This window comes from Ovis canadensis, chromosome 7, assembly GCF_042477335.2.
Source record: "Ovis canadensis isolate MfBH-ARS-UI-01 breed Bighorn chromosome 7, ARS-UI_OviCan_v2, whole genome shotgun sequence".
Taxonomy (NCBI): domain Eukaryota; kingdom Metazoa; phylum Chordata; class Mammalia; order Artiodactyla; family Bovidae; genus Ovis; species Ovis canadensis.
In genome coordinates, this window is record NC_091251.1 from 55,772,015 (window position 1) to 56,333,055 (window position 561,041).

The 561,041-nt window shown below is 42.3% G+C and overlaps 9 protein-coding genes, 3 long non-coding RNA genes, 2 other non-coding genes and 2 pseudogenes across 40 annotated transcripts; 8 read left to right on the forward strand and 8 right to left on the reverse strand.

Moving 5' to 3' along the window:
* The first annotated feature begins 2,161 nt into the window (after positions 1-2,161).
* PIF1 (PIF1 5'-to-3' DNA helicase) lies at positions 2,162-12,820 on the forward strand. Of its 2 annotated transcripts, XM_069596186.1 has the most exons (13): positions 2,162-3,440; positions 4,171-4,747; positions 5,591-5,723; positions 5,809-5,934; positions 6,053-6,206; positions 6,298-6,412; positions 6,489-6,595; positions 7,733-7,872; positions 8,250-8,356; positions 9,283-9,370; positions 9,527-9,672; positions 10,301-10,492; positions 10,704-12,820. In XM_069596186.1, exons 1-13 carry the CDS (start codon positions 3,346-3,348, stop codon positions 10,761-10,763), a joined length of 2,040 nt encoding a protein of 679 aa, XP_069452287.1. In that variant the 5' UTR covers positions 2,162-3,345; the 3' UTR covers positions 10,764-12,820. The 2 variants fall into 2 exon arrangements, with proteins under 2 accessions (XP_069452287.1, XP_069452286.1); XM_069596185.1 differs by lacking the exon at positions 10,704-12,820 and having other exon boundaries at positions 10,301-10,660.
* Positions 12,821-13,953: 1,133 nt separating this feature from the next.
* LOC138443578 (uncharacterized) lies at positions 13,954-46,297 on the reverse strand. Of its 2 annotated transcripts, XR_011258209.1 has the most exons (6): positions 46,084-46,289; positions 27,485-27,532; positions 25,751-25,822; positions 23,226-23,402; positions 16,946-17,123; positions 13,954-16,780 (listed from the first exon to the last, which is right to left on the reverse strand). It is a non-coding gene; the product is annotated as an uncharacterized lncRNA (long non-coding RNA). The 2 variants fall into 2 exon arrangements; XR_011258210.1 differs by lacking the exon at positions 27,485-27,532 and having other exon boundaries at positions 46,084-46,297.
* RBPMS2 (RNA binding protein, mRNA processing factor 2) lies at positions 44,470-84,197 on the forward strand. Of its 9 annotated transcripts, none has more exons than XM_069596189.1 (9): positions 44,470-44,511; positions 60,815-60,946; positions 62,101-62,178; positions 62,745-62,783; positions 63,501-63,563; positions 63,877-64,027; positions 64,506-64,654; positions 81,692-81,765; positions 84,097-84,194. In XM_069596189.1, exons 2-9 carry the CDS (start codon positions 60,944-60,946, stop codon positions 84,143-84,145), a joined length of 606 nt encoding a protein of 201 aa, XP_069452290.1. In that variant the 5' UTR covers positions 44,470-44,511; positions 60,815-60,943; the 3' UTR covers positions 84,146-84,194. The 9 variants fall into 9 exon arrangements, with proteins under 9 accessions (XP_069452290.1, XP_069452295.1, XP_069452292.1 ...); XM_069596194.1 differs by lacking the exons at positions 81,692-81,765; positions 84,097-84,194 and adding exons at positions 71,230-71,299; positions 71,553-72,711 and having other exon boundaries at positions 44,470-44,779; XM_069596191.1 differs by lacking the exons at positions 81,692-81,765; positions 84,097-84,194 and adding exons at positions 71,230-71,299; positions 71,553-72,711.
* Positions 84,198-98,176: 13,979 nt separating this feature from the next.
* OAZ2 (ornithine decarboxylase antizyme 2) lies at positions 98,177-110,871 on the forward strand. Its single transcript, XM_069596202.1, is given in 6 exon segments — positions 98,177-98,281; positions 107,089-107,164; positions 107,166-107,246; positions 108,395-108,570; positions 109,313-109,398; positions 109,624-110,871. Coding segments are annotated over 6 exon segments (570 nt in total). The 5' UTR covers positions 98,177-98,261; the 3' UTR covers positions 109,755-110,871.
* Positions 110,872-115,546: 4,675 nt separating this feature from the next.
* On the reverse strand, positions 115,547-309,485 carry ZNF609 (zinc finger protein 609). Of its 4 annotated transcripts, none has more exons than XM_069596197.1 (10): positions 308,917-309,177; positions 283,319-284,192; positions 167,222-167,447; positions 123,925-124,012; positions 120,800-123,140; positions 119,544-119,910; positions 117,874-118,049; positions 117,409-117,625; positions 116,899-116,977; positions 115,547-116,595 (listed from the first exon to the last, which is right to left on the reverse strand). In XM_069596197.1, exons 2-9 carry the CDS (start codon positions 284,063-284,065, stop codon positions 116,904-116,906), a joined length of 4,236 nt encoding a protein of 1,411 aa, XP_069452298.1. In that variant the 5' UTR covers positions 284,066-284,192; positions 308,917-309,177; the 3' UTR covers positions 115,547-116,595; positions 116,899-116,903. The 4 variants fall into 4 exon arrangements, with proteins under 4 accessions (XP_069452298.1, XP_069452302.1, XP_069452301.1 ...); XM_069596200.1 differs by having other exon boundaries at positions 116,374-116,595; positions 117,409-117,490; XM_069596198.1 differs by having other exon boundaries at positions 116,506-116,595; positions 116,899-116,962.
* On the reverse strand, positions 144,143-144,271 carry LOC138444477 (small nucleolar RNA SNORA19). The gene has a single exon (XR_011258501.1). It is a non-coding gene; the product is annotated as a small nucleolar RNA SNORA19 (small nucleolar RNA).
* LOC138443581 (ribulose-phosphate 3-epimerase pseudogene) lies at positions 292,488-292,885 on the forward strand (annotated as a pseudogene).
* Positions 309,486-314,351: 4,866 nt separating the features above from the next.
* TRIP4 (thyroid hormone receptor interactor 4) lies at positions 314,352-365,045 on the reverse strand. 3 transcript variants are annotated; one of them, XM_069596204.1, is made up of 13 exons: positions 364,789-365,045; positions 359,284-359,453; positions 358,010-358,134; positions 356,732-356,944; positions 355,063-355,141; positions 351,691-351,820; positions 349,719-349,934; positions 346,221-346,347; positions 341,816-342,003; positions 338,134-338,258; positions 337,001-337,092; positions 320,790-320,895; positions 314,352-314,657 (listed from the first exon to the last, which is right to left on the reverse strand). In XM_069596204.1, exons 1-13 carry the CDS (start codon positions 364,887-364,889, stop codon positions 314,590-314,592), a joined length of 1,740 nt encoding a protein of 579 aa, XP_069452305.1. In that variant the 5' UTR covers positions 364,890-365,045; the 3' UTR covers positions 314,352-314,589. The 3 variants fall into 3 exon arrangements, with proteins under 3 accessions (XP_069452305.1, XP_069452304.1, XP_069452306.1); XM_069596203.1 differs by having other exon boundaries at positions 364,514-365,017; XM_069596205.1 differs by having other exon boundaries at positions 359,284-361,704; positions 364,789-364,900.
* A 3,526-nt stretch (positions 365,046-368,571) lies between these two features.
* Positions 368,572-377,242, forward strand: PCLAF (PCNA clamp associated factor). 4 transcript variants are annotated; one of them, XR_011258215.1, is made up of 5 exons: positions 368,602-368,781; positions 369,086-369,163; positions 370,513-370,675; positions 370,767-370,848; positions 375,428-375,476. XR_011258215.1 is itself a non-coding variant. In XM_069596247.1 (4 exons), exons 1-4 carry the CDS (start codon positions 368,736-368,738, stop codon positions 376,260-376,262), a joined length of 333 nt encoding a protein of 110 aa, XP_069452348.1. In that variant the 5' UTR covers positions 368,572-368,735; the 3' UTR covers positions 376,263-377,242. The 4 variants fall into 4 exon arrangements, 2 of the variants coding, with proteins under 2 accessions (XP_069452348.1, XP_069452349.1); XR_011258214.1 differs by lacking the exon at positions 375,428-375,476 and adding an exon at positions 372,776-373,712; XM_069596247.1 differs by lacking the exons at positions 370,767-370,848; positions 375,428-375,476 and adding an exon at positions 376,217-377,242 and having other exon boundaries at positions 368,572-368,781.
* On the reverse strand, positions 370,133-370,239 carry LOC138444522 (U6 spliceosomal RNA). Its single transcript, XR_011258539.1, has one exon. It is a non-coding gene; the product is annotated as a U6 spliceosomal RNA (small nuclear RNA).
* Positions 371,394-371,909, reverse strand: LOC138443592 (eukaryotic translation initiation factor 1 pseudogene; annotated as a pseudogene).
* A 7,825-nt stretch (positions 377,243-385,067) lies between the features above and the next one.
* CSNK1G1 (casein kinase 1 gamma 1) lies at positions 385,068-538,213 on the forward strand. Of its 7 annotated transcripts, XM_069596225.1 has the most exons (13): positions 385,082-385,337; positions 429,719-430,107; positions 455,135-455,175; positions 460,473-460,542; positions 491,289-491,440; positions 493,396-493,630; positions 501,083-501,168; positions 502,979-503,063; positions 503,351-503,499; positions 504,403-504,507; positions 516,848-516,958; positions 524,570-524,676; positions 532,038-538,213. In XM_069596225.1, exons 2-13 carry the CDS (start codon positions 429,930-429,932, stop codon positions 532,090-532,092), a joined length of 1,374 nt encoding a protein of 457 aa, XP_069452326.1. In that variant the 5' UTR covers positions 385,082-385,337; positions 429,719-429,929; the 3' UTR covers positions 532,093-538,213. The 7 variants fall into 7 exon arrangements, 6 of the variants coding, with proteins under 6 accessions (XP_069452327.1, XP_069452325.1, XP_069452326.1 ...); XM_069596226.1 differs by lacking the exon at positions 516,848-516,958 and having other exon boundaries at positions 385,068-385,337; positions 532,038-532,921; XR_011258213.1 differs by lacking the exon at positions 516,848-516,958 and having other exon boundaries at positions 523,754-524,676; positions 532,038-532,921.
* On the reverse strand, positions 521,088-538,331 carry LOC138443596 (uncharacterized). Its single transcript, XR_011258216.1, has 4 exons — positions 538,201-538,331; positions 529,556-529,885; positions 523,692-523,974; positions 521,088-521,854 (listed from the first exon to the last, which is right to left on the reverse strand). It is a non-coding gene; the product is annotated as an uncharacterized lncRNA (long non-coding RNA).
* PPIB (peptidylprolyl isomerase B) lies at positions 537,689-546,024 on the forward strand. The gene is made up of 5 exons (XM_069596239.1): positions 537,689-540,246; positions 540,953-541,066; positions 541,741-541,834; positions 544,762-544,946; positions 545,692-546,024. Exons 1-5 carry the CDS (start codon positions 540,112-540,114, stop codon positions 545,812-545,814), a joined length of 651 nt encoding a protein of 216 aa, XP_069452340.1. The 5' UTR covers positions 537,689-540,111; the 3' UTR covers positions 545,815-546,024.
* On the reverse strand, positions 544,224-550,409 carry SNX22 (sorting nexin 22). 3 transcript variants are annotated; one of them, XM_069596243.1, is made up of 6 exons: positions 549,947-550,070; positions 549,482-549,565; positions 548,970-549,074; positions 548,184-548,278; positions 547,541-547,608; positions 544,224-544,353 (listed from the first exon to the last, which is right to left on the reverse strand). In XM_069596243.1, exons 1-6 carry the CDS (start codon positions 550,019-550,021, stop codon positions 544,337-544,339), a joined length of 444 nt encoding a protein of 147 aa, XP_069452344.1. In that variant the 5' UTR covers positions 550,022-550,070; the 3' UTR covers positions 544,224-544,336. The 3 variants fall into 3 exon arrangements, with proteins under 3 accessions (XP_069452344.1, XP_069452341.1, XP_069452343.1); XM_069596240.1 differs by lacking the exon at positions 544,224-544,353 and adding an exon at positions 545,068-546,793 and having other exon boundaries at positions 549,947-550,409; XM_069596242.1 differs by lacking the exon at positions 544,224-544,353 and adding an exon at positions 545,999-547,370 and having other exon boundaries at positions 549,947-550,076.
* LOC138443597 (uncharacterized) lies at positions 549,263-554,396 on the forward strand. The gene is made up of 2 exons (XR_011258217.1): positions 549,263-549,400; positions 552,719-554,396. It is a non-coding gene; the product is annotated as an uncharacterized lncRNA (long non-coding RNA).
* The last annotated feature ends 6,645 nt before the right edge of the window (positions 554,397-561,041 follow it).

The following is a 561,041-nucleotide window of genomic DNA, read 5'->3' on the forward strand; positions in this document are numbered from 1 at the left end:
CTCATGATGTACTCTGCATATAAGTTAAATAAGCAGGGTGACAATATACAGCCTTGATGTACTCCTTTTCCTATTTGGAACCAGTCTGTTGTTCCATGTCCAGTTCTAACTGTTGCTTCCTGACCTGCATATAGGTTTCTCAAGAGGCAGGTCAGGTGATCTGGTGTTCCCATCTCTTTCAGAATTTTCCACAGTGTATTTGTGATCCACACAGTCAAAGGCTTTGGCATAGTCAGTAAAGCAGAAATAGATGTTTTTCTGGAACTCTCTTGCTTTTTCAGTGATTCAGCAGATGTTGGCAATTTGATCTCTGGTTCCTCTGCCTTTTCTAAATCCAGCTTGAACATCTGGAAGTTCACGGTTCATGCATTGCTGAAGCCTGACTTGGAGAATTTTAAGCATCACTTTACTTGCGTGTGAGATGAGTGCAGCTGTGCGGTAGTTTGAGCATTCTTTGGCATTGCCTTTCTTTGGGATTGGAATGAAAACTGACCTTTTCCAGTCCTGTGGCCACTGCTGACTTTTCCAAATTTGCTGGCATATTGAGTGCGGCACTTTCACAGCATCATCTTTCAGGATTTGAAAGAGCTCAACTGGAATTCCATCACCTCCACTAGTTTTGTTCGTAGTGATGCATCACCTCCACTAGCTTTGTTCATAGTGATGCATCCTAAGGCCCACTTGACTTCACATTCCAGGATGTCTGGTCTAATGGGTACAAAGTTTCTGTTTCAGAATAATGAAACTTTTCTGAAAATAGTGGTGATGGTTATACAATATCTGAATGCAGTTAATGGTAATGGATTGTATACTGAAAAATAGTCAGTGTGGTGAATTTTATGTTATGTATATTTTACAATTAAAAAAAAAATTTTGAGGGCATTCCCTTGCAGTCCAGTGGTTATGACTTGCGGCTTTCACTGCAAGGGGCTGGTTTAGATCCCTGGTTGGTGAACTAAAATCCCGCAAGCTGCATGGTGAGTCCAGATGAAAAAAATACTGGGGGAAAATTCATATGGAAGTCTCCATGCTTTCTCTGGAACCAGTCTGGGATACGACACAGAGAGAAGGGAGAAGGGAGCAGGCTGTGTGAGTGTGCTGGGCCTACTTTGAGCACAGGGTAGGGGGCAGAGAGAACATAGGCTTCGGAAATAGACACAGACATACATTCATAATCCCAGCTTTCATTTTCTAGCTCGTAATTATATTTGTTTCTTATTGTTATAGCTACTATAACAAATTACCACAAATTTGGTGGCTTAAAACAAGACAAACTGATTATCTTGCAGTTCTAGAGGCCTAAAATGTGTCTCATTGGACTAAAATCAAGAGCTGTGTTCCTTCTGGCGAATCTAGAGGGGAACCCATTCCTCTAGCCTTTTCCAGCTTCAAGAAACCTGTATCCCATATGGCTTGGTTCATGGCCCTTTCTTCCATTTTCTAGGCTAGCAGTAACATCTTCAAATCAGCCTTTCTCTCTTTCTTTCACACACACACAAACACACACATGTCCACTTATTCATCACATCTCCTCTGACTCTCTACCCTCCCTTATAAGAATACTAATTGAGCCTACCCAGACAACCCAGGGTAGTCTCCCCATGTCAAGATCCTTAATTTATCACATCTGCAAAGTCCCTTTTGCTATGTTAAGTAACATACAAAAGGAATCTGGGGATTAGGATGTAGACATATTTGGGGGGGTATCATTATTCTGCTTACAACAATGATATTAAATTTTTTTCTGTGCCACTAGAAGAAGGCTCGCTCTCTTCCCTGGTGGCTCAGAGGTTAAAGCGTCTGCCTCCAATGCGGGAGACCTGTGTTCGATCCCTGGGTCAGGAAGATCCCCTGGAGAAGGAAATGGCAACCCATGCCAGTATTCTTGCCTGGAGAATCCCATGGATGGGGGAGCCTGGTAGGCTACAGTCCATGGGGTCGCAAAGAGTCGGACACGACTGAGCGACTTCACCTTACCTTAGTAGTCATATGTCAAAACAACATTTAAGAGGAAAAATATTTTTCATTTTTATTTTTTCCTAACAGACTTATTGAGACACAATTCACATACCATACGATTTAAAGCAAATAATTTGATGGTTTTTAGTATAGTCATAGCTATGCATTTTCATCTTTCTCCATTTTTTTCTCTTTATTTTTTATTTATTTATTTATTTATTTTTACTTTACAATACTGTATTGGTTTTGCCATACATTGACATGAATCTGTCACGGGTATACATGAGTTCCCAATCCTGAATCCCCCTCCCATCACCCTCCCCATATCATCTCTCTGGGTCATACCAGTGCACCAGCCCCAAGCATCCAGTTTTAAATATAAGGAAACAAAGGCTTGCGACATTAAGGAAACTTGCTTAGAGACATTAAGGAAACATCAAAACTGCAGGTCTGGTGTAACAAAGTGCCTTTCAGGAGCTGAGATTCCAGTTCAGGCCTGGACTCCCTTCACCAGGTTAGACCAGCCTCTGTCTCTCTTTCTCTCTCTCTGGGAGCAGCCTGGTGTAGTAGTTAAACTAACAGGCTTAGACTTGGCTTCCAGGGTTTGTTTTGCTATCTAAAAGCTATGTGACATCTGGTAAAACTTCCTGGAGCCTTGGTTTCCTTATTTGAAAAATGTAGGCAATTCGATAAATGAGCGAGCTGACTCACCTGTAAGATGCCTTCTAGCTAGTCATTCCAAGGTTTAATGAGGGAAAAGAAAATTAAAAACAAATTCCCTATGCATTCAGTGCAATGAGAGGGATACGCATTCCCTGAAGACAGAGGCTCGCTCTCTTCCCTTGTACTCTGAGCACTTGGTCACAGGTCTCAGTTCTTCACTGATGTGTCTCAGACGGATGGAAAAGACAAATGAGTAAAATGACACAAAGACCGATAAGCGTTGAAGGAACTGGGGGTGGGGGGCACCGGGAGCAGCAGGCTCGGTCAGGGGGCGAGGGCTGGAGGGCGGTCTACACAGAAACGGACAAAGGTCCCGTGAGTGTAAACATAGATGGGAGGGATCAGAGGCAGCTCTTCCCCAAGGCCAAGTTCAGCCGCTGTGTGAGGGCTAGAGGGGAGGAAGTCTGTGTTGGAGGCAAGGTCTTGAAAATAAATCTTCAGAGAAGAAATTGGTGACACTAATCCACGCGCGGCCCAGCTGCAGTCTCCGTCCCCTCCCACCACATCCACTCGTCCGCGCGACTTGGTATGCTCCGCCACCACAATAAGCCTCCTTCCTCTGGCGTGCTATTGGTACAGCCCAAGTTCACAGAAAGACACGCCCCTTGCCACGCCTGCTTTCTCTGATTGGCTAGAAAATTTAAAGATCCTGCAGGTGATAGGATGATTCTCTACTCCCAGAATTTGAAAGTTTCCAGTGTGCTACTTATGCCTGCAGGCCGACTTTTCTCAACTGGTTCGTCCGAGTGCTGGGACAAGTGAGTGTCCACCTGATACCAGACGTGGGAGGCAGAATGTTCTTCTTCAAGGGGTCCCTGCCGGGAGGGTGCATACGAATGAATCAGACGGCGCGTTGACTGGTTCCCGGAAGCCAGGGTCCCTCCGCTATTTCCGTAGCCAAATAATTTCTACTTCCACCCCACCTTAGAGATGGGAAGCACCAGAGCTTCCGAATCACACGATCCCTGACTCCTACCAGCCGTTGTGGTCTCTTTTAGTCTGTTTTCCACTTCTGTACATGGGAAAGAGTGACACTAGCTTGGCTGCATATAAACCAGTGAAGGTAGCTGGGAGAGGGAAGGCGCTGATAACATGTCAGTCCTGTTTACCTCCACAAGTGAGTCTCCTGCTTCCTTGCGGAGAGGACAGAAGATTCCCGTGCCTGCCCTGGGTCTCTTAAAAGCAAGCTTCTATTCTGTTCAGGGGCTCCCTTCTTCTGTGGCTCTTGTCGGACAGCAGAGGTTCCCAATCCTTAGTGCGCTTGACGTTGCCCATCCGCAGCTCTGGAAATTATTGTGTGGGAGAGAAATGTCTAGGAGAATTTCCTGTTTGCCCCAGGGTGCTTTTACAGTCTCCGTGACCTCTTTGTGTTACCAGTGACAGCCCTGGGACCCTTTGTGGCTTTGACTGGGCTCCCTATCCAGACTTCCGTACCACCTATGATGTCCCCTGAGTCCCTGTAACGCCTGTACTCCTGTCTTTTTGCAGACCTGCAGAGGCGGGGGCGATGCTTTCGGGCGCCCAGGCAGCGGCCGCAGAATGTGAGGACGGAGAACTGCGGTGCCGTGTGGCTGTGGAGGAGCTGAGCCCCGGTGGGCAGCCGCGAAGGCGCCAGTCCCTACGCACGGCGGAGCTGAACCTGGGTCGTAACGAGCGCGGCGAGTTGATGCTGAGGTTGCAGGCGCCCGGGCCCGCTGGGCGGCCGCGCTGCTTCCCCGTGCGCGCCGCGCGCCTCTTCACCCGCTTCGCTGCAGCCGGGCGCAGCACTCTGCGGTTCCCCGCCGACAGCACTCCCCGGGCCAGCGCCGTCCAGCTGCTGCTCTCCGATTGCCCCCCGGACCGCCTGCGCCGCTTCCTGCATACGCTGCGCCTCAAGCTGGCTGTAGCCCCGGGTCCCGGGCCGGGCTCCGCCCGCACGCAGCTGCTTGGCCCGCGGCCCCGCGACTTCATCAGCATCAGCCCGGTGCAGCCCGAGGAGTTGCGGCGCGCGGCGGCCACCCGGGTCACGGATACCAGGCCGGTGAAGCGGCCCACGGAACCTCCGGCGGGAGCCAAGCCCCGCACCGTGAGGACAGGAAAACGGGGGTAGCCTTGGGGAGGGGGAGATGGAAGAGACCGAGGAAGCCCAAGTTTAGGGGGAAGATGGTGGTGGTATTTGAGATGGCTGCTGATTACTTCAGAGGAAATATTCATCAGGCTTCTGAGATTAACGGAAATATGGGAGTTGTGCGTGTGTTTCTCATAGTGCAATCCTTGAGACTGAGCAGTGAGAATAGGAAAAATGTGCTTAGGTCATGTTAAGAGAGAGCAGAGAAGGTGCTTCAGAAGAAATGTGGGAATGAGGTCCTCCTGGAGGAGGAGAGGAGGTTTTGGAGAGAATAAAGTGATCAGCTGTGTTAGGGGCAGCCCACAAGTCCAATCAGATGCGGGGAGGTGTTGGGGGACAAAGACTGGTGGATGTGACAGTGTTCGCAAACTGGAGCAGATGGATCACAAACCACAGAGAAGATGGAGATGGGGCAAAAAGGGGCCTTGGCTAAGCAGGGTTGGCTTGGGAGATTTTAGGTCAAAGAGACAGATTGTGACAGGAAGAGTTGTAAGAAGGAAGGATGGGTGAGAGGACCAAGAGAGTTAGGGAACCCAGGAGAGGATGCTGAGGAGAATCTAGACCTGCAGACAGGGGACTTTAGGGGTGATACCCAGAGTCAGTGGAGAGCCAGCTTTGATCCCTTCCTCAGGGAGAGACCTGGACCCCTGTGGTTACTGGCAAGATCTCCAGATGAGCCAAGGCTGCCCAAGGGCTCCAAGGAGAGAAGCCAGCAGAGACACAAAGGGCTACCAGACCAAGAAGGGAGGGGGTGATGCCGAGGAGATGTGGGGAGGTCCTGAGACAGCCCTCTCCCCCCAGGAAGTTGCAAGGTGGCCCCTGCCTGTGAAAAGGCTGAGATTGCCCCCCACCAAACCAGAGCTTTCCAAGGAACAGGCTGCTGTCCTGAGGGCTGTCCTGAAAGGCCAGAGCATTTTCTTCACTGGAAGTGCAGGTAGTGGTGGGACAGAGTGGGCGTGGGGAGAACAGGGGTGCACTGGGATGGAGGAGAAGGGGCCCTGACTTTGCCCTCTGCCCAGGAACGGGGAAGTCTTACCTGCTGAAGCGTATCCTGGGCTCACTGCCTCCCACGGGCACTGTGGCCACTGCCAGCACTGGCGTGGCAGCCTGCCACATCGGGGGTACTACCCTCCATGCCTTTGCAGGTAAGTGAGAGCTCCTGGGGTTTAAACTGGGAGCAAGCCAGGCTGATGAGAAAGGAGGGGAGGTCAGGGTTGAGACAAGGCTGTGATCTCAGCCCAGGCTGAATAGTGTCCCTCACAGGCATTGGCTCGGGCCAGGCTCCCCTGGTCCAGTGTGTGGCCCTGGCCCAGCGGCCCGGTGTGCGGCAGGGTTGGCTGAACTGCCAGCGGCTAGTCATTGATGAGATCTCCATGGTGGAAGCGGACCTGTTTGACAAGCTGGAGGCCGTGGCCAGGTCAGTATGTGCAGTGAGGACAGGGTTCTGGTGGTCTTCAGGGTGGAACCCAACAACCCCAGCCCCTAGAGCACCCCGTGCTCCTCTCCAGAGCTGTCCGGCAGCAGAATAAGCCATTCGGAGGGATCCAGCTCATCATCTGTGGGGACTTCCTGCAGCTGCCACCTGTAACCAAGGGATCCCAGCTCCCGCAGTTCTGCTTCCAGGTACCGCTTGCCCTCCGGCCCTAACCCCCATGGGGGTCTGCTCTGCTCCCTGACTCCCCCACCTTGCCCCCACCAGGCCAAGAGCTGGAGGAGGTGTGTCCAAGTGACCCTGGAACTGACTGAGGTGTGGAGGCAAACAGACAAGACCTTCATCTCTCTACTGCAAGCTGTGCGGCTGGGCAGGTGGGGCCTAGTGAAGAGAGAAAGGGCCACTGGATGAGGGTCCAAGCATGGATCAGAGAGGAGCACAGGGACCCAGAGAAGGGGGAGAGGTGCTTCATGACCCCATACAAGACTGTCACTCTGTGAGCATCAGCCAGCACAGGGCCTGGCACAGAGCACATTTCAGGGAATTATGGGCAGATAGAGACACTCCCATTTTATAGATGCAGAAACTAGGGTTCAAAGAGGCAAAGTGACTTGCCCAGAGTCATGGCTAATAAGTGGCTGAGCTGGAATTTGCACTCGGGTCTGATGCTGAAACCCAAGTTCCTTCTACTCTTAAGAGTCTGTGGGGTCAGCTGGTGCAGGAGGAGAGGTTGCAGACGTGATCCCACCCTAGCAAGGATAAAAGATTGAGATGCTACAGCTGCTCTAACACGGGAGTGGAAAGGAGGCCAAAGGGCAGAAGAAATGAGCCAGAGCTGGGCCTTGAGACCCAAGTCAAACTGGGGAGGGGTGGTGGTGAGGGGCTTTCCAGGAGGCAGGTAGGAAGATGCGCGGCACACACCAGCAGTGTAGGGGACAAGAGGAAGGCTGAGTGGCACAGCAGTCAGAGATGGTCCCAACTTCTGCCCCCTCCTCCCACTTGAGTTGCTGCAGCATCCAGTCTTCCCTGGGAGGAAGGCTTGAAATGGGGAAAATAGAAGCACAGGCTAGATTTTTTTTTTCCTGTAAGGCAGCAGGCAAGGGACTAGAAAATTGTAGCCTGGAGGGTGATCTGATGATAGGGTGCCAGTATTACAGGGTATCAGCCTCAACCTCAGAGCCTCGTCTGCATCTCTAAATCTCTGGCCCGTGCTCACTCATCAGATCCAACGTCCTCAAGAGAGCAGCTAGTTCCGATCTGAGGACAGACACACGGAAGGGTGCCTGCCCCTGATCACAGTCATGCACCATTGCTCTATGTCTGGGGTCCAAGTGAGGAAGAAACAAGTTGGCCAGCCTGGGAACCAGCAAATCTTGCCCTGGTACCCTATCCAGTCCCCAGCCCTGGTCCATGGCCTGACACGTGGGCTACACGTGGGCCACACGTGGGCCACATGCCCCACTTTCCCTCGTGTTCAGCTTGGCTCTGCCCTGATAACCTGGCCTCCACAGGTGCTCAGATGAAGTCACCCGCCAGCTCCGGGCCACAGCTGCCCACAAGGTGGGGCGAGATGGTATTGTGGCCACAAGGCTCTGCACCCACCAGGATGATGTGGCCCTTACCAATGAGAGGCAGCTGCAGGAGCTACCAGGTGAGCAGGGAGCTGGAGCTAGGCCAGACCAGCTAGAAAAGGCCATTGGGCAGACATCTCCCCTCCAACCCCCACTCCAGGTAGCCTGGACCCTTGGTGTCATATGAATATCTTGGTCCCCGTAGCCTTAATGGCCATAAAGTCCCCTAGGTCTGCAGATGTAATTGTGACTTTGAGAGGTGTGACCTTTTCTGGGTCAAAGTCACTCAGCCAGTAAACACTAAGAATGAGACTTGAACAGGCCTCTGACTTCAGAGCCCCAGCTAGGCCTGAGCTGTCCTCACTGCCTCTCCCAGGCCCTGGGCTAATGTGCGGTTTTTTGGAAATTGAGTCACAAGTCAGTGACTTGTAGTCTGTCTGCCCGACTCTTTCCCCAGGTGAAGTACACAGCTTTGAGGCCATGGACAGTGACCCTGAGCAAGCCCGGACCCTGGATGCCCAGTGTCCTGTTAGCCAGCTCCTTCAGCTAAAGCTGGGGGCCCAGGTGAGTGGGAAGTGGGGCCTAGACCCTGAGGGCTGGGCCTCCCAGATCCCTGCCCTTCTGTACAGGCTGCCCCATGGCCAGAGGACCCACCTCTGGCCACAATAAACTCTTTCCCTCCTGTTCCCACCCACCTTCCTGTCTTCTCTTTTCCACTGCTCCCCTCTTCTCGCACTTGGCGCTCCAAGCAGTGCTGCTTTAGACAGATCACTCTCCTTTGCTGAAGCTGGGTTTCCTCATCTCTAAATTCAGAGAAGGGGACTTTTAATCCAATAGTTAAGAATTTGCCTTTCAATGCAGGTGATGAGGGTTCAATCTCTGATCAGGGAAACTAAGATTACACATGCAATGGGGCAACTAAGCCTGAGCTCTGCGACTAGAGAGCACGCAGCCACAGCTACGGAGCCCACCTGCTCTAGAACTCATGCTCCACACCATGCACTGCAACAAAGACCCAGCACAGCCACAAACATTAATAAATAAATCCAGAGTAAAATACCTGTCGCACACAATTGTCTTCTGTAGTGCACCCTATATTGTGAGTCTCTTCTTCCCTCCATGAGAGGATAGCCAAATGGGGGCTTTTCCTTAGGTTTCAAAGGGCCCCCCAGGGGTAATTGCAGGCACAGTGGTTAGAAGAAGGCTATCACTCAAGACTGAGGTTCATAAACATAACCTGCAATAGACATGGTCATTGTCAAAGCCCTGCCATCTTATTATTCTGTATCCCCTCCTTCTAAGGCAAACGGAGCAAATGCCATTCTCCTTTGACACAAGGGGAAACCTAGGGAAATAAAGCAGCTTGTTCCAGGGATCCCTGGACTCAGTGCCTCTCCATGACAGCCCCCAGCCTCGCAGCAAGGCCTGGAGCTGAGACCAGGCGTAGGGATGCACGGCTATCTATGCTTCCCTTTTTCCTTCCCTCGCAGGTGATGCTGGTGAAGAACTTGGCAGTGTCTCGGGGCCTGGTGAATGGTGCCCGAGGGGTGGTAGTCGGGTTCGAGGCCGAGGGGAGAGGTAAGTGGTGGGGAAGCAGTCCTACTGCACAGGTTCGCAGCAGGGCCCCAGGATTAGCGTATGGAGGAAAAGGCTAGTGTGGAAAGGTGAGGATAGGTCTCACCTTGGAGTCCTAACATGGGAATGAAAGGTGAGACTTCTCATCACCCCCCTCAGGGCTACCGCAGGTACGGTTCCTGTGTGGAGTCACCGAGGTCATCCGTGCTGACCGCTGGACGGTGCAGACCACTGGGGGCCAGCTCCTTAGCCGGCAGCAGCTGCCCCTGCAGCTGGCCTGGGCCATTTCCATTCACAAGAGCCAGGTGAGTACAGGGTGGCACTCAGGGCAGGGTGGCAGCAGGGCAGGGTGGAGGGGGCAGGATAGGCCTGGGCACACTGAAGGGTGGGGGCCTTAAAGGCCTTGGGAGTGATGGAAAGTTCCAGACCAGCTGAAGAATAAACCTTTCTTTAGCACATTTCCCATCCTGCCTCATCTCTTTCCTGGACACATATATTTCCCTTCTTTCCTCTCCTGCCATTTTCTGAGCCACTATTGGATATGTTAATTTTAACATGTTATGATCACTCTGTGAGGTATAGTTGTAAGAATCACTTCTGTTTTACAGAAGAGGAAACCAAAATCAGAGAGGTTAAGTGACTCGTCCAGGGTCATACATGTAGTGCCAGGCAGAGCAAGACTCATTTCCATGCCTGTCTGACCCAGACCTGAGCTCTTTCCTTTCACCCTTATCCCTCTGTTCTTATCTTGGATCCATATTTCCTGGACACCCCCTTAATCAGACACCAGTCATCCTGTCTCTCTAGCTCAGACTCTGTGAATGGGGTGAGGAGATCAGGGGCCATAGCTGGGCTGATGGTGGTGGGGTCAGCTTCTTGGGCACAAGTGAATACAGGCTGAGGTGGCTCCAGCCCTGTCTCTCCCTGCCCCAGGGCATGTCCCTGGATTGTGTGGAGATGTCTCTGGGCCGTGTGTTTGCCAGCGGCCAGGCCTACGTGGCCCTTTCCCGGGCCCGCAGCCTAGAGGGCCTCCGCGTATTGGACTTTGACCCCATGGTGGTTCGCTGTGACCCCCGCGTGCTGAGCTTCTATGCTACCCTGCGGCGGGACAGGGCCCTCAGCCTGGTAAGAGGGAGTCACCCAGTGGTGGGCGGAATATGGCCGTGGGTAGCCTGGGAGCTAGGGGGAAGGGAAGGCCAAAAACACTAGGGTGGGGTGGCAGAGCCTCCTCTGGCTCCACTGGAGCCGAGGGCAGGAGGAAGGAGATGCTGGCCCTCCAGCTGTGACCCTAGGGGATGGCACAAGCCCACAAGTGGGTTTCTCTGCTCTGATATAGGAGTCCCCAGATGATGAGGAGGCAACCTCAGACCAGGAGAACGTGGACCCGAACCTTTGATCTGTGAAGAGAAGACAAAGGGTGGTCTCCCCCTCCTCTTGCTCCCTAGGGAGCCAGGCCCTGGGGGATCCCAGGGGGAGGGTGGTCAGTGTCCCATTCCTCCTTTGTCAGGGGCTCTCAGCCTCCGGCCGGCTTTCCATCCACTTGCCAGCTGTGCCTCAGTTTCTCCCCTTGCCCTGGGCGAGCTGCCTCCAGGGTCGGGAGTTGGCATGGGGCCTGCAGTGGTAGCTGGCGATATAGGACAGAGCTCTCTGTGAGTGGCCAGCCACAGGGCCACACAGTTGTGGGCGCTGCTCCCTGTGAGCTACAGAGAGGAGAGGCGGCAGGTGCTCCAAGAGGAGGAACAGGCTGTAGGGGTCCTAGCAGGGGACTCAGCTCCGAAGCAGAGAAAGGAACCTGGGGAGAGTCTTCATAGCCAGATCCAGTCCAGCACAAGCCAGGACAAACCCCACCCTGAGCCTAACTTGAGGACACGCACTGCAAAAATGTGCATCTATATCTTAAGCTGCTCTTTTGGGATAGACATTGTTTGTGGGAGAATAGATATTCTCAGACTGTATTTATTTAGGACAAATAGACTGGTAAACTGTGTGAAGACTGTTTGTTGAGTCTTCTGTTCTCTTTGAGAAGCCCTAGTGAATTCCTTGGTGGTCCAGTGTTAAGACTGTGCTTCCACATGGGGGTGTAGATTCAATTCCTGATCGGGAAACTAGGATCCTGCATGCCGACTGGCATAGCCAAAAATAAATACATAAAGAACCCCTGCCTGGGACACTGGCTAACTCTTTCCAGGGAAGCTACCCCTGCCCTGTCTGTTTACACAGAGGTGTCTATTATGTCCTGATGGCTGAGCTCACAGCACCCTTATGAGGTTTTGTTAGTATCACTGGTTACTTCGCAAAACTGAGGTAGCTGAGTTGTTGACTCACAGTGAAATGACAAGGGGAATCACCATTACGCAACAGGTGGGCATGTTGCTGGTTGAGGTTGGTCTCCCATGCAGGGCCTACAGCCATTGGCAAGAGGCTGAATATGCCCTCAAGCTGCAAGAAGGACCAGGGCTTCCGCCCAGAGATGAATTTCCCATCATCCTCCAGAGTCAGGCTATTGAAGATGTCTTAGAGATACAGTTATTTCCTTTGTACCCTCTCCTGAGACTCTTCTCTCTGACTCCACCCTCAACTCACACTGCTGAGGCACCCCCACCCCACCCCCAACCCCTTTCCCTTCACTAGGGACTGATTTCAGCTTTCCCTAGTCTCCGATGAACTCACCCTGCTTAAAGATGTCTTCCTCACAAGACCGCCTGGACACCAGAAAGTCCTGTCCTTAGCAATCCTCTTTCATGGTGAAGATGCTCTCCAGGAGACCCCTAGAGGAGGGAAAACTGGTTCCCTACAAGGGGGATCTCCAGACATCTCTGTCCCTCAGGCCAGATCATGAGAGTAGACTGCCTCATGAGGGAGGTATGCAAGGAACCTCCCAGTTCTTTATTTTCTTGGCATCTCATTCAATCTAACTTTAAAAAAATTTATTTATTTATTTGGCTATGCAGAGTCTTAGTTGTGGGAACTCTTAGTTGCAGCATAGTTCCCTGACCAGGGATTGAACCCAGGCCCCCTACACGGACAGTGCAGAGTCTTAGCCACTGGGCCACGAGGGAAGTGTCCTCATTTAATCTAACTTCGAACCTGTATCCCTGGGAGTGTATGGAAACCCTAGCTCAGTCAGGATTGGGGGCTCCCCACCCTGAAGGTTGTACAGGCAAGGAGTGGGCCTTCTAGGAGCAGGCCTGTCGCCTCCAGGGTGTTATGGTAACTGCTGACACCTGCAGTTACCAGCATCCACAGGCCATAAGCCTGCCCAGGCCCAGGGGCAGGTGGGGGAAGGCTTTCCCAGAGTCATAACCTCTCTGGGGGCCTCACACCATGCCCTCTGGAACCCTGCAGCTCCCTGCGGTACTCCCAGGGGACACTGATCACCGCCCCTCTCCAGTCTTGGAGACCTTCTTCTCTGACTCCCTGTGTAAAAACAAAAGTAAAAGTGTTGGTCACTCAGTCATGTCCAGCTCTTTGCAACCCCATGGATAGCCCGCCAGGCTCCTCTGTCCATGGAATTCTCCAGGCAAGGATACTGGAGTGGGTAGCCATTCCCTTCTCCAGGGGATCTTCCCGACCCAGGGATCAAACCCAGGTCTCCTGCATTGCTGGTGGTTTCTTTACTGACTGAGATACCAGGGAAGCCCCCGATGCACCTTCAGTTCAGTTTAGTCGCTCAGTCATGGTCGACTCTGCGACCCCATGAACCGCAGCACACCAGGCCTCCCTGTCCATCACCAACTCCCGGAGTCCACTCAAACCCATGTCCATTGAGTCGATGATGCCATCCAACCATCTCATCCTCTGTCGTCCCCTTTTCCTCCTGCCTTCAATCTTTCCCAGCATCATGGTCTTTTCAAATGAGTCAGCTCTTCGCATCAGGCGGCCAAAGTATTGGAGTTTCAGCTTCAGCATCAGTCCTTCCAATGAACATTCAGGACTGATTTCCTTTAGGATGGACTAGTTGGATCTCCTTGCAGTTCAAGGGACTCTCAAGAATCTTCTCCAACACCATAGTTCAAAAGCATCAATTCTTCAGTGCTCAGCTTTCTTTATAGTCCAACTCTCATATCCATACATGACCACTGGAAAAACCATAGCTTTGATAAGATGGACCTTTGTTGGCAAAGTAATGTCTCTGCTTTTTAATATGCTCTCTAGGTTGGTCATAACTTTTCTTCCAAGGAGTAAGCATCTTTTAATTTCATTGTTGCAATCACCATCAGCAGTGATTTTGGAGCCCAGAAAAATAAAGTCAGGCACTGTTTCCACTGTTTCCCCATCTATCTGCCATGAAGTGATGGGACAAGTTGCCATGATCTTAGTTTTCTGAATGTTGAGCTTTAAGCCAACTTTTCACTCTCCTCTTTCACTTCTGCTCCTTACCCCTATCATAATCCCCTCAAAGAATTGCACCCAGGATGCAAAAGCTAAGAAATGGTGTGCCCTCAAATAGCTTCCAGATTGGAGACAGAGAAGTCTGGTGACTCTACTCAAAATTTGGGGGCAGGGGTGGAGGGATAAAGACAGACAGTAGGAAGAAAATCTTGGTAATATCCCATCACACTGGGATAAAGGAGACTTCCCACCAATCTTGTGTGTTCATTTATTCATTCATTCATTCCACAAATATTTATCCAGGTGCTGGCTAGACACTGGAGACCCCACAGTACGCCAGAGTGAAATGGCCCTGCCTTGGGATGCATACAGTTACAGGCAGGAGACTGATTACAAACAAGCAGGCAAATAACCTCACACTGCGAGAAGTGGCAAATAAATAATAGAACCTTCCAGTTGGGGAGCACCCCCTTTTAGGATGGTCAAAGAAAGGGCCTCTAGAGTAGATGCCTTCACACCTCACACCTCCCTGACTTGACTACATGTTTCTAGAAAATCTGAACTACCCAGATTAACCTTTCATGACTTGCCTCAGACTTCACCCCCTCTGTTTCCCAGGATATAGCCCTGCGCCTTCCTAGGCAGAATGGTCTTTCGGGTCTATGAGCACATGCATCATGCTGTTTTTGCTGTGGGTCTGTCTCCTGCACCAGAAAGTTCCTCAGAACATGACTGAATCTCCTGACTCTTGCAGCCCCAGGGCCCAGCCCCTGGAATGGAGGAGGCTGAATGAGTAAATATGGGACTGAAAGGATTCAGAAAGCCTGCAGTTAGGGGACCAGAAAGGCCTGCCACCCACCAGAGCCTGCTGCCCTGATGATGCGTGTCTGTGTCACTGCTTGTTGGGGGTCAGGGAGCAGTGGGAAGACACCGAAAACAGCACCCTGACCTCCATGGCCTCCCTACTTGCCTGGTCATGGGTATTTCCCACTCACCCCTCCATCCCAGAAGGAAGGCTGGAGAGGAGTTGTCAGGTGGACAAGTTGGAGAAAGGCATTTTGGAAAGGAGAACTGTATAGGATCAAAGCACAGAGGTGTGAAAGATGGAGCTCAGTGGTCCAGCAAGAGAAGCTGAGAGTTGGGGGAAGTGGGCCTAACCTGGAGGGGGCTCAGCATGGGATGAGAGCCCACCTGGGTGGGGGGTGGTTCCTATGCCTCCCACTTCCTGTCGGCCCCCACGTATCTCCCCTGCCTCAATGCTCGTTCGGTGTCAGTTGAGATCTGCTGCTGCAGGTGATGAGTAATTTATATGTCGGTCTCCCCTGGGAATAAGGTGGATCTCTTGGTAGCAAGAAACTAGACTTAGATGTCTTCATGTGCCAAAGCGCTCCACACAATGACTTTGGAAAGGAGACACTTCATAAAATGTTTGATATTTAAAGAATTCAGGGACAGTGCAATTCCCTGAGAGGTGAGGATTTTCACTCCCATGTTGCAGAGAATGTGGCTGAGGCTCAGGGAGCTAGGCAGCAGCAGAGCTGGAACTGGAATCCTGTGCCCTCCCCTTGGTGTTCACGAGATGGCAGGACTGCCCACCTTCACCCTACCCCCAGTTGGGAGACCAAGGGAGGGCTTAGCTAGGAATGAAATGTTAGTCGCTCATCATGTCCGACTGTCTATGACCTTTGTCCGTGGAGGTCTCCAGGCAAGGATGGGTAGCCATTTCCTCCAGGGAATCTTCACGACCCAAGAAACCTGGGTCTCTTTCATTGCAGGAAGATTCTTTGCAGTCGGAGCTACAAGGGAAGCCCTAGCTTGGCATAACCTCATCCCTTTTGAGGTGTGGGCAGAGTTTGCCCACCCCTACAAAGCCAATGGTGGTGCTCAGTCAGACCCCTCCATCCCCAAGCAGGCTTCCTGCTCCCCAAGCACCATACACAATGGACCACTAGGTGGCGCCAAGTGGTCGTTCAGTGTCTTCCCAGAGACCTGGCAGGTCCTTTGTCTTCCAGTCTCTGCCTGGATCCCAGTCGGGGGTCCCTCAGGAGCTGCGCAACCAGTAGATATAGAGAAGCTTCTTTGTTGAGATGTTTGTACTAGGCATCTGTTGAGTGTCTCATAGTTTGAGTTCATTAGCCCCTTGTTTTCCACAATAACCCTGAGAGGAGAGTGGGACATCCCCAGCGCATGGGGAAAGAAAACTAATCTCTTGTAAGGTTAGGTGTCTTGGCCGAGGCCACACAGTGAGCTGGATCTGGAACCCAAACCCAGGGTCCGGGGGTATCTGCAAGGTCATCAAAGGGCTCTGAAGCCAGATTCTGGCTCCACCACTTGCTGTGTAACCTAGGATGTGCTGCCTAAACCCAAGCCCAAATTTCATCATTAGCCGAGGGTTAGGACAAGTAAAGAGCTAAGGCATTGACAGGCATGTGGTAAACCCTCCTGGTTAGTTCCCACTGGCATTTATTACACTTACCTGAAAAGGCAACCCTGCAACCCCCCTCATCTGTCTTTCCCCTGCCCTCCAACCTCTAGAGTGGCCAGGGAATAACAAAGAGAATTAATTAGCAGAGCCCAATCTTCCCTCCTGGAAGACCTGGGCTGTGCCTAGCCTCTGGGGAAGGGGAGAATGAGGATGGTCCCCTCTCCTTCCCGCCACAATCCTGAGTCCTAGCCCTGGTGGATGACTCTGTGTCAAAGTGGCCCCTCTTCTTGCCTCTGTCCACCTCGACTGAGTGTCTCTGATGACTCCAGGAGGGGGATCTTTAGGCCTAGTTTACAGAGGAGGTTCACAGCAGATGGGCAGCTCAGGGTCACAGGGCTGTGAAAGGCGGAGCTGGGATAGCACTGGGTGTCTCACGACTCACCCTGGAGTTCAGGGCCTTTGCAACAAGAAGGAAGTAGGCGGTGCTTCCTGGCCTCTAGCTCTGTCCTTGAAACCCCACATGCAAGACTCCACTTCTTTCTGATTCCAAGAGCATCACCTGCTGAGATGTAAATGGCTGGGAGGGGCCGAGGTGGAAGAGGACAGGCTTGGAAGGAGACCCTGAATAGGGCAGAGAGCCGGATGCCTGACGAGCCCTGTGGGGAGGAGACGAGAGTCGGCCCACCTTCCGCTCCATGGACTCCCACCCCCTCAGCTCCCTCCTTCAGCCTGGCAGCCTCCCAGCAGAGCCCACCCAGGGGTGCCCCGCCCCGCACCATACCCCAGCTGGTGTTGGGTTCAGTAAGCAGAGCCCAGCTCACCTGGGAAGGTGCCGAGTGAGGAGGGCGTCCAGTTACAGGCTGGGGCTAGGAGGGCAGACGGGGCAACCCAGGGGCAGGAACAAAAGGCCTGGGCCCTGGTAGGGTGTGGGGGGAAACCCCAAACCCCACACCCTGCAGGAGCCCCATCCCTGATGCAAGAGGCCCCGGCTCCTGGGGGCTGAAGCAGAAAGACCGTGTCATCCTCCGCAGATGCCTCTTGGTAGCTAGCATACCTATCAGTTCCCTGAGCTGACCTCAGTTTCCCCATCCTCAGAATGGGGGTGGGGTACAAAAACCCTGTGTGAGCAATCACCACAGCTGGGACTAATCTGGGTAAACTGTGAAGTGCTGTGCACATCCTTGGAGAGGCTGTTCTCCTCTCCTTCAGCTCCAGTCCTTTCTCTCCACCACCCAGGATGGACTCCTCCCCCATCCCACACCCTGGGCCCTGGCACCGCACTCCATGCCTATTTAAGGCAAATCTCCTGATCTCCTTTTAAGTAACATTTGCTCCTTGTTGTGGAACAAAGGAGCAGGGCTTGAGCTTACAAAAAGGGGAGTGAGTCGCAAATACCCCATCAGAGAGAGGGGAGAACAGGAGATAAAGGGGTGAAGGGGGATGGGAGGGTCCTTGTACCTCCTTCCCCAGCCTCCCATTTGGTGCCCTCAGTGCACAGGCCCTGGATTGACTCCAAGCCCTTTAGAGGGGCTAGGGCCCTCCAAGAAGACTTCCTGCAGCCCCAGGGACTGAGGTGGGGCATGGGAGGCTGAAGGATGGTACTACGTCCAGGTGGTGTGCTTGGGTGTAGAGGTGGCATTTGACCGGCAAGGGGAGTGGGAGGGTCTGGGATAAGACTGACATCTAATCTCAAGTTGCCCAAAAAGGATGAAACAACTGCTATTTGAGTTCTACAATCAGGGGCTCAGAGAGGCCAAGAGACCTGTCCAGGGCCACACAGTTCGTGAGTGGGAGGTCTGAAATCCAGGCCAGGCCACTCCAAATTTCATGCTTTCTGCCCCTCCATGCCAAGTCTCCTTGGGGCCGGGCCTGTATGTGATGCCTGACAGTGACTTATCAGGGACCAGCTATCATTCACAGGCCCCTCCACACACCCTTCTTCTGCCTGCATAGCTCCCCCGCAGGGACCTGACTCCCTCCTCTTTTCCCCAGGCCCACCACCTCTCTCCTCCTTCTCCTCCCTACTTCTGGCGTGGCCTCCAGAACAGCTCACTTTCATGCGGTTCACACACTAGAAACTTACAGCCAGAAAGTGGCATGTCCCATCCACCTCCAAAGGAGCGAGTCTCCTCCCCATGGCAGGACTCCCGCAGGGCCCTCCCTCCACTCAGTTCTTCCCCCTTTAGGCTGCAGAGGCCCTCCCTCTCAGGCTTCCTCCTCTCTCTCTTTCCCCAGGTGCCCTGGCCGCTTCCCCAGCCTCCATCTAGCATGGCTAATCCCCCCCTGTGGTCCTCACATGACGGAGGCACCCTCTCCAGGGCTCAAAAGGAGACACTCAGGGATCCTTTACAGATCATGTTGCCTCCTGAGGACCAGGCGCTCACTCCTCAGGCATGCAAGCCCAGTGGGCCAGCCCCACCTGCACATGGGTGTCAGGCTGGACTAGGGGGTGTGGGACCAGAAAGAGGAAGAAGCCCTGGCCTCCTCTTCCTCTGGGTGCTTAGAGCAGACAGAGCCCAAAGCAGTCAGCTCATCCTGTGGCCTCATTTCACAGATGAGCAACTTTGGCCCAGGAAAGAGTAGGGGAGGCCCCCAGGGCCCGCAGTGAGACAGAAGACAACGTTGGTTTTATTGGGACCCCTGGTAACCTCTGGTGAGGCTTGATCCTAGGGGAAGGAGGGTCTATTATAGGAGGAAACTCTGCTCCTCCCTTGAGCTTTTCCAGGTCTTTCCAGCTTGGCTCTACCACTCACCTCTTTTGCGTCCTTGGGCAATCCCCCTTCCCTCTTTGGGCCTCAGTTTCCTTGTGTAAAACAAATGGGTTGAGTAGATGGTCTTTAAGACCACTTCCTGTTTATTTTTATTATTTATTTTTAATATTTATTTAGCTGTGCCAGGTCTTGGTTGCAGCACACAGGATCCCTTAGTTGTGGCATGTGGGATCTAGTTCCCTGACCAGGGATTGAACCTGGGCCCCCTGCACTGGGAGAGGGGAGTCAGTCTCTGGACCACCAGGGAAGTTGCAGATGTCTTCCTGTTTAGATCCTCTGCACCTCCCATCAGCATAGCCCAGACCCCAGGCCTGTTTTCAGCTCTTGACCTGGCCCAGGGCAGCCTCATAGCACCTCAAGATTGTTCCAACAGGGAATTCCCTGGCGATCCAGTGGTTAAGACTTCATGCTTCGACTGCAGAGGGCATGGGTTTGGGCCCTTCTTGGAGAACTAAGATCCCATATGCCACACTGTGTGGCCAAAAAAAAAAAAAAAAAAAGATTGCTCCAACAGGCTCCACACTGCCTCTGGCTCCACTCTCTTCCCTTGCAATAGGTCACCCCAGACATTGTCTAAGTAACCTCCTGATGCTTAGAAACCTCTCATGGCCCCCCCCATGGCCTCCCTCGGGGTAATCCAACTTATCACCTGGCATTCAGCCCATCCTACCCACAGCCTTGGACCCTGAGCTCAATGTCTTCACCTACCAAGCACTGACAACCCCTCACTCAGGGCCTGTGGTGTGGACACACTTGGGGCACAGGTGAGGAGCCTGGGAAAGCCTGGACGGTCTGAGTAGCCCTCCAGGTTTCTCTGTGCTAAGAGGCTGCCCATCCCACTCCCACTCCCTCATCCAAACTGGCTAGGTGCTCCGAGGCTGGCTCAAGCTCCCTCCCTTCCTGGAGTGGCCAGGCCCCCTGGAGGCCCCATCAGAGTAACCTCACCCATGTGGCACTCCCACGGGGCTGGATGCCCTCGCCTGCCTGCATCTGCAGCTCCTGCCATCCTGCAGGGAACCAGCTGGCAGGATACTTTGGGTCTGTGGGCTCCGCCCACCACCACCCCTCCTTTCCCAGGGCTGTGTTTTTAACGTGGGATTTTCTTTGACCCTCAGAGATGTCCTGACTGCCAACTCCACAAGCTCATAGTTGGGCCTTGGGGCAGAAGCTCAGCGGGAGGTTTCAGACCCTGTCTCGCCCTGATCTGGTGACTGGCCAAAAGGACTCTCAGAAACCTTTCCCCAAGGCCCAGGAAGGAGTAGCTGGCAAGAAATACCAGTTATTAGAAGAGATCGCTAAGGGAAGAGAGGCCAGTACCTAGAAGCTTGGGGACCTCACACCCGGGGATCTGAACACAGCTTAAGCCACTTACTAGTTGCAAGGGTTTGGGTAGATTACCTAATGTCTGTGAGCTTCAGTTTCCTCATTGGAATAATAACATCTCATCCTCTGATGAGAGAATTAGATGATGCATGCAAAGCGCTGAGCTCATGGCCTGGCACCTCGTAAATGCTCAAAAAATGGTAGCTATCATCTTTATTGAGGACAGATGGATCAAGGCCCCCAGCTGAGGGGTTGCAGGCTCTTGGTTGCTTAGCCAGAGGTAGGCAGCTGGTTAGCATCTAGAATAGAAACACAAAGTCCCCAGCCTTGTGCTAAGCAGTCTCCTTACATCATCTCATTTAAACCTCAGTCCCTTCCTCTGTCGAAAGTAGGTGTTTAGAACAGAAACCTTGTAAGGTGCTGTGAGTGTTCATAGAAAGTCTGCAGTTTACAAAGTACCATTCACTTTATAGAGCCATCCTCTCCCCCTGTGAAGATGCTTCCTAGGTGGTGTTGGTGGTCAAGAACACCCCTGCCAACTCAGGGGATGTAACAGACGCGGGTCCCTGGGTCGGGAAGATACCCTGGAGAAGGAAATGGCTACCCACTCCAGTGTTCTTGGCTGGAAAAAGCCCATGGACAGAGGAGCCTGCTTGGCTACAGTCCATGGGGTCGCAGAGTTGGATACGGCTGAGGTGACTTAGCAAGCACACACTCCTCCTGTGAGCATTCTAATAGTTGTCAATGGTCACACAACTGGATCTGGGGCTAGAACCAGAGGGATGGCTCCATCTTCCCCCAGAGGCTGGTGGCAGACTCTCTGAGGGGGTGGATGAGAGACAGGGCCCTGGAGACAGCGGCATCAGGGAAGTTTGGCTCTGGCTCCTGCCCAGCATCTGGTTCTGTGCCTGGTGGAGGCCTGGGTCTGCAACTCATCAGCCCCACCTGTCAGCCCTCCTGGCCAGCACGCGGGGCCTCCGGTTATCACTAAGGAGAGCGCAGCTGAGAGTGAGCTGAGGGTGGCCTTGGTCCAGGGGCCTGGGATCCCTACCCTGTTGGGCATCTTCAGTCATGGAGCTGTGTTCCCATCGGTCAAGCACCTCCAGTTCACTGAGACTGCACTCATTCAATAAATATTTATCGAACACTGACAGTGTGCCTGGCCCTGAGCTGGCTGTGAGGAATCAGACAAAAATTCCTGCCTATATTATAGTAAGAAAAGCTGTAAAGGAAAGCATACGTGTGATGCAAACAAAAGAGAGCAGCTCACTTTACACAGATTAGTCCTAGAAGGCCTCTGAGCTGAGGGAAGAAGTGCAGCTAAAAAGAGCCTTCTGGTCAGAGAGCAGGGGCCACGCAAAGGCCCTGCGGTAGGAAAAGCTGGAGTGTGTGGAGATCAGTAACACCAGTGGGAGGTGGGCACACATGAGCTTGCCCTCAGTAAGTGCCAGCTGAACAAATCAACAAACGACCATAAGGAATTTAAAAAAAAGAATTTTATATGTTTATTTTTGGCTGTGGTGTGTCGTCCTTGCTATGTGGCTTTTCTCTAGTTGTAGCAAGCAGGGGCTACTCTGCTGCGGTGTGTGGGCTTCTCACTGCCGTGACTTCTCTCCTTGCAGAACACAGGCTCTAGGGCATGTCGGCTTCAGGAGCTTCAGCCCGTTGGCTCAGCAGTTGTGACTCCCACGGTCAACAGTCGTGGCACATGGGCTTCGTTGCTCCACGACACATGGGATCTTCCTGGACCAGGACCAGGGATCGAACCCGAGTCTCCTGCTTTGGCAGGTGGGTTTTTCAACACTGAGCCACCAGGGAGGCCCTGGATTTTATTTATTTATTTATTGTTGGCTGTGCCGGGTCTCAGCAGTGGAATGAAGGATTGTTGATCTTCACTGCAGGCATGCAGGGATCTTTAGTTGGGAATCTAGTTCCCCAACCACGGATCAATCTTGGAGTCTTAGCTCCTGGACCATCAGGGAAATCTGATCATAAGGATTTCTTCATCCAGCTGAGAAGGAATAACAGGGATGGGCTTTAAATCCTCACCTAAGACAACTAAAGTGAAAGTGTTACTCTCTCAGTCGTGTCCAGCTCTTTGTGACCCCATGGACTATACAGTCCATGGAATTCTCCAAGCAAGAATATTGGAGTGGGTTGCCATTCCCTTCTCCAGGGGACCATCCCCACCCAGGGATCAAAGCCAGGTCTCCTGCATTGCAACCAAAATACTCCACAAAATATATGAAACAGTGGTTCTCAAGACATTGGAAGCAGAGAGGGAAAAATAGTGACTTCTGGAAGTAAAGAAACAAATGAGGTGAGCCCTCTAAGTTCCCACCTCACTGCCTGAAGAAAGTTTCCAGGCTAGAGCACAACGAGAGGAAGACAGGTGAATTCTGACAGCCTCCCCGCACTGGCACTGAGAAGCCTGAAAAGCTGGGAGGACAGAACCCACAGCAGAGAACTGAAAGGGCAAGAGCCGCACACAGAGAACTCGAAGCTCTATAAGGCTGCTCCAACAGTAGTTGTGCAGGGCCTGCATGTGAAGAAACCAGCAGGAAGCACAGGAAGCACCCCTCAGGAGGATGAGAGAGGACCATCCTCGGAGCTCACACCTTGGAGGACCATCCTTAGAGCTGCAAGTAGTGCTGCTTCCCACAAACCAGAGTGGACACTGCACAACTAATGGGACGGTGAGTAGGACGGGCCAGCGTCGGAAGAGATTTTGGCTCAGAAGTGAGAAAACACTAAACACTACTTGACCCCTGGGTCCAGAAGATCCCCTGGAGGAGGAAATGGCAACCCACTCCAGTATTTCGCCTGGGAAATCCCATGGATAGAGGAGCCTGGTGGGCTACAATCTATGGGGTCACCCAAGAGTTAGACACAACTTAGTCACTAAACAACAAAAAAGTTAAAAATCTAAATGTTAATACAACACACACACACACACACATATATATGTGTGTATATACATCAACAACCTGCTGGTTCTGGGTCTTACCTCCATCTGGAGAAAGAAGGTGTTAGAGAACTTCCCTGGTGGTCCAATAGTTAAGAATCTGCCTTCCAATGCAGGGGCGCAGGTTCAATTCCTGGTCCAGGAAGATTCCATACGCTGCAGGGCGACTATGTCAGTGCCCCATGACTACTGAAGACTGAGTGCTCTGGAGCCTGTGCCCTGCAAGCGGAGAAGCCACCGCAATGACAAGCCTGTGCCTGCAACCGGAGAGTAGCCCCTGCTCGCCGCAACTAGAGAAAGCCCGTGGGCAGCAATGAGAATCCAGCACCGCCAAAAAGAGAATTAAATAAAAATTTTAAAGAAGATGGTAAAGCAGGTATCACAGAGCCCACTGCCCTCAACAATCACATTATCAAGCGTATTTTCTGGTATGACAATGAATCTGACTATTGTAACTGGGTGATGGATCTTATGATCTATGTGGCTCTGAGGAGTAACAGTTCCTGGACCACCAGCCCTACCAAGAGCATAAGAAGAAGAGAGAGGTGTTCGGCTGCTGGCGAGTCCCTGCCTCAACTCAATCACTGAGAGTCTCTCCTTCTTGACACACTTTCCACCCCAGACCCACTGAAGAGGGGGAGGGACTTGGGGAACCCTATTTTGTCATCAATAAAGTACATTCTACTCAGAAAAAAAAAAAACTATACCAGAATATATCACAAATTGCTTTTTAAAAAATGATAAAGAGGGGCTTCTCTGGTGGTCCGCTGGTTAAGACTCTGCACTTCCAACTGCAGGGGGTTCAGGTTTGATCCCAGAGAGTTCTAGAAAAACATCTATTTCTGCTTTATTGACTATGCCAAAGCCTTTGACTGTGTGGATCACAACAAACTGTGGAAAATTCTGAAAGAGATGGGAATACCAGATCACCTGACCTGCCTCTTGAGAAACCTATATGCAGGTCAGGAAGCAACAGTTAGAACTGGACATGGACCAACAGACTGGTTCCAAATAGGAAAAGGAGTACATCAAGGCTGTATATTGTCACCTTGTTTATTTAACTTATATGCAGAGTACATCATGAGAAACACTGGGCTGGAGGAAGCACAAGCTGGAATCAAGATTGCCGGGAGAAATATCAATAACCTCAGATATGCAGATGACACCACCCTTATGGCAGAAAGTGAAGAAGAACTAAAGAGCCTCTCGATGAAACTGAAAGAGGAGAGTGAAAAAGTTGGCTTAAAGCTCAACATTCCGAAAACTAAGATCTTGGGATCTGGTCCCAGCATTTCCTGGGAAATCAATGGGGGAAACAGTGGAAACAGTGGCAGACTTTATTTTGGGGGGCTCTAAAATCATTGCAGATGGTGACTGCAGCCATGAAATTAAAAGATGCTTACTCCTTGGAAGAAAAGTTATGACCAACCTAGACAGCATATTAAAAAGCAGAGACATTACTTTGCCAACAAAGGTCCATTTCATCAAGGCTATGGTTTTTCCAGTAGTCTTGTATGGATGTGAGAGTTAAGACCATAAAGAAAGCTGAGCACCGAAGAATTGATGCTTTTGAACTGTGGTGTGGTGTTGGGGAAGACTCTTGAGAGTCCCTTGGACTGCAAGGAGATCCAACTAGTCCACCCTAAAGGAGATCAGTCCTGAATGTTCATTGGAAGGACTAATGTTGAAGCTGAAACTCCAATACTTAGGCCACCTGATGCAAAGAGCAGACTCATTTGAAAAGACCCTGAGGCTGGGAAAGATTGAAGGCGGGAGGAGAAAGGGACGACAGAGGATGAGATGGTTGGTTGGCATCACTGACTCAATAGACATGAGTTTGAGTAAACTCCGGGAGTTGGTGATGGACAGGGAGGCCTGGCATGCTGCAGTCCATGGGGTCGCAAAGAGTCAGACATGACTGAGCGACTGAACTGAACTGGGAACTAGGATCCTGCATGTGGCTGTTGCTGCTGCTGCTGCTAAGTCGCTTCAGTTGTGTCCGACTCTGTGCGACCCCATAGACGGGAGCCCACCAGGCTCCCCCATCCCTGGGATTCTCCAGGCAAGAACACTGGAGTGGGTTGCCATTTCCTCCTCCAATGCATGAAAGTGAAAAGTGAAAGTGAAGTTGCTCAGTCGTGTCCGACTATTTGTGACCCCATGGACTGCAGCCCACCAGGCTCCTCCGTCCATGGGATTTTCCAGGCAAGAGTACTGAAGAGGGGTGCCAGTGCCTTCTCCGCATGTGGCAGCTCAGGCCAAAAAACAAACAAACAAACAAAAAAACAGAGAGAGAGAAAATAAAGGGAAAAAAAGTAATAAAAAAAGAGAATTCCCAACCTGTCTGTGGTTTGGGATTCCTATCTGCCTCACAAAGTGAAGTAGAGGGTTTGTTTTCTGGGAAGACAGATTCATCTTCTCAGAAAAAGCCTCTTTCGTAGTTGGCTTTGGTATCTTTCAGGAATAGGAGGGCAGGGATTGACACCTCATGGAGTCTGGGTTTTCAGCTGAGGTAGAGAGAGAAGACAGTGGTCACAACCAGAAAGTCCAGAGATGGGTGTCATTACCTTGGGAACTCATCTCTCTTAACTCAGCCGGGCTTCATGAGTCATGGAAGTGGATTCCTTCATAAAATAATGCTAAAAAAAAAGTGATTTAGACTTAAAAGCAGCCTGAGGAAAAAAGACACATTACATACCAATAAAGACAGCAGATTTTCTTTTTTGGTTAGAAACAAAACAAGTGAAGTTGCTGTACCTGAGCTAACACTTCTGGGAAAGTTGAAACTCGGTTACATAAGATTATTGAGCAAACTTGACTTAAGATGACTCTTGGGGGCCTCCCTTGTGGTCTAGTGGTTGAGAGTCCACCTCCCAGGGCAGGGGACACAGGTTCAATCCCTGCTCTGGGAAGATTCCACGTGTCGTGGAGCAACTAAGCCCGTGAGCCCAGCTACTGATGTCTGTGCACATACAGCCCGCGCTCTGCAACAGAAGCCCCTGCAAGGAGAATACCAGGCACTACAACAAACAGCAGCCCCCATCGCCTCAATTAGAGAAATCCTGCGGGCAGCAATGAAGATCTAGCACGGCCAAAAGTGAATTAAAAAAAAGAGAGACATTTCCATTGGGGATCTTTTCTTGACTTACTAACAGAACATCAAGCATACAGCTGAGAGTGGCACTAATGCCTTAAATTGTGATCACATCTCTCTGTTAGGGTGAGAGTTTATCAAAAAAGGGGAGATTGTTATAAAAAAGTAACAAGTCCAAAATGAAGTTATTTGCCCCCAGGACAGCAAACCAAGCCTTAGCTGCACTTTCAACCTCTCCCAGGAATGCGGTCTTTAAAGAGATACCTTAAAGGTCCTAACAGCACTAATCAGTGAGACAATCTGCATAAAAAGACCTGGCCCTTCCCTTCCCCCCAAAAGAAGAGCCCCGGCCTGAAACAATTCCTTCTCTCCTTTTGCTAATAACCTCCTTGCCCCACCCTCCTTCTGCCTATAAAAGCCTTCCCCTCTGGGCCTCCTAGTTGCTGGGTGGGATGCTACAAGTCTTGAGTCACCCATTAGAGATAATTGCATGCAGGCTCAACCCTGACCAGGGGCTTCCCTGGTGGCTCAGATGGTAAAGAATCTGCTGGCAATGGAGGAGACCCAAGAGACACAGGTTCGATCCCTGGGTCCCGAAGATCCCCTGGAAGAAAAAAATGGCACCCCACTCCAGTGTTCTTGCCTGAAGAACCCCATGGGCAGAGGAGCCTGGTGGGCCCAAGTCCATGTTCCTGTTGTGTCCTACTCCCTGCCACCCCATGGACTGTGGCCTGCCAGGCCCCTCTTGCCATGGGATTCTCCAGCCAGGAATATTGAAGTGGATTGCCATTTTCTCCTCCAGGGGATCTTTCCAACCCAGGAAGGTGGATTATTTACCACTTGAGCCAAAGGGGAAGCCCCATTAGAGACAATTAGACCTTCTGAAAGTGAAGTGATGGAAAAAAATATTTCATGCAAATGATAACCAAAACAAAGCAGAAGTGGCTAAATTTACACCACAAAAAGTTGACTTTTAGCCAGAAAATGGCACTAGAGACAAAGAAGATCATTAATAATGATAAAAGCCTCATTCAATAGGAAGATATAGCAATTGTAAATATATATGCACCCAGCATCAAATCACCTAAGTATGTAAATCAAATATTAGCAGATCTGAAAGTTGAAACTGTGAGCAATAAAATAATAGTAGGGGCAATTAGAAATAGAAATAAAAAGCATCAAGATTAGAAAGAAGAAATAAAACTACCTCTATTTGTGGATGACATCCTCTTGCATATAGAGGATTCTAAGGAATCTAGAAAAAAATATCATTAGAATTAACAAGCAAGTTCAAAAAGGCTACAGGATAAAAGGTCAATCAATATACAGGACTTCCCTGGTGGTCCAGTGGTTGAGAATCTGCCTGCCAACACAGAAGACATGGGTTTGCTCTCTGCTCTGGAAAGATTCCACGTGCTGAAGGGCAACTGAACCAGGGCACACGACTACTGACCTGGAGCTTTAGAGCCCACGCTCTGCGACAAGAGAAGCCTCTACAACGAGAAGCCCACGTATGGCAACTAGAAAGCAGCCCCTGCTCACCGCATCTAGAGAAAGCCTGCATACAGCAACGAGGACCCAGCAGGGCCAAAAATAAAAATAAATAAATAAATATTTCAAAAGATCAATATATAAAAATCAATTGTATTTGTATATGCAAATCAGCAACTTGAAAATAAAATTACAGTAATTCCACTTACAACAGTATCAAAAAGAATAAAATACTTAAAGAATAAATTTAACAAGAGAAATGAGAAATTTTAGAAACCACTGTTGAAAGAAATTAAACAAGGCCTAAATAAATGGAAAAACATCCCCATGTTCATGCATCAGGAGACTTGATATTGTTAGGATACCAATACTCTCCATTTGATCTGTAGACTCAACACAATCTGTATCAAAATCCTAGTTAACACCTTTTTAGAAATTGAAAAGCTGATCCCATAATTCATACAGAATTACAAGAGACCCAGAATAGCCAAAACAATCTTGAAAAAGAACAAAGTTGGGGGATCCTTATTTCCTCACTTCAAAACTGACTACAAAGCAACCAATAGTAACAAAGACAGTGTGGTACCAGCATAAGGACTCACAAACAGATCAATGAAATAGAATTGAGAGTTCAAAAATAAACACCATGTGTCTACAGTCAGTTCAACAAGGGTGCAAAGACCATTCCATTATTAGAGAAGAGTCTTTTCAACAAATAGTGCTGAGACACTTGAATATTCACATACAAAAAAATAAAGTTGAAACCCTCAGCTCATATCATATACAAAAAGTAACTCAAAATAGATAAAAAGCCTAATGGTAACAGATAAAATTATAAAATTCTTAGAAGAAAACACAGTAGTGAATCCTGAATCAGCCAATGGATTCTTAGCTATGACAGCAAATGCATAAGCAGCAAAAGAACAATTAGATAAACTCTATCAAATTAAAATTTCTTGTGCTTCAAAGGACACTTTCAAGAAAGGGAAAAAACTCACAGAATGGAGAAAATATTTGTGAATTATAAATCTGATAAGGGACTTGTATATAGAATCTATAATCTTTACAAGCGTTCAAATAAGTAGACAATAAAAAGAAAAATAAATCAGTGAAAACTTGGGCAAAGATTCTGAACAGACATTACTCCAAATAAGATATATAAATGGCCAATAAGCACATGAAAAGGGCTTGTCCAGTGGCTCAGTGGTAAAGAATCCACCTGCAATACAGGAGACCCACGAGACATGAGTTCAATCCCTGGGTCGGGAAGATCCCCTGGAGAAGGGAATGGCAACCCACTCCAGTATTCTTGCTTGGAAAACCCCAGGGACAGAGGAGCCCGGTGAGCTACAGTCCATGGGGTGGCAAACAGTTGGACACGACTGCAGTGACTGAGGACGCACGTGCACGAGCACCTGAAAAGATGCTTGACATCATTCATAACAGTGTTATGCCAGTAACTGTGGCAAGTCAGATGAAAGGGACAAACTCCTTAATAGAAGATGCAAAGTGTGAAAGCTAACCAGAAAGAAAGAAATAATTCAAATGGCCCTGTATCTGTTAAAGAAGTGAATTCATTGTAAAGAGGAAAATCTTTTCAACAAATGATGCTTGAACAATTGGATACCCATCGTCGTTGTTCGGTGGCTCCGTCATGTCCGACTCTCTGCGACCCTATGGACAGCAGCATGCCAGGCTTCCCTGTCCTTCACCATCTCCCAGAATTTGCTCAAACTCATATCCATTGAGTTGGTGATGCCATCCAGCCATCTCATCCTCTGTCATCCCCTTCTCCTCCTGCCTTCAATCTTTCCCAGCCTCAGGGTCTTTTCTAATGAGTCAGCTCCTCATATCAGGTACTGGAGCTTCAGCATCAGCATCAGTCCTTCAAGTGAACATTTAGGGTTGATTTCCTTTAGGAATGATGGATTTGATCTCCTTGCAGTCCAAGGGACTCTCAAGAGTCTTCTCCAGCACCACAGTTCAAAAGCATCAGTTCTTTAGTGCTCAGCTATGGTCCAACTCTCACATCCGTACATGACTACTGGAAAAACCATAGCTTTGACTATACGGATCTTTGTAGACAAGTAATGTCTCTACTTTTTAATATGCTGTCTAGGTTTGTCATTGTCATGACTGCAGACACCGTCCACAGTGATTTTGGAGCCCAAGAAAGTAAAATCTGTCACTGTTGCCATTGTTTCCCCATCTATTTCCCATGAAGTGATGGGACCAGATGCCATGATCTTCGTTTTTTTAATCCTGAATTTTAAGCCAGCTTTTTCACTCACCTCTTTCACCTTCATCAAGAGGCTCTTTAATTCCTCTTCACTGTCTGCCATAAGGGCGGTGTCATCTGCATATCTGGGGTTATTGATACTCATACACACACAGCATGAAATTTGATTGCTATCTCATGTATATACCAAACTCAGCTCAAATTAGAGGACAGATCTAAAGGTAAAACTTAAAACTACGGACACTGACTAGAATTTCTAAAATTATGAAGACTGAAATCAAGTGTTTGCTGAAGATGTGAAGTAGCTGAACCTCCCATACACTACTGATGGGAATGTAAAACAGTGTAACCACTTTAGAAAACAGTTTAGCAGTTTTGCAAGAAGTTAAGGGTAACATAACTTCCATATGACCACCTGTCCTATGACCAAGCCATTCCACTCCTAGGTATTTCTGTAAAAGACATCAAAGCACAAAGTCATATAGAGACATATCTGAAAGCCCAAAGCAGCTTTTTAAAACACATTTTTTGTAACTCTCTCATTTATTTATTTTGGGCTCTGCTGGGTCTGCGTTGCCGCTCGGGCTTTTCTCTACTTGCGGCGAGCAGGGCTACTCTCCAGCTGCAGTACTCGGCTTCTCATCGCGGGGGCTTCCCTTGTTTTGTAGCATGAGCTCCAGGGCACATGGGCTCAGTAGCTGGGCTCCCAGGCTCCAGAGCGCAGGCTCGATAGTCGTGGTGCACGGGTGGCATGCGGGGTCTTCCTGGATCATGGGCTGAACCCGTGTCTCCTGCGTTGGCAGGCAGATTCTTTACCACTGAGCCACTGGGGAAGCCCCCATAGCAGCTTTATTTGTTAACAGCCAAAACATTGCAAACAACCCAAATGTTCAGCAAGAGGTGAATGGTAAATAGACTGTTGTACAGTCATGAAATTGATTACTACTCAGCAACAAAAATGAACCTATTAAGTTATACAACAATATGGATGAATCTCAAAGTAATTATGCTGACTGAAGGAAGACAAAAGTGTATACATCGTATGCCTCCATTTACATAAGATTCTGGAAAATGCAAACTAATCCATAGTGACTGAAAGCAGCTCAGTGGTTCCCTAGGGTGTGGGTCTGGGAGGAGCTGAAAGGCTTAAGAAGGGGTGGGGGGAGGAAACCTGCGGGTGATATATGTTCATTATCTTGAATGTGATAATGGTTTCACAGATGTATACCTATGGCAAAGCTGATCAAATTGCACACTTTACAAGCATGCGTGCTCAGTCCTGTCCAACCCTTTAACTCCAGGCTCCAAGCCATGGGGCTGCAAAAAGTCCAACACAACTGAAGAACTAACACTTTCACTTTTTCTCCCCTTTATTACAAGGTGGATTCTTAACCACGGGACCACCAGGGAAGTTCCCTATCAAGTTTTCAAGAGTTAAGTTTAATTGCCAGGTTTGTAAGGCCTGAAGGTGAAGAGCAAGGAATCTGAGGTGAGAGACTCTTGGGTTCCAGCCCAGCCTGCTTTCTTGCTCCATGATCTTGGGACCGCTTCTGAGCCTCCCTGAACTGTAGCTTCCCCATCTGGAAGATAGACAGTCATTCCAACCTCATGAGCTAAAATGTTGCAAAGGGAGATGGTTCTGGTAGAGATGGACAGGCTCAGGCCCAACCACATTTACTCCATCTAGCCCTGAACTGAGACTAATTTACTTCAAAACACTGATAAACAAACAGACACATAAATACATAATTACTTAACTTTGCTGCTGCTGCTAAGTCTGCTAAGTCTGTGCGACCCCATAGACGGCAGCCCACCAGGCTCCCCTGTCCCTGGGATTCTCCAGGCGAGAACACTGGAGTGGGTTGCCATTTCCTTCTCCAATGCAGGAAAGTGAAGTCATTCAGTCGTGTCCGACTCTTCGAGACCCCATGGACTGCAGCCCACCAGGCTCCTCCGTCCACGGGATTTTCCAGGCAAGAGTATTGGAGTGGGTTGCCATTGCCTTCTCCTTGACAGGTGGTTAAATCTTTTTGATGCCTGCTTAAGTTTATGTATTTGTCTGGAATGTTCTTCCAGGAAATCCATGTGTGAGCCTCAGTGAGCCCCCAGACCCCCACACAGTGGGTGTGTGTGCTGTGCTAAGCCACTTCGGTCGTGTCTGACTCTTGGCGACCCTATGGACTGTAGCCCACCAGCCTCCTACATGCATGGGATTTCCCAGGCAAGAACACTGGAGTGGGTCACCATTTCCTTCTCCAGGTGATCTTCTCAACCCAGGGATCAAACCCCGGTCTCCTACAATGCAGGCAGATTCTTTACTGACAGGGGAAGAGGGTTGAATGGAGCTAAACCTCCTGCTTTCTGAGTCTTTCACATGCTAAAGCACTCTGTGAAGCTCCTAGAGACTGTCTGGGGTGGGAGGAGAGCAATGGAGACTCCCACACTCTCTTTTGAAATCACCTACTGACATCTCCCCTCTGAGAAGGTGGCCACTGCCTGCCATTCACTGTGGGCAGTCTCTTCCCTAATCTCTTCCCTGCTCCAGCCTCCCATTTCCAACTGCCTGAGAGACAAATATCCTACCACATCTGACTTTCTTCTGTGTCCTGCCACCGGTGTTCTCTGCCCAGGCCCCCTGTGTCATTGTCCCCCACCATCTCCCTCCTACAAAGCTCAGGAAGGCCCAGTACTTGGTCCTTTCTCCACCCCTAAAGCCCTGCTGTCGTCACCCCCGATGGCCCGTGGTCTAGCTCCACCAGGCAGGGCCTCAGCCACTTGTGGACCCAATGCACCTTTCTTTGCTCCTGAGAGGTCTTCTCTGTTCATCTGACACTCCAGGCCTTGCACATGCTGAGTTTTCCACACCCATGTCCTTCCCTCTGGGATTCCCTGTTGGCTCAGATGGTAAAGAATCTGCCAGTGAAGGCCAGTGTGACTGGAGCACATGAGGTGGCACAGGTGCCCAGGGCTAATCACTTAGGGCCCTGGAGACAGAGTGAAGTCATCCTGCAAAGCCATAAGGTCAGCTTATGTGGTCAAGAGTGGTAAAGAATCTGCCTGCAATGCAGGAGACCTAGATTAGATCCCTGGATCAGGAAGATCTACTGGAGAAGGAAATGGCAACCCACTTCACTGTTCTTGCCTGAAGAATCCCATGGACAAAGAAGCCTAGCGTTCTGCCAGGAATGCCCACAACTACCCATCATCAGGGTCCACTGCAGTGCTGGGCATCCAGGGAGTCCAGCGGCCTTCCCAGCTGACCCAGCTGAAGGCTGCAAGTGGCCTCTTGCTCCCACAAAGGGGAGCAAGAATAGTTCTTTGTACTTGAGGCTGTTTCATCACTGGTGGGGTCCAATGCACTTTTTATTTTTGAAGTTTAGTTGATGTATAATATTACATAATTTCCAGGTGTACAACATAGTGGTTCACAACTTTCTAATGTGGTCTTTGGTATGCAGTAGGTGTTCAGAAATGTCTACAGCTGGAAAGAATGAGGCTAATCCAATGTCTTTGTTTTACACTGGAGGCACAGAGTTGTGCTCGACCCACCACTGCCACCAGGAGTTGGACTTAGGGGGTCTCCCCCAAGGTCCTGCCCCAAGCTAGGCTTTTCTTGCCATTGACTTTGGGAAGGAACTCATCCAGGGGCCAAGTAGGCCACATTTGGGTGGGGGGGTGGCGGTGGCAGGTAGACAACCATCTAGAGCTCACACTACAGACGCCGGCAGAGAGACTGTGTGGCTTCTCGTCAGCCAGCCCCTTGACCACTGTCCCAGACTGTGCTGTCCACCCCCAGAAGTCCCTGGTCCCCACTCCACCTCTCAGAGCCCTCCCCCTGACCTTCCCCCAACTGGTCACTATCTGAGGCAGAAGAGGCCTTAGGAATTATCCATCCAGAGGTCCCAAAAGGTCTCAGAGGTCCTTAATCACCCACTAACTGTGTGTACAACTCTGTGTCTGAGTGTGTATAAATTTCTGGAGCAAACATCCAGAGATACCAGCTGAGACTTAAAGGGCATCCAAGACTCAAATGAGACAAAAAACAATGATTTGTTGAGCCTCTCATTATAAAAGTGTTAATATACTTAAGGCTCTTAACAACTGTGTGCTCCGTTGCTCAAACATGCCCAACTCTTTGGGACTCCATGGACTGTAGCCCATCAGGCTCCTCTGTCCGTGGGGTTCTCCAGGCAAGAATAGTGAAGTAGGTTGCCATTTCCTTCTCCAGTGGACCTTCCTGACCCAGGAATCAAACCTAGCTCTCCTGCGTTGCAGGCAGATTCTTCACCACTCTTACCAGCTGACCTTATGGCATTGCAGGATGACTTCACTCTGTCTCCAGGGCCCTAAGTGATTAGCCCTGGGCACCTGTGCCACCTCATGTGCTCCAGTCACACTGGCCTTCTTCTCGTCTGTCAAATACACAAATCTTCTTTCTACCTTAGGAGCTTGTGATGGTTCACCTGGCCCTTTCCTATCATTCAGGTCCCAACTCAGATATCACCACCCAATCGAGAGTCTGGACCCAGGGCTTCCCTGGTGGTCCAGTGGTTAGGAATCTCCCTTGCAATGCAAGGGACGAGGGTTCGATCCCTGGTCTAGGAAGATCCCACATGCAGAACAACTAAGCCCCTGGCCCACAACTACTGAGCCCACATGCTCCAAAGCCTGAAAACCACAACTAGAGAGTCCACAGGCCGCAACGTGGAATGAAGATCATGTGTGTGGCAACCAAGGACTGATGCAGCCAAGTAAATAAATATTGAAAAAAAATCTTGGACCCAAGTCACTGTTTATCCTTACAGGGCTCTTACCACCGTGTGAAATACTTTTCTCAGTTGCCCCCGGTGTAAAACTATGTAAGGCAGAATGTGAGGGCTAGATGAGAAGGCCCTAACCTTTTCGTTTGAACATTTCATGTTTTGAAAGCATTTGCAAGGGGCCTGCCATTCGTAGGTTTGGGGGGGAATAGGTTATATTCGGGGCTTCCCTGGTGGCTTAGATGGTAAAGAATCTGCCTGCCATTCGGGAGACCTGGGTTTGGTCCCTGGGTCAGGCAGATTCCCTGGAGAAGAAAATGGCAACCCACTCTAGTATTCTTGCCTGGAGAATCCCATGGACAGAGGAGCCTGGCAGGCTACAGTCCATGGGGTCACAAAGAGTCAGACACGACTGAGCGACTAAAACTTTTCATTTTCACAGGTATATTTGACTATGAGCCTCAATCCCAGCCTAGGCCCTAGGCACTGGTGGGGAAGTCTCTACTAAGGGATGAGAGAAGGAAGAGGCGGAGCAGTAGGAGGAGGGGAGACCCAGGATCAGGCAAGCAGGGGTGGCCCTCAGGGACAGGGAGGAAGTGCCTGCAAAAGGGAGGCAGACAAAGAAGAAGGAGCAGCTCCACCAGAGGCATGGGTTTGCAGTTAAGGAGAGGGCTTCTTTCAGGTTTTAACCAATTAGCTTCAGAGTTGTCAGAAATTTGTGTAACAAGTATGCAAGGAAAAATTAAAATGTACATAGTCTTTGACCCAGCAATTCCACTTGTAGGAATTTCTCCACAGATACAGGCATGTGTGAAATGACTCATGTACAAGGCAATTCACAGCCACCTTGTTTAAAACAGCAAAAGACTGGAAACAATCTAAATGTCCATCAGGATTTCCTTGGTGGTCCAGTGGTTAAGAATCCACTGCCAACGCAGCGGGTACAGGTCTGATCCCTGGTTGGGAGACTAAGACCCCATGTGCTGTGCTGCAACTAAGCCCATGTGCCACAACTTCTGAACCTGCACTCTAGAGCCTGCGAGCCGCAACTAATGCAGCCCATGTGCCCGAGAGTCTGCTCTCTGCAACGAGAAGCCACCACAATGAGAAACCTGCACACCACAGCTAGAGAGGAGCCCCCGCTCACCACAACCAGAGAATGCCTGCATGCAGCAGTGAAGACCCAGCATGGCCGAAGATAAATTTAAAAACTAATCAACGTCCACCAGAAGTGGACAGGCTTGACATATCAGGGTACATCTACAACATGGAACAGTACAGGGACGTTAAATACAACACAGAAAGTCTGCGAAGTGCTGACGTTGAATAACCTCCAAGATCTCTGCCAAGTGAAAGAAACAACGTACAGGACAATATATACAGGGTGCTACCATTTATATGAAAAACTAAACACACAAATGTTTATAAATGCTCAGGACATCTCTGGAACTTGTACCAGTTGCTAAGGGATGGGGTTGGGGGTTAACGTTCAATATTCTTTTTATTAAAAAAAATATATATATATTCTTTTTATAAAATTGAGGTAAAATTCACATAACATGAATCATTTTAAGCATTTACAAGTATACAATTCAGTATATTCCCACTGTTGTTCAACCATCACCTGGATCTAGTTCCACATTTTCATCACCCCAGAAAGATACTCCTGTACCCAGCAGCAGTCACTTTCCATCTCCTTTCCTGGTAATCACAAGCCTGCCTTCTGTCTCCAAGGATTTGCCTATTCTGGGTATTTCATAAAGATGGGAATCAAATAATACGTGAACATTTATGTCTGGCTTTTTTCACTTCGTGTGCTTTTTGCGGTTTATCCATGTCCCTACTGTCTGTGGATTTTTATATTCCATCATATGGACGTAGCACTTTTTATTTATCCACTCATCTGTGGATGGACATTCAGGTTCCCATTCCTGGCTCATGCGAATAGTGCTGTTATCAACAGTCATATATAGGTTTTTTGTGTGAATTCTTGTTTTCAGCTCTTTTGGGGTACATATCCAGGTGTGGAATTGCTGGGTCAATTGGTAGTTCCATGCTTAATTTTTAAAAAAGCCTTTACATTTCATTTATTTAATTTTTATTTCTTTCTGGCGGCGCTAGGTCTACGCTGCTGCACTAGTTTTCCTGAACTTGTGTCCCCCGCATTGTCAGATGGACTCTTAACCACTGGACCACCAGGGAAGTCCCATGCTTAACTTTTTTAAGAACTGCAAATTGTTTTCATTGTTCTTTTGCACTGGAGGGAGGGATAAATTGGTAGATTGGGATTGACATACACATACTACTATATACAGTTGTTGTTTGGTCACTAAGCCATGTCTGATTCTTTTGCTACCCCGTGGACTGTAGCCCACCAGGCTCCTCTGGCCATGGGATTTCCCAGGCAAGAACACTGGAGTGGGCTGCCATTTCCTGCTCCAGGGGATCTTCCCAACTCAGGGATTGAACTCCCGTCTCCTGCACTGCAGGCAGATTCTTGACTGCTGAGCCACGAGGGGAGCCTATATATAGAATAGATAACTAATAAGAACATGCTGAATAGCACAGGGAATTCTATTCAATACTCTGTAATGACCTATCTGGGAAGAGAATCTGAAGAAGAGTGGCTAGGGGACCTTCCTGTGGTTCAGTGGTAAGGACTTGGTGCTTCCACGGCAAGGGGCATAGGTTTGATCCCTATTTGGGAAACTAAGATCCTGCACGCCACTCAGCATGGTCAAAAAAAAGAAGAAAATAGGAGAGTGGTATATGATATGTATAACTGACTCACTTTGCTGTACATCAGAAACTAACACAACATTGTAAACCAACTATACTCTAATTAAAAAAAAGGAGTTATTTTGAGTATAAAAAATTATTTTGCACCTTGTGAATTTTAAACTAGGAATATCATGTGTAAATATCATCTCTTCCCAAGAAAAAGAAAAAAAAATGAAGGTGGACATTCATGGAAAAGTAAAAAATATACAATAAATGTCAGAGTTTATGGTTAGATAAGAAATTAGCAAATATCCATCTAGATAACTCCTGGAAGAACACTGCATTTTGGACTTGGCCCTCAATTCAGGTTTAACTCCTTTGTTCCGTTCTAGTTCTAGGAGTTGAGTATAGGGAGTCCTGGGTCCAAACCTCAGTCCTGTCAGTTACAGCTGTGCATTGTTGTACAGGTTAGTTAATCTCTCTGCATCTCAAAGGTAAAATAAAGAAAAGTCATCTCCTCAGCCAGCTATGAGAGGTGAATGAACTCAGGAGTGTATTATGCTCAGCCCTGTGCCTGGCACATGGTTGACAGCCTAGGTTGGCAGCTTTATACTAGTAGGGTGTGTTCTCTGCAGTCTTTTTCACATAAATTTCTCTGGTTCCCAACATGCTCAAGGTACTCCTGGAGGCCTGGACTTGCTCAGGAGAGCCCTTGTTCCATAATATTTCACCACCCCTAAAGCCACACAGTCCAGAAAAGGGGCTAGCCAGGTGTGAGTATACAGGAACCAGAATCAGATGCTGGGAAAGGGGCCTGCTGTCTGTAAGGACAGGGCAGGGAGCATGGCTTGCTCTAAGGAGCTTTGGAGCCCAGGGCCAAATGCTAGGAGGAGATGGGTGGAGACACAGGGGGCACTGATTTGGGTTTAAATGGAGGAACAACTTAAACTTTCTTTTTTTTTGGTCATACCACGTGGCATATGGGATCTTAGTTCCCTCACCAGGGATCAAACCTGGACCCCTTGAACTGGTAGCATGGAGTCCTAACCACTGGACCACCAGGGAATTCCAACAACTTAAACTTTATTTATTTATGGCTGTGCTGGATCTTTGTTGCTCCTCGGGCTTTATCTCTAGTTGCGGCAAGCAGGGGCCACATTCTAGCTGCGGGGCTTGGGCTGCTCATTGCAGTGGCTTCTCTTGTTGTGGAGCACAGGTTCTAGACCGAGTGGGCTTCAGCAGTTGCAGAATGTGGGATCTTCCCAGACCAGGGATCGAACTGTCTGCTGCACTGGCAGGCTGATTCTTCACCACTGAGCCACCAGAGAAGCCCCCAACAATTTAAACGTTTAACTGACAGGACATATGCCAAGCACTGTGTTAAACACTGTTGTGCAATTCCGCAAAAGGTATCCCCATTTCACAGATGAGGAAATTGAGGCTCAGAGTCCTTAGTCATTTTACCCAAATTTACAAAAACAAGGTGAAGCAGGTTTAAATCCAGGCCTGTCTCAGCCTAGAATATAGAAACTTAGCCTCTGTGCTAAGAGGTCATTGGCCAAGTATTGAACAAATGTTAATTATCACTAATCATTATCTGATACAAATACAGCTACAAGTAGAACTGGAGTTGCAGCAATGGAATGAGCAGCTGCGGGTAGGTGTGGAGTTGCCTCTCCCCAAATTCAGGCAGAGGCTGGATTGGCTTCTGTGTCTGATGCAGGGGGTTGGATTCTGGTACTGGGGTTCTAGCTGTTGGGGTCCAAGGAGATTCCCAAGGTATGCCTCCAGAGATGTTGATGTAGTTGTTTTCAGATGGGCCCTAGGAATCTGTCTTTTTCAAAAGGTGATTCTGGTCTGCAGCCAAGTGTGAGGTCCACTGGCTTGGATTGACCTCTAGGGCCCCTTCTAACACCGAGTCTGTGATCTACATGCCCTAATGCCCACCTCGGAGGAAGCACTCTTGTGGGTTAGACCTTGCCCTCACCCCAAGCTGCCTTCTTAAGCCCCTAAGGCCTTAAACAGAATGACCACACCTGCACCGTGCCTTCAGAGCAATTAGCTTTTTGGAAGGCAAAGGAGACTGCCAAGATGGAGACCACAGGGGCCTGGCTGCCACCTTCAGTGGTGAGGGTACAACCAGTCCATCTTCTCTCGTTGTCCTGCTCTACCTCACTCCATACAGAGCCCTGATCACCAAAACATTGCCGTTTGCCCCACTGGACCCTGGTTAAGTGCAACCATTCCTACTTTCAGCCCCGGGTCTTTCTTGGAAACTCTGCCCAGTGGGGCCAGCTTACTGTGCATGCCTGGCAATTGTGCAGTATCTCTGGTCTGAGGGGCTGTATCCTCTCCCAGGCTCTGGGAGGCCAACATCTCAAGCAGGGAAACAGACCAGAGAGCCATTCTCGATGACCTTTGGCTCCCTGGGAAGGACTCAAAACCAGTAAAAGTTTAGCAAGTGCCATTTAATCGTTGCCAGAACTTAAAATTCATTAAAAAGAAAAAAACAAAACCCACATAGACCTTCTGGGGAATAAAAGATCATTTGAGGACTCAGTTCAAAAAGATCTTTGATTAGTTTTATTTTTTCTTAGAAAATTTTCAAGCCACCTGTTTGTAAAATTCAATAATACATGTGAAATGAACTCAGGACTTGGTCTGTGACCTCAAGTGAGTTGATTTCAGGTGCTGAACTTCAATTTCCCCATCTGCAAAGGCCACTGGCCCAGTGGTGGGGTAGGAAGTGGCAGTGGGGCAGGTGTTTTGAATGCTGAGAGGGAGGTATAAGTTGGGAGCCCCCAGAGTCCAGGCCAGAAACCTCTGGCCTGCCAGACACCCTCTTTTGGGTTTCTGATCATTGGTTTTAAATCTTCTGCTTCCATTTCAGGTTTCTGGTATCCCATTCTTTCTCCCACATTGGGAGAGGGGAAATGCAGTCATTGACATGTGAGTATAAAAATACTTCTCTCAGAGCTCTTTCCATGGAAACCCAAGCCTTTCATTCATTCAATATTATTTACTGAACTTGAGCCAGGCACGGAGGATTCAAAGATGCATAAAGACACCATCTCTGACCCGAGGGTCTTCCCCTAATTCTCAGCCATGTGGAGACAGAGGAAATAATATCTTTGGGGAAGGGGCATTGACGGGGAGACACTGCCTTTTGGGAAGACTTAAGTGAAGTTCATGGTTCTATTCCTTTGCTGATTTTATAATCAACCCTCCTGTGGCCCTAGTCTTCTTTTTAAAAATATTTATGTATTTATCTTTATTTGGCTGTGCCAGGTCTTATTTGTGGCATGCAGGATCTTTAGTTGTGGCATGCAAACTCTTGGTTGCCACATATGGGATCTAGTTCTCTGGGCAGGCATTGAACCCAGGCCCCCTGCTTTGGGAGCACAGAGTCTTAGCCACTGGACCACCAGGAAAGTCACTGCTCTAGAGCTTTGAGGACATCTAAGAATTCTGAGAGCCAGGATCTCAGTAAATACATACAAAAACCTGGGTAACTTATGAGAACCTGAAAGGCATCTCTAGTTTTATGATAAAACAAACCCTGAGAGAGATTAAACTACCTGCCCATGGTCACACAGGTTGCCATAGTCACCTGGACTCAAACCCAGATTTGAGTCTGGCACAGCTGTTTTGGAAATACTGTTTGCTTTGGATTTGAACCTGGGAATTTTGTAATTATGTGGTCTGGAGTAAGGAGGGCAAGAGGAGAGGAGACAGCTCAGGAACTTTGGGCTAAAATGACCCAATCTCTAATCTTGACCTGTTACCACTCTGACCTTGACCTTCGAACTAGAAGCAGGGCCACAGGCAATAATTACAATCTCCAAGAGCTTACTATGAATTCTCATATAACACATCTCTGGAGTTGTGCACTAGTATCCCCATTTTAGAGATGAACTGAGAAGCTCACAACACAGGAGGCAATGGCACCTCACTCCAGTACTCTTGCCTGGAAAATCCCATGGGCGGAGGAGCCTGGTGGGCTGCTGTCTATGGGGTCGCAGCAGCAGATAAGCTCACAACAGGGCTGTTTCATGCCTTCCCCACCATCCATGCCATCCAGCAGTAGCTAGGCAAGTTCCCCTAGTTCTCCTGAGTCTGTTTTCTAATTTATTACCAGGACAGCAAGAATTATTCAGAAGGCATTTACCTGCTTGGGGCAGGAAGGAGTAGGTACTTTATAAATGCCAGCAGCCCGAAACCTCTTGCACTTAAGTGCAGCTTAACTCTCCTGTGCCAAGAAAATACACCTCAGATATACACCAGCCTTTGGGCCTCAATGTCACTCTCTCTACCTGCCTTCTTGTTGCTCAGACTTTCTTGACAGTGGGGGAACTGGGGTTAGAAAGCAGACCTGCCCTGAGGTAGTCAGGCACACCCTTAGGATGCTGGGTCCCAGGGTAGCATTTCTTAGGAGTGAAACCATTTGACTCTTTCCCTTACCCTAAGAACAAACATCAAAGGATAATGTATGTACAGGAAATCAAAGAGAAAGGACCACAGGCACCAGATAACCCAGAAGCCCCAGGAATGACTCACTGAACACCTGCAAATGCCCACCACTCACCAAGCTCTTTACTGGAGGCTAGGGGTCTGCAGAGGTAGAGTGCTAAGGCTGTATTCACCAGCAGGGTTTGTGGACACAGTTCAGAGTCAGATTTTCCCGTCTGGTAGGTGAACTGCAAGACAAGGCATTCCCCAGCTCAAGAGAACATAGAGAAGGCACTCTGAGAGCATTCTAGAAGGGGAGTAGGTGTCTGGGAAGGAGGTAGTTCCAGGCAAAAGGAATAGAAATGTGAGAAGCTCAGAGGTGACATGGAGCCTGGCACTGGGGGTGGTGGCAGAAGAACCTGTAGAAGCAGCTAGAGGTTGGGTTACTAGGTTACAGTTGGGGGAGACAGATGAAAGTTTCTACCTGCCAAGTGATCTGCCATTTCTACATCCTGAACTCTTCTCTCTCCAGCCCTACTTGTATCAACCCCAGGTCAGCATGGATGGGTAGTCGTGCCGTCCTGGGTGGGACCTTTGCATTTATATGATATCCAGTTCCCTTCGGGGTCAGATATTCTCCCATTCCTAGGGTAGTGAAGGGTAGAGAGAGGGACATTCCTTGGCAGTTCAGTGGTTAGGACTCTGCACTTTCCCTGCTGAGGGTGTGGGTTTCATCCCTGTTTAAGGAACTAAGATTCCAAAAGCAGCCGTGGTGCAGCGTGGCAGTGGGGTGGGGGTGGGGGGTGGCGTGGTGGGAGGGCCGGGGAGGACAAAGACAATGGATGCCTTCAAAGTGCTTAGGGCTGGTCACATATAGGAAGTTTTCTGAGGCATTAAGCATCCTTATGTAAGATGTTTCTTATGAAGGCAAAAAAGAAAAAATAATGCAAATGCCTAACAACAAGAGATAAGTTGAATTACAGCACATCTAATGGGGGTTAAGCAATCATTAAAATTTATGACTCAAGAACTTAAAAAGAAATGTTCATGATAGATTTAAGAAAAAAAAGGAGTATTTAAATTGTTTGGCAATTTTGTTTTTTAAAATATGCACAGACAAAAAGACTAGGAGGAAATATTAATAATCTTGCTCTCTACATGGTAGATTATTCTCTAAACTATTTTATAATCTTCCAGCTATTCAACAATAAGCATGGATTGCTATATCATCAGAATAGCAATAAATATCAGTTTCATGTTAGGAAAAATATGGTGATGGGGGTCAACTGTGGATCCTGCATTATTTGTCATCTCTTTGGATTTCAGCTTCCTTGTCTATAAAAGGTAGACCTGAGGGACAAGTTGAGAAATCTTTCCTCTTTGAAAAATTCAAACTAACTTCTAGAGGATGCCAGAGTTTTGAAAATGGGCCAGCCTCCCTCTCTTGGAACAAGGAGGGCTGACTTCACATCTTAAGGGGAGGGAGGACTTGCATTGACATGGAGAGAGGGCCGGGAGGGGATGGATGGTAAAGGAGGAAGAACATTGCTGGGCCAAAATTGGAGAGATACCTACTGGGAAGATCTACACTAGGGAAAGGAGCAGAGGCTGGGGGAAAGGGCCAAACTGCAGACAAGCCTATGAAGGATGGTCAGAATACCTGGGGGTTCATGGGTTGCTTCTGTCTGGAGGCGCCAGAGGCTGGATGTACCTAGAAAACTCTGGGTAAAGTGAAGCTCCATCACTCTTGGCAATGCCCGATTCCTATAGGAAGCAGTTTCCCTCATGCCTACGTGCTAAGTCCCTTTGGTTGTGTCCAACTCTTTGCAGCCCCATGTAGCCGGCCAGACTCCTTTGCCCATGAAATCTTCCAAGCAAGAATACTGGAGTGGGTTGTCATTTTCTCCTTCAGGGGATCTTTCCACCCCAGGGATCGAAGAAAGTCTGCATTGGCGGGTGGATTCTTTGACACTAGCATCACCTGGGAAGCCCCAGTTTTGCTCATAGTAGGACCTAAACAATGTGTTGGCAGTGGAGGTGGTGGGAAACCAGGGTGGGTACTCCTGACCTTGCCACAGCAGGCAGTGGTTGCTTAACAATTACCTACTAAATAAGTATCATTGGGAAAGATATTGCGTATCTATAGACCTCAATTTATAGTACTCATCTGTGAAATGGCAGGTTAGGAAAGATTATAACTTGTTGGGGAGATTAAACACTGCATACTTCCATACTCCATCCTCCCATAGGATACTGCCGTCTCTATTTAGAAGTAGGCACATTGAAGCTCTGAAGGGCTGAGTCACTTGTCCCAGGTCTGGGATCCTAACTGGTTCATGACTGCAGAAGTAGCTTTTCCCACTCCACCGACGCGGTGTGTCGCTTCCAGCCTTAAAATACAGGTGCCACTCGAGGTTTGGCAGGGAAAGTCTGAACAGGCACCAAGTGCAAAGCGATAGAGCACTCCCGGAGACGCCTGATTCTGGGCGGGGTCCCGCAGGACTTCCCTCCTCTCCTGGCAGAGCCTTTTCCAGTCTCGACCGAGCCTCTGGCCGGGACGCCCCGGAGGTCGAGGTGGGGACAGGGGCGCTGGGGAGGAGTTGCTGCTCCAATCCTGGAGCAGCTCCGAGGGGCTCCAGGTTGCTGCGCTTCAAGCGCGACCCGGCGTGGGCTCGGGTTTTCACAAGGTGGCGTCAGGGGCCGGCCGCGGTCGGCGCGGGTTTCCAAAAGTCTGAAGGAAAACCCAACCGGGGGCCGCGCCCTTGATACCCGCGGAGGGGGAAGTCACCGCACCCGTGCCCAAGCCTCGGGCTCTGAAGAGGAGGGAAAAAGATGTGCAAGCGTGGGTTTGTGTGTGACGGGTGTGTGTGTGTGTTGGGTGGTATTTAAGCCGAGGGAGGCGAGGACCCTAAAGCTGGGAGTGGGGCGCACGAATGAAACCTTTTCGGTCCTTCGAGGTACCGACCCACCCCGCCGCCTCCAGCGGCTAATAACTGGATCCCCGAGACTCGTCTCCCAGCCCAGAGTCCTAGTCGGTGACTGCCGGCGGGAGGGGAGTTTGCGGTCTAAGTCCCACCCTCTGGGCTGGAAGCCTGAGGCCAGAGAGGGGAAGTGGTTTCCTCAAGGTCACGCAGCAGACTGCGCCTAGCCCGGGCCGAAGCCCAGGTATCAGCCCCGCCTGGGCCATGAGCCCCAGAACCTGGCCCTCCACAAGTCCGACGCTGGGAGGGAGGCAGGAGAGGGCGGACGGGGGCTGGCTGGCTGGATGGGGGAGCTGGGGGGAGGTGAGAGCGCGCCGGACACCCATAACCCCAGGTCAGAGTTCAAAGCGGAGACTCCTTCCTGAAGCGGACGACCCTGGAGTCCCGCCTCGGGCGCCCCCTCGCGTGGGGCCGCCGGGCTGAAGACGACGAGGGGGCGAGGGAGCGTGGGGCGCTTGGCACCCAGTCCCACCTCCGGCGGGCTGGGACGGCGCGGTGCGCGCGGTCCCTTTAAGAAAGTTCTCTGGGTGAGTTCACCCAAGTTTAAAAACTCGTGGTGGAGACGGGAAAGGGGGAAGGGAGAGGGAGAGAAAGGACGCGGGAGAGAGGGGAAAAGCCCCGCCGCAGACTGGCGCGCCGCAGCCCCGGCCGGGGCGAGCCCGCAGCGCGCGGCGGGGATTGGCTGCGCGTTCCCTCGGAGACCGCGGCGAGGGCGGGGGAGGGGGCTGGCCGGGCCCCAGCTGAGGCCGGTTCCGGCCCCCGGCCCCCGCCCCCCGCCGCCTCCCGGCGCCCGCCCCCTCCCCCGGCGCCCGCCCCGCGCCCCGCCGCCGCCGCCGCCGCCGCCGCCGCCGCCGCCGCCGCCGCGGGCGCACTCGCCGGTCGCATTGAAAAGGCGGAGGCGGCGGCCGCTCCGGCTCCGCTCCGGCTCCCGGTGCCTCCCCACGCCGCACCCCCTCCCCGCCTCCCGCACCCGCCAAACTTGATGTGACCCCCCGACCCGACGCGGCGGCTGCCCCTCTCACCGCCACCCCGCCCCGCACCCCCCGAGCGCACTGCTCACCGCGCCCTCCCCACCTCCTCGCCGGGGCCGGGCGCCGCGCTAGCCCTCCGCGCTCCCTTCCCCTCGCCACTCCCGCCCCACCCCACCCCCCGCACCATGAGCAACCTGAAGCCGGACGGCGAGCACAGCAGCGGCGCGGGCACCGGCACCGGCGCGGGCACGGGCTCCGGCGGTACCCTGGAGGAGGAGGTGGGTCTGCGCCCCGGGACTGGTCCGGTGAAGTGCACGCGGAGGGGGGCGGGGGACGGGGCGCGCGCGGCCCCCCGCGCGGTCTGGCAGCGGCTCCCGGCGCCTTCCCGCCGCTGCCCTTCGGCCGGGGAGGAGCAGCCGGTGTCCGGCGGGCGGGGGCGTGCGGCCTGGACTACCCCGCCGGTTGGGCATTGTCTCCCCGCCCTCCCGGGCTAGGGGCGGGTAGCGCGCCGGCCGCCGTCCGTGCGTCCCGCGGTGGGCGAGCTGAGCCGCGTCCGCCCCGCGCCGGCTGCACGCGCGTCCCTCGTTCTCCGCACTCCGCCCGGCTCGCTGTCCTCTTGCGAGGCGCTCCTCCCGCATGGCCGGGACTCCCGCCTCGGCTGAGAGAAACAGCGGGATTAGCACGGCGGGCGGGCGGCACCCTCGCTCCCTTGCACTTTCCACCCTGACCCTTCCTCGTGACCTTGGAGGCCTGGGCCAGCTGCGCGGTACCTTGGTTCACTAGAGTTGTACTCATGGCGGGATAGACGGGCTTTCTTCACGGCCCCAGATGTCAACTGACTGATTTGAGAAGGAGTTGCCTAAAGACTCTCAGTCCCTGGTTCTCCTCTGTCGGATTTTGCCCTGGCAGCCAAGCCAGGACCCCAAAGCTGGCCCCGGTGGGATTCTACAAGGAATGTTCACCGTCCATGTGCTAGGAGGAGGGTGTCTGAAGGCTTCGTGGAATCACCAGCAGCTGGGTGGTTAATTGGATGTGGCAAAACCGGGAAGCTGTGTGTATTCGGGGTGGAGGGGTGGGTGTGTGGATATAGCCTTAAGGCTATCATTGAATGGAGACCAGAAGCTTGGCCAGCGGAGACAAAACTGTTGTGGAAAGGAGGCAGGCTTCGCTGCTCTTTCTGTCTCTGGAGGGGCCTCTGCTGTGTCACTGTAGGGCCAGGAGACCCTTCCTGCCATGTCCGGCAGGCTCTTGCCCAGGAAACCAAGGGCCAGTTATCCACCCTGAGCTCCCTTCCCTTTGGTCTGGGGGAGAAACCGCAGAGCCTCTGGTGGGGGTTGGCGGTGCTGCCTGCTGCCCATCCGGTGATGCCGGCCTCCGTGCTATAGGTTTGGTGCAGAATGGCGGCACTGGCCAGGCTGGGCCGGGCTCCTTACTGTGGGAGGGGTGGAGGGAGGGTCACTGGGCTAGCTCCCACTCTTAGCAATTCAGAGGCCTGGTGCCAGCCCCAGTCCACCAATGGCATGACATCTTGAGAATCTAGGTCTAGATCCCGCTTTCTGTGGGGAAGGAAAGGTGGAATACATAACCCTTCACTACACCAGAGGGTCTGACATCTGTCCCCGAGTGTGGTGTGGGCTGGGGTTCTTTTGGCTCCTAAAGGCCTTGTCTGTCTTGGACTTTGATGCTGACAATCTCTTGGCATTGAGGACCCCATCCTGACCTTATCTGGTTGTTTAGAGTCTCCCCTGAGAGTTGGGGGAGGGTGACAGGGTTGCTGTGTGTGTGTGGAGTCTCTACTGAAATTGTCCATCTCCTGTGAAGCTGGACATGGACCCAGAACCACTTCTGCTGGAGGGTTGACTTCAGCAAGGATTTTACCCTACCTGAGACCCTCAGACCCACCCGTTTGAAGTGGGAAGGGTGAACCATGTGGCCAGTCTAAAATCTTGGAGAAATTTGAGGTACTTGTCACTTTTTTCTGAGTAGCTTTTCTGAGAGAGGGCAGAAGTGGAATTTCTCTCCTTGTGGGCAGAGGTGGGCTACAGCCCTGTAGTGCTTCAGGGAATCAGTGCAGTCGGTGCTGGGGAGGGAGCATGGGCTCTTGCTACTACAGAGGTCTAAAACCAAGGGCCGCCGTGGTCTCTTGGAGCCCCACATCTGCTCTGGTCACATAAGCACTAGAGTCGGCCCTTTTTCCAAAAACTCTTCAGCCAGGGTTCCATCTTAGATTGGTGGTTTGAGCAGGAACTGGACATATTCTCTTCAGCCTAGATGCCCTCTAGGTAGGCAGTTCTGCAACCCCGAAGAGCCACCGTTGGAGAAATCCACCTTAGCAGAGGTGGTTCCTCTCAGGGCTGACCTAGGCTGGCTCTTCCCGGTTGGCTATTGGACATTAGCTAAAGCAAACCTAGGAAGGCGAGGAATATGTGGCTAAGTGGGTGGATGTTAGACCTGGAGGAATGGGAGAGGCCATCCAAGAAGAGGGAATAGTGCATATGAAAGTAGGGGTGGACTGTGGAACCACGTGGCTTATTTGGGTGACTGCGGGGCATTTGTTATGTTGAAGTGATGCTGGGGGCCACATTATGAACAGCCTGAGATCATGCAGGCCTGGGAGGAAGGCATTTTTCTGTCACTTGGGAAGGAGATGGGTTAGAAAATCAAGTGTCCTTTTCAGTCTAGAGGCTATACTCTCCCCCGGGTGTGTCTTGGCTGGTGCCTGAGCTCCAGGAGGTGCGGATGTAACATCGCACAAGAACGCAGCTCAGGTTGGGTTTGCCTCTGATGCTGCCCAGACCCAGACCCATGCATTGTCTTGGCTTCGTGATTCTTGAGGGATGGCTGGATAGTTTCTGGGGAAAGATATATTTGGTTTGAAAGTATATTCTATTTTGAAAACGGAGACTTCACTTTCATAAGACAAGGTAGTATTAAGTTACAGTAATTACTCATTGAGGACCCCCTGTGAGGAGTGGGGTATTTGGAATCTTGGAGTAGGGGTGAAGTTCAAGTTTCTAAAAGTTAAAGTTTTAAGCCAGCTTAACGGTAAGTTATAGAAAGGCAGGGTTAATGGTGGCTAAGGGAGCTACAGCTTGACCTAAGGGTCTTGCCCCCTCTGTGTTCTCCATCCCCATTTTTGTCCTTTGCATCCACTAAAGTTGGGTCAAAATTGCTTGCTGCAGGTCTGGTACCCCAGGGTCCATCGTGTGTCCTCTAGGGGTCTCTGAAGAACCAGTTTGGTCCCTAGCCTCTGTCAGGATGGGTCAAGGTTAGCTCTCAAATGAGCAAAGGAATTTTAGGGTCAAGTGTGTGATTTGGGCACTGCGCCCTTTCTTTTCTCTGCCACCAAAAATATTTGCCAGGATCTGGGACATCTTGGTGCTCTGTCTGAAGACTTTCTAGGGGATAAGGGGAGGGAAGCATCTATGCTTCTGGGCTTTTACCTGGAAACAGGACCTGAGCAGGTCAATCCAGACAGGTTCTGGTAGATCAGACTCCCCTCTGCCCTGGGGATTGCTGGGATGTGTCTCCTCTGTTCAGATAACCTAATGGAGAGACTGAACTATTTGCAGTACTGTCGACCCATATCTAGTCTTTATAACAGGTGTTGTTTTGAGCATTTGACCATTTTAACTCATCTCACTCTCATAACAGCGCTGTGCTGTACTTATTTTATTACCATGTTATAAATGAGGAAGCTGAGACAGAGGTTGAATAGCTTTCATGTAGCTCGTGAATGGTTGATTTGGGATTTGAACCCAGAGTTTGCTCTTAACACACTCTGCTGGCTCTTCTGTTCTATGTTGGGGTTTGGATGAGGCTTGAGGGGGAGAGGGGAGAGGATCTGCATCTTGGGCTCTGTAGGGCTGAGCTTTAGATGATGACAGGGTCCCAGATAGAAGCCCAGGGCTGGCTCCAGACTAGTTCTCTTTGAGTTGGTCACATCCTGAAAGTGGGTGGTGGGAGCTGTCAGCCCCTGCGGGAGGAGCAGTTTATGACAGATGATGTTTAGAATTGTTATTGTGTGGTGATAAAAACCAGATCAGGTGAATTCTCTACAGACAGTACATCCCCCTTGTAGCCTGTGCTGGGGCTGACCGCCTTCACCTCCCAACCCCTTGATTCTCTATTGCTTTGGGCATCTTAACTTAAAAAAAAAAAAAGGTACTTCAAGTAACTCCAAAGTGACTGCCTTTCATTTGGGAGGCCTTTTTCTTGGGTCTCTGTAAGTGGCCAGCCTGACTGGTTCACTGCAGTAAGAACAAGCTTCTAAGTGTCATTCAATGTTTGGACATTCTGATTTCTCATCTCCATTTCTGGGGTGGAGCAGAGCAGAGGAGGCTGGCCAGCACTGTGAGCGGAGACAGGACAGGAACCGTGGGATGTTCTGTTCTGCTCTCACACTCTCCACCCGTGTGTTGTCATTCAGTCACTGAGCTGTGTCCAACTCTGCAACCCCATGGACTGCAGCACGCCAGGCTCCCCTGTCCTTCACTAGCTCCCAGAGTTTGCTCAAACTCATGTCCGTTGAGTCGGTGATGCCATCCAGCCATCTCATCCTCTGTCGTCTCCTTCTCCTCCTGCCCTCAATCTTTCACGACATCCGGGTCTTTTTTCCGATGAGTTGGCTCTTTGCATCACGTGGTCAAAGTATTGGCACTTCAGCTTCAGCATCAGTCCTTCCAGTGAATGTTTAGCGTTAATCTCCTTTAGGATTGACTGGTTTGATCTCCTTGCTGTCCAAGGGACTCTCGGGAGTCTTCTCCAGCACCATAGTTTGAAAGTGTCAATTCTTCAGCACTCAGCTTGCTCTATTTCCACCCATTTATCACACTGGTTCTCCAGAGAGTCCTAAAGGCAGGGGAGAGGTGACCTCCCACCTGCCCTGAGGGCTGAGCTCCTGGTCCAAGGCCGCCTATCTCGCGTTACCAAGAGCTCAGCTAGAGTGTTGGGTTCTGGCCGTACCTCGGGGCCCCCAGCCTCTGCTCGGCCGTTGATTCTGGGCAGCAGCAGCATTTGGTAACTTGTCAGTTTCTCTGCCATCCCCTAACCATGGCTACCTCAGAGGGGACTTCACACCCCAGGCACAGTGTGAGGACCCGGGCAGAGCCCATCTCCTATACTTCAGAGACCACGCTGCTGTGAGGTGGGAACTGCAGACAGCCCCAGAGCTTCCTGTGCTGAACCCTGTCTACTGCCTGCCCAGGGACCAGTGTGACCTCCCCAGTTTCAGCTTCTTTCCCTATTCCATCCTTGGATGGAAAGAATAAGGTTACCTGTGAGGTATATCAAGGCTAGACAGGTGGCAGGATCGCTGAGTCCTCCATTCCTGAAGAGTCTGCTGGTGGATCCATTCATGTTGGGTGCCTCCAGAGTATAGCAGGGGCTGGGTGTAGTCAGAGGGTCTGCCTTGGCCCATCGGTCATTTACAGCCATTTAGAGCCAACTGAAGACAGGCCGTTGATTGTGAAGTCATCACGGCTGCCTATATAGTTCTGACCAAGCCTAGCACCCTCAAGGAGAAGGGGCAGGGCCTGACCTGAACCATGCCACGCCATGAGTGTCCTGGAGTCTCTACCTCCTCTTTGCGGTTAGCCACTCTCCTTCCCAAGTGAGTGATTTGTTTGTTTGGACTTTGGGGTTTTAATTGGGAAAGATCGGGAGAAGTTTTTGGAATGGGACCTGAACCTAGGTTGGGGAGCGTTTGCTGCTCTCACAGCTGTGAAGAGCTTCCTCCCAGGCTGGTCCCTGTTCTGATGTGCAGCTGCAGCTGTATACGGGCACGACTTAGGATGGAGGGGTCCTACTGTGCTGGAGACAGGGCCGCTCCAAGCTAGAACACAGGTTCCATCCCTGAACAGAAACTCTCTCCCGACAGGAGCATCCCTTTAGGAAACTCACCAGACTTCACCTGCCTCAGTCGGGTGGTGTACAGATGTGAAGGGCTTGGCGCTCTGGGTTCAGGAGCACGGTGTCACGTTCAGTGGATTAATGTTACATGGTTTAAGGGTTGGAGGTACTGATTTTGGAGCTAGGGGAAGGGCATGGGATTGCCCTAGGACAACTCCTTGAATCTGTGGGATGATGTGTAGTGGTGGTGATACCTGTAACCTTTCCCAGCCACAGGGTCAGGCAGTAGACCCTGCCTGGTATTGGCTGACCACACGGACAGGGTGGGTGGATGGTACAGTGGGGGAAGGAAGCCATGCCCGGAATCTTGGTGCTGGAGGCCCTGTGAGCCTGTCTTTCTGAACTGCCTCTGAAAGCATGGTCCTGTCTCTCAGTCTGGAACCAGATGGAAAGCAGGCCTGGCCCCTACCTCCAGCCAGCCTGGGAGCACGGAGTCTGCATAGCACAATTCATGCTGCTTGGTTGGGTTCCCTAATGAGGTGTAGAACAGGGCTCACAGCAGCTGTGACCAGGTGTGTTCCCATGATGTGGAGCCTTCCGTTCTTGGGGCTAGAAATAGCTTGGACTATAAGGTCCATCACTCCATGGGAAATAGATGGGGAAACAGTGTCAGACTTTATTTTGGGGGTCTCCAAAATCACTGCAGATGGTGACTGCAGCCATGAAATTAAAAGACTCTTACTCCTTGGACGAAAAGTTATGACCAACCTAGATAGCATATTGGAAAGCAGAGACATTACTTTGCCAACAAAGGTCCGTCTAGTCAAGGCTATGGTTTTTCCAGTGGTCATGTATGGATGCGAGAGTTGGACTGTGAAGAAGGCTGAGCACCAAAGAATTGATGCGTTTGAACTGTGGCGTTGGAGAAGACTCTTGAGAGTCCCTTGGACTGCAAGGAGATCCAACCAGTCCATTCTGAAGGAGATCAGCCCTGGGATTTCTTTGGAAGGAATGATGCTAAAGCTGAAACTCCAGTACTTTGGCCACCTCATGTGAAGAGTTGACTCATTGGAAAAGACTGATGCTGGGAGGGATTGGGGGCAGGAGGAGAAAGGGATGACAGAGGATGAGATGGCTGGATGGCATCACAGACTCGATGGACGTAAGTCTGAGTGAACTCTGGGAGTTGGTGATGGACAGGGAGGCCTGGCGTGCTGCGATTCATGAGGTTGCAAACAGTTGGACATGACTGGGCGACTGAACTGAATTGATAAGGTCCAAAGCTGTATTTAGGCCATCTTAGTTCCTCCCGCCCTAACTTCCCAGATGACTTGGACTTGACCCCCAGCTTGGCCAATGGCTGGCCAGGCACCTAATTCCTGAGCTGGTTTCCTCATCTGTGAAATGGGTCTGTATCACTCTGCCTGTTACATCAGAGGCCCTTCAGGCTCACACTCCCATGGTAGCTGTGAAAGAAGTGGAAATTACAAAGTGCTGCCCAAAGTAGGGCCTTAGAGTCAGGCCCTGATTCATGTGATTTGGGGCCAGAATTGTCAGAGGAAGGCTCAGGACTGTGGAACAGCTCCCAAGCCTGGACTTCTCCCCACCAGGTCGGACTGTGGTAACTTTGGAGGTGTCTTAGATGGGGCCTGCTGGAGGGAAGCCGGGCAGTGTCCTAGCAGGGAGCTGAGCAGCCCAGAGCTCCCTGGAGGACACAGGAGGCCTGGGGTTCTGGGAGCGTGTGTGTTTGTATCTGTTTGCTCTGCTGTCTGGCTGTATCTGCTTGCTCTTTTCCCCGTGTCCTTGTTCAGCCCTTATAAGTCCTGGGTCTGCGGGCCATGTCACCACATTCCATCCACCTCTCGTCAAGTGGCCCCACTGAGAGGGACTTATTTCCCCTGGGAGGGGTAAGAGTGACCTACCAGTGCCAAGGCTAAGCACAGGACCCAGGCAGAACCAAGCCCCACCCCACCCCCCTACACATGTATACAGAAGAAAAGGCCCAGGCCCCTGAGATCCCTGCAGGGGTACGGTGCCGGCTCTGAGGTTTCCATTTGGCAGCTGCAATATTGCCCCAGCAGAGAGACCCCGCTGAAACCCCCAGGGCCTGGCTTCCAGCATCCTGCTTTCTCACCCTCTCAACCTCTGTCCCCTTCTTTCCTCCTTTCCTTGCTGTCTTGTGGGCAAAAAGAAAGATGTAGGAGGCCTGAGCCCATGGAGGACAGTGCCTGAGCATCACTCAGAGACTCCATCACATTCTCCCCCTCCCCTGGTTTCTTAGGTCAGAGTGTGAAGGGCCCTGCCTCTAGCCCACCCTTCCTCTCTATTGCTGAGGCAGTGGTGAAGGCCTTGAAGCCACTTGCCTGGCCTCAGGGCTGGGACTTCAATCAGGCTCTTTGATAGTTGGCTTGAGGCACTTTTTCTTTTGTTTCGGTGTCAGCTCTATTGGCCGAGCAGGAAGCTGAGCCTGAGTCCTGTGTCTTGGTTCTCAATGGTTCTTTTCCCCTTGGAGAAGCCAGAGCTGACTTGGGCGGGATGATGGGCAGTGGATGTTTGCAGCAGGAAAACTGCAAGCTTTATGTAATGCAGTCTGAAGCTCATAAACTGTCCTGGGCTTCTGTTTGGACTCGGGTCTTCCTGAGGCCGTGAGGGTCCCTGCTCTACTCTTAGCCCCTTCCCCACTGCACACAGCTGCTCCCACTCAGCTGCTGAGAACTGGCAGTCTGTCAGCCTTCCCTTTGACCTCCGTATATAATTCACTGTTTAAGACTAACCATGGATCCTCCAGTGGAACCCCCGTGCTCCCCCAGGCATCACTCTGCCCTCTTAGCTCAGACGCTGAAGGTCACTTGTTCTGGACACCTAAGGCTGACCCCCACTGGGGTCTGAGTGGGTTGGTGGTGTGAGATCAAGGTCTGCCAAAGAGCCTTGACTTGTGAGCTGGGCACCTGGGGACACTGGGGTACTTCTGACGTGCTCAGTGACTTGGAGCAACTCCCTGAACCTCAGCTAAAAATAAGGTTTCTCCCAGCTCAGATATTCTGCATTTGGGTTGCTGGAGAGGGCTGGGAGTTGGGGAAGGATGTGGGCGGGGCTTTTGAGAGGCTTGTTTTTCCCCTGTTTGGATTTCCCTCCTCCCCCACCCGCTTCTGTAAGTGGTGTTTTCCATCCAGATGACACCAGGAGGGCTCCCTGTGCTAAGCAGCAAGCAGGCAGGGTTCAAAGCTAGCAAGATGTTTTGATGGAGTGGACAGTTGAAACAGTTCCTTTTCTGGACTGGATTCTAACTATCAGAGTTGCTAAAGGATTGCTACAAGGAATCAGTTTTCAAAGAGGGTCTTTTATCTCTTTGGTGTGATGTTTCTATTGCCCAGAGTCAAGTTTCCTAGCCTTGTGAGGCAGAGATTTGCCTAGAAGGCACGAGTTCATGAGTTCTCTTCCAGTGAGTAGTATTCCTGGTGGACCACTGGGATTTATTTGGGGGTGGGGGAAGGATGGGGGTGGCCCTGATATTTTCTACCTCAGCATCCTTTGTGGACAAAGGTCTGGGCCCCAAACAGGGGGTCCCCGGAGTCCAGGGTGCTGTCTTGGACAGTACAAGGCTGGGGTTTGGAAGGAGGCTATGTTGTCTTTTGGAGTTGAAGGATAAGGGGGGTTAATATCCAAGGATGAACCACTGTTTTGACAGCAGTGTTTACCCCTTTCATCTCTTGTAAAAGCTGGTGCAGTGGCTAAGAATCTGCCTTCCAAAGCAGGGGACGCGAGTTTGATCCCTGGTCAGGGAACAAAAATCCCACATGCTATGGGGCAACTAAGCCCACAGACTGAAACTAGAGAGGAACCCACATGCTACAGCTGAGACCCAACGAAAGAAACTGGTCCATACAGAGCCCATCCTCTCAGCCACAATATCCTGCTGCTGCCCTTACCTGGGAAGTTATGCTGCGAATGAAGGTGGAGCAGCCAGGCCCCAGCCTGGACTGACTGAGTGTGGGGTTCCCCCACTAGGGAGGGAGTACTTTGGGGACTAGCCTTGCGGACCCCACACCCCCGTCCTATCCCACATGAGGGCTTTCCTCTGGTTTTCCTCCTGAAGGGCCCTCCCATGTGGTCTGGGCCGTGTGTGCCTCAAAATAAGTCTGATAGGGTTCCCTGGTAGTCCAGGGGATAAGAGTCCACCGGCCAAGGCGGGGGGCACAAGTTCTGTCCCTGGTCTGGGAAGATTGCACGTGCCGCAGAGCAGCTAAGTCAGGTACCACAGCCACTGAAGCCTGTGTGCCCTGGAGCTGGGGCTCCACGACAGACGCCACTGCAGAGGGAGGCTGTGCGCCGCACCTAGAGCAGACGCCGCTTGCTGCAGCTAGAGGAAGCACGTGCACGGTAACAAAGACCCAGCACAGTCTAGAAAAGAGAAAAGGGCTGAGGGAGAGTCCCCTGGTGGTCAAGTGGTTAAGAATCCACCTTGGAATATAGAGGACGCAGGTTCAATTCCTGACTGGGGGACTAAGATCCCACAGGCTTCAGAGGATCTAAGCCTGCATGTCACAGCTATTGAGCCCAGGCACTCTTGGAGGCCACCCACTACAACTGGAGAGTCTGTGCCCCCCCCCACGCCCCAGAAAAAATCCCGCATGAAGAAATGAAGATCCTGCACACCGCCAACTAAGACCCAGTGCAGCCAAGATAATGATAAATAAATATTAAAAAAAAAAGTAAGGCTGAGGGTGGAGGCCACCACTTCCTGTGCCTTCCTCCGCCCCTCCCCAGAGCATGGGAGGAGGGAGGAGCAGGCCAGAGGTCGTTGGGAGCTCCATGCACCCAAGATCTGGCTCTAGCTGGAGGAAAGGGGCCCAGGACCACACAGTGAAGACCGAGCCGACCCCTGGAAGTCTGCCCACCAGCGATAGCCTGTGGGCTGGACTCCCTGGCTCCCGGCAGCCTGAGAGCAAGATAGGCAGTAGGGCTTGCTTGAGTGAGCAGCCTTGGGAGCCCCCGTGCCATGCTGGCTGGGGACACCGTTGTGCCGAAGGCCAGCCTGTTGCCTTAGGCAGGCCTGGTGCTGGCTGGGGCCTCCAGTGAGTCTGCTTCTGACCATCGTGAAGGCCGTATACCGTGTCTGTGACGGTCCTGTATGGGGACACCTCTCTGGCCAAATTCCTTGTCTGTGTTGAATCTGATGCTTCCAGCAGGTTCCTCAACATGTGTCTTCTTTCACTGGCCTCTAAAGATTCCTCATCTTTTCTTTTTTGGCTGATCCACCAAGGTTGTGGGATCTTTAGTTCCCTTACCAGGGTTCTAATCCTGGCCCATAGCAGTAAAGGCACCAAGTCCTAACCACTAGGCCACCAGGGGATTGCAAAGGATTCTTTATCTTTTCTCTACCCCTCCCCAATCACTACCTTCTCCACCCTGTTCCAAACTTGCCTTCTAACTGTGCCAAGGATGAGGCCGTGGTCCAGCATGATCTGCTGGTACTTGCCATGAAGGTGACCATTTCAACAGGACCGTGGTTGCTTTCCATGTTTTGTGGCAAGGGAGGTATTCTCTTGGTTTGTGTGAATGCTTTTGGAGAGAGAGAGTGTATGGAAGGAGAAGGCCCCAGGTAAACAAGGCTGGTGCCTCCCGGCAGCCTGGGATTGTGTGAGCAACCCCTTACACTTCCTCCAATTACCCTGAAACATTTCTGTGTTGAGAGTGTTGGTCACTCAGTCATGTCAGACTCTTTGTGACCCCCATGGACTGTAGCCCACCAGACTCCTTTGTCCATGGGATTCTCCAGGCAAGAATACTGGAGCGGGTTGCCTCGCCCTCCTCCAGGGGATCTTCCCAATTGAACCCAGGTCTCCCACATTGCAGGCGGATTCTTGTAGCATCTGAGCCACCTGGAAAGCCTTGTGGAATAGGCCATGGGTTCTCTGGTTAATCTTTCCATCTTGTGTCAATGGCAGTTGGTCCCTGACCCCTTGTCTGTGCTTGACTCTTTGCTGAGGGTTGTGTCCTATTGTCGTGAGGCTGGCACTAGTGATTGGCATGGAGCAGTGGTCACCAGCGCTGGCCTGAGACACAGGACTGTTGACCAGACCTTACAGAAGGTGTGTCTGTCCCTGCCAAACCCAAGGATCCTGACTGTGCCATTAGATTGTCTTGTCAGCTTCCTATGCTGAGCCTCTGTTTCATCGTCTATAAAATAAGGTTGTTGAACTAACTGGTCTCCACAGTGCCTCCCACCTTGGACATGAGCTCCCTGGGGAAAAGGAGCACTAAAGAATCCGGCGACTGCCCAAGGTCGTCTCCTGTACATTCCTAGCCAGTCTGATCTGGGCCTGATCCAGCCCCACCGTTGAGTTGCTAAGTCGTTTCCTTCTCTTTTGCGACCCTATGGACTGTAGCTTGCCAGGCTCCTCTGTCCATGGGATTCTCCAGGCAAGAATACTGGAGTGGGTTGCCATTTCCTTCTCCAGGGGATCTTCCTGACCCAGGGATCGTACCCACGTCTCCTGCATTGGTAGGCGGATTCTTTACCACTGAGCCACCAGGGAAGCCCCCCAGCCTCCTTAGGCTTATGGCTTGCGGTACCTGATAAGTGAGGTTTTTGTGCAGGTAAATGCCGAGATCATAAGAGCCCTAAGTGAAGATGCATGTTGTTCAGCCTCTCCTGGATGCTGGGCATAAAGTATGCTGGGCATAGAGCAAAGTGTGCTCGTCATCATGGAGGTGGATGATATCTGTGTTGCACAGGTAAGGAAACTGAGATTCAGGGAGATGAAGCAGCTTCGCCAAGCCAAGCATAAAGCTGGGATGCAAACCCTGGTCTCACTAACTAAAGCCTTTCCCATTTATGGCAGCACTCTGCTATGCTCGGCCACATTTGTCTGTGGCTCTGAGTCCCTTCTCTGGAGGGACTGAGGGGTGTAGAGATGGGGGAGGTCTCAGGTGTTGAGCCTGGCTCTAGACACCTTGGAGGATAGGAAAGTTTTGAGACTCGTCTCCTGCCTGTGGGTTTTGGAGTCCAGGCGAGTGCAGGCTGGTAGGACCAGTAAATGACCAGGGGGTCTTTGAGGGCCTTCGTAAGACTTGAAGGAAAACGGAGTGAGGAAATAGAGGGACCTGAAGGGTGGATGCGCTTTAGTTAAGGAATGAGGAAGGGGCAGGCTGTGGGGCAGCATGAGCAGCTGCCGAGCAGTGGGTCTGTGTGGGTCTTTGCTGGGGACCTGGGGTCAGTGGGCTGGGGCAGGACCTGATGCAGTTGAAGCAGCACAGCGGGTCGGTGGGCTCTGGAAACTCTGTTGTCTCGACATGTGACTGGCCAGCCTGCTAAGCTCATGCTTCCTGTCACTGGAACTTTCCTGTCATCCTAAACAGGCACCCAGGGAAGGGCCTGGCTACTGGAAGGATGCATGGCAGCACCTGACCCATCCTTGGGGCTAACGAGGCTGCCCAGTCGCAGCTCCCTCTTCCCCACAGCCAGATGAATGGCACGGATGGCTGAATTGGGGTTTCCTGGGTCTTACCCAGCTCTGCTCCAAGCTTTCATGAGTCCTTTCTGGGGCCTCGGTTTCCATGTCTGCAAAAGGGGACAAGACAGAGGGCATGTTATTTGCTGGGGTGTCCAGGGTCAAGTAAGAACCAAGGAGAGCATTCAGGTTAGCCTCCCAGCAAAGGGTGGGCTGGCAGACAGAGGCCCACCACGTTACCCATAGCGGCTTTGACCTGGGCTTGCTTCCTAAGGGATAATGGCCCAGGACAGGATGAGACCTGTATTGTAGCCTCTAGAACCTAAAAGATGAGAAGCAGACGAAAAGAGTCATTTAGCCAGAGAAGGATGGAAACCAGGGTGTGATCTGGGAACGAGGGAAAGATCCCCTGTACTCACTCCCGTCTGCTTCCTCAAGCAGGAAACTTTGTGCTGAGAACTTTCTATTTTAGGGGGCCTCTGGGGAAATCTGGCCAGAAAGGAGCCATTGGAGGAAGGATTTAAAATTAGCCGGGGTGAGATTGGTGGCCCCTGGGGAGAACTGAGGGAGAGGTTTCTGCTGCGAGGCAGCTCTGGTTCTGTGTGTTTGACCCAAAGTGCGTTCCGTCATCCTGAGAGGAGGGAACAGGGCCTTGACTGGGTTGTACACTTTCAGTCCATTCTCGAGGGTGTAGGCTGGGCTTTCCAGTGAGGTACCCCAAAGCAAGCATCGTCTCTACCAGCCTGGGTGAGCAGCTGGGAGGGAGACCTGGGTTTTGAGTCCTTCTACCTTTAAAAAAACAAGCTGCATGACCCGAGAGAGACATGTCTGTTTGGGGGTTTACATGTAAATGAGAGGCCTTTTCATCACAGGGCAGAGGGGTGTTGAGGACAGCTGCCCTCTGGAGTCCAGGAGCTCGAGCGAATCCTCCTGGAGCCTGGACTGTCTGGTCTCTCCCAGATGTTTCTGGAACAGGGCTGTGTTCAGGAGCTGTGCGTGCAGGAACACAGCGGCCAAGGGCTGTGAGACATGGGGAAGCCTCACCCCCGGCCCAGGAGCAGAAGTGTGTGTGGCGAGGGAAGGCATCACTGAAGGGGACGGGGTGTCCTAACTGGCAAGGGACTCTGCTCAGTTTGCTTCTGGGTGGAAACTCCCGTGAGAGAAGGAGCTGTCCTTCACCTGTTCCATGAGCCACTCCTGTGGGGATGGGGGTGGGGCCGCTGGCTCCGAGCAGTGGTGGGGCTGGTTTCCTTTGCCGTTCCTGTCTCTGTTGTTGACGTGTGTCATTGGAGAGAGAGTGTGTGTGTTGGGTGTAACTTGGCCTGACTGCTCTGGGCTCCTAGTTTACGCCATTGTCTCCAGAAAGGCTATTGCCTGGGTTCATCTCTCAGGCCGTCATCAGAGCACGGAAGTTCTTTGGTGCCTCTGGAGGGGGATGTGGTACACTAGAGGCTTTCTAGAATAAACCATGGGACGGGTAGGTTGAGGCATGTGAGAGTGTTAGTCGTTCAGCTGTGTCCTACACTTTGTGACCCCGTGGACTGTAGCCCGACAGGCTCCTCTGTCCATGGGGTTTCCCAGGCAAGAATACTGGAGCAGGTTGCCATTTCCTTCTCCACAGGTTCTTCCTGACCCAGGGATCAAACTCGGGTCTTCTGCACGGCAGGTGGATTCTTTACCATCTGAGGCACCAGGCGTGTAAACTTGTCCTTAGTTGTCAGTGATGACCTGAAGACTGACTTTTGGCTTCATGGTATGAGAGGCAACTTGCAACAGGAGTTGAGGGAATCCCTGGCAGTCCAACGGTTAGAGCTCTCAGATTTCACTACTGAGGGCAAGGGTTCGATCCCTGGTCAGGGAACTAGGGTCCCGAAAGCTATGCAGCCAAAAACAAAACAGGAGTCAAGTGTACTGGGAAGCTCTACTCTTTCAGACTTTCATTACTCAGGAAAGCACAGTTTCAAGATGTTTTTGATGGATCTACACTCTGGAAAATCTCCCTCCCTTGTAATAATAACGGGCTGATCTGGTCTTGCTGGCTGCATTTAACCAGCAGAGGTAAATTAAGAAAGTTTTCCCACCAGTCCTCTCCTGGACTTTACCCACCGTTCAGGAGGTCAGGTTTGGCAGACCTGAGTCACGAGATGGGCACCTGGTATCGAGACCCAGCTTTAACTACAGCTTGTAACTTTGTTGAGGGCAAGGCTTGAAACTTACACCATCCTCTGCCTCACTAGAAGCTGGCAAGATCCTACTCATTCTTCAAAGCCCAGCATCATTGTTCCATCTCTGACTCCTTCCCTAAGTTCCTTATTCAGTAAACATTTAGTACCAGCACCCTACAGAGAGCTGGGCAGAGAAGCAAGAACACAACACATTCCCAGCCACTGAAGAGCCTACACTTGGCTTAGAAAGCAGGAAGAGATGGATATGAAAGTGCTGGGCCCTCTGATGAAATCCCTCCAGAGTGTAGAGTTTACTTCTTTGCCTCCCTATCAAACCAGACAAGCCTTCTCTCCCCATCTTCTGAAAAATATGTATGATTGTACCTTTGCTTAGACCATAGCTTTCTTCAAGCCTCAGAGGGGTCCCTGGGCTGTGCTCTTGTTAGACAGGGCTCCCCTTGGGGCTGCTGGGCAGTGGACAGTCTGCACAAAGGTGCTCCGCTCGTGCTTGTTGCGATGCCTGCAGGATGGATACCGAGAGAGGGGAGGCCCAGAAATCGTTCTGGAAGGTTAAATGCTGTCAAACTCTGGCTGCTCATTTGCCTCAGCCTCTCAAGGAGTCTCAGGAAATCCTGAATTCTTCCTTCAACCCTGGAAGGACTCCAGTTCGTTTCCCGAAGGAGGAGGCGTCATCCTTGTTCTCCTGTAAACCTGGTCCTCACCACCATGGTCTCTTCCCCAGGTCCGGACACTGTTTGTCAGTGGGCTCCCTGTGGATATTAAACCCAGAGAACTCTACCTGCTCTTCAGGCCGTTCAAAGTGAGTCTGGACCCAGCCACCCATGGGCAGAGCCTCGGATGGAGGAGAAGCATCAGGAATGAGTCCAGACCTGAGCTGGGCAGCAGAACTATTAGAAACCATGATCGCAGACCTGGCTCTCTGCCCCGGTTCGGCTGACTCGCGTGTGGCTTTTTGTCAATTGCTGAGCCCCTCTGAGCCTCTGTTTTCTCATCTGTAAAGTGGAGATGGTAGAACCTCAGTAGACTTTGCCATATAAGGAATCTTTGAGATTCAACGTGGCATTTCCATTTGCGGATAAGAAAACTTAAAAAGGGGAGGTCTGAGCTTCCAGATGACAGGCTAATGGAGCAAAGGGGAATTCCCGCCCGAGAGGATGAATGCTGCCGCGTGATGCCCACCCCACGTGCGAGGCCATGTGATGTGGGACTTGAGGGCTGAGGGTGCTCAGTGTGGGGTGGAGATCTGGGTGGATCGTCTTTGGGGGGAGAAGAGAGTGAGCTGGGGAAAGGTGGGGCTGCAGGGTGGCTGGGGTAGTACAACAGAGGCGCCTGACCTTCCCTGTTATTGATTACCTCTCTCTGCAGGGGTATGAAGGGTCCCTGATCAAGCTCACATCAAGACAGGTAATTTCTCCAATATTTTTCTTCCTCCAAGCCCTGACCGACTGCTGAGCTTGGACCTAAGCTGGTCATGAAGCACCTAGCAGCTGAGACCTGCCCCCTGTCATCCTGGTCCTGTCCTGGGCTGATGAAAAAGTAGCCTCCTTTGTAAGAGGAAGAAAAAGTAGACAGGTTCCCTCTCCTTGCCGGTCAGCTCCTGGCCCCCCTCTCTGGCCCCTGAGAAACGATAGTGGGGCTGGAGGCTGAGGACCGTGGAGGTGGTGGCTGTGCCCTGGCCCCTAGTGCCAGGAGTTCTGGAGCCCAGAGTCTTTAGGGGCCATTTGTGGTCTGGACTGAACCTTGGCAGAATGCAGTCGGAAAAGTTTTGAACCTGTTGCCCCTTGATTGAACCTGGATCCTTCCCATGCCCTTGATACATCAGTGTTTCCTTCCTTGCTGGGCACAACACTAGCACTTAATTACCTGCATGCGTTAAACAACAACAGCAAAAGAGTGGGTGATGTTTCATGCAGTGGGATAACGCTCTATTGGCATCATTTCCCAGAAAGTGGTACCTGGGTGGGAGAGTTTTGGTGCCCAAGAACCTTTCACTGTTCTTCCAATTGAACATCAGGAAGCTACGGACAAAAATTATATATATATATATATTTGTTTTGTATGCTTGAGGGGGAGATGGAGTGTTGGGAGAGATGCAAGGGTGTTCTTTCTTTTTCCTACTAGCCTGTTGGTTTTGTGATCTTTGACAGCCGGGCAGGAGCAGAAGCAGCCAAGAACGCATTGAACGTGAGTAGATGGAGAACAGGCCTTTCTCCAACCCACAGACTTCTAGACAGTGGGGTTTCTGTTGTGTCTTCCGCAAACCTTCCTCCACTCCACACCTAAGGAAAGGGCCCGCGGACACACCTTCCCCAGCCATCCTGGGGCAGAATCTCTGGCTTTACCATCTGTGCCAAACGCCACTCCTTACGAGTCCCAACCAGCGTGTCCTCTGTCTTGGCCTCTGTGTGGCTGAGTCTTTCAAGATAGATCATGAGGTGTGCAGTGGACAGTCTGGGTCCCACAGAGTAAAGCCTCTCCCTTCCTCCTCTTCTCACAGGGTATTCGCTTTGATCCTGAGAACCCGCAGACCCTGAGGCTAGAGTTTGCCAAAGCCAACACCAAGATGGCCAAGAACAAGCTAATGGCTACACCAAATCCCACCAATGCTCACCCCACCCTTGGAGCACACTTCATCGCACGGGACCCCTGTGAGTGGCACTCAGCGGCCGTCTGCTGCCTTCTACCTGGCAGAGCTGGGGGCCCTTGTGGATGAAGTTGCATGCAGAAGGCACCCCTGCGGGAGTGGACGCTCGCCCCCTTTTCCAGGAGCTTCTTGCACCCACTGTTACTCATGCCCGCGGGTCCCAGGCTTCCTTCCACCCCCACAGCCTTTGCTGCACCTTAGCCTGGGCTCCTGAGCTGTCGGTTCTGCCCAGCTTCCTCGCAGCCCGCTCTGATCCTCTTGGTTGAGACGAGCCCATCCGAGGGCTTCTTGAAGCAGACAGGATGCTTGCCAAGCCTGGCCAAGTTACTATGGTTTCTTTCCTAGAGTCTTGGGGTCCTTCGGGGGAGCTGAGAAGGGACCTCATGTTAAACGATAGCGTTGGGTCCCCTTCTCTGCTTGGAATGGGGTGGTGCAAGGGGGAGCCAGCGTTCTGATGATGGGGGCTCTTGTCTCCGCTGCAGATGACCTGATGGGGGCTGCTCTGATCCCTGCATCCCCAGAGGCCTGGGCCCCCTACCCTCTGTACACTACAGAGCTGACCCCAGCCATCTCACATACTGCGTTCACCTACCCAGCCGCCACCGCTGCTGCCGCTGCCCTGCATGCTCAGGTAAGCCTGGACGGGACAAGCAGGATGGGGGAGAAGGAAGGCTCTGAGCTGGCCAGGCTCCATTCCCACCTGGCCATGGCCCGCCCAGCTCCCCAGAGCTGTCACAGCACTGCTTCTTGCTTGACAGTACCTTTGGGGTTTGGGATGTGATGGGGGGAGGAGAGGATAAGCTGTGAGGCCACGTTCAGGCTACGCTGCTAACACGGAGTGTGAGAAAGCCGCCGTGGGTCCACTAGACACCTGCAGGCAGGCTGTGCCCGTTGTGCCTATGGTGATGGAGTGTGGTCACCAGGCCCAGACTGCTTACTTCTGCCTCCTCCTGTCTTCACGCACTCCAGAAAGCTCTGAAAGATTTGTCTGGATTTTTTTGTTTTTTCTTACTCATCTGGAAAAATAAGAATAGTATTATCTGCCTCAGGTTGCTGTGAGAATTAAATGTTAAGACATGTGAGGGGCTAGAATTGCACCTGAAACCTCCGAGGTGCCCGTTGGTTGTTTGCTCTTGTGTTCACTGAGCCTGGAACCTCTCCAGGCTGGGCAGAAGATGCAGCCAGCGCTTCTGGGGGTGGGGGGTTACAGCTGGGCTGGGAGGGCTGCTCTATGCTTGCCCAGTGCCACGCCGGCTACCACACCAGGTGGTCAGCTCTCAGCCATGCCTCAGTGCCACAGTGACCGGGCACCGCCAGGCAGCACAGGAGGGCTGGGGTGAGTGGCAAGCGCACCTGGGCCTCTCACTAGCGAAGTGAGCTAGCTGAGGCTCGGGAAGAGCAGCTTGGCTGTTGAGAGGTGGGGACCACAGGTCACTTGACCAGGGCAGTTGATGGAGACGAGCAGTTCAAGGACACGAGAAGCCAGGACGGAGGGTTTGCAGAAACTAGAAGCTGCGGTGGGAGGATTTGGGGGTCTGCTCACGGGAAGGCCAAGTGTGTGTCTCATCCCAGGCCTTTGAAGGATTCACCCAGCCCCAAGGTGGAGGGCTCAGATTCCCTGGCTGCTGAACCCTTCGAAGAGTCCCCTGGCCACGGCTGCTTGGGTTGAATGAGAGCAGACACGTGGTTGCACTGGGCAGTCCCCCCAGCTAGGTGCCACAGACACTGGGAAATCGATCTAGGCAGGGAGGCGGCAGGGCTCTTCCTCTCCTGGGCACTGTTGGGGGTTGACCGCAGACCAGCACTGTGGTGGGCACAGAGCCATGAATGCAGACAGTCCTCTCTGACCTGGTGGAGTGCAGAAGGTGGATGGTGCTCCCCACCAAGCAGTGGGGTTGGGGGGGCGGTTAACTGCAGGGGCTCCACGAGACCTCTGATCCCAGCTTTGCCACTAGTTGGCCACCTGATCTTCGGCAGGTGACTTCACCTCTGGGCCTCCATGTGGTCCTCATATGTAAAACGAGAGGGCAGGACCAGATTGGGTGGGAGCTCCTGCCCCTATCTCTTCTGAGATGCTAGGCCATGACCACATGAGGCAGAGTCTGGGAGCCAGGACAGTCAGGATGTCGGATTATTCAGGAGCTACATGGCTGCCCTTTTCAGGGTGGTCCCCCTGCTGGATAGCAGTAGCGTGGTGCTCCCCGTTCCTAAGCTTCTGTACAGCCAGACTGTGTGCCCGCCTCCTGTCTGCCTTTCTAGCCTCCTCCCTCCCTCCCCTTACCCTGTGGCCACCTCTGTCTAAGCCCTGTCTTTCCACACGTGTGTGACCTTGTGCAGTTTCTTGGCCTGTGTCTCCATTGCTTTGTGAAATGATGGTAGTCTTAGCATAGAGGGAGTGCTGATGGTTAACATTCCCGGTAGCTCAGGCGGTAAAGAATCTGCCTGGAACGCAGGAGACCTTGGTTCGATCCCTGGGTCAGGAAGATCCCCTGGAGAAGGGAATGGCTACCCACCCCAGTATTCTTGCCTAGAGAATTCCATGAAGAGAGGAATCTGGCGGGCCACAGTCCATGGGGTGACAAAGAGCTGGACGTGACTGAGCAGCTAAGTGCACTTTCAGTCTCATTACTGTCTAATTCCCCCCAGGTCGCCTCTGAGGCCAGAGGACTCTTTGTGCCTGAGCTCCTGTCACCTTGGCCTCCCTGGGAATGGGGTGAAGGCCACCTCAAAGGATGGTGGCTTCTTTCAGGAGCAGCCTGACGATAAGTGACTGGATCGGGGGTGACTAGTTCAGGCCTGCTACCTGGGTTCTCTGCACAGCCGTGTCCTTGACAGTAAAACACAGTTAGGACCAAATGCAGTAAAAGGCCGAAAGCATTTTCTTCCTTCCTTCCTCTCTCCCTTCCGCCCTTCCTGGCTGCATTGGGTCTACGTTGAGGTGCACCAGGTCTCCAGAGCCCATGGGCTGGGTCCGTGGTTTGTGGCTTGCGGGCTTAGTTGCCCCACAGCATATCAGATCTTAGTTCCCCAGTCAGGGATCGAACCCGTGTCCCCTGCATTGGGAGGCAGATTCTTAACCACTGGACCCCAGGGAAGTCCCTAAAAGTATTTTCTAAGTAGTAGCACTTTCTCTTTAACTTTCAAGAGCCCCCTCTCTGCCCCCTGACAGTGCTGCCCCATAGGTGGAGGTTGCAAATGCCTGCATGAAGGAAGTGGACACTAAGGAGGTTATTCTGAACTCAGAGGATCAGTAGCCTGCGTTTTTCTGTCCCTAGGAGTAAGGAGGTGACTTGGAGAGGCAGCAGCAGCCAATAGACAAAAGGGATGAACACTGGTCCTTCCATTCTGTACCCTAGCATGTACTTCCTGACCTCATGCCCTTTGCCTGTAGCTCAGCCTGAGCAAAACTGAACACGGTCCTCGTGTAGTTGTGAGGACAAGACCTGCAGGAAGAAAGGGGATGAGCCAGATGGTTCAGGCCTGAATCTGTATTGGCATGAATGAGGCTGTCTTGTTGGACCTTCTGATCATCTTGATAGAAACATCTCCTTTCAGAGGGTATGGGTGGCAGGTGCACGCTAGCATAGGGCGCATTAAGATGTTGGCCTAGAAGCAGGGTTCTGCATGTCCCCATGCATACCAGGGCCCTCCCAATCTGGACCTCTTTTTCCATTTCAACCTGAGGATATGGATCTTTCACTGTGGCCCTTCTCCCCACCCCCCCCCCTTACACTGGCTCAGCCACTTACTGATGAGTTAGACCAACCCCCCCTGCCTCTCTTTTCTTATCTGTATAATGGAGATGATAATAGCATCAACTTCAGAGGGCTTTCTGAGGATTAAGTGAACTTAGTGTGTGGAAACCTCTTAAGAACAGCATCTGGCATGTGCCGAGTGCCTAAGCATTAAGCTGTTAGAGGTCTGCATTCATGAGGAGAAATAGATAGGGCTTTTTCTCTGTTCCCTTAGCTGCTCCCCAGAATATCAGCACTTTTAGTGCTTAGACTTCGTAGGTAGCTGGACACAGGAGTGTAAATAAATCCATGGGTATGAACCTTTCACACAAATTACATGTTTAATCATTTTAGAACTAAGGTATCGGGACATGCTTCCATGCCAGTAAGTGTAATCTACATCCTGGCTGTCCTGCCAGCGTGTGTCTAGCTCCCTGTAGATGGCAGGTAACTGAGGCTGAGGCTGTTTACACTTTTTTTTTTGCCCTGATAGGCTGTGCTGCCATGGACGCCCTTGTTCACACCTCTCTGGGCACCTGTCCTGCTTGTTTTCCTTATCATAAATTTCCTAGAACTATCACAAGGTCAAAATGTAGACTTGCCAGTCTGGGTTAAGTAAGACTGGGTACCGTTGGGTTTGGCTGCACCACATGGCATGCGGGATCTTAGCTCTCAAAGCGAGGATCGGACCCATGCCCTGGCAGCGGGAGCTTGGAGTCTTAACCACTGGACCACCAGGGAAGCCCCCTAATTGGACTTTGTGGTGAGCAAGGCTCCTGTGTCTGTTGGCTGTTCCTGTTTCTTCTCGTGAGGATTCATCCGTTCGCCCACCTCTCGGTGTGTCTTCTCCATCAGTCCCAGGTTGAGGGGGACTGAGGGCGGCCCCCAATTCCTTTGTTTGGTTGCTCCTCCTCTTGGAGCTGTGGGCATTCTGGATGCCCATGGCTGCCTCTGTGGGATGGCCACTTAGGCCTCCCAAGCCTGCCCTGTGAATGACAGGAGGCCCTGAGAGGGGACTGGCCGCTCGCTCCCTGCTGAGCTGGCCTTGACCCCTGAGCCTGAGCTGGGGCCGGAAGGGACTGTGCTTCTTGAGGGACCTGGACCACCAGCCTCTCCCAGGCATCTGAGGAAAGTGGAAGCACAGCGCTTCAAGGACATTCTGTCCACTTCAGTGGCACAACCATCCCGAGCTCAGAGAGGAGTGCTTTCCTCTCCTTCCTCCCCAAGGAGGCAGCGGCTGCCTCAGGCTCTGGAGCGCGGGGCGCAGCACCTAGAGGAGAGGGCTGGGCCGGATGAGGCAGGCTTGCTGCAGGGGCCCCTCAGCAGCCGCTGGGGGAGGAGGCTGGGTTGGAGGCCTCCAGGGTCCCTCCCACTCTCGTCTGATGCTCTCCCTGCTGCAGCCCAGCAGGGCACCCAGCCTGCCCTGCACTTCCTTGATGAGGGGCTGCTCCAGCCGGAGGCTGGGTGAAGGGCAGTGGTCTGGGCCCACTAGGGCTTCCCGGAGCTGGACTGGCTGCAGGCTCCTCCCGTGGCAGCGGTGCTGGTTTCCTCGTCGCCCCTCTCTTGGGGAATTAGCTCTGGTGTCCAGCTGGGCTTCCAGCTGGGAGGGCAGCCCACAGCTCAGCAAAGGGGAGGAGAGGCTTCCTCCCACTCAGCTGTCAGCCAGGAAGGGAGGGAAGTACTTCCAGATGTTTAAAAGACATGAGAGAAAATAAGGTGGCCTCTGAGGCTGGATGCCTCCACGAGGCTCTTGACCCTGCCCATGTGGTGTGGGTCCTAATCCAGGTAATCCTGGCAGGTCGGGGTCAGCCGTGTGACAACAGCGGTGCCCCATCCTCGGAGCTCAGAGTGTCCTACCGGCCTTGGGCAGGTGGCCCGGGACCCAGATGTACCAAGTGCCGAGTGTCCTGGCACTGCAGAGGAACCAACGCCGATGTCCTGCTGAGTACGGGGTGGCCCTGAGCTATAGTGAACAGCACCTGGAATTCTGAGGGGCCACAGGAGCAAGTTCTCAGCTGCCAGGTAGCCTGGCGTTGCTTGATGTCTTCTCTGCTTGCGGTGGCGGGGACTCCCGGCAGCCGAGCGGGCACCGGGTCTGACTGTGCAGTTTCGCGAGGGTTGTCTCTGTGCCCAGCTGCCACTCGGTTGCCTCATCGAGGGCTCTCCTGAGCCCTCCCTCTCTTTCCTAAGAGAAGTCTGGCTCCATTCTCTGAGCTCTCCGCCCCCCACCCCTGACTTGGGGCCCTGTGGTGCCCTGCCTCTACTCTCCCAGGCAGCCAGGGGCAAACGTGCTGTCTGTGACTGGGGCAGGCAGCCTCCCCGCAATGTTGGCTCGGCCCCCAGCACAGCTCATGCTCCAGATTCCCTGCCCTTGGAGAAGGGAGTATGTGTCATTTCCTGGCCTGTCTCTGGGAATCCCGCTTTGGGACCACTGCTCTGTGGGGCCTTCTGGCAAGTCCAGAGTTGAGGTCGCTGTCAGGCCCCTTCTGGCAGGCTCAGCTGGTAGGTCACAGATCCCTAAAGTTAGGAGTCTTATAATGGAGGGGAATGGGCTTCCCTGGTGGCGCAGTGGTAAAGAACGTGCCGCTGCAGGAGATGTGGGTTCAGTCCCTGGATGTGGAAGATCCCCTAGAAAAGAAAATGGCAACCCACTCCAGTGTTCTTGCCTGGGAAATCCCGCAGACAGAGGGTCCTGGTGGGGTAGTCCATGGGGTCACAAGAGTTGGACACAACGAGCAGCTAAGCAGCAGTAATGATGGAGGGGACAGGAGGGGCGGTGGATGGGCGTGGAAGCACCAGCTGGGTCACGGCTGTGACTCCCTTGACTCCTGTTAAGGACAGGACTAACGTCTGGGAGTCCTGCCCCTTGGAGGCCACGCGGACTTTGGCTTCTAAGGGGATTTTATGTCCTGTCTTACCTGATCCTTGTGGACACCTTGTGAGTTTGCTGTTCAGTCGCTCAGTGGCATCCGACTCTGCAACCGCATGGACTGCAACACACCAGGCTTCCCTGTCCTCCACTGTCGCACCCTGTGACTTAATCATGTCTGTTCTGGAGCTGTGAGGACGCTGAGGCTCGAAGAAGTTGAGAGAAAGTGTGTTAGGTCCCTTCCTTGATGTTAGCAGTCCCACACTCTCCTGGTTAGGGGGATGGGTAGACTGGGGCCCGGGCGCCCGCCACCCCCCACCGGCTGCCAGGCCTCCTCCCACTACTGCCAGGCTCAGTGGAGGAGCGTGAACAGCTGTGTAACTGTCCTCTCCTTTGAACCTCGTCCTGTAGAAGAGGCAGGTCAGAAGGCACTCTCCCATTTTGGGGATGAGGACGCTGACCCCCGACGGTGAGTAACTGGCCTGCCTCCGCCCTCGAGACAGCACCAGGACGCGGACGGGGCACGGAAGGCCACGTCCCTCGGGCTCCCCCGTTGAGCGAAGGCGCTACTCCGCTAGCTCCTAACCGCGGCTTCTCTTACAGGTGCGCTGGTGCCCTTCCTCTGATGCCACCCAGCCGGGATGGAAATATCGGCAGTTCTGTTAGTTCTTCAGTAAGTGCGGGCTCTGAGACCAGGACAGAGAGCCTCCCAGAGCCCGGCCTCCTGCCAGGCCATGGCTCCGGGGCTCACTGGTGCTCACCCGACCTGAGCTTGCACCGGGGGCACTCTGGCTGGCTCTCCCCACTCCCCCAACCCTGCCACCCCCTACCCTCCACCTGGCAGCCTCCTTGCAAGGGGGCGGGCCTGGGTCCTGCTCCAGTCTCCCACCGCTGCTCACGGCCCCCTCTCTCCCCCCTCCCTCCAGGTCTTGTCACCACAGCTCGAGGCCCCCGACCCAGGGGGGAGGAAGCCGCCCTTAGCGTCCCCCCTGCCCCCAGGTGGCCCTGCAGAGCTGCTGCTGCTGCCCTCCAAAGACTGTGAATTTTAAGCCTGACTCAGTGGACTGTTTTCCTTCCTCTCTTCCTCTTCAGCCCTGTCCTGCCCCACAGCCCCACTCCAAGGCCTCATGGCCGGATTCAGGGGTCTTCTTGCTGGGACCCCCAGGCCCAGCGGGGAGGCCTCCCTGGGACTGAGCAAGGCCCGACCTCCAGTCCCAATCTGCTTCCGTAGCCCCACCTCAGAGACACGAGGCGTTTAATTTTGCATGCTTTCTGGCGTGAATTAAGACACTTAAACTTGTGTATGTGCGAGTGTACAGTTTGTTCTCACATTGCGTCACCATGGCAACAAGGCCTGGCCACTAACAGCTCATCATTCCAGGTCCCTCTCCCCACACCCCTGCCCTGCACCCACCCCGCTTCAGTGAGGACCAAGCCCCGCAGCCAGTTCCGCCCGGCGGCTGGCGCACCCCACCCCCACCACCCCACTCACTTCCAGGCTGAACAGGAAGGACCACCCAGCCAAGACAGAGCATTTTCCTGGTCATTTCAAATCGGGGTCTTCTGTTTCCTCCTCCTCAGATGGGCCAACAACCATTAAGAAAATCCTTTCTCTACCCGTTTCGCTTACCTCTCCCCGGCGCTCCCCACCCCTGCCATGGCTCCTCATTCTTTCCAAACTTTGAAACCAACCAAAAAAGTGAAAGTATTTTTGTACCCTGTGTAACAAAATATTTATGCAACATAAAGGATTTTTTCGTGTGTGTGTGCAATTAATTATTGAAGAGACCTTGTCCGCCTTGTCAGATAAGTTTAACGTTTTCGTTTGAGGCATGAAGAAGAAAAGGGTTTCCGTTCTCCAGCAGTGAGCCTTAGCGTCAGCCATTAGTTTAAGAAAAATGAAGGAAAAATTGTGCAATTTTTTGTTTCGTGAGCACATCAGTGCTTCGCCTTTGGCCGCGGCCGTGGCCGTCTTGCCGTTTTCAGACTTGGGAGACGAGGTGGCTGTTGTAATTGCTGATCCTGTGAGAATGTGAAACTGGATAATATATGAAACGCAAAATAAAAAAAAATCATCCAAAGTAACTGCTCTCTGACCTGTGCTTCCTTGAGTTGCAGACGGGCATCGCTGGGCGCAGCCAGAGGACAGGTGCTGGGGCTCAAGGGGGAGGAGGCAAGGCAGGCCCGGGCCTCGGTTCATGTGGCCTCTCCCTCCTACCCTCTTGTGTGACTTGAGTCTGCCGAGGAAGTGACCCGCCAGGGGTCATGCAGCAGGGGCCTGTCTATCAGCCCAGCCTGTGTTTAATTCATTCTTTGCTTGTTTGTCTGAGGATGGGGGCGGAGACTCCCTGCACCCAGGTTAAGCACCCAGATGGGACCTTCGTTGTTTCCGATGGTGTCTTCTGGCTGGCCTAACTCCATGGCCTTTTCAGCCCTTGCGTAGAGGAGGACTGTGGTTTCAGAGGTTGGACTCCTGCGGGAGTGTCCTCGGTGTGTGTCTCGTCCCTGTGCTAGACAAGCAGAGAACTGGGGAGTTGGGCCTGGAAGGGTTAAGCCCGCCCACCCTGCAGGCTCCCAGCTGCAGCTCCATTCCTGAGCTGGTTCTTGCTGGGTGTGGGTACAGAGGTCAGGGAAATGGTCAGGATGCCAGCAACTGACCCTGATTCTTCCCTTTTGCAGTTCGGGGCCTCAGTTTCCTCATCTGTGAAATGGTGGTTTGAAGTTCTTTCCTTCTGGAGGAGGAAAGAACTTCCACTGCCCTGATGGCTGTTTGTCTTTAACGTCTCCACCCCCTGCCCTCATCCCCTGGCCCTTCCCTCCACCCCCGAACCCTTCCCAGCCTGACTCAAGGCTGAGCTTAGAAGGGGAGGGCAGGAGAGGAGGCCCCAGAGCCCCCCTCCTTCTGGGCTTCCTTCCAGCCTTGCTCAAGCGAAGCTGCAGTGGCTGTGGCCGGCCCTGGTCAGCTCCTCACCTGGTCACCGAGGTGCCCCTGGTGTCCCTCTCCACTCCTGCCTCACCTGCTCTCCTGAAACCCAGGCCTGCACTGAGCTGCCTGTATCTGAGGTGTCCTGCTGATGAGCCTGTCTGCTGTGAAAGGCTCTCGGGTGACATGTGCAGGCCCAGGTGGTACCTGTGTGTGAAGGGAGGCTGCCCCCCAGCTGCTGTGAGGGAGGCGGAGCCTGGCCAGGCCCTGGCTCTGTAAGAAACTGGGTGGCCGGTGAGTGGGTTGTCTGGGCTCCAGAGGGAGGCTTTGGGAGGAGAGGGGGTTGGTGGCTGTGTTCACGCCAGCAAGAGGAGGGGGCTTGACGCTTCTCTTGCCTGGACCCCTCTACAGTGTTTGGACCCGCTCTGCACTTGCCAAGCAAGCAAGGCCTTCCCAGCCTGGCGCCCGCCTAGTGCTGGTTGGGGAAGCGGCACAGAGGCCCACAGCCCCCACCCGGGGCCAGACCAATGCCTGACCTACTTCAGCTGTGCAGGAGCCACCGGGTCTTCCTGAGGTAGTGAATTATTTAGCTGGGGCACCTGGGCCTTTCTGAGAGGGGCTAAGAAAGCTGCTTCATAATTTAAAGGCCCCTGTTCCTGCAGCTTCCCTGGGGGGCCTCCTTCACGCTTTACTGAGCAGGGCCTGCGTCTGACAGGAGGAGGAGGGAAGCCCTGAAGCCATCCCAGGAGGGCCTCTGCAGCTGGACGGGGGCCTTTTTCAGGGTGAGGCCTTTGCAGAGAGGCCTCAGTGGACAGTCGCGTTTTGACCTAGCGTGGAGGTGTCAGGGCTTCCAGACAAGGACACAGTAAGCTGAGGTCAGCAGTGGCCAGGTCCTGACTCCCCATTTAGAAAGCACCTTCTTCCTTTCCAGCTGATCTGATTACTTGAAATACTTCTTTCCTTTCTGGAATGATTTTAGGCCTTGGAATAATCTGGCCTCTTTTACTTGGAGGTCCCTTCCCATCAGCACTGAAGTCTTCCCCCATGGTGGAGGAGGCCGCCTTCATAAGCGTAATGCCTCCCATACTGCTTCACATGGACGAGGCTGGCATCAAGCGGATGCGTGTCGAGGCCCTGGCCTGAAGCCAGCTCTGGACTTCCTGGGCTGGGGGCAAGGCTCATCACCCCAACTGGGTCATTGGGTACTGCTACCTGGCCAGTGTTCTTAAGAATGTGGCTTCTCTTGGAGCCTTCACAAGTGAGCAGGTTCCCAAGCCCTGACACTGAGCTTCCAGGGGAGTCCGTGCAGGTAAATGGAGGGCTCAGGCTGTCACCCTCACCCCTTCCCTCTGCCCCGCCTGTCATGCCTGTGTTGCCTCATTTGCAGAGGTCCGGAATCCAGGCTTTTTGATCTCCAGGAGCTCCCTGACAGAACACAGATATCCCTGAGAAACAGGGCAAAGCTTTCAGGGCAGGCTTTAGGGAGAGTGCCAGAAGGGGACCCTGGAAGGGAGCAAAGACTTCACCACATAGTGTCAGGAGGAGAGAGCAAAAGTCTCTCTACCTGGCTGCATCCTCTCCCGCCTCTGTCCATCCACAGGGCCTCCACTGGGGCGGGCCGCCTCCGGGACAGTGAGCCCTCCTCCCTGAAGTGCTCCCTCAGGCAAGAAGAGGGGCCATAGGAGCTGAGAGCGCACCCTTGTAAGGAGAGAGGCTGGGCACTGGCCCGGCAGTGTTCGCAGAGCTGACCAGAAAGGGGCCTGAGCTCCTGTTTGCCCTGGATCTCCCCGCTTTCTCACACAGCCCACCCACACCCTCTGGGCAGCGTGGACAACATCCACGGGCCCCCCTCACCCTCTGGCTTCTGGTTGGGCTGAGTGAGCGAGCGGGAGCCCCAGCAGGGGTCTGAAGGAAGTCAGTGAGTGAGGTCAGGTGCCCTCGGGCCATTTTTGTCTTCTTGACCTCAGAGTAGACCATCAGAAGGGCTCTTCCCCATCAGAATTCAGCATGGGGACTCTGATCCAGTCCCCTCTCCCATTTTACAGATGAGGAAATTGAAGCACAGAGAGGTGACAAAATTTGCTCTGAGGTCAGGAAGATAGTGGCCAAGGTGTGCTCCACCCGTGTCTCCTGATTCCCAGTCCGTTGCCCCGCATGGCTGTTCCAGAACCACACACATGCTCTCTAACCTCCAGGCAGAGGGGCAGCAGGCACAGGATGGCCGTGCGCTTGGCGGCCTCTGCAGTTTCAATCAGCATTAGAGCTCGTGTCTCCTACCTGTCACACTCCGGCCTGAACTCTCCCTGGATTCCTGCGTGCTGCTCCCTGATCCGGCTAGCTTCAGTCTAGCCCTGTGCAGTCTCTCTGGCTTTTTAACCTGGAGGACAGAGTCATTGGGTCTGCAAGACCTATCTGGGCATGCAAGAACCAAGACTGTGTCTCTGCATCTCTGTGCACGGTAGAGAAAATGCAACTCAACTCAGTAGGAGGAGTCTAAGAACTAAAGAATGGCTGTATAGTTCCGTGAGAGCCCATCTTTCCTCTCTGAATGTCGTATTTCTTTGCAAATCTGTGCCCTTTTCTCACAGGGCTGCTGTGGGAGTCAATGAAAGTGCAGAAACAGGCCTCTTCCAGGGGAGGTAGTCCATACATATTCACTGCAGTCATCTTCAAAGAACACAGGTTCCTCTTTCTTTCATCCCGAACCAGAAATGAAATTGAGTTGATGCTAATTTATACTCTCCTTGGTTATTTTTCTAACAGTGTATTAAATCCTCGAAAGGTGTTTAACCCTTCCCTTGCTGGGAGGAGAGGTGGAGGAAGGAGAGGGCAGGGACCCAGGAGCCCTGGAAACCATCTACAGGCACCCAGAGCTAGCTGTTGGCACTTACGCACCTTTGGATCTGACTTTAGCCTTTTGATCAAATCATGTAGGATTTCAGAGCTCTGACAACAGCAGCAGCAGCAGAAAGTAATAGTAATACATTCATATACAGCTTTATAGTTTATAAAACACGTTTGCATATGCTGTCTCTGGTGATTCTCAGAAGCCCTATGAGATAAGCAAGAAAGGCACTATTACCTATTTTTTGCACTTATGGAAACCAAAGTTAAGAAGGTCCAAAAGCAGGCAGAAGGCTCAAGACCCCGGTTTTCTGGTATTACCATTCACAGTTAAATGATTCTGGGGGTTTCTGGGTCATAGGGACCCCATGAAGGTCAGCACTCCTGGGGGACTCTGGAGGGACGTCATGGGGACCAGAGAAACCCTACTTGAGCAGTTAGAAGGGCCAGCCATTCCCCAAGCCTCTCTAGTAACCTGGCTAAGAAATCAACCAACAAGAGAAAAGCAAAGGCTACGACCATTAGGGTGTGTGGGAGGGAAAAAAGGTTGACTGGATAAGGGGGAGCAAAGCTCTTTTTAAATTAATTTTTATGGGAGTGTGGTTGCTTTACAATGTCATGTTGCTTTAGTTTCTGCTATTCAGCAAAGTGAATCAGCTATATATATATATATATCTCCCCTCTTTTTTGGATTTCCTTCCCATTTAGGTCACCACAGAGCATTGAGTAGAGTTCCCCGTGCTCTACAGGCGGCTCTCACTGCCTATCTATCTATCTATCTATCTATACACGTGGTAGGGTATATATATGTCAAGCCCAGTCTCCCAGTTCATCCTCAGAAATCTCTTAAAGTGGACTTGTTTCCTAGTTTGGCCAGAGCAGGATTACTCATGTGTCAATATCAGCCACCTGTGTCTGAGTATCTCATTAGGGTCTGTGAGTGACTATCCTCAGCACTGCCTGAAGGAGTTCTTACTAATGATGAAGTGCTTGAGTTGTTTTCAGTAATGTAACCACATGAGGATAATGGGACCGAAGTTCACAGGCTTCGCCATGAATCCTCTTGTCTTTGGGACGTAGTCTAGAGAACAGCTATCTCCATTTCATGAATAGGAAGTTCAAGTTTGGAGAGGTGTTAAAGTCACATTTGGCAGTGAGTGCCACGGTGAGGCACTGAACTCTGGGGTTCTTATCACCCCTGGGGAAGCATTTACGCCTCCACCCATTCATCCTTCCCTTGGGCAAATAAATCCCCTGAGCATCTGCTCTGTGGAGCCTGTGTCTGGGGCTGAGGTGGAGGATGAGGTACAGTCACTGTTCTCAAGGTCCAGCCTGGGGTCTGAGGGCCTGATCTGTGGAGGAACTGAAATGGGGGGTAACCAGGAAGGGCAAGATTAGGAGTCAGTGGTTCCAGATGGCTGGTGCCCACTCCTGCCCCCATGCTGCCCCGTTGCTTCCTCCCTGCATGAGTACAGACCCTCCTGTGAGCCTGTAGTGGTGTGGTTCTGTGCTTGGCTTCTCAGAACAGCTGCATGGGAGACTTGAGAGGTGGATATGGAGGGAGATGCTCCGTTTTCCACCCCAAGGTCACCCCTCTTGGCTTCCAGAGCAAGACACTCAGATTCCATCCTCTGGTGAAGGTGGGCTCTCACCGCAGAGATGTCTCAAATGTGCCTGCTTCTCTAGCCCTGGGTTCCTCTTCCTGGAACCAACAGAGTATATCTCCTGGAAACTAGCTCAGAAGAGATGGAGGCAGAGCACCATAAAAGGGGAACAAAGAGCAGTGGTCATCACTAGGATTTCCCCCAAAGACCATACTCCCAAATATGTCTTGCTTATACATTGCATGGAGATGTATATATATAAAGCTCTTTCTGTTTACAGCCACCAGCTGAGTCAGGCCAAAATACACTTTCATGATTTCAAAGAGCTTTCCTTCCTGGTCCTCTAGAGCCTATGGGTAGATGGCCGGAGTCAGGCATTCAAGACTCATCCCAGTCTGACTTCTGGCCTCTTCTTCACTGTGCTCTCAAGTCAAGACATGTGCAGATTCTGAGATGCTCACAGGGAGAGGTTTTTCCCTATGAAACTAAGTACAGCATTCGTCCTCCAGTGGGTGGGGGCCTTGGTGAGCCCTCACTCCAGGTCTAGGCACTCTATGACCCGAGCAAGTCCCTCTCTCTCTCCGGCCCCTTGCGGGTCCTGCCACCACTGCAGTCTTCACTGCTCCCTTGTCCTGTGTCCACCTGTGTCTGCATGCCAGGCATCTTGTCTTGGCCCCAGCCATACCCAAGGGAAGACTTACACTCACTGGAGACAACTACCCTGTTGGCCTGTCTCTTTCCAGGTGCCAGGTGCGTGGAGTGAGGCTGGGGTGCCCTCTTGTGGTCAAAAATACTCACGTGCCTCACAGATACTTTTTACTTTTGGTCTTCCAGGAGGAACTCTGCCTGGGAAAAAAATTCAGGGTCCATTTGCTCTGAGCTGCCTGGGAGCCTCTTTTCTGGCCAGTGCTCTCAGAGGCAGAGTTGGTAGTCAGTTGCAGACATGTATGGAGCCCCTACTCCATTGGTACCTAATTTATGTGACAGGTAGCCAGTCAGGTAGAAAGTGAATATGAGGTCCTGAGAAACTGGATTCACTCTGACTTAGTTCACAAATGGAGACGCCTCAGCCATCAGAGGCAAAGAGATGTGCCCAAGTGCATTTAGTTATGCAGAACAAACGTAAAACTCAGGTGTCCTGACTCACGGTTTCATAGACAATCCAGTCAGTTACCTGCATCCTTTTCCATCTCACTGATTGAAATCCCAGTATGTCCAAAGTAATAAGCCAGGAATGACAAAGAGTTTAAAAACCACAGCTGGTATCTTTAGAGCTTACATATTTGACTTTTCACCCTCTGGAGTGGCCAGGCTAGACCTCCCTGGGAGCTCTTGTTTGGATGGTTCCCCTTCAGTGTACAAAGTTCACAGGGCATGGATGAACTTATCAAGCTTTGTTATTCTGTCATTGGCAAGACCCATATAAGCAATTAGCCATATAAGCAAAATTCGGAGAAGTAAATGGCAACCCACTCCAATATTCTTGCCTGGAAATTTCCATGGACAGAAGAACCTGGCAGACTATAGTCCATGGGGTCACAAAGAGTCAGATGCAGCTGAGCACTTTCAATGCACTTGACCCAGATGTCAGTCTTATCAGCACTACCAAGCATTGATCTCATCTATGTGGACTTTGCTGGTCCCTGCCCAGACGGGTTCTTTCTTTAAGGCATATGTCATGCCATCCTCACTCACCAGCATAGTCTAGGGCACCTGGTGGTACATAACACAAGCCTGCTAACTGGTTCCTTCCCTTCTGGGACACATAGCAGGCAAGTCTCTCCTCTCTGGACATGTGTCCTCACGGGAATGCACGCTTGACAGAGGTTCCCACGCTGTGGAAGCAGTCGGAGCGATCTGAAGGTGCTGTGAGCTGCCATAAGGGCGATGACTTTTTTTGTCCCTGAAGGTCTTCAAGCATATGCTTGCTGGACAATGCTTAGTGGGGATGTTCAGAAGGCAAATCAAGCACTGGATGACTGGCTGGCTTCTGTCCTGATATGTTTTGACCTTGTTCTCCATCATGATGTGCCCACCTTAGGAGTCGTAAGCTCTCAGCCAGGGGTGATGGGACTGGGGGAGGCAGCCTGGGTGACTGGGCGGCAGGAGAACTCACGCTGCACTGAAAGGGGCCTGGGCTTCTCCTCAGCTCCGGTCAGCTGGTCAGCCGGGTGGAGGCCCCATGTGACCTGATGTTTTGATTTTTCAAGAGAAACTGGACATTAGGATTTTAATGTGAAAATTCATGATTCTGGATGTTGGCAACTATCCAAAATTTAAAACTGTTGTGCAGGCTAAACCAAGGTCCATATGCTGTCGGTTGGCAAATCGAAGGTTGCTTCTGGTTTTCGTTTTATGAACTGCCCCCAAGTTCTCAGTTACCCAAGTATCTGAGGCCCCTTCCCATCCCTCCCTTGTTCCATTTTTTCTTTTTTTCTTTCTTTCTTCTTCTTTTTTTTTTTTTTACTGCAGAAGGAACTTGGGTCATCTTTCCCTGTACCACTTCAATCTTGAATCTCCCTGTGGGGAACTAGAAGCTTTCAGCTTTGTTTTGAGACTATCTGCAATGTCTCCAGAGGCCACCAGGGGGCAGAGGCAGGCAGGAAACAATTGGTTTTGGCCACGAGTGAGGATTTCTTCCAAGGTTGCAGATCTGTCTTGAATCCAGATGTGGGTGTTCAGGAAGGCTCGCCATTCCCTGCCTCACCTCCCAGTGGGTGCTATCGCCTCACCTCTGTATCACTGGGGAAGCGTTCTACCTGGACCTCTCGCCTTTAGCCCCTGACCCAAACTGTTTCCCATGTACCCCAACCACCCATCAATCACTGATGTCAAATTGATCTGCCCAAACCCGCTTTCCCCAGAGCTTCTCAAGAGCCCTCAGTGGCTCACCATTACATACAGCTTTTCAGATGTGCAGTGTCAAGATGCTGATCCTTGTTAAATAAAGGAGAGTGGACAGAGATTTCCTGTCATCTTAACTGTAATCATAAGGGCAAGCCTTGCAATTTCAGTTTCACAGATGAGAAGATGGAAGCATACAGAGAAGGTGACCAATTCAACCAACAAGCAGAACTCGTATTTTCTGAGCATCCTTGCTAGGTAACCTAAGGGATATAAAAACTTGAAGATATCATTCCCATCCTGAAAGACTACAGCTTGTTAGGAAAACATGATACACATGGATCAAATGTAACTCATTCCTAGAAGCTTCCAAATGGCTAGTCCAGAACAGAAGGAGCTCCGGGAGAGGTCCCTGCACCTAAAAGGTAGGGGAGCTTTGCCAGGGCAGCAGTGGTCTTCAAGCTTGGGCATCTGTACCCGTAGAGATACAGAAAGCCTTTTCTAAGGGTAGGTGGCAGGGTTTTGTTGAAGGGGATCCATCTCCAGAAAACACCGTGAAGAAGTACTGTTCCACACTTGAGAATGCCTCTCCTCGCTTCCTTTTCACGATGGCTTGACTCCCACTTCACAGAAGAAAGGTCTGATGATCACTGGTGCCATTCACCTGCTTTCCCTGTTCTCCTCCTTCAGGTCCTTCCCCACCTTTTAGAAGTTAGATATTGCCATGTGACTTGCTCCGGCCAGTGAAACAGGAGCAAAAGTGAGTCTTTTCTGGGTGGAAGCATTTAAGAGTCAGTGTGTGATTCTTCTTCTTACCTTCTCTCTGCCATGGTGACCGGTGACATTTCAGATGGTGGAGTCTGGATGCCTGAGTGAGGATGGCACGAATCAGAACCTCCAGCTGGCCTGCGATGGACATGTATCGTGAGTTGGGGGTCGGGGTGGAGGAGAAGAGAACCTTTGTTGGTTTAAGGAACTGAGACTTTGAGGTTACTTGTTCCTATAGGATAACTCAGCCTGGACTATATAAAGGACTTATCTCCCTCCCATCCTAAATCTTATTTTGGTATGTTGCCTTGGCCTGTAAAATTCTCTGGGGTTCCAAATAAAGAAACAATTTAAAAGAGTGATTTCAGGACTTCCCTAGTGGTCCAGTGGTTAAGACCCTGTGCTTCTACTGCAGAGGGGTGCAAGTTTGATCCTTGATCAGGGAAGTTTCATGTGCCGCAGTGTGGGTAAAAATATAAAAACAAAAGACTGATTTCAGTATTGAGAAAGTGAATGACTCAAAATGACTGGGCAATAAATCCTTTTGCAAATCAAAGATTTTGCAATATTTTGCTTTCAACAGTTGAAGGAGGTGAAACAAATTCAGTTGTCACCTGCTGGATGATAAGGTGGTGTTGAGGGGCTCTGGCAGAACTTCCCACTCTTGCACCCTTATCTATGTGAATATGACTCTCGGCATTAGCATCTATAAAAATGAAATGTGGAAATAAAATTGGTGTGGATCACTGCCTCATTCCAGCTTGTATGCTGCTTCTGCTGCTGCTAAGTCGCTTCAGTCATGTCCGACTCTGTGCGACCCCATAGACGGCAGCCCACCAGGCTCCTCTGTCCCTGGGATTCTCCAGGCAAGAATACTGGAGTGGGTTGCTAGTTCCTTCTCCATTCCAGCTTGTATACATCGATCTCAATATGAGATGTATTTCCTATAAAATTTTACTTCTAATGTTTAATAACTCCTCATCAGCATTTGCATATATATTTGTTGTTTTGACGGTGAATGATAAGTCAGTCCAGAAGAAGACTTTGAACTCTAGAGACTTATGGACACCAAACATAGGAAAAGGATACATTAATTTTTTAAGCTTCTAAAACATAATTTATTGAGATAAAATTCACATAACTAAAAGTAACCATTTTATTTTTTATATTTTTAATTTTTGGCTGCACCTCACAACAGGTAGGACCCTAGTTTGAGCAGGGATGGAACCCAGGCCCCCTGCATTGGAAGGTGGAGTCTTCACCACTGGACTGCCAGGGAAGTCCTTGAAAGTAACCATTTTAAAATGAACAATTCAATGGCATTTAGTATATCCACAATATTATGCAATCACTACCTCTGTCTTGTTCCAAAGGGTGTCCCTCAGTCCAAAGAAAAACCTCATACCCATTAAACAGTCACCCCGTCCCTTCTGCTCAGCTGCTGGCAATAATCTGTGCTCTGTCTCTGTGCATTTCTCTCTCATGAACATCTCCTATGGATTGGATTGTATAATAATGTGACCCTTTGTGTGCTTGGCTTCTTACACTTAATGTTTTGAGATTCATCCAATTAGCATAATGTTTGTAGCATGTATCAGTACATGAGTGAGAAAAAGAGTGAACTCTTTTTATGACTAAAAAATATACCATTGGATGTATATACTACAATTTGTTTATTCATTATTGTTTTAATTAATACATATATTTATGTAGAGAAGTATAGTTTGATGATCAATAAGAGATTTTCAAGCATAAACTATATATTCTATTAGGACAGCATTATATAGGGGGAAGAGGAAAGAAAATATGTGTTCAAAGAGAAAAAGCAGTGATATAAATTTTCCTCTGTTAAAGAAGAGTTTGCTTATGTATTTTGCAAATGATTGATGATGGATATAAAATCACTGTGATTCTACTGGATGCATTTAAGTTTTATTTTTAAATGTCAATATTTCCAACATACCAGAAACCACATCCTTTGCTACTATTTAAAGCTGGTTGGAAAACATTTTTTTTTTCTTATTTAAAAATTTTAAGAGAATACATGATTTTTAAAAAACAGCTTTATTTATCTTTAGGGGGGTATGTCTTTATTTCTCTCTGGCTGCGCTGGGTCTTTGTTGCTGCACTTGGCTTTCTCTAGCTGCAGCAAGCCAGGGGGCTACTCTCTAGTTGCAGTGTGCGTGCTTCTCATTGCTGGGGCTTCTCTTGTTGAGAAGCATGGGTTCCAGGGCGCTCAGGCTTCAGGAGCTGCTGCTCCCAGTCTCTAAAGCACAGGCTCAATGGCTGTGACACAGACTCTTGAGCACGTGGGCCCAGTAGTTGTGGCATATGGCTTAGTTGCTCTGCAGCAAGTGGAATCTTCCTGGACCAGGAATCGAACCTGTGTCCCCTGCACTGACAGGCAGATTCTCATCCACTGTGCCACCAGGGAAGTCCCAACCAGCTTTATTTTTGTTTAATATTTATTTATTTATTTGGCACCAGGTCTTCGTTGCGGCACGCGGAATCTTTAGTTGCAGCATGTGGGATCTAGTTCTGTGACCAGGGATCAAACCCAGGCCCACTGCCTTGAGAGGGTGGAATCCTAGCCAACGGACCACCAGGAAAGTCCCCCAAACCGGCCTTATTGTGGAGTATATAAATTTTTGTTTAGAGTGTGCATAAGTTAAATTATTGAAAGACTACCGCCTTGAAGGATGGACTAGAGCTGGCTTTGAGGAAGAGGGGTGGGGGAGGAGAAAGGCATTGTGGGTATGAAGAAGAGAAAAGTGATACACCAGCAGAAAGAGGGTGTGCTCAGGAGACTGAGTGGAAGAGAGTAATCTGAGATAACTGGGAAGGTAAATTGAGGTCATAGCTGAGGTATTTAGCTGAGGCATTTTGGTTTCTTGTTAATTTTAATTACACTCATGTCTTGTAAGGTTTTAATCTCCTTGTACAAGAGTGAAACTTTACAGATAAACTTGGTTCCGTCTCCTCCATTTCTGGTCCCCTTCCTAACTCTGCAGAGGTGACCTTGGTTTTCAGTGTGAGGCTGGCGCTCTCAGATGTGTTTCCGTGGACGTGTGCACCCGTGCTGCAGGTCTCTTCCTGATACAGCACCTAGGCTAAGGGGATCAGGAGGAACAGCCATCTTGGGAGGATGTGGCAACAATGTTAGTCACACCTGCGGGCTTTTCAAAAATGGAGGTCTCGGTGTGAAATCTCCCAATATTTTCTCGAAATCTTTTTAAGTGCTGTGTTTACCAAACAAGGCATGTGTCTGCAGGCTGGACTTGGCCTGTGGACTGCTAGTCTGTGCTTTAAGGAGTCTTGCCTGAAGGCAGAGCACTGGCCTGTCACATAATCTCTTGGCAAGCCACTTGGCACTAAGATCTAAGCGGTTGTGAAGGATTCTGGGCTTCTTACAGAGATGCTGTGGGAACGGTTGACTTCACTCTCCATGTCCAGTTCCCACTCCCTTTCCAACATCCAGCTAGTAACAGAGCTCCTGGGAGCTTAGTAGAAGGTTCCAGAAGCATCCTCATAAACCCAGGAAATCAGCCAATGTGGACTCAGGAGAAGCCAAGACTCCCCCAGGGAGTTGGACCTCAGGCATCCAGGGTTCTCTCAGGCGCTGAGGCAGGCTCCTACACCTCTCTCTGGACACAGCCCAGTGGGAATGTAGACTGGTGACTTTCTCAAAGGGCTTTGTCCTGTGACTGAAGCCAAGCAAGGCAGTCAGACAAAAATGAAAACACACACACACACACACACACTGTCCCCAACACTTCCAAGACCTTTTCCCACAAAGCTCCAGGGCAGCCGGAAGGGCAGCTGGTCGTGGGAATGGACCAGAGGTCCCCTCCCCCAGTGGACACTCCATCCGGCTCCATTCACTCTCCACCATACAACCCCCGTGCCCCCCTCTGCTTGCTTACTACTTCCAGGGAGGAAGTAACTGAACAATGCAGAGGATCAGAGAATGGGCACCGGGCCCGGGACCCAGGGCTGGTCCTTGGCGGGCCTGGGCTCCCACCCTGGCTGCCCTTCTCCACCTCACACCCGCCCCCTCAGCTGGTTTCCCTGAAGGCTGGCCTTCCACAGACCTCTCTCCCCACCCTCTCCCCATCCCCGTGGAACTCCAGATAGCCGACGACTCTCTCCCGCCTTCCTCTCTCCTACTGCATGGTGGCCGCTGGTGTCCATGCTCCCACTGGGGTATAATTCTTAGTATGAGGGGCCGAAGCTGAGCTTGGAGAGAGATTGTGGCCTGTGGGGGTAGGTGGGAAGAAAAGGTCGTTTGAAGGAATATGTTTATTTATTTGGCGGCAGTGGGTCTTAGTTGTGGCATGCAGGATCTTCATTTTGGCACATGGCACGCAGGCTTAGTTCCTTTATCAGGGACCAAACCTGTGTTCTCTGCATTGCAAGGCAGATTCTTAACCACTGGGTCACCAGGAAACTTACTGAAAAGACATTTTTTTTTCCCTAAAGTTTTTCTCCAGAGGCAAAAGCAAGCCCTGTGAATGGAGACTGTGCTGGAAGAGTGCATGCTGGGGGCTCATCTTCCTCTCTGGATAGAGCCATCTCTGTGGGGCGGGAGAGGTGGAAGTGTTCACACGCCTGGGGGTGGCTAGTGATTCCCAATTCCAGGGGCTGGGCAGTTGGTGGGAACCATGACTTTTATTTTTCCTGTGGGTCTAAAATAATGTTCTCCCTGGGCCCGGAACCCCACACCCTGGGCAGCCCTGCCCCTTGCTGGCTGGCTCTCGTCCGAGAGCTTTCAACTGCCTCGCCTTCCGCCAGGCATTTCCTGGCCTGGGAGCCAAGGGGCAGGGTTCCTCACAAATCTCTGGCTGCTTCTGAAAGCCAGCCTGCCCTCTCTTCCCTGGGTCCTGACTCTTGGAGTGGATAGAAGCAGTTACTGAATAGGTGACAATAGGCTGATCTCCCAACACACCCAGTGTGGTTCCAGAACGTGCTGAGATGAACCCTGAGTCCCAGCGGCTTTCCCTCGACCTCTGGTTTCACCTTGTACGTGATCTCTTGCCCCTTTGTTGCTCACCCAGCTACACATGGTCACTTGGAAACCTAATGAGTCTGGAGCGCAGGCAAAAGCCTTCAAGAGTGCTCCCTTGTGTGTTAGGTGAGAAATGGAGCCACAAAGAGCAATGTTGGTTTATAACCTTCTGCGACTTTCAAAGGTGATTTTGGCATAACCCTGGGAGGGAATGAGGACATGGGGGAGGCTTCCTAGTTGGTGGTAAAAGAATCCAACTGCCGATGCAGAGAGATGCTGGTTTGATCCCTGGGTCAGGAAGATCCCCTGGAGGAGGGCATGGCAACCCACTCCAGTATTCTTGCCTGGAGAATCCCATGGTCAGAGGAGCCTTGCAGGCTCTAGTCCATGGGGTCACAAAGAGTCGGACATGACTGAGTGACTGAACGTGCATGCATGCATTGGGAGGGAACAGGAGAAAAATGCGTCTCTTGGTATCCTGATCTTCTTGCTTGGGCCTTTCCAAACCTTTCTTTTTAATTGCATTTTTCAGTGCCCCAGTCTCTATTTCTACCTTGAAAAAGTGGCACGTGAATTGTCTTTGTTCTTAACAAAGAAGCTGATGTGAATTCTTCTACACTCCTGCATTCACAAGCTGGGCAACCCACTTCTGCACTAATTATGCCGTCTGCATTTGCTTTCTAATTGTTTCATACGTATAAACCATGTCTCCAACAAGACTGTAAGCTTTTGTGCTTCACAAAAGGTTCATGGAATTCTACCATGATAAAAGAAAATTCACTGACTGCTTATGGCCCAAGCTCTTTGCTTCTCACCCTTACAGAGTTTTCAGTTGGAAGGGCACAAGACACTTTGCATAAGGAGACAACTGACTAAATGATTACTGATGTGATAGTTGCTGTGAAGGAAATGCCCAGGGTACAGTAAAGCTCCCCAGGGCTCACTGAGGAGGTGGCATTTTAGGAGCAGTATTTTGGATGGGGAGCCAGCCTGGTAGAGATCTGGGGGAAGTGTGGGCCAGACCAAGGGAGTAGTAGGAATTAATGGCTCAGCCAAGGAGCAGTGTGCCATGTTTAAGACCTTGAAAAAGAGCCAGAGGCACTCCAGGAAGGAGAGGACTTGGGGTGCAGTTGGAGGGTGGGAGGGCTCAGATCCTGCATGGTCTCATGTGCAGGTGAATGAGGAATTTGGATTTTGATGCTGAAGCTGAAGCTCCAATATTTTGGCCACATGATGCAAAGAACCAACTCATTGGAAAAAAACTTTGATGCTGGGAAAGATTGAAGGCAGGTGGAGAAGGGGGCGATAGAGGATGAGATGGTTGGATGGCATCATCAACGCAATGGACGTTGAGTTTGAGCAAACTCCGGGAGACAGTGAAGGACAGGGAAGGTTGGTGTGCTGCAGTCCATGGGATTACAAAGAGTCAGACATAATTTAGCGACTGAACAACCACAACAAGTGAGATACGAAGCCACTGGAGGGTTTAGAGTACCAGAGTAACACAATCTATATTTTTAATACTTAAAATATTACTCTGGCTGTTTTGAGGGGAATGGATTGGAAGATGACAAGAAAGGAGATAGAGAGACCATTTGGAGGCTGCAGTAATCTGAGAAAAAGATGGCAGTGGATTGGATCAGGGTGGGAGAAATGGAGGATACACATACTCCTTTTGGAGACAGAAATGACAGGACTTGTTATGATGAGTTGGATGACAAGAGGTGGGGAAATGAAGGAAAGAGAGGAATTGTAACAGCATCTTGGTACCTGCCTGAGCAATCAGAATGTTAATGGGTCATTTAAGGAGATGGAAAAGATGGACCAGGTTTGAGGTGGCAGGTGGAATTAAGGATTTGGGCTCGTCAGGTTAAAGCCATTTAATAGACATGTCAGGCTAGCCTTGACAGATGTCATGTCATATGACCTATATGTCTGTAACTTAAAAGAGGATTCTAGGCTAGAGACATGGACTTGAGAGCCACTAGACTAGGAGGATACTGAAATCCATGGCAGTGAAAGAGATTACCTAGGGATATAAGGAAGAGGGTCCAGGACTGGATCTTGGGGAGATTAAACCTTTAAAGGGCAGGTAGAGTTGGTGAAACTGAAAAGGACATTTAGAAGAATTGGCCAGAGAGCCACTTGGGAGAATGTCATGGAAGAAAGGAGAAGAGGGAAGGAGTGGTCAACTCTTCAGTATTCCTGAAGTCAGGACTTCCCTGATGGTCTAGTGGTTAAGAACCCGCCTGCAAAAGGACACAGTTTCGATCCCTGATCCAGGAAGATCCCACGTGCTGCAGAACAACTAAGCCTGTGCACCACAACTCCAGAGCCTGTGCTCTGGAGCCCACCTGCAGCAGCTACTGAAGCCTGAACACTCTAAATCCCATGCTCCAGAAGAGAAGCCGTCACAATGACCCATGTACCGCAACTAGAGAGTAGCCCTTGCTCGCCACAACTAGAGAAAGCCCACACACAGCAACAAAGACCCAGTGCAGCTAAAAACAACAAATTTTAAAAAAAGAAGAGAAAAGCATTCCTGAAGTCAATAGGACAGAAAGCCAACTCTGGATTTGGCCACTTAGAGATTAGAGGGGCCCTACACAGGAGCAGTCTTTGGACTGTGAAGAAAGCTGAGCACTGAAGAATTGATGCTTTTGAACTGTGGTGTTGGAGAAGACTCTTGAGAGTCCCTTGGACTGCAAGGAGATCCAACCAGTCCATTCTGAAGGAGATCAGCCCTGGGATTTCTTTGGAAGGAATGATGCTAAAGCTGAAACTCCGTACTTTGGCTACCTCATGCGAAGAGTTGACTCATTGGAAAAGACTTTGATGCTGGGAGGGATTGGGGGCAGGAGGAGAAAGGGACGACCGAGGATGAGATGGCAGGATGGCATCACTGACTCTATGGACCTGAGTCTGAGCGAACTCCGGGAGTTGGAGATGGACAGGGAGGCCTGGCGTGCTTCGATTCATGGGGTCGCAAAGAGTCGGATATGACTGAGTAGTAGACTGAACTGAACTGAGGGTGGATATCAGTAGTGGGGTTTGAGATTTGTTGTTGTTACTATTATTACTATTTGTTTTTAAATTTATTTTTGTATTTTTCTCAATTAAAAAAAATTTTTTTTTGGCCACACCATATGGCTATCTTAGTTCCCCAACCAGTGATCGATCCTGGGCCCCAGCAGTGAAAGCTTGGAGACCTAAACACTGGATTACTAGAGAAGTCCCCCTCGCTTTGTTTTGTTTTTTAAATTAAAAAATTTTTATTACAGAAACTGTCAAACTTTCATGTTAAAAGCATGATTCAGCAATTATCAACTCAGAGTTTCTGGTTTCATCCATATCCTCTTCTCTCTTTTATTCTTTTAAGCTAATTTCAGGCATTTCATTTCATCCATAAATAGTTCAGTGAGCTTCACAAAAATACATGGTTCTTTTTTTTAAAAAAATAGAATTATCAGACATAAAAAATCTAATTTTTAAAAATTGAGACGTAATTGACACATGGCTCAGATGGTAAAGAATCCACCTGCAATGCAGGAGACCTGGGTTCAATCTCTGGGTCAAGAAGATCCCCTGGAGAAGGGAGTGGCTACCCACTCCAGTATTCTTGCCTGGAGAATTCCATGGACAGAGGAGCCTGGCAGGCTGCAGTCCAGGGGTCTCAGAGAACTGGACACGATTGAGTGACTAACACTTTCAATTTGACTTCATGTATTAGTTTTAGTGAAACATAATGATTTGATGCATCCATATACTGGGAAATGATTACTAGACTACATTAACATCCATCACCACACATAGTTAAGATTTTATTTTCTTGTGAGGAGAACTCTTTCTTAGCAATTTTCAAATATATGTACCACAGTATTGTTAATTAGGGACACTATTGCTGTTGTAACCTTAAAGTTTCTAATTGTGTTTTATTTGGAAACCTTACTAAGGACTATAGCCTTGGAGCCAATCTTTGAGGCAGCTCTGAGAAACTGTTCCCAAAGGGGTAAGAGAGGAGCCAGGGTATATAGGAGTTTTGCTGGAAAACAAAACCAAACCATATAGCTGATTGTCAGAAGATTACTGCTAATCACAAAAGAAATCATGTATCTCAAATTCATTGTTTTAGCGCTTTTTCTATGTATGAGAAGATGCAAGAGTATGGGCTCATTGAAATCATTTCTTAGATATGCATCTCAACTATCTAGGGCCAGTATCCTGTTTTTCTTATTCCTGAATTCCCTTCAGGGTGCACTGTTCGGGTGTGTGTGTGTATGTATTTTAAACAGTTGGATTATTTGAATCACCATATAAAAAGGGTCATTGATTACTATGTTTGATGGATAGATCTCTTAAGTCAATTTTAATCTACAGATTTCTCCTTTTATTTTCTGATGAAAAAGTAGAGTTCTGTCCTTTAGAAATTTCCAACATTTGGGATTTTGCTGATTGCATTTAACAGTCCCATGATGCCATTCGTCAAGTTCCTGTGTCTCCTTTTACAGAACTGTAAACTGTAGTTAGATATAATCCAGTACTCTTGCCGGGAGAATCCCAGGCTCCTGGACAGAGGAGCCTGGTGGGGTATAGTCCATGGGGTCGCAAAGAGTGGGATGTGACTAAGCAACTCAGCACATAGTTAGATATAAAGGCTTGCTCTGATTCAGGTTCAAGTTCTTTTTTTTTTTTCAAAAATACTTCATAGGTGGTGATGCATCCTTTCATCAGGAGGCATATAACCTCATTCATATGCTTCCTTTGACATATTAAGAGCTAGAGCTATTGGTGATCATGATCGCATTCCTCCTCCTTGTTTCGCTCAGTCATTTCCAACGCTTTGCGACCCCATGGACTGCAGCCCACCAGGATTCTCTGTCCATGGGACTCTCTGTCCATGGGATTCTCCAGGCAAGAATACTGGAGTGGTTTGCCATTTCCTTCTCCACATGATCTCATTAAGGGTTTACAAAATGGTGATACTCTATTATTCCTTCTTCATTTTATCACCTAATTGTTTGTCTTGAAGCATGTTTATAAAGAAAATCAGGTTGAATGCTTGTTTCTTACCAGTTTTCAGAATAATCTCCCATCAATCATTTTGTTAACCTGAAATACAGTTCTGATAAGAAAGGCAAGTTAAATGCTTGATTTTATTCTCTTCCTTTACTTACCAGTTTTCAGAAAATGAGTTAGTTCCTTTGAATTCTCTAAAGGTGGTCAATGATGGGTTTTCTTCCTTTAATTTCTCCTTTCTCTCTTTCCTTTTGAGCATCAATGAGCATTCATGAATTTTATTATTATAAATTAGTTTTTATCAGATCTTCTCTGGAGAGATTTTTATACGGAGAGAAGTGGGACTGAATTTACATTTATGGAACATCTTCTGGACCCTAGGCTAGGTGTTTCCACATACACTATATTTTTAATCTATCGGCTGTGCCACCTGGCATGTGGGATCTAAGTTCCCCAACTAGGGATTAAACCCATGTCTCCAGCATTGCAAGCGCAGAATCTTAACCAGTGGCCCACCAGAGAAGTCCCCCCACACACTATTTTATTTAATCCCATGGCAGTCTTGGAGGGGAAGTGCCATGGCCCCTCTTTTTCACTGAGGAGGAGACAAGCCCTCAGTAACCACCTGCCTTGTCCAAAATCATATGGCCAGGCAGTGGCCAAGCTCAGATTTGTTGGAGCCACATGGCACATAGCTTTCTTTCTTTTGTTTTTTAAAATTTTATTGAAGTATAATTGACTTACAGTGTTATGTTAATTTCTTCAGCAAAGTGTTTTTCATATTCTTTTCTATTGTGATTTATCACAGTATATTGAATATAGTTCCCTGAGCTATACAATAGGACCTTGTTGTTCATCCATCCTATATGTAATAGCTTGCATCTGCTAATCCCCAACTCCTAATCATTCCCTCTCCCTTGGCACCACAAGTCTGTTCTCTACGTTTGTGAGTCTGTTTCTATTTTGCAGATATGTTTATTTGTGTTGTATTTTAAATTCCACATATAAGTGATATCAACCACATAGCCTTCTTGAATGAGATCCTACAGACACTAAGGTCCACTGATTACCCCTCTAGCCTCCTTTTTGCCTCTTCTTCTATTTTCTCCTTACTTACCTGTTTTTTTTCCTTTGAGTTTGTCACTCTCATACTTGCAAGAGCAATTCCTAGGGACTAGAATACTCTGCCCTGTAACCTAATTAATAGCATTTGTTGTTGTTGTTAAATACATTTTTTGTTATATTTATATATATGTAATTACCTTATCACATGTATTTATATATGTATAAAACCTTATCACAAGAATGCAAACATCACATTTTATATTATATAAACTTTTATTTGAACATTTGATGGAGATAATTGTAGAGTCATATGGAGTTGTAAGAAATATTATGCCCTTATACACTGTCCAATTTGTCCCAGTGGCAACATATTGCAAAACCTACCACATAATCAGGATATCAACATTCGTGCAATCTACCTGTCTCATTCAGGTTATCCCAGTTTTTCCTGTCCTCATTTGCATGTTTGATTCTATACAGTTTGAGCCCCTGAGCTGGTTCACGTTTCCACCACCACTATCAGATGCTGAACAGTTCCATCTCCACCGGGACCCACCAGTGTTGCTCTTGTGTAATCACACCCACTTCCTCCTGCCTTCCTCCACCCAGCCTAAACCCCTGGCAACCACTAATCTGTTTTCTATTTCTAACATTTTTGTCATTTCAAAAGGTTATATAAATGGAATAATATCATATGTGACCTTTTTGAAATTGGCCTAATTCCTAGGAGAGTCATCCAAGTTGTTTCATGTACCAATCGATAGTTCAGTCCTTTTTATTGCTGAATTATATTCCACAGTTTAGATGTACCAGTTCATTTAATCATTCACCTGCTGAAGGACATCCGAGCTGATCTGTTTTTGGCTATTATGAATAAAGCTGCTAGGAACATACAAGCTTTTATGTGAACATAAGTTTTCATTTCTCTGGGATAAATGCCCAGGAGTGCAATTTCTGGGTCAGCTGACAGTTGCATGGCTAGTTTCCTAAGAAATTGCCAAACTGTTTTCTAGAGTGGCTGTGTTGTTATTTTTTTTAAGGATCAGAGAGAGTGTTTGTATGCGGAAAGGTGAAATTAGATTGTTTGAGCCAGGTCTTTGAAAAGGGGAGAGAGGATGGTTACCGTAGCTCCTGTGGAGGGACTGGCTGCTCTTTTGTAAAGGGAGGGGACACTAGAAGGGGATACAGTGGGTGGAGAAGCAGATAGCTTTGCAGGTTGTATTAGGAATGAGAGGGAGTTCTTTGCTTCTATTTCCTCAGTAACATAAGAGGTTAAGGAGATGTGTATACACACACATTTTTTTGGTTTGTTTTGGGTTTTTTTTCCCCCAAACTTTAAATTTTTATTTTTGCATTGAGGTATAGCTGATTAACAATGTTGTGATAGTTTCAGGTTAACAGTGAAGGGACTCTGCCATACAAATATATGTATCCTTTCTCCCCCAAACCCCTCTCCCATCCAGGTTGGCACATAACATTGAGCAAGTTCCATGTGCTATACTGTAGGTCCCTGTTGGTTATCCATTTTAAATACAGCAATGTGTACGTGACCCTCTTTTGGTTTTTTTTTCTGGCCGCACTGCACACCATGTGGGATCCTAATTCTCTGACCAGGGATTGAACACAGGTCCCTGCATTTTAATCGTGGAGTCTTGACCACTGGACCGCCAGGGAAGTCCCTTAGGTATATATTTATACATATCCAATCACCCTATTGTGCACCAAAGTCTAATACAAGGTTATATGTCCACTATAGCTCAATAAAACTGGGGGGAAAAAAAGAGGTTAGGCCATCAGCTAAAATGAGAGACAAAGAGGTTTTGTAGAGGGAGAGTAGGTACACAATTCATCTTAGAGAATGGAAAAATTGGAAAAATGTAGTAGGAAGTCCCAGGCAGTGTTGAGAGCTCGTTTGAGGTTTGGATTTGTGAAGTGAAAATAGTCTACCTGGCAGTGTGATTTTGCTCCAGCAAAAGCACTGGAAAGGCAAATGGTGGGTTGATCCAGAGTAAGGGTTTTGCTGTTGCTGCTGCTGCTAAGTCGCTTCAGTCGTGTCTGACTCTGCGTGACCCTGTAGATGGCAGCCCACCAGACTCTTCTGTCCCTGGGATTCTCCAGGCAAGAATACTGGTGTGGGTTGCCATTTCCTTCTCCGAGCACCAAAAGAGGAGACAGGGTGAGAGAGGGTTTACAGTGAGGGATGATGGACATTGAGCTAGAGAATGAGAAATGTGGCAACTGGGGCTCATGAATAGTGAGAAATAAGTGAGGTCAAGGGATCAGAGCTCATCAATTGTTGAGGAAGGCTTAATTAAGGAAAAGGTTGTGGTCGGAGAGTCTATATATTGGAAGTGGTGTGGTTCTGGGTGAAAAAGTTGAGCGTGTGAGTTCCGGAGTGGGCAGCTGCTGTGGACTATGGGAAATAGCGCTGGAGATGAGGAGGTCAAGGAAATGAGAGGAGGATGTTGGAAAGGCCATTCACAGTGATGCTGAGCTGTCCAAATATAACAAAATTGAGGGCAGAGAGTCAGTGAGCCAAGAACCAAATGAGGGGCATCGACCGGGAAGTTCATTAATGACATCAACCAAAATCGTTATGTCCAGAGAGTGAAGCTTCCAAGGAACTGGGGTTTAGTAGGAGGGAAAGGAAGTGCTGTAGGAAGGAGGGGTTTAGAATGGCATTGGGGATGAAAGAGAAATAGGCTTACCCTCTTCCTGTCCCTGAGGTACACAAGACTGAGAAGAAAACAGCATTCCCTTGAGAGGGCTGCTAAAGAAGCAGGACAGAGCCAGGTTTCAGGTAAGGCGAAGAGGTGAAGGTAGCATCTCGTAAGGCAGGGGCTGGGAAATGTAATCTGGGGCAGAGAGAGGGGAGCGGGTGTGAGGATGGGGTGATGACAGATGAATGAGATGGGGCTGGAACCTGTGATGATGGCTGCTGTAAATAGGGTTAGGGGAGGGATGGGATACAGGGCTCTCTGGAACTTTGCGTGTTGGAAAATCTGCAGTGATCAGTGCTGTAACAATGTGCCACACGTGGCTGTGAAGCACATGAAATGTGGCTACTGGGATTGAGGAAATGAATTTTTAACTCTGTTTCATTTTAATTAAGTTTAAATAGCCATGTGTGGTTAATGGCTAACATATCTGACAGTACAGATTAGAGGAAGGTGGCTCCCTGTGTTTTATGAGTTTTTTACTTGCTGTTCAGGCAGACATCAAGGTGGTCACTCCTTCAAGCGGCAAGTTGTGACAGATCCCTTCTCATTCCTCCACAACGTGAAAACAAAGCACAGGATAGGCAACTCTGGGTCCAAATTCTAACTCCACTACTTAATAGCTTTGAATTAGAACAGATAAATTAACTTGCCTGAATAGTTGGCAAAATCTCATTCCATGTGTAAAATGGGAGTGGGCAGCTGTTATAAAAATTAGTGCTTTAGTAGTATGATACTTGATAAATGGTGGCTATTATTGACATAGTGAGTTACTATCTACTGGTTGGTCAAAAATAGTCCTTTAGGTCAAGGGGTTACTTATCCAGTGATGGGTTGGCAGAAGTAAACTACCCCAGCTCCTTTAGGGAGCAGGAGGATTTCCCAGGTCTCTGGGACTATGGAGATCTTCCCTTGTAGCTCAGATGGTAAAGAATCTGCCTGCAACGCAGGAGACCTGGGTTCGATCCCTGGGTCAGGAAGATCCTCTGGAGAAGAGACTGGCAATCCACTCCAGTATTCTTGCCTGGAGAATCCCACGGATAGAGGAGCCTGACGGGCTACAGTTCGTGGGGTCACAAAGAGTCGGACACGACTAGGTGACTAACCCACCCACCTACCTGGGACTATGAGATGGGTAGGTCAGGGCTGGATTTAATTGTTCAGTTCTGTTGTGCAGTAAGAACATACCTGGCTTGAACATAGAAAAGCAGGTAGGCATAATCATGGGGACGGGGTAGAGGATCTAAAGTGAGCTGAGTATGGGACCCTGAGGGACTAGTTGTGCTTAATATCTAGTGATAATTTGGGCAGTTCTGATTTACCACTTCAGTTTTTGCTGTAAAAACCTTAGTTCATGAGCTCCTGCCTCTCTTCCATCCCTGAATTCCCATCATCTAAAAACCGTAAGCATGTTTTTGTGAAGAGTTATAGTGTCCTAAATGGCTCTAAGGTGGAACATTTGTGACTTGAGGCTACTGTCAACTGGGGGTCATAGTAACCTTTGATCTGGAGTGGTTGTGATCACCCTTTCTTTGAAGACATCTCTAATTCCCTAGTAACTTTCTCCATGGCCTCCCTCAGATTGAGCACTTACCTCATATTATGATGGCCTGCCTGTGTCCCTCTGATCAGATTGTGACATCCAAGGCAGGAACTTTGCCTAGTTGATCATTGAGTATTTCTGGACTCCAGCACATGCCAGGAACATAGAGTAAGTAGCTGCCCAGTAATTTATCAGTTGAATGAATGAATGAATGGGATGTGAGGTGATAGCTGCCCATTGTGAGCCGAGATAATTTGACCGCTCTTGTTTGTAGTCTGGGTTGACAGAGTCAGAGTCAGAAGCTCTGATGACTACTGAAGTGTCTGTGATTGTGGCCTGCAGTCACTGTGATCTGAGGGTTCTGTGCACCGGTGACTGTAACCTGTTGGCACTGATCAGGGATAAGGTTCAGCAGGGCCAGTGACTGTTAACTAGTAACCTTGCATGATTGTGATGCGAAGCTCCTCTGAACAAGTCAGCGTTGGTTCCTTCTACTACTGCTGTCAGGCGACAGCGATCCTGACCCACAGCCATTAAACTTCAGATGACTTCAGTCAATGTTAAGCTTTGATCGTTGCCCTTGAGACCCGTCTGTAAGGTGCGGAGATTGTTGATCTCAGGTGATAGCTGAGGTTATTGATCTGCGTATGAGCTGAGGTAACGGATTTGTGGGTTTGGGCTTAGTCTCAAATGGCACTAATACATGTGTAGTATTCCTAGATCTCCGATTTTGGTTAGTAAAATATCCTCCTGGGGCCTACAAATGACAGACACAGCCCAGCACAGCCCCATGCAAACAAGGGCTAGAGACCAGGACCAAGGCTCAGGAAACGCCGCTTGAAACTCAACATTTCGTTCCGGGCGCTAGACCACCACCACGGCCACGACTCCGCCTGGGCCAGCATCAACCCCGCAAGCGGCTTTCGGTCTGGACGCCCCCTCTCGGCCCCCTCGGTTACCGGGTCCCGCCCCTACCGGCGCCTGGTGCGCCTGCGCGGAGGCGGGGCGGTGCTTTGCCCTTTGTTGTGGGCCCCAGTTTCCCAGGACACCGCGCGGCGCTGGGGTGGGGCTAATGCAGATGAGGCACTTGGGGGCGGGGCGGTTGCGGCGGCGGCGGCGGCGGCGGCCGGGGAGGGTCAGTTGGAGGCAGGCGCTCGCTGAGGCAGGAGGAGGGCTCTGGGCCCGCGGCCTGACAGGGACTTAGCCCGCAGAGATCGGCCCCGCGCGCGCGACCCCACACCTAGCCACTCATCCACCTACCCACTCCCTGCGCCGCCTCCTCCCACCCTGAGCAGAGCCGCCGAGGATGATAAACACCCAGGACAGGTAACGGCCCGGTCCAGGCTCCCCGCCCCCATCCTCCCCTCGTCTGCTCCAGAGGGCCTCCTCCCCAACCACCCAGCCGGTTCTCGTCCCTTCTACAAGGCCCCAGCCGGCCCCCACTGGGTCCCTTCCCTACCTCAGCCACCTCAGTCCGAGCCCCAGCCCCGCAACTGGGCCTTCTTCCGTCCTTCAGTCTCCCTCCCTCCAGCGCAGCCCATCCCCCTCATCGCGGCGTAAAGCCCCCACGGACCGGGACCCAATCTTTCAGTCCTGTCCACATTTCCCTTCAGCCCCGCCGAACGGCGGCCCATTCCCCAAATTGTTTCCATCTTCCCCTTTGAATCCCTTCCCTTATTTCAACTGCATCTTCCAACCAGATGCTGCTTTTATCGCGGCTTCCCCCCACCCGGCCCCCCCGCGGCCCCGGTCTGGCTCCGTCCGTCCTTAAATTCTCAACTGGACCCATTATCCCCACCTGTCACCCTCATCACCCCCCCGCATCCCCCCCACCAGGCCTAATAGTCTTTACAGTGATGCTTGGCCCTCCCCTTGGTCCCTCACTCCAGCTTCATCTTTTCTCTCCCGTCCTCCTTAGACACCCCTTCTTATTAGGCCCCGTTTCCCCTGTCTCACAACAACATCTTTTTTTATTTCTCACTTTGGGCTTGACTCCTGCCTGCCATCCTGTTCCCCCTAACACTCTGCTAAACACTCCTACCCTTTAAACACTTTCTCTCATGACTGCTCTTAGTCCTCCCATCCTAACTGAATCCCATTTCTAGAATATTAGATCACGCACAGAACTCAGCCCATTCAGCTTCTGTTGAAGACCTGCCCTCTTCACCTGTACCTCCAGTACTTTCAAATTAGTCCTCATACTCTGTTCACTGGGCCTTTGCAAGTTCTCTCCCTCAAAACCTGACCCCCGCTTTGGCCCAGGGGTTGCAGAGACAGGCTGCGCATCTTTCTGATACTGAGCACCAGCACTTTTCTAAAGTTGCTTCATGTGTGCTTCCCCCTGTGGACACTCAGCAGAGCTCATTGCTCAGTTTTCCTTTCTCTGCTTCTCTTTTTCTCCAAGGCAGCCCTCGCCATGCATCTCTCCCTCCAGCATATCCCGTATTTCTCCCCCAAATTCTTCTGTGAAATTGTTTCCTAATTCCCCATGATTTTTAACCCCAGCTGCTTATACATCAGGATGGCTTTTATATTTACAAACTGGGTTCTAATTCTCTTCCTCATTGTTTCCCGAGACTTGTTGCTGCCCCCTCCAGAATGAGCTTGAAGTTCATTAGTTCCCCACACCAGGCCCTTTGTCTCCAGATTTGGCCTTCTGGCTTCTGCCTCTCACTTGAGCCTCATTGTTTTACAAGCGGACTCATTCCCTGCAGATGATCCTTAAGTTGTGCCATGGTCTGTCTAGAAGAAATGGATTTTAGTTCCTCTTAAAAATGTAGCCCTCCTTATTGCTTTTCTCCACACGGAGCTCTTAACTACCACTCAAGGTTTCTCTCACACTTGGGTTCCCTTCTTACCAAAAGTGGTCTCTAACTTGCTATTTCCCATTCCTTTAGCAGCCCCATCCTTAAATATTCCATCTGAGTTTTCAGCTTTTTTTTTTTTTTTTGCATCTCAGTGTTTCTCAATCCTAGGTAGGTGCCCATGTGAAAAATCAATCCCTTGGCCCCCACCCTTCAAAGAGCTTGTGTAATTAGCCTAGGGTGGGGCCTGGTATTAGCATATATTTGAAGCTCTCTAATGGGCAGCCAGGGTTGAGAAACATTGCCTCCTCTCCCCTCCCCCGAGAAGACCCTTCCCATCATATTCCTTTAGTGGGTGTCAGCCCTTTCTCCGAGGAAAAGGGTGTTGTCATCTTCAGGGATTTCTTAGTCCTTCTCTCCCAGGAACTCTCCAGAACTATTCCAAGATTTCTCTAGAGATACGCAAGATATCTGTAGCAGCCTCTGAAGTTCTACCTTGTTACTCAGTTCTCAGCCATTAGCCACTTTCTTCTAATTCTTAGACTCTTATCTAGCTCCTACATCCTTGTTCCCTACATGCAGAGTGAAAATTCACTCATTTCCTGGTTTATAATGGTCCCGTTCGATCCAGTACCCCGAACCCCCAAGCCCTCTTTACCTACAGCCCCATTCTGGAGCTGTTTCCTTTTCCGAGACTCATGCTGTCCATCTTCCTCTGCAGTCCCGTATTTCATTTTCTCTAAACCAGTCCTCTGGAGCTGTGGAGGTGGATATACTTGGGTGGTGCTGGATGCAAAAGATGTTGCTTGTGGTAAGGAAGGCTGTGTGTGCTGAGGATAGAACCCAGGTATGAGAGGGCATGATGAAGTGCAGGGGCGGAGGGAAGCTGAGGAACCTGCCAGAAATCCCTGGGCTTTGTGAGATGGGTTTTTCTTTTCTAGTCTTAGGTTCTTGTCTCTGCAGTGGGATTTGGAAAGTGGTGGTGCGGTCTCAGCAGGCCTTCTCTAGAGCCCTCCAGACTGGACTGGTCTAGGTGCCAAGTCCTTTGCAGCCTGAGCCCCGAGAGTTGAGCACTTGGGACCAGTTTATAAGGGTCTTTGCCCACTGTGAGTTCCAGTCCTGGCTTTGCCAATGTGCTTACATGTTAAAAAAAGAGAGGGTTGGGTTCACTCAACTTTGAAGATTTCTTCCAGACTCCTAAGTGGCAAAACAGGCTTGCTTGTCTCCAGAGAACCCTTGCTTAGCGTGTTGGTAATTTGAGGGGCTTGGCTGTGTGAAAGGCAGGTGGAGGGAGGAGCCAGCTGGCCTGCGAGGCCTGGGCAGGAGCAGGGCCTTGGATCAGGCTCCTCCACTTTGGCCTGGGGGTGGGGTGGTGTGTGCAGGGTGTCTGGTTTCTTTGAGTTATGGCAGTCCTGTTTCTATAGCATGTTTCTGAGCCTCCTCTGGCCTGCCCCTAACTTTCTAAAAGGAATCCTGCTAGAGCTCTAAGGATTTGGATTAAGATCCGGATGTTCTTCCCAGTCCGTGTATTGATGTTTTCTGTCCACAGAGGGGCGAGCAATGGTTGAGCGCCCATTGGGTGGGGGATGGGCTTTGGAGCTTCTCTGGCTTCAGTGAAATACTCAAGAGGTGGAGGCTTGGTTTCCTGGAAGAAACAGTTACAGAGGAGCCTGCAGTATGTTTTGAAAACAAGGCTCTTCCTTTCCAGTTTGGTTCTGATCAGTACCTCCAAAATATCAAAATTCCTGATGGTGGGGGAGGGAAGACACTAGTAAAAGAACTTTTATTATGGTTTTCGAGCAACAGGTTTAAATCCAAGTAAATCAAGCTTCATGGACCTTTCTCTCCCTGGATTGTGGGGGCAGGAAGTGTCTGTCTAGGGCTTGCTTAGTACCTTTTGACAGTACAGTGTGTGGAGAAGAGCTTGCCCTGGCTTCATAGCCTTATAATCAGTCTGTGTCTGATGGGCTTTGAGAAGAAGCATTTGGTTCCACAGGTGGTTTTTCGGGGTGGTTGGAGCAGCCAGGGTACAAGGGCACATCCTAGTGACCCTGAGCATCTTCACTGAATGGTTCCCTGAGTAATGGGATTTCTGTCTCTCCCACCAAGAATTTGGTTTTGATTATTCCTTATTTATTGGCACTGTGAGTTGTTGGGTGTGGAGTGGTAGGGAGAGTAAATTTTCCTTTGATGTGCCTTCAAGGTCATCCCCACAGAGAGAGAGAGACACACACTCCTAGCATAGTCAGGAATCCCCCCAAATTGGAGGTATGCTTTAGAAAGCTGTGTGGACTAATAATAGTAATTCCTCACTTTGCCAAGAAATCCAAATTTAGCCTCAGAGCAACTCAGAAATATAAAAAATGGGGACTGAAGTATGCGGTAGGGGAATGTTATATATGTGTATTTCTAGAAAAAAAAAAGTAATTCATCCCTTTGTGAAACAGTACACAGTGTCGATTCAAGTTGATACCATGATTTGGAAGGCTGTGAAGCCTAATTGAAATCTATAGACCAGAAATGGTCAAACAGGTTAGCAAGAATTTTGTTACTTCAAGTGAACAAAATAGGTTGTTTCTGGTTAGCAGCAGCAGAGTAAAATGCTTTGTGTAAGATAACCCTCAAGAAAATGCCCCAGGCCTTTGATAGTGTATAAACAATGAAGTAATTCTGTGCTGGGAAGAGAGGCTGGAACCGGGTGATGAGCTTACTATACAAACGAAATTGAGGTATCGGAAATGCAAAATTAAGATCTGTCTGCAAGCATGATCACCTAGCCATCTCCCCACCTCTGGCAGCGTATGTAATGCTGCCTGCCTTTGGTGGAAAATCTAGCAGTGTCAGCTGTGTAGCGCGATAAGTAAATCTCAGAGGCATAGATATTCTAACTGCCACCATAAGTGTGTTTCTTGTGGAAAATCAACCAGAACCCAGTGTTGCTTTCAGTCTGTGATTCAGAGTGGTGATGTCATTTTCTTTATAATCATGCTTAGCAAGTAGACTCCCTTTGGCACACATAACAGCCCTAGTGAGATGACTTATGCCTGGCACCTGACCAGGCCCCTTTCTCATATGGAAAAGGAATCAGCAGCTGGAAATCAGCCTCTATGCTCACATTAGACTGAAGGTGGCCATTCACCTCCCACCTTTCTTCCTATTTCTCTTTAGCTCAGTGCGATGGCAACCCTGAATTGGTCTCTCTTTGCTGCATAGGGGTTAGTCATCAGAGACCATTTCAGAGTAAGAGCAGCGTGTATGAAGGGTAGTCAGGGTCCCGTAGAGAGAGTTCTGTGAGGCAGGGCTGAGACAGGAATGGGTCAGAAGAGGCTGAAAGAGGGGATTGAATGTAGAATGCTTGGGAATGTGGTTTTTTATGTCTTCGATTGATACCACAAAGTCTGTAATACCAAGGCCATCTGACCCTCTGTCAGGGAATGGAAATCAGAGAGGGGTATAGACCCGATAAGCTTAGACCACTGATTAAAGTGAAACATGGTCGAAAGTGTATCAAGGAGCATGTGAATTCAAGTGTTTGTTTAATATAGCTGAATAGAAACTAGCCATAGAATTACTTTTATATAAATCTCTACTCTGTGTAGCAGACTGTACTCTCTTTAAGCAAACTAAATGTGAAAATCAAAACTTACATAAAATCAATTGGAAGTGATTCTTTAGCGGGAAATCTTTTTATTCTCTGAAGAAATTTTAGGTTACTTCCTTTAAATAGTAAGCATCCTAGAGATTTAAAAATAGGATTTGAATTATAAAAAGTCAGTTTACTAGCATCGTTCCCCAGGAATACATCTAGCATACGCTGCCTATCTGTAGCTGGCGTATGAAATTATAACCTGCTGAGGACATTTTGGACAGCAGTTTCACAGAATGCTTTAAATTAGAGGCAGCAGGATGTGATAAGTCAGTAGCATTCATACGTATCCTGAGGAGTGTTTCCAAGGACATGTCTGATAACAACTGAGAAAATAAAAGCACCAACAGATTGGCCCGGCTCTAATCTCCCATCTCTCTTCCGAATTGACTTGGACACCTGACACCTTCATTTCCAATGTGGTCTTTTTTTTCTTCTTCTCCAAAAGCAGGACCAGCCCAGCTGGATGTTTGAGTTCAGTGTGACACATTTGATTCTCCTTAATCAGTCTGATCTTTTCAGCCTCTAGGCTGAGCTTCTTAAATCATCCTTTGGTGGCAGAGATTAAACCATGTCTGCCCCCAAGTGGAGTCAGCAGGATATGGGGAAGGAAAGGAAAAAGCTGGGCATTGGTGCCAGTAGAAACAAGACTGAACTGAATATGAAACCTCACCTGATTTGGATCTGTGACAGGGAGACTTGGGTTTAAAAGCCTCTTTCTTTTGTACTTAAGTTCCTCTAGGATTCACATTCCTGTTAAGGTTGGTGGCATATTTTGCCACAATATTTTGAACACTTACGAGAAGGCCATTGCTGTGCAATTTTATACCCCTAATTACTTTAGCCACGACATATGTACCCATATCCCTTCCCTTTTCATGTCAGAAATGACAGTTTTGTTTTGTTTTTTTGAGAGAGAGCAGTTTGGCATTTACACAGCAAGTAACTAAAAACAGATCTAATACGATGGGTGATTAAAGTAACGTTTGTGAACTTCTAGCTACTAAGCATATCCCAGACCCCAGCTGTTTCTTGTAGGGAACTGGAGCTGGATCTCAGGGTGGGGACCTGAAACACCCTTCCACCCCCAACTCGCACGCACACACACATACACAGTTGCTTTCTGTGCAGACTTTGTTGGGGAGGAAAGTTCCCAGAATCCTTGTGTGAATGGGAAAGTAAATGATTTGTTACCATGGAATAGACGTCTTGCATTTTATTTGGAGGAGGAGTGAGATCATGACATCAGAAACATCACGAGCTCATGGATGAGTGCTGGGCGCGGGGCAGGCCCTAGGGTTTACTTCTAGGAAGACAGAGGGGCTTCTGGATCTAAAAAAGAGAAAACCCATCTTATACCTTTCAGTGGGTCGGCCCCATCACTTCTGCTATTTGCAAGTGAAAATTTTTCAGAAAAAAGGTGGTGGTTGGAATGCAGGCCAGGGTTGAAAGTAGCTCTCCCATCTAGAGAGCACTGAGGAATAATTTTTCTGGAAGTGAGTTAACACCAGAATTTTAGAACAGCTAGGGCCTTGCCTGGAGAATCCCAGGGACGAGGGAGCCTGGTGGGCTGCCGTCTATGGGGTCGCACAAAGTCGGACACGACTGAAGTGACTTAGCAGCAGCAGCAGCAGCAGGGCCTTGGCGATCTGCTTATTTTTATGAACCCCTGCAGTTATCATGATATACAAGTCTATATCTCAGCTATCTACCCTCAGTTCCTGGCTAGCCCTACTGACCGGTACAAGCAAGCCAGCTTTCTCCAGTGGCCCAGCCTACCTGGTGCTTCTGCAGGAACCTCCACCGAGGCCTGAAGGTGGTCTCCAGGGAATGGGGAGGGACCCATTGCATGAGGGGTGGGTGTGTGCCTTTGCTTGGGGAAACTCCCACCTTTGTCTTCTTTTCTTCTGGCCTGGACACACTATTTTTCTATCCCTTAACACATTGGAAGGTGAGGATTTTAACAACTCATTGTCCCCAGGAGGAAATAGGCCCTGATCTTAAAAACTGCAGTCCTCTGTCATTCCCCTTCTGCTAGTAGCTGTTGGTTGAGGCCTCGTGAGGGAGATGAGGATGCCCTGAGGCTCGCTAGAGGAGGCACGAGGTGGTCATGTGGTTGGTCCCCAGGCGTTGATGCTCCTCTGGGCCCACTTCATCTCCCAGCAAAATTTCCAAGTGTTATTTCAGGCCCCTGGCTGAAATCCTTGAGAGAACAGAGGAGCCGAGCTACAGCGGTGATGCTTTGGGTCTTCCTGGTTCAGCTGGAGTGCCTATATCAGTCTCTTGGTACTGAGGGTCTCGGGACTGTGTCTCTGGCTATTGTTCCATGTTAGGTGTGAGTTTTAGTTCTGTCACTCTGAGCCTAAGCAAAGAATCCAGATGACGCTGTGCCATCAAAAGCAAAGGACAGTGTGCAGAACGGTGCCTCATTTACAAAGGGTTTTCAGGGAACAAAGGCCGTGGTTTATGGTATATGCTGATTTCTGTGGTTTAACTATTCGCCCTATGGCTGATTCAAGCTACCAACGTGCTGTCACTAAACACAACTTTGGTTGGGAAGAGATGTGCACCGTTGGGTCATCTGGTTCCAGCACCCCGCTGCCGCACCCTCCCCAATATGTTACTGCTGCCCTCAGCTGCTGTGCCAGGGCCAGGCCTGTTGCTGAGTCATGGTGTTACATGTACAGACAGTTTTCCTCTTGGCTTGCTTCACTTGCCCTTCGCCTGTGGAGTGAGCCATATCTCAGCCAAAAGAGCCAGTAAATTGGATTCAAAGAAGGCAGTGGAGTAGCTCTGGAGCTCTGTTGGGTCCATCTGAAAATCGTGGTAGCCAGGAAGGGCACACACCTGAAGGCAATAGGGGGCTTCTTTTGGAGCCATTCACCCTCTGTGGCCCAGCTGATGATTGCTTCCTTACTCAGGTCCCAGCATGTCTATAATTCCTCCCAGCAAGCCCCACGCCTGCAGTATACATTCACTTGAGTGTCCCTTCTGACCACACGGGTATTAGCTGAACTCCCATGCATGCTGAGGTCAGATTCCAGCAAAGAAGGGCAACTCTGCTTTTGGTGGTACGCCGGGGACTAACTCAGATAATACTCTGTACTGTGGCGCATCTCCTCTCCAGGAGCCAGATCCCGGGATTTGACTCAGTTCTTGACCCTAGAGGGATTTGAGTGATTTCTTGTTTAGTTCCATTGTTCAGGTCGGGGAGGCCATCATTGGAGACGTGGCCTTGGGACTTCCTCGGGGATAATGGTGCTAGCCCCTGTGACTTTCTAAGCCCCATATGCCTCTCCACCCTGAGGCGATTGTGGAGGCTTGGTGATTATGTCACACAGGTTGTTGAGACACTTAGGGTGAAGAGATGGGCTGGTGGGGGTCTGGGGCTCTCTGCCTACCAGGCAAGCCAGCATCTGGTTCCTCCCAAGGTCTGCCTGTGTCATGGGGATTTGTTTGATGTTTGATGGGGGCTCCTTTGGTCAGGCATCCAGCCTGATCCTGAGCCCTGCGAGCTTCTCTGTGCCTCCGTAGGACGGTGGGTTTGCCTTTAAGGAGGAGTTCTGAGAGCTGTAGCGGGAAGGACCGGGGCAGTTGAGGGAGAACCAGGGCAGGGGTGGGTGGAATGCTGAGTTAAATCTTCAGGACTTTGATTACTGTCTCACTGTCTTTATCTCTTGCAGTAGTATTTTGCCTTTGAGTAACTGTCCCCAGCTCCAGTGCTGCAGGCACATTGTTCCGGGGCCTCTGTGGTGCTCCTGATGCCCCTCACCCACTGTCGAAGATCCCCGGTGGGCGAGGGGGCGGCAGGGATCCTTCTCTCTCAGCTCTAATATATAAGGTAAGGGTACTATGGGATGGAAGGCTTGGAGCAGTGTCCTCCTCAGACACTGCTGAGTGGCTGCTTAAGGGCGGCGATGGTTTCCCTTAGTCTTCTGAGTCTTAGGCCAGTAGTGGAACTGGGGAGGACTTTGAACTGAGGCTGCTGGGAAGCTTTTGGGGAGTACCAAGCAGATGCCCTGTCTTCTCAGCTTAGGTCAGCTCTTAAGTGCTGGCTCTGGGTCCTGAGTGAGGGGGCACAGCTAGGGGGAGGGGGGCTGGTGAGTGGAGGAATGCACGCGCTCTTGCTGGTGCAGCTCTTCATTTTCTCCTGAGAAATGCCAAGAGCCAGGAGGGCTTTTTCCTTTGTCCATACCCAGGGCATGGGGTACCGCATGTTGCAGGGTTGGGGGTGGTAATGAGAGGGTCACCCTGGCAGCTCAGGGCACAGCCCAGTAGCTGTTGAAAACCCTGGGACTCTGTTCTGAGATTGGTCTGGGCTGGGACATTTGCTATCTTTTAATCGGTGAGCCCAGAGGTTGGTTTAGCATCTCCTGGAGACTGGCACTGAGGGGTGGCAGGGCAGCTGAGTCCGGGGCTCTTGAGACGGTGGTAGGGGTGACAACATGGACTCTGCAGTCACCCGGAGCCAGCTTGGGTTGACCTGAGCCAGCTGAGCCTCAGGAACATCCTCATTTGTTTCTGATGATTCTGTTTCAGAGGGAAGGGAAATAACACAATATTGGGGGGACAAGCATGGCTTTCAGTTGGGGAGACCCCATTTGAATCTCAGCTCTGCCATTTGCTCACTGTGGAGTCTTGGGTCAGGTCCTTAATTCTACTGGGCCCCTGGTGTCTTAGGTTTAAAGTGGGGATGCTGATGCCTACCTCAAGTGCTTGTTGTAGTGATGGAAAAATGGGAAAGTACCTTGTACAGTACTTGACAACCAGTGGGCTCTTGGTAAATATCCCCTTCCAATCATGCTGGGGTTTAGCCACCCAGTGAGTGATGGCTCCATTTAGGCAGCATGTTGCTCTGATGTTCAGTGTGGCCTGTCACATACTGCCCTGAAGTTGGCCCAGGAGGGGTCCAGCACCACCTAGGTTGGGGGGCATTTGATGTGGCCAGAAGCAGCAGTGACCTGGTCCTCTGACCTGATCTCCTCCCAGGACGAGAAGCTCACTGTGACCCAGGACCTCCCTGTGAATGATGGAAAGCCTCACATCGTCCACTTCCAGTATGAGGTCACCGAGGTGAAGGTCTCTTCCTGGGATGCAGTCCTGTCCAGCCAGAGCCTGTTTGTAGAAATTCCAGATGGATTATTAGCTGATGGGAGCAAAGAAGGGTAAGGAGCAAGTGCTGGGCAAGGGCTGGAAGCCTGCTCCAGAGAAGGGCATGTGCTTCCTGGGGGCAGCAGATGGCCAGCCTTCTCCCGTAGCTCTCAGCTGCCCAAGTATATACGATTTTTTTAAAGGTTAGTGTTAGCCAGTAAAATGGGCCTATGATAATGAAAGCAGATCATTATTACCACATTAACCAAATTATTGTCATATAACGGTGTGGTTTAAACGGCCAGAAGCTCAAAGAAGCAGTGGAATTTCATTGGATTGGGCAAGGCCCTCCAACCATCCAGTTGTGGAAGCAGCAGTCCTGAGGATGACGTTCTTGCGAGTGGCTCCAGCCTCTTGAAGTCCTTTTAGGTGGTGGTAGGGCCCAGAGTTCCTCTCTGCAGCAGGTGGTCACCATCAGACTTGGCAACTTTGGAGGGCCTCTGAGAAACTGGGTTCTCTTCCTAGGCCCCATACTTTCTTGTAAATTGCATTAAGTTGGCTAGTATTAATTTCAGATGAAGAACCTTTATTCCTGGGAGAGAGAATTCTGTAACAGTTTTCTTAAGTGATTGTGGTTTATTTTTTTTCTGAACTCAGGGCTCCTGAGGTCTTGAAATAGGAAGTTCTCCTTGAAGCTTCCCTATTTACAGTGCTGACTGTAAGCCTCAGAAAAGCCTTGGGAGCAGGGGGTATAGAGGGATGGGGTGAAGTCCACAGGTGGCAGTGGGCTTGAGTGGTTTTCTTTGCTTCTTGCAGATTGTTAGCACTGCTAGAGTTTGCAGAAGAGAAGATGAAAGTGAACTACGTTTTCATCTGCTTCAGGAAGGGCCGGGAAGACAGAGGTGAGGGGCTGAGCAGCTTGAGACCAGGCTGGGGAGGGAAAAGGGGGCCTCCTAGTGAGGTGGGGCTCCTGAGTTTGACATATAAACCCTAGGAAATCATGGGATTGGTTGTGTCCAAATTTAGAAAAGGCCAGTGCATTTATTCCATCTTTGTTTTGGGTTTTCCCTTGATTTAGCCTAATTTTGTTTCTTATCAGAATCTTTTTTTTACACTTTTTTCTACAGCTCCACTTTTGAAGACCTTCAGCTTCTTGGGCTTTGAGATTGTGCGTCCAGGCCATCCCTGTGTCCCCTCTCGACCAGATGTGATGTTCATGGTTTACCCCCTGGACCAGAACTTGTCCGATGAGGACTAATGGTCAAAGAGGATGCTTTGCCCAAGAGCCACAGTGAGGGAAGCGGGGAAGTTAGGCAGCCCTGAGACAGAAGAGGGAGCTTCTTGCTGTCCAGGGAAGGACGCTGAGGGGCTCAGGGTGAGGGTTGCCTATTGTGTTCTCGGAGTTGACTCGTTGAAATTGTTTTCCATAAAGAACAGTATAAACATATTATTCACATGTAATCACCAATAGTAAATGAAGATGTTTATGAACTGGCATTAGAAGCTTTTTAAACTGCGCTGTGTGATGTGCTCTATCTAGCCTAGGGGAGGCCACTGCCTAGAGGGGAGGGACTGCCTGCATCCAGGGGCCAGGCCTGGAGGGCTGGGGACAGCACTGTTGGGCTCAGGTTACCCTGCGGTTGGGCTTTCTTTTTTGGTTTCTAAGACTTGTGTATTTTCTTTCCTTGCTTCCTGCCACCCAGGGGACTCTGGAGTATAGGCTTTCAGCCCCCTGGGCAGTGTCCTTCTATTGTTTTTTGACACTCCACCTGGGCTTCTCTCTGTGCTTTTGTGTCTGACCTGGAGAAAGCAGGTCTGACCCCTCCTTTACAGCTTAGTGTTATTCTGGCATTTGGTTAAGCTGGCTTAATCTGTTTGTTATCAGCGCATTCAAAATAGGGGCATTGAAGTTACTCCTACCACCAGGGCTTTATTTTGGGGGTGCTTGGGTCTTAAAAAACACTAGCCAAACTCCAATTCTCAGATTATGGCCAGGAGTTCTTGCTCTGGGCTGCAGGCCTAGGCCCCAAGGTGTCTCCTTCCTAGGGTCACGAACAGCAGAGAGGAAGAGGAATAGCGACTCAGGGCCTGGGGGTTGTGGGGGAATTTGCTGTTAGGGACTGGATGCCTCTGCCTGGCTGAGTCTAGCGCTAACTGCCCCCTCTCCCTAACAGGCTCTGAGTAGTGCCTGAGACCCTGTTCTGCGGGCTCTCGTGTGGGACTGAGGGTGTAGAAGTGGCCTGCCCTTTTGTTTTCACTGAACAGCTTGTTCTAAGGGGGAAGGAAGGGGGAGAGATCTAGATTGGGTGAGGGGGGCGGGGGTGTCAGGGAGGCAAGTGTGTTGTGTTAGTGTGTCAATAAACTGATTTAAAGTTGTGGTTGGTCTGTCCTTTACTCTTCAACCAGGGCCGGCTTCCTTCTACTGTTGTCTTTTGAGTCTAGAGCCCAGCAGGGGTGTGATACACGCTTCTCAGGAAAAAAGCCGCCTTGCATCAGGACAAACGGCTGAGGTCTCTGGGGCCACATTACCATGCGAAGCAAGGGGTTGCTAGGAGTCTGGGACAGAATGCTGGAGCCCCCTAGAGACAGGTATGTACACAGAGCTTCATCCAGAATAGAGGCTAGACATACCAGGACCCAGCTTCTTTTCTGTCTAGAAGGCCAGGTCCTGAAACTGGGTTCTGGCTTTCACACAGAGCTGCCTGACATTCCTGTTCCTGGGGGTGTCTGAAGGAAGTGGAACTCACCTTTCCTAGGAAGACTGTTTTCCTTTTGGAGCCCAGGGCCCTAAGGCACAGCTGCCCTTCCCCTGTACCACCAGCCTGATGAATCACCTCTCAGTGGCACTGGAGAGGGACAGAATCCTCTTCACCTGTGTGGTCTTAGTTTCTCAAGGGTTTACTAGTGTGTTTGTTTTTTTTTTTTGCCTTTGCTTCTGTTTTCCCAAAGGAAGTATTGGGCATGTTCTACCTCCTACAATGCTAGAACTATTTACTTATTGTTGAACTGTGGCTGTCCTTATTTTCTTTCTGAGTCTTTGGTGCATTATCACATTGTTTGTGGAGCTACTGGACCAAGTCATTAAGCTTGGACCCTATATAACATTTATGAAAAGAAGTGAGTTCAACACCTCCATCCCACGTGGTATTAGTAGAGAAAGTCTGGGCCTAGGGATTTCCCTGGTTGTTCAGTGGTTAGGAATCTGCACTCCCACTGCCAAGGAGCATGGGTTTGATCTGTGGTCAGGGATCTGATCCCACATGCTGTGCAGTGCAGCCAGAAAAAGTCTTGGCCTAGAGATGAATTCAACTGAAATGTGAAGGACTTTGAAAATGTCTTCCACTGAGCAGAATCTGAAAAATTGACTTTACAAGTCATTTGTAAAGTCATTACAAGTGAGATATTTACAGTGCGAATCCATGTGATGGCTGACAACGGCCAAGTTAATGTAGGCAGTTTAGGATTCAGATTGAATCCTAAATTGAAACCCGAGGAATCTACAAGACAGAGATAAAGAACCAGGAAAAACAGTTTTCTGTTTGCAAAGCTAGCAGAGTGGACAGGAAACACACCTGGGACTTTGCTGCCATCTGCTGGTAGATCCTCTTTAACACAACCAGAGTTAGGCTGAATTGGAAACCTGGGCACTCAGCTCAGGTTTATTTATCTTTCAAAAATAATAAAACGTTTGCTAGATGAGACCACTGGCAGGACAGAAATATGGTATCCAAATTCTGCACTCCAATTAAAACAACTTAGAAGGTGAAATATCTTGGGAGTGGGAGGGTGGAGTTGGAAGGGGAGATATGTGAAAGGCAAACTAAGTCTAAATTTAAGAACAGGGACATTAAAAACTTTATTCAATAAATACAACAAATAATTTAAAAATATACTTCAGTTCCAAAGCCAATTAAGAAAAGGAAGGAGAGAGAAAGGGAAAAAAGGGGAGGAGGAAATTAGAGGGAAGGGAGAAAGTTCAAGAGGTGGAACAATGGTTTGGTTGGGCTGCCTTTCTGAACATACCGCCCTTTGAAATTCTGATCAAATGCTCTTGACCCATAAGCCCGTAGCCCTTGTTCTGATGCGGTTAGCCAAAGGAGTCCACCGGCCAAGCATGACGCTCTGGGCTCTAGTCAGACCAACTCTGGTGACTAGCATCTAGGGGGGTGTTCAGTTTCCCACTCATTCCTAAAAATCGTCTAACTCCCAGGCAGGTTTAAGTAGTGCAAACTTAGAGAGCTCCCAGCTGCATAGTGTTTCACAGCGAGTGTGAAAGCCACTCACTGGTGAGTGTCCAAAGCCACTTTGGTGAATGGGATCAATGGGGGCGGGGTGGCTGGCACGGGGCGACAGGAGAGGCCAGGGCCCAGGATAAAGCTCCTGGGAAAGCCTGCGGCCAGGCCAGGGAAGGGCTGCAGGGCATGTAGTCTGGACACTGGACTCAACAGCATGCCATCAGCCAGGGAAGGTGGAGCTGAGGATGCATATGGAGCAGGACCGCAAGGTCAGGGAGCTGAGGGAGGGTGGGATAGTGAGGAGGGGAGAGGCAGCTCAGCAGCAGACTCCGGGAGAAATAACCAGCAGCCCTCACAGATTTGTGATTGTCTCTTAAAAAGATTTATTTTCTCTTCTTGCCTGAATGTACAAAGGCAAAAAGAGTACAGTTTGTATATATATATATTTATATATATATATAAAAAAACAAGGAACTTGGTAATGTACACTTTACAGAAGGGAAGAATCAGGAAGACTGAAATTAAATCCAACAGAGCAACGCCAATGGAACAAAAGCTATGAACAGCAACACTGCCCCTCCAGCCCGGGCCTCCAGCTCGCCCCAACCTGCTCCCAATGGGGGGCTGAGCACCAAGGCAAGCGGGTGGGCTGGGGCAGGAGGGGCTGGGGACGGGGCCTGGGAGGGGCTCAGTCCCAGGAGGGGCCCATGGCAGAGGATCAGCAGAAAGCTTCCTGGGATGTCCTAATAATAAACAAATAACGAAGGCCCAGAATTAGGGGGCCAGCTAGCTGCCCAGTTGAATCCTGGGGGCATCGGAGTAGACACTTGAGATGGGGATAAGGTGTGTGGGATAACGAGTGGCCCGTATACAATGACACTAGCCCTTCTGTGGCCTTTTCCTCCCGCTCCCAAGACCAAGCCTCCCACCCCCACCTTGGAGCCTGGAGAGAAGAGATTCAAGAGGCATCATTTCATTTCATGGGTGCCCTCTTAAGCCTTCTGCATGTGGTCCGTTGACCTTGAGATGTGTGGAGGGGGTGAGGTAAGAGAAGGAAATATACATGTATACATACATGTACAGGCAAGGAAAGGGAATGAAGGGAACTGGCACAACTTAAATGAGGAGGAAGCAGATTTGAGTTCTAAAGAGCAGGTCTCCAAGCCTTGGCTGTCCTACTTGGGCACGAGGCTGCCTCCCTCCAGCTTCTCTGTGGGGCTCGGATGAGCTGTGTCTGTCAAGAGAACTGGGCCAGGGATAGCTCAGACAGAGACTTGGTCTGGTGACCTCAGCCCTTAGCAGCAAACTCGTCCAGCCCTTGCTGGGGTGAAGTGGGGTGGGGATCCTTGAGAGTCTCATGCCTATGACTGGGTTGCCAGTGCCACGGGTTCCCCGCCTGTGGTCCTCCTCCCCAGGGGGAGAGGCTAGAGGGGGACAGCAAGCCCTTCACTCAGTGCTCCTCAAGGCTCTGTTTCACCCGTCACTGCTGCTGCTTCATGTCACACTTCAGGGAGGGACGACAGGCCTGGCAAGGATCAGGGACCAGGAGGATCAGGAAAAGGCAGCGCTATTCTGCCATCGATGCTCTCACCTGCTCTTCTGGGCAGCTCAGCTCCTGCTTTTCAGGATGTAAGGATCAAAAAGCCAAATGTTTTTTAAGGGGGAGAGGAAAAAAAAAGCTGTTCCCTTCTGCAGAACCCAAGGCTGCCCTGCTAATACAGAAGTTCCTCTTCTCTGTAACAGAACAAAGTGGAACGGGCAGGAATCCCGGGCTATGGCTGCCCAACGGAAAAGGAAATTACTCCAAACGGTTTCTTCACAATATGTACAGAGCACGCTGTAAGACAGCGCCACAGATACAAAACACACAATATTTAAAAACAAACAGGAACAGAGATGGGCCCAGGACTCCACCCAACAGGAGCCGGGAGGGCATGAGCAGGCTAAAATTTAGAGCCATCTTTTGGGTGGGGACGACTCAGGTGAGGTGGGGTGAAGGTGTCCACACCGACGACTTCCACGGGTAAAAGGGAAGTCACTGCTCAGAGCACGGCCCAAAAGGACAGTGAGGGGCAGAAGGACTGAAGGGGACAGGGAGGCTGCTCAAGGGCCCGCGAAGAGGGCTAGGTCAGCGGGGTTCGGGAGAGGGCTCAGAACCCAACCTGAACAAAAACAAGGACATGGGAACCTAGAGGAAAGGTCTATAGATCAGAGGGGCCTCTCTTGGGCAAAAGACCCTGAGCCTCTCTAGAACAGGGCTCCAGGGATCTCGGGAAGCAGCCTCTGCTGGGTGCTGTGCTAACTGTCTTCCGTCTCCATGCCCCACACTGTCAGAGCCAAGCCCCTGCTCTTCAATGGTCGTTTTTGGCACTCTGGTCACAAAGACTCGTCTCTAACCCAGGTTGGTGTCTGTAAGTCTTCATCTCTCAGTCCAGAGGGTCAAGGAAAGACAGGAGAGGAGGACAAAGGGATGATATCTCAAACACAAGAGCTAAAGCTCCCCACACCTTGGGGAAGAAGCGACTGTAGTAAAGCTACCAGACCACCGTCACTTTCCCAGGACAAACAGCATAACGCCTGGACTGGACTGCACTTCTAAGGAGAGCAGAGAACTGCCTCTGCCTCAGGGCACAGCTCCACTGACTACACCCGGTGGCTCTGAGAAGTAATGGCTTGCATGTGTTGTCCTAGGGTCTAAGGGACAGACAGACGCCCTCCAAGGTGCAGTGTTCCCTAAAACAAAAACGTGTGTTACAAAGAAACACGGCTCATATTGGCACGTATGGGGCTACAGGCTGAGCTATAGGAAGTCATGTGGTTGTGTACAGAGAAACTGGGCTGGACAGAATTGGACCCCTTGATGAGGCCGACACTTGGATGGCTGCTTGGACAGGACATCTCTCAGAGGGCTAGGCCTCCCAGGGCTTGCCTCCCGGCAGACTCCAAAGCTCCCCATGCTGGGGGAATACGATTTTACTTGCCTGAGTCTTAAAAGCCAAGCAGTGGAAAAGAAGAAGAGAGATGAGATGCCCCTGGGAAAGGCACCAAGGGGTCGGGAGGAAGATGAGGAAAGGGCAAGGGGGGAGGCTAAGCAGCAGCAGGACTTGGTGGGATGCAGCGTCTCGTTCACAGACTCCGTTCATGCTCCAGCTCTCGCCTGGAATCCCCGGGGAGCCCGGTGCTTGGCCTCGGGACCCCAGCCCTCTGCCACAGTGGGCAGATGCGTTGGTCTCCCTTTCCAGGCTGGGCTCTGAGCATTTACATGTGCTCATGTGAGAGGGGAGAAGTCTTCACGTTTGAAGACCTTGTTTTCACAACTGCAGAGAAAACAGCCCCCAATTTCTTTCCTGAGATTCTAATTCCTCCACGTGCTGCCAGTTCCCAGGGCCCAAACCACTGGGGAGATGCAGGGTCTGGTGATGGTGGTAATGATGGTGAGGGGTATGGCTGCTGTGCTGTCTTCAGACCTTGCCCAGTGCTGGGGGCCCTCCCTGGGGGTTGGTGCTGCTCCGGCGGCTGACCGGGGCTTGGGGAACAGAGCGGTGGCTTCTCTGGGCTGAGGCCATGTTCCCCTGGTTGCTCCCCGTGCCTTCATCTCCACAGAGGCCACGACAGTCACGGCCATGGCCAAGAGAATAAATATTTTTGCTAAGTACCAGCTCTCCAGCTCCTGAGGAAGACGGAGCGTCGGGGAGTCCGGGGGTCTGGTGGAGGCGAGATAGCCAAGGGTCTGCCTTCAGTCATGGTGGGAACGGCAAACAGGATGAGCAACACCATTTAACTGATGTCTAAACGGCACCTCCAGCACCTCCTTGGGTAAGCCAGTCCGCCCGTGAAGCTGACTTTATCCGGGCACTTGGTATTCTGCAAGGGAAACAGGGACAGAGAACCAGGTGCTCAACCGGCTGGTAAAACCACCACAAGGTGGCGCTCCAAGAAAATGAGCTGCAGGGGAGGCCGGTCCTGGTCCCCAGGGGAGGCGCGTGGCCACAGCCCCTCTCAGAGGCTCCCGGGGAAACTTCAACAAGAGGCTTGGCCTGGGCTGCTCCATTTCCAGACCGCAGCCCAGAGATGGCTTTCACTGAGGCTCCACAGGGATTCTGTGATCCAGGTATCAACTATCCCTGCTCTCTCTGTGTTGTGTCTCTGAGTTAAACAGTTACTCACCATTCTCACCTCCGGGGGGGTGGGTAGAGTGAAGGAGTCGAGCCTTGCTGGCTGGCAACAATGGCTGTAGAAGAAAGCCCTGAGTGAGGAGGAGGACAAGTTAGTGCAGCACTTGCTCTCTCTGCCAGCTGGGCGGGTGCTGGGAGGAGTTTCTTCAATGCCTAGCTCCACTGAGTTTTGGGGTGCTGACAGAAGAAACTCTGATACTTGGCCAGATCTAACAGCTGGGGATAGACAGTTAGGCTCTGTTTTTCAGTTGCTTGTTACTCTTTGGCTGTGGGAACACCTGCTCCTTATTCTTCTGAATATCAAAGTCAATTTTCTGGAGGAGTTTGAGAATCCCTGAGCTCCAAGGGAGGAAGTAAATGTTATGATTATACTGATTGTCTGCAGGAGGCTAGGATTCTGGACAGATTGGAGGCTGAAGGGTAAGAGGAGGAGGAGGGGCTTCTTGCCAGGGCCCCCTGCTCTGGCAGCGCTACTGGACGGCAGTGGGGAGGCGAGGCTTACCTGCTGCATAGGGTAAGTTGTACTGTGCTGGGAGCAGTGAGTACCCCAAGTGGTGGTGATGGTGGTGCGTGGACATCAGGCGCTGAGAAGGGGAGGTGCGGGGCCGGTCAACACTCCTTTCACCCCCGCCTGCTCCCCCGACGCTGCTACAGCTGCCGCCACCCCCAACCACCCCACAGCCTCCCCGATCTCTCTCCTGAGAAGTTTTATCACTTATCTGGAAAGGAAAGCAGACACAAAAGCTCTACTGTGAGGCACACACGTGAAAGCAAGATGCCCCGAGCCCACACTTTAACTCCTTAGAGATGCAGGACACCCAAGAATCAAGGAGGTGCCCGGGGGAGCTCAGGTCAGGTCAGCCACAACACACTGCTTCTGGGACTCGAGCCAGCCCACCTTCTCCCAGACCCTGGCTCTACCCTCCCTGGTCCCTGACAGTGGCCAGTGTCTCTGCGCGTCCCTCACCGTGGGAGACTTGCTCTTGTAGTGACTGGCATGCTGCTGCAAGATGTCCAGGGCTTTGGACTCTGAGCTGGATTTACAACTGACGCTGGGGCTGGCTCGGGCCTTGTCAGCATCTTCACCCCCCGAGACCTTGCTGCCATATGGGGAGAAAGAATAGCTGGAAGGCAGGTAGGAACCTGGGAGAGAGAAACAAAGCAGTCAGAGAGATGGGCGAGAAGGAGAGATTCTGCATCAGTGAGCCTGGTGAAGCTCAGGCTGAGGGGTGTTCCACCACAGTGTCTTTAGGCTGAGACTCGTGTGTCCTTCCTTTACTGAGCTCCGGAGGCAAACAGCTAAGGGATATTAGGAACATGGCCCTCAGTTTCTGGGGAATCACCTTCCTTAGAGCCCGAGTCTCAGATTCATCTCCAAGAGGTGCTACAAGTCATAGGATCAGAAAGGTCATTGGATTTGAAGTCATGTCCTCGGGCTCAAATCTGACCTCTGAGACTTACCAGTTGGGTACCTCTGAACAAATGAACAAGTTCATTAGCTCAAATTAACCTTCTGAGGTTCAACTTCTTGACCATCAAAATGAAGATACTAATACTGATTTCACAGGGTGACAGAGAGGATTAAATGAGACAATGTACATGAATCACATAGTCCAGTGCCTGGCCTAGAGCAAGTACTCATCAAATGGAACTACGGTTTTTATACAGAAGGACTGGGGTAACAGGAGAAAGGAATACTGCAGGAAGAGACAATTTCCTATTTCTGTTTGAAAACCTCACATGTTCTACTTAGAATCTGCCTTAAAATGTCAATATCAAGACTGTTTGAGCTGCTTTTCTACAGTGAGGTGGGAGCTCCAGAAAGTGAAAGAAGGGCTCTTCAGCCAACAGAGATCAGTGAGTAAAGGAAGGATTTCCTTCTGACTAGTTCAAAACCACTCAAACTCCTACTCTGTGTTGCCCTCCCCTCCTCGTATACTCCATGGCAGTATAAGAGCTTATTTTTCCCAAACCGAACCTTTCCCTCACTGGACCTCCCCTCCCTGACTGCCTGATGACTTTATGCTAACCACGGTCTTGCAAATGAATACATGCATTCTCCTGATGTGAATTTTTACTTTGTTCCACGTGTCTCTCCTGCTGCAGTTAAGTTGTGAGCTCCTTGAGGGGACTGGAGTAGTCTCCTCTACTTCTTTTATTTTCCCCCCAGTGTCTAGCACACTGCAAAATATAGAGTATGTGGTCTTCTTTTGGCCATACGCCAAGGCATCTTAGTTCCCTGACCAAGATAGACCCCTCGCCCCCTGCAGTGGAAGCGGAGCCTTAACAGCTGGACTGCCAGTGGTTAAGTCCTTAAAGTATGTGCTTGGAAAATCCCAGCTGAGGGAAGATGCCTCTGGTAGATGGGGTTTCGCCTTCAGTTATCCACAAAAACTGACTGCAGAGTCAACCCTCTACCTGGTGCAAGGGAGGAAGCAGTGGTCCTACAGAATGCAAGTAGGGGTCACTCAAGGAGCTCAGGGTTAGAGTGTCCACAATACCACATTCACATCAGAGTTACCATCTACCTGAGCCTCAGTAGCCTTAGCAAGAAAGCTGAGCAAGAAAGCTGGATTTGAAATCTGCTTTGTTTCCCTTCCCAGTGACCAGAGCAGCAGGTGGGCTGCGGTGCCGTACCTGGGTAGTTCTGCATCATCACGGCGGGCATGCCACGGTAGCTGGGGTGGCTGGGGTCGTAGGACTGGCTGTAGGAGTAGCCGTGCATGTAGGGGATGTAGGGCTGGTGCTGGGTGAGAGGGGAGGACACAGGCACGTGGGCACTGGGCCGGGGCTCCTTGCCCCCGAGGCGGGATTCCTCTGACGTGGGCAGCTTGCAGTCACTACTTGTGCTTTCCTTCCCATCCTCCTTGGGAACAGAGTCCTTACTCCGACTCCTTTCCTCCTTCAGTTTGCGGTCCCGCTCCTCTTTCCACCGCTCATCCTCTGGCTTGATGTCCGAGTACTTGGCAGGATAGACATACGTCCACATCCGGGGCTCTGCTTCCTGCAACAATCACAGAATGACGTGAGTGTTGTACAGGTAAGACAGAGAGAGATTTCAAGCCCAAGGTCCCAGTAGAAACACCAGAGCAAAGCAGACAATACCAGACACCTGGGGCACTTCGGGACCTTGGCCTCTACTGACCTTCGTTCAAAATCAACTATGGTCCCTCCTGCTTAAATGCCTGTCCCCTCCCCCCAACAAAAGGATATAAAATGTGGGGAAAGAGAGGGAAAAATCCACTGGTGGGTCTTCTCTATGAGAAAACAAGCATTTGAGGGAAGTGACTGGAAGAAGCTGTTCCTGCTCCAAGGATATTTAGGTGGCTTCCCTTCTTCAGAGCAAGTCTGGGGGCAGAAAGCTGTAGGGGCCCCTCCGCTCGGGGAGGGCAGGCTCACTGCAGCACCAAAGGGGGCCTTCCTAAGCCTCATGAAGAGAGAAACAAGTAAGACCAAGCTCTTAGTTCTAACTCTGCCTACAAAATCTTTTAGAGAGTAATTCAGTCTGAGTAGTGTGCTTCCGCCTACTTTAAAAACTGGAGAGACCACCTTTCCCCCTTCTGTGGGAACCACACAGTGGACGAGACACGATTAGGCATCACTGGATACCTGGCTCCAGTTCTCGCTCTGCTGGTGAAGTCTTGAGTACCTCCAGACAAATCAAGCTAACTCACCTGGGCCTCTCTTGTTAAATGGGAAAAACCTCTGTCACTGGTGTAAAAAGTGTTTTTAAAAAAACATTAGAATGATTTACGAAGGTAAAGAATCCCTAACATGATAGACTTCTCCTGCTATCTATACTGTGTTGATTCCCTACATAAGGACGGCCCTGATTTATGAGGAAGAGAGAAAGACTATCCAACAGTATTTCCATTTCCTTCCAGAACAGTTACCTGTCGGTACCAGAGTATTGGATCCACCTCTGCCTGTCGGCCACAGTCGGCACCTGTCTTGGCCTCAGAAGCCTCCTTGCCTAGGTGGCTGGCCTCACTCAGCTTTACTTTAAGTCCTTCTGGGGCCTGGCTGGGGAGTTTGGAAGAGTCATCTAACTTGGGAATAATGACTGACTTGGCAGGATCCGCCCCTGGCTCCTTCGCCTTGCCGGGTCCTGACTTCACTAGGTCCGTGAGGCTGGGGGCCTTAGTGAGAGTTGGTGGAATTGACGGCTTTTGCTTCCAGTCTTCCTTGAGGGCCGCCTCCCGCTCCTTCAGGCCCATCTCGGCCTTCTTGTCCAGTCCTCGCTGCTGCTGCTCCAGGCTCTGCCGTTTCTGCTGCTCTTCGTACTGCTGTCGGTAAGCAGAGTTGGTGCTCAGGAGGTGGGTGTGGTAGCTCTGGTCGCTGTAGCCGTAGGGGGGCACATAGGCATACTGGTTGTAGTACAGGGACTGCATGTACATGTTGGGGCGCTGCTGGATGACGGAGGGCTGCTGGCTGGAACTGCTCAGCTCCGGCTTCTTTTCCTCGCAGACATCGTTCTTCACTTTTCCCTCTGTGCTCTCAGGCTCCTCATCCTTTTTTGTCTTCAGAGCCTGGCTCTCCACTCCTGCCTGGCTGCTGGGGTTCAGAGCCCCTGGGCTGGACTGTGCGTAGCTTGGAGAGTAGTAACTTTCAAAGCCTTGGTAATATGGCGAGTCTCTGCTTTGTGGCTGAGGGGGGAAAAGGGTTTTCTTGGCCCCCTCCTTGACCAGCTGCTCAGGGTCCTTGGATTTGGCGCTGTCCACTTTGCCCTCTCCATCCTCCCCGGCATCGGAAATGTCAGAGTATGCAGGGCTGTTGGTTTTGACTGAGCTGGCTTCAGCTCCGTTCTGGGTCACTACGTGTAACGGGGTCATGGGCTGGGTAGGGGTAGTGCTATCTAGGCGGCTACCGCCTCCAATTGAAGGGCTGGGAGCATTGTCTGTGAAGCTGTAGATCTTGTCAGCTTCTGCCTTGATGCTGGCCAGTCGGCTCTGGTGGGGGTCTGAGGAGCCATTCAGGAGGCCCTCCATCTTCATCCCATCTCCCGATGATTCCCGGAATGGGCTTTTGCCTTCTTCTGCTCGACATATCTTCCCAGGGGTCAGAGGACTTTCAAGTTCCTTTGAAGATTCCTTCTTTTTTTTCTCTTTCTTTTTCTTGTCCTTGGCTGGAGTCAAGGCAGGGTTGACTGTGAAAGGTTCTCCCATCACAGTGGGCTTGGGCTGAATGGGCTTCAGTTGGGGGCTGTTGGGCATGGCCTGGACCACAGTGGTGGTCAAGCCTGAGGAGGAGCCTGGGCTTGCTGCCGTGAAGGTGGCTGTCTGGAAGGTATAAATTTGCTGTGGGGGAATGGCAGGGGCGATGGGCCGGGCTGACTTTAAACTTTTGGAAGGAATCTTTTCAGGTTTCAAACTAGAGGGCTTTTTACATTTTTCCTTTTCCATACACTTCCTTTCCAAAGAATCAAAAGCATCATTGCTTGTTTCATCCATTACTGAGGGTCCATCATCAGAGCCATCATTGGATAAGGCCCCGAGATCTGTGTCCCCTTCCCCACTCAACTTTTTCTTACAGAGGCCTTTTGTGCTGAATTTGCTTGAAGGAGAAGGGCTATGGGGCTCCACGAGCCGAACTTTGGGGGTAGCTGAGCGGGCAGGGGATAGGGAACCCTTCTGTGAGACAGATGCGCCATTGCAGCTCCCGAGATCTGCATGGAGGGTGGGCTCCTCTCCGTACTCACTGTCTCCGTCTGCTTCTGGCTTGCTGTCGTCATCTGTGTGGGCATGAGCTTGGTGGTACTTAAGTCCATTGATGTGCTTGTACTTTTTGTTGCAGTTTGGGTGGGGACAATCAATCAGGACTGGGGAAGGACAATTTCTGTCTAGAACAGTGGGTTCCACCTTGGTCCCAGGGAGGGGGCCAGTGGCTGAGCCCATGGAATTCGTACGGACACGTTTGCTCCCTTTGGAGTCCTCTGAGCTAGAATTCAGCTCCATGTCTGAAAGGGGTTTGTTTTTCCGCTTATTAGCTGAGGAAGGGCTGGCCTTGACATCCTCGGAGGTGCTACTGGCAGGTGGGCGATGTTCTGAAGAATTCTGGCTGCCCCGACGGCCTTTGCTATTGGCTCCCGCTCGGGTTTTGCTGCTGCTGCTGGTCCCTTTGCTGTCAGAGGCTGTGGCTGTCTCATTGACAGGCGTGTTACTGTTGGGACGCATGCGTTTGCCTCTACCCCGACCATTGCGCATTTCCAAGTCACTGGTGGGAGAGTCACAGAACCTTGGCAAATGACAAACACAACAAGATATTATTAAGAAAAGAAGCTACCTTCAAACCAGGTTAGCTGCAGCCTCCAGAACTGTCCAAATGGTAACTATCATTTTCAATGAATATCATTTGTTAAAGAAACTTCTGAAAACATACTAACTGCCTTACTGGTGAACTTCTAGGATGTTACCTGCATGCCGCTGCTGTTGCTGCTAAGTCGCTTCAGTAGTGTCCGACTCTGTGCGACCCCACTGACGGCAACTATACATTATTCCCTGAGATTTGGGTTCCCCCAACCCTGATGAAGTGGAAATTAATAATAGGAACTAGCTGTAAGATGAAATTCACTGAAATATCAGTCTTATGGCCAACTGCAACTTGAAAGGTCTTTGTGAAATCCAGATTGTCTAAAGGAGCTTATGGAACTGAAAATGTTCTTGAGTTTTAACTTCTGAGAGATAGCTACTATCAAAAAACATCATCAATGAATGCTTGTTCCCCCACAGTCAGATTCTGACCTTGGTCTTGAGGTGACTTTAGGTAGAAGCCAGAATTCAGTCATTCTAGATAAAGGCTTAAACAGGATCTCCTCACCATTACTACCCAAACCAACACCTAACTGATTTATTCTTAAATGCCAGATGAATATGATGGCTTCTGTTGTTTTTATACCATACTGTCCTTTAAAAGCTGAGTGTCCTTTAAAAGCTATCCAACTCTAACAAGATAAAGGTATGAGGGATCACTGATAAGGGTGGTTCAGACTAACACAGACAAAAAGCTGTGGCGTGCTTACCTCGGGGGTGCCCAATCATGCCGTGTGCAGTCAAGAAGTGTACCTACATAAGTCTTGTTTCTCCATGTTACATTCACCACTAACATCCCTGAAAGACAAGAAGACTCAGGTAGACACAAAAGAAACGCTGCTGGCCACTGAGAAGAGTAGTTTCCATCTGAGTAGCATTCCAGCTCTTGTAGGAGGGTTTAGGGGGTGCTCTGTGTCCCAACAGCCTAACAGCATTAGGCTGGAATAGTTCCACAGGAATTGCCTACAACACTACCAGGGGCCCTTAGGATGGGGAACATTTGCAAAGATTCCATGGTCCAGTTAAGGTACACTTTCCTAACTTTTAAAAACCTATGCAGCATTTCAAATATACTAAAAAATATAAAGGTTAATTTAAAAAGCTCATGTGCCCATGTAGCAGCTTAATGGATTTATAAGATTTTCTGCTATACTTGCAATAAATTTCTTTTTTAAAGAACAAAATATCATAGCTGAAAAGCACTGTTTACTATATTTTCAAACCTGCCAATGACAGGTTGTATAACTTACCTCTCTCACTTAACATTACAAATTTGAGATATATCAGTGTTGACATGAAGAGCTTAACCCATTTGTTTTAATGGTGCTCAAGTATGTCACTGAATGACTTGACCACAATTTATACATCTTATTGATGGAAATTTAGATGTTTCTTGCACATTTTCACTCTAAATGACATCATAATGAACATTCCTGACATGTTTATTTTATTTTAAAATGGTTTGAATAAATAATACAGTCACATTCCAAAATTTAAAAGGTAGCAAAAAAAAAAAAAAAAAGGCAAACAAACCCCAAGATAAAATGAAGTGTTCTCCCTGTCACTATTCTTCAGCTTTTCAGGTTCCCTACTCAGAAACATTCATGGATATCCATGTATTCCTCCAAAGGTAGTTTACATATTTATAAGCAAATATGTTTATATATTCTTCCTCAAATAGTAGCAGTGTACACCAATATTATACACATTTCCCATGTAACCATATATTTTGGATCATTCTATATGATCACGCATAGAACTACTTCATTCTTTTCAATGGCTGCATATGTATGATTTCAAAATGTACCATCATTGATTTGACTACTTCCCTGTTGATGAACATTTGGGTTGCTTCATTCTTCTGCTACTACAAATAACACTGAATAACTAATCTTGCACACATGCTTTATGTTATATATTATAGAATATGTCTGTAAGGTGAATTCCCATAAGTAAAACTGCTACTCACAGAGTATTCGGACTTGGATTTTTCATAAATACTTCCAATTTGTCCTCAAAGAGGATGTACTAATTTATAAACCCATTAGTGCATGAGAACACTTGTTATTCTTTCCCTTTGGCAATACAGTGTTCTCAAACTTTTTGGTTTTGCCAATCTGATAGGAGACAAATAGTGTTTTATGTACTTTTAATGTCATGTTTCTTATTATCAGTTTGTATATCATTTCATTACAAGATACCTGCATGAAACACCTGTATTTCCTTTTTAGTGAACTCTCTGTTCATATCCTTTGCTCATTTTTCTACTGAATTATAGTCTTTTCTTATTTGTGACTGTTTACTATGGAAAATTCTTAAAGAGATGGGAATACCAGACTACTTTACGTGCCTCCTGAGAAACCTGTATGCAGGTCAAGCAACAGTTAGAACTGGACATGGAACAATAGACTGGTTCAAAACTGGGAAAGGTGTATGTCAAGGCTGTATATTAGCACCCTGCTTATTTAATTTATATGCAGAGGACATCACGCAAAATGCCAGGCTTGATGAAGCACAAGCTGGAATCAAGATTGCCAGGAGAAATATCAATAACCTCAGATATGCAGATGACATCACCCTTATGGCAGAAAGCAAAGAGGAACTGAAGAGTCTCCTGATGAAAGTGAAACAGTGAAAAAGTTGGCTTAAAACTCAACATTCAAAAAACCAAGATCATGGCATCCGGTCCCATCACTTCATGGCAAATAGATGGGGAAACAGTGGAAACAGTGAGAGACTTTATTTTCTTGGGTTCCAAAATCACTGCAGATGGTAACTGCAGCCATGAAATTAAAAGACACTTGGCTCCTTGGAAGAAAAGCTATGACAAACCTAGACAGTGTATTAAAAAGCAGAGACATTACTTTACCAATAAAGGTCCATCTAGTCAAAGCGATGGTTTTTCTAGTAGTCATGTATGGATGTGAGAGCTGGACCATAAAGAAAGCTGAGTGCCAAAGAATTAATGCTTTCGAACTGTAGTGTTAGAGAGGACTCTTGAGAGTCCCTTGTACAGCAAGGAGATCCAACCAGTCAGTCCTAAAGGAGATTAGTCCTGAATATTCATTAGAAGGACTGATGATGAAGCTCCAATAGTTTGGCTACCTGATGGGGAGAACTGACTCATTAGAAGACTCTGATGCTGGGAATAATTAAAGGCAGGACGAGAAGGGGATGACAGAGGATAAGATGGTTGGATGGCATCACTGACTTGATGGACCTGAGTTTGAGCAAGCTCTGGGAGTTGGCAGTGGACAGGGAAGCCTGGCGTGCTGTAGTCCATGGGGTCGCAAAAACAAATATTTGTTATTTGTTAATGGTGGTTATTGCTATGCAGAAATTCCTTACTTTTAGGTTGTTCGATTTATCAGTCTTTTATGGTTTCAGAATTTTTGTCATATTTCAAAAGGCTTTCCCCAGTCCATCACTTCATTAATAGGTTTTTTCCTTATGGCTTCTCCTAGTATTTTTATGGTTTGAATTTTTATATTTGACTCTTTCATCATCTGGAATTTAATGTGGTATAAAATGTCTGACATGGACCTTTTTTTGTTTGGTTTGCCTTTTTTTTCCCCTTGGCCACACTGCACGGCTTAATGATTTAAGTTTCCCAACCAGGGATTGAACGTGGGCCCTTGTCAGCAAGAGTAGAGTACTAACCACTGGATCTCCAGGGAATTCCCTGACATGGACTTTTTATTTGTTTGTTTTGCCTTAATTCTAAATTATTTTTGGTTAGTTTTATATTTAACGAAGTAAAATATATTAAGCTTTTCCTTTATGGTTTGTGCTTTTTATGTCTTACCACAAGGTCATGAACATTCTACCATGAAATATTTTAAAGGTATCTTTAACAAGCTAAGATTGGTTTTTACATTTTTAGTGGTTAGAAAAAAAATGATAAAGAGAATAATATTTTATGTCATCTGAAATTATATGAAATTCAGATATTGCTCAGAAATAAAAGTTTTATTGGAACATAGCCACATTTATTCATTTACCCACTGTCTATGCCTGATTTCACGCCTCAAGGCAGACAGAGCTGAGTGTGTGTCATAGAGACGATATGGCCCTCAAAGCCTAAAATATTTACTATTGGGCCCTTTTTATAGAAAACATTCGCCAACACCTGTTTTAAATCTTTTTTTCTTTTCTAATATAAGCATTGAAGGTATAAATTACCCTCACAGCCCACTTTAGTTGCATCTCACAAGTTTAACATGTTTTTATTATCATTCAGGTCAAAACATTTTCTAGTTTCCCTGAATTTTTTTTTTTTTAAATCCTGGGTTTATTTAGAAGAGTGTTGTCAAATTTTCAAATACCTGGGAATTTTCCAAATATCTTTTTGTTTTTGATTTCTAATATAATTCTACTGTAGTTGGAGAACATACTATATATGATTTCAACCCTCTTAAATTTATTGAGAATCAATTTAGGTATAAAATATGGCCTATCTTGAAGAATATCCCATGTGCACTTGAAAAGAGTATTTCAAAATGTATGTTCTGCAGTTGTTGGGTAGCCTATATATAGATCAAGTTGATTAATAATATTTTTCAAATCTTGTACATCCTTATTAATTTTTTATCTTATTAGTGATACTTGTTGCTTGTTCTTGCTTATTGGAACTCCTATTTGGACCTTCTAGACTAATCCTCTTATCTTTCCAATCTATTTCCCATTTCTTTGTCTTTTGATGCTAAGGGATTTCCTTCATCTTCTAGGAAATTTTCACTTTTACTATTGTATTTTAAATTTCTTCCATTTCTTTCATTTTTTTCCCCCCAGGACTCATACTGATCTCTCATATTCTTTTCTCTTTGAGTCTTGCAACTTATAATTTTTTTCTTTGACTACAACATACAGGATAGAATTTATCCAATGTATTGAGTTTTTAAAAAATTTAAATGACTGTAAGTAACAGTCATTCCTTATCAAGGGTACTTTTTTAATGCTCCTGTTCTCTTTGGAATCAGATTTTAGAATGCTCTATCATAAAACCAGATCAGACAAGGGAGCTGAAAAAAAAAGATTATCCTAATAGGAAGTCTCAATCTAATGGAATCAGGGCAGGAAAGAACTTTGGTTTAGTCAATTGGATTTTTTTTTTTTTTACCATTTTCTTTTTCTTCTCTCATATATTTATTTTTTCAACTGAAGTATAATTTACAATGTTGTGTTAATTCCAAGTGTATAGCAAAGTGATTCAGCTCTGTGTGTGTGTGTGTGTGTATACATTGGATTTTTTTTTTACCATTTTCTTTTTCTTCTCTCATATATTATTTTTTCAACTGAAATATAATTTACAATGTTGTGTTAATTCCAAGTGTATAGCAAAGTGATTCAGCTGTGTGTGTGTGTGTGTGTATACATTGGATTTTTTTTTTTACCATTTTCTTTTTCTTCTCTCATATATTATTTTTTCAACTGAAGTATAATTTACAATGTTGTGTTAATTCCAAGTGTATAGCAAAGTGAGTGAGTGTGTGTGTGTGTGTGTGTGTGTGTGTAAGACCTCCTAAGAAAGCAATTGGGCTAAGTTCTCTCTGGCTGTTAGCAAAGTGAATTCATATGGATGTCTCCTCCCAGTGATAACCTGATCTGATTGCCAGATAACCAATTTGAATAAGAGCAGAATCCATTTATTTCTAGACAAGGTAAGACTTTGAAGTAGGTGCCTCATTAACAAGGGCAGATGAGCACAGCTGTATACAGAGAGCAGGTATACAATAATAAGAAGCATGTTATTCCTCCTCTTGAAACAGCTGGCCAGGAACACAGGTTTATAAATCTGTCTCCTTCCTCTGGTATAATCTGCAAACCTTAACAATAATGAATGAGCTGAAAAGATGACAGGTCAGACAGAGTGCTGGAAGTGGACGAGGGGAAGAGAAAAAATTCTAATATGGAAAAACAAAATGGAAGCTTGTTTAAATGTCAGAGCAAACAGTTTTCTGAAATATAACTCTCTTCCTACAAGGTTCTGGCTTGAGACAGCTGGGCGAATAAAGAGGACAGGAAGGAAAAAGCAGAAAATAACACTTAACAGACCTAGTTTCACTATTAGGGGCTAACTATAGGGCAGCAAGGAGGCTGAAAAGAAAAAGAAAAATTGGTTTTCATTTGAGAAAGTGCCCTACTTTGAATAAGTGTTCACAAAACAAGGAAAGGCTTGGCATATTTAAAGATAATAATAATGCTAAAAGTAGAAGTAAAAGTAGTGCTTTGTGCTTCTCCAGGTGGTTATCTGCCAATTTACCATGGACCTCACAGACATCATCTCGATGAACCATTAGTAAGTTTTAGAGTGTTGAGTATTCTCCCTTCTTAAAGGTGACCAACACGGGAACACAGTAATGGGGAAATGACTTAGGTCTGAGGCAGCAGTCAGGTTCCCCCAAGTCACAGGAGTGACAGTGTTAAGACAACGTGATGCCAAAGCAGCACTACTTTGTTTCAGAGGACAGGTCACAACAGTCATGCAGTCAAGACTGATACTAGCGCATAGTCAGAAAAGTAAATTTTACCTCCAGAGCCCTCGCTGTCACCATTTCCACTAAGTATACTCTTTCTCTCAGGGATCTAGTAGCCTCATGCTCCGTTGTTCAGTTACCAAGTCGTGTCGGACTCTTTGTGACCTCATGGACTGCAGCATGCCAGGCCTTCCTGTCACTCACCATCTCCTGGAGTTTGCCCAAGTTCATGTCCATTGAATAGCTGATGTCATCCAACCATCTCAGTTGACCACTCTCCTTTTTCATTAAACTTTTATTTTTTGACTGTGCTGGGTCTTCACTGCTGCTCAGGCTTTTTCTAGTTGCACAGAGCTGGGTCTACTTTTTGTTGTCGTGTGCAGGTTCCTTATTACGGTGGCTTCTCTTGTTGGAGAGCACAGGCTCTAGGGCTCACAGTCTCAATAGTTGTGGCGCATGGGCTGAGTTGCTCCTTGGCACCTTCCAGGGATCTTCCGAGACCAGGGATCGAGCCAGTGTCTCCCGCATTAGCAGGCAGATTCTTTACCACTGAGCCACCAGGGAAGTCTTTCACCATCTCCTCCTTGAAACATTTTCTTCATTTGGTCCTCAGGACAAGGACACCACTCTGGCCTGATTTTCTTCTTGCTGTTTTGCTTTTCTTCAGTACCTTTTGCTGTTATTTCTTCACATCTAATGACTCAAACTTCTGTTTCCAGCACCAACGTTTTCCCTCCACCCTCAGCACCATCTCGTCTCTCTCCCTTGGCTTCCTGGGGCCAGATTCTGCCTTTGTGCCTCCCTTCTAAACTGCCTGTGCCGCCTCCATGCCCTCGGTTCCCTCACACAGATTTTCTCCTGGAACTTACCCCATCTCTGAAACTCTCCCAGTTCCCTGTTCTTCTCAAATTGTTAAAACCTGTCCCTTTAAAATTAAGCCTTCTGAGGAGGATTCAGAGGTTAAACCTCTAACTTCTTATATTCCCTTATACTGAACTGTAAGCCACTGTCAAAGATTTTCCCAAAGTAATGGAAGATCCTCACAGATTTGCTGAGGAATTTAATATAATCACTCAAATTTACCAAACAGGTTTCCCTGGCTTAAATTAGCTAGTTCATATACATGTTGGTGAAAGCTAGGTCCAGCACTGGAAGAAAACTTCTAATTGGGAAAATCCTGAAATGTCTCTAGAATTATAACTGGGAGACCAGCCCACTAACTTACTATATGATCAGGTTTGAGCTATTGCTAAGCAACTTCACTGAGCAATTTCTAGGGCTTTTTCAAAGGCTGTTAATTGAAACAAAATTCAGGTTTACACAGAAAAATCTGGTGAATCTGTTCATAAATATTAAGTCAAATTCAAATTAAAGAAAAATTCTGGTCTTCCTTCACATGTTGATGCCACCTGAGAAATTTTCAACTCTGTGTTTATTAATGAGCTGAACTGGGAGCTTTCCCTTCTACTAAAAAGGACCACAACAGAATGGGAAACTGTGTCCACTTGAGATTTAATCTGACAAACTAGCTCTCTTGCAAGCTAAACGAATGACTAAATGGGAGACCACCAAAATTCTTAATCTTCAAATCCAGCAAATGAAGGCTCCTAAACAAACCCAAATCCCCCCAGTTTCTGCTACTATTGCAAAGAATCAGGACATTGGAAAAGAAATTGTTACAAATTTAAGTACTTTAGGCACCTTTAGCTCTCTAACTAGGGCCTCCCAGATGGCCAGTGGTAATGAACCCACCTGCCAATGCAGGAGATGAGACAGATGTGGGTTTGATCCCTGGGTCAGAAAGATCCCCTGGAGGAGGGCATGGCAACCCACTTCAGTATCCTTGCCTGGGAAATCCCATAGACAGAGGAGCCTGGTGGGCTACAGTTCATGAGGTCATAAATGAAGTTGTAAACGACTGCACTCATGCATGCCTCCTGGTGGTCCAGAGGCTAAGACTCCTTGCTCCCAATGCAGGGGACCCAGGTTCGATCCCTGTTCAGGGAACCAGATTCCCTGTGGCGCAACTAAACCCTGCATGCCACAGTGAAGATCAGAGATCCCTGTGCTGCAACTAAGACCTGACAGCCAAATAAATAAACACACATATTTTTTAAAAATAAGATTCAATTTGCAAAATTGGTGGAGGCCCTCCAAATACCTTGGCTAAAACTGTTGTTGTTAGTCCTTCCAAATTTCAGATCTATCCCTTTTAGAAGTCATAAACTCTCACCCTTTGAGATAGTAATAAGATGTCCGATGCACTTGGCTCCAGCTTCTTTTGACCCACAAGTAATAAAAGGAGAGATACTCCAATATTGCAGAGGCCTAACTGCTTCTATTAAAAATAACCAAGCTTTGGTAGAGCAGTCTTTTTCGCAGTGCACCCTGGGGAAGGTGAAGACCTTAAGCATTACGCCCTGTAACCTGGAGATTTCATCTACTGGGAAAGAACTCTCTTATACCTCATTGCAAAGGCCCCTACCGGGCACCACCAACTCCTGTACCACCTAACTCCAAGGAACAGGCTCTTGGGGAATTATGAGACACAAGTAAAGAAAGCAGCAAACCCTGAGGACCTCACAGTGTCTGGTTATCTGAAAATGAAGATTTCCCAGAAATGAAGCAACAACAGCCACTGAGCCAGCTTTCCCAAGATGTCTGGACCGGCCCTATTGTAAGTTTACTGCCAAACTTCTGATTATTTGACATAACACTTCAGATGATCTGAAATGTTTAAGATCTTGATAACACATGGACTTTAGATAAGAAGTGATTGAGAATTCTCCCTTCTACCCTCCCTTGTCACTGGCAGGAGACCTCACACCCAGGAAAGGTCCTTCTTGGCACTGAGAGACAAAAACCTACTCAAACTAGCTAAACTGACTTTTGGTCAGTGATACTTTCAGAGAAAGATCTTGATTAACAGGGAGGGGGGATGTGTAAAAAATTAATAAGCAAAAACCTAAGTAGAGCTGCGAGACTTGAAGGTGCTCTTATGCCCTGTGATAACAGCAGAGCCCAACAGGAAGAAGAATGTGTGCTCTTCTTTCCTGGCAAGGACTCAATCAGGGTTTCTTTGTTTTCTTTAGCTCCCCAACTTCCATTTCCCATCTATCAGAGTGTTTTCCTTCCCTTGCCTCTTATGGGGAACTTGCATGTGGCTCATCACAACCGCAGACCCCAAACTGCATTTCTCTGTCTGTCCTGAATGAACACTTCTTTACTGGAGCAATATTTGGCAGTTTTATTTAAGTCAATAAAAGAAAAACTTATAAGTAGTTCCATTGTTATACATAGTGGCAGTCTTACTAGTGTTTTAATACAGTAAATGGCTTATTTTGTGACTTGAATAAGCATCTACTGTACTCAACTGAGTTAGTAACTGACTGTATGATTCTGGGCAAGCTACTTTATTTTCCTTTGTTGGACTAGACCTCTAAAATTCTGTGATTCTGTGAAAGGCTGTGAAACTCAAACACTTAAAAGTATAAATGACTAATAAAATATTATTTCCTATGGACTTTTACCAATGATGAAAGACTTAAGCTAAAGAAAATACAAGGCAAGAAATAAACCTAGACAGCGTATTAAAAGCAGAGACATCACTTTGCCGACAAAGGTCCGTATAGTCAAAGCTGTGGTTTTTCCAGTAGTCGTGTACGGATGTGAGAGTTGGACCATAAAGAAGGCTGAGCTCCAAAGAATTGATGCTTTTGAACTATGGTGTTAGAGAAGACTCTTGAGAGTCCCTTGGACAGCAAAGAGATCAAACCAGTCAGTCCTAAAGGAAATCAGTCCTGAATATCCATTGGAAGGATTGATGCTGAAGCTGAAGCTCCAATACTTTTTTGGCCACCTGATGCAAAAGGCCAACTCACTGGAAAAGACCCTGATGCTGGGAAAGACTGAGAACAGGAGGAGAAGAGGGCAACAGAGGATGAGATAGTTGGATGGCACCACTGACTTGATGGACATGAGTTTGAGCAAACTCTGGGAGACAGTGATGGACAGGGAAGCCTGGCATGCTGCATGCAGTCCATGGGGTCGCAAAGAGTTGGACACAACTGAGCAATGAACAACAACAAATCTATGAACCAGCAATTCTCAGAAACAAGAACTCATATTTAACAAAAGACATGTAAAAGAATGTTCATAGCAGCTTCACTCATAATAGTCCCAAACTAGAAATAACACAAATGTCTGTAAAAAGTAGAATGGATAAATTATGGTATATTCATAATGTGATACTATAAAGCTCTGAAGAATGAACTACTGCTACACACTACAGAATGGATGAATCTCAGACATAATGTTAAGTGAAAGAAGCCAAACAAGAGCACACACTATGTGATCACATTTCAAGATAGGAAAACTCATCTATAATGGTAGAAATCAGAATGGGGGTTACCTTTTGGGATGGTATTGACTGCAGAGGGCATGACAGAATCCTCAAGGGGAACTGGTAATGTTCTAATTCTGGATACAGGTAGTGGTCACACAGCCATATAAATATGTAAAAAGTCATCGAATCATGTACTTAATACTTATGCATTTATTTATGTTATACTTCAATAAAACATTAAAGCAATCTACAGTAGGTATTAAGTTCTCTCTCAGGAGCATTCTATTCTGTCAAAGAATTAAAAACTCTGGGATATGGTTACCAACTCAGTCAACTTCCACAGAGAAAGTCTATCTCCCCTGAGAGTAATCAACAAACCATATTTTAACACCAGAAACTAACACTACATTGTATGGGACTTCCCTGGTGGTCCTGTTGAGAATCAGCCTTCCAATGCAGGGGACGTGGGTTTGGTCCCTGGTCAGGGAACTGAGATCCCACACGCTGCAGGGCAACCAGTCTTCCATGCTGCAACTACTGAGCCTTCACGCCACAACTAGAGAGCCCATGTGCCGCACCTAGAGAGTCCGTGGCCCCCAACAAAAGACCTCACATGATGAAATGAAGATCCCATGTGCTGCGACTAAGACCCAGCACAGCCAGATACATGAGAGACTGATACAACATTGCAAATCAACTATACTTCATGTAAAAAACTTTCAAAACCAAAAAAGAATTGGTGTCAACATATGCCAGGGGATAGTGTCAGGCTTAGAGTGTAAAATATGTATAATAATCCTTTATTTATTGGCAACACTTCTACATGTTTCTACCGTTACTATGCCTAGGGGGCACAGGAAAGTCATATGTTGTTGGTGGGTGTATAAAGCTGGTTCAACCCCTGGTGGCAATCTGGCAATATCTTTCAAAAAACACATACTCTTTAACCCAACAAATCCACTTGAAGGTATTTATCCACAAATATCCTCAGTGTACAAAATGAACAAGGTACTTGCTGCAGCAGTGTTTACAATAGCAAAAGATGGGAAACTAAATGTGCTTCAATGAAGAAGCAATTAACTACACTTTTGAATATCCACATGATGGGATACTATGCAGCTATTAAAAAGAACAAAGCAACTATTCAACAAACTGATATGGAACAAAGTCTGAGATATACAGGCAAATGGAAAAAATAAAAAGCAAGATACAGAACAGTAATTACAGTATGCTGCTGCTGCTGCTGCTAAGTCGCTTCTGTCATGTCTGATTCTGTGTGACCCCATAGACGGCAGCCCACCAGGCTCCCCAGTCCCTGGGATTCTCCAGGCAAGAACACGGGAGTGGGTTGCCATTTCCTTCTCCAATGCATGAAAGTGAAAAGTGAAAGTGAAGTCGCTCAGTTGTGTCCGACTCTGGCGACCCCATGGACTGCAGCCTTCCAGGCTCCTCTGTCCATGCTACCCACTGTGTAAAACACAAACAAACATATAAATATCTGTTCATAAGTGCATGGAAGGTCTCTGAAAAGGATAAATAAACTAGTATTAGTGGTCTTCCCTACGGAGGGAAACTGGGTGGCTGGAATTCAGGGGAAAGAAACTTGTTTTTCATTGTATATTCATTTTACTGTTGAATTTTTGTACCATATACATGTGTTACCTATTCAAAAAAAGGTAAAAATGGTAAGTAATTTTGGTAGGACTATTTCAAAAACGTTTTTCCCTTTAGGAAAGTGCACAGGCAATAATATACTTGAAAAGGACAAATAAGTGGCAGGATAACACCATCTCTGAAACTCTGTTAAACTTCCTGTAAATGGGAAATGTCTCTTTATTCAATTCAGAGTATCAAAGTGACTATGGAAGTTAAATATGACCACAAATTCTTTGATATTCTTCCCTTCAAAAAGGAGAAGTCTAACATGTAACCCAATGTTCACAACAGCACTATTTACAATAGCCAGGACATGGAAGCAACCTAGGTGTCCATCAGCAGAGGAATGGATAAAGAAGATGTGGTTCATATATACAATGGAACACTACTCAGCCATGAAAAAGAACAGATCTGCATCAGTTCTAGTGAGGCGGACGAACCTAAAGCCTGTTACACAGACTGAAGTCAGAAAGAGAAAAACATATATTGTATATTAATGCATACATATGGAATCTAGAGAAAATGTTATTCATGAACCTCCCTGCAGGGAGGGAATGGAGATGTAGATACAGGGAACGGACTTGTGGACACACTGGAGAAAGAGTGGGATGATACACTACTGTGCGTAAAGCAGAGAGCTGGTGAGCAGTTGTGATGTAACACAGGGAGTCCAGATAGATGCTCTGTGATGCTCCAGTGGGGTGGCATGGGGGGAGAGGATGGAGGCTCTAGAGGAAGGTGACATATGTATAACTACGGCTTCTTTTCACTGTTGTATGGCAGAAACTATCACAACACTGTAAAGCAATTTTCCTCCAATTAAAAAAATATATATCATGGGGAAAAAAAAGAGAGGTCTAATTCCCCTCACCTTGAGTGTGGGTTACATTTAGCTACCTGCTTGTAACAAAAAGAATGTGGTGGACGTAGCCTTCTCAGACTCAATGATGAAAGGCAATGTTTTTCTTCCTGGATTACTTCTCTTGAGGAAGTTCCCCACTGTGTCATAAGGACAGCCTACCCTATGGAGAGGTGCATGAGGCCAGAGACTAAGGCCTGCTGCTAACAGCTGTGAGTGAGACAACTTGGAAGTGATCCTCAAATAAGCTTTCAGATGATAGCAGTCCAGCTAACATTTTGACCGCAATTTCATGAGCAACCTTGAGACAGAACCAGCTACTTAAGCCATTCTTGAACTGCTGATCCAAAGAGTTTTAAGTTTTAGATCCTTACATTTTGGGAATAATTTGTTATACAATGACAGAAAATCTATGATAGTATTTTATCCTAAGTTGACAAACAATTAATTTAACTTATTCCTTCATGGAGCAAATATTTACTTAGCCAGGCATTATGGGAAGTACCGAAGTTATATATTTATATTTTAAAAAAAAACAACTAAGAAGACACCAAGGTCCACTTCTGGGCTGGGAGAAAATATTAATTAAGCGCCTACACTGGACTAGTATGGAGAACAAAGATAAACAAGGACAGCTGTTTGCTCTCAAGGGACTGAAAAAGAGGTTGGGGAAAGAGGTCACATGAGATTGAATTTGCCAGTCACCTTGAGTTTTCAAATGGAAACAGAAATACTTATATGCTGCTTTTAAATCTTGTTTCAAACCCAATTTGCCAACAACTATAAAAGACAGAAGTGAAAGTGAAGTCGCTCAGTCGTGTCCGACTCTTACAACTTATATTCAAGTGATGGGTGACAGAGAACAAGTAAATATATGTTAGATAGTGTAAGCCCTATGGAGAAAAATGAAACAGGAGCACAAGAATAAAGAATGTGAGGGATGGGATGTTGCTGTTTTACAATGGGCAGTCAAGAGAAGCCTTACTGAGAAGGTGACATGCAAGCAGAGAAACCTGAAGAGTGAGCCATGAGGAAATTAGAAGGATGAACCTTTGAATGCAGGTACAAAGGCATTGCAGTGAGAATGTAGGTGGCATGTTTTCAGGAAGAGCAAAGTGGAACGAGACTAAAGTGGAGTAAGAAGAATGGGAAGAAATGAGGTCAGAGATTAGGGCAAGCCAGAAGGTGTAGATGAGCGGTTTATAAACCTTTAATGTCAGGAACCCACAGCAAATTATTTTAGCCTTTGCAGGCCATACAGTCTCTATGGTAACTTCTCAATTCTTACAGCACAGTCACAAACAATACACAAATGAATGGGTTATGGCTGTGTTTCAATGAAATTACAAAAATTGGCAGTGGACTGAATTTGGCACTTGGACTCTAACTGCAGACCCTGATAGCAAAAGTTCAGCACTTTATACGACAAATAACGGAGGCCAGAGGGAAACAGTGTATATGCTCAGGCTTTGGCCTTAGTGTATTCCTTCACTGAAACAAAGCTGTAAATGAGAGCTAACTGAAACATTTCTATTGACATTAAGCACTCAAAGGTTCTTTGTTGAATAGATAAGCTGAAAGAACAGATTGGGACCCCAAATAACAATTACTTACCTGCTTCTATAAATAAATGTTTTCCAAAGTTAAATTAACTTTGGAAGAAAAGCCATTCATAAATTGAGGACTCAATATATGAAGTATATTTTAATATTTTTCTTCATGACTCAGGGACATTATTCTAGATATGATTATCTTGTGGTGTAGTAAAGGAATGTCCCTTTAAAGGTTACTGAAGTATTAAGGGTTCAGGACTCTCTTCATTGAGATCAGACTTCTCAGTTGAGTTTTGTGTTTTGCTTTTGCTGGATTAGCATTGGCAGGTGGACTTCCACCCACTGGACCACCAGGGAAGCCCAACATGTCTACCTTTTGCAGTAGTAGTGATTTCCATATTTCCAAGCTCTCTATCACATCCAACTTTCTTCTTATAATCTACTTTAGATGAGGACATCAAGGAGTTAACACTAATGTAACTCTGTTATCAGGCCCTATGGGTGCTCTTACCTGACTTCATGGCCATATACATTCTACATGCATTAATTCCATGATTCTGTTATATTTGCAATGCAAAGTCCATGGGGAAAAATTCTACTGATATTAGCCAAAGGAATGAGTTAGTCAGACAAAATCATTTTTGGTAACTTTCTACAACTAATTTGTCATGAGCTTTGAATGCAGTATGGGGTGTATGATTAATGTCCAATAAACAAAAAAATTTTTAACTGAAGACTTGTTTTTATTCTACTTTCAAGTATGTTATTTCTACTAATAGGTAATGAGGGTCTCAATACAGATGCCAAGAATGCTTACACATGTCTATAAAATGAAAAATACATCTTTAAGATTCTCTTAAGAGAAACTAAAAAGCATTGCTTAGGGCATGGATTCTCAAAGTATGGTTCAGGGATGTCTGACAGTCCCAAAGACAGTTTCAAGCGGTTTGCAGAGTCAAAACTATTTTCATAATAATACTAAGACAAATTTGGATTTTTATTTTCATTCTATACTGAGTGTACATAAAGAGTTTTCCAGAGGAGGCATGACATGATATTTTGACAGACTGGATACAGAAGTACATATGAGAATCCAGAGTGTCTCCTATTAAGCCAGACATTAAAAAGATTTGTAAAAATGTAAAATAATACTACTCTTTTACTAAATTTTTGTTTTAGAAACTATGATTATTTTTCATAAATATGTTAACATGTAACAGGTTTATTGTTGTTATTTTTAAATAGATTAATAAATATATTTTTAACAGATTCTGTTTTGATTTCTACCATGGCAAATGTCAATAACGATAATATCAACAGATATTAAACAAAAGCTCTTAGAGTTCCTTAATAATTATCAAGGATGAAAAGGAGTCCTAAGTCTAAAAAGTTTAAGAACTGCTGACTTAAGGCATACACCTAAGCATTATTTTACTTCTGCCTTTTTATGGAGATGCTAGCTAATGAAGTTGCAGCTATCTTCATGCTGGGCGACAGAAACCTGGGGACCAGCCAGTTCTACCACTATTGTCGGTTTTGCCTTGTGGGGATCCACTTGCCCAGTTGGAATTCTCCTAAGTTATGAGAATTCAGGACCCTAAAGAGAGGCAACTGATGATCTCTAAAGAAAGCAAGAAATCTGGGGCAAAATGAAAAGGGATCGGCAGTAAAAAGAGGAAGCAGAGCTGGCTTTCTCTGGCATTGGATACAAGCCAGTCACCACGGCCTGTCTATTCTGCCTTTGAACTCTCTCTGAATAATATCTTCTTCCCCATCCCCAACCACAACCATCAGAATCCAAGTCCTCATTAACTTACCTCTAGATTATTCTAACAGACTGAATTATGCTCCTAACGTCAATCTTTAATTCTTTCTGTCAGTCCAGCCAGTAAACTGCTCTCAGATGAATATGCTTCAAACACTGCTTTCATGCAATGAGCCAGCAAATGAACTTTACTTATACTTCATCACTATGCCGAGTGCTAGCGGAGATTCAAAACTTAACTGAAAATTTTACTCTGGGGGGAGGGAAAATGAGTATATATCAAATCATTATTTAAAAAAATATGCTACATCTACTGTGGTATAGACAGATCAGAGAAGAATAGGTAGGATTTTCTAACTTTTAAGAGGATCTGGGGTGAGTTTTGGCACACATAAGGAAGAGTGAAATCATGTGATAATGAGCTGAGGCTACGTGTTGAACAGCAGGAAGAAGGAAGATCTGAAAAAGTCTAATATTTCATGCTAAAAAAATTCTTGTTAATTACTGATTAGTGTACTAATACATTAAAGTAAGTTATAGGGACTTCCCTGGTGGTCCAGTGGCTGAGACTCCGTGCTCCCATGCAGGTTCAATCCCTGGTCAAGGAACTGGGTCCCACGTGCCATAATTAAGAGCCTGCATACCACAACTGACAGATCCTACATATAAATTTTTTTTTTTAAGTCAGGGTCACTATCCTATCTTACAATCCAGCTGGAACAGATAAACACACAAAAAGATAACATGTTATCAGCCAGGAGCTGATAAAAAGACAGTAAAGTTTGGCTGAATGGCCAAATGAACTATACCTTATTATATCATGACATATTTAGTGCAAAAGGAGAGATAGGAAGAATGTGGTATTTGGATTTAAATGAACTGATATGGTGCTGTTGTAAAATCTGTTAACCATTTCTATGCCTTCCTCTAGATGGTGCTAAAACAACCAGATTGTCTCTTATAACTCAAGTTTCCTTTTACATTATAAAGGGTAAGAGGCAATTTATGACTCATTAACAACTTGATGGCTCCTCTACCAATTTTATTGCCTTTTGGCTTGCATACAGTGTCCAGGATAGTGGGACATCCTGGACACTGCTAAGAAATTTAAGTCACAGACAACTCAAACCCGATAATGGTTTCTTATCCTACAAAGAACTATTTATTCAAAACACTACTATTTGTATGTGTTTGGGGCGGAGAAATGGGGTTGTATAATTTTCAGTCTCTGATTCCGGGAAGCATATAATTTAGAATGAAGGGACAGAACTCTTAATAAAACAGAGGACGTTATCACCAGCCTCTAGTAACGTTAAGAGATCACAGAAATAACAAGAGTAGGTAAAGAATATTCTAACCTCCCTAAGGATACAAGGGGTTCTTTAAAGATTAGTAATAATTTTTGAAAAAATTGGCTTGAAGTTATTGGCTTCAAGAAAAAATTGGCTTGAAGACTACAGGCATCTGATATACCCAGATATAAGCCCTATCTAGGAACAGCTATGGTGTGCCTTCTGTATAGACTTTCAGTGTCTCATGTAATATGGGGTATAATGATGGAGAGTGACTGAGCTCTAAGATTGCATGTTATAATTTTTTTTTTTAATTTGAATAACTGAACTTCTAGCATGCAGAGAGCTGAGGATGGTGGGATCGTGGTGATGGCAGTGGTTAATCAGAGAGTAAGGTGAGAGAGCTAACACATAGTATGTGAATAGAAACCAGTTTCCACTTCCTCCTTGAGAGGGGAGCATCTGTAGAAAACTATAGTGTTGATGTCTGGAGAGCACAGGTAACAAACTTTTAATCAGGCCTTCACTCTCAGTTATCACTGCCACAGCAGCTTATAAACCTTTAGGTCATATGTCCTTCTCATATAGTCCTCTTAACAGCTCCCGTTACATTCTTTCCCCTCCAATGCTAGTGATTAAACTGGCTGGGCACTCCCCCTCTCAACTGAAAAGAAGCTAAGCAATGGCTCACTGCTCCTAACTAATCCATTATAACAACAGGTACCTACTGCAGTTACCTGGTCTCCTAGTTAAAAATAACTAGGCTGAAGAAGAGCTGCTGTGGTCTGCTCAGCTGCCTCACCCAGAGTGACCCTTTCAAAAGGAGCTGAAAATGAACTGAGCTCTGTAACTTAGTCAAATGTGGTCTCTTTCAGCCCCATGGACTGCAGCACGCCAGGCCTTCCTGTCCATCACCAACTCCCGGAGTTTACTCAAACTCATGTCCATCAAGTTGGTGATACCATCCAACCATCTCATCCTCTGTCATCCCCTTCTCCTGCCTTCAATCTTTCCCAGCATCAGAGTCTTTTCCAATGAGTCAGTTCTTCACATTGGGTGGCCAAAATATTGGAGCTTCAGCTTCAGCATCAGTCCTTCCAATGGATATTCAGGACTGATTTCCTTCAGCATTGATTGGTTTGATCTCCTTGCTGTCCAAGGGACTCTGAGGAGTCTTCTCAGAGTTTCGAACCACAGTTCGAAAGCATCAATTTTTTGGTGCTCAGCTTTCTTTATCGTCCAACTCTCACATCCATACATGACTACTGGATAAACCAAAGCTTTGACTATACGGACTTTTGTCGATAAAAGTAATGTCTCTGCTTTTTAATACACTGTCTAGGTTTGTCATGGCTTTTCTTCCAAGGAGCAAGCGTCTTTTAATTTCATGGCTGCAGTCACGATCCATAGTGATTTTGGAGCCCAAGGAAATAAAGTCTCTCACTGTTTCCATTGTTTCCCCATCTATCTGCCATGAAGTGATGGGATCAGATGCCATGACCTTAGTTTTTTATTAGTAGAATATCAATAATATCATTATCAGTAGCTATATCATTCGTAGAACTTTTAACACATGTTGTTTGGTGGGCTTATTTACACATGATTTATTTGAAGATACTTCAATTATAAAATTTCCTGAATATGAGCTCCCATATACAAATCAAATGTGGAAAAAAAAACAACTCCACAAATTTTGGAACCAAAGCTGTCTTTTTGGCATTATATGGCAAAAATATGTCAAGGTACAAATTTCTTTTAATTCTGGCTCATTTGAAAGTAAGCAAAAAAAAAAGAAAAGAAAGTAAGCAGGACTAGCGTTAGGTGAAGTTGTTGATTTAGTGAAGGTTTACATTTCTAACATAACAAATCCATCAATCTTTGTGATTTCTTCCATTTATGCTAAGCCTTTTCATCTAGAAATTTGGATATTTACTTTTATATTATTTTAACTGAATGACTTTATAAAAGTAAAAAAACACATATCTAAGAATCTTGAATATATATGTGTATTTATATACACATAGAACTTATTTTTTCTATTTTGGAAATTATTTTATTTTAGAATTATTTTTAAAAAATCAATATATAATTGACAAGTAAAATTGTCAGACATTTAAAGTGTACAACGTGTCAATTCCAGATATGTAGACCTTTATGTAAACTTACGTTAGAGAGTGTAAGATAGGTCTGTGAGTCTATTTTTTTTTAACCCTCACAGAGGGTTTCCCCAATACCTATATTACTAAAAAACCCTTTCCATTTCCCTTAGTTTGTGTATAAGTTAGGGCTTGTTTCTGGACTGTCAAATTGGTTCTGCTGAATGTGTGTGTGTGTGTTAAGTCGCTCAGTTGTGGCCGATTCTTTGCGACCCCATGGACTGTGGACTACAGCCGGCCAGGCTCCTCTCTCCATGGAATTCTCCAGGCAAGGATACTGGACTGGGTTGCTCTTCCCTCCTCCAGGGGATCTTCCCGACCCAGGGATTGAGCCTGGGCCCCCTGCACTGCAGGTGGACTCTTTACCATCTGAGCCACCAGGGGAGCCCCACTGAGCCGCTGCACTTGCCTGTAAAAGATGAAAAATAACCTGTGCTCCCCTGTCCAAACCCCAGTGATGCTGTATTAGAAGAGGTAAGATCTACATTTTTTCCTTTTACATAAACACTTAGTAGGTTCTCAGTAACTGCTGAACAGGATGAATAACCCCAATTCTGGTTCAATCCATCCAGGCAGGGTTTGGATAGGCATCAGATCTCACCGTTGACTGATGAGATGACAAGGGGAATAGGAACTCCTCAACTACTTACGTAAAAATTCCAGTTACTTTCTGATCACCAACCCCGTGTGGTTCACCAAATTTCCAGCAGCATGAGGGTATGCGCACACAGGTTAGAGCTCAGGAAAGAAGTGTTGGAAAGCCTAAGTGACAACATCCTTATCAACAATAATCAGTTTATGGTATTTGTTTTGTTTTGTTTTTTGCTGTTGTCTGAAGGTGACTGACAGCAATGGGTAAATTAAGTCATGCTGCTAATTTATCTCCAAAGGTTTATTTAACACATCAGAAATATTTTTTTCTCTTAACATGAAGAAAAGTCAATGAAGTGTGCACAAGTTTATGGTATTAAAATGTAGTGTAAAGACTTAGATTTTCTTTCTGAACAACAAATACAAGGAAAGGAGGGGGTGTCTTAAATTTCTGATGCTTCACTTCATGTTAAAATTCTACTTCTTCAAAATCACCTTAGGATTAAACACTGTAAAAACCTAACATGTTTTTATTACATTGGGTTCATATTTAAAAGCAAATATCTGAATTTTTCCAACCAACCAAAACTGCAGTCAGTTCAAATTCTTGCCTTTTACTTATGTCCTACTGTCAGACAAAATCTGTTTTAACTTTGGCAATAAGCATCCATCTTCCCCTTTCATCTATGAGATGAACCATCAGTAGTATCCTAGACCTTAACCATCATCACACACTGAATATGCCCACTGAATGAAGATTTAGACTACAATTTAATCTCCTACCTTTGACTGTGTGGATCACAATAAACTGTGGAAAATTCTAAGAGAGATGGGAATACCAGACCACCTGACCTGCCTCTTGAGAAATCTGTATGCAGGTCAGGAAGCAACAGTTAGAACTGGCCATGGAACAAAAGACTGGTTCCAAATAGGAAAAGGAGTACGTCAAGGCTGTGTATTGTCACCCTGCTTATTTAACTTATATGCAGAGTACATCATGAGAAATGCTGGACTGGAAGAAACACAAGCTGGAATCAAGATTGCCGGGAGAAATATCAATAACCTCAGATATGCAGATGACACCACCCTTATGGCAGAAAGTAAAGAGGAGCTAAAAAGCCTCTTGATGAAAGTGAAAGAGGAGAGCGAAAAAGTTGGCCTAAAGCTCAACATTCAGAAAACGAAGATCATGGCATCTGGTCCCATCACTTCATGGGAAATAGATAGGGAAACAGTGGAAACAGTGTCAGACTTTATTTTTTTGGGCCCCAGAATCACTGCAGATGGTGACTGCAGCCATGAAATTAAAAGATGCTTACTCCTTGGAAGAAAAGTTATGACCAACCTAGATAGCATATTCAAAAGCAGAGACATTACTTTGCTGACTAAGGTCTGTCTAGTCAAGGCTATGGTTTTTCCTGTGGTCATGTATGGATGTGAGAGTTGGACTGTGAAGAAGGCTGAAGGCCGAAGAATTGATGCTTTTGAACTGTGGTGTTGGAGAAGACTCTTGAGAGTCCCTTGGACTGTAAGGAGATCCAACAGGTCCATTCTAAAGGAGATCAACCCTGGGATTTCTTTGGAAGGAATGATGCTAAAGCTGAAACTCCAATACTTTGGCCACCTCATGAAAAGAGTTGACTCATTGGAAAAGACTCTGATGCTGGGAGGGATTGGGGGCAGGAGGAGAAGGGGACAACAGAGGATGAGATGGCTGGATGGCATGACGGACTCGATGGACGCGAGTCTGAGTGAACTCAGGGAGATGGTGATGAATAGGGAGGCCTGGCGCGCTGCGATTCATGGGGTCGCAAAGAGTCGGACACGACTGAGCGACTGAACTGAACTTTGTTGAGGAGGTGTCCCAAATCCTAAATGATACAAAAGGATGCTTAGTCCCACACACAATGGGTTAAACGCTTTGTTGCTTTCTCTGATTTTTTTTTTAAATTTTTGGTTGGGGAGGTGGCATGTACATTATTTCTATGAAGGCTTGATGGCTTTCAAGATAATAGTTTCTACTTACTGTGTTTAAGAGCCTTCCATGTATTATCTTATATTTAATCCTCTCAACAACCCCAAAAGTATTATCATTCCCATTGTACAGATGAAGAAATGGAAGCTTAGAGCAATTTGTTTCAATGTAACACAGCTAAACAAGATGCAAAGCCAGGATCTGAATCGAAATCAGTCTGGCTCTAAACTAGAGCCTGTATTTTTAACCATGCTGTCTCACAAGATGAGGATATACTTCTTTGGTTCTCAGCAGCTCACATTTCCAGGTGTAAGACACTAAATAGTTCATGCACTGTACTTGGGAATAAAATTGTGGACTAGAGTGAAAGCTATCAACACTTACAGGTTTATTTTTGGCTGAGAAGCAGCTCATTGATTTTATGTTTGACCTCTCTCTACCAGAAAAGAAATAGAAGCAGCAATAAAAACTGCATATTGGTGGCAAAGAGAAAAATATATGGAGTAGAAGAGGCAAGAAGCAAAAAGAAAATGTCAAAGTAAGCAAAAGGCACCAAGAGGATAGAAATAGAAAAAAGAACAGGAGCTAGAAACTCAAAAGTCCAAAGCTGCAAGGTTATCATGAAACACATATAGTCAATTCCTCAGTATCTGCAGGGGATTGGTTCTAGAATACCTCCCACCCCTTGCCCAGTACTAAAATCTGAGAATGCTCAAGTCCCTAACATAAAACAGCACAATATTTGCATATAACCAATGTATATCCTTTCATATATATTAAATCATCACTAGAGTACTTATAATAATACAATGTAAAAGCGATATAAACAGTTGTAAATAAAATGCTAGCAGTTCCCAGTGAGGGGCAAATTCAAGTTTTGCTTTTCAGAATTTTTTTTTCCCCTGAAGATTTTTGTTTCATGCTTGGCTGAATCTGTGGATTCAGAACCTTTGCATAGGGAGGGCCATGCAAAGGGACCCTTTGCAAAGGGAAGTGTGCTCCCTTTGTCTATAAGTATTTTATTGATGACACGAGAAATGAAGCTCAGCTATTAAAGAGCTGCCAATTCTCATGTCTTGGGCTTCCCAGGTAGTGCTAGTGGTGAAGAACCTGCCTGCCAATGCAAGAGACACAGGAGACATGGGTTTGATGCAATTGCAAACATCCGTTGGATTACAGAAAAAGCAAGGGAATTAAAACATCTACTTTTGCTTCACTGACTACACTAAAGCCTTTGACTATGTGGATCACAACAAACTGTGGAAAATTCTTAAAGAGATGGGAATACCAGACCACCTTAGCTGTCTCCTGAGAGACCTGTATGTAGGTCAAGAAGCAACAGTTAGAACTAGACATGGAACAACGGACTGGTTCAAAATTGGGAAAGGAATATGTTACGGCTGTATATTGTCACCCTGTTTATTTAACTTACATGCACAGTACATCATGTGAAACGCTAGGCTGGATGAATCACAAGCTGGAATCAAGACTACTGGGAGAAATTTGAACAACAAGAGATATGCAGATGATACCACTCCAATGGCAGAAAGTGAAGAGGAACTAAACAGCCTCTTGATGAAAGTGAAAAAGGAGAGTGAAAAAGCTGGCTTAAAACTCAACATTCAAAGAAGTAAGATCATGGCATCTGGTCCCATCACTTCATGGCAAATAGATGGGGAAAAAGTGGAAACAGTGACCAATTCTCTTTTCTTGGGCTCCAAAATCACTGCAGACGGTGACTGCAGCCATGAAGTTAAAAGATGGTTGCTGCCTGGAAGTAAAGCTATGACAAACCTAGACAGCATATTGAAAAGCAGAGACATCACTTTGCTGTCAAAGGTCCGTATAGTCAAAGCTATGTTTTTTTCCAGTAGTCATGTATAGATGTGAGAGTTGGACCATAAAGAAGGCTGAGCACCAAAGAATTTATGCTTTCCAACTGTGGTGCTGGAGAAGATGCCTGAGAATCTCTTGGACTTCAAGGAGATCAAACCAGTCTACCCTAAAGGAAATCAACCCTGAATACTCACTGGAAGGACTGATGCTAAAGCTGAAGCTCCAATAGTCTGGTCACAGAGAAGACTCCTTAGAAGAGACCCTGATGCTAGGAAAGATTGAGGGCAAGAGGAGAAGAGGAAGAAAGAGGATGAGATGGTTGGATGGCATCAGTAACTCAATGGACATGAGTTTGAGCAAATTTGGGGAGACAGTGAAGGACATGGAAACCTGGCGTGCTGCAATCCATGGGGGTCACAAAAAGTTGGACATGTCTTAGCAACTGAACAACAAATGAACAACAACTTACCTAAATCAATCATGATACATCCTTAACATGGAACAATGTGCAGCTATTTAAAATGTTACAGCAGACCATTTAATGTTACAGGAAAATGTTCATGGTATTTTCCTCTATAAACAAAAAAGACTACAAATATAGAGAGATGGGCACCAATTTGTTAAAAAAAGTATATGAATAACATAACATAATTATAATAGTGGCTTTATCTCTGGGTGATTTATGACTTTCTTCTTTGCAATTTAGGATTTATCCTTTTTCTTTGATTTCCAAATTGCCAACAATAAAAAGCTGTTACTTTGTGATGGGAACCATCATCACTATTATTTTCAAAACATTTTCATCAACTGAAACAGAAACGCTGTAACTTATATTCCCTCTGCCCCCTAGCTCCTAGTAACTCTATTCTCTCCTTTTGGTTTTTATAAACTTGCCTATTCTAGATACCTCATCTAAGTGAAATTATACATTTATTTTTTTCTGTCTGGCTCTTTTCACTTGGCAAAATATTTTCAAGGCTTACACACACTGTAACATGTATCAGAATTTCATTCCTTTCTATTGCTATTCCACTGTAAGTATATACCACATTTTGTTTATGCATTCATCTGCTGATGGACACTGGACTGTTTTCATCTTTTGGCTATTGTGAATAATGCTGCTATGAATATTCCTGTGTACAAGTTTTGTTTAAATACCTGTTTTCAATTCTTTTGGATGCATACCTACCTAAGAACAGAATTCCTACATCGTTTGTTAATTCTATGTTTACCTTTGTGAGAGACCACCAAACTGTTTTCCACAATGGTGGCGACACTGTATGTTCTCACCTGCGGTCCACAAAGGTTCCAACTTCTCCACACCTTCTCCAACACTTATTTTCCATTTTAAACATACAGTCATCCTAGTGGGGTATGAAGTGGTACATCGCTGTGGCTTTTATTTGCATTTCTCTTATTAATTACCCTGAGTGTCTTTTCAAGTCAAGTCCTTTGCTCAGTTTTAGCTGTTGCCTTTGTTGTTCGTTTGCTTTTTGGCCATGCCACGCAGCATGCAGGATCTTCCCTGACCAGAGACTGAAGCCGTGGCCCCTGCACCGGGAGCACGGAGTCTTCACCACTGGACTGCCAGGGAAGCTCTCTCACTTAGTTCTGAAGTGGGTTGTTCCGTTCTTTTGGTTGTTGCTGCTGTTGAAATGCAGGAGTTTTTATATATTCTGGATATTAATTATCAGGTATATTATTTGCAAATATTTTCCCCATTTTGTGAGTTGTCTTTTTCATTATCTTGATAGTGTCTTTTGATGAGCAAAATGTTGTAATTTCATGAAATTCAATTTATCTATTTTTTCTTTTTTTGCCCTGTGCTTCTGGTGTCATATCCAAGGAACAAAGCATCACTTTTAAAATCATTTTTAAAAGTGTAACTTTAAAAAACATCAGGGGGAAAAAGTAGTTTCTAATAGTGGGGTAGAAAATGTAGGAGGAAGTATAGTTTATTTTCTCTCATTCTGAATACAAAGCACAGCATAACACAGCTTAAAACAAAGACTGTTTTAAGTATCCAGATTCCTCCTTTTACTAGAACATGACCGGGGAGAGGAGCTCTTGGTCCAAAGGTGCGTATAGACGCCTCTCTACTTCATGAATCAACTATACCTCAATACATGAAAACAGTTCAAATCAACATTAAAATGTTTGGGGGAATATAGTGAAAATCACCATAAGAATTACTTCTTGGGACTTCCCTGGTGGCCCAGTGGCTAGGACTCTGTGCTCCCAAGGCAGGGGGCCCCAGGTTCGTTCCCTGGTCGGGGAACTAGATCCCACATGCTGCAACTAAGATCTGGTGCAGCCAAATAAATAATTATTTAAAAAAAAAAAAAAAAAAGAATTACTTCTTGTACAAAAAAGATTATATTGGATCAAGTGCTCGTCAATTTGTCTCACCAACTACAGATGGCATGTCAGATTTTTGTTCACTGTCCACTTTGGACTTAAAAACTAGTAAGTATACTTGGCAACAGCCCTTTGGTATCAAATGATTTTATACATTTTATGCAATTTACAATTGATCCCCAAGACTCACATCTCAAGAGAAGCTCTGATAAAAAGATTTACTCCTGGCTGTGTAAACACCACTCCTATTATTTAAAACAAAACAAAACAGACCTGTTTCTTTGTTAGTCTCTTCTTTAAAAAGCTTGTCACCTTAGAAAAAGAGCTAAACCTGATAGGAATGGTTAACAATAAACACTAAATTGTTAACTGCCAAACTGTTGTTCAGTTTAGTCCTATCTGGGCTTCCCTGATAGCTCAGTTGGTAAAGAATCCACCTGCAATGCAGGAGACCTGGGTTCAATCCCTGGGTGGGAAAGATCCGCTGGAGAAGGGAAAGGCTGCCCACTCCAGTATTCTGGCCTGGAGAAGCCCATGGACTGCATAGTCCATGGGGGTGCAAAGAGTCAGACACGACTGAGCAACTTTCACTTCACTTCACTTAGTCCTGCCCTATAGAAGCTGAGTATACTTCTCAGCTGTGCTCTTTGCTTTCCTGGTAAAGTCCTCCTTACCCCTCCCAAGCCTCTTATCTGGGCCAATGGTAAATAATCACAATATAAAGCCACCACTAAATAATCAAGAGCCTACTAATGGGCTCTGTGTAGTCCAAGTTCTTTCTAAAGGAGAAAGACAGACATGTTTGTCTACTACTGTTAGGAGGGAAATGCTAGCAAATCTCAGCTCCCAGTCAACACCAGTTTCAGGTTTTCTAGTCCTCTCTAGCGACACAGATAAGAGAAAGAGATCATAAGAAAGTCAGTAAGTCACAGCTTCTGGAAACCTGTAAGCATGCCTGCAGTTGGCCAGTAGCAGTATAGTACAGGCAACTGGCTAGGAGGGGATTACAAGGGGCTGCTGGTGAGGAAGGCTGGCTTGAAACTGTGGGTACTGCTACCTCCATGGAAGCCTTAACTAGGGCAATGTGGGAATCGCTCACTTCTCATAGCTTATCTGTGGTACATTATTGAATAATATTTAATCTTGCCAAGTGATAAGAGATTATGCAAATTTCTGAGCCCTGTTTCTTCCAGGACAAAAGTTCAAATCACAGACGCAGAGAAAGGGTGAATATAATCAGAAATTCACAAGAGTGAGCAGCATTCAGAAATTCTGAAAAGACCAGGGAAAATTAGGACCATCTGTGTTTCATCTACCAACTAAGATTTTTTTCCCTGTAAGTTGGTTATTATCTGAAAACCACTTTTTTATGGGTTTGCTATGTAGTAACATCAGGAACTTTGGTAAAGAGTACCATATTTCAAGGAAAACTCTAGTCCCAAATCTGTCTACTGCAGTGAAAATTATTAGAAAGGATGTTTTGCTATCTATAAATTCTATGTCTTATCAAGCCTCATGCAGGCAGAACCTAAAATCAGCTTAACAGCAACATTTCCAGGTTTTTATCTCACTTATCCTAGGAACTCATTCATCTTCAAGTCATAGATTTGACTGTAGGGAAGGATCAAATCATGTGTGGATCTTTTAAAACCAGAAACCCAAAAGCAGACATGTGGTTATTATTCCTTTAAAGAGAATACCTGAATACTTTCAAAGAGAATCTACACTTTCCAGGAGCCCTTTACCCACATTCTAAGTAGAAATCTGTGAAGTTATCCAATAGAGCAATTTGGGATAAAGTCTTCCGCAGAAGTGTTTGAAACCTAAGGAGCGGCGGTTCCCAACTCGCTGCACATTGGATGCACCTGGAGATCTTTAAAAAAAATACTGACACCTGGCTCCCACCTACAGTCATTCTAATTTCATTTAACTCGGTGAGACCTGAGCATCAGGGCTTTTTTAAGTCCCTGCCCCCACATTCTAATGGGCAGCAAAAGTGTTCTAGGAATGACAGAAAACAAATATCCTAAAAAAGTTATGACCAACCTAGATAGCATATTGAAGAGCAGAGACATTACTTTGCCAACTAAGGTCTGTCTAGTCAAGGCTATGGTTTTTCCTTTGGTCATGTATGGATGTGAGAGTTGGACTGTGAAGAAGGCTGAGTGCCGAAGAATTGATGCTTTTGAACTGTGGTGTTGGAGAAGACTCTTGAGAGTCCCTTGGATTGCAAGGAGATCCAACCAGTCCATTCTGAAGGAGATCAGCCCTGGGTGTTCTTTGGAAGGAATGATGCTAAAGCGGGAACTCCAGTACTTTGGCCACCTCATGCGAAGAGCTGACTCATTGGAAAAGACTCTGATGCTGGGAGGGATTGGGGGCAGGAGGAGAAGGGGACGACAGAGGATGAGCTGGCTGGATGGCATCACTGACTCGATGGACGTGAGTCTGAGTGAACTCCAGGAGTTGGTGATGGACAGGGAGGCCTGGCACGCTGCGATTCATGGGGTTGCAAAGAGTTGGACACAACTGAGTGACTGAACTGAACTGAACCCCTTATTTCTGGGATCCTCTGGGGCAGAATGAGCCAAAGAAAGTACAAAGGTAATACCCATCAGCCTGGAACACTGTTCACATGACTATGGTGTTTTCTCTCCACAGAAATTCAGGTTAAATAATAGGGACCAGCTAAAACCAAGTACCAATTAGGGGAGTAGGTTAGGTAGATCTGATGCTAAAACTCTAAGCAGGAAAGCTATATTCGAGTAGACATTAGAGATATAATGGAACATCCACCCAGTGTAATCCACTCCACCCCCAGACCATGGGGACCAAGAGGTTGAGGAGGAAAGCTAAAGATCTCACAGTTCCTCCTCCCACCTACAAGTTCCCACACCATGGAAACTGTTTAAGTGTAACAGAGGCTGCTTCACCACACCCTTAAATCTCACACCCTCCCTTTCCTCTTGGTAAGGCAACCACACTGTATACCCATAGTGAGAGGTGGCTCAGAGAGACCATCACGCCTTCAGTTGTCCATCTGAAGTCTTTATCTGAAAACCTCTGGGTCTAAAAAGGAAGGTATCATCTCAATGGGACAGTTTTGAGGAAATGCTTGCCTGGGGTTGAGATGGAATCACACTTGGCCACAGTTTTACTGCTTTTAAGACCTAGTAGGAAGAATCATGATAAGAACATAGCTAGGGGATAGCCTACAAGAGGTACTTTTCCTTTCAGCCCTCTTCAGCTAGAGGTTGAGAGAGGTAAGTAACTGCTGAAGCTTCTTTGTCTTGCTGGTAATCTCCACTTGGCATTTTCAGGGTTTGTTAACAGAGCAGAACTGAACCACACTGTGGCTCTCAGAGCCGGGGAGGGGAGGGGGGAAGTAATGTAGGAGAGGAACAGCTGGGATCATGGGGTGGATGCTCTTCTGCCCAGACTGGCTTGGGAAGCAAGGCCTCTCATTAGTATGTGCCGTTCTAGATTGCCTTCCTTTCTCTAACTTGTGACAAAAATTATTCCGAAATTTTCGATGGCCTCTGTTATGGGCGGAATTGTGTCCCCACCACCCCCAAAAAGGTACACTACCGAAGTCTGAACTCCCAGTACTTCAGACTGTGACCTTATTTTGAAACAGGGTCCTTACAGAGACAATCAAATTTCAATGAGGTTATTTAAGTGGGCTCTAATCCAATATGACTGGTGTCCTAATAAAAAGGATAAGCTTGGACATTGTGACAGATGCGCTCAGAAGGAAGAAAATGTGAAGGCACACAGGGCAAAGAAAGCCACGTGAGGGACTTCCTGGAGGGCCAGTGGTGAAGGCTCCACACTCCCAATGCTGCCACTGCAGGGGGTGAGAGTTCGATCCCTGGTCTGGGAACCAAGATCCCACATGCCACAGTGTGGCAACAAAAAAGAGAAAAGAAGGCCATGTAACTGGAGAGATGGCACCTACAAGCCAAGGGACACCAGGGATTGCTGGCAAACACCAGATGCTAGAAGAAGCAAGGAAAGGCTCTCCCTTTGAACTGTCAGAGAGAGCATAGCTCTGCCAACACCTAAATTTCTGACTTCTGGCCTCCAGAACCATGAGACGATAAATTTGTCATTTTAAGTCACCCAACTTTTGGTACATTGTTATGGCAGCCCACCAACAGCAGAGTGGTATTGATTAAACAAGTCAGATTTTACTTTAACAAGCTTCAGTGAATTACTGCCACTAGCCAAGGAGATTATAGTCCAGGTCAGTTAGCCAACAAGGTAGGTGGAGAACAGTGATGATGGCAGCAAATCATAAATCTTGGGAACTGTCTCACAATAAACATGCCCAAGCTCCACCCTGAACCGGATGATTCAGAACATGAGCATGGGGTCGGGGGGGGGGGGGTGGTGGATGGGGAGGGTAGCTAACATGTATTTTAAACAATCTCCTCAAGTGATACCACTGACTTTCTCTGATTTTGTACCACCTGCCAACTGAGTAATACTAAGCTTAAATAAAAGGATAAAACTTTAGGTCTTCCCCTAAACTGATCTGTAGATTCAATGTAATCCCAATCAAAATCTCAACAGGTTCCCCCCACCCCAAGTAAAAGTTCACAAGCTGATCCTAAAATTTATATGGAAATGCCAAAGGCCAAGGACAGCCAAGGCAATCCTGAAGTACCATAAAGTTGGAGGATTTACACTACTAGATAGCAAGACATATACAGTTATAGTCATTTAGACAGTGTAGCACTGACACAGACTAGACACACGGGTGACCAGAGTACAAGCGGGCGCCTAGAAATAAATCCACTTATGTGGATTTATGTGGTTTATGACTTATGTGACACTGAAGTCCAGTGGGGGAAAGGATGGTCTTTTCAGTAAGGTGCTAGGTCAGTTAGGTATCCATATGAAAAAACAGAATCTTCACTCCTTATTCACACCCTAAACAAAAATCAAATTCAGATCCATTACAGATTTAAAGGTGAAAAGAAAAACAATACAATTTCAGGGAAAAAAAAGAGAATATCTTCATTATTTTGGGAAAGGCAAAGTTTTCTTAAGACACAAAAAGCACTAACTTAAAAAAAAAAAAAAAAAAAATAAAGAAAACTAGCCTTTAGACAGAGAACTTCCATTCATGAAAATGTACCATTAAGAGAAAATGCGGGAAACAGGAGAAGGTATTTATGATACGTATATCGAACAAAGGACTCTTAACCATACTATAAAGAAAACTCCTAATAAATCAGTAAAACATACAGCCCAATTCAAAAACAGGTAAAAGATTTGAACAGGTACTTCACAAAATGGGATTTCCAAATGTCCAATAAGTATATGCTTAATTTCATGACTTATCATGGAGATGCAAATTAATACTATAGTGAGATACCATTACCCATCAACCAGAATGGCTAAAATGGAAAAGACATAATGTTAAGTGTTGACAAGGATACAGAGCACCCAGGATTCTAATTGGAAGCAGGAGTTATAAATTGGTTCAGACAGGGAAACTGGCAACACCTATTAAAACTGATCATATGTTTACCTTATGACCTAGGAATTTCATTCCTAAATACATACAGAATAGAAATGTGTACATATATTCCCCCAAAAGACATGTACAAAAATTTTCACAGCAACACTTTTCATAATAGCTCCAAACTGAAAACAACCCAATGTCCATCAACAACTGAGTAAATAAGTAGTGTTATATTCACACTACATTCACAAAAGACTGTTTAAAAAAAAGAGAGAGAGAAAAAATAAAGTACAACTACATGCAACAACATGATGAATTTCACTGGCATAATGTTGAACAGCTACAAGGATATACAAACACACGAGAAAGTACATGTTCTATTTACGTTCAAAATGGGTACCACTAATCTTGAAAATTCAAGGACCTGTATAATACTTCTATTATTGCTGAATAAGATCTACTAACATAAAAACAAAGACTTTGAGTTTGTGACTCCTGTAGATCAGTGCCAGAATCAGCTGAAATGCAGACCAGTTTTATCCTTTAGGCAGTCTGTCCAGCCTCCAGTGTGGCAGACCAGTCTGGAATCTAAAGCAGCAGCATGTGAGGGTGGGGGTGGGGTTCCCACTTTCTTTCTCCATATTGATACTTGATTTTGGTAGATTTAAAAAATACAACAATTCAAAGGAACAGAGTAAAAGCTAAAAAGCAGAGGTGAGTTTGCTAAATGGGAAGATGCACTGTGTTCCAAGTGTACTGAATGACATAGGAAAAATTTCAAAAGATGGGAATAATCAGAGTCAAATAAGGAGAAAGCATGTTGTTCACTGATTTAGTTCAGGGTTAAAACTTTCATTTGATTATGAGTTCAATGGGGGTAGAAAATTATTTGATAGCAGTCTTTCTGGCTTTTTTGAGACATCCTAAAGAGAAAATAGGGTACAACTTGTGGGAGGGGAACTGCTCAATTCCTCACCATAGCCTTTTTGTCATAGACCTTGTTGCTATGGAGAAGGCCATGAAGGCAGCAACTGAGGGAAATAAAGGATCTGGCAGCAGTAAGCACAGGGACAGTGGTTTAAACAGAAATTCCTTATGTAATTAGCAAGTAGCAGCGCCTATAAATGACACACTTTCCATTTTTTCTTAACCCCTAACCCTCTAAAAGTACATGGGCCTGGCTTGCCACTATAATTTCACTCAAATACAGAGGAGGCTAAATGGGCCTCACAAAGCCCAAGCCTGGCAGACAAAACACATGGCCATTTAGCAGGGCTGCCTCATGCCAGGGGGAAGCATCTACCTACCCACCCTATCCTGGGGAAATTATCTCCAGCTGCCTAAATTACAAAGTTGATGCCCTATGATTTCTTTGTTCTGTAAAGCCTAAGGGAGATGGGATAATGAAGTAGCAGAAGAGGTAGAGAACAGCCTCTCGTTTCACAGAGTAGTCAAGAGACAGAGAGGGGGTGTGAGGCGAGAGAGAGAAAGAATATGAGAATCTCACTGGTGTCACTAAGGGGCAGCAGCAGCGACCTGCAAGCAAAGCTCTGTCTAAACTGTCTGAAACTACTGCTGTGGGAGAAAAAGGCTAGTCGCCAAGTTTCTTAACAGCTTCTGCCCATCACTGTTACAGCGGCTTTATCAATCAGGGCAGGGCCAGGACCTGTTTTGAGCAGCACTGTTAGCACTGAAACAGGAGGGTACGGCAATGTCTTCCAGCAGATCTCGCCACAACCAATGATGAACAAAGACAATCCCTCTTCTGTTCCACACAAATGATCAGAGAATCATAAATATCAGAACAGAAAGAACCACAGAGCTATGCATCCAACCTCTTCATTTTATAAATGAGCAAACTAAATCCCAGACCAGTTAAATAACCTCATCAACACGACAAGAAAATGTGAAGGTCTCTAATAGGGTCTTTCTCCCTTGGAATCATACATCAAAGCGAATTAGCTGAGGACAGTGATCAGCCCCCCACTTTAGACCAGAACTATATTTAGTGCCTAGGTATCACTTACCAAGGTTTACACAGAAGTATCAGGAACTAAACTATTTGTTAAAGGATACCATTAGTAACAACATGGGTCTTTTTTTGAGCCTATCTGAGAAGCTTTTGTTACTGAAATATCAAAAGAATCTCATTTGAAATAACCCTTACCTATCTGGCAAGCCCAAATCCTGGCCACCTTGTTGCCTGATTGTCCTTTGCTGGCGGGCAGGGAGGAGGTATGTAAGAGTACACAAAAGAATCTCTCTGTTTGGAGATTAGTTTATTTTGCAATTTGCAACTCAAAAAATAGTAACTGAAATTTTTCCTTAGGGCTTTGGGATTTAAATATATGACAGTGGACAGATAACACGATCCATCAGGGTATACAAACATGTAACTGCCCTAAAGCATCCCCTAGGAGTAAACTGCTAGGTGGGAAGAATGTGCTGGCTGTTGCTTTGCTGTATAGGAGGCGCTGGGAGAAAGTTAAGTATTGATTTCCCTACTGTTTCCTTTGTGTGCCTGCTGTTGCCATGTGGTGGTCTGTTGCTATGAAGATCTGTGGTGCCAGACAATGGCTGCTAGACTCTTTATGACTGTGCTATGGGTACAGCTGATTCTGCAGGAGTCAGGCTGGTAAGCAACTGGCTAAGCAGTGGAGAAACCCCGGTCACTGTGCACCATCTCTCTCTAGGTAAGTGCTGCCAGGGGCGAGGCTGGAGGTGAAAGAGGATTAATTAAGCTAAGGAAAAAGAAAAATCAGTAGCTGAGACCTGTCTTAACTTTTCAGTGTGCTTGTGCTTAGTCTCTCAGTCGTGTCTAACTCTTTGTGACCCTGTGGACTGTAGCCCACCAGGCTCCTCTTTCCATGGGGGTTCTCCAGGCTAGAATCCTGGAGTGGATTGCCATGCCCTCCTCCAGGGGATCTTCCCAACCCAGGGATCGATCCCAGGTCTCCCTCATTGCAGGCGAATTCTTTATCATCTGGACTACCAGAGAAGCCCAAGAATACTGGAGTGGGTAGCTGTTCCCACAGGGGATCTTTCTGACCCAAGAGTCGAACCAGCGTCTCCTGCATTGCAGGCAGATTCTTTACCAGCTGAGCTATCAGGGAAGCCCCAACTTTTCAGTACAAATATCTAAAATTAGATTATCTCACAGTTCACATACATAGTTTCTTACATCAGAATCACAGAGTAACCAAGGGTAACTATCAAGGTTATCATTTTCATGCAAGATTAATGGATAGCCTCTTTGTTTTAGTGAGAACAACAAAGACCCACAGCTGGGATCTGTAAGCAGATGAGGATAAAGAAGCGCTGAAGCAGGTTCTCAGCGGAGCTACCACAGGAAAACTAACTTCCTGCTAAGCAAAACCACTGCCTACTACTCTGAAAACTTCAGCCCACAGACCGAAGTACAGGGCTCAACCACAGAGTCTGAAGCAGGGCCAATTGTTCTGCTAGGTAACAGGGGCCACAGTACACAGAAGTCACCCTAGGTCTTGGAGATGTCACCTATTTACCTGTCCTCATCCTCCTCCATAGATAACCTTTCTTTCCATCTCAGAGCACATACACACTTTCAGAATATTTGTAATTTAAAGACCACCTAGCCCCCATGATGTTCAATATGGTAAACCACTAGCTATAAAGGATATTTAAATTTAATAAAAATTAAAATTCAGTTCCTCAGGTCAGTGTGCCACATTTCAGATGCTCAAATATCATGTGTCACTAGACTATTATTTTGGAGAGTCTCCTTCCTCCACAAAAAGTTCTACTGGACAGGGAAGATCTAGCCCAAGGCCCCATAAATTAGAAATCTCAGGCCAGGAGAAGTTCAGAGACTTATCCACGATCACACAGCTTGCTAACTGTATAATCTGTTCTGGAATCCAACTCTCCAGACTCTAGTTCAGAGGTATTTGTTCTGTACTACCATGCCTTTCAGTTCAGTTCAGTTCAGTTCAGTTGCTCAGTCGTGTCTGACTCTTTGCGACCCCATGAATCGCAGCACGCCAGGCTCCGAGTCGGACACAACTGAGCAACTGAACTGAACTGAACTGAGGCCTCCCTGTCCATCACCAACTCCCGGAGTTCACTCAGACTCATGTCCATCAAGTCAGTGATGCCATCCAGCCAGCTCATCCTCTGTCGTCCCCTTCTCCTCCTGCCCCCAATCCCTCCCAGCATCAGAGTCTTTTCCAATGAGTCAACTCTTCTCATGAGGTGGCCAAAGTACTAGAGTTTCAGCTTTAGCATCATTCCTTCCAAAGAAATCCCAGGGCTGATCTCCTTCAGAATGGACTGGTTGGATCTCCTTGCAATCCAAGGGACTCTCAAGAGTTTTCTCCAACACCACAGTTCAGGAGCATCAATTCTTTGGCACTCAGCTTTCTTCACAGTCCAACTCTCACATCCATACATGACCACTGGAAAAACCATAGCCTTGACTAGATGGACCTGTTGGCAAAGTAATGTCTTTGCTTTTCAATATGCTATCTAGGTTGGTCGTAACTTTCCTTCCAAGGAGTAAGCATCACTATTATTCTTGAAACAACTCACCTTAAACAACTGCAGACACTCCTAGCTGTTGGACTAAAAATATATACCCTGATGTGGAGCTGGGGATGCACAGCCTTTTCATGTTTGTGCACATATATGACAAAACCTGTTCCAATCACAAAAATCGAAAACTTTCTCCTACCCACCAAATCATTAAGCTAGAATTCAGCTTCGGAAGACAGGCCAAGCTTATCATAGAGCCTTTTCATACCCTCTGGCACACCAGGGATTTGTACTCCTTCCCACTTCAGAACTGTGGTCTTAGGGCTTCCCTGGTGGTCCAGTGGTTAAAATCCACCTTGTTACACAGGGGACATGGGTTCTATCCTTGGTCCAGGAAGATCCCACATGCCTTGGAGCAACTGAGCCCTCATACTCCAACTACTAAGCCCACAGGCTTAGAGCCTGTCTGTGCTTGACAGTAAGAGAAGGCACCACAATGAGAAGCCTGCACACTGCAACAAAGAGCACTCCCACTTGCTGCAGTTACTTTTAAGTAAATCTAAAAAAAAAAAAGTATACCCCATTAAAAAAAAATTGGTCTTACAGCATTACAACTTCTGTCTGATACTTTGTTAAAGATCAGACCGATTTCAGAGATGTTTTAAGAAGGTTTTCTATGTGGAATGGGAGGATGAACCTAGATAGATTATTATCAAAACTTTTTTTTTTTTTTTTTACCAGCAGAATCCTCTTCAAATATAGTTTTACAAAGGAGCTTAACATATAAATCATCAGAAAGTAGTACAGCTCTGGGTTGCATCTGGCTGGGTAGCAGAGGTGGAGCTGGGGCCTGCCCACTCAACACCTCTCACCCCTATGACTGCTTCTGAGGTTCCTCCATGTTCATGTTCCTCAGAGAATAACTTCAAACCATTTCCTCTGAAAATGTCTGAAGGTTCTATCTCTGACTTTTATAATCTCAAAAGACTGAAGGTGGAAGTCACTGCTTTTTTTTTTAAAAGAAAGTTTTCAATACCTTACTAAATCCCTCATTATTTCTGACCAATACATAGCAAATGAGCCCAAGAGAGACTAATAAAAAATTACCATTTTTACCTACATGCCTAGAACACATGGGTACAAGCACAATTTAATCAAATATTTACTGATTATTTTACTTTTTGTGTAAAGACTGAATTAGTTCTTGGGAGAAATAAAATGATACATAAAATGTGGTTTCTGGTTTCAACCACCTTATAATAAAGGAGAAAAGATACATAGGAATTGTGGGTGGCATATATTCATGTCACTGTAGTCCTAGAAAAAGAGAAAGAGGATGGTGCAGAATAAATGTCTGAAGAAGTAAAGGTCAGACTCCCAAAATTTGGAAAAAGGAAATTCACAGACTTAAGTGAACCCCGAAACAGGATAAGCCCAAAGAAGTACATGTTAGACACATCACACGTCATGATCAAAATGCTGAAAATGACAGAAAAGCTTTGAAAGCAACCAGGGGAAAATAACGTATTACTTACAGGGGAACAACCTAAGTACACTTACAGGTGTATTTCTCAGCAACCATGATAGCCAAAAGGAAGCAAAACACTTTTAAAATGCTAAAAGAAATGTAAACCTAGATTTCTATATAAGAAAAAAAATTTTTAGGAATAAAAGTGAAATAAAGGCATTCTCAGAGAATTAACAGGCAGTGGACCTGCTCTGAAAGAATTAATAAAGGAGAATCTTCAGACAGAATGCAAACGACAGAGGGGACTCAGAACATTAGGAATAAAGGAAGAACAACAGAAATGTGAAGTGTCTGGGTAAATATAATAAACTAGTTTCTTGAATATAAAAGATGACTGAAAGGGAAAAAAATTTAAGTGGTCTGATGGGGTTTTCAGTGTATTAGGTGTAATACATAAAACCAGGAGTTTGTAAACTTTTTCAAAAGCTTGACAAAAGGAAATGGCTTAGGTGAGAGGCAGATGCTGTTTTAGTTTTCTCCTTTGTTTTCAAGCCTGAAGAGTACATGTGATAGCTAGAGCTACATTAGCAATTTTGCAATAAGTAACTTGAAGGAGCTTGGAACACTGACTACACTGAAGCCATCATATCAGCCTTAGATTGCCTACCTTTAGAATTTTCGTACATTTACACCATTTTCTGTTTCTAGCAGCCAAACTCCATTCTTAACTCAATGTTTCCTCAACTTTCCCCACGGTGGCACACACAGTAAATGAAAAAACATACTCTGGATGAAGCTGCTTGCCTGGAGGAAAGGGACTAGGGCACCAGCTGGCACAGGTCCCATCCTAGAGGACACTGGGACAGAAATGACCAATCGGCACCCTAAAACCCGTCAGCAGTTTCTAGCTAACGAGTACAAAGAGGAAGGGGGACTGACACAAAATCAACAGAGTGACCAATTTAGAAAGAAATGTGGGAATCTGGGGAAGTGCAATATTACAAAAGGAAGAGAGGTGAGTTCAGAGAATGAATAAATAGCAGAGCTGCTAAAAGCCTAGGAACAGCAGAGAGAAAGACCTAGGAAGAGCAGAGCTTTGGAAAGCAGATGTTCACTGGTATGAGAAATGTTTCAGTCAAATGGTAGCAGAAGAAATCTGACGGCAAGACATTAGATGATACTGGGCAGGTAAAAAGAGACTGAAAACAGCAAGAGCAAGAAGTGAAGAAAAGGGGAGAGGTCAGTAGATCAAAGGGGTAGCAATGATGAGGAAAATATTTTCACTGTAACGAAGTACTGAAGAGGGAAAGAGCTTAAACAGAAGCGGAAAGCATGAAGATGAAGAAAAAAGCAGATAAAATTCAAGGTGTCAAGTCAAAGAATCTTTGGAATAAGAGAAAAAGGAAGCAACAGCATAAGAAAAATACACTTTAATAAAGAGGAGGGAAGCTAGAGGACTTAGGTGGGTGGCTTTGATCTTAGTTATTTAAGAGCACAAGGAGAGAATGAATTGGACTGATGAAATCTTGAGAATGAAGTAAGTACTGTGGAATGCAAATGTAATAGAGAGATGAAGGGACTGCCAAGCAGCACTGCAAGCTCATTTTATGTCAGCCAGCATAAACTCGCATCAAAAACAGCTCAGTTTTGTGAATTCTTTCATTGTCAGCCTAGGATCAGGGGCTGAAAAATGGGAGGTGGAGATTTCCTGAATTTGAGACTGGCAAGATAAGCAGATTCATTTTCTGTTCTCTATCTTTCTTTTCTTTCTAGTTGCTCAGTCGTGTCAGACCCTTTGCGACCCCGTGGACTGTAGCCCACCAGGCTCCTCCATCCATGGGATTCTTCAGGCAAGAATACTGGAGTGGGTTGCCATTTCCTTCTCCAGGGGATCTTCCTGACCCAGGGATCGAACCCAGGTCTCCCACATTGCAGGAAGACACTTTAACCTCTGAGCCACCAGGGAAGACTGTTCTATATAAACAAGTGTATAATAAAATTTCATCAATGATATTAATATTTTCAGTCTTCACTCTCATGATTGGTATATGAAACCATTCATTTTCAAGATGCCATAGTCAACTAGTATTGGATCCATGCTGATTTCAAGGTTTAAAGCCGTAGATTATAACTTACAAGCTTGGATATGTCCTTATTGGTCATCCAATTCCACTATACTTAAGATATGAGGTAACTAAGGTCCAAAGAAGTTAAGGAACTTGTCCAAGGTCACAACAATAGTGGCAGAGACATAGAGCTCTTCTGATTTTCACTCCAGGGCTCTTTCCAGTATATCACAAATTTGTCTAGAAAGCGTATTTGCCAAAATATCACTAGTGATGGCCTTCGACCTAGTGCTGCAGTCTAGAAAGGAGAATCTGTAGCACTTCCTGGAATTCTTATCTAATAAGTTAGCTCTGCCTTTCTTTAAAATACCATAGAACCTAGTAAGCAATTTTGCCTCAACAGAAGTATATGGTCTTATACACTGAGGTTTCTTATACATTGTCTCCAGGACCGTGGGTTAAGGTAAGATTTGTGAACCAGAAATAGAATTGGGACCTGTTATTTCGATTTGAAGTAAGGTAGGACAAGGTAAAATCAGGGAGAAGCAGACCTCTGCATAAATGCTAAGAATACATCTCAAAAAAGCAAAGGGAAAAAAAAAAAAGGCAAAGGAAGACAAGACAGTCCAGGTTATACTTGGGTCTTCTTAATTGTCCTAAAGTTGAGCCTAGTTAAGGAGGATCTTTGTAGATGCCGAGAGAATTACAAACAACCTAAAAAGAGATGAGATCTGCAGGAATTTCAAAATGCCTGCAAGGTAAGGTTTATAGTGAGAAACAGGAAAGAAAGAAGCAACAATGCAGAACAGGTAAGCAAAGAAATCAGGAAGAACTCAGGCCATGACCCCTACACCTGTTCTCTGCAAGGGGGCTCAGTTCTACAGGGAGGGCAGGACCCTCCATTCCCCTCGGAGGCCAAACATTTATAGTTTCTCTCAAAGGCAGAAGAGCTTTTCAGTTTGAAGACAGTAGTCTGCTGGGCAAAGAGACAGAAAGTATAAAAAACTGGGGTAGCAGACAAGAAACCTACACAGCAGGAAGGACATTTTTTTTTAAGTGTATATATATATATATATATATATATATATATATATATAGTTCTTACTATTAACTTGAAAACGGACTCAGTATACTAGGTCTTCTAGATTTGCCAGAATGACCCTTGCAGGAAATCTCTGTTATCTAAAGATGAAAAGGAATGTGAACCAGCTCGGATCCCAGTTCAGACCTTCGCCAACAGACAGGACAGGTGAAGGCCCTCTGGGATGGCCAGAAAGCAGAGTAGAGTGTATCACTCCAGAATAGTTCTCTTTCCCTTGGGAGGAAAGAAAAAGAAGAGAAGAATAAGCCCTGAAACATAATATGTTAAGTGGGGGAAAAATACAGTATTAAAAGTAAGAGAACTAACATCTTACAGGTTTATATAAATTAGAATGATCTTAAACTTGGTAAAAATAATATTTATTCTGAGTTTCAGAGAAGGTATAGAATTCTGGAAAGTATCTAGTACATATATACTAACATAGATCCAGAAATGACAATGAGATGGTATAAGCATCCATTCGTTCAAATAAGTATTTAAGTATTGGGGATATAATAGTGAGAAGAAAACAGTCCCTGAGCTCACAGAACTTTTAGAACACTGGAAGAAATAGACATTAATAGAAAAATGCTGGGATTTCCCTGGCGGGCCAGCGGCCAAGACTCCCGTGCTACCAATGCAAGGGACCTCGGTTTGATCCCTGCTCAGGTAACTAGATCCCACATGCTGCAAGACCTGGCACAGCCAAATAAATAAGTAATATTTTTTAAAAACAGAAACATATAATTATATACAATCTTACAAATTGTGGTAAGTGCCGTGAAAGTACACAGGGTGCACTGAAAGTGTGTAACAGGGGAACTTGCTAATAGGCTGCCAGTGACAACCAGAGTCTTTCATAACAAGCGATTAAAAAAACAATCTATGCTAACATCCCCCCAGTAGGGAGGGAGAACAAGAATCCCCAGATGAAAAGGTAACCATTGTTCTCAGGAGAGGGAAAAGGTTATTAGCCTCATTCTCACAGTTTTTATCAGGTTTACATACACGAAAAGTGTATTGCCCTTGGAGAAAATCACTACTATAAAGATGGGTGGAATACAGTAAATTGGCAGGAAACTGATGTTTTTGATCTTCAATATACTGAAGCAACAGGCCCTGAAGTTTGCTTGGTGGCACAGAGTTGTGATCTGGATACGTTTGTAATTCCAACAGACTCTGGCTGTTCAGACATGTGGCCATAGGCAGACGACATTTTTAAAATCAGAGATAGCCACTTATGATTTCCAGACTGTATACTGCATACACACTTACAGTGTCAACCTCTAGGTCAACCTCTCTCTTCACAGTTTCTAACACAATGGAATTATTTTCTTCTTTTTGCATTATGGTCTCCGACACACAATAAAACCTCATTGGCAATGTTATCCTGAAAGCTGAAACTTTACTATATTGCTAACAACAAGAGAGCCAAGAACACAGAATTTTTAACCCGTATCACATCAGTGCCTACTGCATGGAAAACTGAATCACAACAAAATATTCAGAGTAACAGAAATTTTTATTTTTTTACTGGAAATGATTAAAATGAAATGCCTGAGTTTCCATGGGCAGACTGACAAGATAGCTTATGATAATCAAGAGATAATTAGCTGTGCTCCTCTGGGCTTCTAAACTCCTCAGAGTGGTGATGCTTTGAAAGCCTGGTTACTGATGCAAAGACCTGATGGGACTCTGAGGCCCAGCCTCTCTAACCACACATTCTTTGACATGGACTTGGATTCTTTTTAAAAAGAATGTATACTGAAGTCAAATTGCCATAGATGGTACCAAGGGGATCTAAAATATCTGGTTAAGTCCCTTTGCACCCCTAATTTTTCAAGGTAACAAACTTTCAAAACAGAAGAGATTCTGTTGTCAGGGACAAGTGGAACAGACAAGCAGCAGCAGCCTACAGTGAGCCAACTGCTTACTGAACGCCTGATAACGAGAGCATGCAAGCAGTTCCCTGTGGCCTAGGCCTACAAAACCTGAACTAAGTGACAGATGCACAAAGTGGTGCGGGTGGCTGGGCGAGGAGGCAACTAGTAGGAAGAAGCTGGCTGTGCCTCCAGGTGTTAAAAAAGGCAAGACTTGCATATTCAATAAGTCAATACTAAGTCAAGTCAAGACTGACTGTTTTCCATTTCCTTGACTCCCACAGCTGCCCTTTTACTACTTTTTCTCTTCAAGCCTGATCCAAAAGTTCATGTATATTCAAATTCTCCCACATAAAATGATAGAGAGGGAAATGGTACAGATACAGTTTGAGGTATATGGCCAGCACCTATCAAACGACTGCTTAAGCACCACGGCCAACACTGCTGAATGGCCATGAAGGGGAGACAATTAATTTTTAAAAAAAATGGCAATCTCTAGAAGCCAAGCAATTTTACAGAGAAGTTTGCTGTAATCCTCTGGGTAGGCATCACCAGCAAACGATGGTCATATGAGACTTCTAATAAATACTTGGTATTATTTACAACTATCAGCCCTTGTTGACAGAAGCAGGTTGAGAAGGTACAGGAAAGCCACATGCAGTACTTACCGTCTTCGGTTTCCTGCCACACGATGCCCTCGAGGTTGACACTTGTCCCAGGTTCGCAGGGGCCCAGGCACTCAGGCTCTGTGGCCAGAGCCACATCACATGTGTTGACCCCAACGGATCGGGTACGAACCATGATCTGCTCACAGGGGGACGAGATGTCGTTACTGACCACTGGCACCAGAAGGTGCAGTGGCAGCACTGCCGGTGTGGAGACAGGGGACTCCATCTGCGGGGGAGAGAGAGCAGATGAGCTGCAAGAACATTCAGAGGAAACAGCTTCTCTGCATTTAATCTAGTCCTACATCCTTTCCTGCCAGAAAGCAGAGGGCTTTAAACATAAGACTTTAGTCCTTATTTTCAAGTTCTAGCTCATGATACCACTATAAATCTAAGCGGTTTAGATGAGTGCACCCTGGGCTAGGAGAAGCCTTATTTCTTATTAACAGCCCTCCTCATAAACTGTGCTTGGCTAAAAGTGTATTAAAAAAATTGTCTCTTTTAAAAATCTGCTGAAAGAGAATCAGGGCCAGACTTCAACAGCAAGAGAAGAGAGCACACAGACTGATGAGAAAGAAAGGCTCAGCTTCTGAGGCATGTTCTACTGCTGCCACTCTGCCTCTCTGCAACCTATCACTCAACAAATAATACATTAATCAGGTATAAAACCCAAGAATACACATGGGGATAAAGAGAGGGAGAAATATTCAGATCCTAGGAATGCCACTCCAGGAAGACTGGAGCTTCACTTCATCTTTGGGTAGAAGGAAATGTACTTTAAAGTTACAGGAGGGCTGATGGGGGTTTCTAACCCACACAGATTATAACAGCAATAGGTTAATGACAGTGATAACGATAATGATAGGTTAATGACAATTCACATTTCAGAGTGTGAATCTAACATCAAATGTACAGAGAAGAAACAGGAGGTACTGTTACTACCCAGAAGCCAATCCACAGCAGTCTGCACATGAAGCTGAATACACACACACACGTAAGAACAGTCAAACACAAGAACCAGCAATCTGGGACTTCCCTGGTGGTCCAGTAGTTAAGAGTCTGCTTGCCAATCCAGGGAACATGGGTTCGATCCCTGGTCCTGGAAAATCCCACAGGTTGTGGGGCAACTAAGCCCGTGTGCCCCAGCTACTGAAACTTGGGCACCCTAGAGCCCATGTTTTGCAACAAGAGAAGCTACCGCAATGAGAAGTTGATGAACAACAACCAGAGAGTAACCCCTGCTCCCTGCAACTAGAGAAAGCCTGCATGTGGCAGCGAAGACCCAGCACAACCCCCACCCCAAAAGAACCAGCAATCTCTACCACCAAAACTAGACCCTCTCACAAGAATGCAATTTTACCTAGATTCCAAGAAGAAATTAACACATCTAGAGTTAAAAGTTGTATCAAAGAGCAATAATCCCTTAATTCTTCAAAGCCTAGCATTTATCAGGTTGACAAAGTACCAATTCTGAGTTAATAGTGCCCACATCCTAACTAAACAGTGTCTGGCACATGCAAAGGCACTCAGCACACGCTGACTGATCCTTCCTAAAGATGATGTATGATACCCATCAGAAGACCTAAAAAAGAGGAAGGAGCCAAGGATTGGGACACTCTTTCCCTTGTGAAAGACCAGGCTGACTATACTCCTTCAGCAGGCCCGTATTCAGAGTGAGGCGCCCATGCACCCATTACCAAAGCTGCTGCGGTTCTGCGACGGTACTCTGGTCCTGAAATAGTTTACTGCATGACCACCACTCCACCTATAATCCGTCTCCCTCATTTTAAACACAAACATGCACGTACAAACATCTTCCTGGCCTCAAACACTACCCTGGAAGCCGAGGTCCGGGGATTGAATCCATTCTCTATAAGTAGCTCTGACTTCTTGGCTTAAAAATCAACTGGTATTTGCAGATCATCACTATCAGAGTCCACAGAATGCTAAAACCCTGGTTCTGATTAATTCTGGTCCCCGAATAGCTGCCAAAACATTATCCTTATCTGTTTGTGGTTACACACATCCACCCTGTGCTTTCCTAACTCCACCCTTTTCATTAAATGAAAGTGGAAGCCTGTCCAGTGAATCTTCTGCATAATGATAAATGTCAAGAGGTATTTTTGGTCTTTTGTACTCCTGAAAATCAGGCATTTATAATTCAGTTTGACAAACTTCTTGGGATGTGTTAGATCCCTGAAAACCTCTTTAAAATTTCTAAGCACAGATTTGAAGGTAAAATAAACTGGATTTCCTACTCCTGTGTAGTGCTAGACTCTGGGTCTAATCATTAAGCCCTCTCAGGAATGCTTTTAGATGGTGGTTCATTAACTCTTTGGAAAGAAAGTTTCCTAGAGGTTTCACCCATGAGAATTATCAGGAAGGGAAATGAGAGAGTATTCAGACCATCTTTACTCTTGGCCTCACCCCTGTTTCTTGGGTCTTTCTCTTGGGGAAGAACTGAGATAGAAGTAACTTCAGAGTTAGTTAATATGTGCATTTCCTTTGCTTAGAATTTGTCCCCTTTTCTATACCTTTCTTCTACTAGCAAGAGAAATTCCTGCAAAGTCCTCTTTCTTGAACAAAGAAACCGGCCTAAACCTTCTAGGTCACTCCTGTGAACTTTCTGACTGCCTGGCTTGAGCAAGAGCTATTGCCAACCTGTCCCATCGCTGAGGCAGCAATCCAAATCAGAGAAGGAAGGAAGTCCCCAGGGAGTCACCTACACACTCTCTGCCATCAAGTGAGCTCTTTTCTAGAAGTGGTTTCATTTCCTGTTAATTTATTCAGTACTGCTGGGAGGCCAGGGAAAAGATAAGCTGCTAACATTCTGGACAAAGATAAGCTCCCAATTCTATACTGACAGATTCAGAAGACAGCATCTAAGATATAAGCACAAAGCACCACTGTTGTATTCAAGCAGCTTGTTAAATTAAACCCTAAATATCTGAAGAGAAGAAACTTAGCTGAACTGATCACTAAGAATAACCGAATTAATATATGAGGAGCTGATTAATGTGTGTGTGCACGTCAAGCTACTCCTAATAATCGAAGTTATTAGTAAGTTACTAAGTAGAGCTCAGCATCTGTTTGTGTGAGGATGACTTTACTTCACTATTTGATTAGTTAAACGGGACTTCAGGGAATGAGGAGAAGGGAGAAAATGCACCTTCGGATTTGGAACTACTGTTCGGTTTCCTTCTACTTTGCAGCAGAAATATAAGGAGAAATCATAGAGCAGCACAATAATGTTTAATTACAGCTCTAGCTCTGCTAATTACGGTTTGGTCCCATCCATAATCTACATTAAGCCATAGTGCATAATAAGCAGCTCTGTGATATTCATCTAATAAGCTAGGTGACTTTGTGGGATTTCAAATTCTGCGATTCATTGGAACAAATATAGCTTCATTTATCACTCTCTAGGAGAGGATAAAAATAAAAAAAGGACTCATTTGGCCATCTTTCCTGTATACCTAGGATGCAAAAAGAAGGGATTGTCAAAAGACTGATGCCAGTAGAGGAAATAAGGAATAAAAATAGCAAAAGTTAGGGTCACGGAATACCTTCACAACTATGACAACAATAAAAGCTGGCCAATCAGATTCTGAAATGCTAAGAAGCGCCACCGTGGCTCCAGGGGCTCACTGACATGGAAAGGTAAACAACACAACAAAAGAGAAACCTGAGAAGAGACAGGAAATGTAAAGATGGAGATCTCTGAAGTTTCCTAATATTTCATGTCCTTTATCTTTTAATGATACTTCAATTCACCTTTAGATATTAGCCTAATAGCACCTATTAGGGATCTGAGTGCTGATAGGCAGGTGACACAGAAATGAGGACTGGGAGAATAAAGAAAGGCCAGAGCCATTAATCGCCCTGCAAGAAATGATTATATACTGACTTGAGCTGCCTCCCACACTTGAGAGGCACTAATGGAGGAAAAGGCTGCAGCATAATTTTAGGGGCAGAAAATGAAGCGAAAAAGTATTTGGGACAGACTCTCTCCTTCACAAATATGAGTCTGATAGCATTACCTTCACACTCAAAAGGCAGAAAGGAAGCTGGTTCTACTGATAACTTCAGTAGCTCTAAGAAACTCCCTTTTATCCAAGAATGAAAGATTACTGGGGATGATGGCTAGATGAGTGTTTAGATTAATCAGAAAAGATTGTGCAGATAGTAGAATGTCATCAAATATACTAAATACTATATTAATAAGATCCCTGGAGTAGGAAATGGCAACCCACTTCAGTATTCTTGACTAGAAAATTCAATGGACAGAGGAACCTGCTAGGCTACATATACATAGAGTCCATGGGGTTGCAAAGAGTTGGCCACAACTCGGCACACATGCACACACACACATTAATAAAATAATCCTCTTTCTTCAATAATTCCAAAGGTTCTTCAAGATTTTATAGTGACTCGGCATTAGTAATACTAATAGTAATGTATGTTCTTGATTCATGGACAAATGTGACTGAGCGACTTCCCTTTCACTTTTCACTTCATGCACTGGAGAAGGAAATAGCAACCCACTCCAGTGTTCTTGCCTGGAGAATCCCAGGGACGGGGGAGCCTGGTGGGCTGCCATCTATGAGGTCACACAGAGTCGGACATGACTGAAATGACTTAGCAGCAGCAGCACCCTGATACAGTACAGCAAACTCAATTTGCTCATAAGGCCATCTTGGTGGCTCAGATGGTAAAGGATCTGCCTGTAATGCTGGAGTCTTGGGTTCAATCCTTGGGTTGGGAAGATTCCCTGGAGAAGGGAATGGCTACCCACTCCAGTATTCTTCCTGGAGAATTTCAAGGACAGAGGAGCCTGGCGGGCCTCAGTCCAAGGGTCACAAACAGTCAGGCATGACTGAGTGACTAACACACATTACTAAAAAAAACCAGGTAATTAAAAAAATCCCATTTATCAGGTTATTGTGTTATTTATATTTCTCTCAAGTTAAATATTCATTGGAAGGGCTGATGCTGAAGCTGAAGATTCAATACTTTTTTTGCCACCTGCAAAGAGCCAACTCATCGAAAAAGACTGATGCTAGGAAAGATTGAGGGCAGCAGAAGGGTACGACAGAGGATGAGATGGTTGGATGGCATCAGTGAATCAACAGACATGAGTTTGAGCAAACTCCTGGATAGTGAAGGACAGGGGAGACTGGTGTGCTGCAATCCATGGGGCCGCTAAGAGTTGGACATGACTTGGTGACTGAACAACAACAACAACAACAAATTAAAACACAGGGGGAAAAATTCTCAAATTATTTGAATTGCCTTCTATTGATTGGCAATTTGAGATAAAATAAGTTCACTGTACTTTTTTTTTTTTTTAATTTAGGGCTGGAACTTCGCTGATAGCCCAGTAGATACGAATCCTTCTGCCAAAGCAGGGGACCAGGGTTTGATCCCTGGTCCAGGAATATTCCAAATACAGCGAAGCAACTAAGCCCATGGCCACAACTACCGAAGCCTGCACGCTCTAGGGACCACAAGTCGCCACTACTGAGCCTACGTGCTGAGACTACTGAAGCCCATGTGCCCCGCAACAAGAGAAGCCCCTGCAGCCCCTGCTCGCCACAACTGAGAAAGCCTGTGCAAAGCACCGAAGACTGGAGATAAATAAATAAGCACAGGTATTTCTGAAAAATTTAGGGGGCTTCCCTGGTGGTCCAGTGATTAGGAATTTGCCTTGCAATGCAGCAGATGCTGGTTCGATCCCTGGTTGGGGAACCAAGATTTCACATGCCTCAAGCAACTAAGCCCACGCACTCCCAGAGCCCACGCACCACAACTAGAGTCTGTGCTCCACAACAAAAGATCCTGCACAACATAACAAAGATCCCACGTGCTGCAACTAAGACCTGACATGGCCAAATACATAAGTATTTTTAAAAATTTAGGATTTATTTTTTGTTGTTCTGAAAGATTCTTATTGTTAGAGGCTGGTGGTGGAAATCATGGAATAACTGAAGATGAAAGCAGAAGTCCAAATTCTTCCTCTCCACGAAGCTCTTCTCAGGACGTAACAGAACATTTCTTGTAAATCCCAAAACAGCTTAAGGTTTAACTATCAGTGAAGGAGAAAATAGCCCCTTTCAAACATTAAGTATCTTTCCAAGTATCTCTCTAAGTAAAGAAAAGAAGGAAGGGAGGGAGGAAGGAAGAGAGAAAAGAAGGAAGGAAGGAAGGGGAGAGGAGGGAAGGGGAGGGGAAAGGAAGGCAGAGTGGGGAGAAAGAGGTTTGCTGGTTTCCTGAACTTCCAGATTTCACGTGGGCTGCTTTGAAGAATTTTTTTGTAACTCTGGTTAACTTCAGAACATTCTGAAGCACAAGACAAGGCGAAAAAAGAGCAAAAGCTGTGGTAGTTGTCATCATAGCCAAACATCAAATAGCTCTTAGAAGCTACATATTCTATTATTCACAGAAGACTTACTTTCTCATTCAATTTTAACCAGTCAGCACCTGGTCAAGGTCAGCAGTGAAGGCTGTTCCAATGTGTGCTAGAAAATGCAAGTGCAGTCAACACATAATTTGAAGACTACAGATTAGCCATAAGGGAATTCTCCTGTGATGATCCCTATAGACAGAATCTCAGGCTCAGACCCTAAAGGCCTCTTCTAGAAGATGTCAGATCAAACGATCCTAATATTCAAGCCTTTCTAAAACTCCCAATGTGTGGGACTGAATAAATTATGCTGGGAATTGAACAAAGGAAAAAAAAATCTTATAAGCAAAACCAATGCACAACCCAAATCCTATGGCAGTGTCCAAAGCAGCGGCAAAGGCTTTTGCTGAATGCAGCGTCTCTTTTGCTCTTCCAAGTCTTCTCACTCTGCAATCTCCTGCCTGCTTGAATTCACCTATTTTCCTTCAGCACAGCTATGCCCTGTGATGAGTTACCACAGGGACCCAAGAACTACCTCTGAAACTGACTAGTTTTTTTCCCACAGAAGGTTGATGATCCCTCCCCTCCCATTCCTATAATGTTCCAAAGGAAGCACTAGAATTGGCTCTCAAGAATAAAGGATTGTATAAAAATTCATCCTTTGGCTACAACTACTTCCCTTCCTGAACACACTTCTTACCTCCTTTTACCTACTCATTTCCTAAAAAGTCACGGCTGGAACGTGTCTTTTCTACTCCATTCTCTTCCTGCTTAAGTAAACACAACAGAAAGCTAAACCTTTCTCTGAATCATTCAGAATCACAGATGTCATAGAAGAGTCTCAACTTATCCTCTAATATGGATGGACAAATTGTACTAAAGAACCTAATTATTTGCATCGACAGTCCTACAAGCATTTTAACTGAGACATCACAAACCACACTGTGCTCTGCAGTAGCTTGGGAAGGTGAAATGGGAAGGACTCTCCCTGCTTTAAGCCAGCTGTTCCTAAAATTCTGGTCTTAGGAAACTTATACAGATTTTAAAATTGAGAACTTTGCTTCCCTGGTGGATCAGAGGTTAAAGTGTCTGCCTGCAATGCGGGAGACCTGGGTTCGATCCCTGGGTCGGGAAGATCCCCTGGAGAAGGAAATGGCAACCCACTCCAGTATTCTTGCCTGGAGAATCCCATGGACGGAGGAGCCTGGTGGGCTACAGTACACGGGATCGCAAAGAGTCGGACACGACTGAGCGACTTCACTTTCACTTCACCCACTTACACAGCTTTTTATCTATGTTGGCTATATCTATGGATATTTACTGTGTTAAGACATTAAAACTGAAAGATTTTAGCTCTTCACTGAGTGGTAGATACCCTGACTAGACATGTGATGACACTGCACAGAACTAAACACACTCACACATGACATGAGTACAAGTAAGATGGGGAAAATTTGAACACGACTGGTGGATCGCAGCAGTGTCACATCCCTGTCGTGGCCTGGTTCTATAGTTTTGCAAGAAGTTACCATTGGGGAAAATTAGGTAAAAGTTACACAAGATCTCTATGAACTGTTTATTATAACTACAATTATCTCAAAATAAAAAGATTAATAAAAAGTTGAGAATCCCAAAGAGCTTTTATTTACTGGGGTGGGGGTTGGGGGGAATCAGTCTCTCTAGTGCCTATCTGTCTCAAATTGCTAAGGATAAGACGTCTCTGAGGGGCTTCCCTGGTGGCTAAGTGGTAAAGAATCTGCCTGCCAATGTAGGAAACATGAGTTCGATCCCAGGTCCAAGATCATCCCACATGCTGCAGAGCAACTAAGCCCCATAGCTGAGCCTGTGCACTACACACACAGTTCTGTGCCTTATCTCTCATGGAACAAAAATGCAGGTTTTAAGCTTTAATGTTTTAAGCTTTAAATGCTCATTTTCCTAAAAGATTGGATGAAATCTCAGCTCTGTAAAAACATGGAGGTATACCTGTACTTCAGATGGTCACTGTAGCAATCAACTGAATATAAAGTTTAGTATACAGTGTATAGTGCCCAAGACACAGTAAATGTTCTAACTATATAGGATAGGTTCTCCATAAGTTATGAAAGTGTGAAAGTGTTACTCGCTTAGTCATGTCCAGCTCTTTGTGACCCCATGGACTGTAGCCCACCAGGCTCCTCTGTCCACAGAATTCTCTAGGCAAGAATACTGCAATGGGGGGCCCTTCCCTTCTCCAAGGAATCTTCCCGACTCAGGGATCAAACCTGGGTCTCCTGCATTGGCAGGAGGATTCTTTACCATTTGAGCAACCAGGGAATCCCTCTATAGGTTATAGAGATTCTTTTTTCCTCTGGTCCCTTAAGCTGGAAGGACTAATTAAACCTGGAGCTGCTAGTGGCCATTTTTCCTTAATATTTCAAAAAGGCTTGTCTGAGAATAAAGCCAGTTTAGGAGAAAGTAGAACAGAGAGATGAGCAAAGGTAGAATCCCAGTGACATTATTTGAACCCCTGTCAGAAACTAAAAAACTCCACTGGTGAGAACCTATAAATCCCTTGTTTGCTTGAACTAGCTTGAGCCAGGTTTCCAACACAACTGAAAAAGTCTTGACCACAATATATCACCCACAAATTTATATACATACTCTCTATTTAGTCACAAAGTTATAATGAAAATGCTGAACAAGACTAGACCAAAGGCAGGGTCTTGTGGTATACCAGCTTTATCTGAGGGAACATCCAGTGACCAATACTCTTTAAATTAAGAGCTCTTCAGCCGACTATAAAGGCACCCAACTGTATCACCATCCTGTCCACCTTTCACTGACATGTCATCAAGAATATCATAAAAGGGTTTTTCAAATATCTTGAAGAAATCAAGGCACTCCAATCTACCCATCCAAGAACTCTTTTGGGAAAAGAACGTTTAGAGCGCTATGTTTTAGAACTTAATTTGGCATTATTATTTTTCCCCCCCGATTCCTCTCTTTGTTCAGAAACGGTAAATACTTACTACAATCTAAGCATTATATTATGGCAAGTGATTAATCTTAATATGATTTCTGTCCCTAGGTCTGGACAGGCAAACAAATGTGAACAGGTAATTAAAAGAAATATCATAAAGGATGCAAAAAGAGGTAAGCACAGAAGTGGCTAATCACTTCTGTACACCTGGGAGAGAAGCAGGTGATATTTCAGCTGAGTTTTAGGAGCGAGTTCAAGGAAGATAAGAAAAATTAGGTTATTTTAATTAGATGCAATACCAAAGATGTGGTTAGAGAGGGAACTACAATAGTGCAAGAAGGGAATGGTGGAAGTGGTGGGAAATTACATGTCATGCTAAAGAAAGTCACTGTGGAGTTCTAAGCATGAAAGTGATACAATCCAATGTTGTTGTTGCTGTTCAGTCACTTAGTTGTGTCCAACTCTTTGCGACACTATGGACTGCAGCATGCCAAGGTCCCTTGTCCTTCATGGTCTCCCAGAGTTTGCTCAAATTCATGTCCATTGAGTCCTGATGCTATCTAACCATCTCATCCTCTGGCACCCCTTTCTCCTTTTGCCTTCGGTCTTTCCCACCATCAGGGTCTTTTCCAAAGAGCTGGCTCTTAGGATAAGGTGGCCAAAGTATTGGAGCTTCAGCATCAGTCCTTCCAATGAATATTCAGGGTAGATTTCCTTTAAGATTAACTGGTTTGATCTTGCAGTCCAAGGGACTCTCAAGAGACTTCCTGAGCACTACAATTTGAAAGCATCAATTCTTCGACACTCAGCTTTCTCTATGGTCCAACTCTCACGTCCATACATGACTACTGGAAAAACCATAGCTTTGACTATACAGACTTTTATCGGCAAAGTGATGTCTCTGCTTTTTAATACTCTGCCTAAGTTTGTCATACCTTTCTTTCCCAGGAGCAAGTGTCTTTTAATTTCATGGATGCAGTCACCATCTGCAATGATTTTGAAGCCCAAGAAAATAAAATCTGTTACTGTTTCCATTTTCCCCCCACCTATTTGTCATGAAGAGATGGGACCAGATGCCATGATCTTAGTTTTCTGAATGCTGAGTTTTAAGCCAGCTTTTTCACTCTCCTCTTTCACCCTCATCAAGAGGCTCTTCAGTTCCTCTTCACTTTCTGCCATTAGAGTGGTATCATCTGCATACCTGAGGTTGTTGATATTTCTCCTGGCAATCTTGATTCTGGCTTGTGATTCATCCAGCCTGGCATTTTGCATGATGTACCCTGAACAGAAGTTAAATAAGCAGGGTGACAGTATGCAGCCTGATGTACTCCTTTCCCAATCTTGAACCAGTCAGTTGGTTCCATATAAGGTTCTGTTGCTTCTTGACCCACACACAGGCTTCTCAGGAGACAAGTAAGGCAGTCTGGTATTCCCATGTCTTTAAAGATTTTCCACAGTTTGTTGTGATCCACACAGCCAAAAGTTTTAGCATAGTCAGTGAAGCAGAATAGCTGCTTTTCTGGAATTCCTTTGCTTTCTCTATGATCCAATGAACGTTGGCAATTTGATCTCTGTTTTTTTTTGCCTTTTCTAAAGCCAGCTTGTACATCTGCAAGTTCTCAGTTCATGGACTGATGAAGTCTAGCTTGAAGGATTTTGAGCATAACCTTACTAGCATGTGAAATGAGATATGATCCAGTAAGCTTTTCTAAATGGTTACCTTGGCTTTGAGGGAGATTAATCAGAAGGAAAGATACCAGTTAGAAACCAACTATAGTAAACCAAATAAGATATAATGATGGCTTGAACTAAGACAGTGGTAGCTGTCATGGAAAGAAAGGAATGAGTTAGAGGTAGAATTAATAGGATTTGGTGAGTGACTCAGTATCAGAGAGGTAAAGAAAAATCTGGGCTGACTTCAAGGTTTCTGGTGCCATTTTCTCTGGACAAGAGACAGAAGAAAACAATAGCAATGAATGACAGAACCAGAAAACAACTCAAACTTTGCATATGAGCTTTAAGTAGATAGCTGGATATACAGAACTGGAACTCAGGAGAAAGGTCAGGGCATGAGCTCACTTGGGTGAGATACCCTAGGGATAGAGGATGGAAAAGAGAAAATAAGAAGAAAGCTGGGGAGAGAAAGTAAGGATGATCAACATATAGAGGCTTAAATCCAGGAAGACAGGACTACAAAGAAGCTTAAAATAGTAAAAATCATAGAAATAGAAGCACAGAAGGTTAAATCACATTGGGTGAAGGGAAGTGTGGACAAGTGAAGGAAAGATTATCAGCAGTTGCCTAACTGCACCATGAGTTCTACATAGGTTATCTTGTGAATCTCCTATACCCCTATGAAGTAGATGATTGCTTTGTTTGATAGAGAAGAAACAAAGCCTGGGCTTCCCTGGTGGCTCAGTGGCTCAGTGGTAACGAGTGCACCTGCCAAAGCAGGAAACAAGGGTTCTAGCCTTGATCTGGAAAGATCTCACATGCAGCGGAACAACTAAGCCCATGAGCCACAACTATTGAGACTGTGCTCTAGAGCCTGGGAGCTGCAATTACCGAGCCCACATGCCGCAACTACTGAAGCCCGTGTACCCTAGAGCCGACACTCCGCAAGAAGAGAAGCCACCACAATGAGAAGCCCACACACTGCAACTAGAGAGCAGGCTCCACTTGCTGCAACTAGAAAAAAGCCTGTGCAGCAACAAAGACCCAGCAGAGCCAAAAACAAATAAATTAATAACATCCTTTTTTAAATAAATAAATGAGTAAAAATTTTTTTAAAAGAAGAGAAAATAAAGTCCCACGAAGGGTAATTGATTTGTCCATAATGACCCAGTTACCAAGTACCAGGGTCAGGATTTGAACCAAAGTATGTCCGACTCCCTAGCTTATGCTCTTTTTCATGACACAATGCTACTCCAAAGCAGCTTTGGCATGACCAGGAAGAAGAGTGAGTGTCAATAGTTCACAAACTATCTGTTTAACGTTTTGTTCTAGGATTTCACTGAAGATTAGTGTTAAATTTGATGGCCTACCATTTTGAAAATGTGGACATTTGCCTGTCTGCAGTCTTATGGTTCTCTCCGATTTACCAGGATTCCTTGGACAAAAGGATCTCTGACTACGTGTGCAAACTCTCAAAATTTTACAGTGTGATTAATTTGGATTTAGACATTTGAACTCTGTCAAAAATTGAGGTGCTCTGTCAGAAAACAAAGATTGTACTTGCTGTTTAGTATGTGGTAAAGCAAACTCATCTTTTGTAAAAAGAACAAAAGTTGTTCAAGAGTCTTTAATCTATCTTTGAGATCTGAATTTGTACAGTTGTTTTGGCAAATCCTTAGTTTTATACAACAATATTTTGCTTCAAGTTGCATCATAATATGGCTCTGATTTTTCAGGACAAATATTCTCTTGAAGTAGAAATGAAATAACTATCATAATGCAGTTAAACCTTGCTAAACTATATTTCACTTTTCAACAATTTATTAGCTCATCTACTCTAATACAGACCAACAAAAATGAAAATACCAAATAACAACACTCTATGAAATTTACAATTTTGTACAACATACTTAGCATACAGGGCTCACAAAATCTTACAGAAACTGAGAGGGGCGATTCATCTTTCAAGGAACAGAAAAGTTAAATTTTCTAAGCATCATAACTTACAAAGGCATTCCGTTCAGTTCAGTTCAGTCACTCAGTCGTGTCCAACTCTTTGCGACCCCATGAATCGCAGCACGCCAAGCCTCCCTATCCATCACCAACTTCCGGAGTTCACTCAGATTCACGTCCATCGAGTCAGTGATGCCATCCAGCCATCTCATCCTCGGTCGTTCCCTTCTCCTCCTGCCCCCAATCCTTCCCAGCATCAAAGTATTTTCCAATGAGTCAACTCTTCGCATGAGGTGGCCTAAGTACTGGAGTTTCAGCTTTAGCATCATTCCTTCCAATAGAGCATTCAATACTGGAAAGAACTCTGTCCTTAAAAATCTCTCACCAAGGTATAGCGTTAGGCAAACCCAACAATGTAAATAAGAGTCACTATATTCTAGGTAACAGACTTTTACTGCCTTAATTATTAAACATGGTCCTTATTGTAACACTCATAAACCCATTCATCAGAGTAATAAAATGGAAAACTATTAAGGCTCAGAAAAAATACAGATATCCTGTATTTATAGAGTCAACACAAAGTTTATATTCTTACTTGGAAAATTTCATTTTAGATTCAGAAACAAACTGATAAACAAATTATCATAACAAAGATGAACAGAGGGCTGCAAGTACCCTGTCCAGGGAGTGACTGCTAGAGGCAATAGGGAAGACCTCATACTGGAGTGGATCTAAGGAGTTTCCAAAGAAAAGCGTAGAAAGCATACTTCATCTGCACAGCAAAGGAAACCACAGACAAAATGAAAAGACAACCTACAGACTGTATCATTTGCAGACCCTTGCAAATGTGATGACAAGGGCTTTTTACTTCTAAAATATATAAAGAGCTCATACAATTCAATAACAGAAACAAATAAACAACCCAATCAAAAAATAGGCAGAAGACCTACAATAAGCTTTTCTCCAAAGAAGACATACGGATGGCAACAAGCACATGAAAAGACACTCAACAATGCTAATTATTAAAGAAATGCAAATCAAAACTACAATGCAGGAACACCTCACACTGGTCAGGATGGCCATCAATAAAAAAGTTTACAAATAACAAACGCTAGAGAGGGTACGGAGAAACGGGAACCCTCCTTCACTATAGCTGAGAATATAAATTGGTGTAGCCACTAAGGAGAACAGTATGAAGGTTTCTCAAAAAATTAAAAACAGAGTTGCTATATGATCTAGCAATCTCACTCCTGCGCATATATCTAGACAAAACTATAATTTGAAAAATATGTGCACCCCAATATTCACTGCAGCACTGTTTATAATTATTCAAGACATGGAAGGAACGTCAATGTCCACTGACAGAAGAATGGATGAAGAAGATATAATACATAAATACAATGGGATATTACTCAGCCATAAAAAGAATGAAATAGTGCCATTTACAGCAACATAGATGGACCTAGAAATTATCACACTAAATCAGAGAAAGACAAATATTATATGACATGACTTATGTACATAATCCAAAAAAATTATAGAAATGAACTTATTTATAAAACAGAAACACAACAGACCTGTGGTGGTCAAGGGGGAGGAGGGTGGGGGAGGGTTGAATCGAGAATTTAGGACGATCAGATGCAAACTATTATATACAGAATGGATAAACAACAAGGTCCTATTGTGCAGCACAGAGAATTATATTCAATATCCCATAATAAACCATAACGGGAAAAAAAACATGAAAAAGAATATATATGCACATCTGAATCACTCTGCTGTACACCAGAGACCACCACAACAAAGTAGACCAACTATATTTCAAATTAAAAAAGTGAAAAGAAAAGAGAAAGCACACTCCAAGCAGAAGGAACAGCTTGATCAAAGGTACACAAGCACGAACAAACACAATTAGTACGTTCAAAGAACCACAGGTTGTTTGGTTTGGTTGGAATAGGGACCAGAACAGGGAGAGTAAAATTTGGACTTAACTTTGCAGGTATCAAGAGACTTCTAAGGAATTAAAGCAAAGGAATGATTTCACGTTTGTATATTTAAAAGCAAAGTTAATAGAAGCAGGTAGACTAAAAAAGATTGAAAAGGAGGGGCCCTAGCTGGATGGATGCTTGCTGCTACAAACCCTCGGGGGAGGGTTCAAGAGACATTCAGGGCATGTAAGCAACAGTTCAGGGCATGTAAGTATATAAGCAGTAAGAAGTAAGACTTCATGAAGTATCAGACATGTAGGTAATCAGTGAAGGAGTCAGGTATGATAGAATTTCTAATTCCTATGGTTGGGAGACTATTCATTCCACAAATATTTACTAAGCAACTGCCACATGCCAAGCACTATTCTAAGTGATGAACAAAACAGACCAAAATCCCAGTCTTCGGAACTTAAGTTCAAATGGATGGTATTCTATTACTAAAAGAAAAAGAAAGGAAAAAGAGGAGGAACAGGGTTTAGTTTTGATTTGGGGAGGCTGGGGAAAGACTGAGATTAGTTTTACTTTGCTTAATTGCCAGCATTCCAGGAAAAGAAGACTGGAAGTGTGTTAGGAGGAGGAGGTGGGTCTGCAGTACACAATCTGAAGGGGTAGATGAAAGAGTTGAACATTTTGGCAAGAGTATGGAAAAAAATGTTTTTTTTCTCCCCAGTGGTCATATATGGTTTTTCCAGTAGTCCTGTATGGATGTGAGAGTTGGACTAAAAACAAAGCTGAGCGCTGACGAATTGATGCTTTTGAACTGTGGTATTGGAGAAGACTCTTGACAGTTCTTTGGACTGCAAGGAGATCCAGCCAGTCAATCTTAAAGGAAATCTGTCCTGAATATTCGTTGGAAGGAGTGATGCTGAAGTTGAAACTCCAATACTCTGGCCACCTGATTTGAAGAACTGACTCACTGGAAAAGACCCTGATGCTGGAAAAGATTGAAGGCGAGAGGAGAATGGGACCACAGAGTATGAGATGGTTGGATGGCATCACCGATGCAATGGACATGAGTGGCTCTGGGAGTTGGTGATGGACAGGAAAACCTGGCGTGCTGCAGTCCATCGCGTCGCAAAGAGTCGGACACAACTGAGCAATTGAACTGAACTGACTGATGGAAAAAAAACAGACACTCTTACACAGTATTAGCTGATGGGAATATGAATTGGTAGAAACTCTGAAAGGGCAAGTGCACAAAAATGTATGATGTACTGTCTGTTTCAGTGTTTTTTTTTAAACATTTCTTTTAACATGTTCACTTTATTCATTCAAAGTTGTCCGGTCTTCATTGCAGCGTACAGGCTTCTCACTGTGGGTGGCTTCTCTAGTTGCGGAGCATGGACTCCAGGGTGTGCACATTTCAGTATTTGTGGCACAGAGGCTTAGTTGCCCTAGGGCACGTGGAATATTTCTGGACCAGGGATCAAACCCCTGTGCCCTGCATTAGCAGGCAGATTCTTAATCACTCGACCACCAAGGAAACCCTCCGTGTTGTTTTTAATAACCAAACAAACAAAAACCCAGAAACAATCTGAATGCCCATCACAGCACAGATTTATAACTAGTATCAAGGACACATATCCACAGCATATTTTTGAGTGAAAAAAAAATTACACTACAGCATGTATTAAATTAGTCCATTAATGTTAAACTGATTGTATGCAACTGCATATGATTTTTTTTTTTTGGACACCCTGACTGGCATGCAGGATAGAAACTCAGGTCTTAACCACTAGACCACCAGGGAAGTCCCTATATAGGCTTCTTATGCACCACGCAGATCAGAAGTGAGAAACAGAAGTTGAGATCTAAAAGAGTATTCTTGTAATCATCTTTGAGTAGTGAGATTCTGGATGATGTTTCATTTCTTTTATATTTTTTGGACTTCCCTGGTGGCTCATACAGTAAGGAATTTGCCTGCAATGCTAGAGACCTAGGTTCGATCCCTAGGCTGGGAAGATCCCATGACAAATACTCCAGTATTCCTGCCTGGAGAATCCCATGGACAGAGGAGCCTGGTGGGTGACAGTCCATGGGGTCGTAGAGTCAGACACGACTGAGCAACTAAGCACATAGCCTTTTATTTTTCAGTATTTGATTTTTTTCATTACGTTGAAAATTTATTATTCTAGTTTTTTTAAAAGCTATTTTTATTTTAAAGGAAAGGGGAAAGGGAGGGATATTTATATATGTAGAGGCTTATTATAAGAAAAGGGGCCTAGGTTAACGAGGAAATTGGCAGGTAGGTGAAAAGAGTGAGAATAATGGGGCACATAAGTAGGAGGGGGAAGCAGAAAAGTAACAACATTAAGTCAGTACTTCCATTCCATAAGTCACTGGGACAAGGGGCCACAGGACTGGCCTCTGTTCCTAAGAGCTGGGATATGGGCCATATTACATAAACATTTCTATGACCTTCGTAAGGTGAATATTCGTAACTCATGACTGCCTGTATTCATTTGATTCTAACTGCCAAGAACTGAGTGGTATCTTCTACGCATGTGCAAATATGCAAATTCTTTGTTGAGAAATAAACAACAATCCCAAATCCCTCTCTGTGGCAACCAGAATCCTACCTGGAACAAGGCCAGAAAAAGCCGTGTCTCCAGTAGTTCTGAGAAAACTGCGGCTGCTGCTTATCAAATTAAAATGCAAAGCAGCTCATTCCAGTGTCACTGGGAACTGTCAGAAAAGGATTATGGTTCCCACCCCAAGGATGCAGGTCAGCTAAACAATACCCATCTTCTTGTGCTGAGAAGGAGGGAGGAGGAGGAGAAAGATTAGGCCTGTTTCCAAATAGCAGTCTGGCCTGCTTGTTACCGTGGTAACCTCCCTTCCCTGAGCTGCGCTCATTTGTCTTTCTCTGCCTGACCTTCATGTTGTTCTGACAGTAACTGAGGAGGAAAAGGTGCCTGCCTGCCAGCTAAGCACTCAAGTTGAGGGCACTGTGCAAGAAAAAGAGGCACTCAAAGTCCTCCTCATTCTTGACTTGAAGCGGTGACCTGAGAGCGATTAGAGTTCTGAAAGAGATTGCTGGTGGCCCTCGTCACTCCATCCTTCCCCTGCTCTCGGGGCCACTCACTTCTCCGATGCTCCCTTTCAGTGTGAGGAGTCTGAGTCACAGTCAAGTGGGTAGGTGAGAAGTCACAGAGAAGAAAAAAAAAAAAAAGGGCACAACAAGCTGAAGAATAGAGGTAATAAAATATTAACTCAAAAATGCCTGAGACAATAATCAGTACAGTGGTTAAGGACAGCTTTTAGTCTCCGCTGTCTTCAGGATTTGTGTCCTATGTTTAGTCGGAGGTGTGTGGGCAGTTTAAGGTACTTGGGGCAGGGCTAGGGGAAGGGCCTCAATACTCAGCGCTTTTATTGTTTTAAGCCTTGACTACCTTTAAAATTCAGTCACTCAACAAAAAATTACTGCGTACTCCGTATTTGTAGGTCTTGTCCTAGACACCGGGTAGGACTGAGCAATATAGGCAGAGGGAACAGTGTATGCAAACCCCCAAGGCAGGAAAGAGCTTGGCATGCATTTGAGGTCCATATTTCATTTAATTACTACACAAGCCTATGTAAAAATGTTTGAGGCTGCTCATTCTAGAAGCTTAAGGAGGCCCAGCAAATGGGCAACATGAGAACAGCTAGTCAAATATTATCCACTAAGCTCACAGATAATTGAGTCGCTAAGTCATCAGTCATGAAATGCTATGGCACATGGACAGAAATTGTATCTGATAATTTGAAAAACACAGGAGCCAGTTCTCTGCCAGTAACGGTCACTGTCACTCCAAAAGATACACTGTGTGTAGCTGATTCAGTTTATCTTAAATGGCACCCTCAAACTCACCAAAGACTTTACTCCAAACATACTTACAAACGGATTTATACTGGAGGTAGCAGGCCAGGTTTAGTCCCAGTTTCCTGCTACTTAGCTGTATAACCTGAGACAAGCCATTTTACTTCTCTGAACTTTGACCTTATGAAATGAAGTAGTTGGACTTTGCAATCTCTAAGGAGACTGTATGAGGACTTTTTCAGTTACAAGTGACAGAAAAGCACAGCCAGCCTGACTTAAAAAGTCCTAATGAGGCTACCAGAATACTTAAAAAGCTCAAACTAGGCATGACCTGATCTAGGGGCTCACATGATGCCATGGGGGCCTAGAGTCTATCCCTCCCTCTCTTGGTGGTGTTTTTCTCACTCTGCTTCACTCTCAGACAGGCAGGCTCTCTTGGGTAGCTGCAGCAGCGCTCTTAACTCCAACTCAGTGGAAACACAGGTTCTCTCCTAAGCACTTTAACAAAACCCCTGAAGCTCCTTCTGATTGGACCAGCTTCTGGAACTCATTATAATCTTTGTATTTTGTAAATATTTGAGCATATTCCCTCCAAGTCTTTGCCTTTTCAGGTTTTAATTTTTAAAACCATAGTGTACATAGTACACTATAGCTTCTGTCTGCCCAGTACCCATTTTCCATAGAAAACAGCCCTTTCCCCAGTCCCTGAGATCTTAGTAAGACAGAAAATCACAGTGTCTCTCCGGTCACCTGTCTCTGGAGGGGGTTCACCATCACTTTACTTATTTCCTCTAAAATAAGCTGTTGATAGAATACTTATTCCATTTTTTTTTTAGAAGGTAGAGTCAGCTTCATCCTTAATATGCCTGTTCAAGATATAAAACCCTTCAACTCTCTCCTGCTCTTAAAAGAATTTTTGCATCTGCCTCAAACAAAACACTTAAGGGATAGTTAAGGCGCATCACAAAAGTATTAATATGGCCAGAAAGCAAACATAAGTCCTTCTTATCTACTCAATTATACTATAGAAATGAGTTAGAGTTGCCTTGTTAGAATATTCTGAATTATTTTTAAATATGGGAACTTTTTTGAAGACCAAATAGCATTTTCAGATCGCAAAAACCCAGATTATCAGAATTTCACTATACCACAAACTTTTTTGGATCAAGTAATTTAAAACATAATTTTAAATATTTGTGCTCAAACACAAATATATTGAACAAACAATAATTTATTTGACCAATTTCCTACAGGTAGATATTTAGGTTGTCCCAATTTTCACTTGTATAAACAAGGCTAATACAGTAAGTATCTTCGGAGAAGGCAATGGCAACCCACTCCGGTACTCTTGCCTGGAGAACCCCACGGACAGAGGAGCCTGGTAAGCTGCAGTCCATGGGGTCGCTAAGAGTCGGACACGACTGAGCGACTGCACTTTCACTTTTCACTTTCATGCTTTGGAGAAGGAAATGGCAACCCACTCCAGTGTTCTTGCCTGGAGAATCCCAGGGACAGAGGAGCCTGGTGGGCTGCTGTCTATGGGGTCGCACACGACTGACACGACTTAGCAGCAGCAGCAGCAGCAGCAGCAATAGAGTATCTTACAATATCGTAAAGTAATTAGCCTCCAATTAAAATAAATAAATTTATATTTTAAAAAAGAGTATCTTAATGGCTACATTTCTTATACCCATTTTATGACTTTTACAGGCTAATATCCTATATATGAGATTAGAGAATAAAAGGGTATGAATATTTTATAGCTTTTGACACACACTACTCCATCAACTTTCAGGCTCACTAGAGCTTAAAAAAATCATTAAACTATAACCCTGTAAACTGGCATTTATCGCCACTACTCTTGCCTTCACTTAAGCAGGTCTACACTAATTCCTGATTCCTTTCCTGGGTTACAAATATATATAGAGAGAGATAGAGAAAGCCTTCACACACACACACACACACACAGAGAGAGAGAGAGAGAGAGAGAGAGAGAGAGAGAGAGAAAGCCTTCTCCAGGGGATCTTCCCAACCCAGGGATCGAACTCAGGTCTCCCACACTGCAGGCGGATTCTTTACCAGCTGAGCCACCAGGGAAGCCCTGCATATCATGCTTCCTCCTATATACACAACATTATATTTATCCATCTGCTGTGCTTAGTTGCTCAGTTGTGTCTGACTCTTTGCAACCCCATACACTGTAGCCTGCTAGGCTCCCCTGCCCATGGGATTCTCCAGGCAAGAATACTGGGGTAGGTTGTCATGCCCTCCTCCAGGGGATCTTCCCAATCCAGTGATCGGACCCAGGTCTCCCACACTGCAGGCGGATTCTTTACCATCTGAGCCACGAGGAGAGCCCATAGGTAATATTCAAATAGTTCAGGCCCCACAGCTTGAATACTGGGCAGTCTGAATGCCTCTTAAGCCAGGACAATAAAAGGCTAGATTTCTTTATTTTTTTATTAAAAACAAAAAACAAAAAATTTTGTTTTTAAAACATTTATTTATTTGGCTGTGTCAGGTCTTAGTTGAGACATTTGGGATCTTTCGATCTTCACTGCAGTATGTGGGATCTTTAGAGGCGGCATGTGGGTGTGGATCTAGTTCCCTAATCAGGGGTTGTTTCTGGGCCCCTGCATTGGGAGCTTGGAATCTTTAAAAAGCTAGATTTCCTGGAGTATAGGTTGGGAGTTGATATTTCTAACCAGCAAGTACTTGACAGGAAAGACTAAAGTTCATAAAGGAACTGGGGGCAAAGCACAGTATGTGTTTTTTTCTTCCTCTCTCCAACTTCTTCTGGCAGCTCTTCAACTTTCTAGTAAACTAGGATAATGTTTTAGCTCTTACCATAACCAACAGGATCAACCATACCATCTAATATTTTACCAGTATCTATCAGTCTCAGTTTTCAGTCACTTATCTATGAAGTTTTTCTTGACAAATCTATAATAATCAACAAACCTCAAGTTTCTGGGGCTATTTCCAATATGTAAACTTTTGTAACTACTTTATTTATAATCTGAACCTTGTAAAAAAGACAGTTTCACATAAAAGGACATCTCTGAAAAATTACATAGATGTGGACTGGCTTCCCAGGTGGTGCCAGGGTAAAGACCCTGCCTGACGATGCAGGAGATATAAGAGACACAGGTTTGACCCCGGGGTTGGGAAGATCCACTGGAGAAGGAAATGGCAACTCACTCCAGGTATTCTTGCCTAGGAAATCCCATGGACAGAGGAGCCTGGCAGGCCACAGTCCATGGGGTTGCAAGAGTCGGACATGACTTAGCAACTAAACAACAAGAGGAAGTTTCTAGATTAAGAATGAGCGTGATAAGGGTTTGAAAGACATCTTCAAACAGAAGAAAATGGTGAAGATAAGTAAAAAGAGATGATTAAGAGAAATGGACTTTGACGATAGTCAACTTAGGTTCAAACAGATCCTCCACAATAGGTTGTGCAATGTTAGACAAGTCATTTAACCTTTTTAAGCCAGTTTTCCCATTATTAAAATGGAAATCATAATATATGTCTCAGAACTACTGTGAGAATTAAATACGATACAAATAGCATTCAGCCTTGTTACCTGGCACATACTCTGATAAATGCTAAACACTGCTACAGTTTCTGTTATTATTAAATGTGGCCCAGGGATCCTCCAAAGGGGCAGCATCCACTGACCTTTACTATGAGTAAAGGTCAGGTTAGAAGGCTCACAAGTCAGATATCAGCATTCTCTTTTCAGGCTCAAAGCAGGTCAAGAGTTGGCTACTAAATCAGCAATTTAAAAAATTCGAATGAGTTTTGTTTTTAAAGCTTATCAAGCCCATTCTTATTTCAGGTTGGGAGATATGTACACAAGGTGAGTACCTGTTCCATAATTCCTGTACCCCTCTACACCTGGCTCCCTCAGAAGAGTTAGAGTGGAACTCCACTAGTGTGCCTCTGAGCCACCCAGGAACAAACCCAGGGGAAAAAGTCCCCAAATGACATTCTGATGTGTAGTTAATGATCTGTCTTGCATGAGTAGCTGAAATATCGTCCCTGTTGTACTACAAAGACTGAGAAAGAAGCTGTCATAATCTCCAGCTGTCTGTACATCCATCTCTTCTTGTAGAAGACACTGTATAATCGGCCAGCACAGTGTCCCTAAGTAGATAAAACTGGTCAGCAGGTGACAAATGGTATTAGTCCTAAAATTCTCTAAGGAGTTAGAAAGAAAGCACTTAATCATCAGTTCAATGAGGCATTTGGCTAATCACCTGCTGGAGAAGGAACTTTTGGAAAAACAAATGAGTAGGACATCTTCCAATAAGGTGGAAATGCCTAAGAGTACAAATACTGGGTTGGCCAAAAAGTTTGTTCGGTTTTTTCCATACCATGTTATGGAGAATCTCAAAAAACTTTAATTGTTTAAAGTATTTAAAAAGATCAGAGGCCCTCCCTCAATCCTGTTCCTCCTATATAGGCCCTCTCTAACCAACAGACCTTAATTTTGCAAAGGAAGGTTTCCTGGCTTCTATGACTATTTTCCAACCTACTCCAGTATTCTTGTCTAAGAGACTCCCGTGGACAAGGGGAGCCTGGAGGGCTGCTGTCCATAGGGTCGCAAAGAGTTGGAACCAACTGAAACAACTGAGCATGCATGTATGCACTGGAGAAGGAAATGGCAGCCCACTCCAGTGTTCTTGCCTGGAGAATCCCAGGGACAGAGGAGCCTGGTGGGCTGCTGTCTATGGGGTTGCACAGAGTCAGACACGAGTGAAGTGACTTAGCAGCAGCATGACTATTTTCTAGCATTCTCAAGATTTCTAGATAACAGCTGTGGTCATTTAAGCTCTCTTAACCTCAGCTTCTTTATGAGATTCAAAAAACAAAAAAGCAGCTAGGATTTTATATTTCTAAATTCTAATCTTCCTTAAATCCAAACTTGTGTAACTGTCAAGTCGTTTAGTCGCTAAGTCATGTCCAACTCTTGTGACCACATGGACTGTGGCCTGCCAGGCTTCTCAGCCCAAGGGATTCTCCAGGCAAGAATACTGGAGTAGGTTGCCATTTCCTTCTCCAGGGGATCTTCCTGACCCAGGAATCAAACCCGTGTCTCCTGCATTGCAGGCAGATTCTTTACCAACTGAGCTATAAGGGAAGCCTGTGACTGTCAGGTAGAGCTATCCTTAATACCATTGCTATTAACTTCAGCCTTCTTACAAGGGCATTCATCAAAATGAAACCTCTACATTCAGACACACATTTTCAGTATGATAATAAAACAGTGCCAACCAGGAACCTCTTCAAAATGATATAGATAAGATAAAGGCAGCACCTAAACCACAGTGGTTTTGGACTAGCATCAGGTACAGGGTCCAAGCATGACAGGTGTTGGAAGAAACACAATTTTAGAGCTCCAAAGAGATTTGTGTATTTCAAATACAATAAATGGTGGAAAAGTTGAGATGCATTTATCCCTCAGGCAATGAGATATCTTCTTTCAGTATATAAAATATTAAAATGGCCTATCCTGGTATGGTTTTCACATCTCTAGTATTCTAGAGTCTAGTTCTAAAGATATTCTTTTTTTCCTTTACAGGTTTTGCTCAGGTTGCTAGAAGAGATTCTATGGATTTCTAGCCTGAAAGCTGGGTGGATCTGATCAAGTAGAAGTTTAGAGTGAGTAAGCAGGCACATGTACATAAGAATGAAATTAAACAAGTCGCAACTACCAAAAAGGAGGAAGGGACCAGTACAGAAGAAGTATATTACATTTATATTTCTAACAAGTCCGAGTGGCAGAAACACATGCTTTTTAACTTGTTATTTACCTCACATCCTTAATCAACATACAATTAATTCCAATGGTCAAAAGATAAACTCCTAGTAAAATTTCACTATGGGCACCATTCTGCGCCATAGTAAGACCACACCAGCAGACCCAAACCAGATCTTTCTGTTCTCTCTTACACTAAGGTTTTGCCTAACAGTTTATAAAAAAAATTTCTTTTCTAATCTCCTGTAGAAAAAGAATGAAGTCAACATTCCAAGAAGCTCTCATTTCATATACAGTATATTCCAAACCATGTGGCAAAGTACCAAGTTATTTCATTTAAGAGTAGGATGAGGAAGAGAAAGTAAGACTTTCCACTCAGGTGGACGTCTAAATACACATATATTTAGAAGGATGTTATCTTAGTACACTGTCCTTGTTTCACAGCACTCAGAGGAAGTGAGACTTTTCCCCTTATAAATCTTAGGGAATGCCCCGAGAATTTTAAAATTTCCAACCCTGTAATCCCTCTTTGGGTTTGTTTCTTTCAAAGCATGAGATTAGGGAAAGAAAAACAGGCTTCAGTACACAACATACTGACAGGTGCTCATACTGTCCTTAATCACTTTCTGGCCATATTTAAAACAGTATTATGCACCCATGATTCTGGTTAAAATAAATAAATAAAAGTTGACAGTACCAGGAACTGATTAAGCAAGACTGGTGGAGGTATAAACTACAGGTTCAACCACTTTCATAAAGTGGCTATCCCTAGTGAAATAGACCATGTGCACATCCAACTTCCTAGCAATTCCACCCTTAGGTTTGAACAACAGGGAAACTGGCACTTGTGGCCCAGAGACAACAATGTTCAAAGCAGCAGTGTTGGTAATAACAAAAATGCTGGAAAGAGCCTAAATGCCCATCAAAAAATAATGCAAATTAACTATACTGCATATAGCAACACGACAAGGAAGAGGCAAGTCACAGAAAAAGGTGTGACACTGTGACTCTACTTAAATCAAGAAAAGAACCAGGTACAACTAAGAAAGATAGCATAGTGACACAGACAAATAAGCAGGTGACTCATAGAAAATGCCAGATAGTGGGAGGTAAAGAGGAAGGAGAGGGCACAGTGAGGAAAGGGCCAAACAGGAGGTTCTAAGCCTAAAGTGTTGTCACGCTTTACTTTTTAAGGTAGGTAACACGTACATGTGTTCTTTTTATCATTATTCTTTGAATCCTAACAGGATATATTTCTCAGTTTAAAACTAACAAAAGAAAAAAATTACACTAAGATATTCCTTATTATCTAGTATCTACACATTGATACAATGAGGAAACATGCCAAGCTTTCCGATGACCCTTTCAAGTGGTTAAAGATTTGCGTAACCATCTTAGTTTTCAGAAAAATTAGCTAATGGGTCCACTTCCATAGTATCTCAGAGGGAGAAGTTTCCTTTGCTGCATAGTTATCGCATGTAATAGAACTTTTTATAATGTCTCCTTTCCATGATAAACTGGAAATTCCATGAAGGAAGGCCTTCTCTCTTTCAACACTCTATCCCAAGGTCTAACACTGTTCCTCGATACAGGAAGTACAGAATAAAAATTTCTGAATGAACAAATGATCTTGAGAATCTAATTAGGCTGGGGCAACTATCTAGTCTCTCCACAAATGTAGGAAAACACACAATTCTTCAGACACTTCAAGTTTCATCCCTGTCCTTTGGCTCTCTGAACCTCTGTCCCAGAAATTAGTAGATATTTCAGCATTTATGAAACAAAGTTTACTAAGGTCTCACTATAAGTGAGTGGGCACTGTCCTGGGTGCTAAAAACAAGGCAGTAACAGGATAGACATAGTCTCATTTGTCTATAAAACAGCAGTTTGGTGGTATAAAGGAGACGGTAGGATAGGATTGTCCCCACTGACCTCTTACAACACTGAAATGTATACAAAGGCAAGCCTGAGATTTCAACAAATGGTGTGTGGCAAGATCCACTGTGGAAAACAATGGGCTGCTATTGCCTTCTGCTGCCCTAAACAATGAACTAATTCCTTTAGTCTCTGTACCCTTGTGACTTAAATTATTCTTCATTCTGCAGAGTAGCTTCTCCTAAAGAATAAACAGTGAAGCACTGTCCTTCTGGAACCTCTTCTAGAAAGCAACAGGCAGAGACATACCTCATAGGAGGGAAAGCTATAAAGGAAAGAAATTATTATCTTGAAGACAAACATCTCTATTCTGGAGATAAAAGACATGAGCCATAAGTGGTCACATTACAGCTGTCTCTGTCTGTGATTTATAAAAAAGGTTAAAATTAGAGACAAGGAATGGACAAGCATTAAATGGTGGTTGTAATAAGCTTGAGAACTACTTCATTTCACTGAACTCAAAACTTTTGCTGCTTTTCATTCTGTTTCAATAGTCATCATCTACCCAGCATTCCTTTAAAGGCCACAGTAGAAAATGCTGCTGACACCTATTATCAGTTCTAGTTATTCCTGACTCCCTTCTTCTTTCTAGAGCCAACCTAAAATTTCAGAAATGAAAGTTGGTGAGTAGTGTAATTAGGTAGGACATGAAGGGAACAACCGACATCCTTCAAAATGGATTATGCTTCTATTTCCTTCTTAGGCAATTAACTTGCTTTCTGAAAATTTAACAAACTCATCAGTAATTTGACTTTGCAAGGCATTATTTCCTTTTGTACATTAGCTCCATTAAAAATATGTATTAAAAAACAAAAAAAATGCATTTCAAAGTATATTCAGTTTTCATCTCTGTGAGTCATTGTTTATGGAAGAAGAATCCCACACTCGGAATGTTGAAGTAATTCATTCATGCCCAAATGTAGACTGAGTAGGGCTGGCACAGGGGTCAATGAGGCCAAAGGTAAATGAGCATTAACTAAGGATACTGAATACTCAGTTAGGTGCTTGACAGCTAAACTGGAAACTAGTTAAGAAAATTTAGGATCTGAGATTTCCCTGGCAGCCCTGTGTTTAAGACGGTGCTTTCACTGTAGAGGGCATGGGTTTGATCCCTGGTCAGGGAACAAGATTCCACATGCCGTGCGCCATGCAGCCAAACAAGAAAATTAAGAAATAAAAGTTATTTATTACTGTATTCAAAGGGAATATATAGGGATATTTACCAAAAGTTGGGTAACTTAACTCAGTTAAAAAGCATTCACAATTTGCTGTAGAACTGAAAAAATAAAGCAGAACTGTATATCAGATTCAAATTATCACCTAAAGACACAGCAACAAATAAAACACCTAGGGCTACCATCAGCATAAGACCTTTCTGAATCAGAGAGAAGCTGCCATCAACATATTGACCAGGTTCAAGACAGTGTGAGCCAAGCTCAGGCTGGATATCAACCCTTTATTCAACGCCTCTCAGGAGGGGACCTTTCTGAAGGGCACACTCTGTACAACTGAGGGTGACTGTCATAATGTTTTTCTCTTCTGTCTTCCAAAACCTAATTAATATGAAAACGTGTAAACAGAAAAAAATAGGCACAAATCTCTGAGGACCAAGAGAGCAAGAGAGAAGAGCAGAGGAGACATGAGATATCAAAAACATTTCAGAAACTAGAAAACAGATGTACAAATGTTAACCTAGCAGATCTAAGGAAACCTATGAGAGACCTCAGTCTATAAGGTAAAGGAAAAGGAACTATATTAGCAAACATTCAAAACCCAGGAAAAGCTCAGGTACTTCTAAAAAGAGGATAGGGCTCAAAACGGGAAGATCAGCTCCAAGTCTTTAAAAGATACATCAGAACTCTAAACCATCTTCACCAAGGATGCAGCTTCCTCACCTCTCCACCCACCACCCCTCACAATTCTAGCAGAAGTCTGCAGGTTTATTCTCTGGATATGCTGAATAAACAGACTCCGTACTCACCGACACCAAGCACAACTGAGAATAAAGTGCAACACTGACAACAGCAGTGAAACATAAAACTCCTTTCCCTTCACTGGGCTCTGCGGAAGCAGGCAAAAGACTGGCTGATTCCTCTGAGGGAAAAATGACTTCTTCCCTAAGTCAAAAGACCAATGTTGGTGACTGGGTGACCCTCACCTAGACAGTCAATTACCCCTACAGTAAAGCCTAACAACTGACAAGCTCCATCAATGAAAAAACAGCTTCTAAAAAAAATGGACTGTAGTGTTTTGCTTTTATAATCGTTCTTTAGGTTCCAATTATTTTGGCATCTTAGCAAGTATTTATTATACACCACCTGGCTGGGAACCTTAGTTCCTGTGTATGCGTGCTCAGTCGCACAGTCCTATCTGACTCTTTGTGACCCCATGGACTGTAGCCTGCCAGGCTCCTTTGTCCATGGGATTTTCCCAGCAAGAATACTGGAGTGGGTTGCCATTTCCTCCTCAAAGGATCTTCCCAGCTCAGGGATCACGCCCGTGTGTCCTGCATCTCCTGGATTGGCAGGCGGATTCTTTACCACTGAGCTACCTGGGAAGCCCCTGTAGTGTTTTGCTTTTAAACACAAGTGGATAATCAAGAAAGGCAAGACATTTGATTGAAAAACACTGAGTTTAAACAATGAATGAACTTGAAACAGGTAAAGATAAAGTAGAGAGCAGGAAAAAAAAAAGAAACAATTATTGTATCATATATAAGATATCACATCCATAGAACAAGAGATTATGAAAAAGCATTCAGAGTATAAGAAAGCTCTGAGTGAACTCCGGGAGATGGTGATGGACAGGGAGGCCTGGCGTGCTGCGATTCATGGGGTCGCAAAGAGTCAGACACGACTGAGCGACTGAACTGAACTGTAGAAATTAAAAAAATATATATATATAAAGTAGGAAGTTTGAGGATGTATACTGAAATTTATCTTAACTTGCTTCCTTATTAGAATTTTGGGTTACTTGAATTTTTTTTTTAATTAATTAATTTTTTGACCACATTAGATCTTCATTGCTGCACACAGGCTTTCTCTAGTTGCGACAAGCAGGGGCTTCTCTTTGTTGGGTTAGCAGGCTTCTCTTGTTGCAGAGCACAGGCTTTACGTACATGGGCTTTTGCAGCTGCAGCACACAGGCTCAGTAGTTGTGGCTTGTGGGCTCAGCAGCTGTGGCTCTCCAGCTGTAGAGCACATCCTCAGTAGTTGCGGCACACAGGCCCAGTTGCTCCATAGCAGGAGGAATCCCCCAGACCAGAGATCAAACACATGTCCGCTTCACTGGCAGCAGAGTCTTATATACTGTATCACCAGGGAAGTCCTTGAATTTTCTTTTAAGCATCCTTGTTTATAAGTTATTGCAAAATGTTTCCAATTACTTTCTACAAGGGTAAACTCCTTACAAGTGGAATTGTAGGGTTTTTGTCATTTTAAAAAAAAAATTATTTAAGTATAATTTTTTACAATATTGTGGCGGTTTTTGCCATACACCGACATGAATCAGCCATGGGTGCATATATATCCCCTCATCCTGAACACCCCCCATCTCCTCCCTGACTCCATCCCTCTGAGTTGTCCCAGAACACGGGCTTTCAGTGCCCTGCTTCATGCATCCACCTTGCACTGGCCATCTATTTTACATATGATAATATACATGCTTCAATGCTATTCTCTCAAATCAGCCCACCCTCGCCTTCTCCCACAGAGTCCAAAAGTCTGTCCTTTACATCTGTGTCTCTTTTGCGGCCTTGCATATAGGATCGCTGTTACTATCTTTCTAAATTTCATATATATGCATTAATACACTATATTGGTGTTTTCTCTTTCTGACTTACTTCACTCTGTATAATAGGCTCCAGTTTCATCCACCTCATTAGAACTGACTCACATGTGTTCTTTTTTATAGCTGAGTAACATTCCATCATGTATATAACCGCACCTTCCTTCTCCATTCGTCTGCCAATGGACACCTAGCTTGCTTCCATGTCCTAGCTATTATAAATAGTGCTGCAATGAACACTGTACCCTTTTTCAATACTTCTCTTTCAATTCTGGTTTCCTCAGTGTGTATGCCCAGCAGTGGGATTGCTGGGTTGTATGGCAGTTCTCATTCCAGTTTTTTAAGGAATCTCCACATGGTTCTCCATAGTGGCTGTATCAGTTTGCATTCCCACCAACAGTGTAAGAAGGCTCCCTTTTCTCGATACCTTCTCCGGCATTTGTTGTTTGTAGACTTTTTAATGGTGGCCATTCTGACCGGCGTGAGATGATATCTCATTGTGGTTTTGATTTGTATTTCTCTAATACTGAGCAATGTTGAGTATCTTTTCATGTGTTAAATTCCTTTCAGCAATGTTTTGTAGTTTTCAGTGTTTATGTTTTACATATCTTTTATCAGGTTTATCCCTATTTTATATTTTAATGCTATTAAAAATTATGTTTTAGAAACTTCAATCTGATTCCCAGTATACAGAAATACAATCAATTTTAATACAGTGAACTTCTGCATTATTGCTAAATTCACATATTACTATTGTTTTAATAGCTTTTTTGTAACTTTCTTAAGAGTTTCTCTTTTTAAGATTATAAAAAATATTTCTTTATTAAAACCTCATGTTACCTGTTTTTTTCCTTGTAGCATTTTCTACACAAATGATCATAACATCTTTATTTACATAAAGACAGTTTTATTTCTTCCTTTTCAATTTTGAATGTCTTTTATTTCTTTTTTTCCAGTCTTACTGGACTAGCTGGAACCTCCAGAGTAATGATGGATAGAATGAATAAGAGGGGACATCCTTACCTCAGGCTTTATCCTAAGGCCAAAAGTATTCAGTTTTTCAATGTTAGCTACAGTGCTGCTGCTGCTGCTAAGTCCTTCAGTTGTGTTGACTCTGTGCGACCCCATAGACGGCAGCCACCAGGCTCCCCCGTCCCTGGGATTCTCCAGGCAAGCACACTGCAGTGGGCTGCCATTTCTTTCTCCAATGCATGAAAGTGAAAAGTTAAAGTGAAGTCACTCAGTCATGTCCGACTCTTAGCGACCCCATGGACTGCAGCCCACCAGGCTCCTCCGTCCATGGGATTTTCCAGGCAAGAGTACTAGAGTGGGCTGCCATTGCCTTCTCCGAGCTACAGTGTTAGCTGTAGGTTTATGATACATACTCTCTATCAGGAAGAAATTCCCTTCTATTCCTGGTTTCTTGAATAGGGTGAGGCAAATGACAGGCAAATGAGGCATGAAAAGTATTGACCGTGGGTGCAAAATTTAAGGGAGTACCAAGAACCTCAGTAATCAAGAAATGATATTTTAATACAATATTTTTTAAAAGTCAAAATTAATACAAAAAATCACAACAAACAAAATACTGAGATTTAAATAAAGATCAGATTACTCTGATTTTTCCTTTGGCTTTTGGCTTTAATTTGGGTCTGTGTAGCACTGTTATTGAAGCCCTAAGAATAACAGAAGGATGGGTATTGCAGACACAAGGACAACACACATAAAGGCCATGAGCTAGGGATGTGCCTGGAGCATCTGAGGAGTATTAAGGAAAAGAGTGACAGAGGGAGACGAGACAGTAAAGGAGCTAAGAGTGAAAATAGGAGCCAGATGATCTAAGCGACTGTAAGAACTTTGAGACTTTTGAATGATATGAGAAGCCACTATATGGGTTTAAGTAGAGGAGTAAAATAATTTGATATGCTTTAAAAGGGTCATTCTGACTGCTAAGGCACTAAACACAAGGGGACTAGTTAAGGGCTATTACAATAATCCACAGTTGTTTAGATCAGCTGGAAGCAGGGAAAGTGGTAGGAAGAGTTAGATTCTAAATATTCTGAAGATAAAGCCAGTATAATTTGATGATGGATTGTATGTGGAGAGGGAGAGAATGAGAAGAGTGACTCCTCCATCCAAGCAATTAGAAAATGGAATCGCTATTTACTGAGATGATGAAGACTGAGAGGATCAGGTTTTGGACAAAAAATTCAGAAGTTTTGATTTTGGACATTTTTTAAGTTTGAAATGCCTATCAGATATCTATTAAGTCAAATTGTCAGGTAGGCAGATGAATATACAAGACGGATAGTAAATGTGAAGTTGTCAGCATATAAATGAGAGCAGAGGAGATAATGGAGAATAGGACTGAGTCCATGGGCACTTCAATGCTTAGAGTTTGAAGAGATTAAAAATAAGCAGCAAAGGAGACTGAGGTGAAGAATACAATAAGGTGAGAAAAACAATCAGGAAACTGTGATGTTCTCGAAATCAAGTAAAGAAAGTATAGGAAAGAGAAAGTAATCAAATCTGCTGAAAGGCCAAGTAAGAAAAGGATTGAGAACTGAGAACTATTAAAGTAAAAAGATAACCTACTAGGGAGTAGAGAAAAACATCTGCAAATCACATATCTGTTAACAAAAAGACAACCCAATTAAAAATGGGCAAAGAGTCTGGGGAAACCCCTGTTGGCCCAGTGGTTAGCCTTCCAGGACCTCACTGCCCAGCTCCAGGGTTCAGCCCCTGGTCAGGGAATTACAATCCCACAAATTGGGTGACCAACAACAACAACAAAAAAGGCAAAGGATCCAAATAGAGACTTTTTTCCCAAAAAAGTAAGTATATATACAAATGACCAACAAGCAAACGAAAAAATGATCAGAACCACTAATTATCATGTGCCATATGCTCAGTCATGTCTGACTCTTTGCAACCCCATGCTTTGTACCCACCAGGCTCCCCTGAACATGGGATTATCCAGGCAAGAATACTGGAGTGGATGACATTTCCTACTCCAGGGCATCTTCCCAAGCCAGGGATCACACCTGCGTCTCTTGCATTGCAGGTAGATTCTTTACCAGCTGAGCCATCGGGGAAACCCAACTAATAATAAGGAAAATGCAAATTAAAATCACTTCACACTCATGAAGATGGTTCAAATAAAAGAGGATAACAAGTGCTGGTAAGGACAAGCTGGAACCTTCTAACATTGCTGGTAGGACTGCAAACTGGTGCAGCCACTTGGGCAGTTTGGCAGGTCTTCAAAATGTTAAACAGAGTTATCATGTGACTTAGCAATTTCATTCCTAGGTATAAAACCAAAAGAATTGAACACACAAGTCCACACAAATTGTGCACATGAATGTTCACAGCAACATTATTCATAATAACCAGAAAAGAGAATGAACTTAAATTTGTCCATCAACTGATGAACGGATGAATAAAATGAGTTTATATCCATACAATGGAATATTTGGCTATAAAAAAGGACAAAGTGGACTTCCCTGGTGGCCCAGTGATTAACAACCAGTCTGTCAATATAGGAGACACAGGTTTGATTGCTAGTCCAGGAAGATTCCAGATGCCACACAACTAGGCCTGCATGCCACAACTACTCAGCCTGAGCGCCTACAGCCTGTCCTCTGTAACAAGCGAAGCCATCAAAATGCGAATGAAGTCTATACACTGCAATTAGAGAGGAGTCCCCACTCGCTGCAACTAGAGAAAGCCCATGCACAGCATTGAAGACCTAGTGCAGCCAAAAAAAAAAACCTTACAAAAAACCAAAGTATAGATAAATCCTGTAACATGGATGATCTTTAAAAACATTATTCCAAGTGAAAGAAACCACACTCAAAGGGCCATATATTATTTAATTCCACTGATATGAAATGCTAAGTCAGAAGCAGAGCAATGGTTTCCAAAGGTGAGGAGGAGGCAGGAATGTATACTGACTACTAACAGGCATGGAGTTTCTTTCTGGGGTGATGTAAATGATCTAAAATAGTGATCATATAGTAGTGATAGTTGCATAAGTCTGTGAATACACTAAAATCCCCCAAATTTCATACTTTTAATATGTGAATTTCATGGCATGTAAATTGTGTCTCAAGAAAATGCCTATTTAAAAAATGTTAAGAATTGATCATTGGATTTACCAATAGAGAGGTCACTGGTAACTTTGACAAGGGCAGTTTCTGTAGAATGGCAGAGGACAAGACTTTGGTAGGGCTACATTTCTTTGCAGAGGCTCTACGGGAAATTTGTTTTCTTCTTTTTAGAAGCTGCCTGCATGCCCCAGCTCATGGCACCGTCTTCCTCCATATTCAAAACCAGCAGTATAATATCTTGAAATCTTTCTCTCTTACTTCCCTATCTCCCACTTTCCCTTATCAAGACTTTTGTGATTACACTGGGCTCACCTGGATAATCCAGGCTACTCTCTCCATCTCAAAATCCTTAATCACATATAGAAAATTGCTCTGCTATGTAAGGTAATCAGCTTCCCTGGAGGCTCAGTTGGTAAAGAATCCACCTGCAATGTAGGAGACACAGGCTCAGTCCCTGGGTTGGGAAGATCCCCTGGAGACGGGCATGGCAACCCACTCCGGTATTCTTGCCTGGAGAATCCCATCGGCTGAGGAAACTGGACGGTTACAGTTCACAAAGAGGTGGGCACGGCGGAAGTGACTGAGCACACACACATGCATGTAAGCTAACATTCACATGTTCCAGGGGTCATAGGGTATCTTTAGGTGGCCTTTATTCTGCTTATTACATATATACAGCTTTTGCATACTACTGAAATTAAATTGGTATTAATCCAAACTAGATTATTCCACTAAGAAAACAGCTCTAAATGTTTTATTAAAAGAAACAATCAAGGAATTTAAATGGTACATTAGAATACCTCCCTTTAACACAAAAGAAGACTTGGTGGAGGAACAGAGGAACAAAAAAGACACAAAACATATAGAAAATAAACGGCAAATGGCAAACATAAATCTCATCAGTAATTATGTTCAGTTCAGTCGCTCAGTCGTGTCTGACTCTTTGTGACCCCATGAATCGCAGCACGCCAGGCCTCCCTGTCCATCACCAACTCCCGGAGTTCACTCAGATTCATGTCCATCGAAGTCAGTGATGCCATCCAGCCATCTCATCCTCTGTCATCCCCTTCTCCTCCTGCCCCCAATCCCTCCCAGCATCAGAGTCTTTTCCAATGAGTCAACTTTTCGCATGAGGTGGCCAAAGTACTGGAGTTTCAGCTTTAGCATCATTCCTTCCAAAGAAATCCCAGGGTTGATCTCTTTCAGAATGGACTGGTTGGATCTCCTTGCAGTCCAAGGGACTCTCAAGAGTCTTCTCCAACACCACAGTTCAAAAGCACCAATTCTACAGCGCTCAGCTTTCTTCACAGTCCAACTCTCACATCCATATATGACTACTGGAAAAACCATAGCCTTGACTAGATGGACCTTTGTTGGCAAAGTAATGTCTCTGCTTTTTAATATGCTGTCTATGTTGGTCATAACTTTCCTTCCAAGAAGTAAGCGTCTTGTAATTTCATGGCTGCAATCACCATCTGCAGTGATTCTGGAGCCCCCCAAAATAAAGTCTGACACTGTTTCCACTGTTTCCCCATCTATTTGCCATGAAGTGATGGGACCAGATGCCATGATCTTCGTTTTCTGAATGTTGAGCTTTAAGCCAACTTTTCCACTCTCCTCTTTCACTTTCATCAAGAGGCTTTTTAGTTTCTCTTCACTTTCTGCCATAAGGGTGGTGTCATCTGCATATCTGAGGTTACTGATATTTCTCCTGGCACTCTTGATTCCAGCTTATGCTTCTTCCAGCCTAGCGTTTCTCATGATGTACTCTGCATATAAGTTAAATAAGCAGGGTGACAATATACAGCCTTGACGTACTCCTTTTCCTATTTGGAACCAGTCTGCTGTTCCATGTCCAGTTCTAACTGTTGCTTCCTGACCTGCATATAGGTTTCTTAAGAGGCAGGTCAGGTTAAATGTAACCAAATTAAACACTCCAATTAAAGAATGAGGGGGCACTTCTCTGGTGGTTCAATGGTTAAGCCTCTGTGCTCCGAATGCAGGGTGTATGGGTTCCATCCCTGGTTGGGGAACTAAGATCCCACATGTTACGCAGCATGGCCAAAATGAATGAATGAATGAGGGGAAGCAACCCGGAATCTATAAAATTACTAAAACACACAAAAGACAAGACTTACAAACCTAGGAGGTTTTAAAGAATAAGGAAAGAAAGCGAGATCTGCAAGTGTCAAGAAGGAAAAAAGATGACACCCACTTTCAGGTTGACTGACACAAGGAACACGAGAGGACTGCACTGGAGCAGGATCCTATAGAGATGTTTATGATCTTTTCTGACAAAACGAAATTCAAATTGTTTTGTAAAAATTTATCCATCTTTTCCTTTATGTTTCTTCCCTTAGCATTCATACTTAGAAAGGCAGTCATATTCTGAGAGCCAATAAAAAATACTCATCTATGTTTTCTCTTTTTTATATAGGATTCCTAAATTAGGGCCTCAGTTCATTTTAACCTTACTGTAGACTCTGCTGTTTAAAACTCTCTTTATTTTTCTTTCATAGATCAGAAGGAAAGGGGAGTAAAGGAGACAATGTATTATAGAAAAAGCACTAAATTAAAAGGCAGTAGTACTGATATTTTGGAGAGGGCAATGGCACCCCACTCCAGTACTCTTGCCTGGAAAATCCCATGGACGGAGGAGCCTGGTAGGCTGCCGTCCATGGGGTCGCGAAGAGTCAAGACTGAGCGACTTCACTTTAACTTTTCACTTTCATGCATTGGAGAAGGAAATGGCAACCCACTCGTGTTCTTGCAGCAGCAGTACTGACATTTAATCCAAACTCTACTACAAAGCCACTGGATGGCAGGCAGCTTGATCTCTGGTCTACTGCCCTCTTCCCCCATTGCCACAGTTTAACATCACATTATCTCTGGGGTTGCAAAAGAGTCAGACACAATTTAGCAACTAAACAACAACAACAATCTTATCAAAGACCTTTGGGGCTTCCTTCCTTGGTGGCTCAGTGGTAAAGAATCTGCCTGCAATGCAGGAAACATGGGTTCGATCCCTGGGTTGGGAAGATCCTCTGGAGAAAGAAATGGCAACCCATGTCAGTGTTCTTGCCTGGGAAAACCCAGGGACAGAGGAGCCTGGCAGGCTATAATCCATGGAGTTGAAAAAGAGTTGGACACGACTTAGTGACTAAATAAAATATCATCATCTCTGGTCTATGGCTATAGGTTATTATAATATCTCCCAAATGTTGGTGAATTGGCCAAATTGACAATAATCTCTCCTTTTTTTAATCCATCCATCACAAAAGCTAGAAAAGCCTTAAAATGAAGTATTCATTCTATAGGTCATATAAATTGCTCCTACAAATTAGGAAAAACAAATAATTCAAGAGAAAACTGAGTAAAGGTTAGGAACAAGCAACCCACAGAAGAAATACAAATGACCAATAGATATATTCTAAAAATTATATTCAACCATACTCATAACTAAGAAGGCACAAATTAAAATGACAAAAGCATCTTCCTCATCAAATCATTAATTATAAAGAATCATAAACACCAGGTTTGATTAAAGACATGGAGTAGCAGAAACTTTCATATTAAAATCTTATATTAAGAAGTTTCATACTCAATAATAAGGAAATCCAAACTCCACAATATGACTTAAGCCCTTTCACAATATGGCCTTTGATTATCTTTCTTTTCTCTCTGTCCTCTATCCATCCTGGGTTTTAACTGCACATCACACAAAAAACCATGAAACATATTAGATTTTTCATCCCTCAGCAATTAGGAGCATGTGCTTCCTATTGTCTGGAATGATCCTTGAATCTCCTCAATGCAAATGCCATATTTCCTTTCAAGATAAAATTTAAACACCCTCTTCCATGATGTCCCCAAATTTAGCTGACTTCTCCTTTGTGTTCTTCCAGCACTTTAAAGCCCAAGAGTCTTTACCACATTTCCACTTGAACTTACCCGTTGATAATTTTTTGTCTTCCTATCAGACTGAGGAGAGTGGCCCGTGAGATTCTAGTCTTACTTATTTCGTTTTTACAGCGCTGAGCACATAGTTGGTGCTCCATAAAAGCTGAATTAGTAACATTTCACCTACCGCCTAAGGCGAACAGCAGGTTTTTTTCATTTCTCAAAGTCTACAAAGACCAGTATTTAATATTATTTTAAAATTACAACTCTCTAACACACCACTGTCCAAAACACCAAAATCAACTACCTTATATTGGTAACCTAGGGTTTATTATTGATCATTTACAAGGCTAAAAAAGTGAAATGTTACTTTTGTCAATATGTGGTCTCAGGAGATTAATTAGAAGTTTAAACAATCCTCTTTAAAGAGAAGCAGTGGTATGCAGAGCAGTTGACTCCACCTTGACAGATTAAAATCACCCAGGGTTTTATTTACATTATGAAAATTGGTAAACACTACAAAAAGCCCCATCTCCTCCTCCAACGTGGTTAAACATCTACCAGCACACCCTGGACAAAAGTAGACCAGCACTGCGACTAGCTAAGAAGGAAACAGTTGTTGAAGTCTTCTTTCTTCCTCAAGCAGCTTTCTGGCCCGGTGTTACAGTTTCATTTATTTCCCCCTAATTTACAACTCTCCTAAATCACTTACATCTATGTCAAACAGCTTTTTTTGCATTCACCTTATTCATTCAATAAATATGGACCTGTGGCCCTGTCCATAATGATGATTGCTTTTATCCACTCATTTTTTACCTTCAACTAAAGAGTAAAGCTTCCTGAAAGAGGAGTTTCTCAAAAAGTACTTAACACATAATGACTAAGGTAGCAGACGTTGTGGTCAGCTTCAAACATCCATTTCACCCAAGAACATCAGTCTAAGACAATTATTGAAATTCCATTTCCCGAGTCAGTGACTAGTTTAAAAGAGGGCTTATGACCCAGTTATGGTAAGAGATGTAAGAATAAAAGTCTGCTGGGAGCTTCTGGGAAGGGCTTTCTCGCTCCTATGAGCTAGAAGCAAATTCCCCTTCTTAACCGCATGTTGTGGTATTTGGATGAAATCCTTACAAAGCTGGAATCATCATATAATCCAAAGCAAATAAACAAAAAACCCACACCTGACCTATTTCTCAAATTCTATTATGAGTGATAAGAAATTTCCTAATGCCATTTAAAAACACGGTTAGCAAAAGCGTATTAACTGATAAATCAGAAACGTAGACAAAGATCTATGTACTGAACTGGGATTTTCACCATAGCAAAATTTATTGTTTACAGAGAATAACTGTGTTCTAAATTGTTTTTTTTTCCCTTACCATTTTTTTAATAAACAACTATTTTTTTTTCAGTTGAACAAAAGAGTCTTTAAATTCTATGGCGTTTTACAGTTTTCAAAGTTTCACACATGTGATTTCATATAATCCCATGATAACACTTCAACCCCACCTCTATTTTGCCCCTTCACCATCTCCTTTCCCCACTGGTAACCACTACTTTGTTCTCTATATCCCTAAGTCTCTTTTTGAATTCACTAGCTTGTTGTATTTTCTAGATTCCACATAAAAATGATATCATAATTGTCACTCTCTGACTTGCTTCATTTAGCATAGTGCCCCGAAAGTCTATCAATGTTGCTGCAAACGCCAGGGAAGTCCCTCTATTCCACTCTTGATTGGCACTTAGGTTGTGCCCATATCTTGGCAACTGTAAATAATGCTGCTATAGATAATAGGGTGTGTATATCTTTTTAAATTAATGCTTATGCTTTTTGGGGGAGATACCCAGTAGTGGAACTGCTGGACCATATCGTAGTTCTATTTTTAGTTCTTTGAGAAACGTCCATACTGTTTTCCACAGTAATGGCTTCAATTTGCATTCCCACCAACAGTATACTATGGTTTCCTCTTCTCATCTCCCTCAGCATGTTGTTATTTGCATTCTTTTTGATGACAGTCATTCTGACAGGTGTGAGGTATCATCTTGTGGTTTTGATTTGCATTTCCCTGATGATTAGCCATACACAACTATTTTTTAGAGATTAAAGTTAAACATGCACATTGTTTAAAGAATAAGAGTTTTACCGAGTGTGTTTAAAAAAAAAAGTTGCCCCTCACCCCTGTTGCTGTCCCATTTCTACTCCCTAGAGAATAAACCATTGAACTTCTTTTAAGTAATTATTTTCAAACTAATCTTTATGCTTCTAAATGACATGCTTGTGTTGCTACCTCTTGATTTTTTCAGTTTTGTGAATTATCCATTGATTTCCCACTTTGGAAGATGATCTCTTTTCTTCCTGCTGTACCCAAAATACACATGCATCCTTTCTATCTCTCAAACTACCCTTTATAGTGATACTATAATTCTGACTAGTTCAATATTCAGCGTAAGTAATAATGATTATGTAAGCCTATTCACACTTGAGCCATACAGTAAACCATGATTCCTTTTCCTTTCCTACACAAGTTTTTTATTTTTCTACATGTATTATCTTTTTAACTTATTTGCTTAGATTTCTCTGTATTTACCAGCATTTTGCCCTGGAAAATCTTCGCCAATTGTCTAAATTTCCTCAAGATAGTCATATCAATAAAGTATTCTATTTCATCTTCCTAAAGAAGTCTCTCTTGGAAACTTTGAACATTCTCCAATCTGGACTGGCTGCCCTCTCAGTGTTGGTACACTGTTTATCTGAAATCTCCATTCACTAATCTGAGGAATCCCCTAGTTCATCTTGTTTACCAAGTCTCTCATTTCCTCAATCACGTCTCTGTCTTTCTTGGTTTATGACCTTATTTTGTGGAGAACATTTTTCAGTAGCTTCCGAGAATGGTGCATGGGAAGGAAGGACGTTTTTTTTAGACATTGCCAAGTTTATTCTAGCTTTTCAGACAAGACAGATAGTTTGGCTGGATTAAAAAAAAAATCTAGGCTTTGTTCTTGGATACAGTTTCTGACAATGATGTGCACTGCTTTAATTTTTAGAACAAAACTTTGATAATTTATTGAGTTGACATAGGAACTGAGAAACACATGACTACAGAAGTCTGTATCAGAATTTATAACACACTTAAGCTAGCCTAGACTCAACGTTCATGTGTAAAGAAAGCATGGAGGAGGGCACGGCAACCCTCCAGTATTCTTGCCTGAAGAATCCCACGGACAGAGGAGCCTGGTGGCCTACAGTCCATGGGGTCACCAAGAGTCGGACACAACGAAGTGACTAAGCACATGTGCAACGCTCGGTATGATGTGATGAAAATGGCCCTTTACTTCTGTGGTTATCTTCTCAAAAACCCGTAACCTTTATTTTATCATAAGAAAAACTTCAGACAAATTCCTACAGTGAAATCTCCTACAAAATACACGACCACTACACTTCAAAATTGTCAGTCATCAAAAACAAGGAAAAGTTTGAAAAACTGCTACCACCAAGAAGAACCTACATGACAACTAGATGTAATGTGGTATCCTAGATTAGACTCTGGAACAGAAAAAGGAAACGTTAATCCACATAAGATATAGACAATAATAATAAAGCAGTATTAGTTCACTATTGTAAGGAGTATTTCATCTAATAATATAGGATGCTAACAGGGAAAACTGGGTATGGGGATATATAACTGTCTAAACTACCTTCTCAACTTTTCTGCAAATCTAAAACTGCTCTAAAACAGTAAAGTCTATGAAAAAGAGAAAAACAATAATGATCCCTGCAGCTAGGGTAGAATGTGATCTGACCAAACCCAGATGGGTAAAGGAACTGAATAAATTAGAGTTCACAAAGAAACACATACTGCATACTTCCCCCTTACCTTAGGAAAAAAATTGGAACCTGTCATCCAGTCACACAGTGTCAGATCAGTTGTCTAATCATAAACACATACAAGAAAAATCAAATCAATAAATATCGAGTCTTATTTATATGCAAGAGTTATCCCTAGACTAGACTACTCTAAGCTCTAAGGAAGGTCTCCAGATTGGGAGCATCAGCATTTCCTAGGAACTTTTTTTTTTTTTTAATATTTTTTTGATGTGGACCATTTTTAAAGTCTTTATTGAATTTGTTAGTGTATTGTTTCTGTTTTATGTTTTAGTTTTACGGCCGCAAGGCATATGGGATCCTAGCTCCCTGGCCAGGTATTGAATCTGCACCCCTTGCATCAGAAGGTGAAGTCTTAACCACTAGACCAGCAGGGAAGTCCCTCCTAGGAACTTTTTAAAAGTGCCAAATGGCATCACACCAGATTTACTCAATCAGAATATCTGGTGGACTCAACCTAGAAAACTGTGTTCTAAAATCCTCTCCAGGTAATGTGCATAAGTCTCACTATGGTAGGCAGCATGAATGAGGCAAATTCGTACAATGGTCTGGGGTGCAGGTAAGCAGATGGAGAATTCATGTCTCACAGCAACACATGTGCCACGTGATTACCAAGCAGCACTGGTAAAGAGCAGTCAGCACTCTTCTACCAGATACTGAGTAGAAACACAATGGTTAGATCCTCTGAGCATCTCCTGGCAATGGCAAAGACAAGCAAAAAGGAACAGAAGGCAGAGGCAGGCTGAAAACGCTGGCCAGCAGGGAGATAAACATAATAGTAGGTGTAATGTGTATGCTACTCAGTGATCCCAAACAGATTAAGTGTTGCAATCCAGCTCTCTTACATCTCTAGATTCTTGCTTTTCATAGAAACCTGGGGATTAGTTTTGACTCTTCCACACTGTTTCCATCTTGTGTTCGCCTATTTAAAAATGAAAAAGCACTTTCTATATTACCAACAAAAGCAATTCAGCAGAATTCATTTCTATATATTGTGCTGCCAAATATAAGCTCTATTAATGAACAGCACAAGGGACCAGCACTTGGCTTGGTACAATGATTAGAGTGTCAGGAGAAATCTAGTTCTGCAAGCTGCTGTGTTAAAAAAAAAAAAATGCATTTAACTGCAGCCATAGGTCCCTCCCTCCTATGGCTTCAAAATCAGATGTTCACCCATCCCTAGCAGCAAGATGAAGACCTTAGAGAGAGGGCCCTGACAGCAAACCACAGAGGCTGCAGACACATCTCATTTTAATTGCATCAGCAACTGCTAAGCAACTAATGAAAAGACAGAAAGAGGGAGGAAGCATCAGGGCAAAGAGAACAGACACTTGAGCAACCATGTGGAAATACTTCATCCTCACCCCAATGAGTTAGGTTATTTATGGCAGCTGCACAGAGCATCAAATCCTTGCATCTGAACTCCCAGGCCACTTCCCAGGCAGCAATAAAGCTACATGGTCTAGATTTTCTCTTGCTTACAGTTTCATGTCTCCCATATTCCTCCCTGCAGCCACCAACAAAGATGAGGGGGGGAGAAACCAACAGATCAAGTAGGTTATTCAGCTATTAAGTCCCTTGGGCGGATTCTATGCTTTTTACAATACTGGATATGAGGATCAGTAAATACTAAATACTACCAGCAGTGATTCATCAGAAACATGCACATACTAGGCCTAAAGCCTAGGGGGTGGGAACTCCATCAATAATCTCCTGCAGTTTCCTTCTTTTTTTTCAAGCTATGTTTTTACCCTATCATAGAAGAGAAAGATAAAAACTGCCAACAAAAACTTCTCAGAGAGAAAGCAAATTCTCAAATGTGGCCTTGGGTACTGAAAAAACATCAGCATAAAAGAAAACCAAAAGTCATTTAGTGCCAAAATTCCAGCTGGTATCTCCCCAGTGAACTGGGAACCTTAAGGTTAGTGTTTTTTGGAGGGGTGAGGGTGGGAACTGATGAAAAATTAGAAGGTCTTGACTAATTCATACAGGGAGTTTCAAAAGAGAGTGATACTCAGATGCCCTCAACTCCCTGCTCAGTCACAATTCAAACATAAGGACCAGAGGTCTTGGTTTTTTTGCAACAACCCTCACTGAAAAATTTTACCCTACTGTGTCTGAATTTGAGATTGTAAGGAAAATGATCATTATATATATACAGCTTATCCCAAAGTCCTTCACACAGATCTTGATAAAACATGACAAAAGGCAATGCTAAATAAGTGAAAGTTGCTCAGTCGTGTCCACTCTTTGCAACCCCATGGACTATACAGTCCATGGAATTCTCCAGACCAGAATACTGGAGTGGGTAGCCTTTCCCCTTCTCCAGGGGATTTTCCCAACCCAGGGATCAAACCCAAGTCTCCTGCATTGCAGGCGGATTCTTTACCAGCTGAGTCACAAGGGAAGCCCAAGAATACTGGAGTGGGTAGCCTATCCCTTCTCCAGCGGATCTTTCTGACCCAGGAATCGAACCGAGGTCTCCTGCATTGCAGGCGGAGAGTGAGCTAGCATTGCAGGCAGAGAGTGAGGTATCAGAGAAGCTCTGCAATACCAAATAGACAAGGATAAAGCAAGTAGGAGACAGACTCCTGAGGCCAAGGTCCAAAGGTATTGAAACTTGGACTTAACTAACTTGGCCTATTCTCTACTACGGAATTACTTGCACTGCTTACTAAAAATATGGAAGATTATGATTTAGTGAAAATTAATTCTCAGCTGACTGTTATCAGAGGAAAAAAATCAAATTCTTTACAGGTCCCCACCAGATCTGGTTTCTGCCTACCTGCTCGTTTCATAACCTCTTACCCACTTCATTCCAAACTATGCTGTCATTCTGTAAATATTTAATCAGTGCCTCCTGCATGCTGGCACTGTTGTAGGTACTATGGATGCATGCAGGACTCTCATGTAATGCTTGTTCAATTATGCCTTATATGAGGGCTCCGGCTGAGGAGGCAGGAGAAGGCTGAAGTCCAGACAGGTAGCTAGGCTGCCTGTCCTGGTGTGGGCCTGCAACCTCTTAGAAAGGAAACTTTTTCTCTAATTTGCGGATAAGAAGTCTCATGGCCTAAGAGAGGCCCTAGGTTTAGTGACAAATAAATCAAGACGAAAATCCCTCCCCCACAGATCTTATATCCCACTGCAGGGTGAGGTGGATAAAACCAAAATAAACTGCGTAATACGTGAGACAGTGAGAAGTGTTAGGGAGAAAATAAAACAGGGAAGAGGGGATAGAAAGTGTGTGTAGGCATGTAATTTTAGGGTATTCACTAAGAAAGTGACACATTTCTATGTTTAGAACCTATCAACCCCTTTCTTGTCTTCAGGCCTTTGCACTTGCCTTATTACGTACCTAGGGCACAACTCCCCAGCCTCACTTTTTAATAGCTAGTTTTTTATCTTTCAATTTCAGCCTAAATGTCACCTGCTCAAAGGGGCCTTCCCTGGATGCTCTCAATAAAATAATAGCTACCCAATATCTCTAGGCATTACTAACCAAATGAAGACTTGACTACATAGACTAGAGTTTAGATTTATTCTATCAATATTTCTTGATTTAACGTCTGTTATTTAGCTTCCTCATCTGCAAAATGAATAAAAATAGTACCTGCCTTTTAGGGCTGCTATGAAAATTAATTATAACTACTACCACCACAATAACGTAACGATGAAAACAATAATAGCAATGATTACTTATATAGTTCTTATCATGTACCAAGCATTATTCTATGTGTTCTACTTTTATTAACACATTTACTCCATTCAATTAATCCATTTAAAGTGCCTAGCACCATATTCAGTAAAGAAATGCTGGCAGTCATTCTCACTACCATCAGCATCAGTGGCAGCATTATGAGCTATTCTACTGAAGTATCTTAAGCACTCTGCCTTTCTGCTCCACTGACGGATCTAGGCTCCAAAGTTCCTTCTTTCCCTTTTAGGATTAACAGCCTAAAGAAGGAATTTATGTATCAACCTCAACTCTTACTCTGTGCAAAATGATTTCTCATTTCTGGCAATGTCATGGACTTAAAAAAAGGAAAAGACATAAGCCTGTCCTTATGGATCATATGCTTTAAAAGTCTCTAGAGGGTAAGTAGTTAAGACTGTGGAACTGGAAGCCAAAATCCCCAGATTCACTGATCACAGAATGCTAGAGGTTATCCAGATTAATCTTTCATTTTACACATGAATAAAATGAGGTTCAGAGGAAGGAAGTTATTTGCCAACTTGCCTTGTTACTTATAGGTAGTTCATTATGGTCCTGGAAACAGAATCTAAACCTCTCCCTCCTAATCCAGCACCTTTTCCATTACTTCATAGAACCACCAGTTCAAAGTGGCCACCTGGAGAATAAGGGAACTAAACTTGTTCATTATACAGGTCTCTCCTGAATCTGTTCTAATACGGTGATTCTAACAGGGATGAAACCAAGAAAGAGATATATATAAACTTTCAATTTTGGGAAATCTTAGGGTTTTAACACTAGATTAAAGTTTGGAAGGCAAAAGGACTGAATCCAAAGGAGTTGAGTATTTCAGTGCATAGGTGTGGTATTTAAAAGCTATAATCAGGAATTTCCTGGTGGTTCAGTGGTTAGGACTCTGTGCTTCCACTGAAGGGGGCGCAGGTTTGACACTTGGTTGAGGAATTAAGATCCCACATGCCGCCTGGCATAGCCAAAATAAAAGCCATAATGAAATAATCTCACTTTGGGGGGAAATAGCCTTCAGAGCAAAATTCCCAGATTAAATGTAAATTCTAAGACTGTGTTAAAGTAAATTAGGTTCTGCCCAGAGTGGCAAGAAGGATAAACTGGGATACAATTCTAGGTCTGCTATTATACTTATTACTTCAAGCAAATTACTTTTCTTCTTTATAACTAAGTCCCTGTACACAGAAAATGAGAAGGTTAGGCTAATTATTTTTAAGATGCCTTTCAACATTAAAAATATAGGGTTTGACCCAAATACAGGACATAACATTACATCCTTTTAGGATGAGCAACATGATTTTCCTTCCTTAATGAGGATATACAACAAATAAGTACAATAATTAACTTATGAGTGGACGCCTTTTTTAGAAACAATTTAATCATGAAAATGATAGCTGGCACAGTGTTTGGCACATAGCAAGTTCTCAAAAATCATCAAATGAATGAATACATAAATAAATGAAGTAATTAACCAATTAGATATAAATTTATTTTTTCAGGCAGGTCGAGCTGATCAAAGGAACTTTGACAGCTTGGAAGCGAACTTCTTAGGCTTTGGCTCTATAAAGAATAAATATCCTAGATATGCCATATACCAAAAAAGTGCTAACTACTATAGAAAGTTGATGTGTTAGTTTCTGGTGACTGCTGTAACAAATTACCACAAACGTAGTGGCTGAAAACAACACGGCATTCTCATATTTATGAAGGCTACAGTCCAAAGTCTGTTTCGGCGGGCTGAAATCAAGTGTCGGCAGAGCCAAGCTCCCTCTGGAAGCTCTAGAAGAGGAGCTGCCCCTTGACCCTCCCAGCTCCTAGTGGCGCCAGCACTCCTTGGCTTTTACTGCACCACCACAATGCACAAGGCCAGCATTTTCAAATCTCTCTGTTCCCTCTTCACATCATCTTCTCTTTTGTGTGTTCAAATCTCCCTCCCTCTGCCTCTCTCTCGTAAGGATAATGTGACTGCATTTAGAACCCACCTAGATGATCAAGGGTAATCTTCCTGACTCGAGATCTGAACCACACCTCAAGGCACTTTTTCCATACAAAGTAAAGGGATTCTACAGGTAACAGGGATTAGGACATGGATCTGTTTTGAGGGGAACATTTTTTCCAGTCTTCACAGTAGAATATGAATAATGGTGACAGATTGGTAACCAGAGTCTAAACAGATAGGCCTTAAAGTAGAGCTTAGTAAGTAAGTAAGTAAATAAAGTCGCTCAGTTGTGTCAGACTCTTTGTGACCCCGTGGACTGTAGCCTATCAGGCTCCTCCCTCCATGGGATTCTCCAGGCAAGAGTACTGGAGTGGGTTGCCATTTCCTTCTCCGGGGGATCTTCCCAACCCAGGGATTGAACCCTGGTCTCCTGCATTCCAGGCAGACACTTTAACCTCTGAGCCACCAGAGAAGCCCCAAGTAGAGCTTGGGAGGTAAGAAATGTGGTTTAGAAGAATGGTGTATGCACCATTCTTCCAATAGTGGAAATGGGTGTGTTGTACATAAAGAAAGGCAAATATTTAATGTTTTTAATTTTGGGGGGACTGAACTAGAAAGTTTCAGCAATGCTGTGAAATAAAGTTAGTTATATAAAAGCTTGGTTTTTTTTTTTTTGGTAAAGTGCTGTGTTTACCAGTTGAGTGTTAAGGTACCCTGGGGAGTACAATAAACTCAAAAAGGCACCGCTGGATATTTTAAAATTTTGTGGGAAACACAGTAATGTTTGTTACCAATATAAACTACACCAAACTCACCATACACACTACAAGGTAGTTCACAGTTTCAACACTAGATCACTCTATATTCATATCTTTACAAAACTGGATTTTCAACTGTTGTGGTTAAAAGCAAGTACGTAAAAAAATCAGTGTGGAATGGGAAATGGCTGACATCCAGTCTGACTCCAAAAGTTTGGAAATGTACATCCCAACACTTCCACATATCACATTAGTTAAGAAACTGTGGTTAATTAAGAATGAAATAAAACTATTTTTCTTTTAATTATCAAAAACTTGGTTCCATTTTCAGACTCAGCCACTAACACACAGTAACAAATATAGATACTAATACTCTTTAAGAATCTTAATGGAATAGAATGTGATTTCCGAACAGGGCTACTGGGAACTCTTTTCCTGGTATTCAACACACTGAGTCATCTCAAATGCATTTACAGGAATATTTAATGACTAAGACGAGACGAGAAAAGGATGTAACAGGAGGCGTGTGTGCACGCACGCTCGCCTGTGCACTCTGTGTGCAACTCCATAGACTATAGCCCATCAGGCTCCTCTGTTCATGGAATTTTCTAAGCAAGAATACAAAAATACTAGAGTGGGTTGCCATTTCCTCCTCCAGGGGAATCTTCCCTACCCAGGGACTGAACCCAAGTCTCCTGCATTGGCAGGTCGATTCTTTACTACTGCGTCACCCAGGAAGCCCATAATGGGAGGCAGTGTGGTTAAAACTGTGGAATATAAAGTTGAACTAAAAATCCTGATTTCACAAATCGCCAACTAGGGCAAGTTTCTTAACTTCCTAAGACTCACAAATAAAACAAAAATAAGAAATAGTCCCTATTACACAGAGATAAAGAATTGGACATGACTAAGTGACTGAACAACATAGAGATATTGTTGAGATGGGCTCTAATCATTCAGTGCCTGGCATATAAGACCAATAAATTAAGGCTTAAAAAATACACCAGAAGAAAAAAAAGTCAAGAATATTCTGTAACACATTTGCTTTTTCAATTGTAAAAGATAACAAAGAAAGTTAACTAGTTCACTAATGCGGCCTCATAGTGCTTGACTCTTGCTGCTGCTAAGTCACTTCAGTCGTGTCCGACCCTGTGTGACCCCATAGACGGCTTGACTCAGTGATACACAAAAACTGACTTACCAATACATTGCATTTCTCTAGAATTATCCAAAGGTTAAACAATAAATTTTCATTCAAAGGGAGAAGTATTAAGATGGGCACTAATACTGTTGATGCCTTTTCACAAGGAGACTCAAGAAGGACCCCAACAAACCCAGTCTGGGGAGGGGATTACTGAGATGGCACAACCAACACACTCTCTTACACATTTCAGCAGAAACTCCCCAGCTGCTTAGGTTTCTAAGCTTTCAGCTTAAGAAAAGATGCTTCTTGGGGAAAAGATACATGAGGATGGATAGGAGATTGTCCCTAGAAGCTTTTCACAAGTTATCTCAAATGCAAGGTAGGATTACTGTCACCACTTTACTTATTCATTTATTCCACAAATATTTATTAGGCATCCTCTTTATCTCTGGTATTTTCCTACAGTTACTGGAAACACAGGAAACAAGACAAATAAAGTCCCATGATGTCCTCACGTTACAGAAGAGAGAGTCCATAACAAACAAAACAAGAAAATTTCAAGAACAGTAAGTGCCAAAATGAAAATTAAACATGATCGTAAGATATGGACTGTTTGGGAGGTTACTTCAGATCAGGTGGTCAGGGAAAGCCTCACTAAGGAGAAGACATGTAAATTGAAACCTAGGGAATTCCTTGGTGGTCCAGTGGCCAAGACTCCATGCTCCCAATGCAGGGGACCTGGGTTCAATCCCTGGTTAGGGAACTAGATCCCACATGTCACAACTAAAGATCCCATATGCTGCAACTAATACCTGGTGCAGCCAAATAAATAAATATTGAAGAAAAATTTGAAACCTAAATGACTACTAAGGGCCAAACTGTGTTATGGGCTGCAAGACAGGGATAGGGGAGCTGGTAAAAAAGTCCTAGAGTAGGAATGAGCCTCATAATGTTTGAGGAACAGAAAGAACGCCAGTATGGCTGGAGCACAAAGAGAGTTGGTACAAGCGGTAGAGTTAACCTCTGAAAGCAAAGCCTCATAGTAAAGCCTCACTGATGTTCAGGTTGTCAAATTATACAACCTGTCCCCTGGTAAAATTAGAACTGAACTCCACAGAACTATGACCCTCAAGTCCACAATCTTTCCAGGACATCACAGTTAACATATAACACAGTAGATGTTTAGTAAATGTTTATTGAAAGAAAAAGAAAAAGCCTAAGGGTCTTCACATACCACTCATTTCTATACTGGTCAGAAAAATGTCAACTGACCATTCAACACTTTTGAACAGTCTCATCAAAGATCAGTTGGATCTATACAGTTGTGATTCTCAATCTTGGCCACATACTAAAAAATCACCTGGGAAACCAACAAATACTGATACCCGAGTCCCCTAGCCCCAGAAATCAGGACACATGTGGTCTGGAATGAAGGGGGATTCTAATGTTTAAAGGCCACCGAAGTTATTCTAATGTACCCCAAGTCGAGAACTATTGCCCTAGATGTTCTCAAATTTAAAGCCATGTGAACATGCAAACAATTTCATCAACTGCTGCTGGGCATCAGGTCCACAGCAAAGTCACAAGAAAAAACTAAGGCCCCGGGGCCAGCAGGGTTATTTGAGGAACAAGAAACATGCTTAAGTAAGGGGTTAAATAAACTATCTTGCTACACATGGATAACAGATGATATTAAGGAATTACTATGTAGTATAGTAATGGTATTTTGATTGTATAAGCAAATGCCCTCATTTTTTGGAAATGCATGTTGAAGTATTTAGGAGAGAAACAATGTCTCAAACTTATGAAATGTTCAGCAAAACAAATAAATGAAATACACATATATAGAAAAAGCAAATATGGCAAAACTGGAATAGTTATTGAATATAGGTGGTAGGTGATCACTTTACGCTGAACTTTTCTGCATATTTAAAACTGTTCATAAGAAAAGGCTGAGCGAGGGGAAATCTCCTGCCACAATATATTGATAATTAGTCCATTATATTTAAAAAGCTATCTTGGTAATTTTTTTAAGACAGAATGCCAGTTTGTACTACAGTAATTGAAAATATAAAATAAAAACCTACTTTTAAAATATTTAGTCTGTTTATAAATTATAAATATTTCCTCTCAGTTCTACTGAACCAGATCCTTTATAGCCCGTTATTTCCTTATAACTGCATAACAGGTGAAACTTATACGCTCTACAGGGTTTATGATGTTTACTCTTTCTGGGAATCAGATTTCCCAAAGCTTACCATTGAAGGCCTCTGTGCTATCAGCAGTTTCTGGCTGCTTGCCATGAAACAGTCCTCACCTCTGAATGACACTCAGTGATACCACCCATGACCTGGAAGAGGATGATGGCCTCCAGCAGAACCAAGTCATATATTACAAGGCTGTAATACAATCTCTTTCTACTAGCTCTCAAAAGCAGCTCAGAAGTAGTAAACTGTAACCAGGGTCACCCAAGGTAAAATGGGGAAGAAGGCACAGTCTCTACCGCTTCCTTTGCTGGCAGCTTGAAAGAAAAGAAAGTGTTAGTCACTCAGTCGTGTCTGACTCTTTGAAACCTCATGGATTGCAGACCCCCAGGCTCCTCTGTCCATGGAATTCTCCAGGCAAAAATACTGGAGTGGGTTGCCATTCCCTTCTTCGCAGAGTTTCCCGACCCAGGGATCAAACCCAGGTCTCCCACACTGCAGGCAGATTCTTTACCATCTGAGCCACCAGGGAAGCTCACTTGCAGCTTGCTGTTGCTGCTGCTACTGCTAAGTCACTTCAATTGTGTCCAACTCTGTGAAACCCCATAGACGGCAGCCCACCGGGCTCCGCTGTCCCTGAGATTCTCCAGGCAAGAACACTGGAGTGGGTTGCCATTTTCCACTTGCAGCTTAGGAGCCTCCAATTCTAAAACCTTCCCAATTCCTTCTGTACCTGTTCTTTAACTCACATTTAATTTTAAACTGTAAGCCAACTAAATAAATTAATCCTAATTAAATATGTTTAGCTAACTGGCCTTTTTAGAAATGGCTAGAATTTCTGACTCTTAAAGAGTCTCTTCAAATCATATCATCGCCACCTATTCTAATATCTATTGCATACACACATATTCTCAAGTATCCACCTATGGAGTCTTGTTTGAAGTTCTTATAAAACAAAATCCATTTTGCAGACAATTCAAATGGTAGTCACTGATGGTCATGCTTACTTCTTTCTCCACAGATACCTCAGAAGACTCATTTAAAATATAACAGCTGTTGCTGCCAAGTCGCTTCAGTCATGTCCGACTCTGTGGGACCCCATAGAAGGCAGCCCACCAGGCTCCCCTATCCCTGGGATTCTCTAGGCAAGAATACTGGAGTGGGTTGCCATTTTCTTCTCCAATGCATGAAAGTGAAAGGTCAAAGTGAAGTCGCTCAGTCGTGTCCGACTCTTAGCAACCCCATGGACTGCAGCATACCAGGCTCCTCCATCCATGGGATTTTCCAGGCAAGAGTATTGGAGTGGGGTGCCACTGCCTTCTCCAAAATGTAACAGAAAGGTACCTAAATGAATAAATAGGTCAGTATTAAGTGGATACTGCCTTTACTACTTTAACCAAAACTTATGGTGAATTTTAAGGGACACAAAAAAGAAACTTTGGCTCAATATTAAGGATTCTTATTGGGGACTTCACTGGCAGTCAAGTGGTTAAGACACCATGCTTCAATGGCAGGATGCACAGGTTCAATCCCTGGTTGGGAAACAAAGATCACCACATGCCACAGCCAAGGGAAAAAAAAAAAAACAACAAAATGATGCTTATTCTGTATAGTAGCCTTCCTATCTTGGTTCTCTTAAGAGATGATCAGAATCACCATAGCAATGATTTCAAATGCCTTTTTGCCAAACTGAAATTTCCTAATTTTCCTTCTTGTATTCAGTGCTGCCAAAATTAAAGACATTAAATTCATTTACTAAAATGCTTATGTAACTTACTGGGCATTCTTAGTAAGCTAACCAGACATGAAGGTGGGCTGAAAGGAAGTGGCTGAGTTTGACATGCTCTTACATACAGCCAGTTTAACTAAACTTAGATCATACAGGTTGAAGCCACCCTGAAATGGGTACTCTTCACTTGCTCTACAACAAAACACACCTCTGGTATGACAAAATACCTTGGAGAATCAGTTCTAATTACAGATGGATATCATGGCTGAAAACAAAATGAAACACATTTTATTTCAAGTTCTGTAAAAAGTAAAAATAAACCTTCACTGTTTGCTCTTGACCTCTGAATGTTAAAAATCTCTCCCTTGTACCACCCCCCAACTTAAATAAGACCAGAGAAGCAAGAGCACTCAGTATGCTTACAGCAGCTCTTATGTGATTATCTTGCACTCCACTGGATTTCCGAACAAGCAGGTTCCCTGACTTCAACAGCTCTCTCTTCTCTGGGACACTGGGGCAATTATTGTGACTATCATTCATCTGGCTCATGTATTGTTTGGTATATAGTTAGTTATCTTCTTAATTCTCTTTATAAGTATAGGTCACCTCCTCTTCCTTTAGACTTCAGACCGCTTACTTGGCATAGTAGCTCTCTCTTCTTATAGGCACGCATGCATGTGCTCATGCACACACATGCAAGCACACACAAAGCTGCCGCTAATACTACAATTAACTTTTGGCTGGCTTCTAAACTCACGTTATTGTTCAATTATAACAATCATGAGACTATTGCAAATGTGAAACCTATCTTCTCTTTGTCTAGCATCATTAGTTAAATTTGAGAAATAATAGAATTCAATAGTTATCTCAACCAGAAACTCTTAAGAATGTGTGTGGCTGTGATACAGAGGGATCATTAGTAACATATGAGACCACTGCAGGTGTCATATTAGTGCCTCCATCAAATTAAACCATACAGGCAGGCAAGACTGTGGTAAGATGGCCAGTTTTAAAGTGATGCACAGATCTAGGCTATAAATCGACTTCTGCTCCTTGATAGTTGTGTGATCTTGGAGAATTAAATGTTTTTAAGCCAACGTTCCTTCAAATGTAAAACGAGAACAGTTACCATCTACTTGTCAAGGTTGTTGTGAGATTATCAAGATAAATTATTGCCTAGCACTGTCTACTCTGAAGACACTCAAAATAAATGATAGCCATTATTACTAATTACCGTGACTTTTACTGAACAGACTTTACATTTATTTGGCAACCAACATTCATCAATATCCTTGGTAGTATGCCAAACTGATAAATAGGCTTCTACTTAAAAGAATGAAAAGTGAACTTTGGAGAATGAAAAGATTGAAATGAAATTAATAGGTTTTATACCAGGATCTGGGATTTATTCTCAGGAATTTGTAAGAAATTTGGAGATCTATGAAATTCAGAAGGATAATTCAGATGTCAGATAATACATTATTAAACATAATACCCAGATTTTCACAGGTAGTAATAGATACGTCCTTATCTCAATTAAATTTACACACAAACTCCAGTTCTTAAGGTAGCTTAACAAAATGGCATGCATTGAACAGCTCTGAAAAATAATAATTGAAAGACTTTCAGCCTCACAACACAACCCATGTTTAGTTCCTAGTCCTCAGAGGACAGGAAACATAATGTTAACAGTTAATCTGTTGCCTATGATTGTTTTTGGGCCAAAAGATTTTGGTAGATATAAGCTACCCTCTAGAGATCAGCTCTGAAAGATAAGAAAACTGCTATGAGAAAATCCGTTTTGCATTGCAAAAGGGAAATTAGAATACAGAAAGCTCAAGCCTTAAGCAATCAAATCTCAATAAGTAGCATTATTACTGTTTTGAAGTTAAGATATATTTTGGTTTGCTATGTTAAGACTTGGGCTTCCCCAGTGGCTCAGGGGTAAAGAATCTGCCAGCAATGCAGGAGACCCAAGTTTGATCCCTAGATCAGTGACTAAGCACACACACATATTAAGGCTTACACAATACCAAGGCTGAACAATGGGAATCTGGCAATCAGTGAAGAATAGATAAGAAGGAACTCCCCAAAAGATCTCTCTAGAATAGAAAGGCTGAGAAACAAGACAATAAAGTGGTAAGTGTTATTACAAAATAAAAGAAGATAATGAGTTAGATTAAGTATAACTGGAGAAGGAAGCGGTTCTGGAAGAACTGATGGCTAAATGCTGAGTAACTCAGATGTTAAAGAGAAGCAACCAGGCTGAGACCAGCAAGTACACAAACTCTGAGGCAAAACCAGATAGAAATCTCGGATGACTGGTATATGAATGGGCAACAGTGATTAAAATCACATAAATAGGCAGTCATAGTCAGATACGCAGGATTCTTGGGCCTTGGTAAAAGAATTTGGATTTTATCCTAACTTAGTGAGTCAGAGGATTTTTAAGCAGAGAAATTACGGACATTGAGATTGACTGAAATCTAAAGATGCTGTTTTCTCATTAAAGTTCACAGGTTCATATAAAGTCTTTCAACATTCATAAGGAATGTATGGAAGAAATTTAGCACTTAAAATACACATTCTATGAATTTCAGTCATCTTTGACCTGTTTCTATTCCTTGCTCCCCTAATCCAGTCAGTTAAGTCTTGCCAGTACCTCCTTACTTATCTATCATTTATTTATTCCTTTTGCCAAGAATCAAGAATTAAAATCTTTTTTATCTCTCTTGTCTTCCTTTTCCTAATCATGTGCCTATGCATATGAATGCACAGAGAATGAAGGGATAATTTTATAGGGAGGTTCCTGAGTTTCCTCTGCCAGAATCTAAATGAGCATAAAACAGTATTTCATTTCCAGGAAGAGGAAATAAGGGATTCACTAGGTATGAGGGGAATAGGAACAAGGAATATACAAACTCTGTCTAGAAGAAATGGCACCTGAAGGGTTGTAGAAAGCCAAAGGATCCTTTGTTGATGAAAATAAAACAAAAACTAGGGCTACAGTAGGAAGAGTAAAACATACTGAAAGGACCTAGAGTAAAAGGTTACTCTAGGTCCAGGACAGACAAATAGCAACCCATCTGGTGTAAAATATGGCTACATAAGCTCCTATTCTCCTCTACTCTGTTTATCAAAACCTTGTTCTCCTTAAAAAGCCTGGTAAAGTGACTATGTCCTTAGAGGAGTTTTCTGTGATCCTGGCAAGCCAGAATTATTTTTTCCTCCTTTACAGTCTCATATCTGAACTCCTATTTAACTCAATTTATTCCCTCTTACGTTACACTATTATTCTTATGGATTCTACTATCCATCTTGCTTATACCACAAACTGAGTGAATAGGAGAGAAGGGTGGAATACTAAATGAAGACATCTGTAAACTGGGAAGGAATAAACTAATTTATTCAATTAATTTTTTTTCAATTAATATTTATTGAGCAGCTACTATGTACCAAACATGTAAAACAGATATGGTCTGTGTTTTCAGAGTGTATATCCTTGGAAGTAATGGGGAATAATCAATGTTATATTAATTATTAATATAATTAATTCATTATATGTATATCTTTCCTATCAAATTCTGAAATTCTCTAGGAGATCATGTCATTTTTTAATTCCCCCAAACAATGACCACTGCACCTGGAACACAGCAGATGATACATAAATGTCAGAATTGGGAATACTTCACACAAAAGCTGTTCTAGTTGCTCAGCCGCAGGAGCCTTTCTGAAAGGTTCTCACTTGACTACCAGTGGTCGGTCTCCCTTTTGTATCAGACCCCAGGGCCTCAGTGGTTGTTGCCACTCAGCCACTTTAATCCTTGTGGTTTTCCTCCTTCCTTAACCCCTGGCTGACTAACCAAGAAAGTCAGGTCTGCTTTTGACTCCCCACTTCTTATCTCCAGGAATCCAATTTCCCCACTGTCATGTTTTATTCCATCTTTAAGCCAAGGCATCTTTTCTTTCCAAACACTGCAATTAAGGCAGAATAACAAGCACCTTCACAGTCTAAAATGAAAAATTTACAAGTTTGAGGCTCCACATTGTTCCCGAGGTTAGGACCCAGCCTGGGAATTATCCTCTCTGGGCATTTCTTCATAGCTAAAGGTGTGAGTGCAACTGTAAATGCATGAATTCACACAGATAACCTTAACTTCCTGGGTCCAGATGAAAGACTTGCTGACTAAAAGAAAATGGTAATAGGAAAAGGAAAGAAAGAAAAAAACAAAGCAACATTTTAGACTTTCAAAGCTATACAAAGGAATCTGTAAACTAAAATTCTTTGAAATAAACCTCAATAGTTTAGTTTGAATAACAAAATTTTCTGACATTGCATCAACTTTAATTTTCTATTTGAATTGTGTGCACTAGACAACAAATTTTTATTGAGCAATTACTATGTGTCAGTCAATGAGGATCTTACAATGTGATGGCAGCAGAAAAAGAATGTGTGACAGTTAAACAGCTAGTGATAATACAATATGACGGGGGAAGTACAGAAGTCTAATGGAACACAAAGGCGCATTTAACCCAGCTTGGAGGTCAGGAAAGACTTCTCAGAAGTAAAATTTAAGCAGAGATCAGAAGAATGAATATGATGAGCCAGACAACAATATCAGCAATAATTATATGGTGCTTTTTAAGTGCCAAGTACTATATATATTCCATATATTAACCAATTGATTCTCAACAACCTTACGAATTAGGTACTATTATTATTACCTACCTTGTACAGGTGAAGAAATTGAGGGTTTGAGTAATCTGCCAAGGTCACACTGCTAAGAACTAACAGGATCAGAACTAATGTACTCTAGAGACTCTATTTTTCTCTCTGCATCAAGATAGGAGGTGATGGGGAGGGTTGGAAAGAAACGGTAAAGAAAGGGAAAATAAAAGTGTGAGAGAAAAAGATGCGTTACAACTTCGAGAAAAGATACAGCAAGAACTGAAGGAAGTTCAGTATGGTGGGCTCAGGGGAAAGGTTAACAATGGAAATTTAAGGGACTTTACTGGTGGTTCAGTGGTTAAGACCCTGCATTGCCAATGCAGGGGGCCAGGTTTGATCCCTAGTCAGGGAACTAGATGCCACATGCCACAACTAAGAGTTTGCATGCCACAACTAAAGACCAGGGTGGCAAAAAAAAAAAAAAAGGGAAATTTAAGAGAAACCAGATTAAGCTGGGGCTCCTTACTTATACCTTGGAATAAAACTTTCAATTTTAAACCCAAGAATCATTAGTGTGTATATCATAGCAAGGGCTTCCCTGGTGGCTCAGATGTTAAAGAATTCGCAATGAGCTTATTAAGTTATTTCTCTGTGTCTCTTCCTTTGGGACAATCTTCTTCATACAACCATCAGAATTCAACTCCTAAAACATCATTTTCATGATATCACCACCTTGCTCAAAAAGTCTTCAGTAGCACTCTGCTGACTATACGATTCATTCCAAATTATTAAGCCTTGTGAAACAGCCTCCATTGCTCTTCAAAACCTTGTTTTTTGCCAATCCCAATCACAAATTTCAGCCTCAGATACAATTATTTTTGCTCTTGGAATAAACACTCTGCTCAACAAAAATTTGGAAGAAATATTTCAATTTCACATTTCGTATCATACTTCAACCTACAAATAATATATTTATCACACTTGCACAGTTTCACAATTTTGAATGGGTTCACAGAGGAGGGAAAGGAGTGAATTTGTGCAGTTTCTCAATGCTCCTTAATATCATTACATGTATAAAAAAAAAAATCTCTGACCACCAGCTAGTGTTAAACAAAAAACAACATATTTCAAGTCTGTTGAGTCGCAGCTACTTTAGCATTCAGAATAATATCTAACATACCAAATACCACAATTTTAAGTGAAAAAATGTGGCCTATCCTCAAGAGCCAGAATTTCATTCTGACCAAAAATGTCAGGAAGGAGAATTAAATTAAATACCAAATGAGCTTAGATTTGGGGGTATAATTATCTTGTTTCCTCTTTAAGGTTTTGGATCTTTAATGTTTAAAAATCCTACTGTATGTCTCATTTATTGTAAGCTACATTCAATGGCCTTTTCAAAGCAGATAGGATATAAATCGAAAATTCTTAGAAGTGGTGAATACTTTAAATATATACTAAATCCTAGTCATTATGAAAAAAATCTCAATAGATCTAGCTAATTTTACAATTGTTAAAACACAATGTATATAAACAACTGAGTACTAGTCAACATGATGATGTCATCAGGCTTAATCCAGTCAGATTAAGCACACTGGTACAGTACCAAAGATTAGCAGTGTTATTAGTGGCTAGGAGTGAAGGACAAAGATTTCTGTGTTGTGTTCAAAGCATCCTGGCAATTAATAAATGCTGCTGTTATTATTGATAGCAGATTAGTGGTTATAGCAAAGGGCTCATACAAATAATTAAAACAAATCAATTGAGACCCACAAAGTTCCGAAGATAAAACAAACAAACAAAAAGCAACAAAAAAAAATCAAAACAGAATTTACAAAAAAATATATAGAAACAGGTATCAAACATTTGAAAAATTATGCAACTCTATTATTCTACTTTTAAGAACTGATCCAACAGACACAAATGAAGATGTATGCACCAAAGTGTCCATCGTAATAGGACTAACATCTAATAATCTATCCACAAAATAAAAACAAATTAAACTGTCTATTAAAAGAATCTGAAGGACTTTTCTGGTGGTCCAGTGGTTAGGACTCTACTGTCAATGCAGGTGACATGGGTTCAATCCCTGGTTAGGGAACTAAGATCCTACATGCTGTACAGCATAACCAAAAGATTTTAAAATTATTTTAATGAAAAAAAATCTGAAATTTTGTTTATAAATAAAAAGCTGAAAAAGCTCTAAAATTTTAACATTAGGAAGTTAAGGAAATTGTTGGGTAATTTATGATATACCTTGACTCTGAAGTATTTAGCAACAAGTAAAAATGTTTACAGAAAATTTTAAATGAAATAAAAAAGTTGAAAAAGTAGTAGGCACTCAGTGATGGGAAACAAAATGTATATAAGAGAAATAAACCCAATGTTATAAGTGGTTATTGCTACAGGTTGGAAAAACACAGAATCTTTGGGTTCCATTATGCAGAAAACTAGAGACAATTAGAATTCCTACTAAATAATTCCTACCAAAGCAATTATTACAAAGTTCGTGTTTTAAAAAAATTCTACCAAAATCATTTAGGACCCACAAGTATAGTGAAGTGACGGTTTTTACTTGTTTGCAAACCACATGCAGCATACCTTCAATAAAAACATCTTTTTAAGGAAGAATAAGCAGGTAGTAGCAAGGATAAGATGACAGTAAAGAGAAAACAAATACTTCATCCTGAGTCTAGATTTCATCAAAAGTCAGCAGTAAGTAAAGAGATCTTTTCTTGGTTTACACAATGTACTAAATATACTTGGGTTAGCCCCAACAGTCTACAGCCTCACCAAACAAAGAAAAAACAAGACCAAGGTATAACATGAAACTTTTCACAATTTTTTATTTTTATCACCACAAACATTGCTACTCTATGGATTTCATCATCACTCTGAACGGCCTCATCTCTAGGATATTATATGACAAAAGCCCTCCAATTATAACTCTAAGCCCTTGGTCCTACAGGTCCCTACTATCAGTTACTGTGAATCACTGGAGAACTCCAGTACTTTGATTTCTCATATTCCAGGTCTACCTGATTCTCACCAACACTTTCCTTGCACTTGGCTTGACTTTAAGACCATTTAAATTAGGATCTCACTATGGTGGATTCCATAGAATACAACCAATTATGAAAAAAAAAAAAAAAAAAGGAGACAAATACATGATTGACAACTTATGTTAAAAAAAATCAAACACCTACATTTACCATCATAATTTCATTAAAGGACATCTACATACCAAAAGTGAAAAGGCAATTTCAAAATAAAGGGCAGTTCCTTCCCAGGAAGAAAAGAAAAAAAGATATAATGCATCAGAACTGAAGCTTGAATGTCAGTTCTGAATTTTCAGGGTGAACAGAGGCAGTTAAGGGACATCAGTGTCTGCCCTTCAGCAGTATTTGAACTTTCCCCTGAAGGGCTGGGCATAGCAGACCAGGTCTGGAAAAGGCTATAGGGCCACCTTCCATCACTTGACATGAAGATGGCAAAATACATACGGAAAGAAAATCTGAAGACTACTATAACTGCAGCCATGAAATTAAAAGACGCTTACTCCTTGGAAGGAAAGTTATGACCAACCTAGATAGCATATTTAAAAGCAGAGACATTACTTTGCCAACAAAGGTCCATCTAGTCAAGGCTATGGTTCTTCCAGTGGTCATGTATGGATGTGAGAGTTGGACTGTGAAGAAAGCCGAGCATGGAAGAATTGATGCTTTTGAACTGTGGTGTTGGAGAAGACTCTTGAGAGTCCCTTGGACTGCAAGGAGATCCAACCAGTCCCATTCTAATGGAGATCAGCCCTGGGTGTTCTTTGGAAGGAATAATGCTAAAGCTGAAACTCCAGTACTCTGGCCACCTCATGTGAAGAGTTGACTCATTGGAAAAGACTCTGATGCTGGGAGGGGTTGGGGGAAGGAGGAAAAGGGGATGACAGAGGAGATGGCTGGATGGCATCACAGAATCGATGGATGTGAGTTTGAGTGAACTCCAGAAGATGGTGATGGACAGGGAAGCCTGGTGTGCTGCGATTCATGGGGTCGCGAAGAGTCGGACACGACTGAGCGACTGGACTGAACTGAACTGATAAAATACACATGGATACTGTTTTAGAACATATCTTTTGGAAGTTCTTTTAAGAAGATATTTTCTACACTTCAGTATTAAGTCTTCCTTTTCTTTCTCCTTTAAGAAATCTGCCCCATCCACACCCACCTCTTCCAGGGACACCTACAATAACTGAAGGCACGATGTGGGAAGAGGAGGATGAGAGGTATTGAAGACCTAACTCTGAGGAGAACTACTCAATGATCCAAGTTAAATTTTTGAAAATTTAAAACAAGAGATGGAGAGTGATTTAGATCAATGACACATCCTCTCTGTAACATATAGTGAAAATTACATTGTATTTAATCATCTCTCTTAGACTGTCATATACTCCTCTTCCAAATGGTCTCCTTGCTTCCACTCTTGACAACCTTCAGTCCATTCTCAAGACAGGCTAGAGGGATCCCACTAAAAATTAAATGGTGAGACCTTCACTTCCAATGAATAACATGAGATCAGATTTATCCTCCTGCCTAACACAAGGAATAAAACCAATAAAAATATGTGAAGTGCTCTTCAAAATACTGGACATCAGGAAATGAAAATAATGATTCCTGAGAGATGAGAAACAAATAAAGTAAGTTCTCCAAATGCCCCAGCTCTACCTGAGAGAAGGAGCTGTTTACGGAGGAGGAATCCAATCACAACCCAGCAGTCACCCAGAGAAGACAGAGCTGCAAGTTTGGAGAGGTCAAAACAGCTCAAGTCTGCAGGGCAGAGTACAACAAAGGAAAGTGCTGTCACAGTTCTGGAGATCTGCAGAAGGCTCCCGTAGGTTGTTAGTTGAGTACCAGTTAGCACATGTCTGTGAGGAGACTGTCCAAGTCTAGGAAGAGAATCATCCAAAAGAATTAGAAAGGGAAAATGCCCATAGCTCACACAGAAGAAGGAAGAGTGCCTGTTCCTACTGTCAGGGAGGAAAACCTCATAATTCACAGAGAATTAGATAGGATCCACATGAGGGTTCAGCTGTAGCAGTCGAAGAAATCAGCCCTATTTTAATGCTGCTTTGGTCCTACTAAGCAAGTTTAATAGAATAAATTATTTCTAAGAAATCTAACCACAACTCAGAATAAAGCACAAAAATATTTAAAGAATATCTATATAAAACTTCCAGAGATAAAACAATAGTGTCTAGGATGAAACAGACACTGTTGGAGATTAATTGCTGATGAGACAATTCAGAAGACAGGTTGGTGAACTTAAAAATACAACAACAGGGACTTCCCTGACAGTCCAGTGTTTAAGACTGAGCAGCCAGTGCAGGGGGCATGGGTTCAGTCCCTGGCAGGGGAACTAAGATCCCACAAGCCCTGGGGTGCAGTCAAAAGATTTTAAAAAGAAAGAAAGGAAACACAGCAACAGAAATGATACAAAATTAAAAACCGTGAAAAAAAATCTGAAAAAAGTGACAACTTCAAGTAGAATAACAAGCATATAATTCAGGTCTGCAAAGAGGGGAAGAAAAATATTTGAATAATAGCTGACAAATTTCCAAAGATGATGAAAACCATAAATTCACAGGAACAAGAATCACAACAAATCCCAAGGACAAGATGCATGAAGAAAATTACATCAAGGTACATCAGAATCAACCTCATAAAAACAAATGATAAAAACAATTTAAAGCAGCCAAGCTTAAAAATTTTTATTCACTAAATTTACTTAAATTTTATTGAAAATTTAAAAGCAGACTTACATACAGAGAAATAAATATAAGGGTGATCACAGATTTGACGCAAGCTACCAAAGCTCACTCAAGGAGAAAGATATAATCTGAATAGTCTTTCATCTGTTAAAGAAATAGAATTTTTAGTTAAAAGCATTCCCACTCCTATTTTTCCCAATCCTCCACCTCCTGAAAATTTCTACTTCCCAGATGGCTTTTCTGGTAAATTCTACTAAACATTAAAGGAAGAAATAATAGCAATTTTGCCCACACTCTTCCAGGAAATTCAAGAGGTGGGAATAATACTTCCTGGCACATTCTATGAAGCCAGAATACTCTGGTACCCAAACCAAAGATATTATATGAAAGCTTTAGATCAATATTCTAATGATTATAGATGTAAAAATTCTTTAAAAATTAGCAAATCAAATCCAAGACTATATAAAAAGTTTTCCACATCATGACTGAATTTTATCCCAGGAACATGTTGTTCGAACATCTGAAATTCAATCAGTATAATTCACCACTAGCAGAATAAACAGTAACAAACTAAAAATTTTTTGAAGTATGTAATCATCTCAGTAAATGCAGAGTACTTAGCAAAATCTAACATCTATCCCTGATGAAACGCTCAGCAAACCTGGAATTGAAGGGAACTTTTTCAGTCTGATAAAGGGCATCTATGAAAAACCTGGGCTTCCCAGGTGGCTGGCTCAGTGGTAAAGAATCCACCTGCCAATGCAGAAGACACAGGGAGACACGGGTTTGATCCCTGGGTCAGTAAGATCCCCTGGAGCAGGAAATGGCAACCCACTCCAGTTTTCTTGCCTGGTAGAGGAGCCTGGAGAACTACAGTTCATGGAATCGCACAGAGTTGGACACAACTGAGCAAGCAAGCATGCATGAAAAACCTACAGATAAAACATCACTGTTAGTGATGAAAACAGAATGCCTTCCCCCTAAAGTCAGGAACCATGTAAGGATATCGACTCTTATCAGTTCTCTTGAGCTATTATAGAGGTTAGAGTCAGTGCAATAAAGAAAAATAAAAGGTATTTAAGATGGAAAGGAATAAGTAAGACTCTCTTAATTTGAAGAAGACATGTTTGTCTAGCTAGATACTACTGAACTACAAAAAGCTACTAAGAACTGATATGAGTTCAGCAAGGTTGCAGAATATAAGTTCAATTTACAAAAATAAATTTTATTTCTATCATATATCAATGAACACTCAAAATTGAATTTCAAAAATTTACAATAGCATCAAAATGTGAAATACTTAAGAATAAAACTGACAAAAACGTACAAAATCTATACACTGAAAATAAGACTACCAAGAGAAATTACAGAATACCTAAAACAAATGAGAGAGATACTGTGATCATAGATCAGGACAATATTGTTAAAATGTCAGTTCTCGCATATAAGAATTAAAGATATTAAAATTAAAAAAATAAAATTTAAAAAATGTCAGTTCTCTAATTTATCAATAGATTCAATGGATTCCCAATTAAGACCACAGCAAGCTTTTTTTTTTTTTAAAGAAATGGACAGATTCTAAAATGTATAGGAAAATCAGAGGGCATAAAAGAGCCAAAACAACTCTGAAAAAGAACAAAGTGGGAGGATTTATACCACCTGACTTCAAGATTTATTATAAAGTTATAGCATTTAAGACAACGTAATGTGGCATTAAGATGTACGACCACACATGTATGATAAATGGTTCATTGATTTTTGACAAATGTGAAAATATAGGTCAGTGGGAAAAAAGACGTCTTTTCAACAAATGGTGCTAGAGCACTGGATGTTCATAAGTAAAAACAAATACTTCGATCTACACCTTGTACCATATACAAAGGTAAACTCAAAACAGATGAAAGATCTAAAATATAAAATCTGAACTATAACCTTCTAGAAGAAAAAAATAGAAAATATCTTTGTCATCTTGGTTTAGACAAAGATTATATTTCCTGGAAGAATTAGCTTTTTTCCCCCCAGGTCAGATAAAGGATTTTATTTTATTTTTAATTGGAGGATAACTGCTTTACAATATTGGGTTGGTTTCTGCCGTACAACGCAAATCAGTCATTGTTCAGTCCTGTCCAACTCTTTGCAACTCCATGGACTGCAGCATGACAGCCTTCCCTATCCTTCACTATTTCCCAGAGTCTGCGCAAACTCATGTCCATTGAGTCAATGATGCCATCCAACCACCTCATCCTCTGTTGCCTCTCATAAGTGGCTTAGATGGTAAAGCCTGCAATGCGGGAGACCCGGTTTCAATCCCTGGGTTGGAAAGATCAACTGGAGAAGGAAATGGCAACCCACTCCAGTACTCTTGCCTGGAAAATCCTATGGATGGAGAAGTCTGGTAGGCTACAGTCCATGTGGTCACAAAGAACTGGACATGACTGAGTGACTTCACTTTCATATATAGATAGATAGGTAGATAGATAGATAGATAGATAGATAGATAGATATTACCTCCCTCCTGAGCCTCCCTCCCAGTCTCATCCCATCCCTCTAGGTGATCACAGAGCCATAGGCCTAGGCTCCCTGTAGGAATTTCTGTTCTCTTATCACAGATCAGAGAATGAAGAGACAAACCAGACTGGGAGATAAGACTTCAAAATCGGTTACATGATAGAGAACTTGTATCCAGAATACATTGAGAACTCTCAAAACTGAGTTGAAAAAAATGAAAAAATAAGCAATAGATTTTTAAGAGAACATTTCACTAGAGAAGATATATAGATAGTAAATAAATACATAACCAAATACCAAACAAACAAAAACCAAAAAGCACCCCACCCTGCCCCCGGCCAAAAAAACCCTCAAACCAAACCCAAACCAAACTAAGTGTTAGCAACGTTATGGAGCAACTGGAACTTTCAGACTGCTGGTAGGAATGTAATATTGTATAACCACTTCGTAAACTAATTTGGTAGTTACTCAAAGAATTAAACATACACTACAAGGTAACCCAGCCATTTGGTTAGGGTTACTAACAATTTACTCAAGAAAAACACAAGCATCTCTCCATACAAAGACTTGTACTTGTTCAGGGTTGCTTAATTTGTAACAGCCCAAATCTGGAAACAACTCACATAAATGTCTAGTAACAAGCTGGATAAATAAATCATGGTATACATTTTATACAATGGAATATTATTCTGGAATAAAAGGGAATAAACTATATATAAATGCAATTTCAAATTATTAATTCTGACAGAAGCTAGACCCCCCACCCCCAAAAGAGAATACATTCCATTTAAATAAAATTCTAGAAAATGCAAACAAATGTATACTATTGGTAGGTCCATGGTTGCCTGGTAAGAGCAGAAAGAGATGAACAGCAAAGAACAGGGTGGGAGGAAAAGATTACAAAAGGGCATCAGGAAGTTTTTTAGGCTGATGGTTATCTTCATTACCTTGACTGTTTCATACATATAGCACAGATATATATGTGTGTATATCAAAGAATATCACTATACACACTGAAAGTGAAAGTATTAGTCACTCAGTCATGTCCAGCTCTTTGTGATCCCATGGACTGTAGCACATCAGGCTCCACCGTCAACAGGATTCTCCAGGTTAGAGAGACCCACTAGAGTGGGTTGCCATTTCCTTATCCAGGACTACACGTTAAATATGCATAATTTACAGTATGTTAATTGGAACAAAGTTATTAAAATGGCTTCCACTCTCAGAGTAGAAACCTAAATATTTGTAATGTACTCCACTCCAACCACTTATTTCCCTGACTTTATCTCCTACTACTTACCTGCTCACCTCTCTTAGATCTAAGTCACAATGACCCCTTTGTTGTTCCCTGAATATGCAGGCAACCTCTCACCTCAGTACCTTTGCACTTGCTATTTTAATCCTCCAAGGACATTTTCCCTCCAGATATCCTCATAAGCTTGATTCCTTACCTCCTTTAGGTCATTTTATCAACTGTCATCTTCTCTGCTCTTTTCCTTCACAAATCCTCCCCACTTCCTCTCTCTGCTTTATTTTTCCCCACAGCATTCATCACCATCCAACACACGCATATTTATTTTGCTTATTGTCTGTCTCTGATCACCAGATTATAATTCCATAAAGGTAGGAATTTTTCCTCCAGATTCTTTACCAGTTCTTTAAATCAATATGTCATGGTCTCAACATCTGGATAACCTCTAGGTCTGGTTATGTTTGCACTGCCTTTCTTGCCTTTTTACGCAGCTCTTAATTTCTTACTGAACTAGTACTGTGCCTAAAAGAACTGTACAGAAAAACAACATTTTGCTTAGAAATAAGCACATCTATTTCTGCCAGGCCATTAAGGTGGGGATTTGAATCAATCTAGTGAGTAAGTGAGCTAGGTTTGGGTTTTATTATTGGTTAATTTGTCCATGGGATTTTCCAGGCAAGAGTGCTGGAGTGGATTGCCATTTCCTTCTCCAGGGGATCTTCCTGACCCAGGAAATGAACTCCGGTCTCCCGCATTGCAGGCAGATGCTTTACCGTCTGAGCCACCAGGGAAGCCCTTAGTACCTCATAGGGTTCAAATTCTCCCAGGGGTGAACTGGCAATTTACCTTGTGTTTGAGTGCAAGGAATAGAGTGCTGGAGATTTTTTCTCAGAATTCTTGCTCATCCTCAGTTTTCAGCTGGTCTTGTATATCTGTGCCATAGACAAGGTATCTCTCTGTGTTCTTGCCCAAGACTGCTGCAGCCTGTTATCTGGTGTAAGGCTAATGGTGGGAACAGACTACTCTTCCTCCAGTTTCAGTCTTAGGCAGGCTCTGTACATCTGAACCTCAGGGGTGGAGATTACCCCAGTGGCAGATAACCTCTGTTTCCTACACAGTGCAAGATGAATATAGCATATAATTCATGCAGGTATCCTCAAATCATTCTACCCCTATCCTCTGCACTGACTCCTTTGTCTTCCCATGGCGCAACTAAACTCTGCCTTCTCTGCCTTAAAAAGGTTTTTTTTGGATAGGAAGAAGCAAAGGGCAGGGAGTTGGGGTTATTTACTAATGTATCCCTATGTGGCACAAAGTAGGCACTCAGTAACTGGGATAAATTAATTTTATGTTGCAATAAGTATGCATTCAAACACATAACTTAACCTTACTAACTGTACTGAATTTCTTTTTTTAAAAAATGCTGACTGTAACCAACATGCTTTCACAAACCACTGATGAGTCAAATCTTAATTCATGAGAAGGGTGGGGACTTGAGCAAAGTGCTATGTCAGTCATATAGAGCCATGGGCAGAGCAGGCCAGTCAAGAAAGAGGAGAGAAGAGATGCAGATAGAAAGATACTAAGAAGGTATCTAGCTGTACTTTTGCCTTTGGGTGCCCTTATGATTGTCTCCTGAAGCCTTACAGCAACTCTCCCACAGACTTTTATTAGAGTGGATTTCTTTTGAACCCAGGTCTCCCACATTGCAGGCAGACGCTTTAACCTCTGTACCACCAGGGAAGCTCTTCTTTTCCTCATAGCCCAATTATTCCTTATACAACCTTAATCCAATTATATCACTCAATTTCTTCCTTTTGTTTTGTTTTCATTCATTTTTCTCTTGGGCTATGGAGCAATGTTAGTAAATCTACCTAATCGTTTATCTCACCCAAAAACAAATTTCTGATAACCATTCTTCAGAAGCCCTTCAACACCATGCAGCAGTTAACTTATTTCTTCCTCCATGACTCCTTACTCTGAATCTGTCAAACTTTCCCAACCAACCCGGAACTCCCCAAACCATTCAATTAATCCCACCTTCATTTCAGTTCAGTCGCTCAGTCATGTCTGACTCTTTGTGACACCATGAATCGCAGCACACCAGGCCTCCCTGTCCTCCATCTCCCGGAGTTCACTCAGACTCACGTCCATCGAGTCCGTGATGCCATCCAGCCAGCTCATCCTCTGTCGTCCCCTTCTCCTCCTGCCCCCAATCCCTCCCAGCATCAGAGCCTTTTCCAATGAGTCAACTCTTCACATGAGGTGGCCAGAGTACTGGAGTTTCAGCTTCAGCATCATTCCTTCCAAAGAAATCCCAGGGCTGACCTCCTTCAGAATGGACTGCTTGGATCTCCTTGCAGTCCAAGGGACTCTCAAGAGTCTTCTCCAACACCACAGTTCAAAAGCATCAATTCTTTGGCGCTCAGCCTTCTTCACAGTCCAACTCTCACATCCATACATGACTACTGGAAAAACCATAGCCTTGACTAGACGGACCTTAGTCGGCAAAGTAATGTCTCTGCTTTTCAATACGCTATCTAGGTTGGCCATAACTTTTCTTCCAAGGAGTAAGTGTCTTTTAATTTCCTTGCCCTCAGCAAATGACTCTGCCATTGAGACTCAGATTTGTATGACCTGTATGACAGATTTGTATGACCTCTTTTAAATTTCTATTCTTTTCAGTTCAAAGTTCCTTTCCATTTTCTCTGCCCTTTCCTATATTAAAGGAAGACCTAATCTTCCCTTGATGTGACTAAACGATCTAGGCTTTACTCTTTTATTTAAGTTATTTTTAAAATATTTCAAACAGGTAAGAATAAACATAAATACCTTGTACCCAGCAATGAGTTTTTTTGAATGTTAATATTAGGTCTTATTAGTTCAGATGTCCCTTTTAAAAAAAAATTTAAAACATTATACATGTATGCTTCCCTCATCCTGTTCCCCTTCATCTGTCCACACCCCAGGTAAAACCACTATCAAGAATTCAGGGGTTATCATTGCCAAACATAGACTTTAAGCACTTATTTTATACACACACACACACACATATACGTTTCTATAAACATTACATATTATTGTTATCCAAAATGTTTACCCTTTTTCTTAATACTTTCTTGAGCTCTCCAATTTTTTCAATGAGTATGTTATTATAAAACGTAATCTCTCTTTAAAAAAAGCATTTCTTTTCTTTTCCTCCTCCTTCTAACTACTAAAATTTCTAAATGAGTTTTGTTTACCACTGCCACTTTTTTACCACCCACTTCTCCTAAATCCTTTATGTCAACTCTTTAAATTGAGGGTTAAGTACCCCTAGAAGTAAAAACAGTAAGCCAGAAATTAAACCATAGGATAAAGGCTGGACATTTACTTTATACCATATGTAAAAATTAACTCAGAATTATCAAGGACTGAAACATAAGAGCTAAAACTATGAAACGCTTTGACAAAAACATAGGGGATACTAGATTTAGCAACGATTTCTTCACTAGGACACCAAAAGCACAGGCATCAAGAGAAAATAAATTGGACTTCATCAAAATTTTAAAACTTCCATATATCAAGAGGTGAATGGGAGAAAATATTTGTAGGCCATAGATCTAATAAGGGATTAATATCCAGAATATATAAAGAACTCCTACAACTCAACAACAACAACAAAATTCAACCCAATTAAAAAATGGGCAAAAGATCTGAACAGATTATTTCTCCAAATTAGATATATGAATACACAAAAAGCACATGAAAAGATGCTCAACATTATCAGTCATTAGGGAAACACAAAACCAAAATGAGATATCACTTTACACATTAGGACAGTTATTAACAAACAAAAGCCAGTAACAAATGTTGGTAAGGATGTAGAGAAATCAGAACCCTTGTGCATTGTTAGTATGAATATAAAAAATGATACAGCCATCATGGAAAACAATATAGAAATTCTCAAAAAATTAAACAGAGAATTACAACATGAGTCAGTTAATTCCATTTTTGGGCATTTATTCCAAAGAATTTAAAGCAGGGACTCAGGCTAATATCTGCACGTACATATGATCATAGCAGCACTATTCACAGCAGCCAAAAGATGGAAGTAATCCAAGTGTCCATTAAAAGATTAATGTATAAACAAAATATGATATATATATATATGATGAAATATTATTCAGTCTTAAAAAGGAGGTAAATTCTGACACACACTATAACATGGATGAACCCTGAGGACATTATATGTTAAAAAAAAGTGCTCAGTTACAAAAAAGTGTGATTTCACTTATATGAGGTACTGAAATTCATAGAGACAGAAAGTAGAATGGTAGTTGCCACAGACAGTAGAAGAGAAAAATTTGGAGTTATTTAATGGACATAGTTTTGCAAGGTGAAGAGAGTTTTTGGAGATTGGGTGCACAAAAAAATGCATTTAATACAACTGATTTGTACACTAAAAAATGGTTTAATTTTATGATAGGGATGACTTACTACAATGTTTTTTTTAATTAAAAAACAAAAACAAAAACACCGAGTATAGACTCTGGAACTAGATTACCTGCCTTTGAATCTTGGCTCTGCCACTTCCTAGCTATGTAACCCTGGGCAAATTACCTAACAGTTCTGTGTCTTATTTCCTCAGCTACAGAGGGGATAGCATTAATATTAATAGTACTTATATCATCAACCTGTTGTGGTGATTAAATTAGCAAATATACATGAACTTCTAGCAACAGTCCTAGCACTCAGTGAGTACCAGTTTTAAGTGCTTGTTATAGTTATTAGAGTCACCATTTTGAAAACATAATTTAATATGGAAGTCATATCTACAGGCGAAATTGAGTTTCTCTGATGCAAAATTGGATAGAACAATTTGTGCGCTTGTGTTCAAGGTTTCCAGGTGAACTCCTGACGTAATGCAGCACTACCATTTACACAAACTGAGGGAAGATATCCATTATATCTTATTTTTTCATTAGGTTTCATTTACAATTTTGAGTAGTTCAAGTAGTTTGCTTCCACAGATGTGCAGAGAACAAACAATGTTGTAGGAATTTCTCTTCAGGGATTCTAACCAGTACTATTAACTGGGCACACTTACTAACATCTATTGATTCAATCTATAATGAAAAGCAAGGCTTAATAGCCATCTGATAAAGTTCTGTTTTTATGGAATCTGATGTTTTACAATGTCCACAAGTAGAATTCCTCAAAAGTAGCACCTTTTCTTATTTCCTTTTCTTCACTGATCTCAAACATAATAGTGATCATTTCTAAGCAAGATGATGAAACTAACAACTATGCAACTGTGTAACACTATGACCTTTGTTTCCTATTTTGTGTTTGTAGATGCTGAAAAAATTCAAATCTTTTCCTGTGAAAATGGATGTTTTGTGACAAGGGATTAGTGCAGGTTGCTTGGAACCATTTCTGAAAACTCTTTGCAAATAATACAATTAGGTTGGAGACAAGAACAAGGGGAATATGTATCTAAATTTGAGATTATCCTCATCAAAGGACCATTATTGACTGAATAATTAATTATAAACTAATGTTTCTCCTAGTACTTGGTTTTCGGGATAAATCTGACAACTTGCCAGCTTTAATCAAGTAGTCTATAAAGGTCTAAAAACAACATACTTCCTGTATTACTCCTACTCCCTTTCTCTACCTCTCCTTTCTCCAAAGCCCTATTCACTCTAAATAGACCAGGAGGCAGATTTTCATGCTTAATATTTTACTGTGTATTTCTCCAACAAGAAAATAGTCAAAACAAGTTTTTTCATTTTTTTAAAAACTATTTTGTTCTCTGCTGCGGCTGCTGCTGCTGCTAAGTCGCTTCAGTCGTGTCCAACTCTGCGACCCCAGAGATGGCAGCCTACTAGGCTCTTCTGTCCCTGGGATTCTCCAGGCAAGAACACTGGAGTGGGTTGCCATTTCCTTCTCCTAGTGTATCTCAAGTACCAAAACAGTACCTAGTACCAGGTGGGCACTCACTCACTAAATATTAATATTTGTCCAATGAATGTATTGGTAAACAGCTTTACACATGGCCAGAGGAACTGCCAATATCAATTGATGTAACCTGGTTTTAGGAAGTGCTTCTTATGGGCCAGAGTCAAATTCCATTGTTCTTTAGAACACAGGAATTTTCTAAACTTTATTCTTTCTTCTAAATCTGCCTTGCCAATTCTACATATCATTATTACAGCAACTCTATCCACTTCATATTCATGGTTCACACTTCAATTATGTCATCCTAAAATGCTTGCAAAGGCCTAAGAAGATATTTTCAAATATCCAGAAAATTAAACAAGCCAAAAATCCAGATTATGTTGATCTCATCTTACTGCCTAAAGTTGAATAAGGTAAGTGTAATAGTAATACCATGATTGTCTATGCAGGAAATCTAAAACAAAAATACACACACAAAAAGAAAAAACTGCTAGAAGACCTAAACGACTCTAAGGTCATATACAAAAATCACTTGCATCTCTGTGTACTAGCAACAAATAAATGAAAAATGAAATTAAAAACATACCATTTAGAACAGCATCAAACATTAAAATCACAATGAAATACTACTTTATATCCACTAGAATGCTACAATGAAAAGAGAGATATCAAGTTTTAGCAAAGGTATGCAGGAACTAGTACTCTCACACATTGCTGGCCACAGTCTAAAATGGTGCCACCACTTAATTGTTTGCCAGTTTCTTATAAAGTTAAATTATACTTACCATATGACCCAGTTAATTCCATTTTTAGGTATTTATCCAAGAAAAATGAAACCCTTAAAAAGCAATTTACAACTTTATATAATTATAAAAGCCCAATACTAGAAATTACTCAAATTTCTTCAGTTAGTGAAAAACAAATTTTGGTATATCCATACAATGAAATAATACTCAACAATAAGACAATAAGAAGAAAGAAACTGCTAATACATACAACAACAAGTTTCAAAGATGTCATTCTGAGATGAAAAGCTGAACACACAAGAACAAATTCTATATGATTCCTTACAGGCAAAACTAATCTATAGAAATAGAAATCAGATTAGTGCTTGGTTGTGGGGAGGGGATCGATTACAAAGAGAAACAAAGGAACTTTCCGAAGAAATTAAAATGGTCTACAACTTGGCTTCGGTGATGGTTAAACAGATGCAATCATTTGTCAAAAATCATCTGTCTGTATACTGAAATATTTGCTTTTTATTGTATGAATATTACACCTCAACAATTTTTTAAAATCCTGATTATCTGGATCCTCTTCTCACCATACCAGTCCTTTCCCCAAGCAGCTTTGGTTGCAAAAGAATCAGCTGAAAGTACCTCTAGGAATGACGCAAAGGCTTTAAGAAAGAAGTGGATTTCTAGTCTCACTTAATCCTGAAAGCAGCCAGTCTTAATCTCTTTTACCTGCTAATCAGAGTGGCAGAAACCACAGGTACAGAGGTGTCTCATAACAAGGAAATCACAGCTTTCTGCAAGTGTTCAACAGTTAGGCACCACCCTGAGTTACCCAGCACAACACCTACAACTCGATGGGCCAACAGCAGAGAAAGAAGCACTGACCGGCAATCTGGAAACTGAAAAACAACTGCCCTTAAATAAATCATGTACCTGCTCTGTATTCCTAGCTCATGGCTTTCGTGCTAGACTGGTAAGAGGGGGTTTGTTTGCTGACAGCTTAGAGGATTTATGAGAGGGGATTAGTCCTGACATTGCTGTTGAGAAAACTGAGCAAAGTATGACAGTGACCCATGGCCTTGTAAAGGGGTTTCAGCTGAGGCAGTAGAAAAACCCACACCTTCATTATAACCAAAAGAGAACACTGCCTACTGTTTCAATACAAAGGAATGAAAATCAGCCTGAAAAGAGAACTTTCAACATCATTTGTCTAAAATCTACTCTAATCACATTCTGCATGAATCTGGATACCAGAAATCAGTAAATGTGTAGAGCACACCAAATTATATTTCAGCAGGCCCCAAAGTGCTTTCAAATCCTTTGATTTCATTGGACTTTGGGTCTAATTAATATTACTTAAATGGGCTCAAAGCTCAAGTTGAAAGCCTGTCTGCTTCATTGAAATTTTTTTCTTTTTAACATGACTGACATTCAGTCAATGAGCAATGACTGAATTCAGTCAATGAGCATTTATGGAGTAGCTTCTTGTTACCAGATGCTATGTTAAGTAGTATGGAGCCTAAGATAAAGATAATACAATACGTGCCCTCAAACAAACTTACAGTCTCGGGGGAAAAGATAATTAGATCTTATAATATGTGTGATAAATGCTATAACACAAATAAATATGAGGTCTTGGAAAAAACCCTCCAGAGTAAAACTTCCACTGATTTGTGAAGCAGACTCAGAAGTTATTTGATCAACAATGGAAGAGAAAAGTATTCTAGGCAGAGAAAAAAATTATATACAAAGGCATGACTGTATAAAACAATAGGAGGTACAAAACCCCCTGGCATGTCTAGGGAACTGCAAGTATTTTGGTATGTCTGAAATAGAGGAGGAGTGGTAGAAGACGAAACTAGGAAAAATCAGAGATGGGACTCTGAAGGACTGTAGGTCTTAGAGGAAAAGAGAGGATATTTTCAAGTGGAGTTATTCACAGGACTTCTGACTCTGGATAAGTGAAAAGGAGACAATCTAGGCCAATTCACTTTTTCAGATTCAACAACTGAATGGATATGCATTAAGCATCACCAAAATCAGTTTAAGTAGAAAGATATTTAGATATGTTGATTAAAATATAATGAGTACTAGACTATAGTGCATGGAACCCTGAAAGGTGACAATATTTAAATTCTTTCAGAATTACAGGGCTGACATTCTATTAATGAAACAATTCCCTTTCCATGAAATCAGTTATCATCCCAGTGTAATGCATTTACAGTGTTCCAATCCGCCAAGTATTCTCCTTCCAAAGAAATGCAGCTCTTTTCTACTTTTCCTTATATCCTATTTGATAAAAAATAGGAAGGGGACAAAATTGGATTTTGTTTCGCTGCTAGACTTGAGTTTTTTTAATCTACATTTAACAAACATATCTGTCTTCATACAGATTAATGGCCTATTCTAGATTACTAAACACAAAGACATCAACAATTGACAAAAAGAAAAGAGATAGTTAGCATCAGTGTGCTATTGCTTTAAATTAGAATCTTTTTTAAAAAACGTTTTTAAAAACTGAACCATAGTTAATTTATGTTCTGTTAGTTTCTGGTATACAGAAAAGTGATTCAGGCACACCTATTCTTTTTTCAGACTCTTTTCCATTATAGCTTGTTTGTTATATTACTATAAGACATTTAATATAGTCCCCTGTACTATACAACAGGTCTTTGTTGTTTATCTATTTTAATATATAGCAGTGTATACCTAGCTGTTAATCCCAAACTCCCACTTTATCCCTCCCCCTGTCCTTTCTTTGGTAACCAGATTTATTTTCTGTCTATGAGTCTTTGTTTTATAAATAAGTTCACTTGTTTCATTTTTTTAGATTCCATACAAGCGCTATCATATGATATTTGTCTTTCTCTATCTGACTTACTTCACTTAATATGATAATTCTAGGTCCATCCATGTTGCTGCAAATGGCATTATTTCTTTCCTTTTTATGGCTGAGTAATATTCCACATCTTTATATATTCATCAGTCAATGAACATTTAGGTTACTTCCACATCATGATTATTGTAAACAGTGCTGCTATGAACACTGGAGTCCACATATCTTTATGAATTTAGAGTTTTGTCTGGATATATGCCCAGGACTGGTATCGCAGCATCATATGGCAAGTCTGTTTTTAGTTTTTTGAAGAACTTCCATACTGTTCTCCACAGTGACTGCTCCAATTTACAAAGTAAATTGTAAACAGATCTCCTATTTTGACCAGCCTTCCTCTCTCCCGCCTTCAAATCTGCATAAAGCCCTTCATATTTCTACCTCTCCAAGAACATACACTCTAGGGAAGAAAAGAAGATGAGGATGGGGGAAGATAAAAGAATTTTTCTGTAATGAATTATAAGGCATAGGAGAAATGCAGAGAGCTAACATCACAAACCAACTGGTAATAAAATCTTCTCTTTACAGACAAAATTTAAAAAAATTAAAATCTCCAGCCTCTGCCTATAGTCAAATTTACTAATAAACACTGATAATCTAATAAACCAACCTATTAACATGAACTAAAGCAAAAGCCTTTGTTTAGATATATAATAAATATCAAAAGCAGTATTTTGATGAAGAATCATCAAAATTTCCCCAAATTTAGAAATATCAATACGGTAATATCTTGGGTTCTATGCTCACACACAGCTTAGAGATCTAACAGTTGATCATAACATAATACTTAAATACCTCAACATTAGAAACAGTTCTGAGAGAAATATAACCGATCTGAAAAAAATTTTCACCTCCTACTGTAACAAAGGAATATTAACCTAACCAGAACACTGCTCTAGAGTATCGCTCTCAATTAGGGTGATATCATTCCTGAGGAGACAAAAAAAAAAAGATATTATTGTAACAGTTCGTGTTCCACCAAGGCATCAATATACAAAGAGATATAGCAATCTCTGGTATTAAAATTTCATGGGGAGGTAGGCAAGTAGGGAAAAAAGTATCAAAAAAGGCTCCTTAGGAAACAATCATGAAGAAAAAGGTTGAGAAATACTGTTTACAAACCTATTCTCCAAAGGGCCAAATAGTAAATATTCTAAGCTTTGAAGACTGTACAGTCTGTCACTAGTCAATTCTCCCACTGTAGCATGAAAACAGCCATAGACAATACATTAAAGGGGTAGGTATGGCTGTGTATCGATAAATATTATTTATGGACAATTTGAATTTGAATTTCCTGTAATTTTCATATCACAAAATAGTTGTTTTTTTTTTACCATTTAAAAATGTAAAAATCAACCCAAATGTCTATTAACTGATGAATAGATAAATAAGATGGGATGTACCCACACGATGGAATACTATTTAGCAATAGGAAGAAAGTATTGAGACTATAATATGAATGACCTTTGAAAACATTATGCTAAGTGGAAAAAGCTAGTCCCAGAATATCACATATTTACTGTATGATTTCATTTATATGAAATGTCCAAAATAGGTAAATTTATACAGACAGAAAGTAGATTAGTGGTTACCTTGGGTTAGAGTGGCTAGGGTAGGGTGAGGGTTGGCAAAAATGGGTCTGAATGCTAAAGGGTACTATGCTTGTTTTGGGGGGTGATAAAACACTATAAAATTAGATAGTGGTAAACTATTCAATTCTGTGAATATACTAAAATCATTTAATTGAATGTTCTAAATGGCTGAAGTTTATGTTATGTGAATTATATGTCAATAAAGCTGTTTGTTAAAAAAAATGTTAAAACCATTCTTAGACTACAAAAACAGGGGGTGTCTCTGATTTGACCTGTAGTCTGTGGTCTGCCAACCACTGTTAGAGATACAGCAGTTCAGTAAATATGATCTTAAGGGAAGAAAATATAAACTAACATCTCAGATATCAGACATTCTGATTAAAAGAAGAAAGATTTCTCATGCCCCTGTAGGAAAAGCAAATGCTACACACAGCCAGTCTCCCCTAAGAACTGCTCTTCAGGCTACCATTCACACTCAATAAACCAGACAGATACTCCAACCTCACAGGGTTATCAGAATCATGAAGGGCTAGGGGGCTTAAGACAGACAGGCTGCAAGGCCTCACTGCTAGAGCTTCCAGGATAGTAGCTCTGGGATGAGCATGGAAATCTGCATTTCTCACAGGCTTCCATATGATGGGGACACTGTTGATCTGGGGCCCACACTCTAAAACCCACGGCCCTGAACTAATGGACTGTACTAGTGAAATAGTCACTATTGTTATATTTCAGTCCTATACCAGATACAAACACTTAAGGAAAAGTGAAGATATACCTTCTTTTATTCACTCCAGTAGATCTTGATTTCTGACTCCTAAAGCACTATAACAAATATTTTCTTTCAATGTGCAGTATGGCTGTATGTAATCATAAAACCTCTTCTTCCTTCCTTAAAACTGAAGTTCATTCTTCAGAAACCATCAGAGCCCAAGGTATATTTTTTTGGGACACGGTACACAGGCAAAGCTCTCAGTGTTTTCCACAGGCTTATTAATACTATTTTCAAAGATAGTCTAGGCAGCAAAAGGAGGTGAAACAAAAAGAACCTAAACCAAAGAATCACTTAGAGCACAATCTCAACTGAAGAATCATGACTTTACCTACAGAAACAAGAACCTAGGGACAAGACCCTTGGAGCAAGGAAATATGAAGTTCTACTGAACACCCTGCACCTTTTCACCTTCCTCCATCACCATTAAAAAGCATTACAGAAAAGGAAAAACAAGCATAACAGAGTAACTCATGCTGAAAAATTCCAAATAATTTATGTAGCTACTCTGTCCTCAAGAAGGGACAGCACTTGGACTTTTGACTCAAATGTGTGCTATACAGGGTGACTTCTGTCAAAAGACTACAGAAATGGGGAGGCGGGGAGTAACTTTACAGTGGAAAAACCTGACAAACCCTATCTCAGCTAGGGGAAAACGGTCATCATCAACAGTGATGAATCATGTAAACAGTATTACCTTTGAAGTAATGGGATGAAAATGTCACTTAACCGCTCTGATCCTTCTCCAAATCTGTAACTCCAGTCTAATCTTAAGGAAAAATATCAGATAAATACCAGCTGAGGGGCATTCTATAAAATTTGACAAATTTTTCAAGGTCACGAAAAATAAGGAAAATCTGAGAAACTTCCACAGCTGGAGGAATTAGAGGAGGAGACATAAAAAACTATATGCAACGTGATCTCCTGGATGGGATCCTGGGACAGAAAAAGGACATTCGGCAAAAACTAATGAAATCTGAATAAAGTAAGAAAATTAGTTGATAATAATGTTTGAATACTGCTTCAATAAGAGCAATAAATGTACCATATAAATTATTACAGAAGATGTTAATAGTAAAGGAATCTGGGATATATAAGAACTCTGTACTATTATCAATTTTTATGTAAATCCAAAAATTCTCTAAACGGTAAAAAAAAAGAATCACTGAAAAAGAAGGACCCCAAAACAAATCATATTTGACCAAGGTATCTTAAATCTTCTGTATAAACGAAACAAAACAAACATGTCAGAACAACTGGACAATCCTAATGTCCATGATAACTCTGAGCTAAAAAAAAATCTTAATTCTTCTCACAACTCCTACTAAGGAGCACTTAAAGGAAATAATTTATTACATCTTAAAAAAATTTTTATAGAGCCCAATTATAAGCCAGACATTGGAGATACACAGATGAGTAAGAGTCCTGGTCCTTATCAAATAGCTCATAGACTGGGATGGGAGAGGTAAGGCAGGGGAGGGAATCAAACAAAAACAAAAATTACAACAGAATAAAACAAGTCAGTGCCATAATAAAGTACAAAACAATCCTGGGAGCAAAGAAAAAGGATACTCATTTGCAATCCATTTGCTGGAGAAGAATAGGGCTCAATTAATCTTTACTTTTATCTGGACAAAGTCAACTATAAAATACATTAATATTTACTTAATCTCCAAAGAATGCAAACAGTTCATGCAGCGCTGTGTCAAAAAACAAACAAACCACCAAATTAAAAAAAAAAAGGGGGGGGGGGCAGAAGATCTCAATAGACATTTATCCCGAAAAGACATACAGATGGCCAAAACGCAAGTTGCTCAGCATCACTAATTATCGGAGAAATGCAAATCAAAAAATACAGTGAGCTTCCTCATAGTGATCAGAATAGCCATTAACAAAATGTCTATAAACAATAAATGCTGAAGAGGATGTGGAGAAAACGGAATCCTCCCACCTTGGTGGGAGTGTAAATTGGTACAGCCATTATGGAGAATAGCATTGAGGTTCCTTAAAAAACTAAAAACAGAACTACCATATGATCCAGCAAACCCACTCCTGGGCATATATCCCAAGAAAAACATAATTTGAAAAGCTACATGCACCTCAATGTTCACTGCAGCAATATTTATAACAGCCTAGACACAGAAACAACCTAAATGTCCATCTGCCGAGGAATGGATAAAGATGTGGTGCATACACAACAGAATACTACTCAGCCATCAAAAAGAATGAAATAATGGCGTCTGCAGTGTAACATGGATGGGTCTAGAGATTTTCATATTACGTGAAGTAAATCAGACTGAGAACGTCAAATATCGTATTATTTCACACATATGCAGAACCTAATTTTTAAAAAATGATATAAATGAACTTATTTACAAAATGGAAAAAGACTCACAGATTTTGAAAACAAACCTAAGGTTACCAAAGAGGAAATGTCAGGGGATGGATATCAGGGGAAGGGATAAATTAAGAGCTAGGGATTAACACACACACACGACTATAAACAGAACAGATAACCAACAAGGATCTAGACAGTAGTTCCACAGAGAACTCTACTCAGTATGCTGTAATAACTTATATGGGAAAATAATCTGAAAAAGAACCAAAAAAATTCCTTTTTTTAAATGCATATAAGTATGTGCATAACTGAATCACCATGCTGTACAGCCAAGACTAACACAACATTCTAAATCAACTATACTCCAATAAAATTAAATACATTTACCAAATGAAGAAAGAGAAAGCTCCAATATGCTCCCTGAGGCTTACGATAACTGATGAACAAACAGATTACTGGTTATCAAGAAATTTTAGGGAGTATAAGCTTTGAAAATAAAACATATATCAAACAGCTTTTTTTAAAGTTTGAGAGACAGAGAAAGAGAAAGAAACAGTGAAATCTCCCTGTCCTCAAAAAACTTTATTTATAGCTTTCAAGTGAACTTGAAAACAAGAAATTCTGAAAAAGTAAATGCCTACATATTTTTCCATAGGGAGACTTGTAACACTCATATACAGTCATGAGAAGCGCTAACAGTGAAAGCACAAACTTATCTAGCTTCCTTAATATATAGTCCTAACCATTCCCCTCTTTTCCTATTTCTAACATCCCCTTCCCTATTTCAACTAGTTTGAATCAGGGGTGACAATAATTCAAAAGTTCTCAGTGATGATAATTAACAATACAGGTATAAGACTTGTAACTCTCTACACATTTCTTCTTTATATCCAAATTCTACCAACTATTTGAGTCCCACTTTCTCTATAAATCAGTTTCCTCATACCCTTCCACTGATCTTTCCTTTCCTTACTTACATCACTTATAATCTGTGTTATATAAGCTACCAATTTCCTGTTAAACATAGATCTACTATTTCACGAGTTTTGTCTCTCGATAAGATGAGCTTCTTTGATATGTACTGTGGTTTCCACTCTCAAAATTCAGCTACTTACTGTATCTCTCATGGCTGCTCACAGAAACTAATTGTGGCTGATTTGAGCAAATGATGTAAGTGGGTGACTCACAGAACTCCCAGAAAATCTGAAGAGTAAATCTCAGAAAACAAGCAGGCACAGGAAGAAGCTATACAACCAGAACCATCTACAAAATCATGCCATACTATCAGTCTGGTAAGGGCACTGCTGCCGCCACCCGTGAACCAGCGATGCAACTGGATATTGGGTGGCGCTGTCACCACCACTGTAAACCACCTTCCACTACTCCTTGGCATCAGGGACTGGTTGACAACACCAGGGATGACACAGTCAGCTGGTGAGGCCTGGCTCAGGTCTCAAACCCTTATTGCTAACAGAGCGAGTAGAGTAAGCATGTGGCATTTTCTGATTTTACAGTAGACACTGGACTTATAAGGTGAGGAAATCCCCCCAATGGCCGGAGGTTCAGATAATTGGTAGCACTAAAAAAGGACAAATGTCATTATATGTATGAATTATTCCATCTTCCAAAGTATTAAATGCATATTTATATAAAATAATACTTTCTAAATGAAAGCATAGTTTCTTAGGAGAAAGTAAAAATTATATTTAATCAAAATAACACAAGTATTACAAAAATAAGTAACAGCAATTATTTTATATATGGATGATGACAGTTGACCTTTCTTAGTAACCTAAATCTAAATATCAGTACTAACTGTCATCCAGTCAAAGCAGCAGCATTTACACCCAACAGAAGCATAGGGACAAACAATTCTGTACTAAAATGAAGACAGGGAATTCTCCGGCAGTCTAGTGGTTAGGATTCCACGCTCTCACTGCCAAGGGCCTGGGCTCAATTCCTGGTCAGGAACTAAGATCCCCGTATGCCGTGCAGCAAGGCCAAAACAAAACAAAAGCGGAGAAAACAGATGTGATAAAAAAAAGTCTAGCAGCTCTCTCACGATTTCATCTATCATTTTTAAAAACTTGCACGTCAGATACTGGAGATACAGAAAGATGCTTCGAGTTTAATAATAGAAAAAGACATGAAAACAACTGAATGTAATACAATGTTATGTTACTAAATACTGTCATGAGATGTTCAAAGGAAAGATGCCAGGGTAGGGAACACAAAGTCAGAAAAGGCTTGTTGAACAGGTATTCTTAAGCATCTTGAATGATGAGGTGGCTAGCACAGGAAAAAAAAAAGCAGGGAGAGAAGAAGAAATAAAATTAAAATACCACTCTAACACAAGAAAGCCCTAGTTCAACTTATTGCTCCAAACACTGTTTTAAAGAGGTGAAAATAAGTTTATACAGATGCATATCAAAAACAAAAGAGATGTCAGTCAAGCTGGAACACTGGGATTTATTTCCCTAAGAAGAAATGCTAAAATGTGGATACGGTAGACTGCAAAACAAGAGATGGAATTCGGCTTCTTTACCACTTTAATCTGTTCAGTCCCTGTGATTTCCTTTGGCTAAGAGAAATTGAGGAAGCAAAACACTGCCAACTCTCTATCTGGGCACTTTTCAAGAGGCCTGGTACATATCTCACACTTCCTCTTGGAGAGGGGGATAACTACCAAGTGAGTAACTCCCAGACAGCCTGCTACAGAATATAAAACCAATGGAGAAGGTGGCCCAGTTGTCCCAATCAAAGTAAGCCAAGTTTGGCCCAGATCACCAGAAAGAGAAAGTGAATGTCTCTCAGTCCTGTCCAACTTCTTGTGACCCCATGGACTATACAGTCCATGGAATTCTCCAGGCCAGAATACTGCAGTGGGTAGCTTTTCCCTTCTCCACGGGATCTTCCCAACCTAGGGAGCGAACCCAGGTCTCCCACGTTGCAGGCTAATCTTTACCAATTTAGCCACAAGGGAAGCCCAAGAATACTGGAGTGGGTAGCCTATCCCTTCTCCAGCAGATCTTGCCGACCCAGAAATCAAAGCAGGGTCTCCTGAATTACAGGTGGATTCTTTACCAACTAAGCTATCAGGGAAGCCCAGAACCTAGCCTAAATGGCTAACCCTCAGAATTAAAAAAAGAAAAAGCTAAGTAAATAATGGGTTGTTTCAACCCATTAAGTTGGAGTGCTTGTCATACAGCAAAAGCCAGCTGAGGTAACAGGTAACTGAAACAATGGGTTTGGAGAATTTGTGGACCATAAATTTCTAAAATAAAATGTGTATATTCACTATTATGGAGCTTCTAAAGTAGAGAACTGATAAGTAAGAAATTTCAGATTTCCTCAACAGTGTATTTCAGAAAATGTCCATAGCCCCCATATTTAAAAAGTGAGGTACCCTGAAAAGTTTGCTGTTGTTTAGTCACTACGTCGTGTCTGACTCTTGCAACCCTATGGACTATAGCCCTTCAGGCTCCTCTGTCCATGGGATTTCCCAGACAAGAATACTGGAGTGGGTTGCCACTCCCTTCTCCAGGGGATATGTCCAACCAAGGAACTGAACCCGCTTCTCCTACATTGGCAGGTGGATTTTTTTTTTTTTTTTTTTAACCACTGAGCCACCTGGGAAGCCCATCCTGAAAAGTATAAATGCTCAAATATTCAACAATAGAACTGTTAATAAATTGTGGTTTATTATCACAATGGACTATTATGGGTCAATGAAAGTGAATAAACTACAACTACATGCAATAATGTATATGACTTCGATAGGCTCAAAAGCGTATGACCCCTGGATTTCCCTGGCAGTCCTGTTGTTGAGGCTTCGCACTTCCACTGCAGGAGGGCCAGGTTCAGTTCCTGGTCAGGAAACTAAGACCCTACATGTCAAAAAAAAAAAAAAGTATGACTCCCCATTTATATAAAAATACATTGTAGGTGGGAATGTAAATTGGCATAGCCACTGTGGAAAACAATATGGAGGTTTCTCAAAAATCTATAAATAGAACTACCAGAGGGACCTCCCTAGCAGTCCAGTGGCAATGGGTTCAATCCCTGGTCAGGAAAGTAAGGCTCACATGCCCGTGGCCAAAAACATAACGGAACACTATTATAAGAAATTCAATAAAGTCTTTAAAAATGGTCCACATGAAAAAAATCTTATATATATATATATATAAATCAAAAGAACTACCATGTGAACCAGCAATTCCACTCCTGGGTACACATCTGAAAAAAATGAAAACATTAGCTTGAAAAGATACACACATCCCAATGTTTATAGCAGCATTATTTACAATAGCCAAGATATGGAAGCAACCTAAGTGTCCCTCAAGAGATGAACAGACAAAGATGAGGTGTATAAACACACATACACACACTCAGAACTACTATTAATACTAAGAAGAAATAAAGTTTTACTATTTGCAACAACATATATGGATTGGAGTGTGTTACACTAAGTGAAATAAGTCAGAGAGACAAATACTGTACAATATCACTTACATGTGGAATCTAAAAAATAAAAAGAACTAGTGGATACAACAAAAAATAAACAGATTGACAAATATAGAGAACAAACAGCGGCTATTAGTGGAGAGGTGTAGAGAGGAGGGAGTAAGATATGGGCAGGGGATTAGGAGATATAAACTACTATGCATAAAATACATAAGTGACAAAGATATATTGTACAACCAAAGGAATACAGCCAGTATTTTATAATAACGATAAATGGAGCATAACCTTCCAAAATTGTTAATCACTATGTGGTACAACTGAAATTTATGTAACACTGCACATCAAATACACTTCAACTAAAAAAAAATTTTAAATAGGCAAAATTAACGTATGCTGTTCGAAGTCAGAGTAGTAGTTAGCCTTAGAGGACTTATGACTAGAAGACAGCACAAGGGAAGTTTCCGGGGGCTAGTAATGTTCTGTTGCTTGATCTTCAAGCTAGTTACAGGAGTATGTTCAAATTGAGAAAATTCACTGAGCTGTAAACTTACAACTAGTGCATTTTTTGTATGTATAATAACATGGGGTTTTTTTTAGTATATATTATTCTATGATTGATAATTATTACCTCTATTTACTTACACATATTGTTGTACTCCCAAATGTTATTAAAAACTTCAAATATACAGAGAGAATAGTATATATTGGTGCATCAAGATTGGCATCTTTACTGATCTATCCTTCAACTCAAAACTTCTTATCCAAATATACAGCTATATTGTTGTTGATCCCTAGTCTACCACTTCCTAGTATAAATACAAGCACTTATCAAACCTAAAGAATTCGGGGAGAAAAATCAGAAAAACAGGAACAAGCATGGTTTAACTACTTGTGTACATGACATCTCCCGCAGCCCTCACTAGAATTAAAGAGTCTTTCACCCTACTTGGTATTTTCTTTTTTTTTTTTAATTTGCTATTTTCTTGAAGCAGTTAACCTGATACATGCAGACTGGGAATTGGGTTTCAAGTATTTCAGTTACACACAATCAAAAGCAGTTTCTCTTCTAAAAATGAATAATCTAAAATGTAAAGAATATAGCTAGAGTTCGTAGGCAGATGATAAGAAAGACTGGGGAGAGGAAAGAAGATAGGGGTTGAATATATAGGTATTCTCTCCTAAAGCAGGGACCTGGGTGGGGAGGGGGCTCTCACTTAGGAAAATTCCAATGGCCAAATTCAAAGGTATCAATTGTATTTGTATATTTCGTTTCCATATATTCATTCAATATACACATGTATATACACATATATTTTTTCATTCCAAAGGTTACCATTTTTTGAGTTTTTCTTCTTTATTTGCTAAAATAGTCATGCACTTTAGGGCAAAGAAATGTGAGACAACACTGAGATGTGTTTAAACTACCAACATAGGTACAAACACCTACTACAGAACACCTAATGATGTCGTCTATGGTATCACATTTCTCCAGTGTTGTTATTCTAGAGCAAAAGAAAGGCAATGTTATACTTGTGAAGTTTACATAGATTCTAATATTTCTCTCTTTTCATGTTTTAGACTGGAAGAGAACAAAAAATATTCTCTCCATCAATTAAGCCAGAACTGACACAAGGCTCTAAATGTGAATACATGAAGAGATTATGCCATGTTCTTGGGTGGTAAACAAATAACGTATAATGATAATGCAATGGCTTATTATATTATTATAAAGACTATTTCTCCCTCAAACTAAATTTATAAAGTCAATGTAATTCCAATCAATAGCTGAATTGGATTTGGGGAAGAATAAAAAACATTTTGAAAGCTAATCTGAAAAGACAAACTATTAGCACAACTTTTTCCTGTTACAATAGTTTAACTCTTACATGGCTCTGTTATACATTAAAAGACCTTTACATATATTAATGCTTTTACTCTTTATAATAACCTACTAATGTATATGATATCATAAGCCTCATTTTACAGATAATACTAAGGGCTAGAGAATTTCAATGACTCATACTAAGTCATTTAGCTAGTAAAGGTGGAACTATCAACAGCATTCAACTTGGCAAGTTGAACCTCCATGTTAAATTCCTAACTATCATGCTGTGCCTCCTCCTAGACACTACAAAAGATTATGAGAAGTGAGGTATGATAATGTAATAGATGACTAGACTGACTAGGACAGCCCAGAAACAGACCAAATACATATAACAACTCAGATTATGATAAAGATAGCATCTCGAATCAATGAATAATAATCAGTAAATAATGAGAGCAACTGACTCTCCAATTGGATTTTAAAACACAGAATATTAGATTCCTACAGGAAACCCAAATACATACTGGATGGTTTAAAAAACTTAAAGGGAAAAAAAAAAACAGGTTAATATTGTTATAACCTTGGATGAGGAAGTTCTTTTTAAATTAGACATGAAGTTCAGGAGTCATTAAAAAACAACAACCTTTCAGTTTCATAAAATATAAATTTTCATTAGATCAAAAACATGTATAAGTAAACAAAAAAATTGATAGATGTCAATACTCCCCTTAGCATAATTTTTATCAAAATCCTACCAAGGTTCTCTGTAGATACAGATAAACTAAAGGCACTGGCCTTTCCATATAAATAACCAAAACAATCTCAACAAAGAAAAGTGAAGTGGGAGGAATCACTGACCCTAACCGAAGGCAGAAGACATTCAGAGACATTTCACTGAATAGGTTATGTGATGACAAACAAGTACACAAAAAAACTTCAATATTGTTAGTTACTAGGGAAATGCAAATTAAAATCACAATGAAACATTACTACACACTTACCAGAAGGACTAAAGTAAAAGTACTGCTAATACTGACAAGGATGTGGGGGAAAAAAAAGGATCTCTCATCCACTGCTGATAAGAATGTGAAATGGTACAGCCACTCTGGAAAAAATAATGCGGCAGTTTCTTAAAACATTAAACATACAATTACCATATGACCCAGCAACTGCACTATTGGGCATTTATCCCAAAGAAATGAAAACTTATGTTTGCAAAAGCCTGTATATGAACATTCACTGCAATTTTTCCCATTGTAACCCCAAACTGGACAGTCCAGGGCTTCCCTGGTGGCTCAGTTGGTAAAGAATCCGCCTGCAATGTGGGAGACTTGGGTTCAATCCCCGGGTTGGGAAGATCCCCTGGAGGAGGGCATGGCAACTTACTCCAGTATTCTTGCCTGGAGAATACCCATGAACAGGGAAGCCTGGCAGGTTGCAGTCCATTGGGTCACAGAGTCAGACATGACTGACCAACTAAGCACAGCACAGGCAACAGTCCAAACGTCCTTCAACAGGTGACTGCTGAAACTGTGGCACATACACACCCATACCACAGAAACTCAGCAATAAAAAGGAATGAAGTGCTGATACACACAAAAACCCTGATGAATCTTGAGAGAATTGCGCTGACTGTGGTGGTACACTGGGTCAGAATCTTGATAGTGGTAGATAAACAAACCTATACATGCAATAAGATTGGATAGAAACAAGCAAAACCAAACAAGGGTGAGCAAGATTGGTGGATTGTATCAATGTCATTATCTTGGTTGATATTATACTATAGTTTTGCAAAATGTTACTACTGGAGGAAAATGGGTAAAGTGTACAAGGAAATCTTTGTATTATTTCTTTTAACTACATGTGACTCTAAATAATTATCTCAAATAAAATGTCAATTAAAAACAAAAGATAGGAACTTCCCTGGTGGTCCAGTGGCTGAGAATTCAACTTCCAATGCAGCGGACACAGGTTCAATCCCTAGTCAGGAAGCTAAGATCCCATATGCTATGGGGCAACTAAGCCCGCAAGCCCCAACTACTGAACCTAAAGCCAACGTGCCCACAAAGAAAGATACCAGGTGCTGCAACTAAGACCTGATGCAGCCAGTAAATAAATAAATATTTTTTAACAACACAAATGGCAGAGAAGAAAATAGCTATAATAAATACAGTAGACAAAAACACATTAAAACTACACTGAAGGATTTTCTAAAAGATAAACTCAAAAGGAAGGGAAGAGGAGGAGACAACAGTTAACATTCCAGAATCTAGAAGGCAAATGAAAGTACTGAAACAGACTAAGTCAACATAAGAATGATGACTACTAATCCTGCAACAGAGAAAACTTTCAACTGTACCTATCACTATCACAGAAGTTTATCTCCAAGAGCTCAGGAACTGGTGGTGCTAGATAAACTCAAGCTGGGAGTGGGTAGGTGGTAGCCTGGTGATCTAGTCTGAATAAGGCTGGTTGAAAATTGTTTCAGAAACAATTATATCCTTAGTCCTTCTTCTCACTCAGATACCCTCCCCAACTAAGAAGCTTAGAGATTTATTCTCTGGAAAGTGTCAAAGAGAGAATCTCTGGACTAGAGTACTTCAGGCATAGGGGAGGGCACAAGGAACATCTAACATAAGGGGGTTAAATGTGGACTTCAGCATACTGATTGCTGAAGGCTGAGACCCTAGTCCTCTTTTTGCACTTGGACAAAGAAAGCTGGCAGTAAGTCCTTACCTTGCAGGAGGATTAGATGAGGTTTTTCTAAGGAAATCTGGTAAACTCATGAGGAAAGACCTAGAGATATTGAAATTTGGGGTTTGCCAACTTAGTAACCATCTCACTGTGAAGTTCACTATATTATGCTCTGCTGATGCACTCAGCTTCCAATCATTGAGTGTTCCATCTCAAAGATGTTTAAAACATGAGCAGACACCCAAGGACTATCAAATATCTGAGGAAAACCTCTTACAAAAAAGATAGAGATAAAAAACCAGCACTTCATAAATGAGTCAACTGAAGCTTAAATCAGCTAAAAATGAGATTAGTATTCACCACACTGCACAGCCCATCCACATGTTTAACAAATATTTAATGGGGCAAGTACTATGAAAGGTGCTTTAATGGGGCAAGTACTATGAAAGGTGCTTGGGAAACAAGGGTGAATAGAGCTTACAGTGTAAGATAGTCAGACAATAAACATTATAATAAAGTACACATTTCGTACATTGGAAGGAGATACATACTCTGAGAAGAAACAACGGGACTGGGTAAAGGAGTAAGCAGGAGGCAGTGCAGAGGCAGGTGCAAATTTAAAAGAGTGACGTGAGTCAAGACTTGGAGATGAGGGACTTGATAATGCTGCTGTCTCTGAATTCTAGAAGCTGAAACTTTCAGTGTGAGAGCCTGAAACACACCTGCATGTTCAAAGGAAAAGCTGGAGGGGAGTTGAGAGGGGGGGAAAACAGGAGATGAGGTCATAGAGGCAAGGAAGGGAGAAGTACAGACCATGCACGGCATTATGGACCACCAGATTTAACAGGATGAAACAAAGGGTCAATGGAGGGTTCTAAGGAAAGAAATGATAGTGACTGACAAGCTTTAATAGAGCAACTATGGCTGATGTGCTGAGATTGCATGGAAGCAAGGGACATCAGTTAAAAGGCAAGACAGAATAGAGTATCCCAGAATTTTAGAACTGATAGAACTGATAAAAGGTATTGGAAATACCTCTTACCAAGTTTTTCATTTTAGAGATAAGGAAACCAAGGCCTAGGAAGTTAAACGAGTTTTCCGAAGTCATGTACAGAAAGTCCTCTACACACAAACCTTCAAGTTATGAACTTTCAAACAAACGAATGTGCCTTGTATGCCAGCTGTTGCACTGTACTACTGTACTTTTCAAGGTACTGTACTGCAAGATTTAAAATATTTTAGTTTTTGTGTTTGTTTTCTATGTTATTTGTATGACAAGTATTATAACCCTAGTGCAATACAGTACTATGTGTTAGTTGGGTACCTAAGGTAACTGTTGGACTGATGAACAAACGACTTATGAATGCGCTCTGGGAACGGAACTTGTTTGAATGTAGGAGACTTACTGTATTAGACTCTGGGATAATATACTTTGCATTTGCGTAGCCTTTTCAGTGCTTTTAGGTTTATCATCTGATCTTGTGCTCAACAATCCTCTGGGCAGTTCATTAGGTAGGTGATAGCTGACATCCATTTACAAGACAGTTGGCCAAAATTAGGAACTATGTCTAGAATATCCTCTCTCTCAGTACTAAATATAAAGTTATTAACTGTCTACACAGGGAGTGAGTCTGCAATCACGCTAGTAACATCACAGTGGTAACTAATTCAGACTTTCAAGGAACAGAAATGACTTACTTTTACACAGTCTAATCCTGTGGCTCTACAGCAGAGCCAAGACTACCAAATGTTGCCCCTGCATATTAGGTGGTGTGATGTTCATTACAAATTAGGAAAGAGAGTCAATAATTCTGCGGCAAATGGGAAACGGCGATTTTGTCCCCCATGATACTATGAGCTCAGATCTCTTCCTCTCCCCTTTCTTCCTCACCCAGTCTCATCCTGCAAGATCTTCTGCAGATTAGAAAGTAGCTGATAAACAACTAATTCCCACAGGATAGTTCTTGCTAACATAGCAAGGTATTATCTCTCTCCAGGGTTATGTACTTTAATAGGAAACTCAAAACCTTTAAATCCCAAAGGAACTACAGTCAAGTTGGCAGGGAATGTTATAAGACCCTCCTAACATTTCATCAAATCACAGTAAATAAATTCAAATTTAACAACTGTTTATTGATGATCTACCACACTATCATAAAAATAAGGCATGATTCTTGCTCAGTGGAGGAAGACAACACAAAATATTAGCTTTTTTTTAACTGAATGTCTGCTATACAATAGGCACTAAGCTAGATGCTTTTAATACGCAATTTGAAACAACTATTATATTGTGTTTATGTTCAATATATCATGGCCAGGATTACTATAATCACTACCTTCATAACTGCATTTAGTCTTTACTTATGCTCTATGAAGTAATTATTAGTTTTACTTTAAGATAGGAAACTGAGGCTTAGAGAGTGTGTGTATGTATTAGTCGCTTAGTTAGTTAAGTCGCTCAGTCATGTCCGACTATTTGCGACCCCATGGACTGGTAAAACCCCATGGACTGTAGCCCACCAGGCTCCTCTGTCCATGGGATTCTCCAGGCAAGAATACTGGAGTGGGTTGCCATTTCCTTCTCCAGGGGATCTTCCCGACCCAGGGATCGAACCCAGGTCTCCCATATTAGAGGCAGACGCTTTAACCTAGTCGTGTCTAACTCTTTGCGACCTTATGGTAGCCTGCCAGGCTGCTCTGTCCATGGAATTCTCCAGGCAAGAAGACCAGTGGATTGCCATTCCCTTCTCCAAAGGATCTTCCTGATTCAGGGATTGAGCCTTGATCTCCTGCGTTGCAGGCAGATTCTGAGCCACCACAGAAGCAGAGGCGTAGAGAAGCTGCATAATATGCTACTAACTAGCTAGGATTCAAACTCAAGTCTGTATGATTTTTTCAATGGATGTTATTAATACCTATACAATATTCAAACTCTCCATAATATTAACAGAAAGCGGTTTAATTTCACCTTGAAGCCTGAGGACTTGGCTAATAAGAATATGCCGAAAAGAAGTGACATTCAAGCTGGGTCCTGAATGACAATTAATTTACCAAGTGGGAATCAAAGGGGGTGAGAGTAGAGTTTGGTTTAGGTAAGAAACGAAAAATGTCTGAACAAAAAAGTGGAAATTAGTACAGAAAAGAGGGGACATAACAAGAGATACACAGGAGAGGGTCTCTCAAAGGGTCTTTGTGATACACTAGATGTGAGTAGACAGGAAAAGATAAGGGTGACTCAGGAGTTTTTAGTTTGGGCGAAAGGAAGGAAATAATCCCACTACTGAAACTGAGTAAGCATGAGGTGGGCTTTAGGAACAATTTGCTTTGGACATTGTGAGTTTGAATTATATTTGGGGCAACCGAGTAAGGAAATGTTAGGTAGCTGGAAACCATGGCCAAACTTTAGAAAGAGGTCAGGGCAGAGGACAAGGATTTAGAGGTCCTTGTTGTGTATTCTTGCCTGGAGAATCTCAGGGACAGAGGAGCCTGGTGGGCTGCCATCTATGGGGTCACACAGAGTTGGACATGACTGAAGCGACTTAGTAGCAGCAGCTGTGACCACAGTAGTTTAAAAAATGAGAGTATAAGATTGACATGTATGCTATCTGCTTATAAGGCCAGTCTTAACACCAAAGCCATACTGAACTCTGAAAATAAGCAGGGTCTTAACACATGCCCACAAATAAACATATGCCCAACACCTCTATCTTTAGATTAAAAAATGGAAGTTGTTGGCACAGAGTCTAAGAGGCTATATCAGAGGACAACGACTTCAGTCGTTTTACCCTCAAATATATATAGGGCAAACCAGACGTTTAATAAATATCTAATGAAAAGAAAGCATTAATGAAGGTAGCACAGAGAATAAACCAAAATGTCCTGTTATATAATATAAGTGGTAGAATGGGCACTAGAATTTAGGTGCTCTCAATCTCTTATACTTTACATTACACAGGTTTCTCCAAATACACACACACACCAACCTACCTCAGGACTATTTGTTATGAAAAATAAAGTTCCCTGGTGGCCTAGTGGTTAGGATTTCAGGCTTTTACTGCTGTCGCCAGGTTCAGTCCCTAGTAGGGGAACTGAGTTTCCATAAGCATGGAGAAGTCAAAATTTTTTAAAATTTAAAAAATAAAAATACTCCTAAATCTCAAGAGTATAAATGTTCCCTTCAAAACTCCCTTTTAGGGGCTTCCCTGGTGGTTCAGTGGTTAAGAATCCGCCTTGCAATGCAAGGGACACCAGTTCAATCCACGCTCTGGGAAGATCCTACATGCTGACACAGAGCATCAAGCCCGTGCGCTACAACTACCGAGCTCAAGCTCTAGAGCCTGTGAGCCACAACTACTGAGCCCACTTGCCCCAATTACTAAAGTCCAAACGCCTTGAGCCTGTGCTCCACACGAGAGAAGCCACTGCAATGAGAGGTCCTTGAATTGCAACTAGACAATTGCCCCCACTCACCACAACTAGAGAAAGCCCACATGCAGCAACGAAGACCCACCATAGCCACCAAATTAAATAAATAAATAAAGCTAAAAAAGCCTCAATGTCCATCAACAGATGGATGGATAAAGAAGATGTGGTACATACATACAATGGAGTACTACTCAGCCATTAGAAAGGATAAACTGCCACTTGCAGCAACATGGACGGGCCTAGAGAGTATCATAGTAAGTGAAGTCAGTCTGACAAAGACAAATATCACGATATGACTTACACATAGAAAGTAAAAAAAAAAAAGACACAAATGAACTTATTTACAAAACAGAAACAGACTTAGAGAATTTACAGTTACCAGCAGGGAAGGGAGGCAGAGAGGGACAGATTGGGAGCTTGGGATTGACATGTACACACTGCTATATTTAAAACAGATAGCCAACCAGGACCTACTGCATAGCTTAGAGAACTTTGCCCAATATTCTGTAATAATCTAAATGTGAAAAGAATGTGAAAAAGAAAAACAAAACAAATTTCATCAAAATAAAACACTTAAGAATAAATTTAATAAAAGTGTACGACCTGTACTCTGAAAACCACAAAACATCATTGAAAGAAATTAAACATCTAAATAAATGGAAAAATATCCCATGTTCATGAACTGGAAAACTGTTAATACTCTGTAAATTATGTGACAAATTCAATTCACTATAAAATCCTAGTTAGCTTTTTTGGTTTGTCTATAGAAATCAACAAGCTGATTCTACAATTCCTATGGCAATGCAAGGGAGTCAGAATTCAAAAACTCTTAAAAAGAAGAACAAAGTTAGAAAATTCACAACTCCTGGTTTCAAAGCTTACTATACAGCTATAGTAATTGGGACTGCCCTGGTGGTCCAGTGGTTGGGAATCTGCCTTGCAATGCAGGGGATGCAGGTTCAATCCTTGGTCGGAGAACTAAACTCCCACATGCCATGGGGCAAATAAGTCTGCACACCACAAATACGGAGCCCACACACTTGAGTCCAAGCCCATGCACCAAAACAAAAGATCCACATGACACAACAAAGATCCCAAGTGTGCCACAACCAAGACCCAACAGGGCCAAATAAATAAATAAACTTTACAAAAAAAAACTTGTGGTCATCAAGATAGTACTACTGGTATAAGGATAGACACAGAGATTTGTGGAACAGAATGGAGAGCTCAGATAAAAACCCATACATTTATGGTCAGTTAGTTCTCTTCAAGAGTGTCAAGACAATCCAACAGGGAAAAAAATAGCCTTTTCAACAAATGGGGGCTTCCCTGGTGGCTCAGAGGTTGAAGCGTCTGCCTGCAATGTGGGAGACCTGGGTTCGATCCCTGGGTCAGGCAGATCCCCTAGAGAAGGAAATGGCAACCCACTCCAGTACTCTTGCCTGGAGAATCCCATGGATGGAGGAGCCTGGTGGGCTACAGCCACGGGATGGGGTGACTTCACTTTCACCTTCACTTTCAACAAATGGTGATGGGAAAACTGGATATTCACATGTAAAAGAATAAACCTGGACTCTTACCTCACACCATGTACAAAAATTAACTCAAAATGGATCAAACTGTAAAAACTAAAATCATAAAACAGAGAACAAAGCATAGACTAAATCTTCATGACAGTGATTTAAAATATGACACCTTGGGAGATCCCTGGATATCCAGTGGTTAGTACATGGTGCTTTCACTGCTGTTGCCCGGGTTCAATCCCTGGTCAGGGAACTAAAACCCTGCAAGCCCCAAGGCACAGAAAAATAAATAAATAAATAAATTAAATATGACACCAAAAAGCACAAGCAACTAAAGGAAAAAAGATGAACTCAACTCTCTCACAATTTTAAAACTTCTGGGCTTCAGAGAATACTATCAAGAAACTGAGGAGACAGTCTACAGAAATGGCAGAAAATTTTGCCTATCACGTATTTATTAAAAGACTAGACTGGTATCCAGAATAAAGACAGACTTGCAACTCAACAATAAAAAGACAAACAACTCAATTAAAAATATGGGCAAAACAAAACAAAAATTTTAGAGAAAAAAAATGAGCAAAGTATTTGAATAGACTTGACTTCCAAAGAAGATATATAAGTGGCCAATATGCACATGAAGGGATAAGCTGCACATGAAGGGAAATGTCAATCAAAACCACAGTGAGATACCACTCACACTCACTAAGATAGCTATTATCAAAAAATGGACAATCACAAGTGCTGGTGAGGATGTGGAGACATGGGACTCTTCATACACTGCTGGTAGAAATGGAAAATTGGTGCAGTTGCTTTAGGAAAAAGGTGGCAATCCCTCTAAAAGTTAAATATCACATGACCCAGGAATTCTGCTCATAGGTATATTCCCAAGAGAAATGAATACATGTCTATACAAAAACTGATACATAAATGTTCATAGCAACATTACTCATAATAGCCCCAAAGTATAAATAATCCAAATGTCAATCAATGATGAATGGACAAGCAAATGTGATATATCCATACAATAGAACATTATTCAGCTATAAAAAGAAATGAAGTACTGATACATGGTGCAACATGGATGAACCTTGAAAACATTATGTTAACGGAAAGGAGCCAGACACAAAAAGGTCACGTGTTGTGGGATTCCAAAGGGAGAATGGCTGTGTGTGTGTGTGTGTGTGTGTGTGCATGTGCGTGTGCGTGTCAGAGAGAGAGAGAGAGGAGACCACTAACTGACGTGATGAAAATATTCTGGAATTAAGAAATGGTGATGGCTGCACCATCATTTTTTGTGACTATAAAACCACTGAGTTAAACACTTAAAAAAAGGAAATGTGACCTTAATTAAAAAAAATATGTATGACGGGTAAAAACCTCCATTTATAACCTGTTTGGTTCATAGCTTGCCCCCAAATTTTCCAGCTATCTATCATTTTCCCCGGCAGACTAATTCACCATCAGTAATTTAAAAAACAAACAACCAGCCTTCTAAAGACAATCACAGATGAATATAAAAACCTGGCTTGAGACAAGTTACAAAAACTTAAATATAGAAGATAACTTCATACTCCAGGGTGAGATTTCATCAAATGAAATGAAATGTAGCCAAGTAGAGCCAGACCAGGTCAGTTCTCAAATGGTAAAATAAAAGATGCGTAAGCGAACAATGTTGAGCTTCATGAGGTACAGGTCATGTACAAATCAACTGTGAACTAATCTCAACCAGTTTCACAACATTAAAATTCTTCTGTGAAGAAAATAAATATGGTAGAATTAAACAAGATTTTTCTCTTCTTCCTTTTACCTTCTACATTTATAATAAAGCACTTAGTGCTCTTATTTTTAAAACTCTTTTTTAAAGCACTAGTAGTGGACAAATAGAAAATAACCTCAAAGAAACCTAAAACCCAGTGGAGAGGTTGCTATAATTCACAAGGTCAAGATTCTCCCACTTGCCAAGTAGACAGTTTGCCCTGAGGACATCAGAGATAACAATGCTTGTACTTTGCCCCAATCTTCTCACTGACAAAATAGGCTTTTGTCTAGAGTCACCAGATGCCTCAGCAAGTCCCTTAGCCAAGTGCCAGAGGCTCAGAGCCTAGATAACACAGCTGAGGTTTGGTGCTCTTTACAAGGATTAAGAAACGATCCTCAGCCCACAACTCTATTGAGCAAGCTTTGGCAGCTGCCAGGGCCTGTAGAGAATAATGAGGGGACAGGGGTCCAGAGACATAGCTGCATTTTTTTGCCATACCAATGCTCTCCTTTTGAACTCAGATGGCTTGCGTTGCTGCCAACTTCAGGTCTTAAGGTTTCTCCTTGGTTTAGCCACCATGGCTGTCTATCCTCTTTATAAAAAACATGCTGGCAATGATGGGATTTTAGTAAAACTTAAACATTTCCAAATAAATTGAGGATACCTTGCTCGGGGCACTTTCATAAAAGTTATGAGCCTTGATTCTACCTAGTTAAATCCCTTCTGGCTTTCATCTTGGCAGACCAATATTAATAGAAGAGCTGTAAAACACTCAATATCCAGCCATATCCTGTACCTTGAAATGTTAATATGAAGGAGAGGGGAGGAGAGAGGAAAAATATCAACAAGAAAAAGAAGGGAAAAAACCCTTCTCAGAGAAATAGCCAGACGCTAGAGATCAGGTCCAAGCTCCTGCCCTGCTGTTTCCAGCTACACTATAGCCAAAGCCAGGAACAATCCTTCCACTTACAGAGCCTTCCACACATTTCCCTCCTCAGCCAACTCTGGAGCCGGGATGAGAGATTCTGTTGGCACATGCCAGTTCTCCTTTATGAGCCAGTTACCACCTCAAAGGCTGTTTGGCCTAAGGCCTGCCCTCTCTTTACAGGATCGTTCAGACTTCAAAACGGGATCTTTTTTTTGGACTCCGCTTAAGACACTGAGGTGGTTTACTTAACTTACTGCTTCCAGCTTAGGTCCTAGTCAAGGACTTCTCTGGGGACAGTTAGTATTCACAGGGAGCAGTCAACATGATCCAATATGGAAGGACACTACTCACCCATACCAAGCAGAGAAAAACTGAAAGGTTTTATATTAAAGATAAAAGCAAACACTTTCAGAAGTAACTTCAGTGAGGTACCAAGAGTTGAAATGAGGTCCCAAGAGTTGAAAGAGGGTCACCAAATTGAGTGACCTTCTCTTTTGCTGTCACAGTACAGGAGAGGGTGGGAAGGAAGATACATGTTTCGCTAATAATTCAACTCTGTCCTGAACCCAGAGTTCAATACTGAAATCTTCGAAATTCAACATCTTACTAACTAGGAGTTAAAAAGACACGTTTGGAAGCCAAGTTTTGAGACTATTTTTTGCCTTTCCATCCTACCATAGACCCCTCTTCCCGCTAATTCTACCCCATCTTTTAGGGATTGAAAGGGGATAAAAATGTAGACATACTTAGACACAGTTATTGATTAGTGCCTGATTTTCTATTGCTTTTGGTGAAAAAAGAATTACAGATTTGTGTGTGTGTGGGAACATAACATCTGCAACAGGAAACTGCATTTATTACACAACTCACTGCATTTTCATAAACATAAAATTACATAAACACAGTTCAGTACACACATATCAAGAAAAAGTATTTTAGCAAACAGTTCTCAAATGGAATTCTGTCCTTTCAGGGACATTTGGCAATGTGTGGAAACATTTTTGGTTGTCCCAGCTTGGGGGGAATGCTCCTGGCACCTACTGGGTAAAAGCAAAGCCACTGCTAAACATCCTACAATACACCTGACTGCCCCTAGCCCCAACCACCAATGATGCTGTTGTTGAAACTTCTGGATTACCTTCTAGAAGCCCTCCTTCTACTTCCTCTCTAGTAAGGGGTTTTACCCAAAATGCAAAACTCCTTTGCTCTAGCAGAAAAGCTGCAGTTAACATGATCACAGATTAAAAAAAAAAAAAAATCACCCTGCCTGGGAAAAACAGGAGAAGCTTCAAGGAAGAAAAAAAGAAAACAGAACAAACATTTGTTGCTGGTTAACAACTACTAGACTACCATATACTGTGCACTTACAGTGTGGTTTTAATCCATAAAAATTTAAGGAAAATGAGATCCAGAGAGGAAGTTTTCAAGATTCCACATCTATTAAGTGGCAGTGCTGGGGTTCGAACACAGGTCTAACTACAAAGTCTACGCTTTCATTTTAATTCCATGGTGACGTTAAGTATGATTTGGAAGAGGCTGTGAAAAGCAGAAAAAGTATGGAAAGTGGTTAAAGTAAAAACCAAAGATCACTCTTTCACTGTTCACAAGCAGCACGGGCAAGGCACTTTTTCTTAAAGCATGCTGCTGCTGCTAAGTTGCTTCAGTCTGACTCTGTGCGACCCCAGAGAGGCTCCCCCGTCCCTGGGATTCTCCAGGCAAGAACACTGGAGTGGGTTGCCATTTCCTTCTCCAACGCATAAGGTGAAAAGTGACAGTGAAGTCACTCAGTCGTGTCCGACTCTTCGCGACCCCATGGACTGCAGCCTACCAGGCTCCTCCATCTATGGGATTGTCCAGACAAGAGTACTGGAGTGGGTTGCCATTGCCTTCTCCCCTTAAAGCATGACTCAATCCAAATCTAACTACAGAACTAAGCAAGTTCTATAATCACTTTCAGAGAATTTTAAAATGTTTCTGTAGACTTTAAATGTTTTTGTGTCCCCTGTTGCAGTTCTATATTCTCTCCATTACACACGGAAGCACTGCCTCATAGGCCATCTATTTAGCTATATTCTTGGTGCTCTTCAGAGATCTATCCTGGGCCCCTTTCTTTTTATCTCATTCAAGAGACACATTCTCCTTGGGTAAGCTCACCCACCTTCATGGCATCAATTATCATTTATTTGTTCACATTAGTAACTCTCACATTTTTAGATTTCCAATTTTCTCTCATAACCTCCGGACCTTAAGGGACATTTCCACTTGGTTGTCCATTCATTTTACTCCCTTCGCCAAACTATTGATCCTATTCATTCTTCAGATATCTTCATGGATATTTTCTTTGACCTTAGCCTTCATAAGCTTATGTACTTATTTGATTACATTCTGTCCCTCCTACTAGACTTATTACTCTGCAGCTACAAGTCAAACTTTGGAAATGTTTCTGAAACATGTAGAAGAACATAAGCAGGATAAATGTAATGATAAGGAACCATTCCTAAGATAAAATTAACACAAGAATATTTAAGAAAAAATTATTTTTATTAACAGAACTACACTAAAATCTAAGTTTCTGGGACTTCTCTGGTGAAAGTGAAAGTCACTCAGTCGTGTCTCTTTGCAACCCCATGAACTATACAGCCGATAGAATTCTCCAGGCCAGAATACTGCAGTGGGTAGCCTGGGTTCGATTCCTGGGTCAGGAAGATTGCCTAGAGAAGGAAATGGCAACACACTCCAGTATTCTTGCCTGGAAAATCCTTGTGGACAGAGGAGCCTGCCAGGCTACAGTCCATGGGGTCGCAAGAGTCGGACACAACTTAATGACTAAACCACCACCACAGCCTATCCCTCTTCCAGGGGGTGGATCTTCCCGATCCATTCCCTGGAATTGAACCCAGGGCTCCTGCATTGCAGGTGGATTCTTTACCAACTGAGCTATCAGGGAAGCCACAGTCTACTGTACTTTCACTGTCATAACCCAGGTTCAATCCTTGGTCAGGGAACTCCTGCAAGCCCCTTGGCTTGGCCAAAAGAATAAATAAGTAAATTAAGTAAATAAATAAGATTAAGTTTCCTTTAAAAGTTTGTTTTTTGTATTACTTACACCAAAGATATCACCTCTTTCTATCAACTCCTAAACTACCCTATCTCCAATTCCTAGTTAAAACCATCCTTAAAAGGTGGTAAATCAGCCACTTGCTGTTTTTCTTGCCAATGGCAAGTAAACAGGTGATAAGGAAAGTATTTATTTGTTAAAAATAAAACTAAACCATCAAAGTTTATATTTACGTACTTATTCCCCACACACACCATTTCAAAGCCCAGCTCCACTACCTCCTCACTATCTTCCAAGCATACCTATCCAGCTGCTCCCAGTTCACTTCAATAAGCTTTCCTTAGTATCAGGCTTTATTCGGGCAAGGGAATGGGAAGGATTAAAGTGTGATTTACCTAGCCTTTTGCTCCTGCTTTTGTTTAGATATGAAATAGAAGATGAAATGTAACTACAAAACAAAAACAAATGAAAAATCTGAAAAATTTTAGTCAAACATGAAAATGTCACTGGAGTATTACTTTTCAACTACTTTCCCAGACTTTTCTCTACATTAAATGCCACTTCAGGTCACTAACCCAGCAGAAGCTAGGGATAGCCCTAACTAGTCGGTTTCTAAACAACAATCAATCTTCTCCTCTTTGTGTGATATTAGCTCTGCTCTCATAGTTCAGTCAGTAAAGAATATACCTGCAATGCAGGAGATCTGGGTTCAATTCCTGGGTCAGGAAGTTCCTCTGGAGAAAGAAATGGCTACCCACTTCAGTATTCTTGCCTGGAGAATCCCAAGGACAGAGGAGCCTGGGAGGCTACAACCATGGGATTGCAAGATTCGGACACAACTTAGCAACTAAACCACCACCACCACCTGCTTAGTTCTAAAAGGGGCATTAGAGATTTGAGAAGTGACATTAGTTTTAAGTTGCTCTATCCCATCCCTTCCCTTGCTTTGAAAATAAGTTCCATATCACAAAGGCTGAGGGACAAACCCCCAGATCTTCCTAAATCAATAAACTTTCAGTTCTGGGAGGCTTGACCTGGCCAGATTGCTTCCCAGGGAGTGGCAAACTGTACTTTTCTTCTTCTTCAGTGATGTACTGGCCTACACCCAGAAACATTTGCACTTAGCACTTCAACATGAAAAATTCTGTCTCTCTAGTCCTATAGGACAATTGCAATGTGCTGGCCAAGAGTTGCTACCAGTACACAGCCAAAAGCATAGTACTGGCACCAAGCCTTCAAATAAGGCATTCTATTCACAACAGTATCATCCCTAAGCAGTAGCTAATAGTGATTCCAAACTATGGATAAAAACTTGTAGTCAGTAGTACAGTGGTTTTCTTGATATAACCAATGCTATGCCCAGACTGTAACGAATACTCATGGTAGAACATATAAAAATGACTATTTTTTTCTAGTTAATTATTTTCAGTTGGAGAGGAAGAGAAAAGCCCCCTCTCTAAATCTCCATAACTAAATATAAACCCATCTGGTTAGGGCAGGACCTATTCACAAATACAAAACTGAGTATCATAAATAACAAAAACCAATTATTATAAAACAACTACAAGATATTTAAAAAGAATGATTTAGATTCTAAATCAGAAAAGGATAGAAAATGAAGAGTAGCTGAAAGAGGCTACCAAAGGCACTAGACCTAAAAAAGAGACCAGGCTCAAGAATATTTATGTTGGTAGGAATGCTACAAAAGAATAATCGTTAGGCTGGATTCAATCCACAGACCTGTAATCTTACACTATAGAGAGAAAGTGGAGCCCAAGATTTCTTTGGCCATAAAATACTTTTGTACGCTAAACAGATAACATAAACAAATCAACTTTATGTGACTGGCGAAACAACAACAAACACAAAGAATAATGTGAATGGTTTGGGCCTTGCAGTTATTCCATCTATTGAGTATACACTCTGGAGGGAACCAGAGATGGGAGACTTGAACAGGCTATTCATTTATTTGGTTTCCATTTCCTTGTGTCTCCTCATAGTGTAAGTATTTTGAAGGGTTCAGTTAATTCTAGTATTTACAAAAACATAGTTTTCATCAATTCAGTCCTCAAATAAAAGCCAGCTTTTACATGAGACTTCAACCAAAGAAATGATGGTTTATTTCAATGCTAAAGAAAAAAACTGTTTATGTTGACTTTGTGATGTCTGTATGACAATCTCTAACATGGTACCACCCATGTAATCTTCAAGGGTACTTTGTGACCAAGTCAAACCCTGACTTTAGAACCTGATCCTTTTAAGAGATGGGAATGGACAGGAGAGATACCAGAGTACAAATATAAATGAAAGAATTTCTCAACCTCTTTCTGAAATTGTAATAAGCAACCACATTCTCAATCTAAGCACATATGTATAAGTAAAATGAAAAATGCCTTATGGCATATCTTATCTAAAACAGACACTCTACCAGATGTTTAGAAATCTGCATACTGAGAGAATTAAGATCTAGACTAATATGGTGTATATAAATGTTCAGTCACTTTGTATGATTTCTTCCCTACATTTGCCATTTTTTTCTCCTCCTTTGCAGTGGTATATGCATACACCAAAACCAAAAAAGATCTATCTAAAGTACAGATTAATGTAAATTTTGAAAGCCTAAATAACACTTGTATCAGTACTAAAAACTATGTTTTAAATTTTATTATATGGGAATTTCCGTAGCCAGTCCAGTGGTTAAGATTCCATGATTCCACTGCAGGGGCCCAGGTACAATCCCTGGTTGAAGAACTAAGATCCCATATACCATGTAGTGAAGTCAAATTAAAAAACAAAACAAAACTATTATATGAAAATTTAAGGTTATGTCATTATGATTTTGCTCCAAACATGATATTCCATAATTATTTTAACTATGAGTTTGCAGCATATTCAAGTATATGTTCATCTCTGATAACAATTTGCATTCTAACTATAATTACTCTTTCTTGGGTATGAGATTTAGAATCCCACCAGGGAAATACTTTATGTTCAAAAACATTTAATTTCTTCCTGATTTCAAGGAAATAGTTTGTGTTTACAAAAAAAAAAAAGCAAAGACAGACAGTGAACCTTTACTATTCCTATCTCAAGTGATTCTGTCTCTTCTTAAAAGAGTGCATTTAATTTGAATGTGTCCAGAAGCAGGTTCAGGAATAAGGTGTTTATTATTTTATACTGGGGTGTCATAGATTTCTGGAAAATTAAGACCACATATCCCTGGGTCAGGAAGAACCCCTGGAGAAGGAAATGGCAACCCACTCCAATATTTTTGCCTGGGAAATCCCATAGACAGAGGAGCCTGGCAGTCTTCAGTCCACGGGGTTGCAAAGAATCAGACACGACTGAGCAACTAACACAGACACACACACTTAATAATACTCTATTGCATATCTGAAAGTAGCTAGGAAGTAAATCGTGAAAATTCTTAACACAGAAAAAATTTTTGTAGCAATGAGAATGTAACAATTTACCGAAATGATCATTTTCCAACACAAACATGGTATTATTACATTGTACACCTGAAACTACATAATGTTATTGTCAATTGTACCTCAATTAAAAAAAAAAAAAGGGACAAGAAAGGATTTAATGGCCCAGTCTGGTTCATTTAAACCAAGCTAGTAGTGCCACTCGGAGAATGCAATGGCAACCCACTCCAGTACTCTTGCCTGGAGAATCCCATGGACGGAGGAGCCTGGTAGGCTGCAGTCCATGGGGTCACGAAGAGTCGGATACGACTGAGCGTCTTCACTTTCAGTTTTCACTTTCATGCACTGGAGAAGGAAATGGCAACCCACTCCAGTGTTCTTGCCTAGAGAATCCTAGGGACGGGGGAGCCTGGTGGGCTGCCGCCTATGGGGTCGCACAGAGTCAGACACGACTGAAGTGACTTAGCAGCAGTAGTGCCACTAAGGCTGAAACTCAGTGGTTTCAAATTTAAAAATATTCAATTAAATGTATTTTTCAAGCACACAGTCAAACTGTACTCTCTCAGTGGACAATATTTCAAATTGAAAATAGACCACTTCCTAAAAACCTAAGGACTGCTCTTTTATTTCCTGCAGTTAGTGACAAATTCACAAAAATAAGTATCTCAATCCTTATTCTGCTCTAGACTGTTTAGACTACTTGTATTCTAATCCTTTCAAAAGGCTAAAGTCTGCACTCTTCAAGGATTAACAGAGGGGAAGAAAAAACTCTCTAAACTACAAATGTTAGGGGAACCACTGACTGAAACCACCCACTCTGGTCAGGCCTGGCAGTAACCACTTGAATGAGTTATCTTAAACAGGAGGTCCTAGTAAGGAATACAGAACTAACAAGGTACCACCAAAAGGAAGAAACAGTCCTCCTGGGTTCCCTTACCCTGCTGCTCTCCACCTGGCCCTTTCCCAATAAAGTCTCTTGCTTTGTCAGCACATGTGTGTCCTTGGACATTTCTGAGTGTTAGAGAAGAGCCCACCCTTGGGCCCTGGAAGAGGTCCCCATTCCTGCCACAAAATCATCACTGTATAGCCATTCCAATGCTGAGAAAAATAATTCAGAAGGCTGGAGTATATACCAAACCTTAGCTATTAATGGGAAATAGCTATGCAAGAGCCATGTTCTTCAACATGAGATCAGCTCTGTAACCAAACTAGTCCAACAAACTAACCAGCAAATGATAAAATCCCAAATCTTAATGGTTCCAAATGCTCTGAATCACTCTCTTCCTAAGCCTTCCTGGAAACCAGGATTCAAAATATTAGCTATCATAAACTCATTACTCTCCAAAACCTCTAGGGGCTTATCTCTTCAAAGGATATCCTTTCTCCTTAATTTCACAATTACCCTGCCCCTCATAGCTAGTAACAGTGTACCATCAGCAACAGCTAATATTTACAGAGTACTTACTACATGTTAGGTGGGCTTTCCTGATGGCTCAGATGGTAAAGAATCTGCCTGCAATGCAGGATACTGAGTTTTGATCCCTGGGTTGGGAAGATCTCCTGGAGAAAGGAATGACTGTCCACTCCAGTATTCTTAACTGGAGAATTCAAAGTACAGAGAAGCCAGGCAGACTACAGTCCATGGGTCACCAAGAGTCAGACACAACTGAGCAACTAACAACTTTACTTTCAACTTTACATGCTAGACACTGTGCTGAATGTTTAACCTTCTTTATTTAATCTACTCATAATAACCCTATGAAGTCAGTAGTTATTCACTCGCACATTAAAGATGAGAAAAGTGAGGATTAGAAAAGTTATAAATAATTTAAATATATCTCTTCTGCTCTCAAACTCCCAAATCCTTAGGTATTCCTTCTAATTTTAGGTTCCTGTCAGTTTGTCCATAAAGAAAAAGATATATCTGAACATCATCCAGGAGGAAAAAAAAAAAAAAAAATCATACCTACTGTCCAGAGTTATTTACCTTTTAAACTTTTTGGTGAATTTGATCTTCACTATTAAGAGGAAATGTGCTCTACCACAGTGGATCTCAAACCTTAACGCAAAACATGATCAGTGGGAGAGTGAATGGTAAAACGTAAATTGCTGGGCCTTAAGCCTGAAGTTTCTGATTTGGGGACATGGGACGGGATCTGATACTTGAATTTCTAACAAGTGTCCAGGTGCAATGCTGATGTTGCTGATGTAGGGATCACTGCTTTACAAGAAGGTAAGAATAGCTATGACAAACCTAGACAGTGTATTAAAAACCAGAGATATCACTTTGCCAACAAAGGTCCGTATAGTCAAAGGTATAGTTTTTCCAGTAGTCATGTATGGATATGAGAATTGGACAGTAAAGAAGGCTGAGCACCAAAGAATTGACGCTTTCCAACTGTGGTGTTGGAGAAGACTCTTGAGAGTCCCTTGAAGAGCAAGGAGATCAAACCAGTCAATCCTAAAGGAATTCAGTCCTGAATATTCATTGAAAGGACTGATGCTAAAACTGAAGCTCCAATACTTTGGCAACCTGATGAGAAGAGTTGACTCAATGGAAAAGATCCTGATGCTCAAAACAACTGAGGGCAAGAGGAGAAGGGGGTGACAGAGGATGAGATGGTTGGATGGCATCACTGAGTCAATGAACATCAGGGAAGCAGTGACAGAGAAGCCTGGCGTGCTGCAGTTCATGGGGTCACAAAGAGTCGAACACGACTTAGCGGCTGAACAACAACAACAAAAGGAAATAATTCCCTCTCATCTTAGCTGTCGTGTTTCTCATGTAAAAACACTTCTCTACAGAGCACTTCCAACAAGAGAGACACTTAGGGTTTAAAAATATCTCTAAGGACTGAAAGCTTAAAAGACTTCTTTTTTTCCCACTTCACAAGGGCTCCAATATGACAAATGACATTGGCCATTTCTTATATCAACCAACATTGCAAGCAGACAGCATAATATTACAGCTCTGCAGAAAGCAAGCATTTTACAGATGAGAGTGAAAGAGAAAGTCACTCAGTGGTGTCCGACTCTTTGTAACCCCATGGACACAGTCCATGGAATTCTCCAGGCCAGAATACTGAAGTGGGTAGCTGTTTCCTTCTCCAGGGGATCTTCCCAACCCAGGGATGGAACCCAAGTCTCCCGCATTGCAGGCAGATTCTTTACTAGGTGAGACACGAGGGACATTAAAGTAGTAGAAATACAGAAAAAGGAAAATTAAGGTCCAAATGACTGTACACTCTGCTCAAGAACCTTATCATACACATAGTACTTCTTCAGTCTGAAAAGTGTTTCCTTTGGGTCTCCTAGGGCAAGAGAAATGCCAAAAGAAAAAAAGTAGACTGTTTCATAAGATCATAAAACAAAAGCACAGGGACAGGCTCTGAAAACATAATAGAATTTTGCACCAGAAATTTTAAAAAAAGTCACAAAATGCTATAAATTCTTCCTATCTTTCCTTGTCATACTATCCCCATCACAAAAGAGCTACCCCTTTTACCCGATAATGGCCAAACTCTACTTTCTTAGGTAGCTTAAATATTGACTATGTCAATGTCATCTAGGATGAACAAGTTCAGAGAACAGGACTTGTTAAAAATGTCTTCTCAGCTAGCCTGGGAAGCTTCTTACTTGGGTAGGTGCTCTCAACCATGACTAAACTGTATCTAGAGAGATATATATTTTAAAATATTAATATGGCCTGGCACCTTCCTGATGGTAATCCTTCCAGGCCCAATCCAGTGGCAAGACTGGGAAATTAACTGATGAGAAAAGCGATCTCCTTTCTGCTTTCTACTGTCAGACGCTCCTCCTCTACAGCTCTGCCATGTACAGACTCATTCTATACATGCACACTGAGATAGAACATGCGCGCACACACAAATAACTCTCGGCAGGAACCAAAAATCAAAGCCTAACCCCATGGTTTTTAAGTGAGCAAGTCCAATTTCCTTCTTTGTAGTCCCTGACACATGCTGGCTGGGAGCCGTCTGGATTTCTTTCTGCCTTGTTCCTGCACCAGAAGGCTCTGCACTGCAGGTCAGGGGATGATAAGGAAATGAACAGTGTAATTTCCAAGGCCTCTGAACACAGCCCTGTCAGCAGCTCTGGAGGCGGGTTACTCAAGCATAGCTTGAAGAGTGAACACCACAGAGAGGAGGGCTCAGACAGCCAGCAGTGGCAGGATCTCAGCTGTGCATGTTACTGCCACCTCCAGCCTGAAAGCCCAAGCCCTGCTGCCTCCCTGGATGAGCTCTGTTGGTAATAGCTCTTATACCCAAATGGCAAAAATACAAGTTCACACTGGGGGAGGAAGATTAAGGACTAGGACTTAGATTTTCCATGCACTCTTGTGCAGAAACAAAAACATTCAGTGCTCTTCCAGCATACATGAGATTGCACATGCTGGCAAACCCCCAGCAATATCTATCCAACATACTCAACCCCACACCAGGGCTCTGGCCAAAAAGGAAACTCAATTCATATGAAACCTGAATTTCAACAGGCCGCTGCAATATCTCTGGAAACCAATTTCTGGTCTTCTACCTCACCAAACCCCACTATAAATACCAAGGCCTTTAGAAAACATCACAAGCATATACAGGTCCTAATACAGGTTTGGAACGTCTTCTGAGAACAGTGCTGAAAGTCCTAGCCAACATGCTTATCTGTTTATACTGGGCTTCCTGTATAGGTGGAATGTTGTGATATTTCAGCTCATTATTGCCTAGAGTCAATTCAGACATATTTCAATTCAAATCGTGTTTTTCTTTTTTTCCCAATATTTATTGAATGTTCTCTATGCACCAAGCACTTTTCTAAGTGTTTTATATGGATTAACTAATTTACTTTAATAAAAATTCTAGTAAAGAACTACTGTTTTCCTCATCGTGTAGACGAGAAAACAGAGGCAGCTCAGTTAAGTAATTTGTTCAATATCACTCAGTTAATAAGTGGCAAAGCTGGGATACAAACCCTGGTAGTTTGGCTCCAGAGTTTGTACTCTTAACCATCAAGTTATAAGTAAGAGCTAATGTGCAGTTTAAGACTGGTGTTTCAGGTTAGAAGTGGATCTCAATGCCCACGTTATGAAGTGCCCATCTTTAACAATGGTTAAAGAAAATTCACAAACATGAAAGTATATAGCAATTATCTGGAGAGTTTTCTGGGTCCCTACCCCTAACATTTATTTAGCAGATTTGGGGTAGTGTCCAAGGATAAGCATTTCTGACACTCGAATGATATGACACACATGGTTTTATGGGCCACAATTTCAAGAACTCTGCCCTAGCCAGTAGACTGTAAGCTCCTCAAAGAGCAGCAACCATTTCTGTTCTATTCATCAGTAAATATCCAGTATTAAGCACAATACCTGGAATCTAAAACGCACTCAATTAATACATAGAATGAATGAAAGATGATAATGATATCTAACAGTATACCATGTCTTTATGAAATGGTTAATATCCACAATATTAATACATTTAAGGTCTGCCTATTAGTGATATATTCAAGAAGCACAAAGCAGGGTTTTGTTTTGTTTTTTCATACCTGCATTTGCCAAATAAAGAGGGAGCTGGCAAATGCCTCAGTGATAACAATGAAAATTTCACTAATCAATAATACTCCAGAACACAAACACACACTCTCAGTAAGTCAAGCTCAAAGTACAGAGTTTAAAGTAACATTCTTCCCTCTGTATAATACAATACAGGAGGTTCAGCATCAGATACAAATGGTTGTTCTTTGTAAACATCATCACCTTACCAAAGAAAGCAAAACTCAAAGATCTATTGTTTACTGAGTGTCTACAATATTATAATCAATACAGAAAACCAATGAAAGCATAACAATGAAGGATTTGTTAAGAATCCCAGCGTAACGATATGCCACAAGAACCTGGTAAACAAAACCTCGGCTTTGCCACCGACTCCCTCTGAGAGTCTAGGTAAGTCGCATGACCTCCCCGGTCTCAGTCCCCTCTTCTATAAAGTGAGAAGACTGGACTAGATAATCTTTCTCAGGGCCCTCCTTGAATTACAACACCCAGGTAGAAAACACAGCTGCTGAAGAAAAACTAAAATTAAGCTCAGGCTTCGTTGTAGTTTGAGAATGCATCTCTGTCCCCCATAAATATCATCTCAACTTCTTTTTAATTTTTTCCATGAAGGAAAACGCTTGAGGACATTTGGCTTCAGGAAGCAAGGCTCACTGCTATGTCATCGATAGCTGAGAAAGAACTGCTAGCAAAGGAGGAAGGCGTTAAGAGAGAAAGCCTTGGATCAGAAAGAATAAAAGAGACCTGACCTTGGTTGAGCAATGAGGGATTGCAACACGAGAGAAATGAGCTGGAAGGCATAAACTAGGGCAAGAAAACAAAATCAAGGGCAAAGGAAGATGCTCTTAGAACACAGGATATGACAGCAAGCACGATCGGAAGGCAAAAGAGCAAAGAGCACACTTGAGCTTTCTTTGTATCCTAAACTAGTGAGGGAAGTGGTAAGTATGTGTATGCAGCATTCTAAGGGCAGCAGAAGCTGAAACACAAATATGGGGAAAGCACACTGCAGTGTTTCTACCTTCCAAGATCAAAAACAGCAGCTAAAGAGACAAGGAGAGCTCTGGTTGCGAACTTCTAGATCCTTTAGCCACTAGAACTTTACATGGTTCGTGGGGCAGCGGAGGGGGTGGGGGAGCCTCACCTTAAATTCCTGGCTTAAGCCCTACCTCAAAGTCCACACAGATCACTGCCTTCGGTGCTATGGAAATTCTTTTTCTTGCCTGTCAGAGCAGCAGCGCAAGCACTAAGCTGGGGACTTTCAGACCGGCACCCTCCCTCGTCCGACCTCCCCCTCCATCCCTAACTTAACAACCTATCAATCAAATCAGAGGCAAGGGAGCAGACAGGAGCCGGAAGGCTCTGTCTTGTTTATGCCTCAACATTCCCTTCCCCCATCTCTTCAGCTGGCAGGAAGTATGAGGCAGGAGTGTTCGAGGATAATTCAGGGCAGCAGTAGTTGCTAAGAGCCATCTCTGGTCTCTCCTAGAACTCTGGGAAACAGCACAGTGAGCCTTGCCAGAGAGGTGTGGGGAGCAGCAGTGAGATCCCATGAAGGGAAATCCACTTCTTTTGCTGATAGGAATTTGCTCAGCCGCGGATTGAGACACCTATACCCTGATGAGAGAGAACATCCTGAAGTAGAGAATTTGAATATTCAAATCCTCCTCATTAGCTAGCAGGAGACATGTAACAATTCTGTCCTATACCACAAACTCCATTCTCTTCTCTCCTGTTTCCAAGGGACTAGAGGAGTGCATATGGGTTAAGGAGACTCCAGCTAAGAACCTTTCCAAATTTTATGAGTTTCCCCTCTTCATGAGAGTTTCCAGCTCAGCATATGTAATTCCTAGATTATATCAAAACATCTGTTTTGCTGTTTTGGTTCTGTTGGTTGTCCCCACATGGACGGAACATTCCAAACCAGTTAAGCCATAGGCAAGCCCATAGCTCAGAGAGAAAAATCTTAAACAAGTTTTCAAAGACTTAGCTTTTAAGGTAAAGTATCAATCATCAAACATTGACTCAAAAACCCCTTATGCCCCAAACCCTGGGGTCCTTGTTTCTCAAAAGCTGCTCTATTCCAAGATTCCTAATTTGCGTTCCCTTTTGCATCTTCCCCTCCTCCCATTCCAGAAATGCTGACTCTCTGCACAGTGTTTTCATCTCCTAGCAACTTCCAAACATTTATTTACATAATTATCTATTCCAACCGCCAAATGCTTTAGAATGGCACCCCCCAGAACCAGACCGTCCAGAAGGATTGAGGGAACAAGGAAAAGAATTGAGAAAGCAGGTTCTTGCCTAGAGTAACAGCAAACTGTGCAGCAAGTCTCCTCTTTTAAAAGTACTTCTCAGCACTTTCATCTTTCCTCCAAAAACAGAAGCACAGTCTCTCTCCATTTTCTTTCTCATTCCACTGCCCCATTCTCAGTCTTTTTGGGAGACAAAGTGTATAACACAGCTACCTTATTAAGAACCAAATTTCCCTTGACCAAAATATATTCTTAGCTGAACATACTGTATCTTTCAGCCCAATTATAATCCGAAGGGCAGTCACCTACCTAGTCCCTGAACCTGTAAGAGAAAAAGGGTTCCATTTGCTTCTCTGTTGGAGACTCTCAAGGACATTTAGACTTAAACCCAACATGAAGCTAAGCATCATTAATCCTTTCACCCACAGACCACTACTAGGCTTAGAAGATTGCAACATGAGTCAAGAGTTCTAAACAGAAAGGAAAGTGAAGGTCACCTCCAGAAGTGGCCAGTTTGCAGCACACGAAGAACAAAGATTATGAACATGAATAGAGATGTGGCAAAAGCTTCCTGATGCCAGAGGTAGGGAACAGTCTACAGGGCCTGGAACAGAAGCAAGAACTCCTGGTACTCCTAGGCCTCTTTAAAACAGTTATTACCCATCTGCACCCCAAAGAAAATGGTAAATCACAGCCAGCACAGGATGCACCACGCCAGTAACCTGCTGGGACTTGACTCCCCTGAGGTGGCCTGTAGCATCTGTCACCTAAACAGGCAGTCTCTCTGGCAGCTGCCACTGGTAAAAGGGAATAAACCATTGGGTTATTAGTGGAAAAAAATTGACAGCACTGTTACCAGGGAAGCCCAGATGTTGCTAAGACTTATAGATGTGCCAGAGGCAAGGACCAAAATACCTACAGCAAAGAAAACACAAGCCAGCACTGAGAGGACACTACCACCCAAACATACACATCCAGCCTCTATTTATTAACACTTACATATGGAAATAGGTATTCCCTGTTGCAGCAGATGCAATTACAGAGAAATCCATTTATATTGCATCTGCTGGGATCAGCTGAAAGCACAGGGTGAGCAGAGAGCAGAAAATCAAGAGCCAATGAAGAGCTCATTACCAGGCCAGTCACTTTGTAGGAAAGTGTAAGCTGCAGAAGTTTAAGGCAGCCTGAGCTGACCCTAGACTCAGCCACTCTGCTCTAGACCTGCAAATTCCATTTACTGAGACATGAACTAAGATAATTTTCCCAAAGGAGGAGAGCCCCTGGTGGGGCGGTAGGCACCTGTCCTTCCAAGTCAAGCAGAAGGCAAGGTATCATTACGCTGTCTGGCAGCTATTAAACCACCAGGAGACTTTGATTCCCATAGTTGAGGGAGATACTCGGCCAAGAACTATACGTTAGTGGCCAAAGACTCTCTTTCAAGGCCAAAATTTCATGGCCACAACACTAATTCATAAGAGCTGATTAAGTACTTCAGGACCTCCTGCTCCATTGTTTACTTGCCCCAAATGGGTCCTTTTGCTCTCTGGCAGTCACCAATAGAACACTTGGTAGATTACATGTAATGAAAATTATTTAACCCTTGTCTCTTCCAGAGACCCAGCATCACCATATATCCCATTAAAAACAGCATTCACCTGAAAGCCTATTAAGCTTATCAACTTGTTGTTAAGTTTATCAATCATTCTAAGGATGAAATGTCAAGCTGGGAACCACATAAAGGCTGATGCCAATCTCTAGTAACAAGTGACTCAGGTGGGACAAGGACAAGGTGGGAGGTTCTTGGTGTATAGAAAATTCATTCTACCAAGCAGCTGCCCCCAACAACAGATATTCTTCTCCAAAATGTCCAGGCCTGCTGTTAATGAATCTGCAGGGAATCCCCTAATTTGGAACAAAACCACATTATCATTACCAGCTGCTCTGACCTTGTAATTGGTCATTACCCACAAACTAATGAGCCTCCCACAGAGTGCACGTAGCATTAGGTGGTTAGACCGGGGCAGTTCTGACTGGCAGTGGGCAGCCAGATCTGGCCACCTCTTACCTTTTCAGACTTGACTTTCTTTAGCGGGCGACACTCATTCTCCCCTTCCTCTGGCTCCGGTTTAGCTCCCAAAGGGTTGAGCGCTGCCCCAGGCTCAATAGCTATACTCCCGAGTGGCTCCACAGCTCCTGGATCCACCCCCGCACTTCCATCATACTGACCACCCCGTCCTCCCAAGGGCACTGGCTGGAGGACCCCAGGATCCTTTTCTGCACAAGTCCCCACTCCTTCGCTTCTCTCCTTCTTGCTCTTAGACGAGCTGTTCTCCTTCTCCTTTTTGGAGCCCGCTACACTGCGGGATGCCTTAGCCGCCTTCTCTGAGCCCTTGGGAGCAATAGCAGCAACCAGGCTTCCTGCATTGGTACCATCTCCTGAGCGTCCCTGTACCTCTTTCTTGCTAGCTGCCCCCTCACTCGGAGTGAACAGGGACGTCCCTGGAGTGGGTTTGCTAGTGTCTTTGCCACTCTTATTCCTTTTGGATTTGGATTTGCCTTCCTTTCCTTGAGGACCTGGCACTGGGGTCACAAACTTGATGTTGTCTGGCAGTGTGGCCACAGCATTGGGAGCTGGTATCCCCACCTCCTTTGAGCCTGACATTTCCAGTTTCTGCTGGTCCTTTTCCAGATCGGCGTCCAGGTCAATGATGAGATTCCCTACTCCAATGTCCCATTCATCCCCACTGTCGTATGTCTCAACCGGGTTTGCATCCACTCCTTTCCCTCCGGAGGCTCCACTGCTCAAGGACATCTTAGAGTCAACGTCCCACCTCAAGATTCAAGGCTCTTCCTTGCCCCCAGCTTTCCTAGTTTCAGCTTCAGCTACGTTCTCAGACCTGCCACATTGGTCAGTACATGCCCAGCGGACAACATCATTGCTGGAAAAAGAAAATGTAAAGAGCTGTTAAAGGAAACAATACAGGCAAAGAGACAGCCTGAAATAAACTCCCACACAAAACAGTCCCTTGCGAGGTGGCTATCACATCACAATGGACAAGACAAACAGGTTCAGTTGTATTTCCAACCAAGTCACTTTGGATCAAGGAAAAAGCTAATTCCCACTCCATCTCCCCAGGGGAGAGTACAGTGTTTCCAACTGCCCGGAGATTCTGTGCTAAGATTTAACTAGGAATCCTCTAGTTTCCCATTCCCAAGAGACTGATTTCTACTACCACTGCCAGCTGGCAATCTTCCCTCAGTCAATACAGCCCTGGCACATCCCCCAGTACAATTTTATTCACATCACTTCTCCATACTTCTTCTTGAATTATCAGAGATTTAGAACATTGGCTAGCAAAGGCTAAATCCCTCTACTAACAGGGCCTGTTCCTACTAAAAATAATATGGGGAAGGGGGAGGGTATCTAATTGCAGGTAAGCAAAAGAGAAAAGTAAACAGGACTGGGGAAAAATACAGTATCAGGATAGGGACAAAAACTGCAATTAGAGGAGACAATCCTCAAAGAGGACTTAACCCATCAGCTTACATTCAGTTAAGCCAGCCTTATTAAACTCCAGGTTTCAAATTACATCTAAATAGCAGAATTCAATGTAGTCTTTCCCACTAAAATCCTCATGAAGATACACACAGACACAATCACACAGAGAAAAAAATATTACCTTATCAATAACTGAACAGTACTAAAAAACTTAATGCTAGAATGTGGTATAAGTCTCCCTATTCTTGTAAGACTGATGACACTGTATTGATAAACATCAACATGTTCCATGTTCACAACATGGAACAGAGATAGCTAAAAAGAGGGGTGGGTGAAGTGAGTGGTAAAAAAGAAAAGATGTCACCCTAGGAGACCAGAGCTATACCAAGTGAATGCTTGAGAGCAACTGGGATTTAAGAGAGAAAGGACTGCACTTTAATCTGCCATTTAGCCACAGATGTGAGAAGAAAATGACTAGTGATAAAGAACCCACCAGCTAACAAGGAGGCATAAGATGCAGGTTTGATCCCTGGGTTGGAAGATCCCCTGGAGGCGGGCATGGCAACCTACTTCAGTATTCTTGCCTGGAAAATCCCATGGACAGAGGAGCCTGGTGGGCTACAGTCTCTAGGATCACAAAGGGTCGGACAAGACTGAAGTGACTTAGCACACACGCACTGAGAAGAAAATACATCCTTTAACCAAGCAGAGAGCTTAGTGCCAACAGCAAGTGACCACAGTTGGCACTGGGTCCACAAAGATCTTACTTCATTAAAGAATGAACAAAAACCATGAGGGAAAACCTAAGAACTATGAAACAATGTGACCCGCAAGGTAAAAGCAACATAATCTCTGAAGAATTAGAGATATGATACCGCTGAAAATGATCAAAAACTCTGAAGAGATTTTTAGTAAAATGCTTGGAATTCTCTATATTATTTACGGATTCATTAAAAAAAAAAAATTAATTGCCTACTAAGTCCCAGGCACTAAACTATACGCTGGGAATACAGCAGAAAATGACAGTTAATAAGGCAGTGAAACACGATACTGAAAATAATTGTATTATGAAGGGCAAAGAAATGGGAACACCAACTGAATCTGCACTACAAAGAATTATTAAAGCATAGTTCTGCCCGACATCATAATTTATCACCTCTTCAATCTCTGCAACTGTCGTAAGGCTTAGAGCACAACCCACATTCACCTACCACTTGACCCTCTTTCCCCGGGAGCTGCCCCATCATTAGTATGTAATGTAAACCATTAGAACAATCCCATGCTTTTTTATTCTTGGAAAAACAACAGAATTTTCAAAAGACCTTCCTCTAAAAGACAAACAAAAACTCTTCCTCTACAAAACAGGATGGTAATGAACAGAAACTCTGGAAGGGTATATAAAGGAAAGAATATAAAGTACAAGAAAATGTTAGAGCTCACTGAGAGCTCCTGATAGTTCTCACTCTACTGTATGGGCTGACCTGTCAAGTATGGAGCAAGATAAACAAAGCATGACAGTAAGGAAGGCAGAGCATTAAGAAGATACCAGGGTCAAGTGAAAAGATAGAACTTAAAAGAATGTAATTTTAAAAAAAAAAAAAAGGAAAACGCAAGGAAATGAAAAAGATCTTGAAAAAGTTCACTATTTTTTCAGCAAAATCAATTTTTTAAAAAGCCAAACTTGCACACATTCTAGCAAAATTTTTAAGTTACAAAGAACAAAAATTAGGCCAACCTTAGACTGTTCTGTAACATTCAGACTGTTCTGTAACATTAAATGTTAAAAAAGAATAAAAAATCTATAGTTTTGAAGAGAAAGTTATTTTTTAAGAATCCTACACTGAGTCATGTTGTCATGTGTTAAAACAATAGATTTTCCATTATGTAACATACATATATCCATCTTGTTAAAAACTATCTGAAACATTAAAGTCATTTCAGTGTAGCATAAATTTGAATAATTCCTGTAAACATAAATATCAAATTATTTTTTATAATTTTAAGGGTAAACTCAATGCATATATTCCTGGAGAAGATATGAGGCAAAATCAATGCTTATAATAATGTCAAACCTCAAAAATTACAGCCTTAATATCAGTAAAAAAAAAAAAAAAAAGACTTCCTCAAATTCTTTTTGTCCCAATTCCAAATTGTTGTGGCAAATTGCTTTGGTTTTTCTAGTAAGCAGAAATATTGCCATTAACATTTTTTTTAAGTGCTTCTTAAAAAGTAGCTGGAGAAGAAAAGAACATCTGATGGTCTGTGCTCATTTTCAGGTTCCATATTTTCCACGAGATATTCATGAAATGGAGAGATAGCCAAGAGTATTGTAAAACATCAAGAAGCCATTTCATAAGAGAAAAGGTCTCAGAACCTGGTATTCTTTAGTATGGAAAGGAGTTAACTGAAAGGAGATGGGTATGAAGGTTGCAATGTGGAAGAGAAACTTATTCTGTGATGCTGAGGGTATAAACAGAACCAATGAGTACAAGTTACAGAAAGACAGATGTTTAGTTCAGGAGAAAAAAATGTAATTATCTGAAATTCCCAACAATGACCCACAACACTTAATGAAGCCATATCTCTATCACTGAAAGCAGTGATCAGAAAAAGCATCATCTCCTGTCAAGCTAACTGCATGAAGAATTCTTGTGTGTGTGGTAGGAGTAACCTGGACATGTCCAGGGCCTTTTCCAAATCTGAAGTTCTATTAATGCACCTATCAAAAGTGCCTTCCCTACTAGAAAACTACCTAGAATTTCTGAATGACCAGAATGCAAACAAAGAAAACATATCCTGAGAACGAATAAGTAGTGGTCCTGATGTTCTATGGAGAGCACCACCCTCCTATTTCTGAGAGTACCACTTTTCAACCAGGTGACTCTTCAGAAATTCAGCTTTCCAAACCCAGCAGCCTTCATAGTAACTTCGATGGTACCTTTCCAAAGATATACTGAAAAACCGCCAAGGGTTCTTTACCAGTCTGGCTGTAGCAGCCAAACCACTTTCCATCTGCTCCCTCCAGTATCCCTGGCTTTATGCAGTTAATAATCAACTCTCTGACAGGTCACTGCAGAGATGTTTAACCACAGAAGGAAGGGTAACCAACATGGTAGTTGGAAATGAAAAGCACTGACCTGCTACTTCTATGGCAGAGAAAGTACAGAATCAGGAGGGGCAACACCTTACAGAGACTACAAAGCACTTTCAACTTGCAGGAGTTTCTGTATGTATTTTCCTCTCTTGTCTCCTTCTGCCTAACTGCACTATACTTCCCTATGTACCAAATTCTGGAATTACTTGCCACTGCTACTGCACTTTCTTCTGTACCTGATCATCAAGAACTCTCCTCTGAGTGGCTATAGCTAAGGGACCAAAATAGGCCATGACAATCATTCCCCATTCCCTGTATCTGTAACAACAAATGTTCAAATTCCCGTTTCCTCTCTGGAACCCAGCTCCATCTCTCAGATTTCCAGCCCACAGACTGGTTTGTAATCAGACATTTCAGGTCATTAATTGCTTTTTATCAGGACATATGCCACAGATCACACCACTTCCCTATCTCAGTAAGGAACAAGGCCTCTCTTCCAGGCTAAGAATGGGAAAAAGAGTCTTCATGAGAGGACTATGGCTCTGCCCAGAGGACATAAACAGCAGTTGACCCCACTTATGTCCAAACACAGTAAGAAAAATAATACTTTTTTTTTCTGCTAGATAGAGCTCTATATCCATCCTAGAGGACTTTAAAGACACAGGATCGCTTTAACTGCCAATTACCTATAGCTAATCTGGTCTAAGTAGCAAATTGTCCAGTGCTGTTTTACTGTAAATTTAACTGTCCTCCCCTCTTGTTACAGTTTTTGTATCAGTCTTCTCACAGGCTGTGGTCTGAGCAAGTGACAGTTGTGTCTGAGTGAGTATAATCTGCTTGTGACCAGACAGGTCACACATATTTGGATGTGAGGGTTATCAGTCTTGGCTAGCTAGTTTTCACCAAAAGCTGTATGGACAAAGAAAAAATAGGCTATGCTCAATTCCAGGAAGGCAGCATGGTGTAGAAAAAAAGAAAACTGAGCTTAGAATCAAGAGAAGTGATTTCCAGATTCAAATTTCCAATGACCCTCGCCAGGATGTCAGTCAAGTTGTTTTATTAAATATTAATTTATTATAAAATGGAGGGAGAATTCATCATGGTTCTTAGCATATTATGAGGATCCAAATCTAAAAAATGTGACAACTCAAAAAAATAAAATGACCCAAATATTCTCATAATATTCTCTAGGGTCTCAACTAAAAGAGGAGTGTTACACAGCTGTACAGGGATCTAAATTATTTTAAATAAACGAAAAATAAATATTTGAAAATCTTTTACAAATTAAATTATAGGTAGTACTGATATCCATTTGAGTTTTATGAAAGAAAATGGCAATCCTTTCTTCTTTCAACTACTCAGTTGTTCTGCTTTTCCACTGAGGCTAGGAGTGCCTTCAGATGTGGCTCATGAAACTCTACACTGTAGTGACTGACAGAAAGACTCCATTTTGCTTCAAAAATCCCTCAGGGCCAAGGTACCAATCCCAAAGCTCATGGTTTTAACATCTGGATTATCTCTTTAACAAACGGTTCCAATCTACTAGTTTGTTGAGCCAACCACCACCGACCCCCCATCTCCAACAGGCCTTCAAATCTAAACTGGGTGAGGTTCACAGGGTTTGATGTCCCAGGAAACTGTCACTAAATCAGTAGGATAAAACAAAAGTTGCAAGACGAAAACCAAACTATACCATCTTCCCTGAATTTCAGATGCTACCCTGAAAGCACAGCATACTCAATCTACCTCAGTACAACACGTAAACCTTCAGCGGTGACTCAGCTTATCCAGCTGGAACAGGCGTCTTCCCTCTCTACCTGCCACACTAGACCTCACTGATGAACTGAATTTCCAACTAGGGCTCTTAACGACCAACAATCAACTTTCCTTTGGGTCTCTCCCTTAATTTATTACATTCATTACTGTAACAAAGGAGCTGTGTCATATCCTCAAGTACCAGAGCTCTTAGCTTATATCTCCAATGGGAATCAAATAAAGACAGACTAACAGTGCCGGTTTGAGAAGATGGATCCAACTCAGCAGAGCTCCTCTGACCACATGTCACTTAAGGACAGAAGAGGAGAAGTGCAGCATCTCTCAGTCCCTCAGTGTTTATATGCTGCATATCATGAACAGTTTTATGGTCTTCACAGGCTGCTATTCTCAGACAAAGACTATCAGGCTTGACCTGTTTCATTTCACATAATCAACTGACACTTCCACTAGACAAAGCTATTCAACAGGGCTCAGGTTTAGAACCTTGGTGTTTGTCAACACTGACTAGTACCAGCATACATTTCAAAGAGGCTAAATAGCACACTGAATATGCAAATAATTCAGTCCCAACCCTACAGGGATTCACTGGTAGAACTGGTTCACAGAGAAAACCCTTACCAAGGCCTAAATGTAAGTAGGCCAAGAAGCAGAAGGCAAAGATCATCTAAAGTAGACGATAAAGCGTCACCATCCTCCTTCTCCAAACAACCGAAGGGCTCTGTAACCCTTTATAATTCAGTTCTCTTCCCCAGAGATAAACTTTACATACCAAAGAGGTGATGTCAAATTCTCAAGAAAAAAGTGGAGTTAGCTTAGGAATTAGGAGATTTAAGAAGTTGGCCCTCCACACAGAACTGTTGTGGCAAAGCTTTTCTATGGCTCAGTCTCCTCTCCTCTAAAACAGGGAATAATATGGGTCAATTCCTAGGAACGAAGGAAAGGAAAAAACTCAGGCATTTTTCAGGAAACACGAGGAATTACCTTCATTTTTATATTCTAGACCTCATCTCCCTTCCTAAATCTAACTACTATCCTATAGTAACTCTAAAGCATACACAAAGAAAACTCTATCAAAAGATAGTATCTACACTGTCAGACTAACCATAAAACTAGTGGGATCCACACACACATCTTTTAGGATATCTAAGCCAGACGGACTTCACCAGCCTTCTCTCATGGACACACTGTCCTCTGCACCCCATTCCCACGTTATCGCCTCATGGCGTTTACCTCAGACATTCCCTGCTCACACCCTACCTCCCAGTGTAATGATTTGATTACCATTTGTTTCTTCCACCTGACTGCATGCACCCTGAGAGCAAGAGGCTGTTTCTCTTTTGTTCATTATTATATCCCATTAACAGGGTTTGGGTCACAGTACTCCCTCAATAAGTATTTTGGTCAATAAATGAGTGAATGAACACTGCTTTCCTCAATGGGCAGAACTGTAACAGTGCCAAGGCTGCCATTTCTCTTCTTCATTCTTATTCTTACTTGAACTTGATTTGTCACTAGTTATAAACTGTCTCAATTACCTAACAGACTGCAAACTTACCAGAAGAGAGAGTGGATTTCTCTTTCTTCTAAGATACAGATAAAGGATACAGATTTATTAAGAGTCTAGGGGAAAAGTTAGAAAACAATCCAGTCCTCACATTTCTTAAAATGCCTAACTGCTCCAGAATATTCTCAGCTTTCAGCCTCATCCATGTAGAGCTGTTACCCAAAATAGGGCTAGTCCACAAACCAGGACATAAACCAACCCCCGGGAGCCCTCATACTTAAATGTATGATACATTCTATCAGACTTAAACTGTCCAGGTATCACGTTTTAAACACCTTTCAATCAAAGAGGACAAATGTCAGAAAAAAGGACCATTTCTGAGAGGAGTTTACTGACTGGGAAGAAGCATGAGGGAAACTTGTGAGGTGTTGGAAATACTCTATGATCTTGAACTGGATGGTGGTTATATGGCTACATATACATGCACTGAGTTATGCACTGAAGATTGGTATACTCAATGCACTTTATCATATGCACATTATCTTTTTTAAAAAAGGTAAAATCATACACCTATGAATAAAAGTACTATACTACTGGATCATGGTCCTGTTCCTAAAATAGCATTTTATGTGATCACAGTAAACAGGAATTAGGCCAGTAGTCTTCACAGGTTAGGCTATTTAGAAGGATGGAAAAGAAAGGAAAAAAGGAAAGAAACTACATTTAAGGATTACCCTGTGCTTCACTATATTGTGAGGAGATTTATAGATCTGTTGGAGAGTCTGAATGAATTATAATGACAAACTAAAAACACTGAGGTAATTAATGATATTAAACCCTGGGAAAAAAACATAAGTTGCATAAGAAAACACAGTAGTATACTAAATAGTTTAAGAATAAACATTTACTTAATAATGGATACTGATAAAAGCAAAAATTTGATTTGATAAGGAGAGCATAATAGGATAGCAAATTATTTTTTAGAAATACAGAAGTAAATACAAGCAAAAGACTGAAAATCTTAAAGCAGTTGCTTACTGGGAGTGAGACTTGGTGATAGGAAGGGGTAAATAGTGGATTACTAAAAATGGCATGGCCAATTGGGGTAAGGCGCCTTCATCTAGCTGGGGCTCTTGAGCAGTAACTTGCTCTAGAGAAACAGTACCATGGCATCTGGCTAAAAACTGGCTCATCCATCCTCAACAGTTTAGGGGCCAAGTGCCTCCAGATGCTGGACTCTGAGGTCGATTATCTGCACCTGGATGTAACAGGCGGGTGGGCATTTTGCTCTCAACATCACCTTTGGTCATCCTGTGGTAGAGAGCCTCCAAAAGCAGCTAGACCAGGACCCTTTCTTTGACATGTACGTGAAGGTGCCCAGGCCAGAAAAGTGGGTAAAACCAATGGCTATAGCAGGAGCCAATTAATATATGTTTCATCTCAAGGCTACTGAGAACCCAGGAGCTTTGATCAAAGACACACAGGAGAATAGAATGAAGGTTGGCATTGCGATCAAACCAGGAACTACAGTTGAGTATTTGGCACCATGGGCTAATCAGATAGATATAGCATTGGTTATGACAGTGGAACCTGGGTTTGGAGGGCAGAAATTCATGGAAGATATGATGCCAAAGGCAGGAGCTAACATGATCGTGTCTGGGGCAGTGCCATTATGAGGAGTGAAGACCCCAGATCAGTGATCATCCTATTAAGAAATGTTTGCTCAGAAGCAGATTAGAAACGTTCTCTTGATCAATGAAACCACAAGGAGCCCAGTGTTTCTTCTTATGAGATCTCCTTTTTACTGGAAAACAAGAATATTGACTACAAATCGTACCACAGTTCAGACAGTGCTGCTTTTCTGGGCAATTACTCATTCCAGTGACTAAAGTTCATTATGCAGAATGTTCCAAGAGGTTAGAAATTGGTCAATATAACTTCATTTTTAGTGATGGAATTAAAAGATTAGTGTGGTAAAATACCATTTTTACTGGGAGACTTGATTTTCATAAAGAGTAAAACTATGGCTGTACTAAGGTTATGAACAGAAATATGTCTTAATGCCTAAGGAAGGCATGTTGGCTACTACAAAAAAAATTCTTCTCTGAATTTTTAAAAATAATTTTCTTTGGTTTCTTGGCTGTTTTCGGAAAGCAAAGGAACTTCTGTTTTTCCTGTTTCGTGCCATTTTTGATTTATGTATGTGATAACTACGTTTGCATCTGACTGGGAATGACATACAACTTTCCTAGCTTCAAAAACATTTATTATCATTTACCTTGTACCTTATATTTGATACATAAAAAAGTGTACTATGAAAAAAAAAGTGGATTACAGATTTTCATTAAAAGCAATATTTGACCTTTAATATGAAGCTCATGGGAGGACAAAAACAAAAAAAGTGTACATATTAATCTGATAATGCAGATTATGCCACTTTAATGGCAGAAAGTGAACAACTAAAGAGCATTTTGATGAGGGTATGAGAGGAGAATGAAAAAGCTGGCTAGAAACTGAACATTCATAAAACTAAGATCATGGCATCCGGTCTCATCACTTCATGGCAAAATAGAAAGGGAAAAAGTGGAAGCAGTGACAGATTTTATTTTCTTGGGCTCCAAAATCACTGCAAACGGTGACTGCAGCCACGAAATTAAAAGATGCTTGCTCCTTTGAAGAAAGCTATGACAAACCTAGACAGTGTATTAAAAAGCAGAGACATCACCTTGCTGCCAAAGGTCTGTATAGTCAAAGCTATGGTTTTTCCAGCAGTCACGTACGGGAGAGTTGGTCCATAAGGAAAGCTGAGAGGCGATGAACTGATGCTTTTGAATTGTGGTGGTGGTGAGTCCCTTGGACTGCAAGGAGATCAAACCAGTCAATCCTAAAGGAAATCAACCCTGAATATTCATTGGAAGGACTGTTGCTTAAGCTGAAGCTCCAATACTTTCGCCACTGGATGCCAAGAGCCAATGCATTGGAAAAGACCCTGATGCTGGGAAAGATTGAAGGCAAAAGGAGAAGAGGGCAGCAGATGATAAGATGGTTAGACAGCATCACCAACTCAATGGATATAAATTTCAGCAAACTCTGGGAGATAGTAGAGCACAGAGGAGCCTGGTGTACTGCAGTCCAGGGGAGTCGCAAAGAGTCTGCAGTCGCAGAGTCGGACACCACTTTAGCGACTGAATGACAACAATTAATCTGATAAATAAAATATTTTAAAATATTATAAAAATATATACTTCTCCAAATATTCCTGGATACCCTTACAAGTTATAAAACATATTAATCCAATAATTTATCAACAATCTTACGAGAGGCAGGAATGATGCAGGTATAAAAGGGCAATGTGAGGTACCCTTGTGGTGATGAAATTGTTCTGTATCTTGACTGTGGTGGGAATTCCCTGGTGGCTCAGACGGTAAAGAATCTGCCTGCAATGTAGGAGACCTGGGTTTGATCCCTGGGTTGGAAAGATCCCCTGGAGAAGGCAATGACACCCACTCCAGTATTCTTGCCTGGAGAATTCCATGGACAGAGGAGCCTAATGGGCTACAGTCCATGGGGTCACAGAGTTGGACACAACTGAGTGACTAACACAAATACACACACTTATAAGTGGATACAACTAAAACTAGGGAAATCTGAACAACCTACGTAGATTGTATCAATGTCAATATCTGGGTATGATATTGTTCTATATTTGCATGACATTACCACCGGGGGAAACTGGTAAAGGGTACAAAGGATCCTGTATTATCCTTACAAATGCATGAGACTCCTACAATTATCTTAAAAGTTTTAAATAAAAAGAAACAAACACAAAAAACCCTTCTAGACCCTATTTCTAATTTCTAGTACTTCTACTGTTAACAAATTTTATTTACTATTGATAAGAGCAACCCAGTAATTAAGCTAAATTTATTTCTAATTTGAAAAGGTGCTCTCTATCCAATACAGATCCTAAGAACTGGTAAACAAGTTCTTCTCATTGCTTGATGGAGTCTGATAATATTCCTTCTGTCTTTAAAAACTGGATTTTTAAAAAATCATTTTACATGTTTTCATTAAAGCCTTCACTTCATTTGGTCTCCAGTTCTGATACATATTTCTTAGGGATGAAAAGAAGGGGCAATATCACAAATATGGACAAAACTTGGTTTTGTACAGGGGGAGGTTTATTTTTTTTATCTTTCTTTAGTTCTCTTCCTAATGATGCCTAGCATTTCCCTGGCAGCACACTGAACTAATTGTTCAAGGAATAGCTTACCAAGATTTCCAGTCTCCTCTAGGGGCTGAAAATCTCATGCTAGCAAGTGGTTTGGACTTTCTGCCTCCTTTTAATGTAATACTATCCACACTGAAGCTCATCTTTGAGTTTTCATCCCTCCCACACAGCCAAGATACTTTGGAAGTATAATCTTAAACAATTTGGGAACCTAAGCATTTGAAAGAGCTTAGTGTCATGAGAAAACCTGAATATGTCACTTTTGTAAAACATTTATTAAACTGTCAAATAAAATGAGTGTCACTGCTTAAACCCTTCCACCTAGAAGAATTTATCATTGAGATAATTTCTGGAGGTAATGTCATGAGAAAGCAGCACAATGCAATGGAAAAAAAAAAAACAAAGGAGGAGGTAGGAAAAGCTCAATTCTAGTCTTACTCTCCCTGAAGATGTTTAAGAATCTTGGGCAAGTCACTGCACTTATCTGAGCCTCTGTTATTTCACCTATAAAAAGCTGAGATAATTAATATACCATACAGTGTAATACTCTCAGTAGAAACTGGAATAGCACGCTGACATCAAACTCATTAATATTCTTACAACAAAATAAATATTTACTTGAAACAGAACAAACAACAATGAAAACAGCCATAAATAGCCTCATAGGCTGAAGTCAGGTTTGTGCCTACCTTAAAAAAAAACAAGCTTTCAGGATTTGGGGGTTTTAGAACTGCAGAGAAGGAACTATAGGCCTACATGGATGTGATTACTGTCAGAAAGTCAGTTTACTAATACAAAACAGAACATTTTCTCCCATTCCAAGGCTAAAGTTTTTAAACAGTCTTGGCCTGACTTTAATAAAACTAAACGAGGTCCACTGGTAACCACTCTGCCCACACACAACTGTCAATGATTTGTCATATGTGACTTCTCTTTATGTAAATTAACCCATTGCCTTGGCCCCAGTAAGTTATATTAATGATATCAAGTCATCTCAATCTTTAATTTACATTTGATAGATTTTATTCCCTCCACCTCCAAACCCTTCTTATGGTGAAATCTACTGCCGTCCCTTCGTGTAATGATCATGCTACTTAATTTGAAGTGATGTACTTTCACTAGGAGTTACAGTTTATCCTTGAATTTTTTCCTAGATTCTAGGGTAGATAGATTTAGAGATCTGATCGAGAAAAGTTAGGCAGCTAGGGGGAAAAAAATGTGTTGGAACGACTAACTAAATATTACCACTTCTGGAATAACTTTTGGGACTTCTATACATTTTTCTGTACTTTATATGCATTAAAAGAGATTAATTCATGTCCTAATTTCTTATTTTTTAAAGTTAAGCTTATCATCACTTGACCAGAAGCTTTAAACTGCTTGGAAAGAGGGAAAAACAGAACTGAAAATTCTCCAACATCTTCATCCCTGAATGTGTCTTTCACACCATGATCGAGTCGTTTTACCAATTTTCTAGTGGTCTTCTTAAAAAAGCAAAAACAAAAACTCTTACCATCAGTTTAGCAAAGAACTTAACTAATTCAACATCTTTTTCTTCTTTCACCTAAAATTTCTAGACAGCATGCATGACTATCATCACTTTGTGGGTTTCTTCGGTCTTGACTGAAAATGTTTTTTTTTTTTTTAAAGATGCTTTTCTCCCCTCCACAGCCTCTGAGACTATGCCAAATGACCATCTGTTTTGTATGGTGCTTTTGATCCCTTGCTTTCTAATAAAATGGTTTTTAAGTCTTTAAACTTTCAGTGGGTTATTTGCTATTTGAAATCTTTCCACTTTTCCTACTGTACATACTTCATCGCAGCTAAATTTCTTAAAAATGAACCCCACATGATAGATTTTATTCTTCCTCTCCCTGAAGAATGCTGAGCTTAATCAAGATATGATTTCTCTTAAACAATGTTGACCTACAGAAACCTTTCTCAATTCTTGTTTGTTCCTCAAAGCAAAAATCCTGGTTACTTCTTTGCTCTATAGGATCTAAAACTGCCAACTGTGCAGAGAAGTTTATCTTACTCAAAACCATATCTTTAAATTTGCTCTTAATAAAGTAGTTAACCAATCTATGAAGAGTAAATAAACCCCACATTATTATTATCTAGCCTAATTTTGCGGCTTCTCCTTTAACAGTTTCAACTCAGTCACATTATTTTGATTAGGACTGAGACATTTTTATTTAAGTAAGGATTTCCACCCTTATAAAAATGTAATCGCTTGCTGCCTGTGTCATCCCTATGAAGTGCGCAGCCTAGCAGCACCACTTCAACAATTTGATTCCTTCCATCAAGTATCTAAGATGTCAGTTAAATCACTGTTTATCATTATTTTGCCTACCAAGAAAGGAGAAGGAAAAAAATTATATAAGGATGACAGAAATGGCACTTGTCATGTTTATGTAACACTTTTAAATAAATCTAATGCTTCCGATCACAAATTCAGGTAAAATATATTATAGACTTGTTGTTGGAAGAAAATGTCACTTCACTGTTATATTACCTACCTCAATGTGATCTTGTTAAAACTGAATTATAAGAAAAAGAATATTACCAGACACTGTCCTGCATTTCCCTCTCTGTCAAATGGTGTTATCTGAACTCATCTGAAATCCACACTGCCAGATTTCTAGCTCTGTCAGGACTATAAGGGCCGGCTATACAGACGCCAGAAACAATACTACTGAAAACAAAACAACTATCACTAGCAAACTAAACTACGTTAAAAGCATTTCTACTAATAAAGCAAAACTACTTGGTCAGCAAAACTGAGACCTTTTTAACCACTACAGAAAAATAATGACATAATGAATTAACAGCCACCGGCTTTAAAATTCACAATATCAATCATATATTACTGTACCACTTGAGCGTATGTGGTGAGAATCTATGACGTCAAGTCTGACATGTAGCAAATCCTGACAAAGAAAAGCAATGTGATATTTGCCTAGGACCCTCTCTGCCTAACAGATTTTTCTTAAGCATCAATCCCAAGTTCATTAAGAACCTTTCTTCTAAAATTTTACACCAAAAATAGCACATTTTTATAGAATGGCAAATAGGCCTCTTTGTATATTGCAACCACACAAGTTGATGATATAAATAGAGTATACAGGTACCCTGCACCTGTCAGCTACCTCAAATGGCATATAGTATAACAAACAGGCTGAGAGCTTGATGTCCAAAAGGAGCATTCTATATAACCCAAGGACAGAAATAAGACATTACATCTCTACACATTAGGTAGGAATTTTAGCTTCCAGTCAATTATCAAACAGCAGTCCGACCTAAGAGATTTTTGTTGCCTATCAGCTTCATGTAAAGAAAAAAGGGAAGAGGTAACAGGAAAAATAATGAAATATTAGAAGGGTTAGGAAAGAACAAGCAAGGGAACTATAAGAAAATTTACAAAACACAAGTCAAACAAGAGAGCAGCTAGACATCACAAGACATCTTCACCCTCAGGCTGATGAATTAGGTACTGAGACTTCCAGAACAAAGCCAGCTATGCATTGAGAGGAAATCAAAATAACACAAACCTCAAAATTAAAAATTTAGGCTGGAAGCAAAGTGTATAGTCCCTGAAAGCTTATTTTTAATGAGCTACCCCAACCCCCAGAGTTGCTGAGACCTCACTAGAAAGAGGGACTATCATGATATTGGACTTTTCCTTTTGAGGAAGGAGAAAATTCAGAGGCCTAACTCACCTATTACTCAAGGCACCCAAGGCTCAAATACCACTCCTCAGGGAAACTGGCTATAAGGCCTTCTGTTCTACCCCTGCCGTCTTCCAGACATGACTGCAATTTTCACCATGATTAACTTCCAGGAATGCCAGCCAGAGGAGCAGCCAGGAAAAAAGAACATATTTCCCCCTCACTGTCGGCTAGACCCTCTGGAACAACTACAGACAGTGCCGCTTTCTCTGTTCTGGGCAGAACATTCAGCAACCTCAGGGAAGTGCCTAACAACCCAGTAACACACTTAAACCATATTTCTCAAAGATACCGACTCTGATCATCTTATTTAAACCTGCAAGCTTCCTATCTCCTTCATCTATCCCTGCTCTACACTACTAACCCTCCTTACTCTGTTCTATTTTTTCCCCACATCAATTATCACCCTCTTTATACTACATAATCATTAATTATGCTTATTTCTATTTCCTTTTGTTAAAAGATAATATCCATGGGGTTGGCATTTTTTTGTCTATTTTGTTCACTGATAGATCCTAAGCAGCTCGGACAGGACCTCACATATAGCAGGACTCCAGTAAATATTTATGGAATGAAAGAAGTAAATAAGAAAAACTAAAAAGACCTCTTGGAGGCCAACAATATCCAGAGGGCCCAACAATGCCTGTGCTCCTCTAACAGAATCAGCCAGGTTCCCGTGCCTGACCTACAGCACTTCTGACTGTCATGTACTACCTCTCCTCACCCCAATTCCTCCATCAGCTAAGATGTACAGAACCACAGCACTACTGCAGGCAACTACGGGCGACACGTAGGCAACAAGGAGTGATTAAAGGTTTTCAGCAAAGAAGCAAAATAATCAGAACTGCATTTTGAAAAGTCCACACTAGAATTCCTTGCTACATACTCTTCTAGAAACAAATTCTTTCCTTTCAGAGCACTTCAGCTCATAATCATACATCCATTAATTGACTGCTGGTTTTTCCCAACTAGACGTGTACGTCCTGAATGGACAGAGACCACATCTGGTCTGGCACAGTGTTCGATAAACACAGGCGCACCTTGGAGATATTAGGGATGCAGTTCCAGACCACAACAAGAAAGCGAATATCATAGTAAATCAAGTCACACAAACTTTTTGCTTTCCAGTGCATATAAAAGTCAAGTTTATAATATACTGCAGTCTATTAAGTATGTAATAGCATTATGTCTGAAAAACAATGTATATACCTTAATTTTAAAATGCCAACCATCAACTGAGGCTTCAGCAAGTCATAGGCGTAACGTCAAAGATCACAATCATAGATCACCGTAATAAATATAATAATGAAGGAAAGTATGAAATACTCTAAGAACTAGAGAAATACTGTGACACAGAGACATGAAGTGAACAAATGCTGGAAAAACAGTGCTAACAGACATGCTTGCCACAGGCTTGCCACAAACCTTTAATTTGTAGAAAATGCAGTATCTGTGAAGCACAGTAGGAAAGGGATGTCTGTATAAACTAAATAAAAACTATAATGATAATGCAGCAGTATATGACATGTAATACACAAAGAAGCTTTAGCTATGAAGTTACTACAATAATAGACAATAGGGAGGCCTGAACTAGGGCAGGTGAAAAGGCAACGACAAACGAAAAGATATCCAGAATGATTCAAATTTAGTGAATGAGGTGATGAGATGAGGTGGTAAGGAAGAAAAAAGAACGAAACACAAACCCAAAGTTTTGTGCCATGGCAACTGGAAGAACTGTAATGCTTAGCAGAGAAAAGGAGAAGCAAGTTCCAGAAATGATGGACTGGAGGTACATTTGAAAGCAAGTACCAAGTAGAAAAAAAATTCCCCCTTTCCTCTATACCATTCAGATTCACAGACTTGGTGAGGCTCACAATTTCAATGTCTCTTCCAATGTCTCTAGCTCCATTGCTGATACCACTCTTGCTGAGTTTCACATGAAACCTCAGAATTTGTAACTGCAGTTTACAAGGCACATTCCTGAATTCACTAATGCTCACCTGAATGTTCATCTCAACCAAACCCAAAGAGCTCACCTAGGAATATTAGGAACATTCTGGTAACATATCAAAACCCCACTGGCTTTACTGTGTACACAGAATAGGTAAGACAATGCTGCCTTGCTCTATAAATACTGAACCACAGCCTAAGAAACTACAGGTACTAACATGCACTGTGGTATCAGCATACAATGCAATGGCCTAACTGCCAGATTTGGATTTCAATCATGGTGTAGTACGATTTCCAAAGGTTGCACAGCACCTATTCTGGCCACTGTCCAATTCAAAACCCTAATACTTGGGGAAAAAAAAAATCTATCTACAAAAGCCACTTATATTTCTAATACAAATCTTTCAAAAATCTCATTCAAGTGGAACACTTCCCAAAATAACTTTTAGATTACCTGAGAATTAGTAATGCTCTACAGATGGCTGGGAATAAAGCAGAACACTCTCAGGACTTTTTATGAGTCCAAAATAAACAATAGTTCCGCCCACCACATTTTTCTATTACGGACTGATGGATGTTTTAAGTACAAATTTAAGAACGGTGAATGCTTCTTCCAATGTTCAAAGGTAGATTAAACATGTAATTTTGTTATGTTAACATACACTCTATCAAAATAAAGACAGAAAAGACCATCACTCTCTTAACATACAATAAAAAGCTGCTATTGGGAGTTCCAAATCCAAAAATTAACTGGGAAATGCTGATTAAAATTCTAACTTGGGGGCTCAACAACTGGGTTATACACTTTTATTCCTTTGCTGCTGCTGCTGCTAAGTCGCTTCAGTCATGTCTGACTCTGTGCGACCCTATAGACAGCAACCCACCAGGCTCCCTCGTCCCTGGGGTTCTCCAGGCAAGAACGCTGGTGTGGGTTGCCATTTCCTTCTCCAATGCACAAAAGTGAAAGTGAAGTTGCTTAGTTGAGTCCGACTCTTAGTGACATCCATGACCCAATCTTAGCCTACCAGGCTCTTCCATCCATGGGATTTTCCAGGCAAGAGTACTGGAGTAGGGTGCCACTGCCTTCTCCGATTCATTTAAACTACTTGAAAGCAAAGACTTCCTAACATCACAGTTAACCCTTGAACACTAAGAGTTTGAACTGTGATGTTAGGTCCAGGTCTATCTGGATTTTTTTTTCAATAAATACATACTATAGTACTGCACAATCAGAAGCTGTTTAGAACCTTGGATACTGGAAGGCCAACTACAAAGTTATATGAGGATATTTTTAATTCACTGGGGGGGGGGGTACCCCAACCCCTGTGTTGTTCAAGGATCAACTGTACTACCAATTTCAAAGTTCCTAAAGTCACCCATCAGCTTCAAATTGCTCAGTCCCTTTTAGGGGGTATTTCAGAGATTCCCCCTTGTTGGTCAAACTGGCAATTTTGCATTCAAGCATTAAAAATAACAATTTTATTTTCTAAACAAAACAGTGGGCAACTTTTATGCAATCCCAAGAAGTTAATTCAAAGTAGGTTTCCTACTAACTGGACAGAAACAGAAAAACGCCCAATCCTACCTCCAATATCAGTCCCATTTGGCTAAAGATTTCAGATATAAGAGATTTAAAGATCTTAAATCCCTGGCTGAATACACAAAATTACTTCTTATTGATATCAGGTAAATCCTTCTAGGTTTGATTTCCTTTTCCCAAGCTGAGGTTCTTTTTCTGCAGCTTTCTGATCCCCACTGCTATAGCTGGAGCAAGCTAGAAAAAGATGTATTTGAAAAATTGGGTGAACCTGCAGAATAAGGATACAAGACTCTCCAAAAGAAGATAGCTTAGTGGGAAAAAAAAAAAAAAACCAATATACACATATCAAAGAGAAGTGAGAGTCAAGCCCCTGGAACTAAGATTGCACGTATCTGCCCTTCTAAATACTGACATGATTTTTAAAAAAAGCTTATGTTAACCATTTTTGTCCCATTCTTTCATCACAATCTTGATATCATAAAATTCAACACTACATGGAACCTTTAGAGATGATCATGTCTAATATGCTCATTTTACAGATAAGGAAAAGGAAAACATAGAAGTGACTAGCACAAGGTTACATAGCTTGTTAGAGGCAATATAGTGATCAGAATCTGGGTTTATGGCACACAATTCCATGCTTTTTCCTCTATGCTTTAAAAAGCCATATTCGCAAACATTTTACACTATTAAATCAGAAAATAAGTAACTGTAACTAAGCCACACAAAAATAAAATTTATCCATATAAAGAGAACAAAGGGTGAGACCAGGAAGTACTCTAAATCAAACAGAAAGGAGCAGCATTTGTTCATACAGTACATGCTTTCCTAAGGGCACAACCTGGCACGTATTTTCTGAGCCATTTTATTTAATTATCACCTGCGGGTATTTGTGTCCTGTGCTTTCATCAAATGAAACTCCTTAAGAGGATGCCACAGTGACTCTTGTGGCAAAGGTTTGAGAAGTGATAACTTCTGGCAGAGATAACTGATGGTACAAAAGGAACCCACATACACACAAGTGGCGCCAGCAATCAAGAAGAGAGGACCGAGTTGAAGAGGGTGGAGATTCTGCTGGGAGCAAGTAATCCTGAAAATGAGATAAGAATAAAAATCCAAGAGCAAAGCTGGCCTGATACTAATGACCAGAGAGCACAATAAAAAGAAAGCAGTTTCAGAGTTTGCCTGGCATCAGACAGTTCTCACCTGCAAAAGAAAGAAGGAAAAAATTCTTACAGAGACAAAAGAAAGATCACAGGTTTGCTCCTGAGTGATGGATTAGATATGACCTAATAGGTATTTGCCATCTCTTATTTCTGGGACTCTGATCCAAGAACAAACAGCAAGAGAACCATGAAAAATCAGCCCTGTTGGATCTGGAGTTCTGCCTTGACAAGATATAAAGCTCATTCATAGATCTGACTGTGCTCATGAGACTGCAGTTCAACTCCTGCTGCTAGAGCAAGAGGAGGGGGAAGGAAGACAGAAAGGGGTGAGTGGGAAGGAGGTGGAAGATCTGCGTTGTGACTATAATAGCTACAGTAATTAGAGTGTTTCCAAGCTGCTGGAGAAGTCTTCAGAGCAGAGAATGTGGAGGGGCCATGGGGGAGGGGGAAAAACAGGAGGAAGCAAACTACTGAGAATGCTAGGAAAATACATGGTGCTTTGTGAACATTTTAAAACAAACAAACACCTGTGATGGCTTCATATAGGGAAATAGAGAAGTTTATATTCTTTCCCAGAAGTGAAATTATACAAATAACAGCTAGGCTGCTTACTCAAAGCTAGGTTATGAACTAGGTGTAAACAGATTCTTGCAAATGTCCCTGTCTCTGCAGTGGTCCACTGTTTGCCTCCCTTTTCCCTGAATCAATCAAAAAAATCAATCTATCCATTCATCTATAATATCCAAATCTGTCTCAATCCTTCTAACAGATCTAAGCCTTCACTTCACTTGGAAAAGCGATTTCTGAACTCCAAAACAGTTACTATATCTTCTTTCCTGTCAATCCATTGTTAATTAATACCTTGTGAATTCAATTAGGTTGTGTGTGTGTACGTGTGTGCATACACGTGTTTCAAGCACACAGTTTGTCAGCCTAATACAGAAAAAGACCGGAGGACACCAGAGAAGTTACAAAATAAACATCAAGATGCTTGTTTATAAATTTTAGGCTCTACAGCACTGCCACTTATAGTGGCATGAACATGTGAAAGAAAAATGAAATCACATTAACAGAAGATGACGATAACCTGGGAGGAAAATCTGGGAATTTGCAGAAAACCTCAAAATAGAAAGTCCCCCTCCAAGTTATAGGAAATGCTACACTTGTTTTTAAGATAAATATTTACTTGAGCTACTTCCTTGATTTAGCCCTCCGGTGATGACTTGATTCTAACCGTGATGTTAAGCTCAAAGCCAGAAAAAAAGAGTTATAAAGGTGTTTGGAGAAACTAAAAATGGAATAAAACAAACAACAGAACAGATGCAAACTTCATGTGGAGAATTACATTCATAAAATAAAACCACATGTGAAAGTCTTGAGTAAGCCATGTCAGGTAGACTTAACACAAAAAGTCAATTACATCCTCTGCACAAAACCTGCTGGGTATCCTCCCAGTGGGCTAAATCTTTTTCACCACACTAAAAGCAAAGAATTTTCTCCTTCCCTATCCCTCTAATAAACAAGTGCTAGAAACACTGAATTACCATTATTTCCTTTCCATTCACAGGGCATAAAGCCAGAACTCACAGAAATACAATAGGGCCGTTTAGGACCACGTCTAAGGCATGCTACTCAGTAATCTAAAAGAAATACAGAGAAGGAAGAATCTCTTCCCTTTATTTCATTATCGCCTCACTAACACACCAGCATCAGGCATTAAGAAATGTGAAACAAAGAAGAATTTCACACATATGAACTGAACCTAAACCACAGAAGACCAAGTACTTTCTTATCACTGTGGCATGTGATTCTTTAACCACCTGCTCAATAATCCCTCTTCAGCTGCACAGCTGCTGCCAATTCCACATGCCCAGCCAGGCAGGTGCTTTGGTGAATTACCTGTTCCCTAGTGAAAAGAGCCCTTCACTGACTCTTAGTGGGCCCAGAACATGCCAATCAGCATTGCCTATCTTCATTTTGTCTGTCACAGCCAACTTTTATGAGATATCACAAAGGTATACTTAGTCACTATGTGATTTTGTATTTTGCAAGTTTTTTTTTTTAAAGAAACTGATTTTTAAAAAATCAGGCAGAAGTGAGAATACAGCTGCTTAAAAGAAAATTTGCCACACAACATAAGGCTGCCTCATCTCAGAGTGGCCCCATCTGTCTGGCAATATTCCCATTCACGACCAGTTTCCACAAGGGAAATAACAATTGCTTAGGTACCTATGAGCAGGAAAAAGTGGCACTAGAAGGTTCTATTGTACCTGGCAGTAAAAAAACAGAGAAAGCAGAGAACTTCTGGAGACCACACACCATTCCTGTACTTGTTAAGTCTCCACGGCTGAGCCCAGGCAGTGGTATTCTGAGTCAAATAAGTAAGGAGTGGCACTTCCACTTGACAGAGCAATCAGTAAACCCCTCAACAAATTATCCTGTTCCAGTCATTTAGCTGCTATATGCTAATTGCAACATAATTACTACCAGAAGCCAAAATTATGCTTCCATATCCTCACACAAAATAAGCACTAATCTGTCCAGCTATCTAGACCTCTCACAAGGAAACATTTTCTAACAAGAAGCTGGGTGGAGGTGGTGGTGGGGGTGGGGGGGCTGGAAATCCAAAGTGTTCTCTGAAAGATGGTCACAATCAGAAGATTTGTAAGTTTCCTTGTGGCAAGGACCCAATTCTGAAACCACTAAATCTAATCAGGGCAAATTTAATCTGAGGCTTCTGCCTTCACTGTCACCTGACAGGATTCAGAAATGAAAGTCAACAGCCCAAGAGCAGAAAGTTTTGGACTCAGTTTAGCTAACTTCACTCAGGGACCTAGGACACACAGTTGGACATGGTCTAAAGGCAGACACCACCTCTAGCAAGGCCTTAAGACACTTCTGTCACCAAGAAACAGAAAGGTCAGAACAACCGGTTTCCCTCCTAACAAAGCCTAACACCTAAGTGGCAAGCTGTCATTTTCAAGAAACTCATTGAAATAAAGAGAAAAAGGAGGCAACGTGGTCAGACCAAGGGCCTCGGAAAGACCCTTACCACAACCAAAGGCTCAAGTTCCTCTTCAATGACACCCTATAGGAAATGGCTGGCTATTGTGTACCACGTATATTGTGTACAACTGTCCTCTCACAATGACAACTGATTTCTAATCTCTTTTCAAAGAAAAGTTTTCTTTAATGTCCTAAAGAGAAACCTCATTTCTAGTCCCTAATAATTGTTTACCCAACTCATAGTACCGAAGTACCCAACTAGTAGTACTATTTGGGCATTTCTACGAGGTAAGTACAAGGATAGGGTTTCTTCTAGCTTGTTCTCATCCTTCTCTCATTAATAACTCCCAAGATCTCAATTTTTTTTATGTTACTCTGGCAAATTTCTCCCTAACACAGACACACATATGGATTTTCTGCACAATGAGCAAGTCACATCGTTTCATCAGAATTAAAGATAAAAAGGAAAGTTATTTTGGTTCCCCCAGCTCTTGCCCAGATAGGCAAATTCTGTGGGATTTTTTGTTGTGCAATTATTCTGACCAGGAAGTCCCCATTAAAAAGGTACTTGATCCATGACTCCCTATCTTAACCCTGCACAGGTTTTTAGTGGTATTCCTAAACAAATAAACAAACATCTTTGTAGGAGTATCCCATCTCTATAAAAAGGATTAAATTGGCTGGCTTGAACCAGCTTAGAGTCTTTTTCCTTAGAAGTCTGACACAAATCTCAGGATTGAGTCTCCCAGCCACTATTTCCCCTCAACTTAGTACAGGCTAGCCAAAGAGGCAGGCACAACATGGCTGGCATTCCCTATTCTTCTGAAAAATGTGTGCCAATGAGCTCTGCATTGTTCCTTACTCAAAAAGAAGAGCCTTTCTGTCTGGCCTCCTCCAATGGCAAGCCCCAGTCTGGAAAAGGAAGAAAATGGCACTGAGGAGCCTGGGAGATGGAGCCTATCCAAAGCTCTCAGACAAGACTTGAACCTATGACCTTCACTGTGTACACAATAGGCGGGTGAGAGGGACCGGTTTATCTCTGCAGCAGCAGTTCTCAGCCCTGGGGTAGCTCTCCCGATAAAATGACACGACTATTGTGTGTGGCAGCAAAACAGTCATCTCCTCACAACAGCCTAAACCAGCACTCCCTCCCCCAAGACAAAGCAGCAGGGGTGAAATTAACTCAAGGCTGCAGAGCAAAGCCTCATAGAGAAAAGAGAGGCCTGTGGGGGGACTGGGGACTCTCCTCAACCCCTGGGGCTCTGGACACATGGCTGGAAACAGACAGGCTTTCTCCCCCATCTTTCCCACTCTCATTTAGGTAGGAAGCTGTTTCTTAGAGAATTTAATCATCTGTGATTTGTTCAGAAATATTCCCCCTGAAGGGCTCTGATCTCTCCACCCTGTGTGAGCCTAATTCCTAGAAGCTGAAATGACTGTTTGCTGCTGCCTGTTTCACAAACACACATTAATTGGTCAGATGTGTCTCCTCCTCCTCAACCCCAGAGGGAGGAAGAAGAATCTGAGCAAAGCATAGAGATGATCCAACCGTAATTACACATAAAGGGAAAAGAGGGCAGCACGGGTTTTCCAAACAGGACAGGGTCACAAACCCTCCCGGGGGCACTAGGAGAGCAGTTAAGGCCAGGCCCAGGAATCCCTCCATCTTGAAGAAAAGGACAGGAGTAAATGTGACCTGAAGCCTGGAAGGAGCACACACCCACAGCCTACTTACTGCACACTACCAGCCACCTTGCTCCCCCCTCCTGGGCCACGCACACGTCCTGCTCCCAGCCCTTCGCCCTGAACCCCCCCAACTCCCTCACTAGCTCCAGTCGCCCCGGGCCCCCTCAAGATACCCAGACTCGCCTCGGAAACTCTCTGGCCTGTCCCCACAACCTGGCCAGACCCTAATCCCCTCTCGAGCACCCCTACCCTCTGCCTGAACCAGCCCTGGCCACGCTGTGAACTTCACCCTGCGCCCCTCGACGCCCCCTCCCCCAACCAGGCAACGACCCCCCCACCCCGCCGCCCTACACACCTTCTCCTCGCTCCTCCCCGGCCCCCCAACCCCCACTTCCTCTGTCAGGCGCCGCTATCCCCGGCCCCCTGAGCGCCGCCGCCTCTCTCCTCCCCCAGCCCCGGCTCCACACAAAGCTCCGGACTCACCGCGCGGCCGGTCCCGGGAGCCGCCACCTCCGCCCGCCTGGGCCCCGGGCCGTAGAGCCGCTGCTGCTACGGGGCCCAGGCCGCCATCCGGTCCCGCGGCCCCTCCCCCCCTCCCCACCCCGCCTCGGCTCCGGCTCTCCGCCCCCTCCTCGCGCCGCTCCGCCCCGCCCGCCGGTGCCGCTGTGTCCGGGGCCGCGGGTCCCTCAGCCGCCGCCGCCGCCGCCACCGCCGCCGCCGCCGCGATCCGGGACAACCAGGGCCGCCCAGAAGACCCGGACACTGGACTACCGGGCCCTCGGATCCGGATCCTTGTGCCGTCTGGAGCCGTAGAGCGCAGAGGAAACCCGGAACCTGGATGGAGGAGCCAAATCCTGGGTCTCGGAACGCGCGGTCACACGGAGCCCGGATTAGAGACTCGGAGCCCGGATTAGAGACTCGGAGCTCTGGGAATGCTGGAAAACCCGGCAAGCCGGTTAAAACAGAGATAAAGTCGAAGAAGCCTGGATTGGAGAGCTCGAACCTAACGCTCTCTCCTCGTGGAAAGAACTCTCGCTGCACCAGACTTCCTCGCAGAGACGTCTCTGGGGAAGTATCGTACCTTAAATACGGAAGACACCAGTTCTGTAGGTGTCCAACCACGGGAAGAGCAAAGGGTCGTAAAAGGTCTGTCTGACCGTGAACATCACAAAGAACCGAAGAGCCAGCACAGCTCATCGTGGTTTCATCCACTTTATCTCTTGGTTCAGCAAAGCAGCAACTCCTAATATTTTATCCTTTGTTCTCCAATTTCTTATTTAGGATTACCACTAGTTTTCCTCTTCAAAGCACCCATTTCTAATCCTTCTAATATCACCTTTCACCTTGCCACCCCGTTTCACCAAATCTTGCTTATTATCTCTAAGTCCTACTTTGTCCTTTTCCAACACACCATTCTATTTCTAACGATTTTAGCTTTTATCTTATCTGCCATTCGTCTGATTGCCCAGCACACTATCTAGTAGGCATTCAGCCCTTCTTTAAGTGAACCCTCCCACCTACCTCTCACTCAGGATACTCTTCACCACCTCTTGCCTAAAACGTCCACTCCCTTTCCTAGCGAGAAGAAATTTGTCTTAATTCTCAAGTCTTAGCCTCAATTAAGTCCTTCCTGTGTCCTTGCCATCTTAACTCTGCAGTTTTGTTTGGTTGCACTCTCCCAGCACTTGGAATCTTACTTCCCCAACAAGGGATCAAATCTGTGTCCCCCTGCGATGGAAGCTTGGAAGTCCAAACCATTGGACCCCAGGGAAGTCCCAGCTTTGCAGTTATCTTTCCTTTCCCTTACCCTGAGGCATCCTTCAACAGTACCACTCAAGATAGCATGTGATTTGGGGATAAAGGCAGATCATAAAACCCCTTTGCTCTCCATTTCCACATATGCATGCAAAAAGTGTGTGTGTGTGTCAGGGGGTAATGGCTAAAGATGAACACTAAGCTGCTCTGGCCTAGGAAAAATAATCTCCCCTTGATCCACCCATATTCAGCTTGTTCTAGGACAATACAAGAACAAAACTGACCCCAGGTGATGATGTTACAAGTGACGATTCAGCTACTTGCAGGTAGACAAAGAGAAGGGTTAGTTTTGAGACAGGTATGACTTAAGAGTTAACACTAAAGTGGCATCTCCTACTAAAGAGCATGACTCTACCACGGGAAAACACTGAATTGCAAAAATGGGGAACAAAGGAAAGCAAACATTCCTACAGTGAATTGTTGGAGAAATTTGTCAAGCTTAGAAGTACCATTAAAATTTTCAAGCAATTGAGGTCCTATACAGTAAAAGAATCTTAAGTTTAGGCTCCTTGCTCCTCTAGACCAGGGTTTGGCAAAATACGGCCCACAGGTCAAATATGTCCCATAAATTAAGAGTGGTTTTTACATTTTTGGATGGCTGAAAAATAACCAGAAGACTAGTTTGTGATGATGAAAATTATATTAATGTTATTCAAATTTCAGTGTTCATAAATAAAGTTTTAGTGGCTCATAAGCCATGCTCATTCACCTATGTATTATCTATGGATTCATTTCACTTGCACTACAATAGCAAAGCTGAATAGTTGTAACAAGGACCGTATAACCTGAGAAGCCTAAAATACTTGCTGTCTGGCTCTTTATAGAGAAAGTGTGCTGACCCCTACTCCAAACAAGGACTGTCTGATAGAACTTTTGGCAATGATGGAATTATTCGATACTTGTGCTGCCCAATTCAGAAGTCATAGCTACATGCAGCTATGTGAACACTTGAAATATGGTACTGTGACTGAAGAACTGAATTCTTAATTTCACTTAAATAATCACATGTGGCTACTATATTAGACAGTACAGCTCTAGATGTTTCTCAGATCTTTCGTACTGACATTTTTTTACCCCTCGATGCAACATCTCACTCCCTTTCTGTGACACAGCTACACATTCTCAGTCACCATCTCCACCTCACCTTATCTACCAGACTCCGAGTCAAGGTACAAGATTTACTAGGTTTTTGCTCTAGACTCTCCATTGTCACAACAGAAATCTGATTAGTCTATGAAGTTTCACCCCATGAATTAATCCACGTTATGTGTACAAACATAAATAGACACACATTTACCCAGGTTTCTTTGTGCGAGAGGGTGGCACTGTGGCCATGGTCTTTCTTCTCTGCCTGAGAGTAGAAAGCCCTCCACATGCTAGATCCCTTGATGCTGCTGGAGCCTGTGATATGGATCACCTCCTGCCAAACACATTCACAGAGGCTGACAACAGCAGATGTGCACTTGCTATTTGAATCTCAAGGAAAAAGGAAAAAAAAAAAACCTTCACCACAGGACTTTCTTTCCTCCCCCCAGGCCTAATAAACTGAAATTAGCTGATTTCTCTAGTTTAATAGATGCTTGCTTTTTTACTGGCCTTTTCTAACTGGGCAAGAGAACAACCCCAATACTGTCTCAGTCTTGGCTATGAGCTCTAGCAAAGGCATTAAAATACACACACACACACACACACACACACACAAACTTACCAAATGAAATGAAATCCACATAAATGAGCTTTAGTAGAGACAGTAGTTAAAATGGAAAGAGATTAGGGGGTTATAACTCATAAAAAGCCATAACTTTATAATTATTTATAAAAGCGATCTTTAAAGTCTGAAATGTTTACACCTACTCCCTAAGGAAAAAAAAGGTTTCTGTAAACTTCCGGCTTTAAAAAAAAAAAGGAGGACACCTAGTTGTCTTTCTCTAGATTAGCTATAGCAAGCAAAGCACCCACCCACCCCCGCCCCTCACCCCTCACCCCCCACCCCATTCTAAACATCTGTCTGCATAGCCAAAGCCTTCTAAATCCTGACAGAGGAAAGTCTCCAGATTTATATATATCCTACTTTGAGCTTATATAATTGAGACTGTGTCCTTCCTAGAAAAACAAAAACAAAAAAGCTGAATCCTTTAGCAACTGTACAAACTGACAGCCATTGAATCCAACCATCCAAAAGAGAATAAGATCTTTAACCTGTAGAAGAAAATCAGCTCAGAAATGTGGAACTTCCCTCAGGCCAAGCTATTCCAGAGTAACAACAGGGTCAGTGCAAAGTGTAAAGTACTGACAGGCTATTCCTGGGCGAGTTTGTACTCAGGCTGCTAAGAATTTCCACTAGACTTTAAATTATGCTATTCATCACTGAGCAACGGAGGGCCATCTACCCCCAAGTCTCTCCCACACTTCCTCCCGGGTGTCTCCACAAATAAAAGAGAGACCTTATACCACCACCATGTGAACTGAAGGGAGGCTTTCACAGGCTGACCATGAAAAGGAGAAGTTTCCAAGTTACTCCGCCGTTTACTCCTGTGGCTCCAGCTGCGTATTCTGGATGCTGAGGTTGGGTTCTCAAACTTGTGAAGTTCTTGTAAACTTTCTCATCCCAGCACAGAAAATGGCTGCATAACCTGGACTCTTGCATCTCCTGATGGTTTCCTTTAGGCATGCACGCACAGTCTATCCAGGTGGAAAAAACCAATCCATACTCCTCTGTGCTTAGGCTGTCGTTCAAATAAAAAGGCACAAAGAGAAACTTTTTTTTTTTGCTCTCGGGGCTCTTCACTTCCTGCCTTTCAATTTTATTTTGGTATTAAAACAAACAAACAAACAAAAAACCAGACAATTCCAGCACAGAATTCAAGTTGTTACTGCTTGGTAAACTAGTTAACTGCATAGTGAACCTAGTGTGGCTTCATTAATAGTACTAGGGTCTGTAGAAGGCCAGAGAGAGACTTTTTTCCCCCTGAAGAAGTGCCATTAGTGTCCTTTCCACTTTCTCTACACAAGTTGAAAAAAAAAAAAAATACAGCATGTCTGCATCACCAGAACAAGAATCTGGTGGGTTTTCCCTGGGAATCCAGGGTGATCAGTCCCCCACAAAACCAATGCCCAGAGCCATGCAACAAGCAGGGTTCACAGTTGAGTGAACCTCAATGCATAAGTGGAGGAATTTCAATGCAAATAAATGCTGAATATGAAGGATTAAAGAAAGGGGAAATTAATCTTTTTCATAACACAGGGCACTTTTTTTTTCTCTCCCTTGTGCTCTCTTTTTTAAGTCATGCACACAACTGCTGGAGGGAATCCAACTTCCCCAGTGTGGTAGTGCTGCTTTATAAAAAGCAGAACATACACATTTAAGACCATGAATTTCCTGAGGATGCCAGCAACTGAGATTCTGACAGCTCTTCTGAACAGCCTCCGAAAAAAAAGTACTTCACTAAGTGGGACCAGAATGACTAGTAAAAAGTCTCATTTCAAACCAACCTATTTTTTCAAAACTCATAGCTTCCTGGGGTATGGATGCCTTAAAGGGTTTGGTTTCAGCATTTGGGGGTTATCTAGATGCATTTACTGAATGGATTTTATTTTTGTTTGTTTCTAACTGCTCCATCCAAATGATACTCTTGCAATACCAACAAAATAAATAGCGCCGTTTCACGCTGCTTTAGCAGGTGGCTCCATCTCATCCCAGCCTGATCCTCTCATGTCCTAATGTTTCAAACCAAAGAACAAAGTGGCAGCACCTCTTCAAGTTATACACCCACCCCAGCCCCGCCCGCCCCCCAAAAATCTGCCAACGAAGTACTCAGTTTTTGAATACTATTCACTTGAAGAGATGCTGGACTAGAGCAGCAAACCTGTTAAGTCTGGGGACTTTGTTCCCATCACTTGTTTGTATTAAACATAGAATTCCTCAAACATCCTAACACCCTACCAAGCTATCGTTTTGGGGAAAAAAAACCTTTAAAATTCAAGTGGTCCCTTAAAATATTGTTAACCTAGGTTAAGAATTTTCCTAACTAAAATGAATCCAAGCCTCAGAGAGGAAATTTCCAACATTTTCTTCTGTATCATTCTAAGAAAAATGTCAAAGATTGAGAATTTTTAAAATAAGTTTTTATAAATAATGTATCCAAAGATTTTTTGACCCACTACATACAGTAAGAATCTCATTAAGAAAAATATACAGATTTTGATAAGAGTTTAAATTCTGAAAGTTTAAAGCGTGATGCCAAGTCCTTAGATTGCTACTGCTTCAATTTCAAAAGACCAGTGGACAGCAATTTTAGTACACAGAACTCCACTATGCTGTAGAGTTCCTTTTTTCCTGGGTCAGCCAGCTTTATTCTGCTTCATTAACCCCTTCTTTGCTCCTTGATGGATTTTGGAATCCAGTTTCCCTGTAAGGGAGAAAAAGAAGCCTCGTTATTTATTTTTTATATTTGCAATGCAAATCTTTCATGGCCTCTCAGGTCTTCTGGTTACTGTGTTCCTGTCACATTCAATTATCTTGCTCCAGGACTCAGACACTTTCAAACTTCAGAGTTTCATTCTGTAAGAATGAGGAAGCAGTGGGAACACAGTCCAGGGACACACAAATGTCTGCACCAACACAATGAGCATTCACAGCAAGAATCGAAGGAGTTAGTATTTCTAATTCTGTAGTTACTAGAGAAAAAAAAAACACGTTTTCCGGAGTGTCTGATACTAAGGCAAGTTTTTAAAGAATACAAACATAATGATAAAGGAAGACATTTCACACAGTGGGAAACTCATTCCTCTGACCTGTTAACTGGCGGAGCATAATGCATGAATCTCCCTCGCAGTGAGAAAAGCAATTCAATTCACTCCTTTGCTGCCTCAGACTTAACAGGGGGAGGGACTTGAAACAGTGAGGTAGAATCCACATGAATGCTTTTCTAACAAAGGGGCCCTATCACCAGCTAAGAAGGGCAAAGGTCATGGGCTGTACGACTCCTCTAAGTGTTAAAGTTAGAAAACAAGCAACATTCCTGTCCCAGGTGACCCTAATGAGAGGTATTCCACTGATGTGGTCTCCGACCTCTGACTTCTCAGATCTACCAGGATAAAGGTCAGTTCAGTGTCAGCCGCCTTAAGAAATACCCATCTCAGGAAGAACTTAACAGAGTTCCTGTCTGTCTGGCCTGAGAACAGAGCTGGCAGGTGACTTTCTCCCACAAAAAGTCTTATTTAAGTCCATAGAGATGCTGATGCTGGAAAGAGAAATAGTTCAGTTCAGCCTTGGCAGTAAATAAACAAAAGACACCGAAACAAAGGCAGCTGGGTGTACTACAGTCCTATACCCACAACCCCGGCCCCTTGTACTCTATCATTTTCATTTGCCGCACTAATCAGGTGCAATAGAGGAAGCACTGGACAAGAAGTTAAGAGACCCAGGTTCCCGTACTCCTTTGTCTGATACAAACAAGTCATCTGATCTGTCTGGACTTCAGTATCCTCATTTGTCCAACCAAGATAAGAATTCATGTCCTGACTACTGCACAAAGAGAGTGTCCAAAAAAAAAAAAAAATTACTTCAATCTAACAAGTTTCCTGTTTTCTTAATTTTTTTCTTGTTCCTCATCTCTCCAGGGCTACACCTGCCTTTGGAATAACATTACTTTCTTTTCTGGGCTTCCTTAGAAAATGATGTCCACAACAGCCACAATGATGCTGATTTTAATTTGGGCTTTAGAAACGTAAGAGTATTCCCAGGGACTTAGGAGTTCTTTCATCCCCCAGGCTGCCTTGCTGGAAATCCAAACATGTGCCAGCAATCTGGCAAAAAGCCCTGTTATGAGGCAAATTTGCCTTTGTATCCCTAAGACTACCCTAGTGACCACCAAATGGTAGGTGCTCAATAAATGAATTAAAGAAAGTAGGCACTGCAAATTTCAGAACCTTTACTGTAAAGGTTTGGGAACTACTAAGTAAACAAAAATAGCAGATATCAGATAAACATAAAAGAGTACTCACTGTAAAGGTGGTGGTACCCAGAGGTACGAAGAAGTACTGCCTCTCATTAAGCTTTTTAGAACAAGTTAGGACAGAATTTACAATTCCATCTAGGACTCCAGACTTCCAATTCTCTGCACTGAGTAAGTTAGAAGACCCAGGTCCCAGTTTTAGTTCTAAGACTACCTATCTGTATGACCTTGAGGAAGTCACCTAGTCACTCTTATCCTCAACTTTTTCAATACTGTGAGGAAACTGGACTACTCAGTACTGAAGGCCCTTTGCAGCTCTATGATACTTTGGCCTAAAAATGAAATGTAAATGGGAATACTTTGTTTCTGAGGCAATATGATAAAAGTGAGAAAAGCAGGAAATCTAGAGGTAGAAAGACCTGAGCAAAATCCAACTTCTGTAAACCTGTTCACTCAACTATAAAATGAAAGGAAGAAAAAATTTCTATAACTTACAAAGTCGTTGAGAGGATTACAGCCAATACTAAGTGCTTTTCTGAGTACGAAGCACCATACCAAGTATTTTATATACACTAAATCATTTAATCAAACAATTGATTGAAATAAAATACATTCAAGTGCTTCATAAGTTCAGAGGTCTCTGAAAAATTAACAGTAGTTGTATTATTTATGCTAAGGCTTGGGAGTTGTGTTTCGTAGTTATGATCTCAGTTGTACTTTTAATTTACCAAATTTACCAGCATCTCTAGGCAAGACTTTTAACTATTTATTTCAGGCTCCTCATATTTAAAAAAAGAGAGAGACATTACTTTCTTCACATTCTCAAAGCTTTCCTGTATAAGAATATCCCAAATATTGTTTTCATAAAACTCCAGTCTGATTGCGAAAGCCCTCAAGTGAGACCAGCTCAGATAAGATCAACCCATTGGAGGAAAGCACTCAATGGTAGGCAAACTAATCTCTGGCTTCAGTGATGATGTCATAAAATGGAAAACTGATAGGAGAAAGGAGATAGAAAGGAAGAAGGATTTCCAGGGCACTCCCAGGGATTCAGAAGTGTTTCATCCCCTTAGGCTAATCTAAGAAAACCACACATGTGCCAGCAATCTGTGCGCTCCTTACAACTAAAAACTTCTTTGCATTCCTAACATAGTGACTACCAGTAGTGGCAATCCTTAGGTCAGCTGGGCAACGAAGGCCAGGACCTGGGGTTCCTTGCATGGAGAAGCAGTTATTGTGGATGCCCTCTGAACTCTGAGTTCTAGATTAGCCTGTTTTTTTAAGATGTGGGATCTGGACAGTTACAGTAATATACAGTATACTCTCTTAAAAGCAGAGTGATAATGCTTAGTTTCTGTACTTCCCCAATATTTTTACATTTAGTACGCACAGCATTTCAGTGTTAAACCACATCCTCAATCATGGTGCCTAAAAGAAAATCAAATGCATATGCAGCAGATGGGGGAGAAGTTAAAAGGGAAAAAACTATTTGCCATCAATCGATAGAACTCTCATAGGGATTTTCACAAGCTTTGCATACGATATAAGGCAGAATTTGCATGAATTTAAAGCATATAGTTCATTTAAAGTAAAAAATTTCCTTCATCTCTTTGAGCATTCAACCTACATATTCTACTACACTTAACTGTTTTGCATTTCTTAATTTGAGCAGACACATAGCCAAGTGATTTCATATTGTGCACTGTTTTGTGAATTATTTTAACTTCAAGAAGCACAATTATCCCCAGGTCAAGCAAACTCAAGTTTACATGCCCCCAAAAATAAATAAAAATATATGCTTTTAATTTAAACCATACACACACACACACACACACACACACACGATACAACATGTAAATATGTTATATTGTAGGAGTTTATTTGCAAGTCAGAAGTTTGCAACTTGGGATAAATTTCTCATAGAACTAATTTATGAAGAGTGGCTCAATTTCTAAGCCATCACATAAGAAAAAATATTTAAGGCATAGAATTGTAACTGGACTACTAATATTATTAATAGCATGGAACTTAACCATTTCATGTAACAGTATTCTAAGAAGAAAATGTGAAGCATTCCAAATTAAGAGCCAAGTATGTATTTTTCCCTATGGCAGTGGGATTAAGGATTTTCCAGCTGTCAACTACTGGAGGTGGGCCTCTATGGCCTAAGGGAAGGAAGTTCTGACAAAGAGTTAAGCTTTTTAAAGATAGTAAAGATGAATGAAGGATCAAGGAATGAAGAGTTGGAGGGAATGAAAACTACACCAGACTAGATCCTCCGGCTTGCTCCCTCTCATCAGAAAACGGGGATTGGTCATTCTATTCTCGCCCCACACCCCACTCACCCGCTTTACCTACTGTTTCTGACCCATGTTTTACCTTGCCTGGTCTACCATGGGGAAAGCTGCAGTCTCAGAGTTTTTTCCAGCCCTGCTGTCCCTGAAGCACACAGCCCATTTTGGCTTTTTTAAAGCTTTTAACCAACAGATACAACAGGGAAAAGCTTTCTCTTAAGATTACCACTCACTCCATCCCCTATTAAACCTTGCGGATAAAAACCAAGGTCATAAATGTGCTGAAGGTGAGTCTCTGAGATGAGAAAGTACTGAAGTTAAAACATTTCAGAGAAATATATAAACACTGTTTACACAGAACATTTTCTCACAAGAGTTTAAGCAGTAGATGAGAACCAAGATAGGGAGGAAGCTCTGAAAAGGTAACTGGAACTAAAGATCAAACAGCAGTGGGTCTGGGAGCCAGTGTTGCCCTCAGGGCCTAAGGGAAGGCAAGAACAGAGCAGAGTGGGAGGGGTATAATTTCACAACTTAAAAAGGAGAAAACAAGGAAGATTTAAATCCTAAATAGCTAAGAAGAAAGAAAAAGAATTTCCAGGGCCACTTGGCTAACAGTGCAGGTAAAGTATTAAGTAAATAATTTGTGTAAGTCAAGGGCAACTTATGTTCAGATTTTCTGACTTGCGGGAAATCTCAAGAATATGTTTCATAAATCATCAGAGTTGCCTGAATTTTGGAGTGAATATACATTCATCTAAATCATACTCCAAGCATTTCATTTTGTGCCCAAAAGCAGTATTATCCATTGTGTAATCAGCTAACCAAGAGCATTACTATTACTTGAGAGAGGGCCCAGGAATCTGTGTTTTAACAGCTCTGTAGGTGATTTTTATTTACACTACCCTCTAAGAATTACTTCTCCACAGAACAGATTTATAAAATAGTTGGTCCCCAGGCACAAAGTTTTTCCAGTGGTCATGTATGGATGTGACAGTTGGACTATAAAGATAGCTGAGCACTGAAATTGATGCTTTTGAACTGCGGTGTTGGAGAAGACTCTTGAGAGTCCCTTGGACTGCAAGGAGATCCAACCAGTCCATCCTAAAGGAGATCAGTCCTGGATGTTCATTGGAAGGACTGATGTTGAAGCTGAAACTCCAATACTTTGGCCACTTGATGCGAAGAGCTGACTCATTGGAAAAGACCCTGATGTTGAGAAAGATTGAGGGCAGGAGGAGAAGGGGACAACAGAGGATGAGATGGTTGGTTGGATGGCATCATCGACTCAATGAACATGAGTCTGGGTAAACTCTGCGAGTTGGTGTTGGACAGGGAGGCCTGGCGTGCTGTGGTTCATGGGGTCGCAAAGAGTTGGACACGACTGAGCGACTAGACTGAACTGAACTGAACCACAAGGTCGGGTAGCCCTGTGGACAGCTGACAACAATGCATGTCCTAGGAGCATCCAATTCACACAATGGGAAAGCAATGTCACAAAGGCACAGAACAGTAACTGACATAAGCAAGCAAATGGGAGAGCTGTTCATGTTGTGTTTAAAAGTACGTAAGAAAGAGAGAACACCACTCTGTGTTTCTTGAAATTGCTTGGAAATAGAAGAACCTGGTATATGACTAAACAGAGAAGCTGGGAGTTGAAGATGGGGTGGAAATGGAAAGAATAAAGTCATAAGCACTTCCTAAAAAGTGAACATGCAGAGGGTACTATAATCACAAACACATAAAAGCAAACATTACAGAAAAGAAAACCATCAAGAGGTTTCAAAAAGTGGATGAAAATCAAGAAGGCTACAGCAGACCTCTGGGACCAGTAATCAAACCAATAGTAGGAAGCGGTACCTTCAAAAAGTTAAGTCTTATTCTTGGATTGAATACTGAGGAACAATGGTTAAGAACAGAACAGTGGAGCAAATGTAATCTTTTGGCTTACAAGTAGTATTTTAAAGGTAATGGGGTCCTAACTGGAAGTCTAGAGTGATTCACTCATATACCAATAATTGTGGATCAAGGTATGCTTCAGAAAGGCTATACTGTAGTTAACCTAACATTAAAGTTATTGATAAAAAGAATTTTTTAAATTAACAGTAACTTTAATATTAAACAGTTGATTAACAATGTTGTATTAGTTTCAGGAATATGATAAATAGAATTTTTCTAATTCTTCAAGTATTTGAGATGATATGGAACAGGATGAAAAGAGAAAAAAAATTTAAGTTAAACAAGTGAGATTCAAGATTAAAAAAAAAATAGACCATAGAAGCTTGTGACTTACAGATTTTTGGATTTCCTTTAATAGGAAACTTCACAATCATTTCCTGGGGATTTGTGCAGATGAAAACAAACGGAGAATCAGATTCTTCTTGACTTATGTCTGGATACTGCAAAATATAAAAATTAAAAGTTCAGGCTAGTTGAGACAAACTTTGAATTTCAAGGAGATCAAAGGATGTCCCAGAATCCACCTCAATGTTCTGATGGTAGTACTCTCCATTACATAGCCAGGTAAAGACGATAATGCTCAACAAGCAAGAACAAACCTTCCACTTTCCCCCAAGCTTCAGCACAGTATTCTTATACAGTCTTTTGCCCACCATTTGTGACTTCCTATAATGGAAACAACTTCTTAAAAAAAGATGTTTGACATCTTTCCAGAGAATCAAAACTGACTAATCTTTCAATATAAGCAACTGTGAATTGGGAGATTCAGAGGTCTCCTGCAGGAACATCAGGCACCCACCTCCAGATTCAGCTCAAGTGAAACACTGGAAGGTTTAAGAAAAATAGAACATTTGTGGAAATTCTGCCAGAAACGATCAACAGGGCCCTTCTCTCACTAAAGGGAAGGAAGATGATTCATTCTGAAAGGTATGAACACGCCAAAGTTGTTTTGCTGGACACATTCCAGACTCACTTAGGGTGAAAAGGTAACAGTAGAGCAATTCTGAAAATAATTTAGAAGCCTCCTTTGGAGCTCCTATCACAAAATGAATCTGTGTGAATTCTTAGGACTTTTATTCCTCTGCAAAGACAGACACAGAAACTAGAGTAAGAATATCTGGCCACACAATCACAACTTAAGGAACAAGTGGGTGTTGGCAGAAAAATGCTCTCCAGCAATGTGCAACTGACTTGGTATTTCAACATTTCCTATCTTGGGATGTCTTGTGTTTAGTATGTTCGATAAATATGACTCTAAAGCTGACTATGGCCGTGGGTCAGATGTCACTACCAAAGCCACCTTTCTCCCGGTGATGAGAAATTGTGAAATTATTTTCCACTCTTATTTACCTGCTAAGATGTATCCTGTGAAGATCTAAGGCTCTAAAGTAAAAATGGAGGTTTCAGTGAAATAAGGAAGAAAATTCAAATGTCGGGACTTCCCTGGTGGTCCAGTGGTTAAGAATCTGCCTGCTTATGCAGGGAACACAGGTTCAATTCCTGGTGTGGGAAGATTCCACATGTTGTGGGGCAACTAAGCCATTGAGCCACAATTATTGAGACCGTGTGCCCTAGAGTCTATGCGCCACAAGAGAAGTGACCATGATGTGAAGCCCATCCAAGGCAACTGGAGACTAGCCCCCGCTCGCCACAACTAGAGAAAATCCTCGCACAGCAACCAAGGCCCAGAGCAGTCAATAAATATATAAAATGCATTTTTAAAAAAATGAAGATGGAAGGAGAAACTTTCTTTTATTCCTTACCCTTTGGATCTTTAGAAGTCAAAGAAAAGTAGGGCCCAGCTGTTACTGTTGAGGTGCTTAGGCACAAATAAAACCAGAAGCTGCCATCAAGATCTTTAAACCTAATTCTACAGACACCGAAGTAGCAACAGTCACAATTCATATCTCTTCGATTTTCCTGCCCTCTCTTCTCTGTGTCTCAGAGAATGCTGAGGCAGAGGACAAACCTGCCAGGACTTTACAGCTCTGCTTTTCCAAAACGACAAGCCATTTCACTCCTCTTTCTTCCGCATCAATAAATGTTCTCTCTCTACTGGATCAATCCCGTTAACAAACACTCTTTCTATAATGTCTGTCATAAAACAAAAACTCCCCAGATCCCACATTCTCCTTCAGCTACTGCCCCATTTTCAGGTTCCCTTCACAACAAAATTCATTAAAAGATTATCTATACACTTTGCCTCTCACTTTATAGTGACTATAAAGAGGCTTTTTTTCCATCATTCCACCAGAACGGTTCTTCTGAAGGTCATCTTTCATTTCCATGCTGCCAAATAAATTCTACTTCTAGGTGGGCGGAGGAGGCTGGTAGGCTGCAGTCCATGGGGTCGCCAAGAGTTGGACACGACTGAGCAACTTCACTTTCACTTTTCACTTTCATGCATTGGAGAAGGAAATGGCAACCCACTCTTGCCTGGAGAACCCCAAGGAAGGGGGAGCCTGGTGGGCTGCCGTCTATGGGGTCGCAGAGTCAGACATGACTGAAGCGACTTAGCAGCAGCAGCAGGTATACTCAAAGAATTGAAAGCAGGGATTCAGATATTTGTATACCAATGTTCAAAGCAGCATTACTCACAACAGTCAGTAGTTTCCACAATCCAAATGTCTAACAATAGACAGATTAAACAAAATATGGCATATACATACAATGGAATACTATTCAGCCTTCAAAAGGAATGGAATTCTGATACATGCTACATCATGAATGAACCTAGAAAAATTATGCTAAGTAAAATAAACCATACACAAAAGAACAAATATTCTGAGTCTACTTATGTGAGGTGCTTAGGATAGACAAGTTTGGAAGCTCCCTGGCAGTCCAGTGGTTAGGACTTGGTGCTTTCACTGCTAGAGCCCGGGATCAATCCCTGATCATGGAACTAAGATCCCGCACGCTGAGCTACACAGCCAAAAAAAGAAGACAAATTCATAGAGAAAGAAAGTACAGTAGAGGTTACTAGGGGCTGGGGGGAGTGTGGAGGAAAGAGGAATTACTGTTTAATGGGTACAGAATTCCTGTCTGAGATGATAAAAAGTTCTAAACATGGATGGCTGCACAACACTGTGAATATACTTAACACCTCTGAACTGCATGCTTAAAAATGGTTAAGTTTATGTTATGTATATTTACCACAATAAAAATAAAATTGAAAGAAAAATCAAGGTCCTAGATTTTCTTTCTAAACCTGCTCCTCTCTCATTCATATCCCTTTATTTATTTATTGTTCTTTTATTGTTCTTTTTTTTTCATATCCCTTTAGAATAGCTATTCTAATCTTTCCAGTTGTTCAGGTCAAGAACCCCATAACCAACCCTCAGGGAATCCTGTTAACTCTACTTTCGAAAGATACTCAGTACCCCACCATTTCTTAAGATGCCCAGCGCTACTGCCCTGGTCCAGGCCACCACAATGTCTCTCTGGATTCGATAGCCTCCTCATGGCCTGTCTGTTTCTGCCCTTAACATTCCCCTTGTCTATTCACATCACAGCAGTCTGCGCTATTTCTTAAACATATTCAATATATTGGATCAAGTCACTCCAAAGTTTAAAACTCTCCAAAGGCTTTTTGTCTCAGTCAGAATAAAAGACTAAGTCCTCACTATGACATACAGGCCCCCACTATGACCAACAGGTCCCCAGACAATCTGGCCCCCACTTCCTCTCTGATGCCTTCTCCTACTACTCTCCCCCACTTTCCACTCCAGCTATACAGGGTTCCTTGTTCCTGCCTCTGGACGTCTGTACTAGCTTATTTACTCCTCTTCCTGGGATGCTTTCCCTGCTCATTATCTACCTGGTTTCCTCTTTCTTTCTTCAGAACTTTGTTCTAATGTCAACTCTGTAGTGGGTCTTCTGGCATTCTTAGCCCCCATCTCTTTATTTTTTCTCTACAGCACTTACCATCATAAATGGCAACCTACTCCAGTATTCTTGCCTGGGAAATCCTATGGACAAAGGGGCCTGGAGGGCTACAGTTCATGAAGTCACAAGAGTTGGACATGACTTAGTAACTAAACCACCACCAATTCACTTATTTAAATTTTTAAAATTTGGACTTTCCTTACTAGGATAAAAGCTCCAAGAAGGCAAGGATCTTTGTTTTGCTTACTCCTTAGCACCTGGAATCATGCCTGGCACATGGTAGGCAATCAATAAATATTTATTGGATGGAAAAAAAAACACAAAAAAATTGCCAATCTGTGCTTTTAGGTTATCTTAACCATGCTAAATACATACATGCTGGGAGCTGGACACTCTTAGGACTAAACTCTGGCTAAAAGCAGGTACTAGTCTATACTCTGTTATTCCTCAAGCTAAATTAGAACTTTTGTGTCTTGGGAAGTAGCCAGTAAGGCCCTATGTTTAATAAAAACTACCCTGACATATATTAACAGAGTCAGAAAATGTCAAATAATGGGGAAAATGATGGATAAATGAAATTATAGAACAAGTGGTTCTCTGGACCCATTCATGCCTTCTAATAAAGATGAACACTAAAATTAACTTTCCCAATTGAATCTAAATCCAAGTTTCATGTGAATATTCCTGTTTCCAAGTTCTATTACTAAACTTCAGGAAGCTTACAAGAAACAGAACTAAAGAGCAAAGAAGCCTACGGGAATAAAGAAAAGTAAGGCCTATGTGTTGGAAGAAGGGATTATTTTTTATGGTAAAATGCATTAAAGCAAAGCCAGCTTGGCAGAACCTGTATCTGCAGAAATGTATAATCTCTGAAACTGAGTCTTGGACACTAATAGACCACATTAAACACCAAAAAGTCAGAGACTTGCAAGAAAGAGAGTTTTAGTTTGAGAGTCAAAAGACTAAAATGCAGCTGACCTAGAGAAAGAGTAAATTAAGAAAAAGAAGGTTTACATTTGTGAAGAACGTAAATAAACTCTCAATGTCATATCTAATTTAGAGAGGATATTAGATTAAGGGTCACTGAGATAGTGCAATAGACAGGCTAGGGAATGAGGGTTATAAGACCAAGCAATTCAAAGCAACCATTTACATTCAGTAACAGACTCCTCAGGACACTTGCTGCTGTTCCTGCCTTCACCAACATGACTCCTATCACCTGGTTTCCAGCCTGAGGAGCGGGGGAGGTGGGCTTACTCTTCTTTCATGCCTCATAAGTTTCATAGCTAACATAACAGGTAATTAACTACTAAACAGCCGTTTTCTTCTCCTCTCCAGAGGGAAACTGTTGACCAGCCATCTAGAAAACATTTCTCTTGCCATTTTCATAAGAGGAAAAAAAAAAAGTTTAGTGGCTCTTGGCAACCACTGCAGCCTCAGAGCCAAGTGGGCATTTTCACCAACTCCACAAGCCTCCATTTAATCCTTGTACTGAAATGATCAGAAAGTCCTACATGATGTCACTCTTCCCAACAAATCCCCAGATGACCCACATGTAAATCTTACACCTGTCTCCAAGGACTAACAGCTAAAGGAAACAGTTAAGAAGAAACTCATTGACAAAGAACGTATGTTTGCTGGAGGTTTTCTTGGTTTGAACTTTGGGGAACTAGATAGGACATGAAATCAGGCTCCGAAATCTAGTTAGCTGAAAACCAACTCCAAGAAGATTGAGGTGATAATACTCAGAAAGAGAGAAGGAAATGAGTCTGATAAAAAGACCACAAGCACAACAGATCCCAAGAAGTATATCCTGAAAGCAACTGTGTTCTCTGATAAACAGCCCTCATTTAAAAAAAAAAAAAAGTTGTTCTCATTTTCCTTCAAAGCAATTCAAGGTGTTCACAGGATAAGTAGTACCCTGGGCCCCACTGTACTGGAGGATAAGCATTTTCTCACATCAGAGTTAATGTATTGATCATGATACTTTGATGAGATGACTCCTGCATATTTGACTGGAGTTGGATAAAGATCATGCCAACTGTCCCTAAGTGGGACAGCTGAACTCATGCACCAGTACCCAATGCAAATCATGTGCCTAATACCAAATACAAGGGGTTCCAGCTCAATGCCACAGAGACCATTCATATTTGCGCCAATTGGGAGGAATAAGGATAGGTGATACTCAGCTTGGAGTCTTTCAGACACTTGTGGAAGATGATCTGGCTGAAGCCACACAGACTGGTATCCTGGTCCCTTCCTTATTTGTTGTTTAGTCACTAAGTTGTGTCCAACTCTTTGCAACCCCATGGACTGAAGCCTGCCAGGTCCCTCTGTCTACAGGATTCTCCAGGCAAGAAAATTGGAGTGGGTTGCCATTAAAATTCCCAGTGTGACTTTCTGTGCTCTTGTGAATCCTATCTATACTGGAAACTCTACACAAAAGAGAACAGAAGGACTTATGTTTTCTCTAAAATTAACCTCATAACTTTGCTGCCCTGATTCTTCGAGACCAAAATGAAAATCATCCATTTGTAACAATTATTGTTGGTCTTAATTTTCATAGAGCAGGCTTTCACTCTAACTAGTAAGAACCAAGAGAAAATTGCTCTTAATCCCAAGTGGCTCAGTGGTAAAGAATCCACCTGGCAAGGTTCAATCCCTGGGTCAGGAAGATCCCCTGACCCAGGAGGAGGAAATGGCAACCCACTCCAGTATTCTTGCCTGGAAAATGCCACGGATGAAGGCATGAAATCCCATAGACAGAGGAGCCTGGCAGGCTACAGTCTGTGGGGTCACAAAGAGTCAGACATGACTGAGTGCACATGCAAAGATACTGCATTGTAAGGCCCTTAACCATTCAAATCTACCCTAATATCTCAGAATGCTAGGACTCCTTTTGTTTTAAGGGCTCTGCTGACTTTATATTTTTATCTCGCAGTGGCTGGTCTGACTCAGCTGGAAACTACTGAGGCAGAGTTCACAGAATCCTTTGACATGAGTTGACATATCAAGGTAAGATCATTATCAAGTAATACAGTGTTATTAACAGCAACAATACCCCTGTATCAAATAAAGGGAGTTTTGTCTTTTAGAACCAAACAGATTAAAATATTTTAAACAATCCAAATGAAAAATCACAGAAAAAGTGATTTTTGTATGGCTCTAAATTTTTGTACTACTGATTTTTGTATTATGTGCACAATTCACATACTACAGAACCGCTCTCCTTCACGGCTACAATACAGGTTTCCCTTGCTACATTTCCTTTCCTTTATTTTAAAAAGTCATTTTCAGGGACTTCCTTGGTGGTTCAGTGGACAAGACTTCATGCTCCCAATGCACTGGGCCTGGGTTCGATTCTTAATCAGGGAACTAAGATCTCACATAAGGCTGCTAAGCCCATGCACTCTAGAAAAGACCAGGTGCTGCATCAAAAACCCAGCACAGCCAAAATAAATCATAAAAATTAAATAAATAAAAAGTCATTTTCCTTAAAAGAAAATTCTTTTCTTCTGTACACTTCCCTGGTGGCTCAGAGGTTAAAGCGTCTGCCTGCAATGCTGGAGACCTGGGTTCGATCCCTGGGTCGGGAAGATCCCCTGGAGAAGGAAATGGCAACCCACTCCAGTACTCTTGCCTGGAAAATGCCATGGATGAAGGTGCCTGGTAGGCTAGAGTCAAGGAGATCACATACAGTCATACACGACTGAGCAACTTCACTTCTCATGTATAACCCATGCAGACTGATGGTACTACCATTTACCCCTCACCACAGCTAGAAACCAAAATCTAACCTGGACTTCTTTCTCTCACCCTTCACAGCCAATCAAATCACCAAGTCCTATAGACTTTATCTTCTAAACATTCCAATCATCTGGTCCTTTCTTTCCAACTTGATAGCCAGAGCATTGCTGCCAGCCTCCATCATGCCTCCACCTGGAAAATCATCATAATTTCCTAAATTATCTACTTGTTTTCAGCTTGCCCCATCTAGTCCATTCCTTCCTACTTCTGTCAAAACAATTTTTCTAAAGTGCCTTCAGAATACTAAATTCCCTCACATGGCATTTAAGGCTTCTCACTTACCAACCAATGACTGCCCCTCAATTTATTGTTATCCCCATTAAATGAACACCTCCTATACACCAGGCTATATGCTAGGGCACTCGAGATAACAAGGTTAGACACAGATGGTGATCTAAAGGAACTGCATGTGAATATGTAATTACAGGAGAGAAAAAAAAAGGTTAAAGATGTAAATAGAAATATGAACACAGGAGCCCAGAGAAGGATGCAATTAACCCTGTCAGGGAGGAAACAGGCTGAGGTCAGGAAAGACTCTACAGGAGGCAATGAACAAAGAACTCTTTGCTCTTTCAAAGAATGAACAGAACTCTCATGATGGACATAAGCATGAAGATACAGGATAGTACATTGAGGAAGATATAAATTCTGCTCTCTTCAAGGATCGCCTTTTTTAGTAACCTTCCCACCTGCCTCCAGTCAAGGTGAGTAGGGAGTTGGATCTCCTCCTTTATGTATTCCTTTGGACATATGATAATTATCATAGTTGGGTTTCCTTGTCACAGTCTCTTGTAGCAGACTTAAAAGATCAAGAGAAGATGGAATATCTTGTTAAAAAACTCTGGATTCTTAATGTGCACAGTGCCTGCACGTGACACAACGGTCAATAAATGCTTGTTGAGTGTGTGGTTTTATAATATTTTGAGCAATAAAATCTTAAATTAGAAGATACTTTGCCTCTTGGTTCATACAGTATACTTGACAAATTAAGAAGCCTTTCAACAGACTGAAGACAGACAGCAAGATTGTAAAGTTACAGCAGATTCCTTCTAGATCAAACAGACTGCTTTCTCTCTAAGCCTGGGTGGTGGTGGTGGTGGTGCTGTTCAGTTGCAAGTCATGTCTGACTCTTGAGACCCCATGGACTGTAGCCCACCAGGCTTCTCCATTAATTGGATTTCTCAGGCAAGATTACTGGAGTGGACTGCCATTTCTTTCTCTGGGAGGATCCTCCCAACCCAAGAATCGAATTTGCATCTCTTGCATTGGCAGGTGGACTCTTTGCCACTGAACCGCCAGGCAAGTCTGAGTTTACTTACAGGTAACATGAAGGTGTCATATTAAGTGACTGAATCTACCTGCATAAAACCTTGCATTTGTCCCTACCCCTTCTGTCTAATTCCACAGGCATTTCCTAGAACAGATTTTTTTTAAGAAGTTTTTTCTTTTTTTGGATGTGGATCATTTTAAAAAGTCTTCGTTGAATTTGTTACAATACTGTTTCTGTTTTCCGTGTTTTGGCAGAGAGGCATGTGGGATCTTAGTCCCTGACCAGGGATCAAAAACCTGTACCCCTTGCACTGGAATGCAAAGTCTTAACCACTGGACTGCCAGGAAAGTCTCTAGAACAGATTTTAAAAATATATTCAACCGGAATGACAAGAGCCTTCTCACTAGACTTCCTACCTTCAGTCTCTTCACAGCAATTCATCTTCCACATTGCCGCCATATTCATTTTCTGGCTCCAGTGATTTTCAAAACATCCCTTCCCATCCCACAACTGACTAGAGAGAAAAGTCTAACCTCTGCAGCCTATCCTCAAAGTTATCTACCATCTGACCACAGCATACATTTCCATTCAACAAACTGGTCTGCTATTATTCTCCATACAGGCTCATGACTTCTCACCTCACATTACTCTCTCCTTAGAATGTGCTTTTCTATCTATAAGTAGGAAGACTTAAACAGAAACTCCAATTCTACCATTTACTGATTGATAGTAAACAAGTTATTTTAACTTTGAGTCTTAAGTTCTCTCATCTTACTGATACTGTTTGGTATCAAGTTGTTATGAGGACTAAAAAATAACATAATAGGTTGGGCACATAATAACTAATCAAAAAGTGATAGTTTTTATTATTACTATACTTCAAGGCTAATTCAAAAGCCACAATCCTAAGATGTTCAATATTGCTAATGATTAGAGAAATGCAAGTCAAAACTGTAATGAGCCACAACCTTACACTGGTCAGAATGGCCATCATTCTGACTACTGTAGACTACAGTCTACAAATAACAAACGCTGGAGAAAGTGTGGAGAAAAGAGAATCCTGCTACATTGTTGGTGGGAATTAAGCTGGTGTAGTCACTATTCAAAACACTAGAAAGGTTCCCCAGAAAACTAAAAACAGAATTATCAGATGATCCAGCAATCCCACTCCTGGGCATACATCCAGACAAAACAATAATTCAAAAAGATACATGCACCCTATGTTCATAGCAGCACTGTTCACAATAGCCAAAACATGGAAACAACCTAAGTGTCCATCGACACTTATACGAGTAAATAAAGAAGATGTACTATATATAGATGCACAAATGATATGTAATTGTATATACATACACAATGGAATACTACTCAGCCATAAAGAGTAAAATAATGCCAACTGCAGCAACATGGATGCAACAAGAGATCATTGTACTAAGTAAGTCAGAAAGAGAAAGACAAACTGTATGATATCACTTATATGTGGACCCTAAGGTGAGTCACTCTGGAGAAGGAACTAGCAACCCACTCCAATATTCTTGCCTGGAGAATCCCACAGACAGAGGAGCCTGGCAGGCTATAGACCATGGAGTGGCAAGAGTCGGACACGACTCAGTGTCTAAACCACCACCACCACACCAAAGTGAGTCACTCAGTCATGCCTGATTCTCTGCAGTCCCACAGACTGCAGCCCACAAGGCTCCTCTGTCCATGGGATTCTCCAGGAAAGGATACAGGGGTCGTTTGTTATTTCCTTCTCCAGGCGATCTTCCTGACCCAGGGACAGAACCCGGGTCTCCTGCATTGCAGGCAGATTCTCCACCGACTGAGCTACCAGGGATTACTTGTGGAACCTAAAATATGCCGCAAATGAACCTATCTACAAAACAGACACACAGACATACTTGTGGTTGCCAAAGGGGAAGGAGGGTGGAGGGGGTATGGACTGGAGGTTTGGGGTTAGTAGACACAAACTATTACATATAGAATGGATAAACAACAGTGTCCTAACGTATAGCAAAGCACACTATACTTAAGATCCTGGCATAAGCCATACTGAAAAAGAATAAATACATGTGTTAACTGAGTCACTCTGCCAAAATTAATAAATCACAAATCAACAGTTCTTCAATAAAAATAAATCTATAAATGGCCAGTAAATATTTGAAAAGATGATTGTATGCTCAACTGCTCAGTCATGTCTGACTCTTTGCAACCCCACAGACTGCAACCCATCAGGCTCCTCTGTCCACGGGGATTCACCAGGCAAGAATACTGGAATGGGTTGCCATTTCCTTCTCCAGGGGATCTTCCCAACCCAGGGATCAAACTCAGGTCTCCCGCACTGCATGTGGATTCTTTACCAAAAATGTCACCAAATGGTCAGGAAAATTGAATGAAAATAACAAAGTACAGTTTTCACCCACTTTATTAGTAAACATTAAATTGACTATTAATAATCAGTTTTGGTTAGGATATTAGTATAGGAAAGACTCACAACATTGGCAGAATTTTAAATTAGATTTTTCTTTAAGAGCGGTAACTTAAAAGAAAAAAGAATGGTAACTCAGCAGTTTGTAACAACTTTTAAATGTATGTACCTCAGACTCTAAGTTCTACTTCTCAGAGTTTATCCTGAAGAAATACTGAGTCCCCATGGGGAAAACTAAAAAGAAGCGACATTCCTAATAAAGTCCTCCTCCCAGCTGGAAGCAACCTCTCGCTCCTTTAAATTCCTCAGAGGCAGTGTTTACTTCTCTTAAGATAGTTATCTTTGCTTTCTATTTTGTTATTTGGTTGTTTATAAATCTGGTTGCAGATACATCTTATCTACCTGGTGGTCTTTCAAACATTCTGAGAACAGAACCCATGGCTGATTCACCTTTTTGTTTCTCTTAGTGCCTAAAACAAAGGCACTCAAGCACTGATTAATGTATAAATTAAAAAAAATCTTAAGAATTATACTTTCATTTTCAGATGAAAAGATACACATTAAAGAATTCATATAAATGCACAGAAAAGTGTTCATATCCCCTTCTTCTCTTCAGGATAAGTACAACAGGAGGCATAATGCTTCCTGGATTATTTTAAAACATACATGGTTGTCCTCACCTCATCAAGTGGGCACTTGATATCCAGGTTGCTAACAACTCAAAAGACAGTCTGTTCTGACCTAAAAACTCAAGGAAATGTTCTAGTCTTCATGAGAACTCCGAAAATACATTCCCTGTCTCCCTCAAGTGAATTGAGATCTTAGAAAATTGCCTAGGGCTGACTGGGCTAGTCGTTGCAGACACAGTTCCCCTCTTTGTTGGGGCTGAGAGGCAGCCCTCAAGATGCCTTAGAAACCATACATGATAGGCCTACGAACTGGCAGGTTTTCTTAGTAAAACAGAGAAAACACTTTCACATAATTTAAAAGGGAATCTGAGGATTCTGCATTTTTCAATGCCAATGCCTGGTCTGAATATTGACTACTATTTAATTTCTCACCTCTCAAGTCTTACAGACAACCCTTTGGTGATAGAAGCTGATGGTTTCCACACATGAAATGATATATGCAATCTTCCTGAAGATCTGTATCACATGGATACTCTTACAGAAAATGGAACAAGTAAGACTCTCTTCCCCACTGGAAAACAGTACTTACTTTGCTGATGTCAATTTATAGGAACCCAGCAATAGAACTGATCCAGCATTAATTCTTTAAATACAGGATCCTGGCTCTTACAAAAGCCTTAAGATCAAATGGACTGAAAAATCAGTACGCTAGCAGGAGAGGAATGGATTCAGTATAGAAGTGGAATAATCAATGACCTCAGAGATTTCAGACAAATCAGATTTTCTATTGAAAGCAGAGATATAAATATCACAAACACAACACAGACACAGAGAAACAAAAGCCTCCAACTCAACTTTCTGTTTGAAAACTTGTTAGGTCTAGAGAACTGTTCAAACCACAGCTGCTAATGGTTATGGATTTGGCAATCAAAATGTCTTTGTTAAAAAAGAAAAAAAAGGTTTTAACTGCCTTACTATTGAGGTTACAAACCACAGCCTTGATGCACTATTGCAGTCAACATCCTCCCTGCTGTTTTTGAGAGCTTACATCTGCTGCTGGCAGATAAAACCCTGGCAAGGCATGGGCTGCTTCCAGGGGAATACAGAAGAAGTCTTAACTAGACTGCTCTCACCTACCTTTCTTTCCTGAGTTGAGGCTACAGCCTTTTCTGCATTGCTTCTAACTTGTTTAGGTTGATCAGTGGCCATTACTCAGGACAACCGACAGTCTAGCAGGATTTTTTTCCTGGCACAAATCAGCCATGCCAGCCATACTACTTTTAAAAGATAAAAGGAAGACGAGTTCTTCGCTCAGGGGAAAGCATTTTAAGCACATATTTCTAAAGCCACTTATAGTGTAGTGCACTTGATTTTAAACAACCACCAATAAAACCTTTTCTGTTATTTCTTTTAAGGAACTAAATAATCACACTATGCCCAAAATAGTGTACTTTAACTTATCAAAGAAAGGCCAAGAATGAAAGCTCAGGAAGTAAATTACTGACTTCCTTTGGGGACGAAAAAATTTAGGAACAAGATGGAGAGATAAAATATGGTCCCAAGTCACAAAGGAGATTAGTTTCGGTTAAAATAAAAATTACTAGGTCTACGCAGGTTTTCAAAGAAAATGCAATTCAACTTGGTGATGAGGAATGAGCATGAAGATGCAGAAAGAAGACATAGGTCAAGAAACTGCTTTCTGGATTATTGTCCCTCAGTGAGCTGATCTATGAGGACCAAGAAAACCTCAAATGTATTTAGACCAGCACTTGCTAACTATATATACCACAAGATACTGGTATGTAAATATGAGGGGAGTGGGGGTGGCAGGGGGTGGGGTTGTGGTCAAAAAGCTATGATAACACTGTATACTATATTGATCAAATAAATCAGAGAATTACTTCAGAGAGTCATAATGGACACTAGCACATTAAGGGCTCTGAGAAATTCTGCAGCAAACAAATAAATTTATTAAATCTAAAAAAATTTTCCAAATCTGCATAAATTTTCTATGCATCCACCCCTTACTATGCAAGAAAGCCCTTACTCCTTTCCTTCTTTTCCCCCAGAGAACACCTATGCCGTGGAATGGTTTGGGAAATGCTAGTCTAGAGCTATTATTCCTGAACTCTCAACTCATTCTTGAAAAAATGAGAATAACGTTAGTAAAACAGACTAGGCAATCACAATTCTTACATCACAGAACCCTAACTCAAACAGAGACAGGTGGATGACCAAAGGTGCTTGGGACATTTTCCAAAAGACAGCCAAATACCAAAGCTACAACCTGTCAAAGTGGTAACAGCCTTATCCAACAAATAATCCCCTAAAAGAGCTATTATCAATTCTGGATACATTCATGTGCTACTCTCAGAAACAGAAGGGGGGGGGGCGGGGAACAATGGGGAAAAGCCACAGCAAAGCTGACCATAGGGAAAACAGATATGGGGCTCCTGTTTGATGGAAGTCTCGTGGCTTTTGGCATTTGGGGATACTCTAATGTCATACACATCAGGAAAATTCATAAAGAGTTGCCAGGACCTCCAACTGGGAACACATGGAGCATGTACTTCTGGGTGTTGCCCTCATCATCCTCAGGATAAAAGACAGAAAATAAGCTCAAGGAGGGGTAGTATGCTGACTGAAATAGAGAAATTCTTGAGACACCAATAAGATTTATTCTGTTAACTGAGTTTCTAATTTCCATACACCTTGTAGTACTCTGGAGACTAGGATTACAGCCTCCTACCCTTCTCAACACAAATTTGTGGCAGAAAGAAGATTGGTTAACTGCCTAGAAACTGAATTCATTTGACCCTGAATCAAGTGGTGGTCTGCCTGATCAACAAATGAGGTAATAAAGGAAGGCCCCTGGCCAAAACCCACCACACACTGGGCCAGATGCTCCTGTGCTCTCTTTGAGAATGCAGCAATCCTGCGAAGGAAATATGACATATCAAGTGACACTAAGCTCTTCATGGATCTCTAAAACTGTAAAGTCTACATCAACATAAGGAATTTTCACAATTATTATTTTTAGAGTGAAAAAAAAGGAAAAAGGGAGGAGAGGAGAGAAGACACTGAAAAAATGGGCAAAATGTCCACAGATAGAATCGGCACAAGGGTGTGGAAAACAAATGGCCTCCATGCATCTGCAGTTTTGCCCAGGTCTAGATCAGGTACTAAGGGCAAAACAAAAGGGCCAGAGTCAAAATTCATACCGAATGAAAGCATTATACTCACAAACACAAAGTAATCAGAAAAGCGCTGAGGAGGCAATCCATAAGAAACTGAAATACAGAAAACTAGAGGGATATTAACTATTGGCTAAAGCCTGTGAGGAACGAATAGAAAAAGTGAGATGGATGGGAACAGTTTTGTTGTTTTTTCAATTTATTTGGCTGCCCTGGGTCTTAGCTGTGGCACATGGGGTATAGTTCCCTGACCAGGGATCAAACCCGTGCTTTCCACATTAGGAATTTGGAGTCTCAGCCACTGGACCATCAGGAAAGTCCTTGGTTTTTCTTTTTTCTAAGCAGACACTTAATTAATAATGAAAGGCAATTAAGAGTTTCTGAAAAACAAAGAATTAACTGAGAAAATTAAGGTGAAGAACATATTAAGTACAGTGGTGGAACCCCCTACTGCATAACGTAACTGTTCCAAAAAACAGGAAAATCATACTTTTAGGTAAGACTCTTTAAGGAGGGGACTTTCCTATTTTGGATTCCTGCTAGTCTGAGTCTTAACATACGGATCTGAATTTCTAAAGTTTTCCAATTAAGCTAAAGTCCTTCAGCTCCCTCTGCTGTTCAAAGCTGAACTCTGCGCTTTCTGCTCAGTCGTGTCCGACTCAGCAACCCCAGGCTCCTGTCAGAGGATTTCTCAGGCAAAATACTGGAATGGGTTGCCATTTCCTTCTCCAGGGGATCTTGCCAACCCAAGGACTGAACATGCACTTCTGGCATTGGCAGGCGGATTCTTTACTACTGAGCCACCTGGAAATCTTTAGCAATCAAAATAAATGAAAATACATACAAGATGCGTATACAAACACAAACACATACCCAAAGATGGCATGGTGCAGGCAGGCAGAGTTCAAACATACACGTCTTTCATGAATTCTCTAGGCTGGACCAAATGTTTCAGAGTATATAACAAAATCTACCATTCCCACCATCTACCTGAAATAATTCAAGGAATAATGAACAGTTTCTTCCCCAAGAACAGGAAAGCTTTATTAAGGAAAAGGCTTCTACACTCATTAGTCAGATTGTGGCAGTAGCTTTTTAGGCAGAAATGTACAGGTACCAGTCCTCCACATCATCGCTATATTTTTGTTTGTTTGTTTCCTTCTGCTGTGGTCTTTTCTCTCTCCAGTATTTCCTCCTTAGGAGATTCTCCTCACATGTCTAAATTCAGTTTCTAGCTCCTTACCATATACAGGATACTCTGAGCTGAAGAAGCTACAGGACAGCTATCCTGGCAAATCAAGCATCTGTCCAAAAGAAATGTTCTTTACTCACCTGATCCTTAAACTGCTTCTGGGATAAGCAGTCAATTAGGTCCACACAGCCCAGAAGACAGCCTGATGGATAGTCGTTGGGAAATTCCACATCTAAATTGAGAGTAACAGAAGGATTATATACATTTCCTTCTTTGTGACCCTGGAACTCACAAATCTGTTTTCAATTCTGAATAAATTATTTTCTCATCTGTTTATAGACATAAGGAAAACTATCAAGCTTGTTACCTAGCATAATTGTTTGAATTTTAACAAAAAAGTTGGTTAACTGGCTTAGTCCACTATCCACATCCTAAGCTATAAGAAAATAAGCCTCAAACCACTGAAGTTCAGGGACCCCACAACTTCACTTCAAACACATCAATTCCACTATACTCAGCTGGATCAGACTAGAGTTTGGTAGTGCTGGGTTCCAGAAATTTGAGGTTTCAAGAGAGCAACTATAAAAAAGTAGTAAAAAAAACACATAAGAATGTCAGAATACAGATTTTAAAGAACCCAATCATATCAGTCAAAACAAAAAGTTCTTTTTAAGGAAACATGCACTTCTGATTCCTAAAGCTTGATTTCTTAACTTTTAAAGGTGGTTCTGTAATTATTCTCTCATTTTACCTTCAAAACTACTATATGCATTGAATCAGGGAAGGAAACCAAGACAACCAATGGTCAGAAATTTATATTCTATTTTTTAGGATATAAATTGAGAGTGCTTGCAGTGATTCTCATAACTCACTGCTGAAGTCAACTAACTTTGATCTGTCCAAATCTGATTGCAGATGTCTATTTGAGTCACTCTCAATGAAAAAAGGTCTTATTTGTGGTTGTTCTTCCCAATCTAAAGATCTCAGAATTTATAGTAGTTATTTTACTCTCATAATAACAAAAAATATAGAAAATTAAGACTCGTTGGTTGATTCCTGGCGCTGGGAACTGAGATTTTTCTTTGTCTTGTTTGGGGACTTAATGCTTTGAATAGCTGTCCATGATTTGCCACACACACACACAGTTTAAAGTCCCTTTCAGCCAAAAAAAACTCCCCAAAAAGCCACAGGAAGAAGGAAGTGAAAGAGGATGAATGTCAGTGACTTCTCTCCACAAAGTAAGACTGAAATTAGAAGAGTATGTGGCTGTTACCTTTCCCACGGAGGAGGAGATAAGTAGTCTGGAGTTCTGAGACTTCTTGAGGAGAGGGTCTTTTTGCTGTGGATGCTATCCAAAGTCTTCCTCTGTGAGGGGTGTACCAACTTCTGCCCTCCACCCTTAAACAAATACAAATTTAGCGGGAAGAATCTAAATGCTAGTGTCTACTGAAAAAACGTAGTGATGCTTTGATTCCTAGTATGTGGAGGACTGGTACATGGACATTTCTGCCTAAAAAAACTATTGCCATGACCTAGCTAATAACTGTAGAGTCCTCCTCCCATAGAGGATCTCACAGGTTCGAGCTAAGTCGCTCAGGCATGTCCGACTCTGCAACCCTATGGGCTGCAGCCCACCAGGGTCCTCTGTCCATGGTTTCTCCAGACAAAAATACTGGAGTAGGTTGCTATTTCATTCTCCAGGAGGATCTCATTAACATACAGCAAATTATCCAGGTGAGCCAAGAGATTTACAGATGATATATCTCACCACAAGGGGTATTTCTGGTAGAAAAAAAAAATTTCTCCTATAATACCTTTCACTTGAATATGAACCCTGTTCCCTAGTTTTCCCTTTCATTAGAACAAATCATCTCTCTCAGATCCTATTTTTTACCTATCTCTGTAACTCAGAAATGAAGCTTTCACCAGCCTTTGGACCTCCACGATCCAAATCTTCCGTTTTCAAAGCATCCGAGATGTACCACAAAAATTAAAATCCCTGCCTTTGAGTCATAAAAGATTTGTTCATTGTTCTCTAACCTGACAGAAAAATCCCCACCCACACATAACTCCTGAAGAATAGTACTTTCACAGTTACTATTTCAGAGTTTAACTAGATAAAAATGCTATCATCTTTAAATTGCAAACACATTAATTTATATTTTCCAAGTATTTTATAAGGGTTATATTCTTTGTAGATAATTAAACAACCTGTTAACTAATTTGAAAGAACCTTTAAGTGGAATAACAAAATGCAATCAAGAGAATGTTACAGCTATCTACTTTCTAAGGATTACAAAAGATGTGTCTCCTTTAGTTTCTACAATACAAAATAAAGTAGCCGGATAACATAACCCTATTATATGTGCCTTATAATGGGAAACAGAGAAATTCTCTTATCCTTAGTTTTCTAACAGAGATGAATTGGAAGAGGACCAGGCACGTGGTAGATAACCAATAAGTGGAGAATGTATCAATATATTTCTTCCCTCTACTCCAAATGATCCCAAGGGATACTGGGAAAATAGTCTCACAAATGTGGCAGAACCACCCACTTTGTTTCTGTGGGATTAGCGACTGTGGGTTGGATGCTGTTCATCCTGTTCTTTTCAGTGAGAAAATATGGATAACACAGATCCAAAATAAGATGAGAGCAATATAAACATTCTGATTCCCTCAGCAAAAAGCAAGCTGTTTCGTATTCTACTTTGGGAAAGAAAGACACCTCAACTGCAGAGAACGGAATAAGAGCAGACATCTGAGGGCCCAGGGACCCTGGAGCAGCAGATTCACATGCATTTGTAATGCCACTTTGTACATGGATTACAGAACATTTAGGAGGCAAAGCAGCAAAGGCGGACTTTCAAGAAGGGAGAAAAATGGTAATGCACCTTCACAGAAGGTAAATCACAGCTAACAACATTAAAGCTGAAATGACTGCTCCTAAGTTCTGATAATAATTTTCTTTCAAGAAAGCAGAGAAATGACTGAAGCTTACAAAGTAAGAGTTGAAACAGCACTTTGAAAACCAGAACTCTAGATCCACATCCGGCACTAACTAGGCTTTGCAATTCAGAGCAACCTATTGGGCTGGTCAAAATGTTTGTTTGGGTTTTTTGTTTTTTTATTTTTGGCTGCACTGGATCTTTGCTGCAGTGCGCAGGCTCTAGTTGCAGTGTGCAGGCTTCTCTTGTTTTGCAGCACAGGCTCTAGAGTGCCCAGGCTTCTTCAGTCGTGGCTCATGGGCTTTCTACTTGCAGTGCACAGGCTTAGCTGCCTCACAGCATGTGGGATCTTGACCAGTGATGGAACCCCCATCCCTTGCATTGCAAGGTGGACTCTTAACCACTAGACCACCAGGGAAGTCCTCATTCGGGTTTTTCATAACGTTATGGAAAAATCCAAACACATTTTTTGGTCAATCAACACTTTGCCTGCTTAAGTGTTTAATAAGACTGTAATAATACTGGACTGAGCTACTTCAATACGGCTACTGTTTTGAAAAGTATAAAATTGTATTTAAATATAAGGCATTATTATTGGGATAAGTTAGAACACTGGCAGGGATATAAAATTCTAACAGATAAAACAAGAAGGAAAAAATAGGTATTTGTATCCTCACACTCACTGCAGTATTATTTATAATAGCCAAGACGTGCAGACAATGTAAATGTCCATCAATGGATGGATGAAGATTATTCAGCCATAAAAGAAAATGAAGTCTTACACTTGCCACCATCTGGACCAACCTTGAAGAATTATGGTAGAAAGATAAATATTTTATGATCTTACATTACATGTAGACTCTAAAAAAAGCAAACTCATAAATACAGTGATAAACTGAGCGAAGGCAGTCACAATGTACAAACTTTTAATTATAAGATAAATCCTAGGGATATAATGTACAGCACAGTGATTATAGTTAATAATATTATACTGCATATTTGAAAGTTGCTAAGAGAGTAGGTCTTAAAAGTTCTCATCACAAGAAACAAAAAAATTTGTAACTATGCAAGGTGATGGATTTAAGACAAATATATCATGGTGATCATTTTGCAAAATATACATATATATGTAATCATTATGTTGTACACCCTGATGATGTTTTATGTCCATTATATCTCAATAAAACTGGGACAACAAGGGAGAATGAACATATAATAGTAAGTGAATGAAGAAAACCATAAACATATATATACATATTATGACCTCACTATATAACAATTTGTGAAGGATAAAGAATTTAAACAAACACTCCAAAATTATAACAATAGCTGTTTCTAGGCAGTAGAATTGTAGATGAGCTTTCTTTTTCTAGCTCATTTTCTGTATTTATCAATTTTCTGTTTACATTTACAAAAGTAAAGGGAACAGTTGAACTCAGAGGAAATATATGAAACCATGGAAGAGTAAGCTATCACCATTACTCAACATGTACGACTTTATACGACCTCTACCTATCCTCACTACTCCTCCCCACTTTTTGTAGAAAAGGAATTTGTGGTAAAACAGCTTCTCAATATGGTTATTCACATTAAAAAATAGATGTACAGATAGAAAAACAAAGTCATAATTAGGCTAGTGACTTTAAAGAATTAGTAAATAGGCATAAGAACTCTGAATTTCCAATAGGATCAAACCATTAAGGTTGCTGAGTGCTATATTACAAAGGCAAACGCAAGGGAAGTTTTCTCAATAAACTTCATTCCAAAGAAGAAAAAACTTACATTCTGTTCTTTGTTATGACTAGGATCTGTGGTCTTTCTAAACTCAGTTTTTTTAAGCTATTCAGTAAAAAAAAAAAGTCCATAACATGCATGAATACACTGCTTAAAGTTCTATGTGCTGAAGGGTATCATAAATCATTGCTAGGCTGGGAAGAAGAATCCCAATCCATAAAGCTAAATCAAATTTACGTAAAATCTTTCACTGTCAAAATTCACTTCTGTCCTTACCTTTTAATCCCTCGGACAAGCAGAGAAGCCCAAGGCTGATGCATAGAGAGGCACCAGCCGCCATCAAAGCCCTCCTGAAATTCTTGGTCCTGGATTCGAAACTGATGCCGACATGAGCTGAACTCTAGTCCTGATCCTGCTGGATGGAAAGCCTTCTTCTGTGAGGCCGCACCCGTCTGGTCTATCCACTATGCAAGAAAGAAATCAAACACATAATTTTGTCTGACAAGGGAAAAATCTGGAATAGGCCTACAAAATGAGATGAATTCTATTAATATGGAATCATGCTGGGAACATTCTCTTAGAAAAATGTACCCCCACCTTTGTCTGAAACAAAGTCAAAAAAAGTGGAGAAGGTATAAATTCAGTAGAAGTCCCAGGTATGATAACATGGTCCCATCTTAAGGATAATGCTGAATTCTCCAAATATAGCTTCCTAATTTCAGCAAGAGCACAACTATCAGACCAAATAAATGATTTGAAATTATTAACACTTTAAATGTATTAATGATCCATACTGGATTCTAGAGAATTACCAAATACAGTTCTATCAACCAAATGAAGGTTCAACATTTTGGTTCACATGTTCTTCACATGCTTAAGGAACTGGGTCACATACTGTTACCATGATAAAGCCAAACAGATGCTTCCAGGGGGCAGAGGTTCTGACTGTTGGATGTATGAAGTTATTAATACTCTTATACTGCAATGAACAACTTGTCCCCTAAAAGAGAGGATGGAGCACACTGAAACAAGGCTCCCATCGTATAAAAAGAATACCAAATTACAGGGTACGGATAATTATAGGAGGCTAGAGTCTTGGCAGCAGTTCAGTCAGAGAATGACAAAGGGTAACACTTCTTCCTGAGCAAGCAGACTGAGTGCTCTGAAATTTATTTACAAAAAAAGGGGCTCTGTTGGCATGATGAGGTTCTCAGTTGTGTTAATTTATTAATCTTTCATTTAATAATTTATAGGGAAAACAAAAATGTTAGGAGGGTAGAGGCTCTAGGCAATCATTTAACCCCTAAGATTTCAGTTTTCTCAACTGTAAAATGATGGAATTGGACTAAAAATGACTGTAATTAATTGTCATAACTAAAAAAAAACAAACCACAAACATTTCATTTATTGAGTACTTAATGCAGCATATGTGAAAATATATAAAGTAGGAAGACATATAAAATACAAAAAAAGATAAGGTTCTTGCTTTCAAGGAACTTAAAATCCTAGTAGAAGACAGACACTTAAATAACTGTTCAAAACATAAGGCAGATATGAGTAATGACGACACAGGGATTTAAGTCCGTAAGTAGGAACACAGAAGCACAACTGATCCATTATAGGGGAAATAAATGATTCCAAAAACTGTTGGTATTTGAACAATCCTGAGGCCCAAATTCTCTGGTTCTATCTCTATTACAGTTCTAATTCATATTACCTGTTTTTCTACCCCAGCTACTGTTCTAAAGTAATCTTATTGTCTTTTAATAATACTATTTGAGAGTCTGCTAACCCATCTCATCTCCATTTCTAACCTCTCAATAACTCTCTACTGCCCGAGTAACACTAACCTGGGCCCTCATCGCCTTTACACTATGCTAGCTCAATCACTGTCCTAGCAATTTCCCTGCTTCTGTCCTACTTTTCCCTCCAATCCACTCTCTACACAGGCATGCAAGTCATGCCAGTCTTCTGCTAAAACTCTTCAAAGACTCTTTCCTGTCTGTCTGTGTGTGCTTAGTCACTCAGTCGTGTTCAACTCTTTGTGACCCCATGGATTGTAGCCGGCCAGGGTCCTTGGACCCATGGGGATTCTCCAGGCAAGAATACTGGAGTGGGTTGCCTTGCCCTCCTCCAGGGGATCTTCCCAATTGAACCCAGGTCTCCCGCATTGCAGGAGGATTCTTTATCATCTGAGCCACCAGGGAAGCCCATTGTCTTCCCTGTCTACTTTAGAATAAAACCAAACTCTTAACACATAAGGGCTTTTATGTTATGATGTTACCTACTATACTGGAGGGAGTAGCGTCCCTCTCAAATTTATGCCCTCCCAGAACTTGTGAAATTGACCTTATTTGCAAACAGATGTAATCAAGCTGAGATAGAGTCGATTAGGGTGAACCCCAAATCCAGTGACTGATACCCTTACAAAAGGAGAGAGGAAAAAAGGATAGAATACCTAGAGACAAAGACATAGGGAAAAGTCCATATAGAGGCAGAGGCAGAGAGTAGAGTGATGCAGCTATAAACTAAGGGATGCCTAGGGCCACCGGAACCTCAAAGAAGCAACGAAGCACTCTCTCACAGAACTTTTGGAGGAAGTGGGGCCCTGCCAACACTTTGATTTCAGTGTTAAGAACTGTGAGAGAATAAAGTTCTGTTGTCTTAAGCCAATCAGTTGTGGTCTTTTGTTACAGCTGCCCTGGGAAACTAATACACTTAATAGTATAGTTTAATCTCTAAGAATACTTAATTACTTGTGGTTCTCCCAACCTACAGTGCTCTCAAGCTGCTGAGAGCCTTTGTACATGTTATACCATCTACCTAGAAGTCCCTCCCCAAATCTGTCTGCTTATTCATCGCTTAAGTCTCTTCTCAAACACCATTTATTTTGTGACTCCTGTGAGTTTATGATCTCTCTCCTAATGACATGTCTATTATAGCAATTATCTTAAGGAACTGAAATTCTTTGTATTCAAACACATCTTCCCATTAAACTTCAAGTGCTTAAAAACCTCAAGGGTTTTTTACCTTTTAATTTTCCAGCACTTAGCAAAGAGGGCTTCCCATGTGGCACAGTGGTAAAGAATCCACCTGCCAATGCAGCAGCAGCAAGAGACTCAGGTTCGATCCCTAGGTTGAGAAGTTCCCCTGGAGTAGGAAATGGCAACCTGCTCCAGTATTTTTTGCCTGGAAAATCCCAAGGACAGAGGAGCCTGGCATGCTGCAGTCCATGGGGTTGCAAAAAGTCGGACACAACTAGGCATGCATGCGGGCATTCAGCAAAGAACCTGGATAAGTACAGCGCTGCATGAGGATTTCCAGTTAAACTGTCTAAAGCACTGCTCTGATTGCGTCTCTCTGCTTAAGATCATTCTATGATTCACATTTACGAAATAAAAATGTGCAAACTTTCTAGCTGAACATTTAACTCTTTATTGATCCGACTCTACCTATTTAACCCCACTCTATTTCTATGAAAATTCCTTTTATGAGTACTACATTTGTAGTCTAAATTCACTATTCCTTATATAGTTGATGCTTGAATGACACAGGTTTGAACTATGTAGGTCCACTTATACGTAAGGTTTTTTTTTTTTTAATAATAAATACTATAGAACTACATGACCCGTAGTTGGTGTAGATGTAGAACCTACTGTGGATGTGGAACTACTTTACCGAGGGTCAGCTAAAACTTAAACACAAATTTTTGACTGTGCAGAGGGCCACCACTCCCAGTCCTCCTCTACACTGTTCAACCGTGTGTGTGTGTGTATACTTCCTATGCCTTGCTCCTACAGTTAATTCTGACTGGACTGTTTTTTTCCCACCATCCCCAAACACCATTTACTAGGATACTTACTTTCAATGAATGCCAGCTTCCCTATAAAAGCCTCTTGTACTCCTCTCAACTGTCTTTCCCTCCTCTGGGTTTCCACTGTACTTATTTATATCTTTACCAATATTAGAACTGCCTATGTAATCTTTTCCACTACTAGTCCATGAGTTCTTTGAGGACAGAAGCAGTGTCTGGTTGATCACTTACTTCTGGGATTATACACATTAGACGCTCAATGTACTTAATGTCAAAATGTATGACAACGATGAGTAAGTGAATTAATGTATTAATTTAAAATACAACACTAGGGGACTACCCACATTCTATAAAAGACAAGCAAAGAGCATTAACAAAAGGACCATGGCAGCACTGTTTAAATCTCTATGCGTGTGTGCGTGCTAAGTTGCTTTAGTTGTGTCCGACTCTTTGCAACCCCATGGTCTGTAGCCCGTCAGGCTTCTCTGTCCATGGGATTTTCCAGGCAAGAATACTGGAGTGGGTTGCCATGCCCTCTTCCAGGGAATCTTTCCAACCCACGTGTCTCTTACAGTCTTCTGCACTGAGACCACAGGCAGGTCCTTCACCACTAGTGCCACCTGAGAAGCCCTTAAACCTCTAGCATACTTAACAAAACCTTCTCTTTGGTAATACTCATATGGAAACTTGTCACAAGTGCTGCCAAAAAAAAAAAAAAAACTGGACAAACTGGGTCAGAGAATAAGGTGGGTAGGAGTATTAAGAGAGCAGATTGGTGCCTACAGACTATGAAACAGGCACACTTGAAAGAAGAAATATCTGGGCCCAAACTTTTCTCACCATCAGTTAGAGCAAAAGTCCACTAACCTGGGGAGGGGGCTGGTACAGGTTGGGATTCACCAGAAGTCCCAAAGGCTCTTCAGAAGATCTATCCAGTTTGGTCAGTGGTTGGTTCAAGGTTCCATTGGCAATGGCATGTATTGCCTCATCTAGTCTGTGATAACAAACCAAAGGACACAATAATTGGCAATGTCCTATGCTCAGAATATGCTTAGTTGGCACACACATACGACTTTTCATTAGTAACAGAATTTCAAATTCAAAGAGGGATCCATGGATGACCTTCCCTACTCCCCCTACTAATTTCCCCTTCTCTTCTCTGCACTCCAAGAACCCTAAGGAAGAAGAGTTAGTAAAAGTTTCAGAACACTAAGAAAATAGGTAGCACACATTATAATCACTTGTTTTTTAACAACATTATTAAAAATGCCAAGATTAGAAAACTTGCCTGGAAACAGTCTGACCCACAGAAGAGTATTCTAGGGCAGACTATTTCTCAACACGTTCAATTATTCTTCTGCCTGCTCAACAGTCCCTTCCCATTCCTCTATGCTGATCTGAATTCTATCCTTGCTTCATGGCCCAGAATTTCTAAGGAATCCCGCCACCCACCCAGCACAAAAGTACTTATTCCTTTCTCTGAAGTCCTGCAGCACTTACTATTTAAACAGTCACCAAATATACCCCATGTTATCCTGTGTCTATGGTGTTTGCTATGAATATTCGGCTCTCAACCTATAAAAGAATGTGATGATTTCAGTTAAAGATTATGGAACTAGTCCTACAGGTTAGTAAGTGATCACAGGTCCTGCAAGAACCGTATCTTACTCTGCTCTACAGCTCTTCATTACTTGCTGCTGTACTACCGTGTCCCCGCTTGACAAACGTTTGTGGATGATGGTAATTCTACAGGACAACATAATGAAAAGGTTCTACTAGCAGGGAAGGCTGAACCTGACCTTGAATACAATTAAAGAGGTATTTGTTAGGAACTTCTTACACACAAGGCACGTTAAAAGGGGGAAGAGATCAGGGTTTTCCTGCCTTCAGGAAGCTTTGACTCTACGTGGCAGGTTTAAGCACCTAAAATAATGATAAACAAAACTTAAGAGGATGTAATTATTACTATGAGACAGATACAATCCATCTGGTAGTTACTACTTATCATCCCATGTGTTGTACCAAGCAGGTTCAAAGGGGAAGCAGATGTTTGAAAGGCAAAGTTGGGAGGAAGGATTTCCAAAGCAAGAGAAAAGCAGAAACAAAGATATGAAGCTAAGACAAAACAAAACAAAACAAAAAGTGTAAGAATTTGACGTAAGAAGTGAGTCTAAAATAGGACAGGGATAGTGAAATTTAAAGGAGGGAAACAGATTTAAGACACAGTCCACTGGTTAAGGACATCTAGAACTCCAGAATCTATTGAAGAAAAAAATACAAATAGCTACTCAATACATTTTAGAATGCTCACACTTACTACCATACAACCAAAGGGGGAAAAAAGTGAATGAAAATTACGATGAACTACCATTTTTTATGTATCAGAATGGCAACTTTTTTTTTGTTGTTAAGAAACAGACGAAGAAACTAGCATCTTAGTAACTAGTGTCAAAAAGTCAAAAGCTATGCACAATTTGAATTTTGAGATAGTGTCCAATTTTACTTCTAAAAGGCTGTACTGCTTTTTATTGAACATAAAAATGATTTTTGTTATAAAAATGGTCCATGCATATTATGGAAAACACAAATTAATATAAAATGAAAAATTCCTATACCCATCACCCAGAAATAATTTTTTCCTTGTATTTGTGTATCATACATGCAATAGTTGAAAACAAATTTATGGAAGTTAGTGGTAGAATTTGCCTTAAGGAGAGAATAACTCTGTTTAGGACAAATCTGTGATGGATCTGCCACAAGTCAAAGAGAAAGGTCAAGGACTGGGTCGAGTAGAGCATCACTGTGTTCGCCTGTCTCCAGTTTTGTGCATGTATGCATGCACGTGTGTGTAACAGAGAGAGGAGAGACAGAGATATGTATGCCATTTCCAAACGTGTGGAATGAGATATCCACACATTTTCTTTTCAGTGCTATGCTAGAGTTAACATTCATCTTTTCTCAACTCTATATTCAGTGACTTCATATTGATAACCTGAAACTGACTGTGATGCAAGTTTTATTTAATAAACTTTATTTTTTAGAGCAGCTTTAGGATCAAAACAAAGCTGAACGGAAGATTCAGAGACTTCCCATTTATCTCCTGATCCCCCGCCGCCGCCCCCCTGCCACACACACAGCCTCTCCCATTATCAACTATCCCTCACTGGAGAAATACATTTGTCACAACTGATCAACCTACACTGACACATCATTATCACCAAAATCCATAGTTTCCATCAGGGTTCATGCTTGGTGATGAGACTTGGACATTTTACTATTCCCCTCCACAGTAAGAGAACATATTCATATTATTGGTCACAGATTATGCAATGTTATAAATTTTAAGCAACTTAATGATACATTATGTTTCAAAGCCTGCATTTCCCAAATAAGAAGCTGAGCATCTTTTCAAATGTTTATTGGTTATTTTCACTTCCTTACCTGTAAATTATCTGTTCTTAGCCTTTGCCCATTTTTCCATCGGATGTACCTTTTTAACTTGCAGGTCTTTATATAGTATGAGCATTGCTTTTCTGAACTGTTAAAACTGTTTAAAATGCTTTCTCTCAGTCTTGTACTTATTTACATTATTTAAAATATCTTAGTCTTTTTGACTTTTGGGTTTTGTATCTTGCTTAGAAAGAGCTTTATTATACCAAGACATTAACTATAGTATAAATTTCTACTATTTTGTTTCCTTCTGATCCTTTTTATTTCTTTTGTATTCAACTTTTTTTTGGTGTGGGAGGAGGTGACACTGTAGGGCTTATGTGATCTTAGTTCCCTGACCAGGAATCAAACTGGGACTCCCAGCAGTGAAAGCTTAGAGTCCTAACCACTAGACCACTAGGGAATTCTCTTGCATTTAACTCTTTAGTCAAACTTATTATCACAGCATACTTTACTTTAAAGTAGAGATTTTTTTTTTTTTGAGGTAAGAGATCTAATGTAGATTTTTTTTCAAAGCTGGTAGCCCTTCGTTTATTCAATCCTTTTCTTACTGTTCAGAAAAGTTTTATGTAACTATAAACATACACCCATACACACACAGTGCAGACATACAGGTGTCTTTTCTGGATTCTATTACATTTCATTTATCTATTCCTGTGCCCAAAGTGTACCTCATTGCTTTAAAAACAACTTTTTATAAAACCACAGTAGTTATCTAATAGGACAAGTTACCCTCACTGATCATTTTCAAAATTTTCTTAGCTACTCGTCCATGTTTCTACTCCAAATGAATGTATTACTTTAAAAATTAACAAAAACAACAAACCCATTAAAGGGTGGGCCTGGGGGGAGGGCAAATCCTTTACAGTTAAAATTCCCCAATTCTCTCAAACCTTTCTGGTTTTGCCCACTTACTTGCTGTGATACTCAGCTAGAGGATCTTCATCTTCCACAATTTTCCTGCCTGCAAAATCAATGGTGATCTTCTTAGAGAGGCGAGAGGCATGTCGAAATTCTCTCAGCTCCTCCTCTCGCTTCTGTATGGCCTCCCGCTCAATTTTGGACAACCACTGGTTAGAATCACTAGCAAAGTAATCTGACTCATCATCAATGACTTGGGTCCTTCGAATGCTAAGGAAAGAAAAAGAACACATGGCAATTAGCTCACCTGTTAACAAACAGGGATGTGACTATTGGGAAGCTGTTACAAGTTGCTCACTCTGAAATGCTGTCCTGAAGTTATTGTTTCAAATGTAGATGCTCCAGAATGTTCCCAAACCAGGTCAAGCTCTGATTTCCAGCTTCTGTATATACCTTACTCCCACTGCAGGCTCAGCTCTTAGAACGAATCTCACCCTCGGGCAGAAAAGGACACAGCACCATATCCACTGTCCTCCTATTTTCCTACTAGTCCAGCCCTCACCTTCTTATAACTGGGCTTATGGGTCATTTTGCTGCCTCTGAATTCATGTCTTGGCAGCTTACTCAATAACCTAGTCTTTCTACAATCTGGACCTAGACTACTCCTGCTAGACCCAGTTGCTGCCACTTCGCTTAGAAACTGGACTTCTATCCTGGACTCTCAGTCCTGGAGCTTATTCTTAGGATATCTTATTAATGCATTACTAATACACGTCAGTTCCCGCCACCTCCTCCACCCCGTCCCTAACCTCATCCCCAGTCCCTCACTTAATATACAAGGGCCAAGTTCCAAGATAAGACAGTCAGGCTTATTTCTAAGATAATACCAACAAAGAAATTAAGAACTAGAGGGAATCCTGATGACCCAACTCTCTCCTTCTATAGATAATAAACCTGGGCCTCAAAGAAGTGACTACTCCAAAATCACAAAATCAGTCTCAAAGGAATAATTAATAATTAGTGATATACATAGGCATAGGGAAATACTGAAAATCAGATTCTGATTTCAATTTTCCAGGACTCGGCTAGAATTATAAAAGTTTTAAAATAGACTGAGAGTGGTCCTATACACAAACTTACATAATGAAATTAGTGCCCTTGGAAACACACTGACATAAGGGAAACATCAATAGAGAGAGACTCTTTTCCAGTTTCTGTTTATCAAAAAATGTGCTCTATTTCTAATGATAAATTTCACTGAGTAAGGGTAAAAGTGATATTTAAAGATCTTGTGATGGGCTTACTTAGGGAATAGCTGTCAAAGTATATCTCATGTATTCCTAGCAAATGATTTGAAAGTAGTAGGTATATATAACCAAAGGATTATAATGCCAGGAATAGACATATTCAATGGCCACAGTAACAGATTCAGGGTCTTTCTAAGGATTCCCACATGGCTACTTGAGAAGTGAGCATGCACATTCTACTCAAACATTTTTACCATTAATTGGGTTTCAACAGGTATTTTGCCCAAAATAAGAAAAAAAAATTAGAACTAACAAATCTATAAACCTATCTCCTAAAGAAAGGTGAGAGGGCTAAATGACAAAAGTGCAGGAGTATAAAACTCAATTTAGGGACATTATTAAATCAGAAAATAAATTTAGTGTCAAAGGAAAAAGGGAGAGTAAGTCATGTGTCCCCATGAGATGGCATTAACTCTCCCAGAGACAGCTTCTCATGGAGTATCCAGCCTATGTTGACTGAATTATTGAATGGCTTCAAGTGCCACAAGTGGGGAATTCCATCCAAATCGACTTTCCAGGGGGTACACTAGCATTTGACAAGAAACAAAACATGTTGCAGGCTAGGTCCTCTCGGTGCGAGCCTACCTTAGTCAAACATGATTCAAAAACAAGCGGCTGACCTCTTACACAGAGCATTTGTTGTTCTTCTGCTGTGGGTAAAGTGCCAAAATAATGGACTACTCTATTTCTTAGGCTTTTTAATTCTAACCACATCATACCTAGTTCTGTCAAACTCTAACAGCTTGTCTTTATGCTTGATAGCCTTCTCCAGACCAGATTTAAATCGCAATTCTTGATGAGGAAGAAGGTCTTTGGTAGAGATGTCCACTTTCCCAGCATTCTCTGTCCCTGAAATTCAATAAGGAAATCAAACGGTGTCAGTGTATCATACAAACTAGCTGTATCATGTGCAGCAAATGATAGCCTTCATTTTAATGGAAAACAAACAGGTACCACAGGCCAGGCTTTACTTCCTCAGGCATCAAGCAGCACTTGAAACACAGTGAGTTCTCAATCAAGGTTAAGGATCCACCTCTTTCCTTATGGGAATGTGGATTACTAAGGATAACAGACTGTTTAATAAAACAACATAAAAATGCCTTACTGATGAAAAACTTCATTGAGTAGGGCTGAATATCATCTTTAAACTACTTCTATATATCAAAGCTAAAAACTAAATAACAAAAGGAAAAAAGAGAAGAAATTTCAGGAAAGGAACAGAAATCAATAATGAGAACTTATCAGATGTTAAAGCAATGATGATGACTATAAAATTACATATTATATTACTTAATTCTCACAATAGCCTTGTAAGACAGTTTTTATTATTTTTATTTTATGGACAAAGAAACTGAAGTTCAGAAACATTAATAAATTCACCAAGTTCAGTTAAGTTAGAAATTAAAAGGTGGAAACAAGATTTAACCTTAGGTCTAACTCTAAAGCCCACATCCATTTCTCGGTCCATGTGTGATCTTCCTAGTGACAACATACCATAAATCTATATATCAGAAAAGATAGCCATAAATTATGATAGAATCAAGATCTAAAATGTGTTAGGAAAGCAACTAGGCTATAATGAAGCCTTTCTCTTTACCTAAAACTCTAGGCCTATTTAAAGTCCTGTCAAATCTTTCTTTTAAAATTAAAAAAGAGAGAGAGAGATTGATTCTTGTGTTCTGAATATAAGAGAAGAACTGGGGCTTCCCTGATTGCCCAGTGGTTGGGGATCCACCTTGTAATACAGGGGATAAGGGTTTAATCCCTGGTCTGGGAAAATCCTACGTGCCATGGGGCAATTAAGCCCATGTGCCATAACTATTGAAGCCCACACTTTGCAACAAGAGAAGCCACCACAATTAGAAGCCCAAGCAACAGAACTAGAAAGTAGCCCCCACCCACCACAACTAGAGAAAGCCCATGCTGCAACGAGGACTCAAAGCAGCCAAAGAGAAAAGGCACTGAGAACCACCTGTTTCGTAATAATGACCCTGCTACTGCTGCTGGTAAGTTGCTTCAGTCATGTCCAATTCTGTGCGACCCCACAGACGGCAGCCCACCAGGCTCCCCTGTCCCTGGGATTCTCAAGGCAAGAACACTGCAGTGGGTTGCCATTTCCTTCTCCAATGCATCAGAGTGAAAAGTGAAAGTGAAGTCACTCAGTCATGTCTGACTCTTAGCGACCCCATGACCCTAGAAAAATGCTAATGGAAAAAGTATGGAGACATGTTCTACTTCATTAATAATAATTTTTAAAATGATGACAATAAAAATAAAATAATATGAAATGTCAAAACCCAATAGTGATAGGTTTGGGGGTAAAATACTAATTGTTGTAGACTAGCACAGTACTGGGAGAAGGCAATGACAGCCCACTCCAGTACTCTTGCCTGGAAAATCCCATGGGCAGAGGAGCCTGGTAGGCTGCAGTCCATGGGGTCATGAAGAGTCAGACTCGACTGAGCGACTTCACTTTCACTTTTCACTTTCATGCACTGAAGGAAATGGCAACCCACTCCAGTGTTCTTGCCTGGCAGGGATGGGGGAGTCTGGTGGGCTGCCATCTATGGGCTCTCACAAAGTCAGACATGACTGAAGCAACTTAGCAGCAGCAGCAGCAGCACAGTATTGGAGAAGGCAGTGGCACCCCACTCCAGTATGCTTGCCTGGAAAATCCCATGGACGGAACAGCCTGGTAAGCTACTGTCTATGGGGTGGCAAAGAGTCGCACCCAACTGAGCGACTTCACTTTCACTTTTCACTTTCATGCACTGGAGAAGGAAATAGCAGCCCACTCCAGTGTTCTTGCCTGGAGAATCCCAGGGAGGGCAGAGCCTGGTGGGCTGCCATCTATGGGGTCGCACAGAGTCGGACATGACTGAAGCGACTTAGCAGCAGCAGCAGCAGCATAGTATTTTGATAAAAGAATATGGCAAATATGTCTTAAGTGTCAAAAATGATCATATTCTTTGACTCAGTAATCCCATTCCTGGGAATTTATCCCAAGGAAATAAATCAAAAGATACAGTATTAACATAGTGGACCATTTGTGTTATCATTTATAATTTGGAAAGAGTAAAAATATCCAGTAATGGGAAAATAAATAATCAAATTATAATAAATAAATTTAGTGACTATTTTTAGGCACCAAAAGTTACAAATATGAATGGCAACATAAACAATTACAAAATATTAGTTAAAAAGAGAAAACATAAAATTCTGTATACACTATGATTACTACCTCATAATACCAACCAATCTACCTATATTTAAAAAACAGCTATGAAATAAAGCTGGAACGAAATATCTGCACAAATGGAAAGGGCTGAGTAGATTGTTTTCCCTTTAACTATTTTTGTTATGCTTTGTTCAATTATAAAAAACTGTGAAGAGTTGCAAAAAACGGAGAATTCCTGTGTAACTTTGACTCACCTTCCTTTAATGTTAGTACCTTATCTTACATAACCATAGTACAATTATCAAAAGTAAGAAATTAACTTTGGTACAATATCATTAACTGAATTACAGACTTGGATTTCAACATCTTTTCCACTGATACTATTTTTTTGTTTAGGGATCCAATTCAAGATCCTACACTGCAATTAGCTGTCCTTTCTCCTTAGTCTCCTTTCAAATTGCGACAGTTTTTCAGTCTTTCCTTTTCTTTCACAATCATGCACATCTCCAACTTTTAAATTTTCATCCAATAATTTCAGCATCCATTAGTGGATCCTGCTTGTAGCAATTATTACTACTGTGGTGTAGAAATGATGATTTTCTGTTCCCATAATTCCTTCATTTTATTAATTGGAATTCTATAAGAGCAGTCCCTTCTCCCCCATTTATTCATTTATTCAGTTAATTCTTATTATATTCTTTAGGTTATAATCCAATAGTATTATTATTACTATATTTTTTTTTTGCCCAATGTTAGGTGGTTTTAATAAGGATATTTTTAAAAAAATGCTTAGAGAATAAATGAGTAAATAAACTGCATCTTACATACCAGGATACAAGTAAGAAAAACAATCACAGACACAATAATCACAGATCCATCACCACAGTGATCCAATTAAAAGATTGCGGCCTACCTGACATGAGCTTCTTCAGTAGTTTCTGGCTCTTGTTTGAGTCACGCTGTAAAATATCTCGTTCTTCATGAGTACATACCTAATAAAGTGACAAAATACATGATCCAATAGTTAAAAGATATTGTTTGCTTGATATACTTAAAAAGTAACTTCAAATTACACATTAGATACAGCAATAAAATAATAAGACTGTTTTTTAATCAAGACAAATATACCAAAAAATATATATACAAATGAGTTTCGCCCTAGTCTCTTTCCACTTCTTCCTTCTTTTATGAAGCATACAAAAAACTGATCTCACTGCAAGTGTGCCTAAATGACTAGTTTAAAAAAAAAGGCTAACCTACTTTCAAAAGACAAAAATTTGCCACCAAGAATACAGAAAAATATATTTGTTAAAAAGTTTTCCATTTCTAATCATAAAATTCAAGTCTTACGAGTGAAATTATAAGCAAGTTTCTTATTTATTTATTTTTGGTTGCACCACGTGGCAATGGAATCACAGAGTCTTAACCACTGGACCACCAGGGAAGTCCCGCAAGCGTCTTATTAAAAAGAGTCAAAAAGAGGCAAAATACAGTGCCAACAGTGAAAACTAGTCTAGCTTTTACATGTATTTTGTTTCTTTGCCTTCAAACATTACCTACTTGTAAAGTAATAAACATATTAAGCAAAGAAAAAATTCTATTATAAAATCACTACAAGTATAAGAAAAGTATTTTACTTCAAAAAAGGAGTTTACTTAAAAACAATTTCATACTAAGCTTAATTAATAAAACTGCAAGACTTCAAGGCCAATCTGCCTTGCATTACTTTGTTTCTTGAACAGAAGGATCCAAGGGACCTAACAGAAAGCACCGTACTTGCTAGCAGTTGCCTGAGTGGCACATGGAGTTCCGGCCAGCAGCTGTCGGTATTTCTCTAGAGAAAAGCCCCACGTGGGAGGATATTTGCTGCTGTTTTCTGAACATTTTTGTATTAGATACTACATTTTTCAGGTCATCCACTGTCAATCAACTTATTATCTGAGTATATTGAAAAATTAAAGGCCCCACAAGAGAAGGTAAAACAAAGCAAGACAAAACATGCTTTCACCAACAGCAAATGCCACTGTTTCTGCCAGTCAGCTCACCTGGCAGAACAAGCCTTCTAAACAACTCACTCGGGTGTTTGTAACTACAGCTACACTTTTGAGATCACTCACTCGGATAATGAAGCATTATAAAAAGAAGGCGTTCTGGAAAAACAAGCTGTAAAAACCCGAGGATTATGTCACAGTGACTCTGCATCCCTAGAAATATGAGCCACATCTGAGATCTGATGAAAATTTTTGACATTTCAGGCCCTAAAGTTTTCTTGAATTGAATTTCATCTGACACAAGACTTGGATTCCTCACAATATATGTGATCAAAGTCCTTCTCACAAATAGGCCTCATTCTAGGGTATCGCCTTGGGTTTTTGACCGAAGTTCATGCTATAATAATTTACTGGTAGGACAGCACTGTAAATTAACTGAACTTCAATTAAAAAAATTTTTTTTTAATTTACTGGACACCTTAGGGAAGAAATTTACTAAGAAAAAGAGAACTTACCAGGGGTGTAATAAAGTCAAAAGCATAGTAAAAAACCAAAACCAAAGCGCAGTAAAACAGGAGAGAAATGATTTACCAGAGAACCACAAAACAAGCAGGGGCCAGAACCCTCTTGTTCACAGACAATCCTCCCACAGATCAGACAGTTGTTGATCAGTTTGTGCTTCTGGCCCAGGCAGTCACAAGAGTGGCGACCTGGAATCAGGACTGCAAGCTTGTCCTGTCCCTCTTTTGTATATAAACTGACAAACTTCGTCTTCTTCTTCAAGGAGCTGCTGTTGTCTTGTGCCTAACGGTACAAAGATATCAGAAAGACCATCAAATAATTAATGACAATGAAAGCGGTCAGGAGAGAAAAACCTCAGTTCTATTCAATAATAACTATAGGGACTTCCCTGGTGGTCTAGTAGTGAAGACTCCGAGCTCCTGCACAGGGGCATGGGTTCAATTCCTGGTTGGGGAACTAAGATCTCACACCTGAGTGGTGCGGTCAAAAAAAAACAAAAACAAAAACTTTGACAAATTGATAGGTAGTATCTCAGGGGATTTAACATGTATTTATTTGATTACTAGTAGCATAATCAACCATCCTTGTTTGCCCAGGACTCGGGAAATCTCAGAATACAGGACTTTTCAGGGTTAAAACCAGGAGAGTCCGGGCAACTAAGGGGACAAACTGGTCACTTAACTGCTGGTAAGGATAAACATTTTTAATGTTTATTGGTCATTCATATTTTTTCTTTTGCTTATGACAGTCTTTGCTCATTTTATTCCAATTAACAAAAGGCTTAAGGCAGTTTTTTAAGTTCACATTATTTTGGAAACCCTTCTCCACATGTGGTTGCATGGTCACTGTGAATTTTTGATCACTGCTCTTTCATCTTGGTGTAACTAACTACCCTGAATATAAATACTTCTGCTTACTTCATGGGGCTACTTCGGGAGCCAAGAGAGAATATGAAAGAGCTCTAAATGCTACATAACGATGACAGTGGTGGTAGAAGTGAATGTTCTAAAATAGGAACATCTTAAAACAGCTAGAGTTCAAATTCTTTCAATACAAACCCACAAAAAATGTTGAAATTGAAGCCCTGGTGCAGTTCCTTAAATATTTACTATCATAGCTATTTATAATCTCTAAAAGATATTAATTTAATCAAGCTGCAAAAAAAAAAAAAAGGCAACCAAACTACCATATAGAAAGGAATATGCCATCATTATCACTCTTTAAAATTCATGCACTTGTTGCCAAGTTGCCATTCTAGACCAATGTATACCCCTTGCTCTCCGAAATGTATCAGGTGTTTCATCTTTTCCATAGAGCCAGAAAAAGCCTCATTTTCTGAGCGCTCACCTTGGCCAAATCGAAAGGTGTTTTGACCTCTGTGGTTGTATCAGGTTCAGTAAATGCAGGAGCTTCCTGTTTGTTTCTCCCTTTCCGCCTACTCCTCTTCAGCTGGTCTCCTGATCTCTGGCCATCTAAGATTTATTTAAAGAAGAAGAAAAAAACATACACACACACACACACACAGACACACACAGATAGATTGGGAATAGTACCAATAGATTCATTGATAAGTTAATAGCTAATAAAGGGAAGGCAATGCTTAATATTTAGAGTCAAGAAGTCAGGCAGGTTTTTAAATTATCTCTTCCTCTCAAATCAGAATTAAATTCAAACTATCATTTTTCAAGATTATAGTCAATGATAAATACTACTGGATAACATTAAGAAGTTAAATTATACTTATGGCTGATTTACATTGCATGGCAGAAACCAACACAACACTGTAAAGCAATCATCTTCCAATTTTTAAAAAAAGAGTATAAAAAATTTTTTAAAAAGCAGTTAAATTAAATAGAATTCCCTGGTTGCCCAGTGGTTAGGACTCCCGAGTTTTCACTGCCAAGGGCCAGGGCTTAAGCCCTGGTCGGGGGACCAAGGTACTGCAAGTCATGTAGTACAGCCAAAAACACAGAAGTTAAATTAAAATCTGACATTTTATACTGTATAATAATAATGACTTATTTAGTTTGGTGTTCATCTTTAGTACTGTTTAACTTATTAGTTACTTGTAAATGCTACTCATACTGAAACCGGTAAACATTTACTTACATTACTGTATAAAGTTTTTCTTTAATCCTTGTGTTAAATTTTTCAAGTTATTCTGAAACTACAAACAAGAGTTTTTGTGATATTTTCTAAGTTGAAGAAGTCTGAACTAAAACAATATTCCTTACAGATCAAGTAGAAGTGAACTTGGGCTTCCCAGGTGGCTCAGTGGTACAGAATCCACCTGCTAATAATGCAGGAGACTCGGGTGTGATCCCTGGGTGAGAAAGACCCCTTGGAGGAGAAAATGACAACCCACTCCAGTATCCATGCCTGGAGAATTCCATGGACAGAGAAGCCTGGAGGGCTACAGTCCATGGGGTTGCCAAAGAATTGGACACGACTTAGCAGCTATAAAACAAGAGAACTGAACTAAAAACATGTAACATGATTCTCCTTAAGTTAGCTGTGAGGGAATACGGGGTGATAGAACACATGCAGTCCTATAAACCAGCCAATTTTACCAATATTTCAACCTTTAATTTATTTAAGTTAATCACATTAACTTAACCTACCATCTTTCTTGAAGGACTGCTGCAGAGCATCAGAAGTCAACTCCTGATCATTCTTTTGCCATTTGGTTACAAGCTCTTCTATAAATTGACCTTTTTTGCCCTCATTTCCCTGAAGGAGGTCAGTAACATATTCTCGTATCTCTTCAGCACTCTCAATTGACAAAACATACCTCAAGAAGCAAAGAAATAAGTTGTTAAAATTAGTTTATACTATGTTTTTCAATAATCATAACAGAGATCAAGGTAGTAGAAAACATTTTTTAAGCCATTAGAGTGTTTATTTTGAGCCAAGTTCAAGGTTAGATGCTAGGGATATAAATTTGATTACAACAAAGACTGATGCCAACTACTTCATAGTCTAGCTTTCATGTTATCTTCTTATATTTCTAGAATCAAATCAGTGTTTTGAAAATAGGCTTGTGGGGCTATCCTTAACATAGAAATACTTTTTAACCTAAATGCGAAAATAACTTAAATATACAGGTGTAACTGAATCACTTTCTGTACACCTGAAACTAACAAATTTTATTTCTAGAATCAAATCAGTATTTTGAAGCTAGGCTTGTGGGACTTTCCTAAACATAGAAATACTTTCTAACTTAACTGGGAAAATAACTTGAAAAAGGATACACACACACACACACACACACACACACACACACATATATAACTAAATCACTTTGCTATATACCTGAAACTAATATAGCATTGTTAATCAACCAGATGCCAACATAAAATTAAGTGTACGAAATAAGTATTTATTATTTTTTAAATTTCTCTACTCTGATAGCAGCAGAATTTTTAACATTTTGACAAACATTTTTGAAGGTCATAGAATAACAAAAATATTGTCCTTTTTTTTTTTATTAAGATCACTTTGCAGGGTCTAAGCCTGCACGGTCATTTTTATGGTTCCATACTACCTCGCAAAGCAAGAACTACCTATGTCTTGATTGAGGAATGGTTACAAGGCTACATATACTTGTAAAACTGATCAAATTTTACATTTGAACTAGTGACTCTATTGAACAAAAATTACATCTCAATAAACTGTCAAAAATCACTGCTATTTTTTAAAAAATGTAAGAATACTTTCCATAATTACACATCTGCAGTCACTGTATTTTCCTAGGAACAATACAAAGTACTTGTTTTTTATACTGTAAAACCTAAAATCTCTTTTTTTTGCTAAAAATATGAATATATACTACAAGCTAATCAGTTACAGATTTAACATTCTTAAAAATTATAAATTAAGATTAGCAAAAAAAAAAAAGATTAGCATCATATCAGAATGAGTAGATCTACTTTAAGAACATAGGATGAAGGGTTTCTAAAAGTGAAATCTAAAAGGGGTAGGAGTACAAGTCAGTACTGTTCTATAAACCAATCAGACAATATATTGAAAGTGCCTTAAAAACAATCCAGTACAAGTACAATCCAGTACAAGTTAGTATTTTTCTATAAACCAATCAGACAACATATTGAAAGCACCTTAAAAACAATCCAGCAATTCCATTTACAGAACTCTCTAAGAAAGTTATTATCTAAGAGAGAGAAATAAGACACAAGAATTTATGCAAAAATGTTAACCATTTCATCATTTGCGTTAGTGAAAAACTGGAGGCTATTTAAACCTTCATTAATGGAAGGGGCAAATGAATTCAAGTTTTTGGACTTTACGAAATCTACTATGTGGTCACTAAAAGTAAAATGTTTGAATAATTATTATTTTTTTAATCAGTAACTTGTTTACATATTTTTTACCATGTCACCAGGCTTGGGGGATCTTAGTTCCCTAACCAGGGATTAAACTGTGCCCTCAGCAGTGAAAGCTTAGAGTCCGAACTACTGGATCCCCAGGGAATTCCCTGACTAATTATTATTACCTGAGAAAAAAATGCTCTCATATAAAGTGAAATAGTAGGACAACCCATAGAGTATATGATCTCAATTGCTATAAAAGAATGTATATATCCATACAATTGTGTGCAGAAAAAAGGCTTCTTTTTTGTAGAAAACCTAAGGTTACACATTAAAATGATTACCACTAACAGAGATGATTAAAAACAGTTGGTTTGTTTTTATTTTCTTTATTCCTTTACAATGAATATATTTTAGAAATGTATTACAATATGCATATGAAAAAACACCAAGAGAGAAATAGAGTTATCTCTGGGTTATGGTATTATGGTAATCTTAGTTTCCTCCTTTACCCTTTGGTGATTTTTTTTAGTTTTCTACAGTGACTATATTACATCATTCAGTTCAGTTCAGCTGCTCAGTCGTGTCCGACTCTTTGCGACCCCATGAATCGCAGCACGCGAGGCCTCCCTGTCCACCACCAACTCCCGGAGTTCACTCAGACTCACGTCCATCGAGTCAGTGATGCCATCCAGCCATCTCATCCTCTGTCGTCCCCTTACATCATTAGAGAAGGGAAAAAATTCAGGTATCAGACCATGACAGTATTACATGATCTGAGGAAACTGTAATATAGACATACTGATATGAGATACAAGAAAAATTATTACAATAATGCTATATTCTTTGAATTAAAAATATCACATAATTGTCCCATCCTTGGTAGTAAATGTACTAGGTTCTTTACCTAATGTGGTGGTTGATTTGCAGAGTCAGAATCTATAAGAGAAAAAAACCTGTGCTTTTGGGCCTCCTTAAGAGCATTTTCTAATCAAATACAAATTTTTACAAAATAGACAACTGTTTTTAATGAATTTTAAGATTTAATCAACTTGATCCCCAAACTTAGTAGGCCCCATTAAAAGATTAATTGGTATCAAGAATTCAGAGAGCTGCAAAGAACCTCAAAGTATCATTTAACTCTGGAATATGCAAGGCACTAGGGAATTACTTAAAGAGTTTTAGAAACAACTGAATAAATGTCATTTTAAATATTTAACAAAGAATAATAAAGAGCTACATACATCCAAATGTGTTAAACATCAAATCTTAACAAAACAGATCCAACCAAAACTAACGCTGCTGCTGCTGCATCCCTTCAGTCGTGTCCGACTCTGTGGGACCCCATAGACGGCAGCCCACCAGGCTCACCGTCCCTGGCATTCTCCAGGCAAGAATGCTGGAGGGGGTTGCTATTTCCTTCTCCAATGCATGAAAGTGAAAAGTGACGGTGAAGTCGCTCAGTCGTGTCTGACTCTTCGCGACCCCATGGACTGCAGCCTACCAGGCTCCTCCATCCATGGGATTTCCAGGCAAGAGTACTGGAGTGGGGTGCCACTGCCTTCTCCAGAATGGGATATTAATCATCCATTTAAAAGAATGCAATAAACTAATGCAGACTGTGGAATAAGGTTTATTTTGCTAATTCTGTGTACAGACCTTAATGTCCCATAAATGAATCACTGATTAGAAAGGTAACAGCTTTATGCTGTCTTTTTAAAAAATTCAGGCCACTTGTATCGAACTCTTCAAGTTAGCACACTATTATAGTATATCTGGGTAATTCTCAATTAAATATCAGCAAGACAAGGCACAGCAAATCTATACAGCAAATGCTTTCATCATGGCATCATAGCTTGTTGTGCTACAGCTAGTGAAAACCTAGAAGTGGTTCCAACAGCGCTAAATTATAGGTAGCTTTAGTGCTTGTTTTATGTTTCGGACAATTCTTGTCTAACTTATATTTATAAATATTTTTAAATACAAGCAAGTATACAGCCATACTTAGTGCTGCTACTTTAAAACAGAAATTTCTGATCACTCCTTTCAACTGTGTGAATAAGTTTAACTGAGGAAAATCTAAGGCTGCAAAATGAGCTATTAAACCACAATCTATGAGAATTAGAATTTTCCTAATACTGTATAAGCAACACAATACAACTGGATTCTGAGACTGAGAAGCCTGCAACTATCCAAACTCCATTGTTGATTCATCAAAAATAGCCTCAATCTTTTTTTCTTTTAACTGATAGATTTTTCTTTTCTGTTTGGTATATTACAAAGCTTCATTATTTCATTTGACAGCATTCTACTGCTTGAAAAAATGTCTGAAAACTACTTAACTTGATCTTGCCTTCAAAGAAGGGTAAAGCCAAGCCATACAATTAGGCTGGAATGGTTTTCTTTTCTTTAATCTTAAAAAATATCTTTAAATATTTAAAATTTTAAACAAATTGACATATAGTTGATTTACAGTTTTGTGTTAGTTTCAGGTGTATAGCAAAGTGATTTAGATATGTACATTTTTCTCAGATTCTTTTCTAAGTTATTACAAGATATTTAATGTAGTTCTCTGTGCTATATAGTAAACCATTGTTCAACTGTTTCATATATAGTGATATGTATTTGTTAATTCCACACTCCTAATTTATCCCCTCCCTCTTCCCCTCTGGTAACCATAAGTTTAGTCTTCTATGTCTGCGAGTCTGCTTCTGTTTTGTAAACAAGTCATTGGTGTTCCTTTTTAGAATTCCACATATAAGTGATACAGAATTCACTTAACTGGGATTTTTTGATAATCTATTACCACGTTCAAAATTACCCTTTAAAATAGGCTCTCTTAACTCTCTCCTTGCCAAAAAGCTTATTTTCTCCCAAACTCAGAAATTCACCTTTCTACAAAAGCTCTACAGCTGCAATTTAAGTTTCAGCATCAATGAGCAAGAAGCCAAATCAAGAAACACTTCTAGGTTCTTAAGTCTATTTTTTGTAGAAAATTTTCCCTACTCTTGAACTCTGCACTGACACCTACCTATTAGTTCTCCATTCATCCCTTGCAATTAATGTTACGAGTTTCTCAAACCTTAATCAGACTCCTTTTCCCATGCTCCCCAATACCCTGCACTTCCTTCACCTCTGCACTCATCAACCATCTTTGCTGTCCCAGCACTTGGTATGCAGTAACGAAAAAAAAAAAAAGTTAAATGAACTGCAAGCAGATATTAAATCAAATCACCACTTCCACTTCACAAGAATCATAAATTGTTAAAGATAATCAGTGCTCATTATTCATTTTACAGAAGAGGAAACTAAGGTACAAAATCGGAAGCTAAGTTGCCTAAGGTTCCGAAACTGGTGAATGACCACAGGAAACAGAACCAGGGATTCCCGAGTCAGGAGGTATCTTTGCATAGCACCACGCCACCCTTATTTAAATTTCAGGCCCTATTTGACACAAAGCAGGACTGGGCAAACTACTGATAAAATGTTCAGAGCAAGGAATTTCTGAAAAAACAACTTGGCTTACCCCTTCTTTCCAAAATGTATAAGGAAAGATAATAGGGATTTGGCGTTTTCCTGGGAAAAGAAGGCCCCACCAGCCGATTGTGGAGCATGACACCCTATTCCAGAAGCTAAACTATAAAGCCGGAGGTCAAAATTCGGCGCTTGGAGATAGACAGCAGCCTTTTTATTAAATTTCTTCATTCTCATCAACTTTTTAGTCCTTTTTCCGCTTCCCCGTTTGCTTAGTCAGTACACATCCCAGAGCTCCTTCCCGCCTCGGACCCAAACCGGTCTTACTGTATGATCTCCTCACTGACATCCAGGCCAAAACTTTTCCGCAACTGCTCCGTGCACCAGCCCACCAGCTGCTGGCGGGACGCCGCCCCAGCCACCGCCATTTTCCCGAGCCGGAACCAGCTGGGCTGCAAAAGCTCGGCGTTCTACACCGGACTAGGCCCCTAGCAAAACCGACCTCGCTCGCGCGGGTTCCGCCAGCCTGCACCGCCCCGCGCCTTAGCACCGCCCCCAACGCAGATCCCTCCCACCTATGCCTCCTCCCACTTCTTCCCGCCCGGTGTTTGCACTTGAATCCGAGCTCAATCCGCGCATGTTTCTTCCGCATTGTCAGATGTAGGGCTCGAGAACTGGGAATTCTAAGATGATACAAATGTCTCTAAAAACTACAGTTTAGGAAACAATACCCCGTAACCTAAGAGGCCAGCTTTTATATTGTTCTGGTTTTATTGAAAACACTTAAAAGAGCACTTGAAAGCTGTAAGGGTTTTCTCTGGTAGCAGAGGCTTTATAATACTGTTAGTCGTCTAATATCTGATTCAGGCTACTTTTAAAACCGCTATTTGCTTTTTTGAGCCAGGTCTTTTTTATTAGAGCCAAGACAACTCTGTAAGCTCGAGGGAGGAAAGAAAAAAAAAAACTTTAATAAAACAGGTGCTGGGATTTGGCTTTGATGACCTTCAATATGAGTTCTCTATTGATTTTTGAGAAGTTAAAAGTGCATATATATGGGAAAGGTGCATATATATATGGCTCGGTTTCCCTGGTGGCTCAGAAGTTAAAGCGTCTGCCTGCAATGCGGGGGACCTGGGTTCGATCTCTGGGGTCGGGAAGATCCCCTGGAGAAGGAAATGGCAACCCACTCCAGTATTCTTGCCTGGAGTATCCCATGGACGGAGAAGTCCACGGGGTCGCAAAGAGTCGGACACGACTGAGCGACTTAACTTTTCACTTTCGTATGGGAATCTAGAAAGATGGTACTGATAATAAATTACTTGTAGGGCAGCAGTGGAGACACGTAGAGAACAGAATTGTAGACACAGTTGGAAGGAGAGAGTGGGAGGAGTTGAGAGAGTAGCTTGGAAACATATTGCCCTATGTAAAATAGCTAATGGATATTTGCTGTATGATGCAGGGAGCTCAAATCCGGTGCTCTGTGACAACCTAGAGGAGTGGGATAGAGTGGGAGGTAGGAGAGCGGTTCAAGAGGGAGGGGACATATGTATTTCTATGGCTCATTCATGTTGATGTACGACAGAGACCAGTACAATATTGTAAAGCAGTTATCCTCCAATTAAAAACAAAAATTTTAGAAAAGAAGTTAAAGGTTTTTCAACTAAAGATAACCAGAGTTAAGGATCTTTTTGCTACTCCCTTTTCCTCTGGGACAACAAACTGGGGAAAATTTAGCCAGCTTTCTCTGGGAACCTGATATATTTCATTGGTCAATTTAATTGACTGGCTTTGTGTTACATGTATAGGCTTTTCATAATTACATTAATTGGATGTTGTTCCTACCTTATGTTAGTTTTCACCGATATAATCAAAATCAGATGTGTGTTGATTTATGTTGAGACTAGACTATTTTATTAATTTCAAAAATATATGGCTTTCTCATTTAAAAAAGACTGAATTTTCATAAATTATGGGTACAAGTTTTGTTTCTTCATAGAAATCTGCTACATTTAGTACAAATTATAACATCCAAATCCTTTACCTGTTTTTATACATGCTCTCTTCCCATTACTAGAGGAATAACTTCTTGAAGACAGAGTAATTTAAGCTTTTTGTACAATAGGACATTCTAGCTCCTCAAGAATAAGTGTTCTTTTTTCACAAGGAATATGTTATTGATTGTACTATTTGTAATATATGCAATGTAAAGCCATTTATAATATTACCATTTATTAAAATAAATTTATGCCTGAGCAAAGCAAGCACACCTATTTAATATGCCTTAAGGATATTCGTTTGTATAAATTTAGGCAGAAATTTCATCTGTACATACTACAACTTTCTTAATGCCTTAGGCCTTTAAATTTTTCAGGTTCACGCTATACAACTGTCTAGTTTATTTAACAGGAACGGAGAAGCACTTTTCCAAAGCAAATATTTAAATTAAGAATTTTTAAGTATCACTGCTTTTCCCCTAAGTTTTTACTCTAATATGCCTCCTTCCTTATTATAATTGGCGTTAAAAAGACAGACATACAAACAGATATAGTAATACATAGTTTGCCTCTGTGTGTAAAGATATATTTGCAATACTTAAAGCAATTTACTTAGCATGTTGACTAAGAGAAAAGATCAGCAGATTCTCTATGCAGCTCTAATCTCTACAAGGATCTGGGAACTGGGTAATTCAGTCCTTTGTAGAAGCCACTTAACTGAAAAGGAAATAGTGTGCATTGAAGAAACATTGTATACTGAGAGGGGTCTGATGATAAAGAACAAGGAGGAGAACCCTGGGGCTTGTTGATTTTTCTGACAGGACTTTGGCTGTAATCTTAGTCTCTAAGATTTAGACAAAGCTACAGATAATTTGCAATACCACCCCTCCTATTATAATGTTAATTTAATCTGCTGTCTAGATTCTCTAATTCAAAAACAAAGTAATTGTTGATTCTTTTAAAGCACTAAGTAGCCTTTATTCTGAAAGTTCAAGCATAATTTATTGGAGAGAATTAATGCCATGCTTACACTTTCAGGGTTGCCTTTCAAGTGCGGGTTTAACAAAGTACATCCTAAGGCAATTTCATCTGATCAGGTTTTGTGCCTGGTCTTCGCCGTGTGAAAATCATTCCCCAGGTGTATTGTGAGTAATTAAGATAAGCATAGGGATAGAAAATAGTTATGAGTCCTAGTCTAAAGTCATGTTCACTACGTGTCACAGATGTACCCTTAACAGATTTGACATATTTTTAAAGGAATTCTGATTTCATATAGGTCTAGAGAAAATGTTTTATTATTATAATGTTTATTTTTATGTAGGTACATTGGCTTAGGCCCTAAAGAGTCTGCCTGCAATGTGGGAGCCCGAGGTTGGATCCCTGGGTCGGGAAGATCCCCTGGAGAAGGAAATGGCTACTCACTCCAGCATTCTTATCTGGAGAATTACATGGACAGAGGAGCCTGGCGGGCTACAGCCCATGGGGTCGCAGAGTCAGACACGACTGAGCGACTAACACTTCGACTTTTTAAAATGTACAGTTTGCTCAGTTTTTTCTTGTTTCACACCATCCTAGAAAGTTTCATTAAAAAAAATTTTTTTTTATTTCTGTAAATAGAGAATTCCCTAGCAGTCCAGTGTTAAGGACTCGGGGATTTCTGTTGCCTGGATTCGATCCCTAATCCAAGAACTAAGATCCCACAATCTACACCTCCTGGCCAAGGGGGTAAGAAAATCATCCCTGTAAATAAAATGTATTAGCGTTTGACCATTCCATAGAGTTTTTTAGTATGGATGCTGCAAAGAGAGTTCATGCCTGAGACGTTAAAAAGTCCGCTACATTTCAGGAGTCACTTCCAGGAGTGAGACTGTAGTTAATTTTTGAAGAAATGTTGGAATTCGCTGTCTTTCCCGGGTTTTCTTTTCTCAGCAGGCTGTTTTACTCAGTTCACAATCTTAGCACGTATCTTAGCACCCAACACACAGGGCATCCTAGGAAAGCGCCCTGGCACCTCCCACCTAAGGAGGGTACGAATCACAAGCTTCTACAAGTTGATGGACGGGTCGACACTGCGCCCAGCTCCGCCGTGATCACCACTGGACACTGGCGATTGGTTGCGCTTGAAAGGCGCGGAACCAATGGGAGTGGCGGTCTGGGAGAGTTGGTGGAGCGCGCGGGAAAGGGACCAATATAAACTGTGGCGGGAGATTCGTATTCTGGGCCTTGTCCCGTGAAACATCTTCGGCTGGAGAGTCAGTTGCTCTCCTCTCGAGTTCGAACATGGTGCGGACTAAAGCAGACAGTGTGCCTGGCAGGTACAGAAAAGGTGAGGCAGTAGGGCACAATAGTGGAGGGCAGATGGTTCTCTGGGCAGCTCCGCTATGGGCAGGAGAAGAGGGGGCCTCCCCTCCTGTCTGCCAAACTGGTCCAGCCCGCCAGGAAGCAGCAGCCTGATCCCTTTAACCAGGAGGAAGAAGCGGCGGGGACAGGAGAGGGTTGCCTGCTGTTCTGGATCGCGGGGCTCTCCTCTCCAATCCTTTCCAATAGGCTGGGTCGGAGAGTGTGGTGAGAACGTGGCTCCCAGCCTCTTCGTGCCCCCTTCTGAATGCCCCCTTTCCCTCTCTCCGCAGTGGTGGCTTCTCGAGCCCCCAGGAAGGTGCTTGGTTCCTCGACTTCCGCTAATTCCACGCCGCTTTCCTCAAGGAAAGGTAAAAACGCCCTTGCAAGCTCCTACATGAACCCTCTCAAAAGGAGATCAGGCCAGGCACCACTGATCCCCATACCCACTGCGGAGTTTCTTTTCTTGAGATCCTCACCTCCCCCAGAATTTCTTTCTTCCTTGCCTTTTGATGTAATGAGCGAGCCTTGGTCTCTTTGGCGGGTAGAGATGGAGCGGTCGCACGGTCTTCAAAAATTTCAAGCCTTGGGTTAGGGACGGACACACTTTCTCTTCAAACCTGTTTTTCTTTTCTGCCTTAGCGTTGTTATTTTTCTTAATATTTACAACTGGACTTTTTCTTGTATGAGGCTACTTAAGCACCTGTTTACTAGAATTGAGAGGTTAGTGACAATGCTAATCACGTTTTTGTTTTCATTTCTGCATATTGTTCTTTGTCTTTCCTATTACCTTCCTTTCTTCCCTTTTTAAGTTTGGTGTGTGTGTGTGTGTTCCAACCTGTGTGTGTGTGTGTGTGTGTGTGTGTGTGTTCCAACCTGTGTGTGTGTGTGTGTGTGTGTGTGTGTGTTCCAACCTTGCAGCTCCTGATTCTGTTTTTGGGACATTAGGAGGGAAACCTGGGCCAGGGAAAGAGCTTCACATTATTCCTTCTGTGCTAGGAAAGGTTGAGAAAATACACTGCCATCTGGTGTCTCTCATTCCTTTTAGAAGGAAGTTGAGCAGTTTGGAAGATTATTTCTGCAAGCTCTAGTTAAGAACATACAGGAAAAAGTGTGTCAAACTTTAGTATGACAGTACATAAGACTAACTGAATAGCTCTGTTTGTGGACAAAATATGAAAAATATTTTCTAGTTGTAAACATCTTGTTAATGCTATTTTTCTAGGGTAAAGAATACATATAATAATGTTCTGCATTGTTATATTAATGTATAATGTACTATTGACTGAATACAACTTTATCATGTCATATTTTATTTATTTATTTATTTATTTATATTTTTAAATATGGAACGCTTCACGAATTTGCGTGTCATCCTTGAGCAGGGGCCATGCTAATCTACTCTGTATCGTTCCAATTTTAGTATACGTGCTGCCGAAGTGAGCACTATCATGTCATATTTTATTTTTTTATTTATTTTTATTTTTTAAAAAAATCTTTAATTCTTACATGCGTTCCCAAACATGAACCCTCCTCCCACCTCCCTCCCCATAACATCTCTCTGGGTCATCCCCATGCACCATGTCATATTTTAAAATTCACTTTAAAGATAGATGTACCACCATTTAATATCCTTTAGATTTGATGTTAAAGAATTGTTTCCCTTTAAGAAATGGAGATTATATTCTTAATTTTTATTTAGTTCTGTTTTATTTTATAGTTGAAAATAAGTATGCAGGAGGGAATCCAGTTTGTGTGCGCCCAACTCCCAAGTGGCAAAAAGGAATTGGAGAATTCTTCAGGCTGTCCCCTAAAGATTCAGAAAAAGAGAATAGAATTCCTGAGGAGGCAGGAAGCAGTGGCTTGGGAAAAGCAAAGAGAAAGTAAGTTTTCATATTCTGAAGTATGAAGAAATATTCTTGAAAATAAAAGACAACTAAATATTGAGTAACTTTAAATTTTCTCTTTGAGCAGATAAGAAAATACAAACCAGAAGTTTTTTAAACTATGCTAACCTCTTATTATGTCATCCCCAAATTTCAAGCATCAATGAAAGGTATTATTTTTACTCATTTACTCAAAGAGGATCAGTTCCCATTCAGATGACAAGTGCTACTTTATTAACCATGAACTTCTGGTCTTTATTCTCTCTCTCTCTCTCTCTCTCTCTTTTTTTTTCTATTTTCTATAGTCCTTTTTATTTTCAAAAAGTAATTTCCATGTTGGTTTACCTTGATTTCCATTAACCCCACCTTTCAAAAAACTATTAGTCCAGGTTCCATAGGAAATATATAACTAATGTGGAGAAGTTGGAAAATACAGAAATCCCCATCACTTAGAAACAACCAGGACTAACACCATGGTATATTTTCTTTACAACTTCTCTGTAAATACATAAAGATACTTAAAAACAAAACAAGATGGGGATAAAACTGCACACATACAGAGTTCATTGTGTAAAGTTTTTAAGAAGATACTTAAATCATGCTTTCAAGCTTTTTTTTTTTTTTGCATGGCTCTTTTCAGTTTATTGCATGAAGGAGTTACACTAGTCCAGGTTAAAAGAAGACCCCAAATGGTTATATTTTACAAGCTGTGAAGTTTTTAAACTCGTGAAAAGGGACAGAAGGGAAATTCTACTCATTGAAAGGAAATCCTCACTTAAGCTTCAGTGAGCCAAAAACTCTTAAAACCCATGAACCTTCAGCTGGTGGTCCTTAGCCAGTCCAATCTCTACCAGGAACTGGCATATGTTCTTGCGCTGGTCACCCTGTATCTGAATTACTTCTCCATATTTTGGATGCTCAATTACAGTACCAATGCAGGCAAATTTCTTCTTCAATGCCTTCATTGGTTTCTTTTTATCATAATCATCAGCAATCCCTTAGACAGTAGTAAGGGTCTTCCTGCCGTTTCTCTGTTGAATTATTATATGGATATAATCCTCAGTGTCCGCAGGAAGCAGATCATCACCCTTACTTACGTCAGCAAAGGGGTCGAAAAAGAAGAGGTTCTGGAAAGCAGACATGATTCCTTTTCCTCGGTGGAAACGGCCTGTGGGAGGCAGCGGCGGGAGAAGGCGGGCAGGGGGTACCAAGCCTTGGGAAGTGAGGAGCCTCGAGCGGGAGGCTGCTGAGTCCTCGGTGGTGGCTCAGTGACTGGGGCTGCTTTCAAGCTTTTAATGTCAGGAAAATGTTCATGATAAATGTTGGCAAAACTGGATTCAAAAGTACAATCATTATTGCATAAAAGACATGTATATAAACACACCAAATCTCTGTACAAAATATACCAAATATCATGAGTGATGTCACTGGGTAAAAACCTCTCCTCACACTCAGTGCTACCAATTTTCAACAACAAACATATTTTAAGAATCTGGGGGGGAAATACTTTTAGGAGGAAAAAACAAGGGAAACCTGCTTTTTAAATAGATTTATGAGAAATAGTGCAGACTCTCTAAAGAGTGTTGAAGTTTTCATTTCAAAAATAAATTGACTGGAGGTGGGCATGGTGAGTGTGGGTGGTATGACATCACTGCCATTATGAAGCCTTCTGATTTAAGACCCTGCTAGATAACCTCCCAGCACCAGCCAGCAAGCCTTGGGCACCAAGCAGCAAGCCGGCCCAAGGTAGAGTGATCAACATGGACAAGTGGGCGGTGGCCGGGCTCACACTGGGGCTGCTGCTTCTGGTACTGCTCCTACCCAAGCAAGTTTATTCATCCGTTCCTTTAACCAGCACAGAAGGTCCTCCAGTCCAAACCACAGCGGTGAGCTGTGCCTTGCGGTCAACAGCTAGTCTCCTTGTTGTCTTGCTTGCCGTTCTACATCTCTACCATTAAGAGACTTGGCCAAGAAACATCTAGGTTTACCAACCCATATTCTAAAGCCCAGTCCGTATGGCATCTAGAAATTCTGTGTCAGGAAGAAAATAAGAAAGTCTTCATCAAATCCACTAATTCCACCCCTTATTTTATTAAGGCAGAAAATGTTGAGAGTCTCAGATTGGATTAGTTTAAAGAGCATCTGAAGAATTTGAGCAGATAATGACAGCCAATATTAAATCTCCTGGAGTTTCATTATAAGAATGGAGACAATATCAGGAATTAATGATGTGATTAAATGGAACAAGAGACATGGACACTTCAAACTACCTTGCATCTAAATAAGAATAATTGCATCTTCATCTAGAGAAAAAGGATGAGATATGGAATGGAGATTCAGTTTTCATTTTGGTTCAAGAAATCTAGAAGGCAAACAAGTAGGTGATGCAAAAAGCTTCGGTGATTCTGTTTATGATGTACACTGGAAGGAATCAGCAGTTATTAAATCCTCTGTGTATTGTTTCAGCAGTCCTGGTTTAATGCTGATATACTCTCCATAAGGTTTTACATTGTTTTCATTGTTCTCTTGGGAACTTAACTCTTTTCCTCTGGGCTTTTGAATTTGACTTTGCATTTGGATTTCTGTAATAACTGAGATGTTCCAAGGCAATAATGGGTTGGAATATACTACAAATCCAAACATAGGTAATCCCTACATATGTATTTAAAAGTCAAATTACAGTTATTTCCTGTCAAACATTCCCATCCAACAATAGTGCCAGATTAGTTTAGCTAATTCTGATCTCTTAATTTGATTCCAAAGATTAGAAGTACATTGACTTCAAACAATCTTAAAATATTGCTTTTTATTTCTGCATGTACTGAATAATTTTTAAAACCTAAAAACTGATGTTTTGAAGGCGTGTTTGATAAATTTGGAAATTAAGAGGCAAATATATGAAGGAGGTAAAAAATAATGTGTATTAGGTAGTTGGGAAGTGAAGACTGGAAACTTGTCTGCATTAAATTCATAACTGTTTTGTGCTTTCTGTAAATATACATTTATATATTAAACTTGAATAAGAATAGCTACACGTGGAACACTTTTTACATCAGTCATTATTTTTAGATGATTCTAAACCTAAGTGGACTTGATTCTGGAAAGTAAAACTTTGAAACTGCCTTGATGTATAGAAATCTATTTAGAAGTAGAAATCATTGGTTACATGTTCATACAATGATGCTTAAATGATAAGTATTTAATACTTATAGTACTCTAAATAAATTTTAAACAATATTTGTCATTTTTAGAAATCTAAACAGGAACAACCAGACCTAACATCCATCTCAAGTTATGTGAGATCCATGTGTGTGAATGAACACACTCTTGCTTCATATCTGAACACTGTACACCTATTTTGGATTGTACATTGTGTTTGGATTTGATTTGCATTGAACACAGCTAGATAAAAGTAAATGGTTAAAGAGAAGTTAAAAAAAGGAATTAACATATAAAATGATATTTTTGCATCTAAAATTTTAAGACAATATTGTTCATAAGATCATTTAGTAAATTATTATTGAGTGCTTACTATCCAACTGATGAGATATTTAAAAGGAATGTCAAATTCTGGAGCAGTAGCTGAACTTTATACTTTGTTGCTATATCACTATTATCATTTCTGTTAAAACAAAATCAACAAGCAAGAGGATACATTTTTGGACAGAGTATTTTTTAACAGACTTATTATCATGATCCTAAAAGTCTCTTTTAGGATCTTCTCATTTACTGGCACCATTCTTCCGTATTCTTTCTCATTCTAATATGAACAAACTAATAGTCAATATTCAAGAATATTCAACAATCCTCTTGAATTATTTGTGCCTTCAGTAAAGGGCTTCCCTGATGGCTCAGAGGTTAAAGCGTCTGCCCGCAATGCGGCAGACCCGGGTTTGATCCCCGGGTTCGATCCCTGGGTCGGGAAGATCCCCTGGAGAAGGAAATGGCAACCCACTCCAGTATTCTTGCCTGGAGAATTCCATGGATGGAGGAGCCTGGCGGGCTACAGTCTATGGGGTCACAAAGAGTCAGACACGACTGAGAGACTTCACTTCACTTCACTTAAATTAAAGAAACAAAATATTTGGCAATATAGCCAAATATGGCTGTACCATTGATCATTATAACAATAAAACCTATATTGCAGGTTTCTTATCATATAGTGAAAGATTACACATATAGTCTCATAAAGAACTTTGATCCATAGTATAATAAAATCTGTGACATAAAACTAGGCCTCTTTCTTAGATTTGTTATTGTTTGAGAGTTGCATTTATCCCTTTATAGTAAATCAATAGATTGACTTTTTTCTCCCAGTAAAACTGAGACGTAATTGACAAACAGCACTATGTAAGTTTAAGGTGTACAGTCTAGTGATTTGACTTACCTACATCATGAAATGATTACCACAATAGGTTTAGTGAACATCTATCTCATATTGATGCATTGAAGAAATAGAAAAATTTTTTTCCTTATGATAGGAACTCTTTCAATAGTTTATTATTGATTATAAATAAAAAACTATCAGTATATCAGAAGGACTTCTATTATAATCTCCCTAGTTCTTTATCTGGAATATAGCTACTCTTACGGCTTTATTATTCTCACAAAGGCAGGGTAAATTTCCCTGTTGCATGGGGAGAATCTGAATCAAGAAAAACTGTCTTCTTAAAACCTTAAATCAGGTCTTTGAAGAAAAGAATTTTGGATTACAATAGTGTTCATTTGTTAACTTCATTTAATTTCCAGGAAAATACAGTGAAGACCTCTTGGTAATGTAATAGTGGATGAGTCAATGGTAATGTTACACCAAGTCAGAATATCCTTGTTTTAGCTTTCTTCTTTCACCTTCTAGCTCCATGTCTAGATCTAATTTGAAAACTGGCTGTTTTAGGATAGATCTCACAAATCTTTACCAGCTCTAAAAAATTCTGATTTAAAAATTTTGATTGACTTTTTCTCTATAAAAATTATACTGAGTACCAGAGGACTTTGGGATAGTGTAAGTTGTTTTTCAGAAGCTATGTTTACCATATGCCAACAATACAATTTGGGCATTTTCTAATTAGATAATACATTCATAAATTCCAAAGGACATACAATCAAATATGACAACTTGCTGTTGTCTCTGTTCAAGTGGAATGGTTGAATTTTTTTGCTTTCTATTATTAACGGAGTTCTTGCTGAAGGATTATACTGCTTCATCAACCTACTTAACACGTTGAAAGAAGATGGTATAGAAATAGAGATTCCCTCTTAAATAAAAATGGCAACATATTCTAAAGAGGAAACTGACTTGGCAAATTAAGAGGCAAAATAGATTATTAAAAATTTTTGTCACTTTAGTATTTGGAATTTGTAGGGATTTGTCAGTTTATGGGAGTTTAATTTTCTCTCATTTCTAGTCACTTGACCAGATCCACTGCACTATTAATGTTCTTGATCTATGAAAGTTTTTTAAAACTATTCATGTTTTCATGTTTTATTTTTAAAACATTTGACTTGGGTGACTACCGAAGTTCTCTTTTCTTTCCACAGAGCATGCCCTTTGCCACCTGATCACACAGATGATGAAAAAGAATAGAACTTTCTTATTCACCCTTGACTGATGTCTCCTGTTTACTCTGGTATTCTAGGATGTAAATTTGCATAAATGTATTTGTTCCAATTAGTTTTGTTGAGTAGGCATTTAATTTAAAAAATTAGGCTTTTTTACATTTAGTTATTCAAAAGCAAGTAGTTATGATACTGGAAAATCTGTAAGAGTAATTACGGTTAACACAGTATTTGGTTTCCTTTACCTATTATTAAACTTTATCTTGCTAAAATTATTACATGGTATTCTAATTATGAATCTGCTGTATTTGAGATTTGCTTAGATTTTTGTACTGTTGCCATTTTATTGGCATTTGATTATTGGAATGATGCCATATTTTTCTTCCTTTTATTTGCTTTAAAAAAGCAGAGGTAGATTTTTGCACATTTAAAAAGTAATGTTAATTAAACTGAACCTATACCCTTTTTAAGAAAGGGGGCCAAAGAGGCAATGTTGCAAAAATCTGGATGGCTGTCTACCTTCTCCTTAGAAAAATTTACAGGCAGTTTGGTCCTAAGGTTTAAAGGATTAATAAAGCTTCTGAAAACAACAGCAAAAATATAAAATTTTTTTATATTGGAATAGTGGAATTCCATAGTGGAACCAGACAGGAAAATTCCATAGACTACTTTAAAAGAGAGGAATTTCCCTAGAATATACCTTTGGTTTAGTGTCATAAAATATTACCCTTTGGGCCTATGCTTTTAAAGTTGGAAATCAATAAAACATGAAAGACAGATCATGCCATAAACTCAGAACTGTCTAAAGTCCTTAGAGCTACTATCATGCTTTTCAAGATAACCAGGGGTATAGTCGAAGTGGGTATAGTAGTACTTAGTGACTGATATTTTTCTTCGTCATCAGGCTTTTTGCTCACTGACTTCCTGTTATCAAAGTTAGCCATATTTAACAGACATTCTTTTCTGAAGTTTGTTTTCAATAAATGAATACTTATTTTCATAAAACTATCCATGTGTGTGCTTTCTAAGATTTTATCCTACTAGGTATTTCTATTTTATTCCTTCCAAATGCAAATCATTGTACAGGCCTGATTTTATGAACTTCCAAAATAAGTCCTGATGACTATAGATTATATTTTTTTGCTTAGATATTAAACATACTGTTACTGAATTGGGACCAGAGTTTTATCCTAAGTTCTTCCTTGATAATTAGGCTTTCGATGGATTTGAAACCTGATTTGCTATTTTTCATTGATGGAGAGAGGAACTTGATGGAAAATGTGTCTAATGAAGTCTAATTTTGATATGTAATTGTTTCCCAAAAAATTTGACCTAAAGAAACTGCTACTGCTGCTAAGTCACTTCAATCGTGTCCGACTCTGTGCGACCCCATAGACTGCAGCCTACCAGGCTCTTCCATCCATGGGGTTTTCCAGGCAAGAGTACTGGAGTGGGTTGCAGTCTTTTCAAATACAATCCTTTCAAAATATACAATTGTTAGTGATGTCTAACTATATTAAGGAGGGCATGGCAACCCACCCCAGTATTCTTGCTTGGAGAATCCCATGGACAAAGGAGCCTGGTGGGTTACAGTCCATAGGGTCGCAAAGAGTTGGACACAAGTGACTTAGCAACAAAGCGATTTTATTAGGCAGACTTCCCAGGTGGTGCAGTGGTAATGAATCCAGCTGTCAACGAGGAGATGGAAGAGACGTGGGTTCGATCCCTGGCAAGAGATGCAGGTTTGATCCCTGGGTCAGGAATATCTGCTGGAGTAGGAAATATCAACCCACTCCAGCATTCTTGCCTGGAAAATTCCACGGACAGGGGAGTCTGGCAGGCTACAGTCCATAAGATCATAAAGAGTTGAACATGATTGAGCATACAGCACATACATACAACTTTATTAGAGGTCTCCTGTCATCTGTTTCCTTGTCAAAGCTTTTTTAAAATGTAGATTGTCAGTTTAGCCCCTTCTAAACATAAATATGATCATGATGGTGTGATCACTCAGCTAGAGCCAGACATCCTGGAATGCGATGTCAAGTGGGCCTTAGGAAGCATTACTACAAACAAAGCTAGTAGAGGTAATGGAATTCCAGCTGAGCTATTTCAAATCCTAAAAGATGGTGCTGTGAAAGTGCTGCTCTCCATATGCCAGCAAATTTGGAAACCTCAGCAGTGGCCACAGGACTGGAAAAGATCCATTTCATTCCAATCCCAAAGAAAGGCAATGCCAAGTAATGTTAAAACTACTGCACAATTGCAGTCATCTCATACACTAGCAAAGTAATACTCAAAATTCTCCAAGCTAGGGTTCAGCAGTACGTGAATGAAGAACTTCCAGATGTTTCAGCTGGATTAAGATAAAGGCAGAGGAACCAGAGATCAAATTGCCAACATCCGTTGGAACATAGAAAAAGCAAAAGAATTCCAGACAAATGTCTACTTCTGCTTAATTACGCTAAAGCCTTTGTGTGGATTGGAACAAACTGGAAAATGCTTAAAGAGATGGAAATAGCAGACCACTTTACTTGCCTCCTGAGAAATCTGTATGCAGGTCAAGAGGTAACAATTAGAACTGGACATGGAACACCAGACTGGTTCAAAATTGGGAAAGGAGTATGTCAAGGCTGCATGTATTGTCACCCTGCTTATTTAACTCATATGCAGAGCACATCATGCAAAATGCCGGGCTGGATAAAGCATAAGCTAGAAACAAGATTGTCGGGAGAAATATCAATAACCTCAGATATGCAGATGACACCACCCTTATGGGAGAAAGTGAAGAGGAATTGAAGAACCTCTTGATGAAGGTGAAAGAGGAGAGTGAAAAAGCTGGCTTAAAACTCAACATTCAAAAAATGAAGGTCATGGCATCCAATCCCATCACTTTGTGGCAAATAGATGGGGAAGCAGTGGAAACAGTGAGAGACTATTTTCCTGGGCTTCATCATCACTGCAGATGGTGACTGCAGCCATGAAATTAAAAGACACTTGTTCCTTGGAAGGAAAGCTATGACCAACCTAGACAGTATATTAAAAAGCAGAGACATTACTTTGAATTGATATTTTTGAACTGTGGTGTTGGAGAAGATTCTTGAGAGTCCCTTGGACTGCAAGGAGGTCAATCCTGAATATTTTTTGGAAGGACTTAGGCTGAAGCTGAAGCTCCAATATTTTGGCCATCTGATGTGAAGAACTGACTCATTGGAAAAGACCCTGATGCTGGGAAAGATTGAAGGCAGGAGGAGAAGGGGACGACAGAGGATGAGATGGGTGGATGGTATCACCATCCAATGGACATGCTAACTCAATGGACATGAGCTTGAGCAAGCTCTGGGAGTTGGTGATGGACAGGGAAGTCTGGCGTGCTGCATTCCACAGGGTTGCAAAGAGTAGGACACGACTAAGCAACTGAACTGACTGAAACATAAGTACAGGCTCCCTATTTTATGTTGAAACTGAATCAAAAAATGAAATGTATATATTTTAAAAAGTAAGTTTTGATTTTGTACCCATCTTCACAAAGTTTAATCTGGCTTTTCTTTTTGAATGGATTATTCAAATAATTAGTGTTAAACTCCTGAGCAAACAATGACTAAAGCTACTGTTATGGAATTTTTGAATGCTAATGGAATTTGTGAGGTTCATACAAATTTTATGTTTACATAGTTTCAAAAGGCAGATAATACTATAGTGAAAATTATAGTCTGCTCAGGTTTATTTATGAGATGACAAATACCATTTTTTTAAAAAAGCAGAAAAATAAAGCCTAAACTAACTGAACTTTTCCCATATTATATATACACTGCTTCCAAATCTCATTGTATTTCGAATTCTTCAAGCTAACTCACTTTTGGAAAAATTGAAGATTCAGCTGGGTCTTAGTCCACCTAACATTGTTACAATGGTTCCTTTTACCTTTGAGGATAGCCTGTGGAGGTGGGAAACGTTTTCACTGAATTCCCCAAAACTGGGAGGAGCATTAGAAGCTGTCTTATTCAACTCAAGCCGCCTACAGCTTTTCAGTAGATGGACTATTTTATTAGCTGGCAGTGCTAATTGAAAATGCTATGAGTTAAAAATTTGATTTTTGGACTTTCCTGGTGGTACAGTGGATAAGAATTCACCTGCCAATGCAGGGGACAAGGGTTCAATCCCTGGTCTGGGAAGATTCCACATGCCTGAGAGTAACTAAGCCCATAACTACTGAGCCCGCTTGCTGCAACTACTGAAACCTGTGCACTGGAAGCCTGTGCTAGGCAACAAAAGCCACCATAATGAGAAGCCCATGCACCACAACGAAGAGTAGCCCCCGAATGCCAGCACAACCAAAATGAATTTTTTAATTTTTTTTCTTAACTCCCCTCTTGTTCTTGGTTCTGTCCTTGAAATAACAAAACAAGTTTCTCCTTTCCAAACCAACCTTCTAGTATTTAATAATAGTTGTTATATCTTTAGCCTTCTCTTCCTAAGTCTAAACATTATATTGCTTATGGCACATGAATCCTAAGTGAGTTTCTGTAAGCCCCTTGTGCAGGGGGCCATGCCTTGTATGTTGTATATTGCTTAGGCAGATAAACAGTAAAGCTAGCTTTTTTTTCTGATACCAAGTATTCATTAATTTTGGTATCTTTATGTTTGTCTATTTTGTCTTTTGTATTTGGAGATGCCAATGGAAGTCTAAGAATATTTGAATATGTAAATATCAATCATTGATCAACAGTATTGGGTTTCCAAAAATAAACATTAGAGAACCTAATTTTTTCTTAAATGATTACAAAGGACAATTTAAAAAATGACAAAAAGCTTTGAAGAGATTGAGAAAAAGGCTAGAGGTATCCTGTATTGATCTGAAGGATGAAGGTACAGTATTGACCTTGAAGGCTGTTTGAGATCTATCCTAGATTTGAGAGCACTGTCTTAATTATGGTTCATATTAAGAATATGGCTTCCTGGGGACTTCCCTGGTGGTCCAGGGGTTAAGACCCTGCATTTCCATTACAGAGGTTGTGGGTTCATCCTTGGTCAGGGAAGTAAGATCCCACATGCTGCATGGCATGACCAAAAAAAGTAAATAAAGTTTAAAAAATAAAAAGTTGATATGGGTAATAGTTTTTTTTTTTTAGTTTTTTATTTTTTAAATTTTAATATCTTTAATTCTTACATGCGTTCCCAAACATGAACCCCCCTCCCACCTCCCTCCCCATGGGTAATAGTTTTTAAAAAAAGATTATGGAGTTCTGTGATACTGCTCACAAAATCCTGAAAGTGTAGTTAAGCTCACATAGCTAATTTTAGGTGTGGATTGTGCTATATACTTATTTATTTGAATTTTAAAATATTTATCAGTATTTAGGTGGATTTTCATACAATAAAATGCATATGTTTTCAGTGTACAAGTTCATAAATCTATACACCTATGCTATACATCATTAGAGGTCTCCAAGTAATGAGTGTATTGAAAATGATGGAATTAAATAAGTCAAGTGATCATTTAGGAATCAAGCCAGGTATTCATACACCTACACAAAACTAACTGAATAATTTTTTAAAATTGTAAGAAGAGAGGATGTAAATGCTGCTGTATGTCATATTTCTTCAGAGAACAGGAAAAATGAATGATGCATAGGAATTTGCAGTTTTATATTGGCTTAAACTACCAACTAGGAGAAGGCAATGGCACCCCACTCCAGTACTCTTGCCTGGAAAATCCCATGGACGGAGGAGCCTGGTGGGCTGCAGTCCATGGGGTCGCTAAGAGTCGGACATGACTGAGCGACTTCCTTTCACTTTTCACTTTCATGCACTGGAGAAGGAAATGGCAACCCACTCCAGTGTTCTTGCCTGGAGAATCCCAGGGATAAGGGAGCCTGGTGGGCTGCCATCTATGGGGTCACACAAAGTCGGACACAATTGAAGCGAGTTAACAAACTACTATTACCCAATAAAACATTTATTTCTATAGAACAAATTTACTATATTTATGTTATTAATATTTAAAGACATCTAAGTCCAGCATAGTTTCATTTTAGATAAGTTGTTGCTCATTGGGCTTATTGTTTACTTTTCTAATTAAAAATTTTAAAATACTTAACCTGTTGGCAATTGAAATACCAAGCTCTATTTTGCTAATTATAGCCAGTGTATTTTTAAAGAACAATTAATTGTCCTTTAAGTCTGACTAGATGTACTCAGATTCTATTTGCATTTTGTTTGTGTATACTCACACATGTATCCATGTCCAGGGCAAGGGTTGAAATGTTTTAGACTTCTTTAACAATGTACTACTGACATTTGAACCTGAAGTTATTTCCTTCAGGTTTTGCTAAATAGACTCTCACTGGTGAACTAATTTAACACTGTCTCACATGTACAAGAAACTACAGATCTGCTGTTTCTTTAAAGTTACCAAAGCTCATTCCCTCTGCCCTGGCTAGGTGGACAATTGTTCAATATTGGTGACTAAGGCTATCATAACCAGTAAAATTATTATGCCCAAATTATTATGACCAATAGCCAGTAGTTGCAAAGACATTCACTGCCATGGACTAGAGCAGGGGTCCCCAACCTCTGGGATCTAATGCCTGATGATCTGAGGTGGAAGTGATGTAATAATAGCAGAAATAAAGTGCATAATAAATACAATGTGCTTGAATCATCCTAAAACCATTCCCCCCAACCCAGGTCGGTGGAAAAATTGTCTTTCATGAAATTGGTCCCCGGCGCCAAAAAGCCTGGGGACTGTTGGACTAGAGAACAAATTGAGGAACTACTATTAAGCTTTATTGTGATTCACACAGTCAAAGGCTTTGGCATAGTCAATAAAGCAGATATAGATGTTTTTCTGGAACTCTCTTCCTTTTTCCATTATCCAGCAATAAACTGGAAAATTCTGAAAGAGATGGGAATAACAGACCATCTGACCTGCCTCTTGAGAAACCTGTATGCAGGTCAGGAAGCACAGTTAGAACTGGACAAGGAACAACAGACTGGTTCCAAATAGGAAAAGGAGTACGTCAAGGCTGTACATTGTCACCCTGCTTATTTAACTTATATGCAGAGTATATCAGGAGAAACGCTGGGCTGGAAGAAGCACAAGCTGGAATCAAGATTGCTGGGAGAAATATCAATAACCTCAGATATGCAGATGACACCACCCTTATGGCAGAAAGTGAAGAGGAGCTAAAAAGCCTCTTGATGAAAGTGAAAGAGGACAGTGAAAAAGTTGGCTTAAAGCTCAACATTCAGAAAACGAAGATCATGGCATCCTGTCCCATCACTTCATGGGAAATAGATGGGGAAACAGTGGAAACAGTGGCAGACTTTTATTTTGGGGGGCTCCAAAATCACTGCAGATGGTGACTACAGCCATGAAATTAAAAGACGCTTACTCCTTGGAAGGAAAGTTATGACCAACCTAGATAGCATATTGAAAAGCAGAGACATTACTTTGCCAACAAAGGTCCGTCTAGTCAAGGCTATGGTTTTTCCTGTGGTCACGTATGGATGTGAGTTGGACTGTGAAGAAAGCTGAGCACCGAAGAATTGATGCTTTTGAACTGTGGTGTTGGAAAAGACTCTTGAGAGTCCCTTGGACTGCAAGGAGATCCAACCAGTCCATTCTGAAGGAGATCAGTCCTGGGTGTTCACTGGAAGGACTGATGTTGAAGCTGAAACTCCAATACTTTGGTCACCTCATGCGAAGAGCTGACTCATTGGAAAAGACCCTAATGCTGGGAGGGATTGGGGGCAGGAGGAGAAGGGGACGACAGAGGATGAGATGGCTGGATGGCATCACTGACTCGATGGACATGAGTTTGAGTGAACTCTGGGAGTTGGTGATGGACAGGGAGGCCTGGCGTGCTGCAATTCATGGGGTCACAAAGAGTCGGACACGACCAAGCGACTGAACTGAACTGTTTAGCTTTACTGCTTTTGATCAGATCTGTTCAAGACAGGAAAGTCAAGCCAAAATGTACACTCATTTTTCTCTGAATGTCCAATTATACTTCTCTGAATATTTAACTGCCATAAACATATAGGTCATTTTTCTAAAAAGAGAATTAATTATGTAGATGGCTTTTGCTCCAAGAAGTGGTTTTCCCAATATATTTCAAACTCAGGTCACTTCAGCACAAGGCTATATGAGATCTCTTATTAACTCTTCTTGTCCACAGTACAGGAATGAAAGTTTACTCTGAGTAGATTAAATGTCTTCCTCCTTCCCAAATCTGATTGACGGCTTCCTTTGGCCTCATTGTTGTTGTTTTTTTTTTAAGAATTATTTCCAGAGCATACACAAGCAAGTGTCATACTTACAACAGAGAAGATGGGTGAAACTTTCTCACCATTGGGTTTCAAGGGCTTGTCACATGAGAACGAAGTGCATGAAAAAGGTTTTATAACGGAAGAGATTTAAAAGCCCAGTTGAAACATATCTGAAAATCCACAAGAGGGAGATGCTTGCTAAACCGCCAGAAAGTAACTCCCTGGAGGGACCTGAGAGAGCCTTAGGAGGAGTCAATAGGTCCGCCTGGGATTCAGGGAGGGAGGAACAAGGAGTAAATAGTGTCTGGGGGGCTCGTAAGGGAAGTACAAGCGAAGGGAAAAGCAGAATTGGCTTCGTGACTTTGGCAGCGGCTGGTGCTCAGTCCAACACCAGCAGCAGAAGGTAAGAGCGTGTTACCCAAGAGGAGCATACATTCCCAGTTACCTCCTGATGGTCCCAGAAGTAATGGGGGCGGTTGTCTTTGAAGGCGCTTCCGCTTAGCAACCCCACGCGGTTGCTAAGGAGGGGCGATGGCGGGGATGACCCGGAAGTGGTGTTGTCCCTGTCTCACTGCCGGCTTTAAGTTTGTCCTATTGGGAGGGCCAGTGTGCTCTGCGCCGGGCCGAGGGTGGGGCCAGCGCTAGAGGTTCCGGATCGGCTTCAGCGGCCCCTCGGCTCCTCGCCTTACCCCTCCCCTCCCGCACCTCTCCTCCCTCCCTTTCCTGGGAAAGAGAGAAGCCAACGCTGCGGGTGGGTAGAGAAGCACTCTGCGCCTCCGGGAGGGGACTGCGCCCGCCCCATCTGAGTCCCGAAGCACGGCCAGACCAGGTAATCGCTCCGTCTTCGACGGGGTCCAGGAGGCTGGAGCCTGAGAGTGTGTGTGTGTATCTGGGGGCTTGTGGGGGTCCCCCTTTTCCCAATCGCGGAGAAGAGCGCGGGGATACTGGGTGGGGCGGAGGCCGGCGTGTGTGACTGTAGAGGGTTGCGGAGGTGGAATGGAAGGGTTGGGGGGTCACGGTTGACGAAGAGTTTCGGGCGGTCCGGTCGAGGTTGCCGAGGAGGCGCTCCCTCGTATACTGAAGACTTCGGCCGATGTGGACCGGGAGTTTGCCACCTGGAGGGTTATCTCTGAAAGAGGGGGGCATCCTCTGGGTCCAAAAGGAGAGCCCGGACCCTGGCGAGCTAGATGGGGCAATCTCATACTTCCATTGCCCGACTCCTCTGCCCACCTCGCTGGGATAGAGCCCGGCTTCTAGGGTTGTGGGGGTTGTGAGTCGGCTGGGCACCGCGGGGAGCCGCCCTTGGCAGAGCTAGGGCAGTAGAGTGGGTAAGGAGACCTCCCTCCTCACAACTTCCGTGCGCTTCCCCCACTTCTTCCTTTACTGCTCTCTAGCCCCAGTGTCTTTACAGGAGCGGTCCCTCACTGCCCAAGTGGTGCAGGCATCACAGAGTAAAAGAAAGAGGGTGGAACTGGGTTTGTTTCCCATAAATGATGCTTCGAATGTTTGAGAAGTGCCAGATTGATATAGTCAACCAAGTCTCCTAGATCAGTATTAAGTCTGGTGTGAATTTTAGAAAAGTGCAATCCTGAAAAGCACCAACCTATAATCTAGTCTGGCATATCCTTGTTTGGTAGGTATGCGTGTTTATAACAGATAGACTTGGGGGACCTTCAAAACATAGAGGTCTAAGCGAGACATGTTGAGGCAAGCCTTTGCCAACATCTTTCTTACCTGCCAGTGAGCTTGCCCTAGTTTAAATGAAGCAGAAAGATCCTCTTCATTTATATTTCAATCAGAGACTGAATTGTAGGTTCTGTGTGGTTATAGATGTCTCAGAATAGATACGTGAACGTTCAAAGAGAGAGGGAGACAAGGTTCCCTGCTTTTGAGCCTATCTCTTAATCTTTTAAGGAGATAATTGTGGTCAAGTGGAAATATTGGCTTTGAGGTTAGGCAAATCTGGGATTGAACCAGGACTGCCTCTGGATAGTTGTTGACCTTGGGTTAAGTCATGGAACCTACCAGAGATTCAGTTTCTTCATAAGTAGCATGAGTTAGAATTCTAATCAGTTTTATAAAAAGGGGATTTAATGTATTTAAATAACAGCTTTAAATGGAAGCACCTTCCAATTGAAAGATGAATTATGAGTAATCTTACACAGTCAAGGCAGCCCAGTTTTGTGGAATGAGCTTTGAGATAGGAGCAGAACTCGATAATGTTCCAAATCATGTATACACAGCAGGACTTTCATTAGCTTCTAGATATTGATCATAAGTAGAGTGAAACTCAGTTGTTAGTAGTTTCTTAAAACTCTGAAAAATAAAGCAGAATGTGTGCATTAACTGAAATGACCAAGAATGTTTCAGAGGTTTTTTTTTTCAGATTTGTGATGTGTATAGTATAGATTGATAAGGAAAACATTGTAAAGTTTATAATGTATATAAATCTTAATTAACATCATATATCTCTGGAGAGAATTAAAATTGGGGCATAAAATAGAAAGTAGCTGTAATTTTAAGAATAAAATCAACACAAGTAGCCATGACTCATCTTGGAGTTAAACTGTTAGCAAAACTTAGATTTTTTATATGTGTAATATATGTAAAATAAGTGAAATGGAATGAATTTCTGCCCTTAAGTCTTTTGTGATGATTATGTAGAAATATATCTCAGAAATATGAAATCTTTATGTTAATTGTTTTGTAGATTTTAAAACGATACAGTTAATTTGTAACCTGTTGTATGTCAGATTTTCAGCTCATGTAGTTAGTAATTTTGGGGGTGGGGGAGGTTATGCAGTGGCCTACAGGTGTCGGACTCTTTGTGACCTCATGGACAGTAGCTCTCCAGACTCTGTTGTCCATGGGATTCTCCAGGCAAGAATACTGAAGTTGTTTGCCATTTCCTCCTCCAGAGGTCTTCCCGACCCAGGGATTGAACTCCATGTCTCCTGCGTTAGCAGGCAGCTTCTTAACGACTAAGCCACCTGGGAAGCCCTTAGTTCCCGGACCAGGGATCAAACTTCTATCCCTGCAGTAAAGCACAAAGTCCTAACTATGGGATCACCAGGAAATTCCTGGTAATTTAAAATTTTTAAATGTACTTTATACTCAACAGATAAATAACTTGCTTTGATAATTGTGTGTGTGTGAAAAGCGGTTACAAAATGTGTAATTCAGTATTACTTTTTAGAGAAGTTTATAGGTTTTCCATAATTTTGAGAGAATTTTCAAATATATTTCTTCTTTGTGTTTTTCTTAAACAAAGTTGAATTTTTTTTTTTAAATAAAACTGTCCGGCTATGTTGCATACTTTCATTGAGATACAAATACTGTTTTAAATTTTATTCATCACTGCAGCTACGTAATAGGCACCCAGTAGATACTGGTCAAATTGATAACTGAATGGATATATTTTAAATTATTGATAAGATAGTTATACTATTTTTTAAAGAATTGAAATTATGTTTTTACTATCGTCGTAGACTTTTTGTAAGGTTATTCAACTTTCTAAATGGCTTTTCTGAGATTGTAAAGTCTTTACTATATATCTAAACATTTAACGGTTTTCCTGGATCATTATTTTTCAGCATCTTTTGAATCTTAAAGTTGAGACCGTATTATCTTGCTTTGGTAAAGCCATGAGAAGCTCTCATTTTTTCTCTATCTTCTCATAAAACTTAAATAATTTATTTTGGCATAAAACATAAGATACTAGCTGTAAAAAGATATATCAGAAATGTGGGCAGTAATAGAGACTGTTACATATGATACTTTTCTCAATGACCTTTTCCACTTAAACAACGTATGTGGCCATTCCACGAATGTTTGCAGTTGTCAGTTATGGAATTTGCTTGTCAGGAAATCTAAAAATGACTAAACCTTCCTTTAACGTCTGTCTCTTGGATGATCTCAGAAAGCCTTAGGAAAGATTGGGAAGGTTTATATAGCATACTAGAATATATACTGAACAAAGTACAGTTAACTTTATTGGTGTTGCCAAACCAGAGGTCAATTACTGTGGAAATGTTTCAGAAATGCCAGGCAGTGCTTTACTCAAACCAAATGAGTATTCTTCCAGAGCTTGTTTCTATTTTAGAGCTTATTTCTTTTTGGAGCTATGATTTGGTCTCTAGTAAGGATAAATAATCATCGTATCCAGAAAAAAAAGGCTGATATCATAGACAGACTTTATTCTCACCAGTCTTGATAGAAACTGCTTCAGTGGCCTCAGATAAATGAAAGTAGGTTTTCAGGAAAGAACTTTAGAATTTGTGGAAGGATAGTTTTTCTCTATTTAACATCTAACTTGTCTCTACTCATTTCTGCCTGATATAGAAGCTGGGAAGAAAAAAAAAAGAATGAATTTACTTCAAAATTAGCATTTTATGTTTTGTAGGTTATTTGGAGAGCTAAATTGGATTTTGACATTATTGAGATTGTGTTCAAGATGGACTCAGGGAAAAAAAATTTAAAGAGATGCCATCTGTTTCAGATTCCTATTCCCTCACCCCTTCATATTTTGTAGCTTTGAATTCATCAGATTTTTTTTTTTTTTCAAAAATCAAACCCCTCAGTAGATTTAGGTTATATAATTCCAGTTGTATCAGTGAACATGTAGCTAAAAGAATTTGCATTTTATATTGAGTTACACAGAAAGTTAAAAGTAATTGTTATTTCAAACTATCTGAACATTATATACCTTCATTCATCTTTGTTATCATTTGCTTAATAAATCATTCTTGTCATTACTGCTTGCCACTTATGGGTGGAAGCTGCTAAAAAAAGTGGATTATGGAGATATATAATAAATCCTTTTTTCCTTCTGTTACAACTGGAAGAGAAGCTTCTTCTGGAAGAAGATTTTTTAAATTTACTGATGAATCCACTTAAACTTATTCTTTCTTTCTTTTCTATCTTTTGGCCTCACCTCATGACATGTAGGATCTCTTTTTTCCCTGACCAGGGATCGAATCCAAGCCCCCTGCATTGGAAGCACGGAGTCTTAGCCACTGGATTACCAGGGACATCCCTAAATTTATTCTTTTAATAGTGAGTTTTGCCTTGTTTCAGAGAAGGCAATGGCACCCCGCTCCAGTACTCTTGCCTGGAAAATCCCATGGACGGAGGAGCCTGGTGGGCTGCAGTCCATGGGATCGCGAAGAGTCAGACATGACTGAGCGACTTCCCTTTCACTTTTCACTTTCATGCGTTGGAGAAGGAAATGGCAACCCACGCCAGTGTTCTTGCCTGGAGAATCCCAGGGACCGGAGAGCCCGGTGCGCTGCCATCTATGGGGTCGCACAGAGTCGGACACGACTGAAGCGACTTAGCAGCAGCAGCAGCAGCCTTTTTGTTTAGTTGCTGAGTTGTGTCCAACTCTGCGACACCATGGATTGTAGCCTGCCAGGCTCCTCTGTCTGTAGGATTTCCCAGACAAGAATATTGGAGTGGGTTGCCATTTCCTTCTCTAAGGGCTCTTCTTGAACCAGGGATTAATCACGCCTCCTGTGTCTTCTGCATTGGCAGGCGAATTCTATACTGCTGGGCCACCTGGGAAGCCCATAGGGATGTCAAATGTTTTATTAAAATATTTTCTATTCTAACATGTTAATGTGGTAGTTTTTAAAAAAGACTTTATTTATTTTTGGCCGCACAGCGTGGGAGATCTTAGTTCCTCTACCAGGGATTGAACCCACACCCCCTGCAGTAGAAGGTTGGAATCTTAACCGCTGGACCACTGGGGAAGTCCCAAGACTTTATTTTTTAGAGCAGTTTTAGGTTCACAGGAAAGCTGAGAGGAAGGTACAGAGATTTCCTGTCTACTCTGTGTTCCCATACATGCCTAGCCTCCCCCATTATTGATATTCTCTACCCAAGTAGTACATTTGTTATAATTATGAACCTACATTGATAGCTATCTCCCAAAGTCCATAGTTTAATTTAGGATTGATTCTTTGTACTGTACATACTATGGGTTTGGAAACATGTGCAGTAACATTTATCCATTGTAATAATATACAGAGTATTTTCAATGCCTAAAAATACTTTGTGCTCTGCCAATTTATCCCTCCCACCACCCTAATTCTTGGGTAGTTTTTTCTTTTTTGGAAATAAAATGAATGAAATAATTCCTGGGGGTGGTTTTGAAATGAGATTTTTCTAACATTTTGAGATGTAATTGTTCAGTCTCGAGTTTCCATTTCAGAAAGGTTGATGCTGGGTCATTAGGTGTTAATTGACAGGTGCTGTAATTCTTTGAGATATGTAATGGGGCATTAGGAAATGTGAACTAAATGTGGTACTTTGCACATAGCAATTGCAGGTGATAAGGAGGCTTGATAAGAGATCTGAATTCAGGAGTTTTGAACTGTCACTAAAGTTAAGGTCTTTCGCCACTTGCATTTTATTGCCGTGCAGGTCTCGGCTATACAGATTGCTTTTGGCTGTCCTCTCCTGTGTCATCTTCCTATTACAGTTGTTGAAGGCCATCCAGAAACTTGAGGTGGCAAAGTCTGAGTAGGAAGACACATCATAGGTGCTGCTGTAGTTGCCTGATATTTCAAATTCGGATTCAGAGTGGAAATAACTATTTTAAAAGTAATAAAATGCTGTCCTGACACACTGTTTCTCACATAGCCCAAGTAGTAATTGTTAGAATCCTCTTTCAGTTGGCTTTATAACTGTCCTGTCCTGGTTTTCTAGGACACCTATTTTCCAAAACACTTAAACCTTAAATTGGTATTGTGACATCCAAATACTCCAGTCATCTAGAGTATGACGCAAAAAATGTTTAAAAACTCCATGCTTGATGGATTTTGTTTCCTTTTTCACCTCGTTGAATAAAACAGACCCGAGGAACGATCTGTTTGTGTGAAAGCACTTAGGTTTTCCAAAGATAGATGCTCTCCCAATCAGTCAATACATAAGCTTGTTTTGCCTTTAAAGGAATCCATCTGGTTAATGCTTATGTTTCTTGAGTTTCATAGATTATGGAATCATAAAGTAAAAGAAAACTTGGAAATGGACAAGTTAGACTTTCTCATTTTACAGCTGAGATTACTTAAGTATAGAGAGCCTGAGACTTGATCTAGATTGTATAGCTGATGAATCACACTGGAACCCAAGTCTCCTGACTTCGGTTCCAGTTGTTTCTGATATAATATACCAGTTCGTTCTCTTAATGAAGATAAATGATTTTGTAAGAAGTAAAATTTCCAAGAAATTTAAGTAGACTGTTAAATACAGAATTAAAATTAAGTTACTTAGTTGAAATCCTAAATTAATTAGTTAATTTATGAAGTGTTGAGTTAGTATTTTTAAATACTAGGTGTCACTAGATCTTTAGTTACAAGCAAATTTGTTACTTTTCATATTCTAGATAGAAATCAACCAGTTCAAAAATAATGAAGATATTATAGCCTATGTTTAGCAAGCACATATTTGACTGCATTAAAATGAATCTTAATGTATTTTTTCTTTGCTCAGTGGAGATAATCTGTTAATATTTAATGTTGTAAAGCAACAGTGGAGTTCTACTTTATGTAGTGGTATATTTATAAAACTAGAGTGGAGTGTTATGTAAAACTGAAAGTACAGATTAATTTAATATGCATCTGGTGAATTCAGGGCTTGAAGGATGCACATCTGTTGAGAAAACAAATCATAGAACTATTCAGAGCTTCAGCATCTTTAAATATGTGGGCTTTGATTCTCTTTAACTGTTTTGAAACAGTCTTTAATGGATTTAGAAAAGGCCATTTGCTTTAAGGAAGCAACTGTGAAGCCATTTATGATGCTATTAATCATTTTATTATTCTCCACAGCATTTTGATACATTAGTATTTTTTTTTCAGTTTATTTATTGGGGGAGGAAGGAGTTAAATGACTCACAGTAACAAAATGAGTTTGTTGCAGAACTGTATTAAAAAAAAGAGTGAGTATAGTTTCCTGAACTGGATAGAGTAGAAGTATTTAAAGCTCTGAATTTCAATTTGAATGCACAATCGGTGAGGAAACACACTGAGTTCCTACTGTGTATTATCACTGTACTAGTATTGTAGTTAAGATGGAACTTCAAGATACAATCATTGATCAAGCTTGATGAATTTAAAATGAAAGGTGGAGAGTAACATGGTTTCATCTGTAACTAACTGCAAACTTGTTACACTCTAATAGCTCTATAGGAATTTGGGGGGGAGAAAATTCAGTGAGCGTACATTAGGAATTTGGTCGGGGGGTGGGGAGAAAATTCAGTGAGTGTTCATTAATTCTGATGGGAAGAAGATTGAAGGTAAAGTAGAGATCTCAACTTTGCTGCTTATTAAAATCATATGGGGACTCTTGTCCCAGGATCAGTTGAACCAGAATCTCAAGAGTGGGACGTTCATAGTTTTTTTGTTTGGGGGCCGCACTGTGCACCTTGTGGGATCTTAGTTCCCTGACCAGGGATTGAACCTGTTCCCCTGTCCTGAACACTGGACTGCCAGAGAATTCCCCTACTCCTAGTTTTTAAAATCCTCCCCAAGGTGATTGTAATGTGCAGGAGGTGTTGAGAACCACAGGCTTTAAGGATGGGTATGATTTGGATAGTCAAGAAAGTATTTGGGGGCAGCAGAGTTATAGCAGGGTCAGGAGAGTTGGGCACACCCTGTAAAACTAACGAAAGTCGTATATTCTGTTTAGGTAATAGGGAGAAATAAGATTAAGGAGGCAGAACGAAAGTATGAAAATGTCAGTCAGTCATGTCTGACTCTTTTTGAGCCCTCGGACTGTAGCCTGCCAGGCACTTCTGTCCATGGAATTCTCCAGGCAAGAATGCTGGAGTGGGTTGCCATTTACTCCTCTAGGGGATCTTCCCAACCCAGGGATTAAACCTGGGTCTCCCGCATTGCAGGCAGATTCTTTAACCACCTGAGCCACCAGGGAAGCCCTTAAGGAGGCAGAAGGGTCACATTTTAAGCAATGCTTCTCAAAGTGCAGTTCCTCAACCAGCAGCCTCAGGATCACCGGGAAATCCATCATGCAGCAAAGTCTGAGGCTCTGCTCGATACTTGCTGAATTGGAAACTTCAGGAGTAGATTCCAACAATATGTTTTTAACAAGCAATCCGTATGATTCCAGTGTACTCTAGAGTTTGAGAAGAGCAGTTAACAGAGGCTGATGAAAGGCAGAGAATATTAGATTTGATGTCATAGTAAGTAGTGACCCATTGAAGGTTTTTTCAGCTGGGGAGTAACAGGATGTATTTATGTATATGCAAGGTAAATCTGATTATGACGTGCATATCCTTTGGACTACTAAAAGAGGAATGAAGAAAGCCAGTTGAGGAGGTACAGACATAATCTAGTGGATATAATCTAGCAGTGACAGCCTGTCCTAGGAAAGTCTCAGTGAAAACACAGAACAGTAATAATAGTGATGGCAGTTTAGTGTTTGTTATATGATAGGAGTTTGCTAAATGCTTTGGACACATTCTCACAGCAAGGACTGTTACTCCCATTATACAGATCAGAAAGTGAGGCAAAAAAAGGAAGGTTACCACCAGCTTTCACACTATTGATAAGTGGGAGACACAGGATGTCAAGCTCAAGTACTTGTGCCTCTTGAAGAAAAAACTTATGGTACCTGGAGACTAACTGGAGTTCAGGAGATAAACAAGACTCAGAAAAGTTTCAGTCCTTGGTGACAGATAGCAAGGGGAAGTGACTGTCAGTAGGAACATAGTCCTTATAGTCAGTACTGGCCAGGTCATTCAGCCCATTTGAAACTATACTGTAAAAGTGATCATGAGAAATAATGGAAATTGTTGTATTGTGCTTTTTAAGTATAAAGTCCAAAGTAACTTGGGATAGCTGAGTTTCTGAGTTTTGTTTTGTCTTTTTGCTCATGGTGAGTAAGTTTAAAACCTCATTGAGCTTTCAAAAGATATCTTTTAGATTTTAGTGTAGATAAATCTTTGAGTAAATTATACCTGAGAAGCTTTCTGTAATACCACTCTTCTCTTTCTAGAGAAATATTGTGATTTAGGGAAAGAGTTAGGAGCATCTTCAGATAGTTTAAGAAATATTTGTGTTATTTTGTTTTAGTTGGGAAGCAGTAAATATTGATAGTAAAATAGCTTGACATGTTTGGGTACTTGTTTTCATAAAAGGTTATCAGTTCTGTTCTAGCACCTCATTCATTGAGATAAAATTGACATAGTATAAAATCAGCCATTTTAAAGTGCACAATTTGGTGGCATTTGCTACATTCACAGTGTTGTGCAACCATAACCTTTATATAGTTTCAAAACATTTTCATCATTCCAAAAGGAAAATTCCCAATCCTGTTAAAGCAGTTACTCCCTGTTCCTCTCTCCCTCCAGCCGCTGGCAAACACTCATTGGCCTCCTACCGCCATGGTTTACCTAGTTTGGGTATTTCATATACATGGGATCATACAGTATGTTACCTTTTGTATCTGCTTCTTTACTTAGCATAACTTTTTCTAGACCATCTATGTTGTAGCATGTATCAGCACTTCATTTCTTTCTATGACTGAATGATATTCCATTATATGGATATACCACATTTGTTTATCCATTCGTCAGTTGATAGGCATTTTGGTTGTTTTTACCTTTTGGTTATGGTGAATAGCTCCTGTGAATGCTGACATAAAAGTTTTTGTTTAAATACCTGTCATCTGTTCTTTGGGATGGGTTCCTAGGAATGGAATTACTGGGTCATATGGTAATCTTGCAGATCCCCTGGTAGAGGGCACAGCAACCCACTCCAGTATTCTTACCTGGAGAATTCCATGGACAGAGGAGCCTGGTGGGCTACAGTCCATGGGGCGGTAAAGAGTTGGACGTGACTGAAGTGACATAGCACACAAACACACATGATAATCCTACTTTTTATTTTTTGAGGAACCACCACCTGTTTTGTAGTGACTGCACCATTTTACGTTCTCATCAACAATGTCCAGGGTTCTGATTTCTCTATATCCTCACTGAAGTTTGTTATTTTATTTATTTATACTTCGTCATGCAACTTGCAGGATCTTAGTCCCCGCCTAGGGATTGAACCCATGGTGGTGAAAGGGTTGAGTCTTAACCACTGGACTGCCATGGAATTCCCTGTTTATTTTTTAATTATAGCCATCCTAGTGGGTATAGGTATCTCACTGTGATTTTGATTTGCATTTCCCTCATGGCTCATGATGTTGAGTGTATTTTTTAGTGCCCATTAGCCAGTTGTGTATCTTTTCTGGTCTATGTAAGTCCTTTGCCAATTCTTTATTTTTGGTAGAGTTTACATTTTGCTTGTTTATTGTTGTTGTTCAGCTGCTCAGTCATGTTCAGCTTTTTGTGACCCTGTGGTCTGCAGCACACCAGGTCTCCCTATCCTTCACTACTTTCTGGAGTTTGCTCAAATTCATGTCCATTGAGTCGGTGACGCCATCTAACCATCTTGGCCTCTGTCATCCCCTTTTCCTTCTGCCTTGAACCTTTTCTAGCATGATGGTCTTTTCCATCGAGTCAGTTCTTCGCATCAGGTGGCCAGGATTCATCAGTCCTTCTGGTGAATATTCAGAGTTGATTTCCTTTAGGATTGACTGGATTGATCTCCTTGCAGTCCAAGGGACTCTCAAGAGTCTTCTTCAGCATCACAGTTTGAAGGCATAATTCTTTGGTGCTCAGACTTCTTTATGGTCCATCTCTCACATCCATACATAACTACTGGAAAAATCATAGCTTTGACTAGATGGGCCTTTGTCGGCAAAGTAGTATCTCTGCTTTTCAATATAGTGTCTAGGTTTGTCATAGCTTTTCTTCCAAGGAGCAAGTGTCTTTTAATTTCATGGTTGCGGTCTCCATCTGCAGTGATTTTGGAGCCCAAGGAAATAAAAGTCTCTCACTGTTTCCACTTTTTCCTCCATCTATTTGCCATGAAGTGATGGGACCATATGCCATGATCTCAGTTTTTTCAATGTTGAGTTTTAAGCCAACTTTTTCACTCTCTTCTTTCACCTTCATCAAGAGGCTCTTTAGTTCCTCTTCGCTTTCTACCATAAGGGTGGTGTCATCTACATATCTGAGTTGCTGATATTTCTCCCCTCAATCTTGATTCCAGCTTGAGGTTCATCCAGTCCAGAATTTTGCATGATGTGCTCTGCTATAAGTTAAATAAGCAGGGTGACAATATTCAGCCTTGACATAACTCCTTTCCCGATTTTGAACCAGTCTATTGTTCCATGTTCAATTGTAACTGCTACTTCTTGACCTGTATACAGGTTTCTCATAAGACAGATAAGGTGGTCTGGTATTCCCATCTCTTTAAGAATTTTCCAGTTTGTTGTGATCCACACAGTCAAATGCTTTAGCGTAGTCAATGAAGCAGAAGTATGTGTTTGTCTGGAATTTTCTTGCATTTTCTATGATCCAGCAGATGTTGGCAATTTGATCTCTGGTTCCTCTGCCTTTTCTAAATCCAGCTTGTAAATCTGAAAGTTCTTGGTTCATGTATTGTTCACTTGTTTATATAATTGGTCATAGTTCACATTTTAAGTAATTATTAATCAAATAGCACTCTTTTCCTCAATCTGTCATATTTCCTAAGTGACTACTGGTCACATTCACATGATGGTTCCTTCTCTGCCTTTCCTTGCTTTAAAGAAAGATTGTGGTAAAATACATATAATAAATTTCTATACAAGAATTCTTGTTTCTTTGCATGCCACATAATCTTTTGTACATTTTGAATATTATGTATTGACTTTAGACATCAGATTCCTCCCCTCCTCAGGGTTTTTTGTTGCTTCTTATTGTGGTTTATTGTTAATTTCATTGTTGTTTGTTTAGTGTCTTTTCTAAACTATTTTTGTTATGTATATATTCTTTGTCGTGTGTAGTTATTGAAGTCTGTGTTCCATTAACCTTGCGGTCAACTAGTATTTTGACCCAGTTCGCTTGAACACCTGGAGACCATAAAAGTATGAAAGAAAAAGAAAAAAATACTGTCCTGCTTCTAGTTGGATGGTTCTGTGTTTGGGTACTCTAGTGCTTAGCTGGGCTATTTACAACCCTGCCTTAGCCTTTATTTCCTGTTTGGATGGAGCCTAAGGGTCAGCTAGAGGTGAAAGTCAAGGGTCTTTTTAGACCTTTTCTGTGTGTGCGTTCAGCCTTGGAAATATGTGTGGACTTCTAGATTGCTTGTAAGAGTTTACAAAGCCCGTTTCTCTCCACATATCTCCTTTCTCACGCTCTTGCTTGCCAGGCTTTTAGCTCTCTCTGTGTTACCCTGCCTATTTTCCCCTCCCCTAGGCTGCCTGCCCTGGGAGTGCTCCAAGTCAGGCAGAACAAAAGCATCTTCTTGTGCCAGTTTTTGAGGAAGTTGCCAGTCGGGTCATAGCGTTCACGCACAGTTCTTTGAAAGTAAGGCTTTTGCTCCCCTGGCACTGTTAGCCTTCAGCAGGTAGGCAGCTGCCATCCTTACTGCCTTTGTTGCATGGGGGAGTGGGGAATGGAGGTAGGCAGTTAGAAACACCACATTGCTCTCTCACTTCAGTGTAGGAGCTTCTTTCTTTGCTAAGCTTTCTTGGTTGTTGTAATTTTTATTAGATTACACAGGTCTGCAAAAGTTAATTCTGCCTTTTTTCCAGCCTGTGTGTGTACATATGTGTATGTGTGTACAGTGGATGGAGCCCTGGAGTTCCCTACTGTGTCCATTACAATTTTGTCCTTCCCTTGCTGCCCTCCTTTTTCTTCCCACTGAACCTTTTCAAAGCATCTAACTTAAGTTTTTACAGTATTTTTTCTTCAAGAACTATAGCATATATAGAGAGAGTCATATATGGTTTAAAGACTAGAAGTAAACACTATACCCATCACTCCATCAAAGAAATAAAAATACAACTGGTATTTTAGAAGGTTCTTTTTCTGACCTAGAAGGAATCATTATCTTGAATTCTGTGTAATTGGATATGCAAATAAGTAGGAAAATATCATCCATAGCTAAGAGAAAAATCAGTCAATAGAAATAGACCTAGAGATGCTGAAATGATAGAATTAGTACACCAAGACTTAAAAAACAATTATTTTTAAAAGTTTAAGTATTTATATGCAAATGTGAAAATACTTAGGAGAGAAATGGGTATAAGATAAGACAGAATGAAATAAAATTTTCAAGCTGAAAACTACTTCAGTTGTTGCTTTTAATTCAGCATTGTCAGCTTTTAGTAGGCAGGTCATTTAAATAATCTGCCATATTTCTATTTACAAAGTTCTGTCCTCCCTTCCCTCCTATCCCTACCCCCGGAGGCTTTTTTTCATATAATAATTCCCAAGCTGTGCTGTTAAGATGTTTCATTAATTTTCTTATTGTTAACTTTACCCAGTGTCGTAAGTTTAAGAAATTAGAAACAATTTCATCTTAGTTTTAACTTACCAAATGAAGAATGTCAATAATATGGCTTTTTCAGATAGTAAAAGATAAAAATGCTGAGATCCAAAAGAGGGGCACATAACAAAGATGATGAATGAAGGCAGTAAGGACTAATATGGTTAAAGAACTAAGTATTTAGTATAGAAATACTTGAGAATGATTAAATACAGAGTATATATACAGTTTAAAACTGTGCTTACATATTTAACATAAATATATTTTGATCTAAGATTTTAATATGTGTGATAATAAATAGTGAATAACATTTTATACTCTTATTCTATATATAGCTATCATCTTTTTTCTTGAACTGCACATTTTTAATCATTTTGTAGGCGAGCCTAAGCTGTACCTTTCTTGTTAGGACAGTACTGACAGCATAAACCTCTTTGTGCACTCAGCTGTGATTAAACTAAGGCACTAAAATGCCACCCCCCAGTTGCTAAACATGCTTCAAATCTTTCTTAGTTACCATACTTACCAGTACTGATTTCAGGGCCATTGGGATTTGTCTATATGTGGACCAGGTTAGGAAAATGAATTCTTTCTCTTGGTTAAAAATTTAAGTTTTAATTTTTTTCAAACATTTTATGACATTTTTGAATAAGTCTCCATTTGTGGTCAAGAATATGTGGTTGAGATAAACTTTAGGTTGGGTCACTGCCTTATCTGTGATTAGAATTCAGAAGTTTTAGCCCTTAATTCAGTTCTTAGATTTTAGTTCTTCTACCTGAAGCATTCTTCCCTGCTCACAAAAGCTGTATCCATTAGGGTTTTTTTTTTGCATTGGTTTTCTTTTGATACTGACTGAAATATATCCAAGTGTTGTTGGTTATGCAGGATCAAGTATTTTTCATTTGAGGGAGCTAAACACTGAATCCACTTAATCCTTACTGTAACAATTATCTTGATTCTTTCTCCACATTGTTGTAAAATCCTGGGTCCAGTGATGAGCAGTTACAGAGTTGGGAGAATTTAATTTTGGCTTTGAGTAAGTGACCTGGAGAAGGGAATGGCAACCCACTCCAGTATTCTTGCCTGGAGAATTCTGTGTATAGAGAAGCTACAGTCCATGGGGTCACAGAGAGTAGGACACAACTGAGCAACTAACACACACATGCACACACACACACCCACACCTTCTGTGTATAGAGAAGCTACAGTCCATAGGGTCACAGAGAGTAGGACGCAACTGAGCAACTAACACACACACACACACTCTTGACTTGAGAAGACTTGAGAATAGTCTCTGGTGTGCCCAGTAAGATGTAATGTAGGCTGTGCACAAAAGTTCTGGTTTTTAAATAGTCACATTACCTCTATTGGGTGGCAGGAACTTTAATTTTTCGAAGACTGTGGTATATATAGCTTCAGCATATGTATGATTGCTAGTTTTATAACATTCTAAATCCAGTGTAACTCAGTTGCAATATTTTAAGGTAAAAAGATAAAGTATGATTAATTTTGATATAATATATACTTTTAATCAGTGACTGCTTATTTTTATACTTTTAATCAGTGACTACTTACTTATTTTAATGGCAACTTCATTAAACTCTTGGGTTGTTTCCTTGCAAGTATCATTTATAATTTACAGTGTTAGGAAGACTTTCTATTATTGTAAGCTTTTTACAGAGATAAAACGTTCATTATAAAAAGTAATGATGTTTTACCACTTTTAACTAAGTGTAAGTGCTTATAAGTGCTCTATTTTGATTTATAAATTTGGCAACTTGTGTATATTCCTTTAAATTCTACTTCTGTATGCTAACATATGTATTTTTAAAATTCTCTTGTTATAAAATACAGTATGCACTATTTTCCTGTTTAAAAACATTTTTAAACAGTGAAAACAGTGAAAGTCGCTCAGCTGTGTCTGACTCTTGGTGACTCCATGGAGTATACAGTCCATGGAATTCTCCAGGCCAGAATACTGGAGTGGGTAGCCTTTTCCTTCTCCAGGGGATCTTCCCAACCCAGGGATTGAACCCAGGTCTCCCGCATTGCAGGAGGATTCTTTACTACCTGAGCCACAAGGGAAGCCCTTTTTAAACAGCATCTCAGTATTTTTTCACAGCATTATGGACCAGGCATTTGGTTTTGATTTCTCTTTTCAGTTAATTTATGTGATTATTTCATATGTGAAGGTTTTTTTTTAATTTTAGCAGTGTGGCAAAGTTATAAGAACAAAATAAAACCAAATGTAATATTTCCTAGAGAGTGGTCATTGCGTGTATGCATGTGTGCTCAGCTATGTCAGACTCTTGGCAATGACGTGGGCTGTAGCTCTAGAGGCGCCTCTCACTCATTATTTGCAGAGTCTTTCCATTGTTTCTGTGATTATATGAAAGGAGATAGAGATACATGTATAATGTATGTTGTAAGTAATACAGTTAATAGTATTCTTTTTTCACTTATTGTTGAGAAAATTGTTCCATATCATTAGATCATTAATGGCTGTGAAACACCCAAATTAACTACACTTCTAGTGTTTTTAGGTTATTTCGGATGTCTGCTGCTAAAAATTCTGAAATATTTTATTTCCTTAGGAAAATTCTTTTCTTAGGGTTTGATTGATGGGTATTATTATTTATTCCTGAAGATTCAATAAATGAACATTTTTGAATCAGTCTTTTGGAAAGGTGGTGCAGTCCCCTCAGCAAGGCATGAGAGCTCATTACTCTGGACTTTACCTAATGTGGGGCATCACGGTTTTGCAGTGATTACCAGTTTCGTAGATGAAAAATGTTATTTTTATGTGGCACATTTGATTAATGTGTGCTTCATCCTTAAAATGCATATGAAGTGCCATGTAGTTTTTGGAAATCATGAGTGTGTTAACTGTAAAAAAAAAAGTAGAAATAAAATTTATTTAAAAATCATACAATTTGAGTCACATCAATATTATATTAATTTCTGAAATATTAGAAGTCAATGGAAATTGCCAGGGATGTGCTTTTTCTGGTTTGCATTGTCAGGTATGTAAAGTTTGAAGTCTGCTAATGAGTCCACCTTGAGTTTTGATGTGGTGTAACTCTTGTGAAGTTCAGAAAATTGTTGGGTTATAACTATCGAGAATCATTTTCACCTATGGCTGAAAAACATCTGTGGAAAATAGTTTGGTAAGAAATAATTTAATGGAATCAGAGTCATCGAGGCAATGGTTAACCTAACAGAGAGCAAATTGCTTGAGAGGCATTTATATTTGACATGTTTATTATAGGCTCTTCCTATTTATTTGTATTAGGAATATACTCAAGATTCCTAGTTAGAAATTGTTCTTTATTAACTTGATTTGTTATGTGTATTTGAACACGTTAAATAGCATTTCTTTTTTTCTTTAATGTTTGGAAATTACTACATTTATAAGTTAAAGACATTTCTTTGGGCTAATCTTCAAACTAGTCTGTCCTTTCTAAAACATAATGCAATCTCTTAATGAATTAAAGAACAATGATCATTTTCAGTACACAAATCACATGTCTTTACCCACTGCTCCTGGATCTACTGCGTTTGACCTGATTATGAAATGAAGGTGGTCCTTTATCTAATCATAGTTTTACACCTATAGAAACTCTTAATAGTTTTAATTCCCTTAGAAACTTCTTTGTATACATAGCTGAGAACTTGAGTATAGACTAGAAAGTCTGTATTCTTTAAGTGTGAGTCCTAAAATTCATGTAACTTTTCCTAAAAGTGTACTTTTATAGCTTCCAGGAACATAGTCACTGCATTTTACTAAGTCACCTCAGACGGTAAAGAATCCGCCTGCAATGTGGGAGACCTGGGTTCTGTCCCTGCGTCTGGAAGATCCTCTTGAGAAAGGAATGGCAAACCCACTCCAGTATTCTTTCCTGGAGAATTCTATGGACAGAGGAGCCTGGTGGGCTACAGTCCACTGAGTCACAAAGAGTCGGACATGACTGAGCGACTGATACTTTCTTTCACTTGGTTATAGCTCATAGCATATTAAAGGAGGTACATTAAGGGACTTCCCTGGCAGTCCAGTGGTTAAGACACCCTGTTTCCTGGCCAGGGAACTAAGATCTTACATGCTTGGTGGCCAAAATAAGTTTTCAAAAGGAGGCACATTACACATTAGGGAAGGAAGGTGCTGTTAGAGCTGAACTCACCAACTGTAAGAAAGAGACAAAAAATACAGTATTAAAACTCAGTACCCTGGGCCCATTTAGTATAGCAGCGTTAGGCTTTACATCGTTAGGGCTAGATGACATAGTTTTTCATAGAAAAATACGGTGGTTATTCTCAGCCATCAAAAAGGTTAAATTCATATGTCACATGTGTTTGACTGTGCTGAGTCCACGTGTGAGAATATGCTCTAAAATTACTTCTTCCTTTTTTTCTCTCCCAATATTTATATCTCATTTCTTTTCCTTACTGACCTTTGATTAAGTTATTTTATAGTGGCTTTTATATAAGTATGAAGTATATTTTAATCTTAATTGTAGGGTTTAAAAAAAATAAACTTTAATTCTCTAGCAGATTCATCTAGTCAGGACAATCATTTCCATAATGATTATACTAATGAGGGGTGGTTATACTTAAAGAGATTTATATCTGTCCAAGTATGGTTTGACGTACATAACTAGATACATTTATTTTTTAGAAGTATTTGGTTAGGCAGAATTGTGGTTGGTCGAGGTATGAGAAGATTAGAAGGTGGAACAAGATAAAGGCTAATTATGGAAAAGAGTGAAAAGGTTAGGTAAGTATGACTGATTATTGGGAAGGAGAAAATAGTTGCTCTCAAGATCAGTATGGTAATAATTTTATTCTTGGAATATTCATTAAAAAGAAGTTTTTCATTTTATATTTTAATGTCACATTTTTCCCTAGGCATTTTATAAATATTCCAGATGTTGTCCTTTAGATTTTAAGAGGTAAGATGTTATATAAATGATTAAAATGATTTTTGATTATTAGCAGGTGGTATAAAAGGAAGAGATATAAATGAAACCCAGTTATCTTTTGAGTAACAGCATTTTTCCTATTCTGGAATTTTAAAGCATTGTTTTAGAGTCGGACTTTTACGTAGCCAAGTATACAAAATTGTTCCAGTTTCACTGCACTGACTTAATAATTGAATTTGGCCCAAGCTTGTAGGAATCCTGTGGGCATGTATATATTTGACTTCTGAGCAGGTTACTAGAGAAGTTAGTTTTAATTAATACTCTACAAATACTAAAAGACGGATATTTGGGTGTTTTGTTTGTTTCTTTCTTTGTAGTGGGCTTACCATTTGTTTCTTTTCTCATTATGTGTTTCTTGGCTTTAAAGAAAAAACTTTTTTTTTTTTTTAAAGCTCTTCTTGCTCATTGCTTTTACTGTTCCAAAGTGAAACTCACATGTATGTCTCTTATTTTAGCATATTGGTATTTAATACAGAGTTAATGGCACTTTTTCTCCTTTGAGGCCATGGGAGGCTGGATTTCAATTAAGAGGCTGTTTATCAGAGGCTACTACTCCTGCAGATAGACCCAAAAGACAATGGATTCTTGTGACTTCAGTAAGGAATCAAGGGAAGGAAAGGAGAGATTTCTGTGTCTGTCTTCAGTAGTAATAAATATAAACTCACAAACAAGCCAGAATAATTCAAGTTTTTTTCCCTAGGATTGTGTTTATTTTGTGTGGAGGTGAAAGAAGAATAGGAGAAACTCATTGGCCCTCTGTGTGGATATGAGGAAAGGTTGCTCAACAGATTATGGTTATCTTTGCCTGCTCATTTTCCTTACCTACTTACCTCCTCCAGCTTTGAAGCTGTTTTATAGGGAGAACATGGATAAGGGGAAAGAACACTCTGGGTTGCCGCATATCTCTGATCAGTGTTGTTTTCTTTGTTGGTTGTTCTTATTTTACCAGTAAAGGAATTGAGACATAGTCAGAGGTTACTATTTCCCTTGATTCTTTCATGACTGATCACTGGACCCATTTGTGGGTCCGTGTGTTTCGCCCACTCTTGAGTTTGTGAAACTATCCTAAGTTCCTTCTTAATAGAGGAGGTGCCTTAAAAAAGTAATCATTTATTGGTTAGTGGTTTCAACCTGATTCCCTTCATCAACTGTCTGCCATAATGGGACTACACTTTTGGCTAATTTTCTGTGTTTTGGCTGTGCTGGGTCTTCGTTGTGGTGCACAGTCTCTTCATTGTTGTTCTCAGGCTTTCTCTAGTTGCAGCAAGCAGGGGCTACTCTCTAGTTGCATTGCGCGGGCTTCTCCTTGCTGTGGCTTCTCTGGTTGTGGAACACAGGCTCTAGTGCATGTGGGCTTCTATAGTTGTGGTTCATGGACTCAGCAGTTGCGGCACACAGGCTTAGTTGCTCCACAGCATTTGGGATCTTAGTTCCCAGGCCAGAGATTGAACCCTCGTCTCTTGCATTGGCAGGCGGATTCTTAACCATTGGACCACCGGGAAAGTCCTCTGGCTGATTTTTGACAGCCATAACGAGTGAGATGTCTTTCTATATCTTTGAAATGAAAACTTCAGCATGACATATATTATAATGACTGTTAACTTTGGCTGCTCATTTGAAATTTATCAACATTCTGAAACAACTGCATGAGAGAATTGGCTGATAAGAGTTAAGTAGCATTTTTATATGGACAGTTTTTCAACCAGGGATGGTGGTACTCACTTTGTTGCACAAGTAATGTAATGAAAATAATTAAAAATTAAAAGAAAGTGGAAATTTCACCATCCTAACAGAAACTGTTTATTTTCCATTCTTAACTTGTGTTTGACTGTAAATATAATTTTTGTTATTTAGTAATAATGTCATAAATGCATATTTATAGTCTATAAAGCCATATTTTAAACACTAGGGATATTGTTTTAAACACTAGGAGGCGTTTTAGGGGTCTGGGAAAGACTAGAAGGTTATACTTCCTTATAGTTTGATTAAGGACAACCCTTAGGAAGGAACTTTGAAAGAGTGGAAGAGGAAATTTAAGGAAATGAAAGGTACAAAGAAGGTATACTTTTAGAACCTTAGCGTAACATAGCACTGCCTTGCAGTGCCGGGGGCTCAGGTTTGATCCCTTGTTGGGGAACTAAGATCCCACATGCTGTGAAGCAGCCAAGTCTGCCACTTTAGCTCCTGAGCCCATGTGTTCCGGGAGCCTGTGTGCTGTAACTGCTGAGCCTGTGAGTGCTCCAGAGCCCGAATGACAAACCAGAAGCATGTGCACTGCAAGAGAAAGCCCGCACTCCCCACTGAAAAGTCCCCCCAGAAGGCTCAGCTGTTGGCAACTTTGGGAGAGGAAAAACCCAGGTTTCTTTGTGGCTAGTTCATACACAAAACTAAGAAAAATCTGAAATATGGGGACAGTCATGTTGTAAACCTTTATGCTCCATCCATGAGAGAAGAATAAAAAGTTACAGGATAAGGATTTCAGAAGGTGAAAAATGTTCACTGCTCAGGGTGATTGAGGTGAGAAAATGGAATAAAAATACAGTGAAATGTTACATGAGATATAATTAGAGCCTAGCAGGCGCTACTGTGAGATGTTACTGCTTTGTATGGCTTTTCTATATGAGTTAGGAGAAATACAGGAAGAGAATTCAGGTTTTATGTACAGCATCATTACAAACCCAGCTCCCCTTCCTTCTTTCCCATCCTGTTGGCTGTTCTTCTTGCTCAGGGAAGCTTAATGATACTATCATTTTATAATGAAAAGCTTTACCAATGTTAGTGTTGAGTCTTTGACTGTATGCTTTGAAATGAATTTGCAGTGTCTATAGCCTTAACCTAGCTCAATGCAGGTAGCTGCATTCGTCATCAGACATTCGACTTACGGTAATTTTGTTGGATGTGTTTTAGCCTTTTTCCTTCATAAACCCATCTGTTCGTCGTATAAATGTTTGCCTTAATCTGCTTTGGAGTAACTTTTTGTGTTTAATGCTATTCATTTCCTTAGAATAATACATCAAATTATTGTTTAGATCTGAAATTAAGAAATGGGAATTTTCCCTTATATAAGCAACAAAAATGAATTAAATTTGTCTAGTTAACAGTACTATGATACTCTGAACTTCTCTGTTGAAAGCATTATCATTTCAGACTCTCACTATTTATATTCAGTCTTGTTTTTGTTTCTGGAGTGAACAAGGTACTTTTTAGTTAAACAGGGTGCTTTTTTCTTGTTTTGTGAGTTCTGATCCTTGTTTTTGGCAGCATGGATTGTTTAGGCTGAAGGCTTTAAAAGCTGTATGTCGTTTTAACAATTTTATACCAGAGACTGCAAATTGGTGTCTCAGACACTTTAAAATTTTTTTAAATTAGTTTCCAGGGTATAAAAAAGGGGATATTTTATTGTAATTTCAACGTTTAGCAACTCCTGAAAAATCAGAGCTGCCAGCATTGGACCTGAATTCACTTTCCTTCTTTCTTTAGCTCTGTTGAGTCTTGGTTGTGTTATACGGGATCTTTGTTGCATCCTTGTGGCACAGGACTCAAGTTGTGGCGATTGGCAGTGCCCAGAGTCTCTAGTTGTGATGCACTGGCTTCTCCAGTTGTGGTGTGGCTGCCTAGTTGCCTTGCAGCACATGGGATCTTAGTTCCTCAAGTGGGAATTGAACCCATATCCCCTGCACTGGAAGGCAGATTCTTAATCATTGGACCACCAGGCGAGTCCTAGTAGTCATCACTCTTTATATTGGATATCCAGTCCTTACATTCAGCTTCCATCCTTCTTAGCATTGCAGTTTCTACATCAGTGAGTTTGTTTTGTGCCTTTTTCAGTGGAATTACCTGGAGACTCAAATACCGTGGTCTGCTTAGATTATCACTCAGTTTTGTTGTATATGTGTGTGTGTGTTTTTAAAAATTATTTACTAATTTTTGGCTGTGCTGGGTCTTTGTTGCTATGCTCGGGCTTTCTCTTGTTGTGGAGAGCAGGGGCGACTCTCTAGTTGCAGTGCTTGGACTTGTTGCAGTGGCTTCTCGTGGAGCACAGGCTGTAGGGCATGTAGGCTTCCCTAGCTGCGGTGTGTGGGCTCGGTAGTTGTAGCACACGGGCTTAGTTACCTTGTGGCACGTGAAATCTTCCTGGATCAGGGATCAAACCAATGTCCTCTGCATTGGCAGGAGGAGTCTGAACCACTGGACTACCGTGCAAGTCCCTACTGTATGTGTGGGTTTTTAAAAAATCTTGAAACAAGCAGTATTTTCCTTTTATTATTTTTATTTATTAAGGGGAAAGGTATTACATTTTATGTCTATGACATAAATACAAGGATATGAACATGGTAAGTTAAGCTAACTTTGAAACAAAACTTCTAATAACTTAAAATCCAAACAGGTATTACACTCTTAAAGTAATCACCTCAATAAGCCAATTCTAAAAGTGCTACTCAAAAACATTTTTGGAAGAAAATGGTATATGTCTTTTAAATATTCTCTGGCATATCAAATCTTTATCCTTTGAGAGTAGATATATTTCAGTTACACTTGAAAGATAAAAATAATTTGACAAGAAAATCGAGCAGGACAAATTTTATGAAGTCACGAAGTCAGTAAACTTGAAGTCTAGGTTACTATCTGGATAAAACCAAATTTTATCCACCTTCATAGTATTAATGCATTTGCACATTTGTTCAAAAGAAATAATGCTCCAGGAAAGAAGATATTATAGATTTAGGTTTATACCCATCAGCCCTCAACCTTAACCCCCGCCCTGCCAAAATGGCGTATAATGAATTAGCAATAACAAAAATAATACTGAAGCAAAAGTAATGGAGAAAACTTTAGGGTGATGAAAACAGATAACAGACCTAATTTAATGCCATGGATTTAAAGGATTGTCTTCCAGGAACAGTATATTTTGGATTAGATTGAAAGAAGTTCAGCTGAAGTTATCCTTTCCAAGAGGATCATACTGTTGTCAGAACCACAGAATGTTTGAAAATCCTTACTAACATGTCACAGGAAGAAGTAAGTGAGGTACATGGTTCGTTGTGTCCTGAGGCTGCAACAGCAAAGTCATAAAGACATTATGTATGATTTATTCACATTATTTATAAAATATTTATATAAGTGCATATTTTCCCTTCTCTCTGATAAAAGCTTTTAATGTTACAGTTGGCTTACTTCTGCAGGAAGAGGTCTCCACCAAATTGACATGAACAAAATTCAGAGATGAGGGCCAAGACAGGAAAAGTAGTCATAAAATCATTTCCTGAGCTGTATAGCAGTTGTTTAAGCCCCAGCTCCCTGTCCATCTCTGTCAGGTAGCGAAATAAATGAACCAACTAGAGAATCTGAAGTCTTTACTGGATAAACAAACTCTGGAAAAATCAATTGGACTAATTGTAGGCCATTTTGCTTTCTCTCAGTTTAGGAATTATTTTTAAAACAGAGGTGTGCTTTAAATAGATGAATTGTATGGTATGTGAATTACATCTCAAGGAAGCTGGATTTTTTTGTTTTCTTTTTTTTGACTGTGCCACATGGTTTGTGGGGTGTTCATTCCTTGACCAGGGATTGAACCTACGCCACCACAGTAAAAACTCCGAGTCCTGACCACTGAACTATCAGGAAATTCCCATCGATGAAGCTGTTAAAACCAAAAAACAAATCCGATGAAGAAGCTCTGCCACAAAAAAGGAGCATACATACAGTATTAAATGATAAAGAACATCAGTGTGAGAAATAGGAGAAGTTTTAAGTTAGGCTGACTTCCTAGCGAAAAAATTGTGGACGTGTTTAAAAATCGCCACACACTTTTTGTTGTTGTTGTTTCAGGAGGACAGTTGTGAGGCCAGTGTACTTTTGACTCAATGGGGCTGAATGGGTGAGTGAGCACAGAGTTCTTTGTTAAGTGTAACAGACGTGAGAGAGCTCAGACTTTGAACACATGGCTGGGTTTGACTGTGTGATGTACTCAGTGAATATAAACTCTGTGAGCTTCAGTTTCTTTGTGGCAAGGAATGTTGAAGTCCATGTTAACTTCACAGAAGAGGTCACAGTCAGTCATTTTATTTTAAAAAGACTTTTATTGCAATAAAAGTCCTATAATACGAAACATACTGTTTTAACAAGTTTAACTGTACAATTCAGTGGCAATAAGTGCATTCACATTGCTGTACAACTCTCACCATTATCCATCTCCTGAATTTGTCACCTTCCTAATCTGAAAATCTGTCCCCAAAAAACACTTAACTCCCCATTCCCCCTCCCTACCTCACGCTCACATCCTGGCCCTGGCATCTACCAATGAATGTACTTTCTGACTCTATGAACTTGACTTTCTAGGTACCTTGTATAAGTGGAATCAAGTAGTATTTGTGCCTAATGTATATTGGAATCATTTTTAAGATTAACTAAATATATGTCCTTAATATATGTACCTTTTCCCCCCTGTGCTATGTAGTAGGTTCTCATTAGTCCAGTTCAATCGTTCAGTTGTGTCCAACTCTTTGCAACCCCATGAACTGCAGCATGCCAGGCCTCTCTGTCTGTCACCAATTCCCAGAGTTTACTCAAACTCATGTCCATTGAGATGGTGATGCCATCCAACCATCTCATCCTCTGTCGTACCCTTCTCCTCCTACCTTCAATCTTTCCCAGCATCAGGGTCTTTTCCAATGAGTCAGCTCTTCGCATCAGGTGGCCAGAGTATTGGTTGGAGTTTCAGCTTCGGCATCAGTCCTTCCAGTGAATACTCAGAGCTGATTTCCTTTAGGATGGACTGGTTGTATCTCCTTGCAGTCCAAGGGACTCTGAAGAGTCTTCTCCAACATTATAGTTCAAAAGCATCATTCTTCGGTGCTCAGCTTTCTTTATAATCCAACTCTCACATCCATACATGACTACTGGAAAAACCATAGCTTTGATTAGATGAACCTTTGTTGACAAAGTAATGTCTCTGCTTTTTAATATGTTGTCTAGGTTGGTCATAACTTTTCTTCTAAGGAGTAAGCGTCTTTTAATTTCATGGCTGCAGTCACCATTGTAGATATTTTGCAGCCCCCAAAAATAGTCTCTCACTGTTTCTATTGTTTCCCCATCTATTTGCCATGAAGTGATGGGACCGAATGCCATGATCTTAGTTTTCTGATTGTTGAGTTTTAAGCCAACTTTTTAACTCTCTTCTTTCATTTTCATCAAGAGGCTCTTTAGTTCTTCTTTGCTTTCTGCCATAAGGGTGGTGTCATCTGCATATCTGAGGTTATTGATATTTCTCCTGGAAATCTTGATTCCAGCTTGTGCTTCATCCAGCCCAGCATTTCTCATGATATACTCTGCATATAAGTTAAATAAGCAGGGTGACAATATACAGCCTTGACGTACTCCTTTCCCAATTTGAAACCAGTCTGTTGTTCCATGTCCAGTTCTAACTGTTGCTTCCTGACCTGCATACAGATTTCTCAGGAGGCAGGTTAGGTGGTCTGGTACCCCATCTCTTTCAGATTTTTCAACAGTTTGTTGTAGTCCACACAGTCAAAGGCTTTAGCGTAGTCAATAAAGCAGAAGTAGATGTTTTTCTGGAACTCTCTTGCTTTTTTGATGATCCATCAGATGTTGGCAATTTGATCTCTCGTTCCTCTGCCTTTTCTAAAACCAGCTTGAATATCTGAAGGTTCACGGTTCACGTACTGTTAAAGCCTGGCTTGGAGAATTTTGAGCATTACTTTACTAGCGTATGAGATGAGTGCAATTGTGTGGTAGTTTGAACATTCTTTGGCATTGCCTTTCTTTGGGAGTGGAATGAACACTGACCTTTTCCAGTCCTGTGGCCCCTGCTGAGTTTTCCAAATTTGCTGGGATATTGAGTGCAGCACTCACAGCATCATCTTTTAGGATTTAAAATAGCTCAACTGGAATTCCATCACCTCCACTAGCTTTGTTCGTAGTGATGCTTTCTAAGGCCCACTTGACTTCACATTCCAAGATGTCTGGCTCTAGGTGAGTGATCATATCATTGTGATTATCTGGGTTGTGAAGATCTTTTTTGTATAGTTCTTCTGTGTATTCTTGGCATAAAATGTTCCCTTGGTATATCTAATTTTCTTGAAGAGATCTCTAGTCTTTCCCATTCTATTGTTTTCCTCTATTTCTTTGCGTTGATCACCGAGGAAGGCTTTCTTATCTTTCCTTGCTAGTCTTTGGAACTCTGCATTCAAATGGATATGTCTTTCCTTTTCTCCTTTGTCTTTCACTTCTCTTCTTTTCATAGCTAATTTGTAAGGCCTCCTCAGAATCCGTTTTGCCTTTTTGCATTTCTTTTTTTTTGGAAATGGCCTTGATCCCTGCCTCCTGTACAAAGTCACAAACCTCCATCAGTAGTTCTTCAGGCACTCTGTCAGAACTAATCCTTTGAATCTATTTGTCACTTCCACTGTATAATCCTAAGCGATTTGATTTAGGTCATACCTGAATGATCTAGTGCTTTTCCCTACTGTCTTCAATTTAAATCTAAATTTGGCAATAAGGACTTCATGATCTGAGCCACAGTCAGCTCCTAGTCTTGTTTTTCCTGACTGTATGTAGACCTTCTCCATCTTTGGTTTCAAAGAATATAATCAGTCTGATTTCAGTATTGACCATCTGGTGATGTCCATATGTAGAGTCCTCTTGTGTTGTCGGAAGAGGTATTTGCTGTTACCAGTGCATTCTCTTGGCAAAACTCTATTAGCCTTGGCCTTACTTCATTCTGTACTCCAAGGCCAAATTTGCCTGTTATTCCCGGTATCTCAGACTTCCTACTTTTGCATTCCAGTCTCCTATAATGAAAAGGACATCTTTTTGGGGTGTTAGTTCTAAAAGGTCTTGTAGGTCTTCATAGAACCGTTCAACTTCAGCTTCAGGATTACTGGTCGGGGGATAGACTTGGATTACTATGATATTGAACGTTTTGCCCTGGAAACGAACAGAGATCATTCTGTCATTCTTGAGATTGCATCCAAGTACTGCATTTCAGACTCTTTTGTTGACTATGATGGCTACTTCTTTTCTTCTAAGGGATTCTTGCCCACAATAGTAGATATAATGGTCATCTGAGTTAAATTCACCCATTCCAGTCCATTTTAGTTCACTGATTCCTAAATTGTTGATGTTCAATCTTGTCATCTCCTGTTTGACCACTTCCAATTTGCCTTGATTGATGGACCTAACATTCCAGGTTTTTATGCAATGTTGTTCTTTACAGCATCGGACTTTACTTCCATCACCAGTCACATCCACAACTGAGTGTTGTTTTTGCTTTGGTCTGTCTCTTCATTCTTCCTAGGGTTATTTTTCCACTGATCTCCAGTAGCATATTGGGCACTTACCAACCTGGGAAGTTCATCTTTCAGTGTCCTATCTTTTTGCCTTTTCATACTTTTCATGAGGTTCTCAAGGCAAGAATACTGAAGTGGTTTGCCATTCCCTTCTCCAGTGGACCACGTTTTGTCATTAATTACCTATCTTATACTCAGTAGTGTATATATATCAATCCAGATCTTCCAGTTCCTCTCACCCCACTTTCCCATCTTGGTGTCCATATGTCTGTGTGTCTATTTCTGCTTTGCAAATGGGTTCATCTTATGCTTTTCTAGATTCTGCATATGTGCATTAATGTACAATGTTTGTTTTTCTACTTCTGACTCATTTCACTCTGTATGACAATGTCTAGGTCCATTCATGTCTCTGCAAATGCACACAATTTCATTCTTTTTTATGGCTGAATAATACTCCATTGTATATATGTACCACATCTTCTTTGTCCGTTCCTCTGTTGATGGACATTAGGTTGCTTCCATGTCCTGGCTGTTGTAAATAGTGCTGCAGTGAGCATGGGGGTGCATGTATCTTTTGGAATTACAGTTTTCTCCAGGTATATGCCCAGGAGTGGGATTGCTGGGTCATGTATATGGTAGTTGTTTTTAGTTTCTTAAGGAACCTCTGTATGCTGTTAACCATAGTGGTTTTACCAGTTTACATTCCCACCAACAGTGTAGGATTCTCTTTCCTTCATACCCTCTTCAGCGAAATTCATTGTTCGTGGATTTTTTGATGATGGCCATTCTGACTGGCGTCAGGTGATATAAAAATATAAATGTCTTTTATAAACCTAAGTCCCTTTTAAATATAAATGTCAGTTCCCTACTTTAAATGCTTAAATGGCTTCTCATTCGATAACGGTGGCTTATCAGCAACTATAAATCCTGAATAGTGGACTCCTGCCACCTCTTCCCTTATAATCCCCTGCCTTGCTGGTCTTCTTCTACCAAGAGTCTCTACCGGGTTTTTCTCTTTCTGGAGGCTCTGATCCCAGCTCTTGACATGGTTGGCTTCTTCTCATCCTTGAGGACAGTATTTAAATGTAGCTTCTACTAAAGGCCTTGATCACCCTCTTTCTAAAACTCTCCCTTTTGACTTCCCCATTATCTTCAGCAGGTCTTTGCAGCATGACGCAAATTTGCAGGGGTTATAATGTGATTGTTTGTGATGCCCACTGTAAACTCTGTGAGCACTAGAACTGTGCATATGGTGAGTTCACTGTTACATCCCTAGTGACTATCCTAGTTTTAGGCACGTAGGAGACAGTCAGTAAATGTTTGGTTGAATTAAGAACTCCACTTTGAAGAAAAAAGGACTCCGCCTTGAGTAAATACATGTGCTGTACTTCTCCTTTTTGACGCCAAGAAATTATGCAGACTCCTTCAGTAATTGCTGTAATTTCATTTGTTTCTTTTATTAGAAATAGTATTTTAAAACACGTATCTGTGTATCTTTTTTGGGGCGGATGGGACATTCTGCAAGGCTTGTGAGATCTTAGTTCCCCCAAGCAGGGTCCAGGTCCCAGTAGTGACAGTGCTGAACCTGGACCACTGGATCCCAGGGAATTATTTTTTTTAAGGACTTCATTTTTTAAGAGTAGTTTTAGATTCATAGCAAAATTAAGAGGAAGGTGCAGAGACTTCCCATATACCCTCTGCTCCTACACATGCATAGCCTCCCCCATTATCAGGATCATCCATCAGAGTGGTACTGTTGTTACGATTGATGAACCAGCACTGACACGTCATAATTATCTAAATCCTGTACTTTAAGCTTCTGGTGTATTTCAAACTAGTTTATTTTTCCCTCCCCCTGCTGGAAGCACAGGGAGATTTTTTTGGTGTTGTACATTATGTGAATTTGGACATAATGTCCATATAATAATGTCCAACATGTTCATAATTTGGACATGTATAATGACACGTATCCACTATTATAGTATCATAGAGAGTAGTTTTGCCTAAAAATCATCTGTGCTGCACTTGTGCACCCACCACCCTTCCCATGGTAACTGCTGATCTTTTTTACTGTCTCTAGTTTTGCCTTTTCCAGAATGTCATATAGTTGGAATCAAACAGTATATAGCGTTTTCAGATTAGCTTCTTGCACTTACTAATATGCATTTAAATTTCTTCTTTCTTTCTGTAGCTTGATAGCTCATTTTTTTTTTAATGTTGAATAATATTCTGGATATCTGGGCTTTCTGATAGCTCAGCTGGTAAAGAATCTGCCTGCAATGCAGGAGACCCCAGTTTGATTCCTGGGTCGAGAAGATCTGCTGGAGAAGGGATAGGTTACCCTCTCCAGTATTCTTGGGCTTCCTTGGCAGCTCAGATGGTAAAGAATCCTCCTGCAATGTGGGAGAACTGGGTTCGATCCCTGGGTTGGGAGGATCCCCTGGAGAAGGGAAAGGCTACCCATTCCTGTATTCTGGCCTAAAGAATTTCATGGACTGTATAGTCCATGGGGTCGCCAAGAGTCAGACACGACTGAGTGACTTTCACTTCACTTCACTTCAATATTCTGGATGTCTGGATATACCATAGTTTATCCATTCAACTTCTGAAGGACATTAGAGCTCTTAGCTTGTTAATAATAGTTGTTTTAAATTCCTGATCTGATAATTCCATCATTCTTGCCATCTCTTGTTCTGTTACTTGCTCTGTCTCTTCTTATTGCATTTTTTGCCTCTTAGTATGCCTTATAATTTTTTCTTGATAGCCAGATATGATATACCTGGTAAAAGGAATAGCTGTAATAGGCCTTTCATAATAAAATGGCAAGGTATAAGGGGAAGGGAAGGTCAGTCTTTTAGTGAGCCTGTTGCTCTAAACTGTGAGTTTCATGTGTGTCTCACTTCGTTGGAACAGGATGGCCAGAGTCGTTTGAGCTTGGGCATTTCCCTCCCATGATGTGGAAGGCTAGAGGGAGCTGGAGTTGAGTAGTTCTCTTTTCCCAGGTCAGTTAGGCTCTGACAAATAATACCCTAGCAAGTTAGGCTGTGATTAACTATTTTCTCCAGAGGGCAGGCATCCTTAAAAAACAGAGTCCTCTGGCATATTTAAAAATAGTTCACTTTTCCATTGCCCAACTGAAAGCTCAAGGGGATTTTTAATTTTTTTCTCTAATATTTGCTGTGGGAACCTGGTCGAGCTCCTGGAGGCAAATCTCACAAAATTGTGGGGTCCCTCCTGTGACCTGGAACCTTTAACTCTTAGAGCTATTTACACTGAGCATCCAGAAATTCATCGGTTACAGTTCAGGTTTTCCTTCCCTGGCGCTGGTTCCTGCCACATACTGTCTACTCCAGTAAGCTGTGACTCCCTGTTTTCACTTGTCCTTCTCCAGTCTGGGCATCAGTGGTTCAGTCGATACTCTTCCCTCTTTTATGGATCTGAGAGCTGTTGATCTTTCAGTTCCTAGAGTTTTTACCTGTTAGAGTGGTGACTTCTAAGCTCCTTACATGCAGAACTGAAAATTGTAAGTTCCCTGTACATACTTCTCTCTTTCCTTTCCCTCTTTTCTTTTTTTTTCCTCTAAGAACAATTTAAATCTTTCTGTCCTGTAGTAAAAGATATGGTAAGTTTCAGGTGTGTCCCTTTTTTTTGTGGGAAAAAGTGAATCAAATGGAGGAAAGTGAATTGGTGTCAGGGCTGAAAATAAATTGGCAGATTTCTGGCTTTGGTCTTCTACTTCACCAACTGTGTGTCTGTGTTAAACAGGCTGTTTTTGCATGGCTTAGAAAAATATATAGGAGCTAAATAGTGATAATGCCAGAGAAACTCAGGTGAGACCACTTAGTGTCTTGGTTGTTAGATTTTATTTTCTGATGCTGTCTTATGACATCTAAGTTGGGTAAAAATTTGGGTCATACTTTCCTAATGATTTGGAGCAGGAAATGGCAACCCACTCCAGTATTCTTGCCTGGAGAATCCCATGGACAGAGGAGCTTGGTGGGCTACAGTCCATGGGTCGCAAAGAGTCGGACACAACTGAGCGACTTCACTCACTTTCCTAATGATTAGTGCCTTTTCTACAGTTAACACATTGCATATAACTAAGCAGGATATAGTCATCATGGTACTTAGAATTATTATGTTTTTCTTTCTCTTGAGAATGATGGCAGGAATTACAATCTCTTAGATCAACCTGTCAAATCTGTTCTTTGGTTGAAAACCAAGATTGAGAACTCATTTATTATATATTCCTTTATTCGTTGAATACTTGAGAACCTACTGTGCCAGGCCCTATGAATAAAATGGTGAATGAGAGTTCCTACCTTCACAGAATAATATACCAGTGAACAAGCAGCTACAGTGCGCAGTGGTTAATGCTGTTTGGGGATGCTAAAAGAGTCTGTAAGAATCGAGTCGAAGGAAAAGTTTTCCAGAGAAAGGTATGTTTCAAGTAAAAGCTAAAGAGGAGCAGGAACGAATGAAGGAGCAGAGATAAAAGGGGGATCCAGGCCAAGGGCCCTTTGGTGAAAATGAAGTGAGTTTGGTATTCATTAGCATGTAACATAAGGGAGTGATTTAACTGAAATGAAGCTGTAGAGGTGAGTATGTCCCAGGTCAGGAAGGACTGTAAGCCCCCACTGAGCCACCTGAGAAGCATTTTTTAAGGGCATTGGGAAGCTGTTGAAGGCCTTCAAGTTGGAGGATGACATGATTAGACTTGCATTTATAAAGTTCCCTCTGGCTACAGTGCTGCACAAATTGGTTTGGAGAGAGAGGTAAGGGAGTTGAGAGGAGAAATCTGAAAGCAAGATCACTTGAGAGATTGTTTCATTCCTGTGGGAGAATGGTTTCTTTCCAGAGTGATGCTAATGAAGTCTGAGGAAAGCTTAGAGATTTGAGTGTTATTTAAGAGCTAAAATTCCTGTGTCTTGTTTAGGTCACTGGGTAGATGGTTAGTATAGTATTCACTGAAGAAAGAACCCAAGAGAAGAAAGTAGGTTTGACAGTTTCTTGGGGAGGAGAGGGATGGTGGGAGAAGTGGGAACCAAGAGAAGATGAGCTTAATTCGGACTATTGAAATTGAGGTGTCTGAATTTTCTATGGTGAGGTAGAAAAATATGGTGAGTATATACATCTCAAACACAGGAGAAGGGTGTTAGCTGGAAATACAAATTAAGATTCATCAGCATATAAATGAACATGTAGGAGTGCTTTGAACAATAACTGCAGTACTTTGGAACAGTGTCTTTAGTAAATGGACACTTATTAAATATTTTTTGAATGAATACGTGACTAGACACCGTGGGAGTGGTTTTGAGTGAGAAAAGAGGTAGGCTTGCTCCAGTATTGGGAGGAAATGAAACAATTAGGGACAGGCTGAGTAAGAAGAAGCAGTGAGAGATAGGAGGAAAACCTGGGAGAACCCAAAGGAGGAAAAACAGCATGAACCCAAAGGGGAAAAAATATTTTGAGAAAGACCGAAAGGCTGTCAGGATCAGGAGAATAAGATTACTAAAACGTGTTTCTTGGATTTTTTCTTCAAGGATGTGATTTACCTGGGTGAAGAGAAGGAGATCAGTGGTTTGGAGGGATGGGATTAAAAACCTTATTGCAGTGAGTTCAGGAATGAGGAAACAGAAACATCTAGTGAGGACAGGTCTTCAGTTTGGTTGTGAAGGGCCTGTGGGGAGAGACAGAATGGCTGCCAGGCAGGAAATAGTGATCAAGGGATGGGTGTTAGGGCTTGTGTTTTTAATGGTAAGGTTGTGAACATGTTTAATGCTCATTATAGGAAGTCAACAGAGAAGGATAAAGTTAACAGGAGAGAGCAGTAATACAGTGAAGTTTGTAGAAGTGATTTGACTTGGGCAGGAGGGCCACCTCTCCTGTATGAGACAGGAAGAAGGTTTGGTGTTAGAAAATCAAAGGAATTTTCATCATAAGACTTTTTGTTTCTGTGAAATAGCAACTAAACAAATAAATAACTAAATTAAATAACTAAAGTAGTGTTGCTTATTTAAAATTATTTAGAATGCAGAGATATAAAATAGAAGTTTAAAATTTCATTCTTTGCCCTTTAATTGTGTTCCTCAGAGATTAACTGGTTTCAGTTTCTAATGCATCCTATCAGATTTCTTTCTAAATACACACAAACTGTATTCACATGAGAGATTGCAGAAGGATTTTAACTGTTTTTTTTTTAAAAAGTGGGGTTATACTATACATATGATTGTTCACAGACCTTTTTTTCCCCGTCATACCATATTTGGTTTTCTTTACAAACCGAGCACATAATAAATCTACCTTTTTTTCTTTTCAGTAGCTTATACTGTTCCATATATGGAGATACTGTTTTGTTTTAACCATTCTAATATGGGAATTTAAGTTGACTCTAGTTTCTTGATATTAAAAATAATACTCAGTGGATGTCCTTAACAGTAAGTAGTATGGTCAAATCATATTCAGGGTTTTAATGTATTTAATTATATCTGTGTAAATCCCTGGTTTATTAGTTTATTCAGTGGGTTATAATCTGTTACAGTGATTTTTTTTTTTAAAGATTTCTTTCTTTTTGGCTGTGTTGGGTCTTTGTTGCTGCGTGCGGGCTTTTCTGTAGCTGTGGCGAGTGCGGGCTACTCTTCATTGTGGTGCCTGGCTTCTAGTTGTGGTGGCTTCTCTTGTCGCTGAGCGCAGACCTAGGATGCACGGGTTTCAGTTCTTGTAGCGTGTGTGCTCAGTGGTTGTGGCCCCAGGGCTCTAGAGTGCTGGCTCAGTAGTTGTAGCAAATGGGCTTAGCTGCCTTGTGGCTTGTGGGATCATCCCGGAGTAGGAATTGAACCCACGGCACATGGACTTACTTTCTCCTCAGCATGTGAAATCTTAGTTCCCTGACCAGGAGTTGAATCCATGTCCCTTGCACTGCAAAGCAGATTCTTAACCACTCGCCCATCAGGGAAGTCCTGATATGGATATTGACTTCCCTGGTGATTCAGGGGTTAAGACTCTGCACTCCCAATGCAAGGGGCCAGGGTTTGATCTTTGGTCAGGGGACTAGATCCCACATGCAGCAACCACCTGATGCAGCCAAATAAATAAATTTTGGGGCTTCCCAGGTGGCTCAGCTGGTTAAAGAAATCTGCCTGCAATGCAGGACACCCAGGTTCAATCCTTGGGTCAGGAACATCCCCTGGAGAAGGGAATGACAACCCACTCCAGTATACTTGCCTGGAAAATCCCATGGACAGAGGCATCTGGTGGGCTACAGTCCATGGGGTCACAGAGAGTCAGACATGACTGAGGAACTAACACTTTCTTCACTTTCCCCTGCATTGGCAGGAAGATTCTTAACCCCTGGACCATTAGGGAGGCTTGAGTGTAATTTATTTTGATGTTTATATTTGGCCACTGTGAATCCCTATGTGTCCCTTGTGTCCTTTTGACATGTCCCCACCATTCATTGATCACTTCCTTACCTCAATTTTCTAGGCTCGTCTTGTATTCCACTACCTTAGCTCTGGAATGAGTCATTTCTGAGGTGCTCTGGATCCTTGAGAATGGTTTTAAAACCAAAATCTGGGTGCCACATGTGCTCATGCTATCGAGTGTTGTTCCTCTCAGGCCCTGGTAGTGGATAGAGCTCTTAATTATTTTATTGCTGTGTTTGTTTGTCAAGTATATGTATGTATGGGGCTTTCCTGGTGACTCAGTGGTAAAGAATCTGTCTGTAATGCAGGCAACCTGGGTTTGAGCTCTTGGTCAGGAAGATCTCCTGGAGAAGGAAATGGCAACCCATTCCAGTATTCTTGCCTGGGAATTCCCATGGACAGAGGAGCCTGGTGAGCTACAGTCCATGGGGTCGCAAATGAGTCAGACAGAACTTAGTGACTAAACAATAACATACATATATATGTATAGATAATATCATGAGTTTACATTGATACTTCCAATGCCAGTTCAGTACCACCCAGTTCATTCTAGTTGTTTTCCCTTTCCATTTTTGTAATTCTTTTCTCTTACAGTGAAAAACCTGTCATTGTTCAGTACGTTTACTTATTTGATCAATTTGCCTCCACCTCCACTCACTCCTCACTTCACTTGGATTCTGCCACTCCATGCCAGACTGCCTCTTCCACATAGATGAAGATGGCTTCACCTTGCCTGTGCTCCAGCATACCATGCTGGGTGAGGACCTAGGACTTCCATGCTGGGCTCCTCACCATTTTCAGGGTCTTACACTTAGCAGCAGCTTAAACTGAGATGATAATTCTTTTAAAGAGCCGTAAGGACTGCATCATAATTTACTAACGAGTAAGAATTATATTGGAGAAGGAAATGGCAACCCACTCCAGTGTTCTTACCTGGAGAATCCCAGGGACCGGAGAGCCCGGTGGGCTGCCATCTATGGGGTCGCACAGAGTCGGACACAACTGAACTGACTTAGCAGCAGCAGCAGCACACTCTGTATGGGGTCCCTTGTTCCTTTTCCACTCCGTGGACCTGCTCATTTTACATTTTGAGTTACATGTAAGGAAATACACAGATCTTGGAGTGAACTCTTAGACTGAGTTTTGATAAGTGTAGCTGTGGATATTCAATGGCCAAGAAAGTTTGTTAGTGTCCCCTTGCATTTAATTTCTACTTTTCCTTCAAAGAGGAGAGGATTGTTATTGAACTTTATATTTTTAGTAACACGTGTGTCTCAATGACCGTAGCTTTAAAAATGTGTCTTCCAAATTAAAAAAAAATTTTTTTACTTTGCTGGGAAAAACACGTAACACAAATGTATCCTCTTAACTATTTTTAAGTGTATAGTTCAGTAGTGTTAACTATATTCACATTGCTGTGGAACACATCCTCTCTTTTTCATCTTGCAGAACTGAAGCTCTGTACCCATCAAACAACAACTCTCTTTTAGCCCTTCACTACTTTCTGTTTCTGTAATTTTGACAACTCTAGATATCTGAGTGGAATCATGTCATATTTGTCCTCATATATTGTGTGTGTGTGTGTATTTAAAAGAGTGATTTGGCTATTCTCAGTAATTTTCTTTCCCATAAACACTTCTTAATCAACTTGTTAATATGTATAAAAATTCCATAGTAATTTTTATATGGACTGCATTAAATCTGTCAGTTTGGGGAAAATTAACATGACAACTATCAATATATTGAGTCTTCCAGTCTGTAAACACAGTATATCTGTTTATTCAGATCTTTATTTCTGTAGTATATTATAGTTTTGAACATAAATTTTGTACATTGTATAAAATATGTTCATAAGTACTTTGAGTTTTCTTGATACTGTTTTAGATGGAATTATTATTAAAGACTGTATTTTTGTAGATTTTTAGGTACAATTTTAGGTTAACATAAAAACTGAACAGAAAATACAGAAAGTCTCTATATACTCCCTCACAGTACCCCCTTCCCATTTTTCCTATTTAGTAAGTATTTTTCCCTTGCATTAGTGTTACACGTACAACTTTTATACCTGATTAGTCAGTATGGATTTATTTTTATTAACTAAAATCCATAGTCTGCATTAGGGTCCAGTCCTGTGTTGTGTGTTACATGGGTTTTGACAACCACATAATGACGTGTCTATCATTACAGTATCATACAAAGTGTGTTACTATCGCACTGAAAATCCTCTGTGATTCACCTGTTCATCCCTCCATGCCACTAATCCTCGACAACGACTAATATATTTTTTTACAGTCTCAATAGTTTTTCCTTTTTCAGAATGTCATGTAGTTGGAATATACGTGTTCTTTTCAGATTGGCTTCCTTCACTTAGCAGTATGCATTTAAGTTTCCTCTATGTCCTTTCGTGGCTTGATACCTCATTTCTTTTTATCAGTGAATAGTATTCCCTTGCATAGTTATGCCACAGTCTATTTATCCACTCACCTATTGAAATAAATCTTGATTGCTTCCAGTTTTTGGCAGTTTCAAATAAAGCAACTGTAAACTTTCATGTGAAAGTTTTTGTATGGATTTAAGTTGTTAGTTCATTTGAATAAAGACCTATGTTTGGTTTTGTGGAAAACTGCCAAACTCTTCTAAATGGCTGTACCATCTGGCATTCCCATCAGCAGTGAACAAGAGTTTTACTGTTGCACCTGCGTTTGGTGGTGTCGGTGTTTGGGGGTTTCATCACTCTAAGAAAATTGTAGTGGTATCTCATTTTAATTTACTGTGAGATAATTCCATAATAGTGTATTATGTTGAGCATCTTTTTCATATACTCATTTGTGATTTGTCTATCTTTGGTGAGGTATCTGTTAATCTTTTGCCCTTTTTTTTGAAATGGATTGTTTGTTATTGCTTGAAGAGTTTTTTATGTATTTTGGATAACAGTCTTTTTTTCAGTTATGTGTTTTGTGAATATTTATCCCAGTCTATAGCTTGTCTTTTCATTTTCTTTAGAGTCACTTTGCAAAACAGAAGTGTTTAGTTTTTATTAAGTTCGACATTATCAAATCTTCTTTTTCATAGATCGCACTTTTATTGGTGTATTTAAGAAATCATTGCCAAGCTCATGGTCCCTTAGATATTTTTCTGTGGTATCTTCTAGTAGTTTCACAGTTTTTGTGTTGTATGTTTGGCTCTGTGGTTTAATTTTTGTGACAGGTAAAATGTGTATCTCGATTCACCGTCTTACATGTAGCATCCATTTGTTCTAGCACTACTTGTTGAAAAGACAGTCCTCCACTGAATTGCCTTTGGTCCTTTGTCAGAGAACAGTTTGACTGTATTTGTGTATATTTGATTTGGGCTTTCTATTCTGTTTCATTGATTTATTTGTCCTTTCTTTTTTCTACTACAACATGGATTAGTGATCATTATAGCTTTATAATGAATCTTCAAGTTGAGTAGTGTCTGTCTTTTGACTTTGTTCTTTTCTTTCAATAGTATGTTGGCTATTCTGGGGCTTTTGCTTTTTCATGTAATAATTAGAATCAGTTTGCCAATGCTCACAAAATAATTGGATGAGAGTTTGTTTTTTATTTTATTTTATTTTTATTTATTAGTTTGTTTTTTAAATGGTAGTAAAAAATTTTTTTCTAAGTGGGGAGATATGAAAAATTGTGAGATACTAAAGGAGTGAAACTTGTCAGGTGGGCTTGGCCTTGGTTCCAGTGTGAGATGGTAACATAGGAGGCTTCTGAGCTCATCTCTTCCCAAAGACACCAAATCTTAGAGCTGTACACAGAAGAATTCCCTCTGAAAGGAATCCAGAATCTGGATGAGTAATTGCTGCACATTGGGCAAATGAGGAAAAACCCATGGCAAAAAGAATCAGAAAAACTGAGATAAACTCTTTCCAAAAAACCCACCCCCAGCACAGCAACACACGGTCAGGAGAGAACTTAAAAATCCCAGCTTGTGAGGCATGAAGCGGTTGGACCCAGCCTGTAGCACCCCAGCATTTTAGCCTTTGACTTGAAGGATGGCCCCCAAAACACCTGGCTCTGAAAGCCAGTGAAGCTTGTGTCTCTGGGACCCTGAAGGCTATAGCAAACAGGGAAGTAATTCTTAATAGTTCTTGCCACGGCTGCCCCCCAGAATTCACTGCAGAGACAGAAGACAGAAATACCTGTTTCCCAGTCTTTCTCTGAAGGAGGACTATTTACATATTCAAAGTACTGCTGCGTAAGAGTCAAGTTTCTAATTCACCACACATCTAGGGACAGACCACAGTGCTCCATACAGACTTGAGAGGCTGGCAGGTATCATTTCCACATTCTCCTTCTGGTCTACTCCATGTCACTGTGGTCTCTCTGTTATGAGCTGTACACTCATCTGTTGTCCTGGCTCTTGTGGCTGCATTTTAGGGGATGCACCCCTGTTTCGCTTGCATTTATGGGTCCCACAGGACTGTAACAAAGAAACAGTTCTTACCTACCTGTCTGCTAACCAGCTCTGAGGGAGCTGACTAAAAAACCCGGTTCCCAGTCTCTCCCTGAAAGATCTACCTACATACTTTAAAAGCTGCTGTGGATGGTCCAGCTTCTAGTCAGCCTGCATCTGGGTGCTTTCGAGATCCCCTCTTTGGGACACTGGCAGATCTTGGCACACCCTCAACTAAGAAGATTGAAATTGTATTAAGCATCTTTTCTGACCACAGTGGTACGAAATTAGAAGTCAATTACAAGAAGCCAATTGGATAATTCGAAATATCTTGAGATTAAACAATATGCTACTAAACAAGGAAAATCAAAAAAGAAATCAGCATATGTTAATATTAGAAGGTCTAGCCAGAGCAATTAGGCGAGAAAAAGAAGTAAAAGGCTGCTGCTGCTTTTCTCTCTTTTTTTGGCTGTGCTGCACAACTTATGGGATCTCAGTTGCCTGATCAGGGATTGAACCTAGTCCGCAGCAGTGAAAGCCCAGATCCTAATCACTAGACCGCCAGGGAAATCTCAAAGGCTTCCCAATTGGAAAGGAAGAAGTAAAACTCTCACTGTTTGCAAGTGACACAGTACTACATGTAGAAAACCCTAAAGATAACACCAAAAGACTGTCAGAACTAATTGACAAATTCACTAAAGATCATGACATCTGGTCCCATCACTTCATGGGAAATAGATGGGGAAACAGTGGAAACAGTGGCGGACTTTATCGTTTTGGGCTCCAAAATCACTGCAGATGGTAACTGCAGCCATGAAATTATAAGACGTTTACTCCTTGGAAGGAAAGTTATGACCAACCTCGATAGCATATTCAAAAGCAGAGACATTACTTTGCCAACAAAGGTCCGTTTAGTCAAGGCTGTGGTTTTTCCAGTGGTCATGTATGGATGCGAGAGTTGGACTGTGAAGAAAGCTGAGCACCGAAGAATTGATGCTTTTGAAGTGTGGTGTTGGAGAAGACTCTTGAGAGTCCCTTGGACTGCAAGGAGATCCAACCAGTCTGTTCTAAAGATCAGCCCTGGGTGTTCTTTGGAAGGAATGATGCTAAAGCTGAAACTCCAGTACTTTGGCCACCTCATGCGAAGAGTTGACTCATTGGAAAAGACCCTGATGCTGGGGGGGATTTGGGTCAGGAGGAAAAAGGGATGACAGAGGATGAGATGGCTGGATGGCATCACCGACTCGATGGACGTGAGTTTGAGTGAACTCCAGGAGATGGTGTTGGACAGGGAGGCCTGGTGTGCTGCGATTCATGGGATTGCAAAGAGTTGGATATGACTGAGCAACTGAACTGAACTAAAAATTGGAAAACATAATTATCAGGTGGGAATAGATTGATCAGTAACGGTTGGAATAGTAAGAATGGGAGAAGTTAATAATTGAAATTTGTGGAAAAAAGAAAAATTAATACCAGAACCAAGACACTTCTTTGAGAAACATCTTCAGTGTTCTTACTTGCTGCAAGTAATAAATTCTTCCTTCTCCCGGAAAAAAAAAAAAAAACTAACCAAAATGAGAATCTGTAAACTTTGTTCTTCCCTTCAGTAATAGCACTCCCATAATGTATTTTGGTTAAATAAAAAGATTTTGATCATTCATTAGGTTAATTAAAGTGAGATTCTTATTGATGTCACTTAAAAAAAAAGAATGAGTATAAGCGTTTTGTTTTTACTTAAATTGTACTATACTTTTTTAAATTGTCATATTATTTTTGATAGTTTTTTTTAAGCACACATGCAAGCACATTCATGTGTGCAGATATCATTTTTACTGAATGGTTACTAAATACTTTATTTGGGTGTGAGATATATATATAGATATAGATATAGGTATATAGATGGGTACCCCATGGACTGCAGCCTGCCAGGCTCCTCTGTCCTTGGGGATTCTCTAGGCAAGGGTACTGGAGTAGGTTGCCATGCCCTCCTCTAGGGGATCTTCCCGACCCAGGAATCAAGCCCAGGTCTCCCATATTGCAGGCAGATTCTTTACCATCTGATCCACCAGGGAAACCTATACTGCTCTTGAAATTTATCCTATGGTCTAAACATCATATTAGGCTTTGATCTCATTCTTTGAGGAGCTTACAGTGGAAATTTCAGATTTGTTGCAGGCACTTTTTGTTGGCAACCTTCTACACAAGGGGAATTTTGCTGGGGGCTCTGCAAAGAATTTTCATCTTTACCAAAAAAAGAGATACATGATGAGAAAATCTTGCTATTGCTCTTTCATTTCTGTTTTGGACACTGATATGGGAAGTGATACCTGATGCTGAAATTTGTGACCAGGAGGCTGCAAGCATTAGGACCAAAGCCAACTTGTATTAATGAAGGAACGGTAGAAAAGAGTATGGTCGCTTTGGAGATTCTTTAAACATACCTTTACCATATGATCCAGCTACAGTCATAAACAATTTCATCTGTAAGTTATATCAGGAGAGAGAGATTTAGAAGCTTAACAAAGTCCTGTCATGACTATCAACAAAGAATGTGTGTGTTTTGACTTTAAAATTTAAATATGTTCCTCCTTTTTGACAATGCAAAAATAACAAGCTCTAAATCAGGGGAAAAAGTGAACACAAATGAAAAATACAAAGAGTAATAGACAAAGTAGTACAGTTTTCCAAATCTTACAAATGAGACTATTGTACCAATGATAACTGATGAAGCTTTAGGGGATTAGGTCAATGGTCAATAGTGTCTGGACAGGCTAAAACACCCTTTACCTGTTCTCAGAAAAATGTATAATATAAGGGAAGAGAGTATATATAGCCTGACAGTTTTTCGTATATAGACACATGATCACCTGTTAAGATGGGACTGTTTAAATAAAACATCTTAAATTGTGTTTCTCTCTCTCTTTTTTATTTTTTGTGATACTGCATGGATTGCAAGATCTTAGTTCCCCAAGCAGGAATTGAACCCATGCCCTCAGCAGTGAAATCACCAAATCTTAACAACTGGACCTCCAGGGAATTCCCCATTTTTCTTTCTTTACTCATCTTGTTTGAGGGACCTTGGGTAGACAACAGAAATAATTGAAGGCTATTAGATTAAGGTGTAATAAGAGAAAGTAATAAGAAATATAAATTCATTATGTTGTTCATGTAGGAAGCCCAGTAATTGTTGACTTATTCTTAGCACCCTGCTTTTTTACCTTAATAGAATATATGGTTATGAAAATCATATCATTTTCTGAATTCAAGGAAATACATTTTAATGATTATTAGCATTAGAGAAGCATAAAGTTGTCATGCAGTATTAATAATGGAAAGAAAAACAGAAAAGATGAAAATAAACAGTTTAACTACTATAGTGAAGTAAACATTGTATTCTGGGATCATGTGCCTGTTTGTAAATTCAGCTCACAGGTTTGTGCCTGTTTTTGTACTAAGGAATTAATGGTCTCTGTAAGAAGCTTAGACCTACTGACTTTCTTGTATTACATGTAATAATAACCAAGCAGTTCTGATTCTCTTCTTCCTTAAAATTTTAAGGTAAGTCTTTAATAAAAGTAAAATAAAAGTATGTGTTTGATCTGTGATTGCTGTGACACAATATTCTGTGACAACAGAATATTCTTTTATTAAGGAAAATCACCTAGATTTTCAAAAATTAGTGTTGAAATTAACTCATTGTAAACTTTGTCTTGGGCTTAGCCCTGAATTGAGAAACTGGAGAGTTCTGAAATGGATGAGTTTTAAAGTTTTTTGTTTCTCAAATTTATTTTCACTTGGAGGTTGTGTAAAAGATCTACTTCAGATACTCTGTTATTTATACTCAGCCCACAATGAAAACTAGACCGAAAGTTGAGCTTTCCAGAGATTTAGTGCTGGACTACTTTGTAGCACTAGGGTTTGGAAAGGCCTGTATAGAAGTGGTGCCTCTGGACGTGTTAGTTGCTTTTGGGCTTCCCAGGTGGCTCAGGGGTAAAGAATCCATCTGCCTATGCAGGAGATGCAGGAGACATAGGTTCGATCCCTGGATTGGAATGATCCCTTGGAGGAGCAAATGGCAACCCAACTCTAGTATTCTTGCTTGAAAAATTCCATGAACAGAGGAGCCTGCTGGGCTTTAGTCCATGAGGTCACTAAGAGTCATACACAAGTGAGCGACTGAGCATGCACATTCACGTACTGTGTCAATCAGAACTTGTTTTGGATTTTGTGATTGTTGTCAGTGCTTGATAAATGGTGGGGATGGAGGAGGGAGACAGTGGGTAGAGAGTGGGTTCGTTTCTGATAGATTCTGTCCAAATTGAAAAGAAGCGCTTTTAATTGCCCTCAGTTTATTTAACTTAGTGGAACCCCACCATATTTTTGTTAGCCAGTGATGAAAAAGCCAACAAATAACCTTCCTTTGAAAAAGCATTTCCAGAAGAAAGCATTTTATGTTAAAGGGTTGTGTGTTCCCTTAATAGCCATGGTCTATAGTGTACTGAGTGTGTTTTACCAGGTAAATTACTAGTCCCGATGGCTAAACTTTTGGAGGATATAAAACCAAAATCCATTTCAGGAAGCTATCCACTTTGCATAGTTTTGGATAGGATCCATTCTAGTTAGTGGTAATGCTCTTAATTTGTTTTTAAAATACAACTTTTAACTGTATGCTTTTTTTATTTTTACCTAGGTTACACAATGTTCTCCTATGCTTGAGATCTACAGACTACGTATCCTGCAAGAACTAATCAATGGTTTTTCATCTCCTGGAAATAAAAACATAAATATGGTGCCAAAAGAACTCTTTACCGTACTCTGACAACAGTTTATTCGGCTATACTTTTATATTGAAGAGACGTATACAGATTCAATTACTTGTGCGGAGACTGTCGTGTAGGATCATGGACCATCCTAGTAGGGAAAAGGATGAAAGACAACGGACAACTAAACCCATGGCACAAAGGAGAGAACATTGTTCCCGACCATCTGGCTCAACATCCTCTGGGGTTCTTATGGTGGGACCCAACTTCAGGGTTGGCAAGAAGATAGGGTGTGGGAACTTCGGAGAGCTCAGATTAGGTAAGAACTTGGTTCTTGTTATTGGTTTAGACTAACAGCAACAGCAGAAGCTGTGATAAGCTTTGATGTGTTTCAAGACACGCAGTTTATAATTTTATAAGATGTTCTTGTAATGAGGAACTGTTGTTAAAAGAACTGAAGAATTCCTGAAGGTGACTATAGTCATTGTCAAGTGTTATTGGTATCCAAGGTTCATCCCTCTATGTGTGTGATAGGATTTAATATTTTCTGCCAGTGCTGAGATTTTATGATGGAGGGAGATCTGCATGCAGGTAACAGTAAAATGAAGATTCTGATTTAGTTGGTTGGAGAGATAGAGCCCTGTGTTCTATCTTTTTAACAAACTCCCAGTTGATTGAGATGCTGTTGGTCCTTGAGTCACATTTTGAGAAGGGTTATTAAGGCTTTATTTTAATTCAAACTCTGCCCCTAGTAAAGGAAGAGTAAATCCTTACTCAGTGATCCCGTACTTACTCTGCAAGGAGATACATCAGTGTTTAGAGCGGTTTTCCAACTGATACTGTGTTTACATTCCTTCCTGGAAATTCCAGCATCAGGACTAAGCTAGAGCTCCAAGGAGAAACTTTGCAATTTTTTATTGCAACCAAGGAGAGATTTTTTTTTGAGTATTAATTTATGTGTGAGATGATGAATAATGATAAAATCAACCAATTTGAAGACATGAAATTGGGAAGAAGGTACATTGGTTATTTAGATACTTTTTATGACCTTCTCTAGGTGAATGCAGAAGAGAAAATGAAAGATAAATTTGTGATGTCATCAGCTTAGAGACTGTGACAGATCCTTTTCTAGGCTAAAGTGTTTTCTTATTTTTCATAGCTGGTGAGGCTGTACGAAGACCTATTGGAAGAGGCTTTGCCCTCTGAGGGGACAGAGCATGAGAGCTTAAGATGATTTTTGTTGATTACCTCAGCTACTTCTGATGATTTTTCAAAAGAAGATTGAAAAAAATCTTCTCGTCCCCCCATACAGAGATTCAGCTGCGCTAGCCAGAGATCACTGGGTGCAGAATTGAATTTAAGGATGCTGAGAATGAATTTATTTTTACCACTAGAAGACTAGCAGCCTGGAATTTTAAGACCTGACTAGGATAATGAAAGCCTTTTTATATTTAGTGATGTGTTCATGTTCGGGTTAGCAAAGCCTGCAGATGCTACTGAGAATAGGAGTAAGATGTGTAATTTCACACTGTTTGAGTTCCTATCAACTGTTGAGTTGCTTTAGCAGCTAGGTTTGTGAATATTCATTTATATAATGGATGGACTTTGCTCTAGCAACGCAGTAGTACTTGAATTAAATAGATTATGACATAAACATCCACAGAATTACTGCTGAGAGTCAGTTTATAATGTATATAAATTCGTGCTTTCTCAAAACACCATAAAATTGTTTAGTTTCTATAAGGATGAAGGAAAATTTTGGTCAGTGAAAACTGGAAATGTATTTTAGTTACTTAAGTCTGGATTTGTATTGAGTGTATGATCTTTATGTTTACACAAAAATGGAAAAATCTATTCAAGTCGAAGGATAAATTTGTAGCCTATGTATATTCTCAGACTGGTAAAGTGTTGTGTTTTATTTCCTGTAATGAAGCTAGGGTAATTATGATGGGTCTCATTTTGACTTGCCTTGTAGTCAGTAGAAAGAACTCATCTTTCTTTTCAAGTGGTTTTATTCTTGTGTGCCGGTTTTCGTTTGCTCTGGGACCATTACTGTTGGGGCATTGTATCTGGGAATACTTTTATTGACAGAAACAAGAAAAGGAACGTTCAGAATTATTTGATACCTTCCTGACAATAGGGTGTGCTATATACTCCATTCCATTGCCCTCTCTCTGTGATATTAGAAAGTAGAGGACTGTGCAGATAACAGGAGGTGTAAACTGGAAAATTCTGAACTCAAGAAGGTGCAGATAGGCCTCCACCCAGGCTACCATTACAGGGCTATGCTTTCTTCTCCAAATTCATTTCTTTCTCAAGCTACACTGTCCCTTCTGTCCCTCAAATAATCAACTGTGTTCGTGGTTCAGAGCTTTTACACCTATAATTCCTTATGTCTGCAGAATTCTTTCTTCAAAATTTTGCTTAGCTGATTGCTTCTTATTCCTCAGGCTCAACTTTCATGTTGCTGTCTCAGAGAAACATGCTGTGACTTCTTTTCCACCTCCATCTAAAATAGTGTGTTTTTCCCCAGCCGCATTCTATCCCATCAGACTGCTTCACGTTATTCATCACGTTGATCACTGTCTGAAGTCGTTTTATTAATATATGCTTACCTCTTATTTGCCTCTCTTTATGCTTGAATATAAGCCCCTCGGAGGGCAGGGGATTCTATCTGTATTATTTGCTGCTGTTATTTGTGGCATCGAAGAAAAGACAGCCAGCTGAATAAGAAGCAGAGGGGCAGCAGGAACAGGAGCATCTTTGGGTTCCTGGTAGGAGGGGGTCATGGTGGGTAGTGGCCTTAATGTTTAGATAGACTCTTGGATTCCAGACAGAGAACCCTCCCCAGACAGGTGATGATCAGTGTATTTTGGTTCTCTGTAAATCTGTCTCCACCATACCATCCAGTTAACAAACACTTCTTGAATATTTACCATCTTGCTAGTCTTTGGGAAAGATACGGAAGATAACAGGGTGTCCCCACGAATCTCACAGTCTGCGGGAAAAGATACGTTAGGAGTATGGGATTAACATATACACACCACTATATATAAAATAATCAGTAAGGATTTATTGTACAGAACAGTGAACTTTATTCAATATCTTGAAATAACCTGTGAAAGAAAAGAATCTGAAAAAAATGTATATATATATATATGTATAACTGAATCACTTTGCTGTATACCTGAAACAAACATAATATTATAAATCAACTACAATTTAAAAAAAAGAATCTCACAGGCTAGTGGTAGAAAGAGAAAAACAAATTACAGCATAAAGTGATAAGTATTATAGTAGATTGTGTAAAAACTACACTGGCAGAGAAGGTTAATGAAGGTTTCACAGAAGCGTGTTATTTGATTAAGAGTAAGATAGGACTTCACTGGTGAGCACAAGGAAGAAAGAGTCTCCACCAGCAGAACGTGTAAGCTCTATGTGCTGTGTCAAAGCATAGTGTCAAAGCAGCAACAGTTATATATGACTGGCTTGTGGGATGTGAAGTGAAAGAAAAGTAGTAGATGAGGGTGTAAGATAGGTTGGGACCAGATTGTGAAGTGTTTGTGTGATCTTAAAGCATATGGACTTTATCCTGTAGGCAGTGGAGTAGAACCATCAAGGGTTTTCTAAAACCAGACATTATCTGGTTTCTATTCTAGAAAGATAATTCCCAGTATAAAATTAGATCAGGTAGTAAAGAGGTTGTGGATTTTTGCTCTCATTGTACTACTTGTCACTTTGAGTTACGTTCCTTCATCTCTCTACTTCAAGATATGCTTGATGGTAGTAATTTGCTTTATTGATATTCTCATATGTGTTCATATTCTTAACTCCTTTTATGTGTATGACATATAATGGGTACCTAAGTAGTCCAGGTTAGAGGTGGCTGGGCCTGCCTTAGCTCTGAAAATGGCACTGAGATGCAGAGGAAGGGGTGAATTAGGGGGAGATTTTAGAAGTAGACTATAGGCAGGATTTGTTTGCCAGTTATTTTAGGGGAAGGGGTCAAAGATGGCTGAGTTTGTGAGGCTGGGAAGACGAAGTGAATGAGGAAACCTTTACCAGAGATAGGAAAACACAGGACCAGAGTAGGCAGTGGGGAAGGCAAGTAGTTAGACTTGGTGAATATATTGACTTTGAGGAGTGTGCAGCACATAGGCACAAATATGACTATGAGGCAGAGAAGTTTAGGCTTCAGATAGGGATTAAGAAATCATCACTATGTAGGTGTTGATGAACATGCAATCATGAGTGGTGAGATGATGTGGAGCCTGTGTGAGTGGGAGAAAGAGGGTGCATTTAAGGGATGCTAGAAGAGGGAGAGCCTTAAGAAAGAGAAGTTGGAAAGTCAAGAGAAGAGTTTCTAGAGGGTTGGAGCGTTAAGCACAGCCTTGTGCCCTAAGGTTAAACAGAAGAAGCTAATTATTACAGCCTTTGGTCTTTTACTTCTGTTTATATATTTCTGATGACTCCTTTTTTCCTTCTTTTTCTTTTTTTATGAATGCATGTATTTTGTAACCAGGAGAAAAAAAAAAGCAATAAAAAGAAAAGCAAAAAATGTGCCTTTAAAGGCATAGTTTAAAAAAGAAACCTTGCTGTTGCCCAAAATTTTTTAAAAAGTCTACTTAAAAGTATCTTCAAAGATAATCACTAATTGTGTTTAATTAATTTAATTTTCCAGAATTAAAAAATGTTTATCAGGACATATTTTAGAAATGCAGTCAAACTGTACTATAAACTTGTTTTTAATCAGCATGAACTTTTGTGTCAGCTTACAGATCATGCATTTTTAATGTCTGTAGTTATTAATTTATTGGACTTTCCCTGGTGGCTCAGATGGTAAAGAATTGCCTGCAATGCAGGAGACCCAGGTTCAATCCCTGGGTTGGGGAGATTCCCCTGGAGAAGGAAATGGCAACCCACTCCACTATTCTTGCCTGGAGAATCCCATTGGCAGAGGACCGTGGCAGCTGCAGTCCACGGGACTGCAAAGAGCTGGACACGACTGCACAACTGACGCAGTATGCGCAGCACAGTAGTTTATAAGCCGGTCTTAGTATACAGATGACTTCTTTCTGTTTTTAAATTATAAATAATACTATACTAAACATCCTTATAGATGCTTGTGATAAAAACATCTTTGTAGTCCAAACTTGGTCGATTATTTCCTTAGGATAATGTACTTTCTATGTCAGAAATACAGACATATTTGTGATCTTGTTACATATTGTCAGTTTGCCCTCCAGAAAGACAATTTCCCTGATTTCTCTAAACTTTCTATGTGACTGTGTATGTGTGAGTGAGTATGTGTATATATTTGTTTCTCTACTTCAGAAACCTTGAACATCATTGAGAACCTTTTCATCTATGCTAGTCTGACAGGGGAAAATGATATCTAGTTAAATCTGTATGTGTTCATGGGTGAAGTTAAACATTTACACATTTATTTATATCTCTTCTTTTAATCCTTTGTGGCCTTTGCTTATTTTTCAATGGAAAGATTATTTCTGTGGAGTCTTACCTATGTATATTGCCTCAGTAGAAAGGGGAATTTTGAAGGTTTGAGAAAGGAAGATTGATAAAGGATGATTGTGGATAAAAGGTAGGAGGACATGAAGGAGTGGAAACAGATCTGCAGGTTGTTTTTTTGTTCACTGTGAAAAAATATGGGGAAATATTTTGCGGATTTTTTTTTTTTTTTTAAGCTTTGAGTCTTTTGCTGAATCAGGTGTGGAAAGAATCATGTAAACATTTGTTAAAAATTATTGTTTTCCTCTAGGACTTAGAAAATATATATCCCTGGTCTACAAACAACAGCCTTTCTTCCTTCTTAATTGCAAAAATAAGTAGATAGGTGGTTTCATATCCTAATAGATATGTGCCAATGATTATGGGAGACCCTTTAGACTAAACAGTCTGGCATATAAATGTTGCTAATGATTTTTATACTCTTTGTGAAGTAGGATATTGTTAAACAATGTTTTTTCTTACAAACAAGAAAATGGAGGCACAAAGAACTGACTTTTTTGTTCTCTTTCGTCTTTGGTTTCTGGTGAAGTATGCAAAAGTACGTTAGAACAGAAGGATGTTTCTGACAGAGGTAAACTGTCCAAGGGTATCAGCTTTTCGGGTGACACACTCTTCCCTTCTAAAATAAGACTCTTATTTCTGTGACTATAGAGTGTACCACTAGACCATTCAGGTATGACCTAAATCAAATCCCTTATGATTATACAGAGGAAGTGAGAAATAGATTTAAGGGTCTAGATCTGATAGATAGAGTGCCTGAAGAATGAGGTTCGTGACATTGTACAGGAGACAGGGATCAAGACCATCCCCATGGAAAAGAAATGCAAAAAAGCAAAATGGCTGTCTGGGGAGGCCTTACAAATAGCTGTGAAAAGAAGAGAGGTGAAAAGCAAAGGAGAAAAGGGAAAATATAAGCATCTGAATGCAGAGTTCCAAAGAATAGCAAGAAGAGATAAGAAAGCCTTCTTCAGCAATCAATGCAAAGAAGTAGAGGAAAAGAACAGAATGGGAAAGACTAGAGATGTCTTCAAGAAAATTAGAGATACCAAGGGAACATTTCATACAAAGATGGGTTCGATAAAGGACAGAAATGGTCTGGACCTAACAGGAGCAGAAGATATTAAGAAGAGGTGGCAGGAATACACAGAAGAACTGTACAAAAAATATCTTCACGACCCAGATGATCATGATGATGTGATCACTAATCTAGAGCCAGACATCCTGGAATGTGAAGTCAAATGGGCCTTAGAAAGCATCGCTACGAACAAAGCTAGTGGAGGTGATGGAATTCCAGTTGAGCTATTTCAAATCCTGAAAGATGATGGTGTGAAAGTGCTGCACTCAATATGCCAGCAAGTTTGGAAAACTCAGCAGTGGCCACAGGACTGGAAAAGGTCCGTTTTCATTCCAATTCCAAAGAAAGGCAATGCAACAGAATGCTCAAACTACCACACAATTGCACTCATCTCACATGCTAGTAAAGTAATGCTCAAAATTCTCCAAGCCAGACTTCAGCAATACGTGAACCGTGAACCCCCGATGTTCAAGCTGGTTTTAGAAAAGGCAGAGGAACCAGAGATCAAATTGCCAACATCCGCTGGATCATGGAAAAAGCAAGAGAGTTCCAGAAAAACATCTACTTCTGCTTTATTGACTATGCCAAAGCCTTTGACTGTGTGGATCACAATAAACTGTGGAAAATTCTAAGAGAGATGGGAATACCAGACCACCTAACCTGCCTCTTGAGAAACCTGTATGCAGGTCAGGAAGCAACAGTTAGAACTGGACAAGGAACAACAGACTGGTTCCAAATAGGAAAAGGAGTACGTCAAGGCTGTATATTGTCACCCTGCTTATTTAACTTATATGCAGAGTACATCATGAGAAACGCTGGACTGGAAGAAACACAAGCTGGAATCAAGATTGCCGGGAGAAATATCAATAACTTCAGATATGCAGACGACACCACCCTTATGGCAGAAAGTGAAGAGGAGCTAAAAATCCTCTTGATGAAAGTGAAAGAGGAGAGTGAAAAAGTTGGCTTAAAGCTCAACATTCAGAAAACGAAGATCATGGCATCTGGTCCCATCACTTCATGGCAAATAGATGTGGAAACAGTGGAAACAGTGGCTGACTTTATTTTTTCGGGCTCCAAAATCACTGCAGATGGTGACTGCAGCCATGAAATTAAAAGATGCTTACTCCTTGGAAGGAAAGTTATGACCAACCTAGATAGCATATTCAAAAGCAGAGATATTACTTTGCCAACAAAGGTCCGTCTAGTCAAATCTGTGGTTTCTCCAGTACTCATGTATGGGTATGAGAGTTGGGACTCTAAAGAAAGCTGAGTACCGAAGAAGTGATACTTTTGAACTGTGGTTTTGGAGAAGACTCTTGAGGGTCCCTTGGACTGCAAGGAGATCCAACCAGTCCATTCTGAAGGAGATCAGCCCTGGGATTTCTTTGGAAGGAATGATGCTGAAGCTGAAGTTCCAGTACATTGGACACCACATGCGAAGAGTTGACTCATTGGAAAAGACTCTGATGTTGAGAGAGATTGGAGGCAGGAGGAGAAGGTGACGACCCAGGATAAGATGGCTGGATGGCAGCATGGACTCGATGAACGTGAGTCTGAGTGAACTCCGGGAGATGGTGATGGACAGGGAGGCCCTGCGTGCTGCGATTCATGGGGTCGCAGAGTCGGACACGACTGAGCGGCTGAACTGAACTGAACTGATAGAGTGTACACGACAACCTCTCTGCATGTTGTTCTTTCCTTATCTGGACTACTTAACTGCCACTGATGAACTTAAGTTGGAATTTGTAACTTCAGCTGTTGCCAGTCAGTCCTGTTTGTGGCAGTTGTGATCATTACAGTTTACTGTTGCAGCTTATATAAAGCATTTGGTTTCATATTGCATCCCACAAAACCTTGGAGCCCTTAGTTTCCTACAAGAGAATGAGAAAGGAAAAGTAGGAGAGGATAAAGTCTCTCTATTGAGTTTTCAATAAGATTTTGTTTAAAAGGTATAGTTCTGTTGTGTTAAAAATTTTTTGAAAGCATTCATGTGACAGAATATAGGCTTAAGCTAAAACAAGATTTTAAAATATTTTTTTCCTAGGTGAAAGTAAAATCATTGTGAAATCAAATTTTTAGTTTTATAGTCATAGTTTCTTAGGAAATAGCATTTCGAACACATGAAACTCAACCTATATCAGCCCAGAACCAAGCCAGTTAGCAAAATAGAAAAACTGATACACAGTCAGCCCTCCATGTGCACAGGTCTCTCCTCCGTGGGTTCCAGCAACCAGGGGTGGAAAATATTCTGGGGAAAAATGGTCCCATGAAGTTCCAAAAAGCAAAATTTGAATTTGCCCTGTGCATGTGGAATTTTACATAGAATTTACATTGTATTTACAACTATTTACATAGCATTAACATTGCACTGGATGTAATAAGTAGTCTAGACATCTAGATCTAGTATACAGAGGATGTACCTAGGTGGTTATATGCAAATAATATATACCATTATAGATAAGGGCCTTGAGCATCCACAGCCACAGATTTTAGTATCCATGAAGTTCCTAGAACCAATTCCCCACAGGAAGTAAGGGGTGACTTTATTTGTGCTTTTACAACATTGTTTAAGTTTACCTATAAATTTGTAAGTTTTTAGGGTCTGTGTGTACAACAAACTAAAAACAAGTTTTATTTATTTATTTATTTTAATTTTTGGCTACACTCTGCAGCATGTGGAATGTTAGTTCACCGATCAGGGATCGAACCTGCACTCCTGGCATTAGAAGGCAGTCTTAACCACTGGGCCGCTAGTCCCCAAAACAAGTTTTAGAGTCTTGTTATAATTTTCTTCTTCAAGTGGTTTAAAGAGAGAGTCCTGGAGTCAGATTGCCTCTCCAAGTTTCTTTTTTTCCTCCATAAGACTAAGGTAATAATAATGTATACTTACAGATTTATTGTGGAGATTAAATTTAGATAATGTATATAATCACCTAAGACAGTGATTGATGCATAATGAGCACTTGGTTTGTATATATAGTACAAAACATTGTTTAAATTTTTGTTTTATTTTTTTCAACTTATATGAAGAAAATTTTCAAATTTTTACAAAAAACTAAAAAAGATATGGTAGTGAGTATACATAATAATAGTTAGATTTAGCAGTTGTTAATATTTGTCCCATGTGCTTTATCTCTTTGGAAATATCTATGTGTGCACATTTGCATATGTGTTATAGTAAGTTGTAAGTCTGACAAAAAACAGTTTTCTCCCCCTCAGAAAGAATTATTTAGGTTCCCACTTCATAAGTATGTAACTAATCGTATCATTTGTTTTCCACAGTATAACAGGCTCTGGGTTCATCCACCCCTCTAGAACTGACTTGAATTTGTTGCTGAATAATATTCCATTGTATATGTGTACCATAGCTTCTCTATCAATTCATCTGTCAGTGGACATCTAGGTTGCCTCCATATCCTGACTATTGTACATATTGTTGCAATGAATATTGGAGTGCATGTGTCTTTTAGAATAGTGATTTTCTCAGGGTATATGCCCAGTAGTGGGATTGCTGGGTCATATGGTAATTTTATTTCTAGTTTTTTAAGAAATCTCCATACTGTTCTCCATAGTCACTGTATCACTTTACATTCCCACGAACAGTGCCAGAGGTTTCTCTCTTCTTCACTTCATCTCCTGCATTTATTGTTTGTAGATTTTTTTAATGGTGGCCATTCTGACCGGTTTGTGATGATACCTCATTGTAGTTTTGATTTGTCTTTCTCTAATAATAAGAATGGTGACCAGTTTTTTATGTGTCTATTAACCATTGGTTTGTTTTCTTTGGGGAAATGTCTGTTTAGGCCTTCTGCCCCTTTTTCGATTTTTTTTTATTGAGCTGCTTGTATATTTTGGAGATAATCTGGAGATGCATGTTTTTTATAATATAATTTTAATGAAAATAACCATGTGTCAATTTTAAAAGCCTAATCCCTACAATTAAGCATTTCAGCTTTTTAAACAATGTCCTCTATTATTTCTCAGGTTTTTGGCTAACATCAAGTATAAACAATGTCCTCTAGATAGCTCCTTTTTTCTAAATTTTTTTTCCCAACACTAGATATTGTTTATTGATTTTTCTCATACTTAACATCCCCAGTCACCTATATACACTCCTCACATTCTCCCAATATATTTATGTCGTACATTTGGTTAAAACGTTTTCCTGTGTTTATAGTGTTATGGTTTTGGACATAGCATTCGTAGCTGAGCTATGAGAGCACTGTTGTATTTCCTTCCTGGTACATTTGCATTCCTTCTTCCTTTAGAATTAAAAAGTACTGATATTTGACTTTTTAAAGATTTTTTCTTCATTATCTGTCTTTTATTAATTCTTCCTCTCAAGTTACCAACAGAACTATAAAATTTCTGTCAATATGATTAGGTAATCTTAACGTTAAATTATTCTGCAGTACATGCATGTTAGCTTTCTCAGATCTACTAAGTCAGTTACTATTTTGGCTATTTATTTACTTCTCACTTCCAAAATGTTGACATCTCTAGTCTGCTTTTTTCTCACCTAGTTTACTTGTTCTGGTTTCTTCCTTTTGGCATTTCATTGGGCTTTTGGAAAGGCATAGGGTGCAATGCCTAAATTTTGTCTGTCATGTTAAACCAGAGGTCTCTATGTATCATATATTTTTATTCAGGAAAGAATTTGACAGCTTTTTGTAGTATTCTAGAAGACATATAGAAATATGAGCTAGCTAATAAGATAGTTGAAGAGATTTGTAGTTGTTTTGCCCACCTCACCAAAGAAAATTGAATCATTATCATCATGGATACTAAACAATAGAGCTCTATATTTTGGTTCCATTCAGTTTAATTGTGAATGTTATAGAGATCCTTGAAAGAACATATTAATGAAATCCTCACATAACAATGCTTGAGGTGGGGCAGCTAATACAGTAGCTGGTTAACAGAATCAAGATTTAACATTAAATCGAATAAGCAATGAATTGAACAAAAAATCTTACTTTGATTCAAGAATCCTACTCTACATTTTAAGTCTGACAACTAGATTGTCAACACTTAAGTGAAAAAGATGGCTGTGAGTTTGCTGTAAGATAAGAGTGGGATTTGCCCCCAAAAGCTCATAACTTCGACTGATTTAATAGACATGTGAAGTCCAGATCGGACTTCCCTGGTGTTCCATTGGTTAAGAATCCACCTGCCTGCACAGGTTTGATCCCTGGTCTGGAAGGGTTCCACCCGCTGCAGGGCAACTAAGCCCATGTGCCACAGATACTAAGCCCTTGCACTAGAGCCCAACTACTGAAGCCCAAATGCTGCAGCTCCTAAAGCTTGTGCACACGGAAGCCCATACTCCACAAGAGAAGCCACCACCGTGGAAAGCCCACACGCCACAGTACAGAGTAGCCCCCACTTGCTGCAACAAGAGAAAGCCCACGTGCAACAAAGAAAACCCAGGGAAGCCAAAGACAAATAAGTAAATGAATAAAAGTCAGGATCAACAAAACTTAAGATCTTTCTTAAGTTTTGGACCTCTATGGAACTTTGGCATTGTCGACTCTAAACTACATCATTTTAAAAATGAAAGAAATTAGAAATTAAGTGATTTGGTCAAGGTAAGATAAACTAGCTTGCCACGGAGTTGGAACCAAGCCCAGATCTGGGACATCCAGGACTGATATGTGTCATGTAGTTCCACCACGTTGGTTAAGTGTGCAGTTGAAATATTAGATGCTTTAAAAATATAAGCTTTAAAAGGACATAAGAATTAATTCCTAATTCCAAAGGTGATAATCACTGACATTCAATTTAATTATACCTCTACCAAGAAAAGAAATATAAGGTATAAAATGATAGCCAATAATCTTTTCTTCAAGTATCATTATCTAGTTTCTATGTTGGACCAACTGTATTCTTCAGGGATTTTCTGAGAGGTAAGGAGGGAAATTTGAATGCAGAATTCTAAAGAATAACAAGGAGAGATAAGAAAGCCTTCCTCAGTGATCAATGCAAAGAAATAGAGGGAAACAATAGAATGGGAAAGACTAGAGGTCTCTTCAAGAAAATTAGAGATGCTAAGGGAACATTTCACGTAAAGGTGGGCTCAGTAAAGAGCAGAAATGGTATGGACCTAACAGAAGAAGAAGATATTAAGACAAGGTGGCAAGAATACACAGAAGAACTGTACAAAAAAGATCTTCACGACCTGGATAATCACGATGGTGTGACCACTCACCTAGAGCCAGACATCCTGGAATGTGAAGTCAAGTGGGCCTTAAGAAGCATCACTACGAACAAAGCTAGTGGATGTGATGGAATTCCAGTTGAGCTATTTCAAATCCTGAAAGATGATGGTGTGAAAGTGCTGCGCTCAATATGCCAGCAAATTTGGAAAACTCAGCAGTGGCCACAGGACTGGAAAAGGTCAGTTTCATTGCAATCCCAAAGAAAGGCAATGCCAAAGAATGCTCAAACTACTGCACAATTGGCGCTTATCTCACATGCTAGTAAAGTAATGCTCAATATTCTCCAAGCCAGGCTTCAGCAATACATGAACCATGAACTTCCAGATGTTCAAGCTGGTTTTAGAAAAGGCAGAGGAACCAGAGATCAAATTGCTAACATCCTCTGGATCATCAAAAAAGCAAGAGAGTTCCAGAAAAACATCTACTTCTGCTTTATTGACTATGCCAAAGCCTTTGACTGTCTGGATCACAACAAACTGTGGAAAATTCTGAAAGAGATGGGAATACCAAACCACCTGACCTGCCTCTTGAGAAATCTGTATGCAGGTCAGGAAGCAACAGTTAGAATTGGACATGGAACAACAGACTGGTTCCAAATGGGAAAAGGAATACGTCAAGGTTGTATATTGTCTTCTTGCTTATTTAACTTATGCAGAGCACATCATGAGAAACGCTGGGCTGGATGAAGCACAGGCTGAATCAAGATTACCAGGAGAAATATCAATAACCTCGATATGCAGATGACACCACCCTTATGGCAGAAAGCGAAGAACTAAAGAGCTTCTTGATGAAAGTGAAAGAGGAGAGTAAAAAAGTTGGCTTAAAGATCAACATTCAGAAAACAAAGATCATGGCATCTGGTCCCATCACTTCATGGCAAATAGATGGGGAAACAGTGGCTAACTTTATTTTGGGGGCTCCAAAATCACAGCAGATGGTGACTGCAGCCATGAAATTTAAAAATGCTTGTTCCTTGGAAGAAAAATTATGACCAACCTAGACACCATATTAAAAAGCAGAGACATTACTTTGCCAACAAAGGTCCATCTAGTCAAAGCTATGGTTTTTCCAGTGGTCATGTATGGATGTGAGAGTTGGACTATAAAGAAGGCTGAATGCCAAACAATAGGTGCTTTTGAACTGTGGTATTGGAGAATACTCTTGAGAATCCCTTGGACTGCAAGGAGATCCAACCAGTCCTTCCTAAAGGAAATCAGTCTTGAATATTCATTGGAAGGACTGATGCTGAAGCTGAAACTCCAGTACTTTGGCCACCTGATGCGAAGAGCTGACTCATTTGAAAAGACCCTGATGCTGGGAAAGATTGAGAGCGGGAGGAGAAGAGTACGACAGAGGATGAGATGGTTGGACGGCATCACCAAATCAATAGACATGAGCTTAGGTAAACTCTGGGAGATGGTGATGGACAGGGAGGCCTGGTATTCTGCAGTCCATGGGGTTGCAAAGAGTCAGACACATCTGAGCGACTGAACTGAACTGAACTGAAGGAGGGAAAGCATTGGCTAATTGATTAATAATTTTTCATTTTAATTTTGCAAAGTATGTTTTTGAAATTTAGAGTAAAATCACAATGTAGGATATTATTAACAGTGTTCCTTATTCTACCTTTAGCCTTTTATCTGGATAAGGTGCAGTGGGAAGTGAAGCTGGAGATGTGAGCAGAGCCTGATCTTGATTAGCTGTGGGTCACAGTACAGATTTTGGACTTTGTTTTGTTGGCAATAAAAGACAAAAGTAAAACTTGGAAGTAATTGCATGTCATGTTTTCCACCCCCACCAGAGATGATAAATTAATTAGAACTTCTGATCATTTTTCCGTATTTAAAAAATAAAGACACAGAGTGATCGTTTTTAATCTAGTGGTGCTGATATCTAAAGGATAAATACAGGAGTTCGCCAGTTTGAATGATAGAAAGCTGAAACAGTAAATGCCTTGTGATTTAAATAATTCTAAATGTTTCTTTGATTAAAAGGCTTTTGCAGGTGGTTTAAGCTGATGCTTGTACTGTGAAACTAAAAGTTAGCAGTTTTTGTGTCTGCATGTGTGGTTGTTATGCTTCTTTTTCTACTTTATGTTATTGATATAAACTACTTCAGAGATGGATTAATCTAAATAATAATTAGATTGTTGGGATTTGAACATCCAGCCTATAAAGAAGTTAATGATCATTCCATTTCTTGAAGCTTGTTTGAATTTTATTTGGGTTTTATTTTTGTGGAGAGAATTGTAACATCACAGAAAATTAGAGCAACTCTTTGCTCAGTTGTGTGTAAATGTCTATATGTGTATATTCTCTCATATACATCTATGTGGTGGTGGTGATGGTGGTTTTTTAGTTGCTAAATCGTGTCCGACCCTTGCAACCCCATGAACTGTAACCTGCCAGGCTTCTCTGTCTTTGAGATTCTCCAGGCAAGAATACTGGAGTGGGTTGCCATTTCCTTCTCCATACATATGTGTACTTTGGTATAAACAAAGTTGGATATACTTTTGAGATTCTGCTTTTTTTAATATGTGATTTTCATAGTTGTAAATTTAATGGCTATTCTGCTTTTTCAGATGGACTCCCATAACTGGACTTTGGTTACTTCTAGCTTATTATATGTAAATAACACAAACATTTTCATGAAACTAGATTATTATCAGAAATATATCATCCTCTGTAGCTTGCTAGATGCATTAGTTTTATATAGGGCAGAAAATTTACACATCAGTAAAAATGTAATTATCTTTCTACAGTTTTATTCTACTCTAAAATACTCATATTTCAGAACAGAGAAGGCTAAATGTAGCATTTTTTCACAAAATCTATATAGAATATGTTAACATTAATGTAAATTAGAATTATAAATTAATTTGTAGAAGATTTTATCCATGTTGTAGTAAAGCTGCACATGGTGTCATTTTTCTTAACAAGCACCAGCTCTCTGCATCAAAGCTGAGGACTAACACACAGATACCTTAGGATCTATGCACCCCAAAGTTGCGTACATCAGACATTCAGTCTTAAAGCCTTTGTGTTCTGTTTTATATGCATTTCCAACAAGCTTACTCGTTTGTTGTTGTTGTTACTGTTGTTGTTGTTATTGTTGTTGTTAATCTTCCAAAGAGTAGAAGCACAGAAGGAAGAGGGAATTACATACATCAAGAAGTGGTCACTGACAGGCTGATAGCAAGAGAGCTAACAAGGTCACAAAGCAGAGCAGTCTGGGCAGAACAGCCTTGTTTACTTGATTAACCCCTAAGGGTGTTGCTCAAGTGGTGTAATATATTATTCATCTTGAGTAGATTCATCAAGGAAAAAAATCATATATTTATAAAAAAATTGTATTGAGGTGTAATTGACATATAATATTATATTAGTTTCAGGTGTAGAACATAATGTTTATTTGTATATATTGGAAAATGATCACCACAGTAAGTCTAGTTAACATATATCACCACAGATAATTATAAAATTAATTTTTCTTTTGATGAGATTTATAAGATTTCCTCTTGGTAACTTAAAAAAAAATGCTATTTATTTATTTATTTATGTCTGTGCTGGGTCTTTGTTGCTATGTGCAGACTTTCTCTAGTGGTGGCCAGCAGGGGCTACTCTCCAGCTGAGGCTCAAGGGCTTCTCATTGCAGTGGCTTCTCTTGTGGAGCACTGGGCTCTAGGTGAGCAGGTTTCAGTAGTTGTGAGACAGGGGCTTAGTTGCCCCAAAGCACGTGGTATCCTCCCAGACCAGGGGTGAAACTGGTGTCCCCTGCATTGGCAGGTGGATTCTTTACCATTGGACCACCAGGGAAGTCCTGAGACCTGTCCTCTGATATAAGAAGCTTTGTAATTTCTTGTGAATTGCTTCATTGGAGGCAGCGCGCTTCTTTGTGCATTGTACGGATTGTATGGACATATTGCATTCATCAGATGATGGACATTTTAGTTATTTCTACATGTGAATACTCTGTGACTCCGAAATTCCACTCTGGGTATATGCCCAAGAAAATGCAAATATCTTTGTATACCAAAACAAATATGTTCAAGAATGTTCAAACAGAACATTAAGTCATTATACAGACTAATAAACATGAACTACTCCCTCCCCCAATTATTTTAGAAAAGGAAAAGAACAAGCTGTTAATACCTGCAGCCAAATAGATGAATCTAAATTTAATGTTCAGGAAAAAACAGACACAAATAAGTGGTTACTATATAATTTCAGTAATACATGTTCAAAATAGGCAAAACTAATTTCTTGCAACTGGGTGGTCGTGAATGAGGATTATTGATTGGGAAGAAGCACACAAAAGCCTACTGGAGTGCTGAAAATGTTCTCTCACTGCTCAGTTGTGTCCAACTGTTTGCAACCCCATGGAGTGTAGCCTGCCAGGCTCCTCTGTCCATGGAATTTTCCAGGTAAGTCTACTGGAGTGGAGTGCCATTTCCTTCTCCAGGGGATATTCCCAACCCAGGGAACAAACCTGGGTCTTCTGCATTGGCAGGTGGGTTTTTTACCATTGTGCCACCTGGGAAGCCCAGATATATGTATGGATATGTATCAATTCACTGAACTGTACATTTTATACTTGCATACTCCATGTAAATTATACCTCAATTAAAAATAATAAATGTAAAAATTAGGGGATATCAATTGTACAAGAGTTATTACATTTGGTTTTAGATGTTAACAGTATGTGTTAGTGACCGTCACACAGCCTTCCACTATTCCTCAAGAGGAGCTACTTCACAATCACTGGCTCTAAACAAAGCTGAAAAAGTATGTGCCAGACTTCAGAAAATTGTCCAAATAGTTAATAACAAAGAAAGACTTAAAAAAACCCAAAAACCAGTTGACATTGCTCCTATTAATGTAATTACTGTCGTTACAGTGAGGAAGAAATCGACATAGGTGAATCTCTGGAATTTGTGAAGTTCTCAGATCTTTGGCTTCTCTAATTTGTGCATTAGCTGAGTGCCTAATTTTAAATGTAAATGCTCTACTACTCCCACAACTTCATTAATATATTTCTCTCCTCTTAAAACTTGTATTATCATCTAGAATGGAGGTCTGTATTATTCTTGGCAGAAAAATATTAGTAAAATATTGGACCATTTTTGCCTGCAGGTTCAAGTCATTGACAATCCATGGTTTCTGTTCTTCTGGAATCAGTTGCTTTAACTGTGTTCATTATTGTGTTTTTTTCACTTTTAGCCCATTTTGTTTTTTCAGTGACCATTTGGACTTCTCTTCCTGAATGACTGAAATGTCTGACTAGGTACTATAACGTCAACATCCACAGGCCTCTGTTTGGCCTTTTAGTTTTTCACATTTATGTTGCAAATTTTCAAATAGCAAGTAATCCATCTATTCTAAAGAATATTTCAAGTCTGTAGGTGAGCTGTAATCAAATATTTACTGACGAGATAATATAACATCTGGGATTTTCTTCAAAATCATTTCATTATTAAAACTAGGTGTAGTTACATGGGGGAATTATTATATAACTTTGAGATTTTACATGATAAAAATTTTAAAAACTGAAGTACTTCATTATTTTTCTGCAGTAGAGTATCATGCTTTCTGGAGTGATTCATTCCAGTTTTGTTTTGTTTTTTTTTCCCCTCACCACTATAATGTAGAAAGTTTTACATACGTGCTTAGTAAAGCATAACCTCTATAAGTACTTTATAGGCTCACCCTCTTGAGATGGAGTACAGGTACTTCTTTGACTCCATGTATCAATTTCTTGAGGAAATCCTCAATTTTCTTGAGGATTTTTCTAGCAGATTGATCAGAATAGACTATCATGTTGAATAATTTAGAAAAGTCATAAGAGCTAGTTGAGTCACTGACCTAAGCTTTATATCTCAAAATGGAATAATGGAAGCTGCTTTTCAGAAGGTTTTTATTGATGGCTGTTATTTTTTAACTCACACAAAAAACACATATCATATTGTATGTGATATTATATTGTGTGTGATATCATATTGTGTGTGTCTGAAGCAAAAGTTTATGAAATAATATGCTTTACTAAGTGTGATGTAAACTATTTTTCTTTAAAGAATATATTAGGACACACTGAATTTATTTCACACTCCTCTATTGATCATATTCTGCAGTTTAGAAAACATTTTAATGTCTAAAACAGAGATGTCTTACATATTAATAGTAAACATAATAGTAAACATGCTCTATACCATTACTAGTGGTGTTAAGCAAGATTTAATGTTTGTTTTTTTTTTTAAATAATAAACTACTTGCTGGTATTGGTAAGTAATCCCTTCAGAAAACTTGGCGCAAGAAGGAATAACCATGGCTGTTAACTGCTAACCATTGGGAAATATTTCCAAAGAATATTTTAATAAACTAGTAGAATTAAATTAGTAGAAATAATAAAGACCTCTGGCTTTTTTTTTTTTTTTTTTAAGTTGTAGGCTTTATTACCATCTACCTCTGATCATGCTGCCTGTTCAAAGAGATGCTATCTGGGTGGTGGAGGCAGTCTCTGCCCTAAACAGACATGGTAACCAACCTGAGTTACATAAAGGTGGTTTCTTGTTTTAACTACTAATTACCTCAAATTCGTTTGGCTTGGTTTCTTTTTTTTTTTAAACAAGTTCGAGGTAATAATTTATAAATGCACTACTTTTACTTTTGGGCAAGAAAATCTGACAGCTGGAGATCTAACCAAACTGGGAACCTGAGGCTTGTTATGTTCCTTTATCAGTGTGACTCTGAGAGTTGAGACCTGCTGGTTCTTTGAAAGTGCTGTGTCTGACAGAGCTTGTGATAAATGATGTCTCTGTAGGTAACTTACTGAAACAGGAAGTCTTCATGCAGTGGATTTTATGGGTAGCTTCACATCTAGGACTGCTGCTTCAAAAGAACTGAGTCTGGATGGAAAACTCCCCAAACTACTATGTAATGCAATTTCTTTTACACTAACAATAAAAGAACCCGTAACCAGGAAGTGACCTCGGGAAGTGTTGTGGATTTTGTGCAGCCACTAAAACCTTTGGCTGCTCAGGATTATGCCATCTCACCAGTGGTGTTTTTCTGTTCGTTAAACTGCCTGCCTACCTCACAGTTAATGCATATATCATTCATGTATTGATATGTAGATAATTATATATATAATTTTTTAAGCTGAAGCAGTCGTTCGTTTTAAGTGGGCAGGATTGTAAACCTCTGTCTTTGTAATTAAATTATTTCAAAACAAAATTTTTGTATATCATTGAGTGGCTTAGTGTTTGTCTAGCCTTCCACTTGACTGTGTTTTGTATTGACCTCTTCAGTCTTCTATTTTTTATATTTTTGGCTTCTCCATGTGGCTTGCAGGATCTTAGTTCGAGGACCAGGGATTGAACCTGGACCATGACAGTGAAAGCACCAAGTCCTAACTGTTAGACCTCCAGAGAATTCCCATGACCCAGGTAGTGCTAGTGGTAAAGAACCTGCCTGCCAGTGCAGGAGACACAGAGACGTAAATGGGTTTGATCCCTAGGTTGGGCACATTCTGTGGAGGAGGGCACAGCAACCCACTCCAGTAATTTTGCCTGGAGAATCATGGACAGAAGAGCCTGGCAGGCTACAGTCCTTGGGGTCACGAAGAGTCAAACTGAAGCAACTCCTCATGCACATACTTCAGTCTTAATGATGCCCACTGGCAAACTAATTCATCTGAATGATGCATAGCTCAGGAGAACTACCTAGTCACTTCCAGGGCCTCTTAGGAATAAATCACTTTGTAAGAGGGTGATGTGTTCAGTTTTTTGTTTTTGTTTTTTTTAAATAAGTAGAGAAAGTAAACAAAAAAAAGCAAGACTAGCATTCTGTGATATATCAGCTGTCGTGTTTGGTGTTACATAGGCTGTCATTTATTATACTTCTCTGATTATATTCCTTTATACAGATACAGAAATTGAAGCTGAGAGGTGTTTTGTAATTTGTCTGTTTCTTTTGCATTTAATGAGAACTTGGAGGAAGGCACTGTGGTAGAGTGAGATGAACATTGCTTACCCTCCTGGTTTTCTCTCTGTTTTCCTCTAATTAAAGTATCAACTTTCGCTTTCCTCTTTTCCCTCTCTCTCATGTTTATATCAGAGAAGGCAATGGTACCCCACTCCAGTACGCTTGCCTGGAAAATCTGTGGATGGAGGAGCCTGGTAGGCTGTAGTCCACAGGGTTGCTAAGAGTCAGACATGACCGAGCAACTTCACTTTCACTTTTCACTTTCATGCATTGGAGAAGGAAATGGCAACCTACTCCAGTGTTCTTGCCTGGAGAATCCCAGGGACAGGGGAGCCTGGTGGGCTGCCGTCTACGGGGTTGCACAGAGTCAGACACGACTGAAGCGACTTAGCAGCAGCAGCATGTTTATTTGTAATCCAAAGGTTGCTAGTTTTTTCTTAAATCTCTTGATTATAAATCCTATTTTTTAAACTTATCTTCCAGGAATTATTGTATCATACCTACAATAGTAATAAAAGTAATAAAAATTAGGTTTACTTAGCATCTTGCAGTTTATAATGTACTTTCACATACTCTAACTCTTGTAATCCTTATAATCATACTGTGTGATAGATGTTTTTAAGTATTCTACTGTAAAAACTTCCTGTTCATTTTCTTTGTAGGTATTCTTCTCTCTTTTATCTAATAGATTAATATTTTAAAAATATCACTTTCACTATTATACATTTCCTCTTAGCACAAAGATTTTTGGTGATTTCACAATAAGCCAAATAATGAAGTCAAAACTACTGTATTTGTATTTAGAATTATCCATAATCTGATTCTAAACGAGCTTTTATATATATATATATTTATATATATATACACATGTATATCTCCAAAAACTTTCTCAGACTCTTCTGCATATCAAGTCAATATGGTTCACTTTAGCAAGTATCTCTTACCTACTATATATCAGATCTTTGTTGTTAGGGATAAAAAGATGAGTGGAATAGTCTTGTTCTTAGGAAACTCACTGCCGAGTGGAGGTAAAAATATACATGCATTAGTAATTATAATGTATGTGTTATTTTAAGGTAGCTGAGTGCTGCCTTAATTTTATAAAGTATATTTAGAAAAAAGATTTTTATTTATTTATTAATGGAAGGATAATTGCTTTACAGAATTGTGTTGGTTTCTGCCAAACATCAACATGAATCAGCCATAGGTATACATATGGCCCCTCCCTCTTGAACTCCCCCCCCTGCCTACCTCCCAACCCTACCCTTCTTGGTTCTTACAGAGCCCCAGTTTGAGTTCCCTGAGTGATACAGCAAATTCCCATCGGCTGTCTATTTTACATATGGCAATGTAAGTTTTCCTGTTACTCTTTCCATACATCTCACCCTCCCCTTCCTCCTCGTGCCCCACCCCCATGTCCGTAAGTCTGTTCTTTGTGTCTGTCTCCATTGCTGTCCTGCAAATAATTTCATCAGCACCACCTTTCCAGATTCCATATATATCCGTTAGTATACAGTATTTGTTTTTCTCTTTCTGACTGACTTCACTCTGTATAATAGGCTCTAGGTTTATCCACCTCATTAGAACTGACTCAGATGCACTCCATTTTATGGCTGAATAATATTCCATTGTATATATGTACCACAACTTCTTTATTCACTCATCTGTCAATGGATATCTAGGTTGCTTCCATGTTCTAGCTATTGTAAATAGTGCTGCAATGACCTTTGAGGTACATGTCTCTTTTTCACTTCTGGTTTCCTCAGGATTTATGCCTGCAAGTGGGATTGCTGGGTCATATGGTGGTTTTATACTTAGTTTTTAAAAGAAATATTCATACTCTCTTCCATAGTGACTGTATCAGTTTACACAGAAAAGGGATTTTTTTTAAAAGGTATAAAAGCCACAAGGAACAGCAACCAAAAAAAAAATGGGAAAGAAGATTAAAAACAGGTGAGAAATGGTACCAGAATTCTAGAAGCTAGAAAGCAGTTGTAACTAATTTAAGCAGTCTAGAGAAAGCTGAATGATTTGAAGGATAGGCCAGTTTGTAACATATACACACCAGATATGTTCAAGAATTGAACACATTTGGAAATTTCGGAAAGTTGGGATGCAGAGGGAGCTAAAAACAAGAAGAGTAGTTGCAAGTCCGTATGTATTTTGGGGCTTCCCCAGTGGTTCAGCAGCAAAGAATCCTGCAATGTAGGAGACTAGGGTTTGATCCCTGGGTTGGAAAGATCCTCTGGAGGAGGAAATGGCAACCCACTCCAGTATTGTTGCCTGGAGAATCCCATGGACAGAGGAGCCTGGCAGGCTACAGTCCGTGGGGTCGCAAAGAGTCGGACACGACTGCAGTGACTGAGCACACACACACACATAGATATACACGTACATACATGTATGGAGCAGTTGCTTCACCACATCCCCTCCTTCCCTGGCCTCACCTGGCAGCTACTCTTTTCCACCTTCACAGGAGTTGGGAGGGTCACACTATGGAAAGTAAACAGCTGTGAAAACTGGACTGCCCAACTGAACACAGGGAAAATGAGGAAAAGATTCCTCACTAATTGGTGAGGCCTCCTAGACTGTGGAATAAACAGATCTATAAGCTCTTGCCTTTTTTTTTTTTTTTGAGGAAACTGCACGATTTCTATAATATAGCAAGTTTGTTCAAGTATTAAAAAAAAATACTGTCCCCAAATCTTCAAAAAAAAGTGAGGATTTAGGAAAAGTATGCCCACCTCAGAACAAGAAGCTGGCTTTCCAGGTTATTCACACTCTGTAGTGGATTTCTCTGGCTTTGTTTCTTACCATTCTCCCCTATATATTGGCTTCTTTCATATTGGTCCACTCAGTTGATCACGTTCTCTGCATTTTCTATCATTTCTCCACCTCACTATTAGTATTGTTTTAGAGAAATGCCTTTTATCCTCTCCTGCTTGTTCTCAGTGACTTGCCTCAAGTGACGGCCCAAATGCTTTACTCTCCCTCATCTGCGTCATCTACTGACTTGTTCATATTTCCTTTTTAACCTTATCACTTTATGTGATTTAGTTAATAAACTTTGACCCATGTGCAAGGTCTTGTGTGAGGATTCAGAGTACAGTCTCTGAATAGTAACCTGTGAATCCTCTTTAATGTTGTCTGCATACAAAAATTACTCCTAAATCCATGTACTCTTCTCCACATAAAGGTGCTGGGAAAACTGATGACAGTATTAAAAATATAACAGTGTAGTTTGCAAAGGGCCGTCTATTGTCTAGAGCTTGTTAAAAATAACCAGTATTGTAAGCAGCCTTATGTTCCCCAAATGCAAGGTTTTTATTATCAAAATAATCTATATTATATAAAATTAGAAACAGTCATTTAATACCTTAATGTACATCTTTTTGTGTCCTTTTCCATGCAAATATCCAGCTATGTATGTGTATAAAGATAACATTTACCTCTGTATTACGTAAAAAATAGTCATACTGTACATACCTACAACTTTTAGTCAAGGTTTTGAGTATCTGAAATATGCAGAAGATGATGTTAAGATGGAACAAAAATAAGAAGCAATGTGAAATCCAGTGCAGTGGCTGAGCTATATGGTATATACGAAGCACTCAGAAGGAATTCACATTAGCCTCCCAGGATCAGTGGAGCCGAAGTGAAGGTAGAGGTGAAGGTGGCTAGGTACCCGGCATGTAATGTGGGTTCAGCCAACTGGTGGTTGTTGCTCTTATCCTCATCCTAGGTTCTGACTCTAGGTATCTAGTATAGAAGAATATTGATTCCGTTTCTACAGGTAGAGAAGTTGAGAGGGACAAGGGTTAAACCTTCAGGAAGAACTTTGAGTTGTTTCAGTGTTGTCCAGGTGGAGAGCTGTGGCTGCACACCAGTAACAATGGAGAGCTAGAGTGCTGGTGAAGGGTCAGAACAGCTTTGAGAATCCTCTACTGAGAGACAGCAGATGAGTCTTACACAGAGAGAGTCAGGCTGTGATAGGTTTTATTTCACACTGTCCTTTATGCCAGCTAAGGTTGACGCTAAATACCATGACAAAAAAATATGAAAGCCTTATTTGTCAGTGAGTTATACATATGAGGGTTTCTGTTTATTGTGACAAGAATTAAAATCTCTCCATCTTTGTAATTCTGGCGTCTCTCCTTGAGTTGCCTCGTGACTTAATAGTTGCTGCTGCTGCTGCTGCTAAGTCACTTCAGTCATTTCCGACTCTGTGCGAACCCATAGACGGCAGCCCACCAGTTGGGAAATACTAAATGACAAAATGTGCATGTTGACAGAGAGAGATTTGTTTTCTTTAAAATAAAAGATTCTCATGTCTAACGTAAATTTTCAAATTCTCAAGCTGTTTTTGTTCTTGTCCTGCTGGGTCTCATTATCTCTATTTAGCTTTTCACTTACAAATCATGTTTCATATATGTGAACAGCATTGGGAATGTGACCTTTCTCATGACCCTGTAAGCTAAGATTTTGCTTTGCATTTCCCAGAATAAATGTCACTAAAACATATACATTCTGCTTTTCCCCTAGGTAAAAATCTCTACACCAATGAATATGTAGCTATCAAACTGGTGAGTAGAATCTATATTTGTGGTAATTATGTTTTAGTGCTCTCACCCTTCACGTATCTTTTTACAGGAAATAATTGTAAGTGTTCATAAAAATACTAATTTTTTCCTTGCATATAATACCACGCAGTCATTTCCTTCTAAGATGTATATAGTATTATAGTGATGAATCACTGTATACTGTGAAACACTGTACAGTTAGAAGATGCTAACTATAGTGTTAGCAATGATGAATCCAAAAAGTTAATTAAAAATAGCTAGAAGGAAAAAAAATCCTAGTAATTTCTGTAAACTTTGTACCTTTCACTGTGCTATTTTTATTTAACGTTTTCTTATCCTTAAATATGACTGATCCATTTTAAAAAAATAAGATATTTATCAATATACTTCCAAACCTGATCATCGCCTTAAAAAGATGTCAAACATGGAAAACACATCATGTGCTCAGATTTGAAGCAAAGAGTTCAGTTATTTTAGTCAGTGCTAATCTTATGAATAATTAATTGAAATAATAATCTAGTCATTGAAAATAACACCCTGTTAAAGAATAATTCTGTTGTTTTTAAGGGTTAATATTTTTAGAAGAGACAGTTCTTTAGCCTGTATTTAAGACTGATACAAAACCACTTCTAGCCATATGAAATGCTTTGTATAACTAGTTTCTATATAAATAGAAAACTGTATAAATATTATCCTTCTAATAAATCCTAGTATGTTTCCCAGGATCTGCAGGTGTTTTGGCATTCTTGGTTGGAAGGCAGAGGCATTAATAGTTGAAGGAAGTATCTTGTGGTAATCACTGGTTTGTTTTTTTTTTTTCCTAATGAATTGTGCCTACCACGTCCACACTTGTTTTGTGGTTGGTCCTTTTCTCTCCTTAAGTTTGTTTGTGGAGGAGTTGGAGTTGTCCTGTGAAGAACTGACAGTCATCAGAGTAGTTTCTCTACAAAAGGTGGCCAGGGAGCAGGTCTGAGAGCAGGTAGCTGCTAGGGAACCAAGTATTTTCTTTTGTTTGTTGACTTGGAACTTTTGTTGGCAAAATGGGAGGAGGAAGAGAGATAATGCGTATGACAATGCAGACCAGACATTTTCCTCAGATTGAGTATCAAAGGGTTAGCCATTATATTTTTACTTACGGGAATTTAATGATTCTATAAAAGTATTCTCCAGTTCATCTCTTTTTTTCACTTTTTCTGTTTTATTATTTTGGTAAGTTGGAATAATTTTGATTCTTTGGAACTAGTAATAGGAAGAAGCAGCCCCCTAAAACACTTTAAAATGTTGCCTCAATATGTATGTTTATAATTGTCCCCTTACTTATCAAGACTTCTGGTAGGCGCAGCTTTTTCTATCTATTATTTCTTCTTCTCAGCTTATACTAGTTAGCCTGTTTAGTAACATAATTGATATGACTGACCATTGCATTTCACTTACATTTTATTAAAGTTTTATTCTTCATATGGCCAAGAGTTAAAGCCAAATAGACTTCGTGTTATCTGCTATGATGTGCCTCAGTCCCTCATTTCTCTTTCAAGTAAATCTTAAATAAAGCCTTTTTAAAAGATACTCAGTCTTGTCTGTGGGCCTCCTCTCTCGCTCTGGGGCTGTGTTCTCTGTGGGAGATATGATGGCAGTAATTGAGCTCTCTTCACTGTAACAGCAAAATTTGCCTTAAGCATTACAGTCTTACCAGGTAGCCGTCTGCTGTTGGTTTAGGGTTTCAGGCAGGCATGTGTGCTCCAGAACAACCATGATTCTGGCAGATAGCCAGCCCTCTATAGAGATGTCATCAGCATCTCACACAGAAATACAAGGAAGTCCTGCTCGTGGTGCTTCAGTTCTACTTTGTTTGAATCTTCCTTATAGGCTCCCATTTCTTAGATTTCTAGGAACAGTTTTTAAAAAATCAGAAACAGTGTAAACAAACTTGTGTAATAAACCCCTTCTTTACCCCTATCAATGGAGGTTTCTGGAGTTCTTTTTGACAGGGGTTTTCTAAAGTTGTTTAAAAAGTTTTCTCTCTATGCTGCTAATCCCCCTGCCTTTCACAATCTGGAGATTGTTTGCAGTATCCTTTATTCATAGTGCTTTCAGAAGAGCACTTGATGCTCCAGTTGGCTGAGCAGGCTACAGCTATGTGCAGAAGGGGTTGGCTGAAGGGTATAAATCCTTCTGTCTGTGATAAAAACCCACTCATGTCTGAATATATGTGATGTGTACACCCACTTTCAGCCCTGTAGCTCTAAAGAGTTATTGCTCTTTTTAATCTGTTAACTTACTTTTCCAAGATCAAGTTGAATATTTCCTATTAATGTTTCCAATATAAAGTTTGGGAGCATTATGTTTGAAGAAGGAGCTGTGTTTTTTAAAATTCATTGACTCTTGTGGTTTGTCAAAATTCAAGACTGTTTCTGCAGAAAGAACACTCCTGTTTCTAGTGTTTAGATGAACCTCTGGTCCCATATCAATTTGTCATCACTGGATTCTCTTGGTTTCTTATAAATTATTAATAATTTTGCTAAAAGACAAATTCTGTGATTGGCTGCTTTGGTGGTGATATATTAGAAGATCTAAAACTGAATGGACACTCTCTATCTGAAGAGATAAATGAATAAGGAATACTGTAACTCTATAGTATAATTAGTCTTCTGTACATTTTTTGGGACCACAGGAATCTTGAGAAACTCGAAGTCCAGCTCTGATGCTTCCTGATTTTGCAATCAAAGAAGTGTATGAGTTCTTTCGCAGAGCTCCTTAGGGCTTTGAAATATTCCAGTCTACCTGAATTGATTTAGATAAAGCTTTCTTAGAAGCAAAGGGATAGACTAGATAACTTCAAGGAAAGGTCTGAATTCTGTAATTTATGGAGTCTATATTTTTCAAAAAATGCAGAAAACTTAAGGTGGGTTCAGGAAGAGCCTTCAGAGGTGATCAAAGAACTTAAAAATAGGACCAGTGAGGAAAGTTTAAAAAATTTGAAATTACTTTGCCTGAATAAACGAAGTCTAGGAAATGATTGAAGAGCTTTGTTATTTGAAGATAGCTGTTACAGTATTCACAGGTTACTCAGGAGCTGTCTTGTCTTTGTTACTGAGGACATAGAAATAGGCTGAAGTTTCAGTGTTGGAGATGATGACAGTTACATATAAAAATCTTCGAAACTATGAAACTTGTTAGACACGAGCGTGAATTATCAAGGGAAGCTGAGGAACTCCTTTGAGCCTATCTTAAAAATAGGACAAGTAATCATTCAATGAGAAGACATTTTTTTCAGCAAATGGCATTGAGGAAACTGGAGATCCACATGCAGTGAAGTGAGACCCTTTACGTCATACACCAGAATTAATTAAGAATGGACCAAAGAAACATAACAGCCAAAACTATAAATTTCTTGGAAGAAAGCTTAGGGGGAAAGCTTCATAGCATTAGATTTGGCAATTCTTTTTTGGATGTAACACAAAAAGCATAAGCAAGAAAAGATAGATTGGACTTTATCAAAATTAAAAACTTTTGAGCATCAGAAGACTCTGAACAGAGCGAAAAGAGAACCCATGGAGTGGGGAAAAATATTTGAAAGTTGTATAAGGAACTGGTTCTTGAATTAACCATTTTTAGTTGTACAGTTCGTTGACATTAAGTACATTCAGATTGGTGTGCTCCCGTCACTATCTTCTGTCTCTGAAATTTTTTTCACTTTCCTTAACTAAAATTCTTTGCTTGTCAAACACCAGCAGCATTCCCCACCCCTACCCCCACCACACTCCTGGCAACTGCCATTCAACTTTCTGTCTATGAATTTGACCACTCTAGGTACCTTAGGTAGAAGCATTCAGCGTTTATCCTTTTGAATCTGGCTTACTTCACTTAACATGCTGCCCCGAAGTTTCATCCATTTTGTAGCATGTGGCAGAATGGCTTTCCTTTTTATGGCTGAACAATATGCCATCATACATATGGAACAAAATGTAACCACATTTTATTTATCCATCCATTTGTTGACAGCTATTTGGGTTGCTTTCACCTTTTGCCTATTGTGAATTATATTACAATGAACATGGGTCTACAAATACCAGTTTGAGTCAGCATTTTCAATTCTTTTGGGTATATAGAAGTAGAATTGCTGGATCATGTGGTACTTCTATATTTGACTTTTTGAGAAATTACTATACTGTTTTCTTTAATAACTATACTATTTTACATTCCCACTAGCAGTACACAAGGATTCCAGCTTCTCCACATGCTCTCCAACACTTGTTATTGTCTATGTTTTTGATAATAGTCATCCTAATGGATATACAGATGTATCTTTCAGAGTGATGTTTGATTTTTCTGGTTAACTAGTTGCCTGTATGCTGTTAATTTAGAATGCTTAGCCAACCAATTCTTGAAGTTTGGTGTAGAGCAAAATGTGATAGTGTGGCTGCTTTATCTTTGGGCTATTTAATAAACTCTATTTTTAAAAGCTTGGACACCATCCTAATTAAAGCTACTTGTCTTAGTTGCACTTACAGTCTTTAATTCTCTTCAGTGTAAAAATAAATACACGTAACACTGTTCCTACAGCTTTATTCCTAATATCAAAAATTGAAAACAGTTCAGATGTTCAAACATTATTTGTGTGTATGTAAACACACACACACACAATCATACACAGTTTTACTTACTGCTATGAAATGGTATGATCACATTGTTGGATTTAAAGGCATGTTACAGAACACCAAATATAGTGTGCTCTCATTTATTTAACATAAATTTTGAGTCTATATTACATATATAAATATGTGTATAAATAAATATTTGAAAAAAAATTCACCTAAATGTTAATAGGGCTTCTCTTTTAAATGGTGGAGTCTTGGGGTATTTTTACCTTCTTCCTAATTTTTTTGTAAGTGAATTTTTTTCCTGAGCATATATCATGTTTCCAGAAATAATAAAGCTATTTACTGCCGCAAATTCGCAGTAAAACAAGCAGGAAATACATACTAGTATTTCATTAAAAGGTGTGACATCTGGTTTCCTAGGAGAAGATATTTCAGGAGAATATTTCATGATGAGAGAGCTATCCTTGAGTGGTGTCTCATACAGAGTATTTTTATTTAAATATCCATTGCAGAGATTGTATATAATTCAACTTCATCTTCCGCTAGATGTACTTTCAAAGGGAAATTGTGGTAAGAAAATGCTATCATATATGAATATCATCACTAAAATATTAAGTCGTCTTAACCCTGGTTTACTCTGAAAATCTAGGAATGGAAAAACTGTCAAACCTGATCACGATTTCTTTTCTTGGGTTTCAGGAACCAATAAAATCACGTGCTCCACAGCTTCATTTAGAGTACAGGTTTTATAAGCAGCTCGGCAGTGCAGGTAAGTCAATATTTTCTCCATTTATTTAGCATATAGCTTAGCTTGAAGCCCTAAAATATGTAAATTTTCTTGTCTATCCTTCTTGCCAAACCATATGTCTCCCCTGCTTACTGGATAGGTACATACACATAGTCAACTGAAAAGCTGCTTACTCTGTGGCATCTGGAAGGGCAGTTGAGTTGATTGGGGGGTCTGTGATGCAGTGACTGCCCATAAACCAACCTCTGAATGCTTTCATCTACCTGAAATACACATGGTATGAGGTTTTGCTTTTTGGTAGTTGATCGATTCTCTTTTCTTTTCCTCTGTGTATACAGAAAGAAAGGAGGAGGTATTGGTAGTATTCAAATTTACCACATTGAGACCACATGTCCATCTTAAAGACATATGCTAAGATATATCTTCTGAAATACCTCAATAGTCTCACTTTATCTATTGTTCTCACCAATTTAGAAGACCTATCTATATGATTGTAATAATCCTTTGAGGATTTTAAGAAATTAAGTTTATAATTTTTAAAGACATTCCTTTGTTTTACCTAAAATCTCAAATTTCCAAAATACCTCACTGGCTTCCAGAAAAATATACTGACTAAGCAAATGTAACCACCCCTGAGGAGGTTGAACCCACAGGATATGTATTGCATATCCTTCAGTGCTAGTTTCATTATTTGACATTAACAGCCATTCCTCTGCTTTATGCTTCTTCAGTGTAACAGTTGTGTTTTGTGTGTGTGTGAGTGAATGACTGAAACTTTCAAGTGCCATTACTGAAGGTACTATTGGAGGAATATTGAATTTCATTTCCTAGAATGTACAGAATTATATAAGAGCCACTGGGTGTTATTCAGGCCGTCTGATATACCCTGACCATGGCAATAATCAGCCACGGTCGTAACCTAGGGAGGCCAGGATGAACATTTTTCTTGCATTGAACCTAACATGAGTTCTTGCAGACAGCTCCAAGGCATTCATGTCAACTGTACGTGCCGCGCCTCCGTTGCTCAGCTGCAAGTCTTCGTTTAAGCTACGTGTCTTCAGTTCCTTCAGTTTTTGCATCGTGTGATTTACAGACACTTCACTGTCATTGCTCCTGTAGCGAGTATGTGTGTGCACATGGACACACTCCTAGTTTTATGATGTTCCTCTTAAATGAGCCTCATAAAACAGCACCAGTAACTGTGGATTCGGAGGCAGTGGGATTATTTATCTTTCTTGATCTGGACATAGTACTTCTATTAATTTAGATTAGCTTTTTTAACAGCCATTTTACATAGTTGACTTTTATGCATTTATGGAGTTCTACTCAGTTGAAACCTTCACATCTTTTTTATATAAACCACCATCAACCAAGGCTTTCTGCATTTTTCTGATTATATAACTGATGTTGATCACCCAAAACTTTCAAGGGTTGTCTTGTTTTATCCCATTATTACTAAGTACTAGGATACTTTTCAATCCTGATACTGATGATTACATATTGACTTTTTCAAATCATAGCTGCATATCCCCCTGCCCCTGCCCCCCTCCATAATACTACTGTAAACTCCTTGAGAGCAGGCTTGTGCCCACTTTATCCCATTGTCCCAAATGTGTCTCAAGGCCCAACATAGTTCTTTCACCTAATAGGAAGCTGGGATGTGTTTTGGTGATAGAAAGAAGTTGAGAAGATTTGAAAAGCATGTGTTGTAGATTTTTGCCAAGTTATTAAGAAAAATATTCTCTGAGGATGGCCAAAAAAGGAAATTTATTTATTTATGATAGTTAAGAAGTAGATTTATTTAGAGAGATACACATTCCATAGACAGAATGCGATCCATCTTAAAAGGCAAGACTAGTCCTGAAAGAAACTTTCCACAGAGTATGGGCCATCTCAGAAAGTGAGAGGCCAGGAAGTTTATTTTGAAAGTAGTTCAGTTGACAAAGTAGACAAGATTTTACTACGTCTCCCTCTTAAGTGTGAGCATGAACACTAGAGTTTGCTCCTGATTTACAGGCATGAGCGTTTCTCTTCCTGTTTTTCTAGAATGGAGTTCCCAGCTGTAAATGTGACTCATCGGTAGTTAATCTTTGAGCAGCTAGAGCACATATGTCACTCTCTTCAGAACCAAGGTGATGTTGTGGCCTTGTAAACAACCTTCCATGCCCAAAGCACATGAACCAAAATAATGCAGTCCTTGTTTTTACTCATTGGTGCTTCATCTTTCATTATTCAACATAGGACATAGATGCAGAATATTTGGTTATCATGACGAGGAACAGTTTAAAAAAAAAAGGCCTATTGTAACTTAGGTTTGTTCAAGGAATTAATTGGTGGTAACAAAATGGATGACATTTGGGGACAGAAATGAATAATTATGAATTTAATGAATACCCATATAGCTATTAGAGCTTGAGACTTTAATTTCCTAAAATAAGAACTTTTGTGTTGGCTTGAAAATATGACCACTTTTGTCCTTGAGTACCCAAATCTTATTCATTAACTTGGTTTTTGACCTTCACATTGCCTTGACTGAATGATCTGGAAATTCATACCTGTTCTCTACATTTGTGTAGACAGAACAAAAATGGTAGCACTGGATGATTGTGAACGTGTTTAAGGTGGACCTCTTCCTGATTGTTCCTTCTTCTCCTTGTTTGATCCCTTAGCTTTTTCCCTTCCATACCATTCTGTTCTTTAGTGAACAGTCCACACTTCAAGCTTTGTTTATTGATTGTAACTTTGCCGTCAAGAGTTTCAGAACCTGATTATTTACTATGAAGGGTGATACCTCTAAGATAATCAGGGAAGAAAGACGGCCTTGAAACTGAGAATGAGGATTTTGGTCTTCCTGAAAGCTATCATTTTTTTCTTTTTTCATTTGTTGTAGAAACCAAATTATGAAATATTAAAGGGTGTTTTAAAAGGAAATGATGGTCCATTTCCTTACCACCCTAACTCAACCACATTTCACTTGACTGTTTCTCTCTCTTTTATGTGTAGACATATTTCATAATTAATCTCAGTTCACGTGCAACTGCGTGTCTTCATTTACTGAATATTGTGACATTTCTCTTGATGCCACATTAGATACATATTTCTGGTCATTGTATAACATCCTGTCAGCTTCATAGACCATAATTTAGGCATCCATTTCGTGTTGCCAGACATTTATAGCTTGTTTTTATTTGAAGAAAGCATTTTCCTTGTTGATTTCTGATTGAGTATATAACTCAAAACTTTTCATATGTTCTGCCATTTACTTCCCATATGATAGTGTTTCTCAGATGTTTAAAAATCTATTAGATGATAGATTAAATTTATTCCAAAGGATTCCAGAGCAAAAATTACAGAAAGAAATTTCAGTAAGAGAAATTTGACTTTGTATAACAATTAAAACAGTGTGAAAGTAATCTAAATGTCATCAGTATGGATCTGGATAAATAAATAATGATATATTTATATCATGGAGTTAACTATTAGAAAAACACTGATACTGTGTACTAACATGGAAAGATGCCCCAATATATTTTTTTAAGTATTATAAGAAGCTTTGTAAAATAGTATAACATGATTATATCTCTGTAGTGCAAGAAAAACATACATAGATATGTCACATGAGCACAGAAAATAGCTAAATGACTATTGTTGTTGTTGTTCAGTCGGCTAAGTCGTGTCCAACTCTCTGCGACCCCATGGAGTGCAGCATGCCAGGCTTCCCTGTCCTTTACTATCTCCCAGAGTTGCTCAAATTCATGTCCACTGAATCAGTGATGCTGCCAACCATCTCATACTGTGCTGCCCTCTTCTCCTATTGCCTTCAGTCTTTTCCAGCATCCGGGTCTTTTCTGATGAGTCAGCTCTTCACATCAGGTGGCCAAAGTTTTTGAACTTCTGCTTCAGCATCAGTCCTTCCAGTGAATATTGAGGGTTGATTTCCTTTAAGATTGACTAGTTTGATCTCCTTGCAGTCCAAGGAACTCTCGAGTCTTCTCCAGCACCACAATTCAAAACCATCAGTTCTTTGACACTCAGCCTTCTTTATGGTCCAACTCTCACGTCTATACATGACTGCTGGAAAAACCATAACTTCGACTATACGACCTTTGTTGGCAAAGTGATGTCTCTGCTTTCCCGTCTTTTAATGTGAGGGCAGTTTTCAGGCAGAAATTGAACAATTAATACATTCTGGATGTTGTAAAGGAGGTTTGTACACTGGATAGAAAGTTAAAATATATGACTTTTAAAGACCTATTTGCACACTGAAATTGTATTAAAAACTCTCAAAGACCATGTTGCCATGTAGATATTTATAGTTGGTATCTTACTCAGTTTCTAAAGTTAATTACATCAAAAATATAACCCTGGCAAAGTGGACACCCAGTAGTCAGAATCAAAAAGGGAATATTATCTACTGTTTTCACATACTTGGATGTGCAGGGATGGAATAGATTTTTATTTGCAAGTTATGATTTAGTTATTAAACCTGATAATCCTGGAGAATTTCCAAATTTATTACATACAAAGAAAAACAATATTTTAAACATGTGAAACTATATGTTATACAATATTTCCAACTCTGAAACTATATGTAATAGTTATGAAACATTATTATATTCTTTGCTGTTGTAACATCAAAGTTTTAGGTTTTCTCCTGTGACTAAACCAAGTACAATCTTCAGTTTTTGTCTTATTTTTGCTTTTTTCTTTCTTATATCGCTGTTTTGATTTTTCACAGTACAAAGGGCTTTGGAATTGAGCACAGTATGCTATCTTTTCATATGTACTTTCTATAGATTGTTCTGAGTACACAAGATTAGACATAAAGGACTTAAAAGGTCGACTCTGGATTCCCTGGGACTTCCTTGCCCTCCTGGTAGCTTAAGTATTTGTTTAGTATAGTGTGCCAGCTTCACAAGAAAGAATAGCAGTATTTAATCATGATAATTAAAGACTGTAAGCCTTGCATTCAGCAGATGAAAGCACCCAGTGAGCTGTAACCATCTTTCTTATTTTCTTATCATTTTCCTTAGCAATCAGTGTTGGGCTAGTTGTATTATAGTCACCGTGGGTAAGTTCCAAACTTATTTTCCTGTTATGGGAATGGTTTAGATTTTCCTGTGTTCTGAGTACCTTTTACTTAGGAGAGTATATACATTGTCAGTTTTTAAATTTCCCAACCCACAAATCGTTCATCCAGTACACCTCCCGCTTTTGCTTATATCCTGACACACAGGAATAGGACTTGGTGGATAGTATGTGTGGGGTAGGGACAGGCAAAACCAGTGGCCTCCACAGAGAGGAGGCCTAAACATAAGAGGGACAGTATGAGCATGAAATTTCATAGCTAGATAGGGGCTGCTCACATAACAGGGGCCAGTGTATGTTTGCTAGTTAACAAAAAAATGAATAAACCATAACCAAGGCTGCAGCTAAAGTGGCAGGAGAGAGAGAAGAAGGGAGAGGGAATGAGGCAGCAAGAGCAGGAGCAAATGAAAGAAGATGGGGGAGAGGTGAATAGTCAAATGCAAGAAAACAGGACTCTGGATACAGAAATAAGAATACAAGTAATAAAATCTGGTAGAGGCCTCTGACTTAGCCAGAAGGAACAAAAAGTTCCCTTCTATCACTGTTCTCAGAGCTAGCTGTTTCTCAGGAACAGTGGTTTTGCACAGTAAGTTTGGCATTTCTAGTCACAAGCATTAGGGTAAGTTATGGTAAATTCCCATCACTTCACTTGGCATTTGGAAAGGCCTAACTTATAATATAGGTTTCCCTGGTGGTTCAGATGGTAAAGAATCTGCCCACAATGCAAGAGACCTAGGTTTGATCCCTGGGTTGGAAAGATCCCCTGGAGAACAGAATGGCTACCCACTCCAGTATTATTGCCTAGAGAATTCCCTGGACAGAGCCTGGTGGGCTGCAGTCCATGGGGTCTCAAAATATGAGGCTTCCCAGGTGGCTCAGTGGTAAAGAATCTGCCTGCCGCTGCAAGGGCCGTAGGAGACACAAGTTCTATCCCTGGGTCGGGAAGATCTCCTGGACGAGGAAACACCAACCCACTCCAGTATTCTTGCCTGAAAAATCCTATGGACAGAGGAGCCTGGCGGGCTGCAGTGCATGGGGTCCACAAAGAGTTGGGCACAACCTAGCAGCTAAGCACTGCAACTTATAAATAGATAATACAGTCATCTGTTTGCTACTAGAGCCTTGTTAATTGTGCTCGGAGATCCTAAATGTAGTAGAGCCACTGATCTCACTCTGGTTTAACTTTTAATTCCAGCAACCTACCTGGGAAAAATTCTCAAGGGCTGTAGGAATAAATATCATATCAGAGCTGATCTAAGCCTGAGCTCCCATGCCCTGGCTTTCCAGCAGCTATTCTAATCTGCTGATGACTGTTCTGCTTTGGCTTTCTTGTAAAAGAGATGCTAATCCTCAAATTAAAGACAGCAAGAGAGAATTCCCTGACAATCCAGTTGTTAGGATTGTGCACTTCCACTGCAGAGGGGCATAGGTTCGATCCCTGATCAAGGAACTCTCACTGGGTGCTCAGCAAGGCACAACCTTTAAAAATAAACACAAACTTCAAAAATAAAAAAGACATTGAAATTTCACAGTGTAACAAATAATAAAGCCTAGGCAAAATCTTTTTCAGAAGAGAAAGCAAATGCCCACTAGGTACTTTATATGGTGGTTTCATTTTTCCCATTTTGAGCGCAAGGAAGGTTAGTATCTTACCAAGGAGCACACAGTAGAAAAACCTAAGCTAGGAATGTGTTTATCTCATGTTTTTGTACAAATTTTTGTCTTCTGTGTATACTAAGCAGATGCCTGGCACCTTACCCATTATCCCTTGCCTAATTGTAATAAACTAGTGAAAGGTAGCTGTAAAAGTGTCAACTGAAGCAAAGCCCCAGGACTTTCCCCAGTGAAAGAGTAGGATTTCCTGTTTCATATGGCGTCCCCTAATTTCATGCCTTTGTTACCTATGAAATCTTTTATAGCCTGGGTGATCTATGTTTTGAAACATTTCTTTCCAAAGTAAATTAGTCATTTGAATACTTTTCTCCATGTATGCAACCGAAGAGCTCAGAGCTACTCCATGCAAGCCATTTTTTCACCCACCAAAATCTTTATGCCATGGCTAAAGTATTCACATTCTGTTAACCTGTATGGGCAAAGAATCTGAAAAAGAATGAATATATGTATATGTATAACTGAATCACTGTGCTGTACACCTAAAATTAACATTATAAATCAACTGTTTGTCAATAAATTTATTTTTTTTAAATATTCATATGACTGATTGGGCTTTGCAGTTTTGACGTTTCTGAGAAGGAATGGTTTTATATGTCATCAAAAGAGACTGGGGGAAAGGGAGCTTCCATAGTGGCTAAGTGGTTAAAAAAAAAAAAACCCACCTGCCAGTGTAGGAGATATGGGTTCGACCCCTGGTCTGGGAAGATCCCACATGCCTCAGATCAGCTAAGCATGTGCGCCACAACTACTGAGCCTGTGCTCTAGAGCCTGTGAGCCACAAGTACCGAGCCCATGTGCCGCAACTCCTGAAGCTCGTGAACCTAGTCGCCACCACGAGAAGCCCATGCGCCGCAGCTAGAATGTAACCCCTGCTCTCTGCAGGTAGAGAAAGTCTGCACAGCCAAAAATAAACAAGTAAATTATTTTTTGAAAAGGACAGGGTGTACTGGTTGGTCCCAGAAGAACTCTCAATCCAGGCAGTTGATAAATTAACAGGAATTTGGTTTTACTTCACCAGAGGAATAAAGCGTAGATCTGAAGAAAATCATGAGAAAGCGTGAGACTGGCAAAACCCTCCTATAGTGTGGGGAAGCTCCTTAAGAGTACATTGTGAACAGGCTGGGCAAACACAGGAAGCAGTACACAGGAAAATTAAAAAATAAGATCATCTGAAGAGTTGCTGGAAAGATGGTAATTTTACTGAAATAGAAGTAAATCACATAACAAGAGGAGTTACGTACAAGTAACACATGTCAACTTAGATGTTCAGTAGCTAGGAGTACTTTAAGGAATTGAGAAGAAATGTTTTGGTCCCCAGTTGGGCAGAAAGTTTTCATAACAAGAGGAGAAAGGATGATGGTGAACTTGGTAAAAGAAAGTGAAATCTGGATTCTTTCTTGCCATGTATAAGTTTTTCAAAGGTCTGCCAGAGATACCATGGAGAGAGGAGACATACACCACTAAATTCAGGAAAAACGGATCTTAATTGGGATAAATGGACAGCCTTGAAATAACACCTTGAAGACTGAAGATTTAGACACTTGCCCTCTCTAATTATAGGCAGTGTGCATAAATGGAGACAGCCAATGGGAGCAAGGAGAAATTTAGCCTAAAGTTTCTCACTGTTTTTCGGTGACTTATTGTTAACCACGTGCCCCTGCTATGCCTCAGTTTCCCTGTTCAAGCACCAGGGGGAACCTCCCCTTTCTTATGGAGTTTGCAGACCTTCTAGAGTTGAATGAGGTAATGTCTGTAAAGGCATTAAATCCTTAAGGGGAAAGTGCTGTATAAACACAAGGCAGTATTGTTTTACATTGAAACTGAAGATCTAATTTTCCTGTAGAAATATCTTATTTACATTTCTCATAGCTTTGAAAGATAGCAGAACAAAGAGCTAACAGTTTTCATTTTTGAAAAATTTTTGATGGATTCTCAAACAATAGTGAGTAAATATTTCCCAGTCCTTTCTCTGACTTCATAGTGCAGAATTCCACTGTGGTGAACCCACCAGAGCTATGATCTTGAGGGAGATGTTTGTCTCTTTCAGAGGAGCTGAATGTGGTTGGGTAGAAATAATAGTTAAGAGCCTGCTTGGTGAAATGAACACTAACTTCTACAGCTCCCCAGCCTTTCACGCCAGTTTAGGGGAACACTTCACCACAGCCATCTTTTACTACTTGGAAAAGAAGATCAGGAAAAACAAATTCAAATGGTCAATACCTACTTTTGTTTGGTAAAACAGAATTGAAACTGTTATGCAAAGATCAAGCCAAGGGATTCATTTACATTTGGTCCTTAGCATAACTGGATTCATCTGTGAATTCTCAAGGGAAGTGGTCTTACTAGTGATGAACCACTGAAACATCACAAGTAAGGTTTATTACAATGGTCTGTGGGAATGTTAGTGAATGTCGTTGACCTCCAAAGTGAAAGATACAAACAGTTGGCCTATATCCTGCTTCCAGTGTGGAAGGTGAGATCTCTTAGGAAGCCAGACAGTGTAAAGGAACAAATTGTAAATGTTTTAGGCTTTGTGACAAGTATTCTCTCTTGCAAGTATTCACCTCTTGTTAACTTATCTTCAGCTTGTGTTGTCCTTATAGTGCAAACATAGCCAAAAACACTTTGTAAGCAAATAAGCTATATTCCAATAAAGCTTTATTCTTGGTCACTGAAATTTGAATCGTATGTAATTTGCACTTATGAAGTATTCTTTAAATTTTTTTCAAACATTAAAAAATATAGAAACTGTTCTTTGTTCTCTAACCTTGCAAAAATAGATGGGCCAGATTTTACTTAAAAGCTGTAGTTTGTTGATTGCTGCTCTCACATGACAGTGACCACAACTCTTTATTTCTTATCACTCAGTTCAGTTTGTATAACACAGGAATTACTTCAGGGAGTACTTCTTCTTTCCTTGTATACGTGCCACACATGAAGCCCTGTAATGAGAGAACTTACAGAAAGAGAACGTATGTCTTACTCTGTGGGCTTTTCAAAGTGTGATATGCTGCTAGATTGTGGACTTCTTTTCCCCACTCATTGAAGTATCGTTGATTTACAGTGTTGTGTTAATTTCGGCTATACAAGAGTGATTCAGTTGTACTTTTCTTTTTCGTATTCTTTTCCATTATGGCTTATCATGGGTTATTGGTATAGTTCCCTGTGCTATACTGTAGGACCCTTGTTGTTTATTCTGTATATTATAGTTTACACCTGCTAATCCCACACTCCTGATCCATCCTCACCACATCCCTCTCACACAAGACAGCCACTGGAACGTGCTCTGTGTCTGTGAGTCTATTTCTATTTTGTAGATAAGTTAATTTGTGTCATATTTTAACTTTCCCAGATAAATGATGTCCTGTGGTACTTGTCTTTCTCTTTCTGATTTATTTCGCTTAGTAGGATAACCTCTGGGTCCATCTATTTTGCTGCACATGGCATTATTTTGTTCTTTCTTATGGCTGAGTAGTATTCCATTGTATATATGCAGTGCATCATCTTTATCCATTCACCTGTCAACGGACATGTAGGTGGTTTCCATGTCTTGTTATTGTGAACGGTGCTGCAGTGAACATTGGGTTGCAGGTGTCTTTTCAAATTATAGTGTTCTCTGAATATATGACGAGGAGTACGATTGCTGGATCATATGGCAACTCTAATTTTAGTTTTTTGAGCAACTGCCAGGCTGTTTTCATAGTGACTGCACCAATTTACATTCCCACCAACAATGTAGGAGGGTTGAGCTTTTTTAAGGGTGAGAAGCATCTTTTATTCACTGTAGTGTTATTTGCAAATAATTTCACCCAAAGAAGAGACTCAATACATGTCTGTTAAATTGATAAAATCTCTGTATATAAACCCTCAGCAGTATTTCACTGGCAGTGAGATCACCAAGTTAAGTTGCAGCTCCTTTTACATGTACTCTCCCTTTGAGGCTCTCAACTGCTTTGTTTGCTTATGCTAGCAATTCTTGATTAATTGTATTAGGGAAGCAAAATAGAGTTAGGAATGAATAGTTCAAGATATCAGAACAAAGTCCACCAAACTTTTTTCTTCAAGGATTTGGTGTATAGTCAGACATGTATCAGTCAGTTCAGTCTCTCAGTCATGTCCGACTCTGCGACCCAATGAACTGCAGCACACCAGGCCTCCCTGTCCATCACCAACTCCCAGAGTTTACCCAAACTGATGTCCGTTGAGTCGGTGATGCCATCCATCCATCTCATCCTCTGTCATCCCCTTCTCCCCCTGCCCTTAATCTTTCCCAGTATCAGGGTCTTTTCAAATGAGTCAGCTCTTCTCATCAGGTGGCCAAAGTATTGGAGTTTCAGCTTCAGCATCAGTCCTTCCAGTGAATATTCAGGACTGATTTCCTTTAGGATGGACTAGTTGGATCTCCTTGCAGTCCAAGGGACCCTCAAGAGTCTTCTCCGAAACCACAGTTCAAAAGTATCACTTCTTCGGTACTCAGCTTTCTTTAGAGTCCCAACTCTCATACCCATACATGAGTACTGGAAAAACCATAGATTTGACTAGACGGACCTTTGTTGGCAAAGTAATGTCTCTGCTTTTGAATATGCTATCTAGGTTGGTCATAACTTTCCTTCCAAGGAGTAAGCATCTTTTAATTTCATGGCTGCAGTCACCATCTGCAGTGATTCTGGAGCCCGAAAAAATAAAGTCAGCCACTGTTTCCACTGTTTCCCCATCTATTTGCCATGAAGTGATGGGACCAGATGCCATGATCTTCGTTTTCTGAATGTTGAGCTTTAAGCCAACTTTTTCACTCTCCTCTTTCACCTTCATCAATAGGATCTTTAGTTCTTCACTTCTTCTTCACTTTCTGCTGTAAGGGTGGTGTCATCTGCATATCTGAGGTTATTGATATTTCTCCCGGCAATCTTGATTCCAGCTTGTGCTTCCTCCAGCCCAGCGTTTCTCATGATGTACTCTGCATATAAGTTAAATAAGCAGGGTGACAATATACAGCCTTGATGTACTTCTTTTCCTCATTTGGAACCAGTCTGTTGTTCCATGTCCCATCTCTTTCAGAATTTTCCACAATTTATTGTCATCCATGCAGTCAAAGGCTTTGGCATAGTCAGTAAAGCAGAAATAGATGTTTTTCTGGAGCTCTCTTGCTTTTTTGATGATCCAGCAGATGTTGGCAAGTTGATCTCTAGTTCCTCTGCCTTTTCTAAAACTAGCTTAACATCTAGAGGTTCATGGTTCATGTATTGCTGAAGCCTGGCTTGGAGAATTTTAAGCATCACTTTACTAGCATGTGAGATGAGTGCAATTGTGTGGTAGTTTGAACATTCTTTGGCATTGCCTTTCTTAGGGATTGGAATGAAAACTGACCTTTTCCAATCCTGTGGCCACTGCTGAGTTTTCCAAATTTGCTGGCATATTCACAGCATCATCTTTCAGGATATGAAATAGTTCAACTGGAATTCCATCACCTCCACTAGCTTTGTTCGTAGTGATGCATATATATCCACTATTAACTGAAAACTCAGAACATCCAAGAACTGCCTGGCAAAAGTTTTAGAATTTAAGTTCTTTAAAGGTAGAGAGTGTGTGTGGTTCTCATCAATATAATGGCTGTATCATTGCACATCTTCATACCTAAATGGCCCGTCAGCAGTTGAGAATTATTTGGACTCAATCACATTGAACCAGTTGTCATAACTTGTCAACTTTTTGCTTGGCTTCACTTTCAACAGTTATAGTTCAGGAAAGATTTCTTACTCTGCTACCTAAAAAAGAGAGTTAACTTTAAAGAAGGAATTTACAACTATCTGTGTGTAGCTTGCCCAAAGGAAAAAAAAATTTTTTTATAAGTTATGGAGAAAACCAATATCATTATAAGGTTTGGAAAAATATGTAAAAATTTTTTGAGTAGACTACTCACAACTACTTTCCTCATGTGTACTTCCTTAGTCTTTTTATATATAAAAATTTTTTCATTAAAATATTTCTAGTTTCAGTATAAGATGGCAATTTGTTTATCAAGCGGGAAGGAGTAAGTTTCAAACACTGCTGATGTTCTTATAGCATTATCATCCAGTATGGATTTGAGAGATAATAATCAGTCAATAACTAGACCACTGGCTATCACAGATCACACCTCACATCTGTCTACTGGTTTATAGGTATTTTATTGAATTTAAAATGCTAGAATTTCAAGGGTGACAACTTCTCTAAGGAAACCAACTGTTGAACACAGTGTAGTCACATGTGAAGTTAGGAGCTAAAGTTAGCACACAGGTGAAAATCACATATAGATCAAAGATAGCCTTGAAAACTCTCCTAAATTGCCCATGGAGTATAGAGTATAGTCTAATTGGATTTGTGTGTATAATCATGTTCAGTAAGTATGTACTCCTTGGAAAAATGTGTACTGAATGGTATGAATCTGTAGTATATGCAGTGCTGCAGAGTTTATGTAATAAAGTATGCATATGCAAAATACTGTTTGTTTGTTTTTTAAATTTTTTCTGGCCAAGTATATATCATTAAAGTAAGTGGATTTGGTGCTTCGCCATTCCACATCACACTCTTCCTTTTTGCTAATTTTTATGAAAGACTTGACCCAGTGCTGTGTTAGATGTTTACTTCTCTATTTTCTGTCTGTAAGCTCCCTAAGGCAGAGAAGGCAATGGCACCCCACTCTAGTACTTTGCCTGGAAAATTCCGTGGATGGAGGAGCCTGGTAGACTGCAGTCCATGGGGTCGCTAATAATCAGACACGACTGAGCGACTTCACTTTCCCTTTTCCCTTTCATGCATTGGAGAAGGAAATGGCAACCCACTCCAGTGTTCTCCCTCAGGGACGGGGGAGCCTGGTGGCTGCCGTCTACGGGATCACACAGAGTCGGACACGACTGAAGTGACTTAGCAGCAGCATCAGGCTCCCTAAGGAGAGAGTCTCTGTCTTACTTATCTTTCTTTTTTTCTTTCTTCCCTTAAACATCTAGTGTAGTGTCTTGCACATAGTGTTTAGCAAGTCATAGTAAAAGAAGAGGAAGAGAAACAATTTTATGTGTGTATTGGTAAACATCACTTGATTGCAAATAATAATCTACTGCAATTGGCTGTGATTCTAAACGAGGATTGCTAAAAAATCATAGGGACATAGACTGTGTAACTGAGGAAGGAAATATTCAGATCTCACTAGGGATTGTAACAAAGCACTTAGAAAGCTTGTAGGAACTGTTCAGTTCAGTTAAGTCGCTCAGTCATGTCCAACTCTTTGTGACCCTGTGGACTGCAGCACGCCAGGCCTCCCTGTCCATCACCAACTCCCGGAGTTTACTCACACTCGTGTCCATTGAGTCAGTGATGCCATCCAACTATCTCATCTTCTGTCATCCCCTTTTCCTCTCATCTTCAGTCTTAACCAGCATCAGGGTCTTTTCAAATGAGTCAGCTCTTCGTATCAAGTGGCCAAAGTCTTGGAGCTTCAGCGTCAACATCAGTCCTTCCAGTGAATATTCAGGACTGATTTCCTTTAGGATGGACTGGTTGGATCTCCTTGCAGTCCAAGGGACTCTCAAGAGTCTTCTCCAAAACTACAGTTCAAATGCATCAATTCTTCGGTGCTCAGCTTTCTTCATAGTCCCAGCTCTCTCATCCATACATGAGTACTGGAAAAACCATAGCTTTGACTAGATGGACCTTTGTTGGCAAAGTAATGTCTCTGCTTTTTAATATGTTCTCTAGGTTGGTTATAACTTTTCTTCCAAGGAGTAAGCATCTTTTAATTTCATGGCTGCAGTCACCATCTGCCGTGATTTTGGAGCCCAGAAAAATAAAGTCAGCCACTGTTTCCCCATCTGTTTGCCCTGAAGTGATGGTATCGGATGTGATGATCTTAGTTTTCTGAATGTTGAGCTTTAAGCCAACTTTTTCACTCTCCTCTTTCACTTTCATCAAGAGACTCTTTAGTTCTTTACTTTCTGCCATAAGGGTGGTGTCATCTGCCTATATGAGGTTGTTGATATTTCTTCCGGCAATCTTGATTCCAGCTTGTGCTTCCTCTAGCCCAGCATTTTTCATGATGTATTCTGCATATAAGTTAAATAAGCAGGGTGACAATATACAGCCTTGACGTATTTCTTTTCCTATTTGGAACCAGTCTGTTGTTCCATGTCCAGTTCTAACTGTTCCTTCCCGATCTGCATACAGATTTCTCAGGAGGCAGGTCAGGTGGTTTGGTATTCCCATCTCTTTCAGAATTTCCCACAGTTTATTGTGATCCACATAATCAAAGGCTTTGGCATACTCCGTAAAGCAGAAATAGATATCTTTCTGGAACTCTCTTGCTTTTGTGATAATCCAGCATATGTTGGCAATTTGATGTCTGGTTCCTCTGCCTTTTTTAAAACTAGCTTGAACATCTGGAATTTCATGGTTCATGTATTGCTGAAGTCTGGCTTGGAGAGTTTTGAGCATTACTTCGCTAGTGTGTGAGATGAGTGCAATTGTGCAATAGTGTGAGCATTCTTTGGCATTGCCTTTCTTAGGTATTGGAATGAAAACTGACCTTTTCCAGTCCTGTGGCCACTGCTGAATTTTCCAAATTTGCTGGCATATTGAGTGCAGCACTTTCACAGCATCATCTTTCAGGATTTGAAATAGCTCAACTGGAATTCCATCACCTCCACTAGCTTTGTTCGTGGTGACACTTCCTAAGTCCCACTTGACTTCACATTCCAGGATGTCTGGCTCTAGGTCAGTGATCACACCGTCATGATTATCTGGGTCATGAAGATCCTTTTTGTATAGTTCTGTGTATTCTTGCCACCTTTTCTTAATATCTTCTGCTTCTGTTAGGTTCATACCATTTCTGTCCTTTATCGAGCCCATCTTTGCGTGAAATGTTCCCTTGCTATCTCTCATTTTCTTGAAGAGATCTCTAGTCTTTCCCATTCTGTTGTTTCCCTCTATTTCTTTGCATTGATCGCTGAAGAAGGCTTTCTTATCTCTTCTTGATATTCTTTGCAACTCTGCATTCAGATGCTTATGTCTTTCCTTTTCTCCTTTGCTGTTTGCTTCTCTTCTTTTCACAGCTATTTGTAAGGCCTCTTCAGACAGCCATTTTGCTCTTTTGCATTTCTTTTTCTTGGCAATGATCTTGCTCCCTATCTCCTGTACAATGTCACGAACCTCTGCCCATAGTTCTTCATGCACTCTGTCTATCAGATCTAATACTTTAAATCTATTTCTCACTTTCACTGTTAGGGATAATTGTTAGGGATTTGATTGAGGTCATACCTGAATGGTCTAGTAGTTTTCCCTACTTTCTTCAATTTAAGTCTGAATTTGGCAATAAGGAGTTCATGAATTGACCCATAGTCAGCTCCTGGTCTTGTTTTTGCTGACTGTATAAGAGCTTCTCCATCTTTGGCTGCAAAGAATATAATCAGTCTGATTTTAGTGTTGACCATCTGGTGATGTCAATGTGCAGAGTATTCTCTTGTGTTGTTGGAAGAGGGTGTTTGCTATGACCAGTGCGTTCTCTTGGCAAAACTCTATTAGCCTTTGCCCTGCTTCCTTCTGTACTCCCAAGGCCAAATTTGCCTGTTATTCCAGGTGTTTCTTGACTTTGTACTTTTGCATTCCAGTCTCCTATAATGAAAAGGACATCTTTTTTGGGTGTTAATTATAGAAGGTCTTGTAGGTGTTCATAGAACCGTTCAACTTCAGCTTCTTCAGCATTTCTGATCAGTGCATAGACTTGGATTACTGTGATATTTGCCTTGGAAACGAACAGAGATCATTCACTACTTTCTGGCCTTCTATCTAACTCTTCTGGACTCTGACACTATATTTGACCCTCCTTCTGCTTATGGTTGTAAAACCTTTTGCCTTGGCTTCTGTGAGAACTCTTCATTTTCTCTGTATTATCAGCCTTCTCTGCTTCTCCTTACATTTGATGGAAAGATCCTTTTATGTAACTCTTTTCCATTTAAGCACCAGCAGAGAGTGACTGAAGTTCTTTGTCTCAGTTGGAAGTTCCTAGGAAAGAGACTTCCCAGGTGGCTCAGTGGTAAAGAATGTACCTGCCAATGCAGGAGATGCAGGTTTGATCCCTGGGTCAGGAAGATGTTCTGGAGAAGGAAGTGACAAAATTCCCATAGACAGAGGATCCTGGTAGGCTGCAGCCCTTGGGGTCAGAAAAGAGTTGGACATAACTTACTAACTAAACAGCAACAACAAGGAAAAAGACTCACTGACTTAGTTTGGAGTAGCTTTTCAATCCAGATCCCAATGCTCTTATAAGGAGGCAGAGGATCACATGGACTACACCACTCAGCATAGAGTACACTCTCTAAGAATGTGGCTCAAGAACTGGGAGAAAGCAGTTGACAGTATGACAAGAGAACAGTGGACTCACAGCCCATACATTTTTACTCTTCATGTACCAGTTGCTAGAAAGCAAAGCATTTTGCCTTGAGACATTTCAACATACCGAGATTCTCAAAGTGGGGATTAGAGTCCATAAACAACAACCATGTGATGTCCTAGCAAAGGGCAGTGAGTACTCTCAGAAAAAGAACTGCTTCTTTCACAGCTGATTGTATCTGTGTTTATTATACTTATCATATGCTTGTTGGAAAAGAATAATCTTAAGAGAAAAGCCTTCTTTGGGCCTGTGTTAAAAGAGACCAATCTTCTTATACTTAGAGGGGTCTGAAACACTGATATTTTAATATATGTATAGCATGCTTTTAATATAGAATTTACAAAATATGAAACAATATAAACTGTACAGATTTGACCCATCTTTTTGTTTTGTTTTTATACTAAATCTCTAAACACACCAACGTGAAACGATGAATTTAAAGCCATTTCTGCCGAACTTCCACCCTGTGAAAGCCTGCTCCTTTCCGCATGAGTGGCATATTTGAAATAAGTAACCACTAGGGCAACAGCAGAAGCCTCATATTTTAGAAGGTTAAAGCCCTGTCCCCTGGATAAAGGGTAAGGAGGATGTTTGGAAATATCTGAGTGTATTTGAATATCCTTTGCAGAAGGAGCAGCAGCAGTGTCGCTGTTGTTCCTCTCAGGGAGAAGAGCCCAAATATGAAAGTGTGCTTGAGTTGGTGAGTTGGTAGCAAGTGCCTGAGGTGGGTATGTGAAAAGCATCTCTGTCTTGAAACTGACTCATAACATAGGGAAGAGACTTGTGCCTGCCAAGGGGAGGCAGTGTGGGGGAGGGATGGATGGGAGTTTAGGATTAGCAGATGCAAACTAGTTTATATAGGATGCAGGTCCTACAAGGTCCTACTGTACAGTGCAGGGAACTATATTCAATATCATTATGGTAAGTAATGGGAAAATATAGAAAAGAATATATGTGTATGTATAACTGAATCACTTTGCTATACAGCAGAAACTAATACAACATTGTAAATAGCCTATATTTCAGTTTTTAAAATATCCTCTGTTTATGGAGCAAACTTCAGACAAGGGCAAGTGTGTTGTGCTTGTCATCTTTTCCCGTGAAAGAGTCTGTATGCATGCATGTGCATTTCCAAATCTACCTACGTTGTCTGGAAAACATTTTTAAATGGCATTTTGGACTTCCCTGGTGGTCCAGTGGCTAAGAATCCACCTGCCAGTGCAAGGGACATGGATTCAATCTCTGGTCCGGGAAGGTCCCCCAGGTCGCGGAGCGGCTAAGCCCATGCACTGCAACTACTGAGCCCGCGTGCCTGGATCCGTGCTCCGCAACAAGAGAAGCCTTCACACCGCAACGAAGAGTAGCCCCCACTCTGCAACTATAGAAAGCCCTGTGCGCAGTAGTGAAGACCCAGCACAGCCAATATATAAATAAATCTTTATATTTAAGGACTTTTAAATGATTCACTGATGTTACAGCATAAATCCAATCTGTAGTAAATTGTTACTGTTGTGAAGAAAAAATAGGATTGTTTTCATATACTGGGCTTGAAAAGGTGTAATTGTCATACTCTGTATGAATTTTCTGGTCTTTAATGGAGCTGATTTAGTTGTGATAGTACAATGAATTTCTTTCCATTTTTTCAAGGATAAAACATCATGACTTTTAACTTTCATTAACTAGCTACATTAGTTTGCCATAAGAAGGGACTGATATTTCTGAAACTCAATACCCAGTACATTTTTGGACTAGGATTAATTCTTTGGTTGTGTGTCCTTCAGTGGTTTAGAGCATTAAGACATTTCTCATATGCTTGCTTGTCTGTTGGAGCCAAACCCCTGTGGCCCTTGTCTGCTCTTAAAAACTCTCAAATAGCTCTGAGTCACTTGAGGCATAGAAGTAATTACCTCTAATTACAATACACACATAAAATTTGTCCCCTTCCTGGAGAAAAAAAAAAAAGTACCACCTCTGTTTTAGATATTTTGCTGATGAAGAGTTGTTCAGCCAGTAGTTTCTTTAATTGCAAATAGAGTGTTGTGAGTTTATTATAGAAATTGTGCAGCCTGCATGCATCTCACAGTTACACATAGTGCTAACACCTTTTCAGTGCATTGTTTTGAAAAGTACAGAACTGGGAGAGACATTTGCTCAGAATTTGTTACTTGGATTTTGACTTCTTTTAAGGATCTTCATGAAAAATAGAAGGCGAAGTTCCAAAAATAGACCGAAGTCACTTATATGTTCATGGCCTGGGCTGGAGTGTGGTAATTGGTTCCAGAGAACGGTTACAGTGCTCTTGCAGGCAAAGGTTTGGAAACAGTCAAGCTCCAAAGCCTGTCCAAAGTCAGCACAGACCCTAAGGTCTGTGATGCTGTTTCCTCCATTTAATTCTAGGTATACTTAACTTTTCTGTCTTTACAGATACCTGTCTTACTATGTACTTGCATGTTTCTCTTCCTCCCATATTCTCCAGACATTACGAATAGTTTCGTGATTTCCCTTAGAAAATGCCTGTGGAAGGAAGGCAAGTGCAGAAGTCTCGGTGGCCATCATAGGACTCACCGCAGCCCTCAGTGACTCCTCCTCCTTAACTCACAGTTTGTCAAGGTTAATTATTAAGAGGAAAGGTAACATTTAGCATCCTCAAAGCTATGGATTACCTCGAATGAAAGAGATGAGTTGTTGAAGTGAATTATTCCTGTGGGTTATGAGAAAGTGAAAAGCAGTGTCTACTGTATTCTATTAAAACTCAGTGAATTCCTCTCCAGTATCTCTCAGTGTCATTGTGAGAGAGAATATTTTCCTTAAATTCCTGTAACAGACTGCATAAAGATAATGCCTCATACCTATTATCGAAATAATCCTGTTGCTAGTAAGCCTTTTTGTATTTGTAGCATATTTGTATCTATAACTATACCTAAGACAGAAACCAACAAAAAGATCAAGTTTTAACATACGTGAGTAATATTTTCTTCTTTCAATGACTCCTAAGTAATTTATATTCCGCCCACTTAAAAGAAGAGTGTGTCAGTTCTGTGCCCCTTTGCACTCTTTTGTGCTTTCAACAGTCTGACACACTTTGAACTTTTCTCTCCATTTTTTTCCTCTTTCTTTATAATTTATATTGCTTTAATTCAACTTTTCTTACCAACCTGTAAAGTCTGTTACTAATAATTACTTTAGTCATAGTGCAAGGAGATGATATTTTCACTAGCAGGAACTCAGCATCATCTGTGTCCATAACACTTGTGAGTAAAGAGCCACAGAGTTATATAATAAAAAACATAGTCACTGCCTATTGGAAGAAAAGCGTAATGTTTATTTTCATATTTTCTGTACTACTCTCAAGGAGCTCACTAAGGTATGCAAGTAACTATAATGCACACCAAAACAATGGAATGTTATTTTTAAAATTTACATATAAAATTATATGGAAGTTCTAAAGGGAAAAATGGTTTCTAATTATGGGAAACAGGGAAGGCTTTTTAAAGAGGGTGATAGGTATAGAAAATTCTTGAAGAGATGGGAATACCAGACCACCTTACCTGCCTCCTGAGAAATCTGTATGCAGATTAAGAAGCAAGAGTTAGAACCCAACATGAAACAACAGACTGGTTCCAAATTGGGAAAGGCTGTATATTGTCACCCTGCTTATTTAACTTATATGCAGAGTACATCATGCGAAATGCTGGCTGGAGAAGCATAATCTGGAATCAAGATTGCTAGGAGAAATTATCAATAATCTCAGATATGCAGATGACACCACCCTTATGGCAGAAAGGGAAGGGGAACTAAAGAGTGTCCTGATAAAAGTGAAAGAGGCGAGTGAAAAAGGTGGCTTAAAACTCAACATTCAAAAAACTAAGATCATGGCATCTAGTCCCATCACTTCATGGCAAATAGATGAGGAAACAATGGAAACAGTGACAGACTTTATTTTCTCGGCCTCCAAGATCACTGTGGATGGTGACTGCAGCCATGAAATTAAAAGATGCTCTTTAGAAGAAAAAGTATGATACGCCAAGGCAGCATATTAAAAAGCAGAGACATTACTTTGCCAACAAAGATCCATATAGACAAAGCTATGATTTTTCCAGTACTCATGTATGGATGTAAGAGTTGGACCTTAAAGAAGGCTGAGTGCCAAAGAATTAATGCTTTCAAACCATGGTGTTGGAGAAGACTCTTTGAGAGTCCCTCGGATTGCAAGATCAAACCAGTCAATCCTAAAGGAAAGCAATGCTGGATATTCATTGGAAAGAATGATGATGAAGCTGAATCTCCAGTACTTTGGCCACCTGATATGAAAAACTTTCTCATTAGAAAACACGCTGATGCTGGGAAAGATTGAAGGCAGGAAGAGAAGGGGCTGACAGAGGATGAGATGGTTGGATGGCATCACTGACTCAGTGGACATGAGTCTGAGCAAACTCCGGGGTCGCAGTCATGCATACAGTCCATGGGGTTGCAAAGAGTCAGACACAACTGAGTGAACAGCAACACTGAGCATCCCACTTTGGTTAAGTTCTGGCCTATACTTCCTGTATTAATCTAAACATAGGCCAAGTTGCCCTCTGAATTCCTAAATGATGTGTTTATTAGGCTTAAAGATTGACTACTTTATAGTTACATTAGAAAAATACTACTAATGCACTTTTGATAGAATCTTAACCTGTGGTTTTGTAAGGAAAAATATACTTTATTACTTGAGTTTATAACCTATAAACATCATCGTCTTGTGATTGACACTTAGGTCCATACACAGATTGCATTTCACAGAATCTGTTGTTTTTGTTCAGTCACTAAGTCATGTCTGACTCTTTGCGACCCCATGGAATGCAGCACGTCAGGCTTCATCATCTCCTGGAATTTGCTCAAACTCATGTTCATTGAGTCAATGATGCCATCCAACCATCTCATCCTCTGTCACCCTCTTCTCCTTTTCCCTTCAGTCTTTCTCAGCATCATCAATCTCCTATCAAAGTAATGTTACTTGGTAGTCCTTGCTGTCATTCTAGATGTCCGTGGACGTTAGGGCACAGATAGATATATTTGGTACAATAAAAGAGCCTGAGGAACTTCCTGGCGATCCAGTGGTTAAGACCCTGTGCTGCCAGTGCAGAGGACACAGGTTCAGTCTCGGTCGGGAAACTAAGTTTCCACCTGCTGCAAAGCGCAGCTCCCCTCCTCCCCGCCCCCCAAAAAAAGAGTCTGAATCTTGGAGGCAGAGCGAGGTTTGTCTTGGCTCTGCCACTCACTGTGTGACCTGAGCAAGTCATTTCAGATGAATTCCTTACCCATACAATGAGAGTAGTAATTCCTGTGTGTGTTTGTTAGGATTAAATTGGAGGACCTATATAAAAACATTAATAAGCTTTAAAGCAGTTTATGATCAATATACTTTTGTGATACAGGTGTGCTTTGAGTGGAAATTTCTTATTGTAGTGTTGTACAAATAGTAGGGGGGGAGTCACCTGACTTTGAAATATCAGTGATAATTTAGATCAAAGGCTAGGAGACTCCTGAAAACATGTTGTGGCTACATATGAGAGAGGAGATAACCTAGTGCTGGGGCTTTGGGAAGAATGAGTCAAGACGTATTCTGAAAACATTTTTAAATACTCCCTGGGCCTAGGACAGTAGTGATAAATGTGAAAAGAGGCCCAGCACTGGAGACAGACTAGGAACCAAAGGGGATTTAAACTTGGCAATGTGGCAACATATACCGAAGTTAGATGTGCATGACCCTTGACGCAACATTTCCTCTCTACGGAATCCACCTTCAAGAGATAATATGTATTCATGCCCCCAGATGTAGGCACAAGGAATTTTTACATATGTATATGTGTCTCTGTCTAGACATTTTCATTTTCAATTGATGGAGTTCTAGTTTACTTAATTGAGTGGGTGAAGTGAGGGGAGAGAATTGCTTGGCCTACAGGACTGACCTCAGGCCAGCCAAAGCCAGGACCAGTCCTTGGTCCTCTGGTTTGTGGTATATTTGTCTGTCTGTTTCTCTGATTTCTACTTTCTCTGTGTTGATTTCATTCTCAGATAAGTAATCTTCCTATTCTCATGTGGTAGTCTCAGAGAGCTTCAGGTAACTCTCCTTTCTGTTTAGTTATCAAGCGGGACAAAAATTGCTCCTCCGTCCCTATAGTAGTTCCACAGAGTCCAAGAGCCGACTCACATTGTGCCAGCATAGTTTAAGCACCTGTTCTTGACCCAGTTCCGTAGGGGAGGAGGATAGAATTTTCTAATTAACCTGGCTTGAGTCATATCCTTGGGGTGGCAGTGGAAATGGCTTGACCCCACTTTACCCTCAAGTAGTAACAGTAGGGAATGGTGCTTTCACCCCAGAAGAGTAAGATGATGTTATCAGAAGAAGGAATAAAATAACACATGTCAAGCAGAAGCTGTTCACTGTAATATCTATTTCTGATAACAAATATGTGGGTACAACCTAAATGTCCATCAGTATAGGAAAACTTAAATATGATACATCATAGGGGGAGATAGGATATAGCTTTTAATGTACAGCTATATGTTGATAAGGGAGAATGTCCATTATATAATATTAAATTTAAAATGAAGTTGCAGAGTAGTATTTTTAATTATGTGTCTGAATTATGTGTCTGTGTATCATCTGTTATGTATGAATACTTTTTATTCATATGTTTCTGTACTACTTTTGGTTTGCTGTTATACTTATTTTAAATTAGTATATATCACTTCTATAATTAAAAAAAAATTATGTCCCTGGTGGCCCCTTTTCCAGATAAGGAACTGAAATTTACAAAAATCAAGAAGTATAGAAAGATGAACAGATGCTACAAAGGTGTAAAATAGTATTCATGGAACTGATATAAAAATATTGGAAACCAAGAAGGTGGATAGGACAAATTAACCTGCCTATGTAAGAAGGGAAAGTAACTTTACCAAAAAGACATGTGGTTTAGGGACTTCCCTGGTGGTCTGGTGGCTCTGCATACCCAGTGAAGGGGACATGGGTTCAATCCCTGGTTGGGGAACTAAAATCCCAGGTCTCGCAGCTTGGCCAGAAAAAAAAGTCTAAAACTTGGAGACAATTGTGTTTATATATTTACTTGGTATGAATACTTATTCTGCCCTTATCTACCATATGCTTTGACCAGTGCTAGGCAGTAATAAACATAATTAACACATAGTTAACATATAGTAATCAACTGCCTTCAAAAAACCTTCATATGGAAGGCAGATTCATGGACAAAGAAAGTGTAATGGGAGTTGGGCAGAATTGTCAAGAAGAGGTTCATTGTACTTTGAGTAATCTCATTTTTTCCTTTTTATTCCTTCTAAATGCTTGCTAAACTTTCTTAACTTTTCAGTTGTTATTGTTCAGGTGTGTATTAAGAAGAGTTGGTCATCTCTCACCTTTTGAAACTCAGTAGTCTGTCTTTATAACTTAATCACAGGGATAAAGTGGTAAATTTTCAGAAATTAGGTCTTTTCATCCCATAAATTTACCAGTTCTGAACTGAGTTACTAGTCTTTTGGAAAAGAAAAAGGATCTCCCACCCTTCACTCCCACCCCCAATACATAACACACTTCTAAAACATTTTTTATCTTTGATGCATTCTGCTACAGAAGAAATCTGTCCTTTTTCTTTGTTTGTTTGTTTGAAATCTGTCCTGTCTTAGACTTTTTCCTGATTCCTTTGACTAAACAAAAGTTCGAAACCTGCTTTGAGTGGTAACACCTTTGTAATTGTGTACATACACAACTGTATGTAATAGAGAAACTGTAAAAGCTCAGTTTCTGTGAGATTATTCCTCTGCTCTTGCCTCTCACCTTCTCTTCTCCCACCATACAAATTGGAGCTCCTGTTAGCAGCATATGTCTAGTGATATTCCAGTTCCCAAGAGGCCAGTGAACAAGGTGGTTGTAAAACATTTTTCATTATAGACAAGAGAAAATAATGCTGATTCTTTAATCCTGGGTCTCACTGTTTTGGTTATTACACCAGCAGTTTGAATAGATTCACATGTTGAACTGCGTCATATTGTAAAAAGGCTTTTTTTTTCAGAGTCAGAGAAGTGAGAGGGATTCTGTTCTTTTTTTTAAAAGAAAAACACATGTAATGTCTCATGTTTTTTGTGAGAATGCATTGTTTTTGTTGTTTTAATATTTGCTGAGTTTTAAAGGGTATGGTTTCATTTTCTCCTTTCACTTTTTCCTTTGGAATATAATCATGTTTATCTGCCTATTCTTTCTGCTTTCTTGTTAAGTGAACTTATTTAATATTATTATTACTATCCCTATATATATAGTAATAATAACATTAAATTATTCCCTATATATCAGTAATTCCGTGATCTCTAGTAAACGTTAAGGAACATTCGGTAATTGTGCTAAAAGCCACTACCATTGGTGGAACCAAGGACAGCTTAAGTTTGAAGAAGAACTATCCTATTTTCTTTAAAAATTAAAAAACAAACTGTATAAACAAAGAAAAGGAATTGCTGAGGTCATTATGTCCTTAAAGGTTTTTTTCCAGCCCTGACTTTAGAAGATAGTCATCAACATATATGTACTTTTTCATAGAAATATTAATATAGATTTTACTTTTTTTATATCCAGATAGTAATGTACATATGAGACTTATTTGAATTTGCTTCACAGCTGGGTAATTTAGTTTTTCAAAAAGAATGAAAGGCTAATTATTAGGCAATAATGTGATCAAATTACCGAAAGCTTCAAGGTGGTTCTATTTCAGTTCTCTGCCTGATGTGTATTTAAAAATATCTCTACTTAGGGTAGTTACTGTTCATAATACATTATGGAATCTTTTTAGGTAACAGCTTAGATGATAAAGAAGCCATTATCCTCGATTTGCAGTGTTTAACCCAAGTTGAATTTATGCCAGATTGAAAATTAGCTGTAGTGTTATATGCCTTGCTTCCTGTCCTGTGCAACTTGATATATGTGTGGGCCATATGTCCAGCAGGGGTTATAAGAATATGTTACTGATGGATAGAAAAGCTATTTCATAGTTCCCTGTGAGAATATACATGATAACATCTGCAGTGTGGGTATAGCCTTGAGGTTTTGCTTTAGAAGAGATTTGGCCTATGGCTAAAGGTAATAGAGTGATATCTGTTGTAAATCCTTCGGAAGAGGAAAATTTGGAATCTACTTCTTTAATTTTCAAGCTTTTATGCAGCTGAGCAATTTAGGAAGGAGACCTCATTAGTGCTTTTATTTTCAGAGCAGACGAGAGATTATAATACTACCTTAATTTCTAAAATACCAAGAATTGAGTGATTTCACACCATCAGTTCAGTTCAGTTTAGTTGCTCAGTCGTGTCCGACTCGTTGCGACCCCATGAATCACAGCATGCCAGGCCTCCCTGTCCATCACCAACTCCTGGAGTTCACTCAAACTCTCATCCATTGAGTCGGTGATGCCATCCAGCCAGCTCATCGTCTGTCGTCCCCTTCTCCTCCTGCCCCCAATCCCTCCCAGCATCAGAGTCTTTTCCAATGAGTCAACTCTTCACATCAGGTGGCCAAAGTACTAGAGTTTCAGCTTTAGCATCATTCCTTCCAAAGAACACCCAGGGCTGATCTCCTTTAGAATGGACTGGTTGGATCCTTTCACATCATAATGTTGGTTAATTAAAAATTTCTTAAACAATGGATTAGAGATGGCTCTGTAGAAGTAGAGTGAAACCTAATATACAGGATTTCTTATTTAAATACAGCCCAGGTGATAAATCATTACTGTGCAGTCGTCTCTGACCAAAGAGGCAGATTTTTCTCGTGGGCCTGTCTTTCACCACCAGCACTGGCCAGTTTGGGGTTAGTCATGTGTAAAACCAGACACAGATTGAAACTTTTGTGAGGGCATCTTTATCTGTACAGACAGTTCTAATAAGTTACGACTGCATCTTCCAAAGAGATTTTTATACTCAATAATACCTAAGAAACTCCAGAACAAGTCTTTCAAATAGCCTTAAAATGATTCCTTTCAAAAGGTATTGAGTCTAGTTGTTCTGATGGGGAAGAGCTTCTGAAAAAGAAAAAGTCTGTCAGTGTTTTCCAAATTTTCATAATATATTAGCCATAAAGCAAAGCAGTGCCCTTTATTTTCTACCCTCTAGATACAGAGTTTTCCAGCTGAGGTTGCGCTTCTGAATTACCTGTGGAACTATGCTTATACCCACTACTAGAAATTCTGGTTTGGTAGGTTTGATGTGATGTCACTGTATCTGTTTTTTAAAGTTTTAGAGGTGTTTCTGATAGACACACTTTCAGTTGAGTACCACTACCAGTTACCATTACCAGCTTACATTTGAATTTGTACCACACATTGTCTATGGAGACAGGTTTCATTTATACTGGTTCTATGGCTTTACAAAGAAAAGCCTATAAGATAGCTAGAAGGAAATCCTAGCTATAGTCAGGATTATAGATTTAAAAGAGAACGAGTCTAGAAACTTCCCTGGTGGTCCAGTGGTTAAGACTTTGCTTTTACCCAGTGGGGGGAAGCCGGGGGCAGTGGGGGTGCAGGTTCCATCCCTGGTTGGGTAGCAGAGATCCCACATGCTGGACGGCATAGCCAAAATAAAAGAGGGAGAGAACCAGTCTGAACTCCTTCTCTTTATGGATGAAAAAGAGCAGAGAGGTGAAAGAATTTTCAGAGTTGGTAGCAGAACCAAATCCACAACTCTGACTTGAGTTCTTTGTACACTAGCATCTTGGACCTAGTCCATCTTTGAGAAAAGCCTTCAAGGCCAAGAGTCAGTAATCCAGAAGTTGTCTTGAGCATCCCAAAGCCCAATGAGGTATTAAGAGATTCAAAATATTTAATAAAAGGAACAATAATACAGCCAGCAGGAACTCCTCACGTCTTTGAAATTTCTAGGCAGGAGTTACGAGTGACATTACTTACAGTTAGAAATTATAGACATCACCCAGAAAGCTTTTGTGGCTTCTTTGTAAACATGGAAATTTCTGACAAGAGATGCCTAGATTTGGTACTAAAGATTGTCAAGAACAAGATGACCATCTGTCTTATTTTTAAATTGATCCTTAAGTATTGGCAACAAGTCTAGAAAATCATGCCAGTTTTATATTTCTACACAGCCCTGACTTTTAGCTTGTACTTCAGAAGGAGGATATTGTGTCTAGGTTTGCAATTTAACCAAGTAAAGGAGTAGAATGTTTATTAATTAGGATTAGACTTGGTTGTAAAAAAAAATTCCAAAGAACAGTAGTTCAATCAAGGTAGAGATTGATTTTTCTTCTGGATTAAAAAAAAGTTCAGAGGGAATGGAAGCCTTGCATTGCTGTGGTTGCTTCTCTGTCATCAGGGATGGGTTCTTCTAATTTTGTTTCATCTATATCTAAATCTTCAAGGAGTCTGATAGTTCTAGATGGCTTCTGGAGCTTCAGTCATCTCAAAGGCACATACCTCCAACTTGAGTCAGCTCCCTTAAAGAACTTCTCTAGAACCACCCTATCTAACAATTTCTGTTTCCATCTCACTTGCCACTCCTATTATCAAAGGAGACTAGAAGGTTATAACTAGCTGAGTTGCTGTTCATAAGAATTAGATATTTTGTTGTTAACAAAAGAGGAGGGAATGGATATTGGGCAGGCAACCAACAGATCTGCCCCACCTATTTTGAAGAATATATTAGGAAAATCAATTTTTCATCACATCACAAGCTGTTATATAGGATGTAGCATTTAAAAGATCTCCAAACCACAGTCTACACTGTGTCTGATTAATTAAAGCAGTAAATCTCTATGGTAGTGTACTGCTTTGGATTTCTCAGCAGGGCTCGGGAACAGCTGTTAGGTTTTATATATTCTAAGTGAACTGAAGATGAGTTCTTAAAACAACAGGGGGAAAGAGACAACCTTTTGGGGAAGGGGAGAATCAAAACAAGCACAAGGCAATTCAGTGGATGTTTATGGGGCTAGTAGGAGTAGAGTATACTATGGTAGACAGTATGAGCCAGGAATGACCTGATAGAAACCCTGGAAAAGAAGTTGTCTAGTATTTAAATGGAATAAATAGACTGATGCAGCACACAAAATAATTGTAGATGTATATTGTAGCAATGATTTGTACCAGTTCAAATATACAAGACCTGTGCTGAAGAGAAGGACAAGCATATTGATTGGGTTAAAGTTTTAAGGATTAAATATTGTCTCAGTTCCTTTGGGCTGCTGTAACACAACACAGACTGAGTGACTTATAAACTCAGAAAATTTTTTTTCTCAGTTCCAGCAGCTGGAAGTCCAAGATCACAATACCAGTGTGGTCAGGTTCTGCTGAAGTCCCTCGTCTGGGTTGCAGACTGCTAACTTCCTGCTGTGTCCTCACATGGCTGCAGGAGCTAGGGAGCTCTGTGGGTTCTCTTTCTTAAGGGCACTAATCCCACTCGTGAAGGCCTTGCCTTCATGATCTCACCTCCCAGAGGCCCACACCTCTTAAAATAATCACACTGGGCATTCGTAGCATTTGTAGCATCAACATACGAATTTTGGGAAGAGGCCACAGATGTTCAGATCGCAGCAGATATAATTACCTCTTCCAGTTTCCTACCTGTACAAATGAAAAGAGAATGCCAAGATGGAGAGAACCTTGTTATCTGAAAAACTCATAGGCAGGAGCATGCAGCGACCTGCAGCATTTACAGCTGTAGACCACGGTATACATAAGTGTATTAGGATGGAAGTGTTCCCACTCAGAACCAGGAAGGACCAGATTTTTTAAAGTTCTGTAGTCTCATTCATACCCACAGTTCACATGGTGCCATTTAGCACATATTTATTGATGTCTCATTTACAATACACTTTAAGGAGGAAATTCATTCACAAGTTGCCACTTAGATGAGAAAGTCTAGATTTTGGCTTCTTAAAACTATGAATTTCAAATGTGGGGAAAGCCCAGCCTTGTATTTTTATTCCTTTTCGTTTCATAATTACTTATCAGTAACCAAACCCAGTGTGTTGACTTTGCTCCTACTGAGAAAAAACAGGAAGCTACAGAGACTCCCTGTGAGAAAAAGACCAGGCTGCACCCTCTGTCACCTCACCCCTTCAGCCTGAGTCCTCCTCGGAGCCACAGCCACAGACAGCTCTGTCTCCATGTGGTTTTGGCAGTAAGCAGAGTACACGTGAGGCCGCCTAGTGCAGCAGGCTGTGTGAGCCTGGCCTTTGAGCTCACCAGTCATCCTTTTGAAACTTGTGATGGTGTACTCTTGGGCACTCTGGGTGGAGAAGAGTTTATGCTCCAGTGCGGCAGTGGACCACGGACTATTCTCTGTCTTGCATAGCAGTGGGAATGCCTTTGGTATGAAATAACTACTTTATTTTGAACATATTGTGCAGTGACTTAGCATTTCCCACACATCACTAGTTTCTTTTGAAGCTGTCGTACTCAGTTTAGGTTCTCCAGTAGGAACTATGAAAGAAAACGAAAACCTCACAAGTTGTATTTCCTTTGTATCTGCTTCATGCTGATGCAGCTGTGTCATATTTTGGTCTTTGGGTCCCTCACTCTGCACCCCATTTTCCCTCTGCTTTCAGGTGAAGGTCTCCCACAGCTGTATTACTTTGGACCGTGTGGGAAGTACAATGCCATGGTGCTGGAGCTTCTTGGCCCTAGCTTGGAGGACTTGTTTGACCTCTGCGACCGGACCTTTACTTTGAAGACTGTGTTAATGATAGCCATTCAGTTGGTAAGTCGGCGTTGCTCTTCTGCCTAGGGATAGACAGGGAGGGGCAGGTCTCCTAACCGCATCCTGTGTGTCCGTTGGCATTTACCAGCTCTAGTGACACCTTGCGAATGCACATTGACTGGCTTAGTGGCATTGTAGACAGCTGGCTGAGGCAAAAAGGGCTAACCCAAGAAGTCACACTGTATTTGTCGTTTGCTCTATTTTAAGTTTGCACCTTGGAGTAATACTGTGCCCTTAACTGTAGTGCAGGTGGTATATAGGGAGAAAGAGGGTGATTCTGTGACGATTGCTCAAATGCAAGTAACTTCTTGGTGGTTTTATTCATAGGTTTTAAACGCATGGCTGTAAAGTTCTGTCACACCCTCCCTCTTTCCTTACCATCCCATCCAAGAAGAGATGGAAAACATAACCCACTGCCCTAGAATCAGATTCCAGAGTTGACCAAGAGCCTGCCTTAGGTCTCTGGCCTCTAGTTCTCACAGAGACCGACACAGCTAAAGCTGTGTCTCTCAGCACCTACCAAATCCCACACCAATACCAGTTTAAGGAACAGTTAGACAGTTGCTTTGAGAAGTTTGTCAGCCCCTCTGCACGAGGATGTAGATGTGTCTCTGTGGGTCTGAAATGGTGATGGTCTCACCCACTTTAAAGACTTGGAAATGTTAGAAAACTGTTCTTGAGTTTAAAAAAAAGTTCAAATGCCCAAGCTCCCTTTCAATACTAAGCAGAAATGATTTAAAGGTAGAAATAAACTTAATGAAATTTGAAAAAATTTTTTATTTTGGGCTATGTTTACTGTCTTATAAGAACTGTACTCCTACTTCCGCCGTTAGTTCAGTTCAGTTCCGTCGCTCAGTCGTGTCTGACTCCTTGCGACCCCATGAATCGCAGCACGCCAGGCCTCCCTGTCCATCACCAACTCCCGGAGTTCACTCAGACTCACGTCCATCGAGTCTGTGATGCCATCCAGCCATCTCATCCTCTGTCGTCCCCTTCTCCTCCTGCCCCCAATCCCTCCCAGCATCAGAGTTTTTTCCAGTGAGTCAACTCTTTGCATGAGGCGGCCAGAGTACTGGAGTTTCAGCTTTAGCATCATTCCTTCCAAAGAAATCCCAGGGTCTATCTCCTTCAGAATGGACTGGTTGGATCTCCTTGCAGTCCAAGGGACTCTCAAGAGTCTTCAACACCACAGTTCAAAAGCATCAATTCTTTGGCGCTCAGCCTTCTTCACAGTTCAACTCTCACATCCATACATGACCACAGGAAAAACCATAGCCTTGACTAGACAGACCTTAGTCGGCAAAGTAATGTCTCTGCTTTTGAATATGCTATCTAGGTTGGTCATAACTTTTCTTCCAAGGAGTAAGCGTCTTTTAATTTCATGGCTGCAGTCACCATCTGCAGTGATTGTGGAGCCCCCAAAAATAAAGTCTGACACTGTTTCCACTGTTTCCCCATCTATTTCCCTCGAAGTGATATTAGTTCAGTCAGCTTCTCTGGGCCTCACTCTCCTTATTTCTGCAACAGAGAGACAGCATATAGGAAGGTGTGGGCAGGAGGTGAAGGAAGCGGCAGCATCTGTCTTCAGAGGCCACCACCATATTATTTCCTGCCTGGGAGTTATTCTTGCCTCTCAAATGCTTTCCTTCTACAGTAAACATAAAAACATTAATTCTGTTCACCATTTGCAAGTTGTTATGTGAAGTAAAACCATATACTATCATTTTAGTTGAGCCACACTGTCCTTTTCTCTTTTATCTTCATATTTGTCATATATGCATTAGTATCAGAAAATACGTTCTGATTTACAAGAGTAAAGTGACTCTAGGTGGTGAAGAAATAAGTTTTAATTTCAGTAATGACAACTTTGAGCTGATAAAAGAAAACGTTTTGGAGTATTTTTATAATAAGCTTCTTCAGAGTAGTATTTGTATCACTGTCATCCTCTCTTTTAGCTTTCCCGAATGGAGTATGTCCACTCAAAGAATCTCATCTACCGAGATGTCAAGCCAGAGAACTTCCTGATCGGTCGACAAGGCAATAAGAAAGAGCATGTTATACACATTATAGACTTTGGACTGGCCAAGGAATACATTGACCCTGAAACCAAAAAGCATATACCTTATAGGGAACACAAAAGTTTAACTGGAACAGCAAGATACATGTCTATCAACACGCATCTTGGCAAAGGTGTGTTTATTTTCAGCTCCAAGAAAGAGGCAGGTTGTTAAAACACCTTTTTATTCCCAAAACACTTTTGTACCCACTGTGCATTACAACTTGTGATTCTTATTGCTTCACAAGGTAAGTGATGTTTATACTTGAGAAATTAAGATGGTAAGTCAGTGACTTTCTCAGTATCCTGTTGACAGCTGAAGGATTTTTAATTCTTTGTTTCCTAATGCTTATTTTCTCAGCAGTGTGGATACTTTAATGACTGAATTAAGGTGATAGCATCTTGGTAAGTTGAGTGATGAGTTTGACCCCCTATATCACCTGGAAAGGCCATCAGGCTGATCTTCTTTGGAGAAGGGTACTTCATTAAAACATGGACCAGGCTTCTGTTGTCTGTGCATAGTTCCGTGACTCATTTTTCCAGGAAAAGCCTATGTCTTATTCAGTGAAAATACATTTGCTTTTCCATGAGTCTTGAGCTTTACTCATGATAGACAATTTGGACAAATATTGCTAAAAGCTCTAGTCAAGGCAGAAGGCCTTCCATGTTAGAGAGACTGGTCCAGAGAGAGTATTTGTGAGAGAAGCCTAAGAATCAGTGGGAAGGCTTAGTTGGTAGGACTCTGGGCCCTCAGCAGCTTCTCCAGGAAAGCTTCCCTTTTTGTCTGTTTTATATATTTGGCTTTCATGGAAGATTCTATTTGAAGAAAAGGTACTAAGGTGATTGAAAAGATATGTTTGAAAATCACCACTCTAGAGAGTAGACATATAAACAGAATATTAGACTCCTAGATATAGCTCATTATATAAGGTGTTTAAATATTAATGAACTATTTACACGATAAGTATTGTAAAGACTAATGTAAGCAGCTACGAAGTTGCCTCATTGAGTACACTACTCAGAGATTCAGGTGAGGATTCTAGTGAAGAATAAAAATGACATTACCAAGTGGTGTGATACAACCTAAGTTGAAATGAATGCTGTCAGGATTTTTTTGCTAACTACCTGGGTATTCTCACGTAATTAAATATAATAGTTTAAAATTAGACTGGAAGGTTCTCTGCCACTTTTTATTGGTGACACTTTGGACAAGTGTCAAACTTGTCCACAACTTGTCCCTGAAACTGACCTGTAAAAATAGAGTAATATTTCACAAGGATGTGTTGCAGGTTGAGTGAGTGATAACATGTAACACGGTTCTGTTGCAGAGTGCTCAGAATTCCCTTCTTCCTTCCTTTGCACAAAGAGAGAGACTGTGCTACATAGTAAAGTCATGATCGTTTGGTTTAACTGACAGTCTGGAAGTTGTTCACATGTCTGCTTCCTGGGCTCAGCATTTGTGTTCTGATTTTATTATTCTTATCAGGAAAAGCAAGAACAGATAAGAAATACGTATCCCTTGTTGTTTGTATAAGTTACAATGTAATAATTAAGAAAAGGGGATATAAATTCAGGCTCTTTAAAATAAACTTGTATGGGCCAGTAACCTTCCTCTCTCACCTTCAGTTATCTCATCTGCCTTGAAATGTTTATGTTAATAGTACCTTATAGCATAGGGTTCTGTGAGATAATACATATAAACTGTTTAGGATATTGCTTAATAATACTAAAGACTGTATAATGGTAGTTACCATTTATTCAACAAAATATGTTTTAAGCATCTGCTGTCATCAGATTGGGTTCCTTTATCTCTCGGTGTAGCTATTTCTGCTGGAATTTTTGAGTTTAGCTCCACGGGTGGACTTCCTGAGTTCCAGGGTGTTTTTCAGGTCAGATCTAGCCTGTCACCAAATTTGTCTGTAATGTCCCCATTGTAGAGAATACATATAGGTGGTTGTCACATGCCCTTTAAACCCTCTGCCCATGGTCTCAAACTCAGAGAGGTTTCTGTAGGAACTCTAATCCTATTGGTTTTCAAATGTGTAGCTTCTTTTATGTTGTAATGGAAAAAAGAAGTGTATCTTTTAGGGAAGCACTAAACCTGACATTTACTGCATTAGATTACTCACCTTCCCACTGATTAAACCTGCCCATTTTATATTCCTTAATATTTGAAGTCAGGGTGAGGACACTGGGTCACCTGGCTCCTTTCCTTCAACGAAATATATTTGACCTAAAATCAAGCATGCAGTGCAGATAAACCAAGCACATCTTTCTGACTGGTTGAAAGGAACCCTTTATCAGTTCAGTTCAGTCACTCAGTCGTGCCCAACTCTTTGTGACCCCATGGACTGCAGCACACCAGGCTTCCCTGTCCATTGCCAACTCCCAGAGTTTACTCAGACTCATGTCCATTGAGTCGGTGATGCCATCCAACTATCTCATCCTCTGTCATCCCCTTCTCCTCTCGCCTTCAATCTTTCCCAGCATCAGGGTCTTTTCAAATGAGTCAGCTATTCGCAGCAGGCGGCCAAAGTATTGTAGTTTCAGCTTCGGCATCAGTCCTTCCAATGAATATTCAGGACTGATTTCCTTTAGGATGGACTGGTTGGAACTCCTTGCAGTCCAAGGGACTCTCAAGATCTTCTCCAACACCACAGTTCAAAAGCATCAATTCTTCGGCACTGAGCTTTCTTTATAGACGAACTCTCACATCAATACATGACTACTGGAAAAACCATAGCTTTGACTAGATGGACCTCTGTTGGCAAAGTAATATCTCTGCTTTTTAATATGCACTCTAGGTTGGTCATAACTTTTCTTCCAAGGAGCAAGCGTCTTTTAATTTCATGGCTACAGTCACGATCTGCAGTGATTTTGGAGCTCCCCCCAAAATAAAGTCTCTCACTGTTTCCACTGTTTCTCTGTCTATTTGCTATGAAGTGGTGGGACCAGATACCATGGTCTTATTTTTCAGAATATTGAGTTTTAAGCCAAGTTTTTCACTCATCAAGAGGCTCTTTAGTTCTTGGTCACTTTCTGCCACGAGGGTGGTGTCATCTGCATATCTGAGGTTATTGATATTTCTCCCGGCAATCTTGATTCCAGCTTGTGCTTCATCTAGCCTCACGTTTCGCATAATGTACTCTGCGTATAAGTTAAATAAGCAGGGTGACAATATAAAGCCTTGACGCATTCCTTTCCCGATTTGAAACCAGTCTGTTCCATGTCCAGTTCTGACTGTTGCTTCCTGGCCTGCATACAAATTTCTCAGGAGGCAGGTCAGGTGGTCTGATATTCCCATCTCTTTAAGAATTTTCCACAGTTTGTTGTGGTCCACACAGTCAAAGGCTTTGGTGTAGTCAATAAAGCAGAAGTAGATGTTTTTCTGGAACTCTGGTGCTATTTTGATGATCCAGAGGATGTTCGCAATTTGATCTCTGGTTCCTCTGCCTTTTCTAAATCCAGCTTGAACATCTGGAACTTCATGGTTCACGTACTGTTGAAGCCTGGCTGGAAGAATTTTGAGCATTATTTTACTAGCGTGTGAGATGAATACAATTGTGCAGTAGTTTGAGCATTCTTTGGCATTGCCTTTCTTTGGGATTGGAATGATCACTGACCTTTTCCAGTCCTGTGGCCACTGCTGAATTTTCCAAATTTGCTGGCATATTGAGTGCAGCACTTTCACAGCATCATCTTTTAGGGTTTAAAATAACTCAACTGGAATTCCATCACCTCTACTAGCTTTGTTTGCAGTGATGTTTCCTAAGGCCCACTTTACTTCACATTCCAGGATGTCTGGCTCTAGATGAGTGATCACACCATCGTGATTATCTGGGTTATGAAGATCCTTTTTGTACAGTTCTTCTGTGTATTCTTATCACCTCTTCTTAATATCCTCTGCATCTGTTAGGTCCATACCATGTCTGTTCTCTATTGAGCCCATCTTTGCATGAAATGTTCCCTTGGTATCTCTAATTTTCTTGAAGAGAGCTCTAGTCTTTCCCATTCTATTGTTTTCCTCTATTTCTTTGCACTGATCACTGAGGAAGGCTTTCTTATCTCTCCTTGCTGTTCTTTGGAACTCTGCGTTCAGAAGGGTATATCTTTCCTTTTCTCCTTTGCCTTTCGCTTCTCTTCTATTCACAGCTATTTGTAAGGCCTCCTCAGACAACCATTTTGCTTTCTTGCGTTTCTTTTCCTTGGGGATGGTCTTGCTCCCTATCTCCTGTACAATGTCACGAACCTCCATCCATAGTTCTTCAGGCATTCTGTCTTATCAGATCTAATCCCTTAAGTCTGTTTCTCACTTCCACTGTGTAATTGTTAGGGATTTGATTGAGGTCATACCTGAATGGTCTAGTGGTTTTCCCTACCTTCTTCAGTTTAAGTCTGAATTTGGCAATAAGGAGTTCATGGTCTGTGCCACAGTCAGCTCCTGGTCTTGTTTTCACTGACTACAGAGCTTCTCCATCTTTGGCTGCAAAGAATATAAGCAATCTGATTTTGGTATTGGCTGTCTGGTGATGCCCATGTGTAGAGTCTTCTCTTATGTTGTTGGAAGAGAGTATTTGCTATGACCAGTGCATTCTCTTGGCAGAACTCTATTAGCCTGTGCCCTGCTTCATTCTGTACTCCACAGCCAAATTTGCCTGTTACTCTGGGTATTTCTTGACTTCTACTTTTGCATTCCAGTCCCCTATAATGAAAAGGACATCTTTTTTGGGTGTTAGTTCTAGAAGGTCTTGTAAATTGCTCTGTACAGCATTGGACTTTACTTCCATCACTGGTCATATCCACAACTGGGTGTTGTTTTTGCTTTGGCTCCATCCCTTCATTCTTTCTGGAGTTATTTCCCCACTGATCTCCAGTAGCATATTGGGCACCTACTGACCTGGGGAGTTCATGTTTCAGTGTCCTATCGTTTTGCCTTTTCATACTGTTCATGGGGTTCTCAAGGCAAGAATACTGAAGTGGTTTGCCATTCCCTTCTCCAGTGGACCATGTTTTGTCAGAACTCTCCACCATGACCCGTCCGTCTTGGGTGGCCCTTTAAGATGTGGATGCATATGATGTGAATGAAACCTTTATGCTGTGGATGAATTTGTGTCCTCCTGGTCTCACTGGTATTGAAACCTTTCTTCTTTGAAAATAAAAATAACCTTCATGAAAAAACAAGGGCATCGGGAAATACTGAATTGAACGAATGTGGAGTATTCAAAGAAATATGAAAATAAAGCCTGGCTCTGTTTTTCATTCTCGTTTTTTAAGAGATGTTTAGGTTTAAATTGGGGCTTCCCAGATGGCTCAGTCATAAAAGAATCCACCTGCCAATGCAGGCGCCACGGGTTCGATATCTAGGTTGGGAAGATTCCCTGAAGGAGGAGATGGCAACCCGCTCCAGTATTCTTGCTTGGGAAATCCCATGGACAGAGAAGCCTGCTGAGTTACAGTCCACGGGGTCGCAAAGAGTCAGATGCAACTAAGCACAAGCATGATGGTTTAAATTATCATAGATTATCTTTGAATTTTAGAGGTAGAAATGACTGTTCGTAGTATCTAAATCAATCATTTCATTTTCAGATGACGAAATTGAGGCCCAAAAGGTGACTTGGCCATGCTTGATTTTGCATAGATTAATAAATTAATGGAAAGGAATAGGCCAAGACCTAGATAACCTGACTTAGACCATCCCATACCCCACAGCATTTTTGTGTGTGATTTTCAATATTTGAAGTTATTTTATTACTCATTCTGGTGAGTTTAAATGTGTTTAGTATATTTTAGGGGGTTAATTTTTTTAAATCTCATATTATAATGGGTTTTGCTATGAAGAAAAGTTGGGCTTATTTCTGTAGTATGAACAATTACTCAAAATGTGGGGAGTTTCGCCCTCTAGTGCCCAACCAGCTAAAATACAACCATTTGTCCCTGGGTTGTTTTTTTTTTTTATTAAGGGGGCCTCCTTACAGGAAGTAGATGTAAAAATAGAGAGGCGATGAGTAGGTTTGATACAGTGTGAGAACCTGCAGGGTGTGGTTTCTCTGTATGCCCTGCTTTGTGGGAGGCCCCAATTCACCCTGATTGTTCTTTCTCTTTTTGTGTATCTTCAGGTTTTGTTAACAGAATCTGTTAACGTCTGTAGTCAGAAGCTTCTGGTGCCCTTACCAACTCAACTTCTTGTCAGGGTGCTGCCCCTTCCCATTAAGTGACCTTACTTGCGAAAACCTCCCTCTTCTTCCTCTGCACTGTAGAGTACTACTCACTCTTTTCCATGAAAATTTCCTATGATAGAGGCAGTAGTTAAAGTATTGTGCTTTTGTATTTTGAGTTACCTAAGGAGCTTTTCCTGTCTCCCTGATTCTGTTGGGTTTTACTTTCAATTCAAAGAAGACAAAAGTCAAGTTGAAGGTAGCCCCTTATTTTTACATCTGTCATTTCTTTTGATAAAGCCCCGGGCTTGGTTCTGAAAAATAAACACATAAAATGCCTGAGATGAATTATAATTGGCAAATTAAAAGTGGAAGAATGTGCTACTTCTGTTGCCTGACAGCCAAAGAAGGTATGGGATGTTTTCTGAGATGTAGTTACAGTTTTTAAATTAACTATTCTGCAGTTCTTTATCATCCTTATCTTCCCAATTTAAAGAAAAGAAAGCAAAATCCAGCAACTTGTTTTACACTCTAAGCTCGCTGAATGCAAGGAAACTGGTTTATGTGCCCATAAAGGGCACCTTAGTAATACATTTTAGGTCTGTGTACAAATGGCTGTGGTACAAATGGAATGGAGCTAAGGATTATGCCTTGATGATTGCTTACATTAAACTAAATTTTAAGTGTCAAATGAATAAAAAGCACTAGGGATGTATGCTGGGCTTCTCTGGTGGCTCAGATAGTAGAGAATCTGCCTGCAATGTGAGAGACCTGGGTTTGATCCCTGGGTTGGGAAGATCCCCTGGAGAAGGGAATGATGACCCACTTCAGTATTCTTGCCTGGGAAGTCCCATGGACAGAGGAACCTGGCAAGCTACAGTCCATGGGATCGCAAAGAATCGGACATGACTGAGCGACTCACACACACACACACACACACGCACACACGCACACACGCACACACGCTAGGCATTCTTCGGCTTGTGTCTTTGCAGGCCTAGCCAGAATGGACTGTTTTAACAGCCTCAGCTACTCCATCTGCTGCTCACTTTTCACAATGGTAACCAAAGAGCAGTTGCAGCCCAGGCACTAGAAATAATGTTTGTTATTTCTTACTTTCAGGAAGTATCTTACTTTCAGGAAGGTGACAGCATCGAGTGAGTAGTACTCACTGTTCAGTGATTTGGACTGGGTTTTAGTTTAGACTTGCTCTTTTCACTTGGTATTTACTTGCCAGTAACAGATCTAAGCAAAGGAAGTACATGCTGTTTTTGGTTTTGATCTAAAATACCACCCCTGATTTAGATATACAGAGGATTAGTAAGCAGAGCCTTTCCAGAGCAGACGGGTTTTTGAAGGGATTACTTGGGTTTGCACCCCTTTCTGATTTAATAACTGCAAACATAATGTGTGATCTGTCTTCCCTTTCAGAGCAGAGCCGGCGCGATGATTTGGAAGCCCTGGGCCATATGTTCATGTATTTCCTTCGAGGCAGCCTTCCCTGGCAAGGACTCAAGGTATCCTTGGAAGTGCTTAGTGGAGGGCTTTGCTGAAATACTTAGCTGATAATGAAAGGGGTGGCTGACTTGATGGTATAAGAAGCACAGAGGGGACAATCGGCTCCAGAGATGTGAGGCAGGAACTACATTAGTCTGTAATGTAAATACTCACCTGGGCTTGGGAAGCTCTGTTTTCCCCACGTTTGTCTTCTTCCCCGTGTTTGTAATTTCTTCCCTCATCCCGTCCCAGCCTTGCCAGTGCTGTTTTTCTCTCTGTATTGATATTCCTTCTTTACTACCACTGTGTAGCAGGAATAGTGTTCCCAGTGCGTTGGGGAATTTATGGAATAGGTTGATGACTCCACATTTTACCGAAAGGCCAGCAGGGTTAGGTGTACCCGTAACAGGAACTGGGAAATACGTGTTTGTCCTGTATAGTCCAAGAACCCACCTGAACTAAACAAAACTCCAGGTTTAATATTGCTGTTCAAGTGCTTTATTGAATAAATGCCTATGCATACAATAGCTGTTCCTTGTGAAATGGGTAGTTTAAATACTCTTCCTTAGGTAGATGTCAATACAGTGCATTTGTGTCAGGGTTAGGTATTAATTATAGTTACAACTGTTGTAGTGATTACCCTGTGCCTCTAGCTGCCTGGACTAGGAAATGGTGAGCTTCTTACCCATTCTAAGACCCATTAGATAGCTAAATGCAAGACTGTGTGAGTTGTAATTTACTTCAACATGTTAGTATGGAAAGAAACTTTTATCAGTAGCTTTGGGTACCATGCAATCCCTCTCTCCCTCCCAGAGGCCTGAAGGATTCATTTTGCTGTGATTTCTTGGACATTTGTGTTGAAAAGTGAGGCTTTTATCCCTTTCCTTTGGGAGGATTTTATTTCTTTCCCTTTAAATTCCTCTCCTAACATCTCTTCCATGGTCTTCTCCTAGTTGCATACCTTCTCATTGGTATTGACAGTTGTCACATAGAGTTTCACATCCTATCTGCTCATCATACAGCCAAGCAATACAGTCTTGTATTATTAATTGCTTGAAATTTTCTCATAACCCATGAATCATTTTAGGGTAGTTGTAGATTTAAAATGTCCCCAGCATAACTTCAAAACATAATTGCTTAAAGCTGGGGTCAGCAGACTAGGTAGACCCTCATGCAGATCCCTTGAGACCACATTATTGGTCCACGCTCCACAAACCCTCTGTCTGCAGTCTTAAGCAAGCCAGACTTGGCTACTTTGAGCCACTGACATATAGCATACCTGTCTGTTAGCCATGCCTGTATCATAGCTAACGTTTTCTATCTACTTGCCCCCATTTGGATTAGTAATTTTTTTTTTTAATTGAAGGTAATCGCTTTACAGAATTTTCTGGCTTTCTGTCATACATCAACAGGAGTCAGCCATAGGTACACTCATATGGATTAGCAATATTTTTAATCTTATCTAGAGCTGATCAAAGAATGAGAAGGTTGAATCACTTTTGAACCCTAGTGGCCATGAGTCATTACTAAGCTGTTACAGTTTTGAATTTATTTTCTTATCCTTGTCCCTCATGCCATTACATTTGATGGTGTTTATCTGAGACTACTAAATATATTTGCCAGTAAAGCTTTCCAGAACAGCAGATGTTCTGTGCATAGCTAAATGTATCATCTCTAGTACATTTCTTATTTGTCAGTATTAGAAAAAAATTGAGATGATCTAAGATACCCTGACAGTTTGAGTGAAACAGTCATAATGTCCCCAGACATATTGGACCTCCCATGCTTAGCACCTCTTTCCAAGTAACTTTTTCTTTTTATTCTCTATAGGCTGATACCTTAAAAGAAAGATATCAAAAAATTGGTGACACCAAAAGGAATACTCCCATTGAAGCTCTCTGTGAAAACTTCCCAGGTAGGATGCCAACAGGACCCTGCAGCCAGTGCTACTGGAGCCTTGAAGGAGGTGGAAACCATGTCTGTCTTAGCATCTCTAGATAAGGGTCCTCTCCAAAAAATTTACATTTCCTCTTATTGTTATTTAAATCAAGCTAGATTTTTATCACTTTGATTTGGTCCATAAAACAAAAAACACATCAGTGGCAAATAGAGTCTGTGCAGGTACTCCTTGCCTGGTCCAGAGCTTCTCCCCACGGGAAGCATTCAGCTAACGAGCATGGCCTTTAACCTCTTTCCTAACAGAGGAGATGGCAACCTACCTGCGATATGTCAGGCGATTAGACTTCTTTGAAAAACCTGACTATGAGTATTTACGGACGCTCTTCACAGACCTCTTTGAAAGGAAAGGCTACACCTTTGACTACGCGTATGATTGGGTTGGGAGGCCTATTGTAAGTATCTTCTTTCTCCCCCGCTCCCCTCAGACCAGCACTGTCTCACCCCTTGCCAGACTTTCTGCCTACATCTGTGGGAAAGAAACAGTCCTTTGTGGACTTTTCGGGGAGGTGCCATAGATTGCTCTCGCTAGGACAGTAAAGGAGTAACTCCTGCTGTGTCTTTAAGATTATGACCACTGTGACCTAAGGTAACCAGAATTTAAGTCAGGTTTTCAAAAATTACTTATTTATTTTTGGCTGTGCTGGGTCTTCTTGCTGTGTGCAGGCTTTCTCTAGTTGTGGAGAGCGGGAGCTACCCTCCGTTGCGATGCGCGGGCGTCTCATTGCAGTGACTCCTCTTGTTGTGGAGCACGAGCTTCAGGGCACACGGGCTCACAGTTCTGGTGCAAGGACTTAGTTGCTCCGTGGTATGCGGGATCTTAGTTCCCAGACTGGGGATTGAGCCCGTGTCGCCGGAATTGACATGTGGATTCTTAAGCACCAAAGTCCCAAGTCAGTTTTTAAGAAGAAATTTAGTGTGAATGATCCAGGAGCTGGTACTCCATAAGCTGTTAAGGTACCTGACTTCTGTCAGACTGGAGCCCAATACCTGAGGAAACTTCTGAATTTGCTCTTAGTCTGCGGTCCAAGGACTTGAGGGAATACCAACAGTCGTCATTGTGGGATGTTCTTATCCTTTTCGAAGACGTGCTCCTCTCCAATGAACTGTTGAGGACCAGACTGTCTCCCTTTTGTAGATAAGCAAACTGAGAAGGCAAGATTTGAGACTGGCCTTGGTGTAATGATAATAGTAATAGTAATGACTACTGTTCTGTTAGAATGAGAATGATGCTGTCCTTTGCAGAGTATTAAGTTGGACCTATTTTCCCCAATTGACATTTTGTTACATTTTTCCAGCCCACTCCGGTAGGGTCAGTTCATGTAGATTCTGGTGCATCTGCCATAACTCGAGAAAGCCACACACACAGGGATCGGCCATCACAACAGCCTCTACGAAATCAGGTATGTCTTGGACCTTTATTATTTCAGAAATCCCACTTTTTCATGACTAATATTAAAACACAAATTCTGCAGCTTCTTTGCTTAAGTGTATGTACTAAAATGGAAGACAAAGGCCTACTGTTTCTCACAGTTGTGGTGCAGCATTCTAGCACCCCTCAGGGTTGTGCAAGGCCACTGAGATGTGGCCAGATGTCTTACCTGAAGCATCCACGCTGGAAAAGCTGGGTCTGTCAGAATCTGTTGGCTGAAAGGAACAGTTTGCCACAGTTCCAAAGACCCTGGATGAATAGACAGGTAACCCACCTTGGGTCTCATCTGTAGTCCAATGTGGAGCTCTCACCCCAGCTGGTTTTTCCTTGGTGATAAGAAGGGTGGGTAATTTGGACTTCCAGCTGATGTAGGTATGAACTGGCACCTCTCCCCCACCTCTGACCTTGTGTCCAGGTTAATTTCATAGCCTTCCAGGATCTGGGCCTGTATTGAAGATACAGCTTTGCTTTAGACCATTCCAGAGAAGGCAGTGTCATCTGTCCTTCAGTGTTCATGGTTTGGGAAATTAGAGGTTAAATGAGAGGTTTCTCTTAACTTAAAGACAGAGGAGGCAAACACACCAAAAAAAAAAAAAAATCAGATTTGACAGCATTAAAGAAAGGGATAACTGATTGGGAAGTAAATATGATAAATCCTTATGACATATATATTGTTAAGAGAAAAATCTGTACCTCAATAAATAAAGAAGCACTGAATAATAAACAGATACACACACATAATCATTATCACCTATCAAATTAGCTTGTTTACCTTTATCCCTGACGTCACTGTTTTATATTCACAGACATTTTTACAATAAAATGCAAAAATCACTTCTCTCACAGATGTACCTGTGAAAATATGGAGGTTAAAAATAGTATGTAGAATCCAGGTGCCTCCTCCAGAACAAAACAAAAAGTACTATATTGAGGTATATACACATGCACATACATACAGTGAAGTACATACACAGATACACAGACTCACCAGTAAGTACATAATTTTGGCGAAATATGTGGCATTTGGGGGTAAGAAAAAACATATAAAGGAAAGAATTCTATGTATTCTATGTATTAGTGGATAAAGGAGAGAGTAGATTGGCAAAAAAGATGAGATTTAGCAAACTGTCTACTAATTGAGTCTAGAGTCCCAGACTTTAATCAGAGTACTTGGCTAGTGACTGTGTTTTGACTACCTTGTGATCTGACAGCAGAGTACCGTTGACTTCTGCAGTTCTCCCCTACTGCTTTTTTAAAAAATATTGAACTTTCTTGGTGGTCCACTGGTTGAGACTGTGAGCTCCCAATGCAGGGGGCACAGGTTCAGTCCCTGGTCGGGGAACTAGGATCCCACATGTTGCCCAGTATAGCCAAAAAAGCTTTTTTTTTTTTTTTTTTTAACAGCAATAATAAAAATGAAAGTAAAAGTGTGTAGAGTGCACAGTTCAACTGACATTCTTATGCATTGCTGTGGACTTTGCAAATTGTTACAAATTCCCTAGAAAGTAATTTGATAAAGTTATAAACCTCTCTGAAAGAATAATTTTACTTCTTAGACTCAATTATAATAAAACAATTCAAGATAAACTGCCACAATGCCATTTCTAGCAGAGTTTTAGAAATGATCCACATATCCAGTTATAAGAGAATAGTTACAGATCTGCTCAAATCTTTTATCAAATAAACTGGGTTGTAATAAAATGAATTGTAATGTATTTATTCAGTGGAATATTGTCTAGCCACTTAAAAAAATATTTAGGAAAACTTGTAGCAACCTGAAAAGGTATTATGGTTGTATAGTAAAGAAATCACAGTACATAATTAGAAATACCTCATGCTTCCCTTTAGGGGAAAAGAAAATGAGGAAGTCACTTAGAGGCTGCTGCTGTTGCTAAGTTGCTTCAGTCGTGTCCGACTCTGTGTGACCCCGTAGATGGCAGCCCACCAGGCTCCTCCGTCCCTGGGATTCTCCAGGCAAGAATACTGGAGTGGGTTGCCATTTCCTTCTCCAATGCATGCATGCATGCTAAGTCGCTTCAGTCGTGTCTGACTCTGTGCGACCCTATGGACAGCAGCCCACCAGGCTTCTCTGTCCACAGGATTCTCCAGGTGAGAATACTGGAGTGGGTTGCCATTTCCTTCTCCACAATTGGAGGAGATAATACCAAAATATAAAGAGGCTTATGGTTGGAATTCATAGTACTGTGGACAATATTTTTCCAGACTATACTATAATGAAGTTATGTTACCTTATAATGAAAAAGACATTTAAATAGTAAAGGTATGAAAGAAGTTAAAAAATGTTAAATAGACAGTGAAGGCATAACATATCTGCCTGCTTGTGTTTTTAGAATATTTGAAAACTAAAATATGTGTTTCTTTTAGTTTCCCTTGTCATTTCTGCTTCATCGAATTCATAATTAATGTTGCTCTTTTGAATGAATTTTAAAGGTATAGGTAAAACAGGTGGTTGAAAAGCTACATTGCCTGGATGGAATATGAGGTCATACCTAGTGTCTGAGTAAAAAGTACAGTGAATTTCAGTGTACTTTTAAGTGAAAGGTCATTAAACCAGAATATGTAATTAAGAGATCTCATGTACAATGCAGGAACCTTCTTTTTGTAGAGTTGAGTCTTGAAAGCCTGCGTGATTTTTTTTTTTTTCTTTTAGGGTTTTTCATATCCCATGGCTGCTAAGAAATTCCCCACATCAGTGCACATTTTATACCTCCTCTCCAGCAGAATTCTGAATTCTTGCTGGGTAGAATTCCCTCTGCACTGTGCACTGTGGGTAAATGGATTTCTAGTGTCTGTTCAGCCTTTACACTGTGTCTTAGTGTGTGGTCTCATTGCTTTTGTTCCATCTTTTAGGCTGTTTCCTTATGGCTGTTTTTCTTAAGACTAATTCTTTTCAAGTTTTGAAATCAGCAAAAGAAGAAAGTAAAATCTCTCCTTGAGAGAGATTTGAAGGTATTTACTTTAGGTACAGCTAACCTTTTTTTAGCAATTTTAACTTAGTAATTTAACAGAAGACTTTCTATGAGCAAGTATGTCCTGGAGATACCAAAATATGTAGGGAGTCCTTGTCCTAACGGAACTGACAAGCAGATAAGCCAAGTAGCCAGATGACTTAGAACACAAGGGAAAATGAATGATTTGTCTCCAGGGATTGGAAGAAGGAGACTTTTCATCTGGTCTGAGCATGACAAAGAATTTGATGAAAGAAGCTGCCCTTGAAAGGCTCTTGAAAGAAAGAACTGGGTGGAAATGAAAGAGGCATTCCAAGCAAAAAGGAAATATGAGCAACAGTGAATTATTTAGTTCCATTTTGCTAAAATATATTCTGTGAATAAAGGAGACAAGGCTAGGAAAATAGCTTGGAGCCATTGGATAAATCTGAAATATGGGGCTGCTGAAGAGTTACTATTTAATTTCAGTAGAGAACAGGTATACTAGAGGGTTTCAAACTGAAGAGTGACTAGAGCAAAACTTTGCTTTAGAAATCTTTGACTTGTAAGGTGATAATAACCTCGCAGCCAGTGTGGAGACCAATGAAGACAGCAAAATCCCTTGAGAGGTAAGGGTGGACTATAGTGGTGGCAGTGAAATAAAATTGAAGAATCATGCAGGGAAATAATCTGTCCGAATTAGGAGCTCACACGTCAGACGGGGAGAAGGATGAGTCAGAGCTGGTGCTGTGCTTTCCAGCTGAAGGTGGATGGCAGGCAGAGAGGACGGCTCTCAGAAGAAAACCTGAGTGATCTTTGGAGATGACTTTGATGGTAATGCCTGAAGAGCCTGCTTATTCTGAGTAAATGCCCATCAATTGTGTGGTAGGGGAGTGAGCCTTGGATCAGCAGTCTTTGTTTAGTTATCTACTTTGAGTAGAAAAAGAAGGATAATAAGCTCAGAACTTGCTTTTAGCTTATCCCGAGACTTAGGCTATAGGCCATTTAAGATTTGGGGGGCCTCAGCTTCCACAAATGGTGAGTCTTGTACAGACAGAGATTTCTGTTGTTTTGTTCACTACTATATCCCTAACCCCTGAAAGAATGTCTGGAACAGTAGGCAGTCAAGAAATAATTATTTGAATGATAAATGAATTTTAATCTGTCAGATGAGAAGTTTAGATGAAATCAGATGTTTGTTTAAAATATAGATTTCTATTTACCCTTCCAAGAAAAAGAAATTTTAAACTTTTCTTTCTTATTTTTTCTGTTGCCACCAAGAGTCATTCTGCCCTGTTTGGCACTCAGAGTATGGCTAGATTGTGTGCTCAAGGGGAAAGGTTTAAAGAAACACATCACCGACTTCCATCTTCCATAGTGATCTAATGGTTAAGAATTCACCTGCCAGTGTAGGGGACACAGTTTTGATCCCTGGTCTGGGAAGATTCCACATGCCGTGGAGCTGTTAAGCCCGGGCGCCGCAGCTCCTGAAGCCTGTGTACCCAGAGCCCTCGCTCCACAACGAGAGAAGCAACCACAGTGAGAAGCCCACACACCATGACAAAGCGTAACCCCTCCTGCCACCACAGAGAGGCGTCCCGCTCTCTGCCACAGCTAGAGAAAGCCCAACTGCAGCAATGAAGACCCAGCCATAAGAAAATAAATAAGTGTTTCTGAAAAAAACAAAAAGACACAACAGGCTTTTGCTGCAAAGCAAGTTTGGGAGAATGTATTAGTTCTCCTCCATCACATTGGGAATTTCTTAGAGAAATTTTGCTTTGCTGGTCTATAATGTAGTTATTTTGAATTGAATTGAATACTGTTTGGTTCCTAGATGCAGTAATAGATCCTAACCATGATGGCCAAAGAACTGCATGTAAGCTCATCTACACTGGATCTGTATTTTAAAACTATCTTAATACCAGGTGCTTAAGAACAATTTCTTTGACGTTAATTTACCCAGTTCGAGAATTGTAATTAAATCATGAGTTTGGGTAGAATAAATATTTCTAAAAGCTAAATCCATTCAAAAGGGTCCCAATGGGTTAGTCATTTCTGTAATTTTACCCTGGGTGTTTGTCCTTCATCAGTTCCAAAGACAGTCAGTCTTGCCCTGACTCAGGTTCCTCTTAAAGAACTCGGGATTACCATTCATTAGGAAGACAGTGAATAGTCTGCCTGTTTAATAGTTCTGCCTGTTTCTACCTGACAAAGCTTCCCTTGGACTGGCTGATGAAATTCGACCAGGAAGTAAGTCCTGCCAGTATCCAGACAGCTTCTATTAACGTGCAGTGTGTGGTAACGTGCAGTGTGTGGTACTGTTGAAGGTTTTATGCAGTGTGTTTGTTCGACATGCTAAATATAGCATATTGCATTGACTGGCATGTGTGTGCAGCAGCACACATCCTTTCAGAACTTTTAGCTTGTGACCATCCTTACACAGGTGGATGCTACACAAATATATACTTTTGTGGTTCAGCAGTTTTGATAATTTCCTTTTTCTCCCATAGATCCCTTTTACTTGGTAGATTTTCTGTAGGCATTTGAAGAAGGACTGCTTGAGCTAAAATGTTAGGAAGAACAGATCTGTTACAGAAGAACTATACAAAAAAGATCTTCATGACCCAGATAACCATGATGGTGTGATCACTCATCCAGAGCCAGACATCCTGGAATGCAAAGTCAGATGGGCCTTAGGAAACATCACTGTGAACGAAGTTACTGGAGGTGATGGAATTCCAGTTGAGCTATTTCAAATCCTGAAAGATGATGCTGTGAAAGTGCTGCACTCAATATGCCAGCAAATTTGGAAAACTCAGCAATGGCCACGGGACTGGAAAAGGTCAGTTTTCATTCCAATCCCAAAGAAAGGCAATGCCAAGGAATGTTCAGACTACAGCACAATTGCATTCATCTCACGCGCTAGCAAAGTAATGCTCAAAATTCTCCAAGACAGGCTTCAGCAATACATGAACCGTGAACTTCCAGATGTTCAAGCTGGATTTAAAAAAGGCAGAGGAACCAGAGATTCAATTCCCAGCATCCGTTGGATCATTGAAAAAGCAAGAGAGTTCCAGAAAAACATCTACTTCTGCTTTATTGACTGTGGATCACAACAAACTGTGGAAAATTCTTAAAGAGATGGGATTACCAGACCACCTGACCTGCCTCCTGAGAAATCTGTATGCAGGTCACAAAGCAACAGTTAGAACCAGACAAGAAACAACAGACTGGTTCCAGATCGGGGCAGGAGTACGTCAAGGCTGTATATTGTCACTCTGCTTATTTAACTGATATGCAGAGTACATCATGCGAATGCCGGGCTGGATGAAGCACAAGCTGGGGTCAAGATTGCCGAGAGAATTATCAGTAACCTCAGATATGCAGATGATACCACCCTTATAGCAGAAAGTGAAGAAGAACTAAAGAGCCTCTTGATAAAAGAGGAGAGAAGTTGGTTTAAAACTCAACATTCAGAAAACTAAGATCATGGCATCTAGTCCCATCACTTCATGGCAAATATATGGGGAAACAGTGGAAACAGTGAGAGACTATTTTGGGGGGCTCCAAAATCACTGCAGATGGTGACTGCAGCCATGAAATGAAAAGACACTTGTCTTTGGAAGGAAAGCTATGACCAACCTAGACAGCATAGTAAAAAGCAGAGACATTACTTTGCCAACAAAGGTCCATCTAGTCAAAGCTGTGGTTTTTCCAGTAGTCATGTATGGATGTGAGAGTTGGATCATAAAGAAAACTAAGTGCCGAAGAATTGATGCTTTTGAACTGTGTTGTTGGAGAAGACTCTTGAGAGTCCTTTGGACTGCAAGGAGATCCAACCATTCTATTCTAAGGGAAATCAGCCCTGAATATTCATTGGAAGGACTAATGCTGAAGCTGAAACTCCAGTACTTTGGCCACCTAATGCGAAGAACTGACTCATATCAGTCCATGAGGTTGCAAAGAGTCGGACATGACTGAGTGACTGAACTGAACTGAAGAGTCACATTGACTGCCAAGAATTACTAAATTCTGCTAGACACAGTGTCCTACCCCGATGATACTGAATCCTCAAATACTACTTACGCATTTTTATAGGAGCAGCATAAGTTTAAGGGAGAGAAGTTCATATCGAATTCTGAAGAAGATATGCCCCAATAAAAGTGTAATTTGGATTTGTTCTGTTTGTGACTGGACTCCAAGGCGTTTGACTTAAGGAATATATAGCCTTAGAAAAATACACTGTGGTTTGGTGCTGTGGTGCTTAATGAATGAAGCTTCTCATAAGCTTAGCTTTTCCAAAGGGGAGGTTAGGCCGGATTAAGTCCAGTAGCCTTAAAAAAAAAGAAGAAGCTGTTAAATTCTCGGTTCCTTTCCTTTCACAGAGTACTGCCTGGTTTTCAGTGAGGGTCAGCGTTTCCTAGTTTAAGGGGCAGATGTGTTTGTGCAGAGATCTCTTGCCTACTTCTGACCGTGTGCGATTTCCTGATGGGTTGCCTATTATCCAGCGGGAGCTCAGGTGTGGAGACTGCACTCTTGTCCTGCCTGCCTCCATCACAGAGCTCAGTGCAGAATGAGCCATACCTCCTCGTTGCTGGGACCTAAACTCCAAGGGGATATTGCAAGAAACAAGTGCACAACTGAAATAGTCCTTTTCTTAGCTTCTCCCCTTCAGTGATGTAGTCTCTGCTCCTCACCTGTGCTCTTTTTCTTTTAATAGGGTCATACTGGAGTAGTTACCTGTCTGTCTGTCTATTTGTGGCTATGCTGGGTCTTTGTTGCTGCTCACAGACTTTCTCTAGTTGCAGTGTGGGCTTCTCACCGTGGCGGCTTCTCTTGTTTCACAGCACCTGCAGGCTTAGTAGTTGCGGCACAGGGCCTAGTTGCCCCTCAGCGTGTGAGATCTTAGTTCTCAGACCAGGGATGAAACCCATGTCCCTTGCGTTGGCAGGCGGGTTCTTCTTGTTTTTGTTGTTTTTAATATTATTTATTTATGTTTGTACTTTATTTAATTTTATTTTTTGGTTGTGGTGGGTCTTCATCTTCTGTAGTTGCAGTGTGTGGACTTCTCATTGTGGTGGCTTCTCTTGCTGTGGAGCACAGGCTCTCTAGGCACACAGGCTTCAGGCGTTGCAGTGCTTGAGCTCAGTGGTTGTGGCTCACAGGCCCAAGAGTGTGCAGGCTTCAGCAGTTGTAACTTGCAGACTCTAGAGCCTGGGCTCAGTAGTATGGCACACAGGCTTAGTTACTCTGCAGCATGTAGAATCTTCCTAGGCCAGGGATCAAACCTTTGTCCCCTGCACTGGCAGGTGGGTTCTTAACCACTGGACCACCAGGGAATTCCAGTAGGTAGGTTCCTAATCCACTAGACCACCAAGGAAGTCCCTTACCTCCACTCTTAATTCTCTATTACATATTAAAAGTTTTCTTCTGTCTGTATGTGTTGTTCAGTACTTTGTATGTCAGTATACACCCTGTGTTCTGAGGCATCTCCTTGTAGGAGGGTGACTGTGCAGTAATCCTCCCTAGATAAATCCTCATTCCATACAGAAGGTATATTATGCCATTTTAAGTAAGAATAAAACAAGATGTGAGTAGAGAATTTCAAACCTTTAGGATAGTTTTTGTGATTTTTTTCCCCCAGAGCTTCACAGAATCGATACCACTGTCTCTATGGGCCTATATAGTATTGGGCTTGGAAATAATCCCCTCCAGATGTTATCAGTGATGTTCTGATATCTCTGATATTTGATCAAGTTTATAGAAAACAGGAACTCACTATTGGTATAGCTGACAGGTTGCATGTAAAAATCTTTGGTGTAGGAAAATTGGTTCAGTTCCATGAGCTTTATAATATAGTATATTTAATATGTTGCATTAAAATTTTGAAAGTGTGGTAAAACAGAATATAATCTAGTGTATTCATTACTAACCTTTTGGTACTATTTAATCTCTATTTTTGTTTTAAAAGTATTTTAGGAGCCATAAAGTAAAATGGATGAGATCCATTTTATAAATGGAATCAAAATTAATTTTTCAAAATAACTATATAATAAAGAATAAGATTTGGTGGTTTGTTCGCTACAACAGGAGAAAGATATTTGCCTTTCTTCTGCTTTAGAAAAACTGCTTTATCACCAAAAGAAATTTGAGATAATTTTCAAGCCGTAGACAGAGGTGGTTATCTGAGATGTTCTCAGACTCTACTTTCTTGCCCTCCCATTAGTATCATTCTCCCCACTCTCTGTCCATGAATCCCTCCCAAGTGGTTGTTCGAAGATGCTCACTTCCTTTGCCCTAGGCAAAGGGGTGGTTTCAACTTTTTACACTAGGCTTACATGTTTTCCCTAAACTATCTTTTGTAGCTTTGCTTTTGATTTATGCTCTGCTCGGTTGCTGCTTTTTTTTGTTTCTATATTCACCTACTACATAGTAAACCAAGCATTTCCACGCAGGTAATACAATCCCAGCTGAAGATTTTAAAGCGTTACCCCAAGGAATTCCCACTGCTTGAGATTCCTGCTGGTGCCTTTGGGGACTTATACACTCCGTGTGGACCTTTGTCTTTGAAGTAATGCAGACAGATTGGTTTTATTGAATGACTCTCCTGATTGATTTTTAGATAGACATGTTGCATGAAGGATTTTTACCAGTGAAGGGTTTACATGGTGATCTCCTCCACTGGTTTGCTTGATATTTAACTGGCTCCTGTGCTGATTACGCCTGTTGTAACTCCTGTGTATACAGCATCACCTAGAGTACCTTTCAAGGACAGGTATACTAGCAGAATTCTGTAGAGGTTGACATTCTTTGGTTTCGTTTAGCCTCTAGGCACTCAGTTGCTTTCTAAAACTGGCAAATGAATCCTTCTGCTTACATCAGCTTCTAGATACCAGTCCAAGCCCTTAAATTCTAGAAAAGAATACCCATAGAGTTTAGCATTATGGTGAAAGTAGTTCCCAGAGTAATAAACCAACAACTCTGAGTTCAGATCTCTCTCTTGGTTTTGCTGCTTTCAGTGAATATAGAAGGCATCAGAGGGCAGTAGGATGGTGCCATGTATTCTTCACTTGTCACAGTGGAAGCATTAATGAAGCAATATCAAATGGTAGCATTATTTTTCTCTCTTCAGAAGACAAATAGAACATTGCTTTGAGGATGGAATATAACTTTAAGGCCTTTGAAAAAAATCTTGCTATTTTCATTTAGACAAAAGTCTTAATTATTCCAACAAGTTACCTGTTTAGCTAGAATGAATATAAGCAAGTATATATCCCTGGGAATCAGATGGGTAGCATCAAATCAGACTTCTGATATGTATTTCAGGAAAAACAGAATTAATAGCTGATCCAGCGGCCCAAGGTTTTGTTAAGCTTAAAAAAATGAGTGTTTTCTACATGTTTCATCTGCCCTAAAAGCAAATGCAAAACATACTTTTCATGAGAGAAGTATCGCACTGAACATGTATCATAGAACTCAAAACAGCCTCTAGTGACTTAATAATGTCTGGATGTTTTCTAAGCATTTAAAGTTTTTGAGAACAAACAATTCTATATAGTAGTTTAGAAGCTTAAATAATCTACTTAAATATTATAAGAAAATTTATAAAGTCCTAGAGAGAACTGAAGAGAATCACGAATAGATATTTAGTTATAGATATTAGTTATAATATTAGAAGAACAGATATTATCTCAAATATCCAATAGTGGAATAAATGAGATTAAGCACTCCTAGGCTATGGATATTAGTTTATAAAATAATTATGATTATGTTATAAACCACAGTCTTATTTTGGGGTAATTAAACATCTGAACCTCTCTTGGCAGGAGTGGGTAGGGAGATATTTGGGGTAGCTTTGATTCTCTCAAATATGATTGGCAGAATAAACTAAACTTTTCTCTTGTTAGAGTATATAGCAAGGAAGTTAATACAGCTGCCTTCTTATAGAGGAGTATAAGAAAACATGGCCAGCATCTTTTATAGTGCTGTTACCCATGTGACTTCATACTCCATTAGTTAAGAAGATGAGTAAGTTGCAGCTGGTATATGATGCCTTTTGTGGGGAGGTGGTAGCAAAGCCTTTTTGTGATTTGTAGATGAGCTTAAAACCACTCTTTGTCAATGAGTTCCAGAAGGGGGTGAGTGAAATGGAACCTCAGACTACTACTATTTCAGTCTTCCTCCCCTCCCCAACTTTTTTTTTTTTTTAAGAATACAGCATTTAAAGCTATATTTCTAATATTTATAGCATCCTTACTGGTTTTCCTGTAGAGCAGCAATATCACATCTCAACCCCTGCTGCTGTTAATATCAGCAGCAATTAAAATTTGATTTACTAATCCCTCGTTGCTGCCTCTCCAACACCTCATTTTTCATTTTTGTAGAGCCTTAGGACTGTTACAGCTGAGCACCATAATGTTAACACCTCCTCAGCCATCTGGTACAGGGGAAGAGGCACCTAAACAGATTCTTAAGAACAGATATGATATATAAGCAAGATTAGAATAATGTGAGATCTAAAAAACAGGTAAAGGAGGAATGAAGAGAGCCCGACTGACAGCAAAGGTGAAAGCAGAACCCAACGAGATTTTGAATCAAAAGCCCTTCCTTTGCTGGGAAAAGATCTGCCTTTTGCTTTCTAGAGGAAAATAGTTTATGTAGTCTTATCTAAACTTTTTCTAATTCCAGACTGGAGACTGATAACTAGAGGAATCTGAGGAACATTGTAGCCTTATTTTCCCTCATCTTTTCATATTCTTGACCTCTGAACCTCCTTTTGAAGAGAGACTTCGCTCATTCTTTTAGGGAATAAAGCATATTCTCGCTACTGCTCATTTTATATTAGTTGAAAGTCTTCTGGAAGTTTGAGAGTAGTGGGCTCCCTATTCAAGGAAAAGACTTACTATCTTAATTCTTAGCGCTTAAAATTTTCTGTACTGACTACTACCTATTTAGGTAGATCTTTAATCAGTGAAATGATTCAAGTATGATTATTCCTTTATGCAGCAATCCCAACTTTCTGAATTTGGTCTGTTTAGTGGCTATTGAAATTTTACTAATATGGAAACTAAAAGATAATTCCAGCTTTTGGTAGATTTTCTTTTTTAACCTCCTCTTGTGGTGATTATTGTTTTTCTGTGTCTCAGCAAGGTTGGTATGTTAAGAGACAGCTGTGTGTTGACTTGTTAGGCTGAAATGAATGTAGCCAAGCTTTTTCTCAGTGCTTTGCAGCAGTTGTTAGTTCAAAATCCAAAACAAAAACAAACCCCGAAGGGACACTAATGTACTTGATTTTGTAATTGCTTGCTGTTGCTTCACCTTTCCTTCCATATCTTGCTCTCATGCTTCCTAATGCCTGAGCAGACTGCATCGTCAGAGCGCCGAGGAGAGTGGGAAATCCAGCCAAGCCGGCAGACCAGTACCTCGTACCTGACGTCTCACTTGGCCGCAGACCGCCATGGGGGATCAGTGCAGGTACTTACTGCCTTCCTTGCCTTCTCCTGGCCCTCCCAGCTTGGCTGGTAGAATATTGGCTTGCTTCTGAAACTCAGGTTCCTTTAGAATGGAGTCTCACAGTAAGGTTGAGCTGCTCTTACAGATAACTGCATATCTCTGTGCTGATTTTCTACTGAGGTGCATTGTAAGAATCACTTGTTGAGATGATTGCTAGTTGTTGTAATTGACTAAGAAGTATGTATATGATTTCTGACAATAATTTCTGATGAAATGAATCCTTCAACCTTGATCCACTCATGATAGACCATAAAATAATGTCAAGGTAGAAGTCTGTTAGTGTCAAGTCTGGGAACTGTAAAGATCTGAGCCATTTAAAATAAGTATTTTGAGGATAGAGGACTGCATATGTAGCTCATTCTATGATTATATGTGCCCTAGCACATAAAGACAAATTGTTTATTGTTCTCACTCAGCCATTTATGAGTGGGAACTCAAGGAAGTGAGCTATGTTCTTTTTCCCTTCCTCAAATAATTATTTCTGGTTTCCTTTGGACTATTTTGAATCTTTATTCTCTCTCATACTTAACATCTTATGTCTCTTAACTGTTCACACATGTCACTATTTTAATAATCTTAACCTGATTGTTTTTCTCATACTGGTAAGTGATGCCACCAATTGGGGCATGCAGGTGAACCCAGAGCTACCAAATATAAATTCTTATTCTTAAAAAGGGATAGGTAAGCCTTTTGCATAAAGAAATACATCTTGATAGGCTGATTATTTAAGATACATCTGTACATGGACTGACTTACTGAAGATCGTGTTATTCAAAGGACAGCTTTGACCTGTAAACCAAAAATGTCTTGTAGGAGCATCTAGGTAAAAATGATGGATTGAAGACAACCCCATCTGAAATGACACTAAAAGAATGATAAGGAGGGTTTTTTTAAGGCATAAATCCATATAAGAATGGAGAAAACAGACAAGGAGGCAACAGCAATCAAACATCAGAAGCTGAATAGCAGATGGGCAATTATTAAATGACTTAGGAGTCCCAAGGAAATGAAAGTCTGAACCAATACAAGAGAAAGCTGAGAGACTGTTTACACCAGGGAGTCCCCACAGGCTCAGAAAGTGTGGAGAGGCGTGTGCTAAAATGAAGAACATTGGTTTAAATTCTGTTTATGAAGCCAGAGATCCCTACTTGTCCCCTACAGCAAAGACCAAAGGTTATTCTTTGGAGAGGGCAAAAAAAAAAAAAAAGGTCCCTGGGGCTTCCCTGGTGGTCCAGTGGTTAAGACTTTGCACTTTCAGTGCAGGGAGTACGGGTTCTATCTTCTATCCCTGGTCAGGGAACTAATATCCCACATGCCATGCAGCATGGCCAAAAGGAAAAAAAAAAAAAGATGGTCTCTGGATTAGGAGATACAAGGCACACTTGAGGGTGGAATACCATACTGGAAAAGGGGAGATTAAATGAATATGTGCATACTGACTTCCGGCTTTCCCATTTAGTACTTAAGAATGCAGATAGTCAGGTGTGGACCTTAAAGGTATGAGCTTGAGTCAGCTCTGGGGGATCTAACCACCCCCAGAGAAAACCTCTGAGCCTTCTGACAACAGGGTTTCCCTAATGAATTGGCCAGCCAGATCATTCTGCTATGAGATCATCTTAGAAATCCCATCTCTATACTCACAGTGCCAGTTTACTTTCTCCCACTTTTAAATATGAGCAAACATTCAGGGATTATCAGACTTCTGAAGAAAGCCCTTAAAAAGAGACCAAAAAGAGCAACAACAGCAACCGAAAAATACTTTGTTATTAAAAACCTCATAGAAGATACTGCTACTGTAAAGCAAAGACAGGATGCTACATTTAAAAGGAATATTCTAAGAGCAAACAAACCAAAAAAAGAGAGAGCTTTTGGAAATTAAAAACATAATCAACAAAAAATTAAAACTCAATTATCCTTCAATTAAAAAATAAATACATTAAAAAAATTAAAACGCAATAGTTGGGAATTCCCTGGCTGTCCAGAGGTTAGGACTCTGGAACTAAGATCCCATCTGCCATGTGGTGTGGCCCAAAAACAAAAAGCTCAAAACTTTGGAAGATAAAGTTGTGAGGAAGTCTCCCAGAAAGTCGAGCAAAGAGAACGAGATAAAAATAGTAGGAAACAACGTAAGATTTAAGAAGAGACCAGAGGTCCAGCTTATAAATAACGGTAGTTCCGGAGAGCAGAGAAAGTGGAGGGGCAGAACTCATGGACAAAATAATCTCGCAGATTTCAGAGAGGCGTTTCCAGGTCAGAAGGCCCATCGAGTGCCCAGCATGAATGGATGGTGAAATCACATCAAAGTATATCACTGTGAAATTTCAAAACACTGAGGACAAAGAGCAAATCCTTCAGGCTTCCAGAAAAAGAAAACAGTCACATGCAATAAAGGACCAGGACTTAGTATAGCCTCAGGTTTCTGAACGGCAGTACTGGAAGCTAGAAGGCAATGAGCAATCCCTTCAAAACTGAGAAAAAGTTATTTCCTATCTAGAATTCTGTACTTGTGCAAACTGTCAATTCTGGTTGGAATATGTAATAAAGACATTTTTAAAAATCTGTGGCCCCAGTAATTTTACTTCTCATGCACCCTTGTGAAGCTGTAGGAGGATGTGTGCTGTGAAAATGAGTGAATCAACCAAGAAAGAATAAATATGGGATCCAGGAAATGAGATCCAACTCAGGAAAGCAGCAGTATAAAGACATGCAGTCCCAGGCTGACAGCTGTCTTCCAGTAGAAGAGGGCAGCCTGTCCCAAACAGAGCTGGTCAGGAGGCCTGGAGAGCAATTTTATTAGTTAACTCAATGGCAGCAAGAAATTATACAGGGAAGAAAAGATAACTATGGTACACTCCATGATATAGCTGTAAATAGCCTTTAATTGTTGTAAACACTACGAATTGATTTAGTAATTACTGTATAAACTTTAATGGGGGAATAAAAAGATAAAAACGGTGAATACACTGCCTAAAAATAACAAATCAAGATGCATGTTATTCAGAGATACGGAAGTGAAAAACAAAGGAATCAGCTGTAAAGGAAAGGGAAATGGTGGAGTGGAGGAAAGAGATTATTGTTTTTCACAAATATCTGAGTATGAATATTTGATTCTTTACCCAATGTGCTTGTATAACTAATAAAAATAAAACCTAACAATTTAAAAATATATATGTATATATATACACATGTATCGGTTTCTGATTATCTCATTTGCAAAAATTTGTAAGTTTAATAATAGCCAATTCATCTAGTGTTGTTGAAACGTGAGTTTCCACTATTATGGAGGTAATTTGGCAATACCTGTTAAAATCTTAAATATCTACCACTTTTGAGCCAATGAATCCAGTTTCAGATAAATAGCCCTCAAAAAAGTACAGGGAAAAAAATGTATAAATAGTAAAGATACATATTTTAGAACGATGCTGTTAAGAGAAATGAGTCTCTTTTGTAATTTAAAATTGTATAATAATCACTTGTTAAAAAATGAAAAGAAGCAGGTGAAACTAACCTTAATAATAAGTCTTTGAAACCTAGTATGTATTTTACACTTACTGAATATCTGAGTTTAGCATTAATTAAACAAATATACTACTTCCATACTATGGAGAGACTGAGATCTCTGGATGTCATGGAAAATGGCCAAAATATATTGTGGAAAAAGCATCCCATCCAACAGTATGTAAAGTTTGGCTTCCCTCGTAGCTCAGTTAGTAAAGAATCTGCCTGCAATGCAGGAGACCCTGGTTCAATTCCTGGGTCAGGAAGATCTGCTAGAGACGGGATCGGCTACCCACTCCAGTATTTTTGGCTTCTCATGTGGCTCAGCTGGTAAAGAATCCACCTGTAACGCGAGAGACCTGGTTTCAATCCCTAGGTTGGGAAGATCCCTGGAGAACGGAAGGGATACCCACTCCAGTATTCTGGCCTGGAGAATTCCATGGACTATATAGTCCATGGGGTCGCAAAGAGTCGTGGACAGAACTGAGCAACTTTTGCTTTCTTACTTTCACTTCTGTCCAAAAAAATGGCTCTAAAATTGTTTGAATTAAAATATATAGGAGATATAAGGGCATACAACTTAAGAACAACATTTAACGTTTAGCTAATATTTACTTTGCTCAAATCTTTATAATTATTTACAACTCTTAGTAAGATCAGTGTTATTCCAATTTTATAGATTGGGAAACTAAATCAGAGAATCCCCAAATGTATTAGTTTTGAATTATCAAATGTATTAGGATTGAAATGTTGGTTATCAGCTAAAGTACTGCTTCCTTTGGTACACAACTCTTGATTTTTCTTCATGGTAACAACTTGAAAAGCAGGGCTTATAACTCAGATCTCTCAGACTCTTAAAAGGGATGCTACCAATATGAAGGGCTAAAGTTCGAAACAGACTTCACATTAGTCTCTTTCATGGATAATCCTGTATTAATTACTTTGGTCTTAAATGGGATATAGCCAGAAAAATGTGAGATTAATATTATTATTAGTGATTACAGCAAAATAAATTGCCAGTGTTCAAGGTATATAAATAAAGCCTACTTTTAAATTAGGTTATTCTAAAATAATCAGTGGAAAAGTATAAGTGATAGTTTCAAATACTAATGATTTGTTACATCCTTAGAGTTCTTCACAGTTTTTCACATTGCTTTCTAAATATCATTATGTTTAACTGCCATAGTAATTAGGAGATCAATGGAACCAAGGTGGTTATTGGCCTAGCCTTACAGAAATGGAAACCAGGGCTCACAGAGAGTGTTGACGCTTGAGAATCCAGCTCTTTGGCCACCTCCACTAGGTGTTCACCGCACATCTAGACACCAGTCCCGTGGTTTGACAAACTGTACCTCCAACCTGAAATAATTAAGTGTATGCTCAGATTAGTTGCCCTTGATTCCCAAGTACATTTTAGATGCAGTTAAGGTTAGACAGTTGATGGTAGAGTTATCATTTGTGCCTGATTTGTTTGAGACCAGATACTCATGGATGCAGACAAGATGTCTATTGGGGCACCCAGGGACACTGCTTGTGGGTCAAATGGCAGCATAGTAAGGAGAAATTAGAGTATGAGATGTGTGAAATGCTGTAAGCAAGTGCCATGACCCAGCGTCACCAGGTAATCCACAGTGTGATGCTGACTGTCGCTTCGTTTATGTCAGTAGAGGCCAAGACACCTTATTTAACATCTTATCTAGCTCCTGAATTGTTTATTGAAAAACATTCTGTGATTTCTCCTTGTGCCCACCAGAAGCATATGTAGGCTGAGGAAATTAACAGGACAACATTAGCAGGACTATAGTTCTCCAATCTATAAACCTTATCTCCTCAACTTTTCATTTTTGTTGAAACTTTTCATTTTCCCCAACTTTTCATTATGAAATTTAAAAATCTATAGCAGAGTTGAAGGGGAGATACAGTGAGCCTATGTGTATCCTTAACTAGATTAACAAACGATTGATTTTTGCCATATTTTAACTCAGGAGGGGGTGTTTTTAAAGTATTTGTAAGTACATTTCAGCCCAAAATACTTCAGTCTGCATCTCCTTAGAATGAAGCCATTCTCTCATGCAACCAACACCACCACTGTCATATATAAGAAAATTAATAATTCTATAATAGCTCATATACAGTCATATCACATTTCCCCCAATTGTCTCCAGAATTTATTTTGTAGTGTTCTGGATCTGATTAGGGTTCATGCATTGCATTTGGTTGTTATGCCTCTTCAGTCTCTTAATTTCTTTTAATCTATAAAGATCACCTCTGTGTTAAAAAAAAAAAAAAGAATTTTAAGACATATCTTTTTTAAAGAATTTAGACTTGTCTTATAGAATGTCCTGCACTTTGGATTTTCTTATTTTTTCCATCATACTTAAGAGTCAGATAAATTTTTTTTGCAAGAATACTATATAGATAATACTATGTAGTATTCATTATATCATATCAGGAGATAAATAAGGTTAGGTGGTTTCATTGATCAGAGATGCTAAATTTGATTACTAGCAAATTTTGGGTCTCCCATGGGTAAGTCCAGGTTTAATGTTGTATGTTTCCTTGACTAACTGTACAGCATTGTTAATAATTTTTTAAAGCTTATATTGATGTAATTAATAAGAATAATAAATACCTCTAGTTTAGAAATAATGGTGGGCTGATAAGTTGTATTCACCTTGTCTGCCCTTTCCTTGTTGAATAAATACCTCAAAGATTCCTTAGACTAAACATTTCCCTCCACCCTCCTTTTTATCAGTGTGCAGGAAATATTTACAGATTACTCCCTCCCAGCTCCAGTGGGAGATAAAAGTAAACATTGATGGAGGGAGAATAACAGCACTGTGAATGTTTATTGAGCCATTATCATGTACCATGACACTGGGCTAAGCGCTTTCTGTGGATTGTCTGCACAGTAACCCAGTTAGGTAAGCAGCATTATTTCCCCATTTTACAGATTAGGAAGCTCAGGCACAGAAAGAGTGAGGATCTTGCCCAGGGACCCACAGCAAGTAAGTGGTGTAGCTAGGGTTCAAACCCAGGGCCGAGTAAGTCTAGAGCCCGTTTCTTACCTACTGCGCTGTGCTGTCTCCATTACAGTGCACCAGGTATTGTACAAGACGTGGTTTCATGCATTTTCTTGTATAATTCTCACATCAATCTATAAGCAACAGTCTCATTTAGATGAAAAGTTACTTACCCCAGGGCATATATGATATCTGAACCATTGATCCTATTTTGTGGTTCTCTCCCATGTTTCAGCCAAGGTCTTTAACAGCAGAGTGGTTTGTCCAGTGGGGTCCCTTTTCCCACTTCCCAGCACCCACATAAGCAGGAATCGTGTGCTGGAAACGAAACCAGGTGACAGAAGCAGCTGCACGAGCAAGAGAAGCCTGATCGGTTCCGCATTAACCAGATGGCAGGAGTGCGAGCCTTCAGTTACAGATCGGGGACCGTCAGTGAGAGATGGGATGACACTGAGCCTGAAATAAAGGTTGCGGACATAAGACCAGCCTTCCAAGGGGAAGTGTTTCCTTACTGTCTGCCCTCTCACACAGAGAGGGTGTGGCAGTCTTATTTGAGTAGCTTCAAACCAAAGGTCCAAAGCTGTGAAGAAATTTCCGAAGGAAAGTGCGACTACTTATAGTTTTCGATGCTTTCTATTGATTTCTTTAGATTTTTTCTTTTAACATCATCACTGAGTCTGTATATAATTATAGCATAATAAGCGGAGGGGAATAGAAACAGTAATATCAACTATTTTATAGGATTTCTGTGAGGATTCGATTTACACACACACATACAACACAACACAGTGTAGCAAGAGTTCCTAACAGAGTAGGCATTCAGTATGAAAGTTATCATAGTTATGTGAGTTTTGTGTTTTCACATGAAATGGGTCTGGGCACATTCCCTAAATTAGGACGTCTGGCCCCCCAGCCCAGAAAAACAAACGTTCTAAACATTGCCAGGCTCTTACCTAAGCTAGAGACCAGGTCTCGCTTAGTGAGCCTCTCTGGCACTGGCAGGAGGCCCCTATTGCCGTGGTGTCCGTCACACTCTGTCCTTCTGTTTCAGGTGGTTAGCTCAACCAATGGAGAGCTGAATGTCGACGACCCCACGGGAGCCCACTCCAATGCACCCATCACAGCTCACGCCGAGGTGGAGGTAGTGGAGGAAGCTAAGTACGTTCATCTTTCAAGGGGGCTTTTGAGTTATAGGTTGAGAAATCTTTTCTCTGTCTTTTCCTCTCATGTGCTGCTCATTTCAAACTGGATTTCTCATGCTTGTGCCCACCGCTTTCTTCCTTAGAACATTTTATTTTGTGCATGGTACCTTAGCCGCCGCCACCCTTCTTTAGCTGTGATTTCTGGGAAGACAGTCACTTTTTCTAGTCCACATGGATGAAAAGACAGTAGTGACCTAAAAGGATCATGGTATAAAAGCTACACCCAAGAATAGTCACGAGTCTCTTGGGGGCCCTGGAGCCTCTTGCTCCCTAAGGGACAGAGAGAAAAATCTGCTTGTCTCACCATGGGCCATGCTGGCCAGCCTTTGATTTCTGATTCTTGGCTAACCGCTCTATATCTGTAGTCCTAGACAAGGGGCTCAGAGCCCTTTTGTTCTCAAAGTATTCTGAATTCAGAGAGACTTGGATTAGTCAGTTATCTGTACCTGTTGAATGAGTGAGTCTTGGGAAGGAGAGGAAATCACACTAACCCCAAGAAGGTGGAGAGCCCCTCTTCCCTTTTCTGCTTCTCGTGCATGTGATTGCCTTGCCCTTCCCATCCCACTGGCCTCTAGCGCTCTCTGCATGGTCTGTGTTTAAACTCTTAGAAAATGGGGTCAAAGGTGAAATACTGCTGATTCTGCTACAGAAGCAGCATCTCCATCACTACTTTCCCTTTTTGTCCCAGCCTGAGTTCAGGTCCAGATTTAAGCTCCAGTGCAACATCAGGTAGGGAGAGAGAAGTCCTTCACAGATTAGCATCTTCTGCCATGCCCATTATGGATGACTTTTCTTATAAACTCTTTGAGAACATGCAGGCTGTTCCCATATCTTCTTCTCAGAAGCAGGCAATGTATCTATTATGACACTGTGCCTTAAATGATCTTTTGAGCCTCCAGATATAGCCAAGCCGGAAGACGTTTGTGCCTCCGTAGGAGGTAGTAAGAGGCTAATCAAGATCTGCATTCTTCCTCCTAGATATCAGCACAACTTTGCATGGTTGTTGCCCTGCCCATTCCTGTGCTCTGCTGCCCATCTCTGTGATGGACTCACTTTGCTTTCAAAGGTCCTTTCCTTCAGAAGCCAGGGCTTGAGGATTCCTACCCAGTAGATAGGGGGCTATTCACACAAAGAGACAAAAAGACTTGGACTCTCTTGCTGAGTCCCTGCTCACTGTAGGTAGCTTCAGATAGCCCTCTCCTGGTTAAAGTAAGGCCCTAATATACAGGGAGGGCAAAGCAGGGGTTTAAAGTCAGGAGGAGACCATTTTCAGAAAGGAAACATGCTCCCTATTCTCAGGGACTTTGGAAGTTTTCATGGTACTCAGTATTTCAGTTCCCACAACAGAACTTCACTCTCCCAGATATACAGTGTGGTTTCTGAGCCCTCAACCTTGACTGCACCTTGGAGTCTCCTGGGCCACGTCAGAAAATACAAGTGCCGAATCCTGGCTCCAGAGCTGCTGGTTTCATTTAGCAGGGATATGGCCGGAGCATCAGAAACTTCTAAAGTTCAGGTGATTGAGATGTGTAGCTGAGGTTGGGAACCACTGCACCGGATGTGGTCTGACGGAAATATTGTCTGAGCTGCAAGGTGGCTGCACCATTCCTCCCACCCCACCTCACTCCCAATCCACGGCTGTGGCTATCACTCTGAAGGCTAGGTGAGCTGTGGATTTACTACTGTGCTCTGAATACCAGGATAGGATGGGCTTTAGTCTTACAATATGCCCTGTACAGATTTATCTTTGAACCAGTTTATTTCATTTCATTTTGGTAAATGTGTACACTAATTGTATATGTGAGTGTGGTGTTTGTGTTCTATGTAAAAGATAGGGGACCATTCGCACAAAGAGATTGCAATCTGGTGTGTTCTGTTCTGACATAATCTAAATTCCAGGACATAAAGAGAGTTTAAAGCCTCCCCATTCAGCAAAAAGGACCTCTGTGCCAGGTTCGAGCCTTCTGAAAGGTGTGGAAACCAAAGGGGAGCAATCGTATTTGACCAAATGTCATCCAAAAGCATGGCTTAGGACATGTTGTCTGCTGATTTCCCCAGTGATTTCATGAGCTGCCAATCCATCTTGCCCAGAGAACTGTCAGGGCACAGCTGTGTGTTTTTCTTCATGGCCTTTTATGTATGAGGAGAGTAGTCAGGGGGGCGGAGCCATGTGTCCACCTGCCTGATCAATTTCATGGGAAGAAGTCACAGCTAGGGAAGCACAAGGCATCCCACACAACTCCTCATTGCACACAGCTCTGACGCCATTTGTCCATGCAACCTGCTTGTGGAAGAAGAGGGGGCTGTTGCTTTTAGATTAAGATTCAACCAGGGTCCTGAGCAAACAGTGTGAAACCTTCACGTCGAAGCTTTTGATTTTGGGTTTCTCACCCAGCTTGCTTCATGTAAAGGAGGAGAGAACAGGGTCTTGTTTGTTTGTACTATAAACAAAATGAGTGTCTATCTTACATTTAGCTCTAGGACACATATCCTTGTTTAAGTGTGATTGAAAGGGTAGTGAGGCAAGGCAACTTTTCGGTTGACTTTTGTAAGAACACAGGAGTTTTTGGTTATCCACTGACTTTAGCTACAACTTGGCACACGTGGACCTCATTTCCCCTGAGAATTAACAAGAGTGGGATTTAGGCCCTTCTCTGGCAGTTATAACTTAATCCAGAGCAGCAGTGACCCTCCTTGTTCTCTCCTAATAGGATAAAGTGTCTCTTAAGCCTGTTTTCCCCTCTAGAGGAAGAGCTAACTGCTGGCCTTTTTGGTCAGGCATGTATGTTGGTCTTACAGAAAGGCCAGGGACTTCTCTTTCCCTCAGAATATTTGGGAGATCAGCTTAACAAATTGCATGGTATGACGTCATGCAGGAATCAGAATGACTCGGCCTTGTGCCTGTTTGAATTCATACAAGCAGGATCATGTGCCCTTTTTCCTGCTCGCTTTCTGGAAGTTGCCCAGGAAAGCCCACTCTCGAGGCTCCCACCAGCTGTTTCAGTTTTGCCTTAGTCCTCACAGCTCCAGCTCCCACCCTGACGCTTCTGTCAGGCACCTCCCCCTACCCCCTCCACTTCAGTGTGGGGACCAAGTGGCCTGGGCCTACTCACCCTGCCTTGACGGAGGAAGAACCTAAACACAGACACATACTGCATGTTTGCATGGCTCACAGGGAGTCGCTTTCCTCTCACCTCTGTGGACTAATATCTCTCTTTCTCTCTCTTCCTTTCTGTGTTTTTCTCTTCACACATTCTGTAGCTGCCTGAAAATGCTCAACCTGTGGTGAGTCCCTCTCTCCAGTTCACATGCTCGGGGAGTGGACCCGGCTAGGTTGGGATTGGCAAAGCCAAACATAAGGCCTCAGGAACACTCAGTGGCTTCCTCATGCCACCTTGTGCTGTCCCCGCCCAGGCCGGGGCACTAGATCTACAAGGTGGTGATGGGCAGGCCTGGGCATTCACCTGGGAATCATCTGTTCCCTCTCTCCTTTCAAATCCACCACACTGCTGCCTCTTCCTGTCAAAACAGTATCCCACAGTATCCAAAACAGTGTCTTCATTTTTAGCTGAGCACATTTTTTTTCTGAAATTAACATGGCCAGATATTATCAGACAGAGAGGGACAGAGGTAAGAAGACCGAGTTACTGTATCAGTTGTATAATCAGAATCTAGTTGCTCCTCACAACAGTCATTGCCAGATAATCTCACATTCTGTGGTTTGGTCTGTAACCTTGAAATTAGCAGCTTTGGAAAAATCTGTGACTTTTCTTTTTGGTTTAGCTGGTTTTTCCATCTGTAGAATATGAGTCTCTCTGAGTAAGAGAGCTACTTCTTGGGGGAAAGATGGACATTTTGTTGTTGCTGTTTTGAGTTTTTTGTTTGTTTTTCATTTACTGTCTGTTTTCCCACTTTTCTCTCCTTTTCCCTTCCTGTAAGGGTTTAGTGGGCCGTGGACTGACTTGACTAATGAGATACTGGGGCCTCTTGTTTCCACTCTCAGAAAAGTTTCCTTGAATGCATTTTTAGTTACAGCATGAGGTGTACTAAAGGGGAAGCCCTAAAGATTCTATGTTGGCTGAGGCACATTCTTGCTGGAAGACAGAGCGCCCTTGCCACCCCTCTGCCTGAACACGGCCTTGACTTCCCAGGTGCTTGTGAGCTGTGCTCTGTTGCGGTCTGGAACCCTCCCCCACATTGTCTGCACGCATGGGACAACATTCTGTGTGGTGATTACAGTCTGCTGGACTCTGTTCTGCTTGTTTCTACTTGTCTTCAGTGACTGGGTTGGGCACCAGTTTTTACCAGTCTAAGCCAAGTTGCCCGCAGGGTTTCCCCAGTGGCAGGGTGTATTGAAGATAATACAATGCAGGGTTTGGTGCAGATAGAATTTGTAGTATTGCAGTACCAAGGAATACATGTGGCCTGTTTATTTACCAGACATGTGTCTGTGTAATCTGACGTTGTCATGGTCAGTATTTTCCTGTGAGATGTCAGTCACATGATCCTAACTGCCGAGGGCCTATCGTGTGCTCGTCTACTCTATGCTTGGAACTCTAGGGGGTCCCAAGGCCTTCCCCAAAGAGCTTAGGTGCAGTCTGCCTGGAGAGGTAAGACACACATGCTTGAAAGGTCACATGATATTGTCCCTTGAGAGGTCAGTGTCAACAGGGATGGTTAAGGAAGACTTGATGGATACTGTGGGGCTTAAACCCAGCGTTAGAGCAAAGGAAGGGTGTACCAGCACAGCAGAGAAGCATAATACAGGAATAGCTGAAGGGAGGGCGAACCAAAGGGCCAGCTGGAAGAAAACCCAAGACCCGGGAAGGGCTCACCGCTTGTCTTTCATCCTCTTCTGAGAATAAGACATCTGTATGGAGTCAGTCAGTGGACTGGTCTGGTGTCTGACGAAGTTTTAACAGGTCCTGTTGCTGGTAGTCAGCACAGAAACCAAAGAGTCAAAGAGCAGATTGCAGAGACTGTTTCCTCATGGGTAGAAAACTATTAAGAGCTTTGCTCCTGCTGAAGTTCTAACTATAGTAACTAACAGAAATTAATCTAAAGCTCTAAACCGCAGCTTACACTCTCCTCCGGTCAGGCGAATTCAGCTTTGCACATCAGGTTATGAGATCCTTGTCAGTAGATACTAATTTTTATGTCTTGCCCTGGAGGAGATGAAAGAAAAATTCTATCATTTGAATTGGACCAAAACAGTATTTTGAACTTTTTAATGATTGCCCTTACTTAAAAACACAAAATCATTATCTTAGTACCCTCCGAAGAGAATAATAGAAATTGACTTAAATGCTAGTGATCCCTCTGAAAATCATGGTCAACAGGGAACAGGTAGCTCTACTGGAATATTGGTGCTCCCATGAGATTTCATTCACCTTATTTAATAATTTCTGGACATTCACCTTGAAAAATGTCTGTTTTCTAAAGCATATATACAAAAACAAGACCCTTCTTTTTTTTTAATCCTTCCCCAAGGATATTCCATTAAGGACTGAAAATAATCAAAAGTGTTAGTCATTTTTATTTAAAAGAAATTATGCAGTCTCTAAATACAAAGGACACTTTGTTTAGTGACTGTATTGCCACTCAGTAATAGTACATCTCATGTGTCATCATACTCTTAGAAAATCTTTTTTAAGACTCTCTTAAGGACTTCCCTGGTGGTCCAATGGTTAAGAATCTCCCTACCAATGCAGGGGCCACAGACAGGTGCGACCCTGGTCTGGGAAGATTCCACATGCTGCAGGGCAGCTAAGCTCATGGCAGCACAACTACTGAAGCCCTAGAGCCCACGAGCCACAAAAAGAGATGCCACTGAGATGAGAAGCCTGCCCACTGCAACTAGGGAAAGCCCTCAGGCAGGAACAAAGACCCAGCATGCCCTAAGTAAATAAATAAAATGTTGTGTTTTTTTTTTTTTAACAAAACAGTATTTTTAAAAAATTGTTCAAAAAGTTTTTTTTTAAGCCTCTCTTTAACCACCTGTTTCCAACATCTCCGTGTTTAATTCATTCAGATATGGTTAAAGCCCATCGTTTTTCTGTGTAAACATCAATTTCTGCATTCTAGGAAGACACTTTATCCAAATTTTTAATAACTAGTCCATTGGGTATGGGAATACCAATGGGTCTGACTGAAAAAGGAAGGAATCTGAGCTACAGTGGAGGACTTAGGGGCTCAGGGAAGTAAGCAACAGCACTTTATTTCTTTGTGAATACTTTTGATGTTTAACCCAAAAGGATTAGGCAAAAGAGCCAAAGACAGTTTCTGAGAAAACTTTTCTTTCAAGGATCCAGCAATCCTGAGTTACACTTCCAGCTTCTCTACCCTCCATCATCTGGCATCTTTGACTCACTCGCCACTTTCTGCCCCTGGCATTCTCATTTTTTATGCATCAGCTTCCTGGAAAGGACGTCTTTTGTACCAGCTGTGTCACAACCCTCTTCACGCTCTTCTGGAATAGTCACTGCCTGAGCAAGTGCGACTTCCGGTTCCAAAGACTGCTGTCCTGGGGCAGGGGGTTACCCAAGCCCAGGGATGTGGCAGAGCTGTGGCTGTCACCCAGGAGGCAGCTCTTGGAGGGCTTATGAAGGGATGAGGCCCAACCCACCACCCTAAACAGGGTCGGTCCTTGAACCCAGTCTGGCCCAGCAACAGCCTCAGAGAGCTGGCTGAGAAGGACCATGCAACCTGCTGCTTCCTGAACTGAGGCACTGATCCTCCAAATGAAGAGTGGACTGTGCTGATTTCAGTCAAGAGATCTGGGCTCAGCCAGTTATTAGGGTCAGGGCTTCTCCTGCCTACACCAGGTAGCTGACCAGGGCTGGGGATGGAGGGCAGAGAGAATCCTTAATCCTTCATTGGTAGCATCACGAGAGCCTCCTAGAGTTCCAGACGTCATATTTTTCTTGGTATTTGTTTGGCCTTAGTTTAGCTTCCATACCTGCTGACCACTAAAGTCGCATTAAATAATTTTGCCTCTTGTATTAAGTGGCAAACAGTGCATCTTTGAGGATCCCAGCCTTGGTTCAGTGTAAAGAAAGATGGCAGGTTGAGGTGTTAGACTAGGAAAGAAGCCGTCTTCATCCTTTCAAAAACGCCTGCCTGAGCCCCGCCCTGCCTGCAGCCCTTCGATGATAGGGTTTGCAGTAAAGTAGCTGTTTCCTTTGGCTTTCCACTGCCCACTGCCTCCAGTATGCGCACCGTAGGTGGTGGGCGGCCCTGTGGGTGGGTGCAGTCCACAGAGGCAGGCAGGAAGCTGTGGGCAGCTGCAGGCTGACTTGTGATCTTCTTGTGCTCCAGGTGCTGCTGCTTCTTTAAGAGGAAAAGGAAGAAGACCACCCAGCGCCACAAGTGACCAGTGCCTCCCAGGAGTCCTCAGGCCTTGGGGACTCTGACTCGATTGCACCCGCAGCTCCTGCCATTTCTCATTGGAAGGGACTCCTCTGTGGGGGGAGGGTGGAGATTCAAACCAAAAAGAAGAAAACAGATGCCCCCAGAAGGAGCCAGTGTGGGCAGCCAAGGCCCAGTGGGTCAGTGGCCACCGCTACCTGCCTAAGGCTCTGAGCAGGTCCCAGAGCCGCAGGTCCTCCACTGCTTGCCCTCTGGGCTGCCTGGTTGACTCTCCTTCCTATTGTTTACAGTGAAGGTGTCATTCACAAAAACTCAAGGACTACTATTTTCTTCCCACCCCTTAGTTTACTCCTGGTTCTTGCCCCACCCTCAACCCTCTCCAGCACACAAGCTAATGAGCTGAAGGCTTTGTCTGCTGAAGGAGTTTAAGAGGCTGAGGGTGTGGCCAAGAAGGTGGGAGGAAGGTGCAGGCCAGAGCTGGAGAAGGACCTTCTCCGCCCACCAGCTGTGTTGGCGGCGCAGCTCCCTCTCCGTGCCTGTGCAGCCTCCACCCCCAGCTGGCCGTGGGGTGCAGGTTACTCCCTCCTTCCCTCTTGTGAAGTTACACTGTAGCACGCAAGCTGTGAGAAATCTGCAGTCTACTGTCCCTGCGTGTTGGCGCTCTCAGCTTTCTTGACAGGCGGACTCTGTTCTCCAGACAGTAGTAGTAGAACGTTGCAAGTTGTTCTGAGCAAAGGAAAAGACTGACTTTATTGCACTTTTAGTTGTTTTTTTCCCCCCTCTTTTTCGTTGTCGTTGTTGTTTTAACACAAAAAAGAACCATGGCAGATGCATATTGTGTCTGGTTATATTGGGATTTTTTTTACTTTTTTTCTGTTTGGAGGGGGATGGGGCCAGCCAAGCCCTGCAGAGAGAACGTGGGTCCAGAGGACATTCTCCGTGGAAAGGGCGGGGTCTGCAGCACCCGGAAGAGGAGGAGCCAAACTCTGCCCTTCTGAGTGAACACTCAGGTTGGCAGGGAAACATACTTGAATTTTCATTCATCTTCTCGGCTGCTGAAGAATGTCCCTCCCAGAGCCTCTTGACCTCATCAGCCGGCAGTTTGGACAGTCTTGCTCTCCAGCACGTGAGAGGAGCCGGCCAAGCCAGACTGCGACCAGGAGACAGTTCATCCCAGAGAAGGAGATGCTTAACAAAACCGGAAATACCTGTTTCCTTCACTGCCAGGGACTTCCAACTAGATAGCCATGTGACTTCTTTAGTGACTCGGGGGACAAAATTAGTGATGAAACAGCCACCACCATATTGCCACTTAGTGGACAAGAAGGAGGAAAGTGATCCTGCCTTCCAACTGCCAGAGGAAACCTCAGGATTTGGCTCATCACAGGGGCCAGGAAATAAAATTGGTGTGTACTCTGTCCCAGTAGATGGGTTCCAGCATTTGGGCTGGCCTGCCTGCCTTAGCAGAAACCAAGCATCTGCAGGTCTTCTCCCAGCAGGCCCACAGCAGCAGGCTTAGGACTCAGTGCCTGGGGCTCTGAGTGAACAGGAGGGGCTGGGCTGGTGAGTGCAGGGGAAATTCCAGGGGAAAGGAGACCGAAATGAAAGGTGTGAAGTTATTTTCTCACTTGGACGCTGACTCCTTCTAGATAGCCACATGTCTAGAGCCTGTTCTCCCCCGTCCACTCTCCACATCCCCCATGCTGTAGACACACGACGTGCTGCCGTGAAGGGTCTCAGTTCCTCATTCACTGCTTGAAAAGTCAGCAGTGTGTGGAGTTAATCTCCTCATCTTGATTTTCATTTGAGTTGAGTGGCTTATCCAAGTAGTGATTTCTCATTCCAGAGGTGATCGAGGAGAAAGGATTCAGTCCATCAGAGAATGAGGTCTTGTATCTGGGGGTAGAGAGAGCTAACCATGGGGGAGAGTGACTGGTGACTTAGTCTAGGGGGTTTGGGGAACATAGTAGTGCCTCTGGCTTGAAGTGTAGAGCTGTCTTTTGGACTGGAGGGTGTGGGCCTACTTTCTGGTAGTTGATATTTTCCATGACGGGTCCCTTGATGTATCTTAGAGGAACAGTTACTGGGCTTCACTTGTGTTCCACTGGGCCTTGGCTAGGAAAGACCACTTCATTGGCTTCAAATTTGCCTAGCTAATGTAAAGATTGTGACCTTTAATTTTTTAAAAGAAATTTTCCTGTAAATGAAACAGAATGGCTGGGAGATGCAGGGACACATCCCTTCCCCACAAGAATTTTGAATGTTGGGGTTTGCTTCCTTGACATTAGCTGGTGGTTCAGGCATTGTCACTGAAACTTAGATAGTTTCTCAATTGGCATCTGGGTAACTTCTCAATTTGGGTAACTCTTAACTTCCTGTAGAGAATCTTTACCTTCCACATCCCAGTATAGAAAAGGCCTTGCTTCTCAAGGGAGGGCAAGGGCAAGTGGTGAAGTCTGGAGCATCTCTGGCCTTCCATAGTCCACTAGGTGCCTCCCCACTTCCACAAGGAAAGCAAGGGTAGTTCCCAGCTTGGCTGCAGGGCGGGCCCTCTTGAAGCTGGATTTATGACTTTTGGAGGGTCTTAAGTTTGTTTTATGGAGAAGGCAATGGCACCCCACTCCAGTGCTCTTGCCTGGAAAATCCCATGGATGGAGGAGCCTGGTAGGCTGCAGTCCATGGGGTCACCAAGAGTCAGACACGACTGAGTGACTTCACTTTCACTTTTCACTTTCATGCATTGGAGAAGGAAATGGCAACCCACTCCCGTGTTCTTGCCTGGAGAATCCCAGGGACGGGGGAGCCTGGTGGGCTGCTGTCTATGGGGTCACACAGAGTCGGACACGACTGAAGTGACTTAGCAGCAGCAGCAGCAAGTTTGTTTTAAAGGCTGGCTCTTGGGGGACTGAGCCTGAGCAGTTGTGGGGGGTTCTTCCTAATGCACTATTCTCACCCTCAGCCTCCCACAAACCTCTTATCAGATATTTGATTTTTCATAACAAAAGTGAAACACCCAAATTTTTCTGGCATGCCAAGTAATGGTGATCCTCCCAGGGCCATTGGCACTCCAGGGTGGTTCCAGACCCCTGAGAGATTCTATTGTGATCTTTAAAAAAGAGTACATAAGGAGTAATTTGGCCATCAGTTCCCTCCCCATCAGCACATCCTATCAGGGCTGCCGCCTCAGCCCTGTTGCTATCGTTGCTTATGTCCATTTCTCGGCCAGGTCCTCTGGCATGGGCACTCCCTGCACTTACTGCCCACCCAAATCCACTTGCTCCATAGTCCGTGCACTTCCCCCACTTGACAGCCATGATACCTAGGGGTCTTCTTCAGGACTGATGCAGTTGTTGCTGAGTTAGCGTTAAGCACTAACAACAGCTGGGATTCTCCCAAGCCCTGCTGTCCTTCAGATTGCATCCTGAACAGATTGAGGCAAGCAGGCCAGGAATCCGCCAAGATGTAAACGGTCCTCCCTTGTGACTAGAGCGTGACCGTGTCTGTACAGTCTAAGCACGTAAGGGTCAACCACTTGCTGTGCATCCCTTGGCATTCCTCAGAGATCTTGCTCCAGATGGCTCTGCAGGGATGGAGCGTGTGCCAGCAGCAGCGTGCTCTCATAACTGCCATTTGGGGTCTGTCCAGGAGGAAACGGTCTGGGAAGGTACAAAGGTGACTAGGTTGGCCTTCAGTTAAAGCCCCACTGTACTTTGGAATGCAGGGGTAACAGCAGATAGCAGGATTCTGAGTTTTCCAGGAGAAGGGTTGATTGCCTGTTCATTCTCAGTGAACTCCAAGTTCATAGAAATAGCCCCTGCCATTAGCCAGAAGAGGTGTCCATCTCCTCGAAAGTACCTTCCAACTTAGTTCACTGGAAATGTACGTTGGGAGTACATATTCAGTGTTGGTTCTCAGTGTTAGTAACCACTTTTGTTGAACAGAAAAAAGTGAGGGTGACATTATGTCAGAGTGGTTACTAAAGATCATAGCCTTAACCTTTTTTATGCAAAAGACAACCTGTCTCTCTTCCAGTGAGCCGCATGGCCTGCAGTTTTCAAAAATAAGTGCTTTCATGGCAGCCTAGAAAGAATCTCCTCTAAAGAAACTGATCTTCATTTAATGCATGTCTATATGCCTCTTGTGTCCCAGTCGCCTCTTCTGTTCCCACATTGACACCAGATTTCATTCTCAGTGAACTGCTCTGCCAGTGTTGTCTCCCGTGTCAGAGCCATGTTAGGGCTAGAATTTCTCAGATCAGGAGCTTGCTGTGCCATACAGCCAGCATTGCCTTTGCTAGGCCACTGCCACCATCCCCACCATTGATCCAAGGTGGGCAGATGAATTCCTTTAGGAATTCCTTTAGAAACCTTTAGGGGGCCAGGATGACTCGGCACCCTATCTGGATTGATGTGAGCAACAGGCACTTTTCTCTGGGGTTCTTGCTTTTGCCAACTTCAGGGCTCCAGGAAGGTCCTGCCTCCCAGTCTTCCTCCTTATGGTTTGCTAGGAATCAAAATGGGATGCCTGTGGGTTGTATTTTTTTTGGTGGGGAAAGGGAGTGATTTTGTTTATGAATAAGGAAACCATGGCCCTTTTGAGGGTTGGCAGCATCTTAAGCAGTGTTTTAGCCACAGGTAAGGAATCTTGGAAATCTTTGATCAATTAAGCAGTCTTAAAAATCTGTTTTTCCTAATTCCTTTTGCAGGTGACTGAGTGCAAAAGGTTTCTCCATTGTATTCAAAATAGTAAGTAGGTTCCCTGGGTATAGACAGTAGTAGTTGACATACTTCCTTAAAAAAGCAACCAAGAAGTCCACTCCAGTGTGTATTTGTAGCTCAGCTTGTATTACAAAGGAAGAAAGTGAACGTGTACTCCATATATTTCTAGTTTGGTTACCAAACTCCATGTTATAAAAATCTCAGTTCTGTGGACGGAATTTATTTTGCTGTTTTTCTTCTTGTACTCATGATCATCTTCCCAGTGCCATCACCACCTTCGTCCATGGTAAGAAGTGGGGATGTCATGCAGTCGTCCCGGTAACACACAAGAGGACAGCTGTCCTGACTGCCCCGTTCCCGCAAATCCCCTCTTTCAGAGCAGGTGAGACATTTTCAGTGTTCCCCTTCATGAGCTCCAGACCAAATCCCAGGCCAGCCCTTACATGGAAAGCTTTTCTAAGAGGCTTATCAATCTGTTAGGAATGTCTCAGGAAGATGAGCCATTTCTTGGTGGGGAGGGGTGAGGGAAGGGGAGGACTATACAGATGGGTGTGTGCGGTTGCATTTGTATGCCTCTGTGTGTGTGTGTGTGTGTGCACATGCCAGCGCTCATCTGTGTCCATTTCATTTCCATGAAGACAGCCCACCTTAAAAAAAAAAAAGCCCAGGCTGCTGGACCATGTGTTCCTGAATATTTTCAGAAGTAAACAAGAAACAAGTGAGTTTCTAGTGTAGCCCCATTTATCAAGCAGAAGAATAAACAGAAAAAAAAGATGAAACCAAAAATATTATAAGCTTCCCCCACCCCCGCCATGGAAAATAATGTTGATTCAATTCCCATTGGATGTATACATGCTCTAATTTATTATATTATTATTTTGTCTGTTTCTTACATCTTTGCCCATTGTACTTTTAAAAAGATGTTGGGATGTTGCTTGCAGTTTTTTTTTTTTTTTTAAGACTAGATAATGTATAAATCAGCTGTGGAAATCAGTTTTGATTGATGTGTGGATGTGATTATTGTTAAATGCCTTTTTTTTTAACCTTTTATTTTAGATACATAATATTGTTTCATAAACCCTGGCACTGGTCTGCAAAGCTCAGCTGTGAAAATGAAACTTGTAGTATTTTTAAACATGAATGTCAATTTCAGGTGTATTTGAAATGGTTCCTCCAGGAGAGAGATTTGTACACCATTTAGTAAAAACTCCTCTGCGGAGGAAGTAGCCTTCTTTGAAGTCAATGGAAGTGGGTCTTGATATTATCTCAGAGCAGCCCATTTCCTAGGGCACCATGGAAAACACAAATGTGATCTCTAAGTATACCTCTTCTCCACTCTGGGGAGGAAAGGACTCAATTTGCACCCTTTTTGTATGTAAAATAAAATGTCTTACCTTTCTTGGCTAATTTTGCTTGTTTTGGTTGGTTGGTTTGGTTTTAACCTCTCCTGGTTCATTTGTAACCAAGTATCCAGCTAGGACTAACTTCAATATGATTGAAGGCTCCAGGAATGAAAATAATGCCTGATATTTTCACATTCTTGCATCATTCTCTTGGGTTGAACATTGCCCTAGCCAGTGCGTCACTTTAAAGATAAACATTTCTGGAAGAATTTGGACATTCATCACTTACTAGTTTGCTGTATCCCTGTGGTTCTTCAGTGCTAGAATACCAGGAAGTTAAGATCTGCTCTGAAACAACTAGGAAATGGCAGCTTTGTAATTCTGCTCTGCTAATGAACATCAGTACAGACAGAAGGTGTAACTATGATGTAACTATGTAACAATCTAAAATCACCAGTGCATATACAGCACAACCACCAATCTGGCCAAGATTATCTGCTTCCAGTTTTTTTTTATTACCACTCAATACTACTTAAATGGTCTTCCTTCACTAATGAAAAACACCTGTAAGATGATCATTAGAGGGCTTCCCTGGAGGCTCAGTGGTAAAGAATCCGCCTGCCAATGCAGGAGTGAAAGCGAAAGTCGCTCAGTCATGTCCAACTCTTTGCGACCCCATGGACTATACAGCCCGTGGAAGTCCCCAGGGCAGAATATTGGCGTGGATAGCCTTTCACCTCTCCGGGGATCTTCCCAAGCCAAGGATCGAACCCAGGTCTCCCGCATTGCGGGCAGATTCTTTCACCAGCTGAGCCACAGGGGAAGCCCGCCAATGGTCAGGGAAAATGTGAGAAGCAACTAAGGCCATGCGCCACAACTACGGAGCCTGTGCTCTAAAGCGTGGGACCCTCAACTACTGAAGTCTGCACGCCCTAGAGCCCCTTTAACGCAACAAGAGAAGCTACCGGAAATGAGAAGCCCACTCACCGTAAGAGTAGCTCCCGCTAATCACAACTAGAGAAAAGCCTGGGCAGAACTGGAGACCCAGCACAGTCAAAAAAAAAAAAAATCATCATGAAAGAAAAACTTCATACTGAGAGCACGGTATCCATCAAGCTTGTTTTTTCCCCAAAAGTCGGGGATTGGGGGGGGGGGGTCGCTGGTGGAAGAAGGCTATTTTAGCATTAGTTCCTCTTTTGGTGAAAGGCTGCTTTGAAAACTAGCTTGGTAAACAGTTTTTCTCAGTGTGCAACAGCGGGCCAGGATCCTCTGTCCATGGGATTCCCCAGGCAAGAATACTGGAGTGGCTGCCATTCCATTCTCCAGGGGATTCTCCCGACCCAGGGATGGAGGCCAGGTCTCCTGCACTGCAGATTCTTTACCATCTCAGCCACCTGGGAAGGTTATACGGTGAGTACCCTGAGTTTTTGAAGGTTATCACACTCAAACCCAATTCGGTGGTGACTAGTCTTTGGCCCACACGGACCAGTGTCTTCTTGCCCCATCCACAGACTTCCTAACCTAAAGCATTGGTCACCAACTGCCAAACGACTTCCACTCCCATAAAGGCGGGGCAGGCCACTGGCTCTGTCTGCTGGGGCTTGTAGTCTCTTCAGCAGCCCAATCCCTGGGCTTTTGGAGGCGGTGCCGCCTTCCGCTGATCTCTTCCCATTGATAGGTATCAGCGAGCTACGGAGCCAATGAGGCTGCAGTAACGTGGCAGCCACCCACGAGCCGGCGTCTCCGCCCGCCCCAGTCGGCGAGCCGGGCTCCGCCCCGCGTCGAGACCTACCATCCGGCGCCCAACTAGAGGGGGGGAAATGGGGCCCGCCTCCCTCTCGGAGTCGTGCAGGAGCCCCGGGCCCCCCCGGATGCCCTCGGTGGAGGCGCTGGGTCACACGTCGCCGCATCCCCACCCTCTTCCGGCCTCGGCGCCCGGGCCGCGCTAGCTTCTCCCGGTGGATGCTGCGCCTCTCGGAGCGGAACATGAAGGTCCTATTCGTCGCCGCCCTGGTTGTGGGCTCCGTCTTCTTCTTGCTGTTGCCTGGACCATCCGCGGCCGATGAGAAGAAGAAGGGGCCCAAAGTCACTGTCAAGGTCTGGCCTCCCCTCTCCAGACCTGCCTGGCGAGGCCCGTCCTCGCCTCCAGTGTTCAGGCCTTGGCCCAGCTGGTTACATGTGTCCGGAGCTTGGGCCTGGGTGTCCTCGGCTTTGGCTCTGCCCCTCCCTAGTCTCCCTACTGTGGCCTCTTGGTACCTGGGCGGTCCTCTCGCCTTCAGATAGGAGAATGACGCGGACCCTCCCCGATCGCCCGGCCCTGACCCAGCATGCGCAGCTGGGGCCGGGCTTGCAGACTTTGCAAATACCCCTGGTGCTAGGGAAATGGTGAAAGATCTCGTCTGCCAAATTGTTAGTCCTTTCTCTTCTTAGGCCAGATTTTAGTCACTTCCAATTCCAAAGCACAGCAGTGTAGTTTAAACCTGAGTGGTTTAGGTGGTTTAGTGGTTTAGGGCCAAGTGGCTCCTCTCTTTATGGTTTTTTGATGTTAAATTTTAGAATCTGGGCCCATTATTTATTTAGAGCAAAGGTTGTTACCCAGTAGTGAAAAGAGAGTGTAAACTAACATATGGAGCATTCATTAGATTTTCGCGAGGTTTTTGTCGCCACCAAAATCAGATGCAGAAACACTGCTATTAAAATATGGTTCTGTTTTCTCTACCATCTTCCAGGTAGTTTCTTGGCCCTTCATTCCCTAGGAAGATCCCTTTTAAGATGCTAAGTTTTAAATGGCCTTTTTCCTCAGGTGTACTTTGACCTGCGAATTGGAGATGAAGATATAGGCCGGGTGGTCATCGGTCTCTTTGGAAAGACTGTTCCAAAAACAGTGGATAATTTTGTGGCCTTGGCTACAGGAGAGGTAAGTGGCTGGAGGCAGGGTAGCCATACTCAAAGGCGGTGAAGTTTGGCAAGTAGGGTGACAGCAAACTGACCTGCAGAACGTGGCCCATCCATAGCAGTGGGCCTTGCAGAGCGCCAGCTGCACCCTCTGGCCCTGGGAATCCAGGAGTACCGCATCTTTGCGAGAGTTTTAAAAACTAAATCCAGAATTAGAATTTTTCTTTTTTTGGAGAAAATTTTTCATCTTTGAGATCTTGATTATTCATCTTTGAGTAACTGAAGGAAACATCTAGGGAAACTAGCTTGTGGCCTCTGGACCAGAGTGAGAGGCCCAGAGCTTTCCAGATTTTAAGGAACTGAATTCCTCATTTAAGAAAGTTTGCATTCCAGCTTTCTGTTGCATCAGCAGGTAATTTTTCTTTTTTTCTGTCAGTTTCTTTGAAATTTGTCAGTTTCTTCCTATGAGTAGATTAGGAAATGAAAAGGGAAAGCTAGAGGCATTATGTGAAGGGGAATTGTATAAAGGCCAAGGAATGTGGGATCTTCGCCTTTCCTGGCCTGGACTTTGGTCACTAGTCACCCAGTAGCATGTTGAAGGATGGATCTGCGGCAGGGCTTTCTCTTCTACAGGGCCTGTCTAGTGTCTGCCTTGTGCCTCATGCCATGTTCTCACCTTCCTATCCCTTTTTCTAGAAAGGATTTGGCTACAAAGACAGCAAATTCCATCGTGTGATCAAGGACTTCATGATCCAGGGTGGAGATTTCACCCGGGGAGATGGCACTGGAGGTAACCTCAAGTCCTCTGGGCATAGGGGTGTCTCAGGGCAGCCCCCAGGGCGGGAGGGCCAGGGAACCCAGTACAGAGGAGAGGGAAGAATGGGTTTCAGGCAGACGTAGGAGCATTTTGCGCAGCTGGCCAACATGCTGATTTAGCCTCTGACATTCCCCACTGTATCTGCTGAGGGGAGGGAAGCAAAGCAAAACATGCCTGTAGGTGATTGTAGGTCAGGTATGCAAAACTCGTGTGCTGACCTTGGAGGCCCCAACAGGACTGAGAGAAATTGCTTTCCTTGGCAGTCTCTCACCAGAGAGCACTTGACAAGAGCTGCCGGTCTGACCCCTGCACTCTTTGCACAGTAGGACAGACGGACACCCTGGACTAAGCCGCAGGTGTCACCACACTTGGGTGTACAGCCTGTCGTTCTCTCGGACCGCAGCTGCAGCTCACCCAGCCGACCAGTGTTGACGGGGCCAGGCTCTGTGGTGGGTGCTGAGGACACAAAACAAAAACAAAGTCAGTGGGACCGCAGCTCACTTTCACTTCCAGTCCCTGAAAAGGCACAAACAGGCTGTGACACAGCTTTTAGGGCTCATGCTCTGCCCTCAAGTTGTTTACCATTTCGGTGGGAAGAACTAGGAGAAATCACTAGGAAAGTGACACAAGATGTCATGGTTGGCTGGACGAGAAGGACAAGCAGCCGTGATACAAAGCACTGCATTCATGGGTGACACGCTGTTGAGTGTCGGCCACCTTCGCACTTTGTGACCGCAGGCAGGCAAGGCCTCTGAACCTCAGTTTCCTCGTCTGTAGAGTTGGGTGTCAGGAGCTGGGGGTGCTGGGGGTGGTGAGGTGAGATTTTGAGTGTGCAGCGCCCTGCGAGCGGTAAGGAAAGCCAGCCATCCTCAAAGCGCTGACAAGTGGAGGACTCACTTAGGGCCAAGTGAAAGTGATAGCCGCTCAGTCGTGTCTGACTCTTTGCAACCCCATGGACTGTAGCCCGCCAGGCTCCTCTGTCCATGGAATTGTTCAGGCAGGAGTACTGGAGTAGGTAACCATTCCCTTCTCCAGGGAATCTTCCTGACTCAGGAATTGTCTCCCACATTGCAGGCAGATTGTTTACTGTCTGAGCCACCAAGGAAGCCCACTTTGGGCCAAGGTGATCAAGAAATAGGCTTGCAAACATGAGGATTTGAGCTGGGTCCTGACTGGGGAGAATTTGAATGGGCAAGGAAGAGGCAGGGTTAAGGCATGTGTTCAGCTCTGCGGCAGGGGCTTGGTCGAAGGTGGGTCCGGAGGGTGGAAGTGGAGCTCCCACCAGGAACCCAGAGTGGCAGGCCGGGGCCAGGCCCAGGCCCCAGGGCTTTGTCCTCCATAGAGTGAAGATCTGCTGAAGACTTGAATGGGAGCAAGGTCTGCTAGCAGGGGAGTTTTGAGGGATAATGTGGTGGATTCAGGACATGGGCGCAGGAGCAGCAGACTGGCAGGGGGTTGGTACAACCGCCCGTGCATCGAGCAGTGTGAGCGTGAACCCAGGGAGGATTCCTACAGGGTAAGAGCAGAGATTCGAGAACCAGCCCACCTTGGTTTGAACTCCAGCACTGCTGCTTCCCAGCGAGGGTATCTTGTGCATCTTGCCTTCATTATCTTTGAGGATGAGGGATGGGTTTTGTTTAATGTGTCAGATGCTTGCACCAGTCCTCTGGCACCCCGTTCCCACTCTGAGCCTCAGCTGTGATTGCAGTGCAGGGAGCGGGCACGGGAAGAGAGGGCAGGGGAGAGGGCGGCACCGACAGCGTGCAGAGGGGGCACGTCAAGAGAACCACCGACGCCTGGAGAGAGAGGACCAAGTGTGTTGAGTTTACAGCCCTCGCTATCCATTGAAGTTTGGGACTCCTTGTATCTTGGGAAAGTGATGGGAGCTAAGTGAATAGGTTTGGGGGTTTTCTGGATAGCAGCAGTAGTCAAAATCTTGCAGTTGGCTGAGTTTTACAAAGGATTCTCACATGGGAATCTTTTTTTCTTAAGGAGTTGACAATTTTCTTTTTACATTTCACAATACACATAAAAATGGCTTATTTTTGGTCCCACTACTCCCCTCCAGAACTATCCTCAAGAGGCTCTCTGTCTGGTTGTCATGAAGGAGGAGAAAAAGGTTTCGTATGCAAATAAGTTTGAAAGGTGCTGGGTAAAACAAAGTGAAAATCTCTCCTTTGCTGCTGGGTTTCTTGGGGCCTCTAGTGCACACTCTCACAGGGACAGAGGAGGGTGCAGCGTTTTCCCCGGGACCTAGCTTTGGGAGTTGAAGTTGGGCTCTCTGGAAGGTTGGGGTGGGTAGAGATGTGCTCTTGGCTCCTGTCTCGCTCCCAGGCCCCAGACCCTCCACACACATAGTACCTGCACTCAGAGACACCTTCTATTTTGGGATTCAGTTGTCCATGAGGCTCTTGACTTTCCAGAAAGCACATGGCAGCCCCTCCCCACTCGTCTCTCTTCCTGCTTGGCACTTCCTCAGCATCTTCTGTGCTCTTAGGAAGAAAAGCTGGTCAGCTGTAGCAGTCCTTTTCTGGAGGGTTCTTCCCCTCCCCTGCCCCCTGCATCCTGCCCAGCACCTCTTCTCCACTAAAGTCTCCGCGGCAGGCCCCTGAGGCCACATCCAAGGCCGTTGCTAATATGTGCCTTACTTGAAAGCCATCCAGCTGTCTTCTCACGGCATGTGTACTATGCACTCAGCCTGGCCGCCTGGCCCACTTTGCCTGTCACCGTGGTTTGGCTCCAGGGCCAGAGGGTGGGAAGCGGGTGCGCGTGTGCTCGTCCTCCACTGGAGCCTGGCCTGGCAAGGGGGACAGGTGGGGCCTCCAGAATCCTCACCCCAGAGATCTGCTTTGCTGCCCACCACCCCCATCCTAGCTCCCTGACCTACTCTTTCTTCTCAGGTAAGAGCATCTACGGTGAACGCTTCCCCGATGAGAACTTCAAGCTTAAACACTATGGGCCCGGCTGGGTGAGCATGGCCAACGCAGGCAAAGACACCAACGGCTCCCAGTTCTTCATCACGACAGTCAAGACTGCTTGGCTAGACGGCAAGCATGTAGTGTTTGGCAAAGTTCTAGAGGGCATGGTGAGTTTGGGGTTGTGAGGCTATCCCTGGGCAACCCCCACTCCCACCCCACCGAGATCTGACAAAGACCAGGGCAGGGCATCCATGTATTTTATCCCTTTCCCAGAAGGGAACATATAGATTCAGACCAGTTTTTTTATTTGCGCAAATCTGGGGTGAATTGTGAATCAGCAGCCTACCTCTGTGCCCCCAAGTTCTTTTTCTTGTTTCAGCTGTGGCATGCAGGATCTTAGTTTCTCAGTGAGGGATTGAACCTGCGCCCTCTGCCCTGGGCAAGTGCATTCTTAACCACTGGACTACCAGGGAAGTCTTGCCCACAAATTCTAAATTCCTCCAGGCCCCAGGCAGAGACTGACCAGGAGGCCCCTTTGAGGCTTCACAGATAAAGCTCCTTCAGCCTGTCACTCAGACAGTCATGTCCTGGCTCCACCATTAGCTGTACAGGGCCAGCTGGACACGCTGTCCTGGAGAAGCCACTTGGTACCCACTCCCCATGCCCCACTCCCTCCCCAACATACCCCTAGCCCAGCCTGGTGGTACTTCAGAGGATCAAAACTTCTGCATCCCCCTGTTGTCAAAGCTGGATTCTCTCTGGCCCGGGTGGGCGCCGGTCACGATGCCCCTGGGATCTTGGTGCCTCATGGTTTGTGCGCTGTTGCTCGCGTGTGGGTCTCAGCCCTCACAGCTGCACACTGGTGCGTGTGCCTCTGGCGGGGCAGGCCTGATACTCTGCCTTCCTCCCCAGGATGTAGTACGGAAGGTAGAGAGCACCAAGACAGATGGTCGGGACAAGCCTCTGAAGGACGTGACGATCGCAGACTGTGGCAGGATCGAGGTGGAGAAGCCCTTTGCCATTGCCAAAGAGTAGGGCCCCAGGGGCCTCTTCCCTCTGAGCAACTGTCTGTGTGGCCGTCGCCCTCCCAGGGGTGAAGATAGCCCGCCGCAGGGCTCCGTGCTGCGCCGGCCCCAGGGCTGGCATCTTACGGGGCGGGCCCCTCCCCTCCCATTCCACGGGCCCAGTTTTGTAACAAACTCCTACCAACACTGACCAATTAAAAAAATGGTGTTTTTTTAGTAATCTGTGTATGCGCTGGGTTCTGGGCCCTTCAGCAACTCCTTCCAAGTCTGGCGCCGGCTGGACTGGGGCCCCTGTGGCAGTGGTGCCAGTCCCCTCCTCGGGCGCCTGCACCCTTCCCCAGGTGTTGTGCACAAAACCTCAAGGCGGAGCTTCTGCCACTTGCTTTTAAACTTCGCCAGCTGCTGAGCCTCAACCTTTGCACTCCCTCCCCTCCTCCTAGTGTAGGGGGAGGGGAGGGCATGCACCTGCACCTTTTCATGAAAGTGCTGATCGCTCAGTGTCTGACTCTTTGCAACCCCATGGACTGTAGGCCACTCGGCTCCTCTGTCCATGGGGTCCTCTAGGCAATACTAGAGTGGGTTGCCATTCCCTTTTCTAGGGGATCTTCCCGAACCTGAGTGTCCTGCAGTGCAGGCAGATTGGTGGGCTATGAAAGTTATAAAGGAATTCTCCCTTGATTCCCTACTCTCTCTTGTCCCTGCTCTAGCCCCTAAGTTCTAGTATTCCGCTACCTCAGATACCAGTGCAGCTGAGTTCTGAGCCCAGAGGGGTGGAGATTGGTGAGTCCTGGGTCCAGGCCAAGGGTGACCCAGCTTGAGGACTGAGGCACATGATTGTTCTGGCAGGTGGCCTAAAAGCTGCGCTGGTCAGGGCGTCGGTGGCATTGGAGCAGGGTGACAGGCGGCCTCCGGCTGGGCTTCGGCTATGCTGGCATTGAAGCCATAGAGGCCCTGGAGCACGCCGTGCACCACCACATTGGGCAGAGGCTCTAGGACAGAAGGAAAACAGGAGGAAGGGGTAGGGGCCGCCAGGCAAGAGAAGGTGTGGGGTGGCCTGCAGCTCCCTGAGTTGCTGCGGGGGGAACTGGACGGCACCTCCCCGCATCACCACCACCCCTCCCCCCACTCCCGGGAACAGGAGGAGCCCATGCCAAGGCAGCAGGTAGCAGTTGGCCACCCCAAATGAGGCCTTGGCATTTCCAGTTCACTCTGTTCACATCTATGGTAAAGCCAGGCTGGTGAGGAATGGAGAGCAGGGGAGCCAAGCTCATTTCACCGTGCCTTCTCCCAAGAAGGCGATGGCACCCCACTCCAGTACTCTTGCCTGGAAAATCCCATGGACAGAGGAGCCTGGAAGGCTGCAGTCCATGGGGTCGCTACTAGTCAGACACGACTGAGCAACTTCACTTTCACTTTTCACTTTCATACATTGGAGAAGGAAATGGCAACCCACTCCAGTATTCTTGCCTGGAGAATCCCAGGGACCGGGGAGCCTGGTGGGCCGCTGTCTATGGGGTCACACAGAGTCGGACACGACTGAAGCGACTTAGCAGTAGCAGCAGGTCCCTGGAGAATACAAAGACTACAGGGGCAGCAGGGAGGTGTGGCCCCAAAGGAGGGCAATAGGGAGATGCTGCCCGGGATCCTGAAAGCTGGGAGACACCAAGTTCACCCTCACTCCCACCCTGCTACCTGGGCCCTAAATGAGGATTATAAGTCAGGAGGAACCATCTCACCTGGGGATGGGATGCAAATGTAAGGATCCGTGGGGAAGCTGACGACAGGCCGGTGATACAGCTGCGAGCTAAGAAGAAAAGGGGTCATGAACAGTGGAGGGGGAGGCAGAGAAAAGTCTTGGGTTGGATGGAGACTAGGACCTGATGTCACCAAGGACCCACCGGGGAAAAGTGGGCAGTGGTATCAGGAGGGACAGGCCGGAAGCGGGAGGCCTTAGCACATGGCCACGAGGGGGCAGCAGGAGCCCAGGGCAGATGGAGACGGCCTTGCCCGTTGTTGCCAGGCAGGCACTCCCCCAGGGAGCTGAAGAGAGTGGCTGTGAACTTGCCTGGGGGAGCCTGAGGCAAGGGTGGAGATGCGGAAGCCCAGACTTTCACCTCCCAGGGGACTGCTGCTTCTATTTGTAACAGACTCAGTTCCGGAGGCAGCTAGGGTAACGAAGGTGCTCCAGAGAACAGCCCCTCCACTGGGTCAAGAAAATGACCAAGGAGGTCATATCTCAAACAGGAAGGACCAGGCTATGGCCTAGTAGATATGAGAAGGAAAGGGGCTTGGCCTCCTCACCTGCTGGCTGCAGAGAGCCCCCACCCCCCAGCCCTGGGGCCCCTCCCATGTCAAGCCCCTGTAGGGATGGATGCTCACCCCCAGTTGCCAGTCTTGGGGTCTGTGGGCCAGTGCCGAAGACTCAGGAATTCCAGTAGTTCCTTGGGCACATCCTGGTTCAAATATAGGATGCCCTGGAGAAGAGAACAGAGGAAACCTGTAATCAGATTGAGCCGTGTAATATGCAGAGCCTGGTACAAAATGAAAACCTGGGGCCCTTCCGGTAAAGAAGTTCAAGACACCCAGAGCAAAGCATTAAACCAAACTAGGGCCCTGCTGAGCACTAGCCCCAGGTGACAGATTGGCCCATGAAGCCTGCCTGGCCTAATCGGGCATAACTGTGCAGGAGAGAGGGGAAGGGCCTCCACCCTTATCATGAGGGCAGCGCACAATCTCACTCTGGAGGGAAAGAGAACAAGCCTGCATCTTACTGGGATCACCTACCAGTTCAGAGAGGGACGTTTAGACCCATTGTGCGCGAGTGCCAAGTCACTTTGGTCACGTCCGACTTTGTGACACTATAGACTGTAGCCTGCTAGGCTCCTCTGCTCATGGCATTCTCCAGGCAAGAATACTGGGGTGAGTTGCCATTCCTTTCTCGAGGGAACCTTCCCAACCCAGAGTTCGAACCTGTATCTCCTGCGTTGCAGGTCGATTCCTTACCACTGAGCCATCAGGAGGAGCCCCTTACTGTTTAGAAAATTGAGGCTTTAAGTATCGCCGATAAATATGGGTCCCTCTCACCCCATGTCCCCACACCTCTCTGCTTGGGTCCCCACTTTGGTCCTGTGGACTGAGGGGCAATAGAGTGAGACCCACACAAACCTGGATATAGGCCTCCAAGCCCTGCCGCCGCTGCTCCAGCCCTCTGGTCCTCCAGTTGGGCAGGCGTTTCGAGGGGAAGTCCGGCACTTTGTACAGTTTCTTGATCTGCCAGGAGGTTACCACGGTGCGATCACAGCATCCAGGTGGAGCCCTCAAGCTCGCTTCATCCCAGCCAAGAGCCCTCCCCAGTCCTCCCCGCCGCCACCTCCCCCAAACTTCAGGCTCTATCCTGAGACACACCCGCGTGGTGAGTGGCGGTTGGGACAAGTGCGAGAGGCGCCCCCAACTGCCCCGCCCCCAAGAGCCAGGACGCCAGACCGGCCGCCCAGGGGCACGAAGAGCACAGGCTGGGACCTGCCCAACTTTGCACCCTTTCCGCAGCCCGCGGGGACGTCTGTGTCCAAGACCTGAGCTCTCCTGGGCCTGGGGAGGTAATGGGGGTGGCAGAGACCTCCGGGGGGCCGGGCAGGAGCCGGGCCGGGGTGTGTGGTCGGTGGTGGGCGCAGCCTTACCCGCTTGTGGAGCGCGTGGAACTCGCTGTAGCGCCTCTGCACGACGTGTCTGCGCCCGCGGCACAGTACCTCCACTCGGAACACCTGGCGGACGCCGGCGGGCAGCCGGGTGAGCATAAGACCCGGCGCGAGGGCGCAGCCGGACCCGCTCCCGGCGACGCCCCCAGCCCACCCTCCGCCCGCAGAAGCACAAAGCGGCCTGGGAGCGCCGCTGCTCTCCGGACCCTCCCACGCTCCCACACACTTGGGGACTCTGCCCGATGCAGTCAGTCCCTCAAGAGCCGGGACCGCCGTCGGCAGGGCTAGCAAACCCCAGCGGCCCAGAAACCCTCGACAGGGTGTCCCCCGACCTCCTGGGCCGCCGCGCTCGGGCGCCGGAGCCCGGAGTGCGGGGTCCCCATTGCATTCGGCGCGGGGAAATTCGGTGGGTCCCCGCGCCCCTTCCCATCCACTGCCCCTGCTCACCACGTGGCCTTTCTCGGGGCTCTGCCGGGTGCCCTCGGCCTCGGGCCCCACCGACGGGATGTGAACTTCCAGCATCAGCACGCCGCTCGCAGCCAAACTCTCGGAAAGCGGACCCTGGACCCCTGCGGGCCGGCCCCGCCTCCTCGAGCCTGCAGGCCCCGCCCCGGGCGTTCCCGCGCGCCACCGGGTCCTGCAAGGGGCCGATTAGGCTGGACCCCCGGCGGCGGGAAGCGGGCGCGGCCCTTTGAGCCTAGTGGGGCGGCAGTGCGTGGGGACCTTTCAGCAGAGAGGCATCTGTTTGTCAAAGTGTCCGCATTCATCGAGTGCCCAGTGATTGCCAGGATTGCGGGCTAGCTCAGTTTCACCTGCTCTTGCTTGAACGCCTACTAAGGATTGTAAGCACCTAGGGAGGCTGGGCCCAGACCAACCACGGACGTCCCTTGCATTCCTCACACTCTTCCCCGGGACCAGGTTGCACTTCCATCTCCTTCCTTCCACCTCGACGCACGCTGGCTTTGATTTCCCCTCTCCCCCAGCATTCACAGGCCCCACCATTCACTAGGTTTCCAAATCCATTCCTCCCTTTCAATCATCTTTCAGCCCTACCTGCATCAGATTGGGGAGAGGCAGTGCAGGGACAAAGGCTCTGCTTTAGAAGTCAGACAGCATGGGTTTCCCCAACTGTGTATCTCTGTGCCCATTTGCAAAACTGGGATAATATGCCTCCCTCAGGAGAGTGTAGGAATGTTGAGTGACGATCCCTGCTAAGCCTTCAGCAGAGTAGATTTCGAGAAAATGGCAGTTTGTGAGCTCATCCTGGAGATATAGGTGGGTGGTGTTGGTGTACAGGACAATGGACGGGGAAGAGGGCTGTGGAAGGTGGCACTACACTGCTCTTGCCCATTCTCCTGGCAGAATCTTTTTGGGTCTGCGGCAGGATTTAATCCAGAACTCTCTCACCGGTGCTAGTACGGGCTTCTGCTCCCAGCTCTCAGCATTCCTCCCCGCCCCCATAAGGGAGCTGTCCCATTCAGCACAAGCCTTCATTCCACTGACTTCTCCCCAGAGTCTTGGGGGCAGTGGAGGAAGGGAGAGTCCCCTGCCTCCGAGAACTCATACTTAGCAGAAGGCTTCATGGTGGGAAGGTGCAGCAGGCAGAGTACCTGTCTTTGCAGTTGGGGTGGGGGGACCATGGAGTCACTTCCTCCCGCCTTAGTGCAGAGGTGCTGCAGTGCTGGAGCAGAAACCCCCTACTCCCATTCCCAGCTCTGCCCCCAGAGAGGCTGAGAGGGGGACCCTATATGGGGACAAGCAGATCTCATCAATACCATGTCCTACACCATTTCCTCCCAAATTCCGTCTCACAAGGGTGCCAGAATCAGGAAGCTGAAACTTCTTGGAAGGGAAATGACCCAACATGAGGAGAAGTGCTGGGATTTCATTTCCTCCCTTGCTCTCCAGGGCCCTTCCAGTCAGGGACCCTGCACTTCTAGTCCTCTCCAGGGATGCTCAGACCTCTAAACTTCTTGGTCACCCATCCCAAGGAAGGTCTGCCCTCTATTCCTACCACCCAGATTACTGCCACATCTACATCTTCTAATGGACCTCGCCTTTCTTTCTCGCTGCTCTCCTTCATGCAAAGTCCACTCTACCTAGCAGCACCGACTATCAAGGTTTCTGCCTAACACTGTCCAAAGGCTTTGCATTGTGCTTAAAGCAAAACCTCCCTTTTCCCCCAACCCTGCTCTCCAGAGCTTTAAATGACCTGGTCCAGCCTCCGTATCTCATTTTCTCTCCTCCCCTCTGGCATTGGGCTCCAGCCTCAATGACCTTCTTCCAGTTGTCAAACCTAACAAGCTCCTTCTGCCTCAGGTCATTTATACTCACTGTTTCATCTCCGTGTAACACCCTTTCCTGACTCTTCACCTGGCGGGCTTCGCCTAGAGCTTCCAGTCGTTAGCCTAAAACTCACCTCTTCAAAGATGCCTTCCTTCCTTCAGTTCAGTCAGTTCAGTCGCTCAGCCGTGTCTGACTCTTTGTGACCCCGTATAGCCATGTCCAGCTCTTTGCAACCCCATGGACTGTAGAGAACCCACCAGGCTCCTCTGTCCATGGGGATTCTCATCAAGAATACTGGAGTGTGTTGCCATGCCCTCCTCCAGGGGATCTTCGCAACCGAGGGATTAAACCCAGGTCTCCCACATTGCAGGCAGATTCTTTACCATCTGATCCACCAGGAAAGCCCAAGAATACTGGAGTGGACAGCCTGTCCTTTCTTCAGATCTTCCCGACCCAGGAATCAAACTGGGGTTTCCTGCTTTGCTGGTGGATTCTACATCAGCTGAGCTGCCAGCAAAGCCCTACTTTTTTTTTGTAAATTGTGTTTCTCCCTGGTGTCCCCAACTCGGCATCCAGACTCAGTACCGTCGGCTCAGGGACATGGTCTCTTGCCATTTTACCACTATGGCCCAAGCCGGTAGTGGACACCCAGAAGAGATATTTGTTGCCTGAAAGACTATATGAATGAATGGTGGGGTGGGGTGGGGGAGCGGTTGTGGTGGGGAGTAGGTTGTTGGGTAAAGCCTGGGAACAGGAGGGAAGGCCTGGGAAAGAGGCAGGAAGGGAGCAGCGTTGCTGAAGGGTTCTAGGAGGGCCTGCGGAGGGACACCAGGAATCCTCTTCCCACCTGCGGAGGCAGACACCTAGCTCTCTCTGTCTCTTACCCTCTCTCTGCAGACGGTCATCAACCTTATTCATTTGTTCAATTTTCAGGTGTCCCTGAGAAGTCTCAAATCAATGGATTTTCATTCCCAGTTATAGGAGATTTGATGCACCTGATGTGAAATATCTTGTAGGAAGTCTGCAGCTCCTTTTGCATGCTAAGTCGCTTTAGTTGAGTCTGACTCTGTGTGACCCTATGGACTGTAGCCCGCCAGGCTCTCTGTCCATGGGATTCTCTAGGCGAAAATACTGGAGTGGGTTGCCATGCCGTCCTCCAAGGATCTTCCCCACCCAGGGATCAAACCAGCATCTCTTGTGTCTCCTGCAGTGACAGGCGGGTTCTTTACCACTGGTGCCACCTGGGAAGCCGCAGCTCCTTACTCCATGCATTTCATTCATACATGAGTATAAAGATTCAAAAGAAGAAAAACAAGATCCTGGATCTGGAGATACTTATGTCTTTGGGGAGATAAAACAACGTCCAGAGACTGTTTTCCTGTAAAGAGGAACACCTGACATGATGTACACTCCAGAGCAGTTACTACTGTCAAAGGAAAAGTTTGTTTCCTGTATTCTTTAAGCGCTGGCCAGCTCCCTATATGAACACTGAGCTAAGTTCCAGACTCAAGTTATAGGGCCCTGACTGGGGTTTTCTCAATGTGTAGGCCTGGCAGGCAGTCTGATCCCTTGAGTTTTCCACAAGGTCACTGGTGAATCTGATGCTCCCTGTTGGGGGCCATGTTGGAAACGCCTGCCTGTTACAGCTCACACCAGCCCCGCCAGGGAGGGGGGCCACTTTCACCCCGCTGGCCAGACGTAGAGCCTGGAGATGAAGATCAAGGACCGAGCAGAGGGCAAAGGCTGGGGGCGGAGGTGTTCTGCCGACCCGACCCGGTCCTGGGGCCGCCTGGTCCCGGGCATGCAGGTGGGCTGGATGCCGGCTCCCGTCCCCCGCCCCTCCACCACCCGCCCGGCCCGGCCCTCCCGCGTCCTCCGCCGCCCGCACACAAAGCTCCTTTCACGGACTCGGGCTCGACTTCTGCTGCTCCGGAGGTTTGGTTAACCCCGTTAAGAAAACAAACAGCTCCTGGGCCGGCGGGCGCCGCTGGGCACAGAGGCTGGATTCTTCCCCTCCCCGCGGGCGGGCGGAGGCAGACTGACCTGGGGTCCCAGCAACCCTGGGGCGAGGCTGGGCCAGGACTGCTGCTGGGTGGGGGGCGGGCGTGGGAGCTCCGGTCACCTGGGCAACCTTGGACAACACCCTTGTTTCTGGGTCCTTATCTGCACCAGGGGAGTTGTGTGTAGACTGAATGATACCATGCTGGCATAGTGTTAGTAAGCAAATGTAGGCTATTCTTATTTGACTGAATTAGATGAATTCGCTGTTTTTGTAGGCCAAAACTGGGGGGTTTTGGAGATTACACATAGTTCATCTCATATATTGTTAATGATTCATTTTTGAAACAAAAACAAACTCTTCTATTCCTTTCAGTATCCTGAGGTTGCAAGGTTAGCTTAAAAACACACACACCAAAAATCCTATTAGTTACTCCAACTACTAACTCTGTAATCAGGCTTTTCCTGATATTCTAATATTGTACAACCAGAAAACAAAAAAAATTAAGATAAAGAATTGGAAGCAGAGGTTGGTGTAAATAAGCAACTGTCCTATTCATTCTAAGTTTCAGAGCACTTAACTGCTTAATAAATACATCTTATACATCTGAAATAATATAATTTAGAAATTTATGTTGTAAATATTGGACTTTGGTGTAGATACCTAAAAATAGTTCTGCTGCTAAAACATTTTAAATGATTAGCTAGTCTAAATTCATGTTATAGATGAGGAAACAGGTGCGAGGGAGAAGTGGGCTGTGGACAGGCCTGTGTTAGGAAGGCACCTCTGACAAGCACATCCTGCCCGAGCCTTGAGAGCAAAGTTTGGCCCCAGGTTAGGCTGGTGATGTTTCTCAGGGGACTGGTAGGCTGCAGCCAGCAGTGTCGCTCCTAGGAGCCACCTGCCTCTTGCTGCAGGACAGAAGCACAGCTGCTTCAGACAGCATACCAGGCCAGGGCAGGGGAGCTGCGGAGAGCACCCCGGCCACCTGGCGCCGGAGCAGGAGCTTCCCAGGGACACTCTTCTGGCCGTACAACAACTCACTCCTAACTTCCCTTACAGTGGCATGTCAGGGGAATAACCGATCGCCCCTCTGGTGTGCTGGCACGGGGGTTCAAGGTACTCAGGTACCCTCAAGTCACAGGAGTTTATCACGAGGAAGGCTGTAAGACCAAGAACTAAGGATAACAGGTAAAGCTGCGGGGGTCCCCACAGCAGCAGGCCTTCCTGACTGGAAGGGAGGGGCTGCCCCACCCTCGACCCACTCGAGCCTTGGATGTTGTCTGGGGTTTCTCGGCAAGTAGTTTTTAGCCTCTGCCATTAATGGTCCCCAGCTACTCACCCAAGCTGCTTCTCCGTCTTCCAGCTTCTGCTCTTGCCACACACTGAGCACATCTGGGGAAAGCACCTCACAGGGTCAGAGAAGTGCAAATGCCTACAATGTCAGGTGGGCAACTTCTCAATAACCCTGCTGTGTGAGTTTGTTCGACCTTTAAGGAAACAGCTTAGAGAGTTAGCGTTTAGATCCTCCTTGTCCGTCTTCAGATGTGGGATATCGGAGTGCAGACAGGCTGAGTCAAGCAGACTAATGTTCAAGCCTTAGCTCTTCGGTGTGACCCTGGGCAAGCTGCTTAAGGTCTCTAAGCCTCAGTCTTTTCATGTAGATAATGACGCCCACCTGGCAGGGTCATGGTGCCGGGTGAGTTTCACAGCCCTGCACCCACTGGCACAGGAAGGTGTTTACCACATGGCAGCTCTTGTTACGGGGTCCTGGGGCAGGATGGGACTACTGGGACAGTCTGGACGCTGCCCTGCACGTTTCCTGGCTGCCAGGTGCCTCATCACTTTTTCTGGTGAGGCTGCTGATGTTCCCAAGGAGAGACCCACTCCTGGGCCCCTGTGGCCGTTTCCACTGTCACTCATAAGAGAAGAGGAAGCTGAGAGCACTTGAGCTAGAAAGGGGCAGTCATCTGGAAACAATTGTCACATCCCTTTAGAGAAAGGTCCTATCTCAGACGGGACAGGGTTTTTTTCTTTGGGGTTTTTTCTGGACCCAGAATGAATCCCACAGAGGCTGAGCAGCTGGCCTCCTCTGAGCAGCCTTGATGTTGGGGGTGGGGAGGATTTCTGCCCCAGAGGTCTGGTCAGCAGAGCCAGAGGGGCATTTCCACAACACACAAAGGCAAAGGGGAGGGAGGAGGCTTATCAGGGGCAAGCAATGAGGCAGGTGGCTATCACCTCCCACCTGCAGGCCTCACCTGGGGCACTGAACACCGATTCTGCCAACCACTGCAAAGCCTGTTAATTGCTCAGTCAGTCGTGTCCAGCTCTTTGTAACCCCATGGACTATAGCCCACCAGGTTCCTCTGTCCATGGAACTCTCCAGGCACGAATACTGGAGTGGGTTACTATTCCCTTCTCCAGGGATCTTCTCAACCAAGGGACTGAACCAAGGTTTCTTACATTGCAGGCAGACGCTTTACTGAGTCACTAGGGAAGCCCACAGCAGCACAGCCCACCAAACCCCAAATCAGGCCTATTTCTGAATCTCGAAGTGGAGGAGGGACCTAGATGAGTATCCATCTAGAGTAACCATGATCTTAAGGAGTTCAGAGCCATGGAGGCTGGTGAGATAACATTACAATCAAGGGTGAGAAAGACCAGAATTTTAAGGAGACAGCGAAGTGCTAAGTCAAGAGCTATAAAGGAGCCGGGGTTCCCACTCTGGTGGGGAATAGGGTAGGGTGGAGGGTGGGTCAAAGAAACTTCCCCAGAGAATGTAGGCCTCAAAGGATGCAGTGGGTTGTTTTCCCACAATGAAAATAGCTTTATTTAATGTTTATGATTATAAAAATAATATACAAATTCCAAGCAATATCAGATAGTATAAAAATTTTAAATAATGCAAAATTCCATCCCTGGAGGCAACCACAGTTAACAATTCAATTAACATCCTTCTCATATATATATAATTTTATATAAATGCAGACCATATCATACATGTAATTCTGTAACCTATTCTTACTCAAAAATTAGTTCTTGCCAATGAATATAGCTGTATATCATCTTCAATGACTGTATATCTAATTGCATTATGTACCATAATTCATTTAATCCCTTCCTGCTGTACATTTAGATTGATTTCAAATTTTACAGCTGTAAACAGTGCTATGATGGGCTTCTTTGCATAACCATCTTTCTGGACTTGGGTTTCTAGAAGTGTCTATGGGAATCCCCAGTGAGTGTCCTGACACACCAACCAGTGCCCTCATCTCTATTTACTCACACTTTCTTCCACAATATGGAAGGCTGGCGGTTTCAGACAGGTGTAAGTTTAAGATTGAAGGGAGGGACGAGGGCTTGAGATAGGGTGCTTCAGGTGCAAAGGCCACCGATAATAAAGGCTTCTTATGCTACACTGCAGTGGCGAAGGAAGGAGAGTGTGTGGAGTCTGTTTCTGTGAGGTATGCACACTGCTGTGAAGGACTAGGAGATAAACAGGGAAAGGCGAGCTGGAGTCCTCTCAAAGCAGGCTGTGAAGGCCAAGTGGCAAAGCCCACTGTTGGAGATCATTCAACAGTTACCTACATAGCACCTGTTTAAAGCCCAGATATTTTCAGGGGTCACAAGGTTAAAGAGATGTTCCACTTTGGAGAGTTTATTAATTTTTTTTAATGCCTTAAATTGCTTTTTGTGCTTCAGTGACCTGCTCATCACATCCTGTTCTTTGTAGCCATTGCGCTCCTATGGATACCCTAAGGCCCAAATTAAATATTACAGAATTTTTGTTTGGCAGAGATTGCCAACATTAAGCCACACAACTGGTATCACAAGACATTGGCAGATGATGGCACACCAACCCCGGGGCCGGAAGACAAGGATAAGTCGTTCTAGCGCATTTCTAACTCTGAGCTCTGACCCAGCTCTTCCCCAACGTGGAGCTGAGACTTTCAGCCAGTGACTCATTAAGGCAGAGTGTCCTGTTCAGGCATGGGTCAAATGCAAGAAAGGAGGGAATCACCACTCTCTTCCTTTTCTACTCCTCCCCCTCCCAAAGGCTGCTGGGAACTGGTGGGGGAAATCCCACCACCTTAGGGTCTGCTGTTCCTCAGAATCCATGGTTTTCAATCCCACATGGGCTCTAAACATGCTCAGTAAAGGACACTCCTTCCATCACCATGCTCCTTTCTCAACCAGTTCCTGGCCCCATCTTTAGATTTCCACTATCTTCTCACGATTTTTCAAATTTGAGATGCACAGACGTTCTTTATTTTCTTTAGGCTTCTCAGCTACAGGTGCATTCAGAACGAAAATCACTCGGAAAGAGCTCAGCGTTACAAACATCCACATGTAGCGCGTCCTATCATTTCTACTCCTTGCATCTGTTCTGTTGCTGAAGACCCATTCTGAATGCTGGGGTCTCTTCAGCTCTAAGCCCTCACCTTCAGGACTGCGGAGCCCAGAGACACATGGGGGAAACAGCCCACAGGGAAGCAGGAGGGTAAGACTCATTTCCACACCTCTTCTGTAAACCACCTGACTCACAGTAGATCAACAAGGTAGCCGTGTCTGAGAGCATCTGGACTGCCAAGCAGGAGGTCAATCTTTCCTCCCCAGCCCCAGCTGTGAGGCTCCCTGCGCTGTGCGTTTTGCATTTGCTCCCAGACATAGCTGATGGCTACTCCCCTTCTGTCCTCTGAATTCTGTTAACCTGTTAGGTCTGACATGCCTTTAAATGAAACAAAGCCAGCTTTGAGTTTGTATCTCCCTCACCTCTCGGCACAGTCCTCCCTTTTCCCGCAGCCGAGCCTCTTATGTGAGTGACATGGTCATGCACTTGCTGTCACCACTGCTTCCCCGCCCATTTGCTCCAAACCTATTTGGCCTCCCGTGCTACCTGCCATGGCTGTTCTCACCAGGCACCCTGAAGCCCAAGCCAGAAGCTCATGGGTCATGCCAGCTGCCTCTCTCTTCCTGAGGCCTTTCATCGTATCAGTGAGCAGCCCCCAGGGGCTCTCTGCTGCCACTGACTCCTCTCCCTGAGCCCGGACTCCATTACTACTGCCCTCCTCAGCACTCCGGCTGACTCTCTGTGCCTCCAGCCTTGTATCTTCTGATATGTCTACATCACAAATGTGAACACGCTATTTCCTGCTTAAGTCCTTCCAGGAGCTCCCCATACTTGCAGGGTCATGTTCAAAGTGCACCACAGGTGACAGGCACTGTGTGATCCAGCTCTTGCTCATCACTCCACGGGCCGCCCACTGACTTGACTCTGGCCACATCGAGCCACTGGTATTCCCTAGATGGGCCCACCTCTCACGACATGACACAGGAAGGTAGATGGTCCCGCAGAAGGAACAAAAACCTCTTCACCTTGAAGACACAGTTCAAGCATCCCATTCTCCAATTTCTTCCTCCTGAGTCTCCAAGTGGAACAACTCCATCTTTGTGGCCCTATCCCCGCATACAGGCCTCTGGCTCAGTATGGGTAAACTGCTATTGGTCTTAACTTGCAAGTTCTGCACAGAAATGCACAGGCCCTGAAGACAGCTGGCTCCGTCAGCCTTGGGACAGAGGAAAGCTCTGAGAAGGAAGCTTTGACAACAGAAGCGAGTCTGTCCCCAGGAAATAACAAAAACAGACTTACATCAAGAGGGTCACTGGATGGAACAAAACAAAGCAAAGAGAAAGCTTAAAATTATCTTAGAGAGTTAAAAATATGAAAAAGGGAGATGAGAATAAAATTTATGGGGCTACTATGAATTCATGATTTTTAATTATTTATATCATCTATCTCCATCCCTTCAATATTTCCATGTATCTTTATCTACAGTTATTTCCTTGCTCTGTCTGCCAAGAAAAGCCTAGAAGCAATGACATTCTAGTAGCAATGGGCACTCAGCACCCAGATCTTGATTTCTTAAGATCATTTTCCATTCAAAGGAATCAAGATTCCCTGGCAAAAAATGGCTGATTCCAAGGCTGGGGGCTAGGAAGATACAAGGTAAGTCTGGAACACCTTAAGCCAGAAAGTAAGAAAGTGTTTTTAAAAAAAAAATGAAAGGGACATATTAAAAAGACATAGGAGCCTGCTAGAAATCTGGGATGGTTTGAGAATCAAAGCAATACCTAGCAACTTTGAGTAAATAGGAATCCATTCATCCATACCTATAAACAAACATTAATAAGTAGGGAGGAAGATGCTTTCCTTTAGAAGTAGAATGTCAAACAAGTGTAGAAGAAACTATGGAGTTAGAGAATCACACTGAATGAAGAACAAGGTATGTACATGACATCAAAGTGTCTCCCCACAAGCAACCTGTTGCTTACAAAGGGGAGAAGTCAACTTAGAAAGGGGAAGTCTGGCAGACTTGAACTTAACCAAGTGATCACAGAGCTAACGTCAATATTAATGGGATCAAGTAACATCACCTGCCAACTTAAGACACACACAGAGGACACGTGACTTTTGTGATGTTCCTGTCCAACATGCCAAACCCTAATCTAGTCCATGAGACCAATCCAATTTGAGGAACATTCTACAAAATGTGTGGCTGTATTCCTCAAAAAGGCCAAGGTAATAAAAGGAAAGACATCTGAATTGAGAGACACGTGTGAGCGTGTTTCACAACTAATGTAACACATGATTCTGCATCGGGAACAGGGACTCACGACAGAGGGCAGCACTAGGGCACCAGACACAACTTAAACAGCGGGCACGCGCAGATAACCGCCTCCTGTCAGCGTCAGCACGGCGTCAGCACTATGCTTCCCACTTCTGCCAAATGGTCACGGTTACAAATGTTGAGAGGAAGTCCTTTTTCTTTAGGAAAGGCTTACTGAAGTTTTGGGGTAGAGGGGTAACAATATCTACAATTGACTCTCAATGATTGAGAAAATACAACATGTAAATACAGATAAAGCAAATCGTAAGTCATAAAGCAAATGGGGTGGTAAAATGTAAGTACTTGGTAAGTGGGAGTTCTTCGTGATATTCCTGTAACTTTTCTGTAAGTTTAAAATCATATGAAAATTCTAAAAGTTCCCAAACAAACCAGCAATCCAACAACAAGGGATGAGTAAGAATTATGGTACAGTCACTCTATGGAAGCCTTAAAATTAGAGCGTTACAAATAAACGTCTGTGAAAATACATAACAAGATAGAAAAAATGCTTATAGCTTATACAGGGTTGAATGATGAAAGCCGGATACAGAGTATTTTATGTGTCCATTATTATAACTAAGCAGAGCAA

Coding starts and splice junctions, on each gene's coding strand:
- PIF1 (XM_069596185.1), top strand. CDS start 3,346: ATGATTCTCTACTCCCAGAATTTGAAAGTTTCCAGTGTGCTACTTATG. Junction 3,441..4,170: donor TCGTCCGAGTGCTGGGACAA/GTGAGTGTCCAC, acceptor GTCTTTTTGCAG/ACCTGCAGAGGCGGGGGCGA. Junction 4,748..5,590: donor CGGGAGCCAAGCCCCGCACC/GTGAGGACAGGA, acceptor CTCTCCCCCCAG/GAAGTTGCAAGGTGGCCCCT.
- RBPMS2 (XM_069596187.1), top strand. CDS start 46,075: ATGAGCAACCTGAAGCCGGACGGCGAGCACAGCAGCGGCGCGGGCACC. Junction 62,784..63,500: donor TCAAGCTCACATCAAGACAG/GTAATTTCTCCA, acceptor TTTTCCTACTAG/CCTGTTGGTTTTGTGATCTT. Junction 63,564..63,876: donor CAGCCAAGAACGCATTGAAC/GTGAGTAGATGG, acceptor CTCTTCTCACAG/GGTATTCGCTTTGATCCTGA.
- ZNF609 (XM_069596197.1), bottom strand. CDS start 284,065: ATGTCCTTGAGCAGTGGAGCCTCCGGAGGGAAAGGAGTGGATGCAAAC. Junction 167,448..283,318: donor AGAAAGTCAAGTCTGAAAAG/GTAAGAGGTGGC, acceptor TCTCCCCCGCAG/ATGGAGTCCCCTGTCTCCAC. Junction 118,050..119,543: donor GATGATGCAGAACTACCCAG/GTACGGCACCGC, acceptor TCTCTCTCCCAG/GTTCCTACCTGCCTTCCAGC.
- TRIP4 (XM_069596203.1), bottom strand. CDS start 364,698: ATGAGAATGAAGAAATTTAATAAAAAGGCTGCTGTCTATCTCCAAGCG. Junction 346,348..349,718: donor CTAGCTGAGTATCACAGCAA/GTAAGTGGGCAA, acceptor TTGTTATCACAG/ACTAGATGAGGCAATACATG. Junction 337,093..338,133: donor TCTCCTCCTCCGTGGGAAAG/GTAACAGCCACA, acceptor CTCTCAATTTAG/ATGTGGAATTTCCCAACGAC.
- PCLAF (XM_069596247.1), top strand. CDS start 368,736: ATGGTGCGGACTAAAGCAGACAGTGTGCCTGGCAGGTACAGAAAAG. Junction 368,782..369,085: donor GCCTGGCAGGTACAGAAAAG/GTGAGGCAGTAG, acceptor CTCTCTCCGCAG/TGGTGGCTTCTCGAGCCCCC. Junction 370,676..376,216: donor TTGGGAAAAGCAAAGAGAAA/GTAAGTTTTCAT, acceptor TTCTTTCCACAG/AGCATGCCCTTTGCCACCTG.
- CSNK1G1 (XM_069596224.1), top strand. CDS start 429,930: ATGGACCATCCTAGTAGGGAAAAGGATGAAAGACAACGGACAACTAAA. Junction 430,108..455,134: donor CTTCGGAGAGCTCAGATTAG/GTAAGAACTTGG, acceptor CTTTTCCCCTAG/GTAAAAATCTCTACACCAAT. Junction 460,543..491,288: donor TAAGCAGCTCGGCAGTGCAG/GTAAGTCAATAT, acceptor CTCTGCTTTCAG/GTGAAGGTCTCCCACAGCTG.
- PPIB (XM_069596239.1), top strand. CDS start 540,112: ATGCTGCGCCTCTCGGAGCGGAACATGAAGGTCCTATTCGTCGCCGCC. Junction 540,247..540,952: donor GGCCCAAAGTCACTGTCAAG/GTCTGGCCTCCC, acceptor CTTTTTCCTCAG/GTGTACTTTGACCTGCGAAT. Junction 541,067..541,740: donor TGGCCTTGGCTACAGGAGAG/GTAAGTGGCTGG, acceptor CCCTTTTTCTAG/AAAGGATTTGGCTACAAAGA.
- SNX22 (XM_069596240.1), bottom strand. CDS start 550,021: ATGCTGGAAGTTCACATCCCGTCGGTGGGGCCCGAGGCCGAGGGCACC. Junction 549,566..549,946: donor GCCCCGAGAAAGGCCACGTG/GTGAGCAGGGGC, acceptor GGCGTCCGCCAG/GTGTTCCGAGTGGAGGTACT. Junction 548,279..548,969: donor GCTTGGAGGCCTATATCCAG/GTTTGTGTGGGT, acceptor TCTCTTCTCCAG/GGCATCCTATATTTGAACCA.